The 456,428-nt window shown below is 54.7% G+C and overlaps 32 protein-coding genes, 1 long non-coding RNA gene, 1 other non-coding gene and 1 pseudogene across 92 annotated transcripts; 14 read left to right on the top strand and 21 right to left on the bottom strand.

Annotated features, from left to right (window-relative positions):
- Window positions 1-7,568: 7,568 nt before the first annotated feature.
- On the top strand, window positions 7,569-17,397 carry LOC149861052 (uncharacterized). Its single transcript, XM_090053713.1, has 6 exons — window positions 7,569-7,707; window positions 8,243-8,532; window positions 12,007-12,061; window positions 12,597-12,886; window positions 16,384-16,438; window positions 16,974-17,397. Exons 2-6 carry the CDS (start codon window positions 8,264-8,266, stop codon window positions 17,265-17,267), a joined length of 963 nt encoding a protein of 320 aa, XP_089909839.1. The 5' UTR covers window positions 7,569-7,707; window positions 8,243-8,263; the 3' UTR covers window positions 17,268-17,397.
- Window positions 17,398-87,606: 70,209 nt separating this feature from the next.
- LOC149861050 (peptidoglycan recognition protein 3-like) lies at window positions 87,607-102,625 on the bottom strand. Of its 5 annotated transcripts, none has more exons than XM_090054413.1 (6): window positions 102,527-102,625; window positions 96,467-96,796; window positions 93,390-93,476; window positions 92,411-92,621; window positions 91,489-91,607; window positions 87,607-90,325 (listed from the first exon to the last, which is right to left on the bottom strand). In XM_090054413.1, the coding sequence occupies exons 3-6, from the start codon at window positions 93,439-93,441 to the stop codon at window positions 90,147-90,149; spliced, it is 561 nt and encodes a 186-aa protein (XP_089910539.1). In that variant the 5' UTR covers window positions 93,442-93,476; window positions 96,467-96,796; window positions 102,527-102,625; the 3' UTR covers window positions 87,607-90,146. The 5 variants fall into 5 exon arrangements, with proteins under 5 accessions (XP_089910539.1, XP_089910538.1, XP_089910540.1 ...); XM_090054412.1 differs by lacking the exon at window positions 102,527-102,625 and adding an exon at window positions 96,949-101,846; XM_090054414.1 differs by lacking the exon at window positions 102,527-102,625 and adding an exon at window positions 100,349-101,846 and having other exon boundaries at window positions 96,467-96,615.
- On the bottom strand, window positions 96,117-96,242 carry LOC149861051 (U2 spliceosomal RNA; annotated as a pseudogene).
- A 9,077-nt stretch (window positions 102,626-111,702) lies between the features above and the next one.
- LOC149861049 (protein S100-A12-like) lies at window positions 111,703-113,861 on the bottom strand. Its single transcript, XM_090052245.1, has 3 exons — window positions 113,705-113,861; window positions 112,940-113,092; window positions 111,703-111,994 (listed from the first exon to the last, which is right to left on the bottom strand). The coding sequence occupies exons 1-3, from the start codon at window positions 113,783-113,785 to the stop codon at window positions 111,806-111,808; spliced, it is 423 nt and encodes a 140-aa protein (XP_089908371.1). The 5' UTR covers window positions 113,786-113,861; the 3' UTR covers window positions 111,703-111,805.
- Window positions 113,862-127,505: 13,644 nt separating this feature from the next.
- LOC149861048 (protein S100-A7-like) lies at window positions 127,506-128,598 on the bottom strand. Its single transcript, XM_090052246.1, has 2 exons — window positions 128,328-128,598; window positions 127,506-127,805 (listed from the first exon to the last, which is right to left on the bottom strand). Exons 1-2 carry the CDS (start codon window positions 128,565-128,567, stop codon window positions 127,641-127,643), a joined length of 405 nt encoding a protein of 134 aa, XP_089908372.1. The 5' UTR covers window positions 128,568-128,598; the 3' UTR covers window positions 127,506-127,640.
- Window positions 128,599-132,149: 3,551 nt separating this feature from the next.
- Window positions 132,150-134,341, top strand: LOC149861047 (uncharacterized). The gene is made up of 3 exons (XR_016443025.1): window positions 132,150-132,291; window positions 132,697-133,378; window positions 134,223-134,341. It is a non-coding gene; the product is annotated as an uncharacterized LOC149861047 (long non-coding RNA).
- Window positions 132,307-134,576, bottom strand: S100A7 (S100 calcium binding protein A7). The gene is made up of 3 exons (XM_090052247.1): window positions 134,446-134,576; window positions 133,280-133,499; window positions 132,307-132,739 (listed from the first exon to the last, which is right to left on the bottom strand). Exons 2-3 carry the CDS (start codon window positions 133,478-133,480, stop codon window positions 132,575-132,577), a joined length of 366 nt encoding a protein of 121 aa, XP_089908373.1. The 5' UTR covers window positions 133,481-133,499; window positions 134,446-134,576; the 3' UTR covers window positions 132,307-132,574.
- Window positions 134,577-139,638: 5,062 nt separating this feature from the next.
- Window positions 139,639-146,846, bottom strand: LOC149861045 (protein S100-A8-like). 2 transcript variants are annotated; one of them, XM_090052244.1, is made up of 3 exons: window positions 141,223-146,846; window positions 140,626-140,799; window positions 139,992-140,342 (listed from the first exon to the last, which is right to left on the bottom strand). In XM_090052244.1, the coding sequence occupies exons 1-3, from the start codon at window positions 141,226-141,228 to the stop codon at window positions 140,169-140,171; spliced, it is 354 nt and encodes a 117-aa protein (XP_089908370.1). In that variant the 5' UTR covers window positions 141,229-146,846; the 3' UTR covers window positions 139,992-140,168. The 2 variants fall into 2 exon arrangements, with proteins under 2 accessions (XP_089908369.1, XP_089908370.1); XM_090052243.1 differs by having other exon boundaries at window positions 139,639-140,342; window positions 140,626-146,846.
- A 5,084-nt stretch (window positions 146,847-151,930) lies between these two features.
- On the bottom strand, window positions 151,931-154,322 carry S100A6 (S100 calcium binding protein A6). Its single transcript, XM_090052248.1, has 3 exons — window positions 154,169-154,322; window positions 153,156-153,308; window positions 151,931-152,153 (listed from the first exon to the last, which is right to left on the bottom strand). The coding sequence occupies exons 2-3, from the start codon at window positions 153,291-153,293 to the stop codon at window positions 152,010-152,012; spliced, it is 282 nt and encodes a 93-aa protein (XP_089908374.1). The 5' UTR covers window positions 153,294-153,308; window positions 154,169-154,322; the 3' UTR covers window positions 151,931-152,009.
- Window positions 154,323-154,802: 480 nt separating this feature from the next.
- Window positions 154,803-155,257, bottom strand: S100A5 (S100 calcium binding protein A5). Its single transcript, XM_090052862.1, has 2 exons — window positions 155,120-155,257; window positions 154,803-154,946 (listed from the first exon to the last, which is right to left on the bottom strand). The coding sequence occupies exons 1-2, from the start codon at window positions 155,255-155,257 to the stop codon at window positions 154,803-154,805; spliced, it is 282 nt and encodes a 93-aa protein (XP_089908988.1).
- A 1,941-nt stretch (window positions 155,258-157,198) lies between these two features.
- On the bottom strand, window positions 157,199-159,761 carry S100A4 (S100 calcium binding protein A4). Its single transcript, XM_090051881.1, has 4 exons — window positions 159,605-159,761; window positions 158,870-158,980; window positions 157,808-157,955; window positions 157,199-157,478 (listed from the first exon to the last, which is right to left on the bottom strand). Exons 3-4 carry the CDS (start codon window positions 157,946-157,948, stop codon window positions 157,314-157,316), a joined length of 306 nt encoding a protein of 101 aa, XP_089908007.1. The 5' UTR covers window positions 157,949-157,955; window positions 158,870-158,980; window positions 159,605-159,761; the 3' UTR covers window positions 157,199-157,313.
- Window positions 159,762-166,736: 6,975 nt separating this feature from the next.
- S100A16 (S100 calcium binding protein A16) lies at window positions 166,737-169,987 on the bottom strand. The gene is made up of 3 exons (XM_090051872.1): window positions 169,703-169,987; window positions 167,382-167,561; window positions 166,737-167,139 (listed from the first exon to the last, which is right to left on the bottom strand). Exons 2-3 carry the CDS (start codon window positions 167,553-167,555, stop codon window positions 166,975-166,977), a joined length of 339 nt encoding a protein of 112 aa, XP_089907998.1. The 5' UTR covers window positions 167,556-167,561; window positions 169,703-169,987; the 3' UTR covers window positions 166,737-166,974.
- Window positions 169,988-174,065: 4,078 nt separating this feature from the next.
- S100A14 (S100 calcium binding protein A14) lies at window positions 174,066-177,176 on the bottom strand. 2 transcript variants are annotated; one of them, XM_090051994.1, is made up of 4 exons: window positions 177,041-177,176; window positions 176,594-176,785; window positions 175,386-175,532; window positions 174,066-175,141 (listed from the first exon to the last, which is right to left on the bottom strand). In XM_090051994.1, the coding sequence occupies exons 2-4, from the start codon at window positions 176,621-176,623 to the stop codon at window positions 175,022-175,024; spliced, it is 297 nt and encodes a 98-aa protein (XP_089908120.1). In that variant the 5' UTR covers window positions 176,624-176,785; window positions 177,041-177,176; the 3' UTR covers window positions 174,066-175,021. The 2 variants fall into 2 exon arrangements, with proteins under 2 accessions (XP_089908120.1, XP_089908121.1); XM_090051995.1 differs by lacking the exon at window positions 177,041-177,176 and having other exon boundaries at window positions 176,594-176,861.
- Window positions 177,177-179,033: 1,857 nt separating this feature from the next.
- On the bottom strand, window positions 179,034-188,230 carry S100A13 (S100 calcium binding protein A13). 2 transcript variants are annotated; one of them, XM_090053376.1, is made up of 3 exons: window positions 188,092-188,230; window positions 179,651-179,866; window positions 179,034-179,239 (listed from the first exon to the last, which is right to left on the bottom strand). In XM_090053376.1, exons 2-3 carry the CDS (start codon window positions 179,801-179,803, stop codon window positions 179,102-179,104), a joined length of 291 nt encoding a protein of 96 aa, XP_089909502.1. In that variant the 5' UTR covers window positions 179,804-179,866; window positions 188,092-188,230; the 3' UTR covers window positions 179,034-179,101. The 2 variants fall into 2 exon arrangements, with proteins under 2 accessions (XP_089909502.1, XP_089909501.1); XM_090053375.1 differs by lacking the exon at window positions 188,092-188,230 and adding an exon at window positions 180,488-180,661.
- Window positions 183,736-186,973, top strand: S100A1 (S100 calcium binding protein A1). 3 transcript variants are annotated; one of them, XM_090051813.1, is made up of 3 exons: window positions 183,736-183,871; window positions 186,397-186,546; window positions 186,701-186,973. In XM_090051813.1, exons 2-3 carry the CDS (start codon window positions 186,406-186,408, stop codon window positions 186,842-186,844), a joined length of 285 nt encoding a protein of 94 aa, XP_089907939.1. In that variant the 5' UTR covers window positions 183,736-183,871; window positions 186,397-186,405; the 3' UTR covers window positions 186,845-186,973. The 3 variants fall into 3 exon arrangements, with proteins under 3 accessions (XP_089907939.1, XP_089907940.1, XP_089907941.1); XM_090051814.1 differs by lacking the exon at window positions 183,736-183,871 and adding an exon at window positions 185,911-186,002; XM_090051815.1 differs by lacking the exon at window positions 183,736-183,871 and adding an exon at window positions 185,941-185,962.
- Window positions 188,231-188,466: 236 nt separating the features above from the next.
- CHTOP (chromatin target of PRMT1) lies at window positions 188,467-198,230 on the top strand. 3 transcript variants are annotated; one of them, XM_090053368.1, is made up of 6 exons: window positions 188,467-188,648; window positions 189,531-189,612; window positions 191,154-191,307; window positions 194,555-194,741; window positions 194,923-195,060; window positions 196,868-198,230. In XM_090053368.1, the coding sequence occupies exons 2-6, from the start codon at window positions 189,548-189,550 to the stop codon at window positions 197,068-197,070; spliced, it is 747 nt and encodes a 248-aa protein (XP_089909494.1). In that variant the 5' UTR covers window positions 188,467-188,648; window positions 189,531-189,547; the 3' UTR covers window positions 197,071-198,230. The 3 variants fall into 3 exon arrangements, with proteins under 3 accessions (XP_089909494.1, XP_089909495.1, XP_089909496.1); XM_090053369.1 differs by having other exon boundaries at window positions 188,471-188,648; window positions 194,558-194,741; XM_090053370.1 differs by lacking the exon at window positions 188,467-188,648 and adding an exon at window positions 188,738-188,920.
- A 1,448-nt stretch (window positions 198,231-199,678) lies between these two features.
- LOC149861036 (SMAD family member 4-like) lies at window positions 199,679-211,295 on the top strand. 4 transcript variants are annotated; one of them, XM_090053359.1, is made up of 12 exons: window positions 199,679-199,825; window positions 201,421-201,665; window positions 203,066-203,240; window positions 203,318-203,338; window positions 203,580-203,789; window positions 203,878-204,003; window positions 209,644-209,796; window positions 209,913-209,966; window positions 210,048-210,231; window positions 210,320-210,488; window positions 210,575-210,713; window positions 210,895-211,295. In XM_090053359.1, the coding sequence occupies exons 2-12, from the start codon at window positions 201,429-201,431 to the stop codon at window positions 211,104-211,106; spliced, it is 1,680 nt and encodes a 559-aa protein (XP_089909485.1). In that variant the 5' UTR covers window positions 199,679-199,825; window positions 201,421-201,428; the 3' UTR covers window positions 211,107-211,295. The 4 variants fall into 4 exon arrangements, with proteins under 4 accessions (XP_089909485.1, XP_089909482.1, XP_089909483.1 ...); XM_090053356.1 differs by lacking the exon at window positions 203,318-203,338 and having other exon boundaries at window positions 199,695-199,825; XM_090053357.1 differs by lacking the exon at window positions 209,644-209,796 and having other exon boundaries at window positions 199,695-199,825.
- Window positions 211,219-214,535, top strand: LOC149861035 (uncharacterized). Of its 3 annotated transcripts, none has more exons than XM_090053371.1 (3): window positions 211,219-211,356; window positions 211,496-211,944; window positions 214,409-214,535. In XM_090053371.1, the coding sequence occupies exons 1-3, from the start codon at window positions 211,278-211,280 to the stop codon at window positions 214,460-214,462; spliced, it is 582 nt and encodes a 193-aa protein (XP_089909497.1). In that variant the 5' UTR covers window positions 211,219-211,277; the 3' UTR covers window positions 214,463-214,535. The 3 variants fall into 3 exon arrangements, with proteins under 3 accessions (XP_089909497.1, XP_089909499.1, XP_089909500.1); XM_090053373.1 differs by lacking the exon at window positions 214,409-214,535 and adding an exon at window positions 212,124-212,671 and having other exon boundaries at window positions 211,496-211,904; XM_090053374.1 differs by lacking the exon at window positions 214,409-214,535 and adding an exon at window positions 212,124-212,662.
- On the top strand, window positions 213,961-217,219 carry LOC149861034 (SMAD family member 4-like). 5 transcript variants are annotated; one of them, XM_090053361.1, is made up of 9 exons: window positions 213,961-214,600; window positions 214,866-215,076; window positions 215,165-215,289; window positions 215,370-215,522; window positions 215,639-215,692; window positions 215,774-215,957; window positions 216,046-216,214; window positions 216,301-216,439; window positions 216,621-217,219. In XM_090053361.1, exons 2-9 carry the CDS (start codon window positions 214,910-214,912, stop codon window positions 216,830-216,832), a joined length of 1,203 nt encoding a protein of 400 aa, XP_089909487.1. In that variant the 5' UTR covers window positions 213,961-214,600; window positions 214,866-214,909; the 3' UTR covers window positions 216,833-217,219. The 5 variants fall into 5 exon arrangements, with proteins under 5 accessions (XP_089909487.1, XP_089909486.1, XP_089909490.1 ...); XM_090053360.1 differs by having other exon boundaries at window positions 213,961-214,606; XM_090053364.1 differs by lacking the exon at window positions 215,165-215,289.
- A 135-nt stretch (window positions 217,220-217,354) lies between these two features.
- On the top strand, window positions 217,355-219,009 carry SNAPIN (SNAP associated protein). Its single transcript, XM_090053367.1, has 4 exons — window positions 217,355-217,660; window positions 217,838-217,884; window positions 218,017-218,135; window positions 218,587-219,009. The coding sequence occupies exons 1-4, from the start codon at window positions 217,407-217,409 to the stop codon at window positions 218,686-218,688; spliced, it is 522 nt and encodes a 173-aa protein (XP_089909493.1). The 5' UTR covers window positions 217,355-217,406; the 3' UTR covers window positions 218,689-219,009.
- Window positions 219,010-219,300: 291 nt separating this feature from the next.
- ILF2 (interleukin enhancer binding factor 2) lies at window positions 219,301-226,610 on the bottom strand. The gene is made up of 15 exons (XM_090053366.1): window positions 226,512-226,610; window positions 226,182-226,238; window positions 225,672-225,714; window positions 224,447-224,551; window positions 223,970-224,047; window positions 223,643-223,745; window positions 223,489-223,554; window positions 223,088-223,204; window positions 222,827-222,905; window positions 221,934-222,021; window positions 221,588-221,649; window positions 221,164-221,278; window positions 220,536-220,626; window positions 219,785-219,954; window positions 219,301-219,449 (listed from the first exon to the last, which is right to left on the bottom strand). The coding sequence occupies exons 1-14, from the start codon at window positions 226,514-226,516 to the stop codon at window positions 219,794-219,796; spliced, it is 1,170 nt and encodes a 389-aa protein (XP_089909492.1). The 5' UTR covers window positions 226,517-226,610; the 3' UTR covers window positions 219,301-219,449; window positions 219,785-219,793.
- Window positions 226,611-226,933: 323 nt separating this feature from the next.
- Window positions 226,934-227,005, top strand: TRNAM-CAU (transfer RNA methionine (anticodon CAU)). The gene has a single exon. It is a non-coding gene; the product is annotated as a tRNA-Met (tRNA).
- A 1,664-nt stretch (window positions 227,006-228,669) lies between these two features.
- NPR1 (natriuretic peptide receptor 1) lies at window positions 228,670-239,316 on the top strand. 2 transcript variants are annotated; one of them, XM_090053255.1, is made up of 22 exons: window positions 228,671-229,513; window positions 231,111-231,310; window positions 232,105-232,218; window positions 232,406-232,541; window positions 233,105-233,196; window positions 233,317-233,452; window positions 233,585-233,669; window positions 233,859-233,979; window positions 234,064-234,138; window positions 234,216-234,293; window positions 234,740-234,844; window positions 235,409-235,480; window positions 235,574-235,733; window positions 235,826-235,981; window positions 236,071-236,239; window positions 237,187-237,333; window positions 237,436-237,559; window positions 237,748-237,816; window positions 238,015-238,189; window positions 238,385-238,483; window positions 238,616-238,707; window positions 238,865-239,316. In XM_090053255.1, exons 1-22 carry the CDS (start codon window positions 228,817-228,819, stop codon window positions 238,925-238,927), a joined length of 3,165 nt encoding a protein of 1,054 aa, XP_089909381.1. In that variant the 5' UTR covers window positions 228,671-228,816; the 3' UTR covers window positions 238,928-239,316. The 2 variants fall into 2 exon arrangements, with proteins under 2 accessions (XP_089909382.1, XP_089909381.1); XM_090053256.1 differs by lacking the exon at window positions 238,385-238,483 and having other exon boundaries at window positions 228,670-229,513.
- A 968-nt stretch (window positions 239,317-240,284) lies between these two features.
- On the top strand, window positions 240,285-275,188 carry INTS3 (integrator complex subunit 3). Of its 2 annotated transcripts, none has more exons than XM_090054846.1 (30): window positions 240,285-240,520; window positions 244,861-244,944; window positions 245,508-245,591; window positions 249,990-250,103; window positions 250,402-250,486; window positions 251,618-251,684; window positions 255,585-255,729; window positions 256,588-256,717; window positions 259,292-259,389; window positions 259,571-259,762; window positions 260,228-260,315; window positions 260,564-260,643; window positions 261,554-261,645; window positions 262,118-262,224; window positions 262,779-262,898; window positions 264,018-264,147; window positions 264,961-265,015; window positions 265,707-265,810; window positions 266,240-266,284; window positions 266,832-266,951; window positions 267,141-267,294; window positions 268,716-268,784; window positions 269,922-269,997; window positions 271,313-271,426; window positions 271,538-271,586; window positions 272,061-272,228; window positions 273,285-273,385; window positions 273,902-273,974; window positions 274,329-274,485; window positions 274,741-275,188. In XM_090054846.1, the coding sequence occupies exons 1-30, from the start codon at window positions 240,437-240,439 to the stop codon at window positions 274,816-274,818; spliced, it is 3,063 nt and encodes a 1,020-aa protein (XP_089910972.1). In that variant the 5' UTR covers window positions 240,285-240,436; the 3' UTR covers window positions 274,819-275,188. The 2 variants fall into 2 exon arrangements, with proteins under 2 accessions (XP_089910972.1, XP_089910973.1); XM_090054847.1 differs by having other exon boundaries at window positions 240,285-240,524.
- A 136-nt stretch (window positions 275,189-275,324) lies between these two features.
- Window positions 275,325-285,887, top strand: LOC149861028 (immunoglobulin superfamily DCC subclass member 3-like). 4 transcript variants are annotated; one of them, XM_090054851.1, is made up of 14 exons: window positions 275,325-276,082; window positions 277,374-277,682; window positions 277,834-277,978; window positions 278,095-278,225; window positions 278,346-278,483; window positions 279,368-279,526; window positions 280,132-280,297; window positions 280,375-280,625; window positions 281,400-281,564; window positions 281,669-281,857; window positions 281,936-282,040; window positions 282,282-282,417; window positions 282,646-282,760; window positions 282,898-285,887. In XM_090054851.1, exons 1-14 carry the CDS (start codon window positions 275,740-275,742, stop codon window positions 282,955-282,957), a joined length of 2,412 nt encoding a protein of 803 aa, XP_089910977.1. In that variant the 5' UTR covers window positions 275,325-275,739; the 3' UTR covers window positions 282,958-285,887. The 4 variants fall into 4 exon arrangements, with proteins under 4 accessions (XP_089910977.1, XP_089910975.1, XP_089910974.1 ...); XM_090054849.1 differs by lacking the exon at window positions 275,325-276,082 and having other exon boundaries at window positions 276,454-277,682; window positions 282,658-282,760; XM_090054848.1 differs by lacking the exon at window positions 275,325-276,082 and having other exon boundaries at window positions 276,454-277,682.
- Window positions 284,391-340,463, bottom strand: GATAD2B (GATA zinc finger domain containing 2B). Of its 4 annotated transcripts, none has more exons than XM_090054854.1 (11): window positions 340,344-340,463; window positions 306,772-307,101; window positions 300,345-300,474; window positions 299,950-300,081; window positions 299,498-299,629; window positions 296,738-296,908; window positions 292,791-293,106; window positions 291,682-291,884; window positions 290,655-290,765; window positions 289,762-289,879; window positions 284,391-289,086 (listed from the first exon to the last, which is right to left on the bottom strand). In XM_090054854.1, the coding sequence occupies exons 2-11, from the start codon at window positions 307,098-307,100 to the stop codon at window positions 288,953-288,955; spliced, it is 1,776 nt and encodes a 591-aa protein (XP_089910980.1). In that variant the 5' UTR covers window position 307,101; window positions 340,344-340,463; the 3' UTR covers window positions 284,391-288,952. The 4 variants fall into 4 exon arrangements, with proteins under 4 accessions (XP_089910980.1, XP_089910981.1, XP_089910978.1 ...); XM_090054855.1 differs by lacking the exon at window positions 340,344-340,463 and adding an exon at window positions 321,101-321,331; XM_090054852.1 differs by lacking the exon at window positions 340,344-340,463 and adding an exon at window positions 319,606-319,624.
- Window positions 340,464-343,719: 3,256 nt separating this feature from the next.
- DENND4B (DENN domain containing 4B) lies at window positions 343,720-354,375 on the bottom strand. Of its 5 annotated transcripts, none has more exons than XM_090051100.1 (27): window positions 354,281-354,375; window positions 352,782-353,101; window positions 352,419-352,671; window positions 352,220-352,289; window positions 351,957-352,126; window positions 351,631-351,872; window positions 351,443-351,509; window positions 351,261-351,319; window positions 350,999-351,143; window positions 350,735-350,910; window positions 350,289-350,389; window positions 349,909-350,124; window positions 349,677-349,822; window positions 349,376-349,515; window positions 349,176-349,299; window positions 348,785-348,991; window positions 348,374-348,502; window positions 347,797-348,187; window positions 347,246-347,721; window positions 346,911-347,033; window positions 346,654-346,829; window positions 346,355-346,526; window positions 345,821-346,066; window positions 345,636-345,735; window positions 345,329-345,497; window positions 345,167-345,231; window positions 343,720-344,987 (listed from the first exon to the last, which is right to left on the bottom strand). In XM_090051100.1, exons 2-27 carry the CDS (start codon window positions 353,078-353,080, stop codon window positions 344,839-344,841), a joined length of 4,611 nt encoding a protein of 1,536 aa, XP_089907226.1. In that variant the 5' UTR covers window positions 353,081-353,101; window positions 354,281-354,375; the 3' UTR covers window positions 343,720-344,838. The 5 variants fall into 5 exon arrangements, with proteins under 5 accessions (XP_089907226.1, XP_089907227.1, XP_089907228.1 ...); XM_090051101.1 differs by lacking the exon at window positions 354,281-354,375 and adding an exon at window positions 353,603-354,134; XM_090051102.1 differs by lacking the exon at window positions 354,281-354,375 and having other exon boundaries at window positions 347,797-347,970; window positions 348,049-348,187; window positions 352,782-354,133.
- A 115-nt stretch (window positions 354,376-354,490) lies between these two features.
- Window positions 354,491-367,869, bottom strand: CRTC2 (CREB regulated transcription coactivator 2). 3 transcript variants are annotated; one of them, XM_090051106.1, is made up of 14 exons: window positions 367,645-367,869; window positions 365,145-365,246; window positions 364,549-364,665; window positions 364,292-364,353; window positions 361,907-361,975; window positions 359,894-359,997; window positions 359,528-359,557; window positions 359,144-359,226; window positions 358,750-358,799; window positions 358,393-358,637; window positions 357,099-357,784; window positions 356,179-356,427; window positions 355,811-356,015; window positions 354,491-355,547 (listed from the first exon to the last, which is right to left on the bottom strand). In XM_090051106.1, exons 1-14 carry the CDS (start codon window positions 367,834-367,836, stop codon window positions 355,345-355,347), a joined length of 2,397 nt encoding a protein of 798 aa, XP_089907232.1. In that variant the 5' UTR covers window positions 367,837-367,869; the 3' UTR covers window positions 354,491-355,344. The 3 variants fall into 3 exon arrangements, with proteins under 3 accessions (XP_089907232.1, XP_089907230.1, XP_089907231.1); XM_090051104.1 differs by having other exon boundaries at window positions 357,345-357,784; window positions 367,645-367,868; XM_090051105.1 differs by lacking the exon at window positions 361,907-361,975 and having other exon boundaries at window positions 357,345-357,784; window positions 367,645-367,868.
- Window positions 367,870-368,393: 524 nt separating this feature from the next.
- SLC39A1 (solute carrier family 39 member 1) lies at window positions 368,394-373,546 on the bottom strand. 4 transcript variants are annotated; one of them, XM_090055466.1, is made up of 4 exons: window positions 373,410-373,546; window positions 371,685-372,050; window positions 370,631-370,761; window positions 368,394-370,211 (listed from the first exon to the last, which is right to left on the bottom strand). In XM_090055466.1, exons 2-4 carry the CDS (start codon window positions 371,881-371,883, stop codon window positions 369,522-369,524), a joined length of 1,020 nt encoding a protein of 339 aa, XP_089911592.1. In that variant the 5' UTR covers window positions 371,884-372,050; window positions 373,410-373,546; the 3' UTR covers window positions 368,394-369,521. The 4 variants fall into 4 exon arrangements, with proteins under 4 accessions (XP_089911592.1, XP_089911591.1, XP_089911593.1 ...); XM_090055465.1 differs by lacking the exon at window positions 373,410-373,546 and adding an exon at window positions 372,641-373,403; XM_090055467.1 differs by lacking the exon at window positions 373,410-373,546 and adding an exon at window positions 372,686-373,403.
- Window positions 373,547-373,821: 275 nt separating this feature from the next.
- Window positions 373,822-377,862, top strand: CREB3L4 (cAMP responsive element binding protein 3 like 4). 6 transcript variants are annotated; one of them, XM_090055460.1, is made up of 10 exons: window positions 373,822-373,961; window positions 374,461-374,622; window positions 374,843-375,144; window positions 375,394-375,533; window positions 375,710-375,802; window positions 376,064-376,170; window positions 376,394-376,462; window positions 376,621-376,705; window positions 376,991-377,084; window positions 377,227-377,862. In XM_090055460.1, the coding sequence occupies exons 1-10, from the start codon at window positions 373,837-373,839 to the stop codon at window positions 377,475-377,477; spliced, it is 1,428 nt and encodes a 475-aa protein (XP_089911586.1). In that variant the 5' UTR covers window positions 373,822-373,836; the 3' UTR covers window positions 377,478-377,862. The 6 variants fall into 6 exon arrangements, with proteins under 6 accessions (XP_089911586.1, XP_089911583.1, XP_089911590.1 ...); XM_090055457.1 differs by having other exon boundaries at window positions 375,707-375,802; XM_090055461.1 differs by having other exon boundaries at window positions 373,831-373,961; window positions 374,865-375,144; window positions 375,707-375,802.
- A 651-nt stretch (window positions 377,863-378,513) lies between these two features.
- Window positions 378,514-380,023, bottom strand: JTB (jumping translocation breakpoint). The gene is made up of 5 exons (XM_090055469.1): window positions 379,764-380,023; window positions 379,630-379,670; window positions 379,432-379,517; window positions 379,225-379,304; window positions 378,514-379,082 (listed from the first exon to the last, which is right to left on the bottom strand). The coding sequence occupies exons 1-5, from the start codon at window positions 379,817-379,819 to the stop codon at window positions 378,926-378,928; spliced, it is 420 nt and encodes a 139-aa protein (XP_089911595.1). The 5' UTR covers window positions 379,820-380,023; the 3' UTR covers window positions 378,514-378,925.
- A 96-nt stretch (window positions 380,024-380,119) lies between these two features.
- Window positions 380,120-383,536, bottom strand: RAB13 (RAB13, member RAS oncogene family). The gene is made up of 8 exons (XM_090055471.1): window positions 383,378-383,536; window positions 382,070-382,130; window positions 381,850-381,910; window positions 381,575-381,652; window positions 381,388-381,477; window positions 381,120-381,185; window positions 380,806-380,856; window positions 380,120-380,521 (listed from the first exon to the last, which is right to left on the bottom strand). The coding sequence occupies exons 1-8, from the start codon at window positions 383,499-383,501 to the stop codon at window positions 380,447-380,449; spliced, it is 606 nt and encodes a 201-aa protein (XP_089911597.1). The 5' UTR covers window positions 383,502-383,536; the 3' UTR covers window positions 380,120-380,446.
- A 770-nt stretch (window positions 383,537-384,306) lies between these two features.
- On the top strand, window positions 384,307-386,200 carry RPS27 (ribosomal protein S27). The gene is made up of 4 exons (XM_090055470.1): window positions 384,307-384,434; window positions 384,624-384,732; window positions 385,176-385,286; window positions 385,961-386,200. Exons 1-4 carry the CDS (start codon window positions 384,429-384,431, stop codon window positions 385,987-385,989), a joined length of 255 nt encoding a protein of 84 aa, XP_089911596.1. The 5' UTR covers window positions 384,307-384,428; the 3' UTR covers window positions 385,990-386,200.
- On the bottom strand, window positions 386,060-423,651 carry NUP210L (nucleoporin 210 like). The gene is made up of 40 exons (XM_090055456.1): window positions 423,428-423,651; window positions 421,694-421,830; window positions 421,014-421,145; window positions 419,851-419,944; window positions 419,004-419,154; window positions 417,275-417,407; window positions 416,559-416,717; window positions 415,961-416,029; window positions 414,483-414,589; window positions 413,402-413,542; window positions 409,982-410,119; window positions 408,766-408,921; window positions 407,805-408,003; window positions 407,327-407,472; window positions 405,479-405,700; window positions 404,676-404,849; window positions 404,027-404,219; window positions 403,352-403,440; window positions 402,898-403,002; window positions 401,953-402,054; window positions 401,189-401,317; window positions 400,692-400,819; window positions 399,866-399,998; window positions 399,225-399,287; window positions 398,820-398,999; window positions 397,983-398,063; window positions 396,848-396,979; window positions 396,005-396,163; window positions 395,434-395,525; window positions 394,505-394,679; window positions 393,536-393,711; window positions 393,040-393,260; window positions 391,227-391,363; window positions 390,557-390,683; window positions 389,779-389,928; window positions 389,248-389,498; window positions 388,653-388,857; window positions 387,709-387,813; window positions 387,000-387,074; window positions 386,060-386,615 (listed from the first exon to the last, which is right to left on the bottom strand). The coding sequence occupies exons 1-40, from the start codon at window positions 423,592-423,594 to the stop codon at window positions 386,536-386,538; spliced, it is 5,613 nt and encodes a 1,870-aa protein (XP_089911582.1). The 5' UTR covers window positions 423,595-423,651; the 3' UTR covers window positions 386,060-386,535.
- A 1,669-nt stretch (window positions 423,652-425,320) lies between these two features.
- On the bottom strand, window positions 425,321-451,024 carry TPM3 (tropomyosin 3). Of its 17 annotated transcripts, none has more exons than XM_090050525.1 (10): window positions 450,829-451,023; window positions 449,768-449,893; window positions 436,770-436,903; window positions 436,507-436,624; window positions 435,649-435,719; window positions 434,352-434,427; window positions 433,768-433,830; window positions 433,511-433,580; window positions 432,102-432,180; window positions 425,321-426,495 (listed from the first exon to the last, which is right to left on the bottom strand). In XM_090050525.1, the coding sequence occupies exons 1-10, from the start codon at window positions 450,940-450,942 to the stop codon at window positions 426,492-426,494; spliced, it is 855 nt and encodes a 284-aa protein (XP_089906651.1). In that variant the 5' UTR covers window positions 450,943-451,023; the 3' UTR covers window positions 425,321-426,491. The 17 variants fall into 17 exon arrangements, with proteins under 17 accessions (XP_089906651.1, XP_089906653.1, XP_089906649.1 ...); XM_090050528.1 differs by lacking the exons at window positions 425,321-426,495; window positions 434,352-434,427 and adding exons at window positions 431,270-431,436; window positions 434,908-434,983 and having other exon boundaries at window positions 450,829-451,024; XM_090050524.1 differs by lacking the exon at window positions 425,321-426,495 and adding an exon at window positions 431,270-431,436.
- Window positions 451,025-456,428: the final 5,404 nt, after the last annotated feature.

Below are 456,428 nucleotides of genomic sequence, written 5' to 3'. Positions count from 1 at the left end.
TCCTTTTCCTACCTCATTTCCTTTTTCAGTCTCAAATTTGAGATGCAAATACAATAAAGCTCCTCTTTCCTGAAAGCAGCGCTCTCTGGGGATTTCTTTACCTTTCACTCTGGTCGTTCCTGCCATCTTTCTCAGCCGGTACCTCCACAGACTTTAGAGTATAACTCAAGGAATAAGTATCAGGGAATTATGTAAGCCAACTATAATCACGAAAAACCTTGGCTTTGGGTCAGTGGCATCATCTCACAATATCAAATATCCTCCGTCCACTTGTGCTAGTTGAGGAGGATCTTCAGGCCTCAGTATGTGCAAACAGGGGCCTGGCAAGATTCCCCAAACCCCTTTTCCATTGGCTCCACTCCTTCTTCTTAACAGCACTTGAACACCGAGGGCCTGCACAAAACCCCAGCTCATTGCCTTCTCTTTCTCACCCACAAATCTGCACCTCCATGCATCTCTCCACCCACAGAAATAATCCTTCACAGCTCTCCCCGCCCCAGCTTCTCCCAGATGCGCACATTGTACAACGCTTGTCACATGGATGGTGCCGAGCACAAAAAAGCCTCAGCCAAGGTCAAACTCAAGAAACCAGTGCATTTCAAATCCAAATACTAACTGCCGGCTATACTAACTGCAGGTGCCACCTGCTCATAATGCCACCACTCACTCCTCCTATTACCGTAACTGGGACCCGACCACCAAATTCATTCCCCAATACCCTGTGCTCACCACAGACAGGTTTTCCTTTCCTGACACCACTATTGAAACCTCATGCATTTCACACCAGCTCCTTCCGGATCAAGCTTTCCTAACCAGCATCTCGGATTAAGCAGGATAGCACTACAGAAGAAAGAGACTTGGGGGTCATCATTGACCACAAGATGAACACGAGCCTGCAATGCGATGCTGCGGCTAGTAAAGCAACCAAAACGCTGGCTGGCATCCGTAGATGCTTCTCCAGCAAATCCCGGGACGTCATTCTCCCCTTGTACTCGGCCTTGGTGAGGCCGCAGCTGGAGTACTGCCTCCACTTTTGGGCCCCACAATTCAAAAAGGATGTGGAGAAGCTTGAGAGAGTCCAGAGGAGAGCCACGCGCATGATCAGAGGGCAGGAAAACAGATCTTACGATGACAGGCTGAGAGCCAGGGGACTCTTTAGCCTGGAAAAGCGCAGGCTCAGGGGTGATCTGATGGCCACCTATAAGTTTATCAGGGGTGACCACCAGGATCTGGGGGAACGTTTCTTCACCAGAGCGCCCCAAGGGATGACGAGGTCCAACGGTCACAAACTCCTGCAAGACCGTTTCAGGCTGCACGTAAGGAAGAATTTCTTTACTGTCCGAGCCCCCAAGGTCTGGAACAGCCTGCCCTCAGAGGTGGTTCAAGCACCTACATTGAACACCTTCAAGAGTCAATTGGATGCTTATCTTGCTGGGCTCCTATGACCCCAGCTGACTTCCTGCCCTTTGGGCAGGGGGCTGGACTCGATGATCTCCCGAGGTCCCTTCCAGCCCTAACGTCTAGGAAATCTAGGAAACAACAAAAGTGTTTCATGTATGCCCGTGATAAATGACGGAAAGCAAAGCCGGAAACTGAAAACACCATTTTGGGTTCAGGAGCCAAAACAAATTCAACTTTCCCATTAATTTCTAGCACTTGGCTCTATGCCCTGCTGGCAAAACTTTGGAAAAATGCAATCAGTGCAATGCCTGCAGGCTCAGGCGCACAACTAATTCGAGGAGAATTACAGACCATTTCACAGAGCCAGGGCAAGTGTCAGAAACCCTTTAGTTGTCCCTCGGGCAGTGATTCACCCTCTCAGCATCCCTGAGGAATTCATGCTGCCTTCCCCGACTCCATACCATAATCCTTCCTTGTAGTCTGAGCACCAGCTCTCCCTGCCCCCAGCATGGGCATGAGGGTTGGTCCTCAAATTTATACAAACAGGTGACACAAACACGGCTCTAGGATGGTTTAGACGGGGATGATCTTTCCTTGCCCCAGGGATCCACTTCCCAAGCTCTGACTTTTCTCGGCTTCGACTGCCCCTCGCTGAGGTTTCTCTCTCCTGAGCAACAGGGAAGCTAGAGCCCAGCCCCCACGATCGCACCACTGCTCGCCCCAGTCGGTTACTGGACAACATGGGGAGAAATGGGAAGGGGATGGGGAGAGGGAGGGAGGGGATCACAGCTGAACAGGGGAATCAGGAACCTGAACCCCTGAGAGAGATGGAGCTCTGGGCACACAGCTTCCTGTAAGTGGCCTCTAATCCCGGCCCCTGCACACGTTCTCCGCACTGAGCATCTGGGCCCCATGCTCCACCTCGGGGGGTGCACAGCTTTGTGGCTGGAGAGCCAGAAATACTCCCTGCCCCCACCCTGACTGCCACTCTCATCCCCTTTCTCTGCCCAACTTGCTGCTCCACTTTCTGCTCCCTGCTAGCAGAAGCTAGACTCATAGCACATGAGGGCTGGACAGCACCACAAAAAACATGGAGAACTATAAGAGACTGAACAGGAAAGAACACCAGACTCTAGTGGACATCGGCTCGGTTAAGGAAGCACTCTCTCTTTCTCTCTGTGTATTTTCAGGGGGCATTGCATTGATATCTTAAATGTTACATGTCTTATATTATTAATTGCATTAATTCATTAATTAATTTAACAACTTTAAATAATGCCACTATAAATATTGCATAACAAATAGGAAGCTACAATAAACTCCAATAAATCAGTAAGATTACTTATAATATCAGTGAAAGAGTTTGGGTAGATGACAAATGAGATTCAGAAGCAGGTCCTCCTACTGCTATGTCACACCTCCAACATTGTCTCGCTGGTGCCGCGCACCCATGCACCCACGCTTCCCCATCGCTACACCACATGCCAGGAGGAGTTGGCATTTCCCAGAGGAAAACACCCTTCCACTGACTCAGTACTACAGGTTGTCCTTTGGGAAATCGTTCTCTCTCTCTGGTATTCACATGGCTACACGTCACTGAAGGGTTCATTCTCACAAGAGAGGTTTAAGTGCCTGCCTCACTCCCCGTCTGATCTGTGGATTCATTTGCAGTGAATCAGGGAGGACAAGACAGTATTAGAGTATAAAAATGAATCAAACAGTAACTGTGACAAGACTGATACAACAGGTGCACGGGGATCTCGGCATGTCAGGAATGAAGTCCGCATTGCCGACAGGCACCTCACTTCCCGCAGAGCGGCTCCACGCCATATAAAAGCTCTCCCGTCCCAGTCCTCCTCATTCAGCTCATCGTCTCCCTCCGCATTTCTCCTTCCTCCTGAACCCGGTAAGTCTGAGCAAAATCCTTCTCATTACGATTCAGAGCAGCAGCTTTCTTAGAGTATCTTTTTAGCAAGAGGCTTTCAAAAATATCCGTGGGATTTAAAGAGGGGCTTTGCCTCACTCCGAGTTGTGACTGCCTGGCTGGTAATACCAAAGACCTGCGCAGCATACACTGACAATGGGGGGAATATTCAACCAAAGCGACAAAGCTGCACCGTGGTAAAAGACGTCCCTGGGCAGACGGAAAAAAAGTCCACAAGTCCTTCCTGGTGACGTGCTGGGAGCAGATACAGTGTCTTCGCAGTATTTCTCATCTCCCTGAAACCCGGTGCATCCAGCTGCAAACACCCACAGTAGCTGAGAAACCGTAGTCTCAACCCAGAAATACCAGACAGAGCACACAGCAGCTCTGTGGGATTCGGTCGAAGCCAGCTTACAGCTTCAAAGGAAACCAGTGTCCTCAGGGCCCCACAGAAACACAGGAGGGAAATGTGACCATTGCTCCGGGGTCCCTCTCACCCACTCTCCCTTTCTTGCAGCTTTGCCTACGCAACACAAAGATGTGCTCTCGCGGATCTTGCCACGACCACGGATCCTCATCCCACGGATGCCACGGTCACGAGTCGTCCTGCCACGGCTCTAGCTCGTCCGTTCACTGCGTCATCGAGAAACCTGTGCCCATCTGTCCCGTGCAGCCCTGCTGCCCCCCCGTGCAGCAATGCTGCCCGCCCATGCAAAAGTGCTGTCCCCCCGTGCAAAAGTGCTGCCCGCCCGTGAAGTGCTGTCAGCAGACCAAGCAGTGCTGCAAGTTCCCTCCTCCGTGCCCCAAGTAAGAGCCACAGCCACCAGAAGGACGCCAGGACCTGCCTGCTCCATTTATCTCTTTGGCATGGTGGCAGAACTGCCTAAAGCCTTTACTGCCTGCATTCATCTTCTCTTATGTGTTTTCTCTTCTTCCATTTATGTTCATCACTACGTGCCTGTAACATGCTTGCAGACATCATCCCTGCACGGAGCAAAGTACTTTTCTCAGGCACCATGTGTGGTTTGATTTTTCCTCTGTGTTTGTCAAAGTCCTTTTCCTACCTCATTTCCTTTTTCAGTCTCAAATTTGAGATGCAAATACAATAAAGCTCCTCTTTCCTGAAAGCAGCGCTCTCTGGGGATTTCTTTACCTTTCACTCTGGTCGTTCCTGCCATCTTTCTCAGCCGGTACCTCCACAGACTTTAGAGTATAACTCAAGGAATAAGTATCAGGGAATTATGTAAGCCAACTATAATCACGAAAAACCTTGGCTTTGGGTCAGTGGCATCATCTCACAATATCAAATATCCTCCGTCCACTTGTGCTAGTTGAGGAGGATCTTCAGGCCTCAGTATGTGCAAACAGGGGCCTGGCAAGATTCCCCAAACCCCTTTTCCATTGGCTCCACTCCTTCTTCTTAACAGCACTTGAACACCGAGGGCCTGCACAAAACCCCAGCTCATTGCCTTCTCTTTCTCACCCACAAATCTGCACCTCCATGCATCTCTCCACCCACAGAAATAATCCTTCACAGCTCTCCCCGCCCCAGCTTCTCCCAGATGCGCACATTGTACAACGCTTGTCACATGGATGGTGCCGAGCACAAAAAAGCCTCAGCCAAGGTCAAACTCAAGAAACCAGTGCATTTCAAATCCAAATACTAACTGCCGGCTGTACTAACTGCAGGTGCCACCTGCTCATAATGCCACCACTCACTCCTCCTATTACCGTAACTGGGACCCGACCACCAAATTCATTCCCCAATACCCTGTGCTCACCACAGACAGGTTTTCCTTTCCTGACACCACTATTGAAACCTCATGCATTTCACACCAGCTCCTTCCGGATCAAGCTTTCCTAACCAGCATCTCGGATTAAGCAGGATAGCACTACAGAAGAAAGAGACTTGGGGGTCATCATTGACCACAAGATGAACACGAGCCTGCAATGCGATGCTGCGGCTAGTAAAGCAACCAAAACGCTGGCTGGCATCCGTAGATGCTTCTCCAGCAAATCCCGGGACGTCATTCTCCCCTTGTACTCGGCCTTGGTGAGGCCGCAGCTGGAGTACTGCCTCCACTTTTGGGCCCCACAATTCAAAAAGGATGTGGAGAAGCTTGAGAGAGTCCAGAGGAGAGCCACGCGCATGATCAGAGGGCAGGAAAACAGATCTTACGATGACAGGCTGAGAGCCAGGGGACTCTTTAGCCTGGAAAAGCGCAGGCTCAGGGGTGATCTGATGGCCACCTATAAGTTTATCAGGGGTGACCACCAGGATCTGGGGGAACGTTTCTTCACCAGAGCGCCCCAAGGGATGACGAGGTCCAACGGTCACAAACTCCTGCAAGACCGTTTCAGGCTGCACGTAAGGAAGAATTTCTTTACTGTCCGAGCCCCCAAGGTCTGGAACAGCCTGCCCTCAGAGGTGGTTCAAGCACCTACATTGAACACCTTCAAGAGTCAATTGGATGCTTATCTTGCTGGGCTCCTATGACCCCAGCTGACTTCCTGCCCTTTGGGCAGGGGGCTGGACTCGATGATCTCCCGAGGTCCCTTCCAGCCCTAACGTCTAGGAAATCTAGGAAACAACAAAAGTGTTTCATGTATGCCCGTGATAAATGACGGAAAGCAAAGCCGGAAACTGAAAACACCATTTTGGGTTCAGGAGCCAAAACAAATTCAACTTTCCCATTAATTTCTAGCACTTGGCTCTATGCCCTGCTGGCAAAACTTTGGAAAAATGCAATCAGTGCAATGCCTGCAGGCTCAGGCGCACAACTAATTCGAGGAGAATTACAGACCATTTCACAGAGCCAGGGCAAGTGTCAGAAACCCTTTAGTTGTCCCTCGGGCAGTGATTCACCCTCTCAGCATCCCTGAGGAATTCATGCTGCCTTCCCCGACTCCATACCATAATCCTTCCTTGTAGTCTGAGCACCAGCTCTCCCTGCCCCCAGCATGGGCATGAGGGTTGGTCCTCAAATTTATACAAACAGGTGACACAAACACGGCTCTAGGATGGTTTAGACGGGGATGATCTTTCCTTGCCCCAGGGATCCACTTCCCAAGCTCTGACTTTTCTCGGCTTCGACTGCCCCTCGCTGAGGTTTCTCTCTCCTGAGCAACAGGGAAGCTAGAGCCCAGCCCCCACGATCGCACCACTGCTCGCCCCAGTCGGTTACTGGACAACATGGGGAGAAATGGGAAGGGGATGGGGAGAGGGAGGGAGGGGATCACAGCTGAACAGGGGAATCAGGAACCTGAACCCCTGAGAGAGATGGAGCTCTGGGCACACAGCTTCCTGTAAGTGGCCTCTAATCCCGGCCCCTGCACACGTTCTCCGCACTGAGCATCTGGGCCCCATGCTCCACCTCGGGGGGTGCACAGCTTTGTGGCTGGAGAGCCAGAAATACTCCCTGCCCCCACCCTGACTGCCACTCTCATCCCCTTTCTCTGCCCAACTTGCTGCTCCACTTTCTGCTCCCTGCTAGCAGAAGCTAGACTCATAGCACATGAGGGCTGGACAGCACCACAAAAAACATGGAGAACTATAAGAGACTGAACAGGAAAGAACACCAGACTCTAGTGGACATCGGCTCGGTTAACGAAGTTAAGGAAGCTCGGTTAAGGAAGCACTCTCTCTTTCTCTCTGTGTATTTTCAGGGGGCATTGCATTGATATCTTAAATGTTACATGTCTTATATTATTAATTGCATTAATTCATTAATTAATTTAACAACTTTAAATAATGCCACTATAAATATTGCATAACAAATAGGAAGCTACAATAAACTCCAATAAATCAGTAAGATTACTTATAATATCAGTGAAAGAGTTTGGGTAGATGACAAATGAGATTCAGAAGCAGGTCCTCCTACTGCTATGTCACACCTCCAACATTGTCTCGCTGGTGCCGCGCACCCATGCACCCACGCTTCCCCATCGCTACACCACATGCCAGGAGGAGTTGGCATTTCCCAGAGGAAAACACCCTTCCACTGACTCAGTACTACAGGTTGTCCTTTGGGAAATCGTTCTCTCTCTCTGGTATTCACATGGCTACACGTCACTGAAGGGTTCATTCTCACAAGAGAGGTTTAAGTGCCTGCCTCACTCCCCGTCTGATCTGTGGATTCATTTGCAGTGAATCAGGGAGGACAAGACAGTATTAGAGTATAAAAATGAATCAAACAGTAACTGTGACAAGACTGATACAACAGGTGCACGGGGATCTCGGCATGTCAGGAATGAAGTCCGCATTGCCGACAGGCACCTCACTTCCCGCAGAGCGGCTCCACGCCATATAAAAGCTCTCCCGTCCCAGTCCTCCTCATTCAGCTCATCGTCTCCCTCCGCATTTCTCCTTCCTCCTGAACCCGGTAAGTCTGAGCAAAATCCTTCTCATTACGATTCAGAGCAGCAGCTTTCTTAGAGTATCTTTTTAGCAAGAGGCTTTCAAAAATATCCGTGGGATTTAAAGAGGGGCTTTGCCTCACTCCGAGTTGTGACTGCCTGGCTGGTAATACCAAAGACCTGCGCAGCATACACTGACAATGGGGGGAATATTCAACCAAAGCGACAAAGCTGCACCGTGGTAAAAGACGTCCCTGGGCAGACGGAAAAAAAGTCCACAAGTCCTTCCTGGTGACGTGCTGGGAGCAGATACAGTGTCTTCGCAGTATTTCTCATCTCCCTGAAACCCGGTGCATCCAGCTGCAAACACCCACAGTAGCTGAGAAACCGTAGTCTCAACCCAGAAATACCAGACAGAGCACACAGCAGCTCTGTGGGATTCGGTCGAAGCCAGCTTACAGCTTCAAAGGAAACCAGTGTCCTCAGGGCCCCACAGAAACACAGGAGGGAAATGTGACCATTGCTCCGGGGTCCCTCTCACCCACTCTCCCTTTCTTGCAGCTTTGCCTACGCAACACAAAGATGTGCTCTCGCGGATCTTGCCACGACCACGGATCCTCATCCCACGGATGCCACGGTCACGAGTCGTCCTGCCACGGCTCTAGCTCGTCCGTTCACTGCGTCATCGAGAAACCTGTGCCCATCTGTCCCGTGCAGCCCTGCTGCCCCCCCGTGCAGCAATGCTGCCCGCCCATGCAAAAGTGCTGTCCCCCCGTGCAAAAGTGCTGCCCGCCCGTGAAGTGCTGTCAGCAGACCAAGCAGTGCTGCAAGTTCCCTCCTCCGTGCCCCAAGTAAGAGCCACAGCCACCAGAAGGACGCCAGGACCTGCCTGCTCCATTTATCTCTTTGGCATGGTGGCAGAACTGCCTAAAGCCTTTACTGCCTGCATTCATCTTCTCTTATGTGTTTTCTCTTCTTCCATTTATGTTCATCACTACGTGCCTGTAACATGCTTGCAGACATCATCCCTGCACGGAGCAAAGTACTTTTCTCAGGCACCATGTGTGGTTTGATTTTTCCTCTGTGTTTGTCAAAGTCCTTTTCCTACCTCATTTCCTTTTTCAGTCTCAAATTTGAGATGCAAATACAATAAAGCTCCTCTTTCCTGAAAGCAGCGCTCTCTGGGGATTTCTTTACCTTTCACTCTGGTCGTTCCTGCCATCTTTCTCAGCCGGTACCTCCACAGACTTTAGAGTATAACTCAAGGAATAAGTATCAGGGAATTATGTAAGCCAACTATAATCACGAAAAACCTTGGCTTTGGGTCAGTGGCATCATCTCACAATATCAAATATCCTCCGTCCACTTGTGCTAGTTGAGGAGGATCTTCAGGCCTCAGTATGTGCAAACAGGGGCCTGGCAAGATTCCCCAAACCCCTTTTCCATTGGCTCCACTCCTTCTTCTTAACAGCACTTGAACACCGAGGGCCTGCACAAAACCCCAGCTCATTGCCTTCTCTTTCTCACCCACAAATCTGCACCTCCATGCATCTCTCCACCCACAGAAATAATCCTTCACAGCTCTCCCCGCCCCAGCTTCTCCCAGATGCGCACATTGTACAACGCTTGTCACATGGATGGTGCCGAGCACAAAAAAGCCTCAGCCAAGGTCAAACTCAAGAAACCAGTGCATTTCAAATCCAAATACTAACTGCCGGCTGTACTAACTGCAGGTGCCACCTGCTCATAATGCCACCACTCACTCCTCCTATTACCGTAACTGGGACCCGACCACCAAATTCATTCCCCAATACCCTGTGCTCACCACAGACAGGTTTTCCTTTCCTGACACCACTATTGAAACCTCATGCATTTCACACCAGCTCCTTCCGGATCAAGCTTTCCTAACCAGCATCTCGGATTAAGCAGGATAGCACTACAGAAGAAAGAGACTTGGGGGTCATCATTGACCACAAGATGAACACGAGCCTGCAATGCGATGCTGCGGCTAGTAAAGCAACCAAAACGCTGGCTGGCATCCGTAGATGCTTCTCCAGCAAATCCCGGGACGTCATTCTCCCCTTGTACTCGGCCTTGGTGAGGCCGCAGCTGGAGTACTGCCTCCACTTTTGGGCCCCACAATTCAAAAAGGATGTGGAGAAGCTTGAGAGAGTCCAGAGGAGAGCCACGCGCATGATCAGAGGGCAGGAAAACAGATCTTACGATGACAGGCTGAGAGCCAGGGGACTCTTTAGCCTGGAAAAGCGCAGGCTCAGGGGTGATCTGATGGCCACCTATAAGTTTATCAGGGGTGACCACCAGGATCTGGGGGAACGTTTCTTCACCAGAGCGCCCCAAGGGATGACGAGGTCCAACGGTCACAAACTCCTGCAAGACCGTTTCAGGCTGCACGTAAGGAAGAATTTCTTTACTGTCCGAGCCCCCAAGGTCTGGAACAGCCTGCCCTCAGAGGTGGTTCAAGCACCTACATTGAACACCTTCAAGAGTCAATTGGATGCTTATCTTGCTGGGCTCCTATGACCCCAGCTGACTTCCTGCCCTTTGGGCAGGGGGCTGGACTCGATGATCTCCCGAGGTCCCTTCCAGCCCTAACGTCTAGGAAATCTAGGAAACAACAAAAGTGTTTCATGTATGCCCGTGATAAATGACGGAAAGCAAAGCCGGAAACTGAAAACACCATTTTGGGTTCAGGAGCCAAAACAAATTCAACTTTCCCATTAATTTCTAGCACTTGGCTCTATGCCCTGCTGGCAAAACTTTGGAAAAATGCAATCAGTGCAATGCCTGCAGGCTCAGGCGCACAACTAATTCGAGGAGAATTACAGACCATTTCACAGAGCCAGGGCAAGTGTCAGAAACCCTTTAGTTGTCCCTCGGGCAGTGATTCACCCTCTCAGCATCCCTGAGGAATTCATGCTGCCTTCCCCGACTCCATACCATAATCCTTCCTTGTAGTCTGAGCACCAGCTCTCCCTGCCCCCAGCATGGGCATGAGGGTTGGTCCTCAAATTTATACAAACAGGTGACACAAACACGGCTCTAGGATGGTTTAGACGGGGATGATCTTTCCTTGCCCCAGGGATCCACTTCCCAAGCTCTGACTTTTCTCGGCTTCGACTGCCCCTCGCTGAGGTTTCTCTCTCCTGAGCAACAGGGAAGCTAGAGCCCAGCCCCCACGATCGCACCACTGCTCGCCCCAGTCGGTTACTGGACAACATGGGGAGAAATGGGAAGGGGATGGGGAGAGGGAGGGAGGGGATCACAGCTGAACAGGGGAATCAGGAACCTGAACCCCTGAGAGAGATGGAGCTCTGGGCACACAGCTTCCTGTAAGTGGCCTCTAATCCCGGCCCCTGCACACGTTCTCCGCACTGAGCATCTGGGCCCCATGCTCCACCTCGGGGGGTGCACAGCTTTGTGGCTGGAGAGCCAGAAATACTCCCTGCCCCCACCCTGACTGCCACTCTCATCCCCTTTCTCTGCCCAACTTGCTGCTCCACTTTCTGCTCCCTGCTAGCAGAAGCTAGACTCATAGCACATGAGGGCTGGACAGCACCACAAAAAACATGGAGAACTATAAGAGACTGAACAGGAAAGAACACCAGACTCTAGTGGACATCGGCTCGGTTAAGGAAGCACTCTCTCTTTCTCTCTGTGTATTTTCAGGGGGCATTGCATTGATATCTTAAATGTTACATGTCTTATATTATTAATTACAACTTTAAATAATGCCACTATAAATATTGCATAACAAATAGGAAGCTACAATAAACTCCAATAAATCAGTAAGATTACTTATAATATCAGTGAAAGAGTTTGGGTAGATGACAAATGAGATTCAGAAGCAGGTCCTCCTACTGCTATGTCACACCTCCAACATTGTCTCGCTGGTGCCGCGCACCCATGCACCCACGCTTCCCCATCGCTACACCACATGCCAGGAGGAGTTGGCATTTCCCAGAGGAAAACACCCTTCCACTGACTCAGTACTACAGGTTGTCCTTTGGGAAATCGTTCTCTCTCTCTGGTATTCACATGGCTACACGTCACTGAAGGGTTCATTCTCACAAGAGAGGTTTAAGTGCCTGCCTCACTCCCCGTCTGATCTGTGGATTCATTTGCAGTGAATCAGGGAGGACAAGACAGTATTAGAGTATAAAAATGAATCAAACAGTAACTGTGACAAGACTGATACAACAGGTGCACGGGGATCTCGGCATGTCAGGAATGAAGTCCGCATTGCCGACAGGCACCTCACTTCCCGCAGAGCGGCTCCACGCCATATAAAAGCTCTCCCGTCCCAGTCCTCCTCATTCAGCTCATCGTCTCCCTCCGCATTTCTCCTTCCTCCTGAACCCGGTAAGTCTGAGCAAAATCCTTCTCATTACGATTCAGAGCAGCAGCTTTCTTAGAGTATCTTTTTAGCAAGAGGCTTTCAAAAATATCCGTGGGATTTAAAGAGGGGCTTTGCCTCACTCCGAGTTGTGACTGCCTGGCTGGTAATACCAAAGACCTGCGCAGCATACACTGACAATGGGGGGAATATTCAACCAAAGCGACAAAGCTGCACCGTGGTAAAAGACGTCCCTGGGCAGACGGAAGAAAAGTCCACAAGTCCTTCCTGGTGACGTGCTGGGAGCAGATACAGTGTCTTCGCAGTATTTCTCATCTCCCTGAAACCCGGTGCATCCAGCTGCAAACACCCACAGTAGCTGAGAAACCGTAGTCTCAACCCAGAAATACCAGACAGAGCACACAGCAGCTCTGTGGGATTCGGTCGAAGCCAGCTTACAGCTTCAAAGGAAACCAGTGTCCTCAGGGCCCCACAGAAACACAGGAGGGAAATGTGACCATTGCTCCGGGGTCCCTCTCACCCACTCTCCCTTTCTTGCAGCTTTGCCTACGCAACACAAAGATGTGCTCTCGCGGATCTTGCCACGACCACGGATCCTCATCCCACGGATGCCACGGTCACGAGTCGTCCTGCCACGGCTCTAGCTCGTCCGTTCACTGCGTCATCGAGAAACCTGTGCCCATCTGTCCCGTGCAGCCCTGCTGCCCCCCCGTGCAGCAATGCTGCCCGCCCATGCAAAAGTGCTGTCCCCCCGTGCAAAAGTGCTGCCCGCCCGTGAAGTGCTGTCAGCAGACCAAGCAGTGCTGCAAGTTCCCTCCTCCGTGCCCCAAGTAAGAGCCACAGCCACCAGAAGGACGCCAGGACCTGCCTGCTCCATTTATCTCTTTGGCATGGTGGCAGAACTGCCTAAAGCCTTTACTGCCTGCATTCATCTTCTCTTATGTGTTTTCTCTTCTTCCATTTATGTTCATCACTACGTGCCTGTAACATGCTTGCAGACATCATCCCTGCACGGAGCAAAGTACTTTTCTCAGGCACCATGTGTGGTTTGATTTTTCCTCTGTGTTTGTCAAAGTCCTTTTCCTACCTCATTTCCTTTTTCAGTCTCAAATTTGAGATGCAAATACAATAAAGCTCCTCTTTCCTGAAAGCAGCGCTCTCTGGGGATTTCTTTACCTTTCACTCTGGTCGTTCCTGCCATCTTTCTCAGCCGGTACCTCCACAGACTTTAGAGTATAACTCAAGGAATAAGTATCAGGGAATTATGTAAGCCAACTATAATCACGAAAAACCTTGGCTTTGGGTCAGTGGCATCATCTCACAATATCAAATATCCTCCGTCCACTTGTGCTAGTTGAGGAGGATCTTCAGGCCTCAGTATGTGCAAACAGGGGCCTGGCAAGATTCCCCAAACCCCTTTTCCATTGGCTCCACTCCTTCTTCTTAACAGCACTTGAACACCGAGGGCCTGCACAAAACCCCAGCTCATTGCCTTCTCTTTCTCACCCACAAATCTGCACCTCCATGCATCTCTCCACCCACAGAAATAATCCTTCACAGCTCTCCCCGCCCCAGCTTCTCCCAGATGCGCACATTGTACAACGCTTGTCACATGGATGGTGCCGAGCACAAAAAAGCCTCAGCCAAGGTCAAACTCAAGAAACCAGTGCATTTCAAATCCAAATACTAACTGCCGGCTGTACTAACTGCAGGTGCCACCTGCTCATAATGCCACCACTCACTCCTCCTATTACCGTAACTGGGACCCGACCACCAAATTCATTCCCCAATACCCTGTGCTCACCACAGACAGGTTTTCCTTTCCTGACACCACTATTGAAACCTCATGCATTTCACACCAGCTCCTTCCGGATCAAGCTTTCCTAACCAGCATCTCGGATTAAGCAGGATAGCACTACAGAAGAAAGAGACTTGGGGGTCATCATTGACCACAAGATGAACATGAGCCTGCAATGCGATGCTGCGGCTAGTAAAGCAACCAAAACGCTGGCTGGCATCCGTAGATGCTTCTCCAGCAAATCCCGGGACGTCATTCTCCCCTTGTACTCGGCCTTGGTGAGGCCGCAGCTGGAGTACTGCCTCCACTTTTGGGCCCCACAATTCAAAAAGGATGTGGAGAAGCTTGAGAGAGTCCAGAGGAGAGCCACGCGCATGATCAGAGGGCAGGAAAACAGATCTTACGATGACAGGCTGAGAGCCAGGGGACTCTTTAGCCTGGAAAAGCGCAGGCTCAGGGGTGATCTGATGGCCACCTATAAGTTTATCAGGGGTGACCACCAGGATCTGGGGGAACGTTTCTTCACCAGAGCGCCCCAAGGGATGACGAGGTCCAACGGTCACAAACTCCTGCAAGACCGTTTCAGGCTGCACGTAAGGAAGAATTTCTTTACTGTCCGAGCCCCCAAGGTCTGGAACAGCCTGCCCTCAGAGGTGGTTCAAGCACCTACATTGAACACCTTCAAGAGTCAATTGGATGCTTATCTTGCTGGGCTCCTATGACCCCAGCTGACTTCCTGCCCTTTGGGCAGGGGGCTGGACTCGATGATCTCCCGAGGTCCCTTCCAGCCCTAACGTCTAGGAAATCTAGGAAACAACAAAAGTGTTTCATGTATGCCCGTGATAAATGACGGAAAGCAAAGCCGGAAACTGAAAACACCATTTTGGGTTCAGGAGCCAAAACAAATTCAACTTTCCCATTAATTTCTAGCACTTGGCTCTATGCCCTGCTGGCAAAACTTTGGAAAAATGCAATCAGTGCAATGCCTGCAGGCTCAGGCGCACAACTAATTCGAGGAGAATTACAGACCATTTCACAGAGCCAGGGCAAGTGTCAGAAACCCTTTAGTTGTCCCTCGGGCAGTGATTCACCCTCTCAGCATCCCTGAGGAATTCATGCTGCCTTCCCCGACTCCATACCATAATCCTTCCTTGTAGTCTGAGCACCAGCTCTCCCTGCCCCCAGCATGGGCATGAGGGTTGGTCCTCAAATTTATACAAACAGGTGACACAAACACGGCTCTAGGATGGTTTAGACGGGGATGATCTTTCCTTGCCCCAGGGATCCACTTCCCAAGCTCTGACTTTTCTCGGCTTCGACTGCCCCTCGCTGAGGTTTCTCTCTCCTGAGCAACAGGGAAGCTAGAGCCCAGCCCCCACGATCGCACCACTGCTCGCCCCAGTCGGTTACTGGACAACATGGGGAGAAATGGGAAGGGGATGGGGAGAGGGAGGGAGGGGATCACAGCTGAACAGGGGAATCAGGAACCTGAACCCCTGAGAGAGATGGAGCTCTGGGCACACAGCTTCCTGTAAGTGGCCTCTAATCCCGGCCCCTGCACACGTTCTCCGCACTGAGCATCTGGGCCCCATGCTCCACCTCGGGGGGTGCACAGCTTTGTGGCTGGAGAGCCAGAAATACTCCCTGCCCCCACCCTGACTGCCACTCTCATCCCCTTTCTCTGCCCAACTTGCTGCTCCACTTTCTGCTCCCTGCTAGCAGAAGCTAGACTCATAGCACATGAGGGCTGGACAGCACCACAAAAAACATGGAGAACTATAAGAGACTGAACAGGAAAGAACACCAGACTCTAGTGGACATCGGCTCGGTTAAGGAAGCACTCTCTCTTTCTCTCTGTGTATTTTCAGGGGGCATTGCATTGATATCTTAAATGTTACATGTCTTATATTATTAATTGCATTAATTCATTAATTAATTTAACAACTTTAAATAATGCCACTATAAATATTGCATAACAAATAGGAAGCTACAATAAACTCCAATAAATCAGTAAGATTACTTATAATATCAGTGAAAGAGTTTGGGTAGATGACAAATGAGATTCAGAAGCAGGTCCTCCTACTGCTATGTCACACCTCCAACATTGTCTCGCTGGTGCCGCGCACCCATGCACCCACGCTTCCCCATCGCTACACCACATGCCAGGAGGAGTTGGCATTTCCCAGAGGAAAACACCCTTCCACTGACTCAGTACTACAGGTTGTCCTTTGGGAAATCGTTCTCTCTCTCTGGTATTCACATGGCTACACGTCACTGAAGGGTTCATTCTCACAAGAGAGGTTTAAGTGCCTGCCTCACTCCCCGTCTGATCTGTGGATTCATTTGCAGTGAATCAGGGAGGACAAGACAGTATTAGAGTATAAAAATGAATCAAACAGTAACTGTGACAAGACTGATACAACAGGTGCACGGGGATCTCGGCATGTCAGGAATGAAGTCCGCATTGCCGACAGGCACCTCACTTCCCGCAGAGCGGCTCCACGCCATATAAAAGCTCTCCCGTCCCAGTCCTCCTCATTCAGCTCATCGTCTCCCTCCGCATTTCTCCTTCCTCCTGAACCCGGTAAGTCTGAGCAAAATCCTTCTCATTACGATTCAGAGCAGCAGCTTTCTTAGAGTATCTTTTTAGCAAGAGGCTTTCAAAAATATCCGTGGGATTTAAAGAGGGGCTTTGCCTCACTCCGAGTTGTGACTGCCTGGCTGGTAATACCAAAGACCTGCGCAGCATACACTGACAATGGGGGGAATATTCAACCAAAGCGACAAAGCTGCACCGTGGTAAAAGACGTCCCTGGGCAGACGGAAAAAAAGTCCACAAGTCCTTCCTGGTGACGTGCTGGGAGCAGATACAGTGTCTTCGCAGTATTTCTCATCTCCCTGAAACCCGGTGCATCCAGCTGCAAACACCCACAGTAGCTGAGAAACCGTAGTCTCAACCCAGAAATACCAGACAGAGCACACAGCAGCTCTGTGGGATTCGGTCGAAGCCAGCTTACAGCTTCAAAGGAAACCAGTGTCCTCAGGGCCCCACAGAAACACAGGAGGGAAATGTGACCATTGCTCCGGGGTCCCTCTCACCCACTCTCCCTTTCTTGCAGCTTTGCCTACGCAACACAAAGATGTGCTCTCGCGGATCTTGCCACGACCACGGATCCTCATCCCACGGATGCCACGGTCACGAGTCGTCCTGCCACGGCTCTAGCTCGTCCGTTCACTGCGTCATCGAGAAACCTGTGCCCATCTGTCCCGTGCAGCCCTGCTGCCCCCCCGTGCAGCAATGCTGCCCGCCCATGCAAAAGTGCTGTCCCCCCGTGCAAAAGTGCTGCCCGCCCGTGAAGTGCTGTCAGCAGACCAAGCAGTGCTGCAAGTTCCCTCCTCCGTGCCCCAAGTAAGAGCCACAGCCACCAGAAGGACGCCAGGACCTGCCTGCTCCATTTATCTCTTTGGCATGGTGGCAGAACTGCCTAAAGCCTTTACTGCCTGCATTCATCTTCTCTTATGTGTTTTCTCTTCTTCCATTTATGTTCATCACTACGTGCCTGTAACATGCTAAAAGAGGAGTAGGTTTCTTCCTTACATGTGTTGTAGTGATCCCCAGGTAGCAGGTTCCTCTTTTAAGCATGCTTCATCCCAGTTGTCACCAGAGAAGCAGGCCACAAATATCAAGCTATTAAAGCACTGGGTGGAAAGAGGAAATCGTTCCCTGTGCCATTCAGCAGTCTCCATCACCCCCAGCCTCTTCTGAAAATTGCTAGCCATAATCTCTGAGCATGCCAGCTCAGGCTTTCCAAACACCCTGAGCCCCAGGGCCCATGGTCCCAAGGATGTGAAACCATTTGGTCTACTGACACCGTTCAAACACACTGGTGTCATCACCCCAGCAACAGTCCTACCCAGCACCCCAAAGGTGCCCTAACCTTTGGTGTGTGAAGTCAAGCCTCCTCTTTGCCTCATCCCCAAGGGTTTGATGCGCCCACACCTGGCTGAAACCACAGGAGCTCTGTTTAAAAGATATGACTAAAGACTTGTAAACTGGCATTCAGGAAAACACAGAATCTCAACTCACAGTGCCCTATTTCAGTCTTGGAGGCATGTGACTCGGAGTGAACCAGCATGTAAGTATAATTCAGATATCCTCTCCTCCCTTGCTAAGGGGCAAATATTAGAGAAACTGCACTAGACAATCCCTGCAGGGAAAGAAAAAGATGGGGAAGGACCACAGTCCAGTCAACGGAGCGAGGCTGTGCTAGGCACAAACTCATTAGCTCTCCTTTCACTCCAACCGACAGCCTGTGGAAGGCATGTTCTCCCCCCAACACTATGCCAAACCCACAGGAGATGCCAGAAAGCAATCGCATCTTTCTGTAGCCAGTGGAACAGCCCTGGATGAGTCTCTAAAGACTAGAGCCTGGACAGAAGGCCGTCTAGATGGCAGTGAGTCACTACCTGTGGTTGCCAAAATTTACAAGAGCACCTAACTCCCTTGGTTGAATTCTCCTAACATTGAATAGGAAACAGCTTCCTCAATCCTTTCAGCACCTCTGCTAAAGGTACCCAAAGTGCTTACAAACCCAGTCATAGACAATGAGAACAGTGACTAAGGATGAAACATGGACCAATTCTTGCAGACAGTAGCCCCACAGATTTGCCCTTCAGTTAGAAAATCCCTTGATGTTACCAGATCTGTGCAGACCAAACTCTGCCTTAGAAACTCTCCACCGACAGGGAACAAAGAGCCAATGTCAGATGGAGCAGATGGGACCTAAACACCCAAACTCTGGAAATCTGTGGGGGCCCCTTCAGGACTTAAAAGTTCCTCCAAGGACAAACCATCAGAAAGGCTGTACTGAAACAACTCCTGCAGCAAATGAAAAACCCCTGAGATGGTTGGCAGAGGACTTTGCTGAAGGGAGGTCAGGACTGCATATTCAGAGTTTCTCAGCTCTCATCTAGCCTCTGACATCCACTCCCTGGGTGCCCTCCAGCAAACCAACAACACTTCCCATCCCATATAACCAGTTATAGGAACTCCAACTGGTAATTACACATCCCTGCATTATTATAATGACCGACATAATATCAGGATGCCACAAGGTTGAAGGGCTGGGCACACCACTAGAAGTCGTCACTGCCCCATAACAGCAGCTCGCTCCATGGGGCTGCGTGGGCAGACACGCCACTTGAAGTCCCAATAAAGAAAGTAATTTTCTCTTCATCAGTACCACGCTGAAATTCTTATAGCACGAAGTATGAGTCAAAGGGGACTGCAGGCAGAAGGACACATGAGAAGGGGTGCACAAGGAATTTAGTCACCATTCCCAGGGGTGCCTCATTTCCTGCAGCAAGAGCCTGGACCTGTATAAAAGGTCTCCCCAAACAGGCCTCCTCATTCCCTCACCTTTGCTTCTCTGCACTGGTCCTTGCTGCTGAACAAGGTAAGCCTCATTGCACTGCTCCTGTTTGTCTCACATGCCGGGGCAGGGTCTTCCATACAGTCCTTGCCTAGAGTCGAGATCAGATTATCTGTTTTGGCCTGTAATGTGGCTTTGCTTCAACCCGCACGCTGGCTGTTGGTTGGCACCTTTGGAGAACCACAAAAAGTTATTAAGACAGACCAGCAGCGGACAGAAGAAAAGAAAAAGAGGGAGAGACTGGAGCACAACAGGTAGGGGTGGAGGGCATGGGATAGAGGGAGAAGGAAAACTACAGACAAACTGGAAGACTTCAATGTTTTAGGAGTAACTGGTCACTCAGAAGCCAGGAGCACCTGGCTGGGGAAATTCAAAGTTGGTGTGAAACCATAACCTGGGATTGGGAATACTAAACAATTTCCAAGCAAATGAGGAGTTCAAGTCTAAACTAGCTTAGAAGTTCAAAAGAAACAGATCTTCTCATGGCACCTACAAACCTGAGGGATAGGAGGTCTGAGCATCACCTTGGGGTCCCTCTCACCCACTCTCGTTTCTTGCAGCTTTACCTACGCAACACAAAGATGTGCTCTCACGGATCTTGCCACGACCACGGATCCTCGTCCCACGGATGCCACGGTCATGAATCGTCCTGCCACAGCTCCAGCACATCCGTTAACTGCGTTATCGAGAAACCTGTGCCCATCTGTCCCGTGCCCCAGTGCTGCCCACAACTGCCGCAGTGTTGTGTCCCCGTGCAGCAATGCTGCCCCCCCGTGCAGTGCTGTCAGCAGAGCAAGCAGTGCTGCAAGATCCCTCCACCGTGCCCCAAGTAAGAGCCACAGCAACAAGGAGCAGGCCAGATCCAAACTCTTAAGTTCACCGCCATGTAATGGTGTCTTGTGTGCCGAAAGCCTCTTCCGTTTCTTTCCATATCTTGCCACTTCTCTTCTCTTCCTAGTTACTTTGAACAATAAATGTCTCTACCGTGCTCTAAAGAGTCTTTCACTCCAGAGCTGTGAACAATTCTTCCCCTGGGATAATGTCCTTCTTCTCTTTCCTGATCCAGTCTTCATACTGATAATGACAAACAATAAATCTTAACATTAGTGACATTCGATCGGTCTCAGGATTTATTTTCCTTTTAAACTCTTTGGTCCATAAATATCGGCACTTTTGCTTCATTCTCAATCTTGTTTCCTCCAGACTTCCTGGTGGTAGGTGTGGTTTTGGTGCTAGGGAAATTTGGAGGATAAAAATCTGAAAAAGATCAAATGCTCAGCTGATGCTTACCCATATGGTATCACTGACATTACAAGTGTGTGTACCACGGGGGTAAATGGCCCACAGAGTTTATTTGCGGACCTTTTTTGAAACAAAATCAAATTACAAGAGAACTAAGGGCAAGAGGGCAGGTCTTCTGCTTAGGAAAACAACACATCTACTTTTCAGTCTGTGGATATGTCTGAATCTGTACCTAGGAGGACTCTGGCTGTTGTGTCTGTTTTCCTGTAATCAGGTCATCAGAATCAATTAGGAAATAACTTCCCACTGTCTGAACAATGTTGTCACAACATCCCACAGCAAGAGGAGCTCTCCCCCTGTGGAAAAGAGGAGGAAGTTTCTTCCTTACATGTCTTGCAGTCATCCCCAGGTGCCTCTTTTAAGCATGGGTCATCCCAGCAATGACCAGAAATGCAGATGACAAATATCAAGCTATTAACTTGGTGGATGGAAAGAGCCACCAGTTCTCTGTGCCATTCAGTAGGAGAGGAGTCTCCATCACCCCCAGTCACCTCTGAGGATTGCTTGCCATAATCTCTCAGCATGCCAGCTCAGGATTTCCAAAGCCCCTGAGCCCCAGGGCCCTCATTCACAAGGATTTTTGGGTTCCTGAAACCATTCAAACCATTTCGGTCCATCACACCATTCAAACACACTGGTGTCATCACCCCAGCAGCAGTCCTGCCCAGCCCCACCAAAAGTGTCCTGATCTTTGCGAAGTCAAGCCTCCTCTTCACCTCACCTCCCAGGGGTTTGACATGGCCATGGCTGGCTGAAAGCAAAGGAAACCCTCAAGCACAAACAGTCCCCTACACGCCTCTTTCTAGCAGCTGACCCGTGCGCACCGCATTTCCTTCAACTGCTGCCTCTTATTACAGTCAACCACAAGAGCACAACCAAGCTCTCGCCACCCTGATTCCCACACACTAGTGCCTCAAGGCAAGTACGTCTAGGAGTCAGCCTGTCTCCTGCTTGTCTCTCTGTCTGCTGCTGCAACAAGGCGTCATCTGATGGCGGGAAGGGGCTCGTGTCGCTTGGGCTTCTTGAGGGCGACTGCTAGAGTTGACCTTAGCTAGCAGTGTGCATATAACCATTGTTACTTAGTGCAGTGGATTTCAACCATTCTTCATATTGGGACCCCTCTGGAAATTTTGAATCCAGCTGCAGACTCCTTTGAATTGTAAATGTGCATATTCACGTGCCATTGATTGATCATGATAATCTTGCATGGAGCCCTTGGAGATAGGCTATAAACTCCCTGCAGCCCATGAACCACAGGTTGAATACCACTATCTTAGTAAATCCTGAGTACCTAGCACAAGGTAGCCCCACTTGGGCAAGACATCTCAACAGGAGCTCAATACAAACACTACCGGGAACCATACAGTACTGCAGTATGACTGCCCACCATGGCACTGGGAACCAAACATTACACTTCCTGTAGCGATGACATTCAGTCAACCTGAAAAAATCATTATTGACAAATGGTGGAAGGTAAAATATCCCTCAACAGGAGCTCTGTTTAGGAGATTTAACCAAAGCCTTGAAAATGGCATTGAGGAAAAGGGAGACTCTTGGCTCAGGGCACTCTGTTCCAGTCTCAGACTCATGTGACTCAGAGTGAATCAGCGTTTAAGTATAATTCAGAAATCCTCTCCTCCCATGCTAGGGGGCAGCTATTAGAGAAACTGCACTAGACGATCCCTGCAGGGTAAGAAAAAATGGGGGAAGAACCACAGGCCAGACAATGGAGCAAGGCTGTGCTAGGCTCGAAATGGCTAGCTCCCCTTTCACCCTAACCGACAGCCTGTGGAAGGCATGTTCTCTCCCACAACACTATGCCAAACTCATAGGAGATGCCAGAAAGAAACAGGAACAGATGGGACCTAAACACCCAAAGCCCTGAAACCGGAGCAGGGGGGGCCCTTCTGCGCTTCAGTTCCTCCATGGAAAGAGCATCACAAAGGCTGGAATAAAGAAACTCCTGCAGCATAGGAAAAATCTCCTGAGAGGACTGGCAGAGGACTCTGCTGAAGGGAGGTCAGGATTGCAAATCTGGAGTTTCTCTGCTCTAATCCAGTGTCTAACATCCACTCCCCAGGGGCTTTCCAGCGAACCAACTACATTTCCCAACCCAAATAACCAGTTATAGGAGCTGCAGCTGGTAATTACATTTCCCCCTGATATTATAATAACCGACATAATATTAGGATGCCACAAGGTTGAAGGGCTGGGCACACCACTAGAAGTCGTCACTGCCCCAAAACAACAGCTCTGCTCCACGTGGCCACATGGGCAGACACGCCACCTGAGGTACCAATAAGAGAAATAATTTGCTATTCAGCTGCACCGGGATGAAATGATCATATGATAAAGCACAAGTCAAAGAGGAATGCAGGAAGAAGGACACACGAGAAGGGGTGCACAAGGAATTTAGTCACCATTCCCAGGGGTGCCTCATTTCCTGCAGCAAGAGCCTGGACCTGTATAAAAGGTCTCCCCAAACCAGGCCTCCTCATTCCCTCACCTTTGCTATCCTGCACTGGTCCTTGCTGCTGAACAAGGTAAGCCTCATTGCACTGCTCCTGTTGTCTCACATGCCGGGGCAGGGTCTTCCATGCAGTCCTTGCCTAGAGGAGAGGTCAGATTATCTGTTTTGCTCTGTAACGCGGCTTTGCCTCAACCCGCACTCTGGCTGTTGGTTGGCACCTTTGGAGAACCACAAAAAGAGATTATGACAGACCAGCAGAGGACAGAAGAAAAGAAAAAGAGTAAGGGAGACACTGGAGCCCAACAGCTAGGAGTGGAGGGCATGGGATAAAGAGAGAAGGAAAACTACAGACAAACTGGAAGGCTGGAGGGACAAGGGAAGTTTCAATGTTTTAGGAGTAACTGCTCACTCAGGACCCAGGAGCGCCTGGCTGGGGAAAGCCATGGTGGTGACAAAACAAGACCTGGGACTGGGAATACTAAACACACACCCAGAAAATGAGGAGTTCAAGCCTAGACTAGCTTAGAAGTTCAAAAGAAACAGATCTTCTCATGGCACCTACAAACCTGAGGGATAGGAGGTCTGAGCATCACCTTGGGGTCCCTCTCACCCACTCTCGTTTCTTGCAGCTTTGCCTACGCAACACAAAGATGTGCTCTCGCGGATCTTGCCACGACCACGGATCCTCGTCCCACGGATGCCACGGTCATGAATCATCCTGCCACGGCTCCAGCACATCCGTTAACTGCGTTATCGAGAAACCTGTGCCCATCTGTCCTGTGCCTCAGTGCTGCCCACAACTGCCACAGTGTTGTGTCCCCACGCAGCAATGCTGCCCCCCCGTGCAGTGCTGTCAGCAGAGCAAGCAGTGCTGCAAGATCCCTCCACCGTGCCCCAAGTAAGAGCCACAGCAACAAGGAGCAGGCCAGATCCAAACTCTTATGTTCATCTCCATGTAATGGTGGCTTATGTGCCGAAAGCCTCTTCTATCTGCTTCCCATTTCTCTTCCCTCCTTTCCTATTTACTTTTAACAACAAACATCTCTAAAATGCTCTAAAGAGTCATCCCCTCCAGAGGTGTGAACATTTATTTTCCTGGGAATATTGTCCGTCTTCTCTTTCCTGATCCAGTCTCCAAGCTGATAAAGACAAAGAATAAATCTTAATATTAGTGACTTTCATTTGGTCTCGGGATTTATTTTCCTGTGAATCTCTTGGTCATAAAATGTCAGAATTGTTGTTTTGTTCTCAAACTATTTTCCTCCAGAGTTCATGGTGGTAGGGGTGGTTTGGTGTCAGGCAAATTTTGAGGATAAAAATCTGAAAAAGATCAAATGCTCAGCTGCTGCCAACCCAGATGGCATCACTGACATTACCCTCAAGCACAAACAGTCCCAAACATTCATCTTCCTGGTGGCTGACCCGTGTGTACCACATTTCCTTCAACTGCTGCTTGTTATTACAGTCAACCACGAAAACACAACCAAGTTCTCGGCACCCTGATTCCCACACACTAGTGCCTCAAGGCAAGTACAGCTAGGAGCCAACCTGCCTTCTGCTTGTCTGTCTGTCTGCCACTACAGCAAGGCATGATATGATGGCAGGAAATGGGCTTGCATAGCTTGGGCTTGTTGAGGGCAACTCCTAGGGTTGACCCTAGATAGCAGTGTGGACATAAACTTCATTACTTCATTACAGTGTGGACATAAACTTCATTAGTACAGTGGATTTCAACCATTTTTCATTTCTGGACCCCTTCGGATATTTCAAATGCAGGTACGGACCCCTTTGAATTGTTAGTGTGGGTATTAATGTGCCATTAATCATAATCATCTTGCACAGAGCCCTTAGACATAGTCTGTGGACCCCCTGGCATCTACAAATCACAGGATGAAAACCACTATCTTAGTGAATCGTGCATGCCTAGCACAACGTAGCCCCACTCAGGAGAGACATGTCAACAGGAGCCCAATACAAACACTACCACGAACCATACAGAATTGCAGCATGACTGCCCACCATGGCACTGGGATCCAAACATTACACTTCCTTTAGCCATGACATTCAGTCAACCTGAAAAAAAAAAGTATTGACAAATGGCTAAAAAACAAAAATCCCTCAACAGGAGCTCCGATTAGAAGATTTAACTAAAGACTTGTGTAACAGCTGCTATTGGATTGGCAGCAGGGCTCAGGATCCCTTCAAAGGTAGAGTGGAAAAGTTTGCAGAAAGTTGTTGCTTGCAGGAGCATATGCATGTTTTTGCCTGCTTTTGAAGCAGGAGAGGAGAGGGAGCTCAGCCCTGGAGACTCAGCCAGGCTCCGAGAAGCGAAGGGACCCCGGACCACAGTGCTCTGGGATCTGCCTGCCTGTGAAGTGAACCTGCCCTTAGTGATGGGGAGAAGACAACCTGGTTTCCTTTTCCCCTCTGTGTGGCAGAGTTACCCATATGGAGGAAAAAGGGTGGTAAAGTAGACTTGCCTGGGAGGGCAGGGTGTTGATCTGGGAAGGCTATAGGGAAAGTTAACTGAGAACCAGCCTGGGGCCAGGTGGATGATAAACCCAGGGTTGTTTCAGTTATCAGCACAAGGGGCCGTGTCTGGGAATTGGAGAAAGGTGCATTTGAGGGAAGGGGACAGCGTGCGGTTTTTTGCAGATACCACAGATGGCTGGAGCAGAGGAGAGCTGCTCTTCCCCATGAGGCTGTAGCAGAGAGCAGGACTTTCTGAACCAGCAGCACCAGCCATGGGTATTGTGCTGCCAGCGAGAAGGAAAGCTGATGTCTTGTTAACCTGGTGTGCTCCTGCTCACTGGAGTCTCGGGGGTTAAGGTGGGGAGTTGTACTGCGGGTGTCTTTGAGTCTATATGTACAGAGTGTTTTAGTTCATTGATACCTGCCTCTGGCAATCCAATTATTGATATCCTGTTCTGCTATTAGCCTCATTCACAGGCTGACTGTTTTGTAAATAATAAACTGTAAATAATTAGACGGTATGTACTCCGGTGTGTGGGGAAACCTCCCACCTTACGGGCTGGGAGGTTGACTGAGGCTATTTGACACCCCAGGACCCTAAATCTGGAAGTGGCCGTGGGTAGCACTGTGGCTAGGGTTACACTTGCAAAATAGCATTGAGGAAAACACAGAATCTCAAACTCACAGTGCCCTGTTTCAGTCTCAGAGTCATGTGACTTGGAGGGAACCAGTGTTTAAGTATAATTCAGAAATCCTCTCCTCCTGTGTTATGGGGCAAATGTTAGAGAAACTGCACTAGACAATCCCTGCAGGGTAAGAAAAAGATGGAGAAGAACCACAGTCCAGTCAACGGAGCAAGGCTGTGCTAGGCACAAACTCGTTAGCTCTCCTTTCCCTCCTACCAACAGCCTGTGGAAGGCATGTTCTCTCCTGCCAAACTCGCAGGAGATGCCAGAAAGCATCGCATCTTTCTGTAGCCGGTGGAACAGCCCTGGACAAGAGGCTGGGCAGAAGGCCATCTAGACAGCAGTGAGTTGCTACCTAGATTCATAAATGCCAGGGTTGGAAGGGACCTCAGTAGGTCATCGAGTCCAACCCCCTGCCCTGGTCAGGAGAGAGCACTGGAGTCAAATGAGCCCAGCTAGGTGCTTGTCCAGTCTCCTCTTGAAGACCCCCAGCTTAGGGGAGAGCACCCCCTCCCTTGGAAGCCCATTCCAGATTGTGGCAACTCTTACTGTGAAGAAGTTCCTTCTAATGTCCAACCTAAATCTGATCTCTGTCAGTTTGTGGCCGTTGTTCCTAGTTATTCCAGGGGGTGCCCTAGTAAATAGACCATCTCCTATTCCCTGCTGCCCTCCCCTGATGAACTTATAGGCAGCCACAAGATCACCTCTCAGCCTTCTCTTGCAAAGGCTGAAGAAATCTAGGTCCCTCAGTCGCTCCTCAGCCTTGCCTGCAGGCCTCTGACCATACAAATGGCCTCCTCTGAGCCCTCTCCAGATTCTCCACATCCCTCTTGAAGTGCGGCACCCAAAACTGGATGCCGTACTTCAGCTGCAGCCTGATCAGTGCTGCATAGAGGGGAAGCATCACTTCCCTGGACCTATTCATTATGCATCTGCTAATGCATGATAAAGTGCAGTTAGCCTTGTTGATCACTTCGTCACATTGATGACTCACGTTCATCTTGGAGTCAGCAATGACTCCAAGATCCCTTTCCGCTGCTGTGCTCCTAAGAAGGTCATCCCCCAGCCTGTAAGTGTGTTGGTGGCTCTTTTTGCTCAGGTGCAGCACTCTGCACTTGTCTTTGTTGAACTGCATCCTATTTCATTCTGCCCAGTTTTCCAACATATCCAGATCTTCCGGATCCATTCCCTACCCTCTGGTGTGTTAACCTTGCCCCATAATTTGGTATCATCTGTGAACTTGGACAGAGTGCTCTCCACGCCCTCATCTAAGTCACTGATGAAGACATTGAATAGCACCGGTCCAAGAACCGAGCCTTGTGGGACTCCACTGCCCACATTTTTCCCGGTCAGTATTGACCTGTTCACCACCACTCTTTGGGTGTGGCCCCTAAGCCAATTTGCCACCCACCTGGCCATATAATCATTTACATCACAGCCTGTCAGTTTATTTGCAAGAACTGAATGCAATACCGTATCAAAGGCCTACTTAAAGTCTAGGTAGATGACATCTACCTCAACTCCTGCATCTAAGCGTGTTGTGACCATAAAAAGAAACAAGGTTAGTCAGGCAGGATCTACCTGCAATGAACCCATGCTGATTTCCTTCCAACATTATTTCCCCTGCTGAGCTCCCAGAAATGTGATCCTTAATGATTTTTTCCAGAATTTTCCCAAGGACAGAGGTAAGACTAACAGGCCTATAGTTTCCTGGTTTGTCCCTCCTCCCCTTCTTGAAAATAGGGACCACATTGGCCCTTTCCCAGTCCTCTGGGACCTGACCGGAGCACCATGAGTGCTCAAACAGCTATGCCAGTGGCTCTGGTATGATGCTGGGCTGGTGTCCCTCCTGTGTCAATCTGTGACCCAACTGGGAGATCTGTCTTGGTCTGTGTCTAGGAATACAGATGCAAAGAACTCATTGAAGAGCTCAGCCTTGTCCCCCCTCTCTGTCACCAATTGCCCTAGTTTGTCCTGTAGGGGTCCTACGCTATCCTGCACCATCCTTGTGCTCCCTATATACCCAAAGAGGGACTTCTTGTTGTCCTTAATTTTACCTGTGGTAGGCAAAGTTTACAAGGGCACCTAACTCACTTGGTTGAATGCTCCGGACATTGAACAGGAAACAGCTTCCTCAATCGCCTCAGCACTTCTGGTAAAAGTACCCAACATGCTTACAACCCCAGTGTTAGATACTGAGAACAGTGACTGAAAATAAAACATGCACTGATTGTCTCAGGCACATCCCTGTAGTTTTGCCCTTCAATTAGAAAATCCCTCAACATTACTAGATCTCTGCAGGCACCCAAACCCCTGAAATCTGTGGGTGCCCCTTCAGGGCTTCAAAGTTCCTCCATGGAAAGAGCATCACAAAGGCTGGACTGAAACAACTCCTGCAGCACAGGAAAAAAACCCTAAGAGGGTTGCCAGAGGAGTTTGCTGAAGGGAGGTCAGGATTGCAAATTTGGAATGTCCCAGCTCTAATCTAGCATCTGACATCCGCTCCCTGGGTGCCCTCCAGCAAACCAACTACACTTCCCATCACAAACTACCAGTTGTAGGAGCTTCAACTGGTAATTACACTTCCCTGTGATATTATAATAACCAACATAATATTAGGATGCCACAAGGTTGAAGGGCTGAACATGCCAGTAGTAGTCGTCACCGTCCCTTAACAACAGCTCTGCTCCGTGTGGCCGCGTGGACAGACACACCAGCTGATGTCCTGATAAGAGAAATAACTGCCTCTTCTGCTCCACAGGGACCAAATTATTACATTATAAAGCATGAGTCAAAGAGGAATGCAGGAAGATGGACACGTAAGAAGGGGTGCGCAAGAAATTTAGTCACCATTCCCAGGGGTGCCTCATTTCCTGCAACAAGAACCTGGACCTGTATGAAAGGCCTCCCCAACCCAGGGCTCCTCATTCACTCAGCTTTGCTTCCCTGCACTGGTCTTTGCTGCTGAAGAAGGTAAGCCTCACTGCATTGCTTCTATTGGTCTCTCAGGCCAGGGCAGGGTCTTTCATGCAATTCTTGCCTAGAGCAGAGCTCAGAGTCTCTCTTTTGCACAGTACTGCGGATTTGTCTGAATCCAAGCTCTGACTGCTGGTGGGCGCCTTTTGATAACCACAAAACACAGTTATGAGTGACCAGCAGCGGGGACAACATGAGAAGGAGATGGGGGAAAACAATGGAGGCCAACAGCTAAGAGGGCAGGACATGGGATAGAGGGAGAAGGAAAGATTGAGACAAGGGTAGCTGGTCGCACAGGGAAGGGTTCAACATTTTAGGTGTAGCTGTCCCTCAAAAGCCAGGAGTGCCTGGCTGGGGAAAGCCATGGTGGTATGAAACCACAACCTGGGACTGGGAATACTAAACACACACCCAGAAAATGAGGAGTTCAAATCTAGACTAGCTTAGAAGTTCAAAAGAAACAGATCTTCTCATGGCACCTACAAACCTCAGGGGAAGGCGATGTGAGCATCAGCTTGAGGTCCCTCTCACCCACTCTCCGTTTCTTGCAGCTTTGCCCACACAACAAAGATGTGCTCTCGCGGATCTTGCCACGACCACGGATCCTCATCCCACGGATGCCACAGTCATGAATCATCCTGCCATGGCTCTACCTCATCAATTAATTGCGTCATCGAGAAACCTGTGCCCATCTGTCCCGTGCCTCAGTGCTGCCCACAACTGCCACAGTGTTGTGTCCCCACGCAGCAATGCTGCCCACCTGTGCAGTGCTGTCAGCAGAGCAAGCAGTGCTGCAAGATCCCTCCACCGTGCCCCAAGTAAGAGCCACAGCAACAAGGAGCAGGCCAAAATCAAACTGTTACATTCATCTCCATGTAATGGTGGCTTATGTGCCTAAAGCCTCTTCTGTCTGCTTCTATCTGTTGCCACTTGTCTTCTCTCTTCTCCTATTTACTTTGAACCACAAATGTCTCTAGCATGCTCTAAAGAGTCGTCCACTGCAGAACAATTCTTTTCCTGGGAATAATGTCAATCTTCTCTTTCCTGCTCCAGTCTCCAAGCTGATAATGACAAACAATAAATCTTAACATTAGTGACATTCATTTGGTCTTGGGATTTATTTTCCTCTGAATCTCTTTGGTCAAGAAACATCAGGCAATTTTTGAAGATAAAAATCTGAAAAAGATCACATGCTCAGCTGCTGCCAACCCAGGTGGCACCACTGACATTATGAGAGTGACTCCAGTTCGTACCAGCTGTGGAGCTGTCCCACAGAGTTTATTTACCCATCTTTTGGGGGAAAAAATCATATTACAAGAGAACGAAGGGCAAAACAACAGGTCTTCTTCTTAGGAAAACAACACATCAACATTTCAGTCTGTGGATCTGTATGAATCTGTACCTAGGAGGACTCTGGCCGATGTGTCTGTTTCCCTGAAATCAGATCTTCAGAATCAACATGGAAATAAATTCCCACTGTCTGAACAACAACCCACAGCAAGAGGAGCTCTCCCCCCTTGAAAAGAGAAGGACGTTTCCTACTTACATGTGTTGTAGTGATCCCCAGGTAGCAGGTGCCTATTTTAAGCATGCTTCATCCCAATTGTCATCAGAGATGTAAACCACAAATATCAGGCTATTGAAGGGCTGGATGGACAGGCATATGGTCCCTGTGCCATTCAGTAGAAGAGGAGTCTCCATCACCCCCAGCCCCCTCTGAGAATTGCTAGCCATAATCTCTCAGCGTATCAGCTCAGGCCTTCCAAAGACCCTGAGCCCAGTTTCACAAGAGTATTGGGTCCATGAAACACACCATTCAAATACAGCAATCCTACCCAGCACCACAAAAGGTGTCCTGCTGCTGGGTCTGTGGTCAAGCCTCCTTTTTGTCTCACCTCCCAGTAGTTTGAAGTAGCCATGGCTTGCCGGAAGCACAAAAAGGCACAAGCACAATGTGTCAAGACAAGTACTTCTAGGAACCAGCCTGCCTCCTGATTGTCTCTGACTGCCACTACAGCAAGGCATGATACGATGAAAAGAAGTGGCTTGTGTGTCTTAAGCTTGTTGAAGGCAACCACTGGGCTTGACCCTAGAAAGCAGTGAGGACATAACCTTAGTTAGTTAGTGCAGTGGAGTTTATTCTTTTTTTCAATTACAAACCCCTTTGGAAATTATGAATGAAGGTGCAGACCCCTTTTAATTGTAAATGTGGGTATTCACATACTTTTGATTCATCATAGTCATCTTGAACGGACACTGAGACATAGTCTGTGGACCCTCCCAGTTCCATAGACCACAGTTTGAAAACCACTGACTTAGTAAATTAAGAGTACCTACCAAAATGTAGCCCCACTCAGGAAAGGTCTCTCAACATCTTCCAGGCCCTACCATCTATGAACCTATCAATATCAGCTCAATACACACGTTACCACTGACAATACATAATTGTGCCATGACTACCCCACATGGCATTGGGTTCCAAACCTCACATTCCCTTTAGCAGTGACATACAGACTACCTAAAAAATGTATCAACAAAGTGTTTAAGATCAACTATCCCTCAACAGGTGCTCCAATTTACAAGACTTTACTGAAATCTTGCAAAATGCGATTGAAAGAATAAATGGGGAGACTCACAATGCTCTGATTTCAGAGTCATGTGACTTGGAGTGAATTGGTATTTCTGTTTAATTTAGAAATCCTCTCCTCCCTTGCTAAGAGGCAAACATTATAGAAATTGCATGAGATACCTGCATGGTAAGAAAAAGACCTGATGGGGAAGAACCACAATCCAGTCAATGGAGCAAGACTGTGCTAGGCTCAAAATGACTAGCTCCCCTTTTACTCCAACCGACAGCCTGTGGAAGACATGTTCTCTCCCCCAACACTATGCCAAACTCACAGGAGATGACAGAAAGCAATCGCATCTTTCTGTAGCCGGTGGAACAGCCTTGGACTATTCTCTGTAGAGGAGAGGCTGGACAGAAGGCCGTCTAGATGGCAGTGGGTCGTGACAGTGGGCAAAGCTTACAACAGCGCGTAACTCGCTCACTAGATTGAATTTTCTGCACATTGAATAGGAAACAGATTCCTCAATCCCTTCAGCACTTTTGTTAAAGGTACCCGACATGCTTACAAACTTTGTGACAGACACTGGGAATAGTGATTGAAGACGAAACATGGACCAATTCTCCCAGACAACATCACTGTAGATTTGTCCTTCAGTTAGAAAATCCCTTCATGTTACTAGATCTGTGCAGACCAAACTCTGCCTCAGAGAGCCTCGAATGAAAGGGAACAACGAGCTGATGTCAAATGGAGCAGATGGGACCAAAACACCCAATCCCCTGAAATTTGTTCAGGTTACATCAGAGCTTTAAAGTTCCTCCATGGACAAAGGCTGGACTGAAACTCCTGCAGCACAAGAACAAACCTGTGAGAGGGCTGGCAGTGGAGACAGCTGATGGGAGGTCAGGATTGTGAATCCAGAGCTTCTCTGCTCTAATCTAGCCTCTGACACCCACTCACGGGGCACCCTCCAGCAAACCAAGCTGTCCCATCCCGAATTGCTAGTTGCATGATGCAGCTGGTAATTACACTTCCCAAGACATTATAATAGTCTACATAAACTTAGGATAGCAAAAGGTTGAAGGGTTGAGCATGCCACTAGAAGTCATCACCATCCCATTACAACAGCTCTGCTCCACATGGTCGCATGGGCAGACACGCCACCTGAGGTACCAATAAGAGAAATAATTTGCTATTCAGCTGCACCGGGATGAAATGATCATATGATAAAGCACAAGTCAAAGAGGAATGCAGGAAGAAGGACACACGAGAAGGGGTGCACAAGGAATTTAGTCACCATTCCCAGGGGTGCCTCATTTCCTGCAGCAAGAGTCTGGACCTGTATAAAAGGTCTCCCCATCCCAGGCCTCCTCATTCCCTCAGCTTTGCTTCCCTGCACTGGTCTTTGCTGCTGAACAAGGTAAGCCTCATTGCACTGCTCCTGTTTGTCTCACATGCTGGGGCAGGATCTTCCATGCAGTCCTTGCCTAGAGTAGAGGTCAGATTCTCTCTTTTACTTTGAATCCAAGCTCTGAATGCTGCTGGGCTCCTTTGGATAACCACAAAAAGTGATAATGACTGACCAACTGTGGGGAGAGCATGAGAAAAACAGGGGAGTGGGGAAACAATGGACACCAACAGCTAGGGGTAGAAGGCATGAGATAGAGGGAGAAGGAAAGATCCAGACAAACTGGAAGGCTGGTGGGACAAGGAAGGTGTCAATATTTTAGGAGTAACTGCTCACTCAGAAGCCAGGAGCATGTGGGGAAAGCCGTGTTGGTATGAAACCAGGACCTAGGATGGGGAATGCTAGACCATCATCCAGAAAATGAGGAGTTCAAGTCTAAACTAGCTTAGAAGTTCAAAAGAAAGAGATCTTCTCAGGGCACTTACAAATCTGAGGGGAAGGAGATGTGAGCATTGCCCCCGGGTCCCTCTCACCCACTCTCCCTTTCTTGCAGCTTTGCCTACGCAACACAAAGATGTGCTCTCGCGGATCTTGCCACGACCACGGATCCTCATCCCACGGATGCCACGGTCATGAATCGTCCTGCCATGGCTCCAGCTCATCCATTAACTGCGTTATCGAGAAACCTGTGCCCGTCTGCCCCGTGCCCCAGTGCTGCCCACAACTGCCACAGTGTTGTGTCCCTGTGCAACCCTGCTGCCCACCTGTGCAGTGCTGTCAGCAGAGCAAGCAGTGTTTCAAGTGTCCTCCGCAGTGCCCCAAATAAGAGCCACGGCAACGAGGAGGAAGCCACGGCTTGTCCGTTCCACTCGTCTTCTGAATTTGGCTCAAGTGCATGGATCATGTGTTGTCTTGCTTCAGGCATTGCAGATTTTCCTGTCTCATTACTGCTCCCATGTGCTTTAATCCACAATACATGCAACAGTTTCTGCAGGGTGTTTTTCTTGTCTCCCTTTCCTCTCAGTTTCTAACTTGATATGTCCACTAATAAAACATACGACATTACTAAAAGCAGCATTGCCCTGGGATTTTATTTTCTTCCAAGTCTCTTTGGTCAAGAAATGTCCATATTTCTGGTTTTGATCTCAGTGTATTTTTTCTGCATATTTTGAACTGTCCTTTTCTATAAGCAAATGTGGTGGCTGCAGGGCATCTATACATATAGGAGCCAAAAATGTATGATAGGAATAACCTCTAAGCTGTTGTGAGTCAACAAGCCTGTCACCATATCATAAGCAACAGCTTTGTACAGCAGCTGAAGATCTGTAGTTTCCCTGCTGCTAAAAAATGCTACAAGATAAAGGCTAATGAAAACTAAAGTGCTGGATCTGGTGCTTGGGTAAATGAGGACAGAAAAATTAATAGATGTGTCAATATCTAGAGATTTCTACTAGAGGTCCCTTTAAGCCAACTTTTCTATGATTCTGTGACCTTTTAGGAAAGAAAATGAAAGCAACTTTGATCAATTATTAATACTGGTGTAATAGCCTCCAGTGGACAAAGAGGCTCATTACACATCTTTTGAATGTCTTCGTGTTTGCACTCAGTGACTCTATGGACGTGATGCTTCAATTTGCAGTGAGCCAAATTAAACTACCTCTGAGGAGTTTTAGTTTAATGCATCAGAAAAACTTTTAAAGCATCTAGAAAACCCACTTGTGCAACTAGTCACGCCATTGTAAGAAAGGGCAAAAAATGTGATGCGTACAAATGTCCAGCTGCTCCAGAAAGATGTTTCTAGCCAGTCAAGTCAAAGACGAGTTCTTCGGTACATATATTTCCGTGAAGCCCAGGAAGCAGAAATCCCTAAGCTCATTTAAGCAGGCAATTCAAGAACTTCTGTTCCTCATCTGTAAATTGGTGGAAATCTTTTCCTTTCCTGTCTCCGGCTACTCTCTTTCTACCGAAGCTGTTTGGAAGCTGGAGAATGCTCAGATCACAGAGGTGCCCCCTCATGAGGCAGCAGAGGAGTAAAAAATAGCAACACTAATAAAGAATGACTGCAGGACCATCATTAATCCTGCTTTCCCACACTTCAGTATAGGACTGGGAATAGAGCATGAAGTTTGTCCCAGAAACAGCATTCCTTCACTGCTGAGGGATTTTCTCTCGCTCGAGCAGACTAAGGAAACCTTACTGAAGCCTGAGGAAGGGCATTGTGATACCCAGAAGCTTGCCTATTTCTGTACCAACCAGAGTTGGTCCAATAGAAGATACAACCCACAAGAATTTTTGCCCAAGGAAACCTTAGAAATTTGTCATCGGGTTCTTGAAAATCAGGCTTTCCCAGTTAGGAGTTAGGTTTTAAAAGATTTAGAAATCTATTCTGAATCAGATCCAGCAAAAACATTTCTCTTCTATGACTAATGCATGGAATATTTGCTTTCCTCCTCTTCTTGCCCTTCTGAACAAAGAGTGCTTCTCTCACTGCCATAGGACTGGAAACAAAGCCTACTAAAGTCAGTGGGAGGTTTCCATTATTTTCAATAGTCTTTGGAAGATGTCATTTGCATCTGATCATAAGACTGATACTATCAAAAAAGAGGGAAAGAAACAACAACATCTGTGTAGCATAATGAAGCAAGGATGAAACTATTCACCCAATCTGAAATTCAGCCAAGACTGTGACCAACCCCCTTCTTAGGGAGATACCATGTCTTCAAAGGCTACAAGAAGGCAGGATCACAGTTCTACATCACATCCTAAACAGGGCAGGACTTTCTGCCAGCAGCCTGAGGCCTGGCCCAAATTGATTTCCCTGGGCAGAGGATCATATACAGGCCTTGCACATGGGCAGTGTATTGAAACACAGGGAGAAACTGCTCTATTTCATCAACATTTCATAGAATCATAGAAAATGAGGGCTGCAAGGGAACCTCAGGAGATCACATCTAGTCCAAACCCTGCTCCAAGCAGGACCAACCCTAATTACATCATCCCAGCCAAGGCTTTGTCTATCTGGGTCTTAAAAACCACCAAGGATGGAGATGCCACCACCTCTCTGGGTAGCCTGTTCCAGTGTTTTACTGCCCTCCTCGTGAGAAACTTCTTCCTAATATCTAACCTAAGCTTCCCTTGCTGCAACTGGAGCCCATTGCTCCTTGTTCTGTCATCTGCCACCACTGAGAACAGCCCAGCTCATTTTCTTCTCTAATTGGTCATAATTCCTTGAACCTAAGCCATTCTTGGGAGGTCACAAATTGACCCTGCTTGTGAAAACCTCAGGTATAATCAGAGTGTGTATCACAATTAATTAGGCAGCCGTATAGTCTTATAACAAGTTTCTCTTGTGATTAAGGTGTATAAGATCAGACAACATCTAATTGTCATATCAAGTTTGTACTCGACACTGTTTCCCCCTCCAGCTGAGGGCTCCGATCCCACTCCCACGATGCTGCGGGGCATGAACCTCTTCCAATATCGTTAAGGGTCTTATGCTAAGCTAACATAAATTTGTATCACCCACCTAGTTTCACTGCTGCTAAAAGGATCTAGTTCACTGATGATCTAGCCATCATCCCGAAAGCCAGGCAAACTCAGACTAGCAATAGAGGACCCATTAACATCAACTGGCAGAAAATTTAACCATGGCAACAACTTGCTTTGGGACACAGTGGATTCGCTTTCATCTAATACTCTAAATCAGGGCTAAATAAGCCTTCTAAATGCTTGTCACTAGTTCAAACCAAAGCTACGCGTGTCAATATTCAGGATGCTGTTGACCCACATAATGTCTGCCGGAAAGAATGGAGGGCTGTAAGCAGCAGCTATTAAAACCAAGTAATATCACTATGTGGGGCTTTCCTTCTCATTCCTGTCAAGGAAAGAGATAGTTTTTAAAAGGTTCCTGCTTTCTGTTTCCATGGATGTCAAAGATTTTAAGGGAATGTTTACAGCAAAATTCCTTCCCTTGTTTGGCAAAATTTCTCATTTGGTGTCAACCAAGTAGCTAGGTCAAATTATTCCAGCGGTAGATACTGTCTTGAAAAATGTATTATCGTAAAATAGTGGCTTTACAGTGAGTCAAAGTCATGTCAGTGGGTTGGTGTCTATCCATAAAGCTGCAGCTTTCTGAAGCGATGCAGTTTGTATAAGGAAAGGGATTGACATGTGTCCACTGACTCAACAAACCCCTCTGCTATACCCAGCACCTTCATGCACATGCAGTATTATTAATAAATGGAAACACAAGAAAAAGAAAAAAATATCTGGAAGACAAAAAAAGAATTAACTCCGGGACTTGAATGTAACGAGACTCCTTCACACTCATACAAGTGGGCAACATCTTCAAAGCAGGTTATGGGCATCTACAAGGACAGAAGCAGAAGTTTTGCAATGAGAGAAGAAAAGGTCCTTAGGCATTTCATCAAGTATTGTGTGGGCCAGAAGGGAATTGGCAGATTGGTCCCCATCTCAAAGACCTGTGTGGTTATGGCCTAGCATGTGTCTGGAAGTCACAGCTGCATTGGTAGAGACTTTTGCAAATCTCATAGTGTGAATGTTTTCCTCCAGGCAGGATCTGTACTACATTAAACTCGTTTTCCAGGGCTGGAATATCCAGGTTCCTGTTTGGCTTTGTCTCATGCTACTAAACATCCAGAGCAATCTGAGGCCCAGTGCTCAGGTCCAGGAATGAGGGGCTCCTTGCTGACATGCTGGTGCTAAGCCAGAGCTGGCAAGCTAAGCAGGGGGAAGTGGACATAGGGGGTGGAGAAGATACTCTGTCACTGCTCAGACCCTTCACTACCCTTCAGCTAGTCTCCAGAAGCACCCAGGCCAGGAACTGAGCAGGACTTCACCTGTATTATTATGATTTAAATCACAGCTGCTAATCAAAATTTCTGAGGCACAGCGGAAATATCAGAATATGGACATGACAAATAAGAATGAATTTGGGCTGTAAATCAGGGAGTCAAAGTGGATGGCGGGGTCATTTCCGGGAGGAAGTTTCCAAATTGTTTTAAAGGGCTCCAGTACCCATACTCCTTCAGTTGCTCTGCTTTGTTTCTCCATCTCCATCCTCAGTGGTGAACTGGGTAAGTCAGATTGCACTAGTGCTTCTTGCTCTCATGAAAATGGACTGCACCATATTTTTTTTCCATCGTGTGTTTGTATAATTTGCCTTTCTTCCTGGACTGGGACTCTGAAACCAAGATTGCGGGGGGGCTGGTCCATCTCTCTGCCAATACAAATGATGCCTGGTTGTAAGAAGGTGGTGCTAGAAATGCTTGGAACAAAGAGATGTGTCAAGTGGTGGGAAACTTAGGCTAGGAAGTAACATAGTGATGGCCTACACAACTAGGAAGTGCAATTTTTGCATCTAGGAATCCCAAAACCAAGCGTAAACGTGGCTTCCTCTGAATCCTGTAGACCTAGAAAGGAGGGAAACGTAAGAGATTATCCTGAGTTTCAAGTCTCAAAGCAATTCTGTTTCTTCAGCTTCTCCTGCCCTGCAGAAAGCTGTACTCTTGCTGCTCTGGATGTCATGGCACTGAGACCATTTGCTACGTGCAGCACGTTTGCTGTGAGCCAGTCTACATCCAGAGGTCTTCGGGGTCGTGCTGCCAGCCCTGTGGCTCTTGCTGTGGCTCCTGCTGTGGGGGTTCAAGATCCTGCCCGCCGCTGGTGATCCAAAGATGGCCCGTGCCGGTGTGCTGCCCCCCGCTGCAATAGTCGGCCCCCACGCAGCAGTGCTGCTGGCCCCTGAAGAAATGCTGAGCCTGCAACCAGCAGCACAAGCTGCTCTGCAAGTTGTCAACACAGCAGCTGAAGCCATAGGAACAACCTGCCAATTCCTTTCTGGACCACATGATGCTGGATGAAGTGCCTCAGGCTTTTTCTTTTGTTTCTGATCTTGCAGCTTCTTTCTCTACCAAGGTGTGTAACCCTCCCCAACCCCGCCTTTTGAAGATGTTGCCAACTTGTATAAGTGTAAAGTATTCTCAACGATTGTTAATCCTGCTGTTAATTTTGGTGCCTAGGAAATAGAATACCTTATGCTGTTAATGTTTCATTTGCTATTTTCTTGCTCCATTTTCCAATAGTTCACAATAAAACTGGCAATTCATGACAATGCGAAATTTGTGTTTGTGCATCTCTCATGCTCCAAATCTCTCTCTATCCCCTTCCTTTTCACTTGGTCCTGCTTGAGACAATCGGGAACACTGTACACCACGCACATATACATACCGATAGCAACACAGAGCCCCGTTTAGAAAATATTAAGAGGCACAGTGCCTAGCATTAACTGGTGCTGCCTGATCCATTGCAGACCAATAAATCCATGCCCCAGCCCATCGGTTTAATCAGATTTTGAGTTGCAATCACGGTACAGGTCAATGATCAATCTCACTTCAATACAAACTCTACCACTACAATAAATTGATATAGTTACATTCAAGTCTGTGGGATTCCAATGTGTACCTACAACTGAGACCCAGGCCTGAAACACGCAGGAGATTTCTATAAATATTTCCTAAAAGAATGAAAAGGAGAAAACCTTTAAAGCCTGTTGGTAAATTTTCCATTGTCATGAACAAACAGATCCCTGCTTGGCAAGGCTCTTTAGTTACAAATTTCAGAACTGTATTTAGGAACAAGGATGCCATTTGAAACATATTGTCTTTGTCAGGCACAGAAATGTGCGTCGAAATGGTCCCAATATGATGCTAGCATTGTAGCTCCCAGTGAAATGCACCACATTAGCAAAGTCTTCAGTCTAGGATCCATGCATTTTTTAAATCTGAACTGAAAGGATCCTGTCCTAAAAGCTCACCAATGGGGCCTTTGGTTAACTAGCGCATTGGGAAGTAGGCAGGAGGGCATCTGATCAAACCATGGATGCTACAGAGGCAAAAACATTCATTCCAACAAGTTACAGGGAGGCTGAGATCATGAAAGAGATGGTCCCAAGGTCCCAGGTACTCTCCTATCCCTGGAGTCACCAAAACACAGTTGCCTATAGGAGTCTGAAAGAAGACAAATATTTACCATGTAAGTTCATGAGTAAAAGCCCACTTCAGAAATACAAGATAAGCTCTGATACCCCTGCGTGTCAAAAGAAAGATCACAGATCATTATCTCTGGGATGGGCAGTGGGTGCAGGCATCACAAAGACCCCCTGGAGCTCCTTCAGCGAACGGCCCATTAGGGAGGGTGCAACTCCTCCGTTATGAAATCTGGCCAGAACCCAGTGTCTAGAGCCACCCTGCTCTTGGAATAAAGCTCTGAGTTTTCAGGGGCAAAAAAAGGACCAGGAACACAGATTTTAGTCTTTAAAATATAGTTTCATAGTTTCATATACAATACATCCCTCCCAGAATGAGTTCCTGCCATCACTCCAGGCCTGTATTCAAAGCCCAGGGAGGAGAATTGTAGCAATGTAATTGCCTTTAAAAGGTTCTGGCTCAGTCTGTAGAAGCCGCGGGCTTCCGCAAGGGGAAAATAGGATGTTGGCATCAGCCAGTCCATTAAGGATGGCCTCTTTAATAAACTTTTCTAAGATTTTCCCCGGGATAGAAGTCAGGCTGAGAGCTACACCCCTGCCCCTTTTATCTACACAATCCCTCCTGTACAGGGTATAGCCATCTATACCCGTGGTCCAGTCATGGGTGGAGTCCCACGAGGTCTCCATTATCCCTGCAACATATGGCAGCTCTAAGAGCACAAAGCCACCTCTCCTCACCACCACCACCCCAATCCATTCAAGGTGCCAGGCCTGTGCTCTTTGAAGGCAATGGAAGCCACTCAGTTGAGCCTCCTGGCTACTCCGTCAGTGCTCTGGTTCCAGGAAAACTCTTCCCTCTATTCCTGCATCAATGCCTGATCCCCGAACTTCTCCTAGCTGTGGAATGATACAACTCAAGGCCCATTTGCTAACAGAACAATCCAAAGAGTACCAGTTCCCACCAAAGATGCAATGCGGCTCCATACCAGGAGCTAGTGAACAAAAACAATCCTAATTGAGGCAGTGGGCGCTTGGAGCAGGGCATGAAGGGAGGAAATCTGGAGGCTTTTTGCTTTCTGGGGAAGTGATGAAAAATCTGAAAATCGAAAGTAACCTGGGCAGAGAAGTGCTGGGTAAGCTGCCTCCCGTTTTGTACGTATTCCTCCCACTTCCTGCTCTGTTCTTTTAGCCTCACTCCACTTGCCCACTTCTATCTTTACTCCTCAGGCTCTATGCCTTGACCCACCAGCCCCTTCTACTTGCCAGCCACCCTTTATCTGCCACCCCCAGCCAGTCTGTTCTTACTCCTCCCCACCACATTATGCTTCTATATCCCTGGGCTCAGAACCTCATTGCATCAGAACGGGCCGTTCTCCTCTCTGCCGGTCACCAGCAAAAGGACCGCTGATAGGACCAGACAGTCTCCCTCTTTGCCCCTAGCTCTGTTACCAGCATAGCAATGAGAAGGAATTGCAGGTAAAAAGGATCCCACTCAGTCCCTGAGGCCTCATGCTCCTCTCCAATGTCTGCTGGTCCAAACGGACACAAGTGGTGGTAAGAGAGGACATGCAAGTGCAAAAGCCACAGTCAAAGCATCACACTTCGTACCACATACATCCTTACATCACTGTGGCACCGAAGCATTAGCACAAAGTCCCTGGCATTTAAATCTGATTTGAACACCAAGACATACAAAGCAGCAGCCTACGCCATTTAAAGGCTTCCAAAATAATTGCCAAAAAAAATCCTGGGGAACAGCAGTGAAGCAAAGCTGGGAAATCTTTGCCAGGGGGAATTGGACTGTACAAGCTGGACCCAGAACAGTCACAACAAATGACTTAGTGATTGGAAAGCATCTCAGCAATCAACAGGAGACCAGCCCAGCTTTTGTAACACACCCAGAACAGAAAGAAGAGGCAGTCAGAGGAGCTATTACAACATTCAAGCATGACACAGGGAACCAAAAACTCACCAATTCTGCCTCTGACTCACTGAGTTCCCAAAACAAGTCATCCAGTCCGTCCATCTTCCCTATGCAATTCACATGTGCTAGAACATGCAATTGTGTTTTCCAGCCACAGGCAAGAACATGGTCCCAAGCCCCAGCAAGGTCCCAAGCCCCAGCATGCGCCTGGCTTCTCTTTTGCCGATTTCACATTGGCTGCAATGAGCAAGTCACGCAACATCCTGGTGCGTCACCAAAAACACATGCAAAATGGATATAAATTCATGTTTGGAGTAAACACACGATTTACCTGTTAACCTCAGTAATTATGGTCCACAACAAGAGGAAAAATAATGAGACAAAAAAGAACATACCGGAAGAGGCCCAGAACAAATAATTATGAGTTTGGGTTGGTAAATACTAAAATCAGAACGGTCAGGGAGTGTCTCATTTCTGGGCAGCAGGTTTCAAACCATATATAAGGTCATTGGTGCTCAGCTTGTCACTCAGTTCCACATCTCCTCACCAGGCCCCAGCTGTCTCAGGGTAAGTCTGAATATAACTATTATCTCTGCCCATGAAAAAAATCTCTTTAGTTTATTGTTTTGCTGGTCAGGGGCCCTGATTTACCAGTATGCCTGGAAGGGGGCTTGGAAAGGAAGCGCAGTGGAGGGTCTGTTGACACGCAAATGCAGAAGATACAGAATACTCCAGGAATTCCAGCGTCAAAAGGAGAAATACTGAGGGCTGGGGAGTTTAAAAGACGATGGGTCATAGGTCTATGAAGAAAGGGAACTCTAAGAGGATTTTAGTAGATGCTCCGAAAGGACTGCTTTGCAATACTGTCTGACTGTCATTCTTTGCTGAGGACTAATGCCTAGAAATGACTTGGGAAATGCAATTGAGTAAAAAAAGCAGGAGGCTTAGGTTATGTGGCGAGCCCCAGCAGCACTAGCTAACATTTTTGTGGGGTTCATCAGTGAGGCATTTATGTGGTTTCCTCTGAAAACTGTAGGCCTAGAAAGGAGGAAAATGCAAGAAACTATCCTGCATTTCAAGTCTCAATGAAATTGTTTCTTTCAGCTTCACCTGCCCTGCGGAAAAGATGTGCTCTTGCTGCTCTGGATGTCATGGCACCGGGAGTGTGCAGCCCATCTGCTATGTGCAGCCTGTCTGCTGTGAGCTGGTCTACATCCAGAGGTCTTCGGGGTCATGCTGCCAGCCCTGTGGATCTTGCTGTGGCTCCTGCTGCGGGGGGTCGAGATCCTGCCCCCGGGTGGTGATGCAAAGATGCCCCATGCCGGTCTGCTGCCCCCCGCTGCAATACTCGGCCCCCATGCAGCAGTGCTGGTTGCCCCTGAAGAAGTGCTGAGCCTGCAACCAGCAGCACAAGCCGCTCTGCAAGTTGTCGACACAGCAGCTCAAGCAACCGCCGTGGGGACAACCTGCCAATCCCCTTCTAGCCTACATGATGCCAGATGAAGAAAATACAGGCTTTTCTTTTCTTGCTTCATCTGTTGCTGATTCTGTCTCCTCTTTTCTCAATGGCTTTCACCAGGGAACATCTCTAAGACTCTCTGAAGCTCCCCTCACTCTCTAAGTTTAAGGTGTTATTATGCATTAGCTCTGCTGTTGATACTCTTCTTGGTGCACAGCAAAATAAACTCTTGATACTGGTACTGTTTCATTCGTGACTTCCTTGCCGCAGTCCCCAACTGGGTATGGGAGGCTGTAACCATGGCCGGCTAGTTCTCCCAGGACACCTGTTAGCCTTAAGGGCTAATTACATGGCTCCAGCCGTCCCTTACTCTGTACCCATGCCTCACACATGTTACTAATTAATGACTTTGGTGGGCACTAGGCCCCAAATCAATCCCAGGCCACCTCAGGACCCTTGTCAGGATTCAGCCTTCCTGGCCTCAGTACTTCCCTTAATCTAGGCCCACTGCGCTGGGCCTGACTTCTGGGTCCCAGCCTGAGTCTCGCCCTCTTAGGCTGTGCCCTGCTCAGGCTCCAGGCCACTGGCCCTTATCTCACCGCTCCACCGGTCTCGGGTACTGAGCCTCCTCTGGCTCCGTCCAGGCCCCTGACCCCCGTCTAGCTAGGGTGGCCATCGCAGTTTTCTGCTACTCTGTCCTCTATTGATACAAAACCTGACACCTTTATGTCCTCTATTTTTCTCCTCAAGAGAAATACATAAAGGCATCCGGTTTCATATCAATAGAGGACAGAGGACAACCGGACTGTCCACTGTGATGGCCACCCTAGGTCTAGCTCCTGTCCAAAGTGGGCTTCAGCCTTTCTTTCTCTCTTGGATTTCCCCCTCTAGTCAAAGCTACTTCAAGGCTCCCAGCAGGGCTCTAAACACAGGCATACCCCGGCACTCTGTGGTGGGTCAAACCCCAGGTGGCCAGCCATGGCCTCCACTCACTCCCCTTTCAGCTACTCCCAAACCACCGGCTGAAACGAACCCTGGAATAAGCCTTGTGGCAAACACAACCAAACCCCTCTGGGTCCGCACACAAACAATGGCTCCCTGCCTGCATAATATGGCTTCCCCTTCCCCCAGGCACTAGGCCCCTGCAGGGCACCGGTGCTCCTCGCCTCCCTCAAGACAGGCCCCAGTGCTGCCAGCAGCGCTCCTGCATGCCCCTTGCTCTGGAGCGGCCCCCAGAGCCAAACAGCCTTCTCTGGGCTCAGCCCCAGGCATTTAAGCCTCTCCCGGGGTCACCTAACCCTCTATTTCCACCCCAGAGGCAGGTGGGCGGCCATCTTATTTAGGCCCCTTCCTCCATCGAGTCTGTCCCACACGCCCTGGGCTCCCTTCTCAGGAACGGGGCTGGGGCACCATTCCAGAGACAAATAAATCTGCCCCTCATGACATGGAAAAAGGTTTTGGCTTGTGTTTCTTCATTAATCTTTTGGTCCTGAATAGATTTCCATTCTGGTTGCTTGTTCATCCCTTACCTTCCACTTGCAGACGTCTCCCCATTACTCCGATACCGGCGGGAACACACCGAAGCACTTGGGAAAATGAACTACACTAGTAATAATAGTTAGCAATCACAAAATTAATCACACTAACGATAATAAAGAATCAGCATCTCCTCTGCTAGAAAGTGCTTTGATTTTGTTGTTTTCAGAGCCCTGAGGCCTGTTTGCATCGGCTTCCGCTTACACAGGCCTTGGCTATAAAGATTATCTGATTTCCAAACTTGGTGATTAAGACACATCAAAAATACTTAAAGTGATTAGTTTGGCATGAGAGCACCTCTCTGAGGACTCCATGTTCCCTGGAAAATTGGTTCAGATGTATGAGACCCAGGACAGGAACAAACATGCTTTGTGATTGGCAAAGCAAAATGAACTATGAAGTCAAAACAACCTCTGGAGCATGGGGGGGGAAATGAAGAGATAATACAGAAAGCAGAATCATTTCTGAAGGTGGTAGTGAATCAACAGCTCTTTCCAACCCTGGCTTGGCAGCTGCCTCACTGAGGCAGACTTGCAAAGGGGCCCTCATCTCTGCGGAGGAATCTCCTGAACTGGAGCATCACAATTATATTTTCCTATAGCCTGAGAATAAATTACACAGAGCAGCACTCAAGCCAAGGCACATGAGTGAGAGTCATGAACATCGAGTTATGATCATATCTATCCCACTGATTCAACACAGCCTGCCCCCAGGGAAGGTTCATTACATCTCTGCGCTACTATGTCACCAGGTGTGAAGTGAGTGTAAAAATACCTATGCAGCCATTTCACGGGGATTACATAACACTCTGAACGATGACAGGAAAGAGGTAAGTCAAAGCACGAATGCCAAAATGATGGATGCAGCAAATTGGCAGGAGTTAGTGTTTGTAAATAACGAGCTCACTGTTGCTCAAGGAACATCCACGCGGCTTCTGAAGCACATAAAAGCCCTCCCTTCCCTGCTCTTACTCCTTTGGCTTCACTTCTCCTCATCTGCCCATGTAAGTGGACTACAAAGATCTTTAATACTGATGGAAAAAATGCATGCTACACAAGGATGCTTTGCAATCAAAGCCTGCATCCATCCTGCAGCTTAACTCAGCATCTGAGCACCCTGGCTAGGGGCTATCTTCAACACAGGAAATATTAGCAGTGCACAGAATGTGTTGGGAATTTCAGGGAGAATTGGTAAATGCAGGAGCATCGGTATGTGAAAGGACTGAGGATCATGTGGCTATGTAAAGGCTCTGTCCAAAAATGCTTGAAAGGGAAGACAAGGTTCGTTGAGTAGATGTGATACCTTTTATTAGACCAATTGAGTAGTTGGAAAAAAGTTCTTAGCAAGCTTTCAGGTGTAATCACCTTTCTTCAGGCATAAGAAGTCAACCTTTGGGGAATCAAGGCAGTATTTATAACAACTACTCTCTCAAGTGAATCCACAGTGGTGGAAAGCTCAGGACAGGAGCCAAGAAAGCTGTGGCAATCCCTAGAAAACAGGTTTCAGGGCTAATGAGATGTCATGGGTTTTAGCGTAAGAAAGGTTTTCTATGAATGCTAGAGGATGGGGGAATGGGAAGCAATGGTGGACCTGAGCTTCTGGTGGCAAATCAACTATCTGTTTTATTTCAGTTTTGCCTACCCTGCAGAAAGATGTACAGCCCTGGACACTATGCAGCGTTCTGCCATGGACCTTCAGGATCATGCCTTGGAAAGGGGGGGCCCTACGGCTGCGGCCAGGCTTTCTGTTCTGGGATCCAGCATAGTCAAGGAGACGCTAGCTCATCCTGCCACAGTTCTGGGCCTCTGTGCCATGGATCTGGACCTTTCGACCATAAAGCATGGCGAAGGCAGCATGTACGCAAGCGCCGTCCAGTGTGGCTGTGCCAGGCACCAGTGCAGAAATGCTGCACCCCAGCACAACTGCGTTACGCATAAGGGGAAAAGTGTAGCCTCAGCAGGCCAGCAAGGTGCCAACACAGCAGCTAACTCACTAAAGTAACACAGCCAACAGCTCCAGGAACCAAAATGAAATGAAGACCTGCCAGTTTCCTCCCTGTTCATACAGTGATACCTTAAGTGCCTAAAGCTTCTCATGTGCCATTGCACAAACTGCAGACTCTTTCCTCACCAGAGGATTAAAACCAGTTAAATACCATAAAAATCCAGCCTTGGGTGCTCAAAGATGCAGATAACTACTTAGCACGGTATTAAGAAGCATCTCAGCACTTGAAGCCAGCAGGAACAAGGCATGTGGGCAGCTTTCTTTCTCTATAGGCACTTTTATAATGCTGTGGAAAATCTGCTCCTGTGTGTCTAGAACATGGTCTAGAGACCCTAGTGGCTGCATAAATGTGAAATGTTCATATCGAGTGCTACTTCTGCTGTATCATGTAAGCTCTTGAGACACAATGTCTTATATTTTATTCTGAGGGTACTCTGTTAAGTACTTTCAAATCTCTACTGTTACCCGAGACACAATAAAACTTGCAAAACGTGAGCTGTGTGGCAGGAAGCCACCTTTGTTTCTCCCCAAAACCTCTGTGCTGTGACAATGTGATGAGGATGGGCCCAGCAGAGGAGACTCACCCTTACCCTCTCTCTTTAGGTAACCTGAGCTGGCTACAGTCCTGGGGGGGGGGGAAACCTGCTCCCTCTGCCTACCTTACTGGTATCAGCCACCTGGGTGAGGGGCATCTACCTGGTGGGCTGGAGTCTGCCCGGCAACTAGTGATGTATTTCAAATTGGTTGGCCGACAGCCAACAGGTGCTGGCCTCCATTAGACCAGGTGAACGAGGTCACAGGGGCTATATAAGTCAAGACTGCCCAGGAGGAGGGGGCAGCAGCCACGTGGGGGACTCAGACTTAGAGAGGAGCTTTACCATCTGACACTGGCTCTCTCCCCCATAACTCATGAGCTGGGAATGGCCTGCCTCCAGAGGGGATCTCCCACAGCCTTGGGATGATGCTTGTGAGTAAGCTACTTGAGATCTGGTTAGATATACAGCTGGCAGTAACTCAGATGCATGATCAAAGGGCTACCGCAGCCGGACTGTTTTGCTCTATGGGATTTCTATGATATTGCTCTATCTTGTACCCTATTTTCACCCTACCCCTGTAATTAATACAGTTCTCCTTTGTGACTGGTGTGGGAGACTTATTGAGGGGTGGGTCTAAATTATGCCTAAGAGGCCCCTTAGGTCTGCAGACTAAGGGATACTTGCCTTTTTGCCCCCTGATTTGGGGAACTGCCCAAGTGCCTGTACTGGGTTGAGTGTCCATAGGACTATTAGGCCTGTGTTTCCCCAAAGACACAGGGCCAAGAGAGTCCCTTCTCGGGGTGGTGGCAGCACACGTTACCCCCGGACTCTGCGGTGGGGCTCGAGAGCGGGTCTGCCCGGGTTTAGGCGCCCCTGGAGAGACACGTGGAGTCCGGAAGGTGGACGGGCGTGGTGAGGTGGGAGGCTCAACACAGGAGCACCTCCTACTGGGCCGCCACAAGCTGCATTACTATGCCTTATTTATTCAGCAGCATGGATAAAGATAGTTCTTATGATCCTGCTTTACCCTGCTCCTGCAGTAATATCCTTCTGAAAATCCATTTATGTTGCTAGACAAGAGAGAAGCATTAGTATCATAATACTAACAATAGCAATTAGGGCCAGGCAGAGGGAATTAGACTGGATCCAAAAGGAAACTGCGCAGAGAAATGAAGCAGGCAGGGTGTGAGCTACCTGCTTTGAAATTTGGCCAAGACCCTACAGCAAAACCAAACCCAAGAAGCCACCTGGAGATCATTAACTGGCATGAGATGCCTGAATCATGGTTTTGTGCCCCACCCAAAGTTCAGCTCCCTAGCAAACATACCCCAAGCCACAATCCTAGTACTCTGGGGCAATACAGGTTCACAAAACACTCTGTCTAATGCCATTTCCTCCATCACACCACTGGGGATTGAAGGGCTAATAAGAAGAAATTGCTGCAAAGGGGCAATAAAAGCAGAAGTAACTCTATACAATAAAAAGCTCAGAAAGAAGATTAAGTTCTATTTTCTCCCTATGAATTCAAGAGCAGGACCAGGAAAATTCACCTGAAGTTTCCTTTGCTCACCAAAACACAAATCGTGAAAACACTGAAGACATTTTTAAAAAGCCAGAGACATTGTAATATAGTCAAATGTCTCAACAAGAATTTTTTAAAGGCTTTTTAAAGAGTTACATTTTGCATTTTTAAAAAGCTGCCCTTGATAAAACTTAGAACTGCGCCTGCCTGGGCTGAGATGATGCGTTGTTACACGTTTGCTCACAACTGAAGTCTGATGACTGATGACATACAAGTAGCCTGAGTTCCACTGCATCATATTATGAATACCATATTGATGAGAGATGAGTCTGTTATAATCCACATGTTTATTAGCTAGTGTTCGTAGCAGTTCATTGGAATGGTAATTTGTTACATAAATGATTGATTACCATTTCTGTGATGAACGTATGTCAGAGTGAGCCATGGATTTTACCATGCAAGGAATGCATTTCACTCCGCATTAAAGCATGAGATGTGCCCATTTCAAACAGCCTGATCATGTTCCCCAGGGCTCTTCATAGCCCAGCCACTTCTTTAAAATGTGACCAAACAAACCAGGAAATTGTTTCCATTTGTCATAAAAAAACATATTAACAAAACATTTCCATTTTCATACAAATGTTCTGGGTTTGTGTTAAAAGACAAGGTGCCTGCACACAAAAATGGTTTCTTGGTTTTTGTCTCTTTGTTCTCAAATTGATTCCTTTCCAATGGAAAATTACAGTTTCCATTCTGTAATTATGGATTGAAAAAGTTGACAAAGAATGGTCAGAGCATCTACTCTTGACCTGCTCTCAAAGAAACATCCCACTTCCTTACAATCCATCCATCCTAATACACACCTGAGCGCTATACATGGCCTGAGTCAAAGCCCCTTGAAAATAATGGCACCTTTTCCATGAACTTCAGTGATCGAGGCATTTTGCTGGGACTATTTAATATAGATCAAAGGATTTCAAAGGAAATATCCTTCAGAAATGTACACCATATACACACATGCACGGCCCAAATAACTTAAAGGAAATTTTTTTAATCCACTTTTGTAGCCACCAAACCCTCCAAATGGTTAGAAATGTTTAGGTGAAAGTATTTTTGGGGAGCTACAAATAGACTGCTGTGATCTAGACAGGGCAACCCTGAATCTACTGCACAAGTCCTGCGGTGTTTCAAGACACTTTCAGCTATAAATCAGCTCCAGGAGCACAGCAGCAACAAGGGAAAACTAAAGAATGAATTCAGAAATAATTGGCAGGGGAGAGTGGGGGGAAGTGGTAGGTCCTCACAAGCAAGGTGATTCTCAGCCAGAGTGTACAGCACCCTAGGGTGCCTTGAGATCCTTTCAAGGGTGTTAACATTGTTAGGTGTGCAAACGTGATTTACAAGATAAACCTAGAGATTTTAGAGCAGAATCCATAGCATTTAAAACATTATGACCTTCTTGGTCTTTCCAAGTTCTTTGCAACAGAAGAAGAATTGCTGTATTATTTTTCTGTAGTCAAAAAATGAGTGAAAACAAAAAGCTGGCATTTTCCAAGGGGTGCCTCGAGCTGGAGAAGGTTGAGAAGCATTGTTCTAGATACTCTGTGACATAGAAAACACTTCAAGAAAAGCTTCACAGAGAAAAATCCTGACCAGTGAAACCCAATGATACTAAAACCAAGTTTTCTATCATTTACCTATTTCTTCCAGCAGTTCCTGATAAATGATACAGGTATCTTAAGGCTAGGCCCACATGGATATTTAGGGCCACACTGGCTGACTTCTTTTTATACTGAAAACCCTGGAGCTTAATCCCCCAGTGACAGTCCAGCCTGTCCCCTCCCCACCATAGCGCAATACTCCCCTGAACATCAAGCCTCCTCCCAGCCCATCAAGTCTCCTCAAGTCAATCCTAAACACCAGTGTAGGCATCCCCTACATATCCTACTGGGATACAGAGACAAAGGGACAGGGGATAAGAAAGGACCCCTCTTCATCACCAAAGCTCAGTCCCTGCCAACTTAGATGGCAGCATCATATGATACCCCCTGAGCCATTTCCAACTGCCGGCCTTACAAATGAGTCAGTAGTTGTCCTTGCTCCAAGAAGCCTGCCTTTTCCAACTGCTGCTTGCCATCCACATGAGTTAGGGTTACTAATGAACATCATCATCTTCATCATTATCACGTGGCATCAAAAGAGATGACAGCATGGCATCGCATGGCATCGCACGCCTCACATGGACTGACTGGCATGGGTCTCAGCCAATGAGTCATTGGTGGGGAGTCAACTGGGCACTAGTGTACCTCCAGGGCTCCATCTGGAAGTGGAAAAATAAATGTTTTCTTATCTACCTCACATATCTAATATTAGGACTAATCAGCTAACACCTTTGATGGTGTGTAGTATTCTTTAATTAAAATATAATTGCTTCTGTTCAGCATCTCCCCATGAGTCAAACAGGGGATGTCGCATGCTGGGGACAGCAGACAGGCAGGAAGACATTCAGTCAGTAAATAATTCAGTTTTCATTCCTAGTGGGTGCATCATTTGCATGGAGAGGGCTCAGAACCGTATAAAAGACCTCGTACCCCTGCAGTCTTCACACCACTCAGCATCACTGCTGCTCACCTGTCCTCACTACTCAAACAGGTAAGTCAAACAGGGTAATTTCTGGCTGGGTGGATGGATTCCTGTGTTTATTATGTGCAGGTCTTTAGTGAGATACACATCTGGCTACATTACAAGAACTGAGAAGGGAAACCAGGGTGGTTTGTATGGAGAAGAGAGTTTTAATGAGTTTGCTTCAGTGGGGACTGGTAGGATGCTCACTGGATGAAGATCCCCAGTGATCCTCATTGATATGGCTGGGGAAAAGTATCCCATTCTTATGGGATTTCCCATGAGAAATCCATTCCCACGTAAAGCCGGGGAGTGAAGGCTAGACATAGTCTGGTCTTCCTGAAATGGCCTCACAAATTCCTGTTAGATTTAAGGTTTTCCAGTTAAAAACCACCAGACTATGCACAAAAAGTGGAGGTGAAAATGCAAGTACCTACCCCTGCTGCCCTTTTCTTTTAGATTTCCAGCACTTCAAAATGATCTGCTCTTCTGGAAGGGAATCATACTTCAACTTGAACTCAACCTGGTATGACCCCTCAGGCTCTTGGCTGGAGAACCACCGCATCCCCTTACGCTACGCTGATGACTCCTGCTGCGGAGGGTGTAACCCTGATGTAAGAGGTGTGGGGGGGCACAACTACCGACCTTATTGGTATCGGCGGTCAGTCTGCTCTGAGGCAGAGCGCGGGTCTTCAAGTGGATACTGTGGAAGTGAAGACTCTGGCTGTGCCAGGAGGCCAACGCTCGGGTACTCAGAAGGATGTGACTGTTATAGAAGGAGACCAGACTGTTGTAATGGAGAGTGCTCATCCCATGAATTTGGGAGGAGACCAACCTACCATTATGCAGCAGACGTGTATCTTGCCAACGAACGCCTAGCCTGTTCTGACGGGTGCCACGGGTCTTCAGGAGGATTTTATGGGTCCTCAGGAGGATGCCACAGAAGGCGCAGGTGTGGCGAGCCGTGCCATGGTTCTGGATCTTATGGGTTCTCACGAGGATGCCACGGCAGGTGCAGGTCAGTGTGTGGTGAGCCATGCCATGATTCTGGATCTTCCAGCCACCTCCTGCCTGTGTGTGTGAAGCCAGAGCCATGCATACCAAGGTGCCCCCCAAAGCAAAAGTACGTCCGTTCAACACAAAGCTGCTGCATTCCAGTACAAAGCTACTGCACTCCAGTGAAAGCCTGCTGCCCTCCAATCCAAGCCTACTGCCCTCCAGTAGGGAAGTACAGCTCAGGCGGACAGCAGTGCAAGCAGACCAGCAAGCTGCCAACACTGAAGGCCAAGTAAGAGATGAGCAAGAGCAGCCCATAGAAGACCACTGTTATAAATTTAAAGAGAGCCCTGTGAGACCACAGAGTTTTGCATGTGTTAAGTTCGTCCCAAGTTTCACCAGAGACTGTATCTTCTAGATCCCTATTAGTTAAGGCTTGTAACTTGCTTTCAAGATGCCACCGCTGTTCAAGTATTAAGAGATATATTGCTATTACTTCTTGGGCTATGCACTAGGAATTATTTTCTGCGGGGATCATTTTGGCTGCTACTTTTCTGTTTTAGTCTCTGGTTGTAAAAGTGGAAAAAATAAACATTATTCAATCTAAATAAACATTATTCAACCCCAATTGGTGACCTAGTGATCGATGGGAAGCTGGGTGACAGCAACCATGAGCTGAATAACTTCACCATCTGCCGTAAAGCTGGCAAGTCAGTCAGCAACACGGAAGTCCTTGAATTCAGGAAAGCCGACTTTGCCAGGCTCAGGAGGCTTGTCAGTCAGGCCCTAAGGGACCACGACCCCGGGGAGAGGGGAGTTCAAGAAGAGTGGTTGCTCCTCAAGGGAGCGATCCTCAATGCACAAGCTAAGTCTATTCCATCTCGGAGGAAAGGCAGCAAGAGAACACAGCAGCTCCCCTAGCTTTCCAGGGACCTAGCAGACCTCCTGAGGCTAAAAAGTAAGGCCTACAAAGGATGGAGGATGGGATTCACCTCCAAGGAGGATTATTCTGCACTGGTCCAGTCCTGCAGGGAGCAAACCAGGAAAGCCAAGGCTGCAGCTTTGAGCATCAAGGACAACAAAAAGTCCTTTTTTGGATATGTGGGGAGCCAGAGGAAAAGCAAGGGCAACATTGGACCCCTGCTGAATCAGATGGGGTGACTGACAACTAATGCCCAGGAAAAAGCCAGCCTATTAAATGGGTATTTTGCGTCAGTCTTTCATCAGTCCCATGGGACGCCCATGCCAGCTATGGGACAGGGCGGTCCGAATGAGGGAAATCCCCTGCCCTCCATTAATGCTGACCTTGTGAAGGAACACCTTGAGAGGCTGGATACCTTCAAGTCAGCCGGCCTTGATGACCTACACTCCAGGGTACTCACGGAGCTGGCGAGCATCATAGCCCAGCCCCTGGCACGGATCTTTGAGAGCTCTTGGTGCTCTGGTGAAGTGCCCAAAGACTGGAAGAAGGCCAATGTGGTGCCGATCTTCAAGAAAGGGAGGAAAGTGGATCCAGCTAACTATAGGCCCATCAGCCTGACTTCTATCCTGGGGAAGATCTTATAAAAGTTTATTAAAGAGGCCATCCTTAATGAACTGGCTGATGCCAGCATCCTGAGGGATAGCCAACATAGGTTTGTTGCAGGTAGGTCTTGCTTGACCAATCTCATTTTCTTCTATGACCAGGCGACCTACTACCTGGACAAGGGAGAAGAGATTGATGTCATTTATCTTGACTTCAAAAAAGCCTTCAATCTGGTATCCCATGATCACCTCCTGGCAAAACTGGCCAATTGTGGCCTTAGGTCCACCATGATCCGCTGGCTGGGAATTGGCTCCATGGTTGGACCCAGAGGGTAGTAATTGATGGAAGTCAATCATCGTGGTGCCCTGTGACAAGTGGGGTCCCCCAAGGCTCTGTCCTTGGACCTATATTGTTCAACATCTTCATTAATGATGTGGACATTGGAGTCAGGAGCGGACTGGCCAAGATCACCGATGACACCAAACTTTGGGGCAAAGCATCCATGCCAGAAGATAGGCAGGTGATCCAGGCTGACCTGGACAGGCTCAGCAAATGGGCAGACAAGAACCTAATGGTGTTTAACATTGAACAATGCAAGGTTCTCCACCTTGGGCAGAAAAACTTGCAGCATCCTTATAGGCTCGGCAGTGCTATACTGGCTAGCACTATGGAAAAAAGAGACTTGGGGGTCATCATTGACCACAAGATGAACATGAGCCTGCAGTGTGATGCTGCAGCTAGTAAAGTGAGCAAAACACTGGCTTGCATCCATAGATGCTTCTCAAGCAAATCCCAGGATGTCATTCTCCCCTTGTACTCGGCCTTGGTGAGGCTGCAGCTGGAGTACTGCGTCCAGTTTGGGGCTCCACAATTCAAAAAGGATGTGGAGAAGCTTGAGAGAGTCCAGAGAAGAGCCATGCACATGATCAGAGGTCAGGAAAACAGACCTTACAATGACAGGCTGAGAACCATGGGGCTCTTTAGCCCAAAAAAGCACAGGCTCAGGGGTGATATGGTGGGCACCTATAAGTTTATCAGGGGTGACCACCAGGATCTGGGGGAACATTTGTTCACCAGAGCACCCCAAGGGATGATGAGGTCCAACGGTCATAAACTAGTGCGAGACCGTTTCAGGCTGGACATAAGGAAGAATTTCTTTACTGTCCGAGCCCCCAAGGTCTGGAACAGCCTGCCCTCAGAGGTGGTTCAAGCACCTACATTGAACACCTTCAAGGGCAAATTGGATGCTTATCTTGCTGGGATCCTATGACCCCAGCTGCCTTCCTGCCCTTTGGGCAGGGGGCTGGACTCGATGACCTTCTGAGGTCCCTTCCAGCCCTAATGCCTACGAAATCTATGAAATCTGTGAAATCTATAAGACTTCCATGGTCTTGATGTTCCTCATTGCATCTCTTCCCACTACCTGTCCCTCCCTCTGTATTGTTTTTCTCCTATTCTAGGATAATGGAAGCAGGCAAAATCACATAGGCATCCAGGTTTGTGGTTTGACACTGATGTAAACCCTCACCCTGTTAACTCAGTGCAACAACCCCGTTTCACACAGCCCTGAAAATTGCTTGTCAACCTTCTCTAATCTCCCAGGAAGCAGTTTTTGTTCAGGAAAGATTGACTGTCCTGGCTAGAAACTTTGTACGCAAGCCAAGAATTAAGATGCTGCTATGAAGAGTCTGTGTCATTCATTAGACAAACATTACTCAGGAACGTGTATCTCAGTCCTAGTAAAAAAGGCTTCTCATGGTTCCCTTGTCCTCCAGACCTTTTCAATTCACTGCCAGAAGCATCCTGCTACAGGATACAGCTCCCAAATAATTTAAATGCAACCCCAGAGAACAGAGAAGTAGTGGGGCACTGAGTGCAGAGTGAGGGTGGGGTATATGCATCCCAGAAATCCTATGTCCTGCAGCACTCAGCTGTGTCAAGACTTGGGTTTGCAGCTAGAAGGGTTAGCAAATTTGGCCACCCCTGGTTTTTTGCCTCATGGCCAGATTCACATCTTACTGGCGTCAGTGATAGGATTCACACTCACTTCAGTGCAGTGGAACCTAAACACTCAGGATCTAAACCGATGTCTGCTCTGAGAGGAGGAGAAGCTATGGCACACCAAAAACCCCCAGGAGATTATCAGACAATCTAACTGGAACAGACTTTGGAGTTGCTGGGATACTGCAGACAGAGAAAGGGGTTTGGGCAATATTGCCCTATTGACTTCTGCTGTTGCCCTCCTACACCCGCCAAGGATCTGGCTGGCACAGTCTGCTTTTCCTCTGAAGCTCTTCAAAAACATACTGGAAAGAGGGATTTGGAAAGGACCACCACAGACAGGGCAAAGCAAGTGGACTTTCAGTGTGAAAGTATGAGTGGGAGCACCCAAAGAAGAAATGCTCTGATCTACACTTCACAGCTCTGCAGCAAGATCTGTATCATCAGCAACTTCAGCTGATATTCAGCTATGCACAGGGAGGACTGTGCTTACCAAAATGCTTGTTCAGCACTAAAGAATCCTCTATCTCATCCAAGGCAGCCTGCTTGAAGGAATTAGGCAGCCCAGATGGCCATTGGTTAGATTAGCCAGAATCCTAGATGTAAAATAAGCCTAAATTGCAGGATTATACCATGCAACTTTAAATAAAAAGAGCCTGATGGTGGTAGACTTTAGTGTTATATCTTACCAAACTTAAACAGCGACTCTGACAACCCTGAGATGCTTTGGTGAGTCATTGACTCCCTGGGGGGAAATGCCAGCTACTGAATCATCATAACCACCAGAGCAGTCCCCAGTGATCTCCCAGTCGATTATCAGGCCAGGTCTACCCTGCTTAGCCTGTTGGAGCTGGCATCCAACAGACCCTGGTGATATAATATAATGCTGAGGATAGAAAATTCCCTTTTGGCACGATCCTGGAGAAGTAAAGCAGCAAGTGGAAAAAGCAGCTTCCTAATCCCCTAATAAAATCAGTGTGGATTTTTATTTGACTGCAAATCTCCTCTGATCTGATGCATACCCAAGGTGTCTTTTCCTTTGTTACTAAGAGCTGTACAATCTAGGTGCAGACACCTACCAGGCAGTCATGTGGCCTGGATTTTGTCCCATGGCAAATTTATTCTGCAGCAAGGAGTAGATATTGCCATCCCAAACTGGATGCTTACAGAAGACGCTATTACAGGGCCTGACAGTAGGTGACAGGAGAAGCTGCTTGCATTGATCAGGGAGTGGGATCTGGACACAAGATATTGGGACATCGCTACATGAGTAAATTACAGTATACTATTTCATTTGCTATGGAATAAGTGGCCCATGTGTCCACACCCAGGTCTCCGCCCTGTGTTTTTCTGGATCAGGCTTTGCAGCCCCCGAAACAGGCAAGGGAGGTGCTGTCATTATTCCCGCCCCAGAGTTTTCAAAGCAGAGATGCTCACTGTGTAATTCCTAATACACCCCCCATTAAGAGCCTAGCACTTCAAAACGTGAGCCCCTAAGAAGCTGGGAAGCAGCTCAAGCTTGTTCTCCACTGGTTTCTTCTTTCACCCTATCTTTCTAAGCCACTCTTTTGCTTCTTCCTGAATGCTGGGGACTTGCCGAGGGCCTGGAGGGACTTCAGTTGCATGGGAAACCATAAGCCCTGCAGGGGCAATTATGGGGAGAGACTCACGTCTGAGCTCCGCTGCTGCAGGCCAGCCAGGCAGACAGACCCTTTGTCCTGTCCTGCAGCTTCCCCAGGCAAAGCTTTAGCCTGGACTTCCTAAAGCCTTCTCTTTCCTAGAGAGGGGTGCGAGGCTAGCCCATGCCCACCTAGGGCTGAGAAGCAGCAGTCTGCTCCCCTCTCAGACCACAGCCAGAATGGGGTAAAATCATAGAAAATGAGGGTTGGAAGGGACCTCAGGAGGTCAAAACAGGACCAGCCCCAGCTACCTCACCCAGCCAAAGCTTTGTCTAGCCAGTAGGGCTGCGCGAAACAGAAGAGTTCCGTTTCGACCGGCATTTTGACGTTTTGACGGAACAGTGTTTCATTTTGACTTTTGCTTCGAGTCAAAACCGCTGTTCTGTTCTGTCGAAACGTTTTCCCGTTTCGACCCCCTTTCAACGTTTTGCCCATAGGATATAATGGGGAAGGTAAAAGCAGGCTATAACTTTGTCCTGCCTGGCCTGATTTGGATAAAAGTTTTAGGAATGGTAGCCCCTTCTGAGGGCATGAAGCATGCCAAGTTTCAAGAAGACAGCTGCAGGGGGATCAGAGAAAATGTACCCCAAAATCTTGAGAGTAAAACTCACGTCATGTGTATGTGTGAAGGCACAACAGGCTGAAAACTGCAGGAGTGGTGGCCCCTGCTGAGGCCACAAAGCCTGCCACATTTCAAGGAGATAGGTGCAGGGGTTTGGGGAAAATGCACCTCAAGCTGCAGCCAAGCAAAACTTGTGACATGGGTGACACTGTGTGTGTTAAGGCACAGCAGGGTGACAGCTGCAGGGATGGTAGCCCTTGCTGCGGACACGAAGCCTGCCAGCTGTTGAGGAGATTGGTACAGGGAGGTTCTGGGGCCCTGAACCCCTAGGTGCTGACAGACAAAACTCATGACATGGGTGCTTGTGCAACTGCTGCCTCTCATCAGGCAGCAGAACTGAAGATCCCCCATCACTGGTCACCAAGACCTGGGGGTAATAAATGACCACAATATGAACATGAGCCGGAAGTGCAATGCTGTAGCCAGCAGGGCCAACAGTACGCTGGCATGCATCAATTGAAGTGATCCTCCTGCTCTACTCGGCTCTACTCAGCACTAGTGAGACCGCAGCTGGAGTACTGCGTCCAGTTTTGGGCTTCGCACCTTAACAAGGATTTGGTAAAGCTTGAGAGAGTCCAGAGAAGGGCTACCCATATGATCAGAGGCAAGCCATATGAGGAAAGGCTGGGGGACCTGGGACTCTTCAGCCTGAAAAAGAAGAAGGCTGCGAGGGGTCTTGGTTGCAGCTTACTGCTACATCAGAAGCGTACTTCTAGGGCTCAGTGAACAACTGGGCACCCTTGAGGAAAACTAGAAGTAATGGTCACAAACTCTTGGAAGAGCTCAGCATTAGGAAAAACTACTTCACAACTAGAGTGTCTAGACTGTGACCTTTACTCCTAGTTTTCTTGCTCAGCACAGTTATTCCAGCTTTGTACTAGTCCAGGAGGTTGAGCAGGCTGGCAAACTGTCTGCAATGCTCCCTTGCTGCTGCTTCTGGGGGCTAAAGGGAGGCTACTGCTGGCAGATATCATCGCTCTGTGCACATGGGTTGAAGTCGTCCAATGTTTAAATCCACTCAGTCTCACATCAGGGGTCAGCAAAGGGAAACACCAGATCCAGTGCATTTATAGAGAGAGAAGATTGGGGGAGAATATAAACCAAATAAATACTTGAATAAAGTGTAATACAAAACTCTAAAGCTCTTGGTTCAGAGGTGATACCTTTTATTAGACCAACTAGAAGACAGCAAAAAAAATTATCTTTCTTAATGTTGTTGTTATTTTCTAGTTGGTTTAATAAAAGATATCACCTCTGAACCAAGAACTTTAGAGTTTTGTATTTCTCTTTGTCTCAGACCAACACAGCTACAAAACAGATCCCTGAACAGTGTCAAATTCTTTCAGATTTTCCCCCCTGAAAGCTGCAGAATGAAAATGACTCAAAAACAAAGGTTTCCAATCACATCTCACTGTCCTGACTTCTACGGCCAGAAAAACTGAGCGCTTATCTGCCTTCTAACCCCACCTGAGAAACCTGCTTTTGTACACAGCCAGGTAGAGAAGTGTTTGTGCATGCAGTGAGCTGATCCACTGATTAATCAGGTCTCCTCCTCCTGTTACTCTGATAAGCCTTGATATTCAAGCCATAGGGAATGTCATCAGTTAGCTGTCACAATAAGAGCCTTCCAAAGGAAATTGTTCAGGGCTTACTGAGCTATAATGAAAGGTTTGGGTGACACACCACTCAATTATCTCAGTACCCAAACCTCTGTCCTACTGAGATCCTACCTGGGCTGGTGATGAGATGTTATCAAGTCATGGGACAAACGTGCTTCAGCCTGTTAATGGCCTGTTGCATTAACTACCAGGTGGTTGGTCACAGGATGAAGCAGGAGGTACCTCTTGGTCTGGATCTAGCTTCCATAGTCCCTGGATCACCCATACACTGGATTTTCACTTGATTTTCTACTACAAAAAAAGTAGAGTAATTTTTTGTTGTCCAAAAACCCAGAACACACACAGCTAGTCAGAATGCTTTTAACACTGTGGATTCTTATTTGAAATCTCTGTGTTTACCTTGTGAATCATGTTTGCAAACCTAACCTTGCATGACATTCACCAGCACCCCTGATATCATCTCAGAGCATCCCAAGTGCTGTAGCACCCTGGCTAAAAATTACGCATCTAAATAGTGTTCTAGGTGCTGTACAGATGTGTGGAAAAGACTGTGGTCCCTATCCCCACACTGCTTGCAAATGGAGCAGGTTGGGAAATTGGGTTTTCATTCCACAGGCACTTGAGTTTTTGGATAGTGTGCATTCTGAATAAGGCCAAAAGAACAAAACCTTGATGTTTTCCATAGAAGTGAAATCCTACAATATGCCATTTTAGAAACAGGGGTCCTAAAGGCTCTGGGGTCAAAGACAAAATGCTTTCCAAAGATTTGTCCAGGCTGCTCTGTCTGCCTGAGCTCATCTCGCTCCTACTTCAAATGATGTTTAGAAAGAATTCAAGTCTTGCTTTGTGTTTTTTAATATAAAGTAGCATTAAGTAAAATCCCTGACATAGCTCTGCTCATTCAGGAAAAAATCTTTCCAAAATATCTCACGCAAGGAAATAAGAGCTCTGCCCCTGGACCATTCCACAAGTTTGGAAAAGATTTTGTCTACAGCTTGTTAGATAACTCCTTCATTGTAAACTTGTCCCTCTTTTGACTCTCTGAATTTGCAGATCAAAATGAATAGCTAAATCTGGTCAACAACCATGCAGGAAAATGTTTTATCAGCTTTTTTTTTTTGGTTCCTTCTCTTCAGCAGTTGAATGAACCATGAGCTTTTCTCAGTAACAACTTTGAAAATGTTTGTATCTTTGTATCTTTTTTCAAAGACTCGGAGGTTTTAGATAGGCTTTCATGCTAAGACTTCAACCACAGCTATGAAACAACAGTCTAACTTTTCATATGAGGCAAGGCTGAGGGAACTGGGCTGATTTAGTGTGCAGAAGAGAGGACTGAGGCAGGATTGAATAGCAGCCTTCAACTCACTGCATGGGAGTTGCGAAGAGGATGGAGCTGGACTGTTCTCAGTGGTGGCAGATGACAGAACAAGGAGCAACAGTCTCAAGTTGTAGCAAGGGAAGTTTAGATTAAATATTAGGAAAAACTTTCTCAGTAGGAGAGTGGTGAAGTACTGGAAGAGGTGGTGGCATCAGCATCCTTGGAGCAGGGTACCCAACCCACTGGGGCACCCCAGCATCATTTGGCAACAGCAAACCTTGGGACAGTTGCTGCAAAAGGCCTACTGTTCTGCAATCCCATGTATCCCACACCATCCCTGGCCTCACAGCAGCACAGCAAACATCCAAGCCACCCACACTGTTCCCATCTCCACTGAGGGGAGGTGAAGCCAACAATTACATCTCTGTGCAGCTCAAGAAAGGCACCAGATATGCAGAGAAGATGTCTATCATAAGCAAACATGAATCACGGAGGCGCTGGAAGGAGTGGGTGGTCAAGGGATGCAGGTAAATTATTAGGTCTCTGTGCCGGAGGGCTGTCTCATATCTGAGGAACAGGCTCAGGGTCTGTATAAAAGGGGTCCTGCCCCACGGATCCTCATTCAAGCCTCATCACTTCCTCAACAAGCTCTCCTCCTCATTCAGGTAAGCCTGACTCTGCTGGCTCTCATTGCTCAGAGGACTTCACCCTCTACCAGGGAATGAATGGGCACTTCTTCAGGGGTCATCAGCTAGGGCAGGATGAAGCCTGCTGAAATAAGCAGCTTAGCTCCTGATAGGAAAGCACTTGATGGGACAAGCTTAGCTCCTGATGGGATAGCACTTGCTAGCACACGCTTGTGTCCTGTGCATTGCCATGGGCAGGGGCACTGCTGGAATTGAAATATTCCCTGCAATAGGGATGTGTGGAGCTCAGTGCTTAGTTTCCTGGGATTGTAGAAAACTATACTAAAGGGTGGTTGGGGGTACTGCTGATCCACAGATAGGTGTGACTGCTTCCCCAGGTCTTTTCTCCCACATGTTAAACCCACAACCTGAAGTCTCATGGAGCTGGGAGATGCTAGAACATGGCTGTGCTTTAGCCTGGCTTGTCTTCCGTGGGGGTCTCCCAAAATCAGTCACAAAGTTTTTGATGCAAGAGAACAGGAATCATACCTAGACTGAGCTGCTCCTGCCACCATGGCAAGCAAGTGCAGAAATCCTCTCCAATGCAAAGAGTGGGACCAGCAGGGCAAGAGGCACTCAGAACCACCTTGCAGAGTATGTCGTGCAGGTTCGGTGGCAAACAGCTCATGAGACATTAACGGTGGCAGCAGGAAGAACATGGGAATTGCAGAGAGGTTGCCCTTGCGTCAGGAGCCACTGAGAGTTTCCTTCTTTCTTCCAGGAGTCCCCAGCCACTGAGAGATGAGCCAGCAAAACCAACAGGGCTCCGGCTGCCACGGCGGTGGAGGCTGCCACGGCAGACGCAGTAGCAGTGGAGGCTGCCATGGTGGTGGAGACTGCCACAGTGGTGGCAGTAGCGGTGGAAGCTGCCATGGTGGTGGCAGTAGCGGTGGAGGCTGCCACGGTGGTGGCAGTAGTGGCGGAGGCTGCCATGGTGGTGGAGGCTGTCACAGTGGTGGAGGCTGCCACGGTGGTGGCAGTAGCGGTGGAGGCTGCCACGGTGGTGGCAGCAGCGGTGGAGGCTGCCACGGTGGTGGAGGCTGCCACGGTGGTGGCAGTAGTGGTGGAGGCTGCCACGGTGGTGGGGGCTGCCACGGCGGAAGATCTTCCCAAGTCATCATCAGGAGACATTCCCAGGGTTCCCAACAGTGCAAGCAAATCTCCCAAGTGCCGTCCCAAAAGCTGAAGTAACTAGGCCCTAAAGAGACCGACCGAGGAAATCCTTCAGAGCAGAGCCCAGCCAACTCCCTGCTGCTTCTCGCTGGAATCCGCAAAGCTTTGCCAGCCCTTGTCGGCCCTTGTTGGGGCTGTTTGTGGCCAGTCCCATCCCTGGAGCAGTCAGTCTGGGGAGGGGAACAGGGCCTGTGCTTCTTTCTCTGATTCTTTGATGCATCCACTGCTGCTTTCATCTCCTGTGGCTAATGGGAGACAATAAAACTTGAAGTGCACGAGACCTGCGTTCTCCTTGTGTTTCCTTTGTACAATACCTAGCAGGAGCATGGAACAGACATGCTTCCAGACATGGGCACATGCATGATATTTAGATATAAATCAAACTCTACCCCGACTCAAGAAACCATAGCACTCCAGGTGGGATTTTCAGGGGCTCAGCACCCTAACCTGCGGTGTCATCTGAGAAGATGCCTGGCCCCCAGCACACACCCAGCATTGAAATCATATCCCAGCGTTGCCTAGGATGTGCTCTGTTCCCAGCAGGATCACACAGCCTTACTGAATGCCTGCTTGCTATGCTGTGTTGTGAGTAAAAAAGTCAAAATCACAGAGATACTCTCAGGGCTTTTCTTTATTTTTTGCTCAGTTTGAATGCTGATGAGACCTGGCCAGGCTCTGTGATACATTCATTAATTCATTCATTCGTGCATGTGATGTACATGCAACCCTACCCAACAGAGGCTCAGGGTGGTTCACAATAAGAAAATAGAATTATTTAAAAACAAGAGAGCAACTGGAGCCCTAAATTACTGGGTGAAAATCCCCAGTCTACATCATAGAATAGCTGGGCTGGAAGGGACCTCAGGAGGTCACATCTAGTCCAACCCCTGCTCAAAGCAAGGTCATCCCTGTACAATGCTACAGTTGTCAATGCTGGCCCTAGCAACTCCAGAACACAAGTGTTCATCGAGTGTACCACTGTCCCTGGTAGAAATACTGGATTTTCTCACATACCATGCACACCCAAAAATAAGCCCCCTTCCCCACCCCCAAATTAAGCAAAGACCCTGCTTTTCTGCCTGTGATATAAGCTCCCTGCTTTGATCCTTGCTCCACAATGCAGTAGCTGTTGCCTTAGTATTCAAGCAGCTGGGGGAGTCCATTGACTTAACGGCCCATTGCTCTTCATTCCAGAGGTGTTAACAATTGCCTGTACTTTCTAATGGCCTTGATGGTCCACTAGTCAAGCTAAGTTTTCTTAGAGCAATTTTGCTGTCTGCTAGCTGGTCTCTCACCTGTGTCACTGCCTTGCAGACTCCTTAGCTCTTTTCAGAATCACAGCTCCACCCATGGAGACAAGTCTTCAGCAGCATCTAGGTTTCAGCTTTAGTTAAGCAGGAAAGGGAGGGCCAGTTGCCTGAAGATTAGACTCTGTCACTGCTCCATGCGGCCATAACTCTGGAAAAATGTTTTGCTCATCCTTCTGCCTTTGAAAAGCAAGGTGCTTACTATATTGCAGGTTGTACTGTGCATGAGAAAATGTGGTAGTTTGTGGCCCTAAGTCACATTGCCTTGTAATCTAGTCCTCTGGGGGTTTACCTTGAAACCTTGGTCCTGTACTTAAACAAGACACCGACCCACACTGATCCACGCTGCATATCTTGGACTCTCATCCTATATGAGTCAAAGTGAGTAACCACATAGGGGTCTTCAACTGGCGGCTTCGGCAGTGGTGTCTCGAGGCAGGCTTCGGCTTCCTGGACAATGACCCACACATTACAACGAGGGACATGCTCAGCTGGGATGGGCTTCACCTGTCCCCCAAAGGTAAGCGTGTGTTTTCTTCCAGGTTGGCGGATCTCCTCCGGCGGGCTTTAAACTAGGCTCGTCGGGGGGAGGGGAAGATGAGGGTGGGGGAAGCTGTGGACCACCAAACCAGGTGGCACCCACAAGGACAGCCCAGCCTGAAGAAAGAGAGCTTTGGGAACGTGAAAGACTGGGGTGGACAGCAATACGGCACAGGTAAGGAACGGGAAGGTTAGAGACAAAAAGCCCTTTAGGACTTGGAGCGAGGGGGTAGCAAAAGCACCAGTCACAGGGCTCAAGTGCCTATATACTAATGCTAGGAGCATGGGGAACAAGCAGGATGAACTAGAGCTCCTGGTTGCACTAAACGACTACGACTTAGGGGGCTGACGGAAACCTGGTGGGATTCATCCCACGACTGGGCGGTACATATTGAGGGCTATAGATTGTACAGAAAGGACAGAGTGGGGAAAAGGGGGGGAGGGGTTGCGCTCTATGTTAAGGAGCAATATACTTCAACCCTCATCAAGACAGAATCAAAGGATGAGGAAGTAGAAGGACTGTGGGTTAGGCTACATGGGGGGCAAGGAGAAAAGGATTTGGTGGTAGGGGTCTGCTACAGACCCCCACATCAAGGGGAATAAATAGATCTGGGGCTCCTTAGGCAACTCTCGGAGACCATAAAAGCTAAAGAGGCGGTGGTCATGGGGGACCTAAACTACCCGGACATCTGCTGGGAGACACAGACAGCAAAGTCCCACCGCTCACGCAGGTTTCTAACCTGTGTACAGGACCTCCACCTGATGCAGGAGGTACATGGTCCCACTAGGGGGAATGCCTTACTGGATCTGGTACTGGCAACAGGGGATGACATAGTAGGGGACCTACAGATCGGTAGCCATCTGGGGGACAGTGATCACCTAAAAGTACAATTCAACATAAGGCGTCGAGTGGGTAAGGTAACCAGTAGGGTGAACGTGCTGGACTTTAGGAAAGCTGATTTCAGTGAACTCAGGCGATTAGTGAGGGACGCACTGCAGAGTAGTAGTTTTGAAATGATGGGAGCCCAAGAAGGGTGGCTGTGCCTTAAGGAAGCTATCCTTCGAGCACAAAGCGAGACGATCCCCGTGCGAGGTAAAAGAGGGAAAGGGGCCAGGAGGCTTCCCTGGCTGACCAGAGAAATCCAGGGCAGACTAAGGGCCAAAAGGGGAGCACATAAAAAGTGGAAACAGGGAGAGATCACCAAAGAGGAATATACCTCTTCTGCTCGTGCTTGTAGGGAGGCAATTAGACAGGCCAAAGCTACCATGGAGCTGAGGATGGCAACCCAAGTAAAAGACAATAAGAAATTGTTTTTTAGATATATAGGGAGTAAAAGGAAGGCCCAGGGAGGAATAGGACCCCTGCTAAATGGGCAGAAACAATTGGTGACGGACAGAGGGGACAAGGCTGAACTCCTCAACGAGGTCTTCGCCTCAGTGTTCCTAAGCGAGAGGCATGACAAGTCTCTCACTGGGAGTGTAGGGAGGCAGCAGCAAGGCACCAGACTGCCATGCGTGGCCCCTGAGGTGGTGCAGGGTCACTTGGAAGAACTGGATGCCTTTAAGTCGGCAGGCCCGGATGAGCTCCATCCGAGGGTACTGAAGGCACTGGCCGACATCATTGCAGAGCCACTGGCGGGAATATTTGAACGCTCGTGGCACACGGGTCAAGTCCTGGAGGACTGAAAAAGGGCCAATGTGGTTCCCATTTTCAAGAAGGGGAGGAAGGAGGACCCGGGTAACTATAGGCCAGTCAGTCTCACCTCCATCCTTGGCAAAATCTTTGAGAAAATCATCAAGGCTCACATTTGTGAGAGCCCGGCAGGACAAATTATGCTGAGGGGAAACCAGCACGGGTTCGTGGCAGGTAGATTGTGCCTGACCAATCTAGTCTCTTTTTATGACCAGGTCACAAAACGCCTCGACGCAGGAGGAGGGGTGGACGTCGTATACTTGGACTTCAGGAAGGCCTTTGATACAGTATCCCACCCCATACTGGTGAACAAGTTAAGGGGCTGTGACTTGGATGACTGCACAGTCCGGTGGGTGGAGAATTGGCTGGAGGGTCGCACCCAGAGAGTCGTGGTGGATGGGTCGGTTTCGACCTGGAAGAGTGTGGGCAGTGGGGTCCCGCAGGGCTCGGTGCTTGGACCAATACTCTTTAATGTCTTCATCAGCGACTTGGACGAGGGGGTGAAATGTACTCTGTCCAAGTTTGCAGATGACACTAAGCTATGGGGCGAAGTGGACACGCCGGAGGGCAGGGAACAGCTGCAAGCAGACCTGGACAGGTTAGACAAGTGGGCAGAAAACAACAGAATGCAGTTCAACAAGGAGAAATGCAAAGTGCTGCATCTAGGGAGGAAAAATGTCCAGCACACCTACAGCCTAGGAAATGACCTGCTGGGTGGCACGGAAGTGGAAAGGGATCTTGGAGTCCTAGTGGGCTCCAAGATGAACATGAGTCGGCAGTGTGACGAAACCATCAGAAAAGCCAATGGCACTTTATCGTGCATCAGCAGATGCATGACAAATAGGTCCAAGGAGGTGATACTTCCCCTCTATCGGGCGCTGGTCAGACCGCAGCTGGAGTACTGCGTGCAATTCTGGGCGCCGCACTTCAAGAAGGATGCGGATAACCTGGAGAGGGTCCAGAGAAGGGCCACTCGTATGGTTAAGGGCCTGCAGGCCAAGCCCTACGAGGAGAGATTAGAGAAACTGGACCTTTTCAGCCTCCGCAAGAGAAGGTTGAGAGGCGACCTGGTGGCTGCCTATAAGTTCGTCAGGGGGGCACAGAAGGGAATTGGTGAGTATTTATTCACCGGGGCGCCCCCAGGGGTTACAAGAAATAATGGCCACAAGCTAGAAGAGAGCAGATTTAGATTGGATATTAGGAGGAACTTCTTCACAGTTCGAGTGGCCAAGGTCTGGAACGGGCTCCCAAGGGAGGTGGTGCTCTCCCCTACCCTGGGGGTATTCAAGAGAAGGTTGGATGTGTATCTAGCTGGGGTAATGTAGGCCCAGCACTCTTTCCTGCTTATGCAGGGGGTCGGACTCGATGATCTATTGAGGTCCCTTCCGACCCTAGCATCTATGAATCTATGAATCCTGTGTCATTGCCGCAGTTAGGAAAGCACGTGGCATCGGCCTTACCAGGCCTGCAACTGCCTTACCATTGATCCTATGCTGATAGGGTAAAAGACTCCAGGGTGGGCAGAAAGGTCCCTTTGCACCACTCCGGTGATGACAATTAGGTTTTGGGTGGGCAGAAGAGAGCTGCGAGGCTGCTGCGCATGGTGTATCAGAGTCTTATGGTCAAGGAGATTCAAGCCCCAATGCAGCTGTCCTGGCTTTCAGCACAGGTGGCATCTGTTTAAATGATAGGTACAAAAGCAGGTAGCCAACAAGTTATATAGCTGTGGGCACTTCAGGTGAAGCAGAACTGGTTACAGCAAGTGTGCCCATGAATAGAAGTGAGCGGGGGGGGGGGGGAACAGGCTGTCTCATAGTGGCTTTCCTAGGGTGGGTCAGATCAATAGCAAAACTTCCCTTCAGTTTGGTAGGCTTTGGATCCAAGCTACATTGTGTAAGTGCATATAACTGGAAGATTCAAGTGGGCCTTATGTGGTGCTTTGCTCTCATCCACAGCACAGGACTCCATTCCAGCACTGCAGACTGGTTCAAAGGGCTTTGTATTAACGTGTATAAAAATGTCAAGTGAATGGAAATTGTGAATAGGCTGCGGGATGGGAAAGGTGGAGCTGAAACACTGCAGGTCTGCACGGCAGAGTCTGAACTCAGGGGAAGGGCTGAGAGTTAACCCTGCCCCACTCCCACACCTGCATTTGAAGACCAGGACTCTGCACCTCCACATCAGAAGAATGGCCTCAATCTTAAGAGTTTTTTGGGTCAAAGTCCAGCATTAATCTCATGAGGTTCAACAAGGACAAGTGCAAAGTCCTGCTCTTAGGAGGAAACAGTCCCATGCACCGGTACAGGCTGGGGGCTGACTGGCTGGGCAGCAGCTCTGCTGAAAAGGACCTGGGGGTGACAGAGGGCAAGAAGCTGAATAGGAGCCAACAGGGCACCCTTGTTGCCAAGAAGGCTGCGTTGGTAGGAGCATTGCCAGCAGATGGAGGGCAGTGAGTCTTCCCTCTATCCAGCATTGCAGAGGTCACATCTGGAGTCCTGTGTCCAGTTTTGGGCCCCCCATTACAGAAAGGATGTGGGCAAGTTGAAAAGAGTCCAGCAGAGAACAGTGAAAATGGTTCAGGGACTAGGACACAGCACTTACGAGGAGAAGCTGAGGGAACTGGGCTGATTTAGTCTGCAGAACAGAAGAATGAGGAGGGATTGAATAGCAGCCTTCAACTCCCTGCAGGGCGGTTGCAAAGAGGATGGAGCTGGACTGTTCTCAGTGGTGGCAGATGACAGAACAAGGAGCAGTGGGATCAAGCTGCAGACAGGGAAGTTGAGTTTGGATATTAGGAAAAACTTTCTCACTAAGCAAAGCACTGGAACAGGTTCCCCACAGAGGTGGTTGTGTCTCCATCCTTGGAAATTTTTAAGATTGGGCTTGACAAGGCCCTGCCTGGGATGATCTAGCTAGGGCTGGTCCTGCTTTGAGCAAGGGAATGTGACCTGCTGAGGTCCCTTCCGACCTTCATTTGCTATGATTCTATGAGTCTCTTCTTCTATTTGGGATTGTTTTGAAGTCCATAAGATGGGACCAGATCACCTTTCCAGCCTGCTCTCTGCAGCCATTCTTGTTCATAAAACCTCCAGGCAGACATTGCCTCAGCTCAGCAAAGTACTGAAGTATGGGCATGAATTAGTCATTCTGCAGCAAAATTAAAGAGCCTGCTTAACTTTAAGCACATGGTTTATAACCATGGAAGTGAGTGGGACTGGGGCACATGCCTTAATGCTAATCACGAGCTTGTGCCCTTGGCTAAATCAGGGCCTGAAAGTTGGCCATTTTCTCTTAGAAGACATGGGGCTTATTTTATTTTGCCTTGCTTTACTGGTTAGTGTTGGAAGTGTCCCAAAACAGACCTGCTTTGGCTTATAAACACAGATCAGCTAAAGGGAAACACGTTCTGTTTTTTAACCTCATGCAAGTCAGGCTAATTACATGATGCAGAGCTAGCAAGGTTGATAGGAGCTGTGTGGGAAGGCAACCAACAAGATCCAGCAGCAGGTTTTTAATGAGTAGCTGCAGCAAACTGAAAACAGCCTGACCTGAATGCATTCATCATCATAACACAGGCTCTGGGATGGGAAGGTGCAGCTCTGAAACCCTGCAGGTCTGCAAAGCAACCTGACGGAGATGTAATTTTGCCCTACTTCCATAACACACATTCAGAGACCTGGGCTCTGCACCTTCACGTCACAAAAATGGTCTAAACCTTGAGAAGTGTGGGACTGAAGTCAAACATTTGGGGGTGTTTTGCTTCCTCTTCTGCTTTCGTAGCCCGTAGGATGTATCTCTATCACCTTCCCAGCATGCTCACCGCAACCTTTTCTTTTCATAAAGCCTCCAGCAGCAGAGGGCAGGAATCGCGGCCTTTCTTCCTGCATAAGTGACATTCCCAAGCCCAACAGGCAGGGCTCAGCCCCTAGGATTCTTTGGATTCTCAACTAAGTGACTCCAAATAATGAGAAATACTCATGTCTCCTAAGAATCAGACCCGGTGATTCGTATCCCCTTCTGGAATAACGTCAACCTCCAGCCATTGGAGGCTTTCTGCCTTGGATTTGACTTTTTCTGCCTTGGGCTACAGATAAAAAGAGCTGGCCGAGGCTTTCTGTAGGCTTGTGCTTGTTATGGGATGAGAAATGGGATATTTACTGTATTTAAAGTCATACAGTAAGTGTGCTTAGGGATGAAAGCACTGGATTGGAATATGAGCATCCAGTCTTCAGTAGCTGGCTCTGTCACACTGGTCAAGAACAGCTGCCCTGTGCCTCAGTTTACCCAGTGTTAGCAGGCAAATTATTAAACCGTCTATCCCCCATCCGTGTGCCCTTTGATTCTTTGTTCACACACCAGCTTCAGTCCAGTCCAGGGGTTCACTTCTGTAGTCACCAGATTCATACAGCTATGTCTGTGTAAACTTTCAAGCATGAAGATCAAAGATGCAATTTCCACAGGGCCATTTCTGCCCCACCTACGATAAAATAGCATGAAACTTTCCAAAGATTGTCCGTGCCAATTTGTAGCAAGACAAATCATCTCAAGCAACTGATCCGAGCCCCTAATCACATGTTCTAAATTAGGGATGGGTATTTGATCAGTCAAATAAATTTTGGTCAATTGGCTAGCCAAACATCTGCCTAACATTGTAAAAAATTGCCAATAGGCTCAAAGAACACACCGAAAAAGCACAAAACTTCCATTAAGAAATGTGTCAGAAGCCAATAAAAAAATTATATTTCTGTTGAGAAAACTACAAAATAATGTGGGGTTTTTTGTAACATTTCTCTCACCTTTGACCAGTCAAAAAATATGCCGTCAATTGACTGGATTGACCAGCCAATTGACCAGCTTGCCAACCCTCCTCAGAATTAAGCTGGTCAAGACCTGTACCTAGAATGGAGCAAAAACGATCCATCCCCTTTCTTGGTTCCTTTCCTTCCACGCTTCGGACAATCCATATAGTGTCGAGAATAGCGCCTTGAAAACGTTTGCATTTCATCAGGTGCCAGCCAGCTCTCTGGCTGCCATTGCAGCCCAAAAATTAAACAGTAGTCATGCTTCATCATTCTGCTCAAGGGAGGAACGTTCACTGGTGCCTGAGGGCTGGTTTTGTACGGCTTTAAAGACACAGGGATGTGCTTAGTAGCATTTCTATAAGCTTCCAGTGGGAGCTGGGCCCCAGCCCACTCAGGCCCCCTCGTAAACCCCACTCCTCGCTTACAGCCATCATTCAGTGCCTGCAGACCTGTGGGAAGTGGCGGAGGATAAATCCTATTGCTTTGCAAAAGCACCCCTTGGTCCAGAGCCCCAGCACGTGGATCCCACATGCCCCTGATAGCATCTCAGCATGACAAACACCCCAGCCACCCACCTTCCCTCAGTGCTTCAGCTCAGCACAGCTTTATCTGTGGCACAGGACAGACACAGGAGGCTCAAGGAGGATCCCAACACAAGCGAGCATGAATCATGCCATGGGTGTCCATCATGGGTGGTCTGAGCCGGATTTAGATAATAAATGCCCTGGACTGCATCCCATGGAGATGTCTCATTTCCCGGAAAGGGTCCCAGGACCTCCCTATAAAAGGACTCCCGTCCCTCAGTTCCCCATTCGTGCATCCTCACTTCCCTTCACAAGCTGTCCTCGCCATTCAGGTAAGGGGGACTGTGCTGACTCTCTTTGCTCTGGGGCCCGGCTCCTTTGCTCCATGGGTGGATGGAAGCTTTTCCACTAATACTAGGGGTGTAGCAGGGCACTTGCTTAACCCAAAGCATGTGCTTAGGTGACTACTATGGGTTTCTGCCAGCGCTTATCTTCCTAAGCCCTCCAGCACTGAGCCAGGCTGGGGCCCTGCTTGATGAGGAAATACTGGAAAGGGCCTGGTGGAGAGCAGCAGAAATGGGCAGAGAACTTGGAAATGGGACATAAGGGAAAAGCAGGAAGACTGGGGCTTACTGAGTCTGCAGAAGAGAAGGTGGAGATGGGACTTGAGAACAAACTAAATACAAAAAAGGCTCGTATGGAAAAGAGGGGGACAGGTATTTCTCGGTGGCTGCAGCAGGCACGAAAGGAAAGGACAGTCTTACATTTTACCAAGGAAAATCTAGGTTGGGTATTAGGAAACTTTCTCACTGATTTGGAGCAGGTTACCTCAGGAGAGGGGGTTTAAGAGCAGCTTAGACAAACACTGAGAGAAGATGGGACAGACAGGGACCCTCCTGCCAGGAGCAGGGGGACAGCCCTCTTCTCCTGGGACTTGGAAGCATTTTCTCAGCCTTGTCTTGAACCGGGAAGCCCTGCCGAAGAGGAAACTTGGTGCCTTGATGCCTGCTCCACATAGCACCACTCAACAGAAGCTGTTACAGAGCAGGGAGGGACCACGGCAAGCTCTGATGGTCGGCATGGGCCTTTCTGCTGGTGCCAAACCCAGAGGCTGCCCTTGCATCTACAGCCACTGAGACTTTCCCTTTTTCTTCCAGGAGTCCCCAGCCACTGAGAGATGAGCCAGCAAAACCAACAGGGCTCCGGCTGCCACAGGAGTGGAGGCTGCCACGGCAGGGGCAGTAGCGGTGGAAGCTACTACAGTGGTGGAGGCTGCCACGGTGGCGGCAGTAGCGGTGGAAGCTGCTATGGTGGTGGAGGCTGCCGTGGTGGTGGCAGCAGCGGTGGATGCTGCTACGGTGGTGGCAGTAGTGGTGGAAGCTGCCATGGTGGTGGTGGCAGTGGTGGACGCTGCTACAGTGGTGGAGGCTGCTACAGTGGTGGCAGCATAGGTAGAGGCTGCCACGGTGGTGGTAGCAGTGGTGGAGGCTGCCACAGCGGTGGAGGCTGCCACAGCGGTGGAGGATGCCACAGTGGAAGATCTTTCCATGTCATCAGTGGAGGGCATTTCCAGGGTTCCCGGCAGCACAAGCAGATCTCCCATGTGCCGTCCCAAAAGCTGAAGTAACCGGACCCTGAAGGGACCAACCGAGAAACCCCACAGAGCAGAGCCCAGCCGGCTCCCTGCCACTTCTTGCTGGATCCGCAAAGCTTTGCCGGCCCTTGTCGGGGCTGTAAAGGCCGGTCCTGTCCCTAGAGCTGTCAGTCCAGGGAGGGAGACGGGGTCTGTGCTTAAATTCTCTGATTCTTTGATGCATCCACTGCTGCTTCCATCTTCATTGGCTCATGGGAGACAATAAAACTTGAAGTGCACGAGAGCTGTGTTTTCTTTCCTGCTTGCCCATGGGTTTGCAAACAAGCAGCCCAGCCCCACCTGCTGGAACAGGCCCAGGTGTCACATGTATCTGTACAGGGAGCCTCACCGTTAATTCAGAGAGTAGCTCAGGGCCCCATTTAAGACATGCTCTGGGCCCAGCTTCCACCACTTGTCCCTGCCACCTCCGTGGTGTCGAACCCCTGTCCCCACAGTGCTCGTGCATCCATCTCAGCCAAAGAAAGTGCCTTAATCTAGTCTGGAGACTCCCAGGGCAGCTGAGCAAAGGAGACAGGGGCCACTTGTGCAGGGTGGGAAGGGGAAATGCAAAGCACTGGGACCAAGCAGGTTTCATGGCTGCAGTCTGGCCCACATCGCAGCTCAGGACCCTATGCAACAAGGGCTATAAGGGCAGGCACAGCTGGGAGCCCACAAACCCACTAGCAATACCAAGGCTTCTCCCTTGCTTCAGACTTGGGCTGTAACCCATGGCAGCATGATTGCCACCTTTCGTGCCCCGGAAACTGCTGACATCACAACCATTAGCTTCGGGTGTTGTCTGAGCGCCCCTGGGTGTGGCAGGCCACACGCAACCACGCAACCACGCTCCCCTGGAGAATGTGTCAGCCCTGAAGTCCATCCCTTGGCTTCCTGGGGCAGGGCTTGCTGTGGCCTCACAAAGGATTTCAGCTCTCCCTGCTGATGCACCAGGGAATTGTGGCAAGCGGGGTGGGAAAAGACCCAACCCCATTGCTGATCCCAGCCCCCAGTCACAAATAGGACATAACAGTGGCCCAAAGTTAGGCTGGGATTTGATCTTATGTGTCACAGCTTCTTCCCAGGGCTGCTGTTCTGTATCAGGTTTCTTTTGGATGTGGGGGTTGACAGGGAGAGGGTGGAGAGGTTGTTTTGTGGTGCTGCCTTGTTTTAAAGTTTTATTCTGTTTTCATCATTTTTTGTCTTTCACTGTATGCTGCCCTGACCCCTTTTGGGGGGAGGGGGCAGGGGGAAGAAGGGTGACATACAAATATATAAAGATAAGTATAATAAATATTAGGGGTGCACAAAGAGGACCCTATTCAATTTGGAATTTGATTCGGCCCAAATCAGAGACATTGATTCGATCTGTTGATTCGGATCACTGTCCCTGATTTGATTCGGCCAAATTCAAATCTGAAGATTCGATGCTGATTCGGAGAATCAGCAATTTGGACACAGACACAGCTTTAAAAGTTTTTTCTACATACATCAAGGTACCAGCGCGGCTTGTGAACACTGCAATGCTGAGACGGATGGAGTGTCCCACAAGAGTGCCAGAGGGGGTGCCTGCCATGTGCTCGGTAGCCCCCCCACACCTCCCTGGCTCATCGATCAGCCACAGGGGGACCCCAGGTGCCCCCCCAGACCCAGGAGGCACTGGTCACCAAGCCTGGGCAGTGCAGGGGGGGCCCCCAGCACGCTCCCCAGCGGACCCAGAAGCAGATTGGGTCTGCTGCCAAGTGCTCTGGGAAGCCCCCACTCTATGTGCCCCAGCATCGCAGCTCTCACAAGCCCCTGCTACCTCAAAGTATGTAGAAAAAACATTTAAAGCTGTGTCTATGTCTGAATCTCCAGATCTTGCCGAATCTCTCTGAATCAATTCGGAGAGTTCTGATTCAATTCGGAGAGATTAAAGGGTCTCCTGATTCGGATTCAGAGATTTGGGTGCTGAATAAGGCCGAATCTCTGCCAAATTGAATCAGTGACTGAAGCCCTACTGCCAAGTTCCCTCTCAGCCTTCTCTTTTTCTGGCTGAAGAGTCCCAGGTCCCTCAGCCTTTCCTTGTATGGTTTGTTTTGCAAGTCTCTGATCATACGGATGGCTTTTCTCTGGACCCTCTCAAGTTTTTCCATGTCCCTGTTAAAGTGCGGCACCCAGAACTGGACGCAGCGCTCCAGCTGCGGTCTCACCATGGTTTCATAGTTTCTAGGGTCGGAAGAGACCTGAACAGATCATCTAGTCCGACCCCCTGCCATGGCAGGAAAGAGTACTGGGGTCAAATGACCCCAGCAAGATGTTCATCCAACCTCCTCTTAAACACCCCCAGGGTAGGAGCCTGCACCACTTCACTTGGAAGCTGGTTCCAGACCCCAGCTGCCCTGACCATGAAGTAGAGCCTCCTGATATCTAACCTAAACCTACCCTCTTCCAGCTTGTGACCATTATTCCTGGTCACTCCTGGCGGTGCTCGGGGGAACAGGGACTCCCCCAGTGCCTGCTGATTCCCCCTGACTAGTTTGCAAATGGCCACTCGGTCCCCCCTCAGCCATCTCTTGTGGAGGCAGAACAGGTTCAGGTCCCATAGCCTCTCCTCGTAGGGCCGGCCCTGCTGTCCCCTGATCATATGAGTGGCCTCCTCTGGACCCTCTCGATGCTGTCCACATCCCTCTTGAAGTGTGGTGCCCAGAACTGGACGCAGTACTCCAGCTGCGGCCTGACCAGTGCCACAGAGAGGGGGAGGATCACCTCCTTGGACCTGCTCGAGATGCATCTGTGGATGCATGACAAGGTGCGGTTGGCCTTCCTAACTGCCTCCCCACACTGCCGGCCCATGTTCATCTTGGAGTCAATGATGACCCCCAGATCCCTTTCCACCTCCATGCTGATAAGAGGGGAGTTCCCTAACCTGTAGGTATGGTGCCGGTTGTTCCTCCTGAGGTGCATCACCTTGCACTTGTCTGTGTTGAAACCCATCCTATTCTCGTCCGCCCACCCTTGTAGCCTGTCTAGGTCTGATTGTATCCCATTGCTTCCTTCCAGTGTGCCCACTTCCCCCCACATCCTAGTGTCATCAGCAAATTTGAACAGGTGCTTTTTACCCCCTCGTCCAAATCACTGATGAAGATGTTGAACAGCGCGGGCCCGAGGACCGAGCCCTGCGGATCCCCACTGCCCACGTCCTTCCAGGCTGAGAAGGACACATCCACCACCACCCTCTGGGTGCGGCCCTCCAGCCAGTTGGCGACCCATTTGACTGTGTGGGTGTCTACACCACAGCCCCCCAGTTTCTTAATGAGAACGGGGTGAGAGACAATGTCGAAAGCCTTCCAGAAGTCCAGGAAGACTATGTCCACTGCTACCCCTGCATCTAATGATCTGGTGATCTGATCGTAAAAGGCCACCAGGTTGGTCTGACAGGACCTGCCACTGATGAACCCGTGTTGGTTGCCCCTAAGCATGCAGTCCCCTGCTGGTCCCTCCTGGATGTGTGCCAGCATAATTTTCTCGAACAGCTTGCCTAGGATCGAGGTAAGACTAACTGACCTATAGTTTCCTGGGTCATCCCTCCTCCCTTTTTTGAGGATGGGGACCACGTTGGCCCTCTTCCAGTCCTCTGGTACTTCTCCAGAGCACCACGAGTGCTCGTAAAGCCATGCCAGGGGACTTGCAATGACCTCGGCCAGTTCCTTTAGAACTCTAGGGTGGAGATCATCCGGGCCGGCTGACTTGAAAATGTCCAGCCCCTCCAGAAGCTCCCTAACTAAATCCTTGCTAACCCTTGGCCTAGATGTGCCTCCCCTGGGGCCCGAGGGGGCCCCAGCAGGGAGGTGGCTGTCCTGGTCCCTACTTAGGAAGACGGAGGCAAAGAAATCGTTAAACATGTTAGCTTTGTCATCTGGTGTGACGACCAAGTTTCCCAACGCGTCCTGCAAGGGCCCCACATTACCCGGGACCTTCTTTTTACCTCCTATGTATTTAAAAAAGGACTTCTTATTGTCCTTAATCTGGGAAACTAGTCCCAGTTCCATCTCCGCCTTGGCCTTCCTAACTACCCCACTACATCCCCGAGCAACTGCAGAATAGTCATCCCTGGTGATGACCCCTTCTTGCCATTGGGTGTAAGCCTCCTTTTTAGCAAGGAGACATTCCCGGATGCTTTTGGTGAGACATGGAGGCTTGTGTGCTCTCCTGCTCCCTTTGATCCTCGTCAGGATTACCTTCCTTTGGGCTTGGAGGATCATCTCCTTAAGGAGCGACCACTCTCCTTGGACACCTGGCTCCTCTCCCCTCCGGGATCTCAGTGCTACTCCAACTATCCTCCTTAGCTCATTGAAGTCTGCCCTCTTAAAATCTAGGTCCACTGCCTTACTGCATGTCTTTGTCACCTTGGGCTGGATGGTGAATTCCAGCAGGTGATGATCGCTGTCGCCCAGGTGGTTGAGCACCCGCAGCCCCCTCACCAGGTCATCACCCGTGGCCAGCACCAGGGCCAACAAGGTGTCCCCCCTGGTGGGGCTGTGCACCTCCTGGGTTAGATGGAGGTCCTGCACTCTGGCCAAGAACCTACGTGAATGATCTGACCTGGCTGACTGCTCTTCCCAGCAGATGTCCGGGAAGTTCAGGTCCCCCGTGACTACCACATCCTTAGCCTTCACTACCTCTGTGAGCTGACCCAAGAAATCCTGGTCAAGCTCTTCTCCCTGGTTGGGAGGTCTGTAGTAGACTCCCACCGTTAATTCCCTTTCCCCTCGACTGCCTTGTACTCTAACCCAAAGCACTTCAGAGTGCCCCTCCCCGACTCCTTGCTAATTGACGAGGATGTGTATTCCTCCTTAATATAGACAGCCACGCCCCCACCTCTCTTGCCTATCCTGTCCCTCCTGTACAGCCTATAGCCCTTGACATTCACCACCCAATCATGTGTTGAGTCCCACCACGTTTCTGTAATCCCTACTATGTCCGGGCTGGTGTCAGCCAGCAGGAGGGTGAGTTCCTCCTGCTTGTTACCCATACTACGAGCATTTGTGTAGAGGCATTTGAGGCCTCCTGTGGATGTGTGTACTGACCCCCTAGTCCCAGTGTTACCCTGGCCCCTATCTCTTTCCTGTTTATTTGCTTCGCTCGGTGGTCTGGGCTGGGCTGTAGTTGTGGGTGCTGTTTGGTCTGGCAGTCTGATGGTTCCTCCACCCTCGTCTACCTCTTCCCCCGACGAGCCTAGTTTAAAGCCCACCAGAGTAGGTCCGCCAACCTAGAAGAGAACACACTCTTACCCTTAGAGGAAAGGTGGAGCCCGTCCCATCCCAGCATGTCTCTCGTTGTGATGTGCCAGTCATGGCTGAGGAAGCCAAAGCCCGCCTCGAAGCACCATTCCTGTAACCACCAGTTAGTCTCCACGATGCACGTTTCATGCCATCTGCCTCGTCCACTCACTGGCAGGATAGAAGAGAAAACCACCTGTGCACCCATCTCCTTCAGCACGCACCCCAGGGCGTGGTAGTGCTGAGGACAATGGAAAAATCACCTCCTCGGTTTTGCTGGAGATGCATCGATTGATGCATGCCAGAATATTATTTGCCCTGTTAGCTACAGCACCACGCTGCTGGCTCACGTTCATACTGTGGTCTATTATTAACCCCCATCCTTTTCATTTGTAGTGCTGGTCAGATTGGCGGTGCCAAGCCTGTAGGCGTGTAGGGGATTGTTTGTCCCCAGGTGGAGCACCTTACATTTTTCAATGTTGAACTTCATCTGGTTCCGATCTGCCCAACTTGACACCCTGGCTAGGTCCACCTGTATCTGCAGCCTATATTCAAGCGTGACCACGCTCCCCATAATTTGGTGTCGTCTGCAAACTGGGTCAGTGAGTTCTTCACCCCCACATCCAAATTATTGATGGAGATGTTGAATAGCACTGGACCAAGCACTGACTTCTGAGGGACACCACTGGCCACTTCTCACTGAGATAATACGGATATGTTCATTAGGACTCTCTGGGTCCTACCCCGCAGCCAGCTTTTTACCCACCTAACTATCTTGCAGTCAAGCCCCCTCCAATTTTGTCATGAGAACAACATGGGATACCATACTGAAAGCTTTTTGGAAGTCAAGGTATACAATGTCAACTGTAATAAATATACACTAAAGTTAAATATAATAAATATACAAACGCATGAAGAATAGCGTGAACATCTACTAAATAAATAAACTGTGTCAATTCAATACAGGATCACAATTGCCAGTCCCAAAAACTACTGTTTATTAAATCATAAGATTGTCTTAAAAAGCACAAGATTTTTATAAAATACTCCATGTAGGCATTCCTTTTTTCGTTGCTTTATGGTTTCCTGGTGCCCCACGATGGCATCTCTAAATGCTGCTCTAAGTTTCTGAGCTAGAAACTTACTGTTGAAGCTAGAAACGTTTTTTAACAGCAGCTTAAAATGTTATATAAAATGTTTAAGGTATGATGGGCACAATAATGAATAGTTGCATGTTATGTTATGTTATATTATGTTATACAAAGAGGACGGAGCTGAACCGTTCTCAGTGGTGGCAGATGACAGAACAAGGAGCAATGGGCTCCACTTGCAGCAAGGGAGATTTAGGTTGGCTATTAGGAAAAACATTCTCATGAGGAGGGTACTAAAACACTGGAACAGGTTACCCAGAGTGGTGGTGGCATCTCCATCCTTGGAGGCATTTAAGACCTGGCTTGACAGAGCCTTGCCTGGGATCATGTAGTTGGGGCTGGTCCTGCCTTGAGCAGGGGGCTGGACTAGATGTGACCTCTTGAGGTGCCTTCCAACTCTCATTTTCTATGATTATATTATATTATATTAGTAAATTGCCCATTAAAAATGAAGGGGGACCAGTGGAGACTGAATCCGGCATCGAGCCCCAGACCCCCTTGCCCTGCCTTCAGGTCCAACCCTACTCCCACCCCCTGCTTTGGGTCTGACCCTACCCCTCCTCCCCCAACTTTGGGTCCAATCCCACCCCCCAGCTCAGGTCTAACCCCCCTCCAGTTTCGGTCCGACCTCACTCCTCCCCCCCGGTTGGGATCCAGCCCCACCCAACCCCCCTCACCCCCAGCTTTGGGTCTGGCCCCACTCCTCCCCTTTGGGTCCAACCCCACTCCCACCCGCCGCTTTGGGTCCAACCCCACTCCTCCTCCCACCCAGTTTGGATTCAACCCCACACCCGACTCCTCCCCCCCAGTTTGGGTCTGACCCCACCCCACCCCCCCCCGGCTTGGGTGCAACCCCACTCCCTGTCCTCCACCCCTTCAGGTCCAACCCCGCTATGATGGAAGGGCTCCCACTTTTCCTCAGCTGGCCCTGCCACTTGTAAAGTACTCTTGCCAATTTATTTTTTTGCCATGTGTGGAAGTGGGGCGGACGGTGCCACCGCATCAGAGGCTGCAGGAGGAAGCAGCACCAGCGGAGGGGCTCCCGTTTTAACTCAGCTGGTCCCACCACTGGCCACCCAGCCGCGCAGCCGATCGATGCACGTGCAGTTGGGCAAAAGCATTACAGACAGACAGACTAAGCATTATATTATATTGTATTATATTATATTATATTATAGCCTGGTTTTACAGAGAGGCACTTTTTCAGTAATTACTTACTTAATGATTATTAAATATTTATGCTTCACATTTTGATTTTAGATTGATTTCTTAAAAGATATTTCCATTTCAAATACCAGTTTGTTAGGAAGCTAAAAAAATAAAAATAAAACTATAATATGGCTACTTACATAGCAGATGCTTCACATTTAACAATATTTTTTTTATTCATCCATTGAGACCTGTAATTATTTGAGGCCCCTATTCTTAGACCACAATATCAAGAGTAGCTCCTAATATAGGAAGCACTACCCCACATGGTAAAGTGTCTGCATGATCAGGTATTGGCAGGAAACACATACATGCTTCAATGATTTTGTAAATCTTCTTAATTATTTATTTATTTTCCAATTTACAAATGTGCTTCTTATGTATCATATTTGTACTATGTATATTTTAAATGCAAACAGTTTTTTCTTCTTCACACCCCCATCATCTTTACAATAAGCAGGTTGTTCTGCATTGAAAACAATGCATTTGTGCTCTTATAAATGGAGGAGAATGGTTCCTGTTCCATCCTAACCCATTCAGAAATTGATTGAATCACAGCTTTTTCTAACCTTTTGCCATACCTTCACATTAATTAAAAACGGTGATAACAAGGTAGGAAATAGTATTTTAAAATAAAGTCCAGCCTCCCTGTAATAACAAAAACCCATGACATAACCTCCAAATAAAGCCCATGACACATTTCCAGGCTGTGTGCTTTCCCTGTTAGAAAATACAGATGCATCAAAATCTAAGCTTTCTGTGGCAATATACCAATTTTGGTGAAATTTCAACTGAAAAGAAAAATTGGGGGACTGAGGGAAAGTGTTTCAATGCAGTTTAGTTTATTCTGCTTCAGCCTTCACAGAAGAAAACCTCTAGCCAGGAACAGGGGCAAAATCCTGAACCCACTGAAGTCAATGGGAGCGTTGCAGATGACTTCAGTAAAGCCAGGATTTCAGTGCAGGTACGTTCACCCCAGGCAAGATAAGTTTTGGTAGGATTTAGTCATCTTAAATGTCAAAGGTGGGGAGGTAAAGGACAGGGCACTGTCCTGTGTTTAATACAAAGTGAAGTCTCTCAGTCTACTCAGGTACCCTTAACATTATATCAAATATCTACCATCCAGCACAGTGGGCTTTCAAACTTTTTTCATTTGCAGACCCCAAAAAAATTTTGAATGGAGGCACGGGCCCCTTTGACTTGTAGGTGGGGTTATTTCCCTACTTCTGATGGATCATAGTCATCTTCTGTGCACCCCTTAGATATAGTCTGAGGACCCTCAGGGGTCCGCAGACTACAGGTTGAAAACCAGTGATCTAGCAGATCTAATTTTCTCTGGGGCTTGGAGGGTCCCCTAAATTAACAGACCGTTCCAGCCAGTCCTCCCTGCAATTTTTTTTGCCCCTCAGCTTAGGAGAAATGGTAAGATTGTGAGCTGCAGTATCGCATGTGGCCCTGACACCCTGTTTCGCAGGTGCGCTTGCGGTGGAGGAAAGAGAGCAAAACAGCATCCTTCGGGGCACGCATGAGAACAGAAGAGACAATCCTGGAGGTGGATGTGGGAATGGGGGCAGGACGTAGGAGGATTCAGGGCTTGGCCGCAGCGGCTGGTCAGAAGGCAGATGCCCCCTGTTCTGGGTGAAGGGGCAGGGATCTGTTTGTATGGCAAACATGTCCACTTTGAGCAGGAACTTCAAAGCATGGCATCTCCGGGAGGTGTCCAAAATAGGCGAAGCTGGGATGAGAGTCTGCTCAGGAATTGCTGGTTCCTCGGTTCTTCATTCCCTCATGAGTTCAGCAATCCTGTAGGAAGCGCAAGAGATGTAAGGGACTTTGCAGTGTCAAAAGCCTACAAAATTCAGTGCACTGGTAGAAATACCTCTGATTTTCACATTGCTTTAGTAAGCAAGGCCCTTTGCCCTTTTGGATATGCAGAGAGGGGTGTTCCCAAAGGGCAAAACCCCACCCTGTGCAATATCTAGCACGTAGTTTCATAGTTTCTAGGGTCGGAAGGGACCTGAGCAGATCATCTAGTCCGACCCCCTGCCATGGCAGGAAAGAGTACTGGGGTCAAACGACCCCAGCAAGGTGTTCATCTAACCTCCTCTTAAACACCCCCAGGGTAGGAGCCTGCACCACTTCTCTTGGAAGTTGGTTCCAGACCCTAGCTGCCCTGACGGTGAAGTAGCGCCTCCTGATATCTAGCCTAAACCTACCCTCTGCCAGCTTGGGACCGTTATTCCTGGTCACTCCTGGCAGTTCTTGGGGGAACAGGGACTCCCCCAGTGCCTGCTGATCCCCCCTGACTAGTTTATAACAGGCCACAAGATCCCCCCTCAGTCTTCTCTTTTGGAGGCTGAACAGGTTCAGGCCCCGTAGCCTCTCCTGGTAGGGCCTGCCCTGCTGCCCCCGGATCATGTGAGTGGCCTCCTCTGGACCCTCTCCATGTTGTCCACATCCCTCCTGAAGTGCGGCGCCCACAACTGGACACAGCACTCCAGCTGCGGCCTGACCAGTGCCGCATAGAGGGGGAGGATCACCTCCTTGGACCTGCTCGAGATGCATCTGTGGATGCACGACAAGGTGCGGTTGGCCTTCCTGACTGCATCCCCACGCTGCCGGCCCATGTTCATCTTGGCATCAGTGATGACTCCAAGATCCTTTTCTACCTCTGCACTGGCGAGAAGGGAGTTCCCCAGCCTGTAGGTATGGTGCCGGTTGTTCCTCCCCAGGTGCATCACTTTGCACTTGTCGGTATTGCCCTTTTCAACCATGTTTTGGGAACCAAGCCAGACCGCAGCAGCTGGGGATCAAGAGACATTGTCCTTGGCTCCAGCATCACACACGGGCTTTGCTTTACCTTGTGTCCGCACTCCACGACTGCAGCAATTGCCCAGGCTTCAGTACGCACAGTGCTTCGCCGTGCTGATTTCTTTGTGATTCACCGGTTCTGTCTCAGACTCTGCCAAGCTCTTGATGTGCCTGTACCGATAGCTGGATGACAGCTGAAATAACAAGAAACAAGAACACATGAGGACGCAGGTGGAGAAATTCCCAGTGGTTTCCCCAACCCACCCACAAAAAAAGAACGTCAAAAACAAGGGAAAAATTTGTTGACATTTTCACTCTGATTAGAAACATCTTTGAATTTTAAAAAGCAGCCCCTGCTTAGCCAATGTGGTGTTAGGTGAGCTGGCTGAATCCCCTTGCAACTAGAAAAAAAAACAATTCATGTGTGTCCCTTTGACCAGGAAAAAAACCTGATAAATTTGGCTTTTCAGAACTGCTGCTGGAGTAGGAAAAAAATCAGCTGCAAACCCAGCTCTCGGCACCAGGCATCCCCATGAGCTCTGTTTTACCCCTGATTCAGCTCATGGTCGATGGTGCAGAGGGCTTGTGCCATCCCCAAAAGGTGGTTGTGGTTGTACCCAAACACATTGCTCCCCTCCTGCGGGAGGAGCATTACCGTGACGGGCGCAAGATCCTGCTGAATCAGCTTCTTAAATTCACTCCTGCAAAACATCTCAGCTTTGCCCTCCTTTCTGGAGTTTCCTTGATTGCTGTCAATCAAGTCGGTGATGGCTTTGAGGAGTTTAGACATCTCTGAGTGATGGTGCAGGGGGTGCCTGAAAGAAAGGCTAGAGACGGGTCAGGTCAGTACTGCAAATTTATGAAGATCTTAGACCCAGGACTAAATCTGGGGCACTGCCATGGGCTCAGTGGTGGTGAAAATCCAGCCAGCTCCCAGCTGGTCCCTCTCAGACCCCAGAAACAAGCCTCACCAGGCCTCTCCCCTAAGCACCAGGATGTCTCCGTATCACAGAGCATCTCGCACCCCAAGGGCATGAAGCTTTTAAAACCGGGGTGCAAAATATGTGCAGTGCATCAGCCCAGCACTGTGCTCACCACACTTTGCAGTACAAAGTGCTCCTGGCCTGTCCCCTCCCCTAGCCCTGGCGCTGCCCCTCCAGTTGTTAAATGTGCAATTCCTTTGTAACCAATAAGCCTGTGGGCAAGGGGGTTTGAGCAGGGGGTTGGATTAGATGGAACCTCCTGAAGTCCTTTCCATCCCTCATTCTCTATGATTTTCTGTCCCCAGCAGGACAATGGACCCACTGGAAGTGAAGTGACTTGCTCAACGCCACACACCCAGTCAGTGTCAGAGGTGGGACCGGGACTTGGAGATCCCAACTTTCATCCCTCGGCCCTGCCCTATAGTGATAGCGCTGCTGCCTCCCCCCTGCCAGAAAGAATCAGTCTCCAACTGCCCCCGAAGTGAAACCCCAGGCGCAGACTTACCCCATTCACCAGCAGTTGAGTCAACAGGGGCTCACTGGAGTGGTGAGAGCAGCGTGGTGCAGACTTGCTGCAAACTCTCTTTGCAAGTAGGTAGAGGATAAGTTTTTCTTCTGGCCAATCCTGCTTTCCCAACTGCTCCACTTTCCAATGCAACCCTCCTTTATTAGCACATATGTAAATGATGATTGTGGACAACAGCACCCAGGGAGAGGCACAAATAGGCCAGTGGCAGAAGGTGCCAGGGCACCCAGGGCAGGAACAGGAGAGGGAGGGAGGCTGCCCCAATGCAGGGGGTTGCACAGCATACATAGATCCCAGAGTTGAGACATTATTTCACTTCTGTGGGGTTTCACTTCTAAACTCTGCTAGGTGCCATCATCAGGGGCTTATGGGAGGATAAAAGCACTTGCCTGTGGTGGCAGCAAAAAGCTGGAAATGGGGCACATCTACTCATGTGCCTTAATGCACATTAGCCTATTTTAATGTGCATTAAAGCATCACTAAAAAAAAAGTGCTATTTAGTTCATTTACATGTATATAGGCTAATGAGCATTAAACGTCACTTAAAAACCGTGCTCTCTAGTTAATGTGTATTGAGACAGGCTAATGCACATTTTCCTAGTACCTCCCAACAGAGGTACTAGATTTAATATGTTTTAACTAAAGGATGTTAATGCATGCGTAAATGCACCCACCCAGTCTCAAACGCCAGTAGGCAAATACATTCCACCATCACATTTCCATATGTTTTAAAACTTACAGCTTTGAAGCCAGTCTTATGCTTCTTGCAGGACATGGCTTGTGACACTGAGGGCCTTGTTACATGGGAACTGTAGACAACTTCTGGAGCTCTTAATCCTTGGATGTGGCACTGCTGATCTGGCTTGTTCCACAGAGTAACCTGACTTGCCAAGCTCTGCCTCTTGCTGTGTTGTGACTGGAACCATTTCACCGAAAGGAGGACTCAGTCCAGAGCCCTTGGACATAACAGTGATGCTGGGATGGCTGGTGACCTCCCTGTCAAGTGGGTGGATGGATGGAGAGGTGAGTGAGAGAGAAAACATTGCCCATATTTTGGAGGTGTTTGCAGCTGAAACATGTTTGGTTTTGCAAAATATTCAGATCGCAGCCTGGATTTCATCTCATGCTGCCTTCCTCCTCCTTGGCCCTCCAGCTATCAGGGGTTTTCAGAGCAGAGATGCAGCAGGCCCTAGTGGAAAGGGTAGGGCAGGGACTCATGGAGACAGGTGCCAGTTCTGGTTGTGTAAGTGGCCACGCTGAGAAATGGGGGGAAAGGACTTTGCTTTGAGGCAACCAGAAAGGGTTTGTTGCTGTTGGAACAGAGCAAGCAAAATCTGCCATCCTGGGTCAGACAGGACACTGCATTTCATTGCCTTGCTTCCTGTCCCTCATCTCAGGCAAGTCCAGCTACATTTCAAAATGAAAACTAAAACGCATAAAGAAGTTGCACTATGGAAAATGTCGAAATGAAGCATTTCCTCTCCTTCAAAGCCCCCCGACCCCATCTCCCAGCTCTCCCCCATCTCATTAACCAGCATCTCCTCAAATTCAGGCAGCGTTTCAATCAACTTAAAACTGCTTTTGTGTGTGTGTGAATTAACCGTTTCTTCCAACCAATTCACCCTACCATAGTGATGGCAAGAGGCTGATGATTTCAGCCCCAGGATTCAGAGACCAGGACGAAAAGGAGACTCAAGTTAGCCTCAGGACCATCCACCCAGGGAAGCCACATCTGAAAATCAGAACCTTGAACGCTGGGAATAGGGTACAAATACTAACTTTTTATTTACAGCTCTTAATGGTTTGGGGCATCAGCTCCCTTTCATGGGCTGGGCATCTATTACAGCAGCTTAGCTCTTTTCCAGGCAGAATTCATGATAATCTCAGAGCAATCCAAAGGCAAATACACAAGTCTCCGCTTCTAGCCTAGGGGATATGATTAGCAGGTGCCCAGCACCGACCCGCCCTGGGATGTAGAGTTTAGTGCAAAGGACTAAGGAACCAGGACACCTGTGCTCTATTCTTGCCCCTTTTGTCAGTTCTCGGCATGACATTGAGAAAGCCGATGACACTGAACTGACTCATCTATAAAATGGGCCTAATTAGCCTGACCTCCCAGAAAGGGTGAGGCTCACTTTAATTATCAGCTTCTAGACTTCTCAGAGATCAGAAGTTGCAAAGCAGGGTGAGCTTAGGTTTCACCCAGATACTCAGGGTACTGGTCTGATTTCTTAGCTGTGGATTTAGTAGAGGAAGGAAAGCTGGAGCCACTCAGGGCCTGATCCACAATACTGGCAGTTCCCCCTTGGTTCCCATCACCCCTGGGACACCACATAGGGCTCAATTAGAGTCATCTTTTCACATCAGTGTTTGCTATGCGCCTTTTCTATTGTGTGGCAGGACACAGGACACCTTTCTGCAGCCCTTTCTCACCCTTTCATTCTCACACAGCCTCAGATCCAGGCTGGGCACGTAAGTCAGAGCAGCTTCCAGACTGCTCTACATCACCAAGCTGGCTAGGGTTTCTGGCCACCAAGGTGTGGGGGTGCACAGCTGCTATTCAGAAACCACAGTTCCCAATGGTTTCAGCTGGTTCCAGTGGAAGTCAGGCACCTAAATACCTTTGTGGATCTGGCCCTGAGTGTAGGAGTTCTGAAGGATACTAATTCCTCTAGGCTCCTGGAAAAACTTCACCCCATCCACCAGCTAAGAACTGTTGTAATCAACTCCCATCCCACCTGCCCCTTCCTGATATTGAGAAAATTATTCTGGCACACATCTATGAGGGGCCAGCTGGGGACTGCATGCTTAGGGGCAACCAACACGGGTTCATCAGCTGCACGTCCTGTCAGACCAACCTGGTGGCCTTCTACAATCAGGTTACCAGATCATTAGATGCAGGGGTAGCAGTGGACATAGTCTTCCTGGACTTCTGGAAGGCTTTTGACACTGTCTCTCACCCCGTTCTCATTAAGAAACTGGGGGGCTGTGGTGTAGACACCCACACAGTCAAATGGGTCGCCAACTGGCTGGAGGGCCGCACCCAGAGGGTGGTGGTGGATGTGTCCTTCTCAGCCTGGAAGGACGTGGGCAGTGGGGTCCCCAGGGCTCGGTCCTCGGGCCCGCACAGTTCAACATCTTCATCAGTGATTTGGATGAGGGGGTAAAAAGCACCCTGCTCAAATTTGCTGATGACACTAAGGTGTGGGGGGACGTGGGCACACTAGAAGGTAGCATCAGGCTTCAATCAGACCTAGACAGGCTACAAGGGTGGGCGGACGAGAATAGGATGGGTTTCAACACAGACAAGTGCAAGGTGATGCACCTCGGGAGGAACAACCAGCGCCATACCTACAGGTTAGGGAACTCCCCTCTTGTCAGCACGGAGGCGGAAAGGGATCTGGGGGTCATCATTGACTCCAAGATGAACATGAGCCGGCAGTGTGGGGATGCAGTCAGGAAGGCCAACCGCACCTTGTCGTGCATACACAGATGCATCTCGAGCAGGTCCAGGGAGGTGATCCTCCCCCTCTATGCAGCACTGGTCAGGCCGCAGCTGGAGTACTGTGTCTAGTTCTGGGTGCCACACTTCAAGAGGAATGTCAACAGCATGGAGAGGGTCCAGAGGAGGCCACTCGTATGATCAGGGGACAACAGGGCAGGCCCTATGAGGACAGGCTACGGGACCTGAACCTGTCCAGCCTCCACAAAAGAAGGCTGAGGGGGGATCTTGTGGCCTGTTATAAACTAGTCAGGGGGGATCAGCAGGCATTGGGGGAGTCCCTGTTCCCCCGAGCACCGCCAAGAGTGACCAGGAATAACGGTCACGAGCTGGCAGAGGGCAGGTTTAGGCTAGACATCAGGAGGCGCGACTTCACGGTCAGGGCAGCTAGGGTCTGGAACCAACTTCCAAGAGAAGTGGTGCTGGCTCCTACCCTGGGGGGTTTTAAGAGGAGGTTGGATGAACATCTTGCTGGGGTTGTATGACCCCAGTATTGTTTCCTGCCATGGCGGGGGGTCAGACTAGATGATCTACTCAGGTCTCTTCCGACCCTAGAAACTATGAAACTATGAAACTATAATATGACCCCTCCTTCTCTCACTCTGGCCATTTCCATGGGCCATTGCAACCACTTTGCTTCCCCTCCCCATTTCTTCAGCTAGCAAGAACATGACTGAAGGATCCAGCCCCGAACCCAAAAGAGTCCCAGCCACTCTGTCAGTGAATCAGTCCTTTAGCACTGGGTCCTGGAGCCTGCATCCCGGGCTTTCCGTGGTGTCACAGGGCAGTGCTGAGCTTCTCCAGACCCGTCCTCAGTGTTTGTAATGCGGCCACAACTTGATGGTCTCACGGATGAGCTTCCCCGGGGAAATGGTGTTGCTGACGTCGCTGTGAGCCATGAGGAGGTAGTCGGAAGCCAGGTACCCACTTTGGACGGCATAGGCGAGCAGGTTCTTCAGGGCTTTCCAGGCAGCTTCATTGGGAGACCGCTCTGCAAGGGGGAGGGATGATATTTGGCTTGGATGGTTTGCAGAGATTTTCCCCACAAGCACAGAGCTCTGTGTCCCCCACCACCCCCTGTGCCAGGACTCTACTAGGACAGGCCTCGTCCATCAAAAATTTCCGCAGCATTGTCCTCCAACACCACTCCTGAACTGGGACCAGAGGAGTCACCCACACAGCCTTTCAGGTGGGCTAATTAGCACTGCCAGCAAGCCTGTCCCCTGCTAATTAACCCATGGAGGGTGCCAGGCATACACACAGCCTTGGTGCTTCCAGGTGAGGAAGCTGCCTAAGGTCACTGACCTGGAGCGTGGTCAGAGTACCATGTACATGTGGCCAAGCCTCACCTGCCTCTTCCTGAGCCTGCCTTGCAGACAGAGCCTCAGGTGTGTTTTGGTTGGCATGGCCAAGGACCTCCCCTCTCCATCTTTCTGGGCCCAGAAGCCTACCCCGGCTAGGCTGCTTGTCCTGCTCCCCAAGCAAGGCAGGCTCATCCAGCAGGATTTCCAGGGGGCTCGTGAAGCTGCTTGAAAGTGCTGTGACCTGGAATATGTGACCTCCTGGCTGAACCGCCCAACAAAACCACCGTCACTAAGGAGTGTCATATAACTAGCTGGTTCCTCCATCCCACAGAAAGCTAGAAATGGGTCAGCTGAAATCTAGGACAGGCACAAAGCAAATGAAAATGCCTGAATGGGTAGATGTCCAAAGAAAGTTGCCCCTAACGGATGTCTTGGCTTACAGGGGCTTCCTGCATGCGGGAAGTGTGTTGGAAAGAGCTCAGGTCAGGGCAAGGCCTGTGGACACTGGAGAGGGGACATCACTAAGGCCATCTCTGTGTTGGTGCAGCAGTCAGCACCAAAGACTCATGATCCACAACTGTAAATGCCCTCTGTGCAACTAATTAACAAGAAGACAGGCCTGAATTCTGCCCACGTGTGCTAGGAAACACCCCAGCCTCACGCTGGCTGTCTGTGCCAGGGCAAACTTCACCCTGCCAAGTGCCCTGAGTTCTTTGCAGAGACAGTCCAACATCCCTGCAGTAGACTCTTTACTGCTGTGGATAAATACATCTCTGCAGCCAGCTCCTGGACTGAACTGCACTCCATATGCCCTGTACTGGAAGAGGTGGGTGCTCTGCAAGGGTCTTACCTGTAAAGTTGCCAATAAAGGCAATGCCCAGAGATAAATCATTATAGCCATAGGTGTGGGCACCCTCCAAAAGCCAGCCTCGGCCTTCATACACGTTTCCGTCTTCACCGATCAGGAAGCTGGAGGGATGTGAGAGGAAGTGCATGTAATTAATTACTTCCCTTAACTACTAGTAGCAAGGCTAAGTAGAGACAGGGACATATGATCCACAAGGCAAAAATAATAATAATAACAGCAATAATAATAATGCATCACTTATACTGTGAGCAGACAAGGTTCTCTGGGTAGATGTGATATCTTTTATTAGACCAACTAAATAGTTGAAAAAAAATGTTCTTTGCAAGCTTTCGGGTCACTAATACTGTTGCATTATGGCATCATCAATGATATTAAAAGGAAAACACTAGCAGCAGTAATAGCATCATCTCCATTATTATTGCTGTCATCATTGTAGCTTTGACAATATTCATTTTCTTTGCAAATTCTTGTGGGAGGTTTTCCGCATCACCTCAGGGTTGTTTAGCAAAGTCCTGGTGGCAGATCGAATGCCCTTTTTAATGGCAACTATGAAAAGAGTTGGACCTTTGATCCTATATGGATATTCACTATATATTTTTGGTGACCGGAAAATCATACGCCCACTGTTGTCAAACCTGGGTGTCTGAAAGAGCCACTCTACCTGCTTCCACATGGAGCTGAGCACCTCAGTCTAGGTAGACAGGTTTGACAGCATTGGTTTTATCGTATTCCAGTTTTCCAGGCTTGTTTTCTTCCATTCAGGAACAAGGAAAAGCAAGAGCTTCTATACGAATAGGGCTTTGCCCACCGGCTGCAGGACTCAGCATGTGCTGAGATGTCTCAGGCCCTGTGTGGACATAGCTTGACATGAGCGTACGCGTCCGTGCTAGCTGGCATCTCTTACTTGTAGGAGATGTCGCACCACTCCTTCATGTCCCGGTGGAAAACCTGGATGTTGCGCAACAGCTCGCTGCATTCAGGCTGCGTGTGGCAGGCGCTGCCGGCCGTGTGGATGATGACGACGTTGCCAGGTGGGACTTTGGAGAGAGGGGAAGCACACTTGGCAGGCCGGGACCCCCACTTGGCCGGGGAGACAATGGGCGGACATGCCAATTCTGGGGAGAGGGGAAAAAGGATGAGCCCAAGGATCCATCATGTTGTGCCACTCTGGGGGCAATCCCACCTGCACCCTCCACTGAAACTCCCACCATGCCCTGGCAAGGCAATTTTCCTTCATGCTGCAGCAGTTCCTCATTATTTAGGGCCTTATTTAGACAGCAGAAGAGAAGACTGAGGAGGGATTGAATAGCAGTCTTCAACTCCCTGAAGCGGGGTTCGAAAGAGGATGGAGCTGGACTGTTCTCGGTGGTGGCGGATGACAGAACAAGGAGCAATGGGCTCCAGATGCCACATGCGAAGTAGAGGTTGGATATTAGGAAAAACTTTGTCTCTAGGAGGGTAGTAAATAAAACACTCCAACAGGTTACTCAGAGAGGTGGTGGAGTCTCCATCCTTCGAGGTTTTGAAGACCCAGCTAGACAAAGCCCTGTCTGGGATGATGTAGTTGGGGCCGGCCCTGCTTTGAACAGGGGATTGGACTAGCTATGACCTCCTGAGGTCCCTTCCAACCCTCATTTTCGAAGACTCTATAATTGCCACACTCAGAAGCCCCTCTTCTGCCATGTTGAACAGTCCTTCTATAGACCGCCGAGTTATGATCCCCACTATAGCTATAAGGAATCAGAAAGCAGAGAGGTGACTCCCCTGGGGTCAAATACTGAAATAATGGCACCCTGAGAAAAGCATGCATGTCTCCTCACTCCCAGTGCACTGCTCTCTACCATATCCCGAGTACGCAAAGAGAGGAGAAAGACGGGACTCACGACATGAAGCAGCACAGAGAGCTGAGAAAAGTACAGCCAGCCTGAGCATCATGTTGCACCTCTGGTTAAAATCACCAGTTCAACGGCCTGGAAACAAATACCGTGTTTACGTCAGGAGAAGAAAACAGTGGATGAAGTTTCAAGGAGCTAAACCAGTACGGTAAAAAAAAATAGCCATGTGCCCTGTGTTGCAGACACATGGACAGCAGCAGTTCCACCAGGCTTGGACTCACCATTGCCTTTCACGAGGGATCCTATCCTACACTTCTGGTGGGCACATCACGCTGTGCAAACGGGCAATGCAAGTCCCATGCACCACTTACAACCTTCCAGATAGGGGCTGAAGAGGAGTTAAGTGGCACATGAGCTCTCTGCCCGACGGGGGAAGTTCCTGAGAGCCCAAGCTGGTGCCAGTATTAAAATTGGTATTAATAATGGTATTAATGTGCTAAAGACAAAGGAAGGCTATGGGCATTTGCTAGTAGCAATGATGGCAGTGGGACCTCACTGTATTCCCAGGGCCACAGCAGTAAACTACACTAGAAACTCCAGAGCTGTCCCAGATGTGTGTAGTGAATAAACAACCACTGCCCACCCAAATTGGAGTGGGTGCAAATCTCTCCCCTGTCTGGCTCAGCCAGAACACACTGGGATGAGCATGGGATTGTTATGGATGATAAGCAAAGTGGCAGCACCCAAAGGGCAAGCACAGGGCATATAGCACAGCCTCTACCCCACATGGCTCAGCTCCAGGGCATGAACTGGAGCCCACTGAGGACAATGCAGAGTTCATTGGAGTTTGGGGTCAGATCTACAGCCTCATCCCTGCAGACCCTTCTGCCTGCACAGACAGGAGCACACGCAGTGACCTGAAACCAGGGGATTCCTTCTGCCAGGGCTACGTGACCCTGCTAGCAACAGGTGCTTCTGTAACCACCAGCCTGGACTGGAGCAGCTTTTCAGGGTTTTCAACAGGGGAAAAGGTCAGAAGAAAGGCCTCAGGGTTATCTAGAGAGTCAGTGGGCACATCTACACGTGTGCATTTACTGCACAGTAACTGAAATTATTGCGCAGTATGGGTACGTGTCTACACATGCATGCCCGTACAGTGCAGTAAATATAGTGACTTACACCAGCTTGGGCATAAATTTGATACTTGCAGGTATCAAATGTATGTCTGATTAGTTACTGTGCAGTGTTTCCAATCCTTGTGCCTTTTTGTATCACAGTCACCTCCCTCCCTGCCTGGCTTGTCCCAGTTCCTGCTGCAATTGGGTCATCAGACAAGGCATGAAGCAAGGTGGGTAGGAAGATGCACGAACTCAAGCCACTGAAAACAGATTCCCCTGACTTTGGCTGCAGCGTTTTGAGGCTTTGTGCCCTGAGCATACGGCAGTCACTGTGCCTGTTGGGTTCAGCAGCCTTTGGACCCAAAGCTGAGCCTGGAGTTTGCCCAAGCTATAATGTCCAGTCCTTTCAGTAGCCTGCACCCCAATCCCTGCTATCCAGAGGGTCCCCACTGCTGTTGGGGTCAGAGGCACAGAGCAATGAAGAGCTGTGACCAAGGTTGGCGTGATTGAGAGCAGGGTGCTGTGCCCTGGGCACTGAGGGCCCTCTCTCTGGAGTCCAGCAGCAGGGCTTGGGCTTACGGATCCAAGAGCAGGGGCTCCTGGGGCTTCAGGAAAGGCCTATCCCTTTGGCAAGGAGCAGCAGCTCGTCTGTATATCATACCTAGCGGCCAGGCACAGGAAGGGGACAAGGAGCCTCCCTCTTGCCTGAGTAACACACACATACACCCACCCCCTTCAATGATATGCTCAGTGAACCTCCCTCTGGCCTGAATAATATACACACATGCATGCACGCACACACGGTCGACTGGTGCTGCCTTAGTCGGGGGGGCATGTGCCCCCCCTGCAACCAGTCCTGCTGACTGGAGTAGGGGGGTCTCCCATGGGTGATCCTGCGGTGCTGGGGGGGGCATGGCCCCACAGGTGATCCTGCGGTCCGGTGGGGGGCTCCCCTGAGCAATCCCACAACAGCCAATTGCTGTGGCCAATCACTGCACTCACTGCATCCACTTCCAGGAGTGGCTGCAGCCGCTTCTGGGAGCAAGCACCAGCCAATTGCTGCAGCTGCTCCCAAAAGGGGCCGCAGCCACTCCCAAAAGCAGCTGCAGCGAGCCCAGCGATCAGCCAGCACTTGCAGGTGAGGCACTGGCGTTCCCACCTGCCCCCTGCCCATCACCTAAGCAGCGAATGCGACTGTCAGGGGGCGCACCGGCACTCTCAGGGGGTACACGTGCACCCCCACGCACCCCTTACACATTGCCACTGCACACACACGTCCTTCAGTGATGGATTCAAGGAAACTCTTGGCCTGAATAACACATGCGTGAGCACACACACACATACACACATCCTTCAATGATGTACTCAGGAACCTCCCTCTGGCCTGAATAACACACACATATGCACACTCATACACACAGAAATATTCTTCAGTGTTATACTCAGGGCACCTCCCTCTGGCCTGAGTCCTGCACACGCACACGCATACATGCACACACATTCTTCAATGCTATTCACAGGGCACCTCCCTCTGGCCTGAGTCCTGCACACACACACACACATGCACACACATACATGCACACACATTCTTCAATGCTATACTCAGGGCACCTCCCTCTGACCTGAGTCCTACACACACACACTTTTTTTTTTTTTGGTTTATTGCACCACTCCTGGAAGCACTGGTATACCAGGCTGATGCATGGAGTGGATGGAGCAAGCTCCAGTTCCACCTCCCAACACCAAAAATCTGCTCAATACAGACCTCCTATGGAGGACATATTAGGGACAACCACCTGGGGAGCCCGCCTACGTGGCCACTGCCTATGTGGTCAGTGCTTCCCCTGCCCGCACACCCACACACACCCCCCACTCACGGAACCTCCTTCTGGCCTGAATACTACACACACACACACGCACACTGAACATGGACAGGGAGCCAGGAGGGGAGGGAATGAACAGCCAAGCCTCGAGGGAGCAGGGAAGGCCTCAGCACTCGGTTCTTACCTGGGTCACGGTGTCTCCTCTGCTCTGTTCTGGAGGCACCAGGCCCTGGTCTCTTCTTATGTGCTGGCAGAGAGTGTCAGAGAGGAGAAATCCCCTGCCAAGGAAGTGGCTTAGCGCACAGCAGGGAGGGTGTGGACTGGGAACAGGGCCTGTTTTGAAACACCGGTACTCCCATAGGTGTGAAGCACAACATCACTGCGGGTGCAGAGCAACTCCCGCCAGGACTTCCCAATGGGATTTCCAGGCCCAGCCAGAACCAGGAAACAGCCCGGGTTGCAATGAACACCCTGCTCATCCTGCACGATGCAGGGTATTCCTTGCATGATGTCCCTGCAGGACGAGAAAGTGGGAAGCTGAGGTCCTTTCATGCAGGGACCTTTTGACACTCCTAGAAGGGATGGTGGGATAGGGCGGAGGGGCCAGATTCCCCCTCTGCATCCCTGATTTCTGCCAACCAAACTCCCCCAGGGGGAATCTCTCACCTCGCCAGTTGTTTTCACCCCCAGGAATGTGGGAGTGGACATGGCACTGCTTTGCCCTGCTTGGCCCCGGATGCTCCCAGCTCCTTGCACACCAGGCCATGTAATAAAGGAGGAGGCTTCTGCTGTTCATGGCTGTGATGGTCTCGCACCAGAAGGCGGCAGCAGAAACCCACAAAAATTCCCCTTCTCCAAGTGACTGCAGTATGAGAGAACTCGCACCCAGCCTTCACTGCCGGGGCAGGACTCACCTGACCGGTCCAGCCAGCTGCCTCCCAGGGCCCACACCAGTTTGCCTGCACAGGGTGGGAGTCTCCCCGTGAGCAGAAGGATCCTGCCTGGAGGTGGGGTTGCACTAGCTGGGTACTGGAAGGCCTGGACAGCCCCACTTTTGTCTGAGCCTGGATCTTAGACTCCAGGTCAGGTCTACGTCTGAGACAAAACTGTCCAGCTGTTTCCAGCTGCAGTTCTGGCTCATCCCTGTGATATTGGGCTAAGTCATTAAAGGGGGTACCTTGCTCCTTGAGACTGACAGCGTTCATATACAGAAGGGATGAGTATGAGAATGATAGATAGATAGATCGATCGATTGATCGATCGATCCTCCAAAGACCTGCTACTGTGGTCACCAGGGGCTGGCATAGCATCCCCAGGCATCATGGTGCACAGTGCTCTCTGGTTGCCTCAAAGGTCCCTTCTGGGTGGGCAAACAGAGGCCAAGAGACTCCAGGGTCATGAATCCAGCACCTTTCAGGGTCCAAAGGATCCCAGCCCCTGGAGGACTCAGCCCCTTAGCTGGAAGAGCCCTGGTGCACACAGCCGTGTAGGGAGGATGGGGGATGTGAAGCCTGCCCCAGGGTAGAGGATGGGCAGGATGTGGGAGGAGCTGGACCAAAGCAGTTACCCAGGAGCCTGTGAGCTGAGCTGCTCAGCTCCAGGAAACGGGTTCCAGCTTTCCCCAGCATGTCACCCCTCCAAAGAGGGGCAGGAGGGAGGGGAACCATTGTGCGTAAGGGACTGACCTGGCACTCAGAGGGCTCAAGCCTGCCACCAGCTGGTCACTTCCTAGCACTATGCTTCAGTTTTCCCACTAGAGAAGAAGGGGAGGTTGGGAGGGAGGATTCGTGCTGACTGCAGGCCCCAGAGGACACAGGGATGGGGAACCTCCTCGGTCACTACTCCAAACCTACCTGCATGGCCACCTCAGTCTAAACAGTATCTCAGACAGGGAACGGCAACCTCCAGCCAGTAACGCAGCATTCCTCCCTGCCGCAAACAGGATGGGCCCTGCCCTAGGAGATCCCCAGCCCTGCTGGTGAACACTTCCCCCACCAGCACCGGCGCCAGCAGGGGGGCCAACGCTCCTCCATGTGGCATGGCTTTGCAGAGCCCCCATCCCAGCCTGCAACAGTACAGCCACCCCTTGAAGCCCCCTGTTCCCCAGCAAGTGTCAGGGGAACCTGCAGGCCTCACCCCACATCACGGGGAGGCGCCCTGTGCCCAGGAGGCAGGACCAGACCCTGGAGTTGGTGAATAAGGCCACCACAAGCTGTGGGGCAGTGCCCGGGTCAGAGGTCTCCCCACCCCGGCAGGGAAGTGGCTGTGATGGATTCCCCTGCAGACGCAGCTGGAGGCTCTGGCCCTGGTGTGCCCTCACTAGGGTGGCAGGGAGAGGCCGTGTGTCCTTCCCCCCTAAGAGCATCCCCTGGCACTAGGCTGGCCTCACCTTTTGCCCCTGGATGGGTCTAAGCCTTCCCTGGCTGGCATGGACAGCTGCATGGAGGAAATTAGTTGGGTCCAGCCTAGGCAGGTCAAGAAGCCTGGTTTATTGGTCTCGCAGGCGGTCTGCTGCCCAATCCAGCCCCACCTGCCAAGGCTCCACCTTATGACTGTGCAAGGGGAAGCATTCTGCCTCCATTTACCGGGGTGACACCTCAGGCATCTCTTGCCACATTGTTCATCACTGGGTTTCCTCCAGTCCAGCCCAGTAAGGGTTAGCATCTGCAAACCCCATGCTCCTCCCAAAGTGCTCTTCCTCTCTCTCTGTCACTCTCCAGTCAATAAGGTCCTCCAAATCGAGCTCCTCTCCTCGTGGTGGCTTGGGCCAGACTGCTCTGCTCTGCCTAGGAGCTGGGCTCATTTGGCCTTCATCCTTGCCCAGCTCTGTTGAAAGTCCTGCCCCAATTCTGGATATGCAGCACTTGGAAACCTCAGTATCCAAGGCTCATGCATGGGTTAGGAAACTCCTTTCCCCCTCACCAGTGCAGGACCCACTTCAACAGCTAAAGAAGCTGGAGCTGCTGTGTGAATGAGGCATGCTGCTTAATTGTCAGCAGGTGGATCTGCTTCACAGCCTGGCTACAGGTGTGGGTAAAAGCTCAGCTCTCAGGCAGGCCAGCTCCATAGGAGGACCCCTGTGGAGCACAGCTCCTCTCCTTTTCTCTGATGCTGCATCTTTCAAGCAGATACTCCCCGTATGCCCTCAGAAGCAAAACCAGGGCAGCTGTGGCCAGAATATGTGTTAGTCTCATTACCTGCAGAGTTTTTCTGCAAGAAAACAGGGGCTCTTGAGTGCCTCTGGCAAGAATAAAAGATCAAGACAGTTTGTTATTTTTGAGGCTTACCAAAGGAAAGGGCTGAGGGCAACCACTAATCTAGCTTATAGATCTTAAACCATCCTACCAGCCCAGCAGGGAGAAGAAAGGGCGATGCTGTGAATTAAGGCTCAGAACAAGACTTGACTGAGGGAGTGATGCTGGAATCCAGAACAGGAGGAAGCATGGAAGGCGTTGAAGCAACAATTAGTAGGTTGAACCTGTATTAAAATTCTATACCCTTGGGAAACCAGTACAGATATCAAGAGATGCTTCACAGCTGGGATTAGGTGCTATCTTGAGCAATTGGTTTCTCCTGATACTGGGGGGGCACCAGTGGCCAATTGCCAACCAGGGGAAGTCCCCCAGCAGCCACTTGCCAAAACCAGAAGTGCCAACAGCACTTCTCTCAGCGCCCCCACAATCTCAGGGGGCACCAGCCATTGCCCCCCCCCCCACTCTCCACCTGGCCAGGGCCAATCTTAGGGGGGGCACATGCCCCCCCATGCCCCTGCTATGCATTGCCTATGGGTGCTGTGCTACTACAGAATTTTGACAACTGATGGCAAGCCATTGCTTATCTCTGACTGAGGCAAAAAACAGGTATGCACAGGCTGAGAAAGAGTTGTTAGGAATTTTGCTTGCATGCCAGAGATTCAGTCAATATATTTACGGGTAGAAAGTGGGTGCAAAAACAGACCACAAGCCCTTGATAGCACTGATTCACAAGCCTCTGAATGACTGTACCTTCAGGATAAAAAGAATGAGGATTAAGCTGCAAAAGTATGACTTAGTTGTGAACTACACACCTGGTCAGTTTACAGCAGATGTGCTATCCAGGGCAATAGCCTCTACTGGACAAGCAGAAAAGACCTCCAAGACAGAGTTGCAAGCCTGTGTTGACTTGATTCTTAGCTCACTTCTGATCAGAGACAGGAGGCTACAACACATAAAAGAAGAAACTGAGAAGGACCACTCATTAGGGATCCTGAAAGAAATGACAATTTTTGGTTGGCCAGAGGACGCACCTGTGACTTGAACGTGCGGGACTACTGGAATTGCCAACATGATCTTTCAGTCATTGAAGGAGTTATTTTCAAGGACAGTAAAGTCATGGACCCTCCAAAAAGGAATGCTACAGAAGATCCATGAGGGGCACCTAGGTATTGAGAAATGCAAGAAGAGAGCAAGGGAGGTGATGTATTGGCCAAGGATCAATCAGGACATTGCTAATACAGTTGAAAACTGTTTCATTTGCTTGAAATGCAGACCCTGCCAGTAGGCAAAACCTCTAAAGCCTCATCCTGTTCCACACTGGGCCTATAAGAGGGTGGGCACCCATCTCTTTACATGGGACTCCAGGGTGTATTTAATAGTTACTGATTATTACTCTTTGTATCCAGAAAGCTATACACTGCAACATATCAGCAGTTGCTCAGTGATAACTTGCTTGAAGGCCATATTTGCAAGGCTTGGACTTCCAGATGAAGGATTCAGTGATAATGGGCCACAGTTCTCCAGTGCAGAGTTCAGGCAATTTGCCATGGACTCGGATTTTCAACACAGCACATCAAGTCCAAATTATCCCCAATCAAATGGCCTTGCAGAACAATCCCATCAGACAGAAAAAAACCTAATGAAAAAAAAGCGTTGGACAGTGGAGGTGATATATATCAAGCACTACTGGCTTATCGTAGCACACCTCTGGACAATGGCTGCTCTCCAGAAGAGTTGTTAATGGGCAGGTGGGTAGGGTCGATTCTGCCCATTACTAACACCTAACTGGAAAATCCTAACACTGTAGCCATTAGGAGAAGGAAAGACCAGAAGAAAAAAGAGAAATTCTACTTTGATACAAGAGCTCATGAGCTTTCACTACTAAAGCCAGGTGGTAGAGTTTGTCTGAGGAATTACTTGTCGAGAACATGGGACCAGCAGGGTACAGTGAAACAGCTGGTGCACCCACGGTCCTATCTAATCCAGACAGACCAAGGGGGCATGCTTTGACATAATGGAAGAGACCTACTCATTAGGCCTGTGTGAAGCAGCTAGTATGCGCTTCGGATTTGGCCAGTTCAGGGGACAATGTTTCAATTAGGTTTTGGTGATTCGAATCACTGTCCCGAATCAGTTTGGTCAAATCTGATTCAGAGATTCGGCTGCTGTTGAATCTCTGAATCTCCCAGACCCATCCAGCTGACAATGGCTGCCCTGCCCACCCTGGCTCCCAGCACTTGGTGAAAAAAAGCTCCAACTCACCAGGTTCTGCCAGGGGAGGGGCAATCCCCACTGCCCCACACTGCGTGGGGGGCTCTGCACCAGCCTCCTGACCCCCCCACACTGTCCCAGCCCCATCCCCCCATGGCTGCCCAGCCTGCCCCAGCTCCCAGCCCTTTAAGGAAAAAAAGAACAAAAAACCCCAGACACACTGGTTCCTGCCCAGTGGGGAGTGATCCCCGCTGCCCCCCACTGCCCTGCACAACGTGGGGGCTCTTCCATGAGCACTCCGAAGCCCCGAGACCACTGCAGGAACTGGTGAATCTGGGGGGTTTTTCAGTTATTTTTTCTTAAAGGACTCATGGAAGAGCCCCCCATGTGGTGGAGGGCAGTGGGGTGCAGTGGGGATCACTCCCCACTGGGCAGGAACCAGTGTGTCTGGGGTTTTTTGTTTCTTTTTTTCCTTAAAGAGCTGGGAGCTGGGGCAGGCTGGGCAACCATGGGGGGGGCTGGGACAGCGGGGGGAAGGGTCAGGGGGCTTGTGACGAGCCCCACACACACCATGGGGCAGTAGGGGGCAGCAAGGATCATCTCCCCCCTCCCGGCAGCACCCAGTGAGTAGGGGCTTTTTTTTTGAAGCACCAGGAGCTGGGGCAGGCGGGGCAGCTATGGGGGAGGCTGGGGGAACAGGCAGGGGATGAGGCCTGGCAGGGGTCCCCCCATGGTTCTCTCCCCACTTCTCCAGCCCCCCTCCCCTAACCCCTACTTACCAGCTCCAAGTCCAGCTCCAGCTCCCTGCTGCAGTGGGTGGGGACTGCCCGAATCATCAAAGCTCTCTGAAGATTTTCAGGTTTTCCTAGACATTCGGGCTGGAAGGGACCCTGGAGGATCATCAAGTCCAGCCCCCTCATCGAGTCCAGCCCCCAGTTGGACAGCTTTGAATCAACTCAGACCTTTTTATTGGTCCCCTGATTTGATTTGGATTTGGAGATTCGGGCACCGAATCGGGCTGAATCTCCTCCAGATCCAGTCAGCACCCAAAGCTTCACACAGCCCTACTACTCGTGCTTCCACTTAGCTCTCAGGCATTGGCAGGAGGTACGGACTTGGATCAACTCTGTTAACAGTTCCTAGTTCCTCCTCCTCCTCGTCATCCTCAGAAGGTGAAGGTACTAATGATCCAACAGAAAGACCCCAAAACTCCAATGAAGAGCAGATCCTCCAGAAATCCAGGAGACAGGGGAAACAGCCAGAAAGGCTCATAATGGTCTGTGAATAAGTTAAAGGGACCTGAAAAATAGGAAAGTGAGTGATAAAGACTCACTTCAGAGTGAAGTGCTGGTAACTGGGGTGTGCAAAACAGCACTGCTCCATTTCAACTTCCATTTTCGTGTTTCGATGGACCAATGTTTCAAACAGAGTTTCATTTTATTTCAAAATCGCTGTTCCATTTCATTTCATCAAAACCATCTCGCTGTTTTGACGCTGTTTTAATGTTTTGCCCATAGGCTATAATGGGGAAGCATGAAACTGCCTATAACGTTGTCATTTCTTGCCTGATTCAGATGAAACTTGCAGGGATAGTAGCTCCTTCTGAGACCATGAAGCCTGCCAAGTTTCTGGAGACATATGGAGGGGTTTCTGGGAAACTGCACCTCAGGCTGCTGACAAGCAAAATTTGTGACATGGGTGACACTGTGTGTGTAAGGCGCACCCTCGCTCTGCAGCCTCTACATGACATGGTGGTGTGCCCCAATGAGGTCTCCTCCTCCCCTACAGCCTCATCCTGGTCCATCATTATAAATGACAACAGATATAAAATAACTTAGTGAGCACTAGCACAGTAGCATCAGCAGCATCTCAGGCAGCCAAACTGTGACAGAGCCTTTCTTTTCTCTCCTGCAGGAGCTTCTTTTCCACCATGTGTCTTAAGGCACGTCCTTCCTGTGTGACTGTGTGTGCATGTTAAGGTGCGCCCTCACTGATGCTGGAGCCTCTCTATACAACACGGTAGTGTGCCCCAATAAGGTCTTTTCCTCCCCTGTTGCCCTGAGGGGTCAGGCCAACTCTCAGGATCTCAATATTGCGCTGTTAGACAGGAGGGTGTGACACAATTGCACATATACAAACACATGGATCAATCAGGTACATACACACACATACTACCAGCTCAGGCACATACACATCCAAACCAGCCTAGGCACATGCATACCTATTACCAATTCAAGCACATACACTATACACCCCAGAAGTTAGACACAGATCACTAATTCATATATCATGCACACAATTATATATATATATATGTATATATACACACACACACACCACTCACACTAGCAACTCAGAAACACGCACATTCAAAATAATTAGTTTATGTTCGTGCACACCTATCACCAGTTTAAGCCCATACACACTACACACACCAAATTTAGACAGAATCAGTTACCAGTTACCAACACCTGCACATTCAGTACACTTACATGGATTACTAATTCATATACCGCACACACACACACTGATATCTATATATGTATATATATGTGTATGCACTAATTTACGCACAGACCACCCACATACACATACACACAGATGAGTCCCTAAGTTGGGTATTGAGGTATGTATGTATGTATGTATGTGCTTGGTGTACTTGGGATACCTGGGGAAAGGTTAAGGTAAGAAAGTAGAAGTGTAGGAGTTAAAATTACCAGGACCAGGATTAGAACTGGTAGACTACAGTGGCCTGGGCTAAAGAACTGAGGCTCAGGGGTAACTTTATGTTAATTGATCTTAACTGATTAAAAGACAACGCCCAAAGCCTGCAGAAAAGGAAAGCGTGCTGGCACAGAGTCTGGGACTGGAGCCAGAGCTGTGGGGGAGCTGAAAAGGTAGATGGGGAGGGGGAAAAATGGAACTGAGGGAAAGTGTGGGTGTTAAAGAGGGGCTCTGGATGTGGGGAGCCAGAGGATGGCTCTGGGGCAGCTAGAGAAGTTGTAGGGAGTGGCAGTAGGTGCTGGAAGCTGGAGAAAACTACAGGACTGCCACGAGGAGCTGGGAAGCTGTGGTGGGGGGCAAGGATGACTACAGAAGGTACCAGGGAAGCCTGAAAACAGCAGAAAATCAAAGGAAAAGCAGCAGGCGGCAAGGCAGCAGGAAAGCAGAGAAAGGTAGCAGAAAGTCACAGGGAAAAGGCAGTAGGAGCAGGGAAGCCTGAGAGGTGGCAGAAAAGGGGAGATGGACTTGGGAGGAGATTGGGAAACTAGCAGAGAGGGTGGGGACTGGAGCTGAGAGAGAAAATGAAGCTGGAATTTAAGATAAGGAAGGGACTGGGATTTAGTAAAACATGACCCAACTCAGGGTTGCAAATGACTGTGGTTTTATTGAACAGTGGAGATGGTGACACAATGTCTTATTGGTTCCCTTGCACCCACACACACACACACACACAATGGCAGCAGGGGTTAGAGAGGCTTGGTGCAGGGGCTGAAGTCCACTGAAGTCCAGGAGGAGAGAGAGAAAGACACAGAGAGACAGAGTGTCCAAATTGTAGGAGGAGGTATGCAGATAATATCTACCTTTCCAGGCTGGAAATGGGTCCTTGTCCAATAGATGTTGTCCAGAGTGGGGTCGCCTGCAGGGCCTCTGGGTGGATAGGTGGTGTGGCATGGTGCTGGTCCAGATGGAGAGGGCGTCCCACTGGGTTTGTCTTCACTGCCCGTTTTTATAGGGGCAGACCTTGTGTGTCCCTAGTGACAGGAGGCATGCCCAGGCAAGAGTCAGCCCCTGGCATACCGAGCATGTGTGCTCCATGCAGGGATGTGCAGTTTTGTGTGTCTGTAATGGTGAAAGTTGCTGGTTCTGCAGGGTCTTTTGTCTTTCAAATGCTGGTCTTGTCTCTGTTCCTGGAGGAGGTCCCTGGTTCCTGGATGAATCAATGCAAGGTGATGGCCCAGTCGTTACAGGCCATTCAGTAGAGGCCTGCTACCATTGTATTTCAATCATTTCCAATCACACTCATTCATTGGGGAACCAATTTACATGGGAGGGATATGTGACTCATACAGTTGCAACACACAGGGGATGCCTGGGCAGAGGACACAAGATGGAGACTTGACATATAAAATGGAAACTTGACATGACTTTGGTTCACTTACAAAAACAGGCCTAAACCATACAATATCCATATGAAACAATAAAAATCAAAACAAAAATGATGATAATAATACAATATACTACAGTAAAAATCAATACAAACTTAATAATAATACAGTATAAAACAGTGGATATCCAAAACCAAAAACTTGCTACCAAAATAAAAATGTTTAAAGCTTATCCTACATCTTAGCTTACTTATACTTATCTATACGGAATAGAGAGGGAGAGAAAAAGTCAGAAATGGTTGGGGAAGGGGAGTGAATGCAATAAAAAAAAAACAACCTGGGGGTTTTGCTACACCCCTACAGCCTCAGTCCAGTCCACCTCTTTAAATGACAGCAGGTAATAACTTAGTAAGAAGCACAGTAGCAACAGCAGCATCTCAGGCAGCCAAACTGTCACAGACTAGTGCCTTTCTTTCCTTTCTTGCAGGAGCTTCTTCCCCAGCAGCTGCCAGAGAACCCTCCTTGCCAGCCCCAGCCCTGGGGCTTAGATGTACCCAGGACCCTGCTTTCTTCCGGTCAGGTGCTAGGGGTGTTGGTCTAAGGATATGGTACTGGAAGACAAGGTCTTTTGGGTCAATCTAATCTGGTATCTTTTAGCAGACCAACTGAATAGTTAATTATAGAAATATATCTTAGCAAGCTTTCAGGTTGAAAAACCCTTTGTCAGGCTAAGGAAGCACCTACACTTGTCAGGTTGAGACACACCAACTGCAGGTGCCTCCTCAGCTTGACAAAGGATTTTTCAACCCAAAAGCTGGCATCTCAGGCAGCTAACTGAGCTAACCTGGAGCCTCACAACCCCACTGCAACCAGCAAGCCTCAGGCCTGTCAAAGATGTAACAGGTCTGGGCTTTCCCAGCCAAGACTGTGTGCATGTGTATGGTGGCTGGAGATTATGGTGCTTCCTACCCGCCTTTCACCGGGGGAATACTCAGTCCTGGCATTTCCTGGGGCTGCTGCACTGCCAGCAGTCCTGTCAGGCCGCCCTGACCCTGGCAGAGTGCAGTTTTAGTGGTCATGCCCAGGACCTGGGGTCTCCTCCTTCCCCATAGCCCCAGCCCATACCTCCGAGTTTTTTCCTGACATGGAAGCTCAGCAGGAATATGTTCTTCCCCTGCTGGCTGGCAATGCAGTGAGTGCCCCATCCAGCTCTGAGAGCGAGGCATTAATGCCTTTTAAAAAATGAAACAGGAAATAGGTGCAGACAGCGTGAGGAGAGTGGCACTCAATCCGTCTGCAGGTGGAGCGTGGGGAACCCCAGCAGCAGGAGGTTCATCTTGAGGAACACCTGCTCCACCAAAACAGGATCCAAGCAGGTGCGATGCGGTGTCACTACATCCCCAGCAATGCTAAACACCCTCTCACTGGGAGCACTGGTTGGTGGACAGGACAGGTGTTCGTGGACAACCATGGCCAAATCCGGCCACATCTGGCTGTGACTTACCCAGTAGGCCAAGGGATTGCACAGGAGCGGCTCCATGTCCTCAGCAAGATAGGCAGCCACCAAGGCCTGAGTGCTACCTGCCGGTGGTGGGTTCTGGTGCCTCTGGAGCCCACCATTGAAGCCATGTCCTTGGCCCACATCGGCAGCACCTATGGTGGAAGAGGAGGCTGGCTGGTGGATGGTGTGGTAGCATGGGACAGTAGATCCCCTTCTTCCACATGTCCCCACCTCCACCATTCTGCCTCTCTGACTCTCTTCCCAGCACCTCCGTCCACTGATTCAGGCTTTGGCTGCTGCACACACTGCCCTTCATCATTGGGTCACACATGGCGGCCAGCACATGGACCACACTGAACCGCAAGGGATCAAGCTGTTTCCTGATGCCATTCTTCAGCCACCTCACCAGTGTCTGCACGTCTGGTGCAAGCAGCTTACCCCATCCAGGAACACTGATCCCCTGGAGGTTCTCCATTTGCTCTGAAGTTCCCTCACTATGGGGGTCACCTGGCTAGGGAGGGCATCACCAGTGCGGAGGGTCTTGGTGGCCTGGAGGAATGGCTTGAGGACCACCAAGATCTGGGAGATGGTAGCCTGCTCAGCTCTGTTAAGGCGGACGCTAATCCCAATCTCCCAGAGCAAGGTCATCTCAAGGATGGCCTCCTGTTGCTCCACCAGACTCTCGAGTGTCAAGTATGTGGAGTTCCACCAAGTCTCCATGTCCTGCATGATTTTGTGCTGCGGGATGCTCAGCTCTGCTTGTTTGTCCCACAGCATCTTGCCCCACTTGATGCTCCAGTGGAAGTAGCCCGCCACCTTCCTACATTTGGAAATGAACTTGCTGGTGGTGCTGGCGCCGTCACCAGCACCGTGTCCCCCTCCAAGGCACGCCTGACAATGAGGTGAAACTTGTGTGCCACACAACAGATGCCATCAAAGTTGACATCACGAACCTCCTTAACCATATTGACCCCATTGTCAGTGACCATGAACCTACGGGTGAGCTCACCCTGCCCAGCGAGCCACCCCTGCACTGAGCGGGTCAAGGCCCCCATAATCTCAGTTGCCGTGTGGGACTCATCCATCACCTCAGCTTGAAGGAGAGCCCACCAATGGCCTGACTGGTCGTACCAGTGCCCTGTGAGGGAAAAGTAGATGTGATCTCCACCCTGGCTGCTCCTGATGTCCGAGGTGAGTGTAAGGCCACCTGCGGACCTGCCTTGCACAGCTCCCTGCTCAAGTACTCCCTGCATGCCTCATACAGGGAGGGTGGCGTGTGCAGGCACTTGATAGGAAGGGGCCATGAGTACCATGAGCTGCCTGAACCCCGGCTGCTCAACTAGGGAGAAGGCCTGGCCATTGAGAGAAAGCATCTCCCCAGTGCTCTGGGTGATTTCACTCACCAATGCAACGCCCCCCGCTTCCTGTCCACCTTTCCCCCACCGTTCCAGGGTGGCCTGCCTTTGCTTTGGGGGGAAGGGGGCTTTGGAGTGAGAGGGGGACTTCCCTTTGGGCATGCTCCCGCTGGTGTCAGGCTGAGGAGGGAGCAAGGGCAAGGCGTTGGTGCCTGCAGAGATGCATCAGCATCCCTGTGTTTTATTCCTTTGCCCCAGCTGATTTTGGTTCGGCAGTGCAGGCAGATAGAGTATGTGGATAATCTGCCAGCTCAAAATGATCCCAGACCACACTACTCACTCACTTCTGAGGTGTGGGTACCTGTGTGGATGCTGAAATTTCCCCCTCCTCAGCAGGCAGAGGCACAGCAACAGGAGGGGTGGACTCAGCTGAGCCACTTGCCTCCACAACCTTTACCTAAGCCTCCTCTGAAGTGTTCAGGGGAAGGAGACCTGTCTCTAGGGGAAACTTGAGAGGTTTGGAGCACAAACTCCCTCTCCTTCCCCAGAATTTCCCTTGCTAAGGCACTGAGATCCAGATCCAGTGCCAGCTCTTCCTCTGGCACTGGAAGGCTCCGCAGGAGACTGTCATGCTGGTGCTGGTGCTGTTCCTTGTTGTCATGGCGGGGGGGGGTAGGTTATGACTGGTGCTCTTGGAGGGGATGCAGTCTCAGGCACAGGCAGTGGCACTGGCCTGCTCCCCTCTCCTTGCTGCTTCTGGAAGCCTCATCCCTGCTAATGGTAGGAAACGGTCTGCGTCTCGGTTTGGGGGAGGAACTTACACCTCTCCCTCTACCTTCTCTTCTGCCCCTCCCTGAAGGCTCGCCAGCTGCCCTTCCACCATGCTTTATGGTGTGTTTTATAGTGTCTTGCTTTTATACAAATACGTAAATGTATCCACATTCCTATATAAATTCTCTGAGGTGTGTGGTCTTCTATGTTGCAAGGTATAAATGTATAGAAATAAAATATAAATGCATCTCCCTTCCTATATAAATTAAATTCTATAGTGTAATATCCTATACAATATAATTATAAAATTGAAAAGAATAAATCAATGAATATAATAATAAAACAAAAGGATCTAGAAGAAAGAAAAAGGTATTCTGGAATCCCTCTTGCTAGGCTAGGAAAGTAGGAAATCATTCAAATCAATGCTAGTAGTAGCCTTCGTTGCCTAACACTCCTGTGCTGCTAGAAGACACAGCTCAGTAACTGTCAGACCCCGAGGCAGAAAGCAAACCAGTTTAAACAATGCTGCCTTTTATACAGTTTTTCCATCCCTCCCCCAGAGCACGGGGACTGGAAGGGAAATTTCGCGCAGCCCTACTGGTAACCTCTCCCCTTCGGGTTATGGATTTTCTGTGGTTGGGGTTGTTTTGTTTTGCATTGCTGTTGTGTTGTTGTTGTGGAGTTTTTTTGTTCTTATATAGTGATGGTTATTTATAGAAAAGGGGAAGATGTAGTGATAAGGGTTAGACTTTGGAGACAGTCCCTTACAAGAGGATGTCTTATAACAAGAGGAATTTGAACATGGTGTGGGGGGAGATGCAGGAACATGTGCTGTGGTATTATTAAAGGTCTGTTCTCTTCCTCTAGTTGTGGTTGTTCACTTAAACGACTTAAAACGATTACACTCAGTGCTGCCTGACTAAACTTTGGGTGGAGTGAGAATGAAAGGGGTGCTAGTAGATCCATCCCTGCTGAGTAAGTACTGAAAGCTAAACCCTGGGGCTTACTTCCAGGGAGCTTGTTTCCTTGTCTTCGGCAGTGGGATATGTGTGGACCCCCAGATAGGAGGCAGACTAAACCCCGTCCTCAAACTTGTTGCAGTGGGCTAGTTTGTTTGCACTGGCAGCTGAGCGCACAGCCCCGCCGTGCAGGGTGAAGCACGGGCAGAGGAGACAGGCCCAGCTCCAGGGAGATCCCAGCCTGAAGGCACAGGGTGAGGAGGGAAATGTCCTTGCAAAGAGAGGTCCTGCCCCAGGGAGGCCCGGGCAGAGCTGGGAGCCCTGTCAGACCTTCACCTTGATTCAGAGCCATCTCCCTTCCTGTCCCGATGGCGGGAGAGAAAGATCCGGAGGAACCAGGCAGGGGCAGGAGGCTGCAGTCATCTGTGCACCCTCCTGTGGGCTCCCGTTGCTGTCTCACTGACATGGGCCCTGTCTCCAGCCTGTGTTCAGCCCCTGCCCCATCGCAGTCCTGGTCCTGACTTCAGGATCGGACCCTTGGAGCCGCTGAACCTGCTTTGACTTCCCCCGTGGCTGGGCTGTGTCAGGGGCTCCAGGACTCCCTGCCTGGATGTTCACTCTCCCTTGCCCCTTGCCCCTGTCCTTGCTCCTCTGCCTCCTTGCCTGGACGTGAACTGAAACAGCCATGCCGTGAGCCACACAGTCCCCATCGATAGTGAGTGCTAAACCTGCCGGGACCTCTGTGTGCACGGCCCCCGAGCCAGATGGACCTGCAGCCCTGCACAGAGCTCTTTGCATCACCAGCCCGTTCACCATCCTCAACTCCTCCAGGGACCCTCCCGCCCCCTCATCATGACACCTGAATGGGAGAGGGGCTCAGGTAATGCCACACACCGGGTGTGGACCATGGAGCATGGCCTTGCAGCCCCCTGGGGTGGCATGGACCATGGCTGGGGAGAAGGGGAGGCAGAGGGGCAAGGGGCTTACAGCATCTTAGTGATGTGGCAACACGGAGAGGCAGCAAGGGGCATCAGAGACAGACAGAGAGGGCCCCAGGCTTCTGCCAGGCCTCGCAGGTCAAAGAAATTTCCCTGAGATGGCTGCAGCTGCTGGAATTGGCTTATGCTTGGGGCCCTTCACGCTCCTCAGGGCTGTCAGGCCAAGCTCCATGAGTCCCAGGCTCCTGTTCTGCATGACGTTTCAGGGGGCCGGCTGGCCCAGTGTCTGGGCAAGCACAAATGGAGACTGGCATGCATGGGGTATTTGAAGCAAATCTTTATTATTTAGAGGCCAAATTGAACATCAGAGCCTGCAAAGGGAGATGCCCCATGGGTTCGGGCCCCGGCTCATGATCCCCTCTGCTTTAGTGATGATGATGCTCATCCTGATGCTGATGCTGGCCCTCTCCTTCTCCACAGTGGTGCAGGTGCTCATGGGTCGCGATGGTCACCCTGGTGATCAGGACCATGAACTCCCCGAAGCTCAGCTGCTGATCCTTGTTCTTGTCCAGATCCTTGAACAGTGCATCAATCTGGCCGGGATTGGTCTGGTTCTGCAGGAGGAGGAGAGGGGAAGGGGCAGCAGGACGAGTGAGTGGGCTCCTTGCACTCCAAGAAGCAATGAGGATGGGGTCAGACTGACAGCCTTCCCACCCCAACCTCGGACAGCCCAGGAAGGGGACAGGCCACTGTAGACAGCCAGATAGGACCCAACCCCTTGGAGATCTACAGGTTAAAATCTTCCTTAGACACTAGGCAGACAAGTGATATCTTTTATTAGACCAACTAAGACTATCTTTTATTAAATGAAATAGCTTTTATTAGACCAACCAAATAGTTGAAAAATTGTTCTTTGCAAGTATTCAGGTACAAACACCCTTCTTCAGGCACATGGAGCATCCTTAGACACTAGGCACTTCTGGCCATGTGTCTCCTGGCTCCACCCCTCACTGCAGATGGGAACATCAGGGCTGTAGGTCAGGGTGCAAGGGAGGAGACTGGACCTCACTAGATAGGGATGCAGGAGAAGGAAATGCAGCCCTGGACACAATTAAGATGCTGTTCTAGCACTGGCTCACACCCAGCATTTGCTGCTGTGCTTTCTTTCTGCACTAGACCTTTCTGGGCATCATCTCCTCCAGAGCTGGGTTCTGGATTAGGACCTCGATCAGATCCCTGCACAGAAAAATCACTTTTCATCTGGTGAGATGGGTGCTTTTAAAAAAAAAGGAAAAGCAATCTCCCCCATGCCCCCTGTATCCTGCCCTGGGGGTTCCTATTTGGATTGCACGTCCCCTGGATCTCATAGGAGTTCTCTGCAACCAGCCTGAGAGGCAACTCTGAGGGATTTGGGGTGGGGAGAAGATGCAAGTGCAGGGGCAAAGTGAAGGGGACAGAATAGCTCTGTTTCCTTGGGAGGGGGCTACACAGATTGATATTGCTGAAGATCTCCTCCCTGCCAGGCAGCAAACAGCTGACCCCAAATGGATTTCACGCACCTTCAAGTAGTTTGGAAGCTGCTTTTGAATCAGTAGTTTCAGCTCCATCTTGGTCAGGGTGTCAAAGTGTCCCACGCGTACTGAATACACATGGAAAACGTCAATGATCTTCTCAATGGATTGTTCCAGCTCGGTCTGAGCTTCAGGGCATTTCTGGCAAATAGCAAGGAAACAATTGAGCCAGATTAGCTATGAGCAGCAACCACCACATTGCTCTGCAGAGAGGACTCACAGGGCAGGGCAAACTTCTGCGGTCTGTACTCATGAAGGGTCTCTTGCTCTGAATGAGGAGAGCGGCTCTCTGCAGAGATATGCATCAGTTCCTCTCTGGGGCCCACAGATGTGCGGCACTGCAAGTCTCTGTTTCCAGATGCTGGGACAGAGCCTGAGCTTGGCAAAGCGCTGAGCACCCACTGTTTGGAAACAAGGTCCCTGGAAGGGGTCGCAAGTCGGGCAGCTAAAAGCGGTGGTTCCTGAATACCAATGGGCTTCTCAAACCTCAACCAAGGAACTCAAGCTGCAATCAGGCCTAGGCAGCTGTCAGAGCAGCAGCATGCATTACAGCAGGGCTTCTCCCTTCTCAGGGGGTGCAAAAATCAGCAATGCTATGTCTGAAACTAGCTCAGCAACAAATATCCTCCCTGCATCGCCCTGCTGACAGACAGCCTGGGGAAGAAATGGGCAGGGAAGACCCCAGCCTGGTGCTGCACACTCATGGCAAAGCATTCACAAGAAACAGAGGAAGCCCAGACAGCCAGGACTTACCTTGGTCATCTTGGCAAAAGAGAGGTCCTCTAGCTGAGATGCAGTCTGGTCGGAGGGCTCCAGCGGAGATGCAGACTGCATGGCGGGCTCCGGCTTTTATCGTGTGTCCAAGGTCCCAGCCCTTTCCCTGATTATGCAATTTCCCCCCTTCCACCTGCCTGCAGCCCCACCTCGCACATACCACTGCATTACTCAAGACCTCAGGGCACTTCCTTAAAAAAAGTTTCCTGGCACTTTTTTCCTCATCTCTTGGTCAGATTCTTCACACTGCTCACACCCACTCTGGGGCCCAAGCAGTGCAGCCCGCACCTCCAAGCTGTAAAACCACCTCATTGTGGTGACTTCTTCCTGGTTGAGGCCAAATGTGCAATTGCTTTACATGTGGCAGGGCTCAGAGGGGTTTTTGGTCTGGATTATGCTGGCCAGGGCATGGGAAGCCAAGTGGGGAGGTCTGGGGAGATGTACATGCTCCTCTCTCACTTCCAGGGCCCCCAGGGCTCGGTGTTACAAGGGCATCAGGTGTGAGCGGACAGGTTTGTACCCTGGATAAATGCATGCCTGGATCATCAGGTGAACCTGTGATTCTCAACCAGGGTGATGCACAATCCTTTCATGGGTGCCACGGGATGCCTGCCATGCCATAGTGGCACTGTGAAGTGTGCAAACCCCCACAGGGAGCTCACAAGAGAAACCCAGAGATGTCAAGTAGGAACCCAGGGCGTCAAAAGCATCTGCCCTGCTGGGACCTTGCTGAGCATTTTGCAAGAGGAGAATTCCTCATCTAGTGTTTTCCTGTAGACAAGAAGTGAGTGAAAGCCAAGAGCTGGCATTTCCCAAAGGGGCCTGGAATCGAACCAGATTGGTTTCATTTCAGTAGGACTGAGATGTCCCGAGGCCCAGCCCCCCGTGGGCACAATGGCATTTGCAATATGGGCAAATGTGGCAGTTAGCAGGGCAGAAGAGGGGTTCTAGCTGAGACGGACTAGATGCAGCACCCCAGACTCAGGCCTTCCTCTGTGTCAGACAAAGTGCCTCTGTCAGACACCGGCCTGGCTGCCAGCAGATCCACGTGCTGTCCCACACTGTAGGACACTGGCCAAGTTACCAAGGGCTGATTCTTTCTTTCCCCTGCCTTTAAGTGAGGTTTGACTCTTTGCTTTACCAGCAGGACAGCATCTCTCCCGCTGTGAGTATGGGAAGTACCCAGCATGGTGTGCCCAAACCCGAGTGCCAAAATGCTACAGAAATGCATGAAATTCCCATCTCTGAGCTGGCTGCCAGCAGCTCAAGCCAGTAATAACACTGCTCCCTCAATTCAACCTGTTCCTGACCCTGGAGGGGCTGGGTGGAGCTATAAGGTTGGCTTTCATTATTTAAAAGGCATATCCATGAAGTTTGCCAGCTGTTGGCCAACCAGGGTTTGCAAAGAGGAGACCAGGATGCTCACTTGGATGGGCTTTGTATCAAAGGGGATAAAGGATTTTCGGGCTTCTGTCTCAGAACAGGGATCATCATGTTGAGGGGACTCGAGGACAGAACCCCAAAGGTATGGAGGTCTGAGTGAGTACCCCATCCCTGGCACCCCATGGCATCAAGTAAACACTATAACAGTGAAGCAATGCACGATCTCGCCTTGCAGCAGTGCTGACAGTTGACCCAGTGTGTGCTGCAATGGAAGTTTCCCAACTTCATAGGGCCAGCATCCTCCTTTTAGAGACAGGGAAGTTGGAGATCACGTCCTGGCCACACCACTGCTCATGAAATAGCCTGCACTCTGCAGCCTGCTTTTCTGGTCTGAGCAGGATCCCATCCCTTGGCACACCCGCAGCAGAAATCAACAGAGCCTTTCATAGAAAATGAAGGTGGGAAGGGACCTCAGTAGATCACATCTAGTCCAAACCCCTGCTCAAAGCAGGACCATCCCCAGCTAGATCATCCCAGTCTTGCACTGGTGTCTTCCTCCTTGAGCAGGAGCACTAGGGCAAGAATCACCATCCAGGAGTCTCTCTTGCCCCAACTCTGAAGGAAGCTGTAGGCATAGAGCTGGTTACTTGGTTTGGTGGTGGAGCACGGGGGTGGGAATGCGTGCCCTAGCCTACATCAGCAATGGTCTACTGAAGCAACAGGTCGGCCCCCAGCAGGCAAGAAGCCCAGAGGTAATAATATCGGGCTCTTGGCAAACACCCTTGAGCAGCTGGGGGTGAGTTTTGGTGCTGGCCTCTGTGCTATCAAAGCAGCACTGCACGCTGGCAGACAGCGGAGGGTCTATGCCACATGCTTGGACAGACCACTTGGCATGGATGGGGCTCCTGATCCCAGAGATGTTCAGGACAGAGGGAGACTGGCACAGGCATCGGGACATGCAGGTCTTGTCTCTCCCTTGGCTTAGTGACTGGAACCGAAATAAGTCAGAGACCTCCTCTCCTGGGGGCCTCTGTTTTCAGACCCTTTCTGCAGGCCAGTGGGGCCAGGCAGCCATACCCCCTGCACTCAAAGTCAAGGCCTGATTTTCCCAAGAGCTCAGCGCTTGTATGTACCCAGTGCCCACAGTCTTGGGAGGACCTGGGATTTCTTTGCAATGCTTCCCCATGTAGGAATACAAGCACCTCCAGGCAAGGTCAGAGCCATGGCTGGGCTCTCCCAGCACCCTGCGGTGAGCAGGGACCGGCATGCTGCTGCCCTAGAGAGCACGAGGAACACTGTTCTCCCCTGCATGCCTCATAGGTGTTGGCAGGCTCCAGTCCTTAACACCAGGGTGGTGCCAGGGCCCCAGCCCTGTCCTGAAGCGTGCAGCCCTATTGCACAAGGCGGCCCCATACCCTGCCACGCTGTCTGATAACCATTGCAGCAAGTGGCGCTTGGGCTTCTCCACCTTTGGACATGCCCTGGGTGGGTGGTGGAAGATTTTCTGGCACAGCAGCATTCCTGGCAAGGCTGAACAGGCTGGATCCCGGCACGGCCAGCAGGTTGGTCTCTCCACCCTCCCTGCAATTTTTCAAGCCCTTCCACTTGCAGCAGACATGATAAACACAGGGGAAGCTCCCCGGTGCTGAGGGGGGACAATTTGTCTCTTGCCAGCTGCATCCCACGCCCTCCTCCCCACCTACGGCAAGGCCGCAGCTGCAGGGCTTGGCTCCCGGACGTGTCTCCAGCATGATGCAGACTCGCCCCTGCAGACAACTGCACCCCAAGGAGGCCAGTGAGTCTGGACTGACCACAAGGCTTTTCGCAGTCTGGCTGGGCTGGTCCCAGCTCCTTACAGGCCGGGTTTACAAGCAGCTCCGCTTTCACCCCAGTCAAATCAGTCATAATCAGCTGGCCCTGAGTGCAGGAACATTGGCCCCTGCGCTCTGGTGCAAACCTGGCCTCTCCGGGGCCCCTGTCCTCATTCCCCCGGCTCTCTCTTCATGCAGCAGCTGGCAGCCAGGGGTCCTGTCCGCAGACTAGCAGCAAGGCAGGATTGTTAAGAGCCGAAAATTAGCAACCTCTCCTAAATTCCCTGCTAGCTGCAGCCCTGGGAGGGTCTTCACAGCTATTCTAGGTCCTACAGAGGGGTTGGCAGCTCGGTGCCAGGGCTGCCTGCACACCTCTTGGGACCCGCAAGCACAAGACAAGACCAGAGGAGCCCTTGCTGACTGGCCCATAGTCCCCCTCCATCCACCATGTCAGTGCCAGGACCACGGACCAGGAAGACTTTGAGGTTGAATTGTGGTGACAAACATTGAGGTCGCTTCCAAGAGCACTGTAATAGGGCACTATAACCAGGTCACCTCCCTAGTGTTAGCCTCAAACAAAGGCCTCTTGGCATAAGTAGCTTGACTTTCCCAGCAACGAGCCTTGTTTCTGTAAAATGCAGCTTTTCTATGTCAGGATGAATTAAGAATCCTAAGAAATTGGTTAAGAACAGGAAAACAATGTATGGTCTTGAGCAGAGAGGGACCCTCTAAGGCAGGGCAAGCCATAGAGAACTGGCTGTTGCTATAGAAAATAAGTGAACAACCATAAGCAAATGCATGTGTTCAGATGAGAAATGAAGTTATATAAACAAGACGGGTATCAAATTGGGAAGTAGCTTGGATTCAATGGGCCGCCCACTCTGAAGACCCCCCACGCTGATCCTCAGACTGGGAGAGCCTACCTTGTGCAAGAGCCTAGACATGAGAGCTGGGAACCTGGGAACCCCTGGACAAGACCTCACGAGCTGATCAGCCACTAATGTCCTGTTCATTATGTCTGAAGGCAGTGAGCGTGGATTTGTTGACTTGATTATACTGCAGTAGAAGTTATTCATAGTGCTATTTGTATTAGTTGCCCAGCTCTGGCCCAGACTTCCAGCTCCCTATAGCTAGTAGCTAGTGAACCCAGGCGTCCTGCAGCCCGTCTCATTCGCTAGCCGCTGAAACACATTGCCTTATTAGAACAAAAATGGACCTTCCCTGGGAAGCAGAGGTGGGAGGGACAAGACACGTGATGTGCCCAGCAGAGCATGAATGCTACAGGTCAATTATGCATCAGGTATCAGAGGTGGGAGAAAGGACAGTCCTCTGCCTGAGCATGCCTGTCAGCCCTCCTACATGCCTGGATCCCTAGAACAAATTGCCCAGTTGCATAAGCTGAGCCTCAGCCACACATACATGGTCTACTTCCTTTTCTGCAGCGCGCCCTGCAGAGCCAGGGCCTGATCTCACAAGCTCCACACACGCAGATGTAGTAGCGGATGCTGGAGGTTTCTGGAAAGGAGCCACATTTCTATCTTCCCACTTCCAGCAGGATTTCATATGCAAGAAAGAAAGAAATCTTTGCAAAAAAGGGTCCAGTACCTGGGCAGCACACATTCACCACACAGCTGGCTTTGCTCTGAGCCTGCAGCCTTTTAAATCTCCGCTGCACCAATTCATGCCCCATTCCAGAGACGTGCATCGCTAATGAAAATCATAACACACCCAGTGCTGGCAATTCCTAACAACTGGACTCAGCCAGAAAAGTTTAACAGTACCTGAAGACTTAAAGATGAAATGTGTCCACCCAGTCCATCTCTGAACATTTCCCATCTCTATTCATTTCTTCCCCAGCTTTCCCAGCAGCCACTCCCCCAACCCTGCATTGGGCAACTTTCCTGGAACAAGCCCTGGTGCTCACACAAAGCTCCCCATTTTTAAGAAAGTCTTTATTATAAATGCCCAAATCAAGACCAGGCTGGATGAGAGACCTGTGGATGTCTCTGGGTTAATGCTGGCTCCATGCTTGGTACTGGGGGGGGGCAATGCTCTGGGCAGCATTCGGTGCCTTTTCCTTGTTGTACAATCCCAGAAAATGAGGGTTGGAAGGGACCTCAGGAGGTCACATCTAATCCAACCTCCCGCTCAAAGCAGGACCAGCCCCAGTGACATCATCCTAGCCAAGCCTTTGTCTACCTGGGTCTTAAATACCTCCAAAGATGGAGATCCCACCACCTCTCTGAGTTAATCCGTTCCAGTGCTTTACTACACTTCTGGTGAGAATGTTTTTCCTCACATCCATCCTAAACTTCCCTTGCTGCAGCTGGAGCCCATTGCCCCTTGTCCTGTCGTCTACCACCACTGGGATCAGTCCAGCTCCACCCTCTTTGCGACCCCACTTAGGGAGCTGAAGCCTGCTATTAAATCCCACCTCAGTCTTCTCTTCTGCAGGCTAAATAAGTCCAGTGCCCTCAGCCTCTCCTCAGATGTCATGTCCCCCAGCCCCTCAGCCATTTCCATTGCCCTCCACTGGACTCTCTCCAATGTGTCCACATCCTTTCTGTAGTGGGGGGCCCATAACTGGATACAGGACTCCAGATATGGCCTCCTCAGTGCAGAATAGAGGCGATTCATCAGTATTCATTCTGCAGGTGACAGCAAAGGGTACAAATGCCTTGCCCAGCTATGGCCCAGATGCCCTGCTCCATCAGAGCTCTGCTCAGTGCAGACCACGTGCCATCTTTGCACAGCCCCAAAGACATGTAGGGACCAATTCATCCCCAGCACAAGTGAGAGCAGCCTCAAGGCTGGTATAGTAGGAGCAGCCCCGCAAGGAGCTCAGAAGTTGTCCAGGGGTTTCTAGGGCCAGGCATGCTCCAGTCCTTGCCTGGGACACCTGCTGCAACAAGACTCAGCCCTGCTTTCAGTTAAATCCATGCAAACCACCCAACAATAATCCCACCATGTCCCAGACTCTGCAATGAGTCTGGGACATGGTGAATGCTAATAACAGCCCCCAGGACTGGGCCAGGCCGAGTAGGGCAGGGCCAGGCAACAAGTCCCAGCATGAAGCACTCCCTGGGTTTCTTGTTGTTGCCTGTGGATCCTGTTTGCTCAGTGTGTGCACGTGTGATGCCAAGAGGAAGCAAGGCTCTAAGAGAATTATAGGGGTCTGGCTGGAGTGGCAAGCCGAGGGCAGTGGTGAGGGCAGGGAGGACACAGAAAGAGGCAGTTGAATCGGAGGACATGGGATGCCGCAGCCCAGCTTCTACGTTGGTCCCAGGCTGTGCTCAGGGCTGTACGTGGGAAAGGTAACTAGTAGGGTGGAAGTGCTAGACTTTAGGAAGGCTGACTTCAGCGAGCTCAGGCATTTAGTCAATGATGCACTGCAGAGTAGGAGATTTGGCAAGATGGGAGCCCAGGAAAGGTGACTGTGCCTTAAGGAAACGATCCTTCAGGCACAGAGGGAGACGATCCCGATGTGGGGAAAAAGGGGGAAAGGGGCCAAGAGGCTTCCTTGGCTGACCAGAGAAATCCAGAGCAGCCTAAGGGCAAAAAGTGGGGCATATAAGCAGTGGAAACGGAGAAATTACTAAAGAGAAGTATGCCTCCTCAGCTTGCAGTTGTAGGGAGGCAGTGAGAAAGGCCAAAGCTACCATGGAGCGGAGGATGGCATCCCAAGTTAAGGATAACAAAAAAATTGTTTTTCAGATATACAGGGAGTAAAAGGAAGGCCCAGGGCGGTATAGGACCGCTACTGAACGGGCAAAGGCAATTGGTGACAGATAGGGGGGACACTGCCTCAGTGTTCCTAAATGAGAGGCAAAACAAGTCTCACAATGGGATCATCGAGAGGCAACAGCTGGGCGCCAGGCCACCAAGCGTTGACCCTGAGATGGTGCAGAGTCACTTGGAAAGACTGGATGCATTTAAGTTGGCAGGCCCGGACGAGCTCCATCCGAGGGTACTGAAGGCACTGGCCGATGTCACTGCACAGCTACTGGCAAGAATACCTGAACACTCGTGGCGCACAGGCCAGGTCCCGGAGGACTGGAAAAGGGCCAATGTGGTCCCTATTTTCAAGAAGGGGGGGAAGGAGGATCCAAGTAACTACAGGCCAATCAGCCTCACCTCCATCCTTGGCAAAGTCTTTGAAAAGATTATTAAGGCTCATATATGTGAGAGCCCAGCAGGAAAGATTATGCTGAGGGGAAACCAGCATGGGTTTGTAGCAGGTAGATCATGCCTGACTAATCTAGTCTCTTTTTATGACCAGGTTACAAAACACCTGGACGCAGGAGTAGGGGTAGATATTGTTTACTTAGACTTCAGGAAGGCCTTCAATACGGTATCCCACCCCATACTGGTGAACAAATTAAGAGGCTGTGAATTGGATGATTACACAGTCTGGTGGGTGGCAAATTGGCTAGAGGGTCGTACCTAGAGAGTGGTGGAGGACAGGTCGGTATCGACCTGGAAGGACGTGGGCAGTGGGGTCCCACAGGGCTCAGTCCTTGGACCGATACTCTTCAATGTCTGCATCAGTGACTTGGACAAGGGAGTGAAGTATACCCTGTCCAAGTTTGCAGATGATATGGGGAGAAGTGGACACACTGGAGGGCAGGGAACAACTACAGGCAGATCTGGACAGATTGGACAAATGGGCAGAAAACAATAGGATGCGCTTTAACAAGGAGAAACGCAAAGTGCTGCACCTAGGGAGGAAAAATGTCCAGCACACCTACTGCCTAGGAAATGACTTGCTTGGCAGCGGAAAGGGATCTTGGAGTCCTAGTGGATTCCAAGATGAACGTGAGTCGTCAGTGTGACAAAGTCATCAGCAAAGCTAACGGCACTTCATTGTGCATCAGCAGATGCACGACAAACAGAACCAAGGAGGTGATACTTCCCCTCTATCGGGCACTGGTCAGACCGCAGCTGGAGTACTGCGTCCAGTTTCGGGTGCCACACTTCAAGAGGGATGTGGATAACCTGAAGAGGGTCCAGAGAAGGGCCACTCATATGGTTAAAGGCATGCAGGCCAAACCCTATGAGAAGAGAATAGGGCACCTGGACCTCTTCAGCCTCCACAAGAGAAGGTTGAGAGGCAAGCTTGTGCCTGCCTATATATTCATCATGGGGGCGTAGAAGGGAATTGGCAAGGCTCTACTCACCAAGGCGCCCCTGGGGGTTACAAGAAATAATGGCCATAGCTAGCAGAGAGCAGATTTAGACTGGACATTAGGAAGAACTTCTTCACAGTTAGAGTGGCTAAAATCTGGAATGGGCTCCCAAGGGAGGTGGTGCTCTTCCCTACCCTGGGGGTCTTCAAGAGGAGGTTAGATAGGCATCTGGATGGGGTCATCTGAACCCAACACTGTTTCCTGCCTATGCAGGGGGTCGGACTCGATGATCTATTGAGGTCCCTTCCGACCCTAACAGCTATGAATCTATGCATTGCCTGCAGCACAGCACAGATCCAGAACATGTTCTCCACCGCATGCAGCACATCCTCAGACTCCCAGATGCTGGAGCCAGTTCTGTGGCGGTCCAAGCCCTGGAGCAGTGTAGCGAAGGCACTGGGAAGGATGAGCTCAGAGCTCCTCCCAGCTCCCCCAGGCCAGGGGAGTTTCTTCCCATGGGCCCCTGGAAAGAAGCTGTAGGGAGCCAAGAACCAGGCCTGCAGAAGAGGGGCCTAATCCTGCCGAAACTCAGGTCCCAGGCACATGATACAGGTGGTGCAGAAAAGCCTGCTTTTTGATTTTTCACAAAATCCGTCCCTATTCGATGCAGTCCCCAGTCTGCCTGCGCTCCATTCCCTCCTGCGTGTACGTACAGCCCTGAGCGCAGTGAGGCATTGGTCTCAGCCAGTACCACTCAAAGCCTCCCCAGTGCAGGTAACACATAAGAGGCCTGATGCTAGCAGCTGGCTTCTCTCTGCCATTCGGTTGCTTTAAACTTTTCCCGGTGTAGCCACATCTTGCAGGTTTCCAAGCTTGGTGCTTTTGTCAAACTCATTGCTTGTGAAACTGCCCTTGTGTAACACTGTGGGGGGGTGTAAAAGCCCCCACTCCACCCAAAAGGCTACGGTCAGGACTTGAGCAACCTGCTGAAGACAGTCGGACACAAAATAGCCCTGGGCAGAGGGTGGAAAAGGATCTTAACTAGGCCCTGTCTAGCCAGCCAGCATTGTAGCACAGTCATTGTAATCCCAAAAGCGATGCCACTCTTGGTTAAGCTTCTAAGGGTGTGACTCATCCTCACCAGCGGGCACTAGCTAATCCACAAGCAGCCTTCCAAGGCCTGGGCTGTCGCAACTGCACCCAAAAGATTAAACAAGAGCTATGTCAAAGCTCTGTATAACACCAGGAAGCTGCTGCAACCGGCTTTCACAATGTGTTTGTTTTCTAGGATGTAATGCCAAGGATGGATACCGCAAGCAGGCCTATACCGTTGCACCGAGTCCAGACCAGGGGCAAGAGATTTGAGGTGTTAGGGCTGCAACTTTAACTTTGGGGCTGTCAATTTTTAATAAACCTGTATAGTTTACTGAGGATTAAACCCCCGTCACATGTACAAGCGCCCTAAGGCTCCAATTCATTGGATTCCTTGCACTAAAAGATTTTACCCGTCCTCACACCCTTTTGCCATACCTGTATTCTAGCAGAGTGATGCAAAATCATTAGCTGTAGAAGTAATAAGCTTGGGGAAGAGGATTTTTGGGGTTAGGGTGGATTCTCCACTGAGAGGTTTCTAAATGATCCCACGAAGTGCAAGGTTTTGCATGGCCATCATTGAGAGACTTTCTGGCCTTGTGACAGAGGAAGCCAGAGCGGGGAGGTGTGTCTGCAAACTCTTGTAATTCTTATTACCTGTCAGCCAGCTCCCCACATTGGCCTACACGCGGGGGCTCTGAATCGGCCTAAGCCCTGTTCCTCTGGTGCCCTGCATTCATGCTCAGCCTGCTCCAAGTCACCGGCAAGACAATTCCTTCCATGCATCCGGAAAAATCACTGCAGGAGAAATCAGATGAACTTCCATGGATTTCCATGGATTTACAAGTGAACCCAAGCGGCACCTGGTGGTGCAATAATGGCAAAGCAGGGAAAACCATGTTTTTGGGCCTAAGTCAAATTTAAAATGATAAAAATAACTCTCGTAGAAGAAATTCCGGAGCTAAAAATAAAACATGTCAGAGGTGTTTGAAATTACCACGATAAAAACAAAAATCTAAAATGATAAAAAAAATCTAAAACATGGATACACAGATGCTATTTAGCTAGCTTAAAGGCAATTTTTGTCACGTGGACATAGGAAAAGCGTAACATGGAAACAGGAGCGGTGTCATGTGGACAGGCGCCCTATCTGATATTGCTCGGCAGTGCAGCCCATTCTGGCACATCTCAGAGGGCTGAGGGTGCATGGGGGGATAGAGGCAGAGGCTGGATCCAGCTGTTTCAGCAAACTCCCTTCTGCCGGCAAACTGTTCAGATCCTTCCCACTAAGCTCCATCCTGCGATCCTCACAAAACTGATTCTGTTGGAAGCCTTGTTAGCGGAGCCAATCCAGGTTGCCAGATGGACAGCACTCACGTCCGGGCAGCAGAGCACCATGCTATGGGGGTCCCTCAGCTGAGCCCACAACTCCTAGGCAGTGGGGAGGGTGTTCACAGGTAGCTGGGTGCATTTTTATGGCCCCAGCAGGATGACACCGCAAATATCCCTGGCCCAAAAACCCGACCGGACTTGTCCATGCAACCCAGCCAGAGACTCTCCCATAGTCACCCCCTCCCTGGCTCCAGCAGCACACAGATAAAATGTGGCACCTGGCTCTAGTTACGCAGAGGACATTCAAGCAGTCCTAATCTCAAGCCTGGTGCCCTGCAGGCTGCCCGTCCCCTGCGTCTCCCACAATGGCTGAAGCCACGCCAAGAGGCTGAGATGGAAAGCATCAGCGGAGACATCTCATTCACCACCCCCAGGCATGGAGCAGATGTCAGTGGTCGGCAGCACTGAGGCCTGCCAGGAGCCTGGCCACTGAGACCTGGGTGTGCGGCTGTCTCTGCCACAGACTGGTGCTGGGCCCCTGGGCATGCTCCCTCATCTTCCCTGTGCCTCAGCTTCCCCTCTCAGCAGCCCTTCCTTCCTCCCAGTCAATTTAGATAGTAAATTCCTCAGGGAGGCAAATGTTTCCTGCTGTGGGTTTTTGCTGCATATGGAGAGAGGCTCTCAGCCAGGGTAGGGGCTTCCCTCACCCTACACCTATGCAGTACCAGACATTATCCTCAACGGGGGTAAGAGGAGGAGGGAGGGTGAGCTACTCTCCATGCCTCTAGATCCCACAAGAAAGCGTCTCCGCCTTGTCTGATTTCCTGGCGCCGCTACACTAGACTGTCGGAGCCAGTTGCAGGCTTACATGCCAGGTCCCTCAGCCAGGAAGCAGCCGGCTGCTGTGCACGTTTCCTGCCACAGGCCAGCGCTGCCTGCAGCTGAGCTGCTCCTCTCCCTCATAGGCCTTGATACACAGTTGTGCTCTGATTCAGGACAATCTCTGCTTTATCTGTGCAGAGATGATGCACGGCACTGCCTTCCCCTGGCTTGCCCAGGGTGGTCTCAATGGGGGAAGAGCAGCACGGTGCCACCCGCTTACCTTCTGTGCATCCTGTACTGTGAGCCTGGGGACCCCCTGGTGCAGCCCAGCCAGGAGGGGCCTCCAGGTTTTCCCACAGCCCCAGGGGTCACACGAGCCGGGGTGCCAAATGCCACCCCTTCCCAGGGGGTTCCACAGCAAGGGCGCTATTAAAGCCATGGATGCTGGTAGGATCGTGTCCTCCAAGTGGCCGGGAGCTGCCCAAAGCAGCAAGCCCAGCACTTCTGCATGGAGAGAGCTACTGGGCTGTTGCTGCAGGACCGGCTGTGCAGGGTCGGGACCTCTTAGCCCCCCTCTGCTTCCAGCTGGCCGAGCCCAGATCTGTGGTTTGTGGTGGCACTGAGGCCCTTGGCATGCAAGTGCCTGGCACGAGCTATGCCCCCAGGGCCACGCAGACATTAGAGCAGCCTCCAGCGAGACAGTGCCAGCCTGGAGATGAACCATGCCCTCCGGCAGCAGACATCCTCAAGCCTGGGAGTCTTGGCCAACTGCAGCATGCTGCAGGCTACATAACCCAGCTGCTGCATTTGCCTCTCTGGGGCTGGGCCCAGGCCCGTTGCTTCCACCAGGCGGCAGCAGCTGAACGCTCAGTCCTGGCGCGTTGCATCTCCCCGGGTATTTGCAGCCTGAAGTGGGGGAAGCAGCTTGCTGGGGTGAGAAGAAGGCTGTGAGCCTGCTGGGGCAACTCTGGGTGCTTTGCAGCAGAGCCCATCAGGGGATGGAGGAGACCTGGACAAAATGACCTCCCCCGCGGGGGTCCGGGCCTTGGAAATGGAAGCAAATTGCACCAAACACAGGCAGAAGGACCTCAGCCGAGGCAGCTGGGAGAGTGTCAGAACCCCCTGGGACTGGTCAAGGGTGTCATCTTAATTACTTCCAAAATGGATACACCCCTCCATCCCTTTCTGCTCCATATGTTAGGGAGTTTTAAGCCTTCGCCAAGGCACTGAGTGTTGGCTGCCGCCCAGGTTGGGGATTTGGACTGGGCAGTGCCAGTGCTCCTGCTGGGACATAAATCCTCTTCCCCTCCACTCAGGGTCAACCCACGCTGCATTTGGGGTCAGGAAGGAAATTCCCCCCAGTCACATTGGTATAGATGGGGGAGGAGGGGTTTGCCTTCCTCTGTAGCAGGGCCACGCCTCCTCTGGGGTGTATTAACAACCTTTAATAAAAGCCGGACACTGGCTGCCGCAGCCCCGCTGCTTTCCTGGTAGCAGGAGCAGGCGTGAGGTCTTGTGCTGTGACGGTCGGATTAGAGGATGGTTTTGTCTGGGGTGATTCGGACAGGACTGATCCTGCCTCAGGCAGCAGTCCGACTCAATGGGACCCCACAGGTCCCTTCCAGGATCCCCTTTGATCCTGTGTTTTGCCCCCCACTCTCAGGAGATGTAGCCTTCAGTCTCAGCCCAGCTCTCAAGTACAGGCTCCAAGGGGCCCCAGGCTGCAGCTCAGCTTTGCCTCCCTGGCTGCATTGCCCTGTGATGGCATCAGATTTGTCCAGGCAGGAGCAGCTTTGTGATCACAACTCCACCAACTAAGTTCACTCTCCAGGCTGTGGCTCCCTGCCACCGGTGAGTGAAAGCCATTGATGGCTAAGCATGGTCCCATGCACTGCAAAAGGCCCCCTCACCCCAGTGCCCCCCACTCCCATGTAGCCCTATGCAGATCTTCAGCCCATGCACTGGTCTCCTCTCTCCCATGGTGCATCTTGCCACTCCTGCTATCCTGCGTGGGCTCACGGCCACCCACTGCAGGGGCTGCCCCATGCCCCAAAGCTGCAGGCAGGGTGGGAGCAATGCCCTGCTCTGGCCCCAGGGATTGACCAGGCCCCCTGGGCTAAGCTCCCCCCAGCCCCATTGCCCCAGGGCACACAGCATGATCCGCCATGCTGCAAGAGGGAAATGCACAATAAGAGCACAAGCAGGGGGTTTCAACAGCAGCTTTATTGTCTCGCATCAGGCCCCTGTGGGCAGACAGGCTCAGGCAATTCTGGGCGTGGGAGATTTCTGCAGCAGGGGCAGAGTCATCTGGTCCGGGGTCTCGTCCAGGCTGGGGCTGCACTCAGGGCTTTAGTCTTTCCCTGGGTGGCACCGGTCTAAATTGTGGCTGATGCAGTGGGTGTCATAGGCCAGTTTGGCCAGGATCTTAGTGAACTCTTCAAAGCTCAGCTTCTTGTCTTTATTTTTGTCAGTCTCATGGAAGAGCTTGTCGATGTACCCAGGTTTGTCCCGATTCTGGAAGTGGGAAAAGCGCCATGAGTCGCAGCTCCCCATGGGGGGATCCCTAGACAAATGCGTGCCCTCCCTCGCTGGCAGCTGGGGAAAATTGACACCGCGGAGCTGGGCAGGGGTCTGCATGGCTGAGGTCAAAGGCACCTGGTTTCCTTGGGGTTGGCAACTGGGGCCTAAAACTAGAGCATAACTCTGCCCTGTCCCCGTGAAAGCCAACCCCACCCTGGCCTGAACCCAGACACGTGTGGGGCACCCTTGCTGCCAGCCTATCCCCCCACCCAGCCCACCTCCAGCTGCCACAGATGCTCTGATGAACCGGGGGGTCTTGGACTGAGCCAAAAGGGCTTTTGGGTGGGAGAGAGATGTATGCAGCTATTTTTGAGATGCCAAGCAAAGACAAGTCATGTGGCCCAGGCTACATGGCACTGAGCCCCCACCCCTCTACTATAGCCCATGCACCCAGTCACTGCACCCTTGCACCCAGCCCTGCTGCCCTGCCCCAGCTGCCTGCCCCGTGCCACTCACGCAGGCTTCCAGGAAGATGGGTGCCTGGCACTGCAGGAACTCCCTCAGGTCCTTCTGACTAAGGAAGTCATCCTTGCCCTCCCTGGCGCTGTACTGGTGGTAGAGGTTCACAATCACTTCAAGGGAGCTTTCCAGGGTGCACCCATGGTGGTGGATGGCCGTGGAACTGTGTGTGATCTCAGGCTCATCAGACATAGTTGGATGCTCAGGAGACCTGGGAAGACCAGCAGGGAAAGGCATTTGAGCCTCTGGGCACCGACCGTACGCCAGGGACAAAGCCTGCACTCCAACCTCCCCTCCCCGTGCGTAGGCCCATGCAGACTCCTCCTAACTGAGCCTCTGCCCAGCCATGGTTGGAGCAAACGGCTGTTAAGCACCTGCCTGCAGTTTCACCCCAAAAGGAAAGGACTCGGTAATACTGAACGTGCAGTGGTTCTCGCAGGCACTGCATCGTACAGCCCAGCCCTGCCTGGGTAATTTTAGCTTCCTCTGAGATGCGTCTCATGCTTATCCCCTCTGAGGCATTTGACCTGGCAGCTACACAATGCACTACTGCTCTGCTCTATTCTCCGCTCCTGGGGCACTAGCTGCATGGATGGTCCAGGGGTGCAAAAAGCCCTGGGGTTTGTAAGACTACAATGCACATTACAATGACGATGTGCCAGGACCCCAGCCTCACTGCCCCTTGCATTCTTCTGCTGATAGGAACCGTCACTTATTTGCCATGAAAGGAAACAGAGCCTCCCCGTGATTCCTCAGCAGCAAAGAGCCTTTCCCACCCCCAGCCTCCGCTGCACGCTCTGCTCTCTGTCCTCCAGCCCAACCATGCACAGGCTCAACGGGTGTGAAAAAGGACATGCCAGGCACCCTTCTTTCCACCTGCAAGGCAGAGGACAAGGGTAAAAGAGCTGATTAGAAACAGACTGACCTGGGTCTGGGAAGGATTCACACAGGTGAGCAGAGTTGCTGTGATGAGCCACCAAGCCCAGCCAAGCTTTTATAGGCGCCTTGGGCTTCATTGCATCAGCGATTGTGACACCCCAGGTGCATGCAGCAACCTGATTCAGTCCCTCACCAGCACAGGAAATCACCCAATTAGTTCCTGATTTGCTAGAAGCCAAGGCTTCTCCCAGAATCACTTGATCTGCATTTCCCACATGTTGCCAAGCGAGCCGTGATTTCCAGCTACACCCTTTCTGGGATCCCGGGACACGTTGCAGTTCTTTCAGAAACTGGCATCTTGAGCACATTCCAATCCAAGTGTTGAAACCAACCCACCCACATCTCTGGGTGTATCCAAGCAGGGAGGGGAGGGCACGGCCTCCTTGGGATGGGGGTCTTTGACTCACTGTTCCCTCAACCCCTTGCTAAAAGGGCTTGTAGTTGACTTGAGTACTTGGGTGGCTCCTTTCCAATCAGCAGTCGAAAATCTATCTGACTGCACACCGGCATCTGCTTTCATGCATTGGATTCCTCTCCCATCTTCCAATGCTGAGGAACTCAAGTGTGCGCTCACATAGGGCGTGGAAGCACACACCTGCTACCCAGTGCCCAGTGAACTGCTACTGGGTGCATCGGCTGAGCTGAGATCCACGCAAGATTTGCAGGGGCAGGGTCTGAAAGCTTCTGAATGGGTTTGTAACCTCTTTCATTTCAAGACAAATTAAAAAACCAGCAGGCCTGTTTTTACCAAACCGTCTGCAAACTGGATTACCAAACCGTGTGTGTTCTCAAACGATGCTCCAGGCAAAACTGCATGATTCTGGGAGGTAGGACCATCTGCCTTTGCCAATGTCAATTCAACAGTTTCCACAGCATGGAAGTGCCTGTCTGATCTAAGACATCCACGCAAATCTCTGGTCCCAGCCAACATCCACCCACAGATTTTTACAGGTGACCAAAATCTCCCCAAGAGGGAAGAATAATTCAAATGGTTATTGTGGTGGCTGGTTCTCTGGAGACCTTTTCTATAGACCTTGCTGGTCCAAGAGGGGCTAAAGATCAGTGTTTGCTTGGCTTGTGATTCTCTTTTATTCTTCATACATGATAGTCATGCAGATTCTGGGGGATACGCGGCTGAGCCATGAGTTTCCTGTGTTCTCACAACCTGGATTGGGAAAACAAAGATCTAAGCCAGACAGAAATGTCTCATCCAGTTCATCAGTGATTTGGCCTTTTATTGGTAATTGTTTGGTAACCTCACGCTGGTTGACTCAGTTGTTTTCTCTCCTATGCGAGTGCTCCCAAGAAGATGTTATAATAAGGTACAAATGTTCATTGTAGCTTCCAGGAAGAGGGCAGGGAACAAAAACAGCCCAGGTGTAACCCAGTCCCATTTCAGGACATTCCACCGTGCGCCGATCCCAGCACCCGGGAGCGGTTGTACCACATGGATTTGGGGCCTCCTGACTCATCCCATCGTGTCTTTGTCTTGTGTTGCAGCTGGGACAGGGATGTTGATTACCTGACTGTTTCTGACCCGGCCTTGGAAAGCAGGACCTGTCAACACAATGCCCACTCGCTTACTGCCATGCGTCCTGCCATCTTGCTGCATTTTCAGGCACAGACCCACCAGCTCCACCTCTTCTGCTGCAAGCACCTGCCTCTTTCCAAGGGCCCAATTCTCCAAACACCAGATGCAGGGTGGCTTCCAGGGGTGGTGAAGGCCATCACTGCCTCTAAGCCTTGCTCTGCACCCCAACTCAGGGCAATCTTGTCACCGAGACTGTATGAGCCCCCCTCAAGCCTGAGTGTGAGCTATTTAGACTGTCTCTGCTCTGGGATCCCTCAAAGTCCCATGAGGATCCTGGCATCCTACAACGTTCCTGTTGACTTTGCCAAAGGCAAATGATGCTGAAGTTTATTGCAACTCTCTGGCCCAGTGAAAGACAACGAGGCCAGACTGGAAGTCTCTGGTGGTTCTGCCTCTCCGATCAGGAAAGGACTGGAGACAGGGGATGCTCCCACACCAGCTATGGGAAATGATGGAAAGATGTGTGGAATGACATTAACCCTTCAGGAAACCTGGACACTTGCCCACCCCTGCATCAAGGGAGCACAGCCAGTAGCATATTTCAGTAGTGTGTTGAATGGACAAAGCAGAGGTCTATCTTGACTGTGCAGTCAGACATTTTCCATGGGGAAATCCCTCTTGGCCAACCCTCCCCAGCCCCCACTTCTCTTGCGCCTCATCCCCAGCTTCCCCTTGCTGTGACAACCTTCCTTCCCAGCCCAAATTGTCCCTGTGTTTGTGCAGTTTGTGGGGGAGTTGTGCTGCTTGTGAAGTGGGTGTTTAAAGAGCAAGCAGAACAGGCTGCCTGGCTCCACACATGGGATGCAGCTTTCTTGTGACTGGCCGGGGTTGATCGCCTATCCTTGCCCATGTACCTTCACAGCTCTGGGGTCCGTCAGCACCCAGTTTCCCTTGGGATGGCATCCCAGGCTCAGATGCCTCAAAACATGGATCTCCCCAGAACAGAGGGGCCTGGTTACAGTTAAAATTAATTACCTCTGGCAAAAAGCCTTTGTTTTCTCCTGACTTCATGCCTCCTGGAAGCCAGAGAGGACGAGCATGTTGTGACCTGCAGATCTGTTACCCGAAGCAATCACAGATGATATGTTTATTGCACAAGCCAAATGTTAATTGCCTTTAATGAGTGAATGTAATGATCCCAATTTGCACATCTACCTAACAATACCTCCTCCTCACCTCTGACAGCGCTTGTTCTTTAACCACCCCATTTGGACCTGGACCAGTGCCTCCCTTTTAAGGAGCTCGCAGTTCCCAATTGACAGGAAATGGGATCTTCACAGCTGGAGGAATCGCCCACACTGGCTGATGCACCAATGGAGACCCGCCTGCCGGCTTCTCCTGCTTTGGTTTGAGCCACTTATGCAGGCACCCTGGGGTCCGCTCATACCTAGAAATTAAATCCAGGGGGAATGTGAACCCTCTCTTTCTAAGGTAGGAACCCAATGCCTGCTTTTGGGGGCCAGGGCAGGGTCTCCCCAGCTCCCCTCGGGGTACAACAGCGCCACTGCCCCCACTGTGCGCATGCCTGCACTGTGGGAAGGGGAAGGCAATAAGAGCACAAGCAGGGGGTGGGTTTCAACAGCAACTTTATTGTCTCACATGAGACCCCTGTGGGCAGACAGGCATGGGGGCCTCTGAGCATGGGAGATTTCTGCAGGGGGGGCAGAGTCATCAGGTCCGGGGTCTCATCCAGGCCAAGGCTGCACTTGAGGCTTTAGTCTTGGTCTGGGCCGCAGCGGTCATCTCCGTGGCTGATGCGGTGGGCGTCGTCGGTCAGTTTGGCCAGGATCTTAGTGAACTCTTCAAAACTCAGCTTCTTGTCTTTATTTTTGTCAGTCTCACGGAAGAGCTCGTCGATGTACCCGGGTTTGTTCCGATTCTGGAAGTGGGAAAAGCGCCATGAGACGCAGCTCCCCATGGGGGGATGCCTAGACGAATGCGTGCCCTCCCTCGCTGGCAGCTGGGGAAAATTGACACCACGGAGCTGGGCAGGGGTCTGCATGGCTGAGGTCAAAGGCACCTGGTTTCCTTGGGGTTGGCAACTGGGGCCTAAAACTAGAGCATAACTCTGCCCTGTCCCCGTGAGAGCCAACCCCACCCTGGCCTGAACCCAGACACGTGTGGGGCACCCTTGCTGCCAGCCTATCCCCCCACCCAGCCCACCTCCAGCTGCCACAGATGCTCTGATGAACCGGGGGGTCTTGGACTGAGCCAAAAGGGCTTTTGGTTGGGAGGAAGGTGCATGCAGCTATTCGTAAGATGCCAAGCAAAGTCAAGCTGTGTGGTCCAGACTAAGTGGCACTGAACCCCCATCCCTCTGCTATAGCCCATGCACCCAGTCACTGCAGAGCTGGCAGCACTCGAGGTGTGACCCAGAGCCCTGTGGCCATGCTCCAGCCCTCTGCCCTGTGCCACTCACGCAGGCTTCCAGGAAGATGGGTGCCTCTCTGGTCAGGAACAACTTCAGCTCCTTTCGATCAAGGAAGTCGTTCCCGTCTGCACTTCTGCTGTATTTGTGGTAAATTTTCACGATCTCTTCGAGGGCGGTCTGCAGGGTACAGTTGGGGTCACACCCGGATACATGCCTGGGCATGGGTATAGTCGCAGCTGGTTCAGTCATGGCTGGATGCTCGGGAGACCTGGAAAGACGAGCAGAGAAAGGGACTAGAGCATGTGAGGCATCTGAGCCTCAGGGCACCAGCCATGTCCCAGGGAAGCTGCAAAGCAGTTCCTGGCCCACCCAATTGTCAATGAAATCGGAGAAGGCAGAGCTTGCACCCCCACCCTCCCCTCCCCATGCATAGGCCCTCATGGGCCATGGCCGATGGCTATTAAATGCCTGCCTGTAGTTTTGCCCCAAGAAGAAAAGACTTGGTAGCAGTAAACCTGCCACGGTTCTCGCAGGTGCTGCATTGTGTAGCCCTGCCCCACCCCCTGGTAGTTTCAACCTCCTCTGAGACACTGTTCATGCTTATCCCCTCCGAGGCGTTCGACCTGGCAGCTACACAAAGCACCACCGCTGTGCTCCACTCCCCGCTCCTGGAGCACTGGTCGCGGATGGTCCGGTGGTGGAGGGCCCATGAGAGTTGGGCTTTATTCCCACTCTGTCACACACTCCCTGGCTCACCTTGGCCCCATCCCTTCATCTTCCTGGGCCTTAATCCTCTACCTGTGAAACAGAGATGAGACACTTTTCCCTGCTTTGTTTAGTTTGGTGGTGAGCCCTTGGCGACAGCCCTGAGTTTTATTATGAGAACAGCCCGGCATCATAGGACCTGGGGATTGTATGACTGCGATGCACATTACAATGACGATGTGCCAGGACCCCAGCCTCACTGCCCCTTGCATTCTTCTGCTGATAGGAACCGTCACTTATTTGCCATGAAAGGAAACAGAGCCTCCCCGTGATTCCTCAGCAGCAAAGAGCCTTTCCCACCCCCAGCCTCCGCTGCACGCTCTGCTCTCTGTCCTCCAGCCCAACCATGCGCAGGCTCAACGGGTGTGAAAAAGGACATGCCAAGCACCCTTCTTTCCACCTGCAAGGCAGAGGACAAGGGTAAAAGAGCTGATTAGAAACAGACTGACCTGGGTCTGGGAAGGATTCACACAGGTGAGCAGAGTTGCTGTGATGAGCCACCAAGCCCAGCCAAGCTTTTATAGGCACCTTGGGCTTCATTGCGTCAGCGATTGTGACACCCCAGGTGCATGCAGCAACCTGATTCAGTCCCTCACCAGCACAGGAAATCATCAGATTAGTTCCTGATTTGCTAGTAGCGGACACTCCTCCCAGAACCGTTTATCTGCATCTCCTATAAACAGGCTGTGATTTCCAGCTACACCCTTTCTGGGATCCCAGGACATGTTGCAGATCTTTTAGAAACGGGTATCTTGAGCATGTTCCAGCCCAAGTGTTGAAATCAACCCACCCACATCTCCTGGTGTATCGGAGCAGGGAGGGGAGGGCACGGTCTCCTTGAGATAGAGTCACAGAATCATTGAAAATGAGGGTAAGAAGGGACCTCAGGAGGTCACATCTAGTCCAACCCCCAGCTCAAAGCAGGATCATCTCCAATTACATCATTCCAGCCAGGATTTGTCAAACCAGGCCTTAAAAGCTTCCAAGGATGGCGATTTCAACCACCTCTCTAGGTAACCCGTTCCAGTGCTTCGTAATATCCAACCTAAACATCTCTTGCTGCAACTAGAGACCACTGCTCCTTGTTCTGTCATCTGCCACCACTGAGAACAGCCCAGCTCCATCCTCTTTGGACCCACCCTGCAGGGAGTTAAAGGCTGCTATCAGGATGGGGGTTCATCACTCAATTTCTCTCAACCCCTTGCTAAAACAGCCTGTAGTTTAGCTGAGTGGTTGGATGACTCTTTCCAAACAGCAGTGTCTGGACTTGTGTGCTCAGTGTGCACCATTCACAGAGCTGAGGCCTTTTCCCAGGGGCACTTCCACAGTCTGCCAAAATCTCTTGAATTCTGCTTCAGCATCAGTATAGGCCAGAGGTCCTGGGTGCATGCTGCTAAAGAACCATAACATCATAGAGGGTCGGAAGGGCCCTCAGGAGGTCACATCTAATTCAACCCCCTGCTCAAAGCAGGCCCAGCCCCAACTACATCATCCCAGCCAAGGCTTTCTCTAGCCAGGTTTTCAAAACCTCCAAGGATGGAGACCCCACCACCTCTCTGAGTAACCTGCTCCAGTGCTTCATCATCACTTCTTTATGGCTTGCATTTTTTGCCCTTAGGTATTTACTAACTGTGGCCTGACATGGCTGCTTCTCTCTTTCCATCCTCAAGGCTGCATTTGTGTCTATAATCATTTAAACATGTTAGCAAAAATATATTAAATACAGCAAAATAGCTGTTAATATATTTGGTCGTCTTAGTTATTAATGTTTTATGATGCAATTGTAATACAGAGTCTGTAAGATACAGGCCCTTGGTTTGCTGTTCAGTCATTTCTGCAGTTTTGATTTAGGTTTCCTGAAAATGGCCATGCCCAGTATCCACACTTTCCCTACAATTTGGTTATGCTTTGATTATAATGTGTTTGATTCAAGTTATAGTGCTTTTTGGGACCCATAGCTCATGGCTACACCCAAATTCAGGGGAATGCACAATTGAGCCATGAGTTTCCTGTGTTCTCACAACCTGGATTGGGAGAACAAAGATCTAAGCCAGACAGAAATGTCTCATCCAGTTCATCAGTGATTTGGCCTTTCATTGGTGAATGTTTGGTAACTTCGCACTGGTTGACTGAGTTGTTTTCTCTTGTATGTGAGCAAGCCCAAGAAGACACTATAATAAGGTACAAATGTTCATTGTAGCTTCCAGGAAGAGGGCAGGGAACAAAAACAGCCCAGGTGTAACCCAGTCCCATTTCAGGAAGTTCCACCGTGCGCTGAGCCCAGCACCCGGGAGCGGTTGTACCACATGGATTTGGGGCCTCCTGACTCATCCCGTCGTGTCTTTGTCTTGTGTTGCAGCTGGGACGGGGACGTTGATTACTTGACTGTTCCTGACTCAGCTTTGGAAATCAGGACCTGTCAACACAACGCCCACTCGCTTACTGCCATGCGTCCTGCCATCTTGCTGCATTTTCAGGAACAGACCCACCAGCTCCACCTCTTCTGTTAAAAAAGCACCTGCCTCCTTTCAAAGGCCCGCTTCTCCAAACGCCAGATGCAGGCTGGCATCCAGGGGTGGTAAAGGCCATCACTGCCTCTCAGAGCCATGCTCTACAACCCAATGCAAGGCGATCTTGTCACCAAAACTGTATGAGCTCCCCTCAAGCCTGAGGATGAGCTATTCAGACTCCCTGCTCTGGGATCTCTCAAAGTCCCATGCGGATCCTGGCATCCGACAATGTTAGTGTTGTACCTATTGACTTTGCCAAAGGCAGATGATGCTAAAATGTATTGCAACCCTCTGGCCCAGTGGAAGGCAATGAGGCCTGACTGGAAGTCTCTGGTGGTTCTGACTCACAGGACACCTATCCCAACCAGGAAAGGTCAGGAGACAGATGGCATATCCCAGTAGCATATTGGATGGACAAACCAGGGACCTATTTTTACCATGCCATCAGAGGTTTTCTTTGGGAAAATCCCTCTTGGCCAGTCCTCCCCCATGGCCACATGTCTTGCAACTCAACCCCAGCTTCCCCTCACCATGACAAGCTTCCTTCCTGGCACTAATTGGTGCTGTGTTTGTGCAATTTTTGGGGGGGAGGGGTTGTGTTGCTTGTGAAGTGGGTGTTTAAAAAACAAGCAGAACAGGCTGCCGGGCTCCACACATGGGATGCAGCTTTCTTGTGACCACCCTGGGGTGATCTCCCATCTTTGCTCCTGTCCCTTTACAGCTGCAGGGTCAGTCTGCCCCCAGTTTCCTTGGGATGGGATCCCAGATACAGATGGCACTAGAAATATGAATCTTAGAATCATAGAAAACGAGGGGTGGAAAGGACATCAGGGGGTCACATCTAGTCCAACCCCCTGCTCGAAGCAGGACCAGCCCCAACTACACCATTCCCGCCAAGGCTTTATCTAGCCAGGTCTTAAAACCCTCCAAGGATGGCACTACCTCTCTGGGTAACTTGTTCCAGTGCTTTACTACCCTTGTAGTGAGTTTTTTCTAATATCCAACCTAAATCTCCCTTGCTCCGATTTGAGCCAATTTCTTCTTCTTCTGTCTCCTGCCACCACTGAGAACAGTCCAGCTCCATCCTCTTTGCAACCACCCTGCAGGGAGCTGAAGGCTGCTGTCAAATCTCCTCTCAGTCTTCTCTTCTGCAGGCTAAATCAGCTCAGTTCCCTCAGCCTCTTCTCAGACATCATGTCCCCCAGCCCCCAAACCATTTTTGTTGTCTTCCACTGGACTCTCTCCACCTTGTCCTCATCCTTTCTGTAGTGGGGCCCCAAAACTGGACACAGGACTCCAGATGTGGCCTCACCTGTGCAAAATAGAGGGGAAGAAATACTTCCCTCAATCTGCTGGCAATGCTCCTACCAATGCCGCCCAGGATGCCGTTAGCCTTCTTGGCAACAAGGGCACGCAGCTGGCTCATATTCACCTTCTTGTCCACTGTCACCCCCAATTCTGTTTCTGCAGAGCTGCTGCTGGCAGTCAGTCCCCAGCCTGTATCGGTGCTTGGGATTGTTCTCTCATAAGTATTTGTCCTTGTTGAACCTCAGATGTCTTGTGGCCCAATCCTGCAATTTACCTAAGTGAATCCTCACCCTACCCTCCAGCATATGTACTACAGGACTGAGGGCCTTGGTTGCAGTTAAATTAATTACCTCTGCAAAATGCTTTCTTTTCTCCCGACTTCATCTGCTGGAAGCTCAAGAGGACAGGCGTGTTGTGACCTGAGGATCTGTCACCCGAAGCAATCACAGACTGATATATTCGCTGCACAAGCCTAATGTAAATTTCCTTTTATTAGTGAATATAACAATTGCAATTCACACATCTACCAAACAATACTTCTGCCTCACCCCTGCCTCTGCCCAGCCCTGGCATACATGGCACCACTTATTCCTTAACCACCGTGTTCAGACCTGGACCAGTGTATTCCTTGTAAGGAGCTCTCAATTCCCAGTTGACAGTAAACAGTAAACACCTTCACGGCTGTAGGAATTTCCTGCGCTGGCTGACACCAGTGCAGACCCTCCCGCAGGCTTCTCCTGCATCAGTCTGAGCCGCTTGTGCAGGCACCCTGGTGTCTGCTCTTGCCTGGGACTCCCACCACCTGCCACGATGAGCTTACTGACATACAGCCTGCCCCTCCACGGGCTCTTGGGTCCCTGAGTGGCATTCCCTTACCAAGAAGATGCCTGTGGAAAGGTAGCCCAGAAAGCAAATCCAGGAGGAATATGAACCTTCACGTTCCAGGGCAGAAGCCCAACGCTTGCTTTTGGAGGCCAGGACGGGGAACGTAGGTTCTTTCTCTATTGCCACCCATTTTGGGGAGGCTGCTACTTTGCACTTGGTGCCCTTCTCTGAAGCAGATGGGGCTGGCTGAAGCCTCAAACAAGCTCCTGGGCTTGGGGGGCTTCTTGGTCTGGTTCACCATTGGTAGCCTACACTAGGACTGGCTGTGTGGGCGTCAATAGTGACACAAGTGTGAAAACAGTGCCAAGGAAAGGCCTGGGAGCAATGTGGGGTCTCCCAGGCTGCAACACGTGACTTGCACATTGGATTCTGCCGGGAAGGGAGCACCCTCTTCGGTAACTGGGCAGTGCTGTCTGCCCATCTGGGACCACTGTAGGGTTGGGTTCATGACTCATGGGGCCAAAAGGCATTGGCAAGCGGGGCAGGGCTGGTTTCATGCCTTGCTGGAAGACATTGGACCTCTCCTCTGCACTAGGGATGGTGGTATGTTTTATCCAATAGCTGGGCCTGGGAAAACACCTCCCCATCTCTCACACCAACGGAGTCAGCAGAGGAAGCTGGAGTTGAGCTCTGCTGAGTGAGACAGCCCAGCCGGAAAGGCTGGTGAGCCTGAGGGGAAGGGAGGCAGTGGAGAGGCTGGCAGCCAGACAGGACAGGCCCAGTATGCCAGGCCAGGGAGAAATCGGCCCCTGGCAGCCGGAACGGCAGAACCCCCAAGGGCCCGATGACACCCCCAGAAGCTCACTGTTGTGGCGAGAGCAGTGTTGGACCCTGCTCCTGTCCTGGCAGGAAGCGCTGAGGGCTCAGGACCCCCAGTCTGAGCTGTCTGCATTGCAAAGAGCCCCCCTACACTGTGCCCTCTCTCAAGGAAGTAGAGCCCCCAGCAGGCAGGGCAGAAGGGCTGAGGCCTTGCAGTGGCCTTGCAACAGAAGGGCACTAGCCTGCCACATTTGATCCACCCCCTGCCCAAACCAGCCCGATTTTTCCAGGCTCTCTAGCTGCCCCACAGCCTCTGCAGTGTCTGAAGGATGACAAGAGCTGCTGACATGCCCATGTTTATCTAGCTGGACTTGGATGGTATCAGGAAAGGAACCCAGGAATTGCAAGTCTCCCAGACCAGGCAGTGGGTACCCTGAGCCGGCAAGGGGCACCACCTCCCATGCACAGCACCCTGCTATTGCTTTTCCAGGACACCTTGTGTATGAGGGAAACTCTGCAGTTCCCATCACCTGCAGACAGACAGGACGTACACACAGAAGTACTTTGGAAGGAGCATTTATTGCTACATGGTCAGTCCACAGAAGCAGTTTGGTTACATCAAGTTTTGTAGCTTGGACCTGAGAGGATCTAATTCATGGCAGCGGCTGTTGCCAGGGGTTTGCAGGGAGCACAGCCAGGTCAGGGCCACATCAAGCGTCGTGTGAGTGCCCATGTCCATGCCCAGGCTTATGCGAGGTGTTGTGCACGTCGATGGCCACGCTTGCCAGTGTGATCAGGAACTCGGTGAATTTGATACGGCCATCACGATTCACGTCAGCCTTTTTGAAGAGGATCTCTAGGTACTTTTCCTGGGTCACGTGGGGCTAGGAGGGGGAAGAGCAAGAGACAGGCTGCGTGAACCCATGAAGCTGCAGGCTGGCACTGCCTGCCCGACAGCCCCCTGGCTCCTCACGCACCGTCCCAGAGGCAGTGAGGAGCTAAATCCCTGGATTAGGGAGGGATTTTTCAATGCTCAAAAGCCACTTAGGGCCCCAGGGCATCAGGTGGGAGCCAGGGCCTGGCTAGGTGCCTGCCCCACCTTGCCGTGGGCACCTCCAAGCCCCAGCACTGCTGTACATTGAGCTGGCCCAGCCCAGACCCACTTACCGGCTTGGTGTGTTTCAGAAAGTCACTGGCTTGTTCTTTGAGCAGCTTCTTAAACTCGTCGTTCTGCAGGTAGTCATCCACGGGGTGCCGGAAGGCGTACTGGTGGTAGATGTTGACGATGCACTCCAGCTCCTTCTCCAGCTGGGTCTTTCGCTTGACCGATGTGGGGGAAACCTGGGAGCCGACAGAAAAATGCTTAAGGCTGAAATAAAAGGGACTAGAGGTGACTCCGTCCTGCCAACAATGTCCACCCACCCTGCGAAGGGACCCATTTCTGGTGCAACCGTGAAACAGAGGCACCTCGGTGCTGGGCACGATGCACGCACGGAGCAAGCAGCGCCTCCCACCCATCTCTCATCTGAGCAGGGAAGAGGCAGGAAGCATTTCATGCCCCCACAAGACACAGGCACGTTCTCAAGCTGCAGCATCATAACCTCGCCATGGTCCTGGGAGAGAGCAGGGGCCTGGTTCCCGACAGACCTGAAGGGCCCAGGCACCCTCCCCTCTCCCTGCAGCGCCGTGCACAGCGCAACTGCGAGAAAGCCAGATGCAAACACAGACAAATTAGCAACCACGGCTGCTTCTGGGCATACTTACTTCCATACTGAAGGCTGGGCAGGCTGCGGAGGACTGGCTCAGGAGGTGTGGTGCCTGCCGCACCAGCCAGGGGCTTTTTATACCCTCCCGGAGCTGCGAGTCTTGCTCACCGTGTGGCACAATCGGCTTTTCTTGGCGGCAACACGGGGTGGTTGCACAATGCTTTCGGCACTGGCACGCCCAGGTGTTGTTTTCTGGAACTCGTACAGAAACAGACAGCTCCAGGGATAATTAAGAGGCCTTGCTGGGGAGGTTGCTGGCTGAGTCTTGAGGAGCTGGCTTGGGGGACACCAGGAAGCGATGGTGGAGAGGGCTGCAGGATGGGCATTTGCAAACGCACCCAGTCCCCGGCCTGCAGCAGAAAACGAGTATTGCAGAGGGACACTGAGCTCCACGTCGGCAGGTGCCCAGCTGCTGTTGGAGTCTATGATGTTGAGTGAAAGTTTGGGAGAGAAAGAGAACAGGAGTCCTGAGCACAAAACAGGGACCAGACTGGGGAATGGGGCAAAAGAAGCAGCTTGCTCCTTTGGGATCCCAGAGCTCTGGCTTCTCCCACAGGGTCAGTCAATGGAGACAAGGGTGGGCTCCGTTCCTGAACGCCTGGTGCTGGTTGTGGATTCCTGATTCTCATGCATAGGCATGGAGTTGGGGCATGGGAACACGGGGCAGCAAAGGGCCCCTTGGTCCTTCCAGCCAGGCCTCGCATACACCAGCACCTGGGCAGCAATAGTGTGCCGAACAGGTCACACCCATAGGTCTGTCTGGTGCAGCTCATGGGTCCAGCTAGCTTTCCCCTGTCATACATAATGAGGGTTGGAAGAGACCTCAGGAGGTCACATCTAATCCAACTCTCTGCTCCAAGCAGGACCAGTCCCAACTGCATCATCCCAGTCAAGGCTTGTCCAGCTGGGCCTTAAAATCCTCCAAGGATGGAGACTCCACCACCTCTCTGAGAAGCCTATTCCAGTGCTTCACCACCATCCTAGTGAGAAAGTTTTTCTAATATCCAACCTCAACTTCCTATGCTGCAACTTGAGCCCATTGCTCCTTATTCTGTTGTCTGCCCCTACTAAGAACAGTCCAGCTCCATCATCTTTGGAGCCACCCCGCAGGTGAATAAATTGATGGATAAGTTTTTCACTACTCTACATACAGCAGCAATGGGCATTTAATAGATGAGAGCTAGACCACAGGGCTGTCCAGATGGACTGAGGGGGCTGCATGCAGATAGAGGCGACAGCCAGGTGCGTGCATAAATTTAATAGATTTCATAGACACTGGGGCTGGAAGGGGCCTCAGAAGATCATCGAGTCCAGCCTCCTGCTCCAGGGGCAGGAAGTCAGCTGGGGTCAAAGGATCCCAGCAAGATAGATGTCCACATTTTTGTTAAAAGAGTCCAAAGTAGGTGCTTGCACCTACTCCAGTTTGTTCCAGGCCTTTAGGGCTCAGACAGTAAAGTTTTTCCTTACGTCCAGCCTGAAACGGTCTTGGAGGAGTTTGTGATCATTTGACCTTATCATCCCTTGGGGTGCTCCGGTGAACAGGCATTCCCCTGGATCCTGATGCACACCCATTGTATACTTATAGGCAGTCACCAGGTCCCCCCTGAGCCTGCACTTCTCCAGGCTGAAGAGTCCCATGGCTCTCAGCCTCTCATCATAGGCCCTGTTCTCTTGACCTCTGATCATACACTTGGCTCTCCTCTGGACTCCTCAAGTGCTTGGCTCTCCTCAAGCTTCCCCACATCCTTCTTGAATTGTGGAGCCCAGAATTGGATGCAGTACTCCAGCTGCGGCCTCACCAGGGCCGAGTACGGTGGAAGAATGACATCCTGGGATTTGCTCGAGAAGCATCTATGGATGCAAGCCAGAATTTTGCTCGCTTTACCAGCTTCAACATCACATTGGTGGCTCATATTCATATTGTGGTCAATCATGACCTCCCAAGTCCCTTTCTTGCCCCACAACCAGGCTTGTCCCTGGTAGTATCCTCTCTGCTTTTGGCTTTGTCACCATCCGACAGGTGACCTATTGCACCTTCTGAGAGCAAGCCAAGGCCTTGCTTGCTAAGTCCTCATCCCCAGCTGGATGCAGGAACTCCTCAGGGTTTGGGGAAGGGTAAATCTCAGGCCATTAGTGCTGTCTTCAGGCCAGTCCCAGGTGGGGCACAGATAGCCCAGCTTTCCGGAAGAGCAACACCCAGCCCTCTTGCCTCAGGCCCTGCCCAATGTTGAGTAATGGCCTCTGTACCCCATAGGAATGACAAAATTACCAGGAAGGGCAAAGAAGTGCCCCACACCCTCCGCCTCCAGACAGCAGGGATTGTGCGGGGGAGTTTCACAGGCCAGAAGCGTTGCAGCTGCTCTGGCTTCAGCTGCCACTGCTCCGTGGGATGAAGGTGCCCACCTGGGTAGCTCCATGCCCAGCCTGCTTGGAGGCAGAGTGCCAGCTCCCTGGGTGATGATGGAGCATAGACAGAGGATAGCTGAGTCTCCCAGAGCAGGGTCTGAGGCTTTCTGGAAAAAGCCAAGGAAAATGATGCCCCAGCAAAAATCACCAGCCCATTATCAGCTGGTGCCCTGGCAGGGAAGGTCTCACCAGCCTCCCTCCATCAGCCAGGGGTGGCCCCACATGATGCCCTGAGTTACAGGATGAAGAAGCTGTGAAGGAGATGGGAGAGCACTCATCCTTGGTCTCCACTGCAGCAAGAGGAGGTTGAGGGGGGTCTGTAAAGTCATGGAGGGTGTGAACCAAGTGAAAAGGGACCTGTGATGCACTGAGTCCCAGACCACCGGAACCCCTGATGTGAGCAGGATCCGGGTTTGAAACACCCCAGGGAGGTATTTCTTGAGGCAGCGTGTCATTAACCTGTGGAACTCACTGCTGCGAGAGGCTGTCAAGGCGGAGTGCAGCCAAAGACAGGCACATTCATGGGTGACAGAGCCATTAAACTGAACAGCCAGGTATGGTTCAGCAGAATGGGAGTGGTGGGTAGGGGGTCTGCCAGGGGACGCAGCACTCTAGATAGACCCTGTTTACATACAGCCTCTGCTGTGATGTTCTGCTGATATCAGTGCCCTGCCCTATGACTGCCCATTCATGCCTGCTCCAGACCTGGCACCAAACCCCCAGGACGCAATTCCAGCATTGACCATGCAGAAGCATCTGCAGATCCTGCTCCATGTGGGAGCAGAGGGATTAGTCCCTGCTTCCTCATTCTCCCCACACCCTTTCCTAACCACAAAGCTCTGGCTCAGCTTTGCACTCCCTATCCCTCGAGCCAGGCCTTTCTCAACCGCTCTCCAAAGGCACGAAGCTGCCTTGCCCATGCAGACATGTCTGTGCTGGGTCCTCGCAATGTTGGTGGCATGTCCTGGCACTGTTCATTGTTTCCCTAACTGCTGCACACCCAGGATATGTTTAGGAATTAGGTCCTTGACTTTGCCTTGCTCCTGGCACCGCTGCCTCTCCCGGGACCAGCCCCCCCAGCTCCCTAGCTTGGCAGCCCCATGCATCCCTGTGGCCCAGCCTCTTCCAGCATCCTCCATGTATCCTAAACCCTGCGTAGCCTGCATGGAGGAAGCCAAAGGTACACTGATGGTTGCTGGCTCACAGCTGGCTCTTGCAGCTGCAGTGTTCCCTTACCACCCCACACACACACACACATACCCCACCCTACCCCCCACAACCATCCAAATCCTTCCAGGTGCTTTGTGGAAAGCAAGTGTGAAGGGAGTCCACCTGTGACCGTGCCAAAACTCTGCGTCAGGTGGAGACTTTACTGGCAGGACTTACTGTGGTTGCTACATCATCCTAGGCTGTTTCGTAGTACCAAAGTCTGATGCTGGTGCCAAGGGCCCTGACTGCTGTGAAGCCATTGCTGGATACCCTTGAGGTTCCCAAGCCCCATTCCTAATTCAGCACTAGCTTCACGGGGGCGAAGACCACTCTGCACAAATATCTTCAGTTGGCTTCCCTCAGTTTGAAGATCAAAGCACCTCCCCAAGTCCTCAACCCTTTCTGGCCGTCGTACACCCCTGACCCTGGTTTAATCCCCCAGACCTGCTGCCACATGTCCTTTCCACCCCAGTGGAAGAGGAGCCTTCACATGGGCAGGTAAATGCACACATGCCCCCTTCTCTGACACAGCCATTAGCCACCAACCTTCCTGTCCTGCTTGCTAGGTCCTGCTCCCTAGGTTTGAAGCCCAGGAGGGACCTGCTGCTCTGATCTGTCCCATGTGACAGGGGAAGGCCCTGAATTCATGGCTGAACAAGACTGCAGCTTCTTGCAAATCCACCATCAAAGGGGAAGCCATTGCAATGGTGAAGATGCCCATGCTAGCCGAGGCTAATAAAGGGCTCTCCGTTCTGCGCCTAGCAGCCCTCCTCTCTCTCTTTTGTCCATTATAGCCTAATCACAGCTCCTGCTACAATGGTGCTAACAGGCCTATTGGAACAACAAGGACAGGGCCTCAGGGATGGTATAAAGCTGCCAGCAACCATGCTGTAGACTTGGCCTTGAGTTCTCCCCTGCCGGGGCAGTGGTTCTCCATCTTTCCCAGGCAGCCGCCCCGCTCCCGGGCCCCCCACCCTACTTCTACTACAAGTCTGACTCTTCCAGCTGAGTTTCCATGTAACAGCTGCATCCCACCACCCATGTCAGTGCCCCTTGAGAGAGATGCGATTGTTTACCCTGTCACAGAAACACAGAAAATGTGAGCTGGGGGGGATCTCAGGAGGTCACATCTAGTCCAACCTCCCGCTCAAAGCAGGACCAGCCCCAATGACATCATCCCAGTGTGAGGAGCTAGCTGGTAGTGATTTGGCCGAGGGGTTTTGAAGGGGCAAAAAACGACTGGAGGGTTTGGGATTCCCTTTCCTCACCAATCAGGCCCCAAACACTCACCCTCCATGCCTCTGATTGGCCCCTTGGGCCACCAGGAGGGGGATAAAAGGGGCAGCACCAGCAAGGGACCACAAGGAAGAAGCTTGGAAGAGCTGGGGGAGGAGGGGCAGTAGTCCCAGAAGCATCTGAAGGAGCAGGACCTGCAGGCAGCAGTTGGACCCTCAGCAGCGCAGTGTGCAGCCTGCAGGAGAGGTCCCCGGAGGCTGCAGCCAGCAGGAGAGGCTCCCCAGCTCCAGCAAGGATCTGAGCAGTGACCTGAGAAGTTTCCAGCTCCTCCAATCAGAGGCCAGGCAGCTCCACGTGAGGCCGTGGCTCCAGGAAGGTCAAGACCCCTTGCAGGTTGGCATAATACCAGCATTAGTGGTTGTGTGGTAGAGTTTCTATCTGCCATGTGAGAGATTTGAGTTTGAGCCTGACTTGGGGTGAGTGAAGTAGCAGGGAGAAGTTTTTGTTGCAGTGGAAAGGGGTCATTGTATTTTTCCCCCTCCAGGTACCTAAGCCCTATATTTCTTGTTATTTGACATTTTGTATTTTGTGCCTTTTCTATTTCACCAACCAGTATTGTTCGTTCTGCTGTCTGTGTTTTATATTTTGTTAACCCCGTCTTTTGTCAATTGGATGAATATGTCTATGATTGTAAGTGTCTAACCTTTGTTGAATCCTGCCCCCTCGGGGTGTTGTAGTGTCCCCTGTATCCCCTGGTTTATGCCTGTTATGTTCCCAGTACTGTTCTCTCATTAAAAGGTATATGGTTAAGTCCTCATTGGTGATCTGACTCTGCTGTATAGGGGGAGGAGAGTCCCTACACCCCCCACAGCGCTTGTGCACCTGCTTTTATCCTTTCAATTAGAGAGGGGGTACCTCTTGGAATACCGCCCGGGTTACACCAGCTAAGGCTTTGTCTAGCCAGGTCTCTAAGGATGCAGCATCCGCAACCTCCCTGGGTAGCCTCTTCTGCTGCTTTACTACCCTTCTTGTGAAAAAGTTCTTCCTAATATCTAAGCTGGGTTCAATAAGGACACATGCCAAGTCCTGCACTTAGGGTGGAACAATCCCATGCAGATTGAGGGCAGTGATTCTTCCCCTCTATTTAGTACTGGTGAGGCCATATCTGGAGTCCTGTGTCCAGTTTTGGGCCCCCAGTATGAAAAGGAGGTGTACACGCTAGAGAGAGTCCAGTGGAGGGCGATGAAAATGGTTGAGGGGCTGAGGGACATGACTTGTGAGGAGAGGCTGAGGGAACTGGGTTTAATTAGTCTGCAGAAGACAGGGGGGATTGAATAGCAGCTTTCAGCTCCCTGCATGGCGGTTGCAAAGAGGATGGAGTTGGGCTGCTCTCAGTGGTGGCAGATGACAGAACAAGGAGCAATGGGCTCCAGTTGCAGACAGGGAAGTTGAGGTTAGATATTAGGAAAAACTCTAGGAGGGTGGTGAAGCACTGGAACAGGTTACTCAGAGAGGTGGTGGGATTCCCATCCTTGGAGGGTTTTAGGACCTGGCTAGATAAAGCCTTGGCTGGAATGGTGTAGTTGGGGCTGGTCCTGCTTGGAGCAGGGGCTTGGACTAGATGTGACCCCCTGAGGTCCCTTCCAGCCCTCTTTTTCTTTTTTCTACAGTTCTATAAACCTGCCTTGCTGCAAGTGGAGCCCATTGCTCCTTGTTCTGTCATCTGCCCCCACTGAGTACAGTAAATACTTCAAACCCATTGACCCAGGGAAGGTGCATTGGCTAGGAAGTGAACCCAGGACTCCTGCACGGACGGCAGGAATCTGTCACTGACCAACCAATACCTAAGACAGGTCCAAGGAGCAGCCTAGCTCATGGCATCTGCAAGGACCTCTTGGCTTGCTGCAGAGGCATGGGGTCCAGGGATACCAGAGTAGCATAAGCCTCTACACTGATACATGGAAACACTGGTAACTGTCATGTCAGGTCTGTGGGCGCATACACGGGGACCTTGTGACTGATACAGAGGGAAAATCCACCTGCAGAAGCCAATGGCCAATGGGTCAGGGTGTTGCCTGCAGTCACTTCCATCCCAGATGTCCTGGCTGTGAAATTCCTAATCAGAAGCAGGCGGCTGCCCAGGCAGGCGGCGATTCCAGGCCTCTTGGCTACAAACTCCCAGTTGCAATTGTGGTTCTTTGTGTGATAAGCTGGCTCCACCTTGCTGTATCAGTGAATAACTCAGAAGAAGCCACCAACTGATGCTCAAGCATTATTCCTGTGAACAGTATATTGCAGCGGTGCACTGGAGCTCTGTGAATTGAAACTCTTGGTAGAGGTGATGTATTGTATTAGACCAACTAGATAGCTGCAAAAAAAAATCTTTATTTGAAAGTCTTTGGGCACACATGCAAAGTGTGAAAGCTCTCAGGCATAGGAGAGTACAAAGATTGTAAAATTTCATCTAGGTGGAAATGAAATTCATATTCATATGGGGCTCTGTTCTTGGCACTGTACACCCCTAAGAAGAGACGGTCTCTCCCCTCAACTCAGCAAAGTTTCTTCCAAACTAGGGCAAGAGCAGGAGGGGGAAAAGGCATAAGACAGGAAAGGGTGTTTGCTAAGACCTGGGGCAGAGGCAGGAACCTGCAATCCCAGCCTGTTCCCTGCTTTCCTGGATCGCTCAATCTCCCTAACAAACAAAGAGGAAGGGCTGAGGCCTGTTTCCCAATTGACAGATCATGAACTTGGCAGCACTTGACCCCAAATGTCAAGTTCAGCTTCGTTTCCACATCAAAATGGCCATGTGAAGGATAAGGACTGCCGCCTCCTGGCCACGGAATGGAACTGCTCAGCCACGCTGGGATGTGATGAGAGATGCATGCACCAACCATAACTATTTGAGGAAGTCTAGTAAAAGACATTGGATTTACCCAAATAACCTTGTCTACCCATGTCCTTAGACCAACACTGCTACAATCCATCCTCCTGCACCAACCACAGGCAGCTCAGGCATCAGCCCTCCTCCCTCCTGCCATCACTGCCTCCTGCTTCGTCCAAGCATGCACAGTCCGCTGGTCGTTGTGAAAGCAGGGAAGCCTTAATGCACATACCAGGCTGTGGCACAACAGCCTGGACTGCCAGGAGGTTGGTGGTGACTCCCTCAGTGGCCAAAAGCAAAGAGCTCCCCTGCCGCCCCGGACAGGAGCTATCACCACAAAGACACAGCCTGACCCATGATGCAGGTGGGTTCTTCTGTGTTTCTGACTGGGGTTTGACCTCCCTGTGCCTACTGAGTGCATCTCTGGAGCTGAGAGCCAGGCTTGGCATGACACCTTTGGGGGTTTCCTGCAGCCTGTTCTCCTAAAAGCCCCCCAGCTTCTCTGCTCCTAGGTCCTCTGGCCCATCACCCTGCAGCGAGCTGGAAAGGGAACTGCTGGGCTTGGGATACTGCAGGGAGCATGTCTCTGGACCTTGCACCCCAGTCCCTGCCCCAGCCAAGCAGCAAAGCCAGAACCAAGGGTGTCTTGTACCCCCATACTGCCCACGGGACAGGTATACACATGGCTTCCACCACTGGGCAGGTTGGTCTCGGTCCCTCAGTACCCCCTGGTCCAGTTATGGCTCTTGTCTGAGCACCTCAGGTTGGCCAGCATCTTGGCTCCTATGTGTGCTCAGTGCCAGAACAGTGAGGGGCTGAGGTTTCATAGTTTCATAGTTTCTAGGGTCGGAAAGGACCTGAGCAGATCACTGAGTCCGACCCCCTGCCATGGCAGGAAAGAATACTGGGGTCAAATGACCCTGGCAAGGTGTTCATCCGGCCTCCTCTTAAACACCCCCAGGGTAGGAGCCTGCACCACTTCTCTCAGAAGTTGGTTCCAGATCCCAGCTGCCCTGACCGTGAAGTCGCGCCTCCTGATATCTAGCCTAAATCTACCCTCTGCCAGCTTGGGACCGTTATTCCTGGTCACTCCTGGCAGTGCTCGGGGGAACAGGGACTCCCCCAATGCCTGCTGATCCCGCCTGACTAGTTTATAACAGGCCACAAGATCCCCCCTCAGCCTTCTCTTGTGGAGGCTGAACAGGTTCAAGTCCCGTCGCCTCTCCTTGTAGGGCCTGCCCTGCTGCCCCCAATCATGCAAGTGGCCCACCTCTTGGACCCTCTCCAAGTTCTCCGCATCCCTCCTGAAGTGCAGTGCCAAGAACTGGACGCAGTACTGCAGCTGCAGCCTGACCAGTGCCGCATACAGAGGGAGGATCACCTCCCTGGACCTGCTCATGATGCACCTGTGGATGCATGACAAGGTGCGGTTGGCCTTCCTGACTGCATCCCCACACTGCCTGCCGGCTCATGTTCATCTTGGCATCAATGACGACTCCAAGATCCTTTTCTGCCTCTGCACCGATGAGAAGAGAGTTCCCCAGCCTGTAGGTATGGTGCTGTCCCAGGTGCATCACCTTGCACTTGTCTGTTGAATCCCATCCTATTCTAATCCCCCCCCACCCCTGTAACCTGCCTAGGTCCAATTGTAGCCTATTTCTCCCTTCTAACATGCCCACATCCCCCCACATCTTAGAGTCATCAGCAAATTTGAACAGGGTGCTTTTTACCCCCTCATCCAAGTCACTGATGAAGATGTTGAACAGTGCGGGCTCGAGGACCGAGCCCTGGGGACCCCACTGCCCACATCCCTCCAGGTCGAAAATGACCCATCCACCACCACTCTCTGGGTGCGGCCTTCCAGCCAGTTGGCAACACATCTGACTGTGTGGGCACTGACACCACAGTCCCCCAGTTTCTTAATGAGAATGGGGTGAGAGACTGTGTTGAAGGCCTTCCGAAAGTCCATAAACACTATGTCCCCTGCTACCCCTGCATCTAAGGATGTGGTGACCTGGTCGTAGAAGGCCACCAGGTTGGTCTGACAAGACCTGTCGCTAATGAACCCGTGTTGGTTGTCCCTAAGCATAATCTCCCCTGCTGGCCCCTCGTGGACATGTGCCAGAATAATTCTGTCAAAAAGCTTACCCAGGATTGAGGTAAGACTAACTGGCCTATAGTTTCCTGGGTCCTCCTTCCTCCCCTTTTTGAAGATGGGAACCACATTGGCCCTCTTCCAGTCCTCTGGCACCACACCAGAGCACCACGAGTGCTCATAAAGCCGTGCCAGGAGTCCCACAGTGACCTCAGCCAATTCCCTCAGCATTCAGGTGTGGAGATCATCCGGACCGGCTGACTTGAATACATCCTGTCCCTCCAGAAATTCCCTAACTAGTTCCTCACTAACCCTTGGCCTAGGTGCGCCTCCCCTGGGGTCTGAGGGGGGCTGTTCTGGTCCTTGATCAGGAAAATGGAGGCAAAGAAATTGTTAAATATGTTGGCTTTGTCATCTGGTGTGATGACCAAATTTCCTTCCGTGTCCTGCAGGGGCCCCACATTACCCAGAACCTTCTTTTTGCCTCCTATTTTATTTAAAAAAGGACTTCTTGTTGTCCTTGATCCAGGAAACTAGTCCCAGTTCAGTCTCCACCGAGATGAGCTAAGCCCCTCGGCCCCGGGATGACATGCATCTCTCCAGACCCTGGGGGCATCAGGCTGTAGGGACCTGAGCCCAAGCTGCCTCCAGCAGTGCCGCAGCTTGGGGCTCTGTGTGCATTGACCCTGGGCCCCCGTGCATTGACCCTGCTCCATGTGCACTGACCCTGCCACAACCCCGAGTCATCCCGATGTCCCAGCATGCAGCACGGCCTCCCTCCATGCCCCATCCTGTCTGCTTCAGCCGTGACGTGCCCAGCAGATTCCCAGCGGGCACTTGCTCTTGGAAGGCGACAGAAAGGAGACGGAGCCCAAGGCAAAACATTACAAAAAAGCATTTATTTTCCAGATTGGTGCCCAAGGCAGGCCCCTCCAGGTTGCCCCATCCCCAGCCGTGGCTACTGCTTGCACTTGACCAGCTCGTCATGGTAGACCATTGCCAGGGCTGCCAAGAAGGTGACGTACTCCTGGAAGTTCACCTCCTGGTCCTTGTTGCGATCCAGGTCGGCCATGAGCCCGGCGATCTCAGCCTCCTTCAGTTTCTGGAGCAAGGAGAAAGCGTTAGGTGTGTTAACGTGTTCAGTGTGTGACCCTCGACAGGCATCGGCTGGCCTCACCCTCCAAAATGCAGAACCTGGTGAGCACCGCTAAAGGACTCACACTCCCTTTAAAAGGATGGGGCCCTCATTGCTATACTCTCCGTGGGAGCAGCTGAGAAGCTGGGCTTCAAAAGAAACCCAAAACATGCAACTCAGGCTCCCCACCACGCTCCTGTGGAGTACAGGAATGAGGGGACTCTCCCTTTAAAGGGTGTGTGAGCTCTCTTGCCCAAAAAGCTTGCAAAGCACAATTTTTTCCAATTATCTAGTTAATCTAATAAAAAATATCACATCTACCGGAAGAACCGTTGCCTGCCTGAGCCCTCTGGTGGCACTCACTCAGTCCTGCACTGGAGCAGTGCTGCACGCGTCCTGGGGTTGCTAAGCCAGGCCATTAGTCACCACGCGGATTCTTTGCATTGCTGTCCTCTGTGTCATGAATAGGTGTGGCAGCCCGCCGCTGAATGAGGAGTGGGCCCGCCGTTCTGGCCTCGCACAGGCATGCACACCTTCAGACAGGCATGCACATACATGCATGCACACGGCTGCACACACAACCTCCTGATCCAGACACTGATAACCCCGGGGGGAGCCTCTGCTGGGTAGATTCTCCAGCTGGGCCATGAGCCAGGGCGGTTGGGACAGTGCCAAATCCCCAAATCCTACTGCCCCCCATCCACCCCCACCCCCCAAAAGTGCAATGCCAAGCTGTTGGCATTGGAGCTTTGGGAAAGCAGGGTTCCTTCCCAGCTCTGCTACTGACTTCCTAGGTGACCTTGGGCAGGTCCCCTTGCCTCCCTCCCGTCTCTGCCCTCCTCCAGGCCAGGGCCATCTGCGCTTAGCACCAGCGGGGGCTGATGCGGGCCCAGGTGACTGGGCCTCTGCAGGTGCCAGGCTTTGGCCCCCGGGACACTACCACACTCTGCTGCCCCCAGTCCCACTCACCGGGCCAAGGGCGAGCTCCTTCTGGATGAGTTCCTTCAGCTCCTTCTTGTTCAGTGTGTTCTTATCGCCTTCCTTCCCTGAGTACTTGTGGAAGACATATATCAAGGCCCCGATGGCCTGGTCCAGGGTGCACGCCATGGCTGCGGGGTGGATCTGGGTTGGGGCAGAGATGCCTGTGAGCCGCAGCAGGGGCCAGGGGGGCTGGAGATGGGATGGAGCAAGGATGGGAAGACCGCACGGGTGCCCACAGCTCTCTGGCATGGCTGGTCCAGGGATACCCAGGGGCTGCTGTGCAACCTTGATGCTCCCAGGAAAAGCAGGGGGGGCAGGGCTCCAAGACACCCTGGGGATGGGCACGGGGAAAGGGCAGGAAAGAAGGGGTAGGGCCTGGCTCTGAGCAGAGATCCAGGGAGTGCCACATGGATCCCAAACCAGGGCACCCTGACTGGCCGCAGGCCTTTGCGAACCCCGGGGAAGGGAGCAAGGCAGGGTGGAGGCACTGGGGAGTGGGACAGGCAGACCCGCCGTTCCCCCCCCCAGTTGCTCTCAGGCTTAGTGGGGCCCAGGCATGAAGCACAGGGCAGCACAGAGGCCAAACCCTGAACCCTGGAGCTCCAGGTTGAGAGACAGCCGGAGCCAGTGCCTTCTCGCCCGCTGCCACGGGGTGTCAGCCGAGACCTACCAGGACAGCCACCATCTCGGCTGTTGTGTAAGGAGCCACACCCCATACTGGGGTCCCCAGTAGCAGTTCCCCCACATCGCCCAGGCACCCCCCCCCAAGGTTTTTGAGACCCTGCTGCCCCCAGAAGCACTGTCTGTGCCTGGGAAACCCAGGTATAAAGCTCCCACGGGCAGTGGGGGCTGCTAGGGGACCCTGCAAACCCAGCTGGAGAGAGCAGGGGGGGACGGAGGTAGAGAAAGGGAGTGGGACATGGGCACAGCTGGAAGAGGGTGCAGGCACAGCTGGCAGGGCAATGGCAGCAGTCTGGAGGAAAGGGAAAGCACCAACTTACCAAATGCACTGGAGAGAGAGAAGTGAGGAGAGGAGAGGAGAGCGTGGGATGAGGCTCCAGGCAGCAGGCAGCCTTTATAGATGGGGCTGGATGCCCCCCCCACCTCCCAGGATGCTGGGGAAGCCCTGCCCCTCTGCACAAGCCCTGCCCCTACTGCCCCGGACACTACCCAGCGCCATGGACCCTGCCCCACCACACCCAGCCCCCCACCACAGACCGGCCCCGTGCCAACTGGGCTCTGGGGCAGGGCGGAAGTGGGTCCCCATGGTGACACATGTGGGAGAGACGTCCCCAGGCCATGAGCTAGTGCTGCCACAGAGCCCCTGACCAACCTGTAGCAGCAGGGCCCCAGGAGTCTTTGCAGGGGCTGCCTCACGTGCCCACCCCCACCCATGCATCATCTCATGGAGCCTGAGCATCACAGGGCAGGGGTATCACCACTTGCCCTATCTGCCCCTCCCCTGCATGGGGGTTTCCTCCATATCCCTCCCCATGGCTCGGAGCCAGAAGCAGGCTGGAAAGGGACCAGAGTGGAAAAAACAACCTCAGGCGAGCAAGCAGCAAGCGGAAAGCTCTTTATTGAAGGCAGCTGCACTGCAGCCCGGGCCAAAGGCCCCAGGCGCGGGGGGCTCCGCTACTTGCCGTCCTGGTGGAAGAAATCGTTGTAGGCCATGCACAGGGCGGACAAGAAGGCCGAGTACTCCTTGAAGTCTATCTCGTCATCGCTGTTCTTGTCCAGGGTCTTCATCAGCTCGTCGATGTTGCGCTCCTTCATTTTCTGCAGAGCGAGGCCCAACCGGTCACATGCAGCCCCTGGGCTCATGCCAGGGGTAGGGAAACCCAGGGGGGTACGGTGGGTATAGCAGGGACGACTTCACCCTGCAGGGTGGGAAGGCCCCGATCCAGGACAGAGAGGGGCACACCCACTGCAGCCCCTCACCCAGCTCTCACCTGGCCCAGCCCCAGCTCGTTCTTCACCAGCGCCTTCAGCTCCCCCCGGCTCAAGGTGAACTTGTTGCCCTCTTTCCCCGAGTACTTGTGGAAGGTGAGGACCAGGGTGGCCAGGGCTTTCTCCAGGGGGGTCTCCATGCCACCTGCAAGGGAGAAGGGGATGCGGGGGGCAGAAGCATGACACCGGGGTGAAGGCCCTTGGGGCTGCTCAGCTCAGGGAAAGCAGCAGGATGCGGGCCATGGGGAATAAAGCCTAGAGAGACTGGGGTACATGACCAAGGTCATTGAGGGGGCAGTGGCAGGGCAGGGGATTGCACTCAGCTCCCCGCCTTCTATCCAATCTCTGGACAGCAGTAGAGGTTTTGCAGGGCCAGGCCCCCCACCCCCTCCAGCACAGCCATTGTGTGCGCAGCCCCTTGTACCGCAGCCCTTAGCATCAGTGGGTGCTTACAGCAATGGGCTCTCCTGGCCCAGCCCATCAAAGCCCAGGCCCATGCCCCTGAAAGCCTCCGCGTGGGTCTTTCACCATTAGCAACCCTGGTGAGCAAACAGCAGATGCCCAACTGTTGCAGGGTGTGGCTCCACTGCCCTGGGGCACCTACTCACTCACACCCGGACCAGGTGGGTCCTATTGATGAGGCTTTTCAAAGAGGCTTAGGAGAAATTAGGTGCCTTTCTGCACCTGGGCTCCTCCCCTGAACAGCCCTTGCCCCAGCTCAGTGGGACAAAAGAACCACAGCTCTCCCCCGCCCCAGGGGCCTGCCCTGCAAGGCTGGGGACACAGGAAAGGAGCCTCCAGGGTGCAGGGGGAGGTGGAATTAATCCCATACCCAAGGCCCGGGCACCACAAGCCACTGGGCATTGGGGACCCTGAATAGGTGGGGTAGGAAAGGCACAGCTGCCCCATCTGCCCAGGACCCCCTGGGTCATGCAGTTACCATCCTGCCAGACCAGCAGCCCCACGCAGAAGCATTAGAGCCAGCAGCTGCTGCACATCTGGAGAGGGCAGGACAGAGAAGTCCCCAAGCCAGCCTATCCCCCCATCTCACCAGCCCAGCTGATGGCATCAAAACCCCCGACCTACCGAGGAGGAAATCACGGGTGCAGAGAGCCCAGGGCAGGGCAGGCACCTCCTCTTATACTCTCCTGGCTCAGGTGCCAATGGAAAGTGGATGCAGTTGCCAGGATCCCAGCTCCCTGGGGTCACTGCCTGCCCATGCTTGTGGGGTGCCACCGGGACACAGCCTTGGAGCCAGATGGCCCCTGTGCCCACTGCCCGGGGCAGCCTGGGATTACCCCTCAGCTCACAGCTCCCTCAGAGAAAATCCAGAGCAGAACCCAGCCCCATGCAGAGGGGATGGGAGGGAAGGGGACAGCTGGGGCATGGTATAGAGGATGTTCCCAAGGACATTGCCGGCTCCATGGCAGTGCCAGCTCCTGGCACTAGGGATTTCAGCAAGCAGGATGCTCCACAGGGGCAAGGCCCTGTTGCTTAGCAGTGCCCAGCTGGGGAGATACAGAGCCCGAGGCAGGGGGTGGACAGCAAGGGCCCAGGACAGGTGCCCAGCAAGAGCCAGGGGTCTGCTGGGACTGTCCAAGACCCGCCATGCAGCAACCATGGCTCCATTCAGTAGAGTTGAACACAGGCACTGCCACCTCCCTGTGGGTGACCCTGCGGCCATGCAGCCAGCTGCCCTGGAGGGCTGTGGCCCAGCCCCTCACTCTGGCCTTGGGACCCCACGGTCACTGAGCTGGGGGGAAGGGGATGCAACAGGCTCTGGCTCTGCAATAAACTCACCCAGGTAGGAAAGGACCTGGGTCTTATGGGGTCAATAGCCAAGATGGAGCCCCCTGGAGTGGGGTACAGCCTATGAGGAGCTCCCCTTGCTGCCAGCATCCCGGAGCTGGAAGGAGCAAAGCCCCCAACCCCAGTCTGCTGCACTTTTCCCTGTGCCTGGATTGGACCCCTGCTCCTTTGGGCAAAGCTGGCAGAAACCCTTGAAGACCCCACAGGGACCCCTACAACTCCATGTGCAACAAAGTCCGGAAATCGGTCACACAGCCGAAGACACACACGGGACAATCTGGAAGTGACTTTATTGTACAGGCTCTCGACGGGCTCTTGAGGCAGTTGTGGGCAATGCAGTGGGGGTCCCAGGAGGGGCCCGCGCAGGACAGCCCAGGCCCAGGACGATCACTTCCTCCGCGGCATCTTGTCAGGGCAGCCCTCAAAGATGTCGTTGCACATCATGGCGGCGCAGGCCAGGAAGGTGGCATACTCCTGGAAGTCCACCTCGTTGTCGCGGTTGCTATCCAGGTTGCTCAGCATCTTTTGGAAGCTGGCATCTTCCGTCTTCTTCTGCCAGGGGGAGGGAGGTGGGAGCGGGGTTCAGCCTGGCCCAGAAATGCTCTGCACCCCTCCTGCAGCTCAGAGCATCATCCACCTCCCTCCACCCCATCGTCCGTGTGTGCCCGCCCCAGGCAGAACTGTTTGGGACAGGATGTGGGCATCTCCTGCCCCCTCCCCTCTCCAAAGGGGCAGAATAGATTTTTCTGAGAAGGGTCCAAGCAGGGACCGAGCCCCCTCTGCAAGAGGCCACTGGACCCCTTCACAGGGGCAGACAGGGCTCCTGTGCCAGGGTCCCAGCACCACCCCCAGCACCTGGGGGTCCCAGTCCCCCCACTCACACTAATGAAGCTGGGCAACTCCTTCAGCATCAGGTCCTTGAGCTCAGCCTTGTTGAGCTTCAACTTGTCACCTTCCTTCCCTGAGTACTTGTGGAAGGTGGAGACAATCACTTGCAGCGCCTGCTCCAGGGGATGCGCCATGGCGGGTCTGGGAGATAGAGATGTGGGGAGGGCGCCGCTTAGAGCATGGCCCGAAGCAGAGAGCTCCCTACCAAGCCGGGACCAGCTGGCCCAGGGGTTAAGTAGATTTGAATACATTTGGGTGCCTTTGCATAGGAGGAGCACAGGCAAGGTACTCGGGTCCTGTCTTTTGTGGCGTGCCCAGCTCTCCCAGCATCCCCGCCAAGCCCTCCAGTCACGGCCCCTTCACCCAGGCCCAGGGGACCAGTGCTAAGTGCCTATAGCCTAGCCCTGCCCTGCACCCCCAGAGGGAGGGCCCCCACCTGCTAATTGCACCAAGGCAGGAGGATGTGTCACCGTTTCCTACCCGCTCCCAAGCCTCCCCTGAGGTCATGTTGGCAGCACAGATGGGCGTTGGCAGCCAGTGCCAACTACAATGACAGCCCAGGGGCTGGAGGCTTAGAAGGAGCACAGCTGGGGGAACTGAGCAATGACAGCCTAGGGGCTGAGGGCTTAGCAGGAGAATGGCTGTGGGGGGCAGGCAATGACAGCCTGGGGGCTAGGGGGATAAGGGGAATACAATGGGGGGTGCAAGTCATGCAGCCCCAGGCAGGCTGCTGCACAAGCCCAGACTCCAGAGGAGGTGTCACCCTTCGCATGGGTCCAGGGAAGCCCTTTGCAGCCATGGCTCTGTCAAAGCAGAGCCCCAGACCTCCCGCTAACCCCAAAACGGCCTGGATGCAGAGGGCAGCTCCAAGACCCAGGCCAAGTGGGGAACCCACGGCTGCCTCCACCACCCCAGCTCGGGACCATCTGCATCTGCTGCAGCAAAGGCAGCGCCCCCTTCTCCCAAACTGCAGGGCTGGCCATGTCCCCAGCCCCCCCACGCACAAACCACAGGCAGCTGAAGCCCCAAGTATCTCAATAAAACAAACCACTTACCAAGGCAGTCAGGCAGGAAACAGGCTGACAGATGCTGGCCAGACAAGCGGCTGAGCAAAAACCCTCAGTATTTATAGCCAGCGAACATGACTGGGGACACCCCCTCCAGCTCTGGAAATTAAAGCAAGGCCAATGAGCGGAGAAGCACCCAAACATCCTGGCAGGCATTGGCTACGATGGGCTGGGGAGCCCTGGGTCCCGCGTCCTGCCCTCCCCTTGGGCCCAATTTTGGGCAGAGAAGAATGGGCGGATGCAGCCACCGCCCTGCTGGGTATGAGGGGCACCAGCTGGCACCGGGCCATGGGGTGTATCGGCAGGGGAGGGAGAGGAACAGCCTGGACAAGAGCAGGAAACAAAATTAGGGATGAACTGGGGGAGTCAGAGCTTAATGAGTCTTTGCAATCCCTGGTGGGAGAGAGGTGGGGGTGTGAGATGGGGGATGGATGAGCATGGGGTAGATGAACACATGCATGGGCATGACGGGACAAGGTGGCGTAAGATGGCTGCTCAGGTGAGCCAATGGCCATCATCCGAGATCTTACCCCTCTCTGTCTAAAGCACCCCAAATCAGATAAACCCACCATGTGTCCAGGTGGCTCCAGTACACATCCATACCCCTGCCCCCCACCTCCCCTGCCCTTTGCCCCGAGATGCTCCAGGGAGAAACGGCCCAGGATCCATGAAACAGTGATAAGGGCCTCATCAAGCCAAGGCATCTATTCACGCGTCGCCTACCCTGGTCACGCAGGAGAGGAAACCCTAGGACAGCTCAATCACAGCTGCATGGGAAATGCCTGCCCTGCCCTGCAATGGCCCGATCCTGGACAGGCATTTGCTCCGAGGGTTAATCCCAGCTAGCATGAAGCAATGGGAAGCGTCCGCAGCTCCATGACGCATACTGCCCGAGCTGCTGTTCTGGGGGGTTTTTCATTTTTTTTAACTGAAATTGGAGGCAGCTGCCTCGCGTTTCATAACAGCGGGAGGGCGGTGCCGCTGAGTTGTGTAACCAGATGCTGGTCTGGCCTGGGCTGTATTCTTCCACTGAGCATCGCAGGCCCCACAGTCCCGGTCACGTGCCAGAGCATCCCCCTGAGCTGGGTGGACCAGGCTGTGGGGGTTGGAGCAGGGGATACAGGCTCGATGCCCTGCCAAAGGCTCCAGCAGCCTGGGGAAGTCACATCCCTGCAGCAGGGAAGTCCTCACAGCAAGCCCCACCCCACCTCCTGTACCACAGGGACCACGAGGTCTTGCCCGCCCAGGTCTGTCTTTGCCATTAGCCCCATAGGCAGGTCTCTGGGGTCAAACCCTGATGGTGTCCACACAGGCCCAGCATGACTTTGATCTGCATCCTTCTTCCTGCAACGTGGCCAGCTCAGAGCATAGGTGCAAGCCGGGATGGGGCGAAGCCATGATGCTTGGATATGCCCAGGGTGGATCGGAGGCCACGGGGCAAACTGCAGGCATGAAAGCAAAGGTGCTGCAACCTGGAGGCATCTCCCAGCACCCTGGCATCCTTGAAGCCTGGGTCAAGACAAGCTCTAGAGCCAGGGGCAGGCAGGATCTTCCAGCAGACAGGGCTGGGAATGGGCCCAGAGCTGTACCAAGCTGGCTACTTATCCCCCCACCCCGAGCTCTGCAGGGCTAGCAGGGAAAGAGTTGGCTCCAGGCCTGATTACCCCAGGCACAGGGCTTGGTTGGCATGGAGCTGGCTGCTAAGCTAGCCCAGAGCCAGGACTCTGCACAGCTCAGCCCTTCTGCCAGAGGGGCCATGCAAAGCCTCTGCTGCCAGGGAGGGAAGAGGCCTGGACCCTACATGAGATAGGAGGCCCTCACCCATCCCAGACATGCCCGATGCTGGAGCGTCTTGGGGGGTGCCAGGCTCTGCACCCCAGCCCCCCTGTTCCAAGAAGGAGAGTGCAGAGCGCTCCCAGCTGCCACTGCCCTGGGAAGGGACCCAAGACCCATAGGGCAGGGCAGGCCAGATGCTCTCCCCCAGTCACACCTGGGCTGGCTTGGTCTTAATGGGTTCAACCTGTGTAGAGGAGGTGGCAGGCCGTGCTGCCTCCTGGAACAGCCCCGCTCAGCCCCACGCAGGCTATGACTCACATGGAGCTGAGGAGGGAGGTTTCGAGGTGGGGGAAAGTCCTGCTGCTCCCGGCTGGAAGAGAGTGGGAGGAGGGTGCGGAGCTGGGCCAAGGCCTTGTGGGTGCAGGGAGCTGAGCTGCGAGGGCCCAGGGGTTGCTCAGAGGCAAAAGGGACCAGACCCCCAACCTCCCTGGGAGGGGTCTGGGGGCACACAGCTGAGAAGGCAGTGCCCAACACCGTGCCATGGGGCTGGGGTCAGTGTCACCACCTCCCAGCTGGGGACTCCAGGTCCCGGCAGTAGTGCTGGTGGGCAGTGGGGATCCTGTTGTGTGCTAGCTCGAGGGTCCCTATCCCCCAGCTCACCCATGCAGGGGTCCTCCCAGCTCATACCCTGCACAGCTGGAGGGGGCTCTGCACAGCTGGCTCCAGCCGGGCAGGTCCCAACACCCCCCAGGCAGCTGCAAACCCTGACATGCAATTAAATAAAAGCTGTGTGGCTGGGGATGCCGCCATGCAGAAGGGAAGTGAGCAGCAGGGCCGGGGTGGGGGGGAGCAAGCAGCTGCTTCTCACTGTGCAGCCAGGCCTGTGGAGACCTGAATGTCGATGCGAATGCAGCCCCATTCTGCCTGGGGACCATGGCTCAGCCCACCCTGCGCCCCAGCACACGAGGTCCCAGGAGCAAGCCTGGTCTCATCCAGCTGGCAGCACCGAGGACGCGCTTTCCCACATCCTGCCAGAGTGGGGGGGCAGCGGTGGCAGGTCGCAGCACAATGGGGCAGGGGTCTGAGCCCCTGGGGCTGCCCAAGGGGGGTCTCTCCAAGCCCCTAGTAGCGCCAGGGGTCCTCATTGCCGGCCCCTTCTCAAACAGCCCAGAGCTGCCCAGAGCTGGGCCATGGCCACCTGCCCGTGTCAGGGTACATGGGGGCGGGGGGTACTGGTGCAAAGCATGGGGTGGGAGAACAGCCCATGAGCCCAGCACCAGGGGCTCAGAGCCACTGTGGTCATGGCAGGACGGCACGGACAGCGCTTGGCTAGGCCTGGGGACCTGGGCACCCAGTAGCAATATGCACCACGTTCACCCGCTCCTGAACCCGAGTCCACATTGGCAGCTCTCCATCCACACTGCAGGCCCTGCCCACCCGTTCCCAGGATCCAAGCACCCAGGACTAGTTTGGCAGGCAGAGCTGCACAGCTCTGAACCTGGGGGAAGGCGCGATTGTTTGCTCCTGTCCTATTTGCACTGGCAGGGACCAGATCGGCTGTTTGATTAGGGGGCAGAGCCCAGGTGGCTCCCAGGGCCAAGGGATGAACCCAGGTTGCTGGGTCGGGAGAACGATCAGAGCTGGTGCAAGAGTGCCCTGGGCCCCGAGTCTGGGCCGGGGGGATCACTCCTGCCCTGCAGCAACCCCAGAGATGGGATGGGAGCAGGTTTGCATCTCCATTTCCCAGGGAAGCTGTGGGATTTGCCCCCCGCTCTGCCACAAGCAGACTTAGGTTGCCAGTGCCCCCCCACCCCCTGGCCCAAGGGACCCCCCTGCCCGACCAAGCCCCCCTGCACCAGGGGAATCCAGCAGTTTGCAATGAGATCCAGGCCTGGACTCTGAGGTTCACCCCTAGCCCTGACCCCTTCTGGGATGAGGGTGATGGATGGAGGATGCCCAGCTGCAAATGCCAAGGACCGGGGTGCAGGAGAGGCAGGATACCTTCCCACCCCCCTGCAGTCCTTTGCAAGCCAGGAGGGAGCTGAGGGCAGAGGTGCAATGCTGTTGGGAGGCTGGGGGCAGTTCCCTGTCCCCGGGGGCTTCCAGCCACCTGGGTCAGTGCACAAATGGCGCGTGCAGCGAGCAGACAGGCACAGGTTTCAGGGGCTCTCCCAACCCAGCCCCATCCAGAGCCGTCCTGTCTCTATCCCCACCACATCCCAGGTGAAACCATTCCCACAGCAGCAGGCAGGTGCGCCTGGGCGTGGGGCGCCACAGGGACATGTCTGCGGGGCAGGTTTATCCATCCAGCTTAATGCTGTGGCAGGTGCTATGAGCATCAGACCTGGCCCAGAGGCAATCAGAGCACAGGCAATCGGACCGGGACCCTGCAGAGGCAGCCCCAGCTGGGCAAGGAGTGGGGCTGAGAGGGGCTGGAACAATGCAGGCAGGGGGAGGAGAGGGGTGCTGGGGCATCCTGGAAAGTAGCAGGGGTGCAGAGGTGGGTCCTGCATCAGGAGCAGCCGGAGAGGCTCGAGGGTCTTGGGGGCATGAGAAGGGAGGATGCTCAGCCTTGGAGATCGAGGCCCCTGTGAACTCAGAGCCCCCAGCCCCATATGGGCAGGCAAGAGCAGGGGCCCAGACCACATGGTAAGCAATGTGCTTGCACACTTGTGCATATGCAGTGCCCTTGCACACCCCCTGGGCACGTCAAGTGTGCTCACAGGCTCACCATGCACAGGTAGCACGCTGGCTCACTCACCATATACAGACAAGGCGCTCGCATGCTCACCAGGAACATGTGAGGGGTTTGAATGCTCACCAGCTGCACACACACACACCCCTCCCCACCATCCAACACCCGGCCCAAAGCCACTTCCTGCTTCCCAGCCTCTCTGGCATCAGTCCATGGCATGGTGCCCGGAGCAGAGCGGGGCACAAGAGCCTGACTCATCCCTTGGCTCTGGGCCGCAGGGGGAGGTCCATGGGCAAGCAGGGAGTGGCCGGGCTGGGGAAGGGTCTCCCTTCCTTCAGATGTGCCCTGCCCAAGGCTGGAACCTGCCAGCCATGCCCTGCTCCCAGGCCACACCCAGACACCTGGGTCCCACAGGGAGTTTGCAAGGACCAAGCCCTGGCACCCCAAAGAGCCCAAGGGAACCCCTCATCCAGCCACACCCCCTCCCCATACAGGGAAAAGGGCTGAGGCCCTACAAACTCAGTTCACACCACCCCCATACACACAGCCCAGGAGCCAGAGAACCCCCCACCCGCCCAGTCCTGGGGCTGTTCTTTCTGGCACCAGGCTGCGGGGCTCTGTAACCGCAGCGCTGTGAGTCACCGCAGCTCCCTCCCCAGTGGAAAATCCCCGGTGGGGGCTGCTGGCCAGCAGCCAGGATGGGCTGAGCATCCCAGCGGGTCCCGGGGCTAAGCCAGGGGCTGCGGGAACAAAAGAGCTGGCTGTGCACAGATAGGCGCCAGCCTCTGCACTGCCCCACGAAGCCGCTGATGGGGCTGGGCTGGGCTCCCCGTGGCCGCGCTGAGGCCGAGGTCCAGCCTGGCACTGGCCACACGCTTCAGGCCACCAGGCAAATAAAGGGCCCAGTGTCTGGCGCTTCCCCTGCCCTTTGTGGCGGCAGCTCCCTGGGACAGGCCGCAGCGGGACAAGAGAGGGGAAGGAGCCCATCCAGGCAGGCTGGGACAGGGCTGAGCCCCAGCGCTGGGTCCCTCGGAGCAGCAGCATTGCCATGGGCTGTGTGGCACAGGTGGCAATGCCAACAGAGGGGCCAAACACTTGGCACAGTCCTTGGGGTCCCTGCGGTGCCTGGGCAGCTGCCGGCTCCATGCGCACCAGGCTCTGGGGTCTCATACAGGTGCAACGCCCGAGCAGGAGAGCCTTGCCCACGCCCTTTGCTCGCCAACTGGCGCGGTGTGGAAACGGATCCTCCAGCTGCTGCCGGGGAGCCCGTGGGGGGAATCAAGCCTGGTGCCCAATGCACAGCGATTCTGGGGGGTCCATTGCCCCCCGGGCCTCGGTGCCTCACTACTGCTCCCGCTGCATAGCCCTGGGGTCAGTCCTGCTCCCCCCCAGCTGGGATCTACAGGGAGCTCCTGTTTACATGGGCGCCTGTTGCTGTTTACTGGCAGAACCGGAGAGAAGCCGCGAGTGAGTCACCGGCTGCACCCTGGCACCTGCCAGCACTTCCTCTCCCCTCCCCCTGCCCTGTGTGTGTGTGTGTGTGTGTGTGTGGCGGGGGGGCCAGAGGGGCTGCCGCGCGCCACGCACTGGAAGAATGGAGCTGTGAACATGGGAGCCATGCCAGGGAAGGAGAAGGGCCATCTCTTGGGGTGTGCACATGCATTCACACACATACGCATGCATTTACACACGTCCTTGCATGCATACCCATTCACACGCATGTCCTCACTGGCACATGCATGCTCACATGCATTTATACACATGTGCATGCATACACACACGCCCCCACGTGTACATGTTTATACACATGCATGTGCATTCACACACATATGTATGTATGCACACGTATACACATGCATTCATACACATGTACGCGCATTCCCTGCATGTCCTCGCATGCACACGCGCATTCATATTCACATGCCTTCACATGCATGCACACACATTTGCACGCACGTCCTCGCTGGCACATGCATGCTCACATGCATTTATACACATGTGCATGCATACACACACATGCCCCATGTACATGTTTATACACATGCATGTGCATTCACACACATATGTATGTATGCACACGTATACACATGCATTCATACACATGTACGCGCATTCCCTGCATGTCCTCGCATGCACACGCGCATTCATATTCACATGCCTTCACATGCATGCACACACATTTGCACGCATGCATGTGCATCCACACACGTCCTCACATGCACACTTATGCACATGTGCATTTGCACGTGTCCTGGAATAGACTCCCTCCAGAGCTGGTGCAAGCATCTACTCTGGACTCTTTTATGAAACGTCTGGATGCTTATCTCGCTGGGATCCTATGACCCCAGCTGACTTCCTGCTGCTGGGGCAGGGGGCTGGACCCGATGATCCTCCAAGGTCCCTTCCAGCCCTAACGTCTATGAAATCTATACACATGCACATGCCTTCACATGCATGTCCTCACATTCACACATGCACTCAAGCATGCACCAGTGCTCTGCCCCAGTTTGTAGCCTGCTGCCAGCCCAGCTCTGTTGATGCCCCTCAACCACCCCTCGACCCCTCCATTCCAGCAGGCAGCCCCCTGCCCTCCCCCCACTCCCGCATGGGGGCTGGGGGCATATCCTCCAGCAGATCCAGAGTGGGCAGCCGAACAATGCCCTGCCCTGCCCCCTGGAAGAACCACCCCCACCTCCCTGAGCTCCATCGACCTGGTGCCCCCAAACCGGCCCCTGGCCTCTGCCCCATGCTATGCTCGGAGCAGAGGCCCCACTGCCACTTCAGTGCCTGGGGGGAACGGGGCAGCCCCTGGCCATGCATGTGCACGCGCCCTCCTGCACACACTTTCTCCAGGGACAAGCCCAGCTGCAGGACCCTTCGGGTCTCTGCCTCAGAGCAGCTGCAGGTACTCTACCACCGGCTCCCTGAAGGCAGTCGCTTCCCTGCACCGTGCCTCAGTTTGAGCAGAGAGGCAGGAAACAGGGACATGTGGACCCCCCTCCATTAGCCCCATGGGTGCTGGATGGGACCCCCCATGGCTCTGGGCTGGGGGGGCCAAGGGGCTGAGCCAGCCCCAGGCAGGAGTGTGGGACTCTGGGATGCAGGGACCCATGTCCCCCCACCCTGGTGTTTGCTGACACCGCGTGGCAGAACTCCGCCACAGCAGGGCCTGGACTGTGCCTCCCCAGCATGCAGTGCGCACATGCGTGTGCATGTGTGCGAGTGCTGCCCTCTGCTGGAGAGAAATGAAACTGCCCTTCAGTGCCATTCCAACCCCTTCTTGCAACCCTCCACCCCAGAGGAGTCTGCACTGCAAAAGCTTCCCACACCCCAGCTTCACGCCCCCAGCAAGACCCTCGTGTGTCGCAAGGAACACAGACATGCTGGCCCTCCATCCTTTATTGCAGGAACGGCTCAATCCGGCCTGGGCACCAGCCATCCCAGGTTGCAAGGGACAAGCATGCATGACCCACAGGCCCTGTAGGACCCATGGGGCTGGTGGCACCAGGGGAGGATGGGAGGGCAGCACCTGAGGGGCTTGGGAAGGGGTCAAATATGGCCCAAGGGGACAAGATCAGAGACTCTGGGAGGTCTGGGCTGTGGGGTGCCTTCTGGGGAGCCACTACTTGGAGAACTTGATGCTTTGTTCCTGCTGACGGATGAGGCTGGCAATGGGGCTGGCGATGCCCCCAATCAGGGTCCAGTACTCCTCGAAGCTGATGCGCCCATCCTTGTTCTCGTCCAGGTCGCAAATCAGCTTGTCGGCCGCGCGCTTGTTCCCAGTGTCCTGGGGAGACAGGGCAGAGCCGTTCGCACAGGACCCAGAACATGGCAGGGTTCGGGGTCCAGTGCCGCCTGGTGGGACCAAACCAAGACCCACATCCCCAACCCAGGGAGGCTTCGGGTCTCCCCCACCCCCAGCCAGCCCAGCACCAGCTGCTTCTCACGCCCTTGCAGTCACACACACATGCACATGCATTGCCACAAGCGTCCTTGCATGCACACAGTGGTCCTCCTGCCCAGCCTCACCGTCAGCATGTGGTTGAGCTCACGGGTAAGCATCTTGCGGAAGTCCTTCTTGCTGATGCGGCGCGGCTGCTTCCGGCAGCAGCAGCCCCCGCCGCCCGCGTACTTCTCGAAGTTCTTCACCAGCATCTCCACGGCACACTCCAGATCCGTGTGCTGCTGCTGCACGCTCGTCATCCCGGCCTTGAGGGGGCAAGAGGCCATGTCATGAATGTCCCAGCCTGTCCAGGTGGGTGCTGGGGCTGGCGGGCGCTGTCCTGATGGTGCAGCAGAACCCAGAGGACGTCATGGGGACCGTACAGGTCATGCTCACACACATGTGCAAAGGCATGTGTGCTCACCATGGGCTAGAGAGTGCACAGGCCTGTTCACAGGGTTGGGGTCAGCTCAGATCCAGGCCCGTATTCCATCCGTACGGACCTGCCTGCAGCCACCAGTGCTGCTGCCCAATACAGATCAGCTCCCTTGCTGAGTAGGACTGGCCCTGGGTGCAATGGGGTCGTTACAGGCCTGGAGACAGGATGCTCGACATGCATCCCCAGCTCCCAGAGTCCCAGGATCATGCAAGGCTCTGCTAGGAGCCCCCTTCAGTGCTGCCATGCCAGGACCCCCGCCCCCAGCAGCTCTCCACTGTGTTCCACCTCATCCTGACACCCACGGGGTGCTGACAGGAACAGTCATTATCCCACGGGGTGAGGCTACGCCCTGGAGCAGTTCCCCATTCCCAGCATTCATGGGGAGGGAACACAGCGGCTCCCCCGCGGCGCACAGGACGTGGGAGGCGGAAATGCATCCAGGGTGCAATTACCTGACCATGCAGCATTGTGACACCCCAGCTGCACACTCTGGCACTTCCAGTGGCGCCCCCAGGGCAGAACAGAAGGGGCAACTGGGCACCAGATGTCATGGGCCTGGCCCCAGTGATGCCAGCAAAGATGGAGATGTGGCCAGGACGCAGCGAGCACCTCAGCACAGGGTCAGGGCACTGCTCCCTGGTGCCGCTGGGGCTGGACTCTCACCCCCAGATCCCTCCAGGGCTTCCAAGTAGAAGCCGGCGTGGCCGTACATGAATGCAAGGGGAGCCCCTCTCTCCAGGCCCCGCCAGCCCTGTCTTTTGGGGGAAAGGCCCAAGCTCCCCCCAATATCCAGTGCCCCGGAGCTCCCACACCAGGAGGTGCCGGAGGCAGGAACCAGCGGCCAGCCAGGCGTCTCTGCGTGAAACAGGATGCAAAGGACAGGGGCAGCGTCTGCTCGGCTCTGCTCTTCCTGCCCACTCGGCTTCAGGCAGGGGGTCTGCTTGGTGCCACAGAGGGTGGCTGATTTAGCCACCAGGCCAGATCCAGCACTGCCCCATGACCTCTCCGTGGAGGCGCCCGATTCACACGGGGGGACCAGAGCAGGATGGGCCTTGTAGCACTCGGGTCCATGGCCCCTGCTGCAGGCAGCACCGGTCCCTGCTGGCACTGGGGCTTGCCCAGGCCCTGCCCACATCTTGTCTCAGTGCCCCCAGACCCCTACCCCACCGGAGAGGATCTCCAGACACCCCCTCTGCTCCAGTCCCCAGCTGCTGCTCCCCTGCACATCTGGGCACCCTGCTACTTTTGCCCAGTGAGATGCGGGGATGTGGCTCTGGGGGCAGCAGGGGGGTTGCCGCAGGCTGCCATTAGCAGACCCCTCCACCAGCACAGGCCAGCAGGCCCAGGGGACCACGAGCGGTGGCAAAGCAACTTGGCCAGTGGTTGGGGGAGACCCCAAAGCATCATGCAACTGCTGTCTGGCCCTGCCCCATCCCTTCCAGCAGAGCCCAGCCTGTGGCGGGGAGCACCTATGCATGCAGGAGAGATGCACCTGGGCCCGATTGGGTGGGGGCTGGCGCAGGCGCACCGCCCGTGCAAATTCCCTGGTGTGGGCGTGAAATGCAGCAAGACAGGGCTCGCTGCTCCGCTCCCCGGGGGAAGGCAGACCGGTTCCTGGCCGCCAGCCCCGGCCTGCTTGGCCCCACCCTGCACCCCTGCACTGGCCTCCATCCTGCCCAGCTCCCGCTTCTCAACAGCTGGTCCTGGCCTCTCAGCACCAGGACGCCCAGGTGAGCCCCTCTCCAGCCCATCCCCAAGCTGCTCCTTCCCCTGCCAGCCACCGGCTCCCCTGGGAGGAGCAGACTGCCCAGCAGCAGTGCGACGAGGCCTGTGCTGACACATCTGGGTGCTCAGGACCCGGCATCTGGCTGCTGGGCTCGACCTGTCCCGTGCAAATCCAGAGCCCCGGAGTCCACAGGCAAAGGGGCTGGGGAAGCTGGTGACTCCCCGAGCTGCATGGGCCCCTACCTCGTCGGTGCGGTGGTGTTCTCCGTCTGTCTGTCTGTCCCGCACTGGCTCCTCCCGGCTTGGCAGCAGAGGCGACTCGTACTTGCCTGCACCTTGCGTCTGAATCACGAGGTCTCCTGGCTTTTAAAGAGTCACGGCCCTGCTGGGCCCACGCCAACACTTTTGGGGCGTGCCTGCCACCAGTAGCTCGATGGGAACACCAGGCCAACCCGTTGCAACACGCGGCCCCCTTGGCTGCCCGCTTCCCCATGAGCGCCCCAGGACATCTGTCCCCATCCCTGCTCTGGGGGTCTCCTCGGGCAGCCCCGAATTAATGGCAGGAGTGGCTGGGAGACGCATCCTGCCGCCCCTCCCAGCACCACCATCCGCCACGGTCCCCGCCATGGCCAGTGGAGAAAGGAAATGGCCTTGGCTCATGTTGGAGTCAACAGGAAACATGGAGTCCAGCTCAGGAAGCCAGAGCCAGAGGCCAGGTGCTCCTCTGCCCTGGGTAGACGAAGGGCAGAGATGCAGGACTTTGGGCCAGACTTTGACTTCCTTACAGACGCCAGAGACTGGGCCACTCCGCTGCTTCCCATAGAGCTGATCACAGCTCAGCCCACTTCCACATGACCCCATGGGACTGGGGAGAACCAGGCCAAGGGAAACCAGGGTCCAGGCCTGCAGACTTTGGACCTGGGTTGTATTAATAGGAGTGCCGCTTGCATATCAATGGAGGAGATTCATTCCCCCTCTGGGTTCAGCATGGGGGAGGCCTCACATGGAGACCTGTATTCAGTTTTGGGCCCCACACCGCAAGAAGGACCTAGGCAGTTTGGAAAGGGTCCAGTGCAGGGCAATAGGAATAATTAGGGGGTTGGGAGGCAAGAAAAGATGTGGTTATATAACCTGGAGAAGAGAAGGCCAAGTGGGGTTGATCGCAGCCTTCAGATCCCTGAAGGGCCATTGCAGAGAGGACACAGACGGGTTCATCCCCATGGGCATAGGGGATGGGACTAGGACCAATGGCCTGGAGCTGCAGTGGGGGAAATGTAAGTTGGAGGCGAGGAGGAGCTTTCTGACCATGAGGGTGCTCAGGCATCAGAACAGGCCGTGGTGGAGTCTCCATCCTGGGAAACTTTCAAGAGCAGGACGGCCGGGTGGGTAGAGTCAGGGCTGATCCTGCCTCGAGCAGGGGGCTGGGCTGGATGGAATCATTGTGATACGTTGCAGAACACAAAAAAATTCAAATACATTGATCTAGATAAAGTCACAAACATATACAAGCATCTGAAGTGACCTTGAAAGGTCCCTGCCAGACCCACTTGCCTACCAAACATCTGTATCGCAGCCTCGATACTGCAAGCACAGATGGCCGCTAGCTGCTCCTAGCTACCATTGCAGCAGCTGATGAAGTGAGCTTCAGCTCACAAAAGCTTGTGATGTATAAATAGACAGATAGATAATCTCTCTATATATATTTGTGTGTATGTGTGTGTATCTACTCTGGTTGGCCTATAAGATGCAAATCTTCCCTGCTTTCTACCTGACTTCAAATTGACACCGCGAACTACCCATCTCCTTCCTAGCTCCCAGCCAGGCTCCTGTGCAGTTAGGCGACTAAGCCCAATTACCCCAGTTAATTGCACCCTCCTGTCCTCCCTTTGAAATGCCAGAGAGATGAGACAGGGAATTAGATGACAGTCATTCACCGGCGCATGGGTATCATAGGTCAGGTGCCGTTTACTAGCTGAGCCCCCTGGCAAAGACCCTGGGATTATCACTGGGACAAACCCTCCATTTTTCTTGTCTGGCTACTCAATGGCGGGGGTTGCAATCCCAGTGTCGAGGCACCTGGACCTGCCCCCAGCCCGGTCAGCCCCAGCCACGCATGGTGGTGCCAGGACAGGGCAGGAATCCCTGCCTGCCCCCCCATGGGCAAACAGCTCCCGCCCTGAATCACAGGGCTTATTACTCCTGCAACTGGCAGGTATCATCACCACACTAGGCCTGTTTCTTTTACAAGCCAGGCGGGGCATGCATGTTCCCAGTGTTTGTCATGAGCTTCCCACCTTGGTACCCGTGGCTCTTCCTGCCACACCTGGGTAGTCATGTCCGGCGGCAGTCCAGGAAGGGTGGGAAGCAGCTGTGGGCTGTCACCAGGCTGCAGGTTGGAGTTGGGCCCCAGGGTCTGTTAGCACCGCCACAACTCGATGGAGACTGGGAGCAGGTGTTCAAGGAGTTCAAGGACCCACGGCCACGAGACCCCCGCCCTGTGGGTCCCTGAGCTTCTGGGTCACAGTATCTCCTTCCCCCTCCCCAGCACTGTTCAGTCCAGAATGGGTAGCTGCAATAGTTTTTCCCAGAAGCTGCAACTGGTGGTCAGGACCCTGGGGTTGGATGTGCAGGGTTTCATAAATTTCATAGACACTAGGGCTGGAAGGGACCTTGGAAGATCATCGAGTCCAGCCCCCTGCCCAAAGGGCATGAAGTCAGCTGGGGTCATAGGATCCCAGCAAGATAAGCATCCAATTTGCTCTTGAAGGTGTTCAATGTAGGTGCTTGAAACACCTCCAATAGCGACCAAAACACTGGCTTGCATCCATAGATGCTTCTCGAGCAAATCCCGGGATATCATTCTCCCCTTGTACTCGGCCTTGGTGAGGCCGCAGCTGGAGTACTGCGTCCAGTTTTTGGCTCCACAATTCAAAAAGGATGTGGAGAAGCTTGAGAGAGTCCAGAGGAGAGCCACGCGCATGATCAGAGGTCAGGAAAGCAGACCTCATGACGACAGGCTGAGAGCCATGGGACTCTTTAGCCTGGAAAAGCGCAGGCTCAGGGGTGATCTGATGGCCACCTATAAGTTTATCGGGGTGACCACCAGGATCTGGGGGAACGTTTGTTCACCAGAGCACCCCAAGGGATGATGAGTTCGAATGGTCATAAACTAATGCGAGACCATTTCAGGCTGGACATAAGGAAGAATTTCTTTAGGGTTAGGGTTAGGGTTAGGGTTAGGCCAAACCCAGGGCCAAATCCGTGGCATCTCCCTGGAACATGGGTGCCCAGTGGGTCTGGCAGAGCAGGGTTTTGCCCACGTGCCCCTGCACACCCAACCCTGTGGTCCTGGCCACTGATTGCAGACTTGGGAGAAACTATTGCAGCTAGCCGTGCTGCACTGAACAGTGCTGGGGACGGGGAAGGTGATAGCATGACCCAAAAACTGCCTGCACCTTGACTGGGGGTGACTCAGGCTGATCTGTTGATTGCCTCTGACAGGCCGGAAACTTGTTTGTGGGTTCTCCAAGCGTTCCACAAATATTTAGGTAACCCGGGCAGTACTCCAAGAGCCAGCCACGCATGGCCGCCGAGGAACAGCCCGATGGGAAGAGGGCGCCGGGGCCAGACTCGTGGCCTTCCCTGCTTCCACGCCGCTCCTAGCATCATTTCTCCCACCCCTGCTCTGGGAAGCAAACCCAGGAGTCCTGGCTCTCTGTCTCCCCGCTCCTGACACACACGGCTCTCCCCATTACATCATACGATGGGAAGACAACCCAAGCATCGGGGCTGCCAGTCCTTGCATGGAATCACTTGACACATCCCGGGTCTGTATAATTAAACCAATGCCACACCTTTCTACTTTATTTTCCTTCTAGTTCATTCCCATGGCAGCAACAATAAATAGTCATGCCCGTTGTGAAATGCAGCCCACGGAGAACAGAAGACAGCCGGCAGCCCCAGACAGCAGGCCAAGTCCCTGTGCCCCTGGCCAGGAGGTTATGGAGGTCCTGTTGTGGTCTGGGGAGGGGGAGTTTCTCCCCTCCAAAAAACACCCTCAAACAGAGAAGTGACAGAGCAAATGCCCCAGGCTCTCCTGCATGCACTCCCCTCCTCCAAAATCACCGTCCCTGATCCACCCTGTCACGAACTCGGTGCTTGAGAACATGCTGCAGAGGGGTTTTTGCCACAGGGTCACCCGTAGCCACAGACCCTGGCAACCCTAGATGGGCGTCTCCAGGCCCAGAGACCCAAACACCAGCCTCAGACGGCTTCAGCAAAGCAAAGCTGTAGCTAGGACCCCTCCCTAATACCCCATATTGGATGGGCTTGGGGCTGAGCCAGGAACACACTGCCAGGTGATCTGGAGAGGAGTAGCAGTGTTGGGGCAGACGGTTTATTCCCTTCATCCCCCATTTATGGCCCCCCCCAGATGAACCCAGAGTGAAAGGTACCAGCAATGGGCCCAGCTGGCATCCCACCTTGAGACCCGCATGTACCAAGCTGCCGCGTCTCTCCCTCCAGGGGCACATGCCCTTCTCCCCCCATCCGCCGCCCAAGCCCCCATCACCCAGGGGCACAGACATACACCGGGGCCTGCATGGGACTCGTTCCAATTTAAATTTTATTAATTTATACAAAAACTTTTGCAAGCAACTCAGGATGATAATGTACCGCCACCCAGCCCCGGTCCCATGCCCCCACCCCGGACAGACAGCAGTGAGGCAGGGGAGGGGTGGGAAGGCTCCTCTGTCCCCTATCTCCATGCCAGAGACAGCTCTGGGGAGTAGTAGCAATAACACTAATACCTCCAAGCATTCACGGCATTCAAACCAGGTTGGCACCCTCAGTGCACCCTGGTTGGGGGCTCCCATGCACAGGGGGCCCCGAGACAGGAAGCCCTGCATAGTCAGTGCAACTCAGTGCAGCCCGGAAATGGCAGATACCCTTTCAGCATGGAGCAGGGTCCCGGGGCAGCAGCTGGGCCGAATCCCACCCCAGAGCCCACCCTTCCCACCCTCTTCCCCCAGCTGGGGATGCCCCCGCTGCCAGCAAAGCCTCCACTACCCAGCCCTGAGCACAACCCCGCACTGCCCAGGAAGAAGGGGTCACTGACCCATCCCAGAGCCCCTCGACCCACAGGTGCCAGAGGAAAAGAGCCAAACCACAGCAGATTCAAAGGTGGAAACCCAGAACTGCCAAGGCCCTCAAGCCAAGGGGCCAGGGAGCACAGCAGGTGAGACCCCTCCCCCCCCAAGGAAATGGCTGGGGGAGGGCCCTGGAGGGGTCCTGGAGTGGGGGGAACCCTGCACCTCCCTCCCTCCCGAAAGCGGGAAGGGGTCGAGAGCAAGTAAGGGGAGGCAGGTTCTCAAGCAGCCCTGGATGGAGCGGGTTCTAGGCTGACGGGGGGAGGAGAACGGGTTCCAGGGCCGGGGGGAGGAGGGGGGTCCCAGGGAGATGTAACACTGCGTCCTCCTCCATGCTGCGGCCCCCAGTGATGGTCAGTCTCTGGCGCGCCGGGATGGGGGGGCCCCGCAGCACGGATCTGGGCTCGCCGGCGCCTCACTTCTTCTGGCAGCCCTTGGCGGCATCGCCCATGATGTCCCAGTACTCGCCGAATTCCAGTCGGGCCTCACTGGGGTCGCCCACGCACTCGATCTTCTCTTCCAAGGGGCCGATGCACTATTGAGGACGCGGGGCGGTCAGGTGGCTCTTGCATAGCCTCCACAGAGGTCCTGGCCCCAATTCACGGCCCTGCACCTCGGCCCTGTCCCCTCACCCTGAACTCCACCCCTCCGGCCCTAATCCAGGGCCCTGCACCCAAATCCTGTCCCTCCACCCCCCGGGCCCAATCCAGGGTCCTGCCCCGGATCTCAGGGCGAGGAGCTGCCCCCTGCCCCAGAGCGGTGCCACGCGCTGCCCTTACATTCCCAAGATGCGGCAGCTTCTGCCCCACCAGCTCCTTGAGCTCGTTGGGGGTGAGGTACTCCTTGCGCCCCTTTACTGCGTAGCAGTGGAACTGGTTGATCACAGTCTCGATGGCCTGCTCCACATTCGTCAGCTCCTGGCAGTCCTAGAGCCAGAGGCGGAAGCGGAAGATGGTTACCGGGGGCGTAGGGAGGGGACCGGGCAGGGCTGGATGCCGGGAGCCGGTTCCCAGCCTGGGAAGGGAACCTGCCAGCCCCATCCCACGCATGCTGAAACTGGGTAGGATCAACTCCCCTCCCTGCTCCTGCCAGGGCTGGCACCAGGGTCTCCAGGGAGCAGCACAATGGGCCTTGCCATGGTCCATGAGGACTGGGGCACCCTGCTGAGTTCACATTCCTTCCTGACCCCCGGAGCTGACCGGCTCAGGCCCTGAAGCATGGCTATGAATGGCCCTGAGCCTCCTAATCTGCTTCAGGTCCCACAAGGGGTATGGTGCCCAGCTTCTCCACTGGCCTGAGCCCCTTTTTGGAGGCTGAGGGACCTCCGGCATCCCACGGCACATCTGCAGAGCCCCCAGCTGAAGGGGAAAGCTTCTGGCCTGGGCTGGCTCCCTGCAACTGGCTACCTGCGACTGGGTCCTCTCCAGTAGGAGCAGCCCCCAAAAAATCAGCACCGCCAGCCTCTCCGGGAAATGCTGCTCCCAGCCAGACCCTGGGAAAGGATCTCTCATTTGGGAACGGAAAGCAGGAGGCTCCCAGCTCTGTCTCCTATTCCCTTGGTGAAGGCACTCGTTAACATGAGACCTTTCAGGAGAGCCCTGGACAGCGAGCACAAGCCCAGGCAGGGCTGGAAAAGCCTCCCTGGACTCCCAAGTGGCTCTTGAGTCCTGTCTGTGCCGGCCTCACTGCTCTCTCCTGCACCTGGCTTGCTTAAGGGGCCCTCGAGAGCACACAGGCTTGGAGGGAGGGCTGGATCCAGAGCCCAGGGAAGCCCAGGGCTGGTTTCATTAGGCTTTGGATGAGGCAGCCCATTTGCAAGCAGGCACCACATTCAGGTCTATCCTGGCGTCCCATGGAAGGACTCCGGCCGATCCGCCAGCCCCTGTCCCCAGGCCCAGGCAGGATCGCCCTTCTCCGTGGCCACCAGCCCAAACACAGCGGGCATCCGCAGAGGGACAGAGCAAAAGTAATTCTGGCATCCATTGACCTTGCGCTTCTTGCAGCAGCACTGGCCCATGCTGGCTGCCTCCGGCTCCGGGGTCTGGCTCCTGCTGTGGCTGCGCCTTCACGGGGCTGCGGGGAGTGGTGAGCGTCAGGTGGAGTTGTCCAGTGCTGGGTGCTGGGTCACGACGTCAGGGGCACTGCCGGCAGCTGATTGTGTATCCCCCACAGGGCGTTCCTAGGGCAGGAGAGACAGGGCCTGGGTGAGGACCCGATGCGTTCCCGGCTCCCCCCAGCCAGCACCGATGCTCCACGAGGGAGGCCAGGAGCTGCCGAGACACGTCCCGCTTGGCGCACCACCCCTCCCTCGCAACGTGTTAGGGCAAAGCCTAAGGGGCTGGGCTGGGCAGGGCCAGGCTGGGGGGGGCCGGAGGGTAGGTCAGATCCCCCCAGCCAGGGTCGGGGAAGTCCAAGAAAAGCCCAAGCCACTTACCTGCTCCCAAGGCTCTTTTGGGCTGGGGAGGGCCGTGTCCCCCGCTGGGATTTTATACCGCAGGGAGGGGTGAGTGGGAGACACCTCACGCAGATATGGTGCAAGGTGTCTCATTTCATTGCCTGGCACGGGTCCAGCGTGGGGCCAGGCGCCACCCACTTCCAGGGGGGTTGGCCGTTCCCAGGCCTCGCAGCCACCCGCGCACAGGAGACAGTCTGCACCGACCTGCACCCGCATCCCTACCTTGCCCCTGTCGCAGCAGGGACTGAGTGGGCACCAGCTCCTGCTGGCTAAGTAGGGTCAGGCTGGGTCAGCTCCAGGAAGGGCGACACATGTAAGACCCAGTTAAGGGCTTGGTAGTGTCCCCCCAACCCCCAGCTGCCCCTGCACAGCACTGAAGGACAGAGCTGGCCCCTTTGCCCAGCCTGGCAGCAGTGCTTCCCTGGGCAATGCTGCTGGTGCTTTTACGAGAAGTGTAAAACAGTGGCCTCGGCCTCCCTTTGGCATTGATCCTCCCCTGGCACCCTCCCCAGGGACAGACCCCGCGTGGAGAGCCTCACTGAGTCTTCATGGGAGAAAGTGCCTTCATTTCCAGCCTTAAGAGGGTGTGTTACACTCAAACTGCTGTCGTGATAACCCCCCCCCCGCCACATCCCAGCAGGAGTGGGCGGGTTGTTGAGGGAGTAGAGGAGCAGGGCGGGAGCTGGATTGTGGTTTCTGATATGGGGCTTTTCTCCCCAGCCTCTCCCTCCTGCCTGCCCTGCATCCCAGCTGGCCCCAGGCCCAGGGCGGGTGGCTGGAGACCACAGGCCAACAAGGCTGAGCAGGGGCCTGCTGTCCAGCCATTCCCCCCGCAGCGCTGAGCAGCACAGGGATGGTCCTGGAGTGCCCGGACACCTGGGTTGTACCCTGCCTCTGGTTGGAGCATGAGGTCCAGCACTCGCCACAAAGGCTCAGGTCAAGCATAGTGGCTTCTTGACCTAGCAGAGCAAATACCATGTATCTGTGTCCAAAAAGGCAGTTTTCCTGAACCATCTCGCAAGAGAACTGCTCTTCCAGCATGGTTCGGTACCCACTGAAGTGCAGTGGCTTTAAGCCCAGTTTATAGAACTGGGAGTCTCTTCCCTAGCTTGTTTCCAGGGCCTTATGGCTGAGGGCAAGCAAAACTCGGGGGCGTCCGAACCCCAAGCCTCCAGGCTGGGGCCTGCAAGTGGGATGCCAAGCAAAGATTTGGGAAACATCTGGAGCCCTGGGTGTGGGTGGAGGATGTTTGCCAATAGTAGGGCCCCTTATGGTTCTGGACTCTTGGATTTGGAATTAGTTCTGGCTGATTTGGCCTCAGATACAACTTTAAAAAAAAAAGTCCTGGCAGGGGAAACACCATGTATCTGGGTCCAAGAAGGCAGTTTTCCTTAAGCCTCCTGGAGATAACTGTTCTTCTGGTGTGGTTTAGTACCCGCTGAGGTGCTGGGGCTTAAAGCTCAATTTATGAGAATGGGAGACTCCTCCTTAGCTTGCTCCTGCAGACATATGGCTGAGGGCAGGCGAAACTTGGGGGCATCCGAACCCCAAGCTTCTGGGCTTGGGCCTGCACATAGGATACCTGGCAAAAAAATTGGAAATATCTGAAGCCCCTGGTAGGGTGGAGGATGTTTACTGGTTGTACGGCCACTTACGGTTCTGGACTGACTCACGGGTTTGGACTTGATTTGGCTTGGAACATAAAAATTTCTTTAAAAAAAAAAAGGCCTATTCCCAGCTTGGGCAAGGCACTTCTGCCCCATTCCTTGGTGTCCTGGGGGTGACGTGGGACATGGGGTAGACACCTACCCCCCTCCCCTGCTCCCACCCTCCCAGCTGGAGGCCTCTGGGTGCTGGTTTCATCCTGCTGGGTGTGGACCCAGCTGGGAGGCTGGAGACAGCGTGTGCATGGGGTTGTACATGAGCCAAGTGCCCCCTCTGCCATCCCCCAAGCACTGAGGCAACGCCAGACTCAGAGGGGAACCTTTATTCGTGCCCCCATGGCTGACAGACTGGAGCGAGCCCCCCAGGCCTGCCCCGTCACTTCTTCTTGCTCGTTTTCTCCCTCTTGATGTCTCGGGCCAGCTCCCCAATGAGTCGCCAGTACTCGCTGAACTTGAGCTCCTCATCACGGTTCACATCCAGGCTGCTCATCTTCTCGTCCAGGGATCCAACGTCCTGGGGGAAACAGGAGGGCAGCGGGTCAACACGGTGCTACCCACCCCTGGGCACATCTAGGAGCAGCACGCTCCGTCTCCACATCTGGACACAGCTCCCTGTCCTCTGGCAGCCACAACCAAGGCAGAGCCCCTCCCTGTGCCCTGCTCCTGAGAAGGCAGCATGCCTCATAGCTGGAGCAGCCGGGCAGGGGACTCCCTGCCATGGTATAAGATCTCCCCATGCTTGTATTATTATTACTATTATTATTGTTTCTCTAAAGCAGTTCCCTGCACCAAAGCTGGAGGGGGATGGATACAACCCCCTGCCCCAGCCACCTTCCCCCTGGCCCCGGGGACACACAGCTCAGGCCAGCAGCGCCTGGCCAGCTCCCCAGCACCCATGCCCCATGCCCCATTGCACCCCCCGCACCTTCATGAAGTTGGGCAGCTGGAGCCGCACCAACTCCTTGAACTCGCCGGCTGTCAGCGTGCCTGTCCGGCCCTCCTGGGCCGCGTAGGTGAAGAAGATAGAGACAATCTTCTCAATGGCCGTCTCCAGCTCCGTCAGCTCCCCCGTGGCCATGGTGCCGGGGCGGGGAGCTGAGGGCTGGTGGCACGAGAGCCGAGCTGGAGGGAACACGGGATGCTGCAGAGAGAGAGGAGTGCAAGGCTCAGATTGACAGACAGATGGACAGAGGGGTGGAGAAATCAATGGACAGATAGCCGGAGGGCTAGAGAGACAAATAGTGGGACAGACGGACAGACAGACGCAGGGATAAAAATGGGTGCACAGGCAGACGGCAAGCTGGATAGACAGTGGGACGAGTGGGCAGCTGCCGAGGCTCCCTCCTCCTGTCACCGGGGTCCTGGGTACCTCCCCCCCAACACGCTCCACGCAGCGAGTTTGGCAGGTTTCAGTTGGATCCACCCTGTTGCTCACAACGGGATGGTGTGGAGCCACCCTTGGCTTGCAAACACGCTCCCCCGGGCCGGCACCCAGGTGCTGAGATGGGGGCAGGTGATGGCAAGGGACAGAACCAGCCTAGAAAGCGCCCTCGCCCTGCATCCCACCCCTCTCCTGGCACGGCCTGGGCACGCGGGCGGGTACAGGAGAGGCCGCCGGCACCCAGAGCTGGGCGGGGTTGGGGTGAGGTACTGATCCCCAGCCCTGCCCCTCCCTCTGCACCGTTGCATGGCTGCAGGCCCCAGTGCTGCAGTTGCAAGCAGAAAGCCTGGCCCCGGGGCAAGGGGCCAGGCCAGCACTTACCCTGCTGTGCTGCGGGGCAGGAGGCGGAGGACAGGGCGGCCGCGTGCCCCCACGAGGGCTTTATACTCCAGCCCGGGAGGGGCAGAGCTCTCCCCACCACAGCAGTGTAGGGTTTCCCTGACACCGCCTACCCCTTCACCCCCCCTCACCAGCCACCTCCCCAGCTCTGTGCACGGCTGCCAGGTTTGGCACTGCCACTGCGGGCACCGGGGCTCAAAGGGCTGTCTGTGCAGCTCGGTTCAGCTCCCCCTGGGCGGATCCCGGCTCCAGCCCCGGTGGAAGTGATCCAGGAAACTGGTCCGAGCCGAGAAGGAGCGGGGCAGCGGCCAAGACTAACAGACATGTAGCCTCTGCCCCACTTGCGCCTCGCCACACTCATAACAAATGCAAGACATCCCCACAGTCCTGCCCGGCACCCCTCTTTCCCCATGGGCTACATGGGGACCTTGGCCTTGGCTACCCCTTGTGTACCCCAGCTCTGGCCTCATAGGGGTGGACAGTACTGGAGTTCGCAGCCGGCAGGGTCCCCCTGACGCCTGGCACAGGCGTCCCTTGGGCTGTAACAGGGTAACAGGGATGGGGGCAGCTGAGCGGGAGACACAGGAGGAGCCTGCCATGGGCAGGACAGCTTGGGGACAAGCCAGCCTGGGTGCATGTATGTATGTGCATGTGCATGCAGCCTGTGTGTGCATGCATGCACGTGTATGGTGCAGGGACCCAGGGCATGCTCAGCCCTCCCCACCACCACAGCCCCACCCCCACCCCCCACCACCACACAGCTCCAACTGCAGAAAATTTTCCAGTGTTTGTTCATCCCAAAATGGAGTACCCAGCCCCTCCCCGCCCTCACTGCACGTCCCTCCCCCGTGCCTGCCCAAGGGAACAGGCTGCTCCCCTCAGCCTGACCACTCAGGGAGGGGGCATCCCATGAAGGCCCAATCCTGCCCAGGATCCAGTCCTCCCATGGTGCCCAGGTCTCCTCCAAACCTCCTGCCCTGCAACCAGCAGGAACTGGAGCACTGCAATAGGCCACAGGGCAAAAAACCCTCAATGGGATATACATCTAAATAATAATAGTCATTGATATCCCCATTAAGCCTCTTCTGGACTGACACTGCTGGTGTAGCTGAGCCCCGGTGCAGTCAGCCCCCTGGCAGGGTGGGGTAGCCCAAGCACACGCAGGGTGCACACCCCCATCCCAGGAGCTCGTTGCACCCTGGTTGCACCCCTTGCTAACAAGAAGAACAGGCCTAACGCGGGCAAGCAGGGGCGACGCTGGGGAAGCCGCTGGCAGGGAGTCGGGCTCCCACCAGCTGGTACAGGTTGTACCGTGAGTCACGCTCCCCATGCAGGGGTTGGCTTGTGAGTCACAGCTTCTGTCCACTGGGTCCCATGTCCCCTGTGTGCGTGGGGTGCAGGGAGGGGAAGTGACACGGTCCACAGGACGGCGAGGAATGTGCCCCAGGCAGGAGAGCACCCTCCTCCTCCCCGGATGCCACGCAGGTGATCCCCAGTCTGCAGGGAACCCCCAGCCCCAGGTGGGGCCGGTGTCAGGTGCAAGTCCCTCCAGGATGTGGTACTTCCTCTCCTGGTCCTCTGGGGCACCAGCCCTGCCCCTGAGCACAGAAAGGGGTTGCATCCTGGCCTGGTGGGTCCCTGGCATCAGCCACAGCAGCCTATGAGCTTCTCTAGTGCCAGGGGCCAGGCACCGGCTCTAGGTACTTGTCGGTGGGCCAGGGGGATTTCTGGGCCCCGGGATCTGAACCAGGCTGCACTGTCTACACCTACCCTGCACCCCCAGGGCACACAGGAGTGAAGGGATACCGGGGACATGGAGTCTCAGTGCCGGGGGGCAAAGCTGTGTGCCAGCAGATGGGAACCTGCAGTGCAATGACCCATGCACAACCCCAGGGGCACACCAGAGACACTGCTGATGGCTGATCTGGGGGCCCAAGGGCCGCAGAATCTCTGTTTCTGCTGGGGGTCTGCATGAGAGCCCTTCTCTAACCACTAGGCCCCACTTCCCTGCCCCAAGCTGGGGAGAGAACCCAGGGCTCTGGGGCAGGCAGGGCTCCCCAGGCTCCATCCTGCCCTGTCCCCAGTGTCCTATGCCCTGGCATTAGGGAGTCAGACCCCCCGCTCCCCCACATCATTCCCCAGCCCCGTTCCCCTGTAAACAGCCAGAGCCACTGACCCCCCCCACGCCAGGATCTCGCTGCATCAGCACCTGCCAAGGCTTCGCTGGGGAGACAGGCCCGGCCGCCCCAGGCCCAGGAACCAGAGCGACTGGTTCCTCCAGGTCCAAGCCAGGAGGCTGCGACCTGCTCTGTGCCGCCATGTGTAAATGGCTTGGCATGTCGGGGGCCGCTCCCAGCAGCTCCCCTGGTAACAGCATGCCCAAGGATGTGCCAGTGCTCCAGGGCAGGACCCAGAGACCCCCTGGGAGCCTAGTGGGGTTTTAGCTGAGCTGGGACAGGGGCTGGAGCACAGGTGGGAGGTGGGGAGACTCATGTACTCTGCTACTGCCTGCCTCTGAGAACTGGTCATGTCACTTAGCCTCTTGGGGCCTCTCACCCCACCTGATAGTGCCAGAGGGTATGTGATGCTCAGCCCTGGGGTCACGACAGCTGGTATAGCTGGCCCCCTGCCCCCATGATGTCTGCGGAGCTGCGTCTACACAGGGACCCTGGACCTGGGCACCAGCGCTGTGCACCCAACAAGACACCCTCAGCCCAGAAGGGGCAGGAGCGATCAGCCCTGGCAAAGACCCCTCTGCCCCCAGGACCAACCTGCCTTGGTGGCTTCCCCTGCCACAGCAAACTCCTCCGTGCCAGGGCCAGGACCAGGGTGAGCTAAGTTTTAATTCTGCCCTGAGATCATCTGCGCCCTCAGGCAGATCTTTGATCAGCCCCATGCCTCAGTTTCCTCCGTGCATGGGTCACACCACAGCCTTGAAGCCTGCTCTGCTTCCAGGGGCCTGCTGGAGCTCTCCAGGTGCCCTGACACCTGGGTCCCTGGTTACAATTCATGCCCCTGCAGGACATGACAAGTTCCTACTCTGGGGCTACAGGATGCAAGGCCAGGGATAAGGCTGGGGGTGCAGGACACGGCCCCCAAAGAGGAAAGCTGCACCATCACACCACAGAAACACTCGGTGCCAGGCTGGGCCCCGAGCGCAGTGGGGAGCATGAGGGTGCATCTTAGGAAAGGGAAAGAAACAGCTGCTCTGGCTTCCTGGCTGGCCTTCTCCGTGCCTGGGGCGGCTGCCAGGGACTGTCCAGAGGGTGGGCGCTCGTACCCGACTCGCACAGGCACACACCGGACAGCAGGGCACAGCGGCTGCAGGCTCCAGCAACAGCTCCCCACGCACTCCTGCGTTCACCCGTAAGTGGTGGCTTCGCCAGCTGCCCCCAGGGTTGGGGAATGAGCTGGGGTGGGGGCAGCCAGCCAGGATGGGCTTGATCCTGCTCCGGGCCACCCCGGTGACTCCGGGGGTTAGCTCACCCCTGCAGCCCAGGAGTCAGCTGGGTATCAGGGTCTGCTAATGACATGCTAATTGGAGGGGGCAAACAGCACCCGAGCTGTGGGGGGCAGGATGGGGCCCCGGGGGTGAAAGCTGGGGGGGCCGGAGGGAATTCAAGGGCCAGGGTCCCGGCATGGGGGCAGGCAGCTTTCGTCCCCAAGACAGGAGCTGGTCTGGTGCCTGGGGTGGCCACGGGCCCCACCCTGCCACATGCCAGCCTGCCCACACCAGAGCTGCCTGGCCTGAATGGGCTCTCTGTCCAGCTGTAAATAGTTGTAAACAGCTCCCCCCCTCCCCCCCGGCCTGTGACCACACCAGGACTGGGGGTTGGGCAAGCTGCAGACTCGGGGCCACATCCTGCTTGGTGCTGAGGCCACCATGAGGCCTCCACTTGCACCCCCTGCCCTGTCTCAGTGTGCCCCACCCCTCACCTGGCTGCTCCCAGGAGTGCCCCAGGGGCCAGGACTCTGCAGCCAGGATTAGCGCTGGTGACTCATTGTAAGGGCCCAGGGCCTGACAGCTGCCCTTAGTGTGACAGTCACAAGGACAGGCCCCGGGCAGGCAGGCAGGCAGGAGGCCTTGCATCACCCGATTCTGCTGGGGGTGGACCCCCAGGGACCCAGCACTGAGGTCCAATGAGGCTCAGCGCAGCCCCGGGAGCAGAAATGGCAGCTGCCTCTGGGGTGGGGCAGGGCACATTGCACAGTGGCCAGACAGCGGAAGTGAGGCCGGATGCCACCCGCAACATTGGAACAAGCACCCTGATGAGCACCTGAATCGGCATCTGGGACAACAGCGGGGCCACGCCTGGGTTCTTGCGCAAAGCTCTGGGATCGGGACCAGGATCGGGGCTGGGAGGGGGCACCAGGGCACAGCCAGGGCCCCCCAGCCCGCTCCCAGCTCCAGGCCCTCCTCTAGCTCCCTGCAGCCGGGGGCCATCAGTACCCCCCACCCAGCCCCTGGCCTGGGGGTCCCACCTGGTGCCCCCAGCCAAGCACAGCAGGGTGCGGAGCGGGGCTGACAGGAGCCAGCGGGACCAGCTGATCCAGCAGCACAATACGGTGCGGCTGGCAGCCCTGCCGTGCCCCCCTGCCGTAACCAGAGCTGCGCCGCTCTGGCTTTATCAGCCCGGGCCAGCCTGGGAATCCAGTTTCCCAGCTCCGGCGTTACCGCAGCAACCTTTCACCGAGCAATTCTTCAGCAGGACAACGGGCCTTTCTGTGGCCGCGCCACAACAGGCCTGGCGGCCGGGGGGGCTCGGATGCGTCACCCGATAGGGCCCCCTGGCCACCTCCCTTTGTCCGGCGGGAGACACCTGATCGCAGGAGCCTTATCAGCTCACTGGGTGCATTACAGCCCATCCGGCTGGGTCTGGCACAGCTCAGAGTGCCCTGAGTGTGCCCAGCCCTCAGTCTGGTGCCGGCTGGGACACAGTCCGGGGTCTGCACCCCTGTCCCGGCATTGAGGGGATAGTGGTGGGCATGGGGGGTCCTGGCCTGGCACCAGCCATAACCCCATACCCTAGCCATGGCACGGTGCAGGGTCCATACCCCACGAGGCCAGTGCTGCCAAGCCAGGGGGTTTCCATGCATGGAGATGCCAAAGACCCCCATCCAGTAGAGCTGGGGGTGCAGAGGCATCTCCAGGGGTGAGAGACAAGGGGTGCTGCATGCATGTGCATGTGCACAGGGCACAAGCACGCAGGCAGTGAGCACCGTGCGCTTCACCTGCCCCGATGGGGACAAACGGGGCCCCCGGGGCATTTATGTCCCTTTAAATCAGGTGATCACAGCCGGCAGTGCCAGCCAGCCCGTCTCGCCGCAGGTATCAGATCCTCCCGCGGGGAAGGGGGGCTCGGGCTGACATACTTAAAGTCACTGACCAGCCACGTCTCTCATTCGCGGCTGCCGGAGCAGGTGGCTGTGCAGGCAGCCCAGGTGCAGGGAGCCCAGGTGAGCCCAAGGGCCAGGGCGCAACCCAGGGAGAGCCCAGGTGAGGGCCCAGCCACAGCTGATGGGCAGCGGGGAACACGGGTATGGGGTGCAGAGGTCGGGGGGGCTTCCTCAGGGTCCTTGGAATGAGACAGAGCAGCAGGGAGCTCAGACCCGGCTGCTGGAGCAGGACCGTGACCCAGGGGCTCTCCCCAGGGGCCCTGATCCTGCCCACAGCCACAGCTGCATGCACCCCAGTGCAAAGCACCTGAGTCCCAGGCACCTAGCAGGGCAGAATGAGGCCTCTGGTTACCCCAAGGCAGGGGGGGAAGGAGCTGCTTGGTGGCCTGGAGGGGACCTGCGGCCACAGACGCAGCACTAGGGGGGAGCGCAGCACAGGGCCCCTGTGAGCCCCCCAAAGTCTGCCCCCCTTAACTCTTTGGGTGCCTTTCCAGGCCGGCAGGATGGAGTCACAGCTGGAGAGTGCCATGATGACACTGATCACCATCTTCCACAAGTACTCGGGCAAGGAGGGCGACAAGTACAAGCTGAGCAAAAAGGAGCTGAAGGACCTGCTGCAGAGCGAGCTCAGCAGCTTCCTGGAGGTGGGGGCAGCTCCCAGGGCAGCCGGGAGCTTGAGGGGCAGAGCAGGGGGGACGGGGGAGTCAGGGACAAGACCTGGGGTCCCCTCGCCACGGGCTGCAGGGCAAGGGAGTGGGCGGGCATCCCTAACCCGGCCTGGGGGTGTCCCTGCCACAGGTGCAGAAGGACGCAAGTGCCGTGGACAAGATCATGCAGGACCTGGATGATGACGGGGATGGAGAGGTGGATTTCCAGGAGTACGTGGTACTGGTGGCTGCCCTCACCGTGGCCTGCAACACTTTCTTCTGGGACGACTCCTGAGCCCAGGGCCAGGCCCCAGAGCCCTGTGGGAGCCGCACTCGCTGCCCCATCCCCACAGCCCCAGCTTCCCGGCTCAGAGCCAGCCTAGACCCCGCTACACAGAGCCGTGCATTAAAGCCTCCGACCAGCCACTGCGTCACGTCCTTTCCCGTGCGCCAAGGAGGGGGCACAGAGACCCCAGGGAGGGAGCAGGAGCTGGAAGTGCCATGTGTGGTCATGCTGCACCGCAGCGGGCACCTGCCTGGGCTGCACCTATCCTGGGGGTCAGCCCAGGGCCATCCTCATCCACGGGGAAACCCGTTTGGATGTGGGATACTGCAAGGGTGGGAGCATGGGCACCTGGTGCCCAGCAGACACTGCAGTCTTGGGGCCAGAAGCAGGTGCCACACCCCAGCGCTGGCTGGAAGAACTTGTTCCTATTTCCCATCCCAGTGGAAAGGAGCCAGTGGGGAATAAACAGCCTCCTCCTGGCTAGGGCTGAGCCCGCACCGCACTCATGTCGGGAGTGCCCTCTGCTGGGCTGGCCTGGTCCTTGGCACCGCGCAGCAACCTCCACCTCAGGCTGGGAGGAGGCCAAAGCGCCCAGCAGCACAGGGAGGCAAAGTCTTCCGCAACATCTTTTATCAGAGCAACTAAAGTTGCAAAAAAGGTGTTGTTTGGACACACACATCCTTCCCAGGCAAATAACAGACATTAAAAAGGGTGAGAGATGAAAGAGGGTCACAAATCCTGAAGGGTCAGGCTGCCACAGAGCAGAGCTGATGGGAGCAGGGGTGGGCCAGGGGCAGGTCTGAGGCGAGTGGGGAAAGCTGGGGCTGGGGCCCTTCGCCATCTCTCGCTGCCCCAGGGCCGGCCCCCTCCCACAGGACTACCCTAGCAGGGAGCATGGGCTTGGGGGTAGTTGCTTGGGCCACAGGCAGGGCAGGGTGGAGCGCCCAGGCCTCCCCCAGGGAGATGGGCCTCACCAGGCAGCCACAGCCAGGGCCCCAACCCGGCACCAGGCCCCGCCCCTTTCCTGAGACACCCCCCCACCCATTCCTTGGGCCGTTAGCCCCGTCCATTCCCCTAGACACCCCGCCTATTCTCCTGCCCCACCCGTTTCCCTCTAGCCCCGCTCATTCCCTAGCCCCACCTGTCTTCAAAGAGGATTAACCCCTCCCCCCGTTCCCCTGGGCCCGCCCATTTCCCCCGAGACCGCTCCCATTCCCTGGCCCCGCCCACTCCCGTTTAGACGCGCCCATTCCCACCTCCCTCTGCCTGCCCACGGGAGACGTCACGTGGAGGAGGAGGAAGGAAGGTGGTCACGTGTGTCAGGGGTTCCCCGCCGGTATGTCGCGTGTTGCAGGAGAGTGTCACGTGGCCAGGGAGGCGGTCACGTGCTTCAGGGGGCTTCCCGCGAGGGCACGTCACGTACTGTAGGGACGCGTGCGTACAAAAAACTAGGAATTCTTGCCATAGTGATAGCGTCACGTTCTGCCCGGGCGGTGCCTGCGCAGCACGTGTCGCGACTGTCTGGCGGCGCCTGCGCACTGCAGCTTCCGAAGCTCCCGCCGGGGATGTCACGTGGTGTTCATCCGGCGCCTGCGCGTCGCGGCTTCCGGCCGCCATTTTGCCCGGCTCGGCGCGGTGAGCGGGCGGGGGAGGGGCAGCGAGCGTGAGGCGGTGGCGGCCATTTTACCTTGGGCGCCGGAGCGGGCGGAGGGGAGCCGCCCGCAAATACCCACCCACTCCGCCCTGCTCACCCCATCCCAACCCCGGCTCCCTGTCCCAGCGCGGCCCGGAGGCCTGGCTACCGGCTCCTTCGGTGAGGGCGGCGGGGCGCCGCGCGGGGGGGCTGAGGAGGCCGCCATTGGCCTGCGGCGCGGGCTGTCGGGGGCGGCGGGGCTAAGTGTCCAGCCCTGGAGGAGCCGGGCTGGGCCGTGCGCCCTTTCCCGCCATGGTGGGCTGGGCCCGAGCGCCTGGAGGAGAAGGGGTTGGCTCCGCGGGAAGCCGAGCCTGCAAAGTATCATCGACCGCAGCCAGCTTCCCTGCCCAGAGCAGGGGCCGGACGGCTGGCTTTGCAAGCACTGAACTTGTGTGAGTGCATAAATGCTATGACCCTCGTCAGGACAGCTGGGTGGGTTTAGGAACCTCCTGCCAGGTGCTGTCCACCTCGGACCTGGCGGACTCTGTAATCCCCGAGCTGTGTACATCTTCCCAATGTGCCAATGTGAAAGTTGGCCTCAGGTCAGGTTGCAGCTGCTTTGGGAGATGGTGCCGCATTTTCTCTGCTCAGATACGACCCAAGTTCACTGAACGCATGACTGAAACTGGGTGTGTTGGGCTCCTTTGGTCCCGTAAAGACTGAAGAGCACTACCTGGATGCAGCTATCCATCCAGAAACTGCCACGTGCCCGTGGGATTCAGTGGTTAGTCAGGCATGTGGGCATGATCTTGGCTGGTGCTGAAACATGACACTAATTGGATGCGTAGTAAGTCTCTTCATCCACTACCTGGAATAAGGCCGCGCATTGAGAGAGGAGGTGATGCGCATTTTCAGCACTCTTTTGTCACATCCTCGTGCCAACGCTTCTTGGGCTTGAGGCTCTCTCCGCAAAAGGGGCTGTGGCTGTGCGGTGGGGTATGTAGTGAACCAAGCATGTGGTCTTGTGTGTTGCCGTTAAATCTGCCTCTTGTTGCTTTCCAGATTCTCTCACCCCGAAGATGGCTGCGCAGTCGGCGCCGAAGGTTGTGCTAAAGAGCACCACCAAGATGTCTCTGAACGAGCGGTGAGGAAGCCAACAGCAACTTCAGCTCATAAGAAATTTGTACTTAATTTGTCACTGTGTCCAGTGTCAAACCAGCGTGGTTTCTGCCCTGTTTTAACCTAACTAAAACCAAGTAATGGCTATGCACCTCTGTTTTAAGTCAAGACACATGTGGTACACAAGGTTAAAAGGGCAGTTATTTCAGAGGCTTGTGTCAGTAACTGTTAATAATTTGAGACATAACTATGGTGGGCTGTGTTGTACAAAGAAACCTCGCACACTCCCTTTTTCTTCCACATGTTTTTACATTATATAGTTGACGCTGCAGCATGGTAGCATGTTACCGGAGCTGCAGGAGGCTTGCTGCTTTGTCCGAGGTGGACACACGTGTGGTGTCGCCTGTAAGAGGCATGCAGCAGGCCACAAAACCAGCCCAAAGGCCCTTTAACAATGTTCTTGGACCTTGTAAGAGGCAAACGCTTCGCTTCATCTCCATCTCTCTCATTTCTTGGCTTCGCTTTCTTATTTCCTCTGTTCGATACTCTGCTGCTCCCTTGCGTGCTCTCTCTCGCTCTCTCTCTCGCTCGCTCGCTCTCGCTCGCTCTCTCTCTGCCATAAAGTTTTCGCCAATATAATACGAACTAACAGCACAGCTCCCAGTCGCATTTCACTTCCTTACTAAATCACTCTTGGATTAAGTGTTAATATCATTAAGCCAAGGAGAAATGAAGTCATTTTTATGCAGCTCATGTTCTAGCGAGCACTGCGTGAGATGTAATCTGGACCAGTGCTTGAGGCATATTCTAGAGTTGGCTAGCCAGCAAGTTCTCACTATACCTGCCTGCCTGTGGTGGCTGGGCTAGTCCATATCCATAATTCTGTAAAATTTTAACTTCATCAGCTTGTAGAGCTCTCTGAACACCATAGAAACCTGACCTTGTATTGATAAGGAAGCTTACTTCCTGGCAGTATGTACCCTTCCATATAATTTTTAAAGGTGGAAGATCCTTACTATGCCAAAGAATATCCTGGATGCAAAAGCAATCCTACTATAATATATTCAGATAGCAGCATCTGGCATCTTTGAAAGCGTTGTCCCTGAGGTTTGTTTTTCTGGTGTCAAGGTGACACACCAACTCTACTTACAAGAGATGTCCCATTAAACAAGTCAGTTTTCTCCCCTTCTTCCTCCCTCCTCCCCCAAACCAGTTGTCTTGGCTTTGCAGTCAGATTTTAGTGGGCTTTGCTGTTTCTTTGTAACGTCTTCTCCCATCTGTCATGGTCATCACTGCTTGTTGCTTGTTTTTTTTCATACCTTCCACCTTTAAAAGCAGTAACTTTATCACTTTTAAATTAATGTGCTGCACTTTATCCATATCTAAGTTTCCGATTCTTGCACGTTTATGGAAAACGAGGATACGTAACTCGCATATGATGATCTGAGTGTACCACTTCTTACTTAAGGTCATGGGATCTGGCGATCCGGTCTTGAGAGCCATGAAATGCCAATAATTGTTTTTATTAAAACTTTATTTAAACACCCATTTTGTTCGACCTTGAAGCTTTACTAATATGCTGAAGAACAAACAGCCGATGCCGGTGAATATTCGGGCAACCATGCAGCAGCAGCAGCAGCTAGCCAGTGCCAGAAACAGAAGACTGGCCCAGCAGATGGAGAATAGACCTTCTGTCCAAGCTGCCTTGAAACTTAAACAGGTGAGAGAGGGGGTCATATTCCACTGCAGACAGCTGGTGATGCCTATCAGCAGCTGGTGATGCCTGTCAGCAGCTGGTGATGCTGGTGACTTTTCAGGATGTGATGGATTTCAAAAGGTGTTCCTGAAAATGAGAACTGAGAATTTTGGGGGGACACACAGAGAAGTTAGAACCTCCTACTGCCACTGAAGAGCAGTAATGTTTCCACAGCTTGTCACTGGCTAATACCCCTGAGTGAAGCTGGCCTGCCTGTCATGCCTTACCTTGCTTATTGTTTAAATCTCCTTCTTGCTGTCTTTCTCTTTTCCCAGATGAGAGGGGGCTACTGCTGGGTTTTACCTGCTTTCACTTCCTGCCCTCCCGCAGCAGAAACATTCTTACACTGGTCTCTGGATCTGCTGAACCCTTCATTCCTTAAACTACATGTTCTTGTACTGCAGGGTGTGGCTTCCAGTTCTGGGTTACCTGCTTGATGCTAAGTATCTGCCTTTTGTTTTCCTCAGTAGGTCCTGTTGCCAGCAGTTGGCTGGGTACATTTTGCAGTGTTTGTTGCTCAGTAGACATGCCAGAGTAACAGAGTATTGTATCTGTTCTAGTTCCCAAAATTAAGCACATTTGACTTGGTTAACCCAAAAAGTCATTTAAAATGTACCTTTCCACTGCTTTGTTTTAAAGCATGGGGTTTGTGAGATGTGAAGCCTTGCTAGGGTAGCAGTAAGTACACAGTGCACAGAAAGAAATTTAGCAGCGCTGGTAACGTAGCTCATTTCAGATGGGTGAGAAACTATGTTAGTTAATGGTTGTGAGTGTACGTTGTCCTGTGATGATTGTGTGTTAGAGCAGAGGGAGGCTTGGAGAGTTCCTCTTGAAGTGGTATAGACACGTACGCACAGTGCAAGGATATAAGAGTATATTAAAACCTGGATTGGCAGGGTGGTACCACATAGCTGTGTACTAGCTTTAAATGGCACCACTCTGACTCAACCAGAGCAGTAGTTTAAATATAATCCCTGGCATCATTTAGCACACTAGGAGAAAACCCTGGAAGGTTAGTGGTTGAGTGGCTCTGTCACATTGCTAGAATCTCTCTCTGGGGCATGTGCTGGGGTCTTCTGCATGAAAGAGCAACTGCATAAGAAACTGCCTGTGAGCCATCTGTCCTGAAATCGGACCCAGGTGTTGGTTATGTTCATAAAATCATAGAAAACAAGGGTGGGAAGGGACCTCAGGAGGTCACATCTAGTCCAGCCCCCTGCTTAAAGCAGGACCAGCCCCAACTAGATCATTCCTGGAGCTTCTAAACAGAAGTTGTACCAGCAGCTAGCTGAAGGCTCCAGCAGGAGAGTCTTGGAGTATAATCTCATAAAGGTTTCCACCTGTGATACCTGAACATTCCCTTTGTTACTGGCTGAACTGGGGGACAGAAAACAGACAGTCTCATTGAATGTCATCTGTTTACAGTCTACCATTGGGACAGCAAGCGTGCTTAGCAGTGTTTCATCCTGAAAGCTGATCTGAATCTTGCTCAGGTGTTTGAGCATAAAATGTAGGGTGAGGTTCTCGATGGAAGAAGCCAGTAGAATGCAGCTCCATTTCAGCCAGCAGAGAATGTGGCAGTCCAGTGAAACCTGTGGAGGCTGAGGGTAGAATCAGCTGATTAACCTCATGTTGAGTACCTCGGAAGGCATTCTGGAAATGCATGTAATCTAATGTGCAGGTGCAACCAGAAGGTGGGTAGCTTGGCGTGCTGAGACTAGTCGTATTCCTAGCTCATCTTAAAGATGAGGACAGCTGCATTTTTGTCCCACTGGGGAAATTTGAGCACACTCATAGTGCTGAATTGCTGTGCAGAGGCTATCACCTACTCTTACTCAAAGTTCAGGTATCTAGCATTCACAGGAGCTTGGCTGGGCTCTGCCTGTGTTGAATGTCCTGGCCAGGATGCCCCCCAGAACCATGAACAGGTTGTTAATTTCACTATTTCTTCAGGTCAGCCAAGAACAGATCTTTAAAGGGAACTTCCATAGACTTGGTACAACCTGGCTGGGTGGTCCCTGGAGAAGTTCCACAAAGGGGATCTTGGTATCGTAGGAGTCCATCTTGCGGGGATTGTCGTGTGTGCACTGTTGAACTGTTAGAGAAGCCATGTCGTCATAGCTATGAACTGTCAAGCTCTCTTTGCTCGGAACAAGTGTGGCCCCGCTGCGTGCTCCCACCCACAGGCTCCACCAAGCAAGAAACTTTGTAGGGCCCTGTCCCAGTGTAAGCAGTGGGGAAGTGCAGGTGCGCACATCCCATGCAGTTCTTGTCTAATGGGTATTCTGGCTAAAACAGTGAAATGGCAAAAACTTGTGCCTGTAACTGAAGACACAGCTGATGTGGGATTAGACTGCTGCAACAGCTGTCCAGAGACATTCGGGCATGCAGGCCTTGCATTTGTTAACATATTTTTCCAAACATGCAGAACCCAGGACAGGGTCTGATGCAAACAAACAGCAAAAGTAAGGCTGAAATGGATTGACATGTCCAATATAATCTTAGTCCATGCATTCCTTGGACTCGCGGTACATTCAGAGAGAAGGAATAGTCTTTGTAGTGGTCTTTGTTTCTTGCCTCTTCTGCCTCCTAAGTGGGTGTAGTGGTGAGGGCAGAATCTTAGTTATGTAAGAACCCACAACCTTGCTTGGTGCCACAGATGCTGGTGCGCAATAGGCTTGTTCCGCTGAGATCACTGGAACAGAAACTCCAGAGTGTCTGACTACTGGAATGCAGCTGCACAAGTCTCCTGTGCTTCTAGAGCCCTGGCTTTTTCTGCTGCCAAATCGACATTGTGTCTCAAAGCACCTGTGGGGCTCCTTGCTGGTATTAAGCTCCTGCCCCATGTGGAACGCAGCAGCTCATCTAAGTGATGAAGCATTGGCTTTGCTTGCAGCCGCAGTGGGAATGTCTGCAGGTACATCTTGCCCTTGGAACTCCCAGCTTTGAATCTTTTCACCTCTGTTCTCAGCAGGTAGTTTACAGTGCTTTGCGAGCGCTCTCTCTCCCTGGCAAGAACTTTCTTTCTCTAGGAGCTGAACATACGCAATGGATTTGTGGCCCTTCAGAAGATTGTTCCTCCTGTGCTTTTGGAGGTTCTTTTCCATCTACACCAGTTGCTTTAATCCCTGATAGCTACATGACTTTTGTCTCTTTTTTTTTCTTTCTTTTTTTTTTTTTTTTTTTTTTTTAAAAAATCCTTCCATTCTAGAAGAGCTTAAAGCAGCGTCTGGGTAAAAGTAATATTCAAGCACGATTAGGCCGGCCAGCAGGACCCCTCGCTCGTGGTGCCATGGGAGGAAGAGGGCTGTCTATGGGTCAGAGAGGCTTGCCACGGGGAGCCATGCGTGGCGGACGTGGAGCAAGAGGATTGCTGAGAGGAGGCATCCCCCTCAGAGGTCAGTGTACTCCATGAGTCCAGGCATCCACTTTAGATGTTTGACAGCAAACAAAAGCACCTGTGGGCATTGTGTGGTCTAGGGTGGGGAATAATTCTGACAGCTCAGCAAAGCCTTGCTGAGCTTGATGCCTGTCTGCTGACTCACGTTTTCTTTTTATCATCCTCTTGCTGCATCAAAGGTGGGAGTTTACTTCGGGGAGGATGTGGGGTTTCCCCTAGAATGGGCCTGAGAAGAGGTGGCATCAGAGGTCGTGGTGGACCTGGGAGAGGAGGCCTGGGCAGAGGAGCTATGGGTCGTGGAGGAATTGGTGGCAGAGGTGAGTGCATGTCATTTTGGAAGGAATGAAGGGTAGAACAAGCTGGAGCATCTTTTCGTTTTTAATCTGGGTTAAATTATAATATGCATAGGCAACTGTATGCTAGAATTTCCATGAACAGCTCCCCTTTGTACCCAGCGTGCAGCCTCATATTACATGCATCGCATTTCCATTTGCTAACATGTTAATAGTAGCAGTGTTGATGCTGACGCATGAGATCCATGACAATTTCATTGTTGCCCGCAGGGTTCTGAATAGCAGCGGTGAATTAGACCCGGGCCTCATTAGTGTCATGCTGCCCGTTGGGCAATGCTTCAAGTAGTAGCAATCACACTGGAGTAGAGTCGTAGATAATGAGGGTTGGAAGGGACCTTGGGAGGTCATATCTAGTCCAGCCCCATACTCAAAGCCAGTCCAGCCCTAACGACACCCCAGCCACAGTAGTTTATCTACATGATCTGGAAAGAGCTCTTCTGTATCTGCCAGCTTTCCAGAGCATGAAGGAAATATAACCTTTGTAACTATTAAGTGTTAAAACCTCTCTGTGTTTAAATAAGAGGCTAAAAACTATTCATAAATGGGGGCTTTAGCCCTATACCCAACTAATAAGTTTCTTAGTTTCTATTTATCTGGATTCTTTTTCCCCTCCCCCCACTTGGAACTGAACCTGACTGTTAAATACTAAGTGCTGTTCACAGTACAAAGTACTATATTAGGGAGGTCCCCAAATGAGAGAGGCTGGTGCTGGAGAAATATAGGATGTGACTCATGGAATATCACTGAAAGTGAAACTCTAGTCATGATTCAAGCAAGAATCAGTCAGTGGGACTTTGGATGTCTGTGGCTGGCCTTCTGCTACTTAGTGCTATACCATGCAAGAACTTGAACTTCCTTGTTTTGTGAATTAACTTTGGGACATGAACGTACTTACTTGCCTAGTTCCTCTGGATTCTAATGCTGAAACTGGATGTGCACCCGGTGGGGTGACCTAGGCTAGGCAGCAGCTGATTTTAATCCTTTGTCACACCTCACTGCATAAACCAGTTCTCTCATGGTTGATGTACCTAGTAACTGGTCAGCACTCTGAAAACCAACTAACTGAATTATAGTGATACCATTACCATGCTGTAGCTACTGTTGGTTGGTTTCCTGTAGACAAGTTCTAGGCTTCTGTCTCATAAATCAGACTATGCTTCGTACTGGTCAGTTGGTCTGACAGGCGTATAGAAATCTGTATTACCTGTTGGCTCTGTCAGAACGGCTCTTGTTGCAGATCTTGCTAAGTCTAGATTTCTAGACATTGCAATAGCAGGGTCTTGCGCAACAGTAGATGCCTGGATGTCTGGTTTGAGGGGAAAACCACTGCTTCATGTCAATTGCCACTATATTAAACAATCAGCAAGATGCTCACAAATAGCAAGTCTGCAGTTTTTGCAGTGCAGTCATGTGGCAGCATGCATTTAGAGTGGTAGACATGTGGCATTCGACAGTGCGTTACTGTGCCTTAGACAAACCTGGTGCACAGGGTGACAGCTGAGGAGCGTGAAAGTCTGGCAGGGAGACTATCAGAGGCTTCATGGGGGTGGATTTCAAGGAGGAAAGAACCGCACTTCTGGCTCAGGAAGGAGGCAGCCACTCCCAGCCCAGGGGCAGCATGGGAGACAATGCCCCATGGACAAGTGCAGTGAGCTCAATGGGAGGAGGAGGCGAGGACATGGCCAAGTTGAAGGCACGAGCTAAACCGGTGCGATCCTTAATGTGCAGCCGTAGGTGTGATGCAGCACATAACGGCTCTTGTCTCACTCAGGTCGTGGCATGGCAGGCCGGGGACGAGGGGGCTTCGGTGGCCGGGGCAGAGGCCGAGGCAGAGGAAGAGGATCCACGCGCCCTGCGCTAACCAAGGAACAACTGGACAACCAATTAGATGCTTACATGTCTAAAACAAAAGGACACCTCGATGCCGAGCTGGATGCTTACATGGCTCAGACAGATCCAGAGACCAACGACTGAAGGGCCGTGTGAGAGACTTGTTGAAGTTGATGTGTATGTCAATACCCATAAGCTAAAAACGGAAACCCTGATTCCTGCTGGAAGGAGCTGCAGGAAGGGGGGCAGCCCTGTCCTACCGAAAGATCCAATTTTAGTGTGCTCCTTTTACATTTTGATACTCTGTGTTGTATGAAACTTCTTCCGGATTGTTTTTTTTTCTTGTATATATATTTCTTTTCCGAAGTCCTCTGAACTTGAATGTGACAGACCTGCAGTCATCCACTAGATTCGGTGCTGGGGATGCTCAGCCTGCCAGCCAGCACTGGCACACACTGTTCCTCAGTGCTCGTGAGAGGGGAAGTGCTGCACGTCTGCTGCGATGCATGCTTTTTAGGGGAAGTGCTCCCTGGTGCTGAACACAGGCTGCGGGATCCCATGGTTACGTGCCTCGTCCACTTGATGGTTCTGTTCAGGTTCAGAGTTGATCCTTTAGAGTGGCTCAAGTGGGAAACTTTCTTGACATTTGCCATTTTGTCATTTTTTTTAATTGCAATAACTCCAAAGGTACCAAAATTCATCGTCCCCTGTGCCTGTCACACCAGTCCAATCCAGGCTTAAGGATGTAGTGCTTGTCTCTAGACATGTCATGATTTCATTTTGTATCAAAACTCTTCTCCCCTCCCCCTTTCTTCCCCAGCTATCTACTTGATTGCTGGGGTTCTGTTACTGACAGCACAGAGGACTGACTTTTTTTTTTTCCTTCCTTTTTTTTATTTGGGGTATAGTTTGAATTTCTTTTCTATCATGCCTGAAGGGACAGCACTACTGGTTTCTACATACCAGAACCTAGAAGACCTAGTTCGTGTATTAAGGATGTTGAAGCAGGTCCACGCACAGCACCTATGAAAGGAAATCATGGTAGAACCATCTTGGAAACACTGGGTCCACAGTTGGTTGGAGTGACAAGTGTAACCAAAACCAAGCTTTCGGTCCAGGCTGACTCCAGCGCCTCCTGGGCACATTTTGAGAATGGGGTTGGTTTTAGACATTGAGAACGGGTTTGTTCTCCCCCCTCCTCTCCCCAAAGTTTTAATTTACCACCATTGTGTGAACTGTTCCAGTTTCAATGGAATCTTGTATTTCTGGTTCGTTGTAACAATGGAGAAACAATGACAAAAATCCCCAGGGCTCTGGAGCTTTTCTTTTGAGTGCGTGAGAGGTAATCCTGAGGGGGTCAAGCACGGTTCGTGCTGTCCTTGCCCCAATACAGTTGAGTGCAGCTCTTGCTCTCTGCCTTTGGGGGTCAAGCTTCTTTCTAAGCAGTGGCAGCATCTTTCCCCTGCTATGCAGCCACTGCCAGAAACCACATTTATTACTAGAAAGTAGGTCCAGCCACCCCTTCCTCAGTGCTGGCTCCTGGGTTGGGCTGGAGCAGCCCTCAAACTGGGACTGGGGGGTGCTCCCAGGGCCTCTGGACTTTCTTGAGGCCCCAGCACTGTGGGGCAAGCGTTGTGCTGCATATGGGGAGAAAGAAGGAAACTGCCTTCCAGCATCATGGCTTTCCTGGCCTGGGCCCTGCCTGGGGCTGCTAGTGCTAGTGGAAAACGTGAGGTGCTCCCGCTGCCATGCTCATCTCATCTCATGGCAGCTGAGAGTTGCATGGAGCCAGCATAGGCTTCCCAGTGCCTGCCTGGAACTTGCCATCTGAACTTCCTCAGCTCTTCTTTGCCACCCTTGGTCCCTTCTGCAGCTTGTGGTGACAGCGTTAAAGAGTCTCATTCATTTGTTAACTGTGTGGCTTGAGTGAGCTTCGGAGGGTTTTCCAGCCTCCCTGTTTCGAGGTTCAGGGGTTTGTGTCTGGGACACTGGGCGGTGTTGCCAGGTGGGAGCCCTAAACTCCAGCTCAGGCCTGGATGGGCCCCCAAATCACTTCCGCTGCTGGGATCTGGCTTTCCACCACGAGATGGTGCTGCTGCCGCATCATGCAAGGGGGGAGCCAGATCCTCACCCTGGCTCCCGGCGCTTTCTGCACAGCCGCTGTCCCGAGGTTCCTCAGGAAGCACCGTCCTCGCCCCTCCCAAGGCCACATCATGCTGCCGCCTCCGGCTTGGTCTACAGCCCTGACAGGCTGCCTCCGAAAGGCAGAAGGACCGCTCCTGGGGGCTTTGCTCTACTCCTCTCGCCTTGCCTTCTCCACGGCTGCCCTGCTCCCGTTTCCGAGGCAAGGAGCCCTGGGCTTCAAGTGGGCCTGTCCAGCCCAGGGCTCAGGCGCTGCTACGGCCAGTCCAGCAGCAGAGGGGAGCATCCCTCTCCGACCTGCCCTGAGCTTGGCCCCCGAGCCCTTTCGTGGGGGAAAAACGAGCTGCTTTTCACCCCTTGGGCCGGGGCCGGGCTCCTCGCCGCCCGCCCCGTGCAGAAGCATTGCAGCGCGGTGGCGCCTGCTGTCCCCGAAGCCGTCCCGGCCCCCAATCCACGGGCTCTTCCCCCGGCCGAGCGGCCCCAGAGCTGCCGCGGGGGACCAGTGCCCAGATGCCCGCAGCCGGTCCCGGGGAGCACCCCCCCCCCCCCCCCCCCCCCCCGCCACGTGCGGCGCCGGCCCCGCCCCCCAGGTGTCAGTCTGGGGCGCCGCCGGGCCCGCCCGCCCTGGGAGCGCGGCGGCGATTGGCCGCGGGCCGCGTCGCCGCCTGTGTCGGCGCCCGCCATTGGCCACCGGCGCCCGAGCGCCTCACGCGCTCCGGCTTCGCCTTTTGTTATTGTAGCGGCGCGGGCGGCGGAGGTGAGTGCGGGCGGCGCGGCACCCCGGGGGCACCCCGCACCCCGGGCCTGCATCCCCGGCTCCCGTGGCACCCCTGGGTCCCGCACCCCACACTCCCGGGCCTGCACCCCGCACCCCCGGGTCCTGCAGCACCCCTAGGTCCTGCACCACACACCCCCAAGGCGGCACCCCCGGGCCTGCACCCCTCACTCCCGGGTCCGACGGCACCCCCGGGTCCTGCACCCCGCGACACCCCGCACCCCTGGGTCCTGCACCCCTGGGTCCTGCTCTCCTGGCAGCCCACGCCTGGCCTCAGCCCCAGCATGGACCCTGCAGCCTGGCCGGGGGCTCCGGGAGACTCTCCCAAGCACCCCCAGGGCTGCCCCTGGGCTGGGGGAGTGCGGGTGCTGCCCTGCCCCAGCCGGACGCCCCCACCCCCTCCGGCAGGGACGAGACGTAGGGCCGGGTTTGGTGCCTGGTGCCCCCCAGGTGGAGCTGGTACCAGGCTTGTGGGTGACAGGGATGCCCGTGGGGCTGTTCTCCGGCAGTGACCCCAGTGGGGTCCAGCCATGAAGACACCACCGGTTTTTACCCGCCACAAGGAGAGCTGGGGGTGGGGGACGCAAGGGGACATGATGCCTCCCTGCCCAGGCACGTGGTGGCAGATGGGGCAGGACGGAAGTCGTGAGCCAGCTCCCAGCATTAGCGGGATTGGGGCTGGCAGGGCCCCGCGCACTGGAAAGTGGCTGCAGACGTGGAGGGGCTGGGTGGGGGCTGGCAGGGCGCCGGCGCCGCGCGAGGCTGATGGTTTGTTATGTCTGCTGCGAGCCCAAGGATGTTTCCCAGGGCTGGAGCAGGGCCGCGGCGCCTGCCCCAACTCACCGCCCTGCCCCCACCAGAGCCGGGGCCACTGCACATACCGCACACGTGTGCACGGACGCGCCACATGCACAAAGCGAATACACACATGCAGGCCATGCCTCCACGTAGTGTCCAGGCATGTGTGGAACATGGATATGGCACATGCACATGGCCAAAGCACGGGGACACACACGGTGCATGTGCACAAGGGACACGCGCACACAGGACACGGGAATGCACAAAGCACATGAGCGCATATGCACACTGCACGTAGACACACACAGCCTGCACACACATGCACACTGCACACAGACATGAAGCCTGCACAAGGCATGCACACGTGCATACAGCACACAGGCCCATGGCACGTGGACATGTGAAGCCTGCACATGCACAAAGCACACACATGCACACAGGAACACGAAGTGTGTGCACGCGTGCCACTCCCTCCTGCACCACGCCGGGGTAGGGGCCCCTAGGCCCCTCCTTCCCTGTCACCCCCGGCCCCCGTGCTTCCCTGTGACCCACCCATGACCCCGCAGTGACCCTGTGGGGTCCTGCCAGTGGCGCTGGGGCCTCATGCCGCCTCCCAGAGCTGGGAGCGCTCCCTCCATGCAGCTTCTCTCTGGGTCCCAGCCAGGAGGGACTCAGGAGTCCAGGTGGTTCTGGGAGGGGCCGGGGGAAGTAGGTCAGCAGTGAGGGACACTGGCTGACCCCTGGCCCAGGGCAGGGGTGACACTGCAGCTCATCAACAGGTCCAGCCATGTCGCTGGCAGCACCCAGCAGCAGCGATGCCTGCCTGAGCATCGTGCACAGCCTGCTGTGCCACCGGCAGGGTGGTGAGAATGAGACCTTCGCCAAGCGTGCCATTGAGAGCCTGGTTAAGAAGCTGAAGGAGAAGAAGGACGAGCTGGACTCGCTCATCACAGCTGTCACCACCGGCGGGGCCCACCCCAGCAAGTGTGTCACCATCCAGCGCACCCTGGACGGCCGCCTGCAGGTATCCCATGGCCTCCTGCAGCTGGGGGTACCTGGGCAACCGGGTCCTACTAGACCCCATATCCTTCCCAGAGCTGGGGGGAACCCAGGTGTTCAGGCCTTGCTAGCCCCCCTCCCCCATCCCTACCACAGCTGGGAGGGACCCAGTCATCCGGGCCTGCTACACCCCACGTCCCTCCTGGCCCCACGTCCCTCCTGGAGCTGTGGGGAACCCACGTGTCCCGGCCTGTTAGACACCACGTCCCTCCTGGAGCTGGGGGAAACCCAGGCATCCAGGCCCTGCTAGACCCCCACGTCCCTCCAGGAGCTGGGAGAGAACACAGGCAGGCGTCCAGGCTCCCCGCCCCACCTTCCTGCGCTCCAACCCAGAAATGCCCCACCCCTGCCAGCACCGGCAGAAAACCCAGGCGTCCCAGCTTGCTGCAGCTCCGGCTGTCGCTGGCCAGGCCCCACACCCTCCCAAAGCCGGGGTGGGACCCAGGCATCCAGGCGGCAGCTGGGGGGGCCAGGAGGGCTGACGTCAGCGTCTGGGACCGAGCTCCTGGGAGCCGCATTTTTGTGGCTGAACCTGGGGAGGGCCTGGGCCACAACCCCTGCTCCCTTTCCCCCTGCAGGATGGGGCCAGGCCTGGGCTGGGCGCCTGCTCCCCCTGCCCCCCCACTGCCTGCTCCCTTCCCCCTCCTGCCCCTCCCCCCTATGAGTCACCGTCTGGCAGCATCAAAGGGGCTTGTTATGTCTGGAGCCTGTGGCAGCGGCAGCGGGGGGGGGGGGCAGCCCCTTCTGGCTCCAGGCCCCCCAGGTTCTGCCCCCTCCCCTCCTGTGCCCTCCAGCTGCAGCCCTGGGGGCAGGAGCTGCAGGAGCCCCCGGGCAAGGGCTGTCTTGGTGCCTGGGGTGGGGGTCTGGCTGGGGGCAAATTTTGGGATTGGGGCTTCTTCCATGTGTCTTGCAGTGGGGGTGTGGGGGACATGGAGCCTGCCCTGGTGCCCAGGCTCTGTCCTCCCCCTGGACACGGACACAGACCAGCCCAGGGGGGCCCTGGAAGGGGGCACCTGCCTCCCCTGCCAGAAGCAGCCCCACACTCCAGTCCTCTCCCAGGGCAGGGAGAGAACCCAGGCATCCAGGCTCCCGGCCCCCTTGCTCTGACCCCCAGGCCCCTGCCCTGGAGCCCAGATGGGACCCCAGTGTCTGGACTCCCAGCCCCTTCTCTAAGTACCAGACCCCATATCCCTTCTTGAGCTGGGGACAGAACCCAGGCAGCCAGAACCCTCAGGCCCCTGCCCCCCTGAAGCCCGGATGGGGCCCAGGCCTCCGGCCCCACAGCCCCTGGTCCCACCACTAGGCCCCGCTCCCCTCCCCAAGCAGGCCAGGGAGAGGACCCACGCGTCCGGGCCACCCCCACAGGTGGCTGGGCGCAAAGGCTTCCCGCACGTGATCTATGCCCGGCTCTGGCGCTGGCCTGATCTCCACAAGAACGAGCTGCGGCACCTCAAGTGCTGCCACTTCGGCTTCGACCTCAAGTACGACAGCGTCTGCGTGAACCCCTACCACTACCAGCGCCTCGCTGCGCCAGGCGCCGGTGAGTGGGGGGGCCGGAGGGGAGTTGGGGCGGTCACCGGGGGGGGGCTCCCGCTCACACTGCCTTTCTCCCTGCAGGTCTGAGCATCCAAAGCGCAGGTGAGACCCCCTCCATGGGGCATGCAGGGCTGCGAGCTTCCCCCAGCAGTGCCCTGCAAGGCAGGCGGCATGAGGGCGGGGGGCTGGACACTTGGGTTCTCTCTCAGCTTCAGAGAGGGGAGTGGGGTCTAGTGGTCAGAGTGGGGCTGGGAGCCCGGACGTCTAGTTTCTTTCCTTGCCCAGGGACGGGGCAGAGCTGGGGGGTCGGGAGAGCAGGGTGGTGACCCCAGCTCTCCCCCAGCGCCCCCCGCCCGCCTGGTGAAGGAGGAGCTGCCCCATGACTGCGTGCAGATGGAGGTGCCCCTGGGGGGCTGCGGAGCACCCCCCGACCCCAAGCCCCGCGGAGGCCCCCCCAATGAAGCCTACGGCCCCCCGCTGCCCCCCCTGCATCTACCCGAGCCCCCCTGTGCGCCCCTGAGCCTCTACCCTACGCTGTCCATGTCACCCCCGGGTGAGTACACAGGGGAAGAGGGGGTCTTTGTGGGGGGGAGCACTTGAGCCCCACCCCATGGCTTCATCAGATGTCTCCTCCTCCCCAGCTGTGGCCCCTGGCCCCCCCCTTCTGCGCCTGCCCCCTGGCCCTGGACTGCTGCAAGTGGCCCCCCCAGCCCCGGTACCCCCTCCGCACAATGGCTGCCTGCCACACCCCCCACCACCGTGCCACAGTGAGTACCAGGTCTGGGGGGCATGAGGGGGGTTTGGGGGTGCCCCACTGTCACAGAGCTTGTAGGTGCCCTGCAACTGAGAGCAGAAATGGCTCGGGAGAGACCCCTAGTGGCGGAAAGGAGGAAGCTTAGCTGCCAGTCACCAGGACTGCACAGGTGCTGGTTGCCCCAGCAACCAGGGAAACCCAGAGACAGGAAGGGGTGGAGCTTAGCCCTTCTTAAGCACAGGCAGAAGGCCAGGAGGGCAGTTCCCCTCCGGCGGCCGAGGGAGGAGGAACTCAGCCAGAACAAAGGGGAGAACTCTGACAGTCGGTTCCTGCGGGGGGGGCGGTGATGCGCTCTCTCCCCCTCTCTCTGGTAGGGATGGATTTGTATTTTTGACCAGAATGGTTTAGCTTTATGTTATAGCCCGGGGGCTTTGTGTTTTCTGTTTAACCGGAGGACCGGGTGAGGCTATAAGGGGTTGGAGGACGCCTCATAGGGACTCCACAGTAGTGTGGAGGTTCCTGGCGCTGGAGAGGGCGCAGCATTGTTTGGGGTGCGTGGGCCCAAGCCATGGAGTTAGGGGGCAGCGAGGAGCCCTGGGAGTGAGGGGGGGCAGCGAGGAGCCCCGGGAGCAAACGAAGGCCCGAGACATAATAACATGGCCCAAGTACACCAGCACCATCTGCGAGGCTTGGGCTGCGGTGTAGGGGAGGAAAAAGAGCTGCAGGCAGCATCTGGTGTCATCGGGGCGCATAAAAAATGGGCAGCCTCCCGCTGATTAATCAAAAGTAAGATCAAGGCATGGCAGGCGAGTAAGCAGGCAGTTGGCCCACTGCAGGAGGGCGGAGCCATACTTCCAGAGGGGTTCCGAGAGTAGGACTCCTGCCATAATGGTGCATTGGCCGGGAAACTTTCGTGAGGCCATCCGCACTCTAAGAGGCTGGTTGGTCCGTGTGAAAAGACGAGCCCCTGGGTCCATCCGGAGAGTGCAACGGGAATGGATACCAATGCCAGACACCGAGCCACAACGGCAAGTCGAGGGTCAGCCCTACCAGACAACACTACGAAGGGCACTGGTAGCCAACACAAAGCGGGGCGCCCATCCGTGACCGACAGCTTGGGTAGGGATGTGTGGCTACGAGACCCAAGTCGACACTGAGGCAAGAAATGAACTTCCCGCGCTAACGGTGGAGGTGATAGTCGAGGGAAGGAAGGTACAAGCTATGTTATATTCCGGCTCACTACAGACTATGGTACGGGAGGATGTGGTACCAACAAAAGAAAAGGGGGTAGCCAATCAGGTGACAGTGCAGTGTTGGTGTGGAGACCCCCTCAAGATGACAGGGTGAGGGCTACCCTGCAAGTGGGCAAGAAGACCCGACAGATGCTGGTCGGAGTTGCTGAACATTTGCCTTATCCAGTAGTGTTGGGCTGCGACTGGCCTGAATTGTTGGACGAGATAACCAATGTGAGGCTAAGGGAGAAGGCAGAAGTATTCATAGGCACAACCGAAGCACGCCCTCCGGACAAAAAGGGTGAACAAGAAATGGACATCTCGCACCTATGGGAAGACAAGCATTTCCAGCTGGAGCAAAGTCTAGAGCCTGATTTTCAGCCAACATTACCAGAACATCTGGCCTAAAGAAACAGAGAGAGCTTACAGCCGGCGCTGATGAACACAACGCCGAGGTTCAAGATCAGGAATGACCTGTATCGAGTGGAGTTGGGGAAGCCGGAAGGGGAGGAGGTTGCACAGTTGCTGGTGCCTCAGCGCTATCAATGAGCGTTATTGAAGGTGGCTCACGAGCTCCCTATGGGGGGACATCTGGGCAGGGATAAGACTGAAGCCCATGTTCGGGCAAGGTTTTTTTTGGCCAGGACTGTTGCAAGAAGTGGCGAAGTATTGCACTTCATGTCCTGTGTGCCAAAAAGTGAATCCACGACCACCCCCAAAGGCTCCTTTAGTTCCAATACCTTTGGTGGAAGTTCCTTTTGAGCAAGTGGCGTTGGACATCATGGGGGCACTTCCCTGAAGTAGCACCAGGAACCAGTATATTTTAGTGCTACTGGATTATGCTACAAGATATCTGGAAGCTGTGCCGATGCGAACCATAACTGCCCCAAAAGTGGCAAATGAGCTGGTGAAGGTATTTTCCCGCGTCAGACTCCCTAAAGAAATGCTAACAGATCAGGAAACGAATTTCACATCGCGGGTGTTTGAGGGAGTGAGCAAGGCCTTAGGAATTAAACATCTGAGAACAACAGTCTACCACCCCCAAACGGATGGGCTTGTAGAACGATTCAATCAGACACTGAAGCAAATGTTGAAGAAGTTCGTGGTTGAGAGACCCCAGGAGTGGGACAAAATGATACCACTGTTGTTTGCAGTAAGGGAGGCACCGCAAGCCTCGATGGGGTTTTCACCCTTTGAATTATTATACGGCCGCCAACCAAGAGGGAACCTGGATCTGATTAAGGAAAGTTGGGAGGAACAGCAGAATAGAGACCAGAACTAAATCCAATATGTCATACATCTGCGGGAACGTCTGGAAGCAGCCCGAAGCGCAGCCCTAGAAAATCTCAAGGAGGCGCAACAGCGTCAAACGAGATATTATAACCGAAGCGCACGGGCAAGAAAATTGGAGGTGGGAGACGGCATCTTGGTTCTATTGCCCAACCAAGAAAGTAAGCTGCTTGCATGGTGGCAAGGACCCTACAAAGTGGTATGCCAAGTAGGGCCCATAGACTACGAGGTGTACCAGATAGATAAACAGAAGAAAAAGCAAGTATACCACATTAACATGCTAAAGAAGTGGGAGGACCAGGAATGCATGTACCTATCCATCCATCCCAAGGAATTGGAATTGGGACCCTCATTGAGGAGTATGGACTGGGGGACATGGAACTGGCCCCAAGATTATCAAAAGCGTAGAGAAGACGGGCCACTGAGCTAATCAAGGAGTACAGAGATGTATTCCAGGAAACACCTGGGGAAGCTCGGGGTGTGGTGCATCAAATAAGAACTCCTCCAGGCCAGGTGGTCCATGAGCACTGGTGGATTCCCCAATGACTGCAGAGCCAAATAAAAACAGAAATCACAGTGCTGGAGAGAGGCATTATATGCGAATCACACAGCGACTGGCAGAGCCCTGTCGTGGCAGTACCTAAGCCCGATGGGAAAATTTGCCTCTGCATTGATTTCCGGAAGGTGAATGCAGTAGCTAGGTTCGATGCATACCCAATGCCAAGAATAGACGGGCTGATAGAGAACATTGGGCAAGCTCGCTATATCTCCACCCTAGACCTGACAAAAGGGTACTGGCAGATCCCAGTGGCTCCCAAGGATCAAGAAAAGACAGTGTTTGCCACCCCCTGGGGTCTTTTCCAATTCCGTCATATGCCGTTCGGATTACATGGAACTGCAGCTACATTTCAACATCTGATGGACAGAGTCTTGGCTCCACACGGGGGCTACGCAGCAGCTTACACTGATGATATTGTAATCTACACCACAAGCTGGGCAGAACACCTCACGGCACTGAGAGCAGTAGTGCAGGACCTGAGAAGGGTCGGGTTGACAGCCAACCCGAAGAAATGCACAACAGGGAAAGAAAAAACCCAATAGCTGGGATTCCTAGTAGGAAGCGGACGGGTAAGGCCATTGTTGAGCAAGGTGGAGGCATTAGAGAGGTATCAAGTTCCTCATACTAAAAGGCAAGTGAGAGCCTTTTTGGGCTTAGCCAGTTATTATAGGAGGTCTGTACCTCATTTTGCGGAGGTGGTGGAACCTTTGACCGAGATGACAAAGGCAGAAGCTCCGACCAAGGTGAGATGGACACCGGCTGCGGAAGAAGCTTTCCGAGCAGTAAAGGACGCACTGTGCTTGCAACCCCTTTTATATACACCGGACTTTAATAAATCCTTCCAAGTACAGACAGATGCCTCAAAGGTAGCTATTGGAGCGGTGTTGATGCAGAGAGACGGTGAAGAAGAACGACCCATAGCCTACATAAGTAGGAAGTTGCATCCTCCAGAACAAAATTATGCCAGGATAGAAAAGGAATGTTTGGCAATTAAATGGGCTATCAAAACATTCCGGTATTATCTATTAGGACGTCAGTTCACACTGATTACTGATAACGCACCCTTACGCTGGTTACAAAATATGAAGATGGACAATGCTAGGCTGATGAGGTGGACCCTGAGTCTACAACCGTATTGTTTTGAGATAAAACATCGCTTGGGGGCCCTGAATACAAATGCTGACTTCTTCTCAAAGCAATACGAGGAAGAAGAGGGGCCTGGAGAATCAAGAAGATCCCAGACAAGAAAGAAGAAGGGGGGGTGGAAGGCAGGGAAAGCGAAACCCATTATGGAGAGGTAGGGTGATCACTCTAAGTATTGGCCGATCCAGTCAGGGCCAGCCTGTCAGGAGAGAGAAGAAGGGAGAGGGCCTCCCTCAGAAGGACAGCCCCCCCCCCACCAAGGGACGATGCAGCAGCTAACGTCCCAGCCAAAGGGTATATCGGGCCTGGGGTCCTACAGGCCAAGGGGCACCCTACCAAGGCTGGCTAATGTGGGGGGACTACCTGTGGCGGGTAACTCCCAACAAATCCCACGTAGTGCGCCCTTGGGGAAAAGGCGAGTAGGAGGCGCCTGAAAACCTCCGCCTTCTGTGTCCGGGTTGTCGGGTGCCAGAAAACAGGTCCAGAGAGGAGCTCCGGCAGAAGCAACACCTGCAAGGGGGAAGATCGACTTGATGAGTCTGGAATTGAAGGGGGAAGGTGTGTCGCAGAGCTTGTAGGTGCCCTGCGACTGAGAGTAGAAACGGCTCGGGAGAGACCCCTAGTGGTGGGAAGGGGGAAGCTCAGCTGCCAGTCACCAGGACTGCACAGGTGCTGGTTGCCCCGGCAACCAGGGAAACCCAGAGACAGGAAGGGGCAGAGCTTAGCCCTTCTTAAACCCAGGCAGAAGGCCAGGAGGGCAGTTCCCCTCCGGCGGCCGAGGGAGGAGGAACTCAGCCAGAACAAAGGGGAGAACTCTGACAGTCAGAACATCCCCTGGTTCCTGCTGTGATGCGCTCTCTCCCCCTCTCTCTGGTAGGGATGGATTTGTATTTTTGACCAGAATGGTTTAGCTTTATGTTATAGCCTGGGGGCTTTGTGTTTTCTGTTTAACCGGAGGACCGGGTGAGGCTATAAGGGGTTGGAGGACGCCTCATAGGGACTCCACAGTAGCGTGGAGGTTCCTGGCGCTGGAGAGGGCGCAGCATTGTTTGGGGTGCGTGGGCCCCAGCCAAGGAGCTAGGGGGCAGCGAGGAGCCCTGGGAGTGGGGGGGGGGGCAGCGAGGAGCCCCGCGAGCAAACGAAGGCCGGAGACATAATAACATGGCCCAAGTACACCAGCACCATCTGCGAGGCTTGGGCTGCGGTGTAGGGGAGGAAAAAGAGTTGCAGGCAGCATCCGGTGTCATCGGGGCGCATAAAAAATGGGCAGCCTCCCGCTGATTAATCAAAAGTAAGATCAAGGCATGGCAGGCGAGCAAGCAGGCGGTTGGCCCATTGCAGGAGGGCAGAGCCACACTTCCAGAGGGGCTCCGAGAGTAGGACTCCTGCCACACCCACGCTCTCTCTTTTTCTCTGTTTGCCCCCCCAGACACAACCGCCAGCTGGACAGGGAACACGGCCACCTATACCCCCAGCCTGGGAGGGCAGCCGCCACCACAGCCCCCGCCACCACAGCCCCCCCCACCGCCGCCCCGAGAACGGAGCCACCCGCAGCCCCCGCTGCACCACCCTAACCACTGCTGTATGTCACTGGGGGGCATTAGGGAGGGAAAGATCCCAGCCATGTGCCCTGCTCCCCAAATGCAGCTGCTTCTGGGGTGGACCCGAGCCCTGACCCAGTCCCTTCTCTGCCCTCAGGGCCCCCGCACCACGGCACAGCACCGTACCCACAGCCCGTCTCCAGCCACCCAGGTAAGTGCCACCCGCTTGCAGTCTGCCTCCCCCGTGATCTCTGCGCCCTGTGACCTCTACCTCCGACCTCTGCCCTGCCAGGTCCTGAGTTCTGGTGCTCCATTGCCTACTTTGAGATGGATGTGCAAGTCGGGGAGATCTTCAAGGTGCCATCCAGCTGCCCCGTGGTCACCGTGGATGGCTATGTGGACCCCTCAGGTGGTGACCGCTTCTGCCTGGGGCAGCTCTCCAATGTGCACCGCACCGACGCCAGCGAGCGTGCAAGGTCGGGGCCGGCGTGGGGCCAAGCGAAGGGCAGAGCAGGGGTTTCGGGGGTCCTCGTGGGCACAGGCTGAGCCATCTCTGCCCCACAGGCTGCACATCGGCAAGGGGGTGCAGCTGGAGTGCCGGGGCGAGGGCGACGTGTGGATGCGCTGTCTGAGCGACCACGCCGTCTTCGTGCAGAGCTACTACCTGGATCGCGAGGCTGGGCGTGCGCCCGGTGATGCCGTGCACAAGATCTACCCCGGCGCCTACATCAAGGTAGGGGGGCGGGAGGCCCAGGAGTGCCAGATTTGGGGCTGAGCTCGTTGTGGCCCCCCCTCCCCAGCGCTGAGTCTCGCCCCCAGGTGTTCGACCTGCGGCAGTGCCACCGGCAGATGCAGCAGCAAGCGGCCACGGCACAGGCAGCAGCCGCTGCTCAGGCAGCCGCCGTGGCTGGCAGCATCCCAGGGCCCGGCTCCGTGGGCGGCATCGCACCGGCAGTCGGTAGGTGCTAGGGCAGCAGGAAGGGCACGGCAGCCCAGTTTGCAGGGGGCTGTTCCTCGGTTTGTGGAAGCGTCGGGGATGCTGGTGAGCCCCTGGGGATGGCACAGGGAGCCCAGATACAGTTTTGGCCACGGGGTGGGGTCCAGGAGAGCCGTCTCCCCAGCAGCCATACCGTCCCCAGGGCTCTCGGCAGCAGCCGGCATCGGAGTAGATGACCTGCGGCGCCTCTGCATCCTGCGCCTGAGCTTCGTGAAGGGCTGGGGCCCCGACTACCCACGCCAGAGCATCACGCACACGCCGTGCTGGATCGAGCTGCACCTGCATCGCGCGCTGCAGCTGCTGGATGAGGTGCTGCACACCATGCCTGTGGCTGAGCCTGCGCCTGTCAACTAGCCCCGCGCCATGGTGGGCCCCTGGGCCTTCGTCCCAATTGTACAGAAAAGCCAAATAGCGGAAAGTACCAAAAATCCTGGCAAGGGGGGGCCAGGGCGGGGTTTATGCCCCTAGCCCACTCCCAGGAACATGCCCTTTGTTTGCTCCCGGTGGCTTTTAATCGTTATTTAAATGCTTTTGTGTTTTTTCTGCGTGGCTCCTGCCTGGTCCTTCCGGCTGCGGCATCTGGGGAGCTGGTCTGTGACCCCAAGTGAGTTCTGGACTGGAGCCCCCTTACGGGAGGAGGCAGATTGGGGGTCCCAGCCGTGCTCAGGGCTGTACTGTGGGGGCGGGGTGGTGCAAGCATTTTCATCAGCCTTTGCGCCAGGTCCTCCCGTGATGCTTTGCAGCAAGAGCAGAACTGCGGCTCCCGCCAGGCCTCGTGCGTCCCAAGATGGCGTCTTTCTTGAGGTCGCTGAACTACTTTTCCCATGTACCCTTGCGAAATCCAAGATTGTGCCTCCCGCAACGTTTCGGGGGGGAAACTACGTTTTCCGCCACGCCTTGCTTGCGGCCCAAGACGGCGCCTCCCGTGATGCCCTACTGGCTTGCATGGACTCCATTCCTCACAGGCCCTTGGGGCGGCCACGATGCCTGCCTGAGCATCGTGCACAGCCTGCTGTGCCACCGGCAGGGTGGTGAGAATGAGACCTTCGCCAAGTATGCCATTAAGAGCCCGGTCAAGAAGCTGAAGGAGAAGAAGGACGAGCTGGACTCGCTCATCACAGCTGTCACCACCGGCAGGGTCCACCCCAGCAAGTATGTCACAATCCAGTGCACCCTGGACGGCCACCTGCAGGTACCCCATGGCCTCCCGCAGCTGGGGGTACCTGGGAGACCGGGCCCTACTAGACCCCATATCCATCCCAGAGCGGGGGGAACCCAGGTGTTCAGGCCTTGCTAGCCCCCCTCCCCCATCGCTGCCACAGCTGGGAGGGACCCAGTCTTCCCGGGACATCATTCTCCCCTTGTACTCAGCCTTGGTGAGGCCGCAGCTGGAGTACTGCGTCCAGTTTTGGGCTTCACAATTCAAAAAGGATGTGGAGAAGCTTGAGAGAGTCCAGAGGAGAGCCACGCGCATCATCAGAGGTCAGGAAAACAGATCTTACGATGATGGGGAGGAAGAACCGGTACCACACTTACAGGTTGGGGAACTCCCCTCTTGCCAGCACGGAGACGGAAAAGGATCTTGGAGTCGTCATTGACTCCATGATGAACATGGGCCAGCAGTGTGGGGAGGCAGTCAAGAAGGCCAACCGTACCCTGTCATGCATCCACAGATGCATCTCGAGCAGGTCCAGGGAGGTGATCCTCCCCCTCTATGCGGCACTGGTCAGGCCGCAGCTGGAGTACTGCGTCCAGTTCTGGGCGCCACACTTCAAGAGGGACGTGGACGATATGGAAAGAGTCCAGAGGAGGGCCACTCGTATGATCAGGGGTCAGCAGGGCAGGCCTTATGAGGAGAGGCTACAGGACCTGAACCTGTTTAGCGTCCACAAGAGAAGGTTAAGGGGGGACCTTGTGGCCTGCTACAAACTGGTCAGGGGGGATCAGCAGGTATTGGGGGAGTCCCTGTTCCCCCGTGCGCTGCCAGGAGTGACCAGGAATAACGGTCACAAGCTGGCAGAGGGTAGGTTTAGATTAGATATCAGGAGGCGCTACTTCACAGTCAGGGCGGCTAGGGCCTGGAACCGGCTTCCAGGGGAAGTGGTGCAGGCTCCTAGCCTAGGGATTTTTAAAAGGAAGTTAGATGAGCACCTTGCCGGGGTCATCTGACCCCGGTGCTCTTTCCTGCCAAGGCAGGGGGTCGGACTAGATGATCTACCTAGGTCCCTTCCGACTCTAGCTACTATGAAACTATGATAGGCTGAGAGACATGGGACTCTAGCCTGGAAAAGCGCAGGCTCAGGAGCGATCTGATGGCCACCTATAAGTTTATCAGGGGTGACCACCAGGATCTGGGGGAACGTTTCTTCACCAGAGCGCCCCAAGGGATGACGAGGTCAAACGGTCACAAACTCCTGCAAGACCGTTTCAGGCTGGACATAAGGAAGAATTTCTTTACTGTCCGAGCCCCCAAGGTCTGGAAGAGTCTGCCAGCGGAGGTGGTTCAAGCAGCTACATTGAACACCTTCAAGAGTAAATTGGATGCTTATCTTGCTGGGATCCTATGACCCCAGCTGACTTCCTGCCCCTTGGGCAGGGGCCTGGACTCAATGATCTCCCGAGGTCCCTTCCAGCCCTGATGTCTATGAAATCCGGGCCTGCTACACCCCACGTCCCTCCTAGAGCTGTGAGGAACCTACGTGTCCGGGCCTGTTAGACACCACGTCCCTCCAGGAGCTGGGAGAGAACACAGGCAGGCGTCCAGGCTCCCCGCCCCACCTTCCTGTGCTCCAACCCAGAAATACCCCACCCCTGCCAGCACCGGCAGAAAACCCAGGCGTCCCAGCTTGCTGCAGCTCTGGCTGTCGCTGGCCAGGCCCCACACCCTCCCAAAGCTGGGGTGGGACCCAGGCATCCAGGCGGCAGCTGGGGGGGGCCAGGGGGGCTGACGTCAGCGTCTGGGACCGAGCTCCTGGGAGCCGCATTTTTGTGGCTGAACCTGGGGAGGGCCTGGGCCACAACCCCTACTCCCTTTCCCCCTGCAGGATGGGGCCAGGCCTGGGCTGGGCGCCTGCTCCCCCTGCCCCCCCGCCCCCGCCTGCCTGCCTGCTCCCTTCCCCCTCCTGCCCCTCCCCCCCATGAGTCACTGTCTGGCAGCATCAAAGGGGCTTGTTATGTCTGGAGCCTGTGGCAGCCGCAGCCAAGGCTGGGGGGCACAGAGGCCATCCCCGACACACCTTCTGGCTCCAGGCCCCCCAGGTTCTGCCCCTGTCCCCTCCTGTGCCCTCCAGCTGCAGCCCTGCATACTCTGTCCTCCCCCTGGACGCAGCCCAGGGGGGCTCTGGAAGGGGGCACCTGCCCCCCCTGCCAGAAGCAGCCCCACACGCCAGTCCTCTCCCAGGGCAGGGAAAGAATCCAGGCTCCCGGCCCCCTTGCTCTGATCCCCAGGCCCATGCCCTGGAGACCACATGGGACCCCAGTGTCTGGACTCCCAGCCCCTTCTCTAAGTACCAGACCCCATATCCCTTCTTGAGCTGGGGACAGAACCCAGGCATCCAGAACCCTCAGGCCCCTGCCCCCCTGAAGCCCGGATGGGGCCCAGGCCTCCGGCCCCACAGCCCTTGGTCCCACCACTAGGCCCCGCTCCCCTCCCCAAGCAGGCCAAGGAGAGGACCCACGCGTGGCCGGGCTCAAAGGCTTCCCGCACGTGATCTATGCCCAGCTCTGGCGCTGCCCTGATTCGCACAAGAACGAACTGCAGCACCTCAAGTGCTGCCACTTCGGCTTCGACCTCAAGTACGACAGCGTCTGCGTGAACCCCTACCACTACCAGCGCCTCGCTGCGCCAGGTGCCGGTGAGCGGGGGGGCCAGAGGGGAAATGGGGGGGGCGTTACCAGAGCTGAGAGCTTCCCCCGGCAGTGACCTGCAAGGCAGGCGGCATGAGGGCAGGGGGGGCCGGACATTTGTGTTCTCTCCCATCTTCAGAGAGGGGAGTGGAGTCTAGTGGTCAGAGTGGGGCTGGGAGCCCGGACGTCTAGTTTCTTTCCTTGCCCAGGGATGGGGCAGAGCTGGGGGGCCAGGGGAGCAGGGTGGTGACCCCAGCTCTCCCCCAGGGCCCCCCGCCCGCGTGGTGAAGGAGGAGCTGCCCCATGACTGCATGCAGATGGACCTGCCCCTGGGGGGCTGCAGAGCACCCCCTGACCCGAAGCCCCGCGGGGGCCTCCCCAGTGAAGCCTACAGCCCCTTGCTGTCCCCCCCTGCATCTACCCAAGCCCCCCTGCACGCCCCTGAGCCTCTACCGCACCCTGTCCGTGTCACCCCCGGGTGAGTACACAGGGGAAGAGGGGGTCTTTGTGGGGGGGAGCACTTGAGCCCCACCCCATGGCTTCATCAGATGTCTCCTCCTCCCCAGCTGTGGTCCCCAGGTCCCCACTTCTGCCCCTGACCCCTGGCCTGCTGCAAGTGGCACCCCCCCAACCCCAGTACCCCCCCACACACACAACGGCTGCCTGCCACACCCCCCGCCACCGTGCCACAGTGAGTACCAGGTCTGGGGGGCTTGAGGGGGGCTTGGGGGTGCCCCACGCTCTCTCTTTTTCTCTGTTTGCCCCCCCCAGACATGACCGCCAGCTGGACAGGGAACACGGCCAACTATACCCCCAGCCTGGGAGGGCAGCCGCCACCACAGCCCCCGCCACCACAGCCCCCCCTGCCGCCGCCCCAAGAACGGAGCCACCCGCAGCCCCCGCTGCACCACCCTAACCACTGCTGTATGTCACTCGGGGGCATTACGGAGGGAAAGATCCCAGCCATGTGCCCTGCTCCCCAAATGCAGCTGCTTCTGGGGTGGACCCGAGCCCTGACCCAGTCCCTTCTCTGCCCTCAGGGCCCCCGCACCACGGCACAGCACCGTACCCACAGCCCATCTCCAGCCACCCAGGTAAGTGCCACCCGCTTGCAGTCTGCCTCCCCCGTGATCTCTGCGCCCTGTGACCTCTGCCTCCGACCTCTGCCCTGCCAGGTCCTGAGTTCTGGTGCTCCATCGCCTACTTTGAGATGGATGTGCAGGTCGGGGAGATCTTCAAGGTGCCATCCAGCTTCCCCGTGGTCACCATGTATGGCTATTTGGACCCGTTAGGTGGTGACCGCTTCTGCCTGGGGCAGCTCTCCAATGTGCACCGCACCAACGCCAGCGAGCATGCCAGGTCAGGGCCGGCGTGGGGCCAAGCGAAGGGCAGAGCAGGGGTTTCGGGGGTCCTCGTGGGCACAGGCTGAGCCATCTCTGCCCCACAGGCTGCACATCGGCAAGGGGGTGCAGCTGGAGTGCCGGGGCGAGGGCGACGTGTGGATGCGCTGTCTGAGCGACCACGCCGTCTTCGTGCAGAGCTACTACCTGGATCGCGAGGCTGGGCGTGCGCCCGGTGATGCCGTGCACAAGATCTACCCCGGCGCCTACATCAAGGTAGGGGGGCGGGAGGCCCAGGAGTGCCAGATTTGGGGCTGAGCTCGTTGTGGCCCCCCCTCCCCAGCGCTGAGTCTCGCCCCCAGGTGTTCGACCTGCGGCAGTGCCACCGGCAGATGCAGCAGCAAGCGGCCACGGCACAGGCAGCAGCCGCTGCTCAGGCAGCCGCCGTGGCTGGCAGCATCCCAGGGCCCGGCTCCGTGGGCGGCATCGCACCGGCAGTCGGTAGGTGCTAGGGCAGCAGGAAGGGCACGGCAGCCCAGTTTGCAGGGGGCTGTTCCTCGGTTTGTGGAAGCGTCGGGGATGCTGGTGAGCCCCTGGGGATGGCACAGGGAGCCCAGATACAGTTTTGGCCACGGGGTGGGGTCCAGGAGAGCCGTCTCCCCAGCAGCCATACCGTCCCCAGGGCTCTCGGCAGCAGCCGGCATCGGAGTAGATGACCTGCGGCGCCTCTGCATCCTGCGCCTGAGCTTCGTGAAGGGCTGGGGCCCCGACTACCCACGCCAGAGCATCACGCACACGCCGTGCTGGATCGAGCTGCACCTGCATCGCGCGCTGCAGCTGCTGGATGAGGTGCTGCACACCATGCCTGTGGCTGAGCCTGCGCCTGTCAACTAGCCCCACGCCACGGTGGGCCCCTGGGCCTTCGTCCCAATTGTACAGAAAAGCCAAACAGCGGAAAGTACCAAAAATCCTGGCAAGGGGGGCAGGGCGGGGTTTGTGCCCCTAGCCCACCCCCAGGAACATGCCCTTTGTTTGCTCCCGGTGGCTTTTAATCGTTATTTAAATGCTCTTGTGTTTTTTCTGCGTGGCTCCTGCCTGGTCCTTCCGGCTGCGGCATCTGGGGAGCTGGTCTGTGACCCCAAGTGAGTTCTGGACTGGAGCCCCCTTACGGGAGGAGGCAGATTGGGGGTCCCAGCCGTGCTCAGGGCTGTACTGTGGGGGCGGGGTGGTGCAAGCATTTTCATCAGCCTTTGCGCCAGGTCCTCCCGTGATGCTTTGCAGCAAGAGCAGAACTGCGGCTCCCGCCAGGCCTCGCGCGTCCCAAGATGGCGTCTTTCTTGAGGTCGTTGAACTACCTTTCCCATCTACCCTTGCGCCAAATCCAAGATTGTGCCTCCCGCGACGTTTCGGGGGGGAAACTACGTTTTCCGCCACGCCTTGCTTGCGGCCCAAGACGGCGCCTCCCGTGATGCCCCGCGGGCTTTGCGTGGACTCCATTCCCCACAGGCCCTTAGGGCGGCCGCCTGACTGCGCTTCCCGGCGTGCCTCGCGCGGGCGCTCCCGGCAGGCGCTGCGAGCTATGGCGGCGCTGGCGGGCCCGGGAGCGGGCCCGGGCGGGGCGGGGACGCCGGTGTCGGGCGCGCGCGATGTGTTCGCCGAGGGGCTGCTCTGTTTCCTGCGCCCGGCCGTGCGCCAGCTCGACGCGCACGTGCACGCCGTGCGGTGGGCGGCTCGGGGGGCAGGGCCGGGGATCCAGCCTCGCTCGCGCTGAGCCCTGGGGTCGTGGGCGTTGGGGCTGGGGGTGCAGAACCTCCGGGGTGGGGGGTGCTTGGCGCGGGGCTGGGGGCAGATCCTTGGGGGTCCCCAGCGCCCGCCTGTGACCCGTCGCTGTGTCCGCAGGGAGAGCCAGGTGGAGCTGCGGGAGCACATCGACAGCCTGGCCACGGGTGAGCCGCGGGGGGCAGGCAGGGTCGGTCTGGGGGATGGGGAGAGGGACTCCCTAGTGTGGGTGTGCTGCAGGGGCCACCCAGGGAGGGGCGTGGTCCTTGCAGGGTGCTGCAGCGCTGCTCCTCCCCCAGAGTTGTGCCGGATCAATGAAGACCAGAAGGTCGCACTGGACTTAGACCCATACGTGAAGAAGCTGCTGAACGCGCGGCGCCGCGTCGTGCTGGTCAACAACATCCTGCAGAACGCACAGGTGGGTGCAGGGCTGGCTGCCGGGACCCTCTGGCCAGGGTTCAGGAACAAGGTGGCAGAGAGGGACTTCCCCTCCTGCTGGGGGCTCTTGGTGCTTCTGACAGGGCTTAGGACAGGGGCTGGCGTTTGCACCCCTGGCTGAATCCCCCACCGCCTTTGTGGCAGAGGAACACTAGCAGGCGGGGCTTCCCTTGGAGAGGGCGCTGCAAGAAGATGGAACTGAAGAGTTCTCTCTTGCCTGAACAGTCCTGGTTCTGTTAGCTTTCTGGTGGCACTGTACATGTAGCTGCCTTGCCCTGAGCTCAGTCAGTCTCTGCCAGGCCAACAGCCTCAGCAAGCTCCTGCATGAGTCAGCTTCCAGAGCCATCTCTGCTCTGCCAGGCAGCCCGTGCAGGTCAGGCTTACAGCCCTCATAGTTCTCCCTGCCCTGATGAACATGCTCTCACCTGCAGGAGCGGCTGCGGAGACTCAACCACAGCGTAGCCAAGGAGACAGTGCGCAGGAAGGCCATGCTGGAGTCAGGGGGCTACCCGCAGGGCTCCCCCAGCAAGTGATGCCACTGAGTCCAGGCTGCCGTGCTGGATTGCAGTGGGACCCCCAGCTCATACTAACTGCCCCAAGGGCTGGTCCAGGCCCACAAGCCAGTGGCTGAGGAGAGTTGGCTCCCCACAGCTCATGTTGTCATCAGCGCCAAGGACACCTGGGCCAGCAGCAGGCAGCTTCTTGCTCTGGGGCTTGCCTGCATGGAGGGGAGGGGACATGGTTCTGCATACCTGCCCCCTGGGCTGGCCGAGACAGCACGCACTAACCCCAGCTCCATGTACTGTACCTCTAAGCTCCAGGTGGCACAATAAAGTGACCCCCCCGCTTGCAAACGCTGAGTGAATAGTGCCCTGCCTGCACCCGCACAGCCCCAGGGGCTGTCTGTCGCTGCAGCAGCACCCACCACTGCAAGCCTCTGCAGTAACTGCAAGACCATGTGGCCTCCAGGTCCACTTCCCCCCCAAGCAGCTGCACCCACGTCACAACCCTGGGCTCCTCCAAAAAGGACTGTGCACCCTGCTCCAAGTCAGCCACGGGGACCTGAGGCCAGACCCCCAAACTCTGGCTCCTGGAGCACAGAACTGTTCCAGCGCCTGCTCCTGCACCCAGACGTCAGAGCCACATAAAAGGGCAGAACTTTTTAATGTTAAACTATAAAAGCCACAACAAAATACAAGTATCGGTTGATGTAGGGTGACGCGGTAGGATATGATGCTCGCTGTAGGGGAGGACAGCCTGGCCTCTGTTCCTCTGTCCACAGGCTGGACGTGCCCTGCAAGAAAAGCAGGCAAGTGCCTGTCAGGGGAGCTGCAGGGCGGACTGGTGGCCTCCTGCTGCAGGAGGAAGGAGGTGGCTTGGAGGGGACAAAGATGTCCTGGAGCTGGTGGGACCCCAGCCACAGCCCTAAGGGACATCCCCCTCACCCCAGCACAACTAAAGCCAGATCACCAAGTCTGGCTTTGCCCCCAGGATGAGAGGAACTGCAGTGGAAATAGGGTGGGTATCTAACACTTCCACGTGCCTGGGGGGCTATGGGAGGGAAAGCGCTGTACCCAGCACCTCAGTGACACAGCTGCACTGCACCCCTGTGCTTCAGTCAGGCTTTACCTGGTCGGGTCATTCCTGAGTCTCCATGCTTTCCTCCTCTTCTCCTGCTGCTGTCTCCTCTTGATTCTCCTCTTCCTCTTCTCCTTCCTTCTTCTCCGGGGGCTTCTCATACGCCTTCTCAGAAGGCGTCACTATCACACCATCCCAGGTGGACATTTCCGAAGCCAAGTCTGCAAACAGAAGCAGCATCAGCAGGTGGTGACCCACCAGCATGGCCCCCATTGCCACGTGCATCCTCACAGCATTCACCAGAACAGGGAACTAACAAGCACTGCCAGGAAGGAAAACAGAAGGGCATAACTTACAGAACCAGGCTTCGCTCCTGCTGGCAGGGCTCATGAGGAAGCTGAGGTGGCCCCTGAGCCAGCCACACATGCTCTGGGGCAGCAAGCTTTTTGTGCCTGCCCACTTCCTTCCTACCTCAGTGGCCAGCTCCCGAGTCACAAGGCAGCATTTACTGCAGAGCAGCAACCTGCATCCAGCAGGGAACTTGTACTGATCCCTGGCTGCTCGCTCAGCCTCCTGGCTTGCCCATCTGGGATGGCCTCTTCCACAGCATGCTTGTGTGTTGAGCCTCTAGCCACAAACCCTTTGCATGGAAGGGCTCATTTCCCCATCAGTCTAGTAACAGAACAGTGTACTATTCTCCCCCACCCACCAAAACATGGGGTGTGACACTCCCAGCAACAGCTCTCAGCATCCCTGGCACACACTGGTCCTGCCAATCAGCAGTCGTGACACACTAACTTACAGCTGGCATCGCCCTCCTGTCCCAGGATCTTCCTGTAGCCTCCATGCGAGAGGATCCGGACGAGCGTCTGTGCAGTGTAACACACCATGTCCTGTGAGGGGTAAGTGGGAGAATCAGTGTGTGCTGGAGTCCCTGCACTGGTCTTGGACAGGTCTCACGCAGTGTCACAGTTGGAGGGTGTGCTGCCCCAGATGTGTGTAGCCAAGACTCTAAGCCATCCTGCAGAGGGTGGGTCTACTCCAGCCCCAGGAAGAGGCAGTAGTCCTCTAGCACTCTCTTCAGTAGACTAGTTTGTTAATCAGGAATGAGGGGGCTGTGCAAGTTTCTTATTCCAAGGCAGTGGGTTCCACCAGTTCAAATCACCCTCCTCCCAACCAACTATGGCAAAGGGTGCTCATGCCCCTTGCGCCACTTCAGCTAAACTAGTCAAGAGGCCATCTAAGGCACCAGGTATGTTTCATACTGTAAGCACATCCCCTTCCCCAAAGCCCCAACAAATCCTAGTCTGTAAGAGAGGCAGGGTACAGACTGGGGTCTAGGCAGTTTCGTAGGGGTGCAGCACTAGCAAGCTGCATTGACCCTCCCCACACTGCTGCAGGGGGACTGCACAGGCACAGGCTTTCCTCACCTGCTGTTCAAGTGTCATGACCGTGTGGACTCTGAAGTTCCCACTCTCACAGGGATCGGTGATTCCGACAGAGCCAGGGAGGAAGAGCCCGGCCGCCAGGATCTGAAGGCAACGCCTATGAGACAATTAGAGGTTACCAACAAGCAGGTCCATTTTAAACACCACACAATCCCATATATTGGCTTGGTGATGCAACAAGTCCACTCTGTTGCCCCACCCTCACTATCGTGTTTGGTCCCTGTGTTGGAGACTTGGGCAAGGGTAGCAGCTAGCTAGAAGCATCTGCTTTGGCTAGTAAATGTGCCAAAGGGGTCCGAGTTCTCTCAGCCTGGAGTATGTTCAAAGTGGGAAACTCAGAGCTCTGAGCAAATCCAGAGGAAAGTTTTGGTTCGGTCTGCAAGGTATTGTGCTGTAGCTGCCATACCTGTAAGCCACATTGAGAGCCAGGGGCTGCCTGGTGGGATTGTTCATCACAGCATAGTGCCCCTGCACGAAAGGGGAGAAGAACGTGGTTAGATACAGGCTCTATTTTAGGAAAGGACAAGTTTAAGCCCCCACAATCCTGTGGTGGCAGAAGTTATACGTCCCAGGGCTTATTCCACAAGGGCTGCGTCTTTCAGCCTGGAGGAATGGACACTAGAGCACGTTCTCTCCACATCCTCCGCAGAATGGAAGCCCACGCCCCATGCTTGGTTGCACTGGCCAGGGAAGCCCAATCATGTGTCAGACACCTATCGGCATGCTAGTCCCCCCCTCTTCTGTGCACATACCAGGAGGTCAAGGATCCATGGAGTGAGGGGCTCGAAACCAGGGAAGCGAATTCTCAAATCCTTCAACAGTCGAATCAAGACTTTCACACTGGAAGTTTATAAGAACAATGTTTAGAGGACTGCCATGGCTGCTAGAGCATGTTCTAGTGCACTAGGAATGCCTTCCTTTTGGGGCTGGAGTGAAGACATCTCCTGATGAAGCATATCAAAGGGGGCTGCGTAATCACCTCCCAGAGAACCAGCAGCTCATTTCCCACCAGCTCCCCCACAAATGAACAAGAGCTGACCCTGTAGAATCACACCACTCAGGCAGCAATGAGCTCCAAGTATGTGCGTGAAAGAACCAGACAACTGAGAAGTTGGCAGTGCTTGTGAGGCACAGCAGCCCAGTATTTCATAGATTTCATAGACATTAGGGCTGGAAGGGACCTCAGAAGATCTTTGAGTCCAGCCCCCTGTCCCAGGGGCAGAAAGTCAGCAGAGGTCATAGGATCCCAGCAAGAGTGACATCCAAATGTCTCTTGAAGGCATTCAAAGTAGGTGCTTGAACCACCTCTGGCAGCAGTCTATTCCAGACCTTGGGGGCTTGGACAGGAAAAAAGTTCTTCCTTATGTTTAGCCTGAAACGGTCATGGGAGGAGTTTGTGACCATTCAATCTAGTCATCCCTTGGGGCACTCTGGTGTACAGACATTCCCCCAGATCCTGGTGAGCACCCCTTATAAACTTATAGATTCTTATTTGGCTGGCTAGAAAGGAAGCCCCCACAGCACTAACAAAAGGACAGTCAAACTGAAGGATCAGGGGTTAAGCTCCAAGGGGACACCCCCCACGCCTCATCTCATACAGCAAAGCCTATTATTTTAGTGCGACCTCAGGGGTGCCATCACTTACGTGGACTGGGAAGCATTCTCCTCAAACCAGCGAGCATGCCTGATAGCAGCCAGGGCACTCTGCAGCACTTTGATATCCACTGAAAGAGGATCCAGAAAGGCAAGATTTAGGCAGTCAGAACTTTTGAAGACAATCAGCCCAGCAATCAGCTACCCAGGAGGGTCACTGTTAGGGCAGGGGGGACAATTATCACAGGCATCAGTACAGACAAACCACACACACACACACACACACAGATAGCCAGGCTTTGAGACATCTTACAATGCAACTCTGGGTCCAGTTTGCGGAGGTTGGGTGGCACAGTTGTAATAAGGATCTTCACTGTAGCATCAGCTGAGCTAATCTCAAAACCAGTCTCATTGGTTAGCATGGTCAGGACTGAGGGAACAAAGAACACCACAGCTACTTCAGTGGGGTGGGAGCAGGGATACTACAGACCTCCACAGACAACCCCAGAACACAGAGTAAAAGGGGAATGGATGATGCCAGGCTCAGCTGTGGGGCTGCAGCACTATGCTGAAGTCTCTTCCATGACATCAGATTTGTCCTGAAAGTAGTAGTCCTGGCCAGAGGGACTCAATCTGTCCCTGTTTACTAGGCATGTCACTCCACTACTTGTTCTACTCATCTCTATCCCCACTGCCCACAGCAAAGGGTCCAACCTTCAGTAGGATCCTGGGCTCTCAGACTTTCCACCACTTTGTTTCCCAAGGCAGCAACTGCTTCCACTACAGAGAGAGAGAAAAAAAAAAAAAATGATTGAGGTATTGGAGTGGTTCTGACTGCCACACCCAATCAGGAGCAGAGGACACTTACAGGTAGGCAGGATTTTCAGGATCACCACCAAATCAGCTACATTGTGCCCTGTCGTCATGGTGCCCTTCTTGTAGGATCCCACCTGGCGGACTTCTTCAATTTGCTGTTTCAAGAGAACAAGCCAAGAGTTAATACAAGCCAAGAGCATGCAACTCAACTTCACAGCCTCTCTCAAGAGGGAGCCTCCAAGGTCAGGAGCAAAGAAACCAACACAAAATTGACCTGCCTCATGAGGACAAGGAGAGACCCAACCAGACTAAGGCAGCCTCTGAAGAGCTGCACCAACCCTGCAGACCTGGCACATCTCCGCAGACAAGACTGACTCACCACTTCAAAAGTTCCTGGCGCCACTATCAAGTTGTCAATCACGTTGTTTATTTTAGTCACCAGAGACAGGATGGATGCCTGAAAAATATGAGAATGCACAGTGATGGTAGCAGCAAGTGACCTTTTCAACTTAAGCTGCAAGACAAATGCAAGCCTTTGTCTCAAAGGGTGGGAAAGGATGGGTTTTGGATAATCCTGAGACATGCAAAGGAACAGACAAGTCAGGAAAAACAGATTTAAAACCACTTTCCAACCAACATAGCCCTTTTCCATCCTACTGCAGGCTGGAATTAGCACCCAGCCATGGTCCTGTCCCTTGATCAAGTTGAGAGATGTAAAGCTAGGTATCCCTTTGCTGGAAGATGATTTCTGGTGTTTGTTACAAAAGAGTCTACACTGAATTAAGAGTAACCTAGCACCAGTTTGAGTCCAGGAAAGTTTTCCATAGGAAGCGCATGGGAAGCAAGCTTTATTAACCTGCTCAGCTGCGGTTGGAGCCAGATCCTGGTTTCTCTTCAGCAAGGCTTCACTGAATGCCGTCTCATCAGCTGCAGGCTTCACGCGAGGAAAGGCCATCTCACACTGCAACAGGAGCAAACATTAAAGCAGCAGCCCGACAACAATACAAGATCTTTGGTGCAGCACTTAAGAAAACAAGCTTATCCCAGCTTTCCTCTCCACATTCCCTAGTAGCTTCTAACTACATTTTCTTGCTTACAGCCTTTTGGACATGGCATCCAGGCTGCACATTCCATTTCTACTAGGTTCAGTGGAGTAAAAAGAACTTCCCTGCCTACCCACATCTTTACCGAGGCTCCAGCATCAAGAGCAGGTCTCTGAAAAAAAAATCGCACCTTAGTTACCAGAACCTGCAGCAAGGCATTGCTCTGCACAGAAGCTTTTTAGTTTACAAGCAATAAAATGACAGAGAGAGAAGTAGGACTTAAAAGGTAGATCTCTAATGATGGGTCCAGCTGAGTACTAAAAGGCAGTAAAGCATCTGAGACCTATTCAATATCATACTCAATTTCCTAATGAGACTCCTGCCTGTAGATATTCAAACCTCTTGAATTGTTGCAATGGGAACACAGATCCTGGCCTTGTAAAGCAAGGAAACAGTTAACCCATTTTCCCTGAGAAAGCCACACCTGTGTGTCCCTACACCAGACAGGCTCAATGAAGGAAGGAAATGAGCTCCTCCTCTTCCTCCTCTATAAGAAGACAGAGAAGAAAGTTATTCCTGTTTAGTCCACACAGAAACCAAGACCTGGAGGAAGGCCAGACTCTACTGCTCAGGGAACCTGGCTAAGGTAATGCACACTTTGGGGTACTGGCTACAGATCTGGGAGAGGATTTTCATTTCCTGTTCCACTCTTTAACAGTGGGATAGGTTGTGATTCGTGTTAGTGATAAGCACCAAGGCTTTCCATACTACATCATCAACCCTCTGTCAAATACTGCACGTATGCTGCCTCAAAGACCTACTTGCCTCCCGCTCACTCGAGCAAGCCAAGAATCAGCCACTTGTTTTTGGTTTTGAAATGCGCCATTTCCTATGGCCCTACAGGATGTTCTGCTATTACATTCCCTAGTTTAAAAGAAACAAGCAACTTTTTTTTACTTCAACAGAAGTGTTATTTTCCACTACAACCCTGCTGCTGTTTTATACAGCCAGCACCAAGCACTGTAAGAGGTTACTTACCACATAGAAGTCAAAGGGAATGTGTGGCACAAAGGGCCTGAAACTAAAAGGAAAAAGTGGGAGGAAATGGAGGTGAGTTCTCATTATATGCAAGGGACTCCCAATCCTTCCCCCCGCACCCCCAAAAAAAAAAACTTTTAAGAAGCTTTAAAATGGGTGACTAGACATATCCCACTCCTTAGGAATCTAGTTTGGAGGAAAATCAGAATTGCCCTTGACTGGGTCAGACCATAGGACAGGTCCAAGTTGCCCAGCCTCCAATCAGAGGGGTGGAGAGCAGAACTGGAAGGGAGAGCAAGATGCATCTGACCAGTGTTTTTACCACTACTCCCTCACACACAGACTCCAGCACTGGAGATCTAGGAAGCGTCGCTTCTCACGGTGGTTTAGGGCAGAAACAGGCTAGAAACTGTCAGCCCCGTGGAGCCCCCTCAGCAGCCCCTCAAAGAGGGGTCCAAGGTTAGGGAGGCAGCACTCCCAGCAGCACCCTCTTCTGGAGATGGCACTCACCCACTGCCAGGGCCCCTGGACCCGAAACGCCCGCCACGGCCGCGACCTCGATCACCCCTGGGGGAGAGAGAAGAGGCCGAGAGTCACGGCTGAGTAAGCCTCCCGAGCCCCTGTCCCGATGGCCAAGCCCTCGGGGCCCCTCTACCCTCTTCATTCTCCCCCCACCGACCCCTTCCCGCGAGAAACCCCCACCCCTTCAGCCCTCCCTTGCAGCAACCCCCCCGTGGGGCACCCCCTCCTTCCCCCGCCCGCCAGGCCCTGCCCTGCCTGCGGGCTCCTCAGCCCCTCCCCCTGTCCCGACCCCCACGGGCTTCCCTAGCCGCCGCTCACCTCATGGCGCCCACTACCCCCGAACAATGGAACCCGCTGCTGCTGAGAAGCCGCCGGCCAGCGCTGTCCACTCCGCAACAAGCAGCCCAGCGATTGGCTCCCGTGCGGCCAGCCGCGGCCTGGTATTTTCGCTCGCTGTTCGGCTATTGGGTTGCTTCCCCATCTATCTCAAGCGAGCCAATCGGAGAGGGAGTGCTGGGCCAATTACAGGCCCGGGGGGGCGGGAACAAGAAGGCGGCAGTTGGCGAGCGGGCCCGCGCTACTGCGCATGCGTCTTGCAGGGCGCGAGCGCGGCCGGGAGGTGGCGCGGGGCGCGCGTGGAATTGTCCTGGGGGGGGGGGATCTGATAGGCGCCTTCGCTGCGCATGCGTGAGTGGCCAGACCTAGGCTTATGCTTACTCATAAGCGGGTGGATTTTAAGGAGCAGAGTGGCGCAGCGGAAGCGTGCTGGGCCCATAACCCAGAGGTCGATGGATCGAAACCATCCTCTGCTAGTTGGTGTTTTTGTTTTCGCTCCTTTTGGGTTAATTAAAAAGCTGGGTAACTAATTAATTAGCTGTTCTTCATTACTACGGCCGGCCTGCTTTTTCCTACTGTCCTGTGTCGCCTGGGGGGGGCCTCCCCACACCTGAGGAGGCACATCCAGGGATCACGTGGTCTCCTGTGCCAGGGTGGGGGCAGAAATAACCCCCTGTCCCAGGGCCTGCCCTGCCATCCCTGCCTGGAGTTGCTGCTGCCCCAGGGCTAGGCCTGTTCCATACCCCTGGGCTCCGGGAGCCCCTACATGGGTTTTGCTGCCTTGTAGCCCCCCAACCCTGCCCCCCAGGGCCAGGAGAACCCAGGAGTCTTGGCATCCGGGCCTCTGCTCTCCCAGGGGCAATGCCCTCACTGCCTTGTTCCTCATGAATGCCCCATCTGCCCAGGGGAAGTGTGACCAGGGGTCTGGGGACCCTGCCCCAAAGAGGCGGCAGATGGCAGGGACCCCCTCCCTGTGCGGCAGGGCCCCCACCTACCTGCCCTGCTCTTTACCTGGGTAATGGACCCCATTAGCTCCCCGGTCACTTGGGAATGCCTGATTGTGGCAATCCCATGCCCTGCACTAATGAAGCTGCAAAAGCACCTCCACTTACCCCAGCTGCCAGGGGGTGTGACCCAGCAGCCCCTGTGCGGGACAGCGGGCTGGCAGGATGTGCCCAGGTCAAGGGTGCAAACATGTCTCCAGAGAAGAGACAAGACCTGCCTGGGGTCAGCCGGCAGGGCAGGATCGGGGCTGTCAGGGATGAGAGCACAACCAGCTGCTCACAGCACCCCCCACAGTGGGGCCCGATTCTTGGCCCAGGCCACTGGGCTCCACCCTGAACAGAGCGAGGGAGAGGGTCGGGGGCTACGCGTGATCACCTGACTCAGGCAGTTGGCACTTGGGGGTGTGGCATAGAGCCTGGCAACACTGGAGGGCAGAGCCCTGGAGCTGGGCACATCTGGGGGCCTGGGGGCTGTACCAAGATAGGGCAGGATCAGGCCCCCAGCTGCCAGGATCAGGTCCAGTGTCATTGCTGGGTGGGGGGCGTGTGCAGTACGCTTGGTGTTTTTCACCCATCTGTGTTTTTCCAGCTGAATCAAACCCTTTCCCCTCCCCCCGCCCCAACCCCCAAGCTGGGGCAAGGCACTGCCAGTATGGGCCATGGCGGGTCTGGAGGTCCCAAGGGGTTCAGGGGGGTTCAAGTGGGGCAAGTTCACCTGGGAGCCTCCAAACATGTGCAGAATTACCCCCTGCCCCCCCCCCGCCCCAGCCCCCCAGCTGTCTCCCAGCTGCCAGGACAAAAGGGGGGAACAGATTCCCTCCCATGCAACCCCCGGTGCCCCCCAGCCAGCCCCATGCCCTCCCCCAACCTGGGGAGCCAAAGGCCACCCACTATCCTATAGCCCCCACTACCCCCACACTCCTCTCTAATTATGGCAGAATGCCCTGGGGGGTAATGCATACAGCCTGCATAGCCACCCTTTGTACCCCCCACCCCATCAAGATGATAGATTTACCCCCGGGGGGCATCTCTCCCTGCCTCCCCCTACGGGCACGGGGGCGGGGCAGGCCGGCAGCTGCAGGCAGGAAAGGGTTAAGGCGCCGTGCAATGATAACAGCCCTTTTGTCGTTGAATGAGGGGAAGGAAAAGCGCTGCCTGCCCGGGAGATAATCAGTCGCTCGCTGGCGCGGCACCGAGAAGCAGCGCTGGGTGGCGGGGCCGTGGCAGGGCGCGGGGGCGCGATGCCACAGGCCTAGGGCAGGCGTGGGGACAGCAGCAACGCCATGTGGCGGGCACTCGTGGCACTGCTGGGCGCGCTGATGAGCGCGCTGGGTGGGGCGCGAGACCACGAAGCCAACCTGACCATGGCCGTGGTGCTGCCACGCCACAACCTGAGCTACCCGTGGGCCTGGCCCCGGGTCGGCCCAGCCATCCAGCTGGCCATGGAGCGGGTGAACCAGCGCGCCGACCTGCTGCCGCGGCACCGGCTGCAATGGGTGTTCGGCAGCAGCGAGGACGAGCATGGTGTGTGCTCCGACTCGGCCGCACCACTGGCCGCCGTGGACCTCAAGTGGGCCACAAATCCCAGTGCCTTCCTGGGACCCGGCTGCATCTACGCCTCGGCGCCTGTGGCCCGCTTCACGCGGCACTGGCGCCTGCCCCTGGTGACGGCAGGCGCCGAAGCGCACGGCTTTGACAACAAGGCGGACGTCTATGCACTGACCACACGGGCTGGCCCCAGCCACCGCAAGCTGGGCGCCTTCGCCGTGGCCCTGCAGCGCCACTTCAACTGGACACGCCACGCCATGCTGGTGTACTGGGATGACAAGCTGGATGACCGGCCCTGCTACTTCGCCATTGAGGGCATCTACGTGCAGCTGCCCGGCTTCCACAACCTCACCGTGCTCGACATCCCCTTCAAGGACCAGGACAAAGCCAACTACACCTTCCTTGTGCAGGAGATCAAGAGCAAGACACGGAGTGAGTGCCCCCAATCCCTGCCCCATGTGCCCCACAGGCCCCAGGCCCACTCCGGGCAGTGAAGGTTTGCCCCAGCGCTCCGGGCCAGGCTAGTAGGAGGGTTCAGGGTATGGGTGAGAAGGGGATGTGTCTGCCGTGACCAGGGTGGGGGAAACCGTGCCCCCTGCCTTACTCATGGGGGGCTCGGGAAGAAGCAGAGCCCCGCATGGGCCAGGGGACAAGTACATCCCCCTTCCTGTTCCCCTTCCTCTAGGGCGGGAGCTCCCAGCAGCTCCCCCAGCCTCCGGGATCGGGGAAGGGAGCAGCCCGGGGATTGGAGAAGGTGGCATCCTCGGGGAAGGGGTTAGCCCCCCCAGTCCCAGCTGAGGTGGGGGGCTGGGCACAGCCAGATGGGGGTGCACCCAGGGCTGGGCACCCCCACAGCTCCTCCTTTCTCCCCCCGGACCCAATCCTGAGTTGCTGGCCAGTCCTTGGAACCTTTCCCCCGACGTCCCTGGGCTTTGGATCGGGCCCTAATGTGGTACAAGAGTGTGTGTGTGTGCATGTGTGTGTGTGTGCACGCGTGTGCATGCATGCACAACAGTGCACACACACAGGCGTGCCATGGCAGAGCCCTGTTGCACAAGCACAAGGCTGGTGCTGAGCCGCCTCCAGTCCCCATCACCCCTGGCATGTCTCGGGTGTCCTGGCAAAGGATCCCAGCCCCGACATGGACGGGGAAGCATGATGCAGCCACCAGAAGCCCTGGGGGGGAGCCATGACGGGTCCCCAGGGTCCTTCTGGGGTTGACCCCCCGGGGTCCTCTCACCAGCTGCTGTCACTGGGACCCTCCATTGCCCCACCCTGGGCACCCCCTCCCTGTCCTCTCCCCACAGCTGGGAGCCCTGAAAAACAGCTGCAAGGCTGAGGCAGCTCCACGGCCACAGAGCCTCGCACCCCTGGGTTTCCAATGGGCCCTGCAGGAGTTGTGGCGGAGGGAAGGGTGCGCGCCCGCCCAGCCCATAAATCACGGCAGCATTTTGGCAGCAGCAGAAGGAAACAGAGTCCTCAAAACAGGACGTGGCAGCCACGGGGCGGGCAGGCAGGGCAAGGCAGGCCACGCCACATGGACCAGCCCCGCTGCAGCCCCGAGGGGCACGTGGCCCCTCACCCAGCTGGGCAGGAACACGGCGTCCGCGCGGCAGGACAATAACAGGATGTTCCCTGCATGCCGGGCTGGGCCAGGGAGGCAGGGACGGCTCTGCTCCCCTCTGTCCGGACACGGCCCTCTGAGCCGCCCATGCCTGCGTGACTCTGAGATGCCCACAGCGGCTCCTGGCACCTGCAGCCTCCATGGCGACCGCTGTGGGGTTGCCCCCATCCATGGGGGTTCTGCGGACCCCCATGCCTCTGCAGTACCTGTTGCTAAATGAGGCAGGTACCAGGCTGTGGTGAGCCCCTGCCACTGCTGAGGTGCAAGTCCCTGGCCCTGGCCCAGGGCTCGGCCTCATGCACCGTGTCCCCTACCCAGGCCCAGAGCAGGTGGTGCCAGGGACCCCAGGGGTGGGACACAGTCAGAGCTGGGGTGCCCCCAATAACTGTGCCCCCCGCCCCACAGTTGTGTACGTCTGCTGCTCCCCGGACACTTTCCGGCAGCTGATGCTAGAGGCGCAGCGCGAGGGGCTGACCCGGGGTGACTACGTCTTCTTCTACATTGACATCTTCGGGGCCAGCTTGCAAGGCACCCGCTTCCCCGAGCCCCGGCAGCCCTGGCAACGCAGGGACAAGCATGATGCCAGCGCCAGGGAGGCCTATGAGGTACAGCCCACCAGGATGCCTGGGTTCTCCATCCAGGGAGCTTGGCAAAGTGTGGGACGGCTGTGCCAAGAGACGGCACCCAGTGCCCGAGGGCTCCCAGGGCTGGCCAGCATCCTGGGATGGGGCGGCAGGTGCAACAATGGGGCCTTGTGGAAGCTGCTGAGCTCCCGCCAGCTTCCCTAAGGGCTCAGTGCCCTGGCATGGGGGGAATGCTTCGGGGGGGCTGCACCAGCACTGGAATCTTTGCCCCTAGCAGGGGGCACAAGCCCTAGGGCGGTTCATGGGTGTCATGAACGTGCGGGGGCTCAGCCGCATGGCTGGCCCCTGCAGGAGAGGGACATGCAGCCCTGGGCTCCCGCGGGGTCTTGCCAGCAGCTAACGAGGAGGAAGGAAACCGGATCATTTTCCTGGGGCCGAGTGGACTCTATTAATAGCCCCGGAGCGGAAAGTCACCCCCCCACCACCACCGCCGCCGCCACTGTCCCTAGGGAGGCCACAGCTTGGAGTGGCTGGAGATCCCCGGCAGGGCCCGATTCTGGCTGGCGCGGGGACCAGTCCCAGCCCCTCACCCGAGGCCCTGGCTCTAGCCTCTGGCGGCAGGTGCTGTGGCTGGAGCCTGACGGCAGCTCCAGCTGCCCCCAACTCCATCCCGGTACATGGGGTGAGGGCAGGAGATTTACCTTCCACCTCCCAGGACTTAGCGGGGGAGGGCATCTGGCTGCAGAGAGGGGCAGGTGACCTGCTCTGGGGGCATTAACCCCTGCCATGCCCCCTTCCCTCCCCGTGTCCCACAGGCCGTGATGATCATCACCTACAAGGAGCCCGAGAACCCCGAGTACCGGCCCTTCGTGCAGGAGCTCAAGGCTGCAGCTTGCACCCGCTTCAAGTTCACCATGGAGGACAGCCTGGTAGGGGCCCGGTGTGGGGTGGGGTGGGGTGTGGTCTGGGGGGCAGCAGCCCTGCTTGGGGGGGAACAAGGTGCAAGGTAGATCAAAGCTGGCAAGGAGCAGCACAGCATGGACAGAGTGCAGTGCAGAGCATGCATGCATACACAAACGCACAGCCGGGGGCCCTGAGCCGGTGCACACCTTGCAGATGAACTACATCGCAGGCGCCTTCCATGATGCCGTGCTGCTGTATGCCCAGGCCGTGAACGAAACCCTGGAGCAAGGTGGTGATGTGGGTAATGCCACTGCCATCACGCGCCAGATGTGGAACCGCACCATCTATGGTGAGTACCAGGCCGGGGGTGGGGTTAGGGTCTCCTGCCCTGTCCTGCCCTAAGCCGTGTGCCCTGCCCCTGTCCCTGGAGCTGCTGCCGGCCTGGGAGGTAGAGGATGACTTTGGCCAGGAGCCCCTTTTTCCAGGGTGCCCTGAGAACGAGGGTGGGGAGCCCCAGCCCTACCCTGCCCCGCCAGCCGGATTCTTTCCCACGACGCTCCTAGGGCTGGTATTTTTAGTGGCACTGGCGCCATGTAGGACTGGAGCCGCTGGGTGCAGATTTACAGCCGGCGGGGCCACAGGGTGGCACGGCTCTCCCTGCTGGACCTGTCGCGCATCCCCCGCACTGCCTACCCTGGCAACCCCCCAGAAACAGTAACATGCTGGCCAGAGGAGCACCTACAAACAGCTCCCTTATCCCATGAAGGAGGCTGCATCTGCACAATGTGACATGGGCAAGGGGTCCCACCGGACCCTGACACCACGCCAGAAGCAGCCGCATCTGAGCCCGGGGTTCTCCAGCTGGGAGCCACAGGATCTGTCTGCCTGAGCCCAGCTCTCCCCTTCCCACAGGTGTCACTGGCTTAGTGAAGATTGATGAGAACGGGGACCGGGAGAGTGACTATGCACTGTGGGATATGGACCCTGCGTGGGGCGAGTTCCAGGTCTGTGGGGGCACCAGGCCCTGCCCCATGGTGGGATCGGCTGCCCACGATGTGCTTTGGGGGGCGAGGGAGTTGGGACCCCAGCCCCGCCTACCCTCCCATCGCTCTCCCCTTCCCCAGATCGTGGCTAGCTACAACGGCACCAACAAGAAGATCCGTGCAGTGCCAGGCCGGCACATCCACTGGCCTGGGAACGTGGTGCCCCCAGACGTCCCATTCTGCGGCTTCGACAACAGCAACCCCCTGTGCCACCAAGGTTGGTGCTAAATCCCTGCTGGCTTCCTATTGGCCCCGGAGCCTGTGCCCAGTCCTGTCCCTGCAGCCCCCGCCCCAGGCTAGATCCAGCCGTGTGCACAAGGTGGGTCCTGACCCCAGTTTTGCCTTGCAGGCAGCTTCTCCACGCTGGAGATCCTGGCGCTCACGGTCAGCCTCATCTTCTTGGCCATCGCTATCGCCTCCTTCTTTGTCTACAGGTGCCGGGGTGGGCAGGGGTCTTCTCCGGCCTACACCCCTCAACATTAGGGTCTTGTGGGGGGTCTCCCAGCCCTGCGGTGGGGAGGGGGTGCAAGGGCAGGATGGGGGGAGCTGGGAGTATGGGGATGCAGGGCAGCTCTGGGGGCATCTGACCTGAGCCCTGACCCCGCTCTGTCCTGGGGGTGCAGGAAGCTGCGGCTGGAGAAGGAGCTGGCGGCCGAGCTATGGCGCATCCGCTGGGAGGACGTGCAACTGAGTGGGCTGGAAAAGCACCTGCGCAGTGCTGGCAGCAAGCTCACGCTGTCCTTGGTGAGCACCGCGGGGACCAGCCCCGGGGCCAGGGGGGCTGGGACAGTGCCAGTCCCACAGCTGATGCCCCCTTATTCCCTGCAGAGAGGCTCCAACTACGGGTCCCTGATGACAACCGAGGGGCAGTTCCAGGTCTATGCCAAGACGGCCTACTACAAGGTAGGGGGCTGGGCTGTAGGGGGGAGAGGGGGCCCCTGGGGGCCCCTGACACAGAGCTTCTCTGCCATTTGTCCCAGGGCAACATTGTGGCTGTGAAGCACCTGAACCGCAAGCGAATCGAGCTGACGCGCAAGGTGCTGTTCGAGCTCAAGCATGTAGGTACCAGGGGCTGGAGGGGGAGAGAGACACAGCCCCCAGCTCATTTGTATCCATTTATGCAGCTCTGGGGGGAGGGGGCAGGTAGGCTGGGCCCCCAATCTGGGAGTGGGAGTATTGGGGCAACCGTGTGCCCACTCCCTCCAGCCTGGGCCACACCAAGGTGACAATGGTTTCCATCCACAGCCTCCGTAACATGAATACAAGGTCCCCTGCCTGGCCTCCCCCCAGCCCGGTTGACCCCTGTGGCCAGTGGAGGGGGAGGGGGTCCACGGGCCAAACAGCCCCACCCTTCCCATGGCTGGTTCCAACAAGGCCTCGCTTCTGCAGCACTCGCCAGGACACCGTGTCCCGGCATCAGCGCGAGGCCTGAGAAGGGATGGGGCGGGGGGGGGTCACACGTGCACAAACAGCCCCCCCCCCCAAAAAAAAAAAACCTCCACAGATGAGGGACGTCCAGAACGAGCACCTGACTCGCTTTGTGGGCGCCTGCACCGACCCCCCCAACATTTGCATCCTGACCGAGTACTGCCCCCGTGGCAGCCTCCAGGTATGGGGCCGGGGGTGCAGGGTGCCCAAACTCCTAGTTCCTCCCTGGGGCTCGGTGGGGAGTGGGGGGCAGTGGTTAAAACGGGGCCCCAGGGAGCCCGAACTCCTGGGTTCCTCTCTGGGACAGAAGGATTTATTCATTGAGAAGCAGGGGCGTGGGGGAGGGGTGCGGCAGCCATCCTTTCTGCCCCCCTCCCCCAGGGCTGCAGCCTTCCAGGGAGGAGCTGCTTGCCAGGGGGATGATTTATGGGGGGGCCTCTTCTCCCTCCCCAGCCCCCGCCCACCGGACTCCTGGCGGCCTGCCCTGCAGCGCAGGCATTTCCTCTCCTGGAGGGGAGAGGGGGAAGGGAGGGTGGGAGCCAAGAGGTGTGAAAGGCCAGGGAGACCCCCCCGCACCACCCGAGCGAGTGTGGAGAGGGCTCTGCTGCAGGCACAGCCCTAGTGTAGGTGCTGCCCTGGGGCCCGTCCCAGTCCAGGGCAGGATTATCCCCCTCTGAAATCCCATTGGGTTGCTGGGTGGGGGGAAACAAGGGTCTCAGCCCCCTTGTGTTGCCCACCCCCCCAGGACATCCTGGAGAATGAGAGCATCACGCTGGACTGGATGTTTCGCTATTCGCTCACTAATGACATCGTTAAGGTAGCCTGCCCCCCATGCAGACCTCCCCTTTTCCCCTCCCACGGAGCCCTCAAGTCCCAGGGGGTCTAGCGGCTGACCCTGTGCACCGTGCAGGGGATGCAGTTCCTGCACAATGGCGTGATCGTGTCCCACGGAAACCTCAAGTCATCCAACTGTGTAGTGGACAGCCGCTTCGTGCTCAAGATCACGGACTATGGGCTGGAGAGCTTCCGCACTGCGCCTGACTCCGACGACTCCCACGGGCTCTTTGCCAGTGAGCACTGTTGGGGCCTGGGCTGGGGGGCCAGGAGTCCCACTCCCGTGGGGGGTCCACCAGTGGCCATGCTGACCCTTGCCCTCCCCCAGAGAAGCTGTGGACGGCGCCCGAGCTGCTGCGCATGGAGATGCCCCCAGCCCGTGGCACACAGAAGGGTGACGTGTACAGCTTTGGCATCATCCTGCAGGAGATCGCACAGCGCAACGGGGCCTTCTACGTGGAGGGGCTGGACCTCAGCCCCAAAGGTGTGGCAGGGTGTCCCATCCCTGGGGGGACAGTGTGGAAGAGCCGGGGGTTCCCGGAGCCCCCCAGACTGAGCCTGCCCCCTCCGCAGAGATCATTGAGCGGGTGAAGAGCAGTGAGTGCCCCTGCTTCCGGCCCACGGCCAGTGTGGGCTGCCACGTGGAGGAGTTGGGGCAGCTCATGCGGCGCTGCTGGGCTGAGGACCCGCTGGAGCGCCCCGACTTCAACCAGATCAAGGTCCTGCTGCGCAAGTTCAACCGGTGAGGGCGGCCTCGCGCTGCAGGATCCACCATGGGCAGACCCAATCTGTAATCGCAGTCAGACCCCCTTTGCAGCCAGTCATCATGGTCAGACCCCTCCATCCCTGCTAGACTCCCCCCATCACAACCAGAACCTCTTCCCATCATGTCCAGGACCCTCCCCATCATGACTGGACTCCCCCATAACAGCCGGGACCCATAAGCCAACACTGCTAGACTCCATTGAATCCTGCCCAGACCCCATCCTCTATCACTTCTAGCCTCCTGCCATTACAGCCAGACCCCATCAATCATCTCAGTCAGACCCCATCGCCCCCGCCTCAATCCCTGCTGGACTCCCCCAATCACGGCCAGATCCCCATTACAGCCAGACCCCAGCACTGCCAGAAACATCTCCATCATAGCCAGATCCCATCAGTCATCATGGCTCCCCCTCCCCCCCTTCTATACTCCCCACATCCTGGCCAGAACCCATCCGCCATCACTGCTAGACTTGCCAGAACCTCACCCCCACCATCAAGGCTAGACCCCCCCCATCCCAGCCAGACCCCATCAACTATCACTACTAGCCCCCTCCCCATCAGTGCCAGAACACCTCCCCCATCATGTCCAGACCCCCCATCACAGCTAGACCCCATCAGTCTTGCAGCCAGATGCCTCCCATCCCTCCTAGACTCCCCCCATCACAGCCAGACCCTATCAGCTATCCCCCACCATCATGGCCAGACCCCCATCAGCCACTCCCCAGGCTCTGCCCCCCGCCCACCATCTGGCTCCGGAGGGTACGTGGGTATCCCCAAGCACCGTCCACATATATGCAGGGTCATGCACCCTATCCACAGGAAGTCGGGGCGGTGGTGGGGAGCAGGGGGGATGCAGGGGAGAGTGGAGGTGTCCTCTACCCGCTTGCCCAGCGCTGGTGCAGGCCCGGGCCCCATGCCTTGCAGGGAGAACAGCAGCAATATCCTGGACAACCTGCTGTCGCGCATGGAGCAGTATGCCAACAACCTGGAGGAACTGGTGGAGGAGCGGACACAGGCCTACCTGGAGGAGAAGCGCAAGGCCGAGGCTCTGCTCTACCAGATCCTGCCCCAGTGAGTGCCAGGGGGGTTTCTCTGGGCCCCAACTGCCCCTCACACCCTCCTCAGGCAGAGCGAGGGGCTTGGCAGTACCCCCATTCACCCATTCCCCGCCAGCCCCGTGGCCGAGCAGCTGAAGCGCGGTGAGACGGTGCAAGCCGAGGCCTTCGACAGCGTCACCATTTACTTCAGCGACATCGTCGGCTTCACGGCACTGTCAGCCGAGAGCACCCCCATGCAGGTGGAGGGGCCGGGGGAACACCCCCAGGCAGGGAGCTGGGGGGTTGTTTGGTACAGGGGTCCTGGATGCAGCCAGCTCTGGGGTGGTGCGGGGAGGGCATAACACCCTGCCTCAATGCAAGCCAGGAAGCGTAGGGGGTCTTGGGCAGGTGAGGGGGTCTCACGGCTGCACCCCCCACCCCGTGGCAGGTGGTGACACTGCTGAATGACCTGTACACCTGCTTTGATGCCATCATCGACAACTTCGATGTCTACAAGGTGAGGGGCAGAGAGCCAGGACACCTGGGTTCTCTGCCAAGGCACTCGGGACTCCTGGATTCGGTCCTTGGGGGCACCAAGGTCCCCACCAGGAAGTGCTGCCTGAGGGGCAGCCTGGAGGTGCCAAGGGCCAGACCCTGAAATGGGGCTGGGGAGAATGAGGGGGGTCCTAGCCGTGTCCCCCTCGCCTACACACAGGTGGAGACGATCGGCGACGCCTACATGGTGGTGTCAGGGCTGCCTGTGCGCAATGGGAAGCTGCATGCCCGTGAGGTCGCCCGCATGTCACTGGCGCTACTGGACACTGTGCGCTCCTTCCGGATCCGGCACCGCCCTGACCAACAACTCCGACTGCGCATCGGCCTCCACACTGGTGAGTGGGGTCAGCTCAGCAGGGATCCAGGGACAGCCACGACTCAGGGCATCCTTGTCCCTGTGTCTCTGGGTACAACCTATACCCTGGTGGGACAGGGCTCTTTGGATGGGTCACGCACATGTATGAGATGAGGTGGCAGGAGCCCCATGCCAGGACCCTGCCCAGCACCTCTATCTGTGTCCCCCACCCCAGGGCCTGTGTGTGCGGGGGTGGTTGGCCTAAAGATGCCACGTTACTGCCTCTTTGGGGACACAGTGAACACGGCCTCACGCATGGAGTCCAACGGGGAAGGTAACCGGCCGGGGGAGAGAGCTCCAGCCCAGACCTGGGGGGAAATGGGGGTCGTGGCATGGTACCAGGGTGGGAGGCAGGCAGGCAGGGCAGAGCCGCCCCACGGTGCTGACGGGCTGTGTCTGGGTCCAGCCCTGAAGATCCACTTGTCGGCGGCGACATGCGCTGTGCTGGAGGAGTTTGGCTGCTTCCACCTGGAGCTGCGCGGAGATGTGGAGATGAAGGTGATGCTGGGCATTGCCCCCCAGCCCCACCCCGGCCACTGCTGCCCATGAGGGGGGTGTCCTGAGGTCCCTTGTCCCCTGCCCCACTCCAGGCTCCCTGGGGGAGGGGCCCTGCATATGCGGGGTTTCTCTTGCCTGACCACGGTGCTCCCCACAGGGCAAGGGCAAGGTGCGGACGTACTGGCTGCTGGGCGAGTACCTGAGCAGCACCCGGGGCTGAGCCTGCTGGTTCTAGGGGCTGCCTGGGACCCTCCAGCAGGACCCCCACCGCAACCCCAGGATCCCGGCCTGACACAGCGGTGATGGGCACCCCATGGCCTCTGCGTCCCCTCCCTGGTTCCCACGGCCTGGAGGCTGAATGCAGGCACCCCTAGGGGGGTGCAGAGCCCCCAGCTTGGACCGCGGCCCCGCCTGCCCCCCCCAGCGTGGAGCCTCCATCCCTGCACCGAGCAGCGAGGGCTCAGCCCTGTCCCTGGAGCCAGAGCTGTGCACACAGGAGGAGCTGCAGAGCGTGGACGGAGCCGGTGGGGGGCAGCCCACCCCCACCCCCTGGGTGGCTGCGCAAGGACCTTATCTGTAGAGCTCTAATTTTTGTAATAAAGCCTGTGTATCGCACCCGCCTGCTCTTATGGCCTGGGGGGGCAATGGAGCCCCCGCACATGGGGGGATGCAGCTGGGGGTCCAGGCTGGCTCTGAAGATCCTCTTCTGGGGGGTCCTGCATCCCTTCCCAGCCAGGCCCTGCCCAAGCCAGGAAGCTGCGGCCCCTGCCAGGAATGCGCGGGAGGCAGGGGCCAGGCCGGCACAGCCCCCTGGCTCCCGGCAGCGCCAGGCAGGGCCTTCCCGGGCCTCGTCCATCAACATCAGGCCGGGGGGGGGGGGGGGGGGGGAAGCGCAGGCAGGCAGGGCTTGGGGGTCACCCCAAACCTGGGGGGAAGCCAGAGGGCAACAGAGGGATGCCCCAGGTTGCCCCGACACCCAGCTCCTGGGCCAGGCCCATCCCAGGTCATGGGGGCTTCCCAGGCACTGAGCCCCCAGCCCTGGGTGCAAGGCCTGGCAGGCTGGGCGCAGGGTCTGGTCCAGAACCGAGGTGCGGGGGGGAGGGGGGAGGCAGATTCCTTAGCACAAGGGCGTGTGTACGCACGCAGGGACGGCTGTGTGCAAGGAAGAGGCGGGGGCAGGTGCACGTGCAACAGGGAGAGCAGGTGGACAGCGGTGCACGTGTATGCACGGGGCACGGGTGCCTGGGCGCTGGGGCGTGTGCGGGGAGGGGTGCAGGATTCCTGCAAGGCAGAGGCACGCGGGCACTACCGCAACTGCGCGCAAGACGACCGGGAGCGCGTGCAAAGCGGAGGCCCACTGGCCAGCGGCGCCGGCCCCGCCCCCCCCGCCATTGGCCGCCCGCTGGCCCCGCCCCCCCGTCGCGGCCAGCCGTTGACAACCGCGCTCCGCCCCCTCCCGCCTCGCCTGTCCGTCAGGGCCAGCCCCGCTTCGCCATTGGCCTGCGCGCGCGGAGGGGGCGGTACTTCCTGCACTGGAACCGCTTCCTTCCCCCCCCCACCTTCTTTCTCCCGCCCCCTGCTCCTGGGCACTTCCGGTCCGTCCGCTGCGCTGGGCGGTGCGAGGCCCCCGCGCCCCCCCGCACACCGCACCCCCCCCGCACCCCCCTCCCGGCCCCGGGGCAGGCGCTGGGGGGGTTCCCGGGCGCGCGGCAGGGCCCCCCCCCCCGCCATGGACATGCCCAAGGGCAAGGGGGGCGCGGGCGGGAAGCTGCTGCAGTCCACCAGCCTCGACGCCAAGGACGAGCTGGAGGAGGTAGGTGCGGCCCTGCCTCAGTTTCCCCGGGTTTGGGGGCAGGAGGGTCGTCTCCCCCCGCCTCAGTTTCCCCATTGGGGGAGCATGGGGTGGGGAGAGGGGCCTCCTGGTGGGCTTCGGGGGCTCGTCTCTATCCCCTGCCTCAGGTTTCCTGCGGAGGGAGGGTCAGCCTGGTGGGTGGGCAGAGCTCAGGGGGGTCGTCTCTGCCCCTGCCTCAGTTTCCCCCATGGAGGAGGCATGTGGGGCTGAGCTAGGGAGAAGGAGCAGGGGTCTAGGGCCGGATCCAGGCATTTGGCTACAGCAGCTCGCCTGAGCCTTGGGGCCCTTCAACACGTGCCCTGTGGCTCCTGATGGCCTCTCTCTGTGCCAAACTGGGAGCCCACTATGCCCGCCCAGGGGCTTTTGCTGAGAACTGCCTGCGCGAAGCTGTGGGCAGGCAAAAGAGCATCACTTTAGGCCCCACATGAGCCACCCCCTTGTACCAGTGCCCACGTGCCCCTCCCACAGGCTGGAGCTGCCCTGACCCAGGGACAGACGTGTTTGGGGGCTCTGAGCTGCAGCAGGGGGTTTGGTGACAGAGGAAAGCAGGAGGCAGGAGAGGAATGACCTGGTCTTGGGGCCAGTCCCCTGGCGCTGGGCACTGTCCTGTGCCACCAGGAACAGGAATCAAGTTCGCCTGGGCACGGGGCTGCCCGAGGTCCTCCCATTGGGCAAGCATCAGACGCAGAAAGAGAACCCCGGAGTCGTGATGCGCTGCTCTCCTCATCAGTCCTCGGGCAGTAACTTCTGGCACATTTGTCCATTTTAAGTCACGGACCGTCATCGACTTCAGTTTGGATCTGTGTTGAGACTATGGTTCAGACTGTGCTTGGCCACCCTCCTCCCGCGTTCCCCAGCCGCTCGGTGCACTCTGCCGGTCTGTTTTCCCATTTGCGTCCGCACTCCTGCGTGTGAGACCCATACAAACAGGAAGCAGGAGATCCAGGGGAAAGGGGACTGCGTGCACGGCCTGTTGAGTGACCAGAGTATCCACTTCTCGGCTTGCAAAGAATTTCTTTCCCAGTCTTCGCTTTTAACCGTACTACTTGCAGCGCGAGTACAGGCAAGGATGAGAGCCGGGCAGCCCGGCTGTGTCCCTTCGGAACGTGTTGTGTCCAGTGTGAGAAACCAAAACTCCCTTGGTGAGCTTGCAGTGTGCAGGCCTCTGGTCGAGAAGATGCACTTGTCTTTGGGCAGGTCGCTTGGAAGCAGAGATCAGGCTGGGAGGAGAATGGCTTCCCTCACGGCTGCCACACAGGGTGGTTCAGCTACTGGTGTTTCAGCTGCAGGTTTTTGTATCTGAATGTCCTTCCCTGCAAAGAGTTGAGCAGGAGGAACTTGCTAACTCCATTCTGGGAGAGAGAGAATGGGGTTGTTTATCACCAGGAAAATAAATGTATGTTCCCATGCATGCGTGCAAGTGCTCACACACCGGTGGGCCCACAGGTGCACGAACATGCATGCGGTTCACATGTGGTCAGGCACACTGGTGCTCACACGCAGGCAGGCCCATGGGTATGTATGCAGTTCACATGTGGGCAGGCCTGCAGATACGGCGCACCAGTGCTTATACACGGGCAGGTCCACAGGCACATGGAGTGTGTGTATGTGTGCGCAGTTTCTTCTGCAGTTAAAAAATGACTGTTCTCATTCCCATCCTGCAGCTGCTCTTCCAGGTACCCTTGGTGCTCCATCATGACAGAGCCACAGCGCATGTGTAGATTAACTGTGGGTTCGGGCCATAAAGTAGAACCGAGGCCACATTCTTGGATTGCCCCCTTAGTGTTAGGTGCATATGCAAGAAATGACTCTCAGGGAGCTAAAACAGCCTCTAGGACTAGTGGTAGATTTTAGCATCCTAAGGAAGGCTGTGGTCAGGTCAGCTGCCCCACAGTGCATGGAATTATTCTTCCTTTCCATGTAAGTGCCTCTGTCAGCCCAAGAGCTCATGGCCTTGTGAATATATAGCAATAACCCCTGTGAGCCCTGGTGAGCAGGCATCTGGGTCGCTTCTGACAGCTCCCCCTGACTGGGAGCTGGCACGGCTCTAGGAGCAGGATGGGGTCTGCTGGTTTGTCCCAGGTATAGTAACTGGCTGCAGGTGGTTGTCAAGTGTCTAATCTCTTCAGCAGCGGTGGAAGAGGGGGAGTTGTTCCATCTGGGGCTTTGGCTCCTGTGGCATTTGTGGCACTTAGATCAGGCTGAGCTTAGCTGCAGAACTTGGGTCATGTCTCCCTGGGAAGGGCAGGGCATCACTTAGCCTGGCTTCTTGTCACAAGTTGTGGACTGTGTAAATGAGCCCGGAATTAACCAGGGGCTCTATAGGGGCTTTTACACTCCAGCTGTGGTTGCAAGGACAAAAACTGGCAGCTACATTTCCCCCATGTGGCACCAGGGTGGAAGCAGTGGGGGTGCAGGCTGGGCTGGGCCTCAGGCTGTGTCATCCCGTGGCTCTGCCACGTTCTGAGTTGGATTTGGTGCCATGAGGGGGTGCGTGAGCCTGCGAGCCCCATAACAGCCGTGTGTGTGTGCTATGGCTGGGCACTGGGTCTGGATTTGCCATGGGAGATGGACCTGGTGCCGGGCTTTGACTGCAGCCTGTCCCCTCCTTGTCACAGTGCTTGCACTCAGCCTTGTTTCTTGTGCTTGTCCCCTATAGAGCCAGAGTTGTTGGGTGTTGTTCTAGGGAGGCGATTAGATTGCAAACATGCAGCTACAGAGAATCCCTCAAGCCCCTCTGGGGTTGAGAGGGGGCTTTGGCCACCTGCCTTCTGGATTTCTCCCAGCTGTGGCCAGGTGGGTTTCATCCTGCCAATTTGGGGCACATGGTCAGGAGCAGTCTGAGGAGCTGCCTGGGCTGGGGCTCTTCTTCAGCACTCGAGAGCCGGTCCCAGATCGCATGTTAATGTGGGGCAGGAGCCTGGCCAAACGGAGCTCTCCCCTTTGTTTACCAGTCTTGGTTCTTGATGCTGCTTGTGATGGCGCAGAGCAGACATTACAAAGAGGGAGCCAGGGGGCATTAAGCTTGGCAGGTATTCAGGCTTGTCATGTTTGCCCTGTAGTGGATACCCTGAGTGGCTGTGTGTGAACCCCTGGGGGCACATGGAGGGAGGCAGGTAGGGGGTGTTAACCAGTATTCCTACGCCAGCCTGCAGGAACTGTTGGGACAAGGGTACCAGCCCCAGCATCACAGCCCCTTTCTTGAGCTTCCACAGTGCTGATGAAGCCGCCAGGTGTTGGCTTGCTTGGCCGCTCTGCTGCTAGCTGAGCTAACTTAACATCCAGAGGATGGGAGCAGCAGATGTCCCAGCAACCTGCCGTGGCTGCACTGGGTCAGTCGCATGAACTGGAAGCTGTCACACGTGCATGGCCTTGCTCGTGATCAGTGCTGCCCACATGCTGGCTCCGTGCAGCTCCTGCAATCCCTTCAGTACTGGAGATGCCAGCACAGATGCAATTGCTCCTGCTGTCTGCTTTCATCATAAGCTTCTCTGAAGCTATGAAGGAATCGGAGCAGAGGGCATCCACTCCTGGGCGTGCAGCTCAGCACCTTGCCAGCACAGTGCCCACATGCACGTGGAAGGCAGGGGCTTTTGCTTGCAACCTGATCACCTGCATGTGCCAGCTCCAGCCTCATGGCATCAGAGTGGGCTGGGGCCAGTTTGTCACCGAGGCAGAATGTACCTGTGTCCCAGCTGGCAGCTCCAGGGAGCACAGGTCACTGCAGCTCCAGCTCTGCTCTCATAACAGGGATCGACTTCCCCGGTTCTGTCTGGCTGTTGTGCAAGGCTTCTTGGATCCAAGGGGTGCTTGAGTGATGCTCTACCCAGAGCATCAGCAGAGGGTTTAAAGCAAACCTGGGAATAAGGAAGCGGCTCTGAGGCAGTTGCTTCTCCAGCCAGGGGGTGGTTCTGGGGCCTGGACACTAGCTTTCATACCACTTTGGCTTTTACTGTATTTCCATCACCACAGCACAGGCCGTATCCCAAGCATAATCAGTACTTCCCTTGGCAGCATCTCCCATCAGCCTTCCCCCAGCAGCAGGGAACAACCAGGATTTTAGATGCTGACCAGATCTGTGCTTGTGGGCCCACCTGCATACATATCCAAGGAGCCTGGCAGTGATGGCTGGGAAGTCACCCTCCCTACTGAGGTCTCAAATTTGGCTCCCGGAACCGCTTGTGGGGACACTGTGGCCCAAATGTGCTGTTTCTGGCCTGGCAGGCTACGTGGCAGGGGAGATGGGTGTCCAGGGCCACACGCCCACTTGTTTATGCATCAATCTGTTTGGTCTGTTTCAGAGACTAGAAAGGTGCGTTGGCATCCTGACTTCGCTGACCAGTGGGCTGTCAGAGAGAGAAGCCAATGATGCCTTGAATGCACACGTAAGTGCTAGGTCTTCAAGGGAAGGGGTAACCTCAGCAAGGAGAAGGGACTCCCTCCTGGAGAAAACAGGCATGTGGGCCATCAACCAGCAGTGGGAGCTGGAGGGGTCTGGGTACTGACCAGAGGTTTCCTTTGGTCTATTAAAACAAACAGACCAAGCCCCCTTGTCTAGTAAACCCCCCTGGAAACCAGTACTCAATTTGGACTGGGCACTGCCTCTTCTGTGTCCTCCGAACTTCTCGTCCCAGAGCCCCATGGGCATGTTTGCTGTCATGGCATTGGCCTGGCTCTCGGGAGGCATTGAAGCATTTTCTGACCAGAGTATTAGAACTGAGGAGGGTCTGTGCAAGATGCCTGGATGGAGCTCCATGGCCTCTACAGGCCAGTGCAGCCTCTGGGCTCTCTTGCTGCTCTGTGTTGGGGGTCCCTGCAGGTGTCTGATCCCTAGTGCTGAGCTTCCCTGTTCTGACCCTGCCAAACCATTGGTGCTGAAGTCATCAGTGAAGATCTCCCTGGGTGCTGCAGGGGTTGCTCATCCATGCTGCTTCCTTCCCCCTCCCAGGTGTGTAAAGGCCCTCCTCAGCACGAGGAGATCTGCCTGGGCCTCTTCACCCTGGTCCTCACTGAGCCCACGCAGGCACAGAAGGTAAGGCCAGTGACCTGCTCATCTGGGGCAACTGTATTTGCTGCCTGTTCCCCTTCCCAGGTGGGCAGCTGCATTTGCTGCCTTCTATTTCCCAAGTGGGCATTCCTCAGACCTCCCCTGGTAGTGAGGGCTGAAGACCTCGGCCTGGTGAGCCTGGCTGCTCATACAGGGGAGACGGCTTTGTCCGGTTGTGGTCAAGTTCCCAGGTACAAAAAAAGGCTTGGCCTTGCCAGTGCGAGTCCTAGCTTGGTGCCCTGCTTGGCCATGACATCTAGGAGCCCAAGGGTTAATTTATTTGCAGGGGCAAGGCCAGTGGATGTTGGTTTCTCAGCTGCAGGAAGGGCTGCTGCGGGGTCGTGTGCTGGCTGGCCAGATGTGATGCTCACAGAAAGAATTACAGAAAACACATTCCATTCACAAGCAAAATATCACGGGGCTTCCCCTCCTCTCTCCCTCCTCTCCTGTCACTCTGGAGGCTGAATTTCATTTTTAAGCATGTCTTTCTCTCTTAATAATGCTGAAAACTGCAATTAAGTTTGTGCTTGGTCTCCTACATGGAAGCAGTATCTGCATCCCCAAAGTTCATTGTTGTTCTCTAATGTCGCAGCTGTGGGGCTGGGGCTGGCTCCAAAGACCGGAGCTTTCAGGGGAAGGAACAGATCAATTTGTTCTCTGGGATGTGGCAGATAGAAGGGGCCTGGGGAGGGAGTTTGCTCTGCCTGCATGTTCTTTTAGATGCAGGTTGCACAACTCATAGGGGCACCAGCTCTGGCCTTCCTTGTGCTGCCATTCCCCTTTGCTGCTGCGGGCTGGCTTCTGAGCTACCTAGGAGTGCCACCACACATCCAGGAATAGGTCCTCTGGCAGGGTGTGCTGCTGTCACTCCTCTCTGGATCGTGACATGGGGGCAGGGCTGTGTGGTTAGCCCCCAAAACAAGCAAGGCATGAAGGGTCTTTGTGGGAGCCTGCACCCCTAGAGAGGCAGCACAGAGCAAAGCGAGCCCTTGGAACAAGGTGGCTCGTGGGCATGACAGAGCCCCCGGCTGCGGGAGGTGTGCTGCAGATCCTGGCACAGTACTGGGCTGGGGCCAGGTTAACTCATTCAGGAAGGGCAGAGGTCTGGTCGAGCAGTGGATTGGGGGAGTGGCTGTGGTCAGAGCCGGCTGGAGGCCATGAACCCGGGCGGCATCTCCTGGAAGGCTCTGGCTGTGCCTGTCCTGCCCAGAAGACCAGCCAGCAGGCTGCCTCGCCCTGCTCACTGATGCAGGTTCCCGCTCAGCCTGGGCCTATTCTGCCTCTCGCAGTTACCCTGAGCTCTCCTGAACTCAAACACCAGGGTTCCTGGTGCCAGTAGCATCCAGATGTAGCCCAGATCTCTTGCAGTGTTGATAGAGGTGACGGAGCCTCCCATCACAGGGGATCCCTTCAGGAGTCTCCTTGGCCCTTTGCTGCCCAGTCATAATGAAAGGTTGCACTCTCCCTTGCAGCCCCCGCTTCCCTGGAGCCTGGGCTGTGTCCCCAGCTGCCCAGCAGCAAGGGACAGAGCAAAGCCAGCCCTCCAGCTCTGCCAGGACTGTCTTCTTGGCAGGTTCCTCTGTTGACTGCGGGGGGGAAGCTGTGTACCTGGAGCTGCCTGGCTGGGCCCTGCTAATGAGGCACGTGGCTGGCTCCCTGCTCTTGTCGGCTGAGCTCTTCAAAGCTTGCTGTGTTTCTTGGGAGTAATTGGCCCTGCCGCTTTGACGGGCTGCTTTGATCGCCCTTGGTTACTGCCTTTCCTCCCCACCACTTGTTCCCTCATGGCAGCAGGAGACTCAGCAGGGCTGCTCTTCTTGTGGCTCTGCTGGTGCCTTGCAGCTGGGCCTGGGGCAAGCTGCTCCCTTCTTGTGCTCCCCCTTTTCCTGCCTGACCAAGGGGTAGCAATGCTCACAGGGCTGTTTGTGAATGACCCTAACCTGGCTGGGTTGCAGGGCTGAGAGGTTCCCATTGCAGGTGCAATGTACCTGTCTGCAGCAGGGACTGGGGTGGGTGGTGTGAGGCCTGGTTTGAGTTGGGCACTTGCTAAAGGGTAATGGGGGTCCCCAAGGGCTGCAGTGTTCTGTCCTCAGTGTCATGCAACTTGGGGTCTTGGGGTCACCTCTTCCTCCCTCTTTGTAAAGGCACCAACTTGCCATTGGGCAGTCATGCTCACAGCTCTGCCCTGCGTCTCCCCACAGTGAACCGAGCCGTCTTCTGTGCTGCATCTACGGCGGGCTGACCACAGACCCCTTGCCCCAGGGGCTGCTCCCCACAGCCAGGCCAGAAGCCCCCACTGCTGGGGCTCAAACTGCTACTGGCACCCGTGCAAGGAAGGAAACTGCCCGAGCATAGCCACCTCCTTGCTGGGGATCAGCTGAGAGATGTGCTCCCCTCCGCCCCCTTGTTGCCTTGACCCCGGAACCAGGAGAGATTAGCTGAGCTACACGCGCCTAGCTGGGAGCAGGGAGGCTGACGTGCAGATATTGCGGCAGTGGAAAGGGCATGCACTGTCTCCCCCACCCTCTCACTTTAATCAGCGCCCTGCTCTGGGGCCAAGGGAGTACCAGCTGCCCCGGAAATGCACCCCCCCCCCTTCACATGCCCGCTCCACCGCCCAGCTCCACCGCAGGGAGGGCATGCTCCCTCCCGCACCAGCTGATTTATCTTGTTAAACGGCCCATCCATCAGCCTGATCCTTCCTGTTAATTAAATGGCCTGTGTGAGGGGCAGCCTGGACCTGCCAGGAGCAGGGAGGAGATGATGGATTGCTTGTATCCTCCAGAGTCATCAACAAAGTCAAGTCCCTTCCCTCCCCCTTTGTGCTGGGGCCAGGAGTTTTTACCCTGAGGCTCCCATCCAGTGGCCAAGGACAGGTAGAGGGGAGGTGGGATTACTGTGAATGACGATGCCCACTCATGGTGTCCCGTGACCCCAAAGCCAGCTCTGAGATGCTGAAGCACTTGTTCCTGCCCCCAAATCGCACAGCTCTTGGAGGGAGGAGGGGAAATGACAACTGGTCTCGTTTTGGAACTTTCCCAGTATCCTTCCCGATCTTTTAGCACCATGGGGAAGGGCACCAGTCCAACTGGTCCGCCTCTATGAGGACTGCTGGTCACCTGGGTCACAAGCAGCCTCTGCCCAGCCTGCCATGCTCGGGCCTGGCCAGGCCTGTGTCTTGTGCCACTAGTCTGCCCCCAGGCTTTGGCCCTGCTGTTGCCAGAGAACAGGAAGGCTCCGGGCTGTAGCCATTCTGTAGGGGTCAGAGGGCAGCTGCCAGTCCCCTGTGGGGTTCTCCTCAAGCAGCTCTCAAAACCGCCGGGAGAGCTCTGAACTGTCCCTGGGTTAGACCACAAGTCCCCACAGCCTCTTGGCTCTTGTTAGCATTTCAGACAGCAGTGAAAGGCCAGACAGAGCCTCCACCTACCAGGCACTGTTTGCATCAGGTGTCTGAACCGTAGGGAGCTACATCAAAGGGACAGTTCAGGGCCTCATTAGCTCTCTGGAGGAGGGTGGGGATGGAGCCCTGCTCTCCGGAAGAGCCTGGCATTTAGCAGCACAAATTAACACCTGTGCCGAAGGATCTGGCAAATGACTTCTGGGCTCCCCTCTGCCTCCTGCCAGGCCAGCCAGGGCACAGAGAGCTTCTCAGGGCTCTGGCTGGAGTGCAGCTGGCTGCTGGCAAGGGTCCTTGTTGTCCCCTCTCCACTGCACAGAGCTCTCCTGGGGTGAGCCGCAGTCTGAGCTGGACATAGGGCTCTAGGCATCACCAGGGCTGGGTGGGCTGGAAGTGGAATGAGGTGGATCGTTGCAGCTGCCTCCAGGAGCGGAGCAGTGGTGGGGGGTGGGAGCCCAGCCCCTATGCTGCTGCCTTTAGGGAAAGGAGTGGGGGCTCATGGGCCCAGCCTGCCTCTCCTTCGGTGCATCCACGTGCAGTGTGTAGCGAGGGATGTGATCCTGCTGTCACACAGCAGCTCCAAGCTACATGCTCAGTACAACAATCCCCAGTTGTTCTCAGTGCACAGCAGGAGCCCCTGGGGCTGGGGAAGTAGCTGCTTGTTAGCATAGACCTTGTGCACTGCCCCTCCTTACCCTCCTCCCATGGAGCAGTGCAGGACTGTAGGGGTCAGGCCCAGCACCCCATTTCTGCTCTGGGCTGTCCAGGGGATGTAGAAGCCCATCCAGCTGCCCCGGCTGCAACCTTCCTAGACCCAGAGGCCTTTTGCCTCCAAGGCAGCTGGTCCAGCGCTTCCATCCATGGCTGAAGTGCAGCCCCTAAAAGGGACTGTGGCTGGGCCAGGTCTGAGCACAGCAGCATGCTTCCTGTTGGGCCCTGGCTCCCCAGAAGAGCTCTGCCTTGACTGGTTGTGTGACCCTGTGCCACAGTGCTACCGGGACCTGGCTCTGGTGAGCAGAGATGGCATGAACATTGTCCTGAACAAGATCAACCAGATCCTCATGGAAAAATACTTAAAGCTGCAGGACACCTGCCGGATGCAGGTGAGCAAACAGGACTTAGCCTGACGGTGGAGCCCTGCCAAGAGCTGGAGCGGACTGCATCCGGGGGACTGGGGTTTGCAAACAAGGCTGGAACCTAGGCTGGGAGTGGGGTTTGCAGGGGCAGCATCAGTAGGACTTGCTCAGCATCCATCCTGGGTAGTGTGCCCCATCTGTGATGGGAGCAGCACTTCTCACCCACAAAAGGAGTCTCTGGGGTTGTGGGCGTCTCAGGCAGGGCCAGGGTCTGTGTTGTGCCTCATCTGTTGTCTCGCATGCACTCTGCCCCTCTCCCCTCCAGCTGGTGTGGCTACTGCGGGAGCTGGTGAAGGGCGGTGTGCTCGGCGCCGATGGTGTCTGCATGACCTTCATGAAGCAGATCGCAGGTGAGTGCTGCCCCTTTGGGCCTTGGCCCCTTTGCTCTGTGCACATCCCGGGGCCCCTCTGGCTGCAGCAGCACAGAGCTCAGAGCCATCCTTGAGGCTCAGTCCAGCCCCACCTTGCCTCTGTCCCTGACGTCCATGGAAGAGAAATCTGCCTCGCATCATCAAACCTGACATTTCATTTTATTGCCATGTGGTGACAGAGGCCGGCCGGCTGCGAATGGGAGCTGGCACCTCTGTTTCCAGGGGGTAGCTGGGCGTGAGGCATGGGAATGAGGCTGTCTGCCCCCTCCCCAGTCTGCATGGGGTCAGCTCACAATAGTGTGAAAGCCCTTGGCAGGTGCATGACTGCTTTTCCCTGGCTGCAGCTCCCTGGGCTGGACCGCTGCTGCAGCCTTGCTCAGCTCTGTTTTATGAGGCCTGATCACAACACCTATTGCAGTGGCTCGTTTGCCTCTCCTAGTCAGGCTTCAGATCCCCCTCAGGTTCCCCGTGCTCCTAGTAGAGATGTCCTGCTTCAAGCAACTACAGACCTGTTATGGAGCCCAGCTAAGGCTCTCAGCACCTGCAGGGCGCCTTTATTGAGGCTGTCCTAGTGATTTGGAGTGAAGTCTTGCAGATCCAAGTCAGTGCTCCCAATCTGACGGGTATTGGTAGGCCAGGGGCACATGACGCATTGGAAATGCAACCAAGGCCATGGTGCCAAGCTGCTCCCAGACCCAGGGACTTTCCTGGCCCAGTCCCTTTCTAGAGCTCTGGGTCTTTGGCTGCCTTCACCCTAGATATGAAGCCTTGTCCCCCTCTAGCTCATTCCCTTTTGCCAGGGGTGTCGGCATTGTGACACCTGCGCTGTGACCAGAAACCCTCTTGATTTCCTTTCATGCACCAGGAAGCGACAGCATCTGTTGTACTTGTCTGGGAACATGCTCAACACATGCTTGGGAGCAACCAGGCATCTGTGGCAGGTGGCATGGGACCAGGCAGGGAGCACAGGACGTTGATTACAGCCTCTGCCTTGCCAGGGTCTGACGGTCCAGCTAGGCAATGGCTGAGATAATGCCAGCCACAGAGAACAGTGCATTGATTAATCTAACTTTCCTCTCCTGTCTTCCGTGTCCATTGCCGTGGTCTCAGGCGGGGATGTGACAGCAAAGAATATCTGGCTGGCAGACAACGTCCTTGACATCCTGACGGAACAGAGGTACGGGCGCAGCGACAGCCAGCTGGGGTGGGCAAGGCTGGGGAGCAGCCAGGTCTGTGTCCCTTGGCGAGGCTGGGGAAGCTGTCCCTTCCTGGGGACAAAGCAGGGTAGATCTGGGGTCTCCACACTTTGGCAGGGTGGGCAGAGGTGCGCTGATGGGTTCCCTGCATGCTGTGAGGGTTTGTTACTACCATCTTGGGTGTCCCATTGAGACCCAGCCAGAACCCTGCAGGGCTTGCCTTGTGAGACCCAGGAGCAGCACTTCTGCCAAGGCTGCTGACCCAGCCAGCTGGGACTGTCCCATGCAGCTACCCCTGGCCACAGCGCTCCAGGCCAGTCGTGCAAGCCTTGATATGGCTGCTTCCTCTGCAGGTAACTGCTTGCCCTGAAACCATGAGGCTGGGTCATCTCCAGCCACCCACAGGACACTGGGGACCCTCCCCCCTGGCAGGGGAGATTGCTTTCCCTGCCCAAGCTGCAGGCTGTCAGCATCCTGTGTGGGGCTGGCCTCAGCAGGGCTGCAGCTCTCCTGTGTCATGGCAGGTGACCTGAGAGCATTGTCCATGTTGTGCTTTGCTAGTAACGCAGCAGCTAGTCAGCTGTGAGCAGGCTGCGTGGCGTCGGCTAGGCAGTGGCATTGTGTGCATGATGGCAGCCGTCCCACGGTGGCGCTGGTCGCGGTGGTTAGCAGTAGTTAACAATGACGCCCCATTAATAGCCCTGCTAGGGAACAGCAGAGCCATGTGGTCTCAGCAGCGCCATCTAGTGCACATACCAGGAATGCCACAGAGCTCCCTGCTAGGCGTTCACTTTGCCGCCAGCTACCCCCCAGCACCATTCCTGTTACCCCTGGCTGCTCCCTGCCCCGAGCCCAGCCTGGGCACTCCCCACCCGAGCCCTAGCAGCACCCAGAGTAGCTCCCCTAGATTCTGCTGCTGAAGCAGAGGCTCATCTTGCCAAAACCCCTTACAGTTTTATCCTGCAAACAAATAACCAGGGAGCACTCGGCTGCAGAAAACAGCATCTCCCTTCCTCACAGTCCAAGTCTACGCTGGCCCAGCACCACAAGGGCCCACCCAGTGCACTAAATCACAGCTCCAGCAGCAGGGCTTTGGCAGGGAAACATGCAAGGGGGAGGCTCGGCCCACGGCAGAATGCCGGTGCCAGGCTGCAGTGGGTTGGGAGGTGTTTGGGCATGGGGTGAGCCAGGCTGGGCCAGGGGGAGGGAACCTGCAGAGCCCAGTGCCCTCAGATGGCAGGGACAGTGAGGTTTTCCTGGAGCAGCAGGCGTGAGGCCCAGTGTTGCAGGGGTGTGTCAGTGTGTTGGCTTAATTAAAACCAGTAGAGCAAAGCTGAGTGCCGCAGCCTCCGCAAACTGCGGGGAACAGCTGCCGAGGGCTGAGCCAGCGTACAACTGCCCCATGAGGCCTCTGTTTGCTTGGCCTGTTGCATGGACCCATCCCCTGGTCCCGGGCTGTTCCCTGTGGCCCCGTTTGACAGCACTGTCATTGCTCCAGCTGACCTGCCCACCCCCGGGCTCCACTCCTTCGTCATTCCCACGTCCAGCCCCCATGTGTCCCAGCAGCTAATTAAGCTCCGCGCTTGCACACATGAGGTGTGGTACCGAGTGCCTGGGAAAGCAAATACTTGTCACAGCATCCCAGCGCCCTCGTGATTTAGGACAGGTGACTCACTCACCACCGGACGTTATCTCCCCATGGGGCGTGGCTGCCTTATAGTTTCATAGTAGCTAGAGTCGGAAGGGACCTAGGAAGATCATCTAGTCCGACCCCCTGCCTTGGCAGGAAAGAGCATCGGGGTCAGATGACCCCGGCAAGGTGCTCATCTAACTTCCTTTTAAAAATCCCTAGGCTAGGAGCCTGCACCACTTCCCCTGGAAGCCGGTTCCAGGCCCTAGCCACCCTGACTGTGAAGTAGCGCCTCCTAATATCTAATCTAAACCTACCCTCCGCCAGCTTGTGACCATTATTCCTGGTCTCTCCTGGCAGCACACGGGGGAACAGGGACTCCCCCAATACCTGCTGATCCCCCCTGACCAGTTTGTAGCAGGCCACAAGGTCCCCCCTTAACCTTCTCTTGCGGAGGCTGAACAGGTTCAGGTCCCGTAGCCTCTCCTCATAAGGCTTGCCCTGCTGACCCCTGATCATACGAGTGGCCCTCCTCTGGACTCTTTCCATATCGTCCACGTCCCTCTTGAAGTGTGGCGCCCAGAACTGGACGCAGTACTCCAGCTGCGGCCTGACCAGTGCCGCATAGAGGGGGAGGATCACCTCCCTGGACTTGCTCGAGATGCATCTGTGGATGCATGACAGGGTACGGCTGGCCTGGCCCAGCCAGGATCATCCGTTGTGCCAAAGGCGTCGAGCCGTTCCTTCCCGTTACCACTACATGGCTGTGTTGGGAGAGGGTTTTGGGCCAGCAGGGCTTTGATAATGGAGTTGGTTCACCGTGTTTGGAGCAGCCGGTGCAGGGCAGCAGCAGGGAAGTGGCCCAGTGAATTCCAGAGATCTAGATCTTGGAGGAGCTGCTGTTTGAGAGGGTGGGGAAGGCTTGGGATTTAGCACCTGGGAGGGGCCCAGGTATGTGCGAGGAGGGGATTTAGTTAACTCAGCTGGTGAAGCAGGAAGTAAAGCCTGGCCAACTACCAGCCTGGCTCATGGCCTGTTTCTATGCCCTTCCACCAGAAATGGATGGATGTGGATTTGTGAGGTCATGGACTCGGAGCACCTTGGCTGCTCCCTACTGCAAGCCCAGACCCTGCTGGGGAGGAACAGACCCCTGAGGCAGGCTGCACCCATAACCCATCACCTTCCCTGCCCCCAGGCTGGGCTGGGCAGGGGTGCTGGGCTGGGCAGCTGCCATGGCTCTGCTCCCAGTGTGCTGGTTGCAGATAAGGGTGCGAGTATGGCTGCCCCACTGCCACCTCCAGCACTGTTGCTCATCCCAGAGCTGTGGCAGCACCGAGCCGAGCCCACTGGAGCATCAGTTCAAGTGCTGGCAGTGCTTGTTACCATGCAACTTGCTGCTAATCAGTTCTAACAGGCCCTGTTGTGCCTGGGAGTGAAGGCCCCTCTCTGCTGAGAGGTGGGGTTCAGCCTGATACCTGGCCAGAGCTTCTGGCTCAGCTCGCCCTGCTCCAGCCGTCACTGTGCCTGGTGCTTTCTGGCTCGTGATGCACTTGGAGTTGTGGGATCCCATAGGTGATGGCATCGGGGCTGCCCAGCAGCAGCTGCTCCTTGTTTCGGGGCACACAGCCTCCCCAAATGGGTCCCTCCCCCCCACGGGCTGATCACAGAGCAGCCCCCTGCATCGACACATCTCACACCCGACACATCTTGCCTCCCTGCCCTACATGTCTTGGAAGCCAGGCACAAGGAGCCAGACAACAGCTGGTGATGGAAGGGGTGGACAGGGCCTGTCAGGTGCCTACAGGAAGCCAGTTGTCCACAGAGGTGTTGGCTTTGACCCCCTGGTACAGCGCAGCACCACGATGCTGTGCAGAGCCTGGCGACACAGGGAGCCAGCACCAGTACCCCTGACCGTGGTGATACTTGGCCAAGACGCATGGCACTTGCCTCCTCTCAGAGCAGGGCTGACTCTGCCATGAGCCTTTTTCAGGTTCGGATGGAGGAGAAGCTGGGGTCACGAGGCCTCCAGCCTGGTGGGAGTGGGCTTGAGGCTGGAAGCAATGACTGACTCCAGCAGTCCCATGTTTGGGGGCAGCTGGCAGGACATGTAGGGCAGGGCTGGGAGTCGGCACCTCCGTGGTCCTGTTCCTGCTGTTGCCCCTCAGGGGTGAGTACCGCGTGCATAGATGGCCAAAGGGCCTGGGCTGCTGCTGCAGTAGCAGCTGATGGCAGTGTCCCCTCTTCCCCACAGAGAGTGGGTGCTCAAGAGTAGTATCCTGATCGCCATGGCAGTGTACACTTACCTGCGGCTCATCGTGGACCATCATGGCACCCCACAGCTCCTGGCCCTGCGCCAGAAGGAGGTGGACTTCTGCATCACCCTGCTCCGGGAACGGGTGAGGAACATGGGACAGGGACAGGGCTGGGGATGGCTCCATTTCCGACATGACTCTCGTTGGCATATGTTCCTCCCACTGTGGCGTGGAGTACGGATCCCAGGGAGTGAGATGGCCAGGCTCTCCAAGCCAGTGGTGCATGGGTGAGGGGGGCAGGGAAAGCCAGGTGGCTGCTGGACTGCGTGCCCCCACCGGCTTCTTTAGGGTATGTTCCCCACATCCAAGCTGTGGACTGAGGGACTGGAAATTCCCCCGCTCCTTGCTGCCTGTCTTACCCCATCCCAGGGCCCAGATGGTCCCAATCAGCTGGTATCTGCCCTTGCAAGAAATTGCAGAAAGAGTGTGGGGCCAGGGGGCATCTCCTGCCACCCCCCATCCCTGCCCCATGGAGAGGTCACTGCCTTCTTGGGACCCCAGCACGTTCCTGCAGTGCCACTGGCTTGTCTTGGTTGCACGGGCACTAGCCACTCTCCGCAGCAGGGAGGGGGTCAGCCCTTGAGCAGCGCCCCAGCTCAGTGCCACTTCCCCTCCCCTCCTGAAAGAGCAGATGTCAAGTACAGAGCTTCGGAGATAAAACGGCAGCTCCATGCCTAGTTGTTTGCTCTGTAGTGGAGGCCGTTTTAAAATAGCCGCTGACCTTCCTCCCCCATCCCCCTGACAGCAGCTCCCCCCTCTGCCACCGCCACCTTCAAACAGAGTGGCTACGCCTGGGGCAGGGGCCGCCAGGCAAGGACTGAATCATCCAGGGCTGCCGCCGCACTTGGGAACGGGATGTTCTCCCCCCTCCACCCGCATCCCCTGTTCCTCCCCCCCAACCCTGTAGCAGGTGAACAGTGCGCTCGCTTCTCTTCCCCCAAGTTCATGGACTGCTTCATGATTGGGCGGGACCTGGTGAGGCTCTTGCAGAACGTTGCTAGGATACCGGAGTTCGAGCAGCTCTGGAAGGACATCATCCACAACCCGCAGGCCCTGAGTGCCCAGTTCACAGGTAGGTGAGGCGAGGCCTGGCCTGGGAGTCCCATTCCCTGCCCCCCCTGCCCTGCTCAGGGACCAGGACAGGGGGCTTTCTTGCAGGGCTAGCTCCAGACATGACCTACAGACCAAAGCCCACCTCTAGGGCTTGCCCTGGGGCCAGGGTCTGCACGCAGCCCCCCCCCCCCCCACCCCACCCTGCCCTGCAGAGGAGCCAGATGGCAGCACCATGAGGTTGGGAACAAGAGCTTGTTCCCCTGGCTCAGGCTGGGGGCTCTGAACGCAGAGGGTCTCAAATGTGTGTCAGGCCACGGCACGAAGCTGGGTGGGAGGTACAGCACCTGGGATGTCCTGAAGGAGACTTGTTTCCTTGTCCGCATGTCTCAACAAGCCGGTCACAGGTCTAGCTGCTGGTAGGGCTGAGCCTTGGCCTTGGCCATGCAGAGGGGAGCCCTCTGCCCAGGCTGAGACCTCGCAAGGCTCCTGAAGGAGGCTGGGGCTGCACGGCCTCTCATGTCATGAGGGCCCCATACTCCGCTCCTCAGCAGAGCACTGCTTTCGGCACCAGCCGGCCCACATCTCCATGTAGGACCCAGGCTTAAGACTCCCTTTGTTGTAATGGCTTGAGCTGAAAGCTAATATTGGAGCGAGGCCCTGGTGCTGGGCAGGCCAGAGCCCTCCAGCTGCTCTGACAGAGCTCCCTTAAGCAGAACACATCGGGGCCAGGGACTTCTGTCGAAACCTCCCTGTGCAGATTCCCCACTCCCTGGAACCGCACAGTGGGAACACGCTGTGCCCAAGTCCTGCACAGGCTGGCAAGGAACAGCCCTGGCAGAGAGCCCTGCATGTGATCCCCTGGGATTTTAAATCTGTATCAATTATTCACTGCTTCGGAGGCCAGCACCTCATTATCCATGTGCTAACAAGCTTTCCAGAGCAGAGCTTAAAAGTGCTGCCCCAACATCTCTTGGGCTCTGAGTTAATGCTTCCTCGAGCCCTTTGTTTGCACTGGGGCAGGCTCAGATATTGGTCTCATAATGAAGAATTAACCTGCGTGGCCCATGGACAGCCCCTCCCCTGATGTCCGCAGCCCCTGCAAAAGCTGGTAGCTGCTCAGCTGCTTTCCCGTGGGGGAGGGTGGGCCGCGGAGGAGCAGGGGCCCTTGTGCTCTGGGGCTTCCAGCCCTGCCTAGCCCATCAGGAGTGGTGTAACTTCCTGTGCTGTCCCCATGCATGGGGGAACCAGGCCTGAGGTTTTCTTTCTCCCCAGGTTCACCTGGGGACGCTAGAGGAGAGGGACAGGCTACAACTAGATCTGGATAGGTTACAGGGGTGGGCAGATGAGAACAGGATGAGTTTCAATACTGACGAGTGCAAGATACTGCACCTGGGGAGGAAGAACCAGCAACATACCTACAGGCTGGGGAACTTCCTTCTCGTCAGCGCAGGGGACTCCAAGATCCTTTTCTGCATTATTGATTCTAAGATGAACATGGGCTGCCAATGTGATGAGGCAGTCAGGAAGGCTAATTGCACCTTGTCTTGCATCCATAGATGCATCACATGCAGGTCCAAGGAGGTGATCCTCCCCTTCTATGTGACATTGGTCAGGCCACAGGTGGAGTACTGTGTCCAGTTATGGGGGCCACACTTCAGGAGGGATGTGGACAGCATCAGAAGAGTCCAGAGGAGGGCCACTCACATGATCGGGGGCAGCAGGGCAGACCCTATGAAGAGAGGCTACGGGACCTGAACCTGTTCAGCCTCCACAAGAGAAAGCTGAGAGGGGATCTGGTGGCCATCTGTAAACTGGCCAAGGGGGACCAGCAGACCATGGGAGAGTCCCTGTTCCCCCAAGCACTACCAGGAGTAACAAGGAATAACGGCCATAAGTTGATGAAGAGTAGATTCAGGCTAGATTTCAGGAGGTGCTACTTCACAGTCAGGGCGTCTAGGATCTGGAACCAACTTCCAAGGGAAGTGGTGCTCTCTCCTACCCTGGGGGTCTTCAAAAGAAGGCTAGGTAGACACCTACCCAGGGTCATTTGACCCCAGCATCCTTTCCTGCCCACGGCAGGGGGTCGGACTTGATGATCTGCTCAGGTCCCTTCTGACCCTACCAACTATGAAATGTAGACACACCGTGCTGTGCCCAGAGGATCCAAGCAGCCAGAGCCTGGTGAGACAGGGTCTCCTGTTTGCCCTGGGGGAAGCATTTCACTTGGCTCGGTCGGTCGGTTGGTCTCTGCCCTTTGACCTGCCTGGGCTCTCTGTTGAAGCCCAGAAGCCTTTGGGCCTGGGTTTTTAACTGCGCTGCTTAGTGTAAGTCCAGACTGTGACAGTTTTAACCTTGGCTTCCACTAGCTGCAAAGCTACAACTGAGCAGCAAGATATGGCATGAGGGTCACTTTAACCATGATCCATTCTTGGGAAAGACAAATGACTGAGCAGTATGGTGCATGCCGCTGCCCATGGGCAGGTGAAGCACTGCCCTGGGGCTCCCTGGCAAAGGGTGGCTTCTCCCCCCCAGTGACAGTCCCCTCCACACTGTGAGGCCAGCCAAGCACAGACCTCAGTTCTCCCTTCCCCAGGTGTCCTGCAGCTCCTGCAGTCGAGGACGTCTCGCAAGTTCCTGGCCTGTCGGCTCACCCCCGACATGGAGACCAAGTTGCTCTTCATGACCTCCCGGGTAAGGAGGACCCCCATCTGCAGGGAGATGGGACCCAGGCCCCCAGGGAGAGCGGCCCTGTGTGATCTTCCTGGCTGCAGCACAGCTGGAGAGGAGCAGGCCCAGCAAAGCTGGGTACTGGGGCTCCCAGTGAGACATGCATGTCCCAGTGACACAGTAGCACTTCCCTCCCTCCCTGCAGGTGCGGTTTGGGCAGCAGAAGCGGTACCAAGACTGGTTCCAGCGGCAGTACCTGTCCACCCCAGACAGCCAGTCGCTGCGGTGCGACCTTATCCGCTACATCTGTGGCGTAGTCCACCCGTCCAACGAGGTGCTCAGCTCTGACATTCTGCCACGCTGGGCCATCATCGGCTGGCTGCTCACCACCTGCACGGTGAGTGGGGCGAGGCCATGGGAGCTGCGGCTCTTTAACTCCAATTCTTCCTGCTGCAAACAGCCCATCTTTGTCAGCTGGCACTTGTGGGTCATGCCTGCTGGGAGGCGGTGTAGCATCTGCCTGGTGCTGCCTCTCCTTCCAGCCCCCTTGCAGTACCCTGGCCCTCTCACCTTCCTGGAGTGGCCTGCCCTGCACAAGTGAAGGCAGACCTGTCCCCTGGGTTGACAGGCCAAAGGCAGGGATGGGTGGGGGGGCAGACTGTCCTGTCATCCAGTCAGGCACCTCTCTGCTGGTGATAATAACCCAGAGGACAGGCACCTGGGAGCTGGTAATGAAACCCAAGAGTTCCCACTCCCAGGCCCATCCCTTTTGAAACCAGGCCATGGCCGAGTGCAGAAGTGGGGGTGGGGGAGACGTGCAGCCAGGGCCAGGGCACTCACATGGCTTCTCACCCTCTCCTAGTCCAACGTTGCAGCTTCCAATGCCAAACTCGCCCTGTTCTATGACTGGCTCTTCTTCAGCCCTGAGAAGGACAGCATCATGAACATCGGTATGGGGCGGGCACAGAGTGGGACCATCCCCAGCTCAGTCGTTAGCATGGGGGTTGGAGGTGGTGGCTGAGTGGCGGTTTGGCCATGTGGAGCCTGTCATGGGGTGGGGGAGAATGGGATTGGGCAGCAGCTCTCCCTGGGGCAGGAGGCCAGGATGCACTGGGGTGGAAAGGGAGTTTCTCCTGGGCCTGGCCTTGCCCTTCCAGGGCCGTGTGTGTGATGGGGCCACCTGCTCTCTGCCTTCTAGAGCCTGCCATCCTGGTGATGCACCACTCCATGAAACCCCACCCTGCCATCACGGCCACACTGCTGGACTTCTTGTGCCGGGTAAGTAGCAGCATCACCCCCATTGCTAGGTCTGGGAGGAGCTGTGATAGGCTCCAAGCCCTTCGGGTAGGAAAGTGCCCTGCAGCTCAGCCCTAGAACCCTGCCCTGCCCCCCAACATGCCCCCACCTTCTGCCTGAATTGTCAGGGCTTATACCCCCTGTCCAAACTCTCAAACCCCATCAGACCCAAAGCTGCTCCCTCACTGAACCGGGACAGTCAGGAGGCTGCCAGCCTTGGGCCTGAAGTGCCTGTTATTTGTGGATGCAGCTCCAGGGAGCACGTGTGCACCAGATTTCCCAGCTCCAAAAATAAGCCCTGTGTTACGAATGCCAGTAGGGGAAAGGGGCTGGGGCCTCCACATGGCTCCTTCAATGTGACATGCAACATCTGGCCTTGATGTGTCCCTCCCAGGCGAGCAGCATGTCATTGCAACATCCTCTGCTTGGGGCCGGATTCTGCCTCCGAACAGGGGGATCCCTTCCTGAACTGGGGGGCCCACCACGATAGGGGAAAGGGTGTGGCACCCCTGGCCATGGGAACACGTAGTTGTGGCACATGCAGTTCTGGTAGCGCAGTTCCGGGGAGGGCTGGGGTGCTCTGGAAGGGTGGGGGCTCTGCAGGGGTAAGCGGGGTTGCATCACTCCTTTGCAGAGCACGCAGCGCGCCCAGTTTCTCCCCCGGGTGCTGATTCCAGGAACAGCTCATTGGAACGGCTCCTGGCTCCTCCTGATCAGAGAACTAGGCCCAAGGTTCTGGCTTGGCCCCGGAGCCCAGGGAGCCATCCTGGCCCCTTGCAGCCCAGCACAAGGAGGGGCCGGGTGCGTGGGAGCAGCCTGGGTCCTCATACGCAGCCTGGGGTGCTGAAGTCAATCTACACCCATCACTAACACTGCCTCTCTTCCCTTGCAGATCATTCCCAACTTCTACCCCCCACTGGAGGCCCATGTCCGGCAAGGCGTCTTCAACTCCCTCACACACATCGTGGAGAAACGTGTCCTTGCGTAAGCTGGCCCTGGGTTCCAGATGTTCCCAGCCCCCATCCACAGCTCTGCCTGGGCTCCAGCCCCCCAGGGCCTAGCAGACCCCCTTCCCCACCCCCACCTCTGAGCAGCAACCCACTGTTTCTTTACCTTGGGGGCTTTTGGTGCAGGCCAGCCCCAAGTACTTTTGGTGCAGGCCAGCCCCAAGTGCCCCCAGCAGCTTTCTGGCTGCCCTCTCTCTCTTCACAAAACCAATCAGGAGGGTGTCCAGAGGTCGGGGCTGCCTCCAGGCACCAGAGCTCAGGGCGTAGCAGGAAGGCGTTGGTCAGACAGTCTTTGTTCTGCACCAAGCCTGATGCTTCTCTGGACACAGGTGCCAGGATTCTGCCCTCAGTGGAAGGAGGGGTCACTGGGGGATCTGGCCTGGCACGTGGGCAGAACAGGGAAAAGCACCTGCACATGGTCCTGCTCACCCCATCTTAATCCCCGTCAGGCACCTGGCTCCCCTGTTTGACAACCCCAAGCTGGACAAGGAGCTCCGGGCTATGCTGAGGGAGAAGTTCCCTGAGTTCTGCAGCTCACCCTCGCCTCCCATCGAAGGTGCGTGTCAGCAGGGCACCCAGTGCTTTGGAGGCCATGGCTCCTGCTAGCTGCCCCTGGCTCCCTGAATGAACCAAGAGCCAGGGGAGGGCATCACACCAGCTGAGGGGCAGACCACAGAGCTCAGCCAAGCTGGAGGCTCTGTTTTCACACCTGTGCATCGCAGGCCTGATGTCCAGCCCAGATCTGGCTATGGAGCAGTTGGGGCACTAGCAGGAGCCTGCTTCCCTCCTGCCCCTCAGCTGCTGCCAGCTGTCTGGCCGCAGGCAAGGGGAAGAAGTGGCAGGATGCTGCTGGCCTGGAGTACATGGTGCCATGGGCTGGTGGAGCTCCAGGGCACTTCCAGGGCTGGTGATAGTTTGGTGTCTCCCCCTTAGCCCTAGCCATTCTGGGCAGGGTCGCTTGCTGTCATGGCAGCTCCCCTAGTTGGTCTCCTGCTCCCCTTTTCCCCTGGGGGAGGCTGCCCATGGCCCATGGAAACCTGCCCTGCCCTGCCCTGTTCCCAGCTGTGGGGACCACACAAGTGCACTGACTCCTTGGCCCAATTCTTGCAGTCAAAATCGAGGAGCCGGTTTCCATGGAAATGGACAATCACATGTCTGACAAGGATGACAGTTGCTATGACAATGCAGAGGCGGCCTTCAGTGATGACGAGGAGGACTTGAACAGCAAAGGTGAGGTGGCCGGCGCAGCGCAGTTCAGCCCTGCTCAGCCGGCGTCAGCTAGCTCCTCAGTGCCACTAGATTTACCCAGCACGATTAGCTGTAGTCGCGGACCCCCCAGGCTCTGTTCAGAAACCTCCCAAAGGAGCCAGGCAGAGGGAGCACACTGGGAGCACAGTTCCCAGAATGCTGCATCTTCCCAGGCAGCTTCAGGGCCTGTGCAGCTCTGTCCTGCAAGGGGACGGCACTTGTCCAGAGCTCTGCAGCCACCAACTGCTGCCCCAGGACCTACTGCCATGGGGAGAGCAGCTTGGGCCACATCTCTCTGGATAGCTACTTCCAAGGTGGCCCTTCCTTAGCTGCAGGAGATTCCCATGCTGCCCCCCAGTCTGGCTCATGGGTCCACCTAGGTTTCCAACTCTCCTGGGACCCATAGATGACAAGCCTAGCTCATGTGCCCGATTTGGTTGGGGGGTTTCCCGGCAGCAGCAGTACAGACTGGCTGGGCTCTGAACAGGCACTGTTCATGACATTTGGGCCTCATGCACTCAGTGAGCTTGCAGTCAGGCGCTATGAGAAGTTAGGTCTCGGCCCCTGAGACGCCTGGCCTGTCTGCAGTTGGAATTTCTGCTTTCGGGCGCTGCAGACCCATGGGAGCCTCAGTATGTTGACCCGTCCCTTCAGCTTCTGACATGCATCCCGCTGTGAAACAGCTGTGGGGGCTTCAAGTGCCCTGGCTGGGGGTCATCTGGGCTGGGGAGGGACTTGAGAAGCAGCATTTGCCTAGGGTACTGGGCCCAGAGGAGTGACCAGGACCCCGAGGCCACATGCCTGGGAGGGCAGGAGGCTTGAGAATAGGGCCAGTCACCTTGAGCAGATGTGTGCACGCAGCTCCTGAAGGACCCGTCTCTAGGATGCTACAGCAATGGCAACAGAGAGAGGAGGCATGGTGGTGGGGTCCTGAGTCTTGAAACAAGAGGGTCCCTGGCCTAGCAGCCCTGCTCCAAGCCTCTTCCCCAGTCGGAGGTCCAGAGTCTGTACAGATCTCAGGGTCCATCTCCCAGGACACCTGGTACTTGCAGACCTATCGCTCAGGCTGCCCAGCTGAGTCATCCATTCCCCTCTCTCCAGGGAAGAAGCGAGAGTTCCGGTTCCACCCAATCAAAGAGACCATTGTCGAGGAGCCTGTCGACATCACGCCCTTCCTGGACCAGCTGGACGAGTCTTTGAAGGACAAAGTCGTGTTGCTGCAGAAGGGCAGGTGGGCATTGCTGAAGGACTCACACTCCCACCTCTTCCCCTCGCCACTCATTCACCAGGTGCTCGGGGTGCAGCTGCCCACCCCAGATCCCCAGCACTGGAGACTGGCTCAGAAATGCTCATGGACAGATCTGTGACTGTGAGGTGCCCAGGCAGACTGTCTCCTGCCACCAGTCTGCCCCGGCCCCTCACAGATGGGCGCCTTTGGGGGTCTCTGTCCCTGGAACAAGTGCTGGCAGGGGGGCAGCGCTCCGTGTCATCCTGCCCACAGCCTGCTCCTCCCACCCTCCTTGGAGCAACCCAGCCTTTGCAGCTGCACCCAAGCCTTAGTGACTGGTGAGAGACGGGCCATGCCAGCCTGGTGGGCTTCTCCTAATGGCAGCGCCTGCCTGAGAGGAGCTGGCTGGTCGCCCTCCCTGTGCCTTAGACACCTTGGGCTGAAGGGGTGCCACAGGCCCCCTGGAGCTCTCCATAGTCTCTTCTTCTATCCTTGACCTTGGACTCACCCTGCCCCATGGCACCGCAGGCTACAGCAATCAATGCCCATGTAGCTGTCCATGCATTTCATCTCCTGCTTGAGTCACTTAATTAGTTTGCTGTACGTGCGTGCCCGGAGCAGCGAGCACCAGGTGCTGCATCAGCCCAGCGCGTGTTTGGGCCTCTCCTTCCCGTAAGCACTGCCTCATCCGCGCCCCCCACCAGCTCTCAGGCCCTCTGCGCTCCCAGGCCGAGCCAGCTCAGCACAAAGTGCTATTGTCCCCACGCTCGATATCTCCCTGCATAACTTGAATTTCCTTTTGTTGTTGTGCTTCAGCGACACGGAAGCTCAGTGTGAGGTCATGCAGGAAATCGTGGATCAAGTCCTGGAGGTAATGACTGGGACCCGAAAGCCACGTTCCCACCCAGCGCAGGACCCCAGTGCGGCTGTGCCAGCCTGCTTGGGAGGGGGCCTGAGCAGAGACCAGCCTGTACTGGGCCAGAACCAGGGCTACATTCACAGTCTTCATTAAAACCCTGTCACTGGGTGAGGGGGAAATGGGAGCCAGAGGCTTGGCAGCTCCCAAAATGCTGCAGCCCCAAGTGTCTGCTAAGTGCCCGTCTCGCTGGCAACCAGCTGTGACAGCAGCTCTCTTCACTGTGCTATAGCAACGGCGATTACCGAGGGGGTGGAGAGGGGCTCTTCTCTGGAGCCGTCAGGCACGGGCCTAGGAGCCGTGGCCTCAAGCTGCAGCAGGGGAAACAGGTTGGAGATGAGGTAGAACTTCCTGCCCCTGGGGATGGTCAGGCATTGGAACAGGCTGCCCTGAGCAGTGGGGGAAATTTCCAAGAGCAGGTGGACAGACACATGGCTGAGATAGTTTAGTTGAGGATGATCCTGCCTTGATCAGGGGGCTGGACTAGATTTGGTCTTGTGGGGTCCCATCCAGCTCTGCTCTCCTGGGAACAGAGTGAGCCCAGGTCCCAGCCACACGGTGCCACGTTCTAGGCTGGACACAACCTTCTGCTCAAATCCAGGTCGGGTGGTAGAACAACTTCCCCTTCTCATCCTTTCTCCACCAGGAGGACTTTGACTCCGAGCAGCTCTCGGTGCTGGCTTCCTGCCTGCAGGAGCTCTTCAAGGCGCACTTCCGCGGGGAGGTTTTGCCAGAGGAAATCACAGAAGAGTAAGGAGGGCTGTCCTCTCTCTCCCATCCCTCCAAGCCGAGAGTCGGGTTTCCACCATTTCCTGCACCCTGGCACGTGGGAAGCTTGCGTAGTCTGGCCCAGGGAAGCTGTGGAGCAGTAGGGACCGATGTCCTGCTGAGGCAGGCAGCTGGAGGATACAGCCTCCAGTGAAACCATCCGTTCCTTCCCTACTTCTTAGCATGTGGGAAGTGAGAGCAGGGGCACTCATTGCCTAGGGAGCTCCTGGGGGCTCCCATGTCCAAGTGCCCTGCTGTTTTGGTCCCCAGGGCAGTGTCCAGCCTTGGTGCACAGGGGAAGTGGGGCAGACACTTGCTGGGGATGCTGAGGGTCTGTTCCACAGGGCTGGGCCCCAGGAGCTGCTGACCACAAGCAGCTGGGACCTGTCTGACCTGGCGCTTTTCCCGCAGGTCTCTGGAGGAGTCGGTGGGGAAGCCGCTTTACCTAATATTTAGGTATGTGGGTGAGAGCTTGGACCCGCACTGATGGGATGGAAAGGAGGAGTGCTTTGGGTGCCCCCACATGCTCACTGCAGGCTGCCTCAGCTCCATTCTGGTCCCTCTTTCTCTGCTGACATGTGGCCTCAGCAGAGCATGCCACACACCAGGGGCTACCTGCCAAGGGTGCCTCAGGTCAGGGGCACCAGGGCCAAGCCCTCAGCTCTGTCCCCACAAGCCTCTGTGACAGCTGGGTCCTGAAAGTGTCTTGGGGGGGCTTACCTGGAGCCCATCGCCTGCCCTGTGACTCTGCATAGCCCCAGCCCATGGATTCCTGGCTCCTGAGGCTGCTTGCTGGGAGGTGCATCCTGGTGTCTGCTGCTTCTGGAGGCTCCAGGAGGGGACATCAGACTGGCCAGAGATGCCCTGAGTTGCTTGTATCCACTGGTCCCCTCTCTCCTGGCTGCACAGGACACTCCTGTCTGAGCCCACGTACCAGGCACTGGCCTGTCTGAGATCCATGGTGGCATTCTCCCCTATCTCCCTCTCCCCAATACCCTTCAAGGAATCTCTGCCAGATGCAGGAAGACAACAGCGGCTTCTCCCTACTGCTGGATCTCCTATCCGAGCTCTACCAGAAGCAGCCCAAGATCGGCTACCATCTCCTCTACTACCTGAAAGCCAGGTAGGCCTATGTGGGCAGCAGGGCCTGGCACTGGGGGCAGTCAGGCTGCAGCTGGGACTTGGTCAGAACAGGACATGTGGGTGTTAGCACTGCCCATCGAGCGTGGGCTGGGGCAAGTGTTCAGTGTCCTGGCACTGGCTGGCATGGTGCCTGTTAGCCAGCACTCACACCAGCCCCTGCCCCTTGCAGCAAAGCAGCTGCCGGAAAGATGAACCTGTACGAGTCCTTCGCCCAGGCCACGCAGCTGGGGGACCTGCACACGTGCCTCATGATGGACATGAAAGCTTGCCAGGAGGATGATGTGCGGCTACTGTGCTACCTCACCCCCTCCATATACACAGAGGTAAGAGCCTGGCCTGCTCCATTTGGTTGCCTGGGACTGGGGTCTCTGCCTGGGGGCACAGGCCTCGCTGGTCCCAGCCCTGGCCCCTGGGGCATTCCTCAGCTGCTGCCTCAACTTCCCTTCCATTCCTGCCACAGCGAGAACTTGTTATGTCCTAAGTCAAAAGCCTTGTGCAGTGCGAAGCCGGCTGTCCAGGGCTCAGAGAGGGCTGTGCTCACTAGCTGCTGTGTTCTGGGGGCCAGAGAAAGCAGCAAGGGAGGGGGCGTGCAAGGAAACCCTTGGGTTAATGAACATCTCATGGCCTCCATCTGGAGGCAGCTTGGAGCAGCCCACCTGCCTGCTGGGCCCCATGTGGTGCCCCATTGCAGAGCATGCTCCGAGGGGAGGGGGAGGGCCCCTGCCCATGCCTCAGCCCATGGCTGCACCATAGGGCTCAGGGATTAGGGCTCCCATGATTCAACATGATCTTGGGTGGAGCTGCTGTTCCCTCTCCCTCGCCAGGATGTTGACGGGCTCAGCTCTCACCTCCAACCCCTCATGGACTCACTCCAGCCAGGCCCTGGGAGGGGTGGCATGGGCTGGTGTCCAGTCGCTGTTCCAATCTGCCAGCTTCATGCCCTTCGAAAGCCTGCAATGGTTGTGGCATTGTGCAGCGCAAAGAGCGGGCTCCCCCGGCCTTCTCCCCATGTACTAGCTGAGGGGAGCAGCCACAAATCCATGAGTGCTGCCTGCAGCCAGCTGGGGCAGGGTTGAGTGCAACAGGAGACGTAGCATTGCAGGTCGGCCTTGGGCAGTAGCTCCTGGCTGAGAGCAGTGGTCAGCTCTGGCCCAGGTCCCTCGCAGAGTGTTGCTATTCCCACTCCCACGGGCAGGGCAGGCCAAGGCCTGGGGGCCAGGTTCGAGGGGCTGCCATGCTTCTAGCCAGCCCTGCCTGTGTATCATACCCCTACCCCACCTCTCCGCCCCATTCCCTGCAGCTTCCTGCAACTACATGCAGCCCAGGAGCTTTCAGCCAAATTTGCAGCTATAGGGGAAGCATGGGCTTGGCTCCAGGGGTGCCTGGCCCAGCTGACTTCTACCCCATGTGAAACAGCCCCCTTTCCACTGCTGCTGTGTCCACAACACCAGAATTAACGTGGGCTGTGCTGCAGGAGAACCCTTGGCACTGGGCAGGGTTCCCAGCACCACAGGCACACTTGCCAGCTCCAGCCTCACGAAAAACAAGCGGGTTTGCTCAGGGCTGGGTAGGTTGTAAGGGAGGGCCATTGTAGAGCTCAACACAGCGCGCACACAGAGCGGCGGCAGCATCTTGCTGGATGTTGTTGGAGAGCTTGTGTGGCCTCGGACACAGACCGACGGGGCCAGCTCCATTCTCCCAGCCGTCCCCTCCTGAGCCTCACTCTGAACTTGGACTCTTCCAGTTCCCAGATGAGACCCTGCGAAGCGGGGAGCTGCTGAACATGATTGTGGCTGTCATCGACTCTGCCCAGGTGAGCGGGCAGCTCAGCCTCCCCTGCAGGGTGAGCAGGGCACAGAGCCCTGGCGAGACCCTCCTGGCAGGGGCTGCACTGCTAAGTTGCCATGACGCCAGCCAGAGGGACCCAAAAATAGCTGACGGGAATGTGGCAGGTGCTCGGAGCCAGGCGCCAAGCTCTGCTCTGTCTGGGCATGATGTGCTGATAACCCCTGGCTTGCCCTGTTTACCCAGCCTGGGTTGGAAGCAGTCCCAGGCATGCATGCTCTCAGCCGGCCCCTCCTTTCCTAGTGTCTTTCTGGGATTGGGGTTGGGCCCAAGTTGCGGGGGGCGCCCTGACAGCCTCCCCTCACCTCCACACTGCTCAGTCACCACCCACAGGGCACAGGCTCGGGCTGTTCCTGGTACAGCATTTCCTTTCCCCTCCCTCATCCACTCTGTCCATCTCTTCTGCTCATTTGTCCCTGCTGGTTTCATCTTTTTCCCTGCCGTGTTCTGGCCATGAGGCCAGTGGTTCCCCCTCCCCACAGGGTGCAAAGGAGGTCTGGCCTCCCCCCAGCTGGCAGCTTGTGCACCACTCTGAGCCAGCTCCTGGAAACAGCCACAGGGCATCATGTACTTCCATCCCCCCTCCAGCCTTCCCAGAGCCTGGGGCAGGGGCTGGTTCACAGCTGGACATCCCTGCTCCTAGGCTTATGCCTTGCTTGCGACCTCAGTGCTAACCCAAGCACTTGGTCCCGGCTGGCTGCCTGGCCTGGCAGCCTGCACTTCAGATGGGCAGCCAGGATCCAGATGCCATGTGGTCACTCCCTCCATGGCTGGGCAGCACCCTGGCCCTGCTGCATGCTGTGCACTACTCTCCCACCCCTGCCAGCCTGGTGTTGATGTGTGAAGCTGTTAAGCTCTGTATCTGCTTGCCTCTGACAGCTACATCACCCCCAGCTCCAGCTGCTCTGATTTACAAGCCACCTGCAGCTGGCTGGAGGGAGGAGGTACAGCTCCCTGCAGCCTCCTGCTCGCACAGGGCCCTGCTCTACAGGGTGGGCAGCACTTGCCATGCTAGGCCTCTGTCTGAGCTGTTTGCCTGGCAAGCTGCGAACCCTGGGGCATGGAGCCACTCCCCACTGCTCACCCATGGCACTCTGCCTTCCAGCTGCAGGAGCTGGTGTGCCATGTGATGATGGGTAACCTGGTGATGTTCCGGAAGGATTCAGTGCTCAACATCCTGAGTGAGTAATGCCGTGTGCCGCAGGGGAGGGGGCAGCACCAGCCCTGCCCAGCAGCCTCCAGGCACCAACTGCTGGCTGCAGGTCCCAGCTGGACCCAAAGGCCCGATGGGAATGGGGCTTTCTGTGCCCTGAAGCCACGTGGGGTACTAGCATAGGCCGGGAGAGCCACAAGGACTGCCCAGGGGCTGGTACTGGGGGCTGGGCACCACATCATCTACCTTAGTTTGGGGCTGGCAGTTCCTTCCCCACTGCAGAGACAGGATGCTCTGGCCCCATGATAACAAAGGTTTAATTGCCTTTGACTGGCAATTAACTCTCAAGCCACCAGCCTCATGCTCCTAAAATCTGCCTAGTTGAGCTGGCAGGCAGCACATGTATGGCATTGGCTGTCATTCCCTGGGCATGGGAAAGGGCCTGGGTTTTGGGGGTGCAGCTTCTCAGTCCATGCTTGTTGGTGCACACCGCCAAGCCAGGCTTGGCCATCTGAGACAGCATGGGGGGCTGGGCATGAAGAGGTTAACAGGCCTGTGGCTCCCAGTCCTGTGTCAGATCCTGTGGGGCTGGGGCGCACCACACAGCCAGCTCTGAGCAGTACGCCAGCTCAGGGATTAACAAACCTCATTAATGCCCTTCCCCTGAGCCCTTGCAGCTGCCCACACCCATGCCAGCAATGGGGCTCTGGTGCCACCTGTCAGCTGCCAGAATCCTGTCTGTTCTGCCAAGGCACAGTGCTGGCGGCTGTACAGAAACCAGCCCACTGCAGCAGCGAGGCATCCACACTCGGATGTTCAGGCATCCCCAACACCCCCATGCTGCCCCAAGAGGCTACGAGTAGTTAGGGGGCAGCTGCTGGGCCCAGCAGAGGGCATCAGGCTCGGCCCCATGCCCCTCTGCTCCATAAGCAGCTGCCAGCAGAGCCAGGGCAGCATGCCTGGCCAGAGGCAGCGCCTGGTGCAGGAAGACAGCTGGCTGGAGCTGGGTATGGGCTTAGGACCACCTGCAAAGGCCTTGCTTCCTCTGTGGCAGCTGGAGATGGGCAGGATTGAGGGACCTCAGCAGCACTGGAGGGGGAGGCAGGGGCCTGGGGCTGGGCTGGCAGGACCCTGTGGGGTAGAAGTGGGGAGCATGGGGGAGACCTGGGGCCTGCAGGGCAGGAGAGGGTGGATCAGTAGCTTGCCAACTCTTCCCCCCCTCCCCCCACTGGCCCATCATCTGCCCAGCTTCTTGGCAGGGCTAATTGAAGAAAGTACCTGGCACTTCCCCTCCCAGCCTGGCCAGGTCAGGCACCCCTGATGGGCTCTCTGCTCCCCTCTAGTTCAGAGCCTGGACTGGGAGACATTTGAGCAGTACTGCACCTGGCAGCTCTTCCTGGCACACAGCATCCCCCTGGAGACCATCATCCCCATCCTGCAGCACCTCAAGTACAAAGGTGAGCCATCTCGGGGCAGCCTCTGGCCTGGGTGTGGGCAAGCCTCCATGTGGTAGCAGGCCAGATGGGGACCGGGTGGGGACCAATTGGTGACCCCACTTTCCTTTGCAGAGCACCCAGAGGCGCTGTCTTGTTTGCTGCTGCAACTGAGGCGAGAGAAGTAGGTGTCTGGGGCTGCGTGGGGTGGGGGAACCTGGGGGGCTCTGGCAGCTGAGCCACCATGACCACTGCTCCTCCGGCTTGTTAATCCGGCATCGAGCGGTGACATGGCTGGTGCGATTCGTGTCCCAGCAGCATACAACTCCACACAGATGCTGTCGGCAAACAAGTTGCCGCCTGCGCTGGGCCCCCCAGTCGGCACAAGGCAAATGTCCCAGGCTGCGTGGTCACGGATGGGCATGTGGGTGCTGGTGGGTTGGGATCAGACTCCACGCAGCTCCACCATTCCCACGCCCTCCTCTGGGGCCAAGGCTGCGTGGCTGGATGGCACCATGTGCGCAGGCCTGGGTGGGGCCAAGGGCAGTGCAGACCCCAGGGCCTGGGGTCTCTAGGCAGCCTCATGGGCAGGATGGGGGGCAGGGGCTCAGTCCTGGCCCACCACAGCCTCTCCTTTACCCCTCTGCCCCTCTTGCAGGCCTAGTGAGGAGATGGTGAAGATGGTGCTGAGCCGGCCCTGCCACCCTGACGACCAGTTCACCACTAGCATCCTGCGGCACTGGTGCATCAAACACGATGACCTGCTGGCCGAGCACATTAAGTCCCTGCTTATCAAGAACAACAGCCTCCCGCGCAAGCGCCAGAGGTGGGGGCAGGCAGGGGGCAGGAGAGCCGGCAGTGGACTGGGCCCAAGCCTTTCCTTCCACTCTGGCTCTGGGTCAGAGGAACGTGCTGGTGGCAGGAGGGGGCTGCCCATCACCAACCAAAAACTTGCCAGCACAGGCAAGGGGATGCGGAGGGGGGCACAGGCACATTAGGGTCCCTTGTGCTTTGCCCACATCCATGGGGTGGGGTCTCAGCATCCTGGATCACAGCAGCCCCCTCCACCCAGGCCCAAGGGCTGATCACCTACCCCCGGGTGCAGCCAGACCAGGGGGAGCCCTGAGCAGGGGCAGCACCCGCCTTGCCCCCCCACCCCTGCTACCTCCCACAGCGGAGGCGAAGCCAAGAGAGAGGCTATCGCCATAGCAATAAATAATGGACCGCAGGGAGCATGTGCCATAAACAGAGTACCTCCTTCCCCGGTGGCACATGGGGACCCTTGTGTCCCATTCCTGGCTGCGTCGCCTCAGGGCTCCCCTCCCTGGGGTGCCAGGAAAGGGGTCCAGCCAGTGCCAGGTGTGGGAGCTGGACCCAGTGCTGTTGGGAGACTCCTGACTGAAGCAAAATCCTCAGCTTCACTGGAGCCTGTGGCCTGGGCGCTCGGAGGCCCGTGCCCCCATCCACTACGTCAGCCCTGGTCTAAGCCCCTTCCCCACATGGCTCTGCAGGACACAGGCAGCCGGCATGGCACACTGGGTTTCCTGGAGCACAGGGGCCATCTAGCGTCCAGGCGAAGCCTGGCAGTCCCGAGCTGTGCACCATCTCCCGGCACAAGGAGGGGTTGTTGACCGAGCCCTGGCATGTTGCTGGCGGCGCCTGGGCTTGGCCTGGACCCTGCTGTGCTGGGCACAGGGCCAAGGCCACCCCCTCCTCCTCCACGTCATCTCATTGCCGGCTCTTCTGCACTCCGGCACGTGTCCAAAGCTAATCCCTGCTAATGAGCATGTGGCTGCCAGAGTCCCGCTGGGCTGGTGGAAGGGGTCTCTGCGGGGATGTGGCCCTGGCCCCGGGCACTGATGTGGCGCCCTCTCTGTCCCAGCTTGCGCAGCTCCAGCAGCAAACTGGCCCAGCTGACCCTGGAGCAGATCCTGGAGCACCTGGACAACCTCCGGCTCAACCTGACCAACACCAAGCAGAACTGTGCGTACCAGGGGCCTGTGCAGAGCCCAAGCTCAGGGAGGGGGTGCCTGGGGAGGGGGTAGGTTTGGGTCTGCTGCTGTGCTTGGAGCACTGAGGCTGGAGCGGGGTCTGTGGGGTCAGGGCTGCATCTCAGCCCAGCAGTAGCACCAGGATGGTTGGGCCTTGCACTCGGGATCAGGGCCTCTCCATCCATCCGCTGCTGAGCTGCACCAGCCGGAAGCTGGGAGAGACTCAAGGGGCCACAGGCTGGAGCTCCCCCTCCCTGTCCCTCAGTGCCTCCTCTCCCTGCCCCCAGCACCAGTCTGGTGGGACTTGGCTCCTGTGGGGCCTCAGGGCGCCTCAGCAGCCTGTGTCTGCCAGACAGGAGGATGCTGAGGCCAGGGGGAAAGGGATGATCAGGCGCTAGAGCTGGGCTGGGGGGTGTTTCTGACTGGCCCAGCATGTAGGGGTGGTTGGGGGTGGCTTGAGGAGTGCTGGCGGGTGCCAGGCTCTGACCAGCATCTCTGCTTCCGGCAGTTTTCAGCCAGACGCCTATCCTGCAGGCGCTGCAGCACGTCCAGGCCAGCTGTGATGAGGCCCACAAGATGAAGTGAGTGCACTGCGCCGCCCGCCCAGGGGTTTCTACCTCAGCCCCCTGCCCTCAGCTTCGGAGGAGGCCGGGGGCCTGTCCCCACATGGCTGCGGTCCCTGGCAGGCGGCTCCTGCCACCTCATGCTGTGACACTAGAGGGCAGCAGGCAGGAGTCTGAGGGAAGACCGTTGGTAGAGGGGGTTTAGGGTCTCCCTGCCCCATGGCAGGGGCTCTAGCAGCCCCTCAGTCGCGTCCGGTCTAGTCCCCAGCTCTGTCTACCTGCTGCTGATGCCCTATGTGGTGCTGACTGACTTAGCAGGGGAGCAGGGTGCTCAGCCCCCAATGCTAGTGCTCATCCACTCTGTCCCGGCAGGTTCAGCGACCTCTTCTCCCTGGCGGAGGAATATGAGGACTCTTCCAGCAAACCACCCAAGAGCCGCCGGAAAGCCACCCTGTCCAGCCCGCGCAGCCGCAAGAATGCAGCGCAGCCCGCCAACAACGAGGAGGAGTCGGCCTCCAGCAGTGCCTCGGTGAGAGTGGCCCCCTCGCGCTCCCGCCCCACACTCGATCGGGGCAGGCAGCGGGAGCACAGAGCCACCGGCTGGGACCGTTGGCCCCCATGGCGCCCAGGGAGACGGGCTGCAACACGCCGTCAGGGCTGGGGTGCGCCCCATGGGGGTCCCTGGCCTCCCAAGTGGTGAGGGAGGGGGCTGCCTTGCTCGGCTCTGAGCACACAGGACGGCCTGGTTGGCCTTACGCTGACGCCCTCCCGCTCCCCTTGGCAGGAGGAAGAGGACACCAAGCCCAAACCTACCAAGAGGAAACGAAAAGGCTCGTCAGCCGTTGGCTCAGACAGTGACTAAGGTCCCCGCAGCCCTGTGCTGGCAGCAGCCCGCCAAGGGCCTGGAGCGGCACGAGCCACAGCCTGGGAGGCAGCACGGGCAGCTCTTGTCTCCGCGCCCCCCCATGCTGCACTAGGAGGGCACCTGCCGGCCTGCAGCTGCTGCCACTTTTAACCCTTTTTAACCACGGAGCTGGGGTAGGGGCTGGCACCACTGCCGCGCTCCGGGCGCGGGGCCCCTCCCTGTCTGCCTCCAGCTCCAGCCCCAGGGGCCCCATCAGGCGCCGCAGCCGCGGCAGAAATGGGCAGGGGCTCCGGCACTATCAGATGCCCCCTATTTTCATACGAAGACTGTAAATAAATGCTGAGACTCGCCTGTCCTGCTGTCCCGTGCCCGCCTGCAGCTGCCCTCTCTGTGGCCAGCCCAGCCACCCCGTGGGCCCCAGCACTGGGTCTGAAGGGCCTGGCACCCACCCTGGGGCATTTTTAAGTGCTTTTAAAAGACTGATAATTATTATGTCCCCTTTGGTACCTGGGGGGGGAGGCTACCCCTGCCCTATGCACCCCCCCCACCCGCACATCCCCCCCCCCCCGTGGGGTCACAAGCCCTCGGCCCTCCTCGGTCTCTGTGCCCCCTTCCCTCTGCTGCTGCTGGGCCCCTGCCCCCCGTGCTGGGCACTGTGGCTTTGGCCCTGGGTGCCCCCTTGCTCTGGATGCCCCTGGCCCTGCCAGGGGGGACTGAGCTTGACCTCCAGCTCGCCCCGGCCCCGGCGAGGGGGGTGGGCTGGGCTGGGGGGGAGGGGGAGCCGGCCCGCCCCGTCCCCTCCCGCCGGCCCCGGCCCCTTTGTCCCGGGCAGAATAGAGGCAGCAGCTTGTGACAGTGACACCATGAGTGGGAGGGGGGGATCGCCCGGGCAACCGCGGGGTCTGCTGCCGTCCTGGGATGGGGCTGAGCCCCCCGCACCCCCGGGAGCCCGCCCCTCCCCGCCGGGGCCCCCCGGGCTGCGCCCCCCGACGCGTGGGAACCGGCCCTGGCCGCCCGGCAGCTGGAGCCGCCCCGCCCCGCCCCGCCCCGCGCCCGCCGCTTTCAGCACCCGGGACAGCGGCGGGGCCCGGCCGGGCCAGAGCGGGCGGAGCGGGGCCGCGGCAGGACGGGCCCCGCGCTCCGCATCCCCCGCCCGCGCCGCCGCCGCCGCTGTCCCGGGAGCGGGGCGCGATGCTCCGCGCCGGCCGCTGGCTGCGGCTCTGGCTCGGGCTCGGGCTGGGGCTGGCGGCGCTGCGGGGCGGTGAGTCGGGCCGGCGGGCGGGCGGGCAACAGGTGCGGGGCCGGGGCAGCTCGAGGGCGGGCGCGCGGGTCCTCGGCCAGCCCGGGACGGAGTCGGGACTGGCGGAGCCCGGGGCGCCCGGAGCTGCTGAGCGGGACGCCGGGGTGCGCTCCCGGGCCGCGGCGGGAGAGGGGCCGGTGGCCGCCGGGGAGGGAGCCGGGATTCCCGGGGCCTCGGCCGCCGCGGGGAGCTCGAGGGCGCCCGGCCGGGGGGCGGGGGGTGCCGAGTGCCCACGTGGCGGGCTCACGGCTGCCCGGGCCCAGGGCCCCCTCGCCCCCCGGCCGGGCGGCCCCTTGGGCCGCGTCCCACGGGCGCCAGGGCCCAGCCCGCGGGGTTGCGACCCCGGCCGGGCCGGCGGCGCGGGTGACGAGGCGGGGCCGCGCGGGGTGAGCGGTGCGGGGAGTCATGGGAACCTCACCCCGCGCCGTCACGTGGCGCCGGAGCCGGGCAGATGGGCCGGGCGCGGGGGCAGGGCCCATTGTGCCTCCCCGGCGCGGGGCGCGCGGCCTCCCACCCCGTGCCCCGGCCCTTTGTTCCGCGGCCCCGCGCCCCGACGCCGCGGCCCCCCGGCCCCGCGCAGTTGCTACGCAGGCCTGAAAGGCCGCATCAATCAAGATGTCAGGCCGGCAAAGCCGAGGCCGCCCCCCTGCCGCTCCATTGTCCCCAACAGTTAACTTTGTGACGTCCCCGCCACGAGGCCCCGGCTCCCACAGCCCGGCCCGAAGGGCTGCCCCGTGCCCCTGTGCCCGCGAGGGCCGGGCCGGGCGCACAGGCCTGGCCGCGTGGCAGCCGTGTGCGGCTTTAGGCCCCTTCGTGGCGGCTGTGTTGTCCCCCTGGGGGCTGCCCTGTGGGGGCTGCAGGAGCTGCGGAGCTGTCTATGGTTTGTCCAGGGACCTTCCTGCTCCAATGCAGCAGGGGCTGGGCCACATGCCTGTGCCACAGGTGCCCGTGATGCCCGTGCCCATGCCAGGCACTGGCTGGTGTCTTGCGGGTTGCTGCAGGAGGAGGGGGCGTTGCCGGCAGCGGCCTAAGAGCCCCGTGTTGGCCACGCTGTGCTCCCAGCCTGGCCACAGGGGGAGCAACCGCGTGGGAATGGGAAGCGTGCTGCTGGAGGAAGGGGCCCTGGCCCCCAGCTGCACCCGGGACCCTGCGTCTGGATGGGGGGGTCCTGGGGGCCGGGCGGGCGAGGGGCACTGGGGGCTCTCAGAGGCCCCGGCGTGGGCCCCGGGGCTGATGAGCACCCCCTGCGCAGGGCTGGGCCGCGCGGCCGAGCTGGCCTTCCTGCTGGAGCCGGTGGACGTGGTGGCAGTGCGGGACCGGCCGCTGGTGCTGCACTGCCTGGTGCAGGGCGAGCCGCCCGTCCGCATCCGCTGGTTCAAGGACGGGGCAGCGCTGGGGGGCCCTGCGGCAGTGCTGGCCAATGGCTCTCTGCGCCTGGAGAGCGTGCAGCGCCGGCCCCGTGACGGGAGCGCCACGGATGCCAGCGCCGGCGAGTACAGCTGCGCCGCCCAGAACCGCGACGGGCTCCTGCTCAGCCGCAAGGCCCGGGTCCAGCTGGCCAGTGAGTGCGGGCAAGGGATGGGCTTAGGGTTGGGATGCAGCTGACCCTGTGCCCCTGCCTGAGAGCTGGCAGGGGCTCGGGGGTGTGGGGATGCCTAGGGCCGGGCTGGGAGGCTCAGTGCAACCCCAGCCTTACCCCCACGGCCCCCTAGCCCTGTCGCGGTTCCACATGCACCCCGAGTCCATGGCAGTAGAGGAGGGCGGCGTGGCACGCTTCCAGTGCCTCATCCAGGGCGTCCCTGAAGCCACCATCACCTGGGAGCGCAACCGCACAGCGCTGCCACCCGACGACCCCAGGTGAGCACTGCGCACCGCCCGAGGGACTGAGCCACCCACCCTGAGCCCCAGGCTGTCCCTAATGGAGCCCAGGGAATTGTGGCACCCACCACCAGCCCTGCTGTACCACCCCCCAGGTTCACGCTGCTGCCAGCCGGCGTCCTTCAGATTACGGGCATGCGGCGCGCAGACGTGGGCGCCTACCGCTGTATGGCCACCAACATCGCGGGTGCACGCTGCAGCCGGGAGGCCTGGCTGGGCCTGAGCGGTAAGCGCCAGAGTGGGGTGGTCTGGGCCTGGGCTCCTGCCCAGCCAGGGAGTGATTTGTGGGGGGGGGTTAGAGGATGTGACCATGACCACCTCCTCCCTCCTCTGCCCCACGGTGCAGTCACTGCCCCCAGGCGCGACCAGGAGCCGACGATCCTGTCGGGGCCGCAGAACCTGACACTGACGGTGCACCAGACCGCCATCCTGGAGTGCATCGCCACCGGGCACCCGCGGCCCATCGTCTCCTGGAGCCGCCTGGGTGCGTGGCTGGGACTGTGGTGGGGTGCAGGGGGTGGTGAATGTGGGGGTATTAGGGGTGGAAGATGGGGGGGTTGGGCGGGAATCTAGGGAGGGGAGACTGCAAGGAGTTTCAAAGGTGTGGGGGGAGCATGGGGAGGGGTCACAGGGATGGGTGACCAGCAGGAGTTGGGGGGGGGCACTTGGGTAGGGTCAGCTGGTGGGCTGACCAAGGGAGGGCTCGGTGGGGGGGTGCACAAGCATGTTCACTCTCGTGCTCTCTCTCGCACACTTGCATATACAGAGCCCGGCTGGGGGGAGGACAGGTGGACTGTTGGGGGTGGGGCGGCTATGCCCCACCCCTAACGCACTGTCCCCCGCACCCCTGGCCGGGCAACAGTCCCAGGGATAACTGGCCAGGGAGAGGCGGGGAATCATAGGGCTGCTGGGGGGAGGTGGGGGCAGTTCATAGCACAGGTGCCCATGGGCTGGGGGCCCTCATACAGGTGGATGACCCGCATGGGGGGCGGGGGGGGGTTGTTAATAGAGCTGGGTGCCTGCGGGTTTTGGGGGTGGGTTCATAGGGTTGTGTGGGGGAAGGGCATAGGGTTGTGTGGGGGTCATACAGCTGTGATGGGTGTAGTCATATATGTGGGTGGCTGGCTGGGGGGAGAGTCCTATGGATGGGAACTGGGAGGTTTTGCGGGTGAGGGTGGATGACATTGGTGTGGGCAGTAGCAGCTGGGTGCGGGTAGCAACAAGGAGGATTTTAGGGATGGGGGTGCAAGAGGTAGGCCAGTTGAGATGTGTGTGTGTGCGTGTCATACACCCACTGGCTGGTGGGGGGGGTGGCAGAAATGAGGTGGTGCTCCCCCAGCCCTCCACTAGCCCTGTCCCCCCCCCCAGACGGGCGCTCTATCGGCGTGGAGGGCATCCAGGTGCTGGGCACAGGCAACCTGATGATCGCGGACGTCTCGGTGCAGCACGCAGGTGTCTACGTGTGCGCAGCCAACCGGCCCGGCACACGCGTGCGCCGCACAGCCCAGGGGATCCTCATGGTACAGGGTGAGGCCTCCATGGGGCGGCTCCCCCCGCATGCAGATAGACAGACCCCCCCTCCTGGCCGGACACCTTACAACAGCGAGGCCGGGGCTGAAGGCGGCTCCAGACAGACAGGGCTGGGGGACAGATGGGCACCACGGCCTTTGCACTTGGCTTTGTGCATGGAAGGAGCAGGTCTGCGACCCCTGACCTCTGCCCCTGGCCAGCTGCAGCCAGGCTGGGAATAGACCTGGGGCCAACCTGGGCGGCATCAATCACCTTCTCAGCCTCAGGGCGGGGGCAGGGGGCGGCCCAAGTGGGTGGGAAGCCCTGGAAGCCCCCCCACAACAACCTGCATTGCACCCCAGACCGCCCCCCCCAGGCCACTACAGCTGCAGCCAGGGACCCCCATCCCCCCCGCAGCGCCTGTGGGTAATGAGATGCAGGCGCTTGAGCAGCTGCGTGGCCGTGACAGCCCCTCAATGCAGCATCTGGGGCCTCTATTGTGCCGGGGGGCCGCGCATCCAATACAGGGGCTGGACAGGGCTGCAGGGCCCTCAGCTCCTCCTGCTGGGGGGGTTGGAGCTAGGCAGTGCAATGCCCACTGACCCCAACCCCTACCCCACCAGCGCCCCCCGAGTTTGTGCAGTGGCCGCAGTCGGTGTCCAAGCCACCCGGGGGCAGTGCCATCTTCACCTGCGTGGCGCAGGGCGTGCCCGAGCCCCGGCTCATCTGGCTCAAGAACGGCCGCCTCCTAGCGCCCAGCGAGCACGTGCGGCTCTCACACAACAACAGGTCAGGACCAACCCCCTGGGCAGAAGGGGCCGGGGCATGGTGGGGCAGGTGGCTGAGCCTGTCTCACGCCCCCCCAGCACGCTGATGATCCAGCGCGTGGCGCCGGCGGATGAGGCCATCTACCAGTGCATCGCCGAGAACAGTGCCGGCACCAACCAGGCCAGCGCCCGCCTGGCCGTGGCCCCTGCACAGGAGCTGCCACGTGCCCCCGAGGGTGTCCGCGCCGCTGCGCTCTCCACTACCGCCATCCAGGTGGCCTGGGCTGAACCTGCGCCCGAGGTCACCGACAGCATCATTGGCTACGTACTGCACATCCGCCGCGTGGGCGGTGAGTGGCCCTGGCTTCAGGCCTGCCTCCTCCACACCCCCCTGGGACAAGGCAGGATCCCAGGGCACAAGCCCCCAGCCCAGATGCACCAGGCCTCTCAGCAAGCTCGGACATCAACTGAGCCCCCACTGTGTGCCCCCCAGCTCTGCACCCACCTGCAGGGGCTGGGATGTGTGATGGGGGCCACGAGGCAGGCTGCAAGTTCCCTGCTTTCTGTGTCATTTATTGTGGGTTTGATTTTATTCCAACATCTCTGCTCCCCACGGGCTCCACACCTCAGGGCTGCGTCCCAGGGAGCAGCAGCTCTGAGAGGGACGCGTCTCGTGCCCAGTGTAATGCCAGCGCAGCTGCAGCAGGGCCGCATCCATCCCCGGTGCTTTCCATGGTCCCGGAGCTGCATTCCTGCCCCCGCCCCCTCTGCCTCAAATGGCACTCGTGGCTTTCATGAAGACACGTGGGCATTGCTGCCCATCAAGTTGCCTTTATGACCCATGCTGACGGGGCTCCAGGGGCCATGGCTGAGGCTACTCGCAGCTGCAGTTTTAGGCTATGTGCCTGGCCCCGTTCCCATTGGCTGCAAAGGCCAGGTGCCAGCCCGGGCTGCTTGTCACTCTGGCTGTCACCGTCACTGCATGGCACCCGCTGGCCACCTCTCAGCTGCACCTGGGAAGGGCCCCTGCCATGGACCCTCAACCCCACTCTCACTCCCAGCCCCTGAACTGCCCCCTCCAGCCCCCGGCTCCTGACACAGCCCTGGCCTGGTGCCGCCCACAGAGTCGGAGAGCCGGGAGCTGCAGGAGGCCGTGAGCAAGGTGACCTTCCAGCACATCTTCACCAACCTGGAGCCATCCACCACCTACTCCATCTACCTCCGTGCGTACTCGCCGCTGGGCGCCAGCCAGGACTCCCAGCCCATCCTGGCCACCACACTAGGCAGCAGTAAGGGCACCCGGCAGGCGGGGTGGGGGCACCCCGCAGTGCTATTGGTGCTGGACGTGGGAGCCAGGCCCTGGGCGCTGACCCCCGTCTCCCCCCGGTCTCAGTCCCCGCAGCGCCCAGGTTCTTCACCAAAGTGCTCAATGCCAGTGCGGTTCAGGCCTTCTGGGAGCTGCCGTCTGCACCCGGATCCATCGAGGGCTTCAAGCTCTTCCACCGGCGGCTGCCAGGACCCCGGTTCGAGGGGCCGCAGGTGCTGGGCAGCACAGCTAACTCCTACGTCTACAGCAACCTGGGTGAGTGCCCCCTCAGGCATCCCCTCACCCCAGCCATCCTGACCCCCGCCCAATCTCTGATCCCTCTCCACCCCGCAGAGCCCTTGGCCACATACGAGATCAAGCTCCAGGCCTTCAATGGGAACGGGGACGGGAACAGCAGCCTGCGCCTCGTCTCCCTGCAGGACGGCGTGCAGAAGCCAGGTGAGCCGGGGGCACAGGGGGGCTGAACACGGGGCAGGGAGTCCAGGCGCCTGGGCTCGCTCAGCAGCCTGAGAGGAGCAGGACTCCTGGGTTCCCAACCCAGCTCTGTGCGGCGAGAGGGGCCTACGGGGCCAAGTGCCAGGCGCTTGGGTTCTGCATGGGCCGGGGCCCCTGCGCTGGGGCCGACGCCGCCTGGCTGCAGCCGTGCCCGGGAGACGCTGAGTGCTCTCTTTCCCCACAGACATGGACCCCGCGCCCCCCTGCCCCTGCAGCGCAGAGGGGGAGAGCTCGCTGGCCGGCATCGTGGTGGGTGTCCACATTGGCATGGCCTGCATCATCTTCTGCGTCCTCTTCCTCATGTTTGGATACCGCAAGAGGTGAGGGCCGGGCCCGGCCTGTCCAGCTGCAGACAGCGCTGGGGGCGACGCCGTCGGTTCCTGGAGAGACTGGGCCCTTCTGTTCCTGCACAACACCTCTCCCACCCCATGCCCTCTGCTGCAGACCCCCAAAGCGTGGGCCAGGGCCACCCAACCCATGGTCCCCGACCACATCCAACTGCAGTGGCCTTCCCTGGCCCCTGCTACCCCCCACCCCTTGCATTGCAGTCTTTTCTGCAGGAAAGGTGCCCAGAGCAGCTGGACAGTGCCACAGGGGGCTGAGCCGGGGCAGCCCGGCACCCGCGGGGCCAAACCCACTGAGATGATCGAGCTGGTCACCCAGGTGAGGAGGGGGCAGGGGCAGCACCACGGAGGGCCCCAAGCCTCAAGGAAGGGGCAGGGGCTGCATCCTGGGCTCCGTGCTCCAAGTGAGGCCGGGACCCCCAGTGTTCCCCTGCCCTAACCCCCTCTCCGGTGCAGGCTGCCCCACACATGGCGGTGACGGCGGAGCGGTGCCCGGCGCAGCAGGCCATGGACTAGCGCGTGCCTGAGGCAGGGCCACGGCGCAGCCGGCGCCTCCTGCAGACTCCAAAGAACCTACCTCAGCCCCCCGGGCGCCAGCCCCAGAGCTATTTTTGATACAGAAACCAAAACTACCTCGAGCCCCTGGCCCCCCCGCCACTGCCAAACAGCCCTGGGGGCAGCATGGGGCCTGGGGGTCTCGTCCTGTGGGCACCCCCTGCCCCCAGTCATTACACAGCAGCTGCCCTGTGTGGCCACGGTGGGGGGGGCAAGGAGATGCCCCCACCACCACGATACCAAATATCTCCAAGCCAAATAGGATTGGGCGCCTGATGCTGCCCCCCTGCAGCTTCCTCCAAAAGTCTCTCTATCCAAATACTCTCTCAAGCCACAGAAGCTGGAATAACCCCAAAGACTCAGAGCTTTAACCCCCCCCCCCATGCCCACCCCACACTCTGGGGTGGGTATTTTTGGCAGGGAGCAATTTGGGCCCAGGTGCCAAAGGTGCCAGCTGTGAGCTCTGCCCCTCACCCCCTTCCCGCCAGCCCCTTGCTCCTGGCAGACACCAAGCAGGAGCCCCCCTGCACCCGAGCAGCAGGATCGGGGCCAGCCCCCTTCCCCCCAGCCCACGTGTGCACAGTAGCTAGAGGCCACGGGTGCTTCCTAGGAAGGCCCGGACCACCAGTGCCCCCTCGTCCCTCCCGTAGCGCCATAGGCGGCGATGCATTCCTGTAGCGGAGCCCAATCGAACTCACGTGTGAACGCTGTCCCTGCCCCCCCACAGGCCAGGCCAGGCCGGGCCCCTACCCCACAAGCCAAAGATGGGCCCGGCCTGGTCCCTAGGGAAGGCATCAAACCCAGCCCCATGTCCGGCAACCCTGGGCAAGCTTTAACGACCCCCGAAGTGGGGCTGGGAGACGCCCCGGCCCCTTCAGGCCCCCAGGCTGGGCTGAGGCAGCCGGGTGCAGGGTCCGCACCAGAGTCGCTTGCGACTGTGTTAGCAATAAACCAAGGTGGAAAAGGCCAGTTGGTGCCATGCGTCTGCTGAGGCTGGGCATGTGTGTGCGTGTTGGGGGGACTGGGGCTGCCCTGGGATGGGCACATGAGGCAAAGCTGGGGCTGGGGCTGGGGCAGGGGCTGGGGAGCCTTGCAAGGGGAGGGGAAGGCTTTGGTGACCCCACTTGGCTCAGGGCCGGCGGGCCTGGCCCTGTGGCCAGAAGGCCCCTGCGAGTGCTCATGTAGCCTGGGCGACAGAACCTCAGTCCCCCAAACAGCTCAAGCCCAGACCCCCCCCCGCCAGCTCCAGAGCTCAGCTCCTTGGTGCAAAAAAGCCAGAGGGGCGAGACCCTCAGCCCGGTGTCAAAGCAGGACCAGGGCCCGTGCCTGCTCAGCTCAGCCTGGCTCCCCGCCCAGCCCAGACAGGACCGCAAACGCCATGCACCAGCCGCATGAAAAGTTATAAATCATTCCTTTCTTTATTAAACATAGCTTGCAAGTGATAAATATTACAAAGTTTTTTTTTTTTAATCCTTTCTCCAAAAATTAGCTTATTATTTTTAATCAGTCACTGCATAATCCCGCTGGCAGTATTTAAACAGCTTTGCTTTTTTTTGTTGTTTTGTTGTTTTTTTTTTGTGTGGTTTTTTTTGTTTTTTCTTCTCGTTTGTTAAACCGGATGTCAAACACAATGCCAAAAAAAGGAAAAGAAATTAAACCCCCAAAATAATAATAATAATAATAATAAAAAAAAATTAAAAAGTTGTGCAAAAGGGCCTGGTTTCCTGCGCCCACCCCCCGCCGGCTCGGCTGCGGGGACCCCCATGCCCCTGGCAGGGATCGCGAGTTGCTCAGGGGCTGCAGGGCTGGGAGATGCTGCCGCTGCACTAAGCACGTGTGGGGCCGCGGCACGTGGTGGGAGAGGCTGTGCACGGATGGGGTGTCTGCAGCCCCAGCCGGGACCCCCAGGCATGGGGCAGACGGACCTGGGGGAACTGGGAGTGGGGCCTGGGGAGGATAAAAGCTTCCCTGAGGGGCCTGGAAGCCCATCCTGCAGCAGACGGGATGGCACTGCAATCACTTCCATGTTCCCTCGAGCTCCCGGTGCCACCAGCTGCCCCATACCCCCGGCCCTTTCCGCACCCTGACCTGGCCCTGAAGAGGCCCCCCCGGCCCCAAATGCAGGTCTAGCCCCCCAGCGCAGTGCACGCTGCCAGGATACGTATGGCAGGACGCCAATGCCACCGGGCCAAGAGGGCACAACTGCCCCGTGCCACCAGGATTGGGGTGGGGGAGGGGGAAACAAAAAAAAGACCTTCCTGCCTCCGCTGCGCTGGGGGTGCTGGTCACTGTAGGGTCCTTGTGTGTGTGTGAAAGGCACAGATTTGGGAGGTGGCATCGCCACCAGTGCATTGCTGCAGGCAGGGGTGAGGGGAGCCGCCCCCGGTATCTCTGCCCCCTGCAGCCAACTGCCCCCCCCCCCCCCCGCGGGAAACCACCCTTTTGCACGTTTCATGTCATACACGAGAGGTCACATTACAAAAGGACGCAACGACGGTCACAATACCCATGGCTAGGCTGTTCTGGCTTCGTTTTTCTACACAATGTACAATTTTTTTTCTTTTTCTCTTTTAAACGTGTCAAGAAATAGCTTATATACACGAATGAGTCCTTGTTATAACATGTCGGCAGCAATATCATAAGCTAATTGTCAGGGGGCAATGGGGGGGAATGAAGGGATGGGGGTTAGAAAAAGGAGGGGACGGGGAAATGGGTTATGCCTCTGGAGGAACGGAAAACAAAAAATAAACCCCGATAAGCGTCTTCACAAGCGGCTTCTACACCTAGCTGTAAAAGAAAAGCTAAACAAAAGCAGGAAAAAAACCCTTATTTCTGTATCTAAAAAAAAAAAAAAGAAAAAAAAAGAAAAAAAAAAAGACGATTTTCTACCATACATCACATCCATTAAGAAGGGAAGGGGGAGGCTCTGTGTGTGTGTGTGGGGGGGGGGGGTCGCGTGCCGTGGTCAAGACAAAATAAATTGAAACCTGTGCAGATCACAGACAAAGCAAGCATCTTAATTCCCCTTAGACAGATTAATAGGCAGGGCAGGCAGGCGGGGGACGGGGGACAGGGCCCACCATGCCCTCCTGCCCACAGGGCATCGCTACAGGCCAAGGCAGGAGCAGCGGGCGAGGCCTGGGCTATCCCCAGCAGGACGGCGAAGGGCGGCCCCGTGGGACAGGAAGCACTCGCCCCAGGGGTGCCCAAGCTCCTGGCCCCACAGTGCTGGTGGAGCCGTGCCCGCTTCTGGGGCTGCAGCAAGGGTGTGCAGCCTTGGCACCCCTCAGCCACGCAGGCAGGACATGGCACTGTGAAGGGAGGGCACAAGCCTGACCTGTGAACCCAGGCTGGCTCATGGAGGGAGAGAGCACCCACGACCTAGGGCCCCACTGCCCACTTCCCGTGCTCCCCAGTGCCACATAGGGCTGGGTCACGCCATCCCCACACCCAGGTGGGAAATGGGGTCTGGCAGCAGCTCAGGCTGTGCTGGGACCACCAGCGACCGAGGGCCTGGGCTGCCACAGGATTGGGCCGAGTGGAAGCCTTTTTTGCCACCCACTGCAGCCGATGGAGGGGGTCGGGGTCCGGGGGCCTCTGGGCCCTGGCCTGGGAGCATTTCACTTAGCACCACAATCAGTATCTTGTTCTTCGACAATAAACGGCCTCCGCCGGCCCCACGGGAGGGACTCGTCATGAACTATTGCACATTTCTATATAATTTCTTTTTTTTTTTCTCTCTTTAAACTTTCATCTCAACCAATACGCCCGGGTCGCCTCGTACCTCTTGGCAACACCTGATTGGGGGAGAATGGCACTTGAACAGGGGGAGGGAAACGAAGAACAAGTGGGCGAGAGCGTCTCAGGGCGACTGACGGAGAAGGAACAAGTCAGCAAAGTGCTTCCGTCCGAGCTCGGCAGGGAGAGAGAGACATCTTTCGGGCCAACGGCCACCTCCTGGGGCCAGCTAAACAATATTTTTTAAAAACCAAGAACAGAAAATATAGATTTATATATATACGTGCCACTGCGCCTCGCATGCCCCTAGGAACACCCTCACCTCAGAAGGCCCCAGCCATGAAGGCATCCATGCGCCATGGCTGGGTAAGTGCTTGCAGAAATCGGGAGAGGGGAGTGGTTCTTGGAAGCAAAGACCCGGGGGAAAGGCCTGCGGCGCCAGCAAAGCCCCAGGCCAGAGATGATGGGGCACAAGGGCGCTGGTGCAGGCGGGTGCCCAGTGCTCGTGCTGCGGTACAAGCCCTCCTCTCTAAGGCAGGGGCAATGCGTGCTGGGTTCTGGGGAAGCCCTGCTGGCTCACAAAGAGGCAGCCTCCAAGCATCAGCAGATCCTCCCCCAAGGCAGCTGCCCCTCCAGGAAGCCACGGAGTTTGGGTCTCACAGCTGCAACCATGGACGGGGGGGGCAGGAACCAGCCCCGTGAACCAGGAGGGATGGCACCGATGGTTGGGAGCTGCTCCGGGAAGAAAGGTGCCAACAGAAGCTTCTATGGGCTTCGCACAGAACTTCACAATTCACTCGACACCGGCAAGGCCTGAAATGTTCAAGAGCTCCTTCTGGCCGACCACAGGGCTCAGGCTCCTTCCCTCTGCACCAGCAGCTGCAGGCACATCCCTCGCTGGGATCTGTAACTGTTTGGCCAACAAGGGTCTCCCAGTGACCAGAGCAGCCACAGACAGGCATGAGGAGCTCCATATCCTGACTGCACCACCCGAGCACCCTGCACAGCCACGTCCTGGCTGGGCTCAGTGCCTCTGCTCCGCAGCACTGGGCAGCAGTGGCCTCTGGCATGGAAGTGAAGTGCAAAAGGAACATCTCCCAGACCATGTTCTCAGCTTGCTCATGCCTTGGGTCAGCTGACATCATTCTTGTCCAAGCCCCCATGCGGGATGCACACCCAGGCTGCAGGACTTGGCTCTGACCCCTGCCCTGCTCTGCGTTTCTACTCGAATCAGGCCTGGCTGTTGCTTCCACGTGGGGGAAGTGACGTGGAACAGCTCTTGGGCACGCACCGAGGCCACGGTGCCCTTTGGTAGTTCACAATCCACAACGGACCTTCCACCTCTCCACTTCTCGGTGCCAAGGGCTGCGGTACTGGAGGCTTGGGATAGTGGGATGGCGAATTCCTGGCACTGCCTACAGCGGTCGGCTTGGCTGTCTGGCAGAGAGCCACCCAGCTGGCCCTGCACTGCTTTGCTGGCGCCCTTTGCACAAACACAACCAACAGGACCTCCAGACGCTGCCCGCCCACACCTGAGCTGATCCAGCGAGTTCGCAGCTTGGTTGCATGGGGCAGATGCACTGAACTGAATGCCGGCTCCTTCCTGGACCAACTTGCCTTCCTCCAGGGAGACCACGTGCAAATCGGGCCAACCCGTCACAGCCTCGCCTGGGGCAGCTGCATCCAGCACCTCTCCTTACCTCTCTTGGAGGACAAGTCCCAGGTGCCCCCATCCCCGGGGCAGAGGGCAACTGTCCGGGCTCCAGCACACCACTCCCACTCCCCCGCCTTCCCTCGAGTCAGCATGGCTACCCTTTACAAATGGTCATGTTACAGGGGATGCCCTTCAAAAAATAAAAATAAAAAAAAACTCTGGAAAGGAAAAGAGTTTCAACTGTCCATTGAGCAAAAGAAAAAAAACCCCAAAACGAAAACACAACACAATGAAAAATTCTAGGCTTTGTCATTACAAAAAAATAGCATAAAACAAGCAGGAACACGTCCAGTGCTGATCCAAGCAGACACTGCTCTGACCTCTGGCAAGGGGAGTGGCCTCTGGCTGCGGTAGAAACCCAGAGAGGAGCTGGGGGGGAGGACAGGGCGCTCAAGTTTGGGTTGTTTTCGGTTTTCTCTGTTGTCTGTTTCCCCATGTATGGTAGGCACCAGTACAGGCACTGCATGCGACGGAGGTGGGGTGGGCAAGGAGGGGCAGCCGGAGTTATTTCTGTCCGCTGATGGACTGCGATATAGACCGGGGTGGGATCATATCTAAAAGATACTCCCGCTGCCGATCCGCCAAGCTCGACGCTTTGTGACCTCCAATCCCGGCGTTCAGGTATGCGATGTTAACACCTGGAGGGGAGAGAAAAGCAAGGGGGAGGCTACTTCTCCTATAAAGGTGCTGCGCTCAGCCTGAGAAGACGCTCCAGCCCCCCCGCCCACGTGGCCTCCTCCTCGACAATCTGCCGCACCAACAGCCCTGTCCTGCCACCTAGTGGGGCCTGTGCCACCCTCAACAATGCCATCTTTGCTGCGAGTCTAGAGAACGCCGCCCCAGTCTCGCACGGCAAAGGGGCAGCCTTGGCAAAATCTGAGCCTGGCTGCCAGGCAGTCCTCGCCTGCTGTGTCCTGGGGTCTAGCTACAGTGCGGCTCCTGGGACACACAAGTCACGGGCCAACAAGGAGCAGGTCCAAGTCAGTGGTTTAAAGAGTGCCTCATGCCCTTAACTAAGGGGCAACTGAGACATTCAGTATTAAGTAGCACAGCAGACACCTGCTCATCTGAAGGCCAAAGGGCTGCAAGATCAAGAAAAAACAGGCCCCACCAACAGTTCTTTTGCCCAGCATGCCCAGCACTGCCAGTGGTTAGCCCTGCACAGGGCCCCTATGACAAACCTCAGCCCATGCCCCCCTCCAGCCTCAACTGCCCATGGGCTCTTGGTTGCAGGCCAAGCTGCTCCCATATTCGTAGCAGAGTCTAGAGCCCCCCTCCCCCCTCTCCGGTGGCGGTGAACTTTTGGATCTTACCTGGCATGCCAAGAAGACCACCTGCCACAGAGAGCTGGGGGCCCTGGGCAAAGTTGGAAAGCATGGAGCGGGCAGACGTAGGGATGCCACGCTGCAGAGTGCTCTGGGGCTGCGGGGCCTGCGGGAGGACAGCAAGTGAGCTGGAAGCAAGTTGGGTCCCTGCAGACCAAACACCATGGGCCCTGCACAGGCTGGAAGGGGAGCTTGGCCACAACCTGCATGTGCTACCATACAACATCTGGCTCTGGGGAAGAGGAAGTCAGGTTCTGTGCTGATGGGGAGGGACCCAAAGCAAATGCAGGTCCCATTTCCAGGGGAAGGAGGAATGGAGGAAGGTTCCCAGAGGGCAAAACCGATCTCAGCCAGCACATGTCAGAAGTAAGGGCACGTCGGGAAGTAAGGGCTCCCGGGAATGTGAGCAGGCGGCAGCCAGGCACCGGGACAGCGGGATGGCTGCCAGTGCCTGGGAAGCACAAACCTGGCTGATGGCTCCATGCCAGCCCCGCTGAAACCGCTGGGCTGGGCTGCCTGCGCCCCCTGCTGGGGGATCAGAGGAGTGGCAGGGATGATCTGCCGGAGGCCCATACCCAAGCCGTACAGACCTGCACGTGGCCAGGCTGGTGCCGGTGAGCCTTGGGCCCATACTAGGGCACTGAATGCCTTGTGGCAAGGACTGGAGGGAGGCAGAGGGCTCCGAAGCCTGACGGGCAGCTCCCTGCCATGTGGTGGTGAGGACGAGGCCCCTGGGCAGGCTGTCTGGGAGCCAGGCATTCCCTGCCCTTTGCATCACAGTGCAATCAACTCGCTGCAGCCCCAGGCACCAGGGCCTGACCCAGAGGGATGTGCGGCCCCATGCCACCAGGGGTGCGGAGCGTTCTGATGGGGCTGCTCACCTGTCGGAGCGTATGGTGCCTCATGATGTTCTCCTGCTTGCTGACACTGGACACAGCAGGTGTGGCTGTGGGGGACAGGGCCGCCTGCTGCTGTAGCCTCTGCTCTATTTCCTGTGGGGAAGTAGAGGCACATTAGCAACTTGCATGCAGGAGGCTGCTCAGGGCATCTAGCCAAACAGGATCCATCCCTCCAGTGCCAGCAAGGCCAGCGGGTGACACAGGGCCTGTAGCACCCACTGCTCACCCTGCCAGGCTCAGAGCTCTTGTAAAGGGAAAGGTTTGTAATGGGCATGAGCCAGACCAGCAGCTTTCTTAGGACCCCCTCTCCGCCCATGCACACGCTGCAGTGATGAGGGTGGTGGAATCAGAGCTGGATCGCTGCACACATGGTTTGGGAAGCCAACCCCACTGGAAGCTATGGTGCCATGGGGAAGGTGCTGACAGGCAGGCGCAGAATGCTGGTCTGTGGAAAAGCAGCGCTAGACGTCATGAAGCCTGATGAGTCACCAGCCGTTTATTTTCAACTCTGAAGCACCACTGCCACCCTCGTCGCCAGCCAAGAGTTGCAGGTGTGGCCGCCTCAGAATCGGGGAACAGCAAGGTCTTAACCCCCAGCTTCAGGCATGGTCCCAAGACTCCCAGACCTGTCACACTTGGAGGCTGCCATTGCAGGGCCTGGGCTAGCCTGCCTAGCCGTGCTCCTGTCCTGCACTGGGCTTTCCACACCTGGAGGCAGAGCTCCAAGGTAACCAGCCCTCTGGCTGGTAAAGCCCCCAAGAAGCAGCTCCCAGAGCTCAGAACAGGAGATGTGGCTCTGGAAGCCCCTGCCAGCCCTGCAAGACCCTCTCCCTTCTCCACTGCTTTCACATGGCAGGTATCAGAACAGCCCAGGGAATCCGGGTTATCTCATTGTTCTGCACCTGTCTGTTTGGAGAGCACAGCTCCCGCATCCCCCAATCATGGAGTCATCCAGCTGCTGCTAAACAGGTAACCAACAGTCCCAATTTGGGGGAGCAGGGGTACTTGCCTGTTCCTGCTGCAGGGCCTTCACGAAGGCATTCTTGAGCCGGTTGGTGTGCTCCGCTTTCAGCGCCTTCTTCTGGTTGGAGGTCATGCACTGCTCGCACAAGATCTTCCCGTTCTTCTCTTGCTTCCAATGCGGGGTGAAGTCCGTGCGGCACTGAGCGCACACAAAGGGCTCCACGCGCAGAAGGGAGGCGCAGCTTTTCCCTAGATGCCACCAGGAACATGGGTCAACGGGGAAGATGGGATCCGCCTCCCTCCCCACACACACAGTGGTCCCACAGCAAGAGCAGTGGAAAGCAGAGGAGACCCCCTGCACTAGGCTGACACCATTATGTGCACTCCCCAGTCAGGGCTAAGCTCTGAGGGGTGGGTAGGAGCTAGAAAAGCACCATCTGGAAATAAAGCCCCTACCCCCATGCAGGCTCTATGCCCTGGCAGCCCATCTGCAAGGTAGGAGACAGTGTCCCACAGACTAGATCTGCTCCCTGCTCTTCCAGGTACAAAATGGGCAGGAGAGGGATCTCCTGTGAGGCCCTTCTTCCCCACTCCACAGGGCCCACAGTGCAAAGGCTCGCCCTGCACAGCCAGTCCCAGGGACACATGAACTTGGTCCCCAGCTGGCCAACACAGTGGGCGGCTGGCCTGGGGCCTTGGTACTGTGGCTCTGTGAGAGTGCAAACCGTAGCAGCTCCAAGTAGAACCTCTTCCCACCCCATCACTGCCACTAGCACAGAAATGGGCTGTAACTGCCCTGGGTGCCCCCATGCAGTGTTGCTCAGTGCTTGTCACAGAATCCTAGAGCAGTGGGGCTGGAAGCGACCCCCAGAAGCCATCCAGTCCAACCCCTGCCTGAGGCAGGATCAGCCCTGTCCAAATCAAAGTGCTGCAAAGTGCTTTGGAGATGTTCACCCTCAACAACACTGGGGAGGGCACCTGGCATTGGCCCCCATTCTCAGTGGAACAAAGGGGGCTAGGGAAGTAACAAAGCCTGGAGTTGCTAGAATCTCACGAAGAAGCCAAAGTCTGATGGGGTTTTACAGAAGGGGAAGACATGAGGCCAAAGTGACCACCCCCTGCATAATATAGAATTCACGGGTCCCACATGCTTACCTTGGCTGTCGATGACACTCTGCACCACCTCCTCCAGCCCCACCATGTAGATGAACTCACTGTTGGCCGCGCTGGGCAGGAAGTGCAGCAAGGGCGCCGGTGGCTTTGGGGGTGGAATCTCCAGCAGCGTCTTTTCCAGCTGCTTGCGCAGGGCAAGCTTGGCAGCAGCCTGCGAGTTGGCAGCATCGTTCAGAGCACTGGGGCTGGGTAGCGGAGATGAGACCCTGTTCACAGTCCCGGGCTGAATGTGAGAGGCAAGGTTCATGTAGATGGCTGAAGATGATGTGCGCTGGCAAGGAACAGAAGAACTGGACTGCTACAAAGAGACCAGAGAGGACGGTCAGTGCATGCTGGCAGCAGCCGTGCCAGAGATGGATGTGACAAGTGGATGGGCAGGAAGAGGGCAGAGAGGGGTGCTTCATTCCTTCTATGGGGACTCACACTCACACTGTACTCTGCCATGACTCTGGGCCATTTTAAGAGGCAGGGCACAGATCCCACATAACCCCCCTCCAGCTCCAGGCCATATGACAGGGGTTCAAGGCTGCAGTCAACCCTGAGGAGCATGTACATGCATGCGAGCCTCTGCCACAGGCCCCTCAGCAACACAAATGCCCAAGCAGGAGACATGACTCCATTGCCCCCCAGTCTGAGGAAGGCTGCAGCCAGCTGGGAGGATCCTGCCTGAAGGATTCTGCCTCCAGAGTGGAGGCAGCCCCTTGCATGGTGACTCACTTGCTGGCACCACTGCACCCTCTCAAGTTCTGCTCCTCCACCTTTTGCTTGGCAGATCTGGCAGGCACCCAAGCAGCATCATGGCTGCCAGATGGTGTCCATCTCCTCCCACACAGGTGCTCCAAACATGCCAGCTCCCTCCTCTTCCATTTCCAGCAGCTTCCTTCAGCATCCTCCATGCACTGGGACACTCAGCCCTCGCTTCCTCTGGCCCGTGACGGTGATAAAGCACAAAGACTCTTCTGCTGCCCTGAACTGCAGCTTTCATGCTGCTTGAGGGGACCCTGACCCAAGTCTGAGTGTGGGGTAGCTGTTGCCACAGCCAACCATGTTCAAGAGGGCCTCTCTAGTGCAGATGTCTGAGCATTTTGATGTGGCAAAGGGACAACTCCAAGCACCAAAGCACAACCAGTGGGTCACAAGGGCCCAATCCCCAAAGCAGAGAAAAGTCAAGAACCACTTTGGAGAGAGAAATGAAAGGAAACTGGAGTTTAAGACAAACGGATTAGATGTCCATGAAGCCATGAATCCACAATCAAAGGGACCATGGGGCTGAAAGACCATCCTTGTTTAGTAAGGAAGTAAAGGAAGGCAGCAATTAGACATAAGGAAGCAGCATGTAATAAATAGAAAAAGAGGGGCAGAGACAGCAATCAATATACACTTCAAAATTATTAAGTAACAGAAATTGATAAGGAAAGCTAAAGGCATCAGAAAAAAAATCTCTATAGCTGGGAGGGGTGAGGGAAGTAAGGAGTTTAAGTACATCCAGAACAAAAGAAATCCCAGGGCCACAACTAGCCAGAGACAGAAAAACAGACACATTCACTAGTTATTTTTGTCAGATACTTGGAACTATTCAGGGCAACAGGCTCACAGAACACATGGGTGATGGGAATACTTTCCAGCCTCTTCACAACTGAGGCAGACGTCAGGCAGGATCCGCTAGGAGTAGGCATTTGAATCAGCAGGCCTGAGTAACTTGTAGGAAGTCCTTGAAGAGTAGGCCAAGAAACATCCCTGGCCTGCTAATGTCACATTTTAATAAACCTTGAAATACCTGGGACATTCCAAGGAGCTAGAAGAGCGAATGCTGTGCCAATATTCAGGAACAGCAGGGTGACCTGGGCAAACATAAGCTGTTTAGCCTCACATCAGTCCTGGTAAATAATGGAAGAGCTGATACGGGACACAATTAAACATGAGAAAAAAAAGAAAAATATGGTGCCTGGCATTCAGCTGAGGAAACCAGGTCTTGTCGAACAAGGCTGATTTAGTTCTTTTGAGATTGCATGTCTGCAGGACAGCAATAGCTGCACAGACGAGACATCTGGGTTACTAGCACATGGCGTTCCAGCTGAAGAATTAGCACCAGCTCCTAAAGGACAGTGACTGGATTAAGGATTGGTGGGCAGATCTCAAGACTGTCACCAGCTGGGGCTTTAGAGTGGGGATGTGCACCCGCCTGGTGCTACATAAACTTTTCCTCCATGCTTTGGAAGGGAACAGGAAAAGTCAGCCTGAAGAAGGTGTGCACACAGCTTTGTATTCACAGATGGGAAGGATGGTAAAGGATGAGGACATGGCAGTCAAACAGGTAACCAGTATCTTTGGAGAAGCTGGGAACCCCCAAGCAAATGCATGCCAACACAACTTAGTGGGACACGCTGCACTCAAGAAGCAGTGACTTGTGAAGGCCAAGGGTCCCAGCAGACAAGCACCTGCCCATGAGCTCCCAAAGCAAGACCCTTGGATGTTTAAGTGGGGAGCAAGGAGGAGGAGAGAATTTTTTCCTCTGATGCTGTGTAAACAGGAATCAGACATGCAGTTCCGCTATCCCCATTCTAAAAAGGATGCTGTGCACCTGAACAGGGGGCAGAGAGGAGCCCGAGGAGCAACTCCCAGCTGGAAGCAACTGAAAATGCTTAGTGTTTAATTTAGCACAAGGAGACTGAGCAGTGAGACTTGATTCCTGTGTCCAAGGACCTTCACAGGGACACAATTAAGAGATGTTAAAGGGCTCCAATTCAGCAGAGAAAAAAAAAACAAGCAGCAACGGCTGGAAGCTGAAGTCAAATGCAGATTAGGAATTAGGCCACCTTTGTAGCAGCCAAGGCAGCTAGCCCTGGAAACAAAATCCTACAACAGGAACCAGCAGGCTCTCCTACAGATGTCCTCAGGGCCAGACCGGCTGCCTGTCTGGAAGATCTGCATAACCTTGCTACTAGGTTTCACATGGATCTGAGCGGCCCACACCAAAGGGCTTGTGACATACAGGAGATGATGTTGCAGCCCCCTTTGGCTCTGAACTTTGGATTCAAGAACGAGATATGCCACAGTCCACCCGAAGAACTGAGGAGAGTTGCTACCATCTCAGTACCTTCACTCCTTTAGCCATCTGTGGCATTGTGCTCCTAAAGCACTGCATCCCTGTGCGCTGGGCCAGACCATTAGCCAGAGCTGAAGCCACTGCCAACAAATGGAGACTGGCTGCTCAGATGGCAGCAAGACAAAGGAGTGCAGTGCAGTGCAGTTAAAGGAGCTAAACCAGCCACCCTGAACACAGACCCAAGCCCCTCCGGTCTCATCAGCTGCATCTGCAGTAGAAGCCCTCACGTCCTGTGAAGCACCAGAACTAAAGCGTGGCAGAGTCAAGACGTGCCTCATCTCACCTCTCTTGTCCTCAAACATCCATCGTGGTGCAACTTCCAGGTGCCTCACCCCAGAGTTGTCCTGACTGAGACAAATCCTGGCTGCAAGTTTCTTGCCCTCACACCACAGACCTTAGCACTCTTCTGCTTTTTGACCAGGGAGGAGAAGGCTCGGATTGCCCTACACCAATCCTCTCATTAGCTGGCCTGCCAAAGTACCTATGGGTCACAGCTCCAGCTTCCACTAGCATCAGGATCTTGCTCCCAAATAACACCTTGGCATCTCCCTACATCAGGAGATAAGTCCTCTGCTGTGGCATCACTGTGAGGAGCAAGGTCCTTTGCTGCCGGCAATGCCACCATAGGAAGTCCCTCAACTGGTTGCTGTTCAGCTTCTCGGGGGGTCCCGGTTGCAGGTCTTCATCCATGTCCTTCCCTGTGGCACCTTCCCCTGGAGCTCCACCCTTCCCAGTGAGCCCATAAACCCACCCCAGAGCCCTTCCCGCTCCCGCGTCACCGGGTTCCGTTGCAAACAGGAGGAGGAGAAGGAGGAGGTCTTACCGGCTGGTAGTTGATGGCTGGATTCATGCTTGGAGTTGTAGTGCGGATGAGGCCAGGTTTTGGAGGAACGCGCTGACCCTGTAACTGGGCGGGGTTTGGAGCAATTACACGCTGTGACATCAGCATGTGAGGAAGGGTCGTGTTTGTGGCAGACCTAATGACACTGTGACCCTGGCCAGGAAAAAAGGGAGAAACCATCAGGCAGACTATCATGACCTTCAACACCCGGGTCATGCGGATCACACAGAGTACAGGTGGGGATAAATGTTAACCGGTAACTTCTAACATGACCCTTCCTTGAGACCCAGCCTCCAAACCACTGCACACATTCTACAGGACTTGACTACGTGAGGACAGGAGCAAGTACTGCTCTGAGTTCAGACACAGGTCGCGGAGGTGAAGTGCCAGGGACCTACGTTGCTCCCAGTGTGCTGCTTCAGAACTTTGCATCCAGAAGTGGAGGCTTCCTGCAAAACTGTCTGGACCCTAATCCCCTCATAAAGCACACTGGGTTGTTCCGATCGTGTGCAAGGTCAAGGACACACAGAGCATGCCAGGGAGGTGACTAATTCAGCTAAGCAGAGTCAACTCCCCACTGGCTGCAATGGTGTCGGCTGTTAAAAGTTAGAGCACGCAGGATTTCTGAGGGGTGCCGACAGGCTCACCTGTGGTACTAGTACAACATAAAGATGCACCAGAGAGCATGTATGGAGGACTCATCTTTAGTGTGGACTAGCTAGCATACTTCACAAAACACTGTCCTGGTTCAGAGAAAATGTGCTGCCAAAACAAAGTGCGAGTCTAGGCTGAACCCAACACAGGCTGCGACCCTGATTTTCCAGGATAAAGGTCATGTGCAATACTCAAAGTTCTCTGCGTCTCTGAGCCACTGCAGTGTCCAGACAGGGGGAAATGAGCTGCAATTAGAGGATGGAGCTCTCATCTAAAAAGGTATTTAAAAAGCACTGTAAGTGCACATCCCTAATCGATCTCTCCTGTTTTACATGCTGCTCTTCACTGCGCACTAAAATCCTTCACAAAGGGTGTGCAGACAGTGCCTTTCCCTTCCCATGAACACATTTTCTTTGCCAGTCTGATCCTTCTGCTAAAAAGTCGCAACAGGCTTGACCCCAGCATCGTTACCATAGTAAGGAAAACACATGCCAGACAACCAGCCGGAGCTGATCAGTGAGATTTAGACTAAGTTCTTCCAGGATGGCAAGTGAAAAGAGCTACAGGCATTCAGAAAGCACCAAGCCCCACTTATCCAGCCAGCACTATGCTGCCCAGCCTCTCTAGCTACCCAAGCTTATGTTACCAGGGCTTCCCGCAATAGTGCGCAATATGCTGCAGGAATGGCCAATGGAAAGCTGTCCTCATCTGATCACACATTTTCAGATGAACTAGTTTTGCTTTTCTGCTGCAACTGGAGAACCCCCATGGGCTCAGCCAGACAGGGCAGGCAGGCAAGGTTACTCTACTGAATACAAATTGGCTAGGGCCAACCCAACTGCATGCTTTACCATCTCCAAGGGAAGGAAATACACCAGTCTCCCACTTTGACCCACAGCAAAAGCCAGTGAGAGGCAAAGATGCTGAATGGGTATGATTCTGGAGACTAGTTAATAGCTAGATGTCTATCCAAGGAGCATCTTGAAGCCAATGCCTTGACCTGGTCAAAACCCACAGCGTGTCTTGCCACAAGGAGCCGCCCATGAAGATGGCGGCGCAGCCTGGGCTAGAAAGCACACGTGGCAGGGGGAGCAGGGTGGCTTCATCTGAAGTTATCTGCTCGCGAAAAGAGACATATTGCTGGTAGGCGTGCTTCAAGATGGCAGGGAGCACAGGGCCCTACAGCAGCGCCGGGTGAAATGCCAAGAAAAAAAATCCCTATCGCTTGGTAGTGTAAACATCCCCCTCCACACGCAGGCTCAGAAAGCCCTGGGCTGGTGAGCTCATACTGTTGGCTCTTTGTTTATCTACACAACATTAAACACTGCGCGACATCTAGGATTCATGTCCTTCCAGCAAACAGGCAGGAAGGTGTCCCTGTCAGGCAGCCTGGCTGGCTCTGCTTGTATTTACCTTCTTTGGGAAAGCAGGACTCCCCCTGCATCTTCTGTTTGCATTTTCCTTCGCCCTCTTCCCCCAGCCACGCTGGATCCTCTCTGGACCCAGCAGCCATTCTTGTTGCTATGCACAAGCTAGTGATTTTTTTCAGCACCTCTGCAACTTGGATCCCAAAGCTTGCAGCTCAGCACAGGATACCAAGCTGCTGTCATCAGCACCATCACCACCAGCTTCACCTTCCATTGCTTTAGGTCTTTCAGCCTGCAGGATTCCCAAATAATGTGCACAAACCGCTTTATTGACAAGCATCCGCCTCTAACACAGGAGGGCAGAGCCAGAAGCACCCATTCATGGCACGCTGCGACTCCCGGGGAAAGGGAACTTCAGGCAGGACAGCATCCTGGAAAGATCTGTACTTGTTCTGAACAGATGGACCAGCACTTTCTTATGGGACTGCCTTCTAGATCTGTGAGCTTGACCCTGACAACGGTCACTGCATTTTGTTTTGTGACTAAGCAAGGAGAAGTGATAAAACCTGTGCTCACTTAGTTTTTGGGATAAGCATCTCAGCAACAACACACTGAAATTATCCACTGGAAGAGGGGAATCGTGTTCATCTCAACACAGCGTCAGACAGAAACACATGGGCTTCGAATCCTGCATGCAGAGTACCGTCTCAAGGACACTTACCTGCAATGTTCTTAAATTCTGAGGCTCGACCCCCTGAGCGCCAGGCCTGGAGGGAAGCTTGGACAGTCCCTGCTGCCCCACATGAGCAGGTGATGGCTGGACAATAGATGCTGCATTCTGGACAACAGGAGTCTAGGTTGAAAGAGAACATAATGGCATCACTGTGGAGCATTTGGGAGAAACAGAGGCATAACTGGCCTGATGCCAAGCCAGTCCTGACCACCCATCAGATGCTAACACTCCCGAGCTACGTGTGCTGATCCTCAGCTGGGCGTGAGGGCAGTGAGCTGCACTGGACAATGGACACCACAAATGCTGCCCAGGTAACAGTGAGCCTCCATCCCGATAGGCCTAGTTGGCTCTGACATGCTCCTCCTACCGGGCTCCTGCTGGCCCAGCGGAGCATGCAGCCCCACCCACGGACACACGACAGCTGCCTGCCCGCGCTTCACCTTCTGTACAACATTCTCCTTTTGCAGCTGACTTTGCCTCAGCTTCTTCAGCAGCACCAGCCTCGCCTCTTCCAGCCGCAGTTCATCCCGGAGCTGTTTAATGAGCTGCTGCCGCTCCTCTAGGCTTTTACCCTGCAGACACGGAGAGAACTCACTCAAAGCTGCACCCTGCCGCTGCTTGCTGACGGGCTCTAGGAGCAAAAGGTCCACAGCAAACATGACCAAGTGGAGCCTCACACAGTGAAGGAGTTTGCATGGTACCAAGCTGAACTAAACGGAGCCTGGGGAAAACCTGGAGGATTATCAGAGTCACTGCATCATCCAGAAAGTCTTCACGAGTCCTGGCACTTAAGAGCCCACCCCAGCCCTCCCAGGAACAGGGGGCTGCTCCTTACCTTAAACATTTCAAGATTTGCTGCCTTGAGTCTTTCTTCCATCCGAGAGCTGGAACGGGGACTTGATGCTTCATTATCAGAAAGGACAATTATGTCTGGTGAGGGGGTTAACCGACCCCTGTCCTGGTCACTGCGTAACAGATAGGGGGAGGGAAGGGAGAAGAAAAGAGCATTGAGCCACGATGCTGCTCCAAATGCAAAGAGACCGACTAGAAACTTGTGCCCAGAGTAATATCCCTACCCCCAGAGATTCAGATTAATGCTTTCCCTGTATCCCTAGAGATGAACACGCCTGAGCCACTGTCCTCAGGAGGAAAAGGTCTTCTCCGCTCACAGGTGTTCATGTTTAAAAAGTGCACATTCACAGCAAATGATTTCTGCACTGGGGGAAAGGGGCAGGTTTCTCCAGGGACCAGCTCACCTCCGAGGCAAGATGGCATGGGCAAGCCTGACTCTATAGACAAATTTAGCCGCTTGTTACCCAGAGGTACCTAAAAAGGCAGCGGCTACTCACATAATGCTCAAGATGACAGAGGGAAAGTCCTCAGCTTAACATGCATGTAAAATGCCCTACACCCATATTCTGGCAGATCTGCTTCAGAGGCTGCCCATAAAGAAAGAGCGAGACAAATACTTTGCTCACAGCCGAAGGATGCAATTGCCCCAGGACCTGAAAAATCAATCAGTGAGAGGGGGCACAACTACAGCCGCCTGGCACCAGGCAGTCGGTGCTGCTGGCCAGCGCAGCCAGGCGCCGTTCCCTCATTATGACGTCACTCAGAACAAGGGGGTTGCGAGACGCGCCTAACATAGCTGAGCTCAAGGAGGTTTGCAGAGTGCTGGCAGGCCAGCAAGCTCGGGAATAGGTGAGCATGTGGGTCCGAGGCTGGGGACACACTGTCACAGAGTGGCCAGCCGGCTGGCCCCAACAGACTGTCAGGACTTTACTCTGAGCCTGCTGCCAAGGGCTGGGATGGGGCACAGATCGGCTTATCCGAAACATTAACCAGATAAACCCAGAAGGCAGAACTCACCTCAAAACAAAGTTAAGTGCTGGCCTGACGGTTCAAAGCCTTTGCTTTCTGGCTGGCAGCTAGAACCCAGACAGGCTCGAGGAGACCTTTCTGCACGAGGCCGAGAGAGCGTTCTGTCTGAGCAAAAGTGAGCTCTTCCCAAAGCCGGCTCTGAAAAGCTTTGGACCCCACCTTGCAGACTCCTGGGAATCAAGGGCAGCTCCGTGACAGCATTACCACAGGTAGTTTCATCCCAGAAACATTATGGGCTGCTGCAGCTGCTACCAGTTCTCAAAAGGACCCCCTGCATGAGGCTGCTCTGGCTTATGCACCTCCCTTCTCCCCCTGTTATAGTTCTGGTTAGCTCACCTTGAGTTTGGCTGCCCATCACCATTCATCGACAAACACTAAGGGATCATTTAAGGCTGCGGGACTGTGCCCCAGCCATGCCTCCCCCAATCCGCTGTCCCTGGACTTATCCCCATGGACAGCACAAGCAACTAACCTGGCAGGAGAGCACAAGCAATGCTAGTCACCCTGAATGAGAGAACCTCTGCAAAGACAGAAACACACTGGGGAAAAATGGCAAAAGGGCAAAGGTCAGGGGGAAATGGGGTCAGACGACAAGGGAGAAGGCAGCACGATAAGAAAGCCATGCAGGAGGGCTCATTTCTGTCAGGGATAAGCTGCCTGATCTTCAGAAGAGCAGCTCAGCATCAGGGAGTGCACGGTGCTGCACTGGGGAACTGAGCAGGGTAAAGGCACAACCCACAGGTGTTTATGCCTCTTTGTGACACTGTGAGGGCTGCATCCTGGTCTGACTCGTGTGCATCTCTGAATCCTGGCAAGCCAAGCAGAGACGTTAGCACTCGCTACATTTGGGTGCACGTAGTTGCTGGCATGTGCTGAATCTGTCTGACTGAGGACAGCACGACAAAACTTGCTGCTGGCTGTGACACACAGAACCACTAGCTGCCCAGCATAAAGCTGGCCCCGGCACATGCCCTGCTGGCCCACAGATCCAATCAGGTACAATAAACCCAAGGTCTGATCCAGCATTTGTGATGGCTCATTCATTCAAAGAAATAACCTGCTTCCAAGAAGTCAAAAAAATCAAAGCCTTGCAAGCAAATTTACTGATTCTGTGCACACAGGGACACTTCCAGATGAGACAAGGACAGTGAAAAGATGCTTGTCAATCAGTACCCTTTCTGTGGCCCGCTACATGCTCGCAACACCACGCGAGCAGCACCGCACAACACGTAGGGTGTATCAAGACAGCGTGGCACGTTGAACATCAGCCAACATGACTTATTCACAGGACCAGAATCCAGGAGCTCTGCACTCCCTCTGCAGTGCTAAGTCTTCTTCTGCTTCATTTCTCCTAGTATGCCTTGGCAGGGGAGTGGCAAGGGGGAAGGCACAAAGCACAGTCTATATGGCGGAGCACAATTCCCCGCTGGAGTATCTGCAGAGTAACAACAGACTGGTACAACAGGTCACCTGGACTGTGGGGCCATGACAGCTGGAAGGCTATGGAGGGATAGGAAAGATTTCTTCCTGCCAGTTTGCCTTCGTACCCCTGTGCTCAGGCCCATCTCCAAGTTAAAGACAAGACTTCCGGCATCGTGCATCAGAGCTGCCTGCCTTGCTTCTCCCCTCTGCCTGGGCAGTACCCTCAGGTCTGTTGGATCTGGCTTGCCCACAATGCTTCCATGTGTGGGAGTTTCCCCAGCAGTCCTCGGGATCAGGATCTGACCAGAGCAAATGTGTCTGGCCTAGCACCCATCCTGTTAGCGTGAGGAGCAGATCCAGGCTGCAGCACCTGCAAGCAGCCATGTGGCAGCTGTGATGTCCTGGGCACAGGACTCTTGTGCCTACGAAGTTCCAGTGGGCTAAGCTTCCCAGTTGCTGCTCTTGGTCCAGGGCATTTCAGATGCATCCAAGTAGCTCCGAGTTAGCGGTGCCTGCCTTGAAGAACAGGACCTCACCAAAAGCAACGCTTGCCACTGAGCACACCAGTTTCCAAACTACAGGAAGTGAAAGCTACACAGCTGTTTCAGAACGCTGCAAGCGCCACGCACACTGGTCAAGAAGGTATCCAGTTGGGGGATATTCCTATTCCTTGAAAACAAATACCTACCCTCATAATGATCTTTACTGCTCAGAGGTGTCTGGGTCTGGCTTTGAGATGACATCCCAGCTCCCCTGCATGGCTTGCCCTGGCTCCTGGAGTCTGCCGTCAGGGCTAGTCTAAACACAAGCCTGTATGACTTGAACCTAGTTACCTAAACCTGACTCGCTTATTTTGGAGCAAGTCAGTGGATCCTCCAAGTCAGAAATGCAAGGCTTGAAGTCATTTGCAGGCCTCAGAATACAGAGGCTCGACGCTCGCTCGTAACTACCTGCCTCAGCACAGGCTTCGCACCAAAACAAACCATTTTAATTCACATCTTTCACTGCTCTATGCGAGTGGGCGTGCGGATGAGCACTCGTCCCACTGTGCCTGAACCAGTGGTCTGCACAGGCAGGATTGCCCTCTCTTACAAACCATTTTCCCTGACTTTCTGCTAGATGCCGTCACAGCTTTCCATGCTCCAGGAGGGATCAACCCCTTCACATCCATGGCCATCACTTCGCAGGCAGACACACCCAGACAGACAAGGCACCACACTTGGGCTCCTTGGAGGCCTCCTCAAGTTCAGGGTACTGATCTAGTTTCTCGCGATGACTTTGGACAAGAGTTCAGATTCGTCTGGGGCGTTTTAATTTACATTCCATTGACAAAAATCAATGTCAAAGCCAGACAGGGGGAAAGGGGCCATCTGCAAAGAGTTACTAAATCTGTCAGGACTGTTTTATTTACTTTTGTGGAGGCAAGAATAATGCTGCAGCAGCTCCTGGAAGAGAAGCTGCCTTGAGCATACAAGAGGCAGGCAGAGTTGGATGAGCATAAGGCAGACCCTCCCAGGTCAGTCCTTCTACTTCCCCAGCCTGCTGGGAGAGCAGTCTTGGCACTATTGCTGCAGTCTTTTCTCCCTAAATTATGCTCATGATTCTGGAATGTGTTCTCCCCTTTTCTCCAAGGTTGTCTCTGCTTAATTCATCACTATTTGCTTGCGAGACCAGAGCTTTGCTAGGAACATCAAGCTTCCAAAGAGACTTGGAAAGGATTTGTCCGAGGAGAACGCCAAACCCCACACCAGCTGTGCCACTTGCAGTCTGGTTCTGCAAAGGCCTGGGCCCAGTCGGGTGCTAACCACCCACTCTCATGCAGGTCAGAGTTAGGTCCCTTCCTGCACACATAGCAAGTGGGCAACTCAGCTGAAAAACTCCTGCAATGGATGGAGAACATAATGGGAATGCACGGAGAGCGTGCTCCCCACTGCTGGCTTCCAACTCTGCCGCATTCTCCCAGGGCTCTCCCCAGGCAAGGGAGATGAGGAAAACGCCCAGCATAAGTCAGACATCACCCCTGGAGCAGGCAATTCTCTCAGGACAGCAGAGTGCCGATGGTAAGCCTGGAGGGGTCAGTGGGAGGCTTCTGTGATACTGGTGTTCCATGCGACCATTGCAGAAATGACACAATGCTAGCTCCATTTCTCATCAAAAAATGGTTCTTTGCAACAAAGCAAGCAAGAAAAAAAAAAAAAAAATCAATGGAAGAAGCAGCTGGAGAGATGGAGCCATACATGACAGAGAGAAAATTAAAGGCAAATGTACATTAAAAACCCTTTCCCCTCCCACTTCTGGCATCTCCTGTCTACTCACCACTCATGATTCCCTGCAAGTCAGGATCTGACAGATAAGCAAGCATCTGCAAAGGCATTAATCTTTATAACATACAATACACTAGTACCTCCCACATACTGTAGCATTAAGAGGCATCGTGTGCTCAGAGAGCCAGCGCCCCCGCCTGCATTCTGGTTCTCCCAGCATGGAGGAGTCCTCCTGCAATCCGGAAAGCAAGCCCTCTTCAGCCAAAGCCCCACAGGCAGAATCCCAGGAACACAGCAACAAAAGCCAGTTGGGGTTTTGCTGAATCATGATCCAGTTGCTTTTGCCTCAAGGAACGGGAGGCTGAGAACAAACAATGCCTGCAACGCAGGTAAGTCCCCTCACCAAACGAAGCACTGTTATGGGGAACAGAACCATGAACAGCCCTGCCCTAGGACACTATTTCCATTTCCAGGATGTGGGGAAAAGAGTTCTTGGAGACAGGGAAGAAACTGGATTTGAGGGGGAAGAAATTGGGTTTGAGGGACAATACCTCCCTCAGACAAAAAACTTAGCTCTAAGGGTCCAGCGACTGACTCCCAGGTGCAAACCAACCCCTTTCCACAAGCATGTGCCAATGCAGGTGTCACACAATGATATATAGGCACAAGAATGGTTGTCCCTTCAATGCCTGTGAGGGCCAAGATGGTTTTACAAAACCTGATCCTCCACGGAAGGGTTGCTGAAAGGCCACAGGATCCCACAGGAGGGTATGCGGAGCATGGGGCCTAGTTAAGCAAGGGCTCCCCACACCTTGCTTTTTGGCACACCTGCAAATGCAGGCTAAGCAGGGGTCCACACCGAACCAAACATCCTCGCCACCCCTGCTTGCTGCTCCCTCCCAAAGGAAGGATGCCAACGTGGTGGCTGAGAGGTGCAAGTTATGGATGCGCAAGCCAGAGGGACAAGCCCGCTCCTTGCCAGCACCACTGCCACAAACACTCTCCATGCACATGCTCTGCCCAGCCCAAGGTGTGGGCTGAAGTGATTTCAACAGCCAAGCCCCAATACTATGCACGGGCACATACTATACATGGGCAGAGCTCAAGATTGTGTGCTGCTGCACAGACCCTCGCTCCCCCAAAACAGACGTGCCTACCCTGAGCCCAACAGCCCTGGCAACTGATGTTCACGCACAGTCTAGGATTCGGCCAGGAAAACAATTACTTCTTATTCCTGGAGTCGTGAGTCTTGCCAGGGTCAGGAATGAGATCGATTGTCTGTGCACTCACAGCAGACTCGGCCTTCGGCTAAATAAAGGACTTGAACTGTCGCTTCTGCAGGAGCTATTAAAAGCCTAAACGGAGCGGGACTTCCAGCCCCCACCCTCCCAGTACACACTGACAGGGACTGAGCTGCAGCCATATGCTCCATATACACACTTGTGGGCAGAGGAATCTGCCTCTGGGGCAGCAAAAAGACCTGGCCACAGGGGGAAAGCACAGGTGACTGCTCCCAAAGATCCTCTGCTGGGAAGAACAGGGACCACTGTCCAAAGTGCGAAGCTTCACAGGCCAAGGTTCAGAAGCCAAGATCCAGAACACTCATGGCAGCTTGGATTTCTGACTTGTAGCCCTCACACGGGGCTGAACAGAAGGAAAACCCAACCCTCTAATGCCAGTGGTTCAGCAGCCTACCTTCTCCTTGCACTCATGTCCACTGGCTCATCATTAATGTTCTCCTTCCCCGGCCTCCCTGCAGTCCTGACATCTGCATGGGGCCTCAGGCTCCCATTCAGCTTCTCTTCATATACTTTCACCCCATCCTGCTTCACTGGAAGCTCGTGGGGGACGTCAATGCCCGACAGGTCCTTGCGCTTCAGGAGGGCCAGCATTTTGAGGCGCTCCATGGCCTCATGGCCCTCCATTTTCAACCTCTTGGCCAGAACATCGTCCCGGTCATCGGCTTGGTCCAAGCTCCGCTTTAAAAGGTTCAGGCGCAGGGCATCTTCTGTCATTCTGTCCATCCTGCAGGGGAGAGAGCACAAGGGCAGGGTCAGTATCAGTGCATCTGAATGGACAAGAGTCTGCTGCTAAGATTTTTCACGTGCAAGTGCCAAGCTGCAACAGAGCCTTGACAGCAGCCCATCTGCCTGCAGCCTGATCCAGGAACACTCAGGCACCAGTACCAGAGTTGATATTTCCCCCTTACCTTATCATTCATCCCTCCCCACCCGCCCCCTTGCACAGACCGCTGAGCCCAGCCTCCCTGCTAGGCACAAGGGCACCACTGAGGCAGTGCCCACAGTGCTGGCAGCTAAAACACCTATGCATGTTAACCCACATGCTGTGGCACTGTGGGTATGGCTGAAAAATCGGTGGCAGACCCAAGGACAGGGACTGGATCCCAAGCTCAGTCAAGAGGAAGTGGCTGACAACTCCCACAGATCTGACTGGCAACTAGAGGAATAGTGCTGCAGAAACCAGTTGGGGTGGAAGGGAAGGCGCAGTACCTTTTAGCATTGCTTGGGTCAGCTTGTGTGAGGAACTCTACCTGCCCTGTGGTTACCCGATAAACTAGGCCTGCAACAGGGCAGGGGATGCAAGCCAACATGAACAGCACCACTGCTACACAGCAACCCCAAACCCTCTGGCCTCCCACCACAGAGCAGGTTATAGGCTGCGTATGGGGACCTCAAGTGGTCCTGGTCCTGGCCCATGAGGGTCTGAGCATAGGCCACGAGGGAGAGAAGTACAGATGCCAGAGAAGACTCGTCCCAGCCTGATGCCAGGCCTCAGAAGGCCAGCTCTGCCCACAGAGTGCACTGGCTGCATGGAAAGTACCATCACCACAGCCCCTGCCCAATGCACCGTACTTCCACCAGGCCAGCACTCCTTCCTGTTCTCATTTTGTAGCCGAGATACGGCTTCCTTCTCTCACATTTCCCCTCCGGGGTCCAACTGGAAGCAGCCTGAGTGGGTAAGCCAGGAGCTGCTCTCGGCCCCTCTGTGACACAGCATCTTGGGAGGAGAAGGGATTTTGCTTGGGGAGGAGTGGCTGGAGCAAAGCGGGTGAGTGTCTGAAGAACACTCCTCCAACCAGAGAGCAAAAAGCACTTGAGTCATCAGGTCAGAGAAGGGAGCCAAGCTTCCTCTGCTAAGACTAAAGCCTTATATGGAGCATGTCATTTTTCCCCAGTCACCTGCTTTTCAGCTATGCCATCCTGTTAGTCTGTAAAAAATGTGATGCACTTAGAGTAACAAAGCGGAGCTTTTTACTAAAGAAAGGTTAATCCATACGAGACAATTCCCGCCCACCCCTCTCCACTTGTTTCTTGCCGCAGCGTCTGCCATCCACTCCAGGTGCAAAAAAGCCCCATGGCTAATAGATGCAGTGGAAAGGGGAATGAGGCATGAAGTCAATTGTAATCAGTGATCTCCTCTCCTCCCAGGCTGACAAGCAACCAACTAAAAAGAAACCAACAAAAAGCCACTTGGGAAGATGGTCAGTCTCCTAGGGAATCGCTCATGGGAAGGCCAGTTCTACAGCACCTTTTACCACTGGCAGCGAGGTTAGGAAGACAGACTCATTGAGGAAAGTCTGGTTAGGCAGTTTTAAAAACCATGTGTCCAAGGCAGGGTGGGGCAATGGCTCTAGTGTTCACGGACAGCCACATGCAGTAAACCTCCACCAGCCAAAAAAGCAAAGCACCAGCAAAGTATGTGCCTGAAGCTATATTTTCCCCCTGGACCGCTCCAAATGCCTGGGACTGCAGAGCTGTCCATCTCTAGGTCCCTGGCATCTGTCAGCTATGATCACAGTTATTCATCTCTCTTCTAACATGAAGCCAAGTTGGTTACGTGGGAACATGAGATGACGCATGCTGTTCATCTCTTTGTTTTATTTTTTTTTTTTTTAAATCAAACTGGTCTTTGCTTCAGCACTCCCAACACTGGCAGCTGCCCCATGCCAAGCTCATCCCTTTTGTGGTCCTACCCACAAACTCTGCCTTACAGAAGGGTGGCCAAGTAACTTCCTCACAGGCTGAAGACCTCAGGAGGCAGAATAAGCTGTTTCAGCCCAATTATAAATGCCTCACAATTATACATCTTTAAAGTAGAGCCCCACCACTGGGTCAGCTAGAGCTTCAAGATGAAGTGGCAATATGGTGATGGGAAGGGTTTGGCTCTGCCACAAAAGCATCACTCCCTTAAGGAAAGGCTACCGACACCTTCGCCAGAAAGGGAGGGAAGTGAAAGTCTTGAGCTGAGATTGAAAAAGGCCAACCCACCCACCAAAGCAGGTCTGGTCTCGAACACGCTGCCTTATAGAGTAGGAAGCCTGGTGCTCATCCTTTAATAATCGAGCCTCTCAGCAGGATCATTAACATCTACTGCAGCCAAATATAGAAAGGCAAGCACAGACACGCCGAGAGCATGCTGCGGAGATGCGTGAAATGCAGATCCCCGATTTAACCTGGGGTCACGAGAGAAGAGAGAATGTTCTGGGAGTCTAGGTGGGTTATTTAAACGCCGCCATGTGCAGGCGGCAAAGCATGTCCCACCCAGCACTGCAGCTGCTGGGAAAGTGCCTGGCTCCAATTAAGCTTCCATGAGAGGGCTTCACGGCATGTTTCCTCCACTTGATGCTCTCGGGAGATGAGAGGGGACGAGTATGAGGTCTACACACTTGGCAGACAAAGGCTGAACTGAACTCCATCCCAACAGCCTCGTGCTCAGCGCAACCCAAAGGCAGCCCTCCATAGCCGCTTTACAACGTGACACACACCACCAAGCCTTGCCGGGAAGCAGATCCTCCTTTGGCCAGATGCTGCAGATTGAACACACTCCCAGCTGGAATGGAAATGGGGTGCGGTATGGGGACCCCCCCCCGGAAGTTGATGCCCCCTAAAATGATAAGCCATCGAAAGCCATTTTTCCAAATGATGTCATGGTGCTCCAGAACCGTGTGCTGCTTCACACACAAAAATATGTCATGTCTCGTGACCTGGCACCAAGACAAAATGCAGCTATAGTATTTGCTGGTACGTTTCCTGATACCAAAATGTATACAGGAGATTTAGGCCTCCTGAAGGCACGACAGTGGTGTCCTGGGCTGCAGAAGGGCAACAAGCACATTATTCACCCCAATAGATTTTCAGCATGTTCCAGTACTTTTCCATGCTAGCTGGGTTTTTTAAAGGAATGCAATAAACTCTATTTGCACCTAAAGTATCTCCATTGTCCAGTGCTGGAGCATGCTCAGGGGCAGACAAAATGCAGCTCGGGGGCCAGATGTGGCCCGCCAGGCCATTTTATCTGGTCTGCAGGGCCCCTAAAAAAATTTAGAAAATTAATATTAATCTGCCCTGAGCTGCCTGTCATGCGGCCCTCAAAGGCTTGCCAAACCTCAGTAAGCGGCCCTCTGCCCAAAATAATTGCCTACCCCGTGCTAAATACATCAATGGGAGCCTCACATTGAACTTTTCCCATCTAAGCTCACACTTCTTGAAGCATAAAGTCTTTAAAGGCAAAATCAAGTCACTGCTCATTTTGACATCATAAAATGGAAAAGTTTTATAGATCTGTTGAAGATCCTAAGGTCTCAGGCTCTCTCTCCCCGCTTGGGTGCTGGAAGCCAAGAGCTAACTGTGCAAAGTCTGAGCCTGACATAGGATTAGTGGTGAGAAAAGGCTAAGTGCAGAAGCTCTGGGTGCAAGGAGGGTTAGCGACACCTTCACATTGGTGGAGGGGGCATCCCAGCTTGCGTCTGATAGTGTGACAGCCATTTCTATGGACTCCTGAAAGCAGAGCGAGGGGCACCTGAATAAAGTCCTTTCACACTGGTGAAAGCTTCGAAGGAAAGACCACCATGCCCTGTGGACCAAGTCAGCTGGATTGGCACAACTGGCTCCGAGATGGAGCCGTGCACCTCTGACTACAGCACGCAGTGAACTTCCAGTCACAGGAGGAAGGAATGGGAAAGCAGAAAGGAAAGGGAAAATGTAAGTGGGAGAAACAAATGAAGGAGTTTCTTTGGTAGTGGAGGCAACTACAGTGCAGCAAGAGCGATATGCTGCTTAATAGTAAGAATATCTAACACAGAATCAGGGGTACACAACCACAATGGACTACACAAGTCACTCTCAACCTTTTTAGATGCAAGACACCCCTAGTTAGACTCAAGCACCCCTCAGAAATGCCAGCTCTTATTTTTCCGTAGCCAAACTAGTGATCACTACCAGAGCGGCTTTTCTGTTGTAAAAAACTCAGGAAGACCACAACAGGTCAGAATGGTTTTAACACTACGGACTTCTATTTGAAATTTCTGGATTTCTCTGGTGGATCCCGTTTGTGCACCTACCAGTGGTAACACTGTGTAGCACCCTTGAAAGGATTGCAAGGCACCCCAGGGCGGAGAACTCCAGCTGAGAATCACTGGTCTAGATGCCTGCCTTGTTGAAGGTAGCTGCTAATGCTGCTACACAGAGTTGAAAAGTGATGGTGAAGCAAACAGCTTCCAGAAGGGCTCCCCAAAGAGAGGTGGGAGGGGGGAAAAAAAAAAAAAAACCCAAAACCAACAGTGCTGGAGGTACTGGCTCTAGCAAGGCTGAGGAAGGCTCTCCAGTAAAGCCATGCCACCAAGAGCCCCAAAAGGAAGCGTGCCCATGGTGGGCGCAAAGGGCAAAGCCTCTTTTCAGAAGTAGGGATGCTCCCTTCCTCTGGAGCAGGACCCCGGGCAGAACTGGATGCCTGGCTTTCTGTTAACTGCTTTTCTGGCCAGCAAGCTAACAATGCTGGAATGAGTCTCTGGTGCTGAGTATGCGGTCAGCGCCAATTGCACCAATGATGTGCATTGTCTGATGGTATCTGTGGTGCCAAGCGCTTGCTTTGGAGAGAGAGAGAGAGACAGAGACAGAGAGAGAGACAGACAGACAGACCAACCTCGGGCCAGGAGCAACCGCCTTGCACCTCTGGCACTGGAACACCATGGCTAATGGCTCCCCTACGTCACGCGTGCCCAGGCTGAAAGCTTGAGGGCACAAATGTAGCTCACTGTATGCACGCTCTTCTTGGGCACATCTCCTGTGTGCCCATCTCGGGGAAAACTGCCGAGCTGACTGCTCCTCTGCAATCGGGGACCCATTGCGACCCCGGGAAACAACTGGTCTTAGGTCCCCACTGACCTCTTTGAAGCAACTAGATACCCAGCCCTGCCAAGCAGCAAAGCAACTGCACAAGCTCTCTGTGGAAGTAGCTAGGTGCACTTCCTTCCAAACAAAGAGCCAGCAATCCCAACCAAGCACTACAACAGTGCCCAAAACAGTTCTGTAGCTCAGGGCTGCAAGTGTTATAGTCCATCAGCACAAATGCAGCCGTCTTAAAGAAAGAAGGTGTTTCACTCAGGAAAGGCGGAAGCAGGACCTCGGCCAAGGGGACCACGGGAGGGGGACATTTCTGCTTTGGCTCACAAAAGCCAAAAAACAGCTGCTCGGATTCAAAGACAACTCAGGATGTGGACAATATCAGTTCCCATATAGAAGCCCCTTGCTAAAGGAAAAAGGGTCTTGAGCCTATTATACCATTTACCCCGACTTGCACAGGCATGACCAGATGGCTGCTGAAGACTTCTAGGACGCTGATTCGATGTAAATGACCTCGCGGCTAGGAACAGAAATCAAAACCACAAATCGCCATCACCAGATATTGTAACATTTTAATCCTCTCGACAGGGGACGTTACTGGCATGGTAAATAGCGCACACTTTCAGCCAGATTCAATAAAAATTAAATTAGGCTTCAGAGTTTTTATTGAATGGGGCCCTTCAGCGTTAAAATTCAGTTGCAAAGGCAAGCACAGGGGAAGGGGGAAGAAACTGCAGCTTTATTAGGAACTATAGGAATTTCCAAGATATCCTTCCTCTTCCCCGCTGCAGCAAAAGAAGGAACCATGGGAGCAGCTGAAGCATTTTTCTCATCTAACTTGGCGGGAATGAGAGCAGTTCCTTAATACTCAAGTCAATCTGAAAAAGTCAGAGAGTTCAGAACTGAAATAGTGCCCTGCTTTGTGTCAGAATAACCCAGGTAAAAACCAGAAACGCACCTTCCTATCCTGACTCAGGACTGAGCAAGACATGGAGGAGCCTTCAGGTTACCTTTTGCACTAGTCAACTGCAGAAACACAGATTTGCTTTTTCTACTTCTAATTTGGTATCTATAAACTTGTACAACAGAGAAAGTCGGCAGAGTTGGACAGCTCTGAATCTGGCCAACAATACAGTTATTTTAAACTGATACACACAAACACCCCAGAAATGACTGCTAACAAAATATGCATTTTAGGGTCACACCTGCACGCCAAGCTTCATTAAACCAAAATATGAATCAGATGACTCAAAACTTTTTCTCCTGCCATCTAAAAGAGCAAGCCCCCTGTAAATCACTCCCAGCAACTCTGCACACCCAAGGAAGCAGACTCTCCATTTCACTTCCCTAAAGGAATTTTTTTTTTTTTTTTTTTAAAGAGAGAGAGAGAAACAAAATCCTCAAATGGTGGCAAAGTCCCCTAAGGGAAAACAAAAGAGCTATAAAACATGTTTTGTTTCAGACTTGATGCAGGCTGTAATTATCTCTACCCGTACCTCTGTAGGTGAGCAAGCTTTACTGACTGTGTCGAAAAATACTGGGTCTCGGCTGACACCAATGCTGAGAAGTTAAGGGACTCCTGAAGAGAAGGAAGCCAAAAGCAGCCCCCCTTGGCCCTCTGAAATGCATGCTGAAGCAGGTTCAAGTGGCAAAGGCTAGACCAGACATGTAGCAAGTTTTTTTGATGTAGAGATTCTCTCCCCCATTGCAACCTATTGCTTTCTCCTGCTGGCTCTCTGGGTCTTTGGCTCCATCACAGTCACTCCTCCAGAGAAGGGCCCCAGAAGAAAGGCAACCCCACTGCCTCAGCTGAACAGCCTGCAAGATGGGACTTCTTCCACTCCCTTTCCCTGGGACATTTGTTTCCTCCAGAGGCTGCAGTACAAATGTGCTTTCTTTTTGGTAAGAGTGAAAGTTGTGAGGGGAAAGAAGGGGAACAGAGCTTGTCCCCGCTGTGAGGCCCTTCTCCATCAGTTGCAATTAACTTCCTGACAAAGGGGAAAGTTCATAGATCCAGCTGAGATTCCTGCCGGCCCATCCAATTCCCACAACCCCCTTCTCCAATACAGCCTCAGACCCCAGTTTGGACTACAGCTTGGGCCAAATGGAGTAACAGAGGGAACAGAGCTGCTCCATCCAGACTCCTGTGTTACCAACTCACACGCTGCACATGTGCTCATCCCTCTCAGCTTCTTGACCATGAGCTCAGTTTTCAACATCTCCACCACGCTGATGCTCCAGCTTCTCTGGACGTATCCCTTCGTTCTCTACCAGGCCTCAAGGGGCAGAGAGAAAACTCCTCTGTCACTGAGTTTTTTCTAGTTCACACAACGTTCCTGAACACAACATACTACACTATAGGTTGTGTTATTCTGCCTCAGTTCAAGATGAATGTGCAACAGCAGCTACAGGATTTAGAGGTGAACAAAGAGAGGACAGAGCGAGGCTGGTAGAGGGAAGTGTGCGTTTTGCAGCCCGGAGCACCAGGCTGCAAAGGAGCCAACCTGTCAGTCTGTTTGGGTCATTCGACACAGGTTCAGCGCAGACAGGTGCACACGCAGTGCTGAAGCTAGGGGCAAGCCTTGCTTGCTCTGCTCCCTGCATGTTTAGCTTGGGCAGTCTCACTTCTCTGAGCCAGGTTTCTACTCTCAAAGCAATGCGACCAACTTCTCCTTTGCACTTACAGAGGGAGCATCCACAGGTGCAGCACAAATGAAACAAAGGAGAACAAAAAGCTTATCTGAAAATGAGTTAATTTAAGCACTAACCAGAGATGTCAGCAGACCTACGGATTAGGCCAAAATGTGAGATGCATGTGACCCACGACAGTCTGCGCGTGGGAGGTGGACGAGCATTGTTCTGTGGCAAGGCGATGAGATAACCGTGAGCAGCAGGATCACTGGGGAAAGTCAGCTAAAGCTCATTTGCAAGAACTTCTTCAATGATGGTGGACACGTGGGGACAAACTGCACAGCTGTCGCTGGGAACCACGTTTCTCCAAAGCTGTTAAAGGGGTCCCTTCACGCCACGGTCCCCCAATTCTCTTGTTGCAAAGAAGCAATCGACATCTTTCTAATGAAAACCTGCGCAAGCTATGCTTTGTTGGCACAGACGCACCAGTCTAGGTGGAGGTCTCAGAGATGCAAATCCAATGAGTGTGTGGGAAGCTTTGGGCAGTGCCAAGTGGATGGGCTATTCTAGCTCCCTGGTTTCACATTCAAAACTCTCAGAGCTTCTACCAGGACAGTCCTGTAAGCAAAGAAGCCAACATGCATCACAAGATCGGGGAAGAACAGTCCAGACTGGAACATGATAGTGCAGAAAAAGGTGTGGGTAACCGATTCAACGTGCCATCCCCTTGTACCAGTGATGCAACTGGCACCCCCACCCGCTGCTTCCCCTTCCCGCCACCCCCAAGAGAGTCCTGCAAGACTTATCGCCAAGAGCATCAATGCCGAGCTGGCAGGGAGGCAGAGCCAATAGTATCAGCACTGCCGTGGTAGCGATCTGGGCTCCTAGCTTCAAGGGAAAAAACGTGACAATTCCAAGAGAAAGGGACACATGTGAGAAACCTTTCCCTGCTGCTTCTGCTTGCAGAGGTCCTGAACTCCTTCACGCATCCACATAACTCAGAAGATATGTTCATACTCCCTGGTACAGGCAGAGGAGCAGGTATCTCCCATGCAGGTGTCAGTCCTTTTGTTCCTTCCTCCCGTGTTGCTCCTTCTAACACTTCAGCCTTGTAAGCAGCAGATGTGCGGTTGCCCCTGTCAACTTGGAGAGACAGTGCTGGGCATCTAGCACCTAAAACCAAAACGGGTGCAGTTTCATTGGTGTCACAGCAAAGCACTTGCAGCAAAAGCTGTGATCCCTCAGTGCAGATGGGTGGAAAAGGAGCATTGGCCCAGCCAGTCCTTGGAGGAGGCCTAAAAGCCTGAGATCCATTGACTTGCTCAAGAAAAATCCAAACCTGACACCATTAAGAGGCAGCTGAACACACTGCTGGTTTGCAATGAAACCTTCCTGCAGTAAGGGTCAAGCCAAGCACAGTCAGTCAAAGGTTTCATCCCACTGCCGGGGTTTGTGGGGGAGCAAATCTCAGATCTTGGAGACAGTCAACTCAGCAGGAACAGCCCAGCCCCTCAGGGAGATGAGCTGAGCTGCATGGCAGTCTGCCGCAAAACACCCAGGCCTCCCACCTGGTTCACTTTCCATCTCAGCTGTCCAGGCCTTTGTGCCATCCCCTCCTGCTCATCACCTTCAGGGCCCCACTGTGCCTACCTATACCTTCCTTTCCCATGCACATGGGACTCCCAGGTCCCTCATTTCACTAATATGCAAGATGTTAGCAGCCACCAGCTCCAAGCAGGAAGAGCACGTTAGCGACTCCACTGCTCCCCACTCCAGAGTTAGCTCCCAAGGACCCACCTCCCTTAGCAGGAGGTGGGAACAGCACCTGAAACCCTGCTCATCCTCCACTGTGCATGTATGCTAGAAATGCAGGAGCCTTCCAACCCCCCAGGCACCTAAGCCAGCCTGACACGCTCCCCACTTCTCCTCTCCCAGCAAGAGGAGGGAACACAGCCCTGGAGCAGCAGGGAGGGAAGTCCTGGCATTCCTGACTTTCATGTCAGTCGTGCAGATGCTCATGTGTCCTTCAGAAGGCAGGTACCCCTCAATGCCAGGTAACCTAACACTTCACCTGTACATACACCTATAGGTCAGCAAGCACCACGGTAGCTCCCAACTAGAACCACACTGCCCTGTAACAAGGCACAGTGGACATCGTGCAAACGTGCACAATGGTCAGATGCCCTATGGCCTGCCACATCTAGCCACTGTGCACAACTGCACAATGGTCAGAAATGGCTGGCCCTCGGGCAGCCACCGTATGTACAGTAAGATCCCTCAGGAAACAAATGGGTTGTGTAGAGTTCAAGTGAGAAGAGGAAGGTACTAGAAGCAGCAAGGTAGTATTCAGCTGGGGAGTGTCTACAGTACTCTAAAATTGTTTCGTGGGACTTTTTGGGGCAGGAAGTAGGGGCAAAGAAGAGCTAGCTGCACTGCCAATGGAGAAGTGAGACAAGAGAAACAATTGAAGTGGCCCCTGTGATAATTTCTGGATGCTGAAAGCATCCTGAGCACTTGCTGAGAGGCGAGATTAAATCTGCGCTCTACTCCTCCCAAGTGAAATGCACATGCACTTGCACACAAACTCCACACCCCAAGTTGGCAGGCCCCGGGCAAAGTGGGACACCATGCCTCCTACCCAGCCTCAGCACCCAGAGCATGTTAGGGCAGAAAAGCCAGCGTCCCCAAACCCACAGGCCGCCGCAGAGTGGGACAGTCCAGAACCCAGTAACCATTTCCAGTCAAACAAGAACAGTCTTCAAGTGGGCGCAGAAACCTGCTCCCAACCCACCTCACTTCTCTGTTCCTCAGTCCAAGAGAGAACATCTCACGCAAACAAGACGCTGGTGTTAAGAAAAATCCCCTCCAACCATACTTCTCTTCCTGCACTACCCCAGCTGGCCCAGACTCTCTGGTGCAGACATCAATTAAGGAAATTTGTCAGAGAGAATGAACAGCAACTCATTTCTTCCCTGGCCCTTGGCAAAGGCTATAAATTCTGCTCCCTGCCACGCCATTCCACTCCTTCCCAGATGCATGTTGATGTGCCTCTCTGGGCAGATTTCCTTCTAGAAAACAGAGGACATTGCGCCAAAAGGCATCCAAGGCCAAGTGGATCAAACCCCACGGGGATAAGGGCAAGATGGTGAAAAGCAATACGAGTGTATGCACACACATACACACCTGATGAAACAGACCCCAAGGGAAATCAGACACTTTTAAACACAAATCAGAAACACTTGGAGCTGCGCTAGCTCAAGAAGTCCAACAGGTTGGATTACCAGAACAAGAACAAACACATTTATAGAGCAGAGATGTGAGCATACAGATGTGCGCCCGCTCTTCAAACACCGAGTATCAGCAGCTTCCTGGGGCAACAGATTGGTTATTATGTTGCCGGGTCCAAACTGAAGACATGCACAACATCCCAACACATCCATCGCCTTGCTGAGAGAGACAACCAGGACTAACCCCCCAACCTCAGCGCTCATCAAACTACAGGCCAAAGACGTTCAAATCCATTCCTCACTCCAGCAAACGGAGATTACATAGGAGTCAATCCAAGAAGCCATCTGCCATTGTCTTGGTACCTAGAATGGCCAACAGACGTCTTGCTATACACGCATTAGCATCCTTAGAAGAAATGCTTCCTTGGGGCAAAACACATACAGGCCAGACCTAGAAGACATCTGGTTCAGTACTGGTTCTTTACTGGGTAAATTCTGTGGACACAGAGAAGGCCAGGGTCCAGCTTACCTTGGGACTCGCCACTCATGCTGTCCAAGAGCCTCTTTAGCACATCCAAATTTCTTGCCTCCAGCTGCACACTTAAAAAACAGAACAAGCCCACGTGTAAACTAAAGACTTCACATGGATCACGGCTCCTCACTCCAAACCTGCCGGGGCAGACACGCACCTCTGCATGACAAAACTGTTTGTCTCCAGGCTCAAGAGAGCTTGACATATGCACTGCTACGACGTCTTAACTTCCATCTATGCTGAATACAAACCAACATCTATGTCGTAAAATGCATTTCAACACAGCACACACAAAATGGCTGGCTCCCAAGACGAGCATTTCCATACAATACTATAAAAAGGATAATAACCTAAAAAGGTAATTATGACTTAACAGCTAAGTAGTCTGAAGAAAGACCTGCATGAACACCGATGCAAAAATACTATAAAATAGAAATGTGCTGCTCTCTGGAATACCGATACTTCAGATTGTAAGATGACAAATATTATACTCAATTCACGCTATTGTGCAACTTGCGGAGAGACTATGATGCGATGGGAGGGGGGTTTCATGCAAGCCAGGAGGAAAATAAGTAGGCCTATCATGTACATTTTGTTGAGATCAGAATATGCATTTTTCCTTAAACAAACATTCAACCCCAAACCCACCCTGACAAAGGAAACACAACTGCAAGCACACATATTTTTAAATATTTCCAAATACTGAAAGCCAAGTGTCATTCATAAATTGGGGGTTTAAGCTAAGGTTTTATTCACTGGCTATTCATATTTTGTCAGAGTAAAAAAACCCCAAGAAAACCCCTGTAAGACAAAGATAACATTTAAGACTACAAACCGTAAGGCCAGTTTTCAACAGAACCAGGGAGCTGTCTCTCGATTGCAGCAGACCATAAATTCTTATAGTCATTTCAGCGCAAACTCGTTAAACAGTTCTGCTGCCTTCCCTTACAAACCAGCTCTTTAGATCTGAATGATCAGAGCAAACATAAGTACTCACATAAAGGCAACGGTAAAATTATGACAGCTCTGTTCATTAATGTGCATGCTTAATTCTCATTTCTCCGATGCAAATTTGAGAGCTGCATGTACAAAGCATCTAGAAAGCAAATTTAAAAAAAAAAAAAAAAAAGAATGGGGAGGAGGGGGGAAAAAAAAAAAAAAGAAAGATCGGTGCGGTCAGTGAGATACTATTACAACTTCTCAATCAACTCGCCGTCTTGCTGAACAAAATGCCCATAACTGCAATGGAGTATAGGAAACGTAGAGCAGTTAACAGCTAATGAAACACAACACCATCCCTACCAGACCCCAAAACTGCAACTGTCCAGATGCCGGGAAGCTCAGAACGTTCTTTAATTTTGCTGCCATGTGTTGACTTTTGTACGGTACAAATCTCACTGTGTGTAGCAGATGGTAGGAAAAAAAAAAAAGTACTTCTACTACAACCGTCAAACCCTAGCAAGGAAGAAGAGCAGAAGGCACAAAGATAGTATTTGCTCTGCTATCTGACATTTCATTCTTAAGGCATTTTGGCAAGGTTAAGTTATTAGAAACGGCTCAGGATTGAGAGAGACCTTAACTGACTAAGGGGAGCTTTCTGGACAGCTTCCCCACCAAAATGTTTGAAGATGTGGGGACACAGGGAAATATAAGCTGCTTCCTCTTCCCGCCACCCCCAAGGGGGAAGGAAAAAAAGAAAAAAAGATCTGCCTTCTTCAAAAGGAACGGGGGGCTGTTTTGGGGAAGCCAGCCCTGTGCGCTGGAAAATGCTGCCCACCCTGAATGAGCTGGTCATTTAAAAATAGAGAAGGGGCAAAGGGGGAGTTTTCCTCTTGCTAATCCTCCTGCACCTCGACTCCCCACCCGTCAGCCTGAGCAAGCAGAGATGACGCAGGCTTCCTTATATAATAGCCTGTGATTTCCTAGACTGCAGGCCTTCCCTTTGTGCTCTGTACACACTTACACTCGCACACACAGATTCACAGCCCCTGGCACCGTGCCAGCGCTAACCCTCGTCAGCTGGTTGACTCCATTCACAGAGAGGGGTTGGAGCTGACATGAAAAGGAAGGGGGGGGGGGGCGAGCTATTACATCAAACCATCAGCACGACAGACAAAAGAAATTTTTTTAGACCCGAAATAAGCCTTCCCTTGCAGGTCTAGACCAGGGAGGGTCGTATCTAGTAATCCCACCAGAATACCAACAGTAGGAATGAGGCACCTACGCAGAGGTGGGTTATTTTTTTTTTTTTTTTGTGGGGGGGGGAGAAAAGGGGTGGGGGAAAAGGAAAAAAAAGAGAGAACCATTCCAACAGTAAACGCAAGCAACAGTGCTATTTTTCTTCCTTAAAATACGCTGTAAAAAGGTATTAACATTCAGCCTCCCAACTCATATTAAGGGGGGGGGGGAACAGATCTGATCATCCTTAAAACGAGCCTTTTGTATGTTTAAAAAACAAAACAAAAAAAAAGGACAGTCTAAAGAATACTTACAGGTACAATATTCCTGCTGCCTCCTCTAGTTGTCAAGAAAATTAGAGACAGAGAGGAAAGAAGGGGGGAAAGAGAGACAGAAAGAAGAGAAGACAGAGTGGGAAGGGGGGAGGGAGGGAGAGAACGCCGGATTTTTTTACGAGGAGCCCTCCCGGTAGAACATGGGCGGCCCCGCGTGCCATCCCCCTCTAGGGACCTGCAGAAACCCTGTCTCAAAACGGGCACTTCCCTGCCAATCATGCGCCGTACTGTTATATTAAACAAAAGGAAAGGGGGATGCTTACTTTTACCCATGATGCCTAGCGGGGGCAGGGAAAAAAAAAAAAACCAGTTGCAGCCGGTTTGTAACCTCAGGACATGGAATTATCTCTTAATTTTTTAAAGTCGTTTGTGGTATAAAAGTCAGTTAGCTGCCTCTTCCCCCTCCCCCCGATCCTGGCGCTTCGCCAAACTTTGTCTTCATTCATGAGAGCCCGTTATTATTTTAACCGTTTCGCTCCCAAAACAACGTTTTTATGAAGACCCCGTCAAGGTGGAGACGTAATTTATAAAGATGCATCAGGGAGGGAGATGGCGGACCGTCTCGCCAGGCTGCGCCTCCTTCGATGCAGGCTTAACCCCTACGTGGCAGGTCCGTGGGCACAGGCCAGTCCTAAAGATCCCAAATGATACGAAGACGCCAATCCCCAACTTCCTTCCCTCACTCCCGGCGGGCAGATCAGGACCTGCAAACACCCTGGGCCAGCTACAAGGTGGACAAAGATAGGCAGGCACAGTCAAACATGTCCCATAAACGCAGGAGCATTCACGCTGCCATCCAAGGCAAGCTACACCCTGACCAAGAGCTCGAAGCGGTTCTTCACATTGCCCTCGTCTTCCCAACTATGTCCCCAAGAGGTCTCCTGTCGGCATTTCCCCACACGTAAGGGTCACTCTTGCATGGTGCTGGACTCTAGAGGTGTGCTAAGCACTGCTGTCCCAGGCTCCTGACAGCCACAGCAGGCAGTATTTCCATAGATGAGGTGCCTTGAGAAGAGCTACATGAATAAGAGCCGGACAGCAGCGTAAGTCGTCTTTATCTTGAAGTCCACATGCACCAGCCCAGCTTGCCCAACGCTTCCTAACCTGTGGTGTCTGGCTGTTGGGCCAAAAGACCTCAATCCACACAACCCCACAGCAAGTCTGAGGACTAGAAGCCCATTCTCACAATGCTCCAGCAAGGAAAAAGAGACAGTTGGGGAGAGTCTAACATACCTCCCCCTTGACATCCCACCTGCCTGCTCTCGGCCGAGCTGCCCATCCACCCCACAGTCCAATTACTGGTCTGTCCTCTTCTACCAGTTCTTCTGCTGGGCAGGTGCCCAGCATGCTTCAGGCCTAGATGCTGTGGCTTGCCAGCAGTTGAGTTCCCTTCAGTCCATAGCCTCACCATGGCTTGAGTCTTGGGATCCCAGAATCTCAGTGTTAAATGGCCCCTACAACGTAGGCCTGAAAGTTCAGGTTCAATCTAGAGGGCAAGGCCCAGCCCTCCCCCAGTCGGCTTCTCACTGCAATCTGGTCCTTTGGTGCTCTGCCATCGCTTTCTGGTTGGCATGCTCTTGCCTGCACTGAAATCCTCCCTCTGCACCATGCTGCAGCTGATGCCAGGCTCTCAGCCTTCTCTCAATGCTCTCTGCTGCTCAGGGTATGGGCTGAGGTTGGCTTTCATCTACAACAAGGTAGGTCTGGGCATGCACGTAGTTCCTTTGCGGGAAAGTCCCACTTCCTTTGCCTCGCAGTAACTAGCTCGTCTGCCCATGCCACGCTGGTGGAGACCGCCAACTCATGTTGTAACTATGAGTTGCCAGACCTGAATGCTGAGCCCCCCAGCCCAGCCCTTCACCCAGCATTTTCTTGCTTCAGGAGAACAGGTTCATCCCACCCCATGCTAAGGTACCATCATCACCACGTCTAACCCAACTGCACCTTCCCAACAACCGGTTCCTACAGCCCCACGCTCCACAGCACCTTACAAGTATAAAGGAAGGCAAAGGCCCTGCCCTAAGGAGAACTTGTCTCAACTGCAGATGGCAACGAAGGCTAGTGAGATGAGTCAGAGAAACAAGAACAGGCAGAAGAACAACTTGACAGAAGAGGTGAGAGAGAAAGTGCACAAGCTCCATGAACAGGGAACAAATGGTACAAACTCTGCAGGTTACTGGGATCTCCTGACTATTACAATTTTATTCAGTGGAGCAAAAGATCTCACTACAATAGCACGACTGATTTCCTTCCACTGAATGCCCATCAGCTTAGGCTCTTGAAATTGAGACCATTTTGAAACACTGCCATGCAACCACCAGAAGCGCATCCTGCTAACAAGATGACTACATCCTACAGCTATTTGCCACAAAAATACCCTGAACTACTACCAAGCGTTTTCAGCCACCATGAGGCAACATAGTGCGAAGTAAAGCAAACTCATTTTTAACAGCTGTTCCTGGCAAACATCTGCTGGCAGCTTTAGTCCTTCAAAGCCCTTTGTCCTGGAATCAGACATGAATTCAGCAACACCAGAAATAAAAGGACATCAATTTGTGCTGTACTTACAATGGAGGCCTATGGAAATTTGTCTTCTTTCCGAATATCCAGAACGTTCAGGCAGCCCATGGCTGCGACACACTATCGTTAACCTGATTTCTTCTCTGAATTCACACAGGCATGCTACACCACTGGAAAGAGCAAGTCACCAGTTCCTCTGGTGTAAACCAAGTAACTGGGGCAAGTTCCACTTTCCGACACGGGTAACCCAGCTTCCAGCAACGTCAAGGTGTAACTGCACAGCTGTGTCATGGCAGTACTTGGACTACTGCATTTGTTCAACAAACAGTCAGCGGAGAGTTCTTACCCCCTTACATTGTGGGTTACATTTTCAACGCTAGGTCTCGTCTAATTCATCCTCAACACAACCCCTAGAGAGATAAAAAGAGTAAATTCTATTAAGCCTCGCTCTCCAAGGTCAACAGAAGAAAAAGGCAAAGGACCCCGGAGTCCCATCTCCCAATTCCCTGCTCCATGCTGTACCTCAGAGACTGCTGTTCAAGCTATAGCCCTTCCACTTTGAATGCTGAATCCTTGCACCCACAAAGATTGGCTTCTAATGAATTCTCAAAGAAATTCAGCCGAGGCGCAAGAGACTTGAAGCTCTCACAAAATGGTTTTCATCTCAGTCTCCTGAATACTGCAAGACGGAGGCTTACATGTTATTGGTGCGCTTTTACCTGAATGTTGCAAAGCGCGTTCCAGGAGTCATGTGGTGACTACATGCCAAGCACTCGTAATATCACATCCATTTTTTGGCCCAAGTTAACTCATTGTGCCAGATGAAGTGTCCTGCACACCTCCATGGAAAGTATTTCCTTAGGCCCTTAAACCACACAAGCAGAACTGCCTCAAGAGCAAGGGCGTAAGCATTACTCATCTCTATGCAGTGATCTCTAACAAAAATCTCAACCCTGGTACCAAGCATGTTGGCAAGGCTACTGCCACAGCCCAACCTCCTCTAGTACCAAGCTAAGATACCCTGGCGAGCAGTGGACATGTGGCCATGACAGCTTGAGGCCTTCTTAAAGAATAAGGCTGAGTTTGAAGTGTCAAATCCTATGCGCATTTCCTCTGGAAAGTGACAAGGACAAAAGCCATTCATGCTTGACTTGGTCAGATTTTGCTAAAGAAAAATCCCCAACCGTTTAGAAAATTGGGACCAAATAGATCCTTCCAAAAAGATCCTGGAAATGTTTTTCAAATGGACCGTTTAAAAAGCAACAAAAAACAAGCTTGCGTTGCCCTGCACTTGCAAGCCAGGCATTACATAATGACGAATCTGAAAGTGAAACTACCTAGAAAGTGAAACCGGCCCCAGGTTTTCATCATGCACAGTGAATGGAAAGGCTAAGCGGTTTTTCAAGATCTGCTGCAATCATTTTAAACATGACTATAATAAATGGTTGACTGCATTTAGAAGAGATTATTTTTAACTGGACAATGTGCTTATGGTTACATTTTCAATTCTGCCATTTAATACACAATATTAAAAACTCAGAAGGACTGCAGGTTAACCTCCTGCTGTTTCCTCGTTCACTAATATGCACCATTTCTTGGAGAAGGACTGCTATACAGTCTTAGTTAAACCTAGCCCGTTAATGAGTACACACGAGTATTTTCAAAACCGGTAAACCAACAGATTACACCAAAACCTAGCACTACATTTTGTTCAGAAAACAGAACAGAAGTGCTGTGTCGAGAGCTAGAAACAGGATGTAAATTGTTTGTTTCTTGTGTTACTGCCGGGCTGAAATCTCTTTCAAGATAGGATGCTCCATTCTGGGCAGCAAATTATAAAATCATGATAATCAAAATGTTAACCAGCGGCCTATCATAAATTTGGAGAGACTTCCCTCATGTAATTAGTATTAGTACAATGTTTAATTTATCGGTGGAGCAAGCATAAATGACCGACTTAGAAATGACATCTTTTGCAAGACAGTACAGGCAGGTTTCATTGGTTTGCAGGCAGAAAGTATTATCAAATCATCTTCTAAAAATAAGCCTATTACACAGCACATAAATAACCATGTAATCTATAATACACAGTAACTATCATGTATTTAGTCAACCTAGGGGCTGCAGAGAATCTGGTAATTATAGCAGAGTTTCCATGCCACTCCAAGCATCCCAGTGTCTGAGTTTGCCTTATTAGATAATGTGGAACAATTTGGTTTACATAGAGAGAAATAGCTAATTAGTCTGTAATTACATGCTAGTTACCAAAGATTATAAAACTAATGAGGTAGCTGTTTTGGCCCCAATAAGATGTCACCACTAATTTTTACTCACAATGTTTCTATTGAAAGTGTCTAAACAGGAAGCACAGAAAGGATACAGCGCTGAAGAGCAAGGCTTGGAAGGGGTCAAGTACAGAGCACATAAAAGAGTAAAGCAGGGATAAATAAGCCAGAGAGGCAAGGAGCAAGAAGGACCTCAGTGCAGCTGCTGACAGCATAATATGCTTCAAAAGACCCAGATGATGCTCCACTGTGCTGGCTGCAGAAGTCTGGTTTCATCCAGCATTACTGGAGAAGGAAACCAAACCCTTCTCCTGCAAAGAGACCACATCTGCAGGAACCCATCACCACCAAGCACATGCCTTTGCCAGTCGCTGGCACCGAGTGCCAAGATCCATCTGTCTGGAGACACCGTTTTTCTGAGAGGTCTTGCTGATGGAAGCAGTTTCCCTTCCCTTCAGTGAGAGTTTTCTCCACTTGTCTTTCATGAGGTGCTCCACCTACACAAATCCTCTTTGGATGGTAGAAATCCCGAGTCCAGATAGCAAAGCAAAGGCACTACAAATGCTTCCTCCCTCTCCCAACGGTATTCCATAGCCCAGGGGGCTGTGACTTCTTGTTGGATTCATGCTTGGTTGTTGTCATCGTTCACTGACCGCTCCTAAAACAGGAACTGCAGAGCACGTCACACACAACCACTGCCGAACACCACTTGGGAAGTGCAGCTGCTGTCAGAGACAGCTCCCGCCGCTCCATTAGCATAGAAGCACGGCATGGAGCACAGGCAAGAAGCTAACCCGACTTCCCACTCCTTTCTAGGGAACGCCTTGTTTAATCTTTAGTGCTGCATAAAGGTCCTGGTGATCCTTCCCTTCGCGTTTAGCACTCATGCTGACACCCACAAGAAGCTTGCACATCTTGGCGCAAAGCACTCAGGTAACAGGGCCTTGGTACCTGAAATCATCTGCCTGGTGGTGGACCTTCAGGGTACATGGCACTTTGCCTTCTCATCCTGGGCAAGGAACCAACCCCCCCAACAAATCCCACCAAGTTCACTGGATGCTTAGACTGCTCATGCCTTCTCAAAGCCACATCTAAAGACAGACTTTAACCCAAGGCTTCTAACTCTAGACTACCAAAAGACAGGGTCATTTTGGAAGCATTTCTTAGGGGCCTGTGAAGTCGGCATTAATTCTTACAGCTGTGCAATTTGTATACTTGACCCTAGATGTTTTATTAAGCATGCTCAAGAATTGCTGCAAGGCAACAGATAAGCTTTCCATCGTCCCTGGGATGTTCTCCCCTTGGCTTGCCCTACAGGGAAGTTAGCTGGAGTAAATCAGAGCAGTGAGCATCTCTCTCCTATCTTGAACATCCAGCTTGCAGATTCTTCACCACATGGTGAAAAGCAGCGAGCTGATAGACAGAAGGTGTTTCCAGGGCATGTATCATCTTCCAAACACCCCTCTTCCTCCCACCTTCCTGGCCAGTTTGGACTTTACCTTATTTCCTCCTCTGCAGTAGCACGTTTCATTTCATTTGGCCCAGAGAGCAGCTCTTTTAACAGCATCTGCCACCTCAGCCTGCTCAACCACGGTTTTGGACCCTAGTTTTGTTTTTTCTACACTCCAGCTCTTTCATTCCCACTTTGGGCTCTTGCAGCAACTCAAAGGTGAAAATGTGTCCTGCAAACTGAAAGGGCTCACGCATGCTGCATCTACGCCAATGCCTCCTCTTGATTTCTTTCAAGGCTCCTAAAGACTCCCCATAGCCTGGGGAAAGGTATTGCCAGGATGTCACTGGACAATTCACTTCAATGAATTTTAGGATCCTTTCCCACAGGCCCATCCTCTGGCTGCTTCGATTTCTACTTAGTCAAAAGCCTTTTCATAGCCAACAATGGCTGCTTTTATGCACCACTCTTTCCAAAACTCAATTCATTACCTGCAGGTGATCCATGGCTGAGAAATCTCGCCCGAATCCTGCTCTGCTGGGTGATTAAAAAGTCCGCAAGTGTTTGCATGCTCCTCACTCCTGCTTTTTTAAAAAAGGTGCCAATATTAAAAAAAACCCTCACAAAAGACAGGGGTCTATAGTCTGATGGCCTTCATGTTACCTTTCTTATTAGTTATCTGAGGAAAGAAGCAGGCAGCTGACCAGAAAGGTAGGAAATAATGGCAAGTGTAATGACTTCGAGAGAGATCTCTGAATAAATAAATCTGAATTAACATTTCACACAAACTGTAATTTGTGACTGATCATCACTCTAAGGAGGAAAGACTCAGCGCATGTGTAAGCAGTGACAGGACATAGCCTGGACACCACAGCCCGTCCCCAAATGGGTGGCAGAGTTTGCTTGGCCTTGGGAACGCAACGCAAACTACAGGTGAATCGGAAGGCACACAATCCAGCACTGAACCTTCCTCTTGGTTGAGGTTTCCCATTGCTAACAGTGGGACAGAAGTGGCAGGAAGGTTAGAGAAACACAAGTGTGTTTGAGGAACTATGGCTGAGAAGCAGCACTGAATGGACACTCCCTGCAAGAAGTGGCCTCAAGTGCTTTATATGAGACTTACAAGCATCACAGAATCATAAAATCAACGAGTCGGACGGGACCTAGACAGATCATTTAGTCCGATCCCCTGCCATGGGCAGGAAGGAGCACTGGGGGTGGCAGGGGTCATAAGTAAAAGAAGGGGTGTAATAAAGAATTTAATTGACATTAAGTCCTGGATGACTTTTTTTGCATCTCTCCCCCACTCCTTTACTTTGCGCACACAATGCGCAAGAGGAAGAACCTCAGGTTTCGTGGTATTTAACAAGCAAAACGAAGCACCCAGCACCAGAACCCCCAGCTCCAGTTTCTGGTGAGCGTCGCTGCTTTTCTTATACTTGCTAACAGAGCAATTCCCAAGAGCGATGCCCTAAAACCTGATCTTCAACATCACCAAAACACAGCTACATGGGTACTCTGAAGCTCGACGGCTACGAATTCTAAGGGCTCAGCCCCAGGTTTGACTCCAAACACTCAATGCGATCAAGTGCTGGCTGGAGCAGAGCTAACAAATACACATCCATGGATTTGAGAACCTCATTTTTTTAAACCAATGAAATGTTCTTATGTCAAAGTGCAGCTGTGCATTAGGACTGAGCTCATGGAGGACATTTGCCGCCATGCTACAGCCAACTCATTCTCCACAACAGCACCATCATCTGCAGTAAAGCAATCTAGAGGAGTACTGGGTGCATTTCATGAGGGTTCACCTACCTGTTCCCCTGTTGTGCATTCCTCACCTATGGTTTCAACAGTGCGACACTGCTTTTCCAGAAGAAAAAGCTGGAAGTTCTCCCTCATCTAGTTTCAAGTTTTGCAGAAAACATTGTTGGGACTTTTTTCCCCCCGCCTTTTCTTTTTTTATATTAATTGGTTTGCAAGTAACTGTTCCTAATGATGCCATTTAGAACCAACAGCAAATCCCTTGGAGAGTCTTTTGAAAGATCGCGAATGCAGTTGCGCTGCAGAAGGTGTGAGAAACATTTCTGAACTGGAAAGCCAAGCTCCTATTCATCATCACGTACAAACGTATTCTCAGTCTACAGCCTGCTACCCTCAGGAAGATGAAGAAGAATGGAAACAACCTAAACAGGAAGCAGTAACGACAGCTCAGCACAGTCAGAGGGCATGTCCATCTCTAAGAACTGGGATTGTCTAAAGACAAACTAACTGGAATCTAACCGGGCCCAAAAATATGAAGGTCTGTATACATCTGGGGTTAGCCCCCTGGAAGTAATGCAGGTAAGGCTGTATATAAAATGCAGGTAAGGCTAAAACACATGGGTGGACTTGTTCACCTCCTTCAGAAATTACAAGAATGCTAAAAGTAGCTCCCCACTACCATGCCAGGTGTTTTCAGTATCCAAGACACTGTAGATAAATCAGATTAAAAATAACGTACTGGACTCTAGTGGCCAGACTTAACAGAACTTGCTTGCTGGGGAAAACTTTTATGCTAGTATTACCCAAGACATAAATGAGTAGATCGAGATGCTATTTCTGGTCTCCAGAGGTCATGGTGACCAATAGTTTCAGAAAACAACTGGATCCAGGAACCAACACGGTCAGAGTTGAAGTGCAGAATGAGTGACTGTGGGCCAGACTCTAGGAACCTGGCATCACACTTGACTTCTACCACAGCACACCCAGCCTGCAGGGCAGCAGACCACTCTGGGGTAATGCAAGGGGTATGATCAGTCAAGCATGAGAAAAAGCAGGCACTGAGAAAGGAAGCTGACAGAAGACATGGAGCCGCTGTTGTGAAGTGACGTGATGGGAGTTTGTCCAACCCGTCATCAGGGAAGCCACAGTCTGCCACGAGACATCGGGAGTTGCCCTGCAGTGCTCGACAAATTGCAGAACAGATCCTCAGCAACTGGAGCAAAGGTCTCGACCTCCCATTGTTTCAGTTCCCCCTCAATGGAAAGCCAGATTAAAGAGAGACCAACCCTCCCCGAAGTGTGCATTTATAGCTAAACCCGACATGAACCAGTTTAAGATTCTGCCTTTAGGCAAAGCGTGTAGAAACTCAGATTCTGACATGTTGTTAAAATATCCCAAAATGTATCCTGGTGTCCACCCCCTACCTCGAGATCAAGGCACTGTGATGTGAGGTGCTTATGTGCAGCTGCTGAATGTACTACAGGACTCTGGGTATACAGCATTACACTGAACTATGAAAAATACTAGAAATTATGCCCCCGAATTCAAAGCAGAGACACTCCAGCAACCATGCTGGTGCATACTTAAGCGCTGCATTCTTCCATACTGCTGATAGTTTGTAGAAAATTGTTGTGAAGACCGAAACAATAAGCTATTGAAATGCCAATTCAGAATCACACTGCACTAGTAGGTATTTAAAATTGTCAAGCCTCCAAGATTAAATTAGAATCAGGGACTTTAATAATAAGCAAGTTAAGGAATGATTCATAGAGGGGGAAAAATGCATTAGATTTGGACTTATTCAACAGCAAGGGACTATTACTAAGCAACCATTTTAAAACTCCCTGAAAGTCAGCATCTGTCTGATTGATTTCCTTTCACTCAAGATCTCCTCTTAAAAACAAAGTCTGAAGATTACGATCTCTAGCTTGTTGCAAATGTGAGACTCTCACGTTGCTTTACCTCACATTAAACCAGAACCATCACACGTATGTTTGGCAAAGAGATGTAATTTCTTTCCAATGCAGGAGCAGTCATCTTCACCTGCATGGGATTCCAGCTACACCCCACAGTCACACCAGGCCTCTCTGCAAACACAACTGGACACCACTTAAAGAAGAGAGAACTTAAAATTTAGCGGAACCCAGGTGTTCTGATCTTACCACCAGTCTCAGCCTCTGAAAAGAACAAGAAAACTAACTTAACTGTATTTTCCTCAAACACAGTGATTCTGCTGCAGAAAGAAGGGGAAAAAAGAATGAAGACTCACTGCAGTGAAACAAGTTTTATAATTCATTAAAGTGAATTATCTTCCTTCTCATACAAACAGTGTTAGGCAGTCAGTGGAAGAAGAAAAAAAGATGAGGAAACTGGTAAACCAAGAGCTCGTCAGCAGTAAAAATCGTGTCTCTTGGAGAAATTCAAGTTATCCATCTCACTTAATGTCTTCCACAGTTCTTGAACGGAGGATTCAGTATCACAACCGCAAGTATCTACATGAGAAAAACTCACATGTGGAATTGAAGAATAAAGACTAGGTGCAACTGTCCCCATATACGTGCAGGTTTTGGGGGAAGGAGAGAGTGATGCTTAGGGCTTAGACAAGAGGTGCTTTGAACCAGACAAAAGCAACAGCCACGTAACTGGGACAGGAAACTCTGTTCAGGCAGTTTCCTGGTGGAAGGAAGCGACAACAGGTATTTGGGATGGATGGTAGAAAGACGGGGGTCACAAGACAGCCCAAATCAGGCTGATTCCCTTAATACTGCAAGGAAGGGACTGGATTCCCCCACTCTGGAAACCCATTTACCTGCTTTTGATGACTTTTCTCTGGGGAAAGAGGGTAGATGCACCAATCTTCTGCCTACCTTAAAAAAAAAAACAAACACCCAGGCACAGGACTCCTATAGCTTCAGGACCACACTAAACTTGGGCTAGCTGAGATTTTAGATGTGGCTACACTTGTCTTCATGAACTAGTATACCCACTGGAAAGCAGACTTCCGGACCCGGGAACATTGTTCTGCTTTCTGGGCCAGGGGAGTGGGGACAAACAGAGGAGAAAAGCCCAGCTATAACATTGAAGAAAAAAAAAAAAGTTACATGTACCCTAAAGTCCTCCTGCCAATTCTGAACATTTTCACAATCACTTTTCTGCTTTTTGGGTCTCACTCTCCTCTGCTGTCATGTCTAAGACCCAGCTAAGCAAGAGAATACTGCCCACCATAAAACTGGAAAAAGAACCGTACTTTTGTAAACATCTTGTCACTTTGGCTGCTCCTTTTAAGAAACCACAGAAAGACATTTTCAGATTTTTAAGGGGACTTTGCTACTCAAACCCACATGCTTCTTTCTAGCACAGGGCTCAGGGATATCCTGATAGCAGAACAAAAAAAAACTTTCACAAATTAAGCACTGTGCCTGCATGTATTGGGAAAAAAATTAAGGTTTTAGTTTAATTATGAAATCTTTCTTATAGGACATTACAGAGCAAGTGGTGCTCATGGGCAAGAAATGGCAGATAGGGCTTTGGTTGGGTACATTTAACAAAAAGAAACAGAGCCCACCAATCCTCTAGTAATGCCTAAGTAGAGCGAGGGGTGGTGCTACACCACCATGGCCACAGGTGAACCAGAACCACTTGGACAGAAGGTGTATAGAGGACCAGTAATACACTGGCTTGATGACTGCTCACCCCTGGGCTGAAGTCTCATGGCTCTGCTGAAAGCACCCCCTCCCCCTAATTGAAAGGTGCTCGCATCAGAAAGCGCAGGTTTGCTCCTGGGCACTACGCATTTCTTGCAGTTCAGTACAGAAACTCTCGAGAGTTGTTTAAGAGAGAGTCAACCCTGCTAGAGGATGCCACCCCCAAATGCCAGGCTTCGAATGAAATCTTAAGAGGTTCAGAACTGACGCATGGCCAGAAGAAGACAAGTTCAAAGAGTTCAACATCTTGACCAGGGCAGTTAGCAAGGTATCGCTCTTTGACAAAGAACACGCTCAGAGAGAGCAGACAACTGCTGTATCTAACACCACCTAAAGCGCAATAAATTTGGGTATTGAACAGCAAGACTTTTTTTACGCAAAGAAACATGAAAAATGTACACAGAAAAGGAATGATTTGGAGAACGCCAACTGCTGGGATGAAAACCAATAAAAGAAAGGAAATGTACGGTCAGGGGTGAATTCTACCACATCTCCTCCAATGCCTCTGCACAACAGGGCACCTTCCCCTCCTTTCTTAATGCTCCCTGTCATGTGAGGTACTGGTGGAGACACAGTTCATTTCATCCCTAACTGAGAATTCCTGTGGCTTTCGTTTTCTGATGCAACATTAATGTTCTTTTAATGTATCCCCCCATCCCCACCCCTTGCAACTCTCAATCATGCAGTAGGGTGCTTCAACCTTCAGGAATTAGGCAGGTCCCATGGACATTGTTGGTGGGCTGTGCAAATGAGGATCATCTCCAGACTAGCACTGGGACCATGTCCTCAATATCATGGAATACACAATTTATGCCCAAGAAAATAACCATGTTCCAAAAAAATTGGGGGGGGGGGGGAGTAGCCAACATCCCAAGCAACTATTAAACCACCAAGTCATTGGGGAGACTGTCAGGAACACCCTGTCACTGGAAACAGCCACCACCATGGTGAAAATGAAATGTCTCCATTAAACATAAATCAAAATGGATGTGGCTGTGCAGAATTCCTAGACTTAGCTTCAGGACTGAAAGAAAATGGTCATATTGACTCTCACTTGGCTAAGGCTGGCATGGCGGGGGGGGGCCAGAGAATCTTTATAGATTTCTCTGCATTTCAAAACTGTTCTTCATTCTAATTTTAGACAGAAGCTTTGGAAGCTGCTCTAATACCCTCACACTTATATGGCCCATGAATACCAAATGCCAATGTTTACTCAGATTCAGAAGGATTTCAGCAATACCTTGAATGCTGCTATCCTGAGCAGCCAGTTTGTATTGTACTGCATTGCCTTAGTTATCTGCATAACAACCCATCCCCTGTGACCCAAATTAAGTTGGTCAACTCCCTGTTCTCCTGTTCCTCCTTAAACATACCTTTCTTTCCAAGAGGTCTATAATCTCTAGTTCCTCCAAACCATCAACCATCTTAAAAAAATCAGGAGAGAGGAGAATGAGCTGCAATAGTAAAACAAACCCTTCTGTTGTATCCTATTACCCAACATCTTTTATATGCTCCTTTCCCATTGATGCTACAAGCTTGCTGGAGCAGAGACTGTGTCATCTATGAAGCACTCTGCAAACTTTAAAGCACTTTCATGAATAAGCACTAACACTGTTTTTGGAACAAGCAAGATAGCAAGAAGCAAGCGGAGAACACATTAGTCATAATATGGAAAACCGTTTTAAAGGGATACCATCAATCCACGAGTCAAATTTCTGTCTGAAAATATGATTTTGCATCATTAAATTAGCACCCAGGACGGTTAAAACAGATTAGAGCAATACACACACATACACCATGCTATCTGCGTTGTGCCTTTGACTCACTTTCCATACAGCCAGTTTCCACTGTTTATGTGGAAATTTAGGAAGAAAGAAAGTAACAAAAATTTAGCCAAAGAAACCATAAAATATTGACAGGAGAAGTCCAGGGTCAGTGGGGAACCTGAAATTAATATTCTTTTGTTTTAATGAGTCAGACATTAAACACTCCCCACTCCCCCCAAGATTTAAGACATGCTTTTCTCTTTAGACATCTTGATGAAAGGTGGTCTAGGCTGAGAGCCCTCTTACAAAATTATTTAGTATGAAAACAGGGTAAACGCCAGGACTGTGGCTAAGACTCTCTCTGAAGTTGCAATCACCTTGACCACAACAAGAATTGTAAACAGCTCTCCCTCCCCTGCCCGACCTCACAAACATCCCAATCACACCAAGGATGCTAAATCCTACGTTTTCAAACAGGCATAACTCAACTTCCCCCGAGCAGCCCCAATGGCTTCAGCTAGACTCTTTGCACGGGGAATCATATGCATAACTGGGGTCTAGGCATACACACCAAGGGGATGCATCGGAAACCTCTGCCCCATTAGCAGAGTCATAGTCAAATTTGCTGCGCTTCTAGAGCTGTGCTTGAAGTCCCCATTTCAGAGCAGGCTGGGAATGAGTACAAAAGCACACTTTCCAGCTCATGTGTCCACCACATAAGTGACACCTTATGGGTATGTGCTATTGAGTTTGGAATGCAGGAGAAAGAGAGTTAGTATTACCCTGGGTTATTTTTAAAATAGCCAGAAAGTGCCAGAACCACCACCAGGTACACAGCTCTGTTTCAGGTCAGCTAAACATTGCACTCACTAAATCGACACAGCTTTAAAAAGAACCGTTCCCCCTCCCCGCAGGTTTTCCCCTCCAGTGCTGGAGATGGAATGGCGGCTGGAAGGTTTGCTGTCTCCATGGGCCACCAGCATCTCTCCGGAAATGAAGGTTTTGTTGCTCCTGGCCGAGGCCCACTGACAAAGCTGAAACCTTACTCTCCCGCTTCCACTGTGTCAAAAGCAAGAAGGTGGGGCAGGAGCTCGATTACACCAACCACTCCGGAGAGCATGAAGAGAGGGGCCCGGGCCAGCAGCAGTACAAACAGCTTTCCTGGAGACACATCGCTGCTCCGGGAATAGTGTTGTCAGTAAAAAGATGGTAGTCCACCCAGCTTGCACCTAACATGCTGTGCAAGTGGAGGTGAACAGAGAAAACTAGTAATCCAGGCCAGCCAATCCCACCACCACCCTGGCATGCTGCAGAAACAAGACTCACCTTTTTACAGGCCTTAAGGTCCAAGAGCTCTTGGAGATCCCATCTTACAACATTTCACTGTCAAATGAAACAGCTCCTGAAGGGAAAAACCTTTATTTTCCTTAAACCTTACTTAGATGAGCATCACAGCTCCACATATTACAATGGGTATGTGCCACCAAAAGTTTGCCAGCTCTTCCATAACATCTAGGGCTTTTTTCACACACACATCCTTCCATTCATAAATGACACAACTCCATGGATGTTCACTACTTGCCCATAACCTTCCTCTCAACAACCAAAGCTGACAAGGTGGCTAAAAATGCCTGTGACCTAGAAGCAGTCCCCACTGATAGAGCTACCATACCACTAGAAAAGTGAGGCATTGGTAGGAGCATTGCCAGCAGATCAAGGAAAGCGATTCATCCCCTCTATTCAGCACTGGGGAGGCTGCATCTGGAGTCCTGTGTCCAGTTGTGGGCTCCCCACTACAGAATGGAGGTGGACAAGTTGGAGGGAGTCTAGTGGAGGGTGACAAAAATGGTTCAGGGGCTGGGGGACATGACATATGAAGAGATGCTGAGGGAACTGCGCTGATTTAGTCTGGAGAAGAAAAGACTGGGGTGGGGGGGGGAGGAGGAAGATTTAATAGCAGCCTTCAACTCCCTGAAGTGGGGGTTCAAAAGAGGATGGAACTGGCCTGTTCTCAGTCGTGGCAGATGACAGAACAAGGAGCAGTGGGCTCCAATTGCAGCAAAGGAGGTTTAGGTTGCATATTAGGAAAAACTCTCTCGCTAAGAGGGTGGTGAAGCACTGGGACAGGTTGCCCAGAGAGGTGGTGACGTCTCCAACCCTGGAGGCATTTAGGACCCAGGTCGACAAAGCCTTGGCAGGGATGATATAGTTCGGGATGGTCCTGCTTGAAACAGGGGGTTGGACTAAATGTGACCTCCTGAGGTCCCTTCCCATCCTCCTGGTCTATGATTCTTGATGAAGTGGCTAGCACAGATACACAGTGATAACCACCTGGCAACACTATCCTTACAGAAGTTCCCAATCAGGTTCTCTTACCACTGTACTTAGCTTTGCAAATGCAAAACAAAAGAAGGTTCGATACCTTGTGACAAGGACAGAATTGCTGAAGTTCAAGAATTAAATAAATAAGCAAGCCAAATTATCCCAATTACCACCGTGACATTTAAAACCAATTAAGAGCAATGACTTTAAGTTTCAGAGAGAGCAACGGATGCAACAAACGTGGGAAACGTGGCAGAAGCATCTTCTCCAAGTACCCTGCTTGGGGCACCGCACCAGGAAGACAAACTAAGAACAGCTCTGGACTGGCAGCTCCTCACCCTGCACATTTCAAAGGGCTATCCTGGGCAACGGGTACGCAGTTTACATGCAGCGCAGACCCCTTGAGATGAAAACCTGATGGAGAGGAGCAAGCCTACAGAACAGTGATAACAAGTCCTTAGGCTGTTCCTGAAGTAACCAGAAATCTGCACCTTCTGTGAGGGGGGGAGTTGCTGGAAGTCTTCCGAGAGTTACAGTTCTGGAAGGAAGCAATGGAGCCCCGAACCACACTCACACTTCACATATACGGACAGCAGCAGCAGCAGCAAGGTTACCACACCAACAAATGTACTACAGCTCTGTGCAAAGGAAGTATATTTTTTTATGCATCTTTCAGTGGGTTTATCCAATGCTATAAAACTGCAACTGCATGTGGCATTGTCTGATAGGTTGAATTTTTGCGAGCAAGAGGTGGATAGCCTTACACTGGGATTAGATTTATAGCCAATCTGGTTTTTTTGTTTTTTTTGTTTTTTTTTTTTTACTGCAACAAGAAACGCTTTGCTGCTGTGCCTCAATATGAACATGACGCAGAGCTTCAAGTTCAATCCTTGTTATACAAGACAGCTTTAGATGGCACCTGGCAACTCCCAAAGTAGAACAGTACTTTATGAACCAGACGCCTTTTTTAAATATAAAAAAGAAGTCATCCTCCGCAACACAGCACACTGGGCTGCAGAAAACATGAGATTCAAATAAGATATGTTGGAGAGTGGCTACAATTCCAACTTTGCTCTTTTTCCAATAGCAGCAAGTCTTGGAGCTTAAGCTGCTCCAAGACTAGTTAAACTTCAGTCAGGACGCTGCAAAACAAGATTCATCCTAGCCTGGGACCAGAGGGGCTGCTGGTGAGACAAAGCCTGGCATTCCACACAAAGCAGCTATATGTCCAGAGGCTTATAGAGGCACTAACCTAAGCCTATCATCTGTATACATCCGTCTCTGACCAGGAAGCAACTGGGAGCACAACCAAAAATGGAATGGGAAATAGAGAGCAGGGTCAAATTTTTAAAGCTTTGGTTAACTTTCCTAAAGAGACAGCAAAAGAGGTGTGAATAACAGTGGAAGAAGCCAAAATGAATGAGTCCACAACCACATTAACCCCCATGTGTGTTCTGGGCACCTCACCCCGAGGACCATAACTGCTTCTCAGCGAGACACACGGGTAGGCGAGACACTTTCAAGAGTCCCTTAAATTTAATGAATTCAGTGAAGCAGTGATTTCTCCCACCCCCTCTCAACAGTGTTTAAAAGTAGACACAAAGAGCAACACCTTTTTTTCTAAGCAGCTTCGAACCTAACACAAACCCAGTTGCTCCAAGGCAGTTACCCAAATTCACAGATGCCATTTAGATATCTCAAACAGGAAGTCAGACTACAGTAGGTGAAGGCAAACCGCAGCCTTACAAAGATGGATGTTCCCTGTCTGCTGCATGTTACGTTCGGTTTCATGCAGCCACGTGATCAAGGAGCATCGAAGAAAAAGTGCCACTTGGTATTGAAGACCTCAAGCTACTCAGAAGGCAGGTCATCCGTCCACAGACGCCTTCTGAGCTTTGGAGGCAAGGCGCAGGCTGAGGATGAGCACCCTGTGCACAGCCAGGAGTACACACACCTGTGCACGGAGGGGAACACGTGGCAGCTGCAAGACGGACCCCTAGCATGAGCAGCACCACACAAGAGGTGCCGAGCTACACGGTGCTCAAATCATTGGCCAGAAATCATGGCCTAAGGCACAAAGGACAAGTACCACGTGGGTGGCATCGCTTGAAATAAAGCAACGTGCTATTCACCTGAGCAGAAGGGAGAGGAAGAATGGACCCGGGAAAGCAGAGATTCAAGAGAAGGGGAATGCTCCCACCACACCTAGACAGATAAAGAGCAATTGCTCCCTGCACGGCGCCAAGGAAAAGGTTTCACTTGCTGCAAGCAGCCACGTACGATCCCTAAAAAAACCCCCATTGTCCTCTCTGCCTGCCGCACAACAAAAGTCGGAACCTCCCACTCCTTCAACAAGGACACGGTCCCCACGCTGCCGCACTCCCTTTCCTCCTCCAGCCTGTCAGCATCCAAGACACATACAAAATGCTGTTGCGGGGGGGGGGGGGTGTTAGGCAAGTAGACGGCGATGAGAGGAGGAGGACAGAGATGGCAGATCGATACAAAAGCATCCACAGGATCTTTCCTGCCTTCTGCTGCATCCACCCTTTGCCCAGAGCATCACCCTCTGCACCACGCAAAGCCAAGACCCTCGTTTCTGGCAAGGAGCAGAGGATGGGAGGCTGTGGGGTACCGGGCCTCTTCCTCAGCCTCTGGGCACCACGAAGGGGCACGTGCCCAGAGCAAACTGGGGAGGGGGGGGTTGGGGGGGAAGAAGGGGCTCCTCCCTGCCCCTCCAGGCAGGGAAATGCTCCAGTGCCAGGAGACCCCCTGCCCCGCGTTCCTGGGCGACCGCCTCCCTCCCAGATAGGAAGGGCGTGGATGCGCCTGCTCATGCCACCCACATGCTGGGCAGGGCGCAAAGCTGAGGGAGGAGAAAGGCCACCGGCCGCAAGCCCCCACGCGGCAGCAGGAATCCTGCCCACCCTGTTTTCGGGTGGGAAGGGACACCGGCCCAGGAGAGCCGGAAGGGGCACGGGCACAAGCACGCGTGCCAAGGCTTCCCCAGGGAGCCCGGAGGCACAACCAGATGCTCTGGGGACGCCGCTGGGCCAGGCAGGGGGGCGCCAGGGAAAAGCCTCCCGGCAAACAGCAAGGAAGAGACGGAGCTGTGGGAGGGAGGGGGCCGCTCACACCGGGGGGGCGGGGGGAGGAGCCGCGGAGCACGGCACAGATCGCCCGAAACGGGGTTCAGGTGCGGGGGGGCGGCAGGACGCCCCTATCCTCGCCACGGGGGCCGGCGCTGCATCCTCCGCCAAGCGGAGCCCGGCTCCCAGGGCCCCGCCAGGCACGCGGGAGGGGGGGCGCCCCATCACCCCGGGTAGGCCCGGCCCGGCCCGGCCGGGCCCGGCACGCGCCCCCACCCCGTAAGCCCGGCCACTGCCTCCCCGCACGGGTCCCGTCCCCGCTCACCTGCCGGGCCGGGCCCCAATGGGCCGCCCCGGGCCGGGCGGAGCAGGCGCCGCGCCGCAGACACCAGCCGCGGCGGCAGCAGCAGCCGGCACCACCACAAACAATGCCGCTGATTGGGCAGCGGCCCCGCCGCGCACGCTCCGCCCCTCCGACCCGCGGAACGACGCCCATTGGCTGTCGGACCGGAGCGACGGACGAGGGAGCCCGTGCGAAGAGGAGGGCGCCCCCGGTTTCCCGCCCTCTGGCTTCTATTGGCGGGATGGCCCGGTGATAGGCGTGGAAGATGGCCAATGGCGAGCTACGGAGGGCCCCACGGGGCGCCTTTAATGGTCCCTTAGCCTCGACATCCGGGTACCCTGTGGCCCTATTATGTGTCGGCGGGCAAGAAGCAAACTTTGCTGCCATAGGGGAGTTTGGGCCCTTGGCGGCCACCGTACCTTAATTGCCCCAGGGTAACACCCCATCACAATGGTGGTACTGGCCCCTCCTTGGGCATCCATGCCAGGCTGGTCCCCCATGCATGGTGGGGTCAGAGGGCACTGGCTTGACATGTGGCCACAGGATGGCACGGGGGGTACCAGTCTGTGGGGCCCTTGGCAGTGGGGGCCCCTTGGTCAGCCACGGTCCTGCCCACATTGGTTCCTGGCTGCAGACATGGGAGGGGCAGGGCACGGCCTCTGCAGGAGACCAGCTGTGGGCAGCCACAGAGCCCCCAGGGCCAGTGCTGCACATGGACCTGCCCCACAGCCCTCCCACAAAGCCCTTGGGTCGCCCTGTAAGACAAGCGGCAAAGGCAGCTCCAGCCCGTGGTTGGGGAAGCGCCCGCTAGCCCTGAGAGCTGTGAATGGCATGAGAGCCCTGAGAACCCGGCCACGGTCAAACATGACGCCTTGTTGGGGCCAGACGGGGCAGCGCCGCGCTGGCAGCACCTGACTGCCCTGACAGCTTGGCATGGGATGCCCCAAAATCAGCACCACCTGGCTGTTAGTTGAGTGCAATATTGCAACCCCTAGGCAGGAGGTCGCACTGTCCCATCATGGCCCAGTGGTGCTGGGTGCAAGCAGTGTGTAGCGGGGCTAGGTGCCAATCACAGGACGTCATCTTTCAGGTGCTGGCTTGACCACGGACTCTGGCCTCGTGCTTTGCCTGCAAGGCGTGGGGCAGGAGCTGTCTGTGCGGTATGTGGCACAACACGTGGCACTGCAGGATCTGGGCCCATGATGGGGAGTCCCAGGGGGTACTGCAGCATGGCGGGGCGGTGCCGTAGTGCCACCTCCCCCTTACCAGACAGGGCAGAGCTTGGGTGTCCCCTCAACACAGGCTGGTTGGGAATTGCCCCTGGCTGCGATGCGGAAGCAACCCTGCGCTCCTGCGAGGAGGGGGCATGGGCCGTCAGAGCAACTTGGGCATTTATTACTGCCCTCTGCTTACAGCCACAACCCTAGCCCTGAGCACCAGGCTCATCCACAAAGCACCTTCCCACCCCCTATTTCTAGCTGCTGTTCACACGTCACTCCTTGTTCACTGACTTGGAGCAGGACAAGGGGGAGAGGGAATTTCCTGTTGCAAATGAAGAGCCCGAAGTCTCTCTGGGCCAATTCTCTGTGGACTCGCATGGGGTTGTGCAGCTGGGCCTGACCGCAAGCCTGGGCCTGTGACCGGCGGCGCCTTCCTGCAGGCACCAAGGAGCCGCTGGGGTCATAAACCAAATCACTCCAGAGAGCAGGAATATGTGGCCCATGAACTGTTCTGCCAGAATTCAAGATGGCTGCCAAGTGGAAAACATGGCGTCAAGCCAACACTCTAGCCTTTCTTGTCGGTGATCTATGGTTTATTTCCACGGCCTTCTGCTCATTGGGTGGCTGTGGGTGATTGACACGGGCCCTGCTGCAGAGACATGCCCACCGATTGGCCAAGGCAAACGGAGCAAGGAACTTGTCAGCCGTCCCAGCCAATCAAGGCATGGGGACGAAAAACAAAGCCGTAACCTATTGATTTCCTCCTGGGGCTATTTCTGGAGAGATTAAGCAAAGCAAACGTAAAATGTCTGGGCTAGCGCTCCCGGGGGAGGCTGGCAGCGCTGTTAGCTGACCATTAAAAACAGAAGTGTCAGTTTTCCCCGTGCCGTGCTCTGTGGCAGCGCATTCAAGGCACCGTAATTGGTTTTGCATTGGCCCTGTGTGTTTGAGCTCCAGCCAGGAGGAGCTGGGAGCCCCGCGTGGGCTGTGCATGGAGGAGAAGCCAAGGGGGACGGGGGCCAAGGCAGCCCCAGCCCGGCTCTGATCAGAGGTCGCACCCACACAGTCCCTGGCTCAAGTGCTGGGGCTCCTTGCAGGGAAGGGTGCATGCCCTGAGAACATGGGAGACAGCTATGACTTGGAGCACTGTCCCAGGGCGAGATGCTGTGGCTGCCCTGCAGCTGGCGTGGCCTCTGCTCGGAGCCAGAGACGCATCATGCCCCAGCTCAACACGAGGGCTGCAGTCTGCAGTGCCTGGCCTGAGCCAAGGCTGCGCAGCCTGGACCGCACAGCCGCCTGCCGGCCTGGCCCCCTGCCCACACCTTTGCAGCCCCAGCCCAGGCAGGGACCACTGCCTGCTGCAACCAGCAAAGGACAATGACAAAACCCCCCAGGGAGGACTTTGGGCGAGGACCCAGCAGTGGAAATGCTGCCAAATTAACTGTACTCTGGCCCCTCTCCCAGCTGGTGGGTGCAGGAGAGCTGAGACCCCCAGAGCCTCAGGCTGGGCTCAGGCTGCTAGAGTCCTTGCCTGTGGCTGGTGCCGGTCTGCCGGCAGGAGCTGTGCGGAGCCAGAGCGAGCCCCTGGCCCAACCCCACAGCCCTGAGCTGCAGCACCTGGTGCAGAGTCCCCAGCCTGACAGCAGGTCCCCTGCTCGCAGGGCCAACCCCAGCACTGGCTACAGCAGGGGCTGCCGCTGGCAGAGAGCGAAGAGTTCCCCTGGGGCAGGGTGGGGCTGGTGAAGTCACGTTGGCTGTGCAGAAAGGCCTCCTTTATGAGTGGCCGCCCGGCCTCTGAAGACATGTTGGGCCAGGGCTTTGGGCAGTGGCACGGGGCAGCCCGGCTGCATACAAGGGGTCAATTGTGTGCGCAGCCCACGGCTGTACTTCCTGCCCCACAAGTGCCAGCAGGGAGTGGAGAGGGGACAGCCCAGGGGCTCCCCACCCCCTCAGCATACCCAAAACAGGGCAGGAATGGGGCTTTTGCAGTGGGAGCTGAGAGCCAAGGGGCATGAGGGGCTTTGGAGGAGTCTGGACATGAGTAGGGGGTGCCCAGCAGGCAGCCAGATGTGGGTACTGCAGGGCAGGCAGACACAGCAGCTATCCCTGACACAGACAACAAAGGGCACAGGAGCCTGGAGGAGAAAAATACTGAAGCGGCTTTATTTACAAACCCAACCAAAACCCACTATATGGGCGGCACCGTATTGCACAATGTGAGCCCCGGGGAGAGCCCCCGGCACGACCCAGCCTCTCCCAGCCCCTTCCCCGCCGCAGGGGGGGTTCCAGTGCAGAAGCAGGCAAGGGGGGGCTGAGCTGAGGGGTTTCAAGGCCACTGGGTTGGGGTGTCTCCCCCACACCCCACCCCTTCCAGGAGGGAGGCCGTGGGGCTGGGGCAGCATCACAGCTGTTAAAGCACAAGCAGGGGCAGGTGTGGGGGTTGGGAATAAATAAATTAAAAAAATATATTAACACCGATGTAAAAAAAAAAAAAACAACAGAGAAAGAGAAAACCGCCTCCCCGCAAAATAAGTGTCCAAAAATAGAGAGCTCTGGGGGCTGGGGCTGGATGCCGCCCATCCATGTGTCTGTCCAGTTCACTATCAGTGTGAGTGTCACATGCAGGGTGGCTGGCAATGGGGCCATGCCAGGGGCAGCCTGGAGGTGCCAGGTCTGGCCCCGGGGCCTTGCTCTGTCCACCCGTGGAGCTGGGGGGCAAGGCAGGGGGCTGCATAGGGCTGCCCCATCAGTGCACAGTGCAAGGGGACCCCAGCAGTGCAGGGGAGGGGAGGGTGCAGCTGCCTCTGTCCCCACCTGAGGCAGGGCGGGGGGGCTTCACTCAGAGCAGTGTTTCAGCTGCTCCCCTAGCCCACGGTTTCCTGGATCCGCACCCCCTTTGGGGGGGCCTGAGTACAGGGCCATGGGGGGTGGGCAGTGGGGCCCGGCAGGCATGGAAGGGGCTGTGCCAGGATTCCCCCGTCGCTGCAGAGCCAGGCTAGCAGGCTGCTGCCCACCAGGCTAAACTGAGGCTAAAGTGCCATCTGGGTGGGGAGAAAGGGCGATCCAGGGCCCACCCCATCCTGAGGCAGGGGATAAGGAGCATGGCCCCTGCCCCAGGGAGGCAAGAGGCAGCTCATGATTTGGTATCAACTCTGCTGTTGGCGCCAGCATCCTGCCCCTGGCCCGGCCCCCCCAAAACCCTCAGAGCAGTCCCTGAATTCCTTCCAGCGTGTGATGGGGAGGGGGCAGCCATGGTGCTAGCACTCCAGTGTGTGCCCAAAGCTCTTGCGGCAGTCGATGGCCTTAGAGCTGGGCGGCTGTGCCCGCCGCCTCCGCAGCTCCTCCTTGCCCACGCTGCCCGCCGCCAGCTTGCTGCAGGCTGACTTGTACTTCTTGTCAAAGCCGGCTACGGGGGACAGGGGAGACCATCAGGACTGCGCAGTGGACACTGCTGCCAGGGCATACCGCAGCCCCTGCCCACCCAGCATGTCCCCAATCCTGGACAGAGCAGGGAGCCCTGCTATGTCCCACACCCCAGCCAGCTCTGTCCCCTTCCCTGCTCCCATTGCCCCAGCCTGCCCCTACCGATGTCCATGTGATCCTTGCCCAACGCGGCCAGGGTGAGGAAGAGGATCTCCCGGTAAATGCTCCTGGGGAGGAAGGGGAGGGCACAGGGTGAGACGGGGCTGGCGGGGTCGGGGGAGTGTTGCAGCCAGGGCCAGGGTGGGGAAGGGGTGCGAACGGTACCTCTGCATGCGCTGGGGTGGGGGCCGGGCCTCCAGGAAGAGGGTAATGGCCTTGTGCACCTCACCCAGCCCCACGTGGTTCAGCACGGCCTCCAGGAAGCTCATTGTGAAGGGGTGGTCACGGTTAGGGTCACGCTGCTGCCAGATTGGCAGGCGGGTGGGGACATGGCCTAGGGGTGCAGTGGGCATCATGCCAGGGATCTGTAACCCCCAGGTCTCCTGCAGGCTGCCCTTCCTGCACTGCAGATAGCCCCAGTGCCCCCCACACCTGCCCTCACTAGTGCCACAGCCCCCCTCCCCCCACTCACTGTGGAGCCGCCAGAGCACGTAGAGCGGAAGGCAGCATTTCGGGTCAGGGGTCAGGACGTCCCAGAGTAGGCGCACGCACACCGGGGGTGCATCTGGGGCCTGCAGAGAAACCCTGGGGAGTGAGTGCTGGGAGCAGGGCTTGGCATGGCAGGGGGGCTGCCACCCCGGCTCAAGCGCCCATTACCTGGGGCATAGGTGCAACATGCTTGGAGGCCAGGACCAGCTGCAGCAGGTTGTTCGGCAGCCCCAGGCGCTGGAAGAACCAGACCAGGTTCCAGTAGATGATGGGGTGGCTGTCAACTAGCTCAGGCTGGGCCAGGAACTCGCTGCCCTCGTTCTCCAGGAGGCTTTCTAGCTCCTTGCGCAGCACCAGGGGGCTCAGGTAGGCCAAGCTCACCACCTCTGCCCGCTGCGGGGGGCGCCTTGGCACCTGGAGGAGACCTCTGGGGTCTAAGCAGCGCCCAGGCACCAGTCCTGCCAGCCCCCTTATTCCCTGTCAGGCCCTGGGGCCCCCAGCCCTGCCAGCCCTCTTATTCCCTGTCAGGCCCTGGGGCCCCCAGCCCTGCCAGCCCTCTTATTCCCTGTCAGGCCCTGGGGCCCCCAGACCTGCCAAGGCTGATGCCCCTCAGGCCACAGACCCCACTAAGACAGACCCCTCCCCACCCAAGCTGGGCAAAAGCAAGATGCTCGTACCCCCCGCCTCCAATCCACCCCCTACCGGGTACTCGGTGCAGCCGTTGCAGAGCGTGCGGGCAGCCCCAGGCTCTGGCTCAACCTCGTCCAGGGCCAGGCAGTGGTAGCGGTCACTGAGCACTGGGCCCTGGCCCCCGGAGGGCAGCTCTGAACCATCCTGGTAGGTCCCAGAGGAGCTGGCGCAGCTCTCAGAGATGCTGGGAGAGAAGAAAGAGCAGTTGGTTACTGAGGGGCCTTTCAAAGCCACCCCCAGGTACAGCATTGGCCCCAGGGGCAGAAGGCAGCTGGGACCAGAAAGAAGGGCAGTGGGGACAGGGCTCTCACTCTTGCTGCTGCTGGAAGTCCTGGATCTCAATGCTGAGAAAGGGAACAAAGGGGCGGGTGCAGAAAGGGCAGGCCGTGTTGAGGTTGGAGTCATCTGAGGTCCAGCCGGCCATCACCTCCTCATCGTACACCAGAGCGTCACAGCTCTGGCACAGCGAACAACTGGACAGCAAGATCTGGGGGCAGCACCGTGGTCAGTCATGTCCTAGCCCCCTTCCCCTCAGCACCCCACAGCAGGGAGCAGCTTCAGTACCCACCTCCACAGGGGGCCCCTCAGGGGCAGGCGCTGGCTCTGTTAGCGGGTCCGAGGACTTGCGGAGGCTGAAGCTGCCAAGTGACACGTCCGACAAGTCGAACTCGCTGCCCAGGGAGACAGAGCTCTGCGGGGAGACAGGCCCTGAGCTGGGGTCAGGAATCTCCTGTGCACAGGACTCCCCAGACCTGCTCCTCAGCACAGAACCAGGGGGCTGCAGAGGCACTGGGTCCTGGGCACGAGGGTCTGGGGCTGCTGGGACTGGGATAAGCCTAGCCAGGAAGCAGCCAGGAGCTGCAGGGAGCCCTCACAGCCACGAGCAGGCAGCCCCCAGCCTACCTCAGAGGCAGTGGAGCCGGGGCGCTCACGAGGGCGCAGCAGGCCATCCATGGGGCTACGGCAGGGCAGTGGGTCCCGCTGTTCAGAGGCACGGCGCAGGGCCCTGGGGTCACGTAGATTATTTGGCTGCTCCATGCTGGCTGTGTGCCACCGCGAGGGCCGCTTGGCTGGGGACAGCAGCTGTTGCAGCTTGGCGGCCAGCCCCCGGCGTGGCGTGCCCCCTGCCAGCCTGTTGTGGTTCTCATCCCGGCGGCCTGGCTTGGAGCCCCGGGCACCCGACATCTCCAGCCCCTCGGCACCTGGCACCCCCTCACTGCTGTCCAGCGTCAGCCGGTCGCTCTCATCTGTCAGGAAGCTGACGTCCGACAGGCTCCCATCCTCTGAGCTGGGGGCCGCATCTCGCAGCTGCTGCAGCCAGGTGGGCAGGGGAGATGGCCCATCACCGCTGGGCTCCAGCACCGTCAGGGCCTTGAGCACTGTGGACAGAGAGCGGGATCAGGGGGTCCAGCCCGGGGCTCAGCCCACCCCAGCCCCACTGCTCCTTGACTCACTGTGGGCCACACCAGTCTCCAGCGTGGAGGGCTCGCTGTGAGGGAAGCTGAGGCTGCCGCTCTTGGTCAGGGAGGCAGCGAGTGGGGGCTCGCGCAGGCTGCGCCCGGCCCAGGTGGTTTGGCGCTGCAGGCTGGAGCGTGGGCGGGCAGGGGCAGGTGCAGGGGCCTGGCACTCTGCAAATAGGCCAGGAACAGGCCGTTGGGCATCAGCCGGGCTGGGCCCCTCCACAGCTCTGTCCTCCCCCCACATACCTGCCTGCGGAGGTGGCGGCTGCTGCCGCTGGCGCAGGGGCTGCCGGAACTGTGCTGCACCCAGCACAACGTTGCGCAGCTTGGCCCAGCGCATGCGCCCGCCCTGTGAGCTCGATGGCCACTTACTCTCCAGCACTGCCTGCAAGAGAGTGCATGGGGGGCACCCATGCCCCAGTCACCCATACACCCCATGCACCCAGCCCAGTCCCCCCTGCAGAGTCCACTCGCCACCTGCCATAGGGGCAGGCTGCAGGAAGCTTGTCCCACCCCCAAGGCCTCCCAGGGACCCATTGGGGGCCCCCCCAGGATAGGCAATGACCGGTACCTTGTTGTAGTAGCCGTAGGTGATGGTGTTGGGCACAATGCCCGCCCGTTTCATGTCCAGCAGGACACGTACTGAGAGCACTGGCTCACCGTACTGCCCGCACAGCTGCATTAGGATCCGGTAGCACACCTGGTGGGGAATGGGGTGAGCAGCCAGGGGGGACCATACCCCACACCCAGGGTCAGCTGGAGTCAGGTGCATGTGCTCCCCTCACCCGGGGTCAGGGGCATTTGCACCCCCTTCCTGGGGTCAGGGCAGGGGGCCCCAGTACAGAGACTGGGTACACTGGCAGCACAAGGGGCACACCCTATCCTGGAGAGGGCAAGATAAATCATGCCCCAGGACACCAGTGGACTCGGAGGGGCAGGGGCAGGGGCGGGGGCAGGGCCTGGGACCAGGCCAGGGCCGCACCTCATCGGGCAGCACCACCTTGCGGGCCTCCATCTGCTTGAGCACGTCGTAGGCCATCTGCAGCGCCCGCACCTTGGAGGGAGCGGCCCGCACGTAGGTGGGCAAGTAGATGAACCAGAGCCCGTAGCAGTGCCCCAGCAGACACTTGGCCCACATGTCAGGCACTGACGAGTACTTCTGGGCCACGCGCTGTGCCACTTTCATCTCCTGGACGGGGAGGATGGGACACAGGGTGAGGGGGATGCAGCTTCCCACCCCACCCAGACCCCACCTCTGGACCGGCTCTGCCCCCTGCACCTCACACCACCCCCAATGCTGGCACTGGCGCTTACCCACTGTGGGAGGGCCTGAGCCCGGACCGCTTGTCATGGGAGCGGGACTGGGGCCTCACCTGTTTGGTGCGGCGTGGGGCAGGGCTGCTGGGAGCACTGGTCTTGGCCTGGCACAGCTGAGCCATCAACTGGTCCTGGGGGCGCTCGAAGAGCTCGGCCCGGAGCACAGGGAACCCATCATAGCTGGGGGGAGAACAGACGAGTGAGCAGTGTCCGGGCCAGGCGGGGCTAGAGTGGTCGGGGAGTGGGGTGGTCTCACTAGTAGAGTGCTGGCAGCTCGGCACCGTCAGGACCCAAGGGGTCCTCAGGGGGCATGATGAAGACGGTGTGCTCGCTGCCCAGAGAGTCGTCCAGTTCCATCAGTGGCATGTCCTCTGGCTTCTCCAAGTCCACCTGCACCTGGGGGGCAAACACAGCTGGATGGGGTGCAGACACAGCTTGGGGGTGCGCTCATGACCCAATAGCAATGCCCAGTGACAGACCAGGGAGTCCAAGCCAGCAGGAGCTGGTGGCCAGACTGGCCCTGGCCCACAGGCAGCCCCAGGCATGTAGGGACTGACCTTGTCAACGCAGGTGTCAAAGAACTCGAGGCTGGCATGGCGGTCGCTGACAAAGGAGCAGTCCTCAATGAACTGCGTAAAGAGCTGCGTGTGCAGCAGCTGCGTGTAGAATTTGTGGTAGGCTCGGTCCCGGGACTTCAGGAAGCCTAAACAGGGGTGTAATGACAGGGGGTTACGCTGGGCTCCCACCCAGCCCAGGGCTGCCCCCACTCAGCTGCCCCCGGGGACTCACCCTGCAGATAAAAGAGGTTGCTGGAGTCACGGGTCTTTTCAGAGGGTGCCTGGGTGATGGGAAGCAGGTAGGCACGGTAGCCTTTGAGCGCGCAGGCCATGAAGCGCAGGAAGGCCGCCCGGATTTCCAGCTCCAGCTGCTTGCGCCGCCCATACACCAGGTCGTAGTCGGTGAGCAAGAACTCCAGTGACGCCTCCTCCACTGGCCTGTTGTACACTGCAGGGAGGGGCGTGACGGGCAGCTTGGTGAGGGCAGTCTTCCCCTGGCCCAGCGCCCAGCCCTGGGGAGCCACCTGCCCTGGGCTGCCCAGCCTCAGCTCCCCCTGCCCTCCTATCCCCCATCCCCCAGGGTTCCTTCCCTTCCCCACCCGCCCCACTCACTCTCATCCAGCTGCTGGAAGTGGGCATGCAGCGAGGCCAGCAGCACCTTACAGGGCTTGCGAGGCAGAGTGCGGGGGGACAGCGCCTTCCGATCCTCACTCCTGAGGGCGGAGATGAAAAGAAGCACGAAACAGAACTGCCCTTGCCGTCAGCACCTCTCCAACCCCAACCCAGGGCAGAATCCCAGCCCCCTGCCCACCAGGCCTCATAGGACCCCTCATCCAGATGTCTCCAGGGCAAGGTGGGGTACATGCAGGGGCTGTCCATACACCTAGCGCTGAGATGCAGCCGCCTCTGGGGGGCGCATCAGGGAGGCTGTCCCTGCAGAGGCCCCATTTCTGGGGCACAGATGCAGCTGCCTCTGGGGTGAAGCTGTCAGGAGAACCCCGTCCTATAGGCTCAGACCCCCAGGGGGTCTCAGGATCTGGCACAGTTGAGGGCCTTACTGGAAGATGGTGTTGGTGTCGAGATCAACGCAGACAACATCATGGGGTGGGTCATACAGATCAAAGTAGCTGGAGTGGATGCCCACGATAAAGGGCACAGGTGCACAAAGCACATCAGCCAGCGTCAACGGGCACAGTGGGATGTAGGGGCACTGCCACCGCAGCGGGAAGATCATCTGTGGAAAGGTGCGAGGGAAGGGGCTGGGCGTCAGCACTGCACAGCTCAGGCAGCCCAGCACCCTGCCCCAGCTGGCCGGGCCTTACCGACACGAGGGCCTCGCCCACACTGGTCAGCACATCAGGGCGCAGCGAGTGGATGAGCAGTTTCTGCTCGGTGAGTACAACCAGCAGCAGCGCCACCGCGTTCTCAGGGCCCAGGTTCTGCAGCAGTGTCAGGAAGCTAGCACCACTGGGGAGAGAGCAGGGTGTGAGCAACAGGACCCTCACCCAGCCCCACCACACCCCTGAACCCACCATGCAACCCCCCACCCCCTGCTCAGGGGCACCCAGCACCCCCCAGAAGTACCTGAGGGGCAGCGGGGAGGAGACAGGTTGGCATAGCAGCAGGTTGTCATACGGAGACATCTAGGGAGATGAGCAATGGGTCAGCGCAGCGCGGGGGACTGAAGCAGACTGAGGAGTCCCGCAGCACCTTCAGTGTGGGGGTGCCATGGCTGTTGGCAGAGCTGGGGGGGAGGGACGACTCACCTGCACCAGGATGCGCGGGCGCTGGGGAGATGGGAAGGGCACATTGTGCATGAAGTGAGAGATGTGCCTAGATAAGGAAGGGCTGTCAGTGCCATGGAGGGCCCAGGCCCCCTTCACCCCATCTGGTCCATACCCGCCCCCACTCCATCCACCCTGGGCTCAGCCCCCAGACCCACTCAGGTGCTCACGTCTCAAGGGGCAGGACATGGGGCCCCGAGATGGAGTAGCGGTAGATAAACATGAGGAACTTGCGGAAGACATCGAAGAATGGCCAGTGCGAGAGCACGCAGATGCTCTTGCGCATCTGCACCGACTTGCTGGCAATGGGGCGCCGGTCAACCACGCTGAGCAGGCCCAGCCGCAGCCCCTGCTTCTCCGTCAGCCAGTCCCGTGGGTAGGGCTCGTAGAACTGGATGGCCGCCCCGTACACCTGGGGGAGGGGCACCATCACTGCCGGGACCAGCAGAGGCACCCCCATGCCCTGCCTCCGAGCTTGCCCCCTTGCAGCTCCTACCTTGTCGCCGGAGGACCCAGTCAGCACGAAGGTGGAGAAGACGGGCAGCTGGTACTTGGTGTTTTCGGGCCAGCTCTCAATGGTGGCGCCCATGGGCAGGCAGAAGACGGGCACTGACTCAGGCAGTGGGAATGACTCGCTGTCCTGCTCAGGGTAGCGGCTCAGGAGCCCTGGGGGAAGATACGCAGCTCAGGCAGAGGCTGGGGGAATGGGGGGGCGGTGCAGCAAGGCACCCCCCAGCTTCCCAGACAGCAGGGACGTACCTGCCTCATAGACCAGGGTGTTGGCTTTGGCCATGGCAATCTTGTAGCACAGGAACAAGGCCGGGCCCCACTGCACAGAGAGCAGAGGTTAGGGCAGCCTGGTTGGGGGGGCGGGGGCAACCCCTAGCCCTGTTGCTCTCTTTACTGCCCAGGATGGGGTGTCACGGCACCCCACCCCGTGCTCCAGCCCTATACCCACCATGCCAGTGTTGAGGTTGCGGTCCACACGGCAGAAGGTGTGGGGGGTGCTCTCGCCCTTGCTGGGCATGATGAGGCAGATGTCGGTGACGCCCAGGGTGTTGTGGCCCTGGCTCTCAGCTGCCCGGCGGTAGGTCACGAAGGTGCGCTGGTGCCCAGGACCACCTGAGGTGAGGTTGGCCGAGCGGCTGTAGGGCGTTGTGTCCACAACCTTGTAGCCCGGCTTTGGGTGCTCCTTACCTTCATAGTGCACCCTGCCAACAAGAATAGCATAAGCAGGGGTGAGTGGGCGCTGCTGAGGACTCCCACCCACTCCCAGGTAGAGGAGGGGGCGCAACCCCTCCCATCCTGCCAAGGCACCCACCCCAGCTCGATGATGGGGGGCTTGTCACGGCCCCGCTTGTAGCACAGGTACATCTGGGGGTTGTTGAGGAGCCCAGCATTGAGGTCGACGGGGTGCCCAGAGGTGGTGGTCTCAATGCAGGTGAAGCCCTGGGGCACCTCCTCACCCTGCGAGCGGATGATGACAGCCACCTCGGTGATGGGCTCAGTAGGTCGGGCCGGCCGCGGCTGCTGCGTCTCCTCCTCCAGCAACTTGGAGGCGTCCGTCAGCCCAGCCACCACAAAGTAGTCCACCAGCTGCGGTGGCTTCTCGTCCGACATGGTGGCGGCGTATCACGGCATCTGGGGGAAACGGGGACCACGTCACGTGGGCCTGAACCACAAAGCACACGGGGCCGTGCCCGCAGTGCTGTCTCTGGGCTGGAAGGCCCAACCGCCCGCAGTGCAGCATCAGCGGGAAGCCACAGGCCAGGCAAAAGTGCTGGGGAAGGGAGGGGCCTTCCTGCTTCCTGCCCCCACCCAGGAGCTCGGTGGGAGACCGCTCGCTGGGAGACTGCAGAGCGGAGGCCGAGGGACACCCCACCCCCTGCACCGAGGTGCACCAGGCTCCCTTAGATCTCAGGCAGCCCCCAAGCCAGGCAGGACCCTGGCATGTGTCTGTGGCCCCTGGCGAAGCACTAGCTCCTTGGTCACGGATCCCTGCCCACGTGCCCCAGACCCCAGCTTGCCCAGGCGGCTCCCAGGCGTCCCCCAGGCCTAGGCTCTGCTCCGGCGAGTCGCGGCAAGTGAGCGAGGAGAGCGAAAGGGGAAGGAAGAGGCTGTGGCCGCGTGCGTCACACTCACTCCATGGCCCAGGGGTGGGGAAGGTGCCAGCGCAGGGTGCAGACACGTGCAGCACCCCAGGGCAGGGGGAGCAGAGGCCAAGGGGCTGGGGGAGCTGGCCCCCTCTCCCCAGCAGCTCTGGGCCCCACGGTTCTTATCGCGAATGGAGATGATCCGGCGGCAAACCGGTCCCCGAGCTCTGCCGGCACCACGCACAACAGGGCATTCGCACCCTGGCACCACGGAGCAGGGAGGCGGTGGGTGCAAAGACCCCATCAGCTGCCCAACGCTGTCCCTGCAGAGCCCTAAAAGCGCCGCCAAAATGCAGCCCCGGTCCCGCACGGGGTTGCCATGGTGACGGAGATGACCGGAGGAGACCCGCGTGACGCCAGCAGGGACGTGTCGCGCCCGGGCCGGGCCGCGCCTGGCAGCAGGGTCGCCGGGGGGGGGGGCGGCACGTGGCTGCCCCCGACCACGCCGTCCGCCCACCCCCGGGGCCGGCGCTGTGCGGAACCGGCCCCGCGAGGGGAGCCCGGGGCACCGGCGGCGGGGCCGGGACAGGCTCGGACCTACCGCCGGCTCCCCGGGCACGGCGGAGGGGGGAGGCCGGACCCCGCTCCCGACGGCGGGGGGCGGAGCGCCCGGCCGCCTGCGGCCCCCCCGGCCCCGGCCCCGGCCCCGGCCCCGGCCCCGCGCTACCTGCGGCCCCGCTCCGGCCCGGCGGCGCCGCTGCCCCGCTCCCGGCATCGCGCCCGCTCCGGCCCGGCCGCTCCGCTCCTCCGGGCCGGCGCCGGCACCGGCACCTGCCGGCGGGGAGGACGCTCTGCAGCCGGCCTGGGCCGGGGGGGGCACTACGCAGCCCCCGCCCCGGAGCCCCCCGAAGTCACCCACACGCAAGACACGCCGGGCTCTTAATGAACATAGAATATATTTAAAAAATAATAATAATAATAATAATTATTAATCATAATAAATCGCTCTGGCTTTCTCCTCCCTGGCAGGGGGGCCCCGGGGCGCCCCCTCCCCAGCGCCGACGCAGGACGTGACCTCACGACAGACAAGGATCCAAAGTTACAAGTGCTTTATACAGGAGCCGGAGCCAGGGCCGGGCGGGTGCACGGGGGCTACACGGCTTAGTGGGGAAGACGGGGGTCAATTTTCTCTTTAAACATGATGATTAGCAAAAAAAAAAAAAAAAAAAGAAACAAAAAACAACCAAGGAAGGGAGGGAGGAGGAGGAGGAGGAGAGCCCAAGCCGGGCACAGGGGCGGCTATGTACAGGGCCGGCCTGGCGGCCCACGTGCGCGTTCAGTGGAAAGACTTTCGCTCGAGAGCTGGGGACGGAGACCCCCGGGCCTGCCCTGCCGTGGGGGAGGAGAGCCCAGGGTGGCCCCGGGCTTGTTCCCTTCCCTGAAGGTCCGGCCCAGAGGCAGGGTGAGGGGCTGCAGTCTCTGCCCTCGGGGGTGAGGCGCCCTGGGAGACCCCTGCGCCACGAGGCTGTGGGCCCCGGCGTCCCTGGACTCCCCTGGGCTGGGGTGGGGGCAGCACAGTGAGGGCCGGTCTCGCCTGGCTTTGGGCGATGCCTGCAGCCCCAGCGCGGGCAGGAGCTGCCACCCTTTGCCTGGGGGTGTTTCACCGCAAAGACGACAGGGCTGGCTCACCAGGGCCCTGGACATCCAGCTTGTTTGCCATGTTGGCAAAGACTGCTCTCTCCCCTCCTCCCTGCTCTATTGCCATGTGCCCTCGGGCAGCCGGCGCCCCCACTACAGCCGGTCCGTGCGGAAGGAGTCCTCCACGGCCGGGTCGGTCAGGAGGGCATAGGGGTCGCTGAGCATGTTCAGTCCGTCCAGGGTGAGTGGTTCGATCTTGAGATCCTCCTCGAGGCCCAAGGATGTGTCCACCTCGAAGCCAGGGACTCCGGCCAGCGCCGTTGCAATCTCCTTGGAGATACCAGGTGGAGAGTCCCCTGCAGGGTCCAGAGGGAGGGGTCAGAGCCAGGCCGAGGTATCCCACACCGGGCATCATAGGGAAGGGGTGGCAGGGGGAGGGTCTGCAAGCCACCAGCACCCTCAGGCAGCCCCAGGGGCACTCTGGGGAGAGGGGCTGGCACTGCCCCAGCCAATGTGCCCCGCGTCAGCCCAGCCCAGAGAAGCCCTGGCTGCACCCACAGGGGCCTGCTGTGGTGTGGCATCGCTGGCCCGCTAGTCCCGGCCACCCGCCAGGGCTCACCTGTGAGAACGATGTTGGGGATGGCGCCGTGGCGGCTGCAGTTGCTCAGGTTCTGGCGGTTCAGCACGTGGGGGTCATGGAAGCCACCCCCGCCCGGCAGGCTCTCGCCAGAGGGGTAGTTTAAGGCACCCAGCTCCTCGGCAAAGGAGCCACTGTTGTTGAACGGGAGGCTGCCCATGGAGCTCTCCATGTTGAACTGCTCAAACTGCGGAGACATGGCGGGGCAGATTACTCCACAGCCCCTTAGACCAGCCTGGTCCCCTCTGGGGCACAGCTCCTGGGAGCCCAGACACCTGGGCTCCACTGCCACCTGCTCGGGGAGGCACTTCAGGACCCAGCTGCTGCTTCCCAACCCCCACAGTACTCACGCTGCCCAGGCAGAAGTCTCCCAGTGGTTGACTGTACTGCTGTGGCAGACAGGAGTTAGGCTGGTACTGTGGGACGTAGTGCCGCTGTGGGGGCACGGCAGGCTGGGGCGGTGGCTGCTGCTGCTGCTGGGGTGGGGGGTGCCGTGCCGGGGGCTGCCCTGGCTGGTGCAGGGGCATGCCGGGTTGGCTGTAGGGATATGGTGGGAGCCTCTGGTCGGCTGGCAGCTTGCTGGTGTCCAGCGGCACTCCCTGCGGGCACACACAAGACGTGCAGTCAGAGCTAGGTGCCCGTGCAGGCTGGTGAGGATTGGGCCCCTCTGCTTAGACCAGGCCCCTGGGGCTGTGGTCCCACCAGTCAACCCACGCATCTCCCTGTCCTGGAAGGAGGGAGTACACTGCCCAGCAGGGCCAGATCCAACCCACTGCAGCCCTGAGAACAGTCGGAGGAAGATGTGAGGGCCCCGGCGCACTCTGCCAGGGTCCAGCTTGTGCCATGCAACTGGAAGCTTTCAGCCCTGACTGCAGTGCAGCCAGAGATGCTCTCAGGCCCCCCAGAAGTGCCCAGCCCCCCTGCCCTCCAGATCCTGAGGCCATGAGTTCTATCAGGCAACCATGCTCCCCCTCCCGAGACGCTGCAGGCTGCCCCACCTTCCAAACAGGGAGGTGGGATCACCGCAGCCAGGCAGGGTTAGGGCAAAGGCTCCCACTGATCTAAACTTAGAAGCAGGAAGAGGCGGCCTGACCCCATTCCCAGGCACATCCCCTGGAGCCTGCCAGCCCCCCCCCCCCCCCCGAGCCCCCTCCTCACTTTCAGCCAGGTGGACGGAACTGAGACCTGTGTTCAGTGCCCGCTCTACCCCAGGCCCCCCTCCAGCTCCCGATCTGTGGGATGGGGAGAAGGATGTTTCCGAGCCTCTTGCCTGCCAGCTCCATGCGGCAGGCACCGGCTCTAGGTCCTCTGCCCCTAACAGCCAATCCAGCTCCACAGGGGAGCCCCGAGACGGCGGGGAGGGGGCAGCCCCTTCTCCCAGCCAGGGCTCCCCACCTGGCCACCTGGCATTGCACGGAGGATGAGGATGGAAACGACAGACAGGACGGAGGGAGGAGAGGAGCAGAGGGGGCGCCGGGCGGGCAACAGTGCCGCGGCGGCGATGGATCATGCATACCTGGGTGATGGAGGACAATGTGGGTGACATTGTTGGTGAGAACTGTTTGGGGTGCTGCCTCCTGGCTTCGCCGCCCGCGGGGAGGGTGAGGGGGCTGAGCGGGACCCGGCGCCGGGGCGACGTGCTTAGGGCCGCCTGTCCCAAGGGGGCGTAGGAGGACGGGCTGCCGAAGCCGGACTGCAGGCTGGGGTTGCCGGGCGAGGACGGCAGGGACTGGCTGCTCAGGGAGGTGGGGAGCGAGGGGGCGCTGAGGGAGGCAGAGAGCGAGGGGTTGGCGAGGGACGAGGGCAGGGAGGAGCTGCTGGGCGAGGACTGCAGCGAGGGGTTGCTGAGGGAGGACTGCAGGGGCTGGGTGCCCAGGGCAGCCTGCAGGTTGGGGTTGCTAAGCGAGGGCTGCAGGGAGGGGGCACTCAGGGAGCTCTGCATAGGTGAGGTAAGTCCTGTGGGGACAAAAGAAAAGAAGAGACACCACCGTTACCCACGGCCACCGCCCCCCCCACCCCCACCCTGGGCCGCAGCCCCCCCACAGCCCTGGATGGCATGGAGGTGACGGGAGACCAGGACGATGGAGGCGGCAACAGAAAACAGAGGCCAGCGATGGAATTGGGGCCGGGCAGCAGGGTCCGACCCAGGGCAGCCTAGCCAGGCCCTGATACAACTGTAAGGGGCGCCCCTGTTCTCCCCCAAACCCCGGACCAGGGAAACTCCCCCTTGGGCTGGGGCAGGGCAAGAAGCAGGTGGAGGTCGCAGCGGCCTTCGGGGTGGCCAGCAAGGGCATCCCCAGGTGGAAAGCGAGGAGCCCTCAGACCCCAGAGCTCCCACTATGTCCCAGCTGTGTACCCAGGATGCAGAGTGTAGCCCCTACGCGCCCCTGCAGCTCCAGGCTCTAGCCAACCCCCGTGGCCTGGGTGGATTACCCTGGGGTCCTGGCAAGACCCGGTAGGGCCCAGCCTGGCCTGCACATCCACAGGGCAGGTCATCTTCTGGCAGGGAGCGGTGCCCCCGACTCGGCTGCCTCCGGTGCCCAGCAGCAGCACAGGGCCCTCACCTGGCAACTCGTAGCCCGTCCCCAGCCCCATGTTGCCGCTGATGCCTAGGTGCGTCATGGTGTTGGCCAGGTTGCTGGTGCTGTTGCCCCCACTCAGGCTGGGGTAGGCAGCCTCGTCAGGGTCCAGTGGGGTGGGCAGCGGGGAAGGGAAGTGCAGGTTGGTCAGATCCGGGAGGGAGCCGCCCGTGTTGAGGGCCGGGGTAACGAGGGGCATGTTGGTGGGCTGGTCCGGGGATGGAAAGATGCTGCAAGAGACGGAGGAGCCACTCAGCAAGGGGGAACTTCTGCCTCCACTGGGCACCTAATCAGAGGTGCAGACTGGGAGCCAGGACACCTGGGTCCAGCCCAGCCACTTACTGGATCCCAGGGACTTCACAGGACCGTGGACGGGCCAAGGAGGACGAGAGCTGGGAAAGCAAAGACAGATAACGACCTCAGCTAGGGCAGGAATGCCAGACCTCTGGCTGCTCTCATGCCCCACCCCTGGCACATGCAGCTGCAGCTTCTGAGCAGGAAAGAGGTAGAGACGGGACATTGCAACACGCCAAAGACAGGAAGCAGGTGGCCATGGCTCCAGCAATGGCTAATCGCGCAAGCTGCACCGCGCCATGGCCTTGATCCCGTCCCTTCCCAGGGACCTTCTGCTCACCAGTGCAGGCTGTGCTGGGGCCCTCCCACCCTGCCCACCTGCCCCTGGCCGGGCTGGGGCAGCACAGACTAGACCCCGCAGGCTCTGGGACTCCACACTCACCTTCTTGGTGTCCCAGGGCTTCAGTAAGTGCTTGTTGTCATCCAGGAAGTTCTCTTCAATGGGAGGCACTTGGAACAGAAATACTGGCGAGGGGAGGAGGCACTTATCAGGCCTCTGAGGTGGGGCCAGCCCAGCCCCCAAGTGCTCTGAGGTCCACTCAGGACCAGCAGCACAGGAATGCCAAGGTGATCCATGGGCACTCCCAGGAGTGACACACTGCCCCCAGGGTATCAATGGAGCTTGTGCAGTGTCCCCCACAGCACCCGGCCTGCCCAAACAAGAGCCCCCTCCCCAATGGACCTGCCCTGAGCCACAGGATGCATGCCAGGGGGGCCTCTCTGCTTGGACTTTCAGGGGAGTTCAGTGTGGGGGACAGGCACTTACCTTTGCTGTCAGAGTCCCCATCCAGGAAGCCTGAAAGAGGGGGCAGGACAGGGTCAGGAGAAGCACTGGGGGCTGCTGGCACTGAGCAGCCAGCGCAGCCACACCAGGCATGGGGCACAGCCACATGCTCCGACACAAGTAGACCAGCCAAGGGGGCAGGCAAGGAGGCAGAAACCCCAGGACAGCAGTGCGAGAGGGGTCAGGAGCTCTCTGGGGCAGATGAAGCTGCACAGAGGACTCAGCCTGCACTCAGGCTGGTGCCCCAAGGGGCTGCGTGGGTTTACCGGAGGCAGCTGGGGGGCCTGGCCACCCCTGGTGGATGCCCTCAGGCAGAAAGCCCAGGGCACGGGGGTGGGGGGTACTCACCGCTGCGGCGGCTGGGTGGGGGGGCGCCCTGCGAAGGGCCCAGGTAGGTGTCCTGGGGTGCAGGGTTCATCACGCTTGTGTGCAGCGCCGAGTCCGAATTTGTTCTGGTGGCAAAAGAGGTGGCTCCAGTCAGCCAGGCCTGGGAGGTGGAGGGTCTGCATGCACCCCCCGACCCTGCCCTGCCTGTGGCGCTGCACACCCCAAGCAGACCAGGGCCCCACTGACCCATAATGAAGGGGCGTGCCAGATGCAACTGGCACATTCTGCTGCTTACTTCCTCTCAGATGTGGCATGAGGGGGCAGGGTGCTGGGCAGTGGCAAGCTGCAGCCGCACTGGGCAGCAATAAGGGACAAGCAGGCGGCTGGGACAGGGCAGCGCAGGGACGCGGGGGGCTGGAAGCGCAGGGACAGCTTGGGGCAGGTCTCATGGGCAGGGTGGAGTGGGGACATGAGTGCTGCTTGCACTGGACTGGCCACAGGTCTGGCAAAGACCCCCTGACTGACCCTCCAGCATCTCTGAACCTGCCCTGCTACAAGGTGAGGAGGTCATGAGGGGGGTGGAAGGAACGGGATCCAGCCTCCAGGCCAATTGCTGTCCCCCTGCTCGAGGCCCACATGGTCATTGCCTGGCTCCAGTCGCCTGCTTGTTTCTAGAACCAATGCCCAGGTCGCTGTGGATGGGGCTCTCCCCGCCCATCCCCGTGGGGCCATTCCCAAGCGCCTGGAAGGCAGTGAGAGCACCTCCCCTGAGAAGCTGAGGTTTGCTGCAGCCCAGAGGCCCCTGCTTCAGGGGGAAAGGGTGCAGACTCCATAAGGCTGTCCTGTCAGGCGGGGGAGCGGGGGGACAGGATGGGATGGGACGACAACGACGGGACTGGACAGACACCAGAGGCCCCCTCTCTCCCAGTGCCCTGATAGCTGGAGGGGTGGCGCTGCCTCAAGGGCTCTGCGTCCCCAGTGAAGTGGGGGCAGGGGCCTTCCCCCAGCAGCTGGGGAGATGGCACACAGTGCTCCAAGGAGCCAGAGGGGGGTGGGGAGGGCAGGTAAGAAGGCTGGAGCTAATGATGTACCAGGGGACGGCACAAGGGGATACTGTTCATCGGGCTGGCTCCCAGGCAGGAAGTCGACCCAGCTGCTCAGGGGAAGGTGCCTCTAACGAAGCCCCAGGGATGCACAGGAATGACGTCAGAGCAAGGCCTGCTCACCCCTGGAAGCAAATGGGGCATTACAGCTGCAGCACATGCAGCCAACCTGGCCCATCACTTGAGGCAGCCTGCCGGCAGCCATCACACACCAGTAGCACAGCAGCATGGGTGACACGCTCCTGTCCTAACCCCACCTGCAGGTCAGCAGAGGGGCCTGTGGGCCAGGATGGAAGCGTCTGCACAGAGCCCTGGCTCCATGCAAACAAGGCTAACCCCTGTTGGTATCCCAGCCAGCAAGCAGCAGGGGTGGGGGATGCCACTAAGCCCTCCGGCTATGGGGCTCAGGGCAGCTGCACTCAGCTCGGTGGCGCCAGGCAGCCTGTTACTCCACAAAAGTTGGGCAAGACACAGGCACTTCACTGGCATCAGCAAAGCCCCGCACCAGGCCAGGGAAAGGGATGGGACCCAGTCCAGGCAGGCTCTGGGAGAGGGCCAGGCCTTCTCAGTGCTGGGGGAGGGGCATGGGAACAGCTGGGCTGAGGCAGATGCAGGACGCTCCCTCCCCCCATCCCCGGAGGTTTAAAGCCTTTTTGCAGCCTGTGTCTCAGATTTGTGCAGGACTCCCCCAGACTTCAGGCTGGTGCTGGCTCAAGGGCCCAGGGCTGCAGCATGTGCCCAGCCACTAAGGCCCAGAGTGGGGCGGCGGATGGGCCTGTGGGCAGGGGACAAACCCTGGCTCAGGTCTTCAGCTGGTGGAAGCCACAGAAGGACAGGGGTCATGGCCACCGCCAGGTGAAGCCTGGAGGGCAGCTGGGCAAGAAGGGCTCAAAGAAAGGTAGAGAAAGAGAAGGGAATGGAAATCAATCACCTGTTGAGCGCTGAAGGCAGCCTAAACAAATGTCCTTTCTCCATAGGGAAGTTACCCCAGGGCATGGTCCTTTGTAATAAAAAACAGCAGGGTTACTCGGAGAGGGAGCGGGAGGCCAGGGCCCCCGACAGCAGAGAGGGGACTGGTGACAGGGAAGAGACCCGCAGTTGGAGGGACAGAAGGGAGAAGGCTTGGGAACAGAAGGGAGGGGAGAGGAGGGACAGCCCTGCTGCTCTGCCTGCTCCTCCAGCACCCCTGGGTCCCACTAGGCAGGGTGACCTGAAGAAGCCACATCCTGCCCCCAGTTCCCAGGACACCAACACCCAAGCACTCAGCTCTGGGCCCCAGCCCGGGCTTGCCCAAGGCTGGATGATCCCAAACAAGGCAGCAAGGCCTGGCCACCCCAGCCCCCTGGGACACGCCCAGGAACAAGGCACTCTCTCCATATTTTTATCCTGAGCTCCCAGAAGAGAAAAAAGCTTTGAACTGCAGAGTCAGTGAGGCAGGAACAGCCCTGCCACGGTAAAGCCTGGCCAGAGCACAGCCCAGACCTGCTAGCATGGCCCGACTTCAGAGATGCCCCTGCCCTTGCCCTCACCAGGGCCTGGGAGATGAAGCTCCTGGTTTAGGGCAGCCACACGGTCCCACATGGGATCACAGAAGGGTCCTGGTGCCCCAGCACTGGGCACACAGCAGGGAACATGCTCAGCCCCATCCTGGCTCCCAGCCTCAGTGGAGAACCTGAGCCTGGGGGGGGGGGGTCCTGCCCCTGCCCTGTGGGAAGTTGTGCTGGGCCTGGCCTGTCAGCTAAGCCTCTGAGCTGGGGCTTTGGGGTGGCAAAGACCCAGTGGGGCAGACCCCAGGACTGCAGAGGCTGCCTGAGCCAATGCACTAAGGCAGAACTGAGGCAGGAAGAGGCTGATAATCCAAAAAAAGAAGGGCAGTGAGATTCAGGCCGCCAGCCACCCTGTCCCACACCCTGCGCTGTCTCAGGACCCCACAGCCCTGGGCCCCCTCCCCTAGGCTCACAGGGCTGGCTGCCTCCCTTCCTGCCCAGAGTAGCAGGACAGGCACTGAGCAAAGCATGTTCAAGGGGCTCGGGGGACAGGCAGAGAATGGATAGTACAGAAAGGATCGAAGGTGGCACTTTCAAGGAAGAAACAAGCAGTGCAGATCAGGGGGAATCAGCAGCAAGACTTCACTGAGGTGCTGTCCGTGGCACCTGGGCAGGGAGAAGCAGAGCAGCCCCAGCTGCTCCTAACAGGGCCAGGCCACCTGGTGGCAATTCCCTGCCCCAGCGTCTGGTTCCCTCCACTGACCCAGCCCCCAGCTGTTCTTGGGGGTAACTGTGCTGCCTCCTCATGCCTGCACTGGCGGCTCTCGAGGGCATTGGCAGTGGTGCCGCAGCACTGGGGAAGAGAGTAGCCGCGGGGCACTCAGTGCAGAGGCCCCAGTTGGCAGCAGGTGGCTCTGCAGCACTCTGGAAGCCACCAAGGACAGGGTAAGTGGCCCCTGCCCTCCTGGAGACCCCAGGCAGCACAGGCTCCAAGCACAGCTCCGCTCTGCTATCTCCAACTCTGGACCCCCTACACCCACCACCTGTCCTGGGCAGCCAAGTCTCATGCAGCAGCCTCCGGGCAACAGAATACCCCTGGCCCTCCCTGCAGGCTGTGGGATCCCAAACATGACCACAGCGTGAACCTGCTGCACCCCCTCCTGTGCCCAGGGAAGGAGTACTTGGGCCCTGGCAATGAAGCAGAGCTCAGCTCCGGGGAGGAAACACCACGCAAAGACCTATCCTCCAGTGCTGGACACCACTGTGAGGGAAGAAAGCTGCACGCAGCAGATGTGCTCACACAAGTGGCGTGGTCGCTGTCACCCCCCTCCCCAGGGCTACGAGCCCCAAACAGCCCAGGGACAATTAACCAGAATCACACAGGGGGTTGCCTGAGCCCTTACCCCACGCTCAGCTTCCAGAGAGACCCTGACGCTAGGTCTGACCTGGGAGAGGCAGAGGTTCTGGTGAGCAACTCTGAGCTCAAGGCCCAGGGTCAAGCCAAAGCCCCTTGGGAGGAAGGGGAGCCACAAAAGCAGAAAGCCCAGAAGCACCATGGAAAGTGCCCAGGGAGCCTATGTCTGGTCCTTGCTACCCATCCCCACCACCACCAGTGACGGTGTAGGACACCTCTGCCCCAGGAGCACGCCAAGTAAGAACCACCTGTTTAAAGGGGCCTGTTCCTCAAGCTAGGATCCCACCAGCATGGCAGCTCCCAGCACCTGCACTGCAGAAGCCTCATGGTTGGCACTGGGGACCAGGCCCCAGGGGACAGATGGGAGGTAGAGGGAAGACCCTGCCCCTGAACTGTACGCAGGTACGGGGTTTACCTCCTCCAGCTGGGCTCCGGTGGGGGTGACAGATAGGCTGGGCTGTAGGGAGAGCTGTCAATGTGAATACAGAGTCAAGGACCACATGAGGAGAAGTGGCGTTGGGCGGAAGAGGGGAATGGGCCATAGGCACAGTGCATCAGCACATGACCCCAGCCAGCACTCTGCTCACGCACATTAATCCCCAAGACCCAGAGAGGAGAGGTACACAGGAGGAGGCAGCACCATCACACCCCGCAACACATGCTAAAGGATATCTGCCGCATGTATCGGCGCAAGGGCGACATCATCCGTCGCGGGTCCCGCTGCACCCGCTCCACCAGGCCATGATGCCGCGTGCTGCGGGCCGAGTCCAAAGGCGAATGCAAGGGGCCCTGCGAGGACACAAGGGGGTGTCAGAAAGGGGGCATGGCCACAGAGGTGGGGGCCACAGCAGAAGAAGAGCTGCTGCCCCCCCTTCCCATCGTCTCTGCCAAGGAACATTGCCAAGACACCTGCAAAAGACCTCTTCTCCACTCCTAACAAGTATATGCCACGGATGGCAGCTCCAGGCCCCGCGGATGTAGGGAGCAGTGTCATGCCCCACAGGAAGACAGAGGAGTCCTGGGTCCTGCCCTGTAGGCACCTCCTCCCCAGGCTGGAATTCACAGCTCACTCCAGACCTGCCCCTTCCCCTCACTCCACGCTGCCAGGTCCAGCAGCACATGATCCTGCCCAGAGCCCCTCCATGAAGACCTCCAGCCCTTCACTGCTGCTGGGTGTGCTCTTGGGAGAGGAGGGGAATCTGCCAGTGGCAGACTGTGTAGAGCCTGCCCATGCCCATGCGGGAGCCCTGGAGCCCAAGAGCGCTCACCTGGAACTCAGACACACCACTTCCAATCTGGTTGACGTTGGGCAGCGAGCCACTGTAGTAGGGTCCCCGGCTGGTAGCCAGCCTCAGCTTCTGGGCCTGCAACTGGACAAGAGGGGATGGGGCTTAGGTCAGAGTGCACAAAATGCAGCACGTGAGGCTGCCCCCCAGGACCACCTTGCTGCAGGTGCCTTTGCCCCCTACTGCCCATTCAGCAAGAGGAAGTTGGGCTGGGCCCTCTCATTAGTACCCGCATGGCCCAGCCATGCAGCTATCAATAGACAAGCCCGCAGAGGGCCTGAGAGCAGCTCTAGTTTCTCCTAGAGCCAGGAAGGAAATCCAGGCATCCTGACCCCTGGCTGGCAGGTGGCAGCACCCTGTGCCGGGCCTGCCCACAAGCCCCTTGAAGCTGCCTCCCCATGGTGCTGGTGAGCCTGCAGCAGCTGGAACAGGGGATTCCCACTTTTAAGCTTTGGAAGCTACCCAAAGAGTGGGACTGGGTCGGGAGGCAGCTCCACATGCAGAAGCCTGCTCTGCTCCTGGGCACACAGGCTAACATCCTTTCCCAGAGCTGTGGCCCCAAGAGCCCCAGGGTGGCATGCAGGGGCAGCATGGGGAGAGGGGTGCATGCGGAGCAGGCAGATGGCACTAAGGAGGCCCAGCTCTGTGTAGCCAGACCCCACCCCCAGCCCCAGGGAAGGCCACCCAACCAGCCAGCCAGATAACAGGCTGGCCTTCGGGCCTGCTGTTTGGAACGAGCCTGCAGGGAGGCTCCATCCAGGGCTGGGCCCAGCCTCACTCCCTTGTGCGACAAGTGGGAGACAGCATCTTGGCACAGGAAGATCCAAAGCCCAGACCCACCTCCAGCCAGACCAGATGTATGGGTAAGTCCAGAGCCCAGCTGGGCCCTCTGCTGCTGAGGAGCTGACCCCCTAGCCCCTCGTGTGCCCCTCCAGCCCAGCAGGGGTCCCCAGAGGTAGGCACTCCACACCCTGTGGTGGCCCCCAAGCCCAGGACCCCTGTTCAACACCCCCTCTGCCTCGCTGAGCAGAAGGGCTTGCTGAGGTCACATCCACTGTCAGTGGAAGCCCAAAATCAAGGCCAGGCAAGGGCGGGGAAGTTTGGCAGGAGGGAGTCATTGCAAAACCACAGGCTGGAGATAACGGAGTCCATGCCCAGAAGGGGGAAGCCCAGAGGAAACCAAATGCCTGTGGTACCATTTCCAGCAGAGGGGCAGGACATAGGGCACCCCGGGCAAGGAGCTCCCTAGGAAGCCACTGCCCCCGGCCTGTCACAGGAGAGCTGGGCAGCACTGATGCAGGTCAGGGGCCGCACCTGGCCCCCATGCTAAGGGCATCAAGCTGCAGGGCAAGGGACAGGCCTGGCAGATGCCACATCCCCAGTAGGGATGCTGTGCCCTGGGAGCAGCCCCTTACCAGCCCCCTGGGGCCACACAGGCAGCTAGGACAGGTCTGAGCAGGGCACAAGCTTGCGGGGTGAGCCGGCTTCCTGGACAAGACCCTCTCCTCCTGGCCACCAGATCGTGGCTGTGGGGGGAGAGAGGGAGGGCCCAGCCACAGCTCTGGCAGGGGCACACACTGCCCCGAGCCCTGCACACAACAGACACCACACCACTATCAGTGCCCCGGCTAGGAAGGAGCCAGCACCACTCTGCCCACACGAGCAACACCAAGATCAAGTGTGACAATGCCCAATTCGGCCACGGGTCTGCCAGACACCCGCTCGGGGATGCTGCCATCTGCACGCAGTCCCAGGGCCAACTGCAGAGCCAGCCCTGCTCGGGACCGGCACAGCCTGAGCCCCCTTCCCGTGGCCGGCACATTCCCCGCGCGAAGCCTGACAGCCCCTCCAGCCAGGCAAGGGCCTGCCCCTCTGTGGAAGACAGCAACTTCCTCATCGCAAGAAGCAAGAAGGTGTCTGCCGTGACCCACATCCCGGGAAACCGTTGCTGCCACTTCCAGGGCAAGCTGCAGAGCTTCCATTGGGCCCTGCCCAGCACGCACCCACCTGCGTGGGAGGGAGCTGCTGCCTCCCCCACCGCCCCCCCTCCAGCCCGGCCCCACGGTGCAGTGCAGAGCTCCAAGCCAGGACCCGGGACCGGGAGGTCTAGCCGTGGCTGCCTCCACGGGGATGGGGGCCGTGGGGGGTCCCGCGAGCTGGGGAGCCTTGTCCGGAGCCCAGGACGCGGCTCAGGGCAGGGTCCCAGGCTGCCGGGGGGGCGCAGCCGCCGAGCTCGTGGAGGATCCTGGGCCTCAGCACCCCACGAGCCCGAGCTCAGGAGGCCAGGCCCAGCACGTGGCGGGGACACCTGCCCGCGGCCCCTCCCCGGGGGCCTGTGCCCGGCCGCGGCGGGCGGCCCCGGGCCCCACGTGAGCGGGGGTCGCTGCGCAGCCCCAGCCCGACCCGGCCCGGCCCGGCCCAGCCCCCGCGCATCCGCGTTGCCATGGCAGCGCCGCCCCAGCCCCGATCCGGCGCCGCTCACCCGTGTAGAGCCGATCTCCATCATCACCTCCTCGAAGGCCGCGGTCTCCTCCGCCTGCCGCTGCTTCTGCAGCGCGATCTTCTCGCTGAACTTGCGCGGGTTGGAGGCGCCGGCGCCGGCAGCGGAACCCGGCCCGGCCCCGGCCCCGGAGCCCCCGGCCCCGGCCCCCGCGCCCGCGCCCGCCGCCGCCATCTTCCCTGCTCGGGCCGCTCCGCCGCCGCCGCCGCCGCCGCTGCCGCTCGAAGGGCCCAGGCCGCGCCGCGGGGCACGACGGGAGCGTGAGTTCCGGGCCCGGGCAGCCCCACCCGCGCCACGGGGCCCAGGGGCGGAAGCGGACTCCGACTCCCAGCGGCCCCCGCGCACACCGGAGGGAAACACCGCGGGGGCCGCCGGGAGCTGCAGTGCGCCGCCAGGGGGTGGGAAACGCCTGGGCCGGGCGGGGCGCTGGGACTACAGCTCCCGGCGTGCTTCGCGCGCTCGGCCCCTCCACGGCGGCCGGCAGGGGGCGGTAGACCGGCGTTCGGGGAACACCGCGGATGCAGCGCCGAGCACCTCACCCAGCTGTTAGGCTACCCTCTGCCTACACGGCTCCTTGGCCACACCAAAGTCCCCTGGGACAGCTGGGAAGCGACCAGCCCCCACCAGCCCCGGTGCCCTCCACCCATGCCGGACCTCCCAACCAGGAGCGTCCCCTGGGGCTGAGCGCAGGCGCTGGGCTCCGCGAGGCACAGACACCACGGAGACGGCAATGCAGAAAGTCACTTTATTGGCACCCCCGGAGCTGTCTGAGCAGCCTGGGGACGGAGAAGGGTGTTAGTAAAATAGACTCTGTGCCCACGCCTGGGGCTTGCTTAACAAGGGGCAGGCTGGAAAAGAGCCTGGGAAGCGGACTGAGAGCATACAAAAATAGTGCCGTGGGCTCCCAAGGGCCACGGCAGCACTTCCACCAAAGGCAAGGGCCCCAGGGGCCTGGGGCTTGCTGCCAGCCGCGGGTCACTGCAGCGTGGGTGGGACCTGGCTGGGCGAGCAGGCATCACCCGCGCCGCAGCTCCCTGATGTCTCCACCCCAAAGGGCTTCCCGGAGCTCGGGATTGTGAGCCCTGTTTTAGAGGGAGAAACAGGCCCCGAGCAGTGAGGGGACTTGTCCAAGGTCACCCCATGGGCCGGTGGCAAAGACAGGACAGCCCAGGTCTGCTAAGAACCGGACAGGGACCCAGCCAACTTGGCACAAACAGCACCCCGCTCTGCCTGGCTGCTGCCCTGGCCAGCCTGGCGCGTTCCCTGCCCAGCCCAGTGTCATTGCGGCTACCAGTGAGAACAAGAAGCGGAGAAACCGGCAGCTGCAGCTGGTGTCCTGCCTCCTCCTGTGTTGCTGGACAGCCTGAGCTGAGGCCCGTGTCCCAAGAGAGCCATGGGCCCCGGTCCTGGTCTCAGGCCCTTTGTCCCCCTGTCAGTGGCCCCACATGGTCCTCAGCTTTGGGAAGGGTGAGGGAAGTTTGGCACTTAAACATGAAGGGTACAGGGGCAGCTGGGCCAAGCCCATGGCGTGCACCAGACTCCGGAGTGCTGCTGTGACTAGGGCTGCTCTGGCTCTGGGGGCATTGGGTCTGGCCTGCGGGCTGCAGAGGCAGGCCCCTGGGGTTATCCCACCACTGCAGGCAGCGGGTGATGTGCCAGTGAATGGCCCGACCATGGTTCTGTGGCCCTGGCTTTGGAATCCCCTGCCCACGGGAGTCAGCAGGGAGGGAATTCCCAAGCCACAGGACAGGTGACATAGGCTCCCTGCAAGCCCATCGCACGCACGCACACACAAATAGCTGCCCCCCCAGCCCTTGGTGCTGCAACGAGCTGTGTGCGCTACCCACAGGACACCCCCGTCAGATCTTGATGAAGAGGATGCCAGTGACGAGGGCAAAGCCAGCGATGAGCAGGATGACCTTGAGAATGCGCTGCTCTGGGGAGCCGAGCTCATGGGGCAGGATCTCCAGGAAGGTGATGTAGACGAAGGTGCCGGCTGCCAACCCTTCCAGCACACTACGTGAGAGCTGTGGCAGTGCGGCCGCGGTCTCCGTCAGCGCCACGCCCAGCCCGATGCCCAGTGGGGACATCAGGGCGAAGAGCAGCAGGCACCCGATCACGGCGCGCGGGCGCAGCTGGCCTTGTAGCAGCTTCAGCGAGAGGCTGAAGGCCACAATGCACTTGTGGACCAGCAATGCCAGGCAGATCTCGAGGGCCTTGGCGCCAGCCTCCTGCAGCCCCACGGCCAGACCCTCAAAGACTGAGTGCAGCGAGAGTGCCAGCACCAGCGCAAAGGACCGGATGGCTGAGTGTGCGTTGAAGTCGATGTGCACGTGGGGCCGGTCAGGGCCAGGGCCGTGAGCTGAGTGCAGGGGCCCATCTGACCAGGGCTGGGCCTGCACAGAGCCATCTTGTGATGAGCCCCCCAGCAGCGCCCGTGTTTCCTCCAGGGAGCCTGCCTGGTCCCTGTAGGCCAGCACGATCTGCTCCATCACCAGCACCAGGAAGAAGCCCATGGCCAGGATGAATTCCTGCAGGGGGAACTGGAGCTGCAAGGGAAGAGGCAGGAGCCGCATCAGCAGGGGGAGCATGGCTCAGCCCTCGCAGCAGCCCCTGCACAGGGAAGGGGGAGCAGAGGGGCCGGAGCAGTCAATGCATCACTGCTGAGAAGCAGAGGCTGCCTGGGGCTGCCAGGAAGCTGCTGGGAGAAGGGCGGGGGCGGGAGGCAGCTCCAGTGAGTCACCCTGGAGAGCGGCTGGAACGGGGCCTCCTCCCAGCCTCCACCGCGGATCGCACCCGGACAGGCAGCAAGCTGGACCCAACAGCCATCCCCAGGGCATCCTTTGTCCCCTCCCCTGCCCTGCCAACCTCTACCCAGGGTCCTCCATGCCCCTGGGAGCCCCCCACAGTGCCCCATCGCAAGCAGCCCAGGTGCAGGGAAGGGGGAAGCTGCCCCACACGGGCTCACCGTGACTCTCAGGTTCTCCAGCGCCTCATCAATGCCCTCCAGGTAGTCAGGGATCAGGTCCAGGAGGCAGGTGGCCAGAAACACACCACCCGCAAAGCAGCTCACCAGGCTCAGGAACCTCCTGCGTGCATCTGTCCAGAAAAGGGTTGCAGGGGGGGATGCTGATGCAGTTCACTGCCCCCACCCCTGAGGCAGCCAGCAGCGAGGTCCCTGGCCGGGGATCTGGCTGCAGAGCTTCAAGGGCCTGCCCCCAGGGGAAATGCCCCGGCCCCGTGTTACCCAGAACACAGGCCATGCATCCACAGCCTGGGTGCAAAGTGGTGCCTCCTGCCCCTAGTGATGCCTGGCACAGCACACGCTGCGGGCAGGGGGTGATCCCCAGCAGGAAAACCCAGCACACAACCCCACTGCACCCCAGGGTACAGGCCAGGTTCTGCTGCTGACTCTGCATGACCTGCATCACATCACTCCCTTCCCCCCACCCCAGGCCTCACTCATTGTCTGTATAATGGGAGCGGTGCGCCTGCTGGGGGCAGGTCCTGTGCAGGGGCCAGGGCTGGCTTTGCTCAGGAAGCACTGGCAGGATGGGGCCCTGCTCTCGAGAGCACCCAGTGTTCCCAAACCCGCTCTGTCCAGAGCCATGACCTAGAGAAACCCTGGCTCACAGGGTCCAGAGCCTGAGTCCCCTGGGCCAACAGCCTAGCCCCGGCTTCCCTCAGGGCACAGGGGCCGATCCCTCTTCGGGCTCATCTAGCTCCCCACGCACCAAGTGCCCTTCCTGCCAGCAGGGGCCAGCTGCTGCTCTGCTGGGACCTCTGTGCTGCAGCCACAGACATGGAGGCTGGCTCAGGACCAGCTCCAGCTACCAGGACCCTGAGCTGCCGTGCCTGTCTCTTGGGCTTGGCAGCCAGACGTGGTTTCCCTGCAGGCCCAGGCAGTGACATCATGGCCTGGTCCCTGGCCTCAGCCATATCCCCTGCCCTCCCCCTGCCGGCCAGACGAGCCTTGTCCTGGAGACTTCTGGCCCTCCCAGGAGCTCTGGCACAAGCCTCACCGGAGGAGCCGGCTGCGCTACCGGGGTGCCGGAAGATGCAGAGTGGGGCCAGGCCGCAGACGATGGTCAGCAGCAGCAGCGTCACCAGCGACCCCAGCTTCACCTCCAAGCCTGTTGGGGAGCGCTTCACAGCCGTGCCAGCACCGGGGCTCCATGCCATCTGCTCCGGCTTAGCCCCAGGGCCCAGCCACACAGGCATGGCTCCAGGCGGAAGGTGGGCAGCTCCCAGCAGGCTGGAAATCTCTTCTGCTGCCGAGACCCCTGCGGTCAGCTCTGGGCACCCTCCACAGCCCAGCCCTTAGCTGGCAGGAGCCTTCACCGCCACGGGGGCGTCTCTCATCCTCAGCGTGGCACCCGCCTCCAGCCCTGCAAGAGTGGCAGGGTCAGTGGGACCTTTGAGGCCAATGATAGCACCGCCAGGAATGGACCTGGGTGCCCCAGCCTCCAGCTGCGTTAGGGGTGGTGCTGGGGTGGCCCCCCTGCCCAAGCCAGATAAGAGCCAGGCAGCTCGAGTTTCTTCCCACCACCCTGTAAGAGCAGTGGGCACAGCGGGCCCCCCTTCTCCCACCAGCACTGCAGCTCCCGGCGCTTCCTGCCCTCGTGCTCCCAACCCAGCTGACTCATTCTGTTCCAGCCCCGGCCACCCATTCCCGGAACGTCCCTGTGGCTCCGTGACCCTCCCCCCAAGGACAACACTGGGCCTGGGCCCCTGACCCAGCGCAGGCCCCAGAGCCAGCCCAGCACCCAGACCCCCATGACTAGGGGGCATGAAAGTCAGAGCAGAGGTCAGCCAATGGGCACATACCTGTGCACAAGCGTACATGCCTGTGGACCATGCACATGCATGCACACCTATGCACATACAAGTGCCCGTGGGTGTACATGCACATGCTTGGGCATGCACGTACATGTACACACTCTTACACATGCACACAAATGCACATACACACACATACCTTGGCCCATGCACGCACACAGGCCCTCAAGCTGCCTGAACATACCAGGACCCCCGTGCCCTCCTGTGGGCACCGCAGGGCACAATTTGCCAGCGCAAGCAGCAGGCGGGGACAAGCCCCCAGGACAACCTGCAGTCTTGGGCCCCCTCCGCACACAGGCAGCCTTCGGGCCCAGATGTGGCAGGCCCGACGGCCCAGGGCACAGCTGGTGCTGACCCCCACTCGCACTCCAGATGCCCACTGAGCCGCAGAGGGCATCGCCCTGCTTAAAAGGACCGGTCCGGCCCTGGTGCCCAAGGCAGCGCAGCGTCGCGCCTTCCCGGGACGTGCCCGCAGCCCCGCGCCTCACTCCCGCTCTGCTAACTGCTGGGAGGGCAGCACGGAGCCACCTCCACAGCGCCCAGCACCGCCCAGGGGCTCCGGCCCGCTGCTGCCCCCCCGGACACCTCGGCCCCTGCTGCGGATGGGGAAACTGAGGCACCGGCCGCCACCCGCCCGGAGACGCGCCCCGAGTCCCAGCTGCCCCACGGCCCGGGCCCGGTGCCCCACGGCGGGCCCGCGACACCCACTCGGAGGGGGGAAGGCGGGCGAGTTCAAAGGAGCCCGAGACTTGCCCGTCTAAAAATAGCCGGGGAAGGGGAAGCGGCGGCCGGGCGGCGCCGATCCCCGGGCTCCGCGCTCGAGAGGGGGGCCGGAAAGGGGCGGCCGGGCCCGGGCCCAGGCCCGGGCCGGGACCCCCGCGCCCGCCGAGACCCCCGCCCGCACTCACCCGCGCGCGCTACATTGTATCCAGCCCGAGCGGTCCAAGGGGCGGGGCCGACGGGCGCCTCCCGCCAATGGCGGCCCGGGGCCGCGTGACTGGCGCCCGCGGCGGCCAATGAGGCGCAAGCAGCGGCGGGCGGGCGGCACGGCCAGTGTCGCGCGGCACGTGCTGGCCCCGCGCGGCCCGAACCGGGCGGCCTCGTCCGGGCCTCACCGCCCTCGTCCGCTTAAAAGGGCAACGCGGCGCCCGGACCAGTCCGGCCCCGGTGCCCGAGGCAGCGCCGCGCCTTCCCGGCCCGTGCGGACCCGGATCTCCTGCAGGGTGGCGCCGGGTCGTCCGCTCGGCACCGGGATAAGCCGCCCCGCCCCCAACCGCTGCCCGGGCCCAGGGCCAGTTTAAGGCCGGGGGTGGGACTCGGCCGCGCGGGTCCAGGATGCGGATCCTGGTGTGGGCCGGGCCGGGGCGGGGCGCTGCCTGCCCGGGCAGCCGGGCTTCCTGCTCCCGCTCCCGGTCCTGCCCGCAGCGCCGCCCGCGGCTCCGAGCCCGCCGCGGCTCAGGGTGAGGCGCGCCGCCAGGGGCCGGACCCGGGACCCGCCGCCGCCTCCCAGTCCGGGGGAAGCGGGGGCGCTCCCGCCCCGGGCCCGGGGAGCTGCGGGCACAGTCGGGCCCGGGACGGGCGACCCCCCGCTGGGCCGAGAGCCGCTCCCGGAGTCGCAGGCCTGGGGGCGGCTGTGGGGCCAGGTGACGGCCGCTCCCGGGCTCGCGGCGGGGCGCGGGGCGCTAGGGAGCGGGGAGTGCGGGGCACGGCCGGCGTCGGGCCCGCCTGGCCCCGCAGTGCTGGAGGCGCGAGGGAGAGGGACGGGACGGCCCTGCTGGGCCCTGGGCACTCTGCGGGCTGCTGCCACCTGCCCAGGGTCCCCCGGCGCTCTGGCATCCCCAGTTCGGCTCAGCACCCAGCCAGGCCCGAGGTGCCTCCCTCCAGGTGCCAGGGCATCGTCTGCACACGCAAGCATTGCATGTGCACCCGTGGGCACTTAACCTGCTCTGCCTCTCCCAGGCGATGGAGGCCAGCAGCCCCGCGCTCCTGGATACGCTCTTTGAGCAGGGGGAACTGCATCCTGGTGCCATGCTGCCCTGCCCAGCCCCCTTCCCTGCCTCAGACCCAGGTCCCAGGAGCTCCGAGAAAGCGCTGGAGGAGTGGGCAGCCAAAGGAGACCAGGTGAGCCAGGGCTGCATGTGTGGGAGCAGGCCAGGGGGTACAGTGCATGCAGGACTGCAGCCAGGGACCTGGGGGGTAGGGAGGGTCACTGCTGCCATTTGGGGAAAGCACCTTGGGCATGGACAAGCAGGGCCTGGCTTTCCCTGCCCCCTGCGAGGCAGCAATGCCAGGGTCCCAGCCCCCCAACAACCACAGGGGTCACCCCTGCATTACTTGCCAGCCCCACACCTACCGCCCCCCAGCTCCCACCCCTGGCATCCCCTCTGCAGGGGCTGAACAAGAGTGAGCCCGAGGATGTGCTGGGGCTGCTCATCAACCCCAATGCCGTGTACCACGCGGGCGGTGCCTCGGGCTCCCCAGACAGCGACAGTGGCATCTCGGACGAGCCCCCCACTGGCAGCCCCCCGCGCGCCATGGCCCGCCAGCCCCAGGGCCCCCCGCCTGCCATCTACCAGGTGGTCTGTGACATCGGGGGGCTGGAGCGTGAGCCCCTCCGCACCAACGTCATCTCCATTCAGCTGGGTCAGTGGAGCTGGGCTGGGGTGGAGACCCTGGTACTGGCCCTGCAGAGGGGCCAGACAGACCCCTCACTGTGGTGGGGGGTGGAGGGGGCAGGTCCTCCCTGCAGTGGGGGCATAAGGAGCTGCCCTGAGGCTGGCAGTCCCCATATAGCCCCCACCCATGGCAGGTACCTGGCAGGCTGTGCTTCCATGCACCCCCCCAGCAGAAGCCATGACTGCCCTGGGTGCTGACCTGTGTCTCCTGGCACAGATGACTGGTCATCCCCCATGCTGATCCCAGATACCTGTGTCGTGGAGGAGTTGCCGCCCATGCCCACATTGGATTCAGCTGGGCCTGGCACAGTTCCTGGGCTGGACAGTACCAGGGACATGCAGGTGCCCGAGGTCCTGGTGAGTCCAGCCCCTCTTGAACCCCCTCAAATCATAGGGAACTCCCTGCACGAACATCCCTGGCACCAGGAGCCCTCAGAGCTCAGCTGTCAGCGCAGCTCCAGACTGACCGGGGACACAGCCCCTGAGCTGGGGAGGGTGCCCCCACTCCTACAGCTCCTGCTTGTCTCCAGCAGCTGCAGCTCCCAGATCTGCTCCTGACAGAGGAGGAGAGGCGGCTGCTGACACAGGAGGGGGTATCGCTGCCCAGCGGCCTACCCCTCACCAAGGTACGCAGGCAGGGGCAGAGCATAGCACACATATGTGATCACTAGTGCGAGCTGGTATGGGGCCCGGCTCCTACACTCTGCAGCCACCAGCTGCTGGGGGCAGGTTCAAAGGGAAAACAAGACTGGGACTGGGTTTGTGCCCCTGACTGGCCCCATGCCTGGAACCCCCGAGCTGTGGGGAGCAGAGGCATCAGCTTGCCGGGCAGCATCGCAGAGCTGTGGGGCACCATGTGGGTGCTGAGGCCATGTCTGCTCCCACAGGCAGAGGAGCGGATCCTGAAGAAGGTGCGGAGAAAGATCCGCAACAAGCAGTCAGCCCAGGACAGCCGGCGGCGGAAGAAGGAGTACATTGATGGACTGGAGGGCAGGTGGGGCGGTGCTTGTCCCTCAAGCACCCACAAAGTGGGCACACATGGGCAATCACTCACACTCCCATGCACACAGAGGGGCGCAGCCCGCCTTGTCTGGAGCCCAATGGCCTGAGCCTCAGCCCTGCGGTGCCAGGCAGCCCCCTGGTCTGCCCACACTGATGCACCCGGGCTGGGCAGGGTCACTGGCAAGAGCCCTAACCCTCTCCCCTCTGCCCAGCAGGGCGGCCGCCTGCTCAGCCCAGAACCAGGAGCTGCGGAAGAAGGTGCAGGAGCTGGAGAGACACAATGGGTGAGTGCAGGCCCCACTCTCCTGCCTGGCTGGGAAGGAGCCCTGGAATCCTGGCTCCCCAGTCCCTGTTCCTCTCCGGAGGGAGGTGCATTGGCAGAGCAGGCAAGAAGTTCCCAGACTTGCCCCCAGGGCCCTGCCAACACAGCATCTCCCCGCAGGGCCCTGCTAAGCCAGCTGCAGAGGCTGCAAGCGCTGATCAAGCAGACGTCCAACAAGGCAGCTCAGACCAGCACCTGCATCCTGGTACTAGGTGGAGCTGGGCATACGGGCACATGGGCTCACATGATCACACCAGGCACATGCTTCCCCTCCCTGCCATGCCACTCCCCCAGCTGGGCCCACATGCCCCCCGCAACAACACACGCGAGCCACAGACATGCGCGTCCACACACAGCTATAGCCCAGCCATATGCTGCATCCAGCCACAGTGCTGCACACGCACTAATGTGTCCTCCCCATGGGCATGGTTCACCACCCACTCCAGGCCTCTACAGCTCCATCCCCCTGTCCCCACCATGTCTCCTGCAGATCCTGCTCTTCTCCTTGGGACTCATTGCCTTCCCCAGCTATAGCCTCTTCCACGGTGGGAGGCAGGCAGGCGAGGTCTACAAGCCCAGGGGAGGTAAGAGGCAGGGAGCCTGGAGGGAGCAGGGGGCTTGTTCTGAAATGGAACTGGGGGGAGGAAGAGCTGCCTGGGACCCAGCGGGTCCCCATGCTATCCCCTGTGCCCCAGCTGGGCCCTGATGACTCTGCTTCCATCACAGTGATCTCCAGGAACATCCTAGCCCAGGCAGACCACTCGGCCCCGGTGGAGGAGGTGCCTGAGCCACCCCACAGGGAGCAGCCAGAACCGGAGGGGGCAGCTGGGAACCCCAGCCTAGGACAGGAGGTCTCCAACATATCCGACCCAGCCCCACCTGCAGAGCCCCGGGCTCAGGCCTGGTTGCGGCAGGGAATCCCTGCGGGGCTGCCACAGGGGCAGGCAGCCAAGCTACTCCATGCCAATGAAATGTGACAGGGCAGCCGGAGCCCAAGAAAGCTCCGCTGGTTGCAGCCACGGAGAAGTGTCTCCAGCCCATGGCCCCAAGTGCTGCCCAGAGCCCCCCAGGAGCAGTAGGGCCCCCTACACTGCTGTGGCCTGTGGGGTCTGCAGGCCCCAGGGTGCAGCACAGGTACAAAGCCAAAGTCCCATGACCCCAAGCTGCAACTGGCCCTTTCAGAGCAGGTTTCTGCCCAGCAGGACCTGCCAGTTCAGGCTGGGCTGAGCCAGGCCCCAGCAGCACTGAGGGGCTCTGCAGCTGGCCTGGTGGGCCAGCCTCTGGGAAGGCACTGGGCAGGGCCCTGCTCAGGTGAGAGGGTGGCAATCTCAGTTTTAATAAAATGTTATTTGGTTCTTCCAGGCTCTGACTCCATGGACAGTGCTGGGGCAGTGGGAGGGATGTTGGGTGCCTGGCTCAAGCCCTGAGCACAGCACCCCTGGGGTCTGGCCTGGGCCACACCCTAGTGCTCTCGGGCCTGGGAGCCCCAGGAGGTTTTCGACTCCCAGCCCCGGAAAGAGACAGAAGGAGCCCCCAGCTGGACACTCTATCCCTGGGGCCAGTCTGTGGGTGCCTGGTGCTAGCAGAGGCGTGAGCTGTCCATAGGACACCAGACCCAATGCCTGCTCCTGCCCTCCTCAGCCCCTACTGAGACTGCCCATGGAGCAGACCCCATAAACTGCTCTGCAGAGGAGCCACAGCCGGCCAAGCACCACACCCAACCCACTGCTTCTGGGCCTGGGCTCCAAAGCAAAGGAGCCAGGGAGGAGCCTGTGCCACACCCTGAGCAAACAAGCCAGTGCCTGGAAGGCAGCTACCCCTACAGGCCTCCCTGCTGCTGCCTCCACCCTTTGGACTTTACCCTCCCTGGCTTCTCTTCCCCTCCCCCTTCAGCCACCAGGTCACCTCGAACCAGAGCCCACAGCAGGCTCATCTGCACTAACCCCAGGACCGTGGGTGGACACCTGCAGCGGGGAGGCATGGAGACAGCAGGTACCGACACACCAAGCAGCATTTCTTGCAGTCAGAAGCGGCGTTTATTGTGGGGGCACCTGCCTAGAGCACATGGGCACCAAGTTGGCTCCCAAGAGCCCAGTGCAAGCCTTGCCTCCTTCCACATCCGCCAGCCAAAAGGGAAACAGGGAGCTACAGTGGGACAAGACTGCGGCTGCTGCACGAAAGCCAAAACAGGCCAAGAGGGAGGCCTGCTAGGGCAGGCTGCCCTCGTTCAGTGTCCCAGGGCTGGACTCCCATAGTCTCCAAGGAGCGAGCACAGGGCAGCTCCCAGCACCTTCAGTGTTAGCAGCATGATGCACTCCCAGAGGAGCAAGGAGCAGAGCTCAGTCCCCAGCACAGATTCCCTGCCACCACGGCTCCCGGGCACAAGCAGAAGGCAAGGGCCACCACGGCTCCCAAGGCAGCAACATTAGATGGACTCGATCTGCTTGCGGACCTTCTCCAAGGCCTTCCTGTCCAGCATCCTCTGGCGGCACACGACCAGCAGGGCAAAGACCACAGCCACGCCGATCATGGCCCCCTCGAACCTCCAGAAGGCATGGGCTTCCATCACCGCCGAACGGCAGCTGCCGAGAGGAGACGAGCTGCAGGGCCAGGACTTCCAGGGTAGGGAGGCAGATGCCTCTGGCACCCCGCCGAGACTCGCCTGGTGGAGCCAAGGGGCTGTGGCCCTCAACCCGGCCACGAGGCTCCCAGGGCTCCCCTTACCTCTTGTACTCGTCCTTCTGGGATGTAGCACAGTTAATGCGCTCAATGAAGCCGGTCGGACTGCACTCAGGCATCGTCTTCTGCAATCAGAGCAGACCCATGGCCACAGTCAGGGTGGGCGAGGTGCCCCCTCCACAGGCCTGGGCCAAGCCGAGCAGAGGGAGAAGCAGCACCAAGGCAAGTGGAGTCCCCTTGCCCGGCTCTCACCGCTTCGAAGGTGGTGCACTGGGTGCACTCCTGGGCCACCACGAACTCCTCCACGTGCCAGCACGGCGTGGCCGCCACGGGGCTCACTGGGGAGAGAGGGGAGCTCAGCACTGGCACCGGCGGCCGCCTCCGAGAAGGTTTCGCCCCAGGATCATGGTTTGGCCGGGCCGGGCCGACCCTGCCCCGGGGGGGACCCACCTGAGCGCTTGTCGCTGCCGGGCCCCGTCGCCTCCGCGGGGCTGCGGGGAAAGAGGTGGTCAGCGGCGGCCCAGGCCCACCCCTGGGTACCGGCCCCCACACCTCCCGGCCCCGCCCCGGCCCCGGCCCCGCACCCGAGCCCCCAGGCCAGCGCGGCGCAGAGCAGGGCCCAGCGCAGCGCGGCGGCCATGGCCCGGGCGGCTCCGGCTCGCCCCGCTTCGCTCACGGCGCCGCCATCTTGCCCCGCACGGACTTCCGGGAGCGGCGAGACGCCGGGGCAGAGCGACGCCAGCGCAGGGGGAGCTGGGAACGCGGAGCAGAGGGGCTTCCGTGATGGACGCAGCGCCCCCTGCGGCTGGGGCCGAGCCCCGCACGTGGGCCGGGCCGGGAGCCCTGTCCCACTGCCCCTCCGGCACCAGCTGCCCACCCCTCCCCCGTGCCAGGACCCGGCCCCAGCCCCACGGCGCAGACACGGACACGGACACGGACGTGACAACCCGGGGCTTTATCACAGTGACTGGGGACCGTGGCTGCCGCTGCTGCGACAGGCGGTGGCACAGAGGCTCCCGGCCCAGCAGCGGGTCTGGGGGCCCGACCCCCCGGGGCTGGCACCGGGGCGCTCCGCTCACGGCCACCCTCAGTCCGCGGGCGCCCCCGGCTCGCTCTGCTCCCGCCCTGCACGGTTTCCGGGGGCTCCAGCCTCAAGTATTGGCTCGGCAGCTCTGGGGTGCGACCCGCGTGGTCCCGGAGCGGCAGCAGGGGCGAGGGTGGCACAGGGCTGCGGTCTCGGGATTGGGGCTCCAGGTGGTTGTGGGTGCTAGGCCACGGAGCATCTGCTGCTGCTCTTCTTCTGCGAGGTTGCCAAGTCCAGGTGCCCCTTGCTGCTTGCGCCCTGGAAGCACAAGAGGCAGAGAGGATGCTGACCCCGGCCCCGCCTGTCCTAAGCAGGAGGGGCAGAGCTAGGGCCTGGGGCCATGCTACAAGGCAGGCTGGAGGGGCCCTGCCTGGCACCAGCACCTGCTTGTGAGCTTGTGTCCCAGACCGGTCCACTGGGCCCTGTGGGGCTGCAGGGGGCTGGAGGCCCCTGCCCTGGGCCAGGCCCCTGCCCTGGGCCAGGCCCCTGCACCTCTGCAGTGCCCCCAAGCGGAGCTGCCCCAGGCCCATCCCTGTACTCACTGCTTTCTTGGTGGACTTCAGTAGGATGTCCCGGGCCAGCGTAGTGAAAGCCTGAGGGGGAAGAGGAGCTGTCAGAGGCTCCAGAGGGAGCCAAGGGGCTGCCTGGCATCAGCAGGACCCAGGGCAGGGGAGCCAGGTCCTCAGTGCCCCCAGCCCAGCCCAGCCCAGGGGGCAGGAGTCTGGCTGTCCCCAGGGCCTCAGCACTCATTTCTAGCCCTGTCCGGGCCAATGCAGAGCAGGCACTGGCCTAAGATCCCCACCCCTGCATTGTGTGGAGGAGCCCCCAGGCCCGAGCCCTGCCCTGCTCTACTCACCTCCTCCACATTCAGGCTGGACTTGGCACTGGTCTCAAAGAACCGGATCCCATGCTCCTTGGCCAGCTGCCGTGAGAGAGGGGCCTGGTGAGGCAGCGCCCCCCCACCCCTGCCCTCCCCTGGGGCCCAGCACAGCTGGCAGCTGGCGGGGACATGACCAAATCCAGCAGGCCCCTGAGCCCCAGGCGGTGGAGACACGACCCATCCACAGAGTTGGTCCTGGCCCTGGGACTCTGGCGCCCCTCCGCACTCTCCTCCCTGGCCCTACCTTCTCCGCATGGTCCCGCTGCACCTTGCGCTTGCCGTCCATGTCGCACTTGTTCCCCAGCAGCAGGCGCTCCACGCCTGCCGAGGCATTCTGGGTAGAGCAAAGCCAGCAGTGAGTGCTCCCCCTGGCCCCACATCCTGCCAGCGCCCCCCAGCCACCAACCGGTGCTCCAGTGCCCCACACCCACCTCCCTGATGCTCTTCATCCAATTCTGGATGTTCTCAAAGGACTTCTCATCCGTGATGTCGTAGACGAGAATGATCCCCTGCAACACATGTGCTTTTAGCGGGGCCAGGCCCTCATGAGCACTGGAGCCCAGTGCTCCCAGAGCAGGAGGAGCTAGGACAGGGTCTCCTCCTCCCTCCAAGAAGGAGCCTGGAAGGAACTGTACTTCTTGCCCCATCCCCTGTCCAGCCCCAGCTGCACCCCCCACCCCTGCCCCTGTCCTGCCAAGCTCTCTACCATGGCTCCTCGGTAATAGGCTGTGGTGATGGTTTTGAACCGCTCCTGTCCCGCTGTGTCCCTGCAAGAGAGTGTGGAAACCAGGGTCAGCTCCTGTCCTCTGACACCATGGAACCTGCCCCCCTGGTGCTGCTACCTGGCAGGCAGGACCCCTAGACCCCCTGGCAGGGGCCGGCTGGGGGGTACCAGGTGGGGCAAGGGGAGCCAGATTCCCACTTACCAGACCTGGAGCTTGATCTTCTTCCCCTCAATCTCCACAGTCCGGATTTTGAAGTCAATCCCTGGGAGGCAAGAGGGACGCTGGCTGTCAGGGATACAGTAAGTACCAGGGGCCACATGTGTCTTGGGGGCTGCTGAAGAAGCTGCAGGCACTGGTGGAGGGGGCAGGATGCCTGGGCAGTGCAGGCAGGTCAGCTCAAAGCAGCACCAGCCAGGGAGGGGTTGAGAGGTTGCATCCCCCAGGTCCCAGGGCTGGGGGCCGGCTCCTGCTGGCTTGGCTTGGCCCCCAGAAGGGTCCCCCAGCCTAGCAGGGAGGTGGCAGCTTGTCAGCCCAGTACGCGCTGGCCCCAGGTACAGGGTTGGGAGCAGCTGGGAGCAGAGCTCTCCAAGCTGGGAGAAGAGGGGAGGGCCTCAGGGAGAGGAAGGGGTGGGGGGGACAGACCCCCAGCCCCTGCCCAGAGCACAGGCACCATGGTCGGGAGCAGCCTCATCACTGGAATTCCCCTCCAGAAGTTGTGCTCCGCCAGGGCAAGCTCCCAGCTGGCAGGCAGAAGGGAGGGAGCGCGAGTGTCTGCGTGTACAGAGCCCTGGCCACACACACACCCGGGCTGCTGAGCCAGCCTGGGGCCAGGACACTCCGTGCCAAGTGGGCAGAAGCTGGCCCCCACCATGGGGGCTCCAGTGCTGGGCTGCAGGGATGCCAGGAGGGGTGGGGGCAGCACAGGCACAGCTGAGGCCTTGCCCAGGGGAGGGGGCAGGGGGCACCCCAGAGCTGGCAGGGGCTCCTGCCTCACCAGCAGGATGGGGTGGGGGGCCTTGGGACAGGGTCTAGGATGTGCCAGGTCTGGGCTGAGCCATGGGATGGAGGCACCGCTGAAACCCAGGGGTCCTGGGCTCCAGCTCCTGCCCCAGCACCAGGGACAGGACGTGACCCGGAGGAAGTGCAGGGCAGGCAGCAGCCAGGCCTGGAGCATATCCCCACAAGCTGGGTGCACTGCTGGAGCCACCCTGAGCCCCCCTCCCCGTCCCCTGCACTTTGGGAGCCCACGGGCTGCTCTGTGCCCAGCCTGTGGGGCTGCCAGCGCCAGGCACAGCTGGACAGATGCGTGGATGGGATGGTGTCACACTGCTAGCGAGGTGGGGGCGCAACTGCCCCTGGACGGGGCTCAGAGCAGGTCCTGCCCTAGGTCCCCTTGCCCGAGCAGGACAGGGAGATGCCCCGGGCCAGTGGCAGAGGCAGGGGTTGCGCTGGGGCATTGGGCCCCACTATGCCTGGGGAGCTGTGGTGGGGGCTGGGCCGGGGTCTCACCGATGGTGGAGATGTAGGTGCTGCTAAAGTTGTCCTCCGCAAAGCGGATGATGAGGCAGGTCTTGCCCACACCGCTGTCCCCGATCAGCAGCAGCTTGAAGAGGTGGTCGTAGGACTTGGCCATGGCCCCGGCCGGGCCTGGCCCAAACTTTCCTGCTGCTGGAAAGAGAGAAGCAGCAGCGGCTCCTCCCCGCCCGGCCCCCGCCTCCTCGGCTGGGAGGGATAGGCCCCGCGCGCGGACCCTCCCCCTGCCCTGGGACGGGACTGGACGAGGCCGATACCCCGGGAGCAGCCAGCGGGGTCTGGCCCCGGGCTCCGGGGCATCGCTGGGGGGGCAGGGGCTGCGGGTGGGGGTGAGGGGCACCGGCAGGGCTGGGGGGGCAGGGGCTGGGGAGTGAGGGGCAGCGGCAGGTCTGGGGGGGCAGGGGCTGCGGGTGGAGAGTGAGGGGCACCGGCAGGGCTAGAGGGACAGAGGCTGTGAGGGGCACCGGGCTGCGAGGGGACATTGCTTCCTCACTCCCTGCCTCAGTTTCCCCTGAGGAGTGGAGGAGTGGTCCCTACTGGTGCCAGACCTCATGCCAGAACGAACCAGCTGCCTGCAGTGGGGGGGCTGTGGTGGGAAGCGCCTTGTGCCATGACATCATCCCCCCACACCACAGGCAGATGACCTAAGTTCATCACTAGAGCACAGCAGGCCCCACCCTCACATCACGAGCCCCCACCCCGCCATAGTGACGTAACAGGGGTGGGGATGACGTTAACCACACCACCTCCCAGTCACGTGACCAAGATGGCGGCCCCAGCCCGACCCTCTCAACATGGTGGCTCCTCCGCCACGTTGGCCGCCGCGCCGGGCTGCTGACCTCTTCAAGATGGCGGCGTCCCCGCCCGCACACGGAACCCGGAAGCGGGGCACGGGTTTGACCTTCCCAGCATGGCAGCGGGGTAGGGCTGCGGCCCCACTTCCGCCCGTGCGGAGACCCCGGAGCGGATATAGCGGCCCCTGCTTCCGGTCTTACTCCTTTTTGGCCGTGACCGCCTCCACGCGAACATGCCTGTGAGTGCGCCTGGGCCAAGCCAGGCCGGGCCTAGTCCCCCTTCCCACGCACGCACGCTCCTCGAGCAGGAGGGTGGCGGGGGGTGGGGGAGGACTGTAGGAGGAGGGACGGGCCAAGATGGCGGCGGGGGGGGCCCTGGGGGGGCGGCCTGGCCCCGCGGCCTCACCCATGCCCCCCTCCCCCCACAGCTCGCCAAGGACCTGCTGCATCCGTCCCCCGAGGAGGAGAAAAGGAAACACAAGAAGAAGCGCCTGGTGCAGAGCCCCAACTCCTACTTCATGGACGTTAAGTGTCCCGGTAAGGAGGGCCCGAGCCGTGCAACCGCCAGGGAAGCGTGTGGGGCCCGGTGTCCGCTATGGGGACGGCTGCAATGCTGGAGCCTCCCCCTTCCCTGGCAGGGCTGGTGCCAGGCAGGTATCAAGGGGCTTGTGGTCTCCTGCCTGTTCCTGCCCATAGTAGGCCCTAGCCCAGATAAAAGGCACTTAAAATTGTGTGGATGTGACGTATTTGATTATACCAACCAAATAGTTGAAAGACTAGTTCTTTCCAACTACTCTGAATAAATGCAGTATCTTTTATTAGACCAACAAAGAACTGCATGTGCCTATGTCCTCAGACCAGTGCAGCTGTAACCACCCTTAAGAGATGCAACTGGTCGCTTTCACCAGTGGTGAACGCAGCCCTGCTGCTGTTCCCTGACCAGGAAATGTGTGTGCTTCAAGGCTTTGCTTTCCTTTCAGGTTGCTATAAAATCACCACTGTTTTCAGCCATGCTCAGACTGTGGTTCTGTGCGTGGGCTGCTCAACTGTGCTGTGCCAGCCCACCGGAGGAAAGGCAAGGCTTACAGAAGGTAAATGGCAGTCCTGTCTCTTATAAGAGCTGGTAATGTGTGGATGCTCTCTTAGTGCCCAGCCCTGATGGATTTTTTTCCTCTTGCATAAATTGGGATTTAAAAATCCAATCTTAAGCTTTTTTTGGACAGCAAAAGATTCCTTAGTAAAGGCCAGACAAAAAACTTCTCATTCTCAATACACTTGTTCTAATAAGCTCTTCTTGGATAAGGTAGGATGTAAGCCTAAAAAAAATGATGATTATTAGGTAATTACCGCTGATGAACAATATTATTGACCTCCTTGCTCTAATGGATTTGCCACTGTTTTGTGAGACGTGTTTTTGGAATTGTTGACACCCCCAAAGAACACCTGGCTTGACTTGCCTTTCAAGGCTGCTCTTCTCTGAGCAGTGAGACTGCTTGCCACCCCCTACTTCTGCACAGCCCTGGAGCTCTTGCTGTTGTCAACTCTGGTAGTGTTCTGTCTACCTACCACTTCAGATGGGGAAAGTGGCAAATCTGGGGAAACCTCTTCTGCTTTGGAGTGTCTGAAACATGGGTGCACCTCAAAAGCTGAGCTTCTGCTAATCAAACTTTCTGAGTCTTGAGAGAATCCCACCAATTAATCAGTCCTGCTAACTTACCTATAGCCCCATGTTTTCAAGATGCTTACTGCCTGTTCTCCTATTCAGGATGTTCCTTCAGACGAAAGCAGCACTAACCTAAACAAGAGCATCTCTCAGAGATAGGTGGGACTAACCGCACAATGACCACGCGCAGGTACATGTGCCCATAGGAGCACAGGACTCTACCTCAAAGCACTGGTGCGATGGGCCAGGTGCTTTGCAGAAACAGAACATGGCTGGAGAACGTGACTGACTGTCCGTGTAGCCTCACCCATCTCATTCTCAATAAATTTTGGATAAAACACACACTATTCAGTTTCTTATTTTTCCTTGCTGCTTGTTACCACATGGCGCTCCTATGAGGGGAAAGGGAAATGCCTTGCCAACTGGAGTCAAACCTTATACTCATGGGGGTTGCAGTGTTGATGCTGACCAGCATAAGGCTTGTATCTATGCTCAGGTGAAGAAAACTAGTGTTAAAGGTGGGTAGATCCTGCTGCTTGGCAGTGAACAAACAGCATGCTACTTTACCCTGTACCCATGAAAACTCCATTAATCATTACTAAAAGCCTAGTGCCTAGAAAGGACAAACACTTTGTTACTAGTTTATTCTGTACAAAAAGACACTTCGTTCCATTGTGCTATCTCCTCATGCTCCAAAGCCAGTGCTGCATCCTATTTCTTCCATTGTGATGCTGAGGACTCATAGGAGAATAATACCCTGAAGATGAAGGAAAGCAGGGAGCTCAGACTAAAAGCTGGAGACTAGATGATAATGAGACAAGCTAGGAATTTACTGAAGGTCACTGCTGAGGCCTAAAGAAAAAGGCATCTAAACTCCCAAGTTCTTTTCCTGTATGGGGCGCCTTGTTCTTAGTGTAACTGTCTAACTCACTCCCACAAGTTGTACATGCAAAGAAAAGTTGCTTCCTCCTCCCTGCCACTGAGGTAGTGTGGGTCATTGGAGACTATTACATTTTTGTACATGAGCTTATTCAGTAGCTGCCAAGGTCACAAGGAGACCCCCAACACAATACAAGATCATGTGCCAGAGCAATAGGTGATTTTGGGACTTCTAAATAATTAAAAAGAGAGTCCAGCTTACCTGTCTGAGAAGCAGCAGAGGTGGGAATGTACACAATGGGCACGGTTTGCACTCTTGTCAGAAAGGCATTGTAAGCTGCAGAAACAATCCAAATTATGTACGCTCATGTCAAATGCAGCTCATCTCCTTGAAAATATGGTTAAATCTCCAAAAAGCTGCAGGGATACTGGATTCATTTAACTTTGGTTCCCAACTGACCAGTTTTAAGATGAACTGCAAGTAAGAGTGTCTTGTTCCCTGCACTTTAGGGAGGAAAAAGAAAATATGCATTTTTGGTAGGGTTGGAAAAGCCTTATACAATAGATCAGAATGCCAGGCACTAACAATGTTAACAGGTGAAACTGGCACAAATGGATTACTTTTACATTACTACAGTATTCAGGGAAGGATCTAACAGTTACCAGGGACTGAAGCTAAATGTAATATTGGTGTGCAAAAGGAGCTTTATAAGTTGGGCGTTAAGAAAAACTTCTAACTATAAGGGTGGTTAAGCACTGGAACAGGTTCCCTACAAGTGGTAAAATCTACCCCATTGTGAAGTTTTAAGTGGAGGTAATCAAATATCTGTCTGGGATGATTTAAACAGGCATGATCCTACCTTGAACAGAGGGCTGTCCTATTGTTCTATGAAAGATCACAAGGGAAAAAGTAACGAGCCCGATTTTCCTGGAGTTTAGTGATTAGCTGCACACCATGTGTTTTTACTTACTAAGAAAGATGACAGCTGTTGATGCTAGAACAGCAAAAAGGGTGAAGAGAAGGATCTGGTAAGAGCTCATTAGCTGTTGCACAATTCCTGCTTCACTGCACTGACCTTGTTTAAAAAAAGATAGGTAATGCTTAGGCCTGTGTGCCTGCTGTAACAAGAAAGCATTACAAAAAAAACACCTTAGACATTTCTTTGTTCAACTTCAGTTAGTTCACTCAACAAAACAAACATTAATTAACTTTTTCAAAAATCACTTTCTCTTTTAAGGGAAAGTTGCTGCTGAAACCCAGAAGAAAAAAGTCCCTTTCTAGGGAAAGGGCACATCTCAAGCAGCTTAAGGGAAGCCTTCCACCACAGGGCTTTGGTCCAAGTGCCTCAGCCATGACCTGAGGGGCTACTGCCTCTGGGAAGGGGGTAGTTTCATTTCTCTGCTGACGGTGCCCTCTGTCCCTAAGAGATAAAGACACTGACTGCACTTGTAGATGGCTTGAGAACAGTCAGATGGGAACTGCTTCCCATCACGATCAACCTGGGACCCAGCTGGAACCAGTCACTTAGAGAACTAAGACTCACAGTTCAGGACAATTCCTCCTCTCCCTCTCCTTATTGCCCCATGCAACAAGTTCAGCTCCACTCCCACAGAGCAGGGCTGGGTCCAGAGGGACCAACTGAGTTTTCACTTGAAGTGAACTCTGTGGCAGGCCCGTGGTTGCTGCTTTAGCATCCCAAAGGCCTGTTCCTGGTGCACTCAGTTCCCCCTATGATCAGTGAGAGCTGTAGGGGTACAATGCCCCAGCAGGGTCAGATCTGGGCAGGGTCCTCATTTCCCTTGACTGCCCCAGAGTGGAGGCTGGCCTCGGGAAGCATTAGAATACATCCTGGAGCACACAGCTCTGACAGAATTGCTGCATCCCCTTGGACCCACCAGACCAGTAGATGCTCACCAAACATGTGCTGTTCTGCCAAAACTTTCACTTCTACTGCATCTCTTTGGCCTGTGAGGACACAGGAGATGTTGATGAAGACAGGTGCTGCCCTCTGCCGGAGAGATGTGAGGTTGGCCACGTTAATGGGGTAGGAGACAAGCCCGGGCATGTTGGGTATGTATTCAGGATGCTTCACTATTATTGCAGGAGAGCTGGGATGAACCTTTGAGAACAGAGAAAGAAAGGTATTTAAACGGAAACACCAGAGAAGGTCTACATCTGTGTACGGGACAGAGCAGTGAGGTTATTTACAGTAAAGCAACAGTTCTCTCACATAATTGCCGTGATTGTAACGGGCTCCTTGCCCAGTTCCCACCCCACACTCTTGATATGAGAATGGGAGTTTTCAATTCCTCCAAAAATAACTGCTTCCAAACAGAGTGACACAATCCATCATCTCTTTATGTTGATTCCATAGGACTAACTGCTCAGACTAAGCCTTGGGGACATGAGATATTTTTATTCCTTCTGTTTAGCATGCATATCTATTCCCCAGGAATAGGTAATGTGTGTTCCCAGGAATGGTGACACACAGAGAAAAGGCCTCATGTACCTGCAGCTTTTCTAACACTTTCTCAGTTCCCAGCACTCTTATCTCGCCACTAAGCTGTTTGCTGCTAAAAACCAATTCTGACTGGTTGATGTAAAATGCCGGAAGGAAAGGAACCAGGATTCTTTGCATTCCGTCCTTGCTCCGCTGACTGGAGAGAGAGACCATCACATACACCGAGGCCTCAGCAAAACTCAAAGCCAGACGGACTTCATCAGACTGGGGCTTAGCAGTGATTAGACAGGCATACAGACCTAAAGTCAAGACCAAACAATAAGCATTCAGAGAGTTGTGTTTGATTACTTTGAATACATAGCCCTTCTATCAGTAGCAAGGACTACACATTCTAACAAGGGGAAGAAATGTGATGGGAAGGGAGCACTGACTTCACATATTCTTAACCAGAGCCAACAAGCGTGCAGAGGTGGTATTTGCGGAGAAAAAGAAATGTCATGGGAAGGAAAAAAAATTTTTTTAAAAAATCAAAACATTCACCATTTCTTTTCCCACTCAGCTCAAGAAGGTCCTGCCTACCTCTTTCAATGCTAAATTTTGACTGGATGCTAAAGACTTTACTTGCTGGAATGTCAAACATTGGGTTGCTGAATTCAACTTGACACATCAGGTGAGACTCTGGGAGAAGAAGATTAGAGATTGCATACATCTGAACTGGGCTGCAGGGGCCTAGAAAAGAAAAATGGAAGACCGAATAATTCAACCTCACAGCGGATAGTTATGAAGCTTAGCAAGGAAGTTTCTCTCAGTAGACAGAGTAGTTCAGGTGCCAGTCTATAGTTTTTATCCATCTTATACCTGCCATAAAGATGGTTCTTTCTGAATAACCATCAACACAAGAGTTTTAGTGGCAAAGTAAAAAGTCAAATCTGAAATGAAACAACATGCTTTTCTAGCTTAAAACCTGAAAATTGACATTCTTGTTACCAGTGTAAGATAGGCCATGTCCTTTTTATTAAGATGTCACACTTCCACTTGCTGATAGCTGAGTTGCACTTGGAGGGAAGATAAGCCAATGGAACAGGTAAGGCACACATCAAATGAAAATCACTAATTCTCATATTTTTGGAAGAAAAACTTGAAGTGTAGGTGGTCCATAGTGTAGAATTTACCAGAACTGCACTGCAGTTCACCTCATTTGCTCTTATATCCTGAAATCTCATTTATCAGTGAGGAGGGCTACTCTGGAATCAGTACATCTGCTGTCCCATAGAATAAACACTGCAATCAACCAATGAACTGCAGTGAGTTCAGCTTGGGCCAAGCTGGAGATGTTCAGAAGCAGTGAAGCTCTTACCTTTGAGCGTTGCTTCTGCACTGCTTGTAGCAACAAAGACTTGGAGTTTAGAAGAGTCAGGCGTGTTGGTCAGGTAGCCTTTGGGACCCAGCTGGGGACTTAATCTTGAAGAACTGTTGACAACTACCTGGAATAGTGTAACAGGGCATGTGGAGGGACCGCAAAGAGGTTACTGTTGGAACTTTTCTTCCACTACTGAGTCAAGCAAGTTGACTGTGGGGCCAGATTCTCATTTAGGGTACACTCTTCTAAATGTATTACTCTATCTAGAATAATACAAAGGGTCCCTTTTACTGTACTAGAAGAGTGTTTAGGAACTTTCATGTATAGAAGAATCAAGCCTTCACTGCCTTATATTTTTAAAAGATCCTTTACTTGCAGGACATATTTTCCTACCTAGGAACTGAATCCAGTTTTGTCAATTATCCCATCTCCAGTTACAGTAAAAGCTCTGTATACTTTTGTAACAGCACATTCAGTCTGTGGCTTTTATATTAAACTGTGCCTCTTTCAGTTTAATATAAAACTGCACATTCTTAAAACAGAAGGATTCCAAGATAAATGCAGGCTGACTATGGATACATCTCACAAACTAATACACGTGAAGAATTTCCTTGGCATGAACAATAGCAAGCTTGCCTCTCCAGCTGGAGTATGCTGCAATGAATACCTCTCTGTATGTTTTCCCTATCCCTGGAATGTCATGAAAGACTGTAGCAGTCCCACGGCTCTTCACAAATGCTGCTCCACTCACTGAGTCCATCTCAAGAATGCCACTGGGGGAGATATGCCACATCCCAGGTTCTCCTATAAGAAACAGTCACAAATCAGATTCTGCCAGTTGGTCTTCACTTCATGAAAGAATTCAGTGGATGTGCTGGGGAAAAAACTTCAGACGCTTCTTCCCTACAGCACGTTCAGAGAATTTACAGCGAATATCAGCTCATGGCCCTCATGTTTTTAGAGCTCATAGAGTGAACCTTTTATTCACACTATGCAAGTGTCCCTCCCACACAGTGGAATACACTGAACTACTGTCTGCTTGTACTCCAAGGCAGACAGATCATAAATCATATTTACTTGAATAAAACAGGACCATAAACCTGTGGGTTAATTTTTGGGGTCACTGGGTTAGGAGAATGCTCAGCTGAGGTTTTATAGGGTGAAGGAAAGGTTTTTTGCATTCCTGGGAATGTTCTCTGGTTACCTTTGTTCTAAAAATGCTATCAAACTTTAATTTACCATGCACAGACTAATCAGACTGGAGCTGCAGCCACACTGATGTCGTTCATTAGGAATCAAGTCTTTTAATACAGCTGCTAAACTCTTTATATAAGGAACACAAGTAGACAGCCTCTATGGAGGGCTGTAAAGTGTTACACTGGTGGATAGAAAAAAAAGATGCAAAACATTCTTTTTGAGTCAAGGTCAAGAACAGCAAGGCTGAGCCCACATCTGAATTCTGGAAGCCTGAGATAATAGGAGGCTCTCTCTTAACAACAAACCTTGGGTCTGATGCACCAGTTCAGGCAGTAGCAGTTACTCAAATAGACCCACTGAAGCTCATGCAGTCAGAATTGTGTAAAAATAGTGCAAAAGGCAAGAAGAGTTATGCCCCTTGTCATCAGCTGGTTGTTAGAGCTTTTGTGTTAGGGTTTCTGTGCTGGTGTCAAGAGCAGATACCATGTCTTTTCTCCTTAGTGAAGAGTACAACAGTTCTTCTCTGGTCCTGGGCAATGATTCAGCCAGTCCTTTGCCACATTACAAGGTGGCTATCCTGGCAGGGACCAAGTTTTCACCAAGCTCAGCACAACTTTCTTCTGAATCCCAGAGAAAGCTTATTGCAGAAGCTAGGTCAATTCCCTTCACACACAGTCTTATCGGTGCCAGTGTGACCAACCAGTTCAACATACTTCATGTGCCCCTCTGTACTACTGGAAATCAGGTAAAAGAGAAAGCCTGTTCCCGGCATGTCAAGCTGAAGGAGATCCACTTTACCACGCACTGATGGACCCCCCTGGTACTAGACCTTGTTCAAACTCAGATCCAGGGCTATGACTTTTACACAGGCCCATATCCTGTTGCAGACTTAATGTAGCAAATAGAAGCAGCATTAATTTAAATGTGAGTGAGGAAGTTAAGGAACTAAGGCATGTCTGAGTTAGAATGGGGTCAGGATGCTGGGGGTAATAATGAACCTCTGATGATTTTTTGTATGTCACCTGAAAGTCAGAACCTTCAGCTGTGCAGGAAACCTTAACACCACACTGGGATATCAGGTCAGGACAGACTCTGAGGAAGAAAGACAGCCCTCCCCAGAATCCCTGACACCTCTTCAATGTTCACCCCCTGTGCAACACAGCCAGCCTCAAAGCATTTGGCTTAGCTTGCAAAATGTAAGAGGATCACTGACAAGGTCACACTACTGAACACCACAGTAGTCAGAAATGATGATATAAGACGAACAGAAAAACGGCACGCACCTTCTTGATTTACAAGGGGCGTGCTGAAACAGATCACATCCCCTACTGCGGTGGACTTGGAGATGTCTGGCTCAATGGCATACTCCACAGGCACAGGGATGTAATCAGCCATGCCTGGATGCTTCGCATCCCAGATTCCCAGCAGTGTCACTCCTCTGTTCACTGCCTGAGCAATGTATGTATAATTCTTGCTCCCAGGTCTGATTAGCAGTAGGTCATCTCTGAAAGCAAACAGTGCCAATCAAAAGAAAACTAGCAGAGCTCCACATGCCTGGAGGAGACAAGAAGCATATTTCAAGTATATAGTCCCAAGGGCCAGCGTGGTATTGTGAGCAAAGTGAACTAGCTATTCACTTCAGAACAGCTGCCTTCACATATGGTTCTGGCCTGAGATGCAAAACCTTTTACCTCTGCCATGAATTGTAAGAGTAACATTTTACCTGTGTTTCTTTCAGTTGCCTTAGGCAGCTCTGTACCGATGCGTTCAGGACTGTACCTGTTCAAAGCCAGGTAGAGCTGTGTGTTCTGGGCATGGAACTTCTCCCCAATGTTGTTGTAGAACTGGATTGTGAGAGTTAGGGCCATTCCAACGGGGAATGCCACCAGGGGCATGCTGCCAGTTGTGTAGAGCTTGGGACTGGTGCTGATCTTCATGTATGACACCGGTGCTACCTGGAAAAAACGATGTTTTCTGTGCTTCGCTTAAAACAATGTTTAACATTTCAGTCTTTCCCACTTACTCACAAAGGTTCAGCGACCTGGAGCTTGATCAGTTTATGGAAAGGATAGATAATGTACTGGCTTTAGAGTGCAGGGGACTAGACTTTATGACCCAGCAGACATACAGTTGCATACCGATTCAGGATGAGTGCCATTTACTGAACCACTCCTCACTGAGCACCTGATTTTTCCTTGGTGGTCTTACATCAATCAAAGCATTTAAGATTCCTCTTAAATTTTTAATACTGCTAAAAGGGTATAGCATATTAATGACAAAAAGGTCAGTACTGTACCTTATACCTTATTTAAGCCTTGGTAAATAACAGATAAGAAGGTACTTTGCACTTCCATGGGGCTTATAATCTAACAAGATGATTTGCAGACATTAAGTCTCTAATGTGTTATTCCCCATTTCACAGATGTGTACTTAAGGCTCAAGAGAGAGAAACTTGTTTTAAAGGTCACAGAGTTGAGTCAGTGGTAAAGTTGAAAACAGACCCTGGAATACCTGGCTTCTAGTATACAGGACCTTTAAGACCTCCGTGTTACACAGTCCCTCCCAAATGCAACCTTACAACATACTTCATGTCCAGCTCTTTTCTATTGCTCCTAAACAATGCTGAGCCAGAAAAAATGATAATACATGATCCTTCTGAATCAGATTTCATTGTTGTTTGAGAAATAAGGAATCAATGCTGTTTTTAAGCCTGCAACAACATGGACAAACACCTACAGCAAATCTTACCTGGACACCAGTTATGACAGTCTGATTGACTCCGAAGAGTTCCATACAAGTTACTTCTAGCACAGCAGTGCCTGTTATAGCTCCTGCTCTCAAGAGACCCTGACCATGGTCCTCGATGACAGAAGAGTTGGGGTTACACTTCAGGATCTGAGAGCTCACAAAGGCAGCCCCCTCCCTAGACCAAGAACAGAGGAAAGACACTGTTAGACTAAGTGGCTGAGACCATATGAGAAACCACAGCCAATGGCATGTTTCTTAGACAGTGCAAGCTACAACCAGCAATTCACCCAAAGTGGTGCCTTCCAGCTCTACATAGCTGAATGTACATTCTCATTATTTTAACAGGACAGAGTGCTTGCCCAGCAGATTAGGGGTCAGCTTTATATATTCCATTAAACTTTACAGATGCTCAGATCCAGCCCCACTTACCAGTCCCCTAAGTATATCACATGTGTCAGGGGTGTGATACCACAGGACACACCTCCAAAAGTGTCAGATATTCCCAATAAAAATGTCAGTTTTGGGTGTTTGCATAACGGAGGCCCATAAAAATTACCCTCTCAGAAATCAGCATTTGTAGCCCTTCACCGTGCCATTTCTTACACCGAATAACCGTACAGAGCTCAATTTGGTGTTAATGCTAACTGATAAATGCTATTCCTGTGCATCCAGTCAGCGCAAGGCATCAGCATCACCTACTCTCTTCTGAACTGGGATACACTTCACTTAATAAGTACTTGCAAATACTTTAAAGAATCAGGTTTTGAGGCAACTTGAGACTGAACATGCCCAAAAGGTTGAGAAGCTGGTAAGAAAACCTGACTACACCACAAAGACAGATAGTTCCATGCCCTGAAAGAAGAATGCACTTTGTAATTGTTTCTCTGTTCTGTACTTTCCGTGTTCTGACTGGGATATTCCTTGTTTACCTGTTTGTGAACAGCTTGAGCTGAGAGTTCATTGACATCAGAATCTGTTCTGTGGGGCACTCAGGAGAGAAAAGTAGCAATTTATCGAACACCTGCAGGAACAATCAGTATTTTATAAAAGCAATTTCAGAAAAACATATGTGGATTAAATTAATGTCAGGTAAGAACTAATGGAAGGCAATGCTTCTTCACACAGCAGGTGATCATCCAGCGCTTAGGTGATGCAACAAAAATGCGGGGAGTAGATAATTTCTTACTGGTGATATTTTATATGCCATAGTAAGGATTAACACATCTGATGCTGATGGCTACAAGCTGATTGCTGCCAGAGGAACCCAACAAATCCCTCTGTGCAGTCCTGATCAAGAGAGGAGATTTGGAAGGGGTGGGTGTATACCTACCCAAGCACATTGCCCCAAGCTCACTTCTATTCATGGTTTCCCTGTCTGTATGACTTGATATCTTCCTCAGGCTTTGGTTTCCTTCCTTCCCTGGTTCAGTTATGAAATCCTGCCCTGTCCATTTAAATAAGAAAGTAACAATCTCCTCTGGAGTGACTGGAGACACTTACCAATATTTGTATTTCATCTGAGAGTTCAGCTAGGTTTCCTTCAAACTGCCCAGCAGACACATTCAGGCATTGTACTGTCACTTTAATACTAGTTCTCCCAGCCACTTTTGTATAAATGACCATAGCGAAATTATTCTCTGGTAGTAACTGCAGGGAAACCTGAGAGAGTAATGACAGGGGTTTTATTACAGGCTGTTCATCTTTTTGATCAACTGTCTATTTCAATGACTGAGAAAATGCAGAAAAAAGAAATAAACCTGTCATACATGGGGTTTGAGAGGTCGCCTTCCTCCTGGGATTTTGTTCTTTATGATGGGAGATGCTACTATGAACTAACTGCCTCTCGGGGCAATGAGCAACTCGAGCCTGCAGGAACAATCAGGCTCAATCCTCAAGCCTGGTACTGCTCTTCATAAATATATTAAGATAAGCATCCAGCTCAGTACAGTTCCCACTGGCTCTGCTAAAAGACTGCTAATGACATTCTCTGCTCCCCACAGCATGCAGTCTAGAGCCTACCCACATACATGGTATACCAAACCTTCCTTTAATAAATGTAGTGCAAAGTCAGCACATAGGTTATTATACAAAGGCCTTTGCAGAAAACTCCATGAAACGCTGCCTGTTTTGAGAGAGGATTTAAAGGGTGAAGGGGATGTCATTGGGTGTCCAAGAATATTAAGCTAGCTGAACCAGAGTGACAGGGATGCTATCCCTCAAAACACCTGGCCCACAAAGCTGCTCTAATCTACCTAAGAAAGCAGCCTGCCTGATCCACTAAGGCTTTTAGCCACCTGCCATACAGCGGAGGGTTAATCCCATTCTCAGTGGTCAACTCCATACCTCTGAGTGTTGTGGAAGAAGGTCCAGAACATCCCGTTTGCTCATTGACCACTGAAACATCAGCCCTGCATTGGCACTGCCAAAGGAAAATGGAGTCTGCATGCTGGTCATGCCCATCACATAGACAGGCATCTGCAAAATAAAGAGTACTGTGACCATGGAAACTTTAAGCTGTCTCTGGTTTCCTATATTATGTTCTGGGCTTCTCACCCCAACACCATATAAACAGTGGACAAAGCATGAAGGGCTACTGATTTCTAATTGCCATGGTAAGTGTAAACCCTCCAGAAATAGTTGGGGTTTGCAATACACGCATCATAAATTGGGTACCAAAGGCATTTCTATGAAGCTCCTTAATAAAACCTTGTGCCCCCTTCTTACAATGATTCTAGTAGCCTAATGCCAGTGAAATATGCTCTAATGCGAAGGATCTAAATTCAGTCCCTACCCCCTGGACAGGTAGAAGGTGCAATATTACAATCAGTGTGTTGTATTTGGACATGCTCAGATATTCAGCCCCAGATAAGCAATCCACCTTTTCAGTATGCATCCTACATCTCCCTGTACGTTGCTTTCTTCTTCATTTTTCTCATTTACACATATGTACACAAAACATGTGAATGACTTTCCACCGTCTAAGCACAAGACAGTCTTAGAACTCACCCTTCACCAGTGAACTAGGCAGTGGAGTTGACATGATTCCCAATCAAAGCTGCCACTTCATGCATTTGGGACCCTCTCTTTTCCCTTTAAAGGTACATCACTGGGATTTCACAGTTCCCTTTCAAATGGGCATAATGCTGCAACCCACTGTAGTGTGTGGGTGGATTGTAGCTGTAAGAATGGGGTTTGAAGCAGCCTTAGCTGAAACCACACAGCTAAATGGGGATCATCTGAGCTCTGTTTGACAAATCAGTGTCACCTTCTTTAAAAAGGTGGGGAATTACTGGTCTGGATAATTCAAGAAATCCTCTTGCTTACAGCATCATTTTAGTAAACCCAGTATCAGGATTCTAAACCCTCTTTGGGGTCATACCTGGAATCATGTCAGCAGACTGGAGTCCCAGTTACAGTGTGAACGTCATTCTCTACTTGACAATGGCAGTGGAGTTGACTATGTAGCTCTGATACCTACCTCAGTGGCTGTTATAAGCCTGGTGGCAGGCGCATGAATTCTCACTGCTCTTAGCTGAACTACTTCCAATTCTATTTGATCCTGCAAAATAAGGCAAAGAACAAGTCTTCAGCTGTCTGAAAAGATGAACAGTCTGAAGAAGCAGACTGGAGTCCCACTTTTGAAATAAACAGTTTATAGGCTGGTTAAGGGCTTAGCCAGAAGCTTTACACAAGAAACATACATTTGCACATGGCCTTAGCAGTACTGTAGAGGAGACAGTTTCTGAAGAACGATAAGCAAATATGCCTCTATGGGTACTTACTTGAAGGCTGCAGGAAATTATTTGCTACCCAAGCAGGAAAAGTTTTTTTTGTTTGTTTGGGGTTTGGTTTTTTTTTTGGGGGGGGGGGAGGGTGTCACTAGAGTTATGTGGTGCCTACTGATTGGTGTGAATTAAACATCTGTTTTGTTTCAACAGCACACTTCCCACTAGGGGCGCTACAAAGCAAAAAAACAAAACGTATGGGTATATCTGATCTGACACAGCAGAATCAGGCATTTCTCTTTCCAACAAGCAAAGGTGTCATCTTTCATTTTAAATGGGGAACAAATGAACAAGCTGCAACAACAACCTTACAATAACCTCTACTTCTTGCTACACACGGCAAGCCTCTGGGGTGGTATCTTGGTAGCCGCAGTTTTTTCTAAGTGAGGATTGTCAAGATCAACTCTGCCAAGTCAACCAGAGAGCCTGACAAATCCACCTAATCATACACTTCTTTAGCAGAGGTCAATACAAGAAAAACAAATCATAGAAAAAATAATGAGAAAATGTGAAACAAAATGGAAAGATACCTGTGAGAAAACAATTACTCTTCCTGTGTCTTCACTGACTGCCTGAATAGTGCCCTGTATTATGGCCGTTCCCACTGTCTTAGCTGTTACCTGGCCAAGCCTGTTAACTACAGCCACAGTCTTGTTGTTGATAGAGAAGTGAATAATGGACTGTGGCTGTGGGCCACCTTCTGACATCACCTGAAATAGTTAAACAAACAATAGGATAGCTGTCCACTGAAAGAAGCACTAGTCTCTGAAAATGAGGCAAACTACTAAGGCATATGCCCAATCTGTGCTTTTCTTTGCTAACCTACAGAAGCACAATTTCTATTGGAAATAGATATAGTGGAAAAGAAAATAAGGGGCAAAGGGAAATACAGAAGTTTCAATTTTTTGGAATAACTAAAATTTTTTAAAGCTCACCTGCATCATGTTGTGTGGAATTAGAGTCATTTTCTTTGGGATAAGTTTGAATGGAGGAAAGACCTAATGGACGGGAAAGGTAGAAAAAAACTCTGCTGATATATTTTTAATGGAGACAAACTTTAAAGCAAAAAATACCCCATTCTTAGCAATGCACCAGTGAACAGGTACTGAGCCAGTCTGTACTTGTTCTCATGTAGGTGTCACATAAATCTTACCTACCAAAAAAGAGCTCAAATTTAGACTCTAATCAGTTTTCTACAAGTTATTAACTGATGTATTTGCTAATGCCTACAAATGCATCTTAGATGCATCTCTAAAGCTGTCACATCCCTTTGAGACCTCTACATCAAAATTATGATGTTTCCAGTTAGCAAAAATACTCTGCCTTCTCAGCATCAGTTCTACAGGGGCATTTCATGGGAGAACTTGGTGTAATATGTAAATTACAGCATAAGACATTACAACTTGGCAATGGTGATAAAATTCTTCCCATTTTTATGACTATCGGAAACATTTAAAATTCAAAGTATTCAAGCCAGTGTTATGCAGAACTTCTTTTTCCCCACAGCACTTTGAAGGAAAAGATTTGATAAATGATGAGACACACAGACATCAGCTGATATAAATACGACTCTTACTTCAACTTTACGTGGTGGGGAAGTGAACTTTCTTCCCATCTTGTCCCAGGCTATGGCCACCAAAGTTGTCTGGCCTACTGCAACTGCTTGAAGCACATGAATTTCAGAGTATTCACCCACTTCCTCCATTTTCCTGGAAAAGCACTTTACAGTTATTTTAATTTTCCCACCCTGCATAAAAACTGTATGATGGTGGGGATAGCAGCTTTCTTTTACTAGTCAATGAGCGTGCAACAAGCCAACTTGCTTGTGTTGGGGCAAGATTTAAAATCTAACACGCTGAACTTCCTTTCCAATCACTGACCATTAAAATATTTGCATGTACGCTGATATATCTTTAGCTGTCTCCACAGTGAGGCAAACAGTGGAAAACAAGAGATTACACAAGGATTCCAAAGAAACCTATTTCAAGCCAGAAGAGTTGTAAATTTATGGGCTGAGCTACCATGTTGGAAATAAACTCATTTAATCAACTGGTAAGTATGAATCAAGGATCTCAAAGAGCTTTACACACATGAACTGAGCCTGGAACCCTGCCCTACGAAGTACTCACATGTCATCACCATTCTACAGAAGGATAAGTGGAGACGCTGGGAGATTAAACAACATTCCTAAAATCATTCAGCGGGATGGTGACAGAACTGGACAGGAATTCAGTAGTCCTGACATGTACTCACACATTCTAATCACAATACTCCCCTAGCCTGGGGATGGTAGAGGTGCTGGAAGCAGATTTTTCTCTGTAGTTATTAGCTATTTTGCAGTACCCAAAAAGTATCAGCTGCTGTTGGAAAAGGGAGTGCACCAGCCTGCCTGCACTACTCACACAAGTATAAAAACAGCAGATGACGCCTGCAGCTTCAGTTTCATGTGCTTGAAGTATTTGCTCCTGAAGGGATGGTGATGAAAACCCAGCACTCGCACAGTGACGAAGACTGATTTGCCAATCTCAATCTAGATAAAGGGAGAGCACTTTTACAAGTGTGAATACAGGCCGTGCTGTCACCCTAGTCTGCCAGCATACTCTGTGCTTGGGAACCATTAGTCTAGCAGTCTGGAAATCCTGCTAGTAGAGACTGAGGGAAAGGAAACCCACATCAAGACTGCCCTTTTGTTTTTGTGAGAAAAAAACAATTGCAGCAAAGATTTCAAACAGTCAGAATAAAACAGCGTATATGTTAAACATACTTTACTGCTGAAAGGAAAGGAAGTTCCACACAGTCTAGATAAAGTGACATAAACAGAAACAAGAACTACAAGAAATATCACATCCCACTTGGCTATGTTCTTACCAACACTTGGCTCTCCCGAGGATTGTCTCACCTTATCGACCAGGTCCACCTCCAACTCATAAACATCAGACACATGGAGATAGGTGGTAGCTGGTCCTAGGAAAGCCAGGCAGAGATCATAGACTGCCATGGTTAAAGACCCAGGTTGCAAAGGGATGACCTGCAAGGAAAGCGTAGAGGCTCAGACAAGGCAACTGCAGTCATTTGCATCTCTCTGACTAAAAAGCTAAGCTACCTTGTGAAGGTGACTAAGTACTGCACTCTGCTAGGAAGTCATTTCTCAAATCACTAGGGAAGTGAAAGGCAGAAAAGGCCCACTTGGTTCAGCCCTCAGAATTCATCAAAGGATTGTTCCCTACAGCAGAGGCAGCAGTACACTGTCCAGTCAGGTTGTAAAAGTCCCAATAGTAAGGGGTTTTCACCACCTCCCTCAAAGCTACACAATTCTAGGGTTTGAAGGTCAGTCATTTCCCTAACTATGTAACAAAACCCAAAATAACATCTATATACAGTGCGTTTGATACCACTTGGTACCAGGAGATCTTTAAATCTAACATGTTTGTTTTACCTCAATAAGATACCTGTTTCAATAAATATTTGGCCCACTTCACACACCTACTTGCATTAATGAAATCCTGAATTTTGTAGTGGAATATCTAACAGCTACAAAAGTCAAAGAAATAAGGGACAAGGGAACAAAGGGAGATTTTTTCTTCCTTTCCTGAAAGGTGAGTCTTACAGCAAGAATTTGAACTCAGGCTCTTCTCCACAGCCAAACATTCTCAACATGCTCACCTCAATGGCACTTTCTGCTTCCAGGTATGTAATATTTACTATATCATCTTCACTGCTGTTGACTAGAAAGTACCCAGATCCTTCCACTAGGTCAAATATCTCCTAGGAAGGAAAATAAAATTGAAAAAAATTCCAGCACCCTCATTTACCAACCATTTCCATTTTGCTCATGAAAGAGAAAGTTACCACTGACTTTGGGGTTCAAAATTCAGCCTCCAAGGGAGACTTTATCAAGGATGAATTGAACAAATAAATAAATAAGTAAAGACTTCAACTCTTAGCAGATGCACAGTGATGTTGACATTACAAAGAGCAAGCTCTAGTATACAAGGTCATGGTCCTCCCAGCTGATTCTGCTCACCCAATAAAGGAAGTTCAAGAGCAATGATTACTTCATTTTGTTACCCAATAGAGTAAATACTATTAATTCCATTGATTTAAATCTAAGGTGATGCAGCCTGATGGAAATCCAACAGTGATTTCTCATTAATTACTGGCAGATGGGCAAGGATTGGAAGTGGGGCAGACAATGCACAGAAGGCTGTTTTAAGGCAATGAATAGCCATTTTTCTATGTAAAACTGCAGCCCCTTCAGTTTTGCTGTGCCAGAACAGAACTTGCCCTGTGCAGTGTACTGTGAAGAACACTTCCAAAAGAATGTTAAGAAGGATGGTTTGAGACAATGGCCTTCTTTCCAGAAGCACTGCTACTGGAGCATATAAGCAATACTTGCTCTGTAACACAACCTAGCTTTTCTTTTTCAATGAACAGATAAGAAATGTCAAAGAACTGATCATTTACTGCAGTGATAGTCAGTTATATGGGCAAGAACTTTAGACAGAGATATTTTCTCTCAAAGTCAAAAAAGCACCTATTCTCAGTAAAAGGCTACACAATACATCAAACACTGATGTGGTACAATTTAGCCACGCTAAATGTTCCTACCTTTACAGCTGGATGATTATATATAGTGATGTTCTCTGGCACAATGGTCACATCCTTTACCAGTATCAACTCCACAGCTGCGGAGTTGAGTAAGTTAGATACTTCCTAAATATGCAACCAAAACCAGAGAGACGTTATATTAGTGTCCTTTCAAGTCAAACCAGCCCAAGCGACATACATAGGAGGGACTGATGACTGCAGCAGCCTCGTATCAGTGCTTGTAACTGGTACTACAGTCCAAATAAGATTTACCTCTTGAGATAGTAAAGAGCTCTCTATTCAGAAACTAACATCATTTTTAGCTGAATAACCTTGGCCTACTCAGCTCAGATTATCAGTAGAATGCAATAGTTTGGTAGAGAAATCAGTTGAATGTTAAGACTATTAAATAATCTCTACTTTACACACCTCAAAAGGGTTTGAAAACATGCCCCAAATACCTCTCTTCACTCACTTTCGGGCTGCCTCTCTCTGAATACTTCACAAAGCAGACTGTTGTCAGAACAGTCCCTTTCATTTGGTGTACTTCTAGCAGCTGATGCCCTATGAATGGCAGTAACAGAGTTATTACTAAACATAAGATGGGATTTGAAAAAAAGAGGGGGGAGGGGAGGGGGATGAACCAATTTTACTTTTAACGAGAAAAAACAAAGCAAGTTGATGTCGTATTTTCAAAACAGGTTCATAAACAACCACTTCCATTTTAAGAAGGGGAGGAGGTTGGCACTAGATTTGTTATGATATTTCAATTTCTCCATTGACAGTTAAATCCCAGGAATAACTTGAGTTTTTTAGTCTATATGGCATGTATGTTTTAATATCCGGAAAGACATTTGTTTCACACTCGCCATGAGGAATATACAACATAACACCACCACACTATGTCCTTCCACTTTAAGTGTTGATGCCATCTATTTAATATCTTATATTTGGTCCCAAGCTGTTCCATAAATGTCTGTATTTTATAAACTATTTCACATTATTACAGAAAGAGAATCCCAGCTCTCATAGTGATGCACACATGGACAGATTATATTAGGAGGAAGGAAGAGAGAAACTGGGCTAAATTCAGTCCTGGTATAGCTCTTAGTGACTTCACTGCAATTCAGTGTATAAAAGGAAATGGTACCATGCATCCTGATCTGTCCACTACCATCATTCTTTGCTACCATCTGCATGGACTTTGCATCTGTAAAGTGTGCAAGGGTTTCATTGGATGATTTCCACTCCAGCACCAAAGAACTAAAGTTGTCAAACTTTCGCCCGTGTTGATCAAATACAGCCAACTCCAAAACTGTATTCCTCAAACTGGACACAGGGATCTACACCCAAAATAACAGAACTTGTTAATAATGCAGAATCTGATCCCAGAGAAACACCAGCTCCCTTTAAAACATGGACAGCTAATTGGGCCTTTGAACTTTTCTTATGCAGCCCATAACAACCATCATCTTGACTGCAAAGATGCAGTCCAAACAGACAAGACAATCTAGCTCATTAGGATTCCTCTCTAGAGACTGTGAAACACCACTAGCTCAGCCAGTCTTTTGGGGCAGAGGGTCTATAAACTTCCTAAGGAAAAGTCACTTAATACGACTGAGATCATTCCATTGCCAGATCATGTCTTTCTGGTAAAGGGTTATTTGACTAGTGGTTAATGCTACAAAAGCTTAAATTCTGTGATAAAAGTACCATACACATCTTGAGTTCCTACTCATTCATACAGCAGCATAGGAGAGTTGTATTCTTAGTTTTATGTCAAACAGGTAAATCCTTACCAGCTGCTTGTTATGTTGAAGTAATGGGCATGGCTGGGCACCTGCAGATACATTGTAAACTGGAGTCACAGACATACTGGCTGGATGAGCACAAATGAATATCACCTGCACCATCTCCACTGCAGGATTGGGGTTCAGGACACCTGGCTGATTACCTACTCGGAAGGTCAGCACCTTCAAAGACATGCCAGAAGAATAGTTAGCCAGATTTCATTTTCAGCTGCACCCAATATTTCATATCAAATAGTGTTCCAATATAGGACTTTTTAAAGAAAACTAAGGCAAGTCCACACCTACATTAGGGGCTGAGAGGACAGTCTAGTCTGTGATAAAGCATATTCTGAGAAAGAAAAATTGATTTTTATGGAAAGTTTTCTGCAGGCAGACTGCCATCCCCTTACGCCTTAGCAAAGTGGGCAGTACAGTACTTTTCTTTATGGAAAAATTCACCCCAATGGTTTAATTCACAGTTGTTCTGATTCCCTACCAGCAGCCCCCCTCCAGACACAATTATTAACTCCTGATAACTGGTCACTACTGGATAATTCACCATTATCTATATTCCCCCTGGAATGACAAATAAACAGAAGTTACTGCCAGTGTTCCTGAACTAACAGTTAGGTACAAGGGAATCCATCTGACCCTTGCTTAGCCTGTGCTAACACAAGCCAAGTATTTTCCTGTCAAAGGAAATGGAATGTGTTTTCTCACAGTTACTGCTTTAAACTGTAAGCCTGTGCCTGCTATATTCTCCAACTTGCTTCCAGTTAGTCATTAAATTGCAGGAAATGTGTTTCTCCTACCTGTTCCCCCAACTCCAGACACACAATTCGGTAAATGTATTGGTTTTGTTTCCTTTTGGTTGGCAGACGGACCTGAGTAACTTTGATTTTTTCCTCATGCTCCATAGTCAGTTCCAAGAAGAAACGAGATGGTTCCAAAATCCATGGACCTGGCCCTCCCTCAAATACCACCTCCTTCAGTGACTGCCACGTCACCAGTGCCACTTCCACAGGGTTTACTGCCTGATTAAGTGAAGAAACTGTTAATAGAAACTGCTATTTTTAGTTTCTCAGTGAGACTATAAAAAATTAAGTCTATAAATTATAGACACTGTGCCTGATTCTCATTTCAATAAATGCCCTGTTAGAAGATTCTAGAGCAGGGGTAGGCAACCCCCGGCATGGGTGCCAAAGAGTAGCACTCGAAGGCATTTTGCTTGGCACACATGCCTTGGGGTGGATGTTAGGGAAGGGGCCAGGGCTGCACCGCCACAAGAAGGATTGGGTACCTCGTGGCTCCCCTGGCATTTGCCCCGGCACGCCAACTTTTTACAGGTCGAGGTTGCAGGTGTTTTTGGCACTGCCCAAAAACATTGCTGACCCCTGTTCTAGAGTTTAAGGGACCTTTAAGTGAGTGTAGATTACATTAATATCCCTTTACATGGCTAGAGTGATGTAAAGGGCCACTGATATGAATAAGAATTCAGGCCTTGCTTGTTAGAAACTACACATTATTACAGGAATTGGCCTTTGGTTATTGAATCTGGATTGGACAATACTGATATACTTGTGAGAAGAGTCATATTAAACAGACCAGGAATCTGTACCAATTAAAACACTGATCCAGAGGTAAAGCTTAGGTAGGAAAAGTAAAAGTACTACTGAAAGAAACCACCTACTCCTTTGTAAGTTCTGGTTTTTCCCAGCAAATACAAATCAATTCAGAATACAATTAATTGCTACAGTTAAAATTACTTTAGTTGGAAATTTGATACCAGTAAAACAATATTCTTACTGGTGACAATTTCTATGCTACAGTTCCTTCTTAGGACCCAGCTGGTTTCTAGGGGAGATGATGCAGGATTTAGCACTATGTAATAAACCCACTGACTCCTACAGTTTTTACAATGTTTAAGGCCACAATCCTAAGAACAGGCACATGTAGAGTTACTTCCAGATGAAGGCCAACTAAACATATTCAGACATTAATTTCTGAAGAACTAAGCAGTCTCAGCATGGAGAAGTAGTGACACTGCTTTGCATGGACTTTGTTTTTACTGATAGGGCCTGGCAATTCCATAGGGTCAGGATGCTCCTCCCCTAGGGGCAGGAAATGCATCCGGCTTTTCAAACATCCAATCAATGAAAGAGCCACTGTCTAAACTTCTAAGTCTTGAAAATGAGTGGGCAATTTGTAGGCAGGTATAAAGCCAAAGAATACAGGTTTGGTAGGAAACTCCTTGTCCCAGATGAACAAAAAAATACATTTCAGCAGGACAATACATCTTAAACTTCCTGTTTAAAACTTGACAAATATTAATTAACAACACTGCACAGCTCCCCAGTAGAATGGTGTAAAGTGACTACCATAATGTAATCTAGCTAGTCAGCAACATAGCTGAAAATAGAACCTAGGAGTCCCAAATCCCAGACCCCTTCACTACAAGCCCAGGACAACACCCTCTGACTGCAGTTCCACAGCAACATGGATATGAGCAGGCAGCCCACAACTGCAGGAAAGCATGGACTATGGTTGCTGCCTCACTACCGTCACCAGGCTCACTATAGAAGCCAAGATACAAGGAACACAAAAACTGAATTACAGTAGTGCTTCAGGTAGAAGGGGATGAAAGTGGAGCACTTTCTCACCTTGAGGGGCTCATAAGCAGCAAACGTAGCACTGGTTTCAAAATATTCCTGGTACATGGTAGCACTCACTGTCACTAAAGTATGTCCCAACGCCTTTGCAGCTAACTGGATGCTGGAGCAAAATCTCTGGCCAGGTTTCTGAACACCTATAAGACAAGAGAACTTTTGGAGCATGCTTTATGTCACTGACAAACAGAGCTGAAATGGAATCTCTCACTTCTCCATTTTTTAAGTGTGTACCAGACCTACCTTCTATCTAATTGTCCCATCCCCTTCAGCTGTTGAAAGAATCAAATTATATAGTGTTGCACCAGAAACTGACATAGCAGTTATTGCTCTGATTGGCCTTTGTGGTGACTGATGCAATACCAGTGAATAGGGAGGCAGAGGGAAAGGGAAGGGCAGTCCTCTGGAAAATATATTAAGTGCATTTTGCAAACTGCTTTTTAAAAAGCAATTAGACTTGGAGTTACTTTACCTTCTTCAGCAGGAGTGAAGATGCCTTGCTTATCCATGCTTACATCCAGCTGTAACAGGGAACAGTCAGTAAAAGCGATGGTCTCCCTCGTCTCTCTGTCTATGTAGTACATCATGAGTGGAGCTTCTAAAACTTGTCCAATTTCAATGTCTGCATGAAATGGCAAAAACTCCATCTTCGTCGGCCTCAGCACATACACCTGGATTGGCAAAGTTCGGTAAAGAGTCCCTAATAGCTAGTTCACCCTGGATTAAAACTGTGTTATAATCAAGCATTTCAGCTTCAGGAAAAAAACTTAAGCGGTCAAAGCATGTGAAAATGGAGTCCACACCTGACTTGGCAGCTAGATTCCTACTTGCAGTCTACTCACATGAGCAAAAGTTTACTTTGCAAATCTAAAAGTTTTAGTTGGATCTTTTTTTATAGTTAATATATAGCCCCAGGTATATGTTAATATAGCTCAGCATAGAAATGTTCACTGGATGTCTGTGCTTAACAAATAGCTTGAGCTAGTCAGAAGTAACATCCCTGACACAGAGAACTGCACTTGAAGGACAACAGCACATGAACAAGTGCCCACAGGATTACTAACAGTGAGATTTTATACCACACTCACTGCTCTCCAATAATTATAGCAGAGCACTGGGTGTATTATAAAGTCTCACCCTGTGGCAAATGAAAGCTAACCTATGCTATTTGCTCTTTTACTGCAAGGGAATGCTGCAGTGTGCTACCTTTCATTTACCCCGGTAAGAGCAGGCACACAGGCAACTGCTCTGCAGCAGCTGATGCACATTTACTACACAGTCACTTGTTTGCATGTCCTGCCCCCAAGTGAGCAAGCCCAGCATTTTTAGGCAGTAGCCTGTCACCAACATCACTCAAGATGAGTCTTAGATTTCCAAATCTGGATAAGGAACACTCTTGCCACTGAAAAACAATCCATCAGGGAAGTACTTACCTGAATTTCTCCATAATGGAAGGGATTCTGCACATCTCTGGCCTGCACTGTGCTCTGCCCCCCAACCAGCCCTGCTGTCACTACTCCTTTTATGGTGACTGTGACTACACTCTGATTGGAAGAGGTCCATGTGAAATTGCCGCTGCCTCCCTCCACCTATGTATGAACATAACACAAGAAAAACCCATAACACAAGAAAAAGTAAACAGTGCAAATTACAACCAAGCAGAGCCCTAGAAACAGGAGGATGATTGTACGCATTGGTGTTACTTTAGCAAAATGTGAGCTTGCACAGATGTGGTTTGGAATAACAATCCCACAGTGAAAAATATTAAGTGAAGTAATACCATAATAACAGCATTCCACAGCTCCTTTCATCTGAGAAACTAAAACCACTTTACAAACATTTATTAAATCTCATGATTCCCCACCACCACTACCCAAGTCAGGAACATTATTTAACTCATTTTACAGCTTGATAAAAGTGAGGCATAAAAAGATCATTTATCAGTTAAGTCAGTGAGTGGCAAAGGCAGCAGTAAAGTAGGTATGGGCAATGTCTCACCTCTTCTTCACTGTATACAGTAGTTTTTAAAAATAAAAGGGACGTTAAGACTGTGTTGCCAGATTACAGAAAAGTGCTGCTGAAATAGATGAGTATGATCAATGAAGGGCACAGGAAGACACGACAGAAGAAAAAGACCCATAGAAAAGCTAGAGGAATTGGGAGGTGCCACTCAGTATAGTGTTAAGAGTGACACTCAGGGAATTAAAGAGCAAACTCATCCTACCAGGGATGGGACCTAAAAAAAGTGATCAGCCAACCATGTACCTTCTCCTGGTTTCATTGTGTTCAATGAGGTTTTGCCCTTTATTTAAATGGACACAGAATGTGACCCTAGACTTGACTAGCAAAGGAAAACAGACTGATGTTTCCCCTGCTTCTGTACTGACAATACTCACAGGGTCTCTATTAGCTAAATATTATTAATTAGCCTTTTTTCTGGAAGGGGCTCTCATATCTTTTCTACCTTGGCGACCACAGACAGCAGCAGTCTCCCAGTGCCTGAGGAAGGGTGTTTGTATCTGAAAGCTTGCAAAGAACTGTTTCCAATTACTTAATTGGTCTAATAAAAGATATCACATCTACCCAAAGAACCTTGCCTGCTCATAGCAAGGAGGCCCTCATGAATTTCCATGTCACAGTATACTTCACCTGAACTCTATGTCGATACAAAACTTCCATCTGGTGGTGTGGAAAAGCAAGGAAGGAGGGTGTCAGCTTGATCCGAAGGTAAACCCTTGCCTCCTGTTCATGACTGATTGGGGCAGGCAAGTATGCCTCAGAGCCATCCTGCACGCAGAAAACAAGGAAATGCAATCTTTAGCCAAATGGCCCAGTCACAAAAGGGACAGTCAATGATCTTGAACTGCTAGCACTACAGGGTAACAGCATGGGGCAGACTGTAAATAAAGCACCTCCTTTCAGGTTGTACTTCCTAGCAGTTACCTGAAAAACAAGTTTGAAAGGAGGAACACTGTTCTGTCTGAAGTCAACTGAAGGGTTTTTTTGGATAAGCTTAAACAAAATTCCCCAACAACAGTATTATCATCTCCAGCTGTTCCCACAGGGTCTTGCCTTAAGCATAAAATTAGAAGAGAAAGATTAATTCCACTAAGAAACTCACCAAGCAAAAGAATGCAGAACAAAACTTAAATTTATAAATGGAAGACACCACTATGGTCATAAAAGGAAAATAACCACTAAAAGCAGACTTTAATGCATCTGCTCTGCAGACACACTTGCTGCCAGAACTAAAATAAAGCATCATGAACTAACACTAACAGTTTCATAGACATCAGGGCTGGAAGGGACCTCGGGAGATCATCGAGTCCAGCACCCTGCCCAAGGGGCAGGAAGTCAGCTGGGGTCATAGGATCCCAGCAAAATAAGCATCCAATTTACTCCTGAAGGTGTTCAATGTAGGTACTTGAACCACCTCCGCTGGCAGACTCTTCCAGACCTTGGGGGCTCGGACAGTAAAGAAATTCTTCCTTATGTCCAGCCTGAAATGGTCTTGCAGGAGTTTGTGACCGTTCAACCTCGTCATCCCTTGGGGCACTCTGGCGAACAGACGTTCCCCCAGATCCTGGTGGTCACCCCGATAAACTTATAGGTGGCCATCAGATCACCCCTGAGCCTGCGCTTTTCCAGGCTAAAGAGTCCCGTGGCTCTCAGCCTGTCATCGTAAGATCTGTTTTCCTGACCTCTGATCATGCGCGTGGCTCTCCTCTGGACTCTCTCAAGCTTCTCCACATCCTTTTTGAATTGTGGAGCCCAAAACTGGACGCAGTACTCCAGCTGCGGCCTCACCAAGGCCGAGTACAAGGGGAGAATGATGTCCCGGGATTTGCTCGAGAAGCATCTATGGATGCACGCCAGCATTTTGGTCGCTTTACTAGCCGCAGCATCGCATTGCAGGCTCACGTTCATCTTGTGGTCAATGATGACCCCCAAGTCTTTTTCTTCTGTAGTGCTAACCAACGTAGCACTGCCGAGCCTATAAGGGTGCTGCAGGTTTTTCCTCCCAAGGTGGAGAACCTTGCATTTATCGGTGTTAAACACCATGAGGTTCTCATCTGCCCATTTGCTGAGCTTGTCCAGGTCAGCCTGGATCACCCGCCTGTCCTCTGGCGTGGATGCTTTGCCCCAAAGTTTGGTGTCATCGGCGAACTTGGCCAGTCCACTCCTGACTCCAATGTCCACATCGTTAATGAAGATGTTGAACAGTATGGGTCCCAGGACAGAGCCTTGAGGGACCCCACTGGTCACAGGGCATCATGATGAGTGACTGCCATCAATCACAACCCTCTGGGTCCGACCACGAAGCCAATTTCCCAGCCAGCGGATCGTGGTGGAGCCAAGGCCACAACTGGGCAGTTTGGCCAAGAGGTGATCATGGGATACCAGATCAAAAGCTTTTTTGATGTCAAGATATATGACATCAATCTCTTCTCCCTTTTCCAGGTGATAGGTCACCTGGTCATAGAAGGAAATGAGATTGGTCAAACAAGACCTACCCGCAACAAACCCGTGCTGGCTGTCCCTTACAATGTTAGCCTGGGCCAGTCCCTCAAGGATGGCCTCCTTAATAAACTTTTCTAAGATCTTCCCCAGGATAGAAGTCAGACTAATGGGCCTGTAGTTAGCCAGATCCACTCTCCTCCCTTTCTTGAAGATCGGCACCACATTGGCCTTCTTCCAGTCTTCGGGCACTACACCAGAGTGCCAGGAGTTTTCAAAGAACCGTGCCAGGGGCTGGGCTATGATGCTCGCCAGCTCCTTGAGTACCCTGGGCTGCAGATTATCAGGGCCGGCTGACTTGAAGGTATCCAGCTACTCAAGGTGTTCCTTCACGAGGTCAGCATTGATGGAGGGTAGGGGATCCCCCTCACCCAGATTTCCCTGTCCCATAGCAGGCATGGGCATCCCATGTGACTGATGAAAGACTGACGCAAAGTACCTATTTAATAGGTTGGCTTTTTCCTGGGCGTCAGTTGTCAGTTGCCCCATCTGGTTTAGCAGGGGTCCAATGTTGCCCTTGCTTTTCCTCCGGCTCCCCACATATCTGAAAAAGGACTTTTTGTTGTCCTTGATGCCTGAAGCTAGTTGGAGTTCAGTTGCAGCCTTGGCTTTCCTGGTTTGGTCCCTGCACTTGCATTTCAATTATGCTAAGGTGTTAAGTTTAGAAGGGTACAAGAATCTAAGATACTGTTACATCAGTGCCTCTCACCATTCAAAGCCATTTGCAAGGGAACAGCAATAGAACTGGACAGAAACAACCAAGTGGCTTCAAAGATTAATCCAGAAAGGTCTCTGAAAAATCCTGAATAACGTACCTTCCACAACTTGCCTTTCAAGACTACCAAGTAGTGTAACAGATGTCCCCAGTCTAAAGTTTTTTCTGACAAGCAATCTAAATATTTTTATTTCACTCTTATTCCTGCTTCTTCCTTCTACGGAACTCAGAATAGCATAGGTGATGTCATGGCATAAGCACATACACTCATATGAGCAGCTTAGTGAAATTTGTTAGTCCTCTAGACTGCCTGGTTCAATTTGTCATGCTATCTTCCCCCAGTCCTTAGATTCTCATCTCTCTGAGGGAATCAAACTCTCCTTTCAGGGAGTGCCCATTATCCCTGGAGATGTAGAAGAGGTGTAGGTTGAAGTCATGTTGGTCTAAGGACATAGGCAGACAAGGTTCTTTGGGTGAATCTGATATCTTTTATTAGACCAAGTTAAATAGTTGACACAAAAAATTTAAAGCAAGTTTTTGGGTTTAAAAACCCTTCATCAGACTGAGGAAGTTCCTGCAGTTGGTGTGTGCTCTTCCTGGATGGAATGAAAAGACATCAGATTCATCCAAAGAACCTTGTCTGGAGATGTAGATGTTCATCCACAAAAAAAAATCTATGGAGGAAACGCTGCTACAACCCAAAGTAAATAGTACACGAGCAAAACTTTGATAATTTGAAACATGCAGCAGTTCAACTTATTGTTTTGTGAACAGTACTCTCACAGGGCCTCAGTGACTGCTGCTGGTAAGGGAATGTTACAACCCTTACCTCTTACCTGTAGAAGAACAGAAGTCAATGCAGCGTTTATTACTGTGATGCCACCTTTCAGGACCTGAACTGTATGGTAAGAACCATTAGCAGAAGACATTATCTCTTCAAGATATTCCATGGGAAAGTGATGAGTTATTCTTATGTTCTGTAAATCAACAATAAAAAAACCCAGAGAAGGATCTATCCATTTCCTAAGAAAACATAATCCACTTCCTATCAGAAGGATTTCGAGACATACTATAAGTGAACTTGGTATCCCCACAAGCACCCAGGCACCTGTTATGCCTTCTCAGTTCAGAAGCCAACATGGTTATCAGAACAGCTGTGGCTTGAAGTTGATTTTGGACATGGCTGGGCAAGTGAAGGCACCAGTCATTTTATTTTCGTTCCTGTATTGCACTGAAGTCGTTTTTTTCTAAGAGAAATGGCCTGCAAGGATACCTATTGCAATAAATCTCACTAAGTTAGGGAAATGTTGTCACCACCATGTTAATAATACTAAATAATACTAAAACTAAGGCAGGACGAGAACATCTGGGGAAACAGGGTAAGGTGAAAACTAGCTCTGCAGGGAATCCTCTCATACACAGACCTTTCCCCCACTCACACATACCTCCACACTTACACATTTGCATGCACACTGAACACTCACTTGCACCCCTTACAGATGTTTAAATGACTTCCACAAGGTCACATGATGATCTGAGTCCCAGGCTTGGACTGTAACTAATAATTTATTGTTTCTTTTCTCATAAGAGCCACTACCTTAGTTTTGAATCTATTTTAAATATAAAGAAATACATACTGGGGAATTAATTTACTGGAAAACTACAGCATCTAAATGAAGGTTGTAATCTGAATTTTAAAATAATACTTATGCTCTTCCCAACTAAAAGTACACTAAGCTAAATTCTAGAGACCAGATTATTTATCAGTCATAAACATCTGAAGAATAAACTGTTTTCAGTAAACTTGGAAAGGACATGAATTCTTTTATTATTGCTGTTGAGGGTGTGTAAGAGATACGGCACAACAGATGCTTCCCTTTGGCACTTGCCCAAGTTTTTAACTTTACACGTGCTTACATCAGATAAATAAACTTTAGTGCTGGCTTTATCATATACTTCAACAGTGATTGTATACACTCCCCTGACTTCTAGAACCCATCTGTCTCCTGGTTGGATAGTGAAACCTGCAATATAGCATAAAAAGGTGGCTTATTAAAAGGAATCTTTAAAAAAAAGGGTTTTATTTTGTAAACTGAATGTTGGTAAAAGGTGCTGGATTAACAGCTTTGAGGTCTAAAGAATATTTTTTAACTCCAAAATAAATTAAGTACAGGCAACAATAGTATTAGTTTTTCTGCATTGCTTCTCACTTTTATTTGGAGCTAGAAAGAAGTCTGTATTAAATTCTATCAAAGGCAATAAGGGTACAGATAGGTACGAACAGCCATTAGGTGGTGATAATTTATGGCCACTATGAAACTTTTCTCTATTAGAACTCACGAGCTAAAAGGAAAAGATCCATTTCCCATCTCCTAAACTATCCACTGATGCTCATCCACGCTTCTTGAACTCCTGATACACTTAAAAAAAAACTACACTGTAGTAAACAGCCAGCCACTTTTGCTAATGTACCATAACAGCTAAATGATCTATGAGGCAACTATGACTTGTTCTTTCTGTTTCTGGTGCCTCCTGTGCACTGTTATTCTTTAGTGCAATTAACTCTTCTAAAGTTTAGAGATCACTAACCAGATTTCTGCATTGTGACTATGCAAGCGTTAATTTTCAAGCCCCTCTTGGAAGAGGAGAATTCAAATAATCTGACTCAGTAAGACCTGGGATTCATTCTACTAACAGAACTTATTTCTTTTCAATGTGAGGCTAACCACCGGCAAGAATGATCTTCCTTTTTTCATCATGGCTTTCATACACGTGGTTTAAAAGTACTCACATAAACTGTGTATTTAGACATACATCACTTTGTCTATCAGTTAAACTCAGTCTTGTGCAAAGCAAGGTAAGCATTTGAGTACAGCAAAGCTAGCAGGGCAAGAAGTGGCCTACTGTAGCCAACCAAAAATACAAAATACTTCAACTAAGTAATGTTACTAGCTATATAGAATGGGTTTGGCCATAACATATACCCTTCAACCTCCAAAACAAAAATGTTTGAAAATAACCATGAATAAGGCACACAACAACAACAACAAACATGCAAGAGTTAAGGTGTGGGGGGGGAGCAAAACAAAAATAAATGTGTTAAATAAAAACTAACAAGTTTGAAACAGCATGGGGCTATTTTCTTTAACTTGGAACCTTCCTACAACTGATATGAAGAAATTCTAATATTAAACAAACAAACTGACCTATACATTTACACCAGATTCTGAAAACAGGTTTTCGCATAGGGGAGGTAAGAAGCAGTCCCATGTAAGTCATACAGTTCTATGAGTTAGTCTCTTAAAAAAACACAAAAAAAACCAAAAACATTTTATTGATCAATAAACAAAGCAGTAAAGAGTTTAAAATCAAACTCTCATCTTCTGAATAATTACCTAAAAATGCAGCCTCTACAACATAGATAGTGCAGTTTGGAAGTCCAGATGCAGATCGCATGTGGATATCTTAGTTTTTGTATAAGGAAGGAATTTAGTTTTCCAATAAGACACATAACCTTAGGCTATTTAAACTCAAAACAAATGTGGGAACTTGGGGCCTTATCCAATTTCCACCACTATCAAATGGTGTCTTTAAATTGACCTCATTGAGATTTCGATCATGCACCTGAATGGACAACTCATTCTCACCACAGAAGAGTCGGAGGTAAAGGAGATGAGTATATCAAGATGAGTGACAGTGCTTGCTGACTGGCTACCGAGAACGAATAGCATTGACTTTGAAGTGGAAGAGTCACCATGCATCATACTCGGAAGTAGTAATGGTTAGGTACTGAAGGACAAATTGTTTCTTGGAGTGCAGGTAACGCCCCAAGATATCATAGAATTCTGAGATATTGCAGGACAGGGCCTCAACTAATCTGCTTTGCTTATCTGACCCATCTTTAGTAGAATTCAGCTTGGTCTTGCTCAGGAAAGAGAATGGCCACACAAATAAAGCAGACTGCTATGTTTTTTGCTTTATTTTAAAGGATACTTTTATGAACAAACACAAGATTAACCTGCCCCAGCTGTACTGCTGTTACAGTGGCTGTGTTCAGATCCAGCTGAGCCACTGGAAGATAGTCAGACCCACCAGCTGCAATGATTTGATCACGCAGTTCAAGTTCATAATGTTCAAGAGGTAAATCCACTTCTGCAAAGAATAAGTTACTGTACAAAACAATGCATATTTCACATTAGTGCATATTTGATTTTTCCTTTAGAGGGGCATGAATACAAGCTTATGACAACAGTCAAAGAATAGCTGCAAGGTTAGGATCCTAGATGAAATGTTACTAAAGTACAAGTATGTTAGTCGTAATATCTCTGAAGTGTCTGTGTGCAAGCTTTGACAATCTTAGCCATGTCATCTGCTGGTTAGTCTCAAGCATAACCAGTACCCAGAGTCTGACTTTTCTACTACCCCAGACACAATACAGTCATCAGACTCTATAGAGTATTCTCTACTAAGAATGACATCTGAGCTAGTCTTTATAAAAAGACCCCCATCACAAGGAACATTAGCCATACAGGGAAAATGTTTATACGGTTTGATTACAGGTTTAGATTTAACCATGGCTCCTCCTGTAGTCAGGAACAGGTCTATGGGTAGAGAAATTACTGCCTGTGTGAATTATCTGCTTCAATTTCACTTATGAATGATTAGTAAAGATTCTGGTAAACTCAGAGGGATTAAAAGAACAAATTTACCTGTAATCCTCCCCTGTACAATTTTACCAACTTTGTACTTGATGTAGGTTCCAACCAGAAGATAAATATCATGGGAAGGTACAAGGAATATATTCTCCAGAACCAGCAGACGTACCAGAGCAGCAGATATTTTCTAACGAAGGAGAATAAAAAAGCAACTTACTATTAGTACCTGGCAACAATGTCATTTTTTCAGCAAGAGGATCACTTACCAGCAGGAGGCTCCAAAATGCCAACTATAATTAATATTACTTTAACACTACATTTTAGTCACTAGCAGGAGAAGGTCTCTTACCTCCTGAAACCTTTTGACATGTGGGCACAGTAGAATGGCAGTTTTCTTTTAAAGGGGCAGTCAGCTTGAACCACAGTGTATATCAATATTTTTATCTTTTGCTAAATAAATTATATCTGCCCTGTGTCTCCTTACCAGTTTTGGGAGATTCTACTACCACACGTTCTTATTTTTAAATGTTTTCCTTTTTGGTGGCAGTGGTATGTGAAATGAAAAAAAAAAAAAAAAAAAGGTACATTTTTCATCACTTAGGGGAAATAAAAATGAAACTGACCATGCACCAAATGTTAGCAAACACTGTAGCCAACTGAAAAAAATATTTTTCTTTAATCTTTTATTTATAGTTGTCTTAGACGTTGCTGGCGCTAAAAGCAAACAAAACAAAAAATCAGGAAGAAATATGATTGAAGTTGACAGCATCCTCTCCGACTCAGCACGGGTGGCTATAATAGACTTTTGGGATTTATAAACTGACTTCCATCAACCCTAATGAGAACATGGACCAGCAGTGTGGAGAGGCAGTCAGGAAGGCCAACCGCACCTTGGCATGCATCCACAGATGCATCTCGAGCAGGTCCAAGGAGGTGATCCTCCCCCTCTATGCGGCACTGGTCAGGCCGCAGCTGGAGTACTGCGTCCAATTCTGGGCGCCGCACTTCAAGAGGGATGTCGACAGCATGGAGAGGGTCCAGAGGAGGGCCATTCGTATGATCAGGGGACAACAGGGCAGGCCCTATGAGGACAGACTGCGGGACCTGAACCTGAACCTGTTCAGCCTCCAAAAGAGAAGGCTGAGGGGGGATCTCGTGGCCTGTTATAAACTAGTCAGGGGGGATCAGCAGGCATTGGGGAAGTCACTGTTTCCCCAAGCACCGCCAGGAGCGACCAGGAATAATGGTCACAAGCTGGCAGAGGGCAGATTTAGGTTAGATATCAGGAGGCGCTACTTCACAGTCAGGGCGGCTAGGGTCTGGAACCAAGAGAAGTGGTGCAGGCTCCTACCCTGGGGGTGTTTAAGAGGAGGTTAGAACATTTTGCTGGGGTCATTTGACCCCAGTATTCTTTCCTGCCATGGCAGGGGGTCGGACTAGATGATCTGCTCAGGTCCCTTCCGACTCTACAAACTATGAAACTACGAAACTGCATCTGTAAATAACTTATTACTGGTAGAAAAGTAGATCCTTCAAAGCAATTTTAAGGATTTTTTCCTTCCTTTTTAATATTGTACTATCAAAGCTGGTCAAATTTAGTTTTTAATTCCAAATTTCTGACTGGAAGTTAATCTGAATTGTATCATTACTGGTAGCTTCTGAAAGATGTATGACAGTGTTGGTGGTGCTAAAGAAAACAACAATTTTAACAAGGAAATGCCTAGAACTGCAACCTAAGTTACAAGTTCTGTTTTAAAGGTGGAAATCCATAGTAAGGCTTCACCTTGTAAACTGGTTCCTGTATTCGGACTTTTACGACTGCTGCACCTGTTTTGATTCCTGAAACCAGAATCCTGTCTCCTTGTTTTTCTGCTCTTTCTAGCTCAACAACATAGTCTGGGGGAGAATACTCTGCCTCTGAATACTTTAAAATCCTGAAAAAACAAAATCACACAGAAAAAGTTATCTGTGATTGTTTCAAGTTCTATTTTTAATCCATATAAAAATGACAGTGTAACTGAAGGACAAACATTATGGGATGACACAGTGTGAAGAGAAATGTGAGGAAAAAGGGTATGTAATTTCTGTGTTGATCTGCCCACACAACCATTAAGTGCTGACTTTGAGATGTAAGGGCCCTCTCTATAGCACATCTGGTGATAAAACAGTAAAGGAGAGTCTACACTTTGGCAAACTCAAACTAATGTACCACAGATCCCTCCCTTTGTATGAACTATTACTTACTACCATAGTCAGGGGAAAGGCATTCTTTCTGAGAACTGCTTCTGCAACTAACTTTACTAGCAAAACCAGTGCTGCGTAACCTACCAGTCAGCGCATAAGACTGGAAAGCTAAATTGGGTTATATCTCCATGTCTACCATGGATTCACTAGTACCTGGGGAAAAATATTTTTCCCTCTCTCTCTCAACGTAATTATAAGCAAATGGGAATAATACTACTTCCTATCTCCCCTACTCCCTGGGAGATGTTGGAATGAAAGGTACTACAGAAATGTCAAAGGGAGTAGGGGAGATAGGAAGTAGTATTACTATACTACTATAGAAGGTACTATAGAAATGTCAAAGGGAGTGGGGGGGTTGTTTTATTAACGATTCAAAATATAGTTACCTAATTTTGCTAGAGAGTTCTAAGCTGTCCATGTCATTATCCTTGGCAATGTTCCACTCAAATGTCATTCCTGACAAGCTACTAAATGTGTTTCCTGAAGATGGAAACTAAAATGAGTATGGACATGACAAATTCAGAAGTATGCAATGGTGAACATATATTATGTTCTTATGTGTAGAGGCATTCATCTCTCCTTTGCACATGGCCAGGAGAAAAGGTAAAAAGCTGCAGCATTGATATGCCATGACCAAGTGTCCTTACTGTCTGCTGCTCACTATGCCTACCATTACAGGGCCATGAAGCAGGAGGCCACAAGCTCAACAGGCTTGCGGTATTTTTAATAAGGTCTCTCTCTCTCCCTTCTTAATCTTGTACACGAACCCACACCACAAAAGCTATATATTCCAGAGAAGTTTCTGATCACATCTAATCTCTCCTTAGTCATAAATGAAAATCCATGAACACACAGAAGACAAACTGGGATGAAAAGTAGAACAGTGCTAGTTTTATTTTCATTTACTTGGGATGATCATACAACACCTTTAACCAATTGTTAATATATTGCTTTGTGGCCAGAATTAAAGCTTAGGAAGCAAGAATTCTGCATAATGTTATTTAACACCTTATGCCAGCTTCATTACCATGGCACCTGAGCAGCTTGCAACACCAGTTTTTACACTCACCCACTCATCACTCTTTTGCTTAGCATACCCTGATTGAAAGAGAAATAAAAATTCTTATATAATTCCTACGTTAAAACATTTTATGAACAGAATAGAATCAATCAAATACTTTCTGTAGCTGAAAATGAGACATGTTATAGGAATTCATGATATGGCCACATTTTCCTATATGGAGCAGAGGAACAAATATATTTTACATGAGCGAACGTAAAAAAGGCACAATAAGATGAAACTGAATCTCGTTTCTCTAACCACCATGTTAGGTCAATACTACAAGTCTGGATAAGAGAAAGAGATCAATTGTTTAAACACTGTCTGAATTCTTCAAGATCTTGACAACAAATATCAACAGCAAATTAATCAATAGATGCTACCTATATAAGATCAATAAGAATACAGGAAGAATAAGATGCGTTTATTTCTAAGAAGGTTGAGTTAAATCCTGGCAGTTACTCTAGCAGTTTGTCCTGCACACAGTACCTTCTACATCCAGAGCCCTCACAGTTAACTCCAATGGAGCATCTTCCACGTAGATTTCTCGAGTTCGTGAGATAATTTCAATACTGTCTATCACATCAACAATGACATCACAACGTAGTAAATGGCCTGTCACTAAAATAAGAAAGTGCCCTTTAATTCATAGCCCGTAAGTCTATTTTGATTTTCCAAATTTGGAGATGCTAGCACTAGTGATTAAAAAAAAAGAAGAAAGCCATGGATCTCAAGGCAATGGGAGGGGAACAGGCCTTACTAAGAAAGCAGAGAACCCTTCCAATCTCCAATACACCCAGTCTGGGACTCTGAAGCATGCATGGATGCTTCAACATTATACTCTTTTGTTGCTACCTTTTTGAAGTCAGATGCAAATGTGAGGTGCCTAATGTGCATCACAGTACTTTTGCATAGGTCTCATGTGATCTGTGACTGTGAAATTAACAGTATTTTTAAATTTAAAAACACAATATACTATAATTCCACATCTTGGACTGTAAAACTTAGATGAAATAAGATGCCCCAAAGCATACTATTGTAGATACTGGTCCAAGGTGGACAGACTAGCTTATTAAGGGGTTTTCCCTTGATTTATTCTTCTCCACAGCTTCGGAATTTCATTTTGAACCCATGATCCCTTCCTGTCACATTACTCTTTGTCTACATACCACGATCTTCAGCTATAACAACACTGCTTAATTTCTTGGCTTGGGTAGACTGAGCAAACAGCAAAGCTCTTTGCGAACAAGTGGTACCATTCTTGTAAACTGGCTCAACAGTGACTGTATCCTGACGCGTTGAATACCTGAAAAAACAGAGACATTTGGATGTTTCTCCCTCCTCCACTTCGCAATATAATTTGCATTATCTGGGGTAAAATAAATACATGGTATATTATGGATTGATTCACTGTTTGACTACAAACGAGAAGAAAGATGTGTTCTAGTGGGGTAGCACCTCTGGCATGCGTGAGAGAACATATTACCAAGGGAATATAGTGCAAGATCTTTAAATGCTAGACTAGATCAGACTAGGTATCCAAATTGCTTAGCAGCCCGTCACCAGAGCTGACCCAAGCAAGATGCAGGTCCTGGGGCAAATCAGCCCATGCGGGGCCTTGCCTTCGCACTGCTTCCATGCGCCCTGGACCCGAAGAAGCTGTCGCTGCCATTGGCAGTGGCGGTGTTAGCGGTGGGGAGGGGGGTAGTGAGCAGCTAGATGCAGTGGCGATGCATAGGGGGTGCATGTGCACTCCCTGAGAGCACCAGTATACATCCTAATGGCCGCACTCACTACTTAGGTGATGAACAGGGAGGGCAGGCAGGAGCGCCAATGCCCCCCTGCAAGTGCCGTCTGGGGAACAGGGCCATTAGGCGAAGCAGCCACACTCACAATGGGTGCACAACCGCTGGCCAGGGAGCGGGACCACGGCCACTTTGGGAAGCACTGCAGTCACTTTTCAGCGAGTGAGATCTTCTGCAAGGAGGACCTCCCTGGCAGCATGGACAGTGCAGTCAGCCATGGGGGACGTCCCCCCGCCAGTGAGCGCGATCGGGCGCCAGAGGATACCCCTCTCCTGGTCGCTGACTGGTCACTGCGGGGGCATGCCACCCGACTCAAGAGGCACCAGTTGCCCATGGCTGGATGCAAAGCCAGTGGCGCCTGGATGCAAAGCACGGGGCCCGGGGCAGTCACCCTGATTCGCTCCCCGCCCCAGGGATGGCCCTGTCCAGTCCATCACCAACTCCTAGTACCAGATGCCACAGAGGATAATGCAAGAAACAGGCTCTTGCAGAACAAAAACCTCCTGGGAAAACGAACTGAGATTAGCTGAAGGCCTGGAAGTTGCAGGTTTGCATCTGCTCTGAAACATCAGGTGTGTTTTGGCTCTTGCAAAACCCTTTATGTCCTTGTTATTGAGTCACGTATTTGAGCCCTGCACAGAAGCACCTTAAACATGTCTTGTGACAGTGATCTCCCCAGGCTACCAAAAGGCCGAGGGCTTTTTTAATTTGTGCCAGTTTTGAAATGGATGAGGATGAGTGATAAGGACAGGGCTCGGAAAAGCAAGGACAAAGCAACCTGAACCAGATCAAGGGGCCAAAGCAGCACCCCCTGGCCTCCACTGTATCCAGCCACAATGCCCCAGCCTCACAAGGGCCAAAGCCTCTTTTCCCCACAGAGACCCAATGCCACTGTGCTCCCAAAGGAGGAGCTGGTGCCTCTCCGGTCTCTCGCAACCCCCACCTGTTGCCCTAGGCCCAGCTCCTACTTCCTAGGACCAACTCCCCCATCTAAATCTTTGCCCATCCCCCCACCCCAACAATCTTTGCTCCCACCCAAGCAGAGGCCTCCCCCCAGGTCCAGCCCTGCGTCCCAGCACCTGTCCAGCTCTCCCTCACCAGGAGTAGCAGCCACCCTCAGCCTCTAGCACAAAGGGGACCCGCAGCTCCCCGCTGACAGGCAGCAGCACCTTTGGCACATTAAGCTTATAGGGCTGGGAGGGTCCCAGGAGGGCAAGGCAGGCCAGGAGGAGCAGAACAGCCCAGCGCGGCCTCGACAGCCTCATGGCGCGAGAGGCGACAAAATGGCGTCAGCCCCCGGGGGCGGTTGCCGCTTTCCAGCGCGCGGGTTCTCTGCACATGCGCAGCGGGTGCCACTCTCCCCACACACTTACCATTCTGCGCATGCGGCCCCGCTAGGCCCCCCTCCCCCCCGCGCATGCGTCGCTCGGCTCGCCTAGCTGTTGTAGTCCGCGACGTGCACGCCTGCTGAGTTTTCTATTCTACGCATACGCAGTCGGTAGCCCGTCGGGGCGTGCTGTGTCCGTAGTGTCACAGGTTCGAGTCGCAGTGCGGACACAAACCGACGTGGTGTGGGCGAACAGGTAGCTGGGACTTCCCGGGTCAGGTGCCTTTGCTGGGAATCAAGAAGCCTGGCGTGATTCCCGGCCTGGGCAGGTCCCAGCTCGTTTCCCGAAGGGTAGCCCAGCTGATTGTCTTCTATACTTCAGGTTGGAAGCTCAGGGGCCCCTGCATGCACGGGGGCGGGGAGAGGTGCACAAAGCCGTGCACACACCTGCAGACCCCGGGGGAACAGCCCTGAGCAGCATCCGCCTGGCTCCATGGCCCTGCCAGCCCCCTCCTCTGCCTTGGGGCTCAGCCCCTTTCCTGCTGCACTCAGAAAGAGGAGGGGCTTTTGCCCCCCTGCTCCAGGCACTTAGTCCTGACTGCTCTGCAGCAGTAACCACTGGATTCCCTGCAGGAAGCAGGCTTGTTCAAAGGCACAGGACAAGTGGCGATAAAACCAGGATCCTGTACACCACATGGCCACAGATGGCTTATGGAGCCATAGTACCTAAAATAACTGTCATCAGCCCCCGGGTGGCAACAGTGGAAAGTGTGTGTCCCCGCCCCATTTTTAATTTACTGTTTTCTTATGGCAAAATAGTGCCAGCCTGCACAGGCAGGACAATGGGTAATGCAGCACTAAGAACTTTGCATGTGAAAGGCTTCTCTCTGGCCAACTCCTTAGCAAAAGCAATTAATGAACCCACTTTCTTTCACTTCAAGTTGGAGAAAGACCAGCATGCTGCTTCCTAAAGAGCAAGGAAGAGAATGGGTAGATTCAGTCAGCATACAAGAGGTATTTGCCCAGACTCCATTATGAAGACATCCCATCACAGGCACTGGGAACAGATGGACAAGCAAGAACACACACCAGACCTTGTAGTCTTCTGCTCTTCTCACCCCAACACTTGTATCCCCTTTGTTATGCAGGCAGTTTTGGAATGATTCCAGTCTGGCACCAATTTGTTCCTCCTGATGCTTGTTACTAGAGCCATCTAATTCCATCACCAAGACCAAGCAGCAGCTGAATGCAGGTAGTTCCACACATAGGAAAGGGAAGAGACCTCAGCCCAAAGCCCAGATCTAGACAACCAGGCTTTTGAAAGAGGGGAGGATTAGCTTCCCCTCTTCTATTTCTGGGATGTACCAGACAGCTACAGCACTTGGTCTCTGCAGGCTGCATTCCACTAGCAGGAATGACGAAGATTAAAAAGGTGCCTTTGGCTTAACGCAGATCACAAGATTAAACTAAAACCGCACCATCCTCAGCTAGGTGCACTTACCCTTCTCTCTCCAGAATGCTGTTATTCCCAGCAAGCTCCAAGCTAGGGTTCTATTGCTACTGCCCTTGGCCACATCCCTCTGCACAGAAGGGGCCATGAGCTTACCAGAAGCTGCCTGCTGAAAAATAAAGCAAATAAATACCACTACACCTGGAGCACAGCATGGAGGGAATGGTTCTTTTATTTCAAAAGACATTAAGACAATTTTCAAATTTTAGTATCAAAACACTTGATATGGTTTTTCTGCAGATTGGCCCCTACAACCACGAACAGCCAAGGAGCGCTCGAGCTGACGAGCTACACAATGCAAACTTCACACTGACCACAGTGCGTGCGCCTCACAACACAACTGAGCTTCAGTAATACGCTGCAGGATGGCTTGTACCCAGTTAAGACATCAAGAGTGCTCCTGGCAGGAAGGGATCCCCTCACAGAAAAGCAACTCTTTGAACAAGAGACATTTTTGTATTTAAACTATGAACATGTTTGCCCAGTGATGAGTGACAAAGCTTGGTGCCACAGCACTTAATGAAGGCAAATTCAACCCCAGTGGAAGCAATGGGCTAGAGGAGCTGCCTGCTTTTATGTTTGTTAGTAGCCTAGAGAGGGGGACTGGGCCACATAGGGTGTAAGAAGGTCCATGCAACTAATTCTCATGTTTAAAGAACAGGTTTGGTCTTAAAAGAGGAACCCCCACTTGGCTGTGACCCCTGGCTCTGGGACAGGAGGGGAGTTACCTTAAAGCCGAGACTGCACTGTGCTTTTTGGCAAACAGCTCCTGTGAGTTCCAATTCCCACTAGCCCTATGCAGGTGGAGCATGGTTCCCCCATAGGGCCTGCATTTCCAGGCAGGCTTATAGGAATGGTCCCCCTTCCCCTCCCTGCTGCAGAGGCAGAGGAGCAGAACTTACAGACACAAGGTTAGTATCAAATTGTAAAGCCATGAGCTTCCCACATTGCTTGTGAGCCCCCTCCCCCCAGGCTACATGGAACATTTACAGTAGCCACTACAAAAGAGGTTGTACAAAACATGTGCAATCTCAGACGTGCTCTCCAAACATTATTGCATTGCTTTATTTCCCTTAATGAAGCTGTTTAAGGCTCTGCCCAGCCTGGTGACCTTTAACCCTTGGGCAAGCTGGCGGAATGTGTTTGGCTGAATTGGCAACAGGAAGGTAAACGGTGAAGCCCAGGGTTACAGGTCAGCACTGGATGGGCTGGCCCAGCAGTGTGGCAGAGGCGTGGCAGGGGTCCTTTACATTTCGTTCAGGTCTAGCAGGGTCTGGTCCAGCATTCTTTGCGTGCAGAGATGCTCCTCTTTGGTGGATTTCAGTTTATCTGGCAGGAGGTAAGAGTCAGACAGTCAGAAGTCAATTTAAAACTGCACAGACCCAGCCAGAGCTCGACCCGTGCCCAGCACAGCAGCCTTATATTAGCTCCTCCTTAAATGGTGGCTGCAGCACTCCTTGCAACCACTAACCCTGGGGTTACCCAACTCATTGGTGGCCTTTATCTCTAGAGCAGCTGGTGCCCCCAGTGTTGCTGCTGCTCAAAAGGTCTGTGTTTAGCGAGTGCCGGCGCCTGGATTGTGTGTGCAGAAGCGTCAGTGACACTGGCCTCCCCCAGTGCTTCAGAGAGCAGACCCCAGCCCAGTGGCCAAGGATTCACCAGCAGGCACCCAAGTTGCTCCAAGCTGTGTTCAGCAGATCCCTTCAGCCAGAGAACTCCACCCAATGCCTGCCCCTCCCAAAGTTCACACCGGAGGCATTAACTGCTCACATGTCATGGGACCAGCAGCCCTGCAAAGGTGGGACTCTACAGCAAGGCCTCTTAACAGGGGTAGCAGCCAGCCAGGAAGCTGCTCTCCACAAGCAGGAGACAGTGGCTCAATGACAGCATGCATGCTCAAGCCCACCCAGAGGTCATGACATGCTCCCTGGGCCAGGGGAGCCCACATCAGTTGCCAGGGTTCTTGCTTAATCATGTTGCCCCAGCAAATCCCAACATGCAGGAATACCGGACAGGCATGCTGCAGGAAGAGAGTACATCGATATAGGCGGCCTGTTAGGGCATGGCCAGAGACGCAGTGCATTCTTCTGGAGCACCCTGGAGGTCAAACTGGGAGGAAGGCTGCTTCCTGGTGCAGAAGCCAGGGGTCCTGCCCAGGAGCCCATGGAAGCTGCCTCTACACCCCCTGTACCAACCCACACAGGATTCCCACCCTCAGGAAGGCATTAGTGACAGACACTTGCTTCCAAGAAGCTAATCCCCACACCAGCTGGGGTCCTTATGGACCAGCCCCCACAGCTGTCCAAGCCCCTCCCCAAACTTTGAGCTGGAGCTCGTCTATAGAAAAGTAGCACAGGGTTGCAGTCATCTTACAGACCGTGAGGTCAGTGGTTTATTGTCAGAAACAGCCATCAATCCATGCAGCAGGAAATCCTACAGGCATTCAGGGGACAGCACTTACATATACACATTGGTCTTCTCTATAGCAGCTTGCCTAATAGATACAGGCCTCTAGGTCAGCCCACACCCACAAGCTGGAGGGGACTGCTAGTCTGACTCCACGTGGAGCCCTGCAGTGCCCAGCAGGCCAGTAGGGCACAGCTGCCAGCCTGATAGACTCTCAGGTCCTAGGGATTTACTGCACTGGAGAGAGGTTAAATCTCATTAAAAAGAATAAATTAAAAAAAAGGAATCAGTACATTAGATACTGGACTGCAACTGCCTCCCACCCCCTTAGCAGCAATTGCACAAGGTGGGCAAGCTGCATGCCTGGTAATAATGATCAAAATTCACTGTGGTCCACTGGGCAGGTCTCACAATAAGCTTGTTTTTATGTCATTAGTGGGGCCCCTCCTCAGTCACATAGATCATGCAGCGTTAACTTCAGCTCGTTAGAGAGCAGGCGGTTTTTCTCATGCTGGCTGTACAGGCGCTCTGCGGCGGCAACAGGAGGATTAGGAAAACAAGGAGAGAAAGAGAAAGAGAAAGAAAAAGAGAAAGAGAGAGAAAGGGAAGGTTAGTAGAAGACCAAGGTGAGCATGTTAAACAACCTGTCTCAGCATCTCGTGGCTTTATGACTTCCAAGCCATGGGTGCCTCAGCATGCAAACAGGAAGCAGACTGGGTCAGAGAAGGAGCCAAGTACAGACAGAAGTGTTGCTGTGCATTTGTAGTGATACAGGAAGGTAGAGGACAGTGCTGGAGGATGAAGCCTATGCGCCAGCCTGTTTCTTATGCCCCGACACTGGATGACCCTTGGAAGCACCTTGTTCTGTATAAGAAGAGTGCAAGAAAGCAGAGTAGTGGTTAGGGCCATTTAGGGCAGCATTTATGTGGGCCTAGCGCTTGTAAGTCTGGGTCCCAAGAGCTAGAAGGATCACCTGCAGAGTGAGAGTTTGGCCCCTCCACAAACTTCCGACCAGGCCAGCAGCACGAGGGAGGCCCAAAGCCTTGCCTGCTTTCAAACAGTATTAGCGATGAGCCTCCGTGGAAGTCCCTCAGACAGATGTGTCAGGACACTGGAGCAAGGATGCCCTGCCCATGCTCCCGATGGAGTACATGCTACCCAGCAACACCAGCCAGGCACTCTAGGTAGTAGAGCAGAGCTAAGTCCAGAACCACATGGTCAGCTAGCAGGACAGGGACAGATGCTTCAGAACAGGACCAGCCTTTGGCATGCTGTATTTACATTTTAGCCCTGGGGATGGTACAGCAGCGTGCTGTTGCCTGACAAAGCCAGGCTGAGTTCCTAGAGGCCTGCTCCATTGCCTAGGACTGGGCCAGCAGCCTCACAACTGGAGGGGCAGGCATCTACAGGTTCAGCTTTCCTGCCAAACAGGACAGAAGGCATGCAGCCTTCCTGCAGCATTCTGGGGTCAGAGGGAGCAGGCACCTAGTGCACACCAGCCACCACTCAGGGGAAAGGAAAGGGACCAAAGTCAGCAGCAGGTGTGACCTGATGTCTATGGGGCTGCTGCCCCATCCTTGGGGAGTTGTTGCTTGCTCCAGCAAGGGCTCTACTCATTAGATACGCATTCTCTGGGCTGGAAGGCTGCTAAACAAACCACCCAGTGACTCGTCTAAGCCTGAGGTTAAATAGCAGTTGTAGAAGCAGGAAAGGGACAGAGCCCCTGATGTGGCACCTACAGCAGAAGTAACATGGAATTTCACTCGGATCCCCATAGATCTCACCCTCTCTTGGGGCCACTGCTCACTGGGACTATCTGCAGAGGCAGGCAAGGCTCCAGGCAGACTGCAAACACAGCCTCTGCTTGGGCAGAAAGAGCCAGAGGCAGAGCACAGACCACCTCAATATGACTGTGTGAACTGTGGGACCATCAGCACAATGGATGAAAGCCAGAGGTCAGTGCAATAGCCTACAGGAAAGGAGCCAGGTGCCGGTCCACTAACTAGCCAGATCCCAGGAAAGGGGCTTTGTATCCAGCTATGCTGCTTTGTTCTTGAGCCGGCTGGCTTCAGAAAGATCCCCCACCCCCAGGGCTAAAGAAGGATGGTGCCAGATGGCCTGGAGGCTCAGGCTTGCATCTCAAAGGGCTTTTATCTGTGTTTATGACACCTCTAGCCAGGAGCCCAGCCCAGCCCACTGCTGGGCAAGAAGCCTAGCAGACTACAAAGTGACTACACCCCAGGCCAGACACTGCCTCACCTGGGCACTAGCCATCCACCTCTGGGCAAGGAGGTCCTGCCCTTACCTCCTTTCTTCAAGGTCATTTCAGAAGCACTTCTACCCGCCATCCCATGCAGATTTAGATGGACTTAATCCACGCCTAAGCAGGTCTTTCTAGGCCTCCCTGACCCAGGGGACAGCCTCAGATCTAGGACAGGATGTCTTACCTGGCTCAGTGCTGGTTCAGCCCACCACCCTCCCCAGACTAGTTGGGATGTCTAGGAGCAGCAGTAAGAGGATAAAGGCAGGGGTCATATCAGGCCTGAGATTGCAACGTGATGCTGCTCATGCTGGGGAGGCAGCAGGTTTCTTAGCTGTGGCAGAAGCCAACAAGGAGCTTTGCTATGGAGGGTATGTGACAGTGAGACTGCCTTCATAGGATACGCTGCAGAAGTACCTTCCAGACCTCTCCAAAGTCCCCAGGAATGCCCAGCAGCAGGGCTGACTGATCTGGCAGGGACAGCTTTTCGCTCTGCACCATGCCCTGACAGTCCAGGCCCCCCATGCCAGAGAACGATGCCAGGAAGTTCCAAGTTGGCAGTAAGATGTGGCACTCGCAGATGTGCCTGCAACACGTGTGCAACCATGCAACCTCCAAGGACCGAGTGGATCCCACCACAGACCTGCAGCCAAGGGTGCCTATGACCAGCTCTGCACTTTGAGGCCAATAGGATCCCTTTTGTACAGAAACACCCACATCTGGAAAGCAGAGGCAGATGCCTTGCCTCCAAGCAGGCACAGGTCAGTGCAGAAACTTTACTTCTTACCAACACCAGAATTCAGCAGGCATTTAATATGAATACTTTGATGGGATACGAAAGCTAACAGACTCAGAACCTCTGCACAGCGTACTAGCACAAAACAGCTCCACCACTAATCTGCATAGGCTTAAATAAATAAATAAATAAAATAAAATCAGGGTGATCATGACCAAATGCAGCCTCAGGATTTTTCCTGCACCAGGAGGGGTCTTTAGCAACGTCACATGAACACTTGAGGCAAGAACAGATGGCCACAGGGAGCTTGGTGCAACATTGATGTATTCCACTGACAAGGGAGTTGCACTGGGGCAACACTGACACCAGGACTCTCTAGGACAGAGCAGTCACTAGATACCCATTCTGAGAGCAGCTGTTTCACTCACCGTGAATTTACACATGTAGGTGGTTTTTTTTCCCCCCTTAAAAAGGCGACTTCACGCTAAACCAAGAGGCAAGAGAGAAGTACAAAAGGAGCTTTATGACTACACAGAATAGGCAGATGACAAAAGACACTCAGCCCCACACCCAGACACACAGTAAAGGCAGCCCTGGTGTGTACCAGTGTCTGGCATGTCAGTCGTACACGGAAAGCTTTGTTTAGGAGCACGTGCAGTGAACCGGGGGCTGCGGCCACTGTCAAGTTTCACAGCATCTTTACAGTGTTGACTCCCTGGGCTGCCTTGCATACAGTCTAACTGAACATGGGCCCTGGAAGGCACAGTGAGCAGGAGGATGAGCGTGTGAGAGTGAAGGTTGCAGATGCAGAACAAGTGATCAAGCAGAGAGGCAAATCCAAAGTGGAGTTTGGAATCACAAGATTTATCTGCGTGAAACAAAGAAGGAGACACGCATTTTAGGAGAGGTGTGTGCTGGCACACTGCACACGCGGGGCAGCAAGTGCTCAGGTGCCAGAGCCAAGGGTCCTTACTTCTACGCGGTGAGCACCTGCCCACCCCCAGTTAATGGTATGGGAACACACAGAGTAGCTGGTTAGAATCCACAGCAAGTCAGAACAAAGCCAACAGCTGGTTATGCCAACAGACTCGTTTGGCTACTTCCACAGATCACTTATCTACTCAATCCAGCCTCACAGCAACAGTCCCTAGGTTTAGCCAGCGCCACCTCATCCAAGCCCAATCCTTGGAGCCACCCTGCTTCAAACGGCCTGCTACAGGGATGGCTGTCCCCAGCATAATGGGAACTCCACTACTCAGATCAACAGATTCATGCTAGTCCCGTTGAGCACGGCTTTACGCCAGCCCTACTCAGCACCATACATGCAGATTGCAGGGACCCGACGCCAGCGTTAAAGTTATGGCATGCTGCAAGAACCTCCGCCTACACCCAGAGGCAGAGATCTGTAGAAGTAACCGACTCACGCAGTTAGTGTCACTTCTGTAGCCAATGTCTCAATCACGGCAAACCAAGCAAGCGCTGGCCCAAAGGCCTGCTCAAGCAAGGACAAAACACCAGCCAGCTCATATTTACATGGAAGTCATGTCATTGAGGGCGTGGTCCAATTCCTCACTAATTGCTTTGTACTTCAGTTTCTGGGCATAGAGCTCATCTAGAAAGGTTTGGAGAAGAGGGAAACAGTGAGGGAAAAGGAAGAGCCGATCAAAAACTCCAGTGGGTGGAGCAACAGCAGAGGATCTGCCAGCAGGAAACAACGAAGCGTGTGTGGAGACCCCATGGCCAGGTCACATCAAGAGCCTGTTTTGTTGAAAAGGACAGCTTGAAGACAGAGCTGGGCCCAAACAAGCCCTGCAGGCAATGCACCACAGTGCCAATGGAGTCAACTCCAGGATTTTAAGAATTAAAAATATTCCACTGGCTCTAAATTCATGTGTAAGACTTAGCTGCCCTGCTGGATCCGCAGGGACCAGTGCTGGATTGTGAGGAACACAGGTGGCTGGAAGTGAAGGCACAACCCTCTTCAGAGGGAGTGGAACAGGTTTCTCTAGCTAAGAAGGGCAGAGAGCAGCTGGAGCACTTGTATTGCTTCTCTCCCCGCCCCGCTTTCAAGCACAAAACCTGTTTTGAACTGATTCACCAGCAGACCCTAGGAGGGACTCCCATGCCAACACATACATACACCTGGGCAGGAGGAGCTAGACAGACTGCACCTGCATTATCTGCCATATAATGGAGCAAGGCAACAGACCCTGCCATCACTGGCTGAGCAGAAGCCAGTGTGCAGGCACATACCAACTCACTCTCAGGGCTACTAGGGACTCCACCCCCATGGCCATCTATGCTGTAGAGCAGCTGCTCACAATGCAGCCACTGTTTGCGTGGCATGCCCCACTGGCCCCCAGCTACGTTGCTGCAGCAGCAGGACAGCTGGAGCCAGCAGCCCAGCTGAGGGACAGGCTGCAGCATGCAGTGCTGTCTCCATGAGAAGTCATGCAGCTCACAGCTCTGTGAGAGTTGCACCTCGCTCTGGATCACTGCCTGGCTTCATCCACCTGCTGCTTGGCTGCTGTTATGGAACAAGGCTTGGGTAACACCCAAAACCAGATTTCTAGATAAGCCTTTGCAGAGAGCTGGGGAGGCTGGTGGCCTTGCTGTCTGGGGTCACTCAGACCCAGCTCTCTGGATCTATGCCCAGGGCAGCTGGGCAGGCCAGGAAGTCTGTTTTCCATGGCCTGGTATCACCCAAGACCACACCTAGCACAGCACTCCACTGAACAGCCCCGGTTGGCATGGACGGGTAGCAGAGGAGCTCTGACCTCCTTGGCTCAGGTCTACCCAAGTTTGATCAAGAGCACAATGATGTCCCAAGCAGGGGGCAGTCCGTCCACTCCCTCAGTTCCAGCCTCAAGCCCCACAGCTGCTGGGGCTGAGTCCATTAGTACTCCTTGTGACAGCGTGGCTTCTCCAACCCCACAACGTACCTTCCAAGTCATCAATGGTCTTCTCCAGTTTGGCTACTGATCGCTCAGCAAATTCGGCACGGGTCTCCGCCTGTCCCAGGAGAGGAGTCAGAGTCAGTCAGTCAGCAGGATGGCAGGCACACATGGCAGTGCCATAGGACTGCAGGACTCAAACCTGGTGCCCCCCTACAAGCTTGGACACCCCCCACCCCCCAGGTCTGCCCAAATCCCACATGCCAAAAAGCATGTTCCCCTACCTGAAGACTACTGCCACTCACCTCCTTGAGTTTGTCAGTCAGGATCTTGATCTCCTCTTCATACTTGTCCTCTTTTTGGGAGTACTGTGGAAGAGGCAGGCAGTCAGGCCTCAGCTGTGCCCAGCTCTACTCACTACCATCCTTCCTGCAGGCAGTTCAGAGCCTGCCAGTGAGTTACCAAACCCTCCATGAATAGCAGAGAATGGAGGGATTCACTTCTGCTTCTAGATGTGCCATGAAGTTCCCCAGCCCAGAGGACCTGCCTCTATTCCCAAGAGCCATGTCTGCCTGGCAAGCACCCAGCTGGGATTCTGGCTCCTGGCCTCTCTTGTTATAGTAGAGCACAGAGGGGACTGCCCAAACAGTTGGGCCCAGGTTCCTGGAACAAGCTTCACAACTCATCACCGGACTGACCCCCTGCAAGGCCAACACTACTTGCTAACAGCATTTAAAATGTTGGTAAGCCTAGGTCTGCAGTATCGAGGAGCATGAGCAACGTGCTGCAGGAAAAAGCTGTAACAAGGCTCTTAGCTCTTGGGATGTGTGGGGGCCAGAGCCCCTGGCCAAAGAGCAGGCATGTTCTGGGCCCTCCAAAGCAGCCCTACCTTCTCAGCCTGGGCCTCAAGAGACTTGAGATTGTTCGTGACATTCTTCAGCTCCTCCTCCAGCTCGGAACATTTGCTACGGAGGTTTGTAAAGAAGGCAGGAGAGAAGGACAGAGAAACAGGAGGGAAAGAACACGGGAGAGAGAAGAGAGAGAAGAAAAGTGAATCCACATGTAGAGACCACAAGGAGACAGGGCTCCTGGAAGCAGGCTGGGTGAAGCCAGCACTTGTGCAGGTAGTGAGCACCACCCAGGTGCTTAGACCAGATGCCCCCTTTTAAGCACCTTGTCAATGCTGCTGCAGCATCGACAAGGCCTTAAGAGGGGCTGGATGCAGCACCTTGCACACAGAATGGGATTATTGACCAGTACAGTGGAGAGGGAAGTGAGCAGACAGCTGCTGCTAATCTGGAAGGGGGTTGTCAGCCAGCAAGAGAGAATGGAGCATTCCAGAAGGGAGAGAAAGGAGAGATGCCATTAACAAGTGGAGGGAAGAGAACAGCGAGGAGGCCGCAGGACCTGCAGGTGTCACAGCCCAAGGAGGGGACAGTTAGTACCTTTTCTTCGGCCACAGCCAGACACTTCAAGTTCTGGTCCATCATTCGGATCTGCTCCTCCACCTCCCGGACACGACTGTTAGTGGTGGTCACATGATGGCACAAGCCAGGTGGGGGCAAAGGTCAAAAGGAGCACCAATAACAGTAAGCAGAGCAAAAAATGGGGAGGGGAAACAAAGAAGAGTCTTGGTCATGACATGCATGTCGGGAGGGAAGCAGAACTCTGCCTGCTGTGTGCACGGCTGACTTTGTTACACAAGGCCCAGAAGACCATGGAAAGGCCCCCCAACTGCCCCTGCAGATCCACTCAGAAGCCTGCACATGTGCGCATTCCTTCTGACCAGGACTTCACCTGCTGTTCCCTGCCCTGAGACCATCCCCAGTATTGCAGAAGTCTGCAGAGGTGGCAGAGTTGTGGCCACTCGTGCTCTGCACCCCAACCCCAGCCAGAGGACCATGTGCCCAGGTGACCACACAAAGCTGTGCTGTTGAGTGCAAAGCAGGAGTGCAAGGGAAGGCCTTTAGCCATGTTTGCTAGGCACTAAGTGGGCCCAGGCAGGCTGCAAGCTCAGTCCCTGTTCCGAACACAAGGTGCGTGAAGCTCCTCTCCTCCCTCACCTGCTGACCTAGCGCCCCCCCCTCCCTCCCCCAGGCCTTGTTTAACAAGGTTTGGGATGCTTTTTCTAGGTTAGTTTCCGTGCAGCGGAGTCATGCAGGCAAGAGCCATGGTGAGATACTCACGACTCTGCAAGCTCAGCCCTCTCCTCAGTGCGCTCCAGGTCTCCTTCAATGATCACCAGCTTCCGGGCAACCTGGAGAAGAGGAAGCCAGACCCTGAAGACAGGAGAGAGAAACAAGCTTCCTCCTCCTAAACCACATAGCCCAGAGGAGAGCACCAGGCAGTCCACTAGTTCCTTTGCAAGGAGAATAGCACATCTGCAGTACTGCGTCCAGTTGTGCCCCACCCACCCCCCAACTACAGAAAGGATGTGGACAAATTGGAGAGAATCCAGTGGAGGGCAACAAAAATGGTTTGGTAGCTCGGGGACACAACTTGTGAGGAGAGGCCGAGGGAACTGGGCTTATTTAGTCTGGAAAAAAGAGAAGACCAAGTGAGTATTTAATAGCCGCCTTCAACTCCCTGAAGGGGGGTTCAAAAGGAAGATGGAGCTGGACTGTTCTCAGTAGTGGGAGATGACAGAACAAGGAGCAACAGTCTCAATTTGCAGCAAAGAAAGTTTTGGTTAGATACAAGGAAGAATTCTCTCACTAGGAGTGGGAGGGTAATAAAACAATGGAACAGGTTAGGTTACCCAGAGAGGTGGTGCAAATCTCCATCCCTGGAGGTTTTCAAGATCTGGCTAAATAGAACCTTGGCTGGGATGATCTAGTTGGGGCTGGTCCTGCTTGGAGCAGAGGGTTGGACTAGATGCGACCTCCTGAGGTCCCTTCCAGCCCTCATTTTTTTATGAATACAAGATAGTGGCTGGCAGCCAGCCTGTCCTCCAGCATCCGCACCAGCAGTATTTTTCCAGACAAAGGGGGAGAAGTCTTTTCCCCAAGCAAAAAAAAAATTGCCAGAGCTGCTGCAGGCCTCACCTCTTCATACTTCCTGTCAGCCTCCTCTGCAATGTGCTTGGCCTCCTTGAGCTGGATCTCCTGCAGCTCCATCTTCTCCTCATCCTTCAGGGCTCTGTTTTCAATCACCTTCATGCCCCTGTCAAAGAAGCAAAAGCAAGGGTTATGCACCACTGTTACTTCCACCCCTTCTCCACAAGCCATATGGGCACATAGAAACGTGGATCTCCAAACCATGTCTCACGGAAGCATGGACAGCTGGCCTAACCCTGGGCTCCACTCACCGTTCACTCTCATCAGCAGCCTTCTCAGCCTCCTCCAGCTTCTGGAGCGCTGTGGCAAGACGCTCCTGGGCTCTGTCCAACTCCTCCTCAACCAGCTGGATACGTCGGTTCAAGGATGCCACTTCTGCTTCGGCCTAGAGAGAGCCAAGCATGGCAATTAACTGGTCTGCAGCAGGATCCGACAGCTGCTGAAGGGATTGACGTAGTGCCCATCACCAAATGAGACACCCGCTAATTGGCAGATTATACCTGGCAGCGCACTGTGGGACTGCCCAAGGGTCAGGAACACATGGCATGTTAGGCAGCATCACACAGCCAGGCCACCCCATGTGCATTCCCAGCAAGTGGCACCTCAGGTCAGAGGGCAGCCAGATTATCTCAGCAGCCTGGCTAAGTGCTCCTTCTGCTAGAAGCCTCTGCCTTTACAGTTCTGGCCACTGGGAACACAACCCCCTCTATCCCACTCTGAAAGAAAGCCTAGGGAGGAAGGGGTGGGGGCTGAAGTCTCTACAGCAAGCACAGGCAATTATTTTGGGCGGAGGGCCGCTTACTGAGTTTTGGCAAGCCATCAAGGGCCACATGACGGGCAGCCAGGGACAGATTAATATTAAAATTTTGTAAATTTTTTTTTAGGGGCCCCATGGGCTGGATAGAATGGCCTGGTAGGCCACATTTTGCCCACACCTGCTCTGCCCGGGAGCTTCTAGCCCAGGGGGCCCACAGCACTAAGAGCAATGATAAACTTCAACATCCTCTCTAGCCTGACACAGAACAAAGCCAACCCCAAATCTGCCCTCAGTGAACTGAATGAGAAGGGGGCTCTGGTCTCCAGAAGGGCTCTCTGGAGGACCATTCAGAGCAGTGTCCCTACAGAGGCTTTGCAGCCTCCTGTCTGAGCCAGAAATGACTCATTTGGAGGCAACTTCTTCTATCGCCACTTCTGCTGCATCAGCAGAGCACCCAGGAGCCCTCCTGAGACCTGCACACCAGGCTTTCCATACACAGCATAGCCTGTCAGACGTTGGTCAGCACTGCTCTGGGCCTATGCCCATGGCCCCTCCTGGGAATCTGGTGGGAAGTCTGCAAAAACTATAGGCATTGGCTCACTGCTTTACAGCAAGCACAACATGCCCCACCCTGCCCCCATCCATCTTCAGAGGTGTCTGATCTCTCCTAATCAGACCAGAAACCCTGTGGAGGAACAGCACACCAGGCCAGCAGCAATCCAGCACAGCTGTGCTGTAATGTCACCCTGTAACCATGTGCTTCATTCTAGAGGTCTCGCTAGGCTTGCTTGAAATAATGCCCTAACTGCCACTTGTGACAAAGCAGCCTGCCCAGACACGTGGTCCGAGCCAGCAGCTTGTGCCCGGGGGGCAGGGCAGCAGCCTGCTGTAACCGTTAAGCAATGAAAGAGGCCAGTGTCAGAACAGGGCTCCATGCAGCTCAGCCTTGGTTTTCCCCTCGGGAATCTGCTCATGCACCACTCCCTTTGCAGGGCAGCACAGCCAGATGCTGCACTCAGCGGAGGAAGGCCACACCCTCCAGAGGCCCATTTCCCAGCACATGATAGGAAAGAGATTTCCCATAGGAAAGTGGGAGAGTGTGCTTGGAGGCTTGTGCCACAGGCCAGAGCAGCCAGCAGCTCCTGGCGCTGGAGTAGGAAAGTAGTTTGTCTGAAGAGGGGTAAAATCATAGGTTAGAGATAGGTCTGGAAAGGCAGCGGCTCAGCTAAAAGTCTGGCTGGATCTTTGGTGGTCACAGAGTCCCAGCAAAAGCCAGAAAGCCATGAGTCCAGGCACACCCTGGCACTCAGCTGGCACAAGACAGAGCCCGAAGCCTCCCTGCCATACCAGGTTGGTGCTTAGCTGGCAGGTCCCGCTGGATCCAAGCCCTGCTGATGCCAGGAGACCCCTTTCCATGAAGAAACCTGCTTTTCCACCCCACCCAACCACAGCAAGGCAGCATCTGCCTTCTCTTCCCCAAGCTTGTAGCCTCAAGGCCCCCCCTTCACCACGTGGCAGAGACATTCCCAGCAGCCTCAAGGACAGCCCTGCTACTAACAGGGTAAGGAATCCGAGTGCACACTGGCTCCCTGGGATGGGTAGGAGGAGCAGCCAGTGTAGAGCCCCCTGCCTGCTGGGGAATGCCCCAAGCACATTCCTCCTGGTATCCCTTCCCCCACCACCAGGGCTCCACAGAAGATACCATCTGGGGGGCTGCCTACCACTACAGGGCCCCTGCCCAAGCTGGAGCACTAGTGAACATCTCATTATGCTGCAGGGCAGCAAGAAGCCCGATGGCCGTGTGTGTTCCTATGACAACAGCAGGCTTCCCTATACCAGGACAATGCCTCTATTACAAAAGAATTCCTGGGGAGGCTGCACATGAAAGCAGAGCCGAGGGCTGGGAGGGGCCTCATTTTACTGCCCCAGGCTCATACCTGCTACCTCCCCTTGCTTTTCCGGGCACCTCCCTGCACACGCAGTGCAGTCTTGGCCTTTCCTGCCGCAAGTCCAAGTTCCTCATTAGCTGCCCACCACACAGCCTGGCCGTGCTTTGCATTGCTTTGCATGTGCTGGAGCCAGAGTTTGAGCAGGCATTTCCGCTCCCCCTTCCCTCTGCACACTAGGCAACAGCCCACCAAGCAGAGCAGCAGATTGGATTGGCACCAAGATAGAAGGCAATGTGGCCCATGCTGGGCACTAGACCAGCAGGCTGGTTACTCTGTGCATGGTCCAGGCCATCCCACAGCCTCTCGTGCACTTCTGTACAGCAACAGTGCAGCTTCCCCACCCAGTGAGGCCTAGACAGAACTATCCCATCCTCACAGGCTTCCAGCAAATCCTGCACAAGCCTGCCTCAGGGATTGGGAATAGAGAAGCAAGGCCAATAGCTCCCTGCCTTGAAGGGCCTGGCATCTCAGTCACTGCACCCCCAACAGGACAGGATACTTGCTGGTGTAGGACTTTGAACCTGGCTGCTCCTTCCCCAGCAGGATGCCAGGACAAGCCCTCAGCGTGAAACCCTGGAGTTCCCCAGTCATTAAGCCTCCATTTAATACTTTCTACCTTGCTTAGTTTTCTTGCACTGGCAGCATAACTAGTGTTGTCACTTCCACTTTCCCAGAACATGCCAAGAGCTGCCGACACCTCTGTGTTAGACTGTGAGCCAGGCAGGATTCCTGGAACCCTTCCCCCATTTCCTCCACCAGAGACAATGAAATACCCTGAGCAGCAAGGTGGTGCCAGTGCAGGGAGGGGTTTCCTCCACACTGCAGTCTCACTGCCCCAGCCACAGAGCACTTCAACTCAGCCCATTTGTGAGAGGAGCGGCAAAGCCGAGGGAAGGCACCAAGCCCAGAGAACTCTTCCCCGGCTCCTGTTACACAACCCATGGGAACCCTGCAGATGCAGCAGGCCAGCAAGGGGGCATAGATCCTGCCCATCACCTGCCTCCTCCCCACAGCAGAGACTCAATCTAAACCCAAGCAAGTTCAGTGGAAGAGCAGCAGAGTAGAGAAGCCAATTCATTACTGTGCACAGAGATCAAAGCAGCAGTGATTGAAGAGTGGGGAGTCCAACAACACCCCCTGAGAGCATGTGCCAGACCTGCACAGCACACCCCCCCCAAAAAAAATTTTGCTACCCTCCATATTCATGAAAGCCCACTTTGAATTTCCAAAAAGAGACCACTCAGACATAGGCTCCATCCCAGGTACACTGCCATCCAACAGCCGACTTCCCGGAGCTGCCCATGCCAGTTCCAAGAGAGAACCCCACCTAGTCTTAGACACAGCCCCAGCAGGGAGCAGCCTGGCTTCCAGATAGTTGTGTGCTGAGGTAATGCTGGAATCTGTAAGGACCCAAACTAAGTTTATGCATATGTTCAGTCAGGCCGCAGCTCCAAGCTGCTGCACAGGCCTGGATTTGGTAGCCATGCATGTCCTACAGCAACTGGCTGCAGCTTGCCAGCAGTGACCCCCTCCCCACCAGGTAGTTTCATAGATACCAAGCACAATAAAGGGAGCCAGAGCCCAGTACTCTGAAGTCCAGATAGCCATGGGTGTGGCCTGGCAGCCCTGCTGTAGGCACAGGCAGCTATTCAGCACAGCTGAACCATCCTAGACTCTAGGGCCCTGGAATGCAGTGAGTTCAACACACACCTATGCAAACACAGGCCAGGAGACAAAAGGAGGAGGAAAAGAAGTCTAGGCCAGGGAAGCACTTTGGAGCTAGGTGGAGGTTTCCCTTCTGCTTAGGAGGCTAGCCCCACAAGTGTTTGCAAGCTTGTTTCTCAAGGGACTGCAGACTCAGAGTCCGCTCCTCCCCATGGTGCCTCCGGGTAGGGCAACTCCCTGGTGAGGAACTGACTCCCTGGGGGAAGGCTACTGCAGAGCAGCAGCTGTGGGCTCACAAGGGACTAGAAGAAAAACAACATGCAGTCAGGCAGCCTGAGCTCTGGGAGACAGCTGCAGGTACCAAGCCACTTCTGGTGTTCAGCCCACAGAATGGTGCAGGTCATGGCATGCTGCCTTGACGAGTCCCCTGTCCTCATCCCTACTTGCTGGTTATCACTGGAGTGCTGCTTCCTCTACCTCCAGCCTTTGGGAAGGCAGCCTCAGCTGGGCAGTGACTAAACCATCCATCTGGGAAGATGAGCCTGCCCTGGGCCTGGCACAACTAACCTGGGCTCCCCAGCACCTTTTCTGCAGGACACAGCCACCAGAGTTCACAGGCAGCCAGCAGGACTCGGGATCAGTTCCCCTCCCCCACCATCCTTAGCCAAACACCACTCCCAGAGCAGATAACCTGCAGGAAGATAGCACCCAGGGAATGGCATTGTTCAAACGAGCATCCTCCCTCCCAGAAAGATCCAAGCTATGCCATTTAGCCTAGGCCAAAAGGGAGTTACCCAGTGCCACACTGGAAATCCAAACAAGACCCAGCTTTAAGCCAGCTACTTCTCAGAGAAGAGAAACCTTCCCTCTCGGTGCCATACTGCAAACATGCTCGCAGACAACTGAAGTCTATAAGGGAGCTTTGTAGGAAGAGATTGTTAGTCCCCAAGGACGCAGTGGGCTGTCCCTGCACTGTACATGCAAGGGTGGGTCATCACCACTCTGCCCAGCTTGACAGCAGGAAAGCAGCCAAGTGGGGTAATTCTCACCAGCTGAGAGGAGCCCTTCCCATTTCTAACCCAGGTTTTAGCACCCTGACCACACTAACTATCATCAACTCCTATCACATTTCAAGTGTAGGCCAGTAGCTCATAGCACACAGTGAGCTGGCTTATTCAGACTACTTTGGGATCAAATCTATCCCCTTCTTATTAGATTACCAAGGCATGAAACTTCTTCCAAGAACAGTAAAGCTTTGATTTCAGTCACTCTAGCATAGAGCTGAAGCTAGAGGCTTCCAGAAGCCAGGGTATTAAGTCTTAGAAATTGGCATAAACATCACTCCAAGCACTGCTCTGATCCAGCCAAATCGCCAAATGTAGAGGCTGAGCGCGCACAGAGTTGATTTTACCAAGGACACAGCTCTGCAAAAGGATTGCTATAATCTCAGCCAGTCAAAGGTTACCAAAGCAGCTCCAAAAAGCAAAGCTGAGCCTCTTGCCCAGTATCTCTGGTACTGACTTTATCTGGACTGCGCCCCAACAGCGAGAGCACACAACTGAACCCAACAGAGCTGAAAGCCGACAAGCCTGGGGGCGGCACGCAGAAGCTGTGGCCTGCCCTTGAAGTCCCAGAACACCCTGCTTTCGGCCTGGAATGAGCTTCCCACAAGACAGAGCCGCTCTGAGCATTGGCTGCAGCAGGGAACCAAATTCCCATGTTCCATGCAGATTTTTCCGACCACAAACCAAGAGCTGGGATGAGTTAGCAGGGCTGCTATTCCTTCAGCTCAAGTTGCAAGGACTTGCTTTGAACTGAAAGCCCAAAGATTCCCTTATAAAGCCACCGCAGGCCGGGAGCATAGCAGCCTTGCGATCTCGTACTGGGAAGGGCCTGGGAGCCCAGTAAAGCCACCAGCTCTGAAAAAGGAGCTGGCAACAGCCTCCCCCACCCGGAGCTGCCAGCTCAGCAACATCCCAAGCCCTGCCAGTAAGATCCAAAGGGGCAATTCGATGAGCAGCCAAGATAAGAGCACCGCCAGGCCGGTGGAAGCCACAGCTCATCCGGGGAGGGGCTGGCACGCCTCTTCCCAAACCGCAAGCAGCACCAGGGCCTCCCCCATGACGCCTGCAACAAGGGTGCTATCCTCACCCGGACCCCCGGCCACCCCCTGGCACCCAACAAGGCAGCCACGTCAGGGCATGGGGACCCCAGGCTGGGGAGGGCAACGGGGGGGAGGGGCCCCACTGGCCGGCACCGACCCTGGCACCGCCCCAGGGGGGGAAGTGCTTCCGCAGAGCCAAACTTGCTGCTTCATTTCCTGCAGTGCAGCGGAAGAGCTGCCCCCCCGCCCCCGGCCTCCACCCTGACACCCCCACGTGGGAGCGGAGCCCACGCCCCAGGACGCCCTGCCCTGCCCTGCGCGGGGGGGGGGGGGGGGGGCACGGGACACACCGCGTTAGGTAGCAGCTCCCCTGCCGGGCCCCGCTCCCGATCGCGACCCCGCTCCGTTTTCCCCCCTCCGCACAAGGCTCCAATCCCGCGCCCTCCCGCGGACCCCGATCCTCCCCTCCGCGGCCGCTCCGGGCCACACCTGCTCGCGGTTGTGGCGCTCGGCCTCCACCTCACGCTGCAGGCGGTCCGCGCGCTCCTCGGCGTCGTCCGCCTGCTGCTGCAGCACCTGGATCTTGCGCTTTACCGCCTCGATCGTGGTAGCCCCGGCCATGACTGCACCCCCGCTCTGCTCCCGCGCCCGCGCTACTCAGCCGCTTCCGCCCGGCCCCGCCCTGAAATACCGGAACCGCCCCCTACCTGGGAAGTGACCTCACTTCCTCCTGCAGCGAGAGGACCCGGATGAGAGCCGCCCTACCCCGCCCGGTTGCCATGGTTACCGGGCGGTGCATCCCTCGCTGCCCTGGCTGCACAGCGGCGCTGGCGCCCCCTAGGGGGGCCCCGGGGCCGAACACAGGCCCCTAGGGTGGACCTGGGCCCCGTGAACTGGGGGTAACCCTGAGGACCCCAACAGTGGGACCTACCCTGCAACGCCCCCCCCGCGCACCCCGAGATGGGAGTGGAGCCCCCAAACATTGGGGAGCTGCCCTCTACCCCGAATCCGCCACCCTGCCTGTCCGCAGTCCCTTGCTGCACACCCCGGGGTGGGAGCGGAGCCACAGGGGCTGCAGCATCTCAGAGCCACCAACAAACCTCTCCTGTGTCCATGGGCCGGGGCACAGGAGCCACACGTGGGCTCCCGAGTTGTCTCTCCACAGCCCCTCAAGTCCCAGCCACCCCTCAGTACCCACACAGGCCATGAGGAAGACACCCCCCCGCAAAGTCCCCAGGCTCAGGGCTCACAAACCCCCTGATGCGGCCAATGCGTGTATCAGTTCCCGCGTCCAGGGACGCCCTGACCCTGTGCAGGAGCCCATATACATATATGGGTATGAGGACCAAACGCCTCATCGCCACTTCCCACAACGACATCATCCGTTTCTGCCGGCTCAGCTCGGCATTCCATTAGGCTGAGCTCACGCAGCCCGCGTCTCCCACGCCTTCCCCGGCAGGACGGCAGACATCCTGCTCGAGACAGGACTGTCCAGAGATGAAGCAAGGAGCCCGTTTTCTAGGTTAACTGCATAGGTAACTGGGTTACTCATTGGCATTGCGTGATTCAGCCTGCCGCACCGCCTGGGTCTGCAATGCCAGAGTCTGGAGCTCTGCTCAGCTGAGGCAAAGCAAATGGCCTCTTACTTAGTACCTCAGCCCCTGACCTGGAAGGCCAGGCCCAGTAGAGAGGGGGCTGTCAGGGCCTGGGCTCCAGTTCCCTGATGTTCTCCCACCTTTACCACTGGGTACAGGGTAGAGCAGTCTTGGGGTGGCTCTGACCTGTGCCATCTGGCAGTGGTCTTTGGAGGACTCTCCACCAGCTGAAAGCTGCTGAAGTTCCTTGGCCCGAGCCTACCCACTCAGTTCTGCCCCCAACCAGCTGTGGGAAAACACATGAGAAATGTATCGCAATGCCTGACTCATTCCACAGGGTTGTGAACCAGCTGCCAGCTCGGGAATGAGTTGCGGGGCCAGCAGTGCTGCTAGGTACCATAACTGTATCACCAGTGCTGCAATATCTGGTGTCCTTCTTAGCCCGCACTCCAGTCATGCAACTGGAGGAGAACTGCACCTTTCACATAAAAAACAAAAAGTTCCAGTCCTTGGGAAAAGGCTCCAAATGGGAATCCTCAAGGCTCAGGAGCTGGAGGCAAACACCAAAGACCCCCAAAGGGGTGATTGCTAAGGCTCCCATGACACATGAGTCACTCTCATGATTCCTGGAGCCCGCACTAGACTTTTTCCCTGGTTGTGGGCAGGGCTGGGTTCTCAGCGGGGACAAAGTAGTGTCAGGGAAGCCACGGCAGTTTACACTAGCTGAGAATCTGGCCACGGTCACTAGAGACCAGGGCAGCTGGAAGCAAAAGGATCTGGAACTTGTAACAGATCTCCTAATCCAGTGCCTTCCCCTTCAAGAGTCACATTTTTTCCACTGTAATTTGTGGCTTCCAAGTCCTGGGCTCTAAATGCCCCAGGACAGGATATCTTTGGTCTTCCCCTGTATGCATGTCCAAAAGCACCCTAGCTGTAGCCAGCCCTGAGTCCTCTTCAGATGTCTCTGCTCTCAGAGGCACAGAGCTGGGAACAGCTTAACTTTAAGTAGCCTTCCTCTGTTCTATGGATTTTGCAGAGAAGCTGGTTTTCAACACGACCGAGGGCACTGACTGCTTTCCCTCACAACAAACCTATTATGCGCAGCCTGTGCATTTGCGCTTAAAAATGAAAAGTTCCTTAGCAGACACCTTAGCCCCAGAACCCTGCAGCTGCTGCTGCCACATTGCTGCTTGCACAAGGCCACACACATTTGCCCTGGTATCTCCTGTGCCTCCTCCACAATGTGCCAGGGCTGTATCCAAGCTGTACTGTTCAGCTAGGCCCATGCAGTTTTGCACAAGGACAGCCTGAAATCAATTCCAAAGCAGCCCAGATGAGGTTCATTTGTGCAGAGAAATGTCCAGGCACAAACAAAGCCACTAATGGGCAGATCTAATCTGACGTGACTGCATCCACCCATTGCTTTCCTGGTATTGCGTTTCAGAGGGACTGAAGTCAATCCATGTGCAGAGGGACTCAAAGGAACTGCCCTTTTTCTGTGAGGTCAAACCCAGCTGTACTTTGTAGGGTCCAAGTCCTGGAGCCTTTACCCCATCCCCACTCAGGGAAAACCCCACTTGCCTGAGCTCAGACCAGTCCCTAAACTAGCCCCATGTTGCTGCTGCCGTTCACACTGACAACCAGCCCCTGAAAATCCAGAGCCGGCGGGCTGTGCAGACCCGAGGGAGGACCAGGATTCCTTTCCCCAGTGCATCTGTCCATTCTGATTCCCTCCTGCCAGGCAGACACAGCATTCTCCCATCCCCTGCCTGTGTCACAGACAACAGCAGCGCAGAGGACAGAGCCCTGCACAGCTGGTTCACTTGTGATGATTACTCACACCCTGCAGGTCTCTGGACAGACTGTGCGAAGCCCTCACCAGGCCTGATCAGACCCTCCAATTACCTGACTCTTGCCAGCCTCGCCAGGCCCTGCAATGAGCCTGTTCTATTAGTTGAAGTCTGCTGGCCATCCCCAGGATATTCATGCAGATTGAGGTTCTCCCGAGGGTGTGTGCCAGGTGCAACCCTCCCCCCACTCCGCTCCCTGTGGGCAGTGGGGCAGAGACGCATGCACTCGGGCCATACTGACCAGCATCATCCAGGCCAGAGCAGCACAGCCGATCAGGCCAAGCATGTGGTGGGGTGAGGGACTATCTGGCCTGGACTGTTCATGCTAACCAGCTAGTGCCAGCGAAGAGAGGTCTTGGGCCCAGCTGCTGCAATCCAGGAACTCAGACAGGAAGGGAAAGGAGCAGAGGGGAAGCAAAGAGAAGCAGGAGGAGGGGAAGGAAACCCCAGCACCCAACTGAACAGGGAAGCCTCAGCTTCCTGGCTGCACCCTGATGAAGCTGGGTGCTTGGCTAGTGTGAAGGCTGAGAGGAGCGCACTGAGACTGATCGCATCCGTCAGGGCCATATTGGACTAGGCCTGATGGAGGAAGCTCAGAGCAAAGAAACCTCCCTCAACTCAGAGGCCAAGGAGATGAGGATTCCTGTTCACGCACCTATTGCACCAGTGTGGGGCACTGCGAGAGCACTCCTGGGGCCAGCTCTGCCCTCTCCTAACCTGGAGCCAGGTCTCTGAGGCTACCCTGCATTTTTGGTCCTAGTGCCAGATTTAACAGAAGTGGATGGGTCCCCACCTCCAGCTGCCCTGTGATGCAGCCTTGAGTCTCAGCACTGGGATGGGAAGCCGGCAAGGCCCCTACTCTGCTTACTGGTTGCAGGTGACACACTTTGTCCTCCTGGCTCCAGCCCTGATGGAGATCCCTGGGCACCGTCTCCCAGGGGCTCATGTTCCCACCGCAGCAGGGGAAGCGGGTGCTATTACAGGGTGCTGAAAGCTCTGTCATCCCTCACATATCTGTGGATGATAAATATGGACAGATAAACCCCTTCTAATTCCCCACAGCAGCTGCAAGGGGCTCTGACAGCCCTTAGCTGCATGATGGATGGGCAAGCGGGTGGCTGGGGCACAGCCCCGCGCAGCTTGTGCCATTGTTTTCCTGGAAACCGTGGCCAACAATAGCAGCCCTGTGCAGTTGTCGAGGTGGCCGCCATGCTTTCATCCCCCAGCCGGCTGACAAGGCTTTTTATGTCTGTGGATCCCAGCTCCTGACCCAAACCATCCTAGCACGGGTGACTCATGGAGGCCGAATGCTGCTGATGAGCTGTTCCTGACCTGTCTCCTGGGCTTGGAGCTCAAGGACAGGGGCTTCCCAGTGGTAACACCCTGTAGTCCTTGTGCCCCCACCCTGGTATCACTCCTGTCACTGTGCTGAGCCCCTGAGCATGGCTCTGTGGAAGCTGCTTCCACCACACCAACAGAAACCCTCCAGGGGCTTGTAGCTGCTCCCTGCAACTCAGCTTTCTGGGCCAGAAGTAGGGCAGGCTGTGGGTAGGAAGAACCCAGCTCAGAGAGTCTCCTCGCATGCCCCAGTTGCTGCTGCAGTGAGGCACAGAAAACCAGTGCACAAAGCTTTCTCTGCCCTGCTGCTCTGAACACGAGCACAAGTCATTGGGGACGTCCTGTTCTGACTAACCCCTGCACCCACCCATGCTCACACTTTTACCCCTGCATGCATTGGGGAGCACCACAGAGACTTTTTAGATAGGCTCTGTGCTGGAGAGACAGGTTCACTGATAGCCCTGAGGACAGGGCGGGGGCAGCATGGACAGTAGCAACAATGGCCCCCAGTGCCAGGCTCCCCCTTGACCCCCACTCCCTCTGGTGTCACCAGACTCTTGGCCATGAATGAGCCTGGCCAGGATCCTCTGGTCTACTAGGACCTGGGCTGAGACCTGAGGCCATGGGCTAAACATTGGAGTGGCTGGCTGCCAGTGACTCAGAGCTTCCCCTCCCTGGAACCTGAATCCTAAGTAACCTCCCCACTAAAGCATGAACAGACCAGAGCCAGGCTTCCCTCTTGACTCACTTCCCCGCTCCCAGCACAGAGGCCGGAGCCTGGCAGGACTGAAGTTGGGATGGACCCTTGCCAGCTCTGATGACGTTCTCCCTGTTCTCAAGGGATGCTTTGTGTTCTGGGGCTGGGCACGAATGCCACTGTCCCAGGGATGCACCGCCTGGCTCCAGACAGTCGTGCAAATCAGGGGCAAGGGATGAAGCCAGACTCAGCATCCTCTCCCTGCAGAACTGACCTCCCCGGCTGCCTGCCCCTTCTCTCATCACCACCTTAGAGTAATTTAGCCAAGCCAAGTCCAGTGACAGCAGAAAGGCCTCTGCACATGCTCTGGGTCATCCATTTCCCAGGTACATGCATGAGAGCACACATGCACACACACCAGCATGCATATGAACAGGCATTGTGGATGCAGATTCCTCGATGCACAGATATGCACCCTAGCACATACAGGGATGACCCTTCACACTCGTCCACCTCTCACTGCCTGGCCTGAGGAGTTGCCACCCACTCATCCTATCCCCCAGACTCAGCTACAAGCCTCAGAGCAGAGACAATCCCTGAGGGCACAGGGCAGGCTGGGCCTCTGTGAGGTGGTGGCTGCAGTCCCAGGGTGAGGACCTCCTAGGGGAAGGTGACCCATGCTGCTTGCTTGCTCTCCCCTGCAGATGCCAGGGGTGACATCCCATCGGCATGAGCTGTGCTGCCCAAAGCAGCGCTTGGGTGTCATCCCTATCTGCCACCAGCACAGGGTGAGCTCCTCCGGTGTCAACCTGAAACCCAAGCTGTGCTTGAATAGCCAGGTATGCAGGCAGCCTATTAATACCCACACACGCTGTGCTGGCAGGCAGCCGACATGCAAACTAAGGGACGGGGAGTGGGGAGGGTGAGCTACGGACCCAGGTCCTTGGGGGACAGTATCTGCAGGGTAAGGGCAAAGCTCAGGGAATTCCCCTGGGGCTCCTAGGCTAGCCCCTAGCCCAGCCCTACCCTGTCTGATGTGAGGAGATGCAGCCAGGCTTCCCCCCCACTTCCAGAACAGCCTGGGCAGCTGGGTGCAAGCGAGAGCAACCCCAAGGCTGCTCCAACTTACACTTGGGCTGTGTGGGTCCCAGCCAGGCCTGGAAGCATAGAGACCACATGCGTGTATGATGGGGGATGCATGCGCCTGCATGATCTGCTTATGCGTGAAAGCATCTGTGCATGTGCCCCTCTGTGCTGCGCCCCACTATACGTACACCAGCCCTGCCATACGTACATCGGCTGCCTTCTTCTCCGCCAGTTCCAGCTTCTCCTGGGCATCCTTCAGAGCCTCCAAGTATTTGTCCAGCTCGTCCTCAGTCCCCTTCAGCTTCTTCTGCATGGCTGCCAGCTCATCCTCCAGCTGCAAAGGCAGGAGCAAGGGGTCACATTGTTGCAGATGCCCAGGACCTGGGCAAACCTGGCTGCCTCAACTTGCTGCCACAACCCTTGGGGTGCCAGAGCCTGGGCAAAGTTCCCCCAGCAGCCAAGGGCCGGCTACACAGAGCCTCACTCATATCCCCCTAGCTCCCCACCAGATGCAGGGATGTTTTGGGGACCTTGGTGCTGCAGGGCTGGGCTTGAGTCTTCACCTCGCTGTGGGGATCTGGGGCCCATCCAACCTTACACTAGTATACGCAAGAGCAGTGCAGTGCCCCTGGCCTGCACCTGGCTCTCCTTGTGCATGTGTGCAGTGGGACAAGCTGCTTAAGGAGCTCCCACCACCTACCCAGCTTCTCCCGAGCCCATGATGGCTCTGTTTCTCCTGAGAGCTGGATGAGGCCCCACTTGGACCAAAACCTCTGACTGCTGTTTAAAAGGAAGGGCGGGTTTGCAGCCCCAGGTATGAACAGGCCAGGAATGAAGCCCTATGACCTTGAAGCAAGGCAGCTGAAGGAGGAAACCTCCCATCTGGGGTTCAGAGGAGGAGGATGAATGGAGTCAGTGCTCTGTAGATGCCCCTCAGGAGGGAAGACACCCTGGGAGCCCCAACTCGTGATGCTCAAGACTGCCTGGGAGCAGGAGTCCATGCAGCACCCTTCTCTTTTACAAAGCCAGACTCAGCTCTAACAGGAATGGGCAGGAGCTGAGGAACCCTGATCCCCCCCCCGGGCAAGAGCCAGTCACACCGTGGAGGAGCTGCTGGACTGGATAGACAGCTGCATGGGGCTCCCTGAGCAGCTGCCTTGGACCAGGCAAGATCCCCTGGCTGTCAGGAGCAGGGCAGGGAGTGCCAGATCTCTGGCACGGGCAGGAGGGAGAAAGCTGTCCGGGCTGGTGCTGGCTGCCCTCGCCCACCTGTTTGCTTCTCTCCTCTGCCTGCTTCTGCTCAGTCTCAGCCTGCTCCGCCCGGTCCAGGGCATTCTCCTTGTCCAGCTTCAGCATCTGCATCTTCTTCTTGATGGCCTCCATCTTCGCTGCAGAGTTCGGGTGCCTCTGCCCTCAGGGACAAGCAGACGGCGGTCTGGGGTTTGGGCTGCCGAGTGCTGGGCACGTCCCCACCCGGCTGTTTTATCCCAGCGCCCCTGCCAGCTGGCGCTGGCCTTTACCTTTCTTGGGCCATGCCGCCTCCCTGCACTCCCAAAATGTCTCTGGTTGGGTCCCATTGTTCCAGTCCCTGCCCCGGGCATGGGGGGGGATGCCTACTTCATGACTTCATGGGCAGGGCCATATTTGGGCTCCCGTGGGACAGCTGGGAGCCGGTTATAAAAAGCACAGGTGGGGGGTGAGAGAAGGGGGGCTCTGCTTTGTTCCAGCGGGATTGTTTTCACCCCCCTGCAACAGAACACCCAGGGCTATTTTCACACGGTAAGACAGAGAACGTGCCTGCCCACGCCAGCCCCGACAGCAGGGCCTGCAGCCTGCACCCAGCCCAGACGCCTGGGTCCTAGTCCCGCCTCTGCAGCTGATGGGCTGTCATTTGCAAGGCCTGCTTGGGAACCTGTACCCATAGCCGGGCACCCAGGCAGCCCTGGGCACAATGTGCATGGAAACTTTGGGTCAAGGCTATTCTGGTCCTGCTGCCCCAAGGGACATGCCAGGGATGGGATCCGATCCTGGGGCCTGATCCTGCTCTCCCTGGCTGGAGCAGGGTTCCTTTGCTCAGCCTCCATGTAACCATGCAGGGTGCAGGCACTGGAGTGGTGGGGTGGTAAAATGCCCTCCCCAAAGCCAATCCCTTGCTCCTGCCCCTTGTTCAGCACCACCAGGGCCTGATACCAGGGAGCCTGGCAGCTCATGGGCTCTGTCGCCATTCGGTGGAGATCTGCCTTGTCCCTCCATGGGGCCAGGACCAGTGAGATCAGAGCTCCCCCAATCGGCCTCTGTGCTGGGGGCTCTGGGGCTGTGGAAAGAAGGGACCAGGGGAGCTGTGGGAAAGGAGTCCCTCAAGCTAGGAAAAGGGGGAGATGCATAGGGGCCTGACGGAAGGCTCCCAGGAGAGTAATGCATCTGTATTAGGGTCATATGGAAAAGGGCCTGCTTTAGTTGGGGGTCATAGTTTCATAGTAGATAGTGTCAGGAAGGACCTGAACAGATCATTTAGCCTGACCCCCTGCCACAGGGAGGAATGAATGCTGGATTCACAAGACCCCAGACAGGTAATCGTCCAACCTCCTCTTGAATTTTCCCAAGGTAGGGGCAAGGACTATTTCCCTGGGAAGTTGGTTCCAGATTTTGGCCACCCTCACTGTAAAAAACTGCCTTCTGATCTCTAACCTAAACCTATTCTCCATCAGCTTATTACCATTGTTCCTTGTCACCCCAGGTGGTGCTGGGGAGAAAAGGGATCTACCTATTTGCTGTTGATCTCCCCTGATGAGTTTGTAGGTCCCCCCTCAGCCTCTTCTTGCTGAGGCTGAACAGGTCCAGGTCCCTCAGTCTCTCCTCGTAGGGCCTGTCCTGCTGCCCTCTCACCAAGCGGGTGGCCCTCCTCTGAACCCTCTCCAGGCTGGCCACATCCCTCTTGAAGTGCGGTGCCCAGAACTGGACGCGGTACTCCAACTGTGGCCTGACCAATGTCGCATAGAGGGGGAGGATCACCCCTCTGGACCGGTTAGAGATGCAGCTTTGGATGCATGACAAGGTATGGCAGGCCTTGCTGGCTGAGGTCTGGCATTGGCAGCTCATGTTCATCCTGGAGTCAATAATGACTCCAGGATCCCTTTCCGCCTCTGTGCTTTCAAGGAGGGAACTCCCCAGCCAGTATGTATGCTGGATTCCTTCTCTCCAGGTACAACACCCTGCATTTGTCTACGTTGAACCCCATCCTATTCTCATCTGCCCACTTTTGTAGTCTTTCTAAATCTATTTGCAGCCTCTCTCTCCCTTCAAGTGTGTCCACCTCACCCCACATCTTAATGTCATCAGCAAACTTGGACAATGTGCTTTCCACCCCCTCGTCCAAGTCACTGATGAAGATGTTAAACAGTGCAGGCCTGGGGACCCAGCCCTGGGGGACCCCACTGCTCACATCTCGCCAGGTTGAGTACAACCCATCCACCACTACTCTCTGAGTGCACCTCATCCGCCAATTTTTACCCATCCAACTGTGTAGACATCAATGCCACAGTCAATTTATTGATGAGGATGGAGTGAGAGACAGTGCCAAAGGCCTTCTTAAAGTCTAGAAAGACTATGTCCACGGCGACACCATCATCCAAGGATTTAGTTACTTGGTCATAAAAGGCAATCAGGGTGGTCAGGCAGGATCTGCCTTTGATGAACCCATGCTGATTGCCCCTGAGCATGATCTCCCCTGCTGCCCCCCACAGATGCGCTCCTTGATGATTCTCTCCAAGATCTTCCTAAGCACCAAGGTGAGACTTACAGGCCTATAGTTACCTGGGTGCTCCCTCCTCCCTTTCTTGAAAATTGGGACCACATTAGCCAGTTTCCAATCCCCCAGCACCTGGCCAGATGACCACAAATGCTCATACAGCCGGGCCAAGGGCTCTGCAATGACCCTTGCCAGCTCCCTCAACACCCTTGGATGGAGGGCATCTGGACTTGCTGATTTAAAAATATCTAGTCCTTCCAGAAGATCCCTAACTACATCTGTGCTAACTGAAGGCCTGACAGAGCTATCCCCGAGATTGTCCCCACCTCTGGTAGATGGGATGTCCCGGTCCCTGTTCAAGAAAACAGATGCAAAGAAACTGTTAAAAATATCAGCTTTCTTGTCTGGCGTAGGCACAAGATTACAGTTTGCATCTTGCAGGGGCCCTACATTGCCTGGTGCCCTCTTGCTCCCAATGTATTTGAAAAAGCACTTTTTGTTGTCCTTAATCCTGGACACTAGCCTGAGTGAGCTCCATCTCTGCCTTGGCCTTCCTAATAGCCCTCCTACACTCACGGGCTGAGGAGGAGTACTCCTCCTTGGTGATAGCTCCTCAGCTGTAACTGATGATAGGGTTCTGGGTCCGGACTGCTCTGTCTGCAGCTCCAAGGCTCCCCTGTCCCCTCCTCCCTGCCCCGTCCACGGCCCTGGCACTTCGGGGCTGTTACTTGAGCTGCTCCAGATCTTGGCCCAGACTTCGAAGATGTGGCTGGAGAGATAGGAGCAAATCCCAGGGGCCAGCTCAGGAATTCACAGCACTCCGTGAAGACAAACTGGGGAAGGCCCAAGCCCCTGACCCTGACCGAAGGGGTGGGGGGGAGGAAAGAAGGCAGCTGGCAGGCTGCCTTGCCCATGACCCACCAGTGTGGGACCGGCCCCCACCCAGGGTCCGTGGCCTGGCCCCAGCTCAAGCAGGGGCACAGGGCTGGCAGTGGGTGTCCCAGCTCTGGCTTGCTCAGCTGTTTGTCTGTCCAGCGAGATGCACCAATACCTTAGATAACTGCTTGGCACTTGGGCGAGCCCCCCGGCACAACACCCCCATGGGGACTGGGCACATAGCCATGTTTATTCAAAGCCAAGCTCATTCCATTCCTGACACTGATAGCTGACAGCTGGCGCGTGGGACATGACCGCCATCCCAGCCATCCGCCCACATGCCCCAGGGTGCAGGAGACCCTGCCCGGCTTGTGCCCATGGAAGGGGCAGCAGGTGTCCTGCCCTGTTTGAAGGGGGCCAGAGATCATAGCGCCCTCCCCCACCCCCAACCAAGCTGCCGTGCATGAGGCAGTGGGGTGTGAGGACAGGGACACCCTGGGAAGGTGGGTGAGAACCCTGGGGCTGGCTGCTCCCAGCCCCGCAGTGCAGAGCCTCGTGCCTGGACAACCTTGAGATGTCAGCCTCACCCAGACCCCAGCCCAGTGAGGGCCACGGCCCACCTGCCTGGTTGCTTGGGCCCAGTTGGAGCTAGGGAGACACAGCTCAGTGCGTGGGGTGGAAACGCTTTATTGCAGCAGCAGATTCCAGGGCAGAGGCCAGGGGGGTGGAAGCAGGTGCATCTTGGGGAGGCGGGTGCCGAGGGGCCCTGGCGCTGTAAGAATATGTTTGATATTTAGTTGGCTTTCCAATAAAACAACCTAATATCAAACATATCAGACAGAGGCAGGTGGGCAGGCAGGTGGCAGCACGGACACCCTGCAAGAGAAGAGAGAAGGAGGGTGTGAGGGACCAGGGAGACATGCCCACCCCTGCCACAGCCCCATTCCCTGCCCAGGGCCCCTGCCAGGTGCCAGTGCAGAACGGGCTGGGGAAGGAAAGGCTGTATCAGCCCTCTTCCCCTGCCCCCTCTCTACCCTGCACCTTCTCCAGCCCCAAACAGCCCAGCTCACCTGCCCCGAAACACACACACCCTGCTGAGCTCCAAGTCCATGCAGCATGCAGGTGCATGATGACAGGCAGACCTGGAGCCTGTATCAGAGCTGGGGACTGAGAGCCCCACAACCAGTTTGGGCTGGGTGAGCCCCTAGGTACCAGGAAGATGCCTGTATCCTGTGGCACCTAGTCCTGGGGGCTTGGCCACTCCCTGGTGCAGCCCTTGGGAGCCTGGACCTTACCCCTGCTGCTGCCAGAGCCTGGCGTGGATCCCATGGGAAGGCAGGGCCACCCCAGCGTGGGCTGAGCCTCTTCAAGCCCTGCTCTGTTTGGCAGGCCAGAGGCAGCAGGCAGGTGGCTGGGCGCTCCCACGCGGTCCTGCCTGTGTCGCACGCAGCGGTGGTTTATAAAGGCACTGGCTGTGCCCGGCAGGGGGGCTCGGCCCCACACACGTGTCCTTGTTCCCATTATCCCCCTGTGCCCTTGGAGCCCAATCAGCCCTAATCAATGTGGTCGATCGGGCCGCGTGGCTGCCCACTGCCCCCAGGCACAGGCCTCGCTCTGGTGCTCAGCCGTGGATACGGTGAGCACCGGCTGTTAGATGGCCCCTGTCCCTTGCCGCAGCACTGGGGAGCACCGAGGGCCCCAGGGGCAGAAGCAAGAGTGGCGGGTGGGGTGTGGGAGGGCTGAACCTTGCATGTAGCTAGAACAGGGCTGTGTCCCATGGGCCTGAGCAGGGAGGGCGGCCCCCTGCCTTGTTCCATCCCCAGAACCCGCAGCAGCACCAACCCCCTTTCCTGGCACCTGGGGGCCTAAGCGGCCCCCACCCTGCATGACCTGCCCCAGGGACAGTCTCTACACAGTGCTGGGCACAAGTCAGGGCAGAATCAGGCCTGCAGCATTGGCGTAGGGCCCTGAGTCAGTTCCTACCCAGTGTCCTGCTCCCCAGTGGCCCTGCCCTGCCCTGAGTCAATTCCTCCCCAGTGTCCCGTTCTCGATGGCCCTGCCCTGTCCTGCCCTGCCCTGCTGGGAGCGGCTGGCACGGATAACGATCATAATGAGCAGTGATTGAGGAGGGACAGCCCTGCCTGCCCACCTCTGGGCAGGCGTGTACCCCAGTCTTCTGCTTGTCTGTGCTCTACTGTGGGTTGAGCAAGCCCTGGAAAACCAGCTGTGCTCCACCCCAGAGCCA

Source organism: Crocodylus siamensis, chromosome 6 (genome assembly GCF_052110815.1).
Source record: "Crocodylus siamensis isolate JL-2025a chromosome 6, ASM5211081v1, whole genome shotgun sequence".
Lineage (NCBI taxonomy): Eukaryota > Metazoa > Chordata > Crocodylia > Crocodylidae > Crocodylus > Crocodylus siamensis.
The sequence above is the reverse complement of the archived record's forward strand: the minus strand, read 5'-3'. Positions and strand labels throughout refer to the sequence as shown.

Excerpts from the sequence above, each read along its gene's own strand:
- NUP210L (XM_090055456.1), bottom strand. The coding sequence starts at position 423,594 with ATGAGGCTGTCGAGGCCGCGCTGGGCTGTTCTGCTCCTCCTGGCCTGC. Across the intron at positions 405,701-407,326 it reads CTGCTTATGAGCCCCTCAAG|GCAGTAAACCCTGTGGAAGT; the intron begins GTGAGAAAGTGC and ends TCACTTAATCAG. Across the intron at positions 402,055-402,897 it reads ATAATCATCCAGCTGTAAAG|GAGATATTTGACCTAGTGGA; the intron begins GTAGGAACATTT and ends TTTCCTTCCTAG.
- LOC149861028 (XM_090054848.1), top strand. The coding sequence starts at position 276,737 with ATGTCAGGCCGGCAAAGCCGAGGCCGCCCCCCTGCCGCTCCATTGTCC. Across the intron at positions 277,683-277,833 it reads GGCCCGGGTCCAGCTGGCCA|CCCTGTCGCGGTTCCACATG; the intron begins GTGAGTGCGGGC and ends ACGGCCCCCTAG. Across the intron at positions 280,298-280,374 it reads CGGCTCTCACACAACAACAG|CACGCTGATGATCCAGCGCG; the intron begins GTCAGGACCAAC and ends ACGCCCCCCCAG.
- RPS27 (XM_090055470.1), top strand. Across the intron at positions 384,733-385,175 it reads CATGGACGTTAAGTGTCCCG|GTTGCTATAAAATCACCACT; the intron begins GTAAGGAGGGCC and ends CTTTCCTTTCAG. Across the intron at positions 385,287-385,960 it reads AAAGGCAAGGCTTACAGAAG|GATGTTCCTTCAGACGAAAG; the intron begins GTAAATGGCAGT and ends TCTCCTATTCAG.
- S100A13 (XM_090053376.1), bottom strand. The coding sequence starts at position 179,803 with ATGGCCACGGGGGAGCTGACGGAGCTGGAGACGGCCATTGAGAAGATT. Across the intron at positions 179,240-179,650 it reads AGCTGCCCAACTTCATGAAG|GACGTTGGATCCCTGGACGA; the intron begins GTGCGGGGGGTG and ends TGTTTCCCCCAG.
- GATAD2B (XM_090054852.1), bottom strand. Across the intron at positions 291,885-292,790 it reads GAGTGTCATCGACAGCCAAG|GGAAAAGCTGCGCCTCCCTT; the intron begins GTAAGCATGTGG and ends GGTGGCATCTAG. Across the intron at positions 289,087-289,761 it reads TGGTCTTCTTGGCATGCCAG|GTGTTAACATCGCATACCTG; the intron begins GTAAGATCCAAA and ends TCTCCCCTCCAG.
- LOC149861034 (XM_090053361.1), top strand. The coding sequence starts at position 214,910 with ATGCAGATGGACCTGCCCCTGGGGGGCTGCAGAGCACCCCCTGACCCG. Across the intron at positions 215,958-216,045 it reads AACGCCAGCGAGCATGCCAG|GCTGCACATCGGCAAGGGGG; the intron begins GTCAGGGCCGGC and ends TCTGCCCCACAG. Across the intron at positions 216,440-216,620 it reads CGGCATCGCACCGGCAGTCG|GGCTCTCGGCAGCAGCCGGC; the intron begins GTAGGTGCTAGG and ends TACCGTCCCCAG.
- LOC149861052 (XM_090053713.1), top strand. The coding sequence starts at position 8,264 with ATGTGCTCTCGCGGATCTTGCCACGACCACGGATCCTCATCCCACGGA. Across the intron at positions 8,533-12,006 it reads TTCCCTCCTCCGTGCCCCAA|TCCTCCTCATTCAGCTCATC; the intron begins GTAAGAGCCACA and ends CTCCCGTCCCAG. Across the intron at positions 16,439-16,973 it reads TCTCCTTCCTCCTGAACCCG|CTTTGCCTACGCAACACAAA; the intron begins GTAAGTCTGAGC and ends CCTTTCTTGCAG.
- S100A14 (XM_090051994.1), bottom strand. The coding sequence starts at position 176,623 with ATGGGCCAGTGCTGCTGCAAGAAGCGCAAG. Across the intron at positions 175,533-176,593 it reads GCTGCTGCAAGAAGCGCAAG|GACTGCCAGGAGCTGACGAA; the intron begins GTCAATGGATGC and ends CTCTGGCTCTAG. Across the intron at positions 175,142-175,385 it reads AGCTGCCGCATCTTGGGAAT|TGCATCGGCCCCTTGGAAGA; the intron begins GTAAGGGCAGCG and ends CGTCCTCAATAG.
- CREB3L4 (XM_090055457.1), top strand. The coding sequence starts at position 373,837 with ATGCGGATCCTGGTGTGGGCCGGGCCGGGGCGGGGCGCTGCCTGCCCG. Across the intron at positions 373,962-374,460 it reads CGAGCCCGCCGCGGCTCAGG|GCGATGGAGGCCAGCAGCCC; the intron begins GTGAGGCGCGCC and ends TGCCTCTCCCAG. Across the intron at positions 375,534-375,706 it reads TGCAGGTGCCCGAGGTCCTG|CAGCTGCAGCTCCCAGATCT; the intron begins GTGAGTCCAGCC and ends GCTTGTCTCCAG.
- TPM3 (XM_090050528.1), bottom strand. The coding sequence starts at position 450,942 with ATGGAGGCCATCAAGAAGAAGATGCAGATGCTGAAGCTGGACAAGGAG. Across the intron at positions 449,894-450,828 it reads CAGAGGAGAGAAGCAAACAG|CTGGAGGATGAGCTGGCAGC; the intron begins GTGGGCGAGGGC and ends CTGCCTTTGCAG. Across the intron at positions 436,904-449,767 it reads CGGAGAAGAAGGCAGCCGAT|GCCGAAGCAGAAGTGGCATC; the intron begins GTACGTATGGCA and ends GGCTCTCTCTAG.
- S100A4 (XM_090051881.1), bottom strand. The coding sequence starts at position 157,948 with ATGGCGCATCCCCTGGAGCAGGCGCTGCAAGTGATTGTCTCCACCTTC. Across the intron at positions 157,479-157,807 it reads AGTTGCCCAGCTTCATTAGT|AAGAAGACGGAAGATGCCAG; the intron begins GTGAGTGGGGGG and ends TCCCCCTGGCAG.
- LOC149861036 (XM_090053359.1), top strand. The coding sequence starts at position 201,429 with ATGTCGCTGGCAGCACCCAGCAGCAGCGATGCCTGCCTGAGCATCGTG. Across the intron at positions 209,967-210,047 it reads GCCCGTCTCCAGCCACCCAG|GTCCTGAGTTCTGGTGCTCC; the intron begins GTAAGTGCCACC and ends CTGCCCTGCCAG. Across the intron at positions 210,232-210,319 it reads GACGCCAGCGAGCGTGCAAG|GCTGCACATCGGCAAGGGGG; the intron begins GTCGGGGCCGGC and ends TCTGCCCCACAG.
- S100A7 (XM_090052247.1), bottom strand. The coding sequence starts at position 133,480 with ATGACTGAACCAGCTGCGACTATACCCATGCCCAGGCATGTATCCGGG. Across the intron at positions 132,740-133,279 it reads CCATCTTCCTGGAAGCCTGC|AATCGGAACAAACCCGGGTA; the intron begins GTGAGTGGCACA and ends TCCCACTTCCAG.
- CRTC2 (XM_090051106.1), bottom strand. The coding sequence starts at position 367,836 with ATGGCGGCGGCGGGCGCGGGCGCGGGGGCCGGGGCCGGGGGCTCCGGG. Across the intron at positions 365,247-367,644 it reads TGGAGATCGGCTCTACACGG|TTGCAGGCCCAGAAGCTGAG; the intron begins GTGAGCGGCGCC and ends CCTCTTGTCCAG. Across the intron at positions 364,354-364,548 it reads TGCGCCGATACATGCGGCAG|ATTGACAGCTCTCCCTACAG; the intron begins ATATCCTTTAGC and ends CTCTGTATTCAC.
- DENND4B (XM_090051100.1), bottom strand. The coding sequence starts at position 353,080 with ATGTCGGACGAGAAGCCACCGCAGCTGGTGGACTACTTTGTGGTGGCT. Across the intron at positions 349,823-349,908 it reads CAACCTCTTTTATCTGCAGG|GCTTCCTGAAGTCCCGGGAC; the intron begins GTGAGTCCCCGG and ends ACCCCTGTTTAG. Across the intron at positions 345,232-345,328 it reads CCACCCCAGCGCATGCAGAG|GAGCATTTACCGGGAGATCC; the intron begins GTACCGTTCGCA and ends CTTCCTCCCCAG.
- LOC149861050 (XM_090054413.1), bottom strand. The coding sequence starts at position 93,441 with ATGATGCTCAGGCTGGCTGTACTTTTCTCAGCTCTCTGTGCTGCTTCA. Across the intron at positions 92,622-93,389 it reads TCTCTGTGCTGCTTCATGTC|AATTGGCATGTCCGCCCATT; the intron begins GTGAGTCCCGTC and ends CCCTCTCCCCAG. Across the intron at positions 90,326-91,488 it reads CTTTATTGGCAACTTTACAG|AGCGGTCTCCCAATGAAGCT; the intron begins GTAAGACCCTTG and ends TCCCCCTTGCAG.
- INTS3 (XM_090054846.1), top strand. The coding sequence starts at position 240,437 with ATGGACATGCCCAAGGGCAAGGGGGGCGCGGGCGGGAAGCTGCTGCAG. Across the intron at positions 264,148-264,960 it reads GTGTTGCTGCAGAAGGGCAG|CGACACGGAAGCTCAGTGTG; the intron begins GTGGGCATTGCT and ends GTTGTGCTTCAG. Across the intron at positions 271,427-271,537 it reads GCAGCACCTCAAGTACAAAG|AGCACCCAGAGGCGCTGTCT; the intron begins GTGAGCCATCTC and ends TTTCCTTTGCAG.
- S100A1 (XM_090051813.1), top strand. The coding sequence starts at position 186,406 with ATGGAGTCACAGCTGGAGAGTGCCATGATGACACTGATCACCATCTTC. Across the intron at positions 186,547-186,700 it reads AGCTCAGCAGCTTCCTGGAG|GTGCAGAAGGACGCAAGTGC; the intron begins GTGGGGGCAGCT and ends TCCCTGCCACAG.
- SLC39A1 (XM_090055466.1), bottom strand. The coding sequence starts at position 371,883 with ATGCCTGTGTGGCTGGGCCCTGGGGCTAAGCCGGAGCAGATGGCATGG. Across the intron at positions 370,762-371,684 it reads TAGCGCAGCCGGCTCCTCCG|ATGCACGCAGGAGGTTCCTG; the intron begins GTGAGGCTTGTG and ends TTTTCTGGACAG. Across the intron at positions 370,212-370,630 it reads TGGAGAACCTGAGAGTCACG|CTCCAGTTCCCCCTGCAGGA; the intron begins GTGAGCCCGTGT and ends CTTCCCTTGCAG.
- S100A6 (XM_090052248.1), bottom strand. The coding sequence starts at position 153,293 with ATGGCGTGCACCCTGGACCAGGCCATCGGGGCCTTGATATATGTCTTC. Across the intron at positions 152,154-153,155 it reads AGGAGCTCGCCCTTGGCCCG|AAACTGAAGGAGGCTGAGAT; the intron begins GTGAGTGGGACT and ends TCCTTGCTCCAG.
- LOC149861049 (XM_090052245.1), bottom strand. The coding sequence starts at position 113,785 with ATGCAGTCTGCATCTCCGCTGGAGCCCTCCGACCAGACTGCATCTCAG. Across the intron at positions 113,093-113,704 it reads CTTTTGCCAAGATGACCAAG|AAATGCCCTGAAGCTCAGAC; the intron begins GTAAGTCCTGGC and ends GCTATTTGCCAG. Across the intron at positions 111,995-112,939 it reads AGCTTCCAAACTACTTGAAG|AACCAGACCAATCCCGGCCA; the intron begins GTGCGTGAAATC and ends CTCCTCCTGCAG.
- SNAPIN (XM_090053367.1), top strand. The coding sequence starts at position 217,407 with ATGCCCCGCGGGCTTTGCGTGGACTCCATTCCCCACAGGCCCTTAGGG. Across the intron at positions 217,885-218,016 it reads CATCGACAGCCTGGCCACGG|AGTTGTGCCGGATCAATGAA; the intron begins GTGAGCCGCGGG and ends CTCCTCCCCCAG. Across the intron at positions 218,136-218,586 it reads ACATCCTGCAGAACGCACAG|GAGCGGCTGCGGAGACTCAA; the intron begins GTGGGTGCAGGG and ends TCTCACCTGCAG.
- RAB13 (XM_090055471.1), bottom strand. The coding sequence starts at position 383,501 with ATGGCCAAGTCCTACGACCACCTCTTCAAGCTGCTGCTGATCGGGGAC. Across the intron at positions 382,131-383,377 it reads CACCTACATCTCCACCATCG|GGATTGACTTCAAAATCCGG; the intron begins GTGAGACCCCGG and ends CTTGCCTCCCAG. Across the intron at positions 381,478-381,574 it reads GGATGAAGAGCATCAGGGAG|AATGCCTCGGCAGGCGTGGA; the intron begins GTGGGTGTGGGG and ends TGCTCTACCCAG.
- JTB (XM_090055469.1), bottom strand. The coding sequence starts at position 379,819 with ATGGCCGCCGCGCTGCGCTGGGCCCTGCTCTGCGCCGCGCTGGCCTGG. Across the intron at positions 379,671-379,763 it reads GCGCTGGCCTGGGGGCTCGG|CCCCGCGGAGGCGACGGGGC; the intron begins GTGCGGGGCCGG and ends CTTTCCCCGCAG. Across the intron at positions 379,083-379,224 it reads CAGAAGGACGAGTACAAGAG|CTGCCGTTCGGCGGTGATGG; the intron begins GTAAGGGGAGCC and ends TCCTCTCGGCAG.
- LOC149861048 (XM_090052246.1), bottom strand. The coding sequence starts at position 128,567 with ATGCCTTTCCCTGCTGGTCTTCCCAGGTCTCCTGAGCATCCAACTATG. Across the intron at positions 127,806-128,327 it reads CCATCTTCCTGGAAGCCTGC|AATCGGGACAAACCTGGGTA; the intron begins GTGAGTGGCACG and ends TCCCACTTCCAG.
- NPR1 (XM_090053255.1), top strand. The coding sequence starts at position 228,817 with ATGTGGCGGGCACTCGTGGCACTGCTGGGCGCGCTGATGAGCGCGCTG. Across the intron at positions 234,845-235,408 it reads GCCCCCGTGGCAGCCTCCAG|GACATCCTGGAGAATGAGAG; the intron begins GTATGGGGCCGG and ends CCACCCCCCCAG. Across the intron at positions 237,334-237,435 it reads CTCTACCAGATCCTGCCCCA|CCCCGTGGCCGAGCAGCTGA; the intron begins GTGAGTGCCAGG and ends ATTCCCCGCCAG.
- ILF2 (XM_090053366.1), bottom strand. Across the intron at positions 225,715-226,181 it reads TCCAGGGGCCCTGGCAGTGG|TTTCAGGCCCTTTGTGCCAC; the intron begins GTGAGTGCCATC and ends TTTTCCTTTTAG. Across the intron at positions 221,650-221,933 it reads CATGGATCCTTGACCTCCTG|GGGCACTATGCTGTGATGAA; the intron begins GTATGTGCACAG and ends CCTTTCGTGCAG.
- S100A16 (XM_090051872.1), bottom strand. The coding sequence starts at position 167,555 with ATGACGAGCGTGCAGCAGCAGCACACGGATCTGGAGTGTGCCGTGGAG. Across the intron at positions 167,140-167,381 it reads AGCTCAACCACATGCTGACG|GACACTGGGAACAAGCGCGC; the intron begins GTGAGGCTGGGC and ends CTGTCTCCCCAG.
- CHTOP (XM_090053368.1), top strand. The coding sequence starts at position 189,548 with ATGGCTGCGCAGTCGGCGCCGAAGGTTGTGCTAAAGAGCACCACCAAG. Across the intron at positions 189,613-191,153 it reads AAGATGTCTCTGAACGAGCG|CTTTACTAATATGCTGAAGA; the intron begins GTGAGGAAGCCA and ends TCGACCTTGAAG. Across the intron at positions 191,308-194,554 it reads CTGCCTTGAAACTTAAACAG|AAGAGCTTAAAGCAGCGTCT; the intron begins GTGAGAGAGGGG and ends CTTCCATTCTAG.
- S100A5 (XM_090052862.1), bottom strand. The coding sequence starts at position 155,257 with ATGGAGACCCCCCTGGAGAAAGCCCTGGCCACCCTGGTCCTCACCTTC. Across the intron at positions 154,947-155,119 it reads ACGAGCTGGGGCTGGGCCAG|AAAATGAAGGAGCGCAACAT; the intron begins GTGAGAGCTGGG and ends CTCGCTCTGCAG.
- LOC149861035 (XM_090053371.1), top strand. The coding sequence starts at position 211,278 with ATGCTTTTGTGTTTTTTCTGCGTGGCTCCTGCCTGGTCCTTCCGGCTG. Across the intron at positions 211,357-211,495 it reads GAGCTGGTCTGTGACCCCAA|CAAGAGCAGAACTGCGGCTC; the intron begins GTGAGTTCTGGA and ends GATGCTTTGCAG. Across the intron at positions 211,945-214,408 it reads CCCTGGACGGCCACCTGCAG|CAGGCCAAGGAGAGGACCCA; the intron begins GTACCCCATGGC and ends CCCCTCCCCAAG.
- LOC149861045 (XM_090052243.1), bottom strand. The coding sequence starts at position 140,976 with ATGGGTGGGAGGCGCTGCTTGCTCCGTGCGTGCATCGTGCCCAGCACC. Across the intron at positions 140,343-140,625 it reads TTCTGAAACACACCAAGCCG|CCCCACGTGACCCAGGAAAA; the intron begins GTAAGTGGGTCT and ends TCCCCCTCCTAG.